The following is a 576,716-nucleotide window of genomic DNA, read 5'->3' on the forward strand; positions in this document are numbered from 1 at the left end:
GTTTTATGTCCATGCAAACTGTCAAGGATCATAGACAGTTATGAGCATTCAGGAACTTAAGGAATATTGTTTCCATATCCCTTTCCGTAGGATCTCCTGGAGAATGAGCTTCTAGCAACCAAAATGACTAGAGAAACATCAACATCGGGGATGGTAGCGAGCCAAAATATCCATTGACCTGTGGAACTCGGACTATGAACAATAGATATAAAGGAGAGTATGTTATGCAATTTGCCATATGCTCTGATAATGAAGGGAGTCCAACTTTCAAAATTAGGAGCTGAGGCACAGTGGCACGTGTCTGTAGTCCCAGCTGCAAAGGAGGCTGGTGCAGGAGGATCACATGAGCCCAGGAGTTTCACACTGTAGTGTGCCAGGATTTCACCTGTGCATAGATACTGTGGGACTATGTCTCTAAAATACAAACAAAAAGACAAAAATAAGAAGAAGGAGTGGGAAATGGGGAAATGGGAAGGACATATAAAAAGTAGACATCAGTCGCAGTGGCTCACATCTGTAATGCCAACACTTTGGGAGTCTAAGGCAGGTGGATCATCTGAGGTCAGGGATTCGAGACCAAAAATAGAATTTTCTCTACTGAAAATACAAAAATCAGCTGGGCATGGTGGCAGGTGCCTGTAATCCCAGCTACTCAGGAGGTTGAGGCAGGAGAATCGCTTGAACCCAGGAGACAGAGGTTGCAGTGAGCCGAGATAACGTCACTGCACTCCAGCTAGGATGACAGAGCGAGACTCTGTCTCAAAAAAAAGAAGAAAAAAAGAAAAACTAAATAAAAATAAAAAATTTAAAAAAACAGGAGAGTAAGCTAGCTGACTGCCTTACAGTTATGACATGGAAATACAAGGATATTACTTCAAATCAGATGCTTGGCGAGTAGAAGAATAGGAAGCAAGAAGAGGTTATTAGCAAACTTCAATATTTCTCATAGTAGAGAACAGAGAATTACTAAGGGTAATATAAAGCTATTAGTATATAAGGAGCCATTCAATCAGAAATACAAATATTACCAATAAAAGAAAAAAGGAATGAATAAAATAGACAAAGATTATTTCTATCAAAATCGTATGTATTAATTATAACATTAATATACGGCAGAATTAAGGTGAAGTATATAGACCATGGGCATGATTTTCTTTATATTATTAAGGTACACTTAACAGTAGTCAAGTTTGAAATGACTGAGATTTCCTCATAGATGAGACTTATAAAGAGATGAACAAAGTAGCTCACTCATTATATTGAATAGAAGAGGGGTTCCAAATTCAAATGCCTATTGGAAAAAGACACTGAAAGATGCTGGCTTCTCTAAGTGGGAAGGCATTTATTGCATGTATGTCTGTGTGTGCACACACGCATGTATGTGGATAGAATTCAAACCCCATCTTAAAGGAGCAGTTACTAGTCAGCTGTAGCCAATTGTTGGAACTGGAGAATGTAGGCCCAGTATTTCCAGGTCTTTCCATTTTTTGATGGAATCTCAGAGTAATAATTACAAAATTGTGGAGACCTAGCAAAATATTTTTTTGCTGACCACTAGCTGTGGGACCACTTAAACTGAGGTTGAAGGAAATCACTTATTTATTTATTAAATGATATTGTTTGAACTTTTAACAATGGGCATAAAATGTGTAAGAAGATATTTTTTAAAGATGACCACTTTATTTTATTATTTTGCAGCGTTATGTTTCACACATAGTCAAGCAACAATTCCTGCCTTCAACTGTACACCATGGCTAAGGCGCTTTTTTTCATGTATAGAGTATGTATTATGTTCATCTTAACACATTCCTCTGTCCTACCTTTCACTCAATTTTTTTTTAAATGTAAGATTTTAGTCAAATTAATATTTCCCAATGAGTTGACTGCAAAGCTACTTTTGGAAATTTGTTAGAATCAAAGAAGCATCTTTCACTGCCAGTGTAATTATGCAGCAAGCTGCTAACCAGTTTATGTATCACTATTCAAAATAGAAAAAGTATATCGTCTGGCTCAAAATACACTTTAATTATGGCAGTGTGTATGATTTAGCCCAGCTGCACCATAAAAATTCCTCTATGATAGATCTTCATTTCCCATATTGGAATATGAACAAATACATTTGTAAACTAAAAAGGTTAATGTCTTTTAATTTTGCATAATACATGGTAAATTCTTAGGATTTAAAAATATTTATGATGGAAATTTTTCACACACACAAAAGACAATAGTATGACGAGCTCATTACCCAACTCTAACGATTATTGATAAATGACTAATCTTTCACCTACACCTCCAACCACGTTCACCTCTCCCCAATTATTTTTAAGCAAGTCGTATTCCTCATATCCTTCATTTCAGCTGTAATGATTTTAAAACTTTAGTATAATTGTCATTCCTAAAAATACAAGTTATTATTAGTTTTTCCTAAAAATACAACTTAATATCATATATTTCCAGCTAGTGTTCACATTTCTCTAATTGCTATACAATTTTTTTTACAGTATACTTGAATCAGAATTTAAATTCCATGCATTGCAATAGGTGGATATATCTCTTAATTCTCTCTCTTTTATTTTTATTTATTTATTTATTTATTTTTTTTTTTTTTTGAGACGGAGTCTCGCTCTGTAGCCCAGGCTGGAGTGCAGTGGCCGGATCTCAGCTCACTGCAAGCTCCGCCTCCCAGGTTTACGCCATTCTCCTGCCTCAGCCTCCGGAGTAGCTGGGACTACAGGCGCCCGCCACCTCGCCCGGCTAGTTTTTTGTATTTTTTAGTAGAGACGGGGTTTCACGGTGTTCGCCAGGATGGTCTCGATCTCCTGACCTCGTGATCCACCCGTCTCGGCCTCCCAAAGTGCTGGGATTACAGGCTTGAGCCACCGCGCCCGGCCAATTCTCTCTCTTTTTTTTTTAATTGCTGACTTTCCACTTTATTTTATTTTTATTTCTTTTTGAAACAGTGTCTGTGCTCTGTTGCCCAGGCTGAAGTGCAATGGCATGATCTTGGCCCACTGCAACCAACGCCTCCCAGGTTCAAGCGATTCTTGTGACTCAGCCTGCGTAGTAGCTGGGATTACAGACATGCGCCACCATGCCCAGCAAATTTCTGTGTTTTTAGCAGAGATGGGGTTTCACCATATTGGCCAGGCTGATCTTAAACTCCTGAACTTATGTGATCCACTAGCCCCTGCCTCCCAAAGTGCTGGGATTACAAGCATGAGCCACCATGCCCAGCCCCTCTTAATTTTCTTTTAACCTATTGATTCCCCCATCATATCTTTTGTTTTACATTAAAAAGAATTTTAGAAACTGGCTTGTTTATCATATAGTGTTTCTTATGGTTAAGATTTCGGTAATTACCTCCTGGTGGTATCATTTAATACATCCTACTGTTCTTATATGTCCTGGAAAATGTCTAAGCCCTGTCCAATAGAACATTTGCTACGATGGACACGTTTTATCCACTATCCAGTACACTCTCTATGTGGCCATGGAAATGTTACCCGTGAAGCTCAGGAACTGAATTTTTAATTTTATTCCATGTAATTCATTTATTTACATTTAAATAGCCACAGATAGCTAGTGGCTATAGAATTAGAAAGCAAAGAGCTAGAAGCCTGATAGGATTGAAGGTAGAATTTTTTTGGTTTTCATTTGTATTTGTTTTTTGTTTGATTTTGTTTTGGTTATTATGACAAAATCACTTAATAGGCAATGTTGTGTACTTTACAGAAGAAACACTGTCTCTCTGTCTCTCAACATTGAAAACTCATTTCCTTGATCCATTAATTCATTAGGACTTGGAAAATTTTATTATCATTATGGAAAATTGAAACATACATATAAGCAGACAGACTCATATAATCAACTTTATGTATTCATCAACCAACTTACGGCCAGTGGCATAAGTTACCCTCTACTGACTTTCCTTCTTTCCTGTATCATTGTAAATTAAATTCCAGATATCATATTTTATTCATAAATATTTCAAAATTCCTGAATATTGAAACTAGTGACTCTTTTTAAAGAGTCACTATTCTCATTCATTATTCTCATAATCATCATTCTCATAATAACACATGTTAATAATACTTCCTTAATATCAAATATATAGTCAGTTATTATGAATTCCAGATTTAAATATATTTGATATATTTCAATTTATTGAAGTTGTTATCCCTACTGGCTATATTAGTCCATTCTCATGCTGCTAATAAGGACATACCCAAGACTGGATAACTTATAAAGGAAACAAGTTTAATGAACTCACAGTTCCACATGCCTGGGGAGGCCTCACAATCATGGAAGAACATGACGGAAGAGCAAAGGGATATCTTACATGGCAGCAGGGAAGAGAGCTTGTATAGGGGAACTACCCTTTAAAAAACCATCAGATCTCCTGAGACTTAGTCACTATTTTGAGAACAGCATGGGAAAACAGCCCCAATGATTCGTTACCTCCCACCAGGTCCCTCCCATGACAGGAGGGGATTATGGGAGCTACAATTCAAGATGAGATTTGGGTGGGGACACAGCCAAACCATGTCACTGGTGTTCAAATTATCCCACCTTTGGACAGTCGGATTTCTTCCACGATAATCGATTTCACAGTATGTTCTTTTCGTTTCCTGCCCTAGACTCTGAATCCATCATTTCTCCAGAGTCCTGGTTTCTTTTCATTACATCATATCAGGGGATTTATGATACTAACATGACTTATCACCTATGATACCAAACTTGAACGCCTGGTTAAAATAGTGTTTGCCAGGTTTCTCTGCTCTAAAGTTACTATTTTTTTTTTCCTTTTTTATGCTCTATTCTTTGGAATTGAATCAGTAAGTCTAGCCCACACTCAGAGGTGGAGGATGGGGAATAAGCTCTCCCTACCTCCAGCTGGAGGAAAAGTATGGATACGTAATGCTTGGAAATATTCTGTAAGGAAGATTTGCCCCTTCTCCCCAAATGATTTATTTATTCAAACATTTATTTATATCACTGTGGATTAATAAATATTTATTTTATACTTGGGTTGTAACCCAATACTGTGTTATTTATTTTGTTGTTCAAATTGTTTCAGCTTTGGCGATCAGGAGGTCCCTCGAGTTGACTCCTGTGTCCTTTCACATACCCCACTTTCTTTCTCTTCTTTTTAGCAATTCCTTGCTTTTTGGCGTTCTGAGATGTTCTAGGTTTATCTTGTATTTAGCCTAGGCCTAGCCCTAGAATCAATCATTTCTCCAAATAACTTACAATAGGATTTTAGCATATAAAGTTATATGAGAGAAGCTACGATTTTACTTAGGATATGTTCAAATCTATGTGATGAATCCTAATAGCATTCTAGTGTATTATATCCCGATAATTCTGTGCTGACCCATTGGTACCCTGTCCCATTGTAGAAAGCTCATTATTCTGATCATATGGAGAAATTAGAAGTCTCAAAGAGATTTTAATTTTCCTGTCTGAAATATCTGCATCTATGGAAATTAATAGATGCTGTACCTCCACTTCAAAGTATATAGTGCCATCTCTTGCCCACAATATAAAATCTGAATAATACAGAATTATTACTGATTTCAGATATCTATCCAGGAAGAATTAACTGAGAAATATTGGGGCAAATATTAAAGTGATTTCACCCTAGAACTTAAAGTATAATAATAATAAAAAATAAATAAATAAAGTGATTTCTACTAATGTGTCAGTGCTCTCAGTGATCACCAAATACTGAACCATACCTGCACATCTATAAATTTTCCCTTGCATAATCACACCATCAAATCACCTCTGAAATAAAGTTGTTTCAATGTAAGACAGCATTGCAACTTGCAAGCTCTGTTGGGCTGACAAGATTTTCATATTTAAGAGGTTAAGTTTGGGCCAGGTGCGGTGGCTCACAGCTGTAATCCTAGCACTTTGGGAGGCCGAGGTGGGTGGATCACTTGAGGTGAGGAGTTCAAGACCAGCCTAGCCAATATGGCGAAACCCTGTCTCTACTAAAAATGCAAAAATTAGCTGGGCATAATGGCGTGCACCTGTATTGTTTTTTTGGGGTTTGTTTGTTTGTTTGTTTGTTTGTTTGAGATGGAGTCTTGCTCTGTTGCCCAGGCTGGAGTATAGCGGCTTGATCTCGGCTCACTGCAAGCTCCGCCTTCTGGGTTGACGCCATTCTCCTGCCTCAGCCTCCTGAGTAGCTGGGACTACAGGCACCCGCCACCACACCCGGCTAATCTTGTTTTTGGTATTTTTAGTAGAGACAGGGTTTCACTGTGTTAGACAGGATGGTCTCTATCTCCTGACCTCCTGATCTGCCCTTCTCAGCCTCCCAAAGTGCTGGGATTACAGGCATCAACCACCGCACCCGGCCTCTTTCTCTCTCTTTTTTATTTTATTTTATTTTTTTAGAGACAAGTGTCTTGCTATGTTGCCCAGGCTGATCTTGAAATCCTGTGCTCAAGTGCTCCTCTTTCCTTGGCCTGAGAAAGGCTGGGTTTACAGGTATAGTCACTGCACCTGGCCCAGGCCTAACTTTCTGTATCAGACAGGGTTCTGAGTTGCAAGCAACAGAAACAAACTCTGACCAATTTAGACAAAAAATAAATTTATAGTTATTGGGCAGCTCACAAGTTCTGAAAGAGCAAGAATGAGACTTGGAAGTTACAGAACTAGCAACAATGCCCAATATACTGAAACTCGGAAGTTGCTGTGGGTAGAGGCAATTTGGAGTAAACTGTATTATTGTTAAAAAATATTTTCTTCTCTCTGCAGGAGTAGTATATTTTCCTGTTCCATTATTGTTGAGCTCAGCAATATAACTTCCTGTCTGATGGAATGTGAGTGGAAGTGATGTCTTCACTTCTCTAAAAATTTTAAGAGCCACTGAATGGATTTACCACTTCTTTTTTCCATATGCCACAAGACTTACGATTCCATAATAGCAGCTGGTCCTGAAATGAAGACAACCAGAGCAGAACCCGAGTTAACCTGCGAGAGACATTTAACTGGAATTTGAAGGCTTTGTTGTTGTAAGCCACAACAACAAACAGGGTTGTTGGTAACTGTAACATAACCTGTGTGAACTGGCTAATAGAGGAGAGCTGAATAAATCCACAAGGCTTAGAGCTGACAGAGCAGTCAGCCCAAGAGATATCTTAAAATGCTGATATTTCCATATCTTTAAAAATGTTTGAAATATGAATGATTTATGTCTTGAGGTCAAGATCAGTGCCTTAATTATTCAATTTATTTTGAATATTTTGAACAAAATATTTTTCCACTCAAAAGTTATATGCTATATTATGTTTTTAAATGGAAGCAAAGGTGACTTGTCTTGAAAATAGTCTTCTAGGCCGGGCGCGGTGGCTCAAGCCTGTAATCCCAGCACTTTGGGAGGCCGAGACGGGTGGATCACGAGGTCAGGAGATCGAGACCATCCTGGCTAACACGGTGAAACCCCGTCTCTACTAAAAAATACAAAAAACTAGCCGGGCGAGGTGGCGGGCGCCTGTAGTCCCAGCTACTCAGGAGGCTGAGACAGGAGAATGGCCCGAACCCGGGGCGGAGCTTGCAGTGAGCTGAGATCCGGCCACTACACTCCAGCCTGGGCGACAGAGCGAGACTCCGTCTCAAAAAAAAAAAGAAAAAGAAAATAGTCTTCTAAACCACCGTAATATTTGAGAAGAGTAAGAAAATCATGATTCATAATGTTTCTATTTGTGAACTCTGAAAGAGGCAATCCTTTGATATGGATCTTGAATAGGTAACTGGGCCTAAATTCAAAATACAGCAAAGTGGCCGTTTGCTGACTAGAGGTCACATTCACACTCTGCTTTCTCAGAAAACCCACGTGCTCACACATTTGGGACTTTGATAGATATCTGTTCCTGTTTACTTCAACTGAATCAACAGCTGCTGGAAAAATCCTATGTCGTCTTCTGAAGTTAACCAATAGGCTGTGACTTGCACTGACCAGTCAGAACTAAATAAGCATCAACCAATCAGAACTGAACAAGTTTGCATCCCTTATTTACATAGCAGACCAGATTGGGAACCTGGATGGGAACTTTCTCTTTTTTCTATAAAAGGCAACTCCTCTCTTTGTTCCCTCATAAGAAACCTTGGTTCTGTACAGAAGGCTGTGTCTCCCCGTTTACAAATTGTTGCTGGAATGAAGTCTCTTTTCTTCTTAATAAAGAAAATCATTTTTAGTGGATTTGTTGACATACTGCAAAGACAATTCTCACTCTAGTTCAGAGACTTTTTGAGCAAATGGAATATTAGCATGACAGCTCTCCAAGTGATTCAATTAACTCTGTAACAATTACCTGGGATGAAACAGAGAAAGATGAAGAGGCACTGTAAATACTTTTTTAAAACAAAAAGCAAATATTTTTTGAATGCATAATTACCTGGAGCAACAGAAAGATTCATATTTCTGGTCCTCCTTTCAAAATAAATAAATAATGCCTTTTCAAAAAATAAGTCTTTGCGGGCTCTCTGATACAAAGCCCTAAGAAACACACAATCTCACCTCTGTGGTATTCCTGCCAACGATGTAAAACTGTACCTAACCATGAGGAAATATCAGACAAACCTAAACTGAAATACATTCTACATAATAACTGACCTGAACACTTTTTAAAATACCAGTACTATAAGAGACAAAGAAAGATGGAGGAATTGTTCTAGATTAAACAAGGTTAAAGACACATGCCAACTGAATGTAACATATCATCTTGGATTTTCTTTTACAATAAAGTGAATTATTGGTGTCGCAAAACCCTTGGGGTGTCACTTCACCAGCTGGAAACCTTTATGGCTGGCAGTGCCTTTTGCCTGAGTATTACTTGCATTACTTGCACCCCCTGGGCCCGTTCCACCCACTCAGCCCAGCAGGCTATGATTGGTTCACACTTCTGACTTGGATCTCACACCTGCCAAGGGTGAGCCAGGTGTGGAGCAGCAAGGGGTGTGTGGGCGAGCAAGCGCAGGGCCCAGCCACCGCACACAGCCAGGCATGCCAGCTGCTGTGTTGGGGTGGGCAGCTGCAAGTGCTGGCACAGGTGCCGGCTCCAAGCAAGGCTGTGGTTGGGCCAGATGTACTGCACGCAGCTTCTGCTGTGGACACCTGCATCTGGACGAGGGGAATGTGGTAGCACCCGGAAGCTTGGAGATGCCAGGAAGTGAGTGCAGAGCCCCAAAGAGGATGTCACAGCTCTGGCTTGGGGAGCCCCTAGGTCTGGGCTCCCCGAAGGGCCACAGCTCTTCTCTCCTTGTCTCCTTCTCATTGCCCACAATGTGACAAGCAGTAGGGGCTGGGGGTGTGTTTCAGCCCTGTTTGTGTTACAGCTCTTTCAGTCCCACTATTCAGTGAGTCCCGAGTTCTTTTCCCAAGTCCAGGAATAACGAGGTATGGGGACAGCTGTAGGGTGAGCAAGGTGGAAAGGAGCTTCATTGAGCAATAGAACAGCTCCCAGGAGACCTAAAGTGGGTAACTCCTTCTGGCAGTTGGTAGTCCTGATGTCTGTGTGAGTCTAGCTGAGTCTGGGGTTTTTATGGGTTCTGAAGAGAGGAAGTGCATGCTGATTGGCTCATAGGCGGCCACGGGCAGGCCGGGAAAAGCACCGTAAGTTCTCACTCTGGGCTGCAGAATCCACCCTGAACCTGCAGCCTGGCCCCCCAGGTTTCAGGCTATCCCTGGCTTGAAAGTGGGGTTTCACTGAGGACCCACCAATAACCTGTCTGCCTCCTGCCATCAACATTCCATCCAAAGTGCCCAGGCTGTTCATGCCAAAGGGTGCCTGCAAGCCTGTGCTGAACTGCCCTCAGCTCCCCTTCTGGCTTCCCTCTTGCACTCATTGACATCCAAAGTCTGGAGGTTGCAGGGGGCTGGCATGTTAGCACAGCCCTGAGTGCATGCACACCCAGCCAGGTAGCAACAGTACCCAGGCTTGGCCACAACTTTGCTCTGCACCAGAGTGGATGCCGGGAGCAGGGAGAGGCCAGACAGTGGGAGCAGGCACTTCCAAGCCTGCAGGGGCAGGGGTTTCCCAGGCCCCTGAGAGCACAGGAATGTCTGGGTCCAGGGCCGTGGCCAGGAGGCTACGGCTGCACCCAGGAGCACAGGCCTCCAGTCTTGCCAACTTGATAGGGGTAGGGCTCCTGCTGCCCCACAAAGGCGCAACTCTGACTGCGCCTCCCCCATTGCAGCCAGCATCTTTGCAGCGGCCACTCCAGACAGCTGCTGCTGCCATCATTGGGACACTGGCAAAAACTGAATAAGAACTGAGGATTATATCAGTGTTAATTTTCTGATTTCAATATTGATTCTGTGGTTAGTTGAGGTGTTTGTTCCTTGTTCTTAGAAAATATACACTGCGGTATTTAAGGGGCAAAATGAAAGTGAGAAGAGTGTACAAGAATGCTTTATTATTCATTCATTTATTTATTTATTTTAAGAAAGAGTCTCGGCCGGGCGCGGTGGCTCAAGCCTGTAATCCCAGCACTTTGGGAGGCCGAGACGGGCGGATCATGAGGTCAGGAGATCGAGACCATCCTGGCTAACACAATGAAACCCCGTCTCCACTAAAAATACAAAAAAATTAGCCGGGCGTGGTGGCGGCGCCTGTAGTCCCAGCTACTCGGGAGGCTGAGGCAGGAGAATGGCGGGAACCCGGGAGGCGGAGCTTGCAGTGAGCCGAGATCGCGCCACTGCACTCCAGCCTGGGCGACAGAGCGAGACTCTGCCTCAAAAAAAAAAAAAAAAGAAAGAAAGAAAGAGTCTCACTCTGTTGCACAGGCTGGAGTGCAATGGCCTGATCTCTGCTTACTGTAACTTCTGCTTCCTGGGTTCATGCGATCCTCCCAGCCTGGGCAACACAAAGAGACCCTGTCTCTACAAAACAATTAAAAAATTAGCCAGGCATGATGGCACGTGCCCATAGTCCCAGCCTCAGCATGCTGGGACAGGAGGATCCCTTGAGCCTGGGAGATCGAGGCTGCAGTGAGCCGAGATCGCATCACTGCACTCTAGCCTGGGCAACACAGTGGGACCCTGTCTCCAAAAAAAAAAAAAAAAAATTGTGGTAAGAACACTTAATGTGAGATTTCTGCTGTTATAATTTTAAGTGTACAATACAATATTATGAACTATAGGCACAATGTTGTACAGAAGATCTCTAGAACATAATCATTTTACACAACTGAAATATTATACCCATTAATAATAATAATTAATTAATAGTAACTCTCCATTTGTATCTCTCTCCAGTCCCTGACAACCACCATTGTGCTTTCTGCTTCCGCACATTTGATTGTTTTAGATACTTCTTATAAGCAGAATCATGAAGTATTTGTCCCTCTGAGACTAGTTTATTTCAGTTGGCATAATGTCCTCTAAATTCATTCATGTTGTCACACATGGCAGGATTTATAAAGAAAAAGAGGTTTAATGGACTCAGTTCCACATGGCTGAGGAGGCCTCATTATGGCAGAAGATGAAAGGCACATCTTACATGGCAGGAAAGAGAGAAAATGAGAAAAGGGAAACCCCAGGCCGGGCGCGGTGGCTCAAGCCTGTAATCCCAGCACTTTGGGAGGCCGAGGCGGGCGGATCACAAGGTCAGGAGATCGAGACCACAGTGAAACCCCGTCTCTACTAAAAATACAAAAAATTAGCCGGGCGCGGTGGCGGGCGCCTGTAGTCCCAGCTACTCAGGAGGCTGAGGCAGGAGAATGGCGGGAACCCGGGAGGCGGAGCTTGCAGTGAGCCGAGATCGCGCCACTGCACTCCAGCCTGGGCAACAGCGTGAGACTCCGTCTCAAAAAAAAAAAAAAGAAAAGGGAAACCCCTTATAAAACCAACAGATCTCATGAAACTTATTTGCTACTACAAGAACAGCATGGGGGAAACCGTCCCCATAATTCAATTATTTCCCACCAGGTCCTTCCACAACACATGGGAATTATGGGAGCTACAATTCAAGACGGGATCTGGGTGGGGACACAGCCAAATCATATCACCGCCAATATCTGTTCTTTCCTTCTTATGGTTATGGAACTTTTATTTAGGCACAGAGTGCTAAGGTAAAACTGCCAGCTTTCCTTACAGGTAGTTATGGCCATGTTACTAGGTCTGGACAATGGTATGCAAGCAGAAGCGATGTGGGAAAATTCTGGGTTAATGGCCCGAGAACATCACTTCTCTGGAAGTTGAATATGAAGCCAGGAGTTGGAGCAATTATCCTGAATCTATTAAAGAAGCTGTACATTGAGAATAGCAGAGTTACAAGACAGAAGACTAGGCCCCTCATGTCTTCAAGTAGAGCAGCCAGCCTTGACATAAAGAAATAAATTTGTCTTGTTTAAATCATTTTGGGTTTACTACTACAGCAGCAGGACTGATATGCTAATACATAATTTGTACCTAAAAGTAAGATGATACTGTAATAAAACCTATAACAAGAGACACTGGCAATTCAGGCAACAGCTGATGAGCATATTGTAGACTAACACTGGCAACTCTTATGCTTGGCCCAACATTTGGTGAAACCGTCACTATATGATGCCTTAAAAGTTAGCCCACATGCATGTAGAGCCTATAGCTCTATGACAGTGTTTCTAAATACGTGTCATATTGGCAATTTGGGTAAAACAATTTTCTGTGGTTCAAGAATGCCCTGGGCATTTTAGGATGTTCAGCATTTTTGCTCATAACCCATGAAATGCTAATAGTAATCCTCAGTCAATACAACAACCAAAAACATCCTCATGTTCTTCCTAATGTCCCCTTTAAGAGCTGACCCTAGGTAAGAATTACCGCATTAGAAAAAGTAGCTAGAAAAAAATGTCAGAACATCGGTGTGCTGGATGCTTCTTCCCACTTTTGCCAAGGTCCTACAAGAAAGAGAAACTCGGTGCTATGGTTTGAATGTGTCCCCCAAAGTTCATGTGTTGGAAACTTAATCCCCAATGCAATAGTGTCTAGAGGCAGGACCTATAAAAGGTGATTAGGACCCAAGGGCTCTGTTTTCATGAAAGAACTAATACTGTTATTGTGGGAGTGGGTTAGTTATTGTGAGAGTGGGAATCTGATAAAAAGATGAAGGATGAGTTCAATCTCAATCTCTCTCTCTCTCTCTCTCTCTCTCTCTCTCTCCACCCCCCCCCTCGCCCTGAGCACTTTGGCACATGTTTTGTTACCCTTCCACCTTCTGCCACCATGGGATAATGCAGCAAGAAGACCCTCACCAAATACAGGCCCCTCAACCTTGGACTTTCCAGCTTCCAGAAGTGTAAGAAATACATCTTTGCTCTTTGTCAATTACCTTATCTCAAATAATATGTTATAGCAACACAAAATGGACTAAGACACCCAGGCTAATTTTACAGAGATGTACAGAAAGAGGTGGACATAATACAGTTTGGGAAATTAGGTTGGCTGGATGTAGAAAAGGGATGGGAGCCCTCAATGACTTGCAAAGGAGAGCCACCATGTCAGCTCAGATACTTAAGTGAAAGAGAAACAAACTAGCCAGGTGCAGTGGCTCATGCCTGTAATCCCAGAACTTTGGGAGGCTGAGGTGGGTGGATTACTTGAGCTCAGAAGTTTGAGACCAGCCTAGGCAACATGGCAAAATCCCGTCTCTACAGATGATGATGATGATGATAATAATAATAATAATAATAATAATAATAATAATAATAAGCCAGGTGTGTTTGTTCAGGCCTGTAGTCCCAACTTCTTAGGAGGTTGAGATGGGGGGAATCACTTGAGTCTGGGAGGCAGAGGTTGCAGTGAGCTGAGATCACGTCACTGCACTTAAGCCTGAGCAACAGAGCAAGACCCTGTCTCAAAAGAGAGAGAAATAAACTTACTATATAAGCCTTATCAATGTCAGTTCTCTCATATAAATTGAACCCATATGATAAATAATAGAATACTTACCACCCTGATTTATAATCTTTGACTAGATTTAAAGTGGTTTGAGGCCTGGAGACCTGCCATTTTTGTTTTTATTTTCAGTGTCTAGGACAGTGTTGGGTATTTTAAACATCTTTCTTGATCTGAGAAAGCAAAAATAAATTCTGAGCCAGACAGTGGAATATTATTCAACAGTAAAAAGAAATAAGCTATCAAACCATGAAAAGACATAGAGGACACTTAAATACATATCACTAAGTGAAAGAAGCCAATCTGGAAAGGCTGCATGCTGTATAATTCCAACTATATGATATTCTGGAAGATGTAAAACTATGGAGACAGGAAAAAGATCAGTGGTTGCCAGAGGCTTATGACCCTCCCAGTGATGACTAGGCAGACCACAGAGGATTCTTAGGGCAGTGAGTCTACTCTGTATACTTTAATGGTGGATACATGTCATTACACACTTATTCAAACAATAGAATGTACAACACAAAGAGTGAATCCTAATGTAAGCTATGGACTATGACTGATAATAATTTGTCAATGTGTGTTCATGGATTGTAACGAATGTACCACTTTGGTAGGGGATGTTGATAATGGGGGGTCGTGTGTGCATGTGTGTTGTAGGAGGGCAAATATATGGGAACTTTCTACTCAATTTTGTGATGAACCTAAAACTGCTCTAAAAAAATAGTCTATTACAATTTTTTTAAAAAGTTATTCCTCAGATATAAACTACTGATTACATGAATTTGTACCATGACATTTGATATGGTTTGGATCTGTGTCCCTGCCCAAATCTCATATCAAATTGTAATCTCCAGGGTTGGAGGTGGGGCCTGGTGGGAGGTGACCGGATCATGAGGGTGGATTTCCCCCTTTGGTGCTTTTCTCATGATAGGATTCTCACAAGATTAGGTTGTTTAAAAGTGTGTGGCACTTCCCACCTCTCTCTCTTCCTCCTGCACCTGGCTATGTGAAGTGCCAGCTTCCCCTTTGCCTTCCACCATGATTGTAAGTTTCCTGAGGCCTCCCCAGAAACTGAGGAGGTGCTGCCACGCTTTCTGTACAGTCTGTGGAACAATGAACCAATTAAACCTCTTCTTTATAAATTACCAAGTCTCAGGTAGTTCTTTACAGTAGTGTGAGAATGGACTAATACAAAAAATTGGTAGAAGTGAGGCATTGCTATAAAGATAACTGAAAATGTGGAAGTGGCTTTGGAACTGGGCATGAGCTGGAAGAGTGTGCTGGGCTCAGAAGAAGACAAGAAGATGAGGGAAAATTTGGATCTTCCTACGGGTTTGTTAAAATGTTGTGACCAAAATGGTGATAATAATATGGACAATGAAGTCCAGGTTGAGGAGGTCTTGGATGAGATGAGGAACTTATTGGAAACTGGAGTAAAGGTCAGTTTTGTTATGCATTAGCAAAGCACCTGGCTGCATTGTGCCCCTGCCCTAGGGATCTGTGAAATTTTGAACTTGACAATGATTTAGCTTATCTGGCAGAATATATTTCTAAGCAGTAAAGTGTTCAAGAAGTAGCCTGCTTCTGATACCTATGTTCGTATGTGTGAGCAAAGAAATGATATGAAACTGGAACTTATATTTAAAGGGAAGCAGAGCGTACAAGTTTGGAAAATTTGCAGCCCAGCCATGTGGTAGAAAACAAAAGCCCATATTCAGGGGAGGAATTCAATCAGCCTGCATAAATTTGCATAACTAAAAGGAACACAAATGCCGATAGCCAAGACAATAGGGAAAACACCTCGAAGGCATTTCAGAGGATTTTGTGGCAGCCTCTCCCATCACAGGCCTAGATACCTAGCGGGGAGAAATGGTTTCCTGGGCCAGCCCAGAGCCCAGTAGTGTATGGTCTTAAAACACTGCTTTTTGCATTCCAGTCTTCAGCTCTAGCTGTGGCTTGAAGGGGCCCAGGTACAGTTCAGGCCACTGCTTCAGAAGGTGCACGCGTTAAGCCTAGGCAGCTTCTATGTCATGTTAAGCCTGCGGGTGCACAGAGTTGAGAGTTGAGGCTTGGGAGCCTCTGCCTAGATTTCAGAGAATGTATGGAATAGCCTGGATGTACAGGCAGAAGTCTGCTGCAGGGGCAGAGCCTTCATGGAGAATCTCTACTAGGGTAGTGTGGAGGGGATATGTGGGGCTGGAGTTACCACACAGAATTCTCACTGGGGTACTGCCTAGTGGAGTGAGATGAAGGCCACCATCCTCCAGACCCCAGAATGGTAGATACACCAGCAGCTTACACCCTACACCTGGAAAAGATGCAGGCACTCAATGTCAGGCCATGAGAGCAGCCACAGGGACTAAACCCTGCAAAGTCACAGGGTGGAGCCGCCCAAGGTTTTGGGAGTCCACCTCTTGCACCAGTGTGCCCTAGATGTAAGACATAGAGTCAAAAGAGATTATTTTGGAGCTCTAAGATTTAATGACTGCCCTGATGGGTTTCAGATTTGCATGGGGCCTGTAGGCTCTTTCTTTCGGCCAATTTTTCCATTTGGGTATAGGAATGTTTACCCAAAGTCCATACCTCCATTGCATCTTGGAAGTAACCAATTTGTTTTTGATTTTACAGGCTGATAGGGGAAAGGGACTATCCTTGTCTCAGATGAGACATTGGACTCTGTACTTTTGAGTTAATGCTGGAATGAATTATTAAGATTTTGAGGAACTATCAGGAAGACATGACTGTATTTTGGAATATGAGAAGGACATGAGATTTGGGAGGGATTGTAGCAGAATGATGTGGTTTAGATCTGTATCCCCACCCAAATCTCACGTTGAACTGTAATCCCCAGTGTTGAAGATGGGGCCTGGTGGGAGGTGACTAGATCAAGGGGGCAGATTTCTCTTCTTGGTGCTGTTCTCATGATGGTGAGTTTTCAAGAAACCTGGCTGTTTAAAAGTGGGTGGCACCTTCCACCACCTCTCTCTCTTCTTCCTGCTCTCGGCCGTATGAAATGCTCGCTTCCTCTTTGCCTCTCACCATAATTGCAAGTTTCCTGAGGCCTCCCCAGAAGCCAAGGAGAAGCTGTCTTGCTTCCTACATAGCCTGTAGAACTGTGAGCCACTTAAGGAGGAACTGTGAGCCACTATTTTCTTCATAAATTACCCAGTCTCAGGTATTCCTTTATAGCAGTGAGAGAATGAAATAATACAACATTCAGTGATGAATACTTTATATACATATAGGTGTCTTTCAAATGTAAGCTTTTATGCCTAAGGGCATGACCAGTAAGTCTAATATGAGCTGCAATTGGCCAACACTAGGTCTACTTTAAGGGCACTACATTGAATCCTTCAACAGGCTTATGATGCAAAGGGAAATAGAACATAGATGTTGTGGCTAAGTAATAATTTCTTTGTATGATGAGACTTGCATGACCGTATGTCCTGATATGCTCAGGGCAGTTCCAATTTGTATCTGTATTATAGCATATTAATGATGTCACCTTTTATTTTCAAAAATGTCCTGGTAAGAGTGGGTCCTCTCCCCATCCATCCCATTCAGCTCAAAACAGTATGAAAGACAGCAAGCCCAAAATTCTGGGCTCCTCAAACTTAGATGCTATCTGCCTCCTCATGGGTTAGTAAAACTATCAACCTTCTGGCCTACCTTACCAAGTAGATATATCTGCTTTCTTGCATCTTTGATCTTATACATACAAACAGGGCATATACAAAATATTGTCCTGTTTGTTAGGTGATTCCATCGTATACTAAAGTGAGAGCATTTACTGAGTCCAGGTCACCATTCTTACCAATCCTCAAACAAGGGCTTGGCTTTGTGGTCTAACATATCTTGGCAGCAGAACTTTTTTACCTTTTTTTTTTTTTTTTTTTTCCTAGAGACAGGGTCTTGTCCTGTCACCCAGGCTGGACAATCATAGCTCACTGTAACCTCAAATGCTTAGTGATCCTCCTACCTCAGCCTCCCAAAGAATTGAGATTACAGGCATGAGCTACCACACCTGGCTGACTTCTACATTTTAATGCTCTCAAAATATAAAATATAGAGCAAACCTGGCATCCATATCTTGGTTTCTAAAACCATAGTTCAGTTAAAATAACCAGAGCTCCTGAAAGTAATGGGATTCTAGGACTGTGGCAGGAAATATACAAGATGAAGTGTCTTGTAGTGTCAGAAAGAAAGTGTTCTCACACACACATTGATAAAAGTGTGTCAAAGGAGCGCATGAGCCAACCCAAAAAGCTACCAATGGAAAAGCTGGAATAATCTGAGCAACAAAAAAATTCAATTATAACTCCAAGTATAAAATAAATATCCATGGGTACATACTGATATAAATGATGGAATAAATTAATAAATGGGGGAGAAGAGACAAACCTTGCTCACAGAAGAATCCCAAGTCAAACATGTAGCTGCTCCACCGTAAAAGAGCGGGGTATAACTTCCCACTCCTTCAGTAAGGGCAGCAGATAGTGACTTCCTTTTGAACAGTAAAGTATGGAAAGAAGGGGAAAAAAGTAACTTGACTTGACAAACACTACTTCAGTCAATTATCAAGGTCAACATAAACCAATATAAATCACTTTGCTATAAGAACCCTTGGTATGACATGTAGAAAATGGCCCTTTACCTCTGTGATCTTCCTCCCAAAAACCCACAATTCAATTCCAGAAACACATCAGACGATACCCAATCGAGGAGCACCCTAAATTATACCTGACTAGTACTCCTCAAAACTGTCAAGGTCATCAAAAACAAGGAAAGTCTGAGAAACTGTCCTAACCAAGAGGAGCTTAAGGAGACATGACAACTAAATGTAATGAGGTATCCTGGATGGGATACTAGATCAGAAAAAGGACATTAGGCAAAAACTAAAGAAATCCAATATATCAACATTGGCTTGTTAATTATAACAAATGTATCATACTAATATGTTAATAAGGGAAACTGGACATGGAGAATATGGGAGCTCTACTATTTCCACAATTTTTCTATAAATTTAAAACTTTTATGAAGTTTTAAAAAACAAAAGGTACAAAAGATTTTTTTAAATGTGTTTTGAAAGGCTGGGCGCGGTGGCTCACGCCTGTAATCCCAGCACTTCGGGAGGCCAAGGTGGGCAGATCACCTGAGGTCAGGAGTTTGAGATCAGCCTGGCCAATACGGTGAAACCCTTCTCTACTAAAAATACAAAAATTAGCCAAATGCGGTGGCACACGCCCGTAATCCCAGCTACTCAGGAGGCTGAGGCTGGAGAATAGCTTGAACCCGGGAGGCGGAGATTGCAGTGAGCCAAGATTGCACCACTGCACTACAGACAGGGAGACAGAGCAAGACTCTATCTCAAAAAAAAAAAAAAAAAAAACTGTTTGAAAAGATAATTCTCCTTAAGTACTTTGTGAGTTTTGCCTTCTTTCTATATAAATCTGATGCTTGTATCAACATGTCTTGATAGTGGAATACATGAAAAAACTTGGGTTTTGCTTGATAAATTTGGACAGGGGGGAGCAATCTATTTCTTTTTGAAAACTAAACGTGTATTAATAGTTTCCCATTTGAGAATGAACTGTTTTCTAAAAGTTTACATTTAAGTCAACTGTTTGAAACTTGAAACACACTTTTCCACAGAAATTTTAACAATGGTTAATTCCCAGGCCAGCCCAGTGAAGCTGATTAATAAAGCAAAAATAGACATTTTGCTTAATAAAGCAAAAATAGACATTTGTAATAAAAAGTGTGAAAATACATTATGAAAAAACTTTTTATTTTTGGTGGGGGGGGTGAGGACAGTCTCACTCTATCACCCAGGCTGAAGTACAATGATGAGATCGTGGCTTACTGTGACCTCTGCCTCCCGGGTCTAAACAATTCTCTTGCCTCAGCCTCCCGAGTAGCTGGGATTGTAGGCATATGCCACCACATCCAGCTAATTTTATTTTTTGTAAAAATGGGGTTTTGCCATGTTGGCCAGGCTGGTCTTGAATTCCTGGCCTCAAGTGATCTGCCCACCTCAGCCTCCCAAAGTGCCAGGTTAAAACTTGCTTTTTAAATTCAAAAGACAAACTTAAACACGCGATTTAAATTTATTTCAAATCTGCCACCCACAGTGTTTGAGCCAGGGCCTAACTTTGGGTCTTTTTGCATATTGCCTTAAACCTAGAAATGCTACCATGCAAATAGGGAAGGGGAAAGAGGAAGGTTTTAATCCAAATGAAGTGGGAGACAGAGGAACCTGCACAGTTAGAGAAGGCAGGTTTGTTGTTCTAACCCAGATAGAGGGGTTTCCACTCTTATTTCTAGAACACAATGACACTGGTACCCCACAGAATTGAGGGAGGGACAGAGAAGGGATCTTTGGTTTCTCATAATTCTAGGATCATTAATGCGTTGGCATCCAGAGGGTGGGTAATAGAAATGTCTGTGGGTAGTTAGTATGCACAAATGGCCCATCAGCTAACTCATCAAGCTGGTGGGACTCTGAGCGTACAGGTGTGCTGCGGCAGGCAGCAGTCCTGGGCTCCTTGCAGCACTGTGCTACCTAGCAGAAAACAAAGAAAGTGGACTCACACAGACCTGCAGAAATGCAGACAGGGTGTGAAGAGGGTTTAAATTTCCAATGTGGTGGACCAGAATGTCTCGATTTATTTCTAGGCCATCTATTCTATTCCGGTGGCCTATTTGCTTACTTCTAAACAAACGCCATACAATGTGGTAACTTTATAACATAAAAGAGTTTAAAAACAGGTTTATATATTTAAATTCAAGAGAGATCATCTAATGCAGTAACTTGTGCTAACAGGTTAACTCAGTAGTACAAAACTCAAAGACTAAAACTTGTCTTTCCAACTCTGTGTATGTATTTGAACTTTCTACAACCATTAATACCAGAAAAAATTGAATGCTAGACTAATACTGTGTAAAGGAGCAATGGTCAATCTTAATCTGATTACAACTGTTTGAAAAAAGAAGGCTCACTCTTCTGACTGCTGTTATAATAAGTGATGGCTATACAATTGAATTTGTCAAGTTATCCTAATCAAATACTACTTTTCTGATTTATATATATATTTATATATGACTCAAGATTGTTTATAAAATGGGTTCCATCCAGTACAAGTTTTTAAACTACTGTTGTATAACACATAAATTTGTGCTGCCTCCAATAGCAGTGATTCAAATGTTAGTCTGATTATATCATTCACATTATCACCAAGTACACCCTTTAAAGTGTCTAATTCAGTCACTTTTATAAAGCACATTCACAAAGTTGTGCATTTATTACCACTACCCAATTCCTGTTTATCTGATTTTTATTATTTAAAAAAATGGAAAAACAAAAGTGCATTTTTCATTCAATAAATGTTCCATCCTTATGTGGTTTTGTTGCAGAAAGTGAAGTCCATGACTTTAGAATGATAGCAATTTATCAACCAAAGAATCCGTCTTCACACCGTTTCAATAACTGCAGCAATTTCCTTGAACTGTCTGTAGAAATTCTAGAGAGAAATGGGGAAAATAATATTAATTTTGCTTTTAGAAGATATTTAAATAGTTATTTTAATTATATCTGACTACCAGAGATTATATAACATATTCAGTTTGCATTTTAATGTTACATTCTCAATTACTAAAGGTTGCTGTAAGAAATAAACAGGTGTAAGGCCAGGCGCAGTGGCTCAAGCCTGTAATCCCAGCACTTTGGGAGGCCGAGGCGGGCGGATCACAAGGTCAGGAGATCGAGACCACAGTGAAACCCCGTCTCTACTAAAAATACAAAAAATTAGCCAGGCGCGGTGGCGGGCGCCTGTAGTCCTAGCTACTCAGGAGGCTGAGGCAGGAGAATGGCGTGAACCGAGGAGGCGGAGCTTGCAGTGAGCCGAGATCGCGCCACTGCACTCCAGCCTGGGCAACAGCGTGAGACTCCGTCTCAAAAAAAAAAAAAAAAAAAAAAAGAAATAACAGGTGTAATTTGGTAGTGCAAGCAAAAATACTACTGTAGAGTTGGATAATTATCTCATGACTAAACTTTTCAAAAAGCACATGAGAAAGTCCTTTTAAGATCACACCAGATTTATTAAATACTCAGCACTGTCCTAGACACTGAAAATAAAAACAAAAATAACAGGTTGGTTCCAGGCCTCAAAACACTTTCAATCTAGTAAAGAACTGCATTTCAGTGTGGTAGGGGCTGTCTCATTTAAGATTATGGGTTCAATTACTAGAAGAGAGATCCAACATTAGCAATGGCTTATATGGTAGAGCTTATTTCTCTGTCATTTAAAAATTAAGCTGGTATAATGGTTCTCCTATAGAAGTCATCTTCTTTTACATCTCAGGTAAGAAAGGAATCAGGCGAATTGTTCTTCTGTCTTCTCCTGTACCTACCAGGAAGCTAGGACACAAATTTGAAACCTGACCTTGGCAATCAGGATACCTTCTAATGATTTACACATCTGCATTTTCCTTCTTATTTGGTCTTAATTTTTTATTTTGCTACTTAAGAGGATTTGTATTGTTTTAATTTATATGCAAATTTGTCACAGAACAAAGCAAAGTGTAACTATTTCTTTAAAAATATATATTGATGTTCAAAATTTTAGTTACCAAACAGATATAAATTAAAAGCTCAAAGAATGTTCCTTAGCTCTCAGTCATGTAATGTGATTAACAGGTTATCTTGTGGTCAGTTTTAACCCATGTAAAAACTCTCTTTAAAAGAGTTGCCTCTAATGAAAATGTTTTTGTGTATATTTATATTTAATATGTTTATAATGTATGTATATACTATGTATGTGTATACATACACACATAATGGAATATCACACAGCCATAAAAAAAGAAGGAAATCCTGCCATTTGCAACAACATGGATGAATCTGGAGGACGTTATGCAAAGTGAAATAAGCCAGACACAGAAAGGCTAATACTGCATGATTTCACCTATGTGGAATCTAAAAAAGTCAAACTCACAGAAGCAGAAAGGAGACTGGAGGTTGCCAGGAGCTGAGGCTGGGGTCAATGGGGAAATTTTAGTAAAAAGGTACAAACTTTTGGTTATAAAATAAGTAAGTCTGAGATCTAATGTACAATATGGTGACTACAGTTAATAATACTGTATCGTTTAGTTGAAATTTGCTAAAAAAAGATTTTACATGCCCTCAACACACATACACTCTGTCCCCCAAAAAAGGTAACTATGTGTGGAGGTGGATGTGTTAATTAGTGTGACTGTGGTAATCATTACAAAATGTGTATGTTTATCAAATCATCACATTGTGAAACCTTCGAAATACACAATTTTGTCAACTGTACCTCAATAAAGCTGTGGAAAAAATTAATCCATTTGTGCTTTTTTTCCCTATGAGAAAAAATTTCTAGAGGTGGAATTAGGATAGCACAAATGCTGCACAGAATAATAAGAATTAGGCCAGCACTGCGAATTACAAAGAAAACCAAAACGTATATTCTCTATTGAAATTGACTGAGTCTTCATATTTAGTTGAATGTCATTCCCATATCACAATATACATTTATTTCCTTTTCACTGAGTCTCAGTTCCAAGACACTAATCAACACTAATAATGTTAAATTTGTGAACATTATTTTTGTTTCAAAGCAGGGATATCTATTTTAAATAAAGAAATCAGGCTGAGCACGGTGACTCAAACCTGTAATCCCAGCACTTTGGGAGGCTGAGGCAGACAGATCAACTGAGGTCAGGAGTTTCAGACCAGCCTGGCCAACATGGTGAAACCTCATCTCTACTAAAAATACAAAAATTAGCCGGGCGTGGTGGTACGTGCTTGCAGTCCCAGCTACTCAGGAAGCTGAGGCAGGAGAACCACTTGAACCGGGAGGCGGAGGTTGCAGTGAGCCGAGATCACGCCATTGCACTCCAGCCTAGGCAACAAGAGTGAAACTGTGTCTCAAAAAAGGAAAAAAAGAAAGGGAAAAAAATTATTTAAAATATAGTTTATAAAAGTAGAAATCAAAAGTACCATAAAGTGGTATATGAAAGAGTTTTATTTAAAAGGAAAGCGGCCGGGCGCGGTGGCTCAAGCCTGTAATCCCAGCACTTTGGGAGGCCGAGACGGGTGGATCACGAGGTCAGGAGATCGAGACCATCCTGGCGAACACGGTGAAACCCCGTCTCTACTAAGAAATACAAAAAACTAGCCGGGCGAGGTGGCGGGCGCCTGTAGTCCCAGCTACTCGGGAGGCTGAGGCCGGAGAATGGCGTGAACCCGGGAGGCGGAGCTTGCAGTGAGCTGAGATCCAGCCACTGCACTTCAGCCTGGGCTACAGAGCGAGACTCCGTCTCAAAAAAATAAATAAATAAAAATTAAAAAAATAAAATAAAAGGAAGCCTAGGACCAATATAATTTTAGTTTGTTTTACGAAGAATCACTTTTTATTTCCATTTCATTCACGATGGTTGCTTTGACTTTTAGAGTACTAACTGCTGTTATAAGTACTAAGTGTAAGTACTAAGTTAGTACTAGTGTAAGTGCTAAGAATAGATTCTTACCTATTCATACCAAAAGGAACAAACCAAACAAACAAAAACAAAACTGTACAGGACAGTTAAATTCATGACAAAACATCTCCAGTATGTACATTTAAAAGAAAACCTGGCCGGGCGCGGTGGCTCACGCCTGTAATCCCAGCACTTTGGGATGCCAAGGCGGGTGGATCACGAAGTCAGGAGATCGAGACCATCCTGGCTAACGCAGTGAAACCCCGTCTCTACCAAAAATACAAAAAAATTAGCCAGGTGTGGTGTCAGACGCCTGTAGTCCCAGCTACTCAGGAGGCTGAGGCAGGAGAATGGCGTGAACCCAGGAGGCGGAGCTTGCAGTGAGCCAAGATGGTGCCACTGCACTCCAGCCTGGGTGGCAGGGTGAGACTCCGTCTCAAAAAAACACAAAAAGAAAACCTGATTTAGAGCCCTCCCCACCACAACCCTTACTCCCCCTTGGTTACAGAAAAGAGGTAGAATGATAATATGGTAACGTAACTCTAAACTACTGAGTTACTTAAGTCCCTAGCTGATAAAGCCAGGCAACAAGTTCACTTGCTCTGACCTGCCTTTTGTAAACATTATTAGTTAGAAAATTCAGGGTCAGCGCTATTCAAAGATTCATTTAGCTTAACATTCTTGAACATTAAGCCCAAAGGAATAAGAATAAAACATTTAAATGCAAAGTAAATACCCTGCCATTGAAGATAAAAATTTCCTAAATATACTCAGAGGAGTACTTTTCAAGTGATCAAATGGCACAGTACACAAATTCAGCACATTATATTGAAAATAATTTATCAAATTCCCAAAGGAGACAAATTCACATCTCTTGCATATACTACTAGCAAACGTAAAGCACATCCATCTACAAATAAAAACCATTAAAGTTTTCCCGAAGAAAAATTGTATATATCTTTTTATACGACGATTACAGAAAAAATGAGCTAAAACCGGATGAGTTAAATCACAAACCTGAAACTGTGGAATCGTCATTTCAAAGCACTTGGTCTTTACTTGGCCTGAATGATCTGCCACTTTTAGCATCACTGCAACATAAGGATACTTAAGAGATCTGCAAGTGTCTGAGCTCACAGCCATACCCAGTTTCCACTGAAAATCTACAAGCTTTAATAAGACAGAATAATACATTAGTAGTAACATAACCTGGAATGCAGATATTTATTCAATTTTACTGCACTCATACTCAACTTTTAGTTTCAACGCTGGTCATATTTAAAGAAAGTATCTTCATTTTAATATTGCTAGAGGAACAATAATCAAATGAAAAAATGGAGAGGTAATAAGGGATATAAACGCAGTTAGAAAACACCATCGTAGTTAAAAATGGAAAAAAGCAAAACGTGGGGGGAAAAAAAAATCTCCCCTCCAATGTATAATGGAAGTGGAAGGAAGATGTGGCAGTATTGGTTTCCTTTAACAGGCTTGGAGTATCTTTTAGTTCACTTTGCTGTTCCATGCTCAAGCCTTCCATTAGCATGTATAGTGATAAGGTAATTTTGGATTTCATCAGTGTTCATGACAGATATACGCCCTGGGTGATGTGCTATGCAGTTTACATGTATTAAATACCTTACTGAATCAACGTAACATTATAGGTTATTGTTTCCACTTTGTAGATGACAAAAGCCAACTTCAGAGAGCTTAGGTAATGGGCATAAGGTCACACATTTCTGGAATCAACTGAAACCAGTCTGTTTGACTCCAAAGATGACATGCTTAGTGACTACTGGTTGCCTCAATACTTTTTAATCTAATTCCTGTCAATGACTGCTAAATGATGCCATGGCATAAAACATGCAGCTGTTAATAGTGCCTCAAAAACATGACTCTAAAACATAAAACACAGGGATAAAATACTGTCTGTCTTGTTTCCAAAGCTTAGCCTGATGCATAGCAGGCACTCAAAAAGCACTTGCTCACTGACTGATACCTTTTTCTTTAAAACTAATGCTCACTGGGCAAAAATCTTCACTTGTTAATACATTTATTCTTGTAAAAGTTAGGATTTCTGTAAATCCCACCATGTATCCTACCACATATCTATCACAAACACTGATGAAATCCAAACCACCTTATCACTATTTACACTAATGTAGTATTTGAGCTTAAGGACTATGGTGAGGAAAAGAAATGGAATGGTTCCCATGTATGCCTCAATCAACCATGGAAGTTATATAACCCATCTTCTATTTTAGGACTTTTAGGGTATGGAATAGGGGAAGGCATTTGTAAATCTCCCATTTTTATAAAAGGGGGGCCAAAAATTCCTCCTATCTCAGACTTGCTTTGCACCAATCTCCTACAGCATTAAGTCCAAGCTGGTGCTGACAAAAGGTTAACATCTTTTATAAGTAAAAAGATTGTATAAATTCATTTTAAAGAAAAGTTCTCCATATAAAAATAGAGAAAGGCAAATCACAAAATAACTACAAATTCTAACCTCAAAATTCTGACCTCCAAAATTCTAACCTCAACATTTAAATGCAAAATGAAAGCAAACCTTCTAATAATTGTGGTTTCATCTTAAGTAGGAGTGAACTGCAAAGATTTTAAAAATACAAGAATATAAAAGAAAAAATCAGAACAGAGAACACTTACCACTATGAAGAATGTTAAGAATGAAACAATGTATGGCAGCCCCAAAATTACTGTATGATGAAGTATTGAAAAAGGAAAACATATAAAGAAACAGAAAGCTAGCAGTAAAAAAGAAAATATAAAAACATCCAGAAGTAAAAAGAATAATCAGGAAGTAAATATATAAAAAGGTAAACAAATTAGCTGTCGTCACACTAAAAATTGATGTGGAGGCTGAAGTTACTAGTAATATAAAAACATGACTATAAAAACTATCTATAAAATTGGCAATTCCTATATGTTTTGAGTAAGGGAGGGAGACCTCACTATTCAGTATATACTAAGCAATACTATATTCTAAGCAGTAGGGAAGTCAAAAATAAAGCATAGTCCCTGACCTTCAGAATTCTAGTGGGGAAGGCAGACAATAAACAAAAGTATAATGAAATGGTAGCATTATGGTGTGACAAAATGCAGGGTAAGGTGACAGGGTGACAAGAAAGGCTATTTAGATAGAACCTGGGAAGACCTCTTTCATGTGGCTTTTGAACAGAAAGAGACTCTAATAAAATGAAGAAAAAGCCACAGGATCTGGAGAAAAGAACATTCTGGACTGAGGGAGAAGCATGCTTGGTGTGTTCAGGGAACAATGAGGCCCAGGTAGCTGGAGGGGCATGAGCTAGGAAGAGTGGTAAGAGATAAGGAATCCATCTTCGAAGGGCCCTGTGGGGCCACAGTAAATACCTACGACTTTTTTCCAGTGTGACAAGAATCTCTTAAAAAGCTCTGAGTAGCAGAGATACCTGGTCTAACTTGGATTACAAAAAGCTCATCCAGACTGCCTGGTGAGGCACAAAGTTTAAGAAAGTTGGGTGACCCTGTTACCAGGCTACTGCAGTATTCCAGAAGAGAGAATGGCGGCTTGAACCCAGCTGGCAGCAAGAGGTGGTGAATTCAGAGTGAGAGAAAACAATATGCTGATACGACTGTATGTCAGGTGTGAGGGAGAGATGGGAGCCTGCAGCAATCCGTCAATTTCAGTTCAGGCATTGGTTTCCGTGGAGCTTCTGCTCTAAGTTGTGGTTCTCTGTCTTCGCAGTCTGTCTCACCAATTCGGGGGACAGCAATTTACCCTGTGATCGCGCTTCTCTGACAGATCCAAGAGGAGTTGTTGATTTTTCAGTTTGTGCAGCTTTTCCTTGTTGCTAGGACAGGGTGATGACTTCCAAGCTCCTTATGAGCTGGACCACAAAGTAAAAGTCTACCACTTTTTGTCATTTTCTTCATAAAATTTTTAAATATCTTTTGTTAGATTTATTGCAAGATACTCTGTAATTTTTTTTTAAGAGATGGAGTCTCACTCTGTCACTCAGGCTGGACTGCAGTGGTGTAATTAAAGCTCACTGCTGCCTCAAACTCCTGGGCCCAGATCTTCTCGTCTCAGCCTCCTGAGTAGCTTGTACTACAGGTCTGTGCCTCTACACCTGATTAATTTTTTTATTTTTATAGAGATAAGGTCTTGCTATGTTGCCCACTCTGGTCTCAAACTGCTGGCCTCAAGCAATCCTCCCAAAGCCCTGAGCTTACAGTCGTGAGCCACCACGCCCAGCCTATAGTTTCTTCATGTTATAAATGACATCTTTAAAATTATATTTTCCAACTCTTTTTGTCTGAACTAAATAACGTTCAACAATGGAATCACCTTGCTGAACTCTCACATTAAATCTAATAACCTGTTTGTAAATGATCTTGGCTTTTTCTATGCAAACACTCATAATCTGTGAATGACTGTATAGAAGGATGTGCAGTAGGCTGAATAATGGCCCTCCCAAATATGTCCACATGCTAATCCTCAAAATCTATGAATATGTTACCTTAGACAACAAAACAGTATTGGTAGATGTGACAAAATTAAGGACTTGGAGATGCGGAGATTTTCCTGGATTATCCAGGTGGGCCAAATGTAATCGAAAGGGTCCTTACAAGAAGGAGGAAAAAGGGTCAGAGTCAGAAGGCAATGTGACAATGGAAGCAGAGGCTGGAATGATGTGCTTTGAAGATGGAAGCAGAGGCCACAAGCCAAGGAGGAAACAATCTCCCCTATCGCCTCAGACGGAACACAGCCCTGCAGATACCTTGATTTTAGCCCCCTACGACTAGTTTAGGACTTCTGACTTCCAGAACTAGAAGATAATAAATTTGTGTTTAAGCCAAAAAGAGTTCAACTTAAAAAACCCCATAATTAGTATAATTCTGTTTCAGAATATCTTTTTTTTTTTTTTTTTTTTTTTTTTTTTTTTGAGAGGGAGTCTTGCTGTGCCCCAGGCTGGAGTGCAGTGGCGGGATCTCGGCTCACTGCAAGCTCCGCCCCGCCGGTTTCACGCCATTCTCCTGCCTCAGCCTCCCAAGTAGCTGGGACTACAGGCGCCCGCCACCTCACCCGGCTAATTTTCTTGTATTTTTAGTAGAGACGGGGTTTCACCGGGTTAGCCAGGATGGTCTCGATCTCCTGACCTCGTGATCCGCCCATCTCGGCCTCCCAAAGTGCTGGGATTACAGGCTTGAGCCACCGCGCCCGGCCTCAGAATATCTTAAATACAAAACTTAACGTAAGAGAATGGATAAAATGACTTACGAAAGATCGACTCAAAATGCACTAAGTCATATAACTAAGGAAAGCCAGGTAGACGGTTGACAGCTGACTTCCCCTACTTCCCAGGAATCCTCAAAAGCAAAGTCAGTTAGAGAAAAATGACAGAGAGCAGTCAATGGACACCTCTCTCAGCCCCTGTATTCTAATTATTTCTTATCTCATCCCTTTCTTACATTTTGTATGGAATTGGGTAACTCCTGGCCTAAAAATACTCTAGTTTTAGTATTCCTATTCAGGGAAGTGTTATAAATTAGTTGCCTACAAATAGTTTATTAGCTAAAACAGCACAGCAGCACTTGAAAAGGAAATGGGGCTAACATATACTTTAAAAGTCAAATTCATATTCCTAGCATTATAAATGCATACTCTAAAAGGCTAAAATGCTATACTTCATCTTCAAAAATAACATTTTTTAGAGACTAAGAAAATGTTTGCGACGCTATCTCTGAAAATTTTCATAACTACTTCTATATCCACCACACTTTAAAATACGGTGTTCCTAGCTTCGAATAAATGACGCCTAATCAAAGCCCAACAATCCCTGATCTGCATTCTTTGGGCTAGTGCGGGGTGGGGAAGAGAAGCTTTCATTACAATGGCAACGGCTACCGGCTCAGATGCAAAGGAGAAGGAGCAACGCAAGGAGGTGGACTGAAGGTCACCGGCTCCCGGACACAAGACTCGGGGAGACCTGGGGAAGGCTCAGGGTGGCATGGTCTCGCAGCCGTGGGAGGCGGGCCGGCGGAGGACAGGGCGGGGCGGCCGCTCACTCACCTGGTTGGTGACCTGAAACGGAAGCAGAAACACAATTTAGAGAAACATCTTTCTTGCTCCAGAGCCTCGCTGCCCGCTCTCCTTCCCGGTTGGCACTCACCTCGGACTTAGCATCCAGCGGCGGCTCGCTACACGCCTCCATGGGCAGCGTCCGCTAGGTGCGCCCCGGACTCGAGAGAACGCTCCCGACCAGCACTTCCGCTTCCACGTCCTGCCTCTCGCGGCCTGGCGCATGGGGCGGACGTAGCGGGGGAAGCTGAAAAAATCATCTTTATGTGACTCACACTTTTTCTTAATTAAACATCAATTTTAAAGAGATATTGACCTAAAAGGAAATTATGTTATGGAAAAAGGCCAAAGATTTGGGAGATACTTTGAGAAGAGAAGCGCTAATTAAATTTATGATGCCGCTTCCCCCATCTAACACTGACACGTGGGCTCTTCCAATCTGGAGCGGGGCGGGGCAAAGCATCCCGAGGCACCCGTCCTCAATCCCAACCAAATTCGAAAGCAGCTGGGCGACCACACCCCCGGCCCTGCAAGGGAAGCCTGTGGGAACCACAGTTATAGGATGAGCTGCTTCGCCGGCCTAGCTGTGGGCGGGGGATGCTTTCCATTATCCCTGCTATTCCTCTTGCATCCCAGCCCTCAGTCTGGCTGCGGAATACCTTCTCATCCTGTCTTCCTACTTCTTTCCTACTGACCTCAAATCCATGCTACACAAAGTATCCACAGTGATTTTTATTTCCCGCCAACTTTTTATTTTGAATTTTTTTTCAGAAAAATTGCAAAAAATAATTCAATGAACACCTTCATCTAGATTCACCAACTGTTCGCATTGTACACATTTGCTTTATATCGGCTTATATTAAGGATGATACTTCTCTCCTAAATGCTTGAGCATGTTGTCTCCTAAGAACTAGGACATTCTTCTAAATAACCACAATTCAACTATCACATTCAGGAAATTTAACATTGATAAAATACTATTCTCTAATAGGCCAAATTAAAATTTCCCCACTTGTTTCAACAACATTCTTTAAAGTTATTCCCTACCCCATCCACAAACAGAATCTAATCAAAGGGTCGTCTTGAATTTGGTGATCATGTCTCCTTAGTCTCCTCTAATCTAGAACTGCACCGGTAAAGGGTCATCAGGACTGTGTTCCTCAATGAAGGTTCGGGGGTGGTGGGGTTTGGGTGAAGGACGGGAGCGGGGGTGCGGATCTGCTTTCAAGCTCGTTCAGCTTGTTGGCAGAGCTCAGTTCTGTGCAGTTTCCTTGCTGGCTTTCAGATGGGGATTCCCAGCTCCTAGAGGCCATCTGCGTTCCTTGGCTTGTGGCTCCTTCCTCCATCTTCGAAACCAGGAAGGGCACGTCAAGTCCTCCTCACACTTTAAATCTCTCTCATCTCGCTTTCTGTATGATCTCTCCTGTTCCTGTTCCTTCTTTTGCCACATCTCTCTGACTCTAGCCTGAAAAAATTCTCATTTTTAAGGGCTGAAATAATTATTAGATCAGGTATAACCAAATAATTAAGAAAAACTTTTTTTTTTTTTTTTTTTTTTTGAGACAGAGTCTCACTTTGTCACCCAGGCTGGAGTACAGTGGCACAATCTAAGCTCACTGCAACCTCTGCCTCCCAGGTTCAAACAATTCTCCTGCCTCAGCCTTTTTGAGTAGCTGAGATTACAGACATGTATCATCATGCCTGGCTAACTTTCGTATTTTTAGTAGAGATGGGGTCTCTCCATGTTGGAGAGGCTGATCTCGAACTCCTGTCCTCAAGTAATCCACCCACCTCGGGCCTTGGCCTCCCAAAGTACTGGCCTCCCAAAGTACAGCCATGAGCCACCGTACCTGGCCTCTTTCTATCTTAAGGTACATAACTTTTAATTATGTTTGTAAAGTCCCTTCAGATCAATACCTAAATTACTGTTTCAATGAGTAATCAAGATGGAAATCTTTGGAGGAGGGCATTTTTAGAATAATACTTACCTCAAATACTCTCATAGGTTGTTGGAGAATTACATTAGTTAATGCATGTTAAGCACCTAAAAATGTCCCTGGCATGTAGCACTCAGATACTAGGCCAAAAAACGAAAAACAAACAAACAGAAACCCCCACTGACTCAAGGTTATTGGAGGTGATTAAATGTACTAATTAGCTTGGGAGGATAGTCCCTGAATGAATCAGATGATTTCTTCTCTAAGGAAGTCAGATGAAAAGACAGAACACTGTGGTGCATCCAGCTGGTCAGTGCATTGGTTCATTTTGCCAGGAAATCTTTTTTTCTTTTTTTCTTTTTTTTGAGACAGAGTCTCGCTCTGTTGCCCAGGCTGGAAAGCAGTGGTGCGATCTCACCTCACTGCAACCTCCAACTTCCAGCTTCAAGCGATTCTGCCTCCGCCTCCCAAGTAGCTGGAATTACAGGCGCATGCCACCATGCCCAGCTGTTTTTTTGTATTTTAGTAGAGATGCGGTTTTACCATGTTGCCCAGGCTGGTCTTGAACACCTGAGCTCAGGCAATCCACCCACCTCGGCCTCCCATTACAGGCATGAGTCACCATGCCCAGCCCCAGGAAATCTTTTTCTTGAGTTCTTGTTGTCATCATGGTAAGGGGGTGGTAAATACACACACACACACACACACACACACGCCCCTTAACTTTGTAAAAATGCTTCAAAAAGGTGAAAAGATGTATTTTAAAAGGTAATTTTTGTTATTTCTTTTTATTTTTCATGCATTTCTTTAAAAACTGTTTATTATTGTTCTAATTCAACATGAGTGCACTTCAAAAACCTATCGATCTGATTTGGGGAGAGTAAAATGTCATTAGAGTGTAGGGCAATCTCTGCCAATTGTTACTCCAGCAACACATGTGATAAACTGTTTATGTTTCAGACCTCCATCTTACAAGAGATCACTTACACAAACTTCGCAGTTGGAAAACACAGATGTTATGAATAGAGTAAAAAATGCTAATATTAAAAATGCATGAGTATAATTTTGTTTTATTTTTATGTAATGACATATAAGTAGAGCATATGTTGTAAAATATTTTTGGAGCTCTTACAGTAAGCCTAGTACTATCACATGCATAGGAAGAAATCCATAGAACTATGGCATAAACTCTGATCTCATGAGCATTATGGTGTAATGTAGAAAACGAAATTGATACTCAGGAAGCAGGCAATGCTTCAATTTAAGTGTTTATTTTAAGGCTTTTTTGTGCCAAGTGATATGCAGTTGTCCCTCAGTATACTCAGGAGATTGGCTCCAGGACCAATTAAGGCAGATGACAATGTACCAAAATCTGCATATACTCAAGTCCTGCAGTCTGTCCTGCTGAACTTGAGTGTAGGAAAGTTCTGCCTCACTATTTGTGGGTTTAGCATCCTGGGAGTATAGCAACTTTGATCTGTGGTTGGTTTAAAAAAAAAATCTCACCAGCACAGTTCAAACCCATGTTGTTCAAGAGTCAACTGAAATTCTAACTCGAGCTAGCCTAAGCAAAGTAGCAGAAATTATTGTCTCACAGAGGCAGCCTCTGACACGTAGTGGTGGAGCCAGCTGCAGGGTCAACAGAATTGTGAGGTTTGAATAGTAAAAGTGCCCCATCTCCGCTTCTCAGTTGTGGTCCAGCTTTCTGCCTGTCTGCTGGCTTCGGTCTCTTCAGCTTCACCATACGTTGTTGGAGAGTAGTGTGTATATATAGACATATGACCACCAACATCTCTGGGTTCACAGCCTTATGACTCATGATCCAAGGAGAAAGAGGAAGCTGCCCATCCATCTCAATTCTCAGAGAAGGACTCTAGTTGATCTGCTTGGACCACTACTGGGTCTGGAGTGATGTGTTATTATTTTTGCCCATGCTGCCTGCTGTGTTCATAAGGGGTAGAGTTGTGTGATTGGTAGAGTCACTGGAAGCAAAAGGGGTGAAAAGACATGCTCTATAGGAGATGGAGGTGAGAATGATGCAACAACGCTTGGATGAAAATATACTAGGGAAACAAAATAAATGTGCACTCAACATATTTCCTATACTGTGTTACAACGCACTATCCTGTGTAGTCAATGGATATGGTATGCAGACTAATGGCCCCCCCAAATATGTTACTTTCTAATACCCAGAATTTATGAATATGTTATGTTGTATGTTTAAATAACAGAGGCTCTCTAAAAGAAAATATTTATTCGCGCATAGGGCACTGCAGTGGAAATACATATGCCATAGTAAACTATGTGCATATTCAAGGAGGTGAAGGAAGACAAAGGTTTTTAATGGAAAAATTAGGAGGATTACATAATTGTTTTGTGATAATTATCCTTGTCTACAAGTATTAATAACAAGAGTGATGCCAGTCAGCGGCTGGCCAGGCAGTTGCTGGGCAGATGACCTTGCAAATATATTTTTTGTGTAAGGGTGCAACGGCCTTTGTGCAAGGTTGTTGTTTTGGCAGAGTCTTTTGTGATAGTTTTTGTTATCTGGCATTTATGCATGAAAGCTCTCTCATGGCCTTCCCCAGCTCTATTTGTCAAGGTTTCTTTTCCTTTTTTTGATACAGAGTTTTGCTCTTGTTGCCTGGGCTGGAATGCAATGGTGCGGTCTTGGCTCACTGCAACCTCTGCCTCCTCAGTTCAAGCGATTCTCCTGCCTTAGCCTCTCAAGTAGCTGGGATTATAGGCAGGCACCACCATGCCCGGCTAATTTTGTATTTTTAGTACAGACAGGGTTTCACCATATTGGTCCGTCTGGTCTCGAACTCCTGACCTCAGGTGATCCACCTACCCCAGCCTCCCAAAGTACTGGGATTACAGGCGTGAGTGACTGCACCTGGACCTTTTTTTTAAATTTTTAACACAAGTGACTCCATTATGATTCTTAACAACTTTCACAATTACATAAAAAGGGGGAATTAAGGTTGCTAATTAGCTGACTTTAAAAGGAGGAGAATTTATTGGATTACTCAGATGAGTCCAATGTATTCACAGGGTCCTTAAAGATGAAAAGTAGAGGCAGAGGAGTTAGAGTCAGAGAGAGAAAGAGAGTGTGTTAGAGTGATAGATTCCATGTGAGAGACTCAGCCAGCCTTTGCTGGTTTTGAAGACAGAAGGAGGCCAAGAGCCAAAGAAGGAAGGCTGCTTCTAGAAGCTAGAATGGGCACATTAGCAAAGACATGGAATCAACCTAGAGGCCCATCAGTGGTGTACCTGATTAAAGAAAATGAATATATACACCATGGAATCCTATGCAGCCATAAAAGAGAACAAAATCATGTCCTTTGCAGCAACATGGATGGGCTGAAGGCCATTATCCTAAGCAAATTAATGCAGAAACAGAAAAACAAATACATGTTCTCACTTATAAGTGGGAGCTAAACACTGAGTATACATGAACATAAAGAAGGGAACACACACTGGGGCCTACTTGAGGGTAGAGAGTGGGAGGAAGGCAAGGATTGAAAAACGACCTATCCAGTACTATGCTCATTACCTGAGTGATGAAATAATCTGTACGCTGAGCCCCCTTGACACACAGTTTACCCATGTAACAAACCTATACATGTATCCCCTTAACCTAATATAAGTTGGAAAGAAAAGAAAACAGCTGGAATAGGAAAGAAAATGGATTCTCCCTTATATATCCCAAATAGTTTCCAGAAGGAACACAGCCCTGTCAACACTGTGATTTTAGTCCAGTGAGCCCCATTTCAGACTTCTGAACTTCAGACCATAAGATATACATTGGTGTTGTTTTAAGCCACTAAATGTGTGGTAATTTGTTATAGCAGCAGTAGGAATTTGAGAGAGTAAAGCATAACAATGAGTGCTGCGATCTTGACAGTCACCTAGGCCTGAATCTAAATCCTTCTACTGCTCAGCTGTGTGACCTCCTTCAAGTTGGCCTTTCTGAGCATCAGCTTTCTTAGTTTTAAAAATAGGGCTATCAGTATTTGTCCCACAAGGTTTTTATTAAGGGATAAATGAGATCTTGTATGTAAAGCATGTAGCAAACGTTCTGAACATAGTAAGTGCTGATAAATCCTAGGAGCTATTGTCATCAGCACAATATTCAATACTCCAAAGAACCCTATAAGTTATGTAGATCATACATTATCTCTATTTTAAAGGTGAGAAAACTGAGGTTCAGGAATGGTAAGCAACATCACCTAGCTAATAAGTAAAACTTAAAGCAGTCTGGTATTAATTTACAATTTGCAATCTAATTTCCGAGAGCTCTGGAGAGATTCCAAACTCCCAGTGTAGCTGCTGAAACGCTCCTCAGCTACTTTCTGCTCATTGGCTGTTTTATTTGTACTCCCGGCTATTCAAGAAGATGAGTGATTCTGTGTGTGTTGTGGTGGTGGTGGTGGTGGGGGCGGGGGGTGAGGTAATAAATAAGCAGCATCAGTAAGATGCAGAACCAGGAATAAGCATGATCACGAATCCTAGAATCACAGAGGTTTTAGAGTTTAAAGTGGGACTTAAAATTTTTAGCCTGTGGGCCAAATTTGGCCTACTCAAATGATTAAAAAACAAAACAAAACAGAAAACAATCTATATCAGAAACTCCAAATGAGAATGCACTTAGAAAAGTTTTATGTCATCCAGTTGTCACAGTCCTTACATCACTCTTTCATTTCTCCTGTCTACTTCACACATTTGAAAGCTTCAAGACATAGTTTTCAACCTTCGGCTTAAAGGTTGAAGAATGTAGCGTTAAAAAAAAAATGAGACCAGCTAGGCGTGGTGGCTTACGCCTGTAATCCCAGTACTTTGGGAGGCTGAGGCGGGTGCATCACTTGAGGTCAGGAGTTTGAGACTATCCTGGCCAACATGGTGAAACCCCGTCTCTACTAAAAATACAAAAATTAGCCAGGCGTGGTGGCGCATGCCTGTAATCCCAGCTAATCTGGAGGTTGAGACAGGATAATTGCTTAAACTCAGGAGGCAGAGGTTGCAGTGAGCAGAGATCACACTACTGCATTCCAGCCTAGGCGACAGAGTGAGACTTTGTCTCAGAAATAAAATAAAATACAAAAAATTAGCCGGGCATGGTGGCGCACACCTGTTGGGAGGCTGAGGCACTAGAATTGCTTGAATCTGGGAGGCGGAGGTTGCCATGAGCCAAGATTGCTCTACTGCCTTCCGGCCTGGGCGACCAAGCGAGACTCTGTCTCCAAAAAAAAAAAAAAAAAAAGACCTAAGTAGGTTAAGTGCCTGGTTTAGAGAAACACAGCTAGATAGTCATGATTTCTGATCAAGTGTGGAGAATGAGTTCATTCTGAGGACAGACAAGGCCTAATTATATAAGGCTTTGGTATGTTTTCAAGCACTGCCAAAAGGCCACGTTTAGGAGTGATAGTTTGGCAATACAACATACACTCAAGGCAGATGACAGGGTATGAACACATGCAGTAGGAAGAAAGCTGGACATACTGCTATTAAGATATGTAATATAAGATAGTGAGTAGTTAAGGTGAAGTGCCATGAATGAGTTATAGGTATACAGAGAGACTGACCCCCACAACCCCATAGCCCTAAGGGCAGTTAGGTGGGGCCTGAACCTGAAAGATTCCCTGGGCTGGTTACAACTGTGATGACAAACTTAAATCAGGTGTTGTACAAAGAGCAAATTTCATCAATTCTTAGATAAGTATTTTTTCATATTTACATCAGGAATTATAGTGAACATCACATCAGATGGCTTCTTATTTATTTATTTATTTTCATTTTTTTTTTTTGAGACGGAGTCTTGCTCTGTCGCCCAGGCTGGAGTGCAGTGGCAGGATCTCTGCTCACTGTGAGCTCCGCCTCCTGGGTTCACACCATTCTCCTGCCTCAGCCTCCCAAGTAACTGGGACTACAGACGCCCACCACCACACATAGCTCATTTTCTGTATTTTTAGTAGAGACGGAGTTTCACCGTGTTAGCCAGGATGGTCTCGATCTCCTGACTTCGTGATCTGCCCGCCTCGGCCTCTCAAAGTGCTAGGATTACAGGCGTGAGCCACTGAGCCTGGCCTCAGATGGCTTCTTAAAGTGACGGTTAACCAGGGCAGCAGTCATGACTCAGTTGTTTTTGCGGGTGCATGCATGAACTTCTTCATAGCTCTTCTACACTTCTACAGAGTTATGAGTATTGTTTGCTCTATATTTACTATGTTTAATTGCCATTTATAGCACAATAGGGTGACTATAGTCAATAATAACTCAATAGTACATTTTTAAAATAACTTAAGGAGTGTAATTGGAGTGTAACTCAAAGGATAAATGCTTGAGGGGATGGATACCCCATTCTCCATGATGTGCTTAGTTCACTCTGTATGCCTTTCATGTACCCCATCAATATATATACCTACTAAGTATCCCTAAAAATTAAAAAATAAAATTTTAAAATATTGACATTTAAAATGTCTTTTAAAAGACTATGGTGTAATTTGGCATAACAAAAAGTTACTGGGTATGGAAATAAGCACGAAAACAGAACAACAGGTTGCAAACTTGTACTGGTGAGGCAAATATGGACTATTGGAGGAATAGCCACAATTCTGTGTATTCTTGCAAAGCAACCAAATAATTTACAATTTCTAAAAATGGTGGATAGCTTTGAGTAGATAAGTTAGTCAAGTTGCTTATTTCACTTTAAGGTTGGAGAAATCACCAAATCCCTCAGAATATAAGAAAAAACTGTATTAGGATGAAAGAACAGTTTTTGAGTCACAAGTACTCTTGTTAAGGCATCAAACGTTAATTTGCCAAAAACTTCCTGCTGTCTTTGAATAGAAGCTATTAAATTTCCAAAGATGTATGATTCAGCAGTTGCTGCAAAATGTAACTATATGCTTAGTCAGGTAGGAAATAGCGATAAACCTTTACATGCTTTGACAACCATCAAAATTATACTGCCCATGCTAAAGGTACTAAAAGTGCATGGATTTATGTAAATAAGTGGCATGACACTATGACACTATGCATAGGCATGCCACTATATTTAACTGAAAGCTGTAAAATATTTAATAAAATCTTCTGTGATGATATTGTGCATACTCATAAGAAGGGGATGCACAATGTTTTAGCTGATGATCTAGTTGCTGTGAACACTGAATTAGCAAATACTAAATCATTGCTTCTGGGGGAAGTACAGGTTAGATTTCTGTGAGCCTGTGGTCACAATATTTTCATTAGATAATACATAACCTTGTTTTATGTGCATTTCTATTTTTAAAAACCTTATGTAATATATATTGTTGATTCATTAGCACTGAATTACAGCCAACAGCACTGTAAGTGAAAACCTGAACAAACCTTATCTAATACTTGTATTTTCTCTGTAAGGCACATGAAAACCTTCTTGGACTTGGGATCACTAAATAGCAGTTGAGCACTATGCTTGGGGGCTATTTTAAACATTGAATTCACTGACAAAAATCTCAAAAATGGGAAAATGAGCATTAAACAGACCATCGAGAGGACACCTGTTTCCAGTATAAGAGCTGCAAGAAGAAGGCAGAGTATCACCTTGCTCAACCTTGGCTGGGAACTAAAATTTTTTGCCACCCTGTGAATATTTGTGAGTGACCATGAGAACTCTGTAAGTACAGATTTGAGAATTACCAATAAATTTTAGCAAGGAGTTCAAAATGCAAAACCCATAAATAATGAGGATGGACAGAATTTTGTAAAACTTCAAAGTCATATGGCAAAGGATGTGGGTAAAGGGAAGATTAAAAAATTGGAACCAGTGATGCCCAATCTTGGGATCCATCTCAGACTTTTTGAATCAAAATCTGCATTTCATATTCCCCAGGTGTTTCTATGCACCTCTGAGACATGCTGCCCTCAATACCATGATAGGTACATCCATACCAGACGGTGGAAGTTAAACTGTATAAACCATATAAACCAGACGGTGGAAGTTAAATTGTACAGTTTAACTCTACAAATTACAGTCCTACATTTGTAAAGGTTTTATGGGTCTAAAGGTCTGGGGTGTGCTAGGACAACCTCTGTAAGGTGAAAGACAAGTTCCTGCATCTTGCAATTCCTATTAAGAGCAAAATGGCAGACCACCTACTGGGCCTCTTTAGCTTTTGGAGATAGAATATACACGTGGGAATACAGCTGCCAATTTGAGTGGATCCCTAGCAAGACAGAGCTCTGTAGCAAGTCCCTGCTGGGATGCAAACTGTCTTGCTATCTGACCTTGTGTCTCAGCAGATCCAATGTGGCTAGCGTCCCTGGAAGATAAAGATGCTGTGTGAAGTCTTAAGCAACCTTAACAGGTGAAGCACAGTGCAGAACCTCAGGGATCTGGAGCAAGGCCATTCCTTTGATAGTAAGTAATTTGAAAAGCAGCCCCTGGCATGCACTGGGCCCAGGAGAGACTAAGAGTCTGGCCATGTAACTCTAGTGATAATGCAACTAAGCCCATCACAAGCTGGACACTGCCAGTTTTACCAAGCCAAAGTGTTAGGTGAGTATAGCAGCAATGCATTAGGCAGATAACGATGAAGAGGAGTTAAGGTAATGAAACACCTCTGAAGTCAAAGAACAGTGGCCAGAAGAACATGGGTGGGAGAGTTGGAAGTTTCCCAAGAAAAGCAAGCTCAGCATAATATTATCTTTTTCTGACTCCCTAACTGCTCTCTACCTGAATTTCCTCTATTAGGTGCAGAATAGTAACATGCACTCTTGCCCAGGTCAAATTTATGGAGTTATCATTGATAACTTCTGCTTATCAAAGGCATCATCCCTTAAAACAGTATCTCTTTAATCTGTGCCTTTCTCCGTGGCTACTGTCTTAATTTTTTCAGCATTTATTTCTCACACGTTTTCCACATTATCGACAAGTGATGTTTCTGCATATCTGATCATCCCATTTATTCTTCAGATGTTTACTGAACATTTTCTTTTTTTTTTTTTTTTTTTTTTGAGACGGAGTCTCGCTCTGTCGCCCAGGCTGGAGTGCAGTGGCCAGATCTCAGCTCACTGCAAGCTCCGCCTCCCGGGTTCACGCCATTCTCCTGCCTCAGCCTCCCAAGTAGCTGGGACCACAGGCGCCACCACCTCGCCCGGCTAATTTTTTGTGTTTTTAGTAGAGACGGGGTTTCGCCGTGTTAGCCAGGATGGTCTCGATCTCCTGACCTTGTGATCCGCCCGTCTTGGCCTCCCAAAGTGCTGGGATTACAGGCTTGAGCCACCGCGCCCGGCCTACTGAACATTTTCTATGTATCATGCCCTGGGTTAAGCCCTGGATAAATAATGTGAAGAAGAAAAAAGAGACAATGTTACTGGGCTCCTGGAATTTGCAGTTCGGTGAAAAAGATACGTAAATCCTGCTTAAGATCCTTCAGTGGTTCCTTGCTGTTTTCAGGAAGCCCAGATGTTTTGAGCGGGTTGCCTCTGTTTACCTCTCCAGCATCACCTCTAATCAGTACCCTTTACTCTGCAGCCACAGTGCGTTTTCCCTTCTTCACAGCACCCTCCTCTCTGCCTGGGTAAAGTCTACCATCTTTTAAGGGTTCAGTCCAGCAATCCACTTTTTCAGGAAGACTTCTGGACACTCTCCTCCCCCTTCCTCCGTAGTTCCAGCACATCTCATGCCATCACTATCATATAGGTACCACGCTTTTTATCCTGATTCTCCGTTGTCTTTTTTTTTTTTTTTTTTTTTGAGACGGAGTCTTGCTCTGTCACCCAGGCTGGAGTGCAGTGGCTGGATCTCAGCTCCCTGCAAGCTCCGCCTCCCGGGTTTACGCCATTCTCCTGCCTCAGCCTCCCGAGTAGCTGGGACTACAGGCGCCCGCCACCGCGCCCGGCTAATTTTTTGTATTTTTAGTAGAGACGGGGTTTCACCGTGTTAGCCAGGATGGTCTCGATCTCCTGACCTCGTGATCCGCCCGCCTCGGCCTCCCAAAGTGCTGGGATTACAGGCTTGAGCCACCGCGCCCGGCCTAGATTCTCCGTTGTCTTGTCCACTGCCTCTACTCCACAGTGAACTCAACTTTGTGTCCTCAATACTTAGTACAGTGATTTCTAGTAATCGACATTTTTTCTGTCAAATTGAATCGGATATATAGAAATACCCGCTGCCTCCCGCAAGGGCAGATAAGGCCAACCCATCACTCCTGCACCCCGACAAAGGAACAACAGCACCGTGCTGCACGGAGTCCTCTGGCCTTGCTGCCTGGCAATGGGTAGCCACCTGGGCGTCTGTCTCAGAATAGGACTCCGCGGCGCGCCTCCTAGCGCCATCGGTTGACACTGCAAGAATGGGAGGGGGCCGGTGAGCACGCGGTCCCAGACCTGCGCATGGCGCATGCGTAGAACGCGAGCGCTCGGCATGGCTCGGCTCGGAAGAGTCCAAGCGTGAGGGGACAGGACTGTGAATTCAGATACTGTTTTTCTCCCGAAATAGGTATTTGGCTCCTATTTTTTTCCTCCTCGACAGCATCTTAATTTGAAATATGACACTTGACCTACGGACCTGCAGGGACCGGTTAAGAGGATGAGAGGCCAAACTCTTTTTGGTGTTTAGGCGCCCCTACTCGGGGCGGTGTGTTGGGAGGGCCCAGGTCAAGGCGCGCGTGGGCGGAAGCGGCGGCGGCGGCGGCGAAGGCGGCGGCTGTCAGAGCTGGAGGGCCGGGCACCGCGGCCATGGAGGGTCAACGCTGGCTGCCGCTGGAGGCCAATCCCGAGGTGGGCGCGCTTCGGGGCAGCCCTGGGCCGTGGGCAGGCGCAGAGGGAGCCGGCTTGCTGCCGCGAGTCCACGGTAGTTTGTCTCTAAAGCGTGTTCTCTGTTTCGTTTTCAGGTCACCAACCAGGTGAGTGAGGTGTCTGTCGCTCGGGACCTCGGAGTCCTTTCTGTCTGCTCGGTCCGCTTCCCTGCTGGACTTCACCTCCACGCTTCCAAGGATTCTGGGATTTAATTTCTTGAGGGCCCCTCTTGTTCGGCTTTACGCGGGTCCGCCCCTTTCAGAAAGGGCCATCTCCCTGCCACCTGGCTCCTGGAGATGCTCCCACCACTCCTCTGGTCCCATTCCTCAGCCACCACGTATCTTGGGGACTCCGGGTCAGAGGTTTGGAGGGACTTTTACCCTGTATTCCTATTCCCCTTCTTCGTTTTGCCTCCTGTTAGTGCCGATTCCATAATTTTCCTTCTGGTGTACCTTCTGGATGACTAATTTGCCCACACTTCCTGACTCCAAGCTTTGTAAACTCGCCCACCCAGTTCTTGTAATTTCATCCACCGCCTGCACTATGAAATCGTCTTCCAATCATCTCTTGCCCCATCAAGTCACTTTTCTTCCCCGCCACGCCCCCTTTATCTTACAGTCTTTTAAAGCTGGACATTTAGTTGCTGTTGTATCAAAGAAAGCTCAGTTTAGTAGTTCCCACGCCATTCTTTGCAATCTACAGCAGTTTAAGTTCCTTCTAGGTGTTGGAGGTTGGGGTTTGGGGAGGGACGAGGGAACATCTCCCAGTTACTCAGAAGAACAGTAAGTGCTACCAGGTGTAAACTTTTGATCTGCTCAGGTGTGCCTTATCTTACCCTGGTTTTTTTTCATTCTCAACAGCTCATTTGTTTTTTACTGCTCTCCGAGTTTATCATACTCCCCTCACCTCCACCATCTTCCTTCTCGTCACCAGGGAACAATTAACCGTGTTCTTAAAAAAATTGGTTTTTGGTTTTCAAAGCTTGTAGCAAATTCCCTGGACAGAGAGACATCCTTGTCTTGTTCTCTATCTTAGGGAGAAAACATTTGATCTTTCACCATTAAGTATGTTAGCTTTAGGTTTTTGGTAAATGTTTTTTAAATCGGGTTAAGGAAGTTCCTCTTTTCCCACTAGTTTGCTGAGAGTTTTTCTTATGAATCTGTGTTGAATTTTCGCAAATGATTTTTCTGCATCTCTGAGATGATCATTTAAGGAAGAAATAATACCAATCCTACATAAACATAGAAGAGGGGAGACGGCCAGGCGCGGTGGCTCACGCCTGTAATCCCTAGCACTTGCGCTCTGGGAGGCTGAGGTGGGCGGATCACCTGAGGTCAGGAGTTCGAGACCAGCCTGGCCGGTGAAACCCCATCTCTGCTAAAAATACAAAAATTAGCCGAGTGTGGTGACGCACTCCTGTAATTCCAGCTACTCGGGAGGCTGAGACAGGAGAATCGCTTGAACCCAGAAGGCGGAGGTTGCTTTCAAGCCGAGATTGCATCACTGCACTCCAGCCTGGGTGACAGAGCAAGACTCTGTCTCAAAAAAAAAGAAAAAAAAAAAAAGACACTTCCTAACTAATTTTGTGCTAGCATTACCCTGACGCCAAACTAGACAGTTCATAATAAGAAAAACTGCAAATCAGTATCCCTCATGAACATGGATGTAAGAAATCCCCTACAAAATATCAGCAAATAGAATACAGCAATAAATATATAAAAAGAGTAACATATGACCAAGAGCAGTTTATCCTGGTGTTGCAAAGCTGGTTCACCATTCAAAAATCAACGTGATTAGCCGTATCAATAGACTAAAAACACTTTTTAGATGATGTTAATTGTTTTAACAAACTGTAAGTTTGTGTGAGTAGGAACTTATGTCCTGTGATTCAGCTGCTAGTGGACCTTGTTCCTAGGGTGTCTTGAAAAATTATCAAATGGCCGGGCGCGGTGGCTCAAGCCTGTAATCCCAGCACTTTGGGAGGCCGAGACGGGCGGATCACGAGGTCAGGAGATCGAGACCATCCTGGCTAACACAATGAAACCCCGTCTCTACTAAAAATACAAAAAAATTAGCCGGGCGAGGTGGCGGGCGCCTGTAGTCCCAGCTACTCGGGAGGCTGAGGCAGGAGAATGGCGGGAACCCGGGAGGCGGAGCTTGCAGTGAGCCGAGATAGCGCCACTGCACTCCAGCCTGGGACAGAGCGAGACTCCGTCTCAAAAAAAAAAAAAAAAAAAAAAAAAAAAAAAGAAAAATTATCAAACACATTAATATTTTAGGGGCACCTTTTTTAATACCAGTAATCTGAACAGGAGCTGGTGATTCTTTGGTGATTAAAATATTCATGGTTTTCTGCTTTTCAATCTAGTTGAAAGACAGTAAACAAGCAAACAAGTCATTAGCGTTTATTATAAGTACAATAAGAAAAAGAACATAGTGCTTTGATAGAGACCATCAGGGAAAATGTAATACATGGAATAGTGACAGGAGACCTTTCTGAGATGATCTAAACAGACAAACAATGTTATTTAGTATATGATTTTATACTATATCTGACATGCTTTTGCATGATTTAGTTTGTTTTAAATTTATTTTTTTTTATTTATTTATTTTTTTGAGACGGAGTCTCGCTCTGTCGCCCAAGCTGGAGTGCAGTGGCCGGATCTCAGCTCACTGCAAGCTCCGCCTCCCAGGTTTATGCCATTCTCCTGCCTCCCGAGTAGCTGGGACTACAGGCGCCTGCCACCTCGCCCGGCTAGTTTTTTGTATTTTTTTAGTAGAGACGGGGTTTCACCGTGTTAGCCAGGATGGTCTTGATCTCCTGACCTCGTGATCCGCCCGTCTCGGCCTCCCAAAGTGCTGGGATTACAGGCTTGAGCCACCGCGCCCGGCCTTTAAATTTATTTTTTAAAGAAATAATGTGCTTTTAGTGGGAGAATGGACAAGTATGTAAGAAGTGATTAGTTATAACTAAAACTTTTGTGGTTGTTTTATTCTCTATGTTTTAGTGGCAGAACCAAGAATAGAAGACGGATAGAAATGTAGTTAACTGACTTAGAATTTGGAGAATGAATAAACCCTAACAACAATATCCATCCCACCCTCTTTTATTTCCTCAACCTAATGGAATGGTAGGATCTTGGACTCACGCTGTTACCATCTGGTAATTGCATGTGTTGTTGTTATAATCAGTGTGAGCAAATACTGCTTTAGACTCTGATGATGCCTAGTGTTGTATAAGAATGGCCATCACATGTCTACTACATGCAGATGAGTATTAATTGTTAGACATTAGCTAGTAACCATGTGTCTCAGCAAATGTGGTAGACAGTGATTTCTCTTGTTGGTTAGCATGCTGTCAGCCCTTTTAAGGATACTGTGTCATGCTACAGGTAGGACTTAATCAGAATAAAATGAGTTAAGTGATCAAAAAAATTATTTAAATTATTAAAAATTATTAATTATTTAATAATTAAAAATTATTAAATGCATAGGTAAATTATCTATTTACCTATGCATTTAAAGGGGTAAATGCAGGTTGCAGCTGATGGAAAGTTACAGATAATTAAACATCAAGAATTACAACGTTTATAGAATGTGATATAGGCAGTCATTATTATTTATGACCATACTAAATCTTCATTGTGATTATTTTTTTGTGATTTGAGTACAGTACAACCACATGTATATTTTACATATTGTTGTGCTTTGGAACTAATGGTTTTTTTTTTTTATATGGACCCCTTCCCAACCCAAGGATGATTTTTTCTACTTGTGATTTTATTGAGGAGGCAAAATATTTTCTAGCATAATATCGAAAGGGAAATAAATTTACTATAGCATAACTATTCTATTTAGCCTGTATGCTTAGAGTTAGAAAAATAATTAGAGATCATCTGCTGGCTTATTGCCTTAATCACAATAAATCATATAAATTCTCATAAGAATTCTTTAATTAGTAGATACCATTTTAGGAAAAATTCTTTGTTATCCTGTCCTCCTTGAGCTGCTGCCTTATCTGTTCTCCTTCTTTGTAAACTTTCCACAAAGAATTGTTCATAGCTGCTGCCACTGCTACCTCAGCTCGCATTCTTTTCCGTATTCATTCCTTTGTAGCTTGCTTCTGTGTGTACCATTTTGTAGTAACTACTTTTGTCAAGTTTACTAATGATTGCCACTTCGCCACAGTGATCACTTTTCTGTCACCATATTTCTTGGCCTTTCAGCAGCATTTGGTAGTATAGCCCACTCCATCCTTACTGAAACATTATCTTTTCTTGGTTTCTGTGATAATTCTGATTGTCCTCTACTTTCCTAATTGCTTCGAAGAGTCTCCGTTGCTAGATCATCTCCCTTCCAACTTCTAAGGAGCTCCTCAGCCACTTCATCTTAGACTGCTAATCTTTTCTATGTGTTTTCTTGCCCTAGTAATGTTTTCTGTTGTACAGTTCTAATACCATCAGTTGTCACATAGATGACCCCATGTTCCTCGAAACCCTGACATTGCCACCAAATTGGAAATCTGTGTATTCAGCCAACTCTTTGGTATCTCCATCTGGATGTCTTATAGATACCTTAAACTTAATATGGCCAAAAAAGAAGTACGGATTTTCATCTTCCCATCTCTGCTCTCAACCCATTTCTTCCCTATCTTCCAAGGGCATAGCCATCCATGCAGTGTTTGAGGTGACGAGTTGATGCCATTGATTCTTCTTTCAGATTGCCATTCCAGAGAGGCTGTAGTGTCTTGATTTGATTCTTGGATTGTAATCTCTGCTTTGCTATTTACCAGCTCTGCGACCATGGGCAGTTACCTAACCTCTTTGTGCCTTAGTTCCTTAATTTCTTCCTTTCTTTTTTCCTTTTTTAAAGACGGGGTCTTGTTCTATCCAGGCAGGCTGGATTACAGTGGCACAATCATAGCTCACTATAACCTTGGAATTCCTGGGCTCAAGCAATCCTCCCACCTCAGCCTTCCAAGTAGATAGGACTACAAGCTTGCATCATCACACCCGGCTACTTTTTATATTTTTTGTAGAGACAAGACGATTTTACTCTGTTTCCCAGGCTGGTCTCAAATGCTTGGCCTCAAGCAGTGAGTTCCTTCATTTCTTATAATCTTTTCTAATCTTGTAAGATCACTGTAAGGATCAAACAAATTACTACATTTAAAATATGTACAACAATGTCTTGAACAAAGCATGCTCTCCATGAATGTCAGCTATTTTTAATATTCTGTTTCTTATTCCTCGGATCTAATTGATCTTAAGGACTCTTCTTGCAAAGGCTATTCCAAATATGGCTATTCCATTTCAACTGCCACAGTGCAAGCCACCATCATCCTTAGCTTGGACAACTATAGTAGGCGCCTAAGTAGTTCTTCTGCTTCTCCTTTTGCTTCTGTAAAATCTAATTTTCATATATACCCAAAGTGGCCTTAAATAAATGAGAATCACATGTTATGACTTCCTGCTTATCATACTCTTCTGGTCTTCCAATGCTTGTGCTTAGAATATACTTAAAACTTTTTTGTTTTTTTAAACTTTTAGCTTCAGGGGTACATGTGCAGATTTGTTATATAGGCAAAGTCGTGTCACAGGGATTTGTTGGAAAGATTATTTCATCACCCAGGTACTAAACCTAGTACCTAATAGTTGTTTTTTCTGATCCTCTCCTCACCCTTCACCCTCAGGTAGGCTCCAGTGTCTGTTCCCCTCTTTGTGTCCATGTGTTCTCATCATTTAGCTCTCACTTACAAGTGAGAACATGTGGTATTTGGTTTTCTGTTCTTGTGTTAGTTTGCTAAGGATAATGGCATCCAGCTCCATTTCAAGCTTGTATCATGGCTGAATGAGGAGATACTACCCATCTCCTTTCCACTGATGCTGTGCTGCAGTCTTTGAATGTGGAGTCTGTTCTTGCTTCAGAGTCTTTGCACTTGCTCATCCTTTGCTTGAGTCATCCACTCCTGGTTGTTTCATGGTAGGTTCTTTTGATCTGTGGCTCAAGTTCAAGTCATCTCATCAGTGAGTCTTTGAGTACACGCTAAATTAGCCTCCCAAATCTGTACTGTCATGTTTTCTTCATAGTACTTCCCATCTTGTGAAATTACCTTGTTTATGTGTATACTTGTTTATCATGTGTATCTTACCACTAGAATGTAAGTTCTGTGAGAGCAGGGATGAGTCTGAAGTATGAGAACGGTGCCTGGCTCATAGGGGGCCGTCAATAAATAGGTAGTTGTCAGATGGAAGAATGAATAGATCTTATAGAACTGCTTTCCTGATCCAGAAGATCCCCCAACATTATTTTTAATATGGTCATGAATCCTTTGCCTATCTCAATGAGCAGCGTTCTGACTTTTAAAGTGGTTTAATTTTTTTATTATAATAATGAGAATAATATATAAGTAGAAGAATTATATTTCTTTTATTGAAACAAAATCTGCTTTCCTGTAACCTTCTCCAGTTGTCTATCATTCTTCCCATTGAAACTATAGAGTAAATCTAATTGCTTTTTAAAAAAACTCTTTAAATTAAAAAAATTTGTTTTTTTTTAAGATGGAGATCACACTATGTTGCCTAGGCTGGCCTCCAGCTCCTGGGGTCAAACAATTCTGCCACTTCAGCCTCCTGAGTAGCTGGACTACAGGCATGTGCCACTGTACCTGGCTCCTAATTGCTATTTTATGATATTACTAAAAATATCTAGGGACAGGGATCATAGTAATTTCAGTCCTCTCTGAACATGCTTAGAAACTTCAGCTGTGATGTCTTCCAGAACCTTATCCTTCTGGTCACCTGCCTTTGGGCTTTCTTTTCTTGGTCACTGACTTTCATAAAATGTGCCTCCTATAGTGTATTTTCTGCTGAATAATCTTTGTTGAATACAGTGGGCTATTACATTATCTGAAATGATCCTTCTTTTAAAGCAGACTGACATTATATCACCTTTGTTGGCCATTTTGTTAGTTAGTCCATATTGAGCCTGTAGTGAAGTAAATTTCATTTTTCTTAATCTGCACATAAAATATTTTCAGTGTTTCCTCATTATGTACATTAATAATTATTCTGTCTCTATTAAAATTTATTTTTGCTAGTTTCTACACTGCCATTTTCTCATTTAATTAATAGTTATTCTCCTAGTTCTACATTTAGCAGTTAATACTAGTTTACTGGTAGTAATATCAAGTAATTGCTAGGTAAGTATAATTTTACATCATAATTCACATCATTAATAAATTAGTAACAAGGCAGAATCTCTGGCTGCCCTGAGCAGACCATTAAAGCCACCAGAGGAAGTGGCTTTAATAACAAATTTGAAAGGAAAGTGAATTTTATCTATTTTTTTAATTTATAAAATCAGAATTTTTGTTATTTGACTGTCATATAAAGAATGAGGAAGAATTTGTTATAATGTAGGAACAGGAATGAACAGTTTTTTAAGACAGAGAAGTCTAGTTTGTGTGCAAAAACCTGGAGGGAAGAGATGGTTATAGACACTTTGAAAACTCTCAGGAGTCCATTGTGGCCAAGTTAGAGACTAAAGTACCAGAGAGATACTCTGGGCAGAGAGAAATGAAGCTGGAAAAGTAAACAGGTGCCATAGTGTTCAGAGCCTTGCATGTGAATTCTGGCAGGGACCTTGAAAAAGCACTTAACCTCCCAGACGTGGTTTTCTTAATTGCCTGGTAGAAGGATACACTGGGTTGAGTGCAGTGGTTCATACCTAGTGAGCACTTTGGGAGGCCGAGGCCAGAGGATTGCTTGAGTGTAGGAGTTTCAGACCAGCTTGGGCAACATAGTGAGATGTCTCTACTAAAAAATAAAAAAATTTAGCTGGCTGTGATGATGCATGTCTGTAGTCTCGGCTACCTGGGAGGCTGAGGCAGGAGGATTCCTTCAGCTCAGGAGTTAGAGGTTGCAGTGAGCTGTTATTGTTCCACTGCACTCCAGCCTGGGCAATGGAGTAAGACGCAGTCTGAAAAAAAAAAAAAAAAGAAGATAAAATGAAACCTGCCTTGCCATGGCAGTGGAGGTGAAGGGGGTACTGCTCCTAGCTCCTCACATATAAGGGTCTCAAAACATATTTACAAATAATTTTAAATATTCTTTATCTGGTGAAGAAAATTGTCATTGGACCATGGAATAAAAAGAATAAGTTGACTAAAGATTTTTTAACAGCCAAATATTAAAATTTATTAATTATTTTTCTCAGTTGGCCAAAATTTTAGAGGCATTGTGAAAATTTGTTGAGTTAGAGTTTTTTTTGGTTATTTTATTACTCAGTATTTAAGTTTGAAAAGCCAGAAGACTGGTGTTAGAGGTTATGAAACCTTTTATCCTGTTTGATATGAATGGGATGCTTCTAATTAATTGTGTAGAGATGGCTTTGCAAATGCATGTATAGGTAATTATCTTTGTGAGTAGTCTGGAAAAATTTGTTTGGTATAGTTTTAAGACCATCATTTTGTGTTTTCTCCTAGTTTTGTAAATTTAAATAGAAAACATATGCATATCAGTTCTATAGATTTGTAACTTACAGCTACATATAATTATTGTAAAACTAATGCTTTTATAAAATACTAGAAAATAAAAAGGTGGATTCACACCACCCAAGCTAACTGCTAACATTTTAGAAAATTTCCTTCCTATCTTTCTGTATTTGCATATGATCATTTCAAACACAGGTTTTTTTTTAATTGTAAAAGTAGGACATTTTAATGACTTTTTTTTTTCAAAAGAAGTGGGTGGTAAAAGTTGACCCTCTTCTCTACCCTTTCTCCACTTCCCAGAGGTAGTCTTTATAGCTGCTTTTCTTCTTTGTATTCAGATAGCTAGCTTCCAGTGAGCCTGACTCATGGCAATCTGGAGTCAGGATGTAACTAATATATTCAGTAGATATTAGTTGCATTAAACTTTATATCTATTTCATTTAATTGTTGATATGAGTAAAAAGTTAAAAAGCATGATTCTGGTTAAAATTTAATCAAGTTATGATTTTATCTACTATTTAATCATTCATTATGTCCTCAGTTTCATACTAATTGGTATCACTACAGTTGCTGCCTTTGGTTCCTAGTACTTTTTGCACTTGTTAGCTTTGGCTGACATGGAGTAGATTTGCAGTGAACTGATTTACAGTACTTGCTGATTTTGTCCAGACCTTTCACTAAAATATTCTAACTGTGACTTTTAGTTTGCAGCAAAGATGTAAAATTGCTCTGTTGTATGTACCATCTTGTTTTATAACTTTATAACAGGATGACTTTGGGGGTACATAAAATTAACAAATAAATTTAAATTATCTTATCAGGGTTCATGATACTTTCCCTTAAAAGGCATATTTAGGTAGTCTTCAGATTTGATAAATGAATGCTAGGGATTTTAGATTAGGAGCCAAATGTATCTTTTCTATTTCTTTTCTTCATTATACCAAGGCTTCACTGATGTATATAGACATACAGATGGCTAGGTTATCTACTAAAGTAGAGATGTAATCTTTAGTTAGTTCTAGAAATATAACTTGGGTGTCTGTGATTCAGCCATGTACAGTGCTAAGCAATGGGATTAAAAACATTGAATAAGACACAGTTTTTTCCTTTGACTTTGCAGTTAATTTTTATCCTTTTTGGTTTTTCTATAGAATTGAATACTGAAAAAGCATAGACTAGGAAGTTTGGAGGAAGTGGAGAAAGGAGCAGGAAGTAGTTTGAAGTGCTTTAGTGAGCTATAAATAGAATCAAAGTGAAGAATGGATATAACAGAGGAGCCCGTTGATCTCCTCAACCCTGGACTCTTACGGGGCACGTGACTTGTTGCAAGAATGAACCTAATCTATGTTGAACGCATTCTTCTAAGAAAGTTTTTCTAAATCAGTACATTTATTATTAAACATACCTAGAAACTTATTTTTGACCAACGATATGATTGGCAAGTAAATTATCTTCTACAAACAGAGAAATGAAGGGATAAGGACAGTTGCCCTTTAAACAGGAAGGTCTTGTCTTACAAACTCAAATGCGTTTGAGATGAATAACACTGTTTATATACGTGTCATGGCTTCCACTGGTTTTGCAAGACCTCATTTGATGATCTAAGTACATGTGATCATTCTTCACTGAGAAATGCCTATGGCACCTTTTTTGTTTGTTTTTAATTTCAAAATTTCAGATGTTAGACCAGCAAATACTATAATGTGTTCTTGAGGTAAGATACAGTGATGCATTTTTAATATGATTTTTGTTTCCTCTATTCCTTTTTTCTGTCATCTAACACTTATTTTGTAATGATGTATTTAAAAAAATTATCAGCTTCTTTCAATATAAAGTTATTAATTTATTGTGAAAATGACATCATTCTCATTTTTTCTCTATGTGATAGATTAAGGTCTGACATTTTATTTTCCTGTGACATCTTAAGAATTGTAGACAAGCACTAATCTTTTGTTACAGTTATTTTGCCAGATATAAGGGAGGCAATGAAGTTAAGTAGGTTTCATTGTGTAGTAGAGGTCAGGAAGCCAGTAGTTTACTTCCTATATCAAGCATTTTCTGTTGTTCATACAATGCATTAGATGCATTTTTGGCTTATATTACTCTTTGCTCATTGATACAGTTCATGGCCATCAATCTATCTTTAAACTTCAGACATCATTTTTGGTAAATAGGATAAACTCTGTTGATTTTCTGATAAAATATTTATTTACTGTAACTTAAATGCCTCTCCTTAAAAACCAAGTGCTGGAAATGAGTTTAACATATCAACCAAGCCAACTTGTATGTATTTGATGAAGTCTAGGCTTATTAGATTCAATTCCAAAGAAATGGAGTTTGAAAAAAGAGGTTTTATTTCACATGTTATTAATTTTAAATGTTTGTTATGTGCTATAAATAAATGGCTATCTCTTCTCACCCTATTCATAGAAAATCTGCTTTACTACATTCTTCCCCTCTAGTTTTATTAAAGTGTAATTGACAAAAATTGTACATATTTAGAGTGTACATTGTGGTGTTTTGATATGTGCTGCTTTACTGCATTCCTACTGAATGTTGGTTACATTTGTATTTTATCCCCTTGTATGTATTAGATACAGAGTACATATTTGTTGATCATTTCCCTTTTAACACTATGTATAGTATACTAGTTTTCTTTTACCAACTAATGTTCCATTGTTTTTTTTTTCTTTCTTTCTTTTACCAGTTTCTCAAACAATTAGGTCTGCATCCTAACTGGCAATTCGTCGATGTATATGGAATGGATCCTGAACTCCTTAGCATGGTACCAAGACCAGTCTGCGCAGTATTACTTCTCTTTCCTATTACAGAAAAGGTAATTGTTAAGTAAAATAGAAAGTTTCTGGTAAATACAATTTTTGTTTTCGTCTATCTTATTTTTTGAGCCAGGATCTCACTCTGTTGCCTAGGCTGGAGTGCAGAGATGTAATCATGGCTTACTGCAGTCTCAACTTCCCAGGCTCAAGCGATCCTCCTGCCTTAGCCTTTCAAGTAGCTGGGACCACAGGCATGTTTCACCACACCTAGCTAATGCTTGTATTTTAATTTTGTAGAGCAGGGCCTCACTGTGTTGCCTGGGCTGGTCTCCAACTCGGACTCAAGTGGTCCTCCCACGTTGGTCTCCCAAAGTGCTGGGCTTATAGGCATGAGCCACTGTGCCCAGCCCAATTTCTTTTTCTTCTTTTTTTTAATTTACAAAGTTTTTGATAAATACAATATTTAAGAACAAATGATCCCCTTCTTGCATAAAATTAGGCACTCTAGGCAGTGAAGAAATCTTAAAAATGTTTTTATTAAAGAGATGATATTTAGATTTTGATGACAGTAAAGTCCTAGGTTAGTGCTTTTTTTTTTTTTTTTTTTTTGAGACGGAGTCTCGCTCTGTTGCCCAGGCTGGAGTGCAGTGGCCGGATCTCAGCTCACTGCAAGCTCCGCCTCCCAGGTTTATGCCATTCTCCTGCCTCAGCCTCCCGAGTAGCTGGGACTACGGGCGCCCGCCACCTCGCCCGGCTAGTTTTTTGTATTTTTTAGTAGAGATGGGGTTTCACCGTGCTAGCCAGGATGGTCTCGATCTCCTGACCTCGTGATCCGCCCGTCTCGGCCTCCCAAAGTGCTGGGATTACAGGCGTGAGCCACCGCGCCCGGCCAGGTTAGTGCTTTAAGCTTGGGTAGTTTTCTTCTTTTATGAAATTTTGTTTGCCTCAGCTGTGTTTTGATGTCACATGTAATCACATTGTGATTTATATATTTTAGAAATTTTAAATACTAGAATAAACTTAAATACACTTTTTTAATACAAATAAAAAAGGAATCTCCTTTGCCTATTTTAAGTTGGTAGGGAAACTGATACCGTGGGTTACATTACTTTCAAAATAAACTTGAATGGGAATCACTAAGCTTAAATACATTTTAATTGGCAGATTTGGGGTGTGTTGGGGATTATAAAAAGCTATTCTGGCTGGGCGCGGTGGCTCAAGCCTGTAATCCCAGCACTTTGGGAGGCCGAGACGGGCGGATCACGAGGTCAGGAGATCGAGACCATCCTGGCTAACACAGTGAAACCCCGTCTCTACTAAAAATACAAAAACTTAGCCGGGCGAGGTGGCAGGCGCCTGTAGTCCCAGCTACTCGGGAGGCTGAGGCAGGAGAATGGCGTAAACCCGGGAGGCGGAGCTTGCAGTGAGCTGAGATCTGGCCACTGCACTCCAGCCTGGGTGACAGAGCGAGACTCCGTCTCAAAAAAAAAAAAAAAAAAAAAAAAAAAAAAAAAGCTATTCTTTGAGCTCTGTATTTAAATTCAAGTCTACATATTTTAGTCCTTTTTTCTAGAATGATGTGTGTGTATGTTTCTGTGTGTGTATATATGTATATGTATACATACATATACATATATGTGTGTACATATACACACACACGCACATGTATATGCATAGTGGAGCCAGAACTTTTGAGTGCATTTTATAATAGATTTTGAGGCTATATCCTTCTGATTTTTATTTTTGAAATTAGAAACAGTAGGATGATTGCAGTAGTTATGAAAAAATGAAGTAAGTGGGACGATGTGAGAGAAATATGTTGATGATTTGGCATATTTGTGCTCAGGTCATCCTACTCTTCAGGACTAAATGGAGCCAAATCCCACAGGATTTAAGACTTAGACTTTGCTTAGTCCTGGAAATTCCTGGATCATTTTCTTTATGCCATAACAAATTAGCCTCAATTCAAGGTAAATTAAATAACATTGAAAATTTTCTCTCTTCTACTTAAGGGTTCTACAAAACAAATTATTCAGTAAAAGAAATGGTATTTCTTTGCATTTGCTATTCATAATAGAGAAATTTGGAGTTAGGAATTTCTTAGTGATTGTCTAGTATTAGACCAAACCTCTACACAATGGTAAGGTTATGATTATTGACATTTATAGAAGAGTTAAGACAAGAACTTAAGTTTACTCTCTTTTAATCCAATGTTATTTTTACCTTTTTTTGATTACAAAAATAAGCCAACAGATAACTATCCCAGGACCCCAATTGTAATGAACAGTAAATAATTGAAAAAAAATCAGTTGCCTAAAGCTTAGGGTTTCTTAGCTGATGTGATACAAATAGTAGTTTTTTGTCTGAATTGGAAATTTCCAAACCATTGGTTTTTTATGACATTTTTTGTAAAAAATAAATTAGATTTGCTCTCTTTCAGTTAGTGAGTCATCAGTATTAAAAAGGCATATTATCCTTATTAATAGGATTTAATTTAGTAGATTATCAGAGCTAAAAAACTTTCAACTCCCTGTTGAAAGGTAGAACACAGTTCTAAAGTATTGCGTAAGTAAATTTGTACTTACATAAGTAGAAAATTTATGTAAGTAAATATATAAATAAGCATAAATACTTTACTTATATAACTATAATAACATATAAGTAGAGAATATAAATAGCATGTACCACTTTTAGATGTCTTACAGTTTTGTAGATCCTTATTTCAGCTTATAGGTGATATATTGCAAAGTTATTAAGAGGCTATCTAGTGCATTCTTTAGGAGCTGCAAAGTGTTTGTCTTTGAAGTTCCAATTTAAAAATTGAATATGTAGTTGTGAATGACTTAAGCAAAGGAACTGTCATGGGTACCTCATTACCCTTTATGTATATATGTAATGTATGGTATGTATGTATACATTTACTTATTTTCTGAGACAGCATCTCACTCTGTTGCCCAGGCTGGAGTGCAGTGGTGCGATCTCGGCTCACTGCAACCCATGCCTTCCAGGTACAACTGATTCTCCTGCCTCAGCCTCTGGAGTAACTGGGATTTCAGGCGTGTGCCACCATACCTGGCTAATTTTTTATATTTTTAGTATAGACAGGATTTCACCATGTTGGTCAGGCTGGTCTCAAACTCCTGACTTTGAATGATTTGCCCACCTTGGCCTCCCAGAGTGCTGGGATTATAGGTGTGACTTATTACCCTTTAAAGTCAATCATGGTGGGTTTTTAAAAATAAATTTTATTATGTATATTTGAAGTTTACAACATGATATAGGATTCATATACATACTAAACTAGTTACAATAGTGAAGCAGATTAACATATCTATCATCACATAGTTAATTTTTTTGTGACGAGCAGCTAAAATCTACTTATTTAACAAAAATCTCTAATGCAATATAATTTTATTAACTAGTCTTCATGTTGTACATAAGATCTCTAGACTTGTTACTTGTTTTTCCTACACATCTGCTATTTTGTGTCCTTTGACCTACATCACATCACCTCCCCGCCAACCTCTGTTTCATTCTTTCTGTGTATTTGACCTTTTAAAAAAAAAAAAAAAATTCCACGTATCAGTGATAATTATACAATATTTTTCTTTCTGTGTCTGGCTTATTTCACTTAGTATAATGTCCTTCAGGTTCATCCATGTAGCAAATGCTAGGATTTCCTTTTTTTAAGGCTGAATAATATTTCTGTGTGTGTGTGTATGTGTGTCTATATGTATACCGCTTTTTCTCCCAACCAAGTACTAACCAGGTCCAACCCTGCTTAACTTCTGAGATCAGACGGGATTGGGTACATTCGGGGTAGTATGGTCGTAGACTATACCATGTTTTTATCCATTTATCCATCTATGGACATTTGGGTTGTTTCCATATCTTGGCTATCGTGAGTAATGCTGCAGTGAACATGGAAGTGCGGATATCTTTACAAGGTAGAGATTCATCTCCTTTACAAGGTGATTCGTCTCCTTTGGATATGAATTGCTGAGTCATATGGTAGTCTATTGTTAATTTCTTTAGAAATCTCCATACTGTTTTTCATAATGGCTGTACGAATCTGTATTCCGACCAACAGTGCACTTGGGTTCCCTTTTCTCCACGCCCTCACCAACATTTATTATCTCTTTTTGATAATTGCCATCAATGATAGTTTTTTTTTTTTGTTTGTTTGTTTTTTATTGTTGTTTGTTTTGAGACAGAGTCTTACTCTGTTGCCCAGGCTGTAGTGCAGTGGTGCGATCTCAGCTCACTACAACCTTTGCTTCCTGGGTTCAAGCAATTCTCATGGCTCAGTCTCTGGAGTAGCTGGGATTACAGGCATGTGCCGCCACACCTGGCTAATTTTTATATCTTTAGTGGAGACGGTGTTTCATTGTGTTAGCCTGGCTGGTCTAAAACTCCTGACCTCAGATAATCCACATGCATCAGCCTCCCAAAATGCTGGAATTACAGGTGTGAGCTACCGTGCCCGGCCAATGATAGTGTTTTGAATATGTTCTTTGTGATAGTGCAGTCCAGCCAGTAAATCATAGGCAAAGAGGCTATAAATTTATTTCTCTCTGATGTTTATGTCTCTTGGCCTTAATATTTTTTACTTTTTGATCTAAAATTTCTTTTTTTTCCTTTACTTGCTTTGTATCATTTTAGGACTTTTTTCCTATACATTACATCTTGAAATTATCAAATCTTATTTTGCTTTGTCATCAGGAACATTAACAACAGACTAAGCTGTAGAACTGTAAACTTTTCAGCATAAGATCATAATATACTGAATCTTTCTAGTTTTTTATCAGACTTACTTTTCATTCTGAAAATGTTACTTGAAATGTCATTTAGAAGCACAGTAATAAAATTCATATTTTGAACATAGATACATTTGTTGTTAGAAGCAGTTTATTATTTTTTTCTCCGATAGGCAAGAGATAAAAGAAGCAGTTTCTTAACTACTTATAGGTTTTCTATAGACATCGTTTGTTTCTTTTATTGCAGGGAATCAGGAAAATATTTCTGTAAGACTAGATAGTAAATATTTTCAGCTTTGCAGGCCTTAAAGTCTCTGTGGCAACTATTTGACTTTGCCTTGTAAACATCCATAGACAATACATAATGAAATTTTACTTAAGAAAAGAGGCAGTGGGCCCGATTTGGCCTGTAGTCTGTTATTTGCTGACCCCGTTCTATTAGAAGCAGAAAGTTATGGGAAAACTATAAACAAAACAATAAAATCATCTTTCTCCTCCCCACCTCACCAATTTTTTAACCTTTTTGCTATTTTTTACTCTTTCTTACACTATTAGGAAACTGAGATACAGAGACATGAAGTAATTTGCTAAAGTCACACAGCTAATAACAGCTGAGCCAGGATGTGGGCCCAGGCAGTCAGCTGTAGAGCCCACATTTTTGATGCTTATTATTATACCCTATTGTTTTTATAACCAGTTATTATAGATAATGGTTAGTGTCAGTTACAGATTATATAATGTGAATTTTATAAATATGCTATGATTTTCCAAAAGGAAAAATATTTTTGCCAATGATAAACAATAAGAAATGTAACAATTAGCAAATAAAAGTTCTCCAGTAATCTCTTGGCCCAAAAATAACCTCTATTAAGTTTTTGCATAGCCTTTCAGACTTTCCAATATGTATGTACATATTTTAAAAACATAAATGGGAATTGTTATTAATACATACTGGCCTATAACCACACTTAGTTGTGGACAAAGTTCTAAATCAGAATATGTAAATCTAGTGTGCTTTATAGTATTCTATTATGATATGCCATAATATATGTTAACCAAATCTCCATTGATGGATATTTAGAATTTTTTCCAGTTTTGTGCTCTTAGAATTATATATCATTTTAAAGATTATGTCTTAGACCAATTTCCTACAAATGAAATTGCTTATTGGAGTGTATGAGAATTTAAAATGTTAATACATATTGCCATATGCCCAGTAACATGATTGTACAAATATATACCTTTAATAATGGCATAAGAGAATACCTTTTTGCCCATACCTTCACCATCACTGGCTACTGCTATTCATTTTTCAATCTTTTATCAGTCTGGTAGGTGATAAATTAATTATTTTAAACTCTTTTATAAAAATATTTTTTATCATTTATATTTTTTCTTTTACAGTCTGAGTTTTTTAATGTTATTTTCCACATATACACTATTGCCTTTTTTTTTTTTTAACAGTATGAAGTATTCAGAACAGAAGAGGAAGAAAAAATAAAATCTCAGGGACAAGCTGTTACATCATCAGTATATTTCATGAAGCAAACGATCAGCAATGCCTGTGGAACAATTGGACTGATTCATGCTATTGCAAACAATAAAGACAAGATGCACTTTGGTAAATGATATTTCATTACTGCATTTTTTTTTGCCCTTAATATATGTTACTTTCATTGAGCAGTAGGTGGTGCTCTAATTCTTTCTTCAAACTATAAAATAAAGCATTCCCTGCTTCTTTTATGATGGGAATGTATATACTGTTAGAAGAAATATTAATCCTTCTCATTCTTTTATATTGTTGACTAATAGAGGTTAAACAAATGAACAAATATTAATAATGTAAGGCTTATCATTTATAACATGATCCTTACATTTCTAATTTACCAGTGAAATAATTTAACCTGAAGAATAGTAGCATACTTCTAGTATTTTCATATATTGGTCTCTCTGCTATATCAAGCCTTTTAAATTTTATCTTCTTTCATATTCTCAGAATCTGGATCAACCTTGAAAAAATTCCTGGAGGAATCTGTATCAATGAGCCCTGAAGAACGAGCCAGATACCTGGAGAACTATGATGTCGGTACCTTCTTTCTGTTTTGATCTCATATGTGGACAAAGTTTTGTGGGATTGTAGATGTGTTTGGGGGTTTTGTCTTGAAACCATAGTTTTGAGCAGTTATGGATTTTATTGTATCCATTAAGAAAAGCCTTTTGTACTTTTCAGATAACTTTGAAATATCCATAAATGCTGATAAGTTGACATTTCTTTTCTATGTTCAGAGCTGTCTTAATGGATAAAAGCAGTTTGATTTACAAATTTTTTTTTTTGAAATGGAGTCTTGCTCTGCCACCCGGGCTGGAGTGCAGCAGTGCCATCTCTGCTCACTGCAAGCTCTGCCTCCTGGGTTCAAGCAATTCTTGTGCCTCAGCCTCCTGAGTAGCTAGGATTTCAGGTGCGTGGCACCACACCTGGCTAGTTTTTCTATTTTTAGTAGAGACAGGGTTTTGCCATGTTGGTTAGGCTGGTCTCGAACTCCTGGCCTCAAGCAGTACCTCTGCCTCAGCCTCCGAAAGTGCTGGGATTATAGACATGAGCCACCGTGCCTGGCCCTGATTTACAAGTTAATAAAATATCTTATGATTGACTATTCCTTACCATTCCCTCCCTAAAATAAATATATACCTGCCAGTACCCTATGTATCTTTTATTGGGAATTTGGAACAAGGCTGAAGATGAAAGGAAAAAGCAAAGGTTTCAAGGTAGACGTTAGACCATACTGTGGCTATTTTATCAATGTAATAACCAGGCCTCATAAACTAGGGTATATATATATATAATATAAGTCATATTTAATTCAGGTGATAGTGATTGTACCACTTCATATAACTGTTCTGAAATTGTTTTTAAAATTTATTACTTTTGCAATCAATTTTTCTTTTGAAATCTTTTGACTTTTTAATAACATTAATAAATAGATTATAAATTCTTTGAAATTAGGCATATAGTCTACAAATTATTTGTCTAGAACAATGCTTTATGTAGAATTTGTGCCTGATTAATTGATTTGATTATGTTTTTATGCTTTCCAATATACTTTGAGAATTTTAAATTTTTTTCTTTAAAAAAAACTAGAGACTTCATAAAACATCTTTATTATACATAAAAATTAACAACATGAAAATCAGTAATCTTACTAATGAGAGGTAGATAAACATTAATATTTTTTAGGGAGCGTATGTATATACACAGTTTTTTAAACAAGAATTTGATCATACTGTAATACTGTTTTATAACTTGCTTTTTTCACTTATCACAAACGTATTACATACCAGTAAGTATATATTTGATATTATTTAATGGCTGCATAGTTTCCATTATGTAGTATTGTATTTCACCAATAAATTATTGTTAGAAATTTAATAGTTTTTCTTCTTTTTCACTATTTTAATAACTACTGCAAGGTACATCATTGTAGCTAAATCTTCGTAAATATCCTTAATTATATATAATTATGTAGAATTATATGTAAATATATAAACTCCTAGAAGAGAAATTGCTGGATAAAATAGTTTGCATGTTTTTAAGGCTTGGATATTTATTTATTGCCAAATTGCTGTTTATAAAGATTGTACTTTCACCTGTAATTTACTATTGTGCCCATTTCTCTGGATGTTTGCAAATAGTGGGTACTATAAAAGTAGTTTATTTTTTAGTTCAGGAAACTAAATTCTGTAGCTTCTGATAAATGCATGAGTTGTGCTCCACATTTCTCAATTGCTGACTGAAACTGCATGATTAAGCATAAATACAGCCAGAGCTGCAGAGGAGCATGGAACCTGGAGAAACAGATGAGATAAGCTTCTTTAGTCTCTATCTGTGAAATGCTTACTTTATTCTAGTCTCAATCGAATAAAGTGTTAAGTGGTAGTTCTAACAACTGAATAAGTTAAATAGCCCCTACTTACAGCCTGGAAATTGCAAATAATCAGATATTCAATTTCCTAAGTTTTCAGAGATTTGTGAGTTACACAGTATAGTAATTCATTTGATTACCCAGATACCATTCTTAAATATCTAGTATTAAGCTGTTCTTAAATTTCCTTCAGTTTGTTGTTTCTTTTAGAAGACTTTAGGTATTAAAATTTAGCTTTGTTGTTTTCATTTAAAAAGTTGGGTATAGTCATTTTTTTCCAATGAATACCTTTATTCTTATTACAGGCCATCCGAGTTACTCATGAGACCAGTGCCCATGAAGGTCAGACTGAGGTATTTCACATTTTTTCTAAATTTTTCTTGCTATGTGTAAATTTAACCATAGTGTTATTATTATAGGACATACAGTTTTAGATAGTTACCTGGCTTTTTCTTTTTTCCTTTGAGATAATTTGCTTAAGCAAAAGCAGTCATAAAGTAGCAAACGAACGTGTTTTGACAAGCTGTTAAGATGCTGCTGTCTGCTCTTTCAGTTCATCTATTTAGAGATAATGCAGATTGTGTGCTGTTTGTGCGGCTTACACGGTGGCCTGTGTCTTCCCTATCAGATTCCTTTGACTTCCAACTATTTTGAGACAAATACCTGCACTATTGTACGGTTAAATAACCTGTGCCTTTATTATGTCCTGCTTCCAGCAGAAAACCACATCATTTTCTTTGCTCAATAAATTTGTTTGAGGGTAAAGTAATGATCTTTACCATCTTTACCCTGTTAGCTAGTTCAGCTGGGTTGCTTTTCCTTTCCTTCTCTTGCCTCTTTTTTCATTTATTGGTTTCTTTCGTTTTTCCTTCCATCTTTTCTTTCTTGCCTTCCCTCCAGCCCTGGCTCTGTCACTCTAAGAGGAAGTTTGCCAGAAAGTATTTTAGTCAAAAATAATTTAAAGCTGTTTGGTATGTTTATAGCACATTTAAGGGTTAATACCAGAGAATTAGAGGTTTTCTTCTTTCTTATCCCATATGTGACTCGGAACCCCACTTTTTTTTTGTGGGATGGAGTCTCACTCAGTTGCCCAGGCTGGAGTGCAGTGGCGCGATCTCGGCTCACTGCAAGCTCCGCCTCCCGGGTTCACGCCATTCTCCTGCCTCAGCCTCCCGAGTAGCTGGGACTACAGGCACCCGCCAGCACGCCCGGCTAATTTTTTTCTTTTTTTTTTTTTTTTTGAGACGGAGTCTTGCTCTGCCGCCCAGGTTGGAGTACAGTGGCCGGATCTCAGCTCACTGCAAGCTCCGCCTCCCAGGTTTACGCCATTCTCCTGCCTCAGTCTCCCGAGTAGCTGGGACTACAGGCGCCCGCCACCTCGCCCGGCTAGTTTTTTGTATTTTTAGTAGAGACGGGGTTTCACCGTGTTAGCCAGGATGTTCTCGATCTGCTGACCTCGTAATCTGCCCGTCTCGGCCTCCCATAGCGCTGGGATTACAGGCATGAGCCACCACGCCTGGCCGAAACCACACTCTTTCATGTAAAAGAGGACATTGCCTTTATACTTAAAAAAAAACTTGAAAAAATATTTGATTTAAAAATCATTGATTTTGGCTGAGCATGCTGACTCACACCTGTGTAATCCCAGTGCTTTGGAAAGTTAAAGCAGAAGGATCGCTTGAGGCCAGGAGTTTGAGACCAGCCTGGGCAACATAGTAAGGCTCTGTCTCTACAAAATGTAATAAAAATTAGCCAGGTGTGGTGGTGCACGCACCTGTAGCACTAGCTACTAGGGAGGCTGAGGTGGGAGGATAACTTGAGCTCAGGTTATAGTGACCTGTGATTGCACCATTACACTCCAGCATGGGGGACAGAGCAAGACTCTGTCTCTCTAAAATATATATATATAGAGGTTGCTCTTAGGCGCTGCTTTCAAAGGTGTGGATTATTGTTTTTGACCAAGTTTATCCATACACAAACACGTAAGAGGCCCGTCTAAATGTTTTTAACACCAGATTGGAAATTCATGAAATGCTGTTTTGTATTGCTTTATATGATCCTGAACATATTAATAATCTTCACTATGATTTTTTGTTTGCAAATTTATAGTGTTAAAATTGGTGATGATGAGGATCAGCATAAGTTTATTGTTAAGACATGAAGACAATTACGGCTAGGCACAGTGGCTCACGCCTGTAATCCCAGCACTTTGGGAGGCCGAGACAGCGGATCACGAGGTCAGGAGATCGAGACCATCCTGGCTAACACGGTGAAACCCCGTCTCTACTAAAAATACAAAAATTAGCCGGGCGTGGTGGCGGGCGCCTGTAGTCCCAGCTACACGGGAGGCAGGGGCAGGAGAATGGCGAACCCGGGAGGCGGAGCTTGCAGTGAGTGGAGATCGTGCCACTGCACTCCAACCTGGGCGACAGAGCGAGACTCTGTCTCAAAAAAAAAAAAAAAAAAAAGAAAAAAAAAGATATGAAGACAATTAGTTGTAATAAAGCAATTAAATGCTTTAATACATATTAACTACAAAAAATATTTATTTTTGCCATACTTCTCTTGCCCCCTTTTTGGAGTTTTGTCCAAATTATGGATTTACATTTAAACTTCTTTTTAAATGATCTTCATGTCTCTTTTTTCACACCTAACCTCCTTCATTCTTTCCAGTCTTGGATGCCTGTTAGACATCATCTGAATGACCCACTGTATTTTAGAATGCACTTTTGTTTGAGCTTATTATCTGTATCTTAAACTTTTTCTTCCCTTTATTGTTTCTGTTTCTTACAGTAGTTCTACCATACTTTTTCCCACTGTAACTAATCTAGTACAAATTTGTTAACTTCTGGTTTAGAAGATCTGCCTTTTATGCAGATTCTCAGTTTTTATTCCAATTCTCATTCATTTTCACACAATTCTGCTGGATTCCCTTTCCTGAAGTGTACCTGAATCAGTTGGCTGCTAAAATTTTTCTAGGGGTTTCCTAGAGCATACAGCAGTAATTCTCAAGGTGGAATGCAGATAGAATTTTCTGGAGGGCTTTTTTACACCACTGTGTACTCCCATAAGAATTAATCTTTTCTGCTCCTTTCCCATCTCCCACAGTTTAGAAACACTACTGGAGTGAGCCATATTTTTTATGTATATTATAACCCTAAAATGTGTCAGAGTGAAAAAAAACTGTTTGAGAATATGATTGCTCAAGCCTGTGCAGTCAGTTCCAGGCTCTTTAACCTAGCTGCATTCAAGGTTTTCCTAACCCTGTCTTTCTTTCTTTTCTTTTCTTTTCTTTTCTTTTCTTTTCTTTTCTTTTCTTTTCTTTTCTTTTCTTTTCTTTTCTTTCTTTCTTTCTTTCTTTCTTTCTTTCTTTCTTTCTTTCTTTCTTTCTTTCTTTTCTTTTCTTTTCTTTTCTTTCTTGCTTGCTTTCCTTGCTTTCTTTCCTTTCTTTCCTTTCCTTCCCTTCCTTCCTTTCTTTCCTTTCTCTCCTCTCCTCTCTCCCCTCTCTCCTCTCCTCTCCTTTCCTCTCCCCTCCTCTCCTCTTCTCTTCTTTTCGCCTGCCTGCTTGCTTGCTCTTTCTTTCTTTCTTTCTTTCTTTCTTTCTTTCTTTCTTTCTTTCTTTCTTTCTTTCTTTCTTTTTCTTTTTCTCCTTCCTTCCTTCCTTCCTTCCTTCCTTCCTTCCTTCCTTCTTTCTCTCTCTCTCTTTATTTTACCTTGTCTTTGTAACTTTAAGTATTCCTTTTTAGCCGTCCCTTATTTCCTTATTTTATTATTGCTATTCTTCTTGTAGTACTCTTTCTGAAAATACTCTTTCCCTCAATCTCTTGCACTTCTTACTTCTATCCATTCTTCAAGACTCGGCTTAGTATGATCTTCAGCATGAAGCAGTTCCTGATTATCAGAACTGGATGTATTTTATCCTTTATATGAACTCTTTGTATGACTACTCCAACTATTTGCATTTTAGCTACTTCATATTCTCTTTCATTTTTTAAGATGTGCATTTTTTTCACATTTTAAAAACTCTAAAATTAGAATGTATCTTACAATTGATGTCATAGTTTAACTTGGCGTTATTCCCTTCTTAGTGGTTCACAAAATGGTGTGTCATGTAACCAATGGCGCCTTAGTGAAGTATGAAGTATGGTATCATATCTCCCTTTCTGTGACTCTTAGGCCTAGCACTGGCATCTGATTCATTTGTGCATGTTCCAAATTATCCAATACTGTTCCTTACACACAAATACAACACATGTATGTGTATTAATTAACCAGAATTAGCTCAGAACTGTCCTTGGTAGTGTAAGAAATAAAAAAAAAGTGGGGGATGGGGGCGGCAAATGTTAGTTTTCTGTAGTCCTCTGAGTAAACGAAACATATCCATTAGCCATTGTTTCCGAATAGGACAGTGTTAACATTTTGGAAAGGGTTCAATTCTTTTTTGTGCAGGGCTGTTTTGTGCACTCCAGGGTGGAATATACTGACCTCTAGTTGCCATATGTTAGTGTCTTCCAGTCACTGAGAGAACAAAAACCTACACTACGCGTTTCAAAATCCAGCTGTCATCTGACTTTAAATTCCTGCACCAGGAACTTTTAATATTTCTCTGATCATCTCATTTAAGATTCATCTCCTGGCTGGGCGTGGTGGCTCACGCCTGTAATCCCAGCACTTTGGGAGGCCAAGGTGGGTGGATCACCTGAGGTCGGGAGCTCAAGACCAGCCTGGCCAATATGGTGAAACCTCGTCTCTACTAAAAATACAAAAATCAGCTGGGCGTGGTGGCGCATGCCTGTAATCCCAGCTATTCCGGAGGCTGAGGCAGGAGAATTGCTTGAACTTGGGAGGCAGAGGTTGCAGTGAGCCAATATCCCACCACTGCACTTCAGGCTGGGCGACAAGAGCGAGACTCTGTCTCAGGAAAAAAAAAAAGAATTATCTCCCGTCTATGGGCTTAAGAGTGTTCAGTGTATTATTATCTCCATTGCTGTTTGTATTCCAGCCTACTGATTTTTTTTTGGTCAGTTCCTACAAAATACCTAGGTCTTTCCTGTCTGTGTTAGTCTGCTTGGGCATTCATCTCAAATTATTACCAGGTGACTTTAACAACAGAAATTTATTATCACACAGTTCTTGGGGCTGGAAATCCAACAGCAGAGTGTCAGCGGAGTTGGCTTTTACTGAGATGTCCCTGCCTGGCTTGTAGACTACCACCTTCTCACTGTAGCCTCACATGGCCTGTCCTGTGTGTTCATATGGAGGGGGCGTGGAGAGAGAGCCGGAGAGAGAGGGACAGAGACACATCAATCGACTAATATCTCTTCCTCTTCTTATAAGGATATCAGCCCTATTGGATTACTGCCCCATTCTTATGACCTTACTTAACATTAACTACTTCCTTCCATGCCCTGTTTTCAAATACAGTCATGTTGAAGGTTAGGGCTTCAACGTATGAATTTGGCAGAGGGGACACAATTCAGTCCATAACACCATCTTTGTGCTTTCTAATGACGCAGTATACTTCTGGGTATACCACTTCTCTTTGCAGAGTTGGAGACTTCTCATCTTTCAGGTCTCATCTTAAAAGTCACTTTTCAGGCTGGGCGCGGTGGCTCACGCCTGTAATCCCAGCACTTTGGGAAGCTGAGGTGGGCGGATCACGAGGTCGGTAGATCGAGACCATCCTGGCTAACACGGTGAAACCCCGTCTCTACTAAAAATACAAAAAAATTAGCCAGGCATGGTGGCACACTCCTGTAGTCCCGCTACTCGGGAGGCTGAGGCAAGAGAATGGTGTGAAGCTGGGAGGCAGAGCTTGCGGTGAGCCGAGATCGTGCCACTGCACTCCAGCCTGGGTGACAGAGCAAAACTCTGTCTCAAAAATAAAAAAAAAACAAAACAAAAAAGTCACTTTTAAGAGAAGCCTTCTTTCATCACTGTTAATTAGGTTCTTCTGTCTTATTTTCTGTCATAAAATCCTGTTTATTTTCTTCCTGGCACTTTAAAATAGTCAATAATAAGTTATTTCTTCCTTGTGTATATATGTTTATTCTGCTAACTAGAATGTAAGTCCCATGATGGAATAGGCCTTGTTTGTGTGTTCACTTTGAATCCCCAAGACAAACTGGACATATATAGGCATGTTTAAGAATCACATAGTTTGAAGGTAAGAGCATAGGATATAGGTTTGTATACTGACTCCACTGCTTATTAGCTTAGGCAGGACACTTTCTTCAGCACAAAATAGAAATAATGGCATTTACCTTATGGGATTGTTGTGAAAATTAATGAGTTGATTATATAAACTGCTTAGAATAGTACCTGGCATTTAATGGGCATTCAATAAATAGTAGGCAGTAATTTTATTTACTGGCATCCAGTAAAATGAATCTGAATGGCAGAAGATGAGGCTGAAGTAATAGGGTGAAGCCATATCGGGGGGGGCTTGGATTTTATAGACTGAGAACCACCAAAGGTGGTACATTTACTTTTCAGCCTATTAAGTTTAAGGTGAGTTTTTTTGGGTCATATGTGTAGGAGTCTAGAGCTCAGGTGAGATATCCAGAGTCTTCAGTATTTGGGTACTAGTTAGAACCCTGAGAATTCTACAGAGGGAGAATAGCGGTAGACCAACAATAAATCCTTGGGGCATGTAGGTGTTGAAGGAGTGGGTAGAAGAAGAGGAGCCAATAATAATATAGTGTAATAACAAGTAGAATCATCACTGGCATCATTGGTACTCTCTGTCAGAAAGTTTTCATGGGAATGGAGGAGGCAGGAGCCTTATTGCATGCTGAGATTTGTAGACTAAATGAGAAATCTGTAAGTTGAGTCACCAAAATACAGTAGTCTTTTCAGAAGACTGGCCATAGCATACTGCTCTAGAGTAGTTGTTTACTTACGTACTTTTCTCCATCCCACTGTGATTGTCTGGTAGATCGGCTAATACAGAAATCTGAATAGTAGCCCCACCTCACTTATGCTTCATTAACTTACACTGAAAGGTATTGCTTTCATCTTTCACTTAAGAGTAAAAACAAAAGAACAATGGGATATGAGGAAACAATGAGGAAATTAAATTATTAGTGGCAAAGAATGTTTTCTTTTTTTCCATTGATTTTCACTTGCTACAACCACCATTTTATGCTTTGTTCTGGATAGAATAAAATAGTGTTATTAGAGTTGCATCTTTTGGGTAGTGCTACAGAAGTTTGATACCTGTCATTTAATTCCAGTACCAGCCTTATGAGGTATTACCATTGTCCTCTTGTCCCCCTTCTTTAGATGAAGCAATTGAGGCACAGAAGGTTTTAGTTACTTTCCCCAAGGTCACGTATCTACTAAGTGGTAGAGCTAGAATTTGAGCTCAAACTGTCCGGCTGCAGAATCTAGTCCTAGTTCCTCTGTCTTCCTCCTGTCACCCCTACCTTCAAACAAACCCACCCTCCCTCCCTCCCTCCCTCCCTTCCTTCCTTCCTTCTTTTCTTTCTTTTCTTTCTTGACATAGTCTTGCTCTGTCACCCAGGCTGGAGTGCAGTGGCACGATCTCAGCTCACTGCAATCTCTGCCTCCCAGGTTCAAGTGATTCCCCTGCCTCAGCCCCCCCAGTAGCTGGGACTACAGGTGTGTGCCACCACGCCTGGCTAGTTTTTATATTTTTAGTAGAGACGGGGTTTTGCCATGTTGGCTAGGCTGATCTTGAGCTCCTGGCTTCAGGTAATTTGCCTACCTTGGCCTCCCAAAGTGCTGGGATTACAGGTATGAGCCACCGTGCCCGGCCAAACACTTTCAATAAAAGTTTGACAGCTAATTTTGTAGCAGTTTTGTTAAGACCAGTGTTTTGTATTAGGCTTAATGTGACTATTTATATCCTAGCTTGAGATAGGAAACAGATTGTCTGAGAAATAGTAAATTGATAGCTTTTCAGTTACTCCTGAATTTTATTTCTTTTTTAATTTTTTCTTTATTATTATTATTTTTTGATATGAAGTCTCGCTCTGTCGTCCAGGCTGGAGTGCAGTGGCGCAATCTCTGCTCACTGCAACCTCAGCATCCCAGGTTCAAGCAATTCTCCTGCCTCAGCCTCCCAAGTAGCTGGGACTACAGGCACATGCCACCATGCCCGGCTAATTTTTTGTATTTTTAATAGAGATGGGGTTTCACAGTGTTAGCCAGGATGGTCTCGATCTCCTGACCTTGTGCCTCAGCCTCCCAAGTAGCTGGGACTACAGGTGCATGCCACCACACCCAGCTAATTTTTTGTATTTTTAGTAGAGACAGGGTTTCACAGTGTTAGCCAGGATGGTCTCGTTCTCCTGACCTCGTGATCCACTCGCCTCGCCTCCCAAAGTGCTGGGATTACAGGCGTGAGCCACTGCACCTGGCCCTGAATTTTATTTCTTTAAAGTGAGTTCATGATTGAGTTTTGAAGCACTTTGTTACAAAAATTAATAATAGACATATAAAGCTAAGCTTTCAATTGACTAATGTATCGGTCATGTGTGTTATGGTAATGTGCAGCCCTAAACGAAATATGGTTGAAAGTTCTACTAGAAAAATAGTTACTGATTTTAAAATTAATATAACCTGATACATGCATGACCAGTTAAGAAATTTAAAAATGAATGTATACAGTTGGCCTGCTGTAATGGTGGGTTCCTTATTTGTGGATTCAACCAACCACTTAATGGAAGTATTTGAGGCTGGGCAGGGTAGCTCATGCCTGTAATCCCAGCACTTTGGGAGGCCAAGAAGGGAGGATCGCTTGAGGCCAGGAGTTTGAGACCAGCCTGGGCAACATAGTGAGACCCTGTATGTACAAAAAAATTATTCAGGTGTGGTGGCATGCACCCATAGTTCCAGCTACTCTGTAGTCCCAGCTACTTGGGAGGCTGAGGTGGGAGGATGGCTTCAGCTCAGGAGGTCAAGACTGCAGTGAGCTGTGATCATGCTGCTGCACTCCAGCCTGGGTGACAGAGACCTTGTCTCAGACAAAAAGGAGAAAAAATATTTGAAAAAACAAGATGGTTGTGTCTGTACTGAATAGATACAGACTTTCTTCTTGTCATTATTCTCTAAACAATATAGTATAACAACAATTTATATAGCATTTACATTGTATTAGGTATTACAAGTAATCTAGAAATGATTTAGAATATACAGGAGGAGGTACATAGGTTATATGCAGATACTACACTATTTTATACAAGGCTTGTGAGTGTCCGTGGATTTTGGTATCTTCAGGGGGTCCTGAGACCAATAGTCCATGGATATCAAGGGATGACTGTGTATTCACTGCAACTAAGACCTTTCAGAATAACTGTAGAATAATAAGATTGGCAGGAAGTTCCAACTTGATATGGTTTGGGCTTCCACTGAAGTGTCTAGTAGATTAGAAGATCTCCTTATTTTAAGGCTTTTCTACTCACAGAAGATTCTAATAAGTGTTTTTAAAAGTGTGAAGAAATATCAGTGATGTACAAGTGGAAACAGCCTGCAAGTCAAATGTGAAGGCAAGAAACAAAAATCCAAAAGGGTATTTATGTGCCTTCAGACCCTACTTTTACTTCATTGACACTTAACTAAAAAGTAATTCCTAACATTTGTGATTTGTCCACATTAATTTAGGAGCCAACCCAGATATGGGTAGATTGCCTGATGATTTATTGTTTAACTTTTTGTAAAAAGAGTAAGTTTGTTGTACTGCCCAGAACACCCCATGTAAATTAATAGTAATAATGAAAAATAACAGCAGTATTGTTTTCTGTTTTTAAATAAACATACCAGGATGGAAAAAATAGCAAAAGACACTTTTAGCATCTATGTATATTTGCTACCATTCTTTTTTTAGTACATTTTAAGAACAGTTGAGATCAAGCAATTTTGTTTGACTTTTTTCTTAACATATTACCGTGAACATTTTTTTGTTTCATCAAAATTTCCTCATAAAAAAACCTTTGCTACTGTATACTATCATGTGAGTAAACCACAATTTATTTTTCATTTCCTTAACTTTTGATGTTTAGATTATTTTTAGTGTTTCAAGTTAAAAATGTAACTTAATTGAATATCCCTGTTTAAGTATTCTTTTGGGTTCTTTCTTTAAGGTAGTTTCTTGTAGGTGGGATTACTGATTCAAAGGGATGAACATTTTTATGATTCTTGTTAAATAATATGAAGTTGTCTTTCTTTCATTTGTTCAACCAGATAACCTGTCTGAGCATCTACTGTACTAGGCACTGTGCTTAGAATTGTACATACAAAGATAAGTGAGACATAATTTGTGTCTTCAAAGATCTTTTACTTCAGTGGTGACTGCAGCTTTGAAAATTGTCCTTGCCAGTATTGAATTCTATTTCTAAATTTTTGCTTATTTAATAGGGGTAAATAGCATGTTTGATTGCTAATGATATTTAAAAGATGTTTAGTAAAAGTTTATGAAGTTAATTTGAATCATAAAATAAAATTATAATTAATTTACAATGAAATATTAATATGTAATCTATTTTGGTTAGTGTTGTTGACCTGTAAAAGCGGGATTATTTGACCACTGGGGTAAACAGTGAATAATTTCTGATTTCAAGTATGTCGTCATAAATATATATACATAATTAAAGATACATGTATGTGTTTCTGTGGGTGTGCATATTTTTAATTTAAGAAAATCCTCTGTTTAGAATCTACTTGGCTTTTTTGGCCCAGCCAGTATAGACTGTCAGTGGTAGTAAATAGGATAAAGTTTCATCTTCATTAGATGTATATGTATAGTTGCATGGCTTCATTTTACTCTGAAGTATAGTTTTTAGTTATTTTTATTATTTTGGGATTCCAAAGAGATAACAGAAATCATTCCAATAAGCCAAAAATGATTTGCACACAAATTAAGGTGCTCACATATTTATTTCCCTCTTTTTGGAATTTATTTCCTTCTTCCTTCACCTTGAAAGAATCTGAGGATATTAGGAAGAAGCTTAGTTCTTAAATAATATAAAATTTAAGTTGCTGGTTATCTTGTAAGAATCAGGCGGAAACAATACACGTATCATGCAGTTCAAGATGTAGAGTCCAGTTTTGTCAAAAGTCTGAAACTGCAACTTTCTGATCTTTGTTTTTCTTTACTTTTCATACCTCATTTTCTTTATTTCAACATGACTTAATCTTTTGGAGGCAATTTTATTTTATTTTATTTTTAAAACCAAAAATGCTCTGGGACTCTCTAGCTTGCCTCTGTCTCTCTTCTATCTTTTTTTGTTTCTTCTGAACATTCCCTGAATAGAGGCATTCCCTTTCCCCTTTTCTCTCCCTCCCTCTGTCCTTTCCTTCTTTTTTCCTCTCCATTTCTCTCCTTTCCTAACCCCTTCTTTCTTCTTTGCTGATCTCAGAATTCTAGAAATGGAGATATTAAATTATTACTTATTTTAAAGGAAAATTCTTAGACCAAACTTACCAGTTTACCCTTCCAGATCTGACTAGATGAGACTCGTCTAAGAATGCTTTCAGCAATAAAAATAGAATTGATGTTGTGTTTGGTGATGGTGAAAGTTTTCTGTTAGTTTTGTTTTATATCACAGCTTTCCAGAATAGAGGGTAATGTTAGGATATAAGATTTTTTTCATTTGTAATAAAGGAGAACTTTATTTGGGGCTACTCTCAAATTGTAAAGAAAATAATTTCCGGGAATTAGTTTGAACAGTTTAACAATGGTAAGTTTAGGTTTAATGTAACATCTAGATGTACAGGTATTGTATTAATAGATATTTCTAACATGGAGAATTATAAAGTGAAGGGAGAAAACATAATTGTTAAACCAGTCAGGGAAAAAAGTCTTTTTAGAATATCTTGATGTCTGTGGGCATCTTGATTTATTAGGTGAGCAAAATGAAGAAACTTACCATTATCCAGATTTTCCATGGAATATGTAGTGGTATTTTGTGTATTTTGATATCTATCCCATATTTAACTTGTGACTTCTTTGCCAACCGAACATGGATACACTGTAGGAAACTTTGCATCTTTTGCATGGATCTGGTTTTAATTTCCTTTTTAAAATTTGAACCTTAAATTTGCTGTAATCCAATGTATTACATACACTGAAATTTACTAAAAAATCTACAGAAATTCATTTAGAATTAATTTATAATTTTGATTTTAAACTCAAAGTTATACATGTATGTGTTCTCATGCATGCACACACACATGTCCTTACACATATGTGTACACACATTTATAATCTAATTTTCATAGCATTTGGCAGCTCTAGAGATGTTCCCAATTATTTTCTTTTCCCTGTGCCATATTTTAGACTCAGTGGTCTTGTCCTCTCCCTCTCCCTCTCCTCAAAATTGTTTGAGGTGCTCACCAGCTTTCAAGTATTCTCACCTTCTTAATTCTTACTCCTTTTGAAAGTATGTCTGCCATATTATTATAATGATGGGTACCATTTTCTGAATTCATGTTATGGGTTAGGCTAACTAAGTGCTGTATGTACCCTAGTTTGATCCTCTCAACTCCATAAGATAACTGTTACCCCATTTTGCAGATGGGAAATCTAAGAAGTTGCTAGTATATTCAAGGTCACACAGCTAGTGGGTACTTCCATGCTCTTAAGGCAACAAAACATGTAGGTAAATCAAATTGCTCAAACTAAATAAAATGAGGAATTTAGAATTTAAATTTTTGTTTTTGCCTTAAAAGCAAGGCTATTCACAGCTAGTAATTTAATGCAAACATGCAATAAGTTACAAATAGTCATTCAGAGTTGTGCCAAATACTTTGTTCTTTTGTGCCTTTAACATCTAAGTCAGTTCTTACTCAACACTAGATTTTTTTTTTCTTTTAACAAGAAATCTTACCCATAAACCAGCCACATTCTTTTGGTAATCATGTTATGTACATTTTAGAAAACAGTAATTATTTTAACTATCTACCCGCTAATGATCCCTTCATGTTCAAGAAATTACATGGTTATAAGGATATTTTTCGTAATAACAGTATGTCAATTTAAATGAGAAAATGCCTTGGCTGTAAACCAAAACCCACTTACTTTATTTTAGAATTTTAACATAATTTAGATTTAAGCACTTACAGTACCCACCAAACCAAACTCTTTCTTTCTTTCTTCCTTTTTTTTTTTTTTTTTTGCTTTGAGACAGGTTCCTATTCTCTTGCTCAGGCTGCAGTGCAGTGGCTTGATCTCCTGGGCTCAAACCATCCTTCTACCTCAGCCTCCCAAGTTGCTGAGACCACAGGCATGTACCATCACACCTGGCTAATTTTTTTATTTTTATTTTTAGTAGTGATGGGGTCTCCCTATGTTACCCAGGCTGGTCTTGAACTCCTGGACTCAAGTGATCCTTCTGCCCTGGCCTCCCAAAGTATTGGGATTACGGGTGTGAGCCACTAGCAAAACACTTGACTTCTTAATAGAGGAGTACTCTTAGGCAGATCCTCTGCTTTCTTTGATTTTTTTTTTTTTTAAAGTCTGGATCATTTCTTTTTAGCCTTTACAGCATTTTGAATACATTGGTTATTTTATTTAAAAGTTTAAAGAGTAATTTATTCATTTTTTTCCGTATTAAAAAGTGCATGCACACTAACTGTGAAGGAAAAGTAATTTGGCCTTTGAGGACCTAGGTGGTGATGGTTGTTGTTGTTTCTTTTTTGTGTTTTTTTGTTTTTGTTTTTTTTTTTTTTGAGACGGAGTCTCGCTCTGTCACCCAGGCTGGAGTGCGGTGGCCAGATCTCTGCTCACTGCAAGCTCCGCCTCCCGGGTTCACGCCATTCTCCTGGCTCAGCCTCCCGAGTAGCTTGGTTGTTGTTTTTTGAACTAGTTTTAAGTTTGACAACTAGAAGGTAGATTTGAATTATATTCAGGAATTCAGATAGAAATAGTAATAGATGTGCCTTTATGAATCAGTCAAATTAGTTGACAGTTGATGGACAGTGGCTTTGTGTGCAATGGAAAATACTGAAATTGGAGCTGGGAGTCATGAGTCTGCCTCTGGCTTTCACACTCACTAGTTATGTGGCTTTGGGCAAGTCAAGTAGGTCCTCGTGCTTCTGAAAAACCCAAAACTGTCATGGTTATGGTCTGTATTCTCATAGCTCACTTTCTCTGTGTGTGTAAGTGAATGTGTGTGTGTGTGTGTGTGTGTGTGTGTTTAAACTCAGAGGGTTTCAATCAGAAGTAATGCTTAAACATCTCATGCAACAATTACTTATTAAATATCTTAGCATTCTTCCTGAAGAGTAAAACATTTAATCTGCTTTTCAAAATTCCTCGGGTTTCTGAAAAGCCTAGACTAGGTTTTTGTGAACTATAATCAAGAGATGAATTTATATTCCTGTAAAGTGGTATATGTACGTCACAGTATACTGTTGCAGTGCTCACACAGTCAACAGTGAGGGCACAGGTTCACTGTTAATGTCCTGGCAAACACTGGTGGTGTTAATAGTTTTAATGAAATAAATAATTGTTAGTGATTTTGGACTCTTCACCAGAATGAAAAAACCGAGGAAGTTGAGTTCTTTATTCAGACTCTCTAAAAAGTGAACTCTCTTTAAGACTCTTATGAAATATTCAAAAATAAACTGTAGACATTTAATCTTTTCCAATTAGTGTGGAAGACAATATGAAAAATTAGCCATCTAGCTCAAGATTCAGCTCACAGTTTACTTTTTCATATTTGAAAGCAGAGCTAAAAATTAGGTTGCTTAAACAATTGCATTAACTGTTAATATTATGAAGATTTTAAAGTTGGTGTATGTGTCTTTAATCTTTGTAATTCTAGGAGGAAAGCCTATGAATTTTAGGTTTCCATAATAGCACACTTTATTTCAAAGTCCTTCCATCTCTTGAAATGTTATTGCTTGAAAGTCTTTTTCTGAATTAGATCAACTCTTTGAAATTGAAAATATATATGATGTACACTGTGTTGTCTGTATTATGAATTATCTCTGGAAATTATACAGTTGAAGATAATATGTGTATAGTGTAAATTATACAGTTGAAGATAATATGTGTATAGTGTGTTCATTTAGCATTAGGAGGTAAAAATAAATATGACCAGAGTAAAAATTTAGAGTTACTGGTTCTAATGTTTAACATTTTGGCATGCTTGTTAGAAACAATCTTTAGTAAGCTATCACAGGAGCAGTAAGGTAGACAAGAGCTTTGCCTGCCCCCAAGCCTTACAAAGTGGTTAAACAATTACAATATATTGATGTGCTATCCTATTTTGAATGTTATAAAACATTAGCCACATACAAACACATACACACAAGCTTTGATGTATGGGACTCATTTAACAGAGTGTACTTTCAGACTCATTATCGTTTTCTTCTTCCTTCCTCTGTTATGTAAGTTTTTATTAGAAAGCCTGATGATCAAAAAGAAGACTAAAATTACTAGTGTGATAACATTTGGGGAAAAATTATTCTTTATCTTTAAAATAGAAATAATCATAATATGTACCTTATAGGATTATTGTGAAGATCTGTAGCATCTATCGTTTAGAACATCTGGTAAAAGATAGTAAGCACTTGATGTTAGCTATTATGGTTGTTGTTTTATAACATCATTTTGGATACCAATATTATTACTGTTGACTGATGCATATATAGATACTTGTGTGCACATTTTCACTAAAGCATAATTGTAGAAAACCAGAAACAATCTAAAGGTGCAGTGTTACATTTATGGTACATCTATTTAAGGAATAATATGTTGCCATGAAAAATGATGTAGGCCAGGCATGGTGACTCATGCCTGTAATCCCAGCACTTTGGGAGGCTGAGGTGGGCGGATCATGAGATCAGGAGATTGAGACCATCCTGGCTGACATGGTGAAACCCCGTCTCTACTAAAAATACAAAAAAATTAGCTGGGCATGGTGGCATGTGCCTGTAGTCCCAGCTACTTGGGAGACTGAGGCAGGAGAATGGCTTGAACCTGGGAGGCGGAGCTTGCAGTGAGCTGAGATGGTGTGCCACCGCACTCCAGCTTGGGCGATAGATCAAGACTCCGTGGAAGAAGAAGAAGGAGGAGGAGGAGGAGGAGGAGGAGGAGGAGGAGGGAGGGAGGGAGGGAGGGAGGGGAAGGGGGAGAATGATGTAGAGATATACTTACTGAGATGAATAGAAGAAGAAGAAGGAGAAGGAGAAGAAAAATGATGTAGAGATACACTTACTGAGATGAATAGAAGCCCAAAATTTATGGGTAATGAAACAAAATAGCTAAAAATTTTAACAAATTGCTTAAGGTCACAAGTAGGCTACCATAAGACTATAAAATCCCTGTAAACAGCCCTGAAGGGTGAGCTTGTATCTACTCTCTGCAGACCTCAATGGGTGCTCATGAGATTAAGTGGGGACAAGATGTGAATCTTTAAGTGCAGGCCTAGGGGAGGAGAGCAGCTGCTGCTGTGGGAAAGGCACCAAGCCTGGATTCTTCTCCCCTATACAACAAAGTCTAAGGACCCTCAGACAGAAAACCTTTCCTGGGGAAGGGAAGAGATAAAACCACCCCTTTTGTGGGAGGGGCAGGTTCTTCTACCACTGGAGGAAAGGACCCCTGAGAAAGTCTTGGCCTTGATATCCAGGGACAGAGGCTGATATAGAACAATAAAGAATGCCTCCACATACCCACCATTAGACTAGCAAGCACCAAGAAACAGGTCTCAAATGTGTGGGGATGGGTCAATAATATGGAGAGAGACTTTCTCTGAGGCATACCCCGTGAGCAAAAACCTAAAGCTGAGGGTGGAACAAGAGCAATGAAAAAGAAAACATCCTACAACCCAACTCCCACTCTAAGCCCAAGGTTGTGCCAGATGAATTTTAAACCAATGGTATTCTCAGGGTAATCATAGTAACAGTAAAACCCAAACAGTTAAACTCTTGACTAGGTTGGCTTATCCCCATGCACTAAGTCATAGCAGAAGATGAGACATGCCCATTTTTAGGTATACATATTATTTATCTATACTCCTAGAAAAGTGTATGGCTTTTAACCAAAAATCATGAGAAAAAGCATTCAGCAGAGTTAGACTCAGATATGATCTAGATGTCAAACTATCAGACAGAAAATTTAAAATACTTAAAGGCTCAAGTGGAAAAGAGGAAAACATGTTCCATCACATGGGTAGTATCAGCAGAATTGGAAACTATTAACATAAGAAAGAATCAAATGGAAATGCCAGTAATGAAAAACACAGTACTAGAGATGAAGAATGCCATTAACAGATTCACCAGTAGACTCAACAAAGTTGACAAAAGAATTGGTGACTGTGAAGATAAATCACTGGAAATTACCCAAACTTACCCACAAAGGGGAAAAAGTAGTGGAAAAGAGGGGGAGAAAAACCACACAAAACAAACAGTGCATCCAAACGCTGTGGGACAATTTCAAGTGATGTAATATGTGAAAGTGGAATCCCAGAAGGAGAAGAGAGATGGAAAGATATGATGGGGGTGGGAGTGGGTGAGGGGTGGGGCCTTGAGACAAAAAGTATTTGAAGGGTAATGGCAACTATTTTCCAAAAGTAATTAAAGACGTCAAACCACAGCTTCAGGAATCTCAGAGACACTAGATAGGATGAATACCTTTATCCTCCAAAAAAACAAACACACACATATAACCACTGAGACACATTAAAATTCAAAAATAAATGGAAAGTGTTGCTGAAGAACAAAGATAAATGGAAAATGTTCAAGGCAGCCACATGATAAAGACAGAGTAGATACTAAGAATTCATGAGAATTACAGCAGACTCCTTACTAGAAGTTATGCAAGCCAGAAAAGAATGATATTTTTAGAAAGCTAAGAGTTCAATGGAACAAAAATATATTTTAACAATAAAAACTTTGAGACAAACAAAAACTGAGAGAGCTCATCACCAGCTTACTTGCACTATAAGAAATGTAAAGGAATTTCATTATGCTGAAACAGTACAATGCCAGATGGAAACTTGGAGCTATACAAAGATTTGGGAAGCACTGAAAATGGAACAAATGAAGGTAAATATAAAATAAATTTTATTCTTGTTTTAAATTTCTCTAGAAGATGATAAGGATTACTAAATCAAAGATAGCAACTATGTACTGTAAATTTATAGCACATATAAAATAAGACAATAGCACAAAGGAAGGGAGGGAGAAATTGGGATAATACTGTTGTGAGGTTCTTATACTATATATGTTGTGGTGTAATACTATTTGAAGGTACTCCATAACTAAAGGTATATCTTGTAAATCCTGGGGCAATTACTGAAAAGCTTAAAAAGTATAAACAAGAAGCCCACAGTACAGATAAAATGGAATGATAGAAATAATGCAAAAAGCAGAAAAGTAACAGACCAGATGGAAAAAATAAAGAACTGACAATGTAGATTTAAATCCAGCCATATAAAACATCACATGAAGTTAATGAAATGTCAATATAAAGACTCAAATGTCTATAAACCCTCAAATTGAAAGAAAGACCAGTTTGGTAAAAAAGCAAGACACAATTATAGGCTGTTTACAAGAAAGTCACTTTAAAAAACGTAAGAAGGTGACAATCAAAAGGATGGGAAAAGATGAACAATACAAACACTAATCAAAAGAAAGCCACAGTAGTTATATTGACATGAAGTTAAGTAGACTTCAGAACAAGGAATATTTTCAGTGATGAAGAAGGACATTATGTAAGGATAAAGAGGTTACCTCACCAAGAAGACATAGCATACACATAACAAAGTATGTGTATGCAGCTAACAGTTAGAACCTCTAAATGTATGAGGCAAACACTGTTAGAACTGAAGAGAGAAATGGACAAATTCACAATTATAGATGAAGATGTCAGCACTCAGAATGAATAAAACAAATACAGAACATTAGTAAAAAATTGAAGATTTCAGCAACATTGTCAAACAACTGGACCCTTTTGATATTTGTGGAACACTTCAGAAATTTGAAACAGAATAGTTGAATATACAGTCTTCTCAAGTGCACATGAAATAGTTACCAGGATAGACCATATTCTGGATTAGAAAATCAACTTTAAATTTTTTAAAAAAATTTAAATTATACAAAGAATGTTTTCTATTCATAGTGGAGTTAAACTACAAATCAACAACAGACAAATACCTGGAAAATCCCCCAAATATTTAGATATTAAATAGTACACTTCTGAATAACTCATGGATCAAAGAGGATTTCACAAGAGAAATTAGAAAACATTTTGAATTGACTAAAAAGAAGTATACCAAAATTGACAGGATACAGCTAATGCAGGGGTTGGAGAGAAATCTATAGCATTAAATGCTTATAGTAGGAAAAAAAAAAAAAAAACGGGTTAGGGAAACTATAGTATTACATGCTTATAGTAGAAAAGGGAAATGGCTTCAAGTCAGAGATCTACGTTTTTACCTTAAGGTAGCAAAAGAAGAGCAGGTTAAATCCGAAGTGCGTTTAAAAGGTAGAAATAACAAAGATAAAAGCAGAAGTCAATGAAATTCATTACTGTAGTAGAAGTCCTAGCCAATATAGTAGGGCAAGTAAAGGAAATAAAGGAAATATTGTTTAAAGAGGGAGAAGTAAAGCAGTCTCTAGTCACAGAGAGCATGACTTTTTAAATAGAAAATGATTTGTTGAAAAATGGAGAAGGGCTTGATGCTTAAAATATAAAAGATAATGTTCCAGGTTAAAAGATACTAAGGAGACATGATGAATAAATTTAATATCTGTGCTTAGATTAGATCCTGGGGGAAAATGCTGTAAATTACACAACTAGATAACTGGCAAAATTAAAATATGGGAGATGAGGAGAAAGTATTATATCAATATAAAATTTTGAGGGTGATAACTGCACTGATATTAATGTTAGATAATTCCCTTAGTCCTAGGAAATACTGAAGAATTTAGGATTAACGGGCCATGATGTATGTAACTTATCTTCAAATGATTCAGGAAAAAAAGTTATGTACAAAAAGGTAAAGAGATAATAAAGCAAATGAAGGTAAAATGTCATAGTCAAAATCTAGGTGTTTCCTGTATTATGCTTGTTTTTGTAACTGTAAATTTGAAATTTTTTTTTAAAAAAAGTTTTCAAAAAGGTTCTTCAAAAATGACAAAAGAAGAGGGTCATCATACTTGAAGGTGGAAATCACATTTCTCACAGGTGTGTTTGGAGTAAGCAACCTTAAGGGATGAGGTAATGTCTTTGCCTCCGGAACAAAGAGCCTGTTTGCTTACTGCTTGCTGTAAACCAGTGGTTTCCCCAGCTCAGTGTTCCTCTCCTGTAACGCAGCCTTCTCTTTTGCAGCCATCCACCCTAGCTATGTCTGTTGTTCTCATGTGAATTGGCACAAACGTATTGATGATCATGCTCCTTGCTGTGCTATGAGTAATAAAGTTTTTTTTTTTTTTTTCTCTGACCCAGGCGTCTCATGCCTTTTGCCAATACCCATGAAAAAGTAAGAGGCTAACTTATTAAATTGAAAGAATAAACTCAAATTTCAGACCTGACACATTACTCTTCTAAACATGTCTTCCTTATTTCTATTTCTGTTCTTTTTCTCACATTGAATTCTTTGCCAAGAATATTTTCCTATTTCACCCATCCCAACTTTATATATTCTTTCACTGTACAACTCTGGTTTAGTAATATTACTAATTAATTTCTGATTAAATTATGTCTATGAGAGGAGACACTATCATATACACTTTTGTTCCCATGTAGAACCAAGTATAGAATTCATTTATTTTGATTGACTGATGCTTATTATGAGCAGCTAAAATGTTCGAACATATTTTTTAAACCCCCATCAAAACGATAGCTTTTTTTTAAGGTTAGTATATTGTTTATTTAGATTGAGAATACTAAGTAGGATTAGAGAATTTTCAGAGTTGAAAAGAGTTTTAAAAATCATTCGGAAAGTAAAACTCATTTTCCTTAAGAGAAATCTATTATGGTTGTTATGGTTAGCAAAATCTATTATCACCAAGTGAGGATTTATATTACCATTCTTTTTATTTCTTCTCACTATGATTATAGTGATTGTAATTTTGTCATACTCCCTCAAATTTTTTATTTTATATACTGGTGTTATTAATCGAATGTGACAATTATGAAATCATTTGGATTACTACTATTATGTTATATCCTTGTATATTTTGTAGAAAACTCTTGGCTATCTTTGCCTTTTGTGGTACAATAGTGTTTGAAAAGGTGATTCCCAAAATACCCTAACATTATCAGAATGGTTTCTCTCCTTTACACTATCTGTTCCATTTAGCAATAACATATTTTTCTTGGTCACTTCGGCTATACACCACAGTGATTAAGATCACTGGACTCTAGAACCTGATTTCCTGGGTTTGAATCCCAGTTCTGTTACCTGCTGGCAGTGTGACCTTAGTTATGTTACTTAACCCATTTGTGCTCTGATTCCTCACTTGTATAACAGGAATAGTTGTGCTTGTGGGTTATTGGGAGGTTAAATGAACTGATATATGTTAAGTCCTTAAAAAGCACCTGACATAAAAAAGATGTGTATTTTATTTAATGATATCGTTTCCTAAAAGATAGCTAAGAGGCCATGATGTTTTCCATGTAACGTATCAGCCTAAGTAGGAGGATAGTTTATTCAGGTCGTCAGCTTTGGAGGGATTAATTTCACTCTTGTTTATATTTTAAAGTTGTTTTTTTTTTTTCTTCTTGGAGCTTATTCCTTTTAAGGAATTCCTTTTTAGCAATGCCTATCACCATATAGTTTTCTTCTACCCATTATTCTTTGTACATTTTATATGCATTACCTAGTTTTTGTGTGTGTGTTACTTTTTAAAAACAATTTGATGTAATAATTTTAGTGGCTTTTAAGTATTTCCATGAGTCTGTGCTATGCAAATGAGGCTATGTGAATATTTCCAATGTACACTTATAGAACTATGGCATATAACCTGATACTTGGTTATATATTTCCACTTTACCTGCTTTTAACCAATATTCATATATGATCCTTTGCTAGATTATGGTTATTAAAACTAGTAGACCATATGAATTACAAGCATGACCAGACGTTGCTTTTAAGAATAAATGATCACCCAGTAACGTGGTCTAAGTAAAATATTCTCTTTTTTAATTATGTAGTCCTCCTCGCCATCCTCATCACAGCCTCATTCTAGCCACTGCAGAACGAAGGCCTCATCATTGTGTCACCATGCATCCCTGCCCTGGGTCAAACGTTACCATGTAGGCCCTGCAAAGGCTACCAGTCCATCTCTCCGTCTTCGTCGCTGGCGACCCTTCTTACGCCTACCATCTTTGGGTCTCCATTCTGTTGTAAGTTTAGTCAATCTTCCATCTCTTCTCCAGTGACAAGGGCTGTCCTTTTTTTTTTTTTTCCTTAAACAACTTCAGTCTTCAGAGTGCTTTTCTCTTGGTTCACTCAACCATTAGCTTTTTTCTCCCCCAATAAGATTGCAAGCACACCTCTATGCTTTGCAGTCTAGCTTGACTTTTGCCAGTGCCTGCAACATCCATCTTTCCACTCCATATCCTGCCAACATAGTGGCGCCTGCGTTTTGATGAGTACTGATCCATGTTCGTGATAATGTTGAAGTCTAGTTAATTGTTAAAGTGAATATGGGTTCTCTTACCCTTCAGCTTTCTGAAATCATTTAGTTGACTCAGGTCAACAAATGCTGTGTACCTTCTGAGTTCTTTGCCAGCTATTACTTTTTTTTTTTTTTTTTTAATGTTTCTGAGCATGACTTTAGTCTCTTGCCATGCTCTGGAATTACTTTGCTTACTCTATTCTCAACCTAAATCCTTCATGGTGTAGGGTGTTTCATCTAAGCTATTATTTTATTCCCTGAGGTGGCTCAGGTACTTGGTTTAATCTTGATCTGATCTTTCCTGCCTATTCAATTTCTGAAGATCTTTTCCAAGTAGGAAATGAAGATTTCCTCCTTGTGTATTGATGTAAGCTTCCCACAAATTTATGATTTCTCTTTTATAGGCTAATGATATCCACAAACTATTAAAAATACATTTTTCTTATAATCTTACTAATTATCTTAAGTGTCGAGACCGATGATGGAATTCTAGCTATGATACACTACAGAATTAAGCAACTATAGCTCTTGTCTTTCTAATGTTTTGGACTACTAAAGGCAATGACTGTGGTTTAGCAGAGCCTCCCTAGAAATGCAGTATCTTAAAACTTTGGTGTGTGCCATACATTTATAAGAAATTTGACATTTCTATAAATCGTGATGGCTTTTGAAGCCAGAGGAGGAAGTCTGACTACACATACATTTAATGCTTAAGAACAATTAAAAGTCAATGTCAAGCATTCTTTCCTTCCCCTTACTTACCCTTCTAGTGCTGTACTCGAACCGTGAAGTGGTATCTTTCCTTAAATATTTGCTTCCACCAAATACCAGTATGATCATCAAATACTTCTCCATTTGTACTGAGTATCAACAAACTGGCATCTCTCTCTTTCTGTTTCACTATCCTCATTGGGTCATGACATTCTTCATTTTTATTCATTCATCCATTTGATATTTGTTGCTTCTCTACCGTGCCATATGCCATTTGGCACAGTGAGAGATACAAGGTGAATTAGATGACCAGGGTAGAATCCTAAAGGTGTAAATTCTGACATGAGCACAATTGATCTAATTCTAATGTGAATTATTTCTTTTCTACTTAAAAATGTTCCAAATATAAATGAACATATAAAATTTGGCATTTCCTGTTTTATATGCTTTTATATAATGTTGATCTTGGCTCCATATTAATTCCGTTGCCTTATAGCTTTGAATATTTTCATAGCATAGTAGTAAATAACATGGATTCCTAGAAGCACACTGCCTGGGTTTGAATCCATATTCTACTACTTACTAGCTATATGACCTAGAGCATGTTACTTAATGCTTCTGTGCCTCAGTTTTCCCGAGAGTAAGATGGGCATAATCATATTATGTACCTTATTGGGTTTATACAGGTTGAGTATGTCTTATCCAAAATGCTTGGGATGAGAAGTGTTTTGGATTTTGGTTGGATTATTTATATTAGACTTACCTGGTTGAGTATCTCAAGCCAGAAAATTTGAAATCCACAATGCTGCAGTTAGCATTTCCTTTGAACATCCTGTTGGTGCTCAAAAAGTTTGGAGTTTTGGAGCATTTCAGATTTCAGATTTTTGGATTTGGGATGCTCAACCAGTATGATGATTAATTATTTGATACATATAAAACATTTAGAACAGTGCCTGGTATATATTAAGTGCTATACAATTATGCATTAAATTTAGTGTGTATTTTAATGTGATGTTTATATTTAGTATTTAATTTATATCTAATTGATTTGTTATCACTTTTTAATTCTTTGAGTTAACTAAGAAGTGTTGCATTCTAAATTAGGGATTATATGTATCAAAACTAATTGATTGGAAGTCAGTGGTACTGTTTATACTAAAAGAGTGGGATCCTCATCAGTAGATAGAGACATATAAGAATAGTCATACTACATCTTTGAAGTGTCAATATCAGGAGGCAGCTTCAAAGCCAAAGTGGTGGTTGGATGTAAAGAGGAATTTTAATTTTTCCTTCATATATACGGATATATGAAGGAAAAAAAAATCCAATCTATAGCTTTTTTTTTTTTTTTTTTGCCCTTCACGTAGTTATTTCTTGGTCATTTTTTGAAACAAGACTTGCTGAAAGTTGCTTTTTATTTATTTTTCTTGTTTTTAGTGGAATAATTTTAAGCAAGTAAATAATTACAGATTTTTAGACTCTGAGACTAATTGAAGCTGACCGAAGGAAAAGGCTTATCACAGGTTCTGAGGTTTTGTGGAAGGCTTAGAAGTTTTGAGCTTTGCTTATCTTTTATAATAGTTTGAAGGCTTTTCATGCCCTCTTTAGAATTTTATATTTTTAGTATACACTTTTAGGTTAAAGGTACAATGATGCACAATTTTGAGTCACTACATTTGGTAATTGCTTACATTTGCGATACTGTAGTATTATTATTGGAGTAATACATAAGGTTTATATAACACTTAACAGTTTACAAAATGCAGCTCATTTAAACCTTGAGATGGATAAGAAACCCGAGGCTTACAGGGATTGGGTCCATATTCAGTTCTCTGACTCCAGTTGTACTACTTTTACCTCTAGCATGGTTGTAGTTACTGGCACAATATGAAACATAGAAGCTATAAGATGTGTAATTCTTAAGAAGAGATGGTATTAAGGTAACTAATAATTTATGAAAGCATAAAGTTTGTAAGATTTAGAGTATTTCATATCCTGTTGGAAAATTGTCTTAAAATGAGTAAAGACAAGACTGTTTTCTAGTTGAATGAATAATTCATTATAACCTTCTTGTTATAGAATTAAAGTTACGGTTTATATAATTGCCTAGGTTTAGACTTGAAAAATTGGTTTCTCTTCTGATTATTTATAAGTGGAGATATTAGATTGTGTGGCCACTAATATTTTTTGATTCCCTGACCAGGAAAGTAAGGGAACTCATTATCACTGTCTTCACATATTTGAAGAAATATGTTCAGGAGGGATTAGACTTTTTTCTAAGATGATGGAAAATACAAGGAGACATATTTAGCCTCAGTATGAGGGAAAATTCTAACAAAACTGGCTAACAATGAAATGGACTGCCTCAAAACCTAGTGGAGGAGCCTCTGACATTAGAGGGGCTACCACAAGATGGAGAAGTGCAGTATTGGAGCAATAGTAAAACTAGATAACCCTGATTGCTAACACCTGTGGAATTCTGTAGTTCTAGAGTGACGCTAGAAGAACTGGCTTGCCACATCAGTTTATGTTGAATTTCTTCCATTCATAATTTGAGGGATATAACCTCTGAAGAATAATGTGAGATTAGGTGAGACACTGTATATATAAATATTTTAGAAACATTCTGTAAATCCAAGATAGTAATATTTATTCTGTACCTTTCAATATCTGCATCAGAAAACTTTATATTACAACTACTTGAAAATATATAGTTACTTGAGGATGAAAAGAATATAATTTTTTAGTTAAGATACTATCTGTTACTGCAAGGATATTAAGTAATCTGAGATATAATTTGATTTATGCCTTTTGAAAACTTTCCTTTAAAATTTGTGCTCTACTTGCATATTTAACAGTGATTGTATTTCATTTCAAACCATTTAGATTTGATGTATAGCTAACTCATATTAATATTAGCTGTATAGTTACTACATATCATAGAAAGTGCCAGTTAATCAATGTATCGACTTTGTGTATGTTTTTTGAATGCCTTAGAAATGTAGATATTTCTCAGGCAAATTGATTGGTAAGCTAAAGAAACGTAGATGTAGTCTTAATTTCAAATTGTTTATTAAGCATCAAAGCAAGAGAAAAATCGTAGGCTACTGTGAATTGTACTTTAATTTATTCTTTTTTCCCTTCCTTTTAATCGCCTGGGCTATTTTCCTGCATGTATTCATTTTTAAATGTTTAAAATCTAGAGTGAGTTAAAATGCTGCTTTTACGCAAAGACTGTTTACACTGCACTGTTAAAACATCAGATTATCGAGTTCAAGTCTTTAAGGGAACATCTCTTTTGACATCTTAAAATTTAACTTGAAAAGGGTTTCTTTAAACTGTTAGGCGTAAAAATATTTTAACTTTCTTATTTCAAATTTTAAAAACTCAAACATATCACTTCATGTATTCATTTCATTCAATAAGTATGCATTGTGCATATGCTGTATACCAGGCATTGTGCTAAATGCTGAGGCTTCTAAGGTGAACACAATTTTTGGTTTTTAGGTAGTTGAGATTAAGAAAATTGTACTTTTAGTCACTGTTTTCCTTGCTGATAAATGAGCACATTGTCGCAAACACAGGCATGGTCCCTCTTTGTCCGTTATACCAAACATTAAGCCTTGAATTATATTGGATAAATGTTCTCTTTTATAACTTGATGTTATTTGCATATGTTTATATATACATGACTGATTTGTTTGACAACTAATGTATATAATACCTATTTTTTCCCTCCTATTCCAGGCACCAAATATAGATGAAAAAGTAGATCTTCATTTTATTGCATTAGTTCATGTAGATGGGCATCTCTATGAATTAGGTAAGAACTATTTTAATTTGTCCTGGGGAGAGAAATGGTAAATGGGAAAGTCTCTACTTATGATAAACAGGACTATTGATATTTATTGTGTTTACTTAAATTAACTGATTGCCTATAAAATTCATTTGACATAGTGACAGTTTTCCTTTTAAGATAGTTTGCTAGAAAAATGTTACTTTATGTTTAAGCAGCTTTTCATTCAAAAAGGTTTGCGTACCATCTTCACATTTTAGCAAAGCAAGAAAGTAAAAACCATTACAGGGAACTTCTGCAAATCACTCTGGCAGTCGTTACGAAATTATTGAGTGGGTTATCATCAATATCTGGCTGAACAACCTTTAGTTTTGAAAGGTAGTGTAATATTTGGGAGGCTGAGACACGCGGATCACCTGAGGTCAGGAGTTTGAGACCAGCCTGACCAACATGGAGAAACCCAGTCTCTACTAAAAATGCAAAATTAGCCGGGCATGGTGGCATATGCCTGTGATCCCAGCTACTCGGGAGACTGAGGCAGGAAAATCGCTTGAACATGGGAGGCGGAGGTTGCAGTGAGACAAGATGGCGCCATTGTGCTCCAGCCTGGGCAACAAGAGCGAAACTCCATCTCAAAAAAAAAAAAACAGGATAGAGTAATAGTCATAATGATTGGGCTTTGTTTTCAATAATGAGTGTCACTAGTTTTCAGGGTTTTGTAGTGTTCCTGTGATTTTTTAAAGATTTTCCAGAAGCCTTTGTTTTCTGGCATTGGTTTCTTCAGGCATGTGTCAGAGTACCCCTGATTAGTTACTTAGTATTTTGGCTGATACCTGTACTTTTTTCTTTTAAGTTTATCTTTCAGTGGACTTTCATGATATGTTGGAGGAGATCACATAATTTTAGATAATTTACTCAGAATAAACTTCTTGTAATTTTTTTCATAATTGGTATACAATACTTATTATGACTTATTCTTTTCCATAAGACCGTCTTGAGTTTTAAAAAAGCCAAATAAACAACAAAAGAGAAGTTCTTTTCAGTAATTCTAGATACCGTGAGTTTTGGTTCTATTACCTCTTATTTGCTGTCTATATATTACCTTGTCACATTAATTTTAAGTTTTTTAAGGTAGAAGAGTTTTGAAAGGACACAGATTGTGACTGTAATGTGATCCATCAAATTTAGGTGGATTTTGTGTTTGGAATATTAGCAACAGATTGCATACATTATTAAAAAGAAATGGCCTATCAAGGGGGACAAGGAAAAGAAAGAACATAATATTTATAAAAATGTGCAACCTTGAGGGTTGTCTACAATAGTAGAGTGATTTGAGGAGTCATAAAACTTAAATGAAAAGAAGTCATTGTTTTGGTAGTATATAATGGACCTGCAGGACAGTTTGGAAGATGTGCCTTGCTAATTCAGTCTATAAAATCTGCAGAGATAAAGTATAACGGTGACTGGGGACTTCAGATGTCTGGGTGGTTGCCGGAAGCAGATTTTCTACTCTGAATTGTGAGTAGTAATTAATAACTAGTGGAAGAGGAGGTAAAGAGAGTACTGGGACTTAGCAGACACATTCTGTTGACTTCAAGAAAGTAGATTTGGCCAGAGCAAAGATATGTATGATTCATAACCAGAAACTATAAATGTGATTGTGACTTTCTGAATGAGAGACGTATAGAGGAAACAATAACATCTAAAATGTATTTAAACCAAAAGAAAACCTTTCTAATGATCTCAATGAGAAGGAAAGAGTTGTCTTAAAAATAAAAAAACAAAACTGGATTTTACTGGTTAGATAGCTCTCTTGGCTCAGAGGCTAAAAGGGCAGTTAGAAGGAAGGACATATATCAAGGGTAAGCTATATATGAAGAATGATCTCTTTTGGAGCATGCCAAGATCAACACAAAAGGATTTTAAAATTGGTTTGAAGTAAGAACTTCATAAAAGAAAGGCAGAACTACTGAGGTCTTGTTTGGTTTAGATATTCTTTGTCAAGAAGAATTACCTGATGGAAAATCAGAAGCCTATTGGAAATTAGATTTTTAAAATGAGTTTAAATAATTTCAGACTGGTAAAGAATAGCCATGATCTTTGCGATGTCAGAGCAATAATAGGTAGAGTGCAAAGATGGGCAGTTGCTGATTGGTTGCAAAGGACACTGGCAGTAACTCTGATGCGGAGCTAATAAATTCAAAAGGAATATTGAGCAAGAGGAGTATTGAGTTAGTGGGTAGAAAACAGTGATTAAGAGATTAGCACTGGGCACAGTGGTATGTTCCTGTAGTCCCACTTCCTGTAGTGGGAAGCTGAGGCAGGATTGCTTGGGCCATTTCTTTTTAATAAAGTATGCGATCTGTTGCTAATATTCCAAACACAGAATCCACCTAAATTTGATGGATCACATTTACAGTCACAATCTGTGTCCTTTCAAAACTCTTCTACCTTTATGTAACTTAAAATTAATGTGACAAGGTAATATATAGACAGCAAATGAGAGGTAATAGAACCCAGACTCACAGTATCTAGAATTACTGAAAAGAACTTCTCTTTTTTGTTGTTAATTTGGCTTTTTTAAAACTCGAGAAGGTCTTATGGAAAAGAATAAGAAGAAGTCATAAGAGTTTGAGGCTATAGTGTGCTATGATTGCACCTGTGAACAGCCACTACACTTCTATACTTCTGGTGACATGGCAAGACTTCATCTCTTAAAAAAAAAAAAAAGAAAAAAAAAGAAGACCTTATATAACTTTTAAGAAAGAAGTCATTTCAAAGTACAATTGGCTTTCTGTGGGTTCTTGCGTTGGTAGATTGAACCAACTGTGGACTGGAAATATTAGAAAATTAAATACCAATACAACAATAAAAAACAAAGTTTGAAACAATATAACAACTATTTACATAGCATTTATATTGTATTAGGTATGATAAATAATCTACAGATGATTTAAAGTATTTGGAATTGCATAGGTTATGTGAAAATACTATACCATTTAGGTAGAGTATGTCAAGGGACTTGAACATCTCAAAATTTTGGTACGAGATGGGGCCAGAGTCCTGGAACCAGTGCCCCACAGATACGAAGAGATGACTCTAACTTTACTTTTAAAAATAAGGCTATATGATTGTAGACATGATGCAAGTTAATTTCTATAGGATATCTATATTTAACAGAGAATGGTGGTAGTCTTTCATGTATTAATTCCCTACTCTAATAAATTGTAAGGTTAACCAATGAAAAGGACTGTTTATTTCTCTTTTGTTATCACCCCTTCCTTTTCCTTGGGGCCTCATATAGTTTCTTTCATATGTAAAGGGGAAGAAGTACATATTTTAAAATAGATATAACAACTCCTTATGGATATAGAGTAGAGCATTTGGATTTAGAGGTGGATTTGGAACTTATTCAACAAAGATTAAAACACCGTTTTAATAATAAATTATTGTCTACCTGAAGTAACAGGAATACTTTTAAGCAGTTTTAGAAATTTTATTTTGAAATAATTTAAAATGTTCATAGAAGTTACAGAAATAGTATACAGAGCTTCCATACATCCTCCCGCAGATTATCCAGATTCAATTCATATTTCTGAACTGTTTGAAAATAAGTTGAAGACATGATGCCCCATTATCTTTAAAACTTCTGTATTTTCTCAAAACAAGTGGATACTCTCCTACATAACTATAGTATGAATATCAAAATCAGGAAATTATAACATTGATCCAGTATTACCTAATTCACAGACACCATTACAATTTTCCTGATTATCACAATAATGTCCTCTATTCAGGAGCCAATCCAGGATTATGTGTTGAATTCATCATGTTTCTTTGTCTCCTTTAATCTGAAACAGTTCCTCAGAATGCTTTTTTGTCTTTCATGGCTGTAACATTTATTTTAAGAGTATAGGGCAGTTACTTCGAGTTTATCCTCCAATTTAGGCCATCTGATTTATCCTCATGATTTACACATTTTTGGCAGGAATACTACAGAAATAATGCTACGTTCTTCTCAGTGCATCATATCAAGAGGCACATAATGTCAATTTGCCCCATTACTGGTGATGTTTAGTCACTTTTAGGTAGTTTCTTCACAATAAAGTTAATAAGTGTGTCATGCAGTTGTTCATCAAGCTTTTATCCCCCAGATTTTGCATGCATTGATTATTCTTGATTATCATTGCCAAATGGCAATTAAAAAAAATTCCTCCAACGTTAGAATCTTTCCTTTTCCTCTCATTCATTCATTTATAATCAGAATAGACTCATGGATTCCTGTCTTACTTAAATGATTATAATCCATGATATCATGTATTTTTATGCTCAAATTACTGCAGACTTGGCCTTTGAAAGGAACCTCTTCAAACTGCAGCCTTGATATCCTGGGCTCAAGCAATCCCCTTGCCACAGCCTCCTGAGTAGCTGGGACTATAGGCCTGTGCCACCATGCCTGACTAATTATTTTTTTTTTTTTGTAAATTGGGGTCTTGCTGTGCTGCCCAGGCTGGTCTTGAACTCCTGGGCTCAAGTGATCCTCCTGCTTTAGCCTTCCAAAGTGCTGGGATTACAGGCATGAGCCACTGCACACAGCCCATAGTTTTAATTGTTAAGAGTTCTTCTGTTCTCTGAGTTTTCATAGCATTCGAAAATATGGCATTCTGTTCTTCTTTTATGTATGTAGAATTTCCTCATTTTAAGGATAGTAATAATACAGGAATACCTCATTTAACTGTACTTTTCATATATTTTATTTTATTTTTTTACCAATTGAAGGTTTATGGCAATCTTTTTTTTGAGCAAGCTTATTGGCACCATTTTTTCCAACAGCGTGTGCTCACTTTGTGTTTCTGTTTCACACTTTGGTAATTCTTCCAACATTTCAAACGTGTTATTATTATATCTGTTATAGTATCTGTGATCAGTGATCTTTGATATTACTACTGTAATTGTTTTGGGATGCCACAAACTGTACCCATATACGATGGCAAACTTAATCGATTTCATGTATGTGTTCTGACTGCTCGATTAACTGGCCATTTCCCCATCTTTTTCTCTCTCTTTGGACCTCTCTATTCCCTGAGACACAATAATATTGAAATGAGGCCAGATAATAACCCTACAAAGGCATCTAAGCATTGAAGTCACACGTCTCTCACTTTAAGGCAAAAACTAGAAATGATTAAGCTTAGTGAGGAAGGCATGTTGAAAGCCAGGATAGTCTGATAGCTAGGCCTCTTGTGCGAGACAATAAGCCAAGTTGTGAATGCAAAGGAAAAGTTCTTGAAGGAAATTAAAAGTGCTGCTCCAGTGAACACATGAATGACAAGAAAGCAAAACAGCATTATTGCTCATATGGAGAAAGTTTGAGTGGTCTGGATAGAAGATCAAACTAGCTACAACATTTTCTTAAGCCTAATCCGGAGCAAGGCCCTACCTCTTTTCAGTTCTGTTAAGGCTGAGAGAGTTGAGGAAGCTACAGAAGAAAAGTCTGAAGCTAGCAGTTGGTTCATGAGGTTTAAGGAAAGAAGTAATCTCCATAACATAAAAAGTGCATGGTGAAGCAGCACGTGCTGATGGAGAAGATCCAAGTTATCCGGAAGATCAAGCTCAGCTCTTCCATGAAGGTGGCTACATAAACAACAGATTTTCCATGTAGATGACGAACCTTCTCTTGGGAAGAAGATGCCATCTAGGACTTCCATAGCTAGGGAGGAGATATCGATGTCTGCCTTCAAAGCTTCAAAGCACAGTCTGATTCTCTTGTTAATGCAGATGGTGACTTTCAGTTGAAACCAATGCTCATTTGATATTCAGAAGATTTTAGGGTCCTTAAGAATGATACTAAATCTTCTCTGCCTATGCTCTATAAATGGAACAATGGAGCCTGGATGATAGTATATCTATTTATAGCATGGTTTGCTGAATATCTTAAGCCCTCTGTGGAGACGTACTGCTCAGGAAAAGATTCCTTTGAAAATATTACTGCTAATTGACAATGCACCTGGAAATCCAAGAAGTCTGATATAGATATATGTACAAGGAGATTAATATTTTCATTTCTGCTAACACAGCATCCATTCTGCAGCCATGGATCAAGGAATCATTTAGACTTTCATTTCTTGTTATTTAAGAAATACAATTTGCGACACTATAGCTGCCATAGTTATTCCTTTGATGGATCTGAGAATATTAAGTTGAAAACTTCCTGGAAAGGATTCACCATTCTAGATGCCATTAAGAAATTCATGATTTATGGGAAGAGCTCAAAATATCAACATTAGCGGGAGTTTGGAAGAAGCTGGTTCCAATCCTCATGGATGACTTTGGGGGTTTAAGACTTCATTGGAGGAAGTAACTGCAGATATAATGAAAATAGCAAGAAAACTAGAATTAGAAGGAGAGCCTGAAGATGTGACTGAACTGCTGCAATCTCATGATAAAACTTGAACAAGTAAGGAGTTGCTTCTTATAGATGAGCAAATAAACTGATTTCTTGAGATAGAATCTACTCCTAATAAAGAAGTCATGAACAGTGTTAAAATGACCACAAACCACAGAGGATTTGGAATATTACACAAATTTAGTTGGTAAAGCAGCAGCAGAATTTGAGAGGATTGACAACATTTTTGGAAGAAGTTCTCCTGTGGGTAAAATGCTGTCAAACAGCATCATATGCTACAAAGAAATCTTTCCTAAAAGAAAGAGTCAAATGTGGCAAACTTTGTTATTGTCTTATTTTAGGAAATTTTCACAACCACCCCAACCTTCAGCAACCACCGTCCTGATCAGTCAGGAGATATCAACATCAAAGCAAGCCCCTCCATCAGCAAAAATATGGCAACTTGCTGAAGGCTGAGATGCTCATTAGCATTTTTAGGAATAAAGTTTTTTTTTTAATTAAGGTATGTACATTGTTTTCTTAGATATAATGCTAACGTACACCTAATAGACTACAGAGTAATATAAACATAATTTTTATATGCACTAGGAAACAAAAAAATTTGTGTGACTCAATTTATTGTGATATTTATTGTAGTATTCTGGAAGCTAACCCACAATATCTCTCAGGCATGCCTGTACATTTTTTAAAAGTTTTTATTTCTGTATAATCTCTGTTTTTTAAGCCTGTACATTTTTAAAAGTTTTTATTTCTGTGGCCGGGCGTGGTGGCTCATGCCTGTAATCCCAGCATTTTGGGAGGCCGAGGCGGGCAGATCACGAGGTCAGGAGATCGAAACCATTCTAGCTAACACGGTGAAACCCCATCTCTACTAAAAATTCAAAAAATTAGCCGGGCATGGTGGTGGGCATCTGTAGTCCAAGCTACTCAGGAGGCTGAGGCAGGAGAATGGCGTGAACCTGGGAGGCAGAGCTTGCAGTGAGCCGAGATCGCGCGACTGCACTCCAGCCTGGGCGACAGAGTGAGACTCCATCTCAAAAAAAAAAAAAAAAGTTTTTATTTCTGTGTAGTCTCTGTTTTTTAACCTCCATCATTCATGTCGTTGGCTGTCCTTGGGTATTTGACAGTAGCTGATACTTGGTTATCTGCACCAAAAAGCATATCATGGTGTTTGTCGCTTGTCTCTTGTACAACTCTGTTGTCACCTTTCTCTGAGGGCTTGTGATCAAACTCTGCAAAAACAAGTTCTGAATGAATTGGTTAGTTACAACCAAAACGTCAGGCCACTATTATCTTCCCTGTCCAGCCTGGAAGTGGCATAGCCCATTTGCACTGGGGTTTTTAGGTTACATGACCCATGTACAAGGTGCAGCTTTTTCCTGCCTCTTTTAGAAGGGGCCTGTAAGTGTGACAGTCTCTGAGCCTCATGGATTCTTCTGCACAGTATGCATTTACTGAAATTACATCCAAAGTTGTTGGCAAGTGACAGTTTTGTGGTAGCGGTGTTTGGAACAACAGCAAATTTTACATTTTATTGTTGTGGCAAAATTTTTCTGTAAAGGACCAAGTAGTAAATATTTTAGGTTTTGTGGGCTACGTAAAAACCAGTCTTAGCTTAAAGGAGGCATTAAAAATATACTGAGGGCTGGATTTGGCCCATGGATAGAATAACAGTAAAAATCATAATTAATCTTTGTTCTATACTGCTATTATAAAAATAGACTGTACAGTTTCGACATTTCAGAATCGTTTAATAATCTTAGTCTATAATAATTGAAATTAATTATATGTTACTTTAAACAGCTGCATTCGAAGGAAAATTGCTCACTGCCATTTTTTGTTTTTATTTTATGTTATTATTTTATTTTTTTAGAGACAGAGTCTCACTTTGTCACCCAGGCTGGAGTGCAGTGGCATGATCATAGCTCGCCGCATCCTTGAACTCCTGGGGTCAAGTGATCCTCCTGCCTCAGCCTCCCAAATAGCTGGGACTACAGACTTGTGCCACTATACCTGGCTAATTTATTAATTCTTTGTAAAGGTAGGGTCTCACTGTATTGCCCAGGCTGGTGTTGAACTTCTGGCCTCAAGCAATCTTCTTGAATTACAAGCGTGAGCCACCACACCCAGCCATAATTAAGTTTATTAGCTCCTTAGTCTCATGAATGACACACACACAAAAATGATGGAAATCAGGAAAATACATATATTAAGCCAGGTGCTCTTGCATGTGCCTGCAGTCCCAGCTACTTGGGAAGCTGAGGCAGGAGGATTGCTTGAACCTAGGAGGTCAAGTTCAGCCTGGGGAATATAAGTGAGACCCTGTCTCTAAATTAAAAAGAAGAAAGAAAAATACAAAAGGAAAAAATATATATTAATTTATAATTTCGTTAGGGAGGGAACAGCCTACATTGTTTACTTATACTTTTGCTTTTATGCAAACATTAAAAAATAATACAAAATGAGGTGGCACATAATGAATATGATAGTCATGTAAATATAGAATAGTCTATTGAAGAATAAACATTTGCCACAAAATAATATTTTAAGAAGACATTTTATGATATATTATTGAGAAATATACATTACAACTTAGAAAGATAGTATAAGTTCATAGAAATATGGATAATTAAGTGGTCATGTGTAATATAGTTACAGGAAAATGTTTCCTAAATGTTCTTAGAAACTTTAGGAATTACATCCCAGGCATTGTAATTTAGGGATAAGTTTCTTTAGGATTTTGAATACTTATCTCAATGTTAGTCCAAAAATAGGAATCACAAATTCTGATGATATAATTTATATAAATTAATATTACTTTATATGGAGATTATTTATGTGTTAATTTTCATTCATTTTTTGAAAAGTATCTAACAACCAAGTCTATTACTATATGTATATTCAGAAATTTTTATTATGGTTAGAAACCATGGAATTGTAGAAGGGGCTGTGTTTTATGGATTGAACTTAATGAAGAGCCATTTACAAGACATCTGAGATTATGGATTTGGATATATAACTGTTAGTTGACTTTGGGTTAGCATGAGTTTAAATAATTCTGGACTTTTTAAAAAATAATATTCAAAAAGTACTAGTTTATTTAAGTTGATGGTGAATTTGGTTATTTTGGTGGTCAGTAAAATAACCCTGGGTTATTTGAATTATTCCTCTATATTACTGCATTGGTAGTACACAATTAGTAGTAGTATTGTATAAGCCATGACAATGTGGCTCCCTTTCATTGTTTTAAACATGTTTATCTTACTTGAGATCTTCCTATTTAAAGTGAAAAAAGAAGTTTTTAAAATTTCTAAGGATAAAAGCTGGGGTGATAATTTTTTAAAAACGGACGTAATAATTTTGCATATTAATTTCCGGAAACGAAAGCCGGCATTGTAATAAATTCTGTTCATGAAGATAATTTAGGCTTTCGAATATGGAAGCAAAGTTCTAACTAATAACCTTTAATAAAAAATATTCATGGTAGCACATTAAAACATTTGTTTTAGGATATATTATTTAAAATGACTTTTAACTTTTCTCGCCTCACTGAGGGAAGAGGAAAATGGAAGTTGAAAGTACATTATCCTGTAAAAACAGCTAAGCATTCAATTGTTTGTCTGTTTTCCACAGATGGGCGGAAACCATTTCCAATTAACCATGGTGAAACTAGTGATGAAACTTTATTAGAGGTAACAGTAAAACTTGTTGGCCCATCTTAAGTGCTATTAATATTTTGTCATCTTTAAAACATCTCTAAAGTCACTTGTATAACATTTTCTTTGTATTTGGATACTTCTTTATCCTTGTTCTCTCTAGAAAATCCAAAAAGAAAATTTATATTAGTGTTAAAAATCTGCAACAAATAAAGAGGTTTTCAGAGCTCTATGAACAAATGTAAAATTTGAAAAGGCAAGAATAGTATTGAAAGACTTACTCATTATATCCCAGATTTCATCAAATCTAGAATACCATTAATTGTATCTTGATCCTGATTTTAGAGATTTTAAAACATGAATAAATTGTGTGGCTTAGAATCAATGAAATGTGATTTCTAGGTGAAAAGTTTCTTAATAGCATTTTAAGAACACTTATGGCCAGGCGCAGTGGCTCACGGCTGTAATTCCAGCACTTTGGGAGGCCGAGGCGGGTGGATCACCTGAGGTCAGGAGTTCGATACCAGTCTGACCAATATGGTGAAACCCCGTCTCTACTACAAACACAGAAATTAGCTGGGCATGGTGGTGTGCGACTGTAGTCCCAACTACTAGGGAGGCTGAGACAGGAGAATTGCTTGAACCCGGGAGGCAGAGGTTGCAGTGAGCCGAGATTGCACCACGGCACTCCAGCCTGGGTGACAGAGCAAGACTCTGTCTCAAAAAAAAAAAAAAAAAGAGAACACTTACTATATCTTATACTTTTGTATGAAGCAAATTAGGACACCCAGCTGTTCACTCTTCTGGTGTTCTTTATTTCTCATTTGGAAAAGGAAGTTTGCAGTATAAAATTAGTATGAATTAGAAAAATATAAATGTTTATCATTTATAAGTAAAACACTTATACATTGAAAAATCATACTTTTTTTTTCCTCCATAGGATGCCATAGAAGTTTGCAAGAAGTTTATGGAGCGTGACCCTGATGAACTAAGATTTAATGCGATTGCTCTTTCTGCAGCATAGCTTGTCAATAATGGAAACACCAAATACTGTGTGATTTGCAACTAAATTTTCTCTGTCATACACTAACTCAAACATTTTGATATTTTCCTTAACTTGATGATTAAACTTTATGTGAGTTAAACTTTGCCTTAACCTGTGTTTTATGTTATTTTTGCTCCAAGTTAAAGGCGCATTGCTTTCCTCCTCTTTTTCTTGTGAAGGATTTATCGGGTTTGAAAACTAGCAATAGCTTTCTTATTCTCTTTATATTTTACAGGAAATTTTGTATTGGGATACCAGGCACAATTTCCATTTGCATAACATGAATATATATTATCTATGTTAACGTGTTTATTTAGAAAACATTTGTTAAGCATCTACTTGTAATGAGATGGATGCCGTTCTGGGTTCAGAAGTTAAAGCATTGAACGCCGTTGATAAATGTACTAGTCATGGAGCTTATGTTATTGTGAGAAGAGATAAATAACAAACACATCAAGATAAATACCAATGATAGATGCTGTGTGGAGAATTAAAGTAGGATTTGTGTTAGGGAGTGACCAAGCAGCTGCTTTAGATTTTGATGTCAGGGAGGCTTCTGTGAGGAGGTGACTTTGAAGTTGAGATCTGAATGACTAAAAGTAGCCTGTCATAAAGGTGGTGGGGAAGAACAGAAGAAGTAATTAATGTGGAGTCCCTTAAAGTAGGAACATCTTGCTGTATTGTAGGACCAGGAAGGAGGTTCAAGAGGCCAGAGCATAGAAAGTAATAGGGAAAGTAGCAAGAGATGAGGTCAGAAAAGCGGGGGCTTTTTGATACAGGAAAAGGCATTTGGATTCATTGCAAATGTGATGGTAAGCCATTGGAGAGTTTTAAGCAGGATAGGGACCTGCTTTGATTTATAATTTTAAAAGGTCACTCTGACAACTCTATGGGTAATATATTGAGGAAGGAAGCAAGAATAGAGGTAGAAACACTTGTGAGGTGCCCACTGTAGTTGTTCAGTGGGATGATGATGGCTGGGCCTTAAAAGTGGTAGATTAGATAGAGGCCAGGTGCAGTGGCTCACGCCTGTAATCCCAACATGTTGAGGCATGCAGCCAGGGATACGAGACCAACCTGGGTAACAAAGTAAGATCCCATCTCTACAAAAAGAAAAAAAAATGGAAAAAATTAGCCAGATACGGTGGCATGTGCCAGTAGTCCTAACTACTCAAGAGGGTGAGGCGGGAAGGATTGCTTGAGCCCAGGAGTTCGAGGCTGCAGTGAGCCATGATTGTACCACTGCACATTAGACTGGGTGATGGAGGGAGACTGTGTCTCAGAAATAGTAAATAAATTTAGATGGTGGTACGTGAGTGAATTTTGGTTGTGCTTTGAAGAAGGAGGTGCTTCAGTTGAGTCTTTAAGGATAGGTGGAAAGGCCGTGGAAAAGTGAAAGGGCATTTATAGAGTTGGGCCAAAACACAGTTGGTGTGATGACAGTGTTCTATATGTTTTTGGGAGAGAAGTAGCTATTACTCGGGTATATACATTTATAAAAACTCATTGAATTGTACATAAAAAATCTGTACTTTGCTGTATATGCATTTTACCTAAAGTAGGGGGAGGTAGTAGTGGTTACTTGGCATATGCATTTATCGTAACTCTGAATTGTATATTTAAAATCTGTACTTCACGTATGTTTTATCTTTAAAAGAAAAAACCAGGGTTGGGTTGAAATGAGTATAGTAGTTAAGAGAAAAACCAGATTGGTCCAGAATGAAGTTTTTGGCCAGTAATTGAATATAGGTGTTTACACACAATTCACTGAGCTAAGAGTAGTAAGGCGTGGCTTTCAGAATGAACTAGGTCTTTGTTACTCAAGTGTGGTTGCATCAGTACTACCTGGGAGCTTCTTAGAAAGGGGAAATTTCAGACCCCACCCCCAAAACCTTTTAACAAAATCCCTGCTTATTCATAAGCAATACATTAAGTCTGGGAAGCACTAGATTAGATTAGTTAAGCATTTTTAACAAGATCCCTTCTTATTCATAAGCAATAAATTAAGTTTGGGAAACACTAGATTAGAAAAAATAGACTATAACGAGGAAAATAACTTCGAAAGATATTTAAGCTTACCATTATTCTATGGTGAAAAGGGCATGGGTGAAATGTTGGCAATACGGATGAAAAAATAATCTGAAACAATTTGATAGATTGTCTATGCAGATGATGCTTACCATACCAATAATAATGACACATGTATTCTATTCTTGTTATGTTATCTTTTGTGTGTTACCTTAAATATTTTAAACATTCCTAAGCAGTTTTCTGCCTGTTGCCTTGCTGGATTTCTCTCAATTATATGATTTCTTAAAAGATCCTAAATCAGTGACACATTACCTAGAATTTACATAGTTTCTCAAAGTATGCATGAGGAACACTAACTTTGCAGAACTCTTAATGGGTAAGAAAGATTATGAAGTCAAGTATCTTGAAAATACTGGGTTGAACAATCTTTTTTGAAAGTTACAGGTATATTTGGAGGGGGGCAATTATAGAATGCCTCAGTTCTTTCAAAAAATATTCCATGTATTATGAACAACATTTTCTATCATTTTAGGGAGCGGCACTTAGAGCTAGCGTTCTTTGGCATACAGTTTAAGGTGGTAGTCCCTTGTGGAACAGACAGCTTGAAAACTTTTTTTACTGCTCTCTTAAGCTTACGTGTAAACTTTAATTCTCGACTCTATTCCCTACAATACTTTTGTTTAGTCACTTTCGTAAAACTTGGCACTTGTAGAAAATATTAATAGTTTACTTTGTGTGAAAACTCATGGAGATACTAAGGTTGATAAGTTGTGGGTTATTTTCTGTATACTGCTGTTAATGACCATGATCGCAGGGAAAATAGAACTAAAATGAGAACTAGAACGAAATATTTTTGCTTGGTGGACTTTTGGGAACATCATCTTTCACTGGGTATAATGGTTTGCTTTAAATTATTGAAACAGACGAGCTTTTATGAGCCCCCAAATACTTAACCTGAATATTTTCAATGTTCCTTTGTGAGTAAAGCAGAAGTTACCTGCATTCTATGGCCAGCCGAAGTTTAAGCTATCTAAAATGAAAACTATCTTTGATTCCTTATAAAACATATTTGAATGAATCTGATTTAAATTTATTTTATTCCATCTTTGATTTGTGTGCAAGCCTTATTTGGTAAGCTTTATCACTGGGCTGTGTATAACATACAAACTGCTTATTTAATGAAAATAGTAGAGCTTAAAAGGTATTTTTAGACATGTTTGTCTACTACTGTATCTTTCAAAAGAAGCATTTGTAGGCTTATGATTCCTCTAATGGTGCTGTTAAGAATTGCAAAGAGGCATATTTCCGTCACTTTTTAAAAACTTTCCTATTCATAGAAATTTATTTCTTTTAGGTAAATCTTATGTAGGTATATGTGTATACTCATATACATTTATCTACATGTATATGTATGTGTGCATGTATATATATGTACACACATTCACACATATGTATACCTTGAAAAGGCAAATAACCTTGGTTTAAATTTTCTTGTCTTATTTAAATCCATGACTGAAGTTAAGTAAAACCACTTTGAAAAGTGTGTAATCAGCTGGGCATGGTGACTCATGCCTGTAGTCCCAGCACTTTGGGAGGCAGAGGTGGGCGGATTGCTTGAGCCCAGGAGTTCAAGACCAGTCTGGGCAACATGGCAAGACCTTATCTCTACTAAAAATACAAAAATTAGCTGAGTGTGGTGGTGTGCACCTTTGGTCCCAGCTACTCGGGAGGTTGAGGTGGAAGGATTGCTTGAGCCTGGGAGGTGAAGGCTGCAGTGAGCCAAGATCACACTGCTGCACCGCAGCCCCAGTGACAGTGAGACCCTGTCTCAAAAAACAAAAACAGAGGCCGGGTGCGGTGGCTCAAGCCTGTAATCCCAGCACTTTGGGAGGCCGAGACGGGCGGATCACGAGGTCAGGAGATCGAGACCATCCTGGCTAACACGGTGAAACCCCGTCTCTACTAAAACATATAAAAAACTAGCCGGGCGAGGTGGCGGGCGCCTGTAGTCCCAGCTACTCGGGAGGCTGAGGCAGGAGAATGGCGTAAACCTCGGAGGCAGAGCTTGCAGTGAGCTGAGATCTGGCCACTGCACTCCAGCCCGGGCGACAGAGCAAGACTCCGTCTCAAAACAAAAAACAAAAACAACAAAAAAGCCTGTAATCATTATATCAGGTTTTTAGAACTAATTTAGAGGGATTTATATACACATACATAAAGTTTAATAGTTAATGTCACCTGATTCCCTGGTAAGATCTTAAAATGAGCTTCCTTGTGTTCTCAGCAACATTGCTACTAAAAACCAAGTGTGGAATATACTCTTCAGATAGCAAATGTTTTGTCATTTCCTTTGCTTCTGTTGATTTTCAAAATTTTGCCTCCTTAAAGTACATAAACTATTGCATTGTAGAAGATTCCAGTGAAGGGCATTAATTTTCTTGTGTCACTGGTGCCAGTTGATCTGACCAACCTAACATGCCTCAGTTTCATGCGTATTCTCACTTGTTTTCCTTCTGAGTAAAAGTTACTCTAGATCTTTCTCTTGACTTCTTTGTTTAGGATAGTGGTTCTGAAGCTATCTGTTGCTTCTACCAGCTTGATAGATGAGGGTCCTCAGTATGACATTTTTCCACAGGCTACAGCTAGATATTATATAGGAGGTTATAAAGACAAAGGCTGGATATTATGAGCAATTCCTTATTGTCTAATTGATAAGGAAAGCCCTGGTTTAGGGACACTAAATGTATATGACCATACTGAAAACTACTTTGCAAAATTAATTTAAAATTGCTTAGAAATATATAATGTAGCTCTTATTATCTACAAGGTAGAAATGAGTATAACTTGAATTATTTAAAATAAGAATCAGCTAAGTGATATGAATGGCACAATTATTTGGTTCAGAACTGTAATCTTTATCAATATGTAAACATAGTTGATACTCAAATAAATAAGTTATGTTTAATAGTGTGTCCTTTAAGAGCTAAAGGATCTCTGTGTTCTGCACATGTTTTATGACTACAAGATGAAAACAAATTGCTTGAGGTTTTATTTGTATGTTAAACATGAAAAACTTGAAGCACATGCAAAGTTTGTAAATTAGACTGTTCTTTAAAAATGTAGTAAAACCTGTCTGATGAAAAGTTGCATTGCTTACTGAGAGTTCACCTGTGGGAGAAGATGACAAAAAAAACTGCATCTGAATTTTCCTGTGTGACTAAGCCAAGAAAGCACTTTTCAAGAGGGGTATTTTCTTTATTCTCCCTGAATACTAAGTATTTGAAACCAGAACCTTCTTCCACCACTACAGAAATAATATACATTTGATCCCAGTGTGCAGGCAATGTATGACAGGGAATGTTACTCTGTGCATATATTTCACCATCAAGACCAAAATATGATATTTCATAGTCAGGGTATAACTTAAAAGATGTATTCTGAAGAGTTCATTTTAAAACAAAATGCAAATACCTTAAATATTTTTTATATTAATATGATAGAGACATTTGTTCTTATAACCACATTCTGCTACTATAATCAGGTACATTGAAGTATTCAAGATAAAAGCACAAAAGTACTGATTTTAAGAACTTTAGAAAACATGGCTTACGGGCAATATAAACTTGAAGAATGTTTAAAGCAAACTATTCATGGTTTTAGTTTTTACCTTGTTTTCCCCATTTTGGAAGACTAAAGCATGTACATCAGTTGTCACAAGTATTCCAGTGAAGGCTTTTAGTTTTTGAAGGACTAGTAGCCATCTCCTGGTTTTTTTTTTTTCTTTTTCTTTTTCTTTTTAAACGGTGCATGAAATGCCAAGTGAAAGTGACTTTTTTTTTTTTTAATCTTTAACTTTTTGTTTTTATGGGTACATAATAGGTGTATATATTTATGGCGTACATGAGATATTTTGATACAAGCATCCAACTTGTAATAATCACATCAGGGTAAATGGGGTATCTGTTACCTGAAGCATTTATCCTTTGTGTTACAATAGTCTACATATACTCTTTTAGTTATTTTTCAATGCACAATTAAATGATTGACTATATCACACAGTTGTGGTATCAAATACTAGACTTATTCATACTTTTGAACTTTTTGTGCCCATTAACTATCCCCACTCCCTCACTACCCTTCCCACCTTCAGGTAGCAACCATTCTATTCTCTATCTCCATAAGTTTAATTGTTTTTAATTAACTTTTTAGCTCCCACAAATAAGTGGGAACATATGAATTTTGTCTTTGTGTCTGGCTTATTTCACTTGACAGAATGACTGCCAGTTCTATCCATATTGTTGCAAATGGCAGGCTCTCATTCTTTTTATGGCTGAATAGCACTCGTTTCTGTATATGTACCACGTTTCCTTTATCCATTCATCTGTTGATGGACACTTAGGTTGCTTTGAAATCTTGGCTGTTACGGATAGTGCTGCGCTAAACAGGGGAGAACAGATAATCTCTTCAATATACTGATTTTCTTTCTTTTGCGTGTACTTAGCAATGGGATTGCTAAATTTTAGGGTGGTCCTATTTTTAGTTTTTTGATGAATCTCCAAACTGTTCTCCATAGTGTTTGTACTAATTTACTTTCCCACCAACAGTGTGTGAGGGTTCCTTATCTCTACATCCTCATTTTTATTGCCTGTCTTTTGGATAAAAGCCATTTTAACTGGGGTGAGATAATATCGTAGTTTTGATCTGCATTTCTCTATCAGTGATGTTGAACACTTTTCATATTTGCCATTTGTGTGTCTTCTTTTGAGAAATCTCTGTTTAGATCTTCTGCCCAATTTAAAATCGATTGTTAAAGATTTTTTCCTATTGTTTGAGTTCTTTATATATTCTGGTTATTAATCCCTTGTCAGATGGCCAGTTTGCAGATATTTCCCCATTCTGTGTGTTGTCTCTTCACTTTGTTGATGGTTACTTTGCTGTGCAGAAGCTTTTTAACTTGACGTGATTCCATTTGGTCATTTTTGCATTGGTTGCCTATGGTTGTGAGGTATTACTCAATAAATCTTTGCCCTGTCTAATGTCCTGGAGTTTCCCCATTGTTTTCTTGTAGTAGTTTCATAGGTTAGGGTTTTAGATTTGTCTCTTTTTTTTTTTTTTTCTGTTTTTTGAGACAGAGTCTTGCTCTGTCGTCCAGGCTGTAGTGCAATGGTGCTGTCTTGGCTCACTGAAACCTCTGCCTCCCAGGTTCAAGTGATCCTCCCACCTCAGCCTCCTGAGTAGCTGGGATTACAGATCCACACCACCATGCCTGGCTAATTTTTGTATGTTTAGTAGCGACAGGTTTTTTGCCATGTTGGCCAGGCTGGTCTTGAACTCCTGGCCTCAAGCGATCTGCCCTCTGTGGCCTCCCAGAGTGCTGGGATTACAGATGGGAGCCACCACACCCAACCAGATTTAAGTCTTTAATTCATTTTGTTTGAATTTTCTATATGGTGAGAGATAGGGGTCTAGTTTCATTCTTTTGCTTTGGATATCCAGTTTTCCCAGCACCATATATTTAAGATACTGTCCTTTCCTCAATGTATGTTCTTGGCACCTTTGTCAAAAATGAGTTCACTGAAGATGTGTGGATTTGTTTCTGGGTTCTCTATTCTGTTCCATTGGTCTATGTATCTGTTTTTATGACAGTACTCTGCTATTTTGATTTTATAGCTCTGTAGTATAATTCGAAGTCAGGTAATGTGATTCCTCCAGTTTTGTTCTTTTTGCTCAGGATAGCTATTCTGGGTCCTTTGTGGTTCCATATACATTGTAGGATTTTTTTTTTTCTATTTCTGTGAAGAATGTAATTGCTCTCTTGATAGAGATTGCATTGAATCTACAGACTGCTTTGGGTAGTATGAACATTTTAACAATAGTGATTCATCCAATCCATGAACATGGAATATTTTTCCATAGTTTGGTGTCCTCTTCAATTCCTTTCATCAGTGTTTTATAGTTTTCATTGTAGAGAGCTTTATTTGCCTAAGTTAATTCATAGGTATTTAATTTTATTAGGAGCTATTGTAAATAGGATTACTTTTTTATTTCTTTTTTATATTGTTCACTGTTGGCATATAGAAATGCTACTCATTTTTGTATGTTGATTTTATATCCTGTGACTTTACTGAATTTATCAGTTCTAATAGTATTTTTGTGTAGTCTTTAGATTTTTCCAAATATAAGATTGTATCATCTGCAAATAAGGAAAATTTGACTTCTTCCTTTCCAATTTGGATGCCATTTATATCTTGCCTGATTGCTGTAGCTAGGACTTTCAGTACTGTACTGAATAACAGTGGTGAAAGTGGACATCCTTGTCATGTTCCAGTTCTTAGAGGAAAGGCTTTCAGTTTTTCTCCATCCAGTATGATACTAGCTGTTGATCTGTTGTATATGGTTTTTATTATGTTGAGGTGCACTCCTTCTATACCCAGTTAAAAAAATTTTTTTAACATGAAAGGATGTTGAATTTTATCAAATGCTTTTATAGCATCAATTGAAATAATCATGTGTTTTCTTCTTCATTCTTTTGATATGACGTATCACACTGATTTATTTCTATATATGGAACCATCCTTGCGTCTTTGGGATAAATCCCACCTGGTGACGATGAAAGAACTTTTTAATGTGTTGTCAAATGTGATTTGCTAGTATTTTGTTCAAGATTTTTACATGAATGTTCATTAGGGATATTGGCCTGCAGCCTGCCTTTCTTTCTCTCTCTCTTTCTCTTTCTCTCTTTCATTCTTTCTTTCTTGTTTTGGTATCAGGGTACTACTGGCCTGGTAGAATGAGTTTGGAAGTATTCCCACCTCCTCTTATTTTTGGAATAGTTTGAATAGGATCGATACTAGTTTTTCTCTAAATGTTTGGGAAAATTCAGCAATGAAGCCACCAGGTACTAGGCATTTCTTTGGTGGGAGACATTTCATTGCAGCTTTAATCTCATTACTTGTTATTAGTCTGTCTGGGTTTTGGATTACTTCATGGTTCAATCTTAGTAGGTTGTATGTATCTAGGAATTTATCAATTTCTTCTATGTTTTCCAATTTATTGGCATATAGTTGCTGATAGTAACCTCTAATGGTCCTTTGAATTTCTAGGGTATTGGTTGTAATATCTCTTTTTTCATATCTGGCTTTATTTGAGTCTTATCTTTTTTTTTAAGCAAGTTTGGCTAAAGGTTGGTCAATTTTATCTTTTCAAAAAACCAATTTTGTGTATCATTGATCTTTTTTTGTTTGTTCAGATCCATTTATTTCTGCTCCAATCTTTATTATTTCTTCTAATTTTGGGTTCGGTTTGCCCTTGCCTTTCTAGTTCTTTAAGAATAGTTGTTAGATTGTTTATTTGAAGTTCTTCTGCTTTTCTGATGTAGGCACTTAGAGCTATAAGCTTTCCTCTTAGTACTGCTTTTGTTGTATCCCATAGGTTTTGGTATGTTGTGTCTCCATTACCATTGGTTTCAGTTTTTGAATTTCCTTCTTAATTTCTTCATTCACCCACTAGTCATTCAAGAACACACTGTTGGATTTCCATGTATTTGTATAATTTCAAAAATTCCTCTTGTTATTAATTTCTAGTTTCATTTTATGGTGGTCAGAGAAGATACTTGATATTATTTCGTTTTTTAAAAATGTTTTAAGTCATACGGTCTATCCTTGAGAATGATCTGTGTGCTAAGGAGAAGAATGTGTACACTATAGCTGTTGGATGAAATGTTCTGTAAATGTCTATTCAGTTCATTTGGTCCATAGTGCAGATTAAGTCTGATGTTTCTTTATTGATTTTCTGTCTAAATGATCTGTTCAGTGCTAAACAATAGGTATCGTGGTCTCCAGCTATTATTGTGTTAGGGTCTAAATACTTGCTTTGTAAATCAGGGTGCTCCAGTGTTGCATGCATAAATATTTGCAATTGTTATATCCTCTTGCTAAATTGACGCCTTTACTGTTAAATAATGACCTTCCTTGTCTCTTTTTATAGTTTTTGTCTTGAAAGCTATTTTGTCTGATATAAGTATAGGTATTCCTGATCTTTCTTGGTTTCCATTTGCCTGGACTATCTTTTCCCATCCCTTTATATTTAGTCTATGTGTATCTTTATACGTGTAGTGTGTTTCTTGTAGGCAACAGATTGTTGGGTCTTTTTTTTTTTATCCATTCACCAACTCTATGTCTTTCAATTGGAGAGTGTAGTCCATTTACACTCAATATTGTTATTGATAAGTAAGGACTTGAGCCTCCCATTTTATTATTTGTTTTCTGGTTGTTTTGTGGTCTTCTCTTCCTTCTTTCCTTCCTTACTGTCTTCTTTTTAGTGAAAACTATTTTCTCTGGTGGTATGTTTTAGTTTCTCACTTTTTATGTTTTTGTGTATCCATTGTATGTTTTTTGGTTTGAGATTACCATGATGCTTGCAAATACTATCTTATAACCCATTATTTTAAACAGATAACAACTTAACATTCACTGCATAAACAAACTAGCAAATAAGCAAAGAGAAAACTAATAAAAATCCTGTACATTTTTCTGCTTGATCAATTCTGCTATTAAGAGAATGCATTCTTCAGTATGTTAGTTGCATTTTCCCACTACAGAATTTCTTTTTTTTTTTTTTTGAGATGGAGTTTTGCTTTTTCACCCAGGCTGGAGTACAGTGGCATGATCTCGGCTCACGGCAACCTCTGCCTTTCAGTTTCAAGTGATTCTCCTGCCTCAGCCTCCCGAGTAGCTGGGATTAAAGGCACCTGCCACCATGCCCAGCCAATTTCTGTATTTTTAGTAGAGACGGGGTTTCATCATGTTGGCCAGGCTGGTCTTGTACTCCTGACCTGGTGATCTGCCCACCTCAGCCTCCCAAAGTACTGGGATTACAGGCATGTGTCACTGCACCCTTTTTTTTTTTTTTTTTTTTTTTTAAGATGGAATCTCACTTTGTCACCCAAGCTGGAGTGCAGTGGGGTGATCTCGGCTCACTGCAACCTCTGCCTCCTGGGTTCAAGTGATTCTCCTGCCTCAGCCTCCTGAGTAGCTGGGACTGTAGGCATGCACCACCACGCCTGGCTAATTTTTGTATTTTTAGTAGACACAGGGTTTCACCATGTTGGCCGGGCTGGTCTCAAACTCCTGACCTCAAGTGATCTGCCTGCCTCAGCCTCCCAAAGTGCTGGGATTACAGGTGTGAGCCACTGCACCCGGCCCCACTCCAGAATTTCTGCTTGATGCTTTTTAATTATTTCAATTTCCTTGTTAAATTTATCTGATAGGATTCTGAATTCCTTCTGTGTGTTATCTTGAATTTCTTTGAGTTTCCCTAAAACGGCTATTTTGAATTCTCTATATGAAAGGTCACATATCTCTGTCTTTACAGGCTTGGTCCCTGGTGCCTCATTTAGTTTACTGAAGTCATGTTTTCCTGGATTCTCTTGATGCTTGTGGATGTTCATTAGTGTCTGAGCATTGAAGAGTTAGGTATTCATTGTAGTCTTCAGAGTCTGTGCTTGTTTCCCCCCACCCCCTTTCTTGGAAAGGCTTTCCAGGTATTTTAAGGGACTTGGGTGTTGTGATCTAAGTGTTTGGTCACTGCAACCATATCTGCATTAGCCTAGTCACACTGTGGTTCTTGCAGACTCATAGAGGTACCACCTTGGTGGTTTTGGATAAGATCTGGAAGAATTCTCTGGATTACTGGGCAGAGACTCTTGTTCTCTTTCCTTACTGTTTCCCAAACAAATGGCCTTCCCCTGCCTCTCTGTTTTGAGCTGCCTGGAGCTGGGAGAGGGATAACACAAGAACACCTGTGGCTACCACCACTGGGACTGTGCTGGGTCAGACCTGAAACCAGTACAGAACTGGGTCTTGCCCAAGGCCTGGTGTAACCGCTACCTGGCTACCACCTATGTTTGCTTAAGGCCCTAGGGCTCTACAATCAACAGGTGGCAAAGGCAGCCAGGTTGTATCCTTCCTTTCATGGTAGTGAGTCCCCCTGGGCACTGGGTGGGTCCAGAGATGCCATCTGGGAACCAGGGCATGGAGTTGGAAATCTTAAAATCCACCTGGTGCTTTATTCTTCTGTGGCTAAGCTGGCAAAAAAACCACAAGACAAAGTTCTTCCCACACTTTCCTCCCCTTTTTATAGGCAGAGGAGTCTCTGTGGCCTCCACCACCCCAGCCGATAGTGAGTACGGCCTGGCTACCACTGATGTTCGCTGAAGCCCCAGGGTCTCTTCAATCAGCTTGTGGTTGGTTGCTGCCAGGCCTGGGACATATCCTTCAGGGAAGTGAGCTCCTCTATGGCCCAGGTCAGGTCTAGAAATGCTGTCCAAAAGCTATGGCCTAGAATCAGGGACCACAAGAGCCCTCTTGGTGCTCCGCCCCACTGTGGGTGAGCTGGTACCTAAACTACCCCTTTTACTCTTCTCTCTGTTTTTCTGAATCTGGAGTCTCTCCTCATCACCACCATAGCTGGGAGTGTGCTGGGTCACACCTGAAGCCAGCACATCCCAGAGTCTCACTCAAAGTCCATGGCATGTACTACCTGTCTACTGCTGCTGATTATTCAGGGCCCATGCGCTTTTTAGTCTTCCCTTCAAGACAACAATGTCCTTTATGGCCCAGCATGTGTCTAGAAATGTCATCTGGGAGCTAGCTTCTCGCACGGGGGCCTCATGACTCTGCCTGGTGCACTATCCTGCTGTGGCTGAGCTGGTTTCCAAGTTGTAAGATGAAGTCTTCTACTCTTCCCTTTCCTCAAGTGGAAGGAGGTAGTCTTTTTCAGAACTGTGAGCTATGCTCCCTGGGCTTGGAGGAGGGGTGCTGCAAACCCTCCTTTGGCTGCTCTGGTTGATGTCCCCCATTAGGTCATGTGCCCCCAAAGTCCAGACTTTGATGCCTAGATCACCTTTCAAGTTTATTTAGGGTTCCAGAGCAGTTGAGCTTGCACTGGCAAAGCTTGCCAGAACTCAAGTTCCAACCACTGAGATGGATGAATTCACTCTGGCTAGGGCTGGTCTAAATGCTCCCTCTGTGGGCATTGGCTGAGTTCTGCCAAGTGTTGCTTTCCACTGTGACAGGGCAGCATAATCACTGTACTCTCCCTCCCTCAAGCCATACAGATTCACTGCTGCTGGGGAATAGGGGAAGGATGGTGTCAGCAATTCAAGACTGTTTTTCCTACCCTCTTCAGTGCCTCTTTCAGTGATTTTAAGTTAAAACAATGTACTGTAATTGCTCACCTGATTTTTGGTTTTTATGAAGGTGCTTTTTTGTGTAGATAGCTCTTAAATTTGGTGTTCCTGTGGGGAGGATGGTTGGTAGAGGCTTTTATTTGGCCATCTTACTTCTGATCTCTTGAAAGTGACTTCTTTAGCTAAATTAATCAAACATAAGAGATAAAATGTTTAGGGCAACTTATTCATATGTATTATATATTCTAGAGTTGATACCTATGTAGATACTGGGGATTTATTGAATGTATTAGGCCATTCCCCCATTGCTATAAAGAAACACCTGAGACTGGGTGATTTGTAAGGGAGAGAGTTTTAATTGGCTAATGGTTCTGCAGGTTCTACAGCTTCTGCAGGCTCTATAGCAATGCTTAGAGACTTCTAGGAAGGCCTCAGGAAGCTTACAATCATGGCAGAAGGTGAAGAGGGAGCAGGCATATCACATGGTGAAAGCAGGAGCAACAGAGAGGGTGAAGGGGTGGTACTACACAATTTTAAACAACCAGATCTTGCAACAGCTCACACTTGGTGCAAGGACAGCACCAAGAGGATGGTGCTATGCCATTTACGAGGGATCTGTCCCCATGATCCAAACATTTCCTGCCAGACCCCACCTCCAACACTGGGAATTACATTTCAACATGAGATTTGGGCAGGGACAAATATCCAAACTATATCGTTGAGCAACCAACCTGGTTTTAATATGAAATAAGTTGTTCTCAAACTTTTTAACATCAGGAGCCCCTTATACTCTAAAAATTATTGAGCAGCCTAGAGAGTTGTGGGTCTCTATCTATTAGAAATTAAAATAACTTTTAGGAATATTTGTTCATTTAAAACTAAAAACAAGCCTATCACATGTTAACATAAATAACATTTTTATTAAAAAAAAAATAAATGTTTTTTGAGACGGAGTTGTGCTCTATCGCCCAGGCTGGAGTGCAGTAGTGTGATCTCGGCTCACTGCAAGCTACGCCTCCCGCGTTCACGCCATTCTCCTGCCTTAGCCTCCCGAGTAGCTGGGACTACAGGCGCCCGCCACCACGCCCGGCTAATTTTTTTGTATTTTCAGTAGAAATGGGGTTTCACCGTGTTAGCCAGGATGGTCTGGATCTCCTGACCTCGTGATCCGCCTGCTTGGTCCTCCCAAAGTTCTGGGATTACAGGCGTGAGCCATCGCGCCCGGCCCCAAAAATATTTTCTTAAGAAAGTTAGTGAGAAAAGTGGCACTGTAATATTTTTGCAAACTCTCTTCAATATCTGGCTTAAGGAGGACAGTTGTGTTCTCTTACTGATAATGAATAAAGAGTGCTTCCCAGAATTGACAATTCAAGAAATCAGTGGTGATCTATGTCAAAATGATTTTGAGGATAGTAATTCGAGGACAAGGACCAAGTCTTTTGTATACCATTTTATCCTCAGAGTCTAATACAGTTCTTGGCACATAGTAACGGTCAGATATTTGGTAGGTGACTAAACTATACTGCAGTGTGTTGAGAAGTGAACAGAAGATACGGATTCAGGGAGCATAGAAACCTCCTTCATGGCACTTGGTTGAGAAAAGAAGAGAAATGAGGGAAATGAGGGTGCAGATTCAGCAGAGGACTTTTTAAAATAATGTTTTCATGTGAGGAAAAAATATAAAAACCAATAGAGAGAAATTAAGAAAACAGGAAAGAAATGGAATAATTAGGAACCTAGGCTGGGATAGGGTAGCAGGGCATTTCAAACATTAATGAGGATATGAGATTCCAGATCTTGTTGAAATGCAAATTCTGATTCAGCTGGTAGAGGTTGTGCATTTCTAACAAGCACCCAGATAATCTTAAGGCTGTTGGCCCCAGGGTTATACACTTATAGTGATTTTCTAGAACCCAGTTGAGGAAGTGAATCTTGGGCAGGAGAAATACACACCTCTCACATTGAGTTTGGAGATCCAGCCCATCTGATATAACTTTTTAAGAGAGAAACATAATTTTCCAAATATCCAATTGATAACCTTACCCACTAAATGGCTGCATTATGAAAATTGCTTCACTTTCAATTATCCAGAGTCCACCAATCGATTACTTTGATGTATTTAAAGAATCAAAAGAGCAAAATTTCTATGAGTCACAGGAATCTGTCATTGCTTTATGTACTTACCTGCAACAATTGATAAAAACTATTGAAGACCTAGATGAAAATCAGCTGAAAGATGAGTTTTTTAAACTTCTGCAGATTTCACTGTGGGGAAATAAGTGTGATCTGTCTCTCTCAGGTGGAGAAAATAGTTCTCAGAAGACCGATGTACTAAATTCATTGGAAGACCTAAAACCTTTCATTTTATTGAATGATATGGAACATCTTTGGTCATTGCTTAGCAATTGCAAGAAAACAAGAGAAAAAGCTTCTGTTACTAGAGTGTATATTGTTCTCGATAATTCTGGGTTTGAGCTTGTTACAGATTTAATATTAGCCAACTTCTTGTTGTCCTCTGAACTGGCTACTGAGGTTCCTTTTTATGGAAAAACAATTCCATGGTGTGTTTCTGATACTACTATACATGATTTTAATTGGTTAATTGAACAGGTAAAACATGGTAATCATAAGTGGATGTCCAAGTGTGGGGCTGACTGGGAAGAGTATGTTAAAATGGGTAAATGGGTTTACCACGATCATATATTTTGGACTCTGCCTCATGAGTTCTGTGCAATGCCTCAGGTTGCTCCTGACTTATATGCTGAACTACAGAAGGCACATTTAATTTTATTCAAGGGTGATTTGAATTACAGGAAGTTGACAGGTGACAGAAAATGGGAGTTTTCTGTTCCATTTCATCAGGCTCTGAATGGCTTCCATCCCGCACCCCTCTGTTCCGTAAGAACATTAAAAGCTGAAATTCAGGTTGGTCTGAAGCCTGGGCAAGGGGAACAGCTCATGGCCTCTGAGCCCTGCTGGTGGACCAGTGGAAAGTATGGAATATTTCAGTACGATGGTCCCCTTTGACTTGATTTAGGAGCTCTCAGTTGCATAGAAAGATCTGACGAGCACCTTTTCATCCCCAGAAAAGGAGCGCGTGAATTGAGTCGCCCAGTGGCTGGCTCTGTACCCACTCTGGGAACCTTGGCTTCTCCCTGCCCATCTACATGCACTGGATGATTTTTCTTTTTAACATTTTGCCCCACTACACTGTTTTGGGGATAGATGGGTTAAGCAGGTTACAGATAATTACATTTATATTGGAATTTTAGCAACTTTTTTTCAGGTTAAATACATCATTTCAAGTGCTTTTAATGTGTTTTTAATTGGCTAGGAAGCAAAAAATAAGCAAGTTCTGCTTTTAGTTAGTTTACCCTATTCTTTTCTTAAATAGTACACTGCATGGTATTTAATATTCCAGGAAGCATGGAATTTTATTTTGCTTGATTTTGGGCTCATGAAATAATAGCTCTGTGAAAATGCACATCTTAATGACTCTCTGTAAAGAGGCATTCCTTACAACTGTGATGTTTCCTCACATAAAAGTTACCTCATAAGTTAATTCTAACTTTTATTCTCCTTGAATTTTATTTCATTTCAATAGCTTGTTTCATTTGCACACCTTTGTATTTTGATTGATCTGTAGAATAGATGTTAGGAAACCCAGAATTGAACACAGTGAAATAAATGGTATTTTAAGAAATATAATATCTTTTATATTCTATTTATGATATCCGTAATCAAATGAGATTATTTTACCACATGAGTGTTTTAAATAAATAGATTTTTAGTTTGCAGTTTTAGGAAAATGCTTTAGATAGAAAAGGTTCTTACACATTGAATTTGGAGTACTACCAACAATGAATGAATTTATTTTTTATATTCTTACACATTTTATTGGTCATTGTCACAGATACTAAATACTAAACATTTCAGGTCATTTTGTTTTGAAACTGAAATTGGAAATAAATCTGGAAATGTTTTGTTGCACTAAAATAATAAAATGAGTTGTACTAAAAAAAAAAAAAAGAAAATTGCTTCACTTTGAAACTTCTGGTCTTGGTAATATAGAATGTCAGTGTTCTCACAGTGCTTGATTGAGAACATGATACTGAGATTATGGCATACAATATAGGGGCTGTACAAAAAAAAGACATTATTAGGATCTCTAACAATTATGTAAAAGTCATTGCTTCGTGGGTAGAGCTCAGACTTTGGTGTGAGACCTGGTTTTATTCTTGGCACTTACTCTGAGTGGTCTTGGGCAAATTAATACCTTAAGCAAAAAGATTCTCATGTAGATTTTATATGAGAATTATAAATGAAGTACATAAAGTCCAGCAGTCACAAATGGTATCTATTATTACCATCATCCTGAGATTGCAATAAGCTATATTGAAAGTAGTCTCAAAGATTGTTTCATGAATCATCAGATTCACCTAATTTTCAAAAGAATTTAAATAAGGAGATGGAATGAATAGATTGCATTTTGTTTCCATGCACAGGGGAACCGTGCATATTTCTTCTGTGACTCGGAAATGGTTTAACTTTAAAAAATCCCAAAATAGCTGAAGTTAGCAGACATGCAATTTACCAAGGATGATTGGAATTTTGATCTTTCCTGTAATAATACTATACCCAAGCACACTGCTCATTAGGAAAACATTTTTATCTGAATCTTTTACTCTTGGGGGCAAAGAATGCTATTTTTCTTTTTGATAACTATGTTTATAGAATCTAAATCATCCTCAGCAATTATTTCAACATCTGAAGTTATTATTATCATTCATGTTTCATTTATAGCTATTTGAATTTTGATGAATTTCAATATGGTGCTAGAGTGATAGGACAAGTTCAAATAAGTTCAATATATGGGTATGGTCTTAAGTTATTTTAATTTTTTATTACAACTGCTATGAAGAAAAATAGGATATGCCACATTTTCACGTTTTACAGTTGGATGTCCTATGATATTCCCTTCCAGAGAACAGAGCTCGGAGCTCTGGAAATTTGGGGGCAACTGATATGTGGTCACGTCTGCATCTGTGTGGGTTGGCTGTATCTCAGGGACAGAATCTGCAGCAAAAAAGGTAATAATAGTTCCTTGAATACTTTTATATTATTACTTTGAAAGAACTAAGGCAGAGCATCTCCATTGGGCTTTTCTTCAGGAACACATGTAGGTGGAAAAGAGGTCAGTAGGAAGGCAAGAAGTAAATACTGCAACTGAGATAAAATTAAGTCAGCTTTGTAGACTATCCCCAGGCATTTTCTTGTTTTTTCTCTTTTTTCTTTTAAAACTTTTGTGGGTACTTTGTAGGTGCAAATATGTATGGGGTACATGAGATATTGTGAGACAGGCATGGAATGCATAGTAGTCACATCATGGAAAATGGGGTATTCATCCCCCTCCCAGGCATTTTCAGCTTGAATTTTTGTTGTCAGTAACAACAAGACTGGAAATTTTTAACACTCTCTTATCAATGTTGTAATCATTGTTGATCTCTTGCACTGGTAGAATATGCCTTGTTAGTAGAAAATAACAGCATAAGACATGTTGTAGTTTCTAAGGTGCTTTCACATACAAGGTGGTAAGTACATGCAGAAACATCAACTGAGCTACTCAAAGCCACTGTAGGTTTGTGTGTCCAGTATTATTAAGTCCTGCTGGAATTTGCTTTGAAAAGTTTTTCTCATTATTTTTCTAAATCTTGTAATTTTCTGTAAGTACTACCTTCATAATTAAAATGTTTCTACTCTGATGATGCCTTTAACTACTTTAAGAACTATAAGTCTAGAGCTCCTTTCAAGGGATCAAACCAGAAACGGATACGTAGGGCAGGTGTCACACTGATTTACGACCTCGCTCCTAACCTGACATTAGATATATTCAGTAGATCTGGCAATAAGCATAGTACATACTAATGGGTCTTGATTTTCAATAATTTTGTTATGCATAGTAAGATTTTATGGTGTTTTACTGTGTTGGCTGAATATATCAGGATACCAACTGAAAGCAGATCTTAAAGTTAATAACTCCTGCTTTTTTGGTTTAGTATTCAATAAACTTCTCCTAGGCCACTAGGGCTTAATGAACAAAATACCTCTTTGGCAAATAATTTTGCAGGCACAAAATGTTACTATAAAATTATTTTGTTGAAGAAAGGAAAATGAAAGATTAATTTGACATTGCAGTTATTTAAAAAATGATATGAAATTCTTGCAAACCACTAGAAAAGCAAAAATAATTTTAAGTGTCTCTGAAATTTAAACTTAAAATATTGTTAGTTTTTTATTGGGCATATAATTGTGTTTGACTTTTTTGGGGTCCAGCATTTATTTATTTTGGCATCTCTACTAAATGGTATCATGCTTTGGAAACTCAGTAAAATATTTGTTGTTGCTCAATAAATATTTGTTGATTACTTTTCATTGTTTTTTCTGTAGTGGTTTTTTAACTTTCCTAGTCATGACTTTTTACACAGATATAATTTTGAGGACTGAACAAAATTCAGGAAGGACTATTCTCATTAAGGTAATATTTTTCTGTATTTTCTAAGGCAGAATCAGAAAGGCCAAAGCATTTTTTTTTTTTTTTGATACAGAGTCTTGCTCTGTTGCCCAGGGTGGAGTGCAGTGGTGTGATCTCGGTTCACTGCAACCTCTGCCTCTCGGGCTCAAGTGATTCTTGTGTCTCAGCCTCCCCAGTAGCTGGGATTACAGGTGTATGCAACCACACCAGGCAAATTTTTGTACTTTAATAGAGATGGGGTTTCTCCATATTGGTCAGGCTGGTTTGGAACTCATGACCTCAAGTGATCTGCCCGCTTCAGTCTCCCAAAGTGCTGGGATTACAGGCATGAGCCACTGAACAAGCATTTAAAAAAAATAATTAAATTGGGAATTTATTTTAGGTATCATCAAGTAAAATTTTTCTTGCAAAACAATGAAAACTTTGGCTGCTGAAATTTACCAATTTAGATTTGTTTTTAGAAATGTTATAGGGAGATAAAAATTACTGAAATCTGTGGTGTAACTAGGAATGCAATTTTGGAAGGTGACGTGATGGGTAATGCTGTTTTTCCCAGTCTGTTCTACTAGTGAGAGAATACAGTCAGTTTTTGATGCATAATAACTGGGTGTCTTTTGGGGTATTCCTAAATAGTCAACCTTTTGGAGTTACACCTCCTTTAATTTTCAAATAGAATGCTTTGAATGACCATCCCAGTCTTCCTCCAGTATCTTCATGGATTATCAAGAGTGTGCATATCTCCAGCCATCTCTGGTTCAATGGTTTGCTTCTGCTGAATTCTCAATTTCTGTTTCAGTCTCCTCGTCTATGACAGACAGTGATCCTTCCCAGGAAGCACTTTGCCTCTGGTTGGGCGTTGGCATTCCCTCCAGGTGCCATAAGGTAGAGCTATGTATCCACCTTTACTGAAGGTTTCCACACTTCAGGAGAAGATTAGAGTACAGCAATGCTCACCACTACTGTAAACCTATATTTTGAATATAACTATTTCCAAAATCTAAGGCAAAAACATTGGACCCTTTGCAGCTTTATCCAGCTCCCTAGCCTCTCTGCTGTATGTCAAGGTCTGCCTGCTCTCATTTGTAGGAGACAGCACCTTTCATAAATGTTTCATAGGGCCAATTTCCCCCTTACTTTAAGAATATTTTACTCATTACCTAAAGGACATGTTTTCACTCTGGAACTTATTAGAACTTCATGTTCAGGGAAACCCCACCTGTATTAGTCTGTTTTCAAGCTGCTGATAAAGACATACCTGAGACTGGGTAATTTATAAAAGAAAGAGGTTTAATGGACTTACAGTGCCACGTGGCTGTAATCATGGTGGAAGGTGAAAGGTGTGTCTCACATGGCATCAGACAAGAGAAGAGAGCTTGTGCAGGGAACGTCCCATTTTTAAAACCATCATATCTTGTGAGACTTACTATCATGCGAACAGCACAAGAAAGACCCACTCCCATGATTCAGTTACCTCTCACTAGGTTCCTCTGATGACATATGGGAATTGTGGGAGTTACGATTCAAGATAGGATTTGCGTGGAGACACAGCCAAACCATATCAACACCCTTAGACACAAGGATCCACACAGGGTTACATATTCTAGAGTCTGAGTTGTAGTAGAAGTGATGGGAACAGTGGTGAATATTTATAGCACAACAATATAGGATGGTGGTCGGCATGAGAAATGCTGCCTGTGTTGAGGTTTCTCAGCCAGTAGGAAGTAATCATGGCCTTTTTTATTCTTCCTGATTTCTTTTGGTCTTCTCTGAGTACCTTTTGAATAAAACACATTCACACAAGATCTCCCAAGGTCAAACAGTTATTCTCAAGTATTGGACAGTCTAAACACATATTAAGGGACAGAGAGATTTCTCTAAGGCAAATATGTCTAGCAAAGAATTTCTCTTTTCCACAATAAATTGCCTTTTATATTTTTGCAGTATTATTTGCCTTTCTCCTGATATTCTTCTGATTATCTAGACCATGCCCAGAGACCTATCTCCGCAGAAGTCAAATAGAGACTATGACAGCACTTTTTAAAATAACAGAAGCTGATAGCCCTTTAACTATGTAAAGGTCCAGCAGAAGATGTGTGTGTGTGTGTGCATGTGTGTGTGTGTGTGCGTGCATGTGTGTGGTTCTGATTCATATTAAAGTCTTAGGCAGCGCTTCCTCTGCAGTTGGTTTTCTCAGTAAGCAGAAATGAAGCTGTAGATAGATGTCTTCTCCCTCTGTCCAGAGAAAGCCCTAAGGTCACAGATTCGTTTTGTGTGGAATTTCAGTTACATGAGTTTGGAGTAGTTTGGCCTCACTGGTCTATTTCTGTCCACAAAGACCAGAGAGATTTATAGTATAGTGATGGACAGAACATTCCTCGTCCAAGAGCTTGGGAGAGACTGTGATGGTTTACCTTAGAGATCATCTGGTGTTGTTCATGATCCTTATGTGCATTCTAAACTGAACTTCATGTTCAGGGAAACTCCGTTACCTTGTTTCATAGGGAATCTTCTGATGGAGCTGGGTCCAAGGCTTCCCTTTTCTCCCATAATTATTTTCAACTCTTGAGGGAGTATCAGACCTGTCTTCATACAAATGAAGATTTCAAGGTCATGCTGAAGCTGTGAAGACCAGCCGAGAACTTCATTTCATAGCTGTTTGTAAGGTTTCTTCACACTGGGTAGAGGTGAGGGTGAGGTTCGCTTAAGATCACTGTGCTCTTCCAGTGGAGGCCCAGATAAACAATAATGGTAAACCTAGGAATACAACTTGGTCTCTTGTCTCCAGGCCAGTCAGTCTGTAGTCTTTCATCCTGTCCTTTAAAAAATGTTTTTGAAAATTTTATTGTGGTAAACATGAGACCTACTGTATTAGTCCATTTTCACACTGCTGATAAAGACATGCCTGAGACAGGGAAGAAAAAGAGGTTTAATGGGACTTATAGTTCCACATGGCTGGGGAGGCCTCAGAATCATGGCGGGAGGTGAAAGGTACTCCTTACATGGTGACAGCAAGAGAAAATGAGGAAGAAGCAAAAGCAGAAACCCCTGATAAACCCATCAGATCTCATGAGACTTATTCACCATGATGAGAATAGCAGGGGAAAGACTGGCCCCCATGATTCAATTATCTCTCCCTGGGTCCCTCCCAGAACACATGGGAATTCTGGGAGATACAATTCAAGTTGAGATTTGGGTGGGGACACAGCCAAACCATATCATCTACCCTCTTAACACACACACACACACACATAATTTTTTTGAGACAGGGTCTCACTCTGTCACCCAGGCTGGAGTGCAATGGCACAATCTCAGCTCACTATGACATCTACCTCCCAGGTTCAACCCATTCTCTCACCTCAGCCTCCCAAGTAGCTTGGACCAGAGTTGCACGTCACCATACCCGGCTAATTTTTGTATTGTTTGTAGAGACCAAGTTTCACCATGTTGCCCGGGCTGGTCTCAAACTCCTGAGCTCAAGCAATCCACCCACCTCAGCCTCTCAAAGTGCTGGGATTACAGGCATGAGCCACCACATTCAGCCAATATATTTTTAAGTGTACAATACATTACTGTTGACCATAGGTACTACCCTTTCCTTTTTGAAGCTAAAATATTACTGCTATCCACCTAGTAGTAATAGAATAGGGGAATGAAGGGGTTATTATAAAAATTGTAGTTTAAACTTTTATAGGAAGTATAAATTTCCTCTAATGTATGGGTTGTTTCATTTCTGAGTCCAATTTCAGAATGTAAACAAGAATTGCAATTACAATTCTAAAGTACAGATGGTCCCCAACTTACGATTTTTTGACTACAATGATGCAAAAGAGATACACATTTAGCCAAAACCGTACTTAAGAGTATCCATACAACCATTCTTTCACTTTCAGTACAGTAGTCAATAAATTACATAAGATATTCAACAACTTGTTATAAAATAGGCTTTACATTAGATGATTTTGCCCAAATGTAGGCTAATGTACTTGTTGTGAGGATGTTTAAGGAAACTAGACTAAGCTATAATGTTTGGTAGGTTAAATATTTCACAATATTTTCAACTTATAATGGGTTTATCAGATGTAACCCCATCATAAGTTGAGGAGCATCTGTATTAATCATATAGTGCATACTGCGCTTAAATATTTTCCCCTGCCTTTTTAACAAAACAATTTGAACTGATAGTAAGGTTATTTATCTTTTCAAATAAAGTTAATGAGAGATCAGGCAGAAATTCTTTACCAAAACATAAACACACACACACACACATACACACACAGACACACACACACACACAAATGTATTTTAGGGAAAACTGGACTTGACTATTTTTATCTTTGATTATCCCTACTAAAGATATCCTTCTAGGGAAAACACAGACTTTATTTTTTTTTTTCATTTCATGGGCTTCAGGAAGAGAAGCTTAGTAAACACACATTCTCTCCTTCTTCGTTCCCAGACGCTGCAATAGTTTATTTTAAAGCTAATTCTAGGGTAAGTCCTTTTGATCTCACTGCTATCACTTAGAGAATTATAATGTGGTTTTGCAATTCTAGCTAGAATGGGGGACCTTTAAAAAAGGTCTTCGATTTATGTTAAATGATTTTAGTTCAATGACAGGAAACCCCTCTACTTGTTTAAAAAAAAAAAAAAAAAAAGAAACCTCAAAAAACAAAACAAAACAAAACAAAAAAACCCTTAAGACCTTTATAGTAGGAAGAAAGCAACCAACTGCTTTTCAAATTACGGGGTTGGTCCCATGTTTTGAAAGTTACCATCTCAGTTGATCTCTTAATGAGATGTCTGTGTACATGAGACGAAGGTCGATAAGAACTCAAGGGCTTCTCATCTATCCCTTCTCAGTTAACAATCCAGTAGCTTCAGAAGACAAATTTATGACCCTTGCCTTCGTCCACTGTAGGATTCATCATCCTAAAGCTGCACTGGAAACTTCCTGGAGGTTTGTCTTCTTTTTGGAGGAGTGTTCTCATATGGGATTCACTTTGTCTTTCTCCTTTTGCTTTCTGGTGCATACATGTTTTCCCTCTTATGTTCATTTCTTAATCATTATCTATAACATTTTGGCTTCTTTGTTCTCTGGCTTTGATATCCAAATATAAAATTGAACCTTCTTGTCTGAATATCATTATGTAAGTACTGACAACATCACATCTTCTTATTACTGACACTGAAGATGTATTTTTTGTGGGTACAAATTGGGTAGAGATGGGATAAGTATAATTATTACTAAATATATTTTCAATCTACCTTCTAGGAGTCTTTCTTTGTGTTAACTAAGCTGTCATATAAGCATGAGAAATACACACAAAATCCATATGTTGGTTATTTCTGAACTTATAAGGGCAGGCACCTTTTTGAATCATAACCAATCACAGTACAAAATTCAGTTCTTTTATTAGAAGAATTCTCACTGTATCTGTTTCCTCTTTCAATTATTTCCAGCCAACAGGACCTCTTCTCTTATAATCTTTGCCCAGGCACCATTCAGCCCCATCCCTTCTTCCTTTACAACACAGAGTAGCCTTTTCTGCCCAATTCATCCTAACTCCCCTCCCCCACTACCCCACCGCTTGCTGCAAGAAACTTGGGCCTAAGGCTCACTTTTATTGTAGAAAAGCATTTCCTGACAAAGCCAGTTTCTCTGTGTAGAATAGTTGTCCTCAACGGGGGGCTGATTTGCCCCCAGGGGACATTGGGCAGTGTCTGGAAACATTTTTGGTTATCACTTCTACAGGGATACTGCTGGTGTCTAGCGGGTAGGGGCCAGGGATCCTGCTAAACCTCCAAAATGCACAGGGCAATCCCCATAACAAAGAATTATCCGACCCAGATTGTCAATTGTCTTTCTGTTGAGAGGCCCTGCTGTAAGGAAATTCTTGTATCAGTGGCACTAAGCAATGATACTTTCTATTCTGCTGTTATCAATGCATTATTCTGTACATTAAGGTATAGGTTTTACATATACACATTCCAGATAATAAACAGTTGTTGAATACTAGATATGTGTCAGGCACCAAGCCAGGTACTCTTAAATTGCTTATGGTTCAATGAGGAAAAGAGGCAATATAATACCTTGTGAAAGGGGCTATGATTGCATAATGAAGATATGTCTCATCTCGCTCAGGAGGATCTGCTAAGCTTTTTGAATTCTGAGAAGGAAGAGGCCTGAATTGAGCCTGGAAGAATAGGTAAGAGAAAGCAAGGCAAAGGGAGGGAGAGAAACACATTTCTGGAAAAGGGAGAAGCTCAGGTTAAGACGTGGTTAGAGAAGTGGGCAGGAGCAGATCCCGAAGGACACCACTTAATGGGCTGGCAACCATCAGATGGTTTTTAAAGGCCACTGGGAGTCCTTTAAAGAGAGGTTAATTGGGGCAGGAGTGGGGAGTGTGTTGGTGGTTTAAGAGTTAGATTTCATTGTGGTTTTGCTTTGCATTTCTCTGATGGCTAGTGGTGATGAGCATTTTTTTCATGTGTCTGTTGGCTGCATAAATGTCTTCTTTTGAGAAGTGTCTGTTCATATCCGTTGCCAGTTAGACTGGTGATCATTAAAAAGTCAGGAGACAACAGGTGCTGGAGAGGATGTGGGGAAATAGGAACACTTTTACACTGTTGGTGGGACTGTAAACTAGTTCAACATTGTGGAAGACAGTGTGGCGATTCCTCAAGCATCTAGAACTAGAAACACCATTTGACCCAGCCATCCCATTACTGGTGATATACCCATAGGATTATAAATCATGCTGCTATAAAGACACATGCACACATATGTTTATTGCGGCACTATTCACAATAGCAAAGACTTGGAACCAACCCAAATGTCCATCAATGACAGACTGGATTAAGAAAATGTGGCACATATACACCATGGAATACTATACAGCCGTAAAAAAGGATGAGTTCATGTCCTTTGTAGGGACATGGATGCAGCTGGAAACCATCATTCTCAGCAAACTATCGCAAGAACAGAAAACCAAACACTGCATGTTCTCACTCATAGGTGGGAATTGAACAGTGAGAACACTTGGACACAGGAAGGGGAACATCATACACCAGGGCCTGTTGTGGGGTGAGGGGAGGGGGGAGGGACAGCATTAGGAGATATACCTAATGTAAATGACGGGTTAATGGGTGCGGCACACCAACATGGCACATGTATACACATGTGACAAACCTGAACGTTGTGCACATGTACCCTAGAACCTAAAGTATAATAAAAAAAATTAAAAAGAGTTAGATTTCAAGAAGGTCATTACTGTTTCTGAAATCTAACTGAGAGCTAATGAGAGACTGAACTAAGGTAGTATTAATAGAATTGACAAGACTGGGAATGGGGTTGGCATTGGGATGAAGCATGAAAAAGTCGTGCATGACCTCAAATTTTAGGCCTGGTGCCATTTACCAAGTCAGGAAAGGCAGGAGGGGATTGAAGGTTGTGGGATGAGGTAGAAGTCAAATTTGGACATACTGTCATCCCTCAGAATTTGGGGGAATTTGTTCTAGGACCCCCTGTTCATACCACAACCCACAGATTCTGAAGTCCCTCATATAAAATGATGTAGTATTTGCATAAAACCTGCACAGTCCTCCCATATACTTCAAATCATCTTTAGATTACTTAATACAATACCTAATACAGTGTAAATACTATGTAAACAGTTATACTGTATTTTTTAACATTTGTGTTCTTTTTAATTGTCGTATTGTTATTTTTCATTGTTTTCCCCACTCCATACCCCCTAGATCCACAGTTGGTTGAATCTGCAGATGTAGAACCTGCAGATATGGAAAGCCAATTTTGTTTTTGTGTCATACAGATTTTCTTATTTATAAAAGTAATATACATGTCTTTTGTAAAAACACTTGGAAAAGAGAGAGAGGTACAAAATCTCCACTCGGAAATAGCCACTGTTGGTGGCTGGGCACAGTGGCTCACGCCTGTAATCCCAGCACTTTTTTAGGCTGAGGCGGATGGATTGCTTGAGTTCAGGAATTTGCAATCAGTCTGGGTAACATGATGAAACACCGTCTCTACAAAAAATACAAAAATTACCCAGGTGTGGTGGCATGTACCTGTAGTCCCAGGTACTCAGGAGGCTGAGGTGGGAGGATCACTTGAGCTCGGGAAGCTGAGGTTGCAATGAGTGCCACTGCATTCCAGCCTGGGTGACAGAGTGAGACCCTGTCTTAAGAAACAAAACAAAACAAAACAAACAGAAAAGAAATAGCTACTGTCAAAAGTTCAGTGATGTTTTTCCCGAATTGTTATATGTGGCCAAAATTAAACATTTAAAAAATACAAACCCAAACTAACCCAAACTAAGGTGCTTTATACACTTCTCTCCTTTCTTTCCTCTCCTTTCCTTCCTTTCCTTTCCTTTCATTCTTTCTTTCTCTTTCTTCTTCTTCTTCTTCTTTTTTTTTTTTTTTGTATTTTTTGTAGAGACGGGGTTTCGCCATGTTGGCCCGGCTGGTTTCAAACTCCTAACCTCAGGTGATCCACCTGCCTCAGCCTTCCAAAGTGTTGGGATTACAGGCATGAGCCACCATGCCCAGCCTGCCTTTTTTCACTTTGCAATATATTTTAACTCTTTCCTGTGCCACTGAATGTCCTTTTACATTTTTTTTTCTTTTTTTGAGACAGAATCTCTCTGGTGCCCAGGCTGGAGTGCAGTGGTGCAATCTCAGCTCACTGCAACCTCTGCTTTTCGGGTTCAAGCAATTCTTGTGCCTCAGCCTGCCAAGTGGCTGGGATTACAGGCGTGCGCCAGTATGCCCAGCTAATTTGTGTATTTTTAGTAGAGATGGGGTTTTACCATGTTGCCCAGGCTGGTCTTGAACTGCCGAGCTTGAGCAATCCACCCGCCTTGGCCTCCCAAAGTGCTGGGATTATAGGTGTGAGCCACCGCACTTGGCCTCTTTTTACATTCTTAATGACTGCACAATATCTCACTCTATGGAGGAGCCATAATTTACTCCACCATCTCTATTGTTAGGGGTTTTGGTAGCTTTTGGAGTCTCATTCTTAACAAGTCATGCTTGATGCCATCACAGGCTGAGTCCTCAGAAGCTGACAGAAATGGCATTGGAGGTGTAAGATATTAACTAGGGCTAGATCCCTGTGAACAGAAGAGGGAAGGAGCAGGTGTGGGCGAGGGAGAAGGTGAACTGTGGTGCAGTCCTGCAGCCTCAGCAGACCCCAGGGTCTACTGTAAAGGCCTATGAGTGTTGTCCCATTGGGTGGAAATGGCTAGGCTTTTATAATCTTGTCATTCACTGACCAGATGAGGGCTGTCCCGGGAGGGTAAGGACCTCAGGTGAGGCTGCACTCTGCAGCAGAGGTCAACTCTGAAGGGGCTGATAGCTAGGGGTATCTGTTGACCACATTCTTCAAGGCTGAGCAGCAAGTCCTCCTGTGAAGCAAGTCCTCCTATGACACTCCTATGGGGCATCTCTGTGTCTAATACCATTACTTCATTTTGTGCATCTATGTTTGCTCAGGTCCTTGGTATATATTCCAAGAAGTGGAATTGCTGGGACAGAGTGTGGGCATTTGAAAAACTTTTTATATTTATTGCTAAGTGACCTTCCAGAAAGATTGTACCCCTTTCTCCCATCAAGAGTTAATCACTAATGCATCAATATATGACAATTGTACTTTCTTACATTTTTAAATATTGAAAGGTATCTCAAAATCCTTTGGAAAATAAATACAAATTTTGATGTTTTGGTGTTGTGAATTTCATTTCAAACTCCTAAGGCAGGTGCTGTACTTTTCTCTGTAGAGCTGTATAAATCTTTCCAGAAGGGTAAAACATTCTAATGACTGATATTAGGAGTCATAGAATTATATTTAGGTATTCTGAGTTGCAAACTTTCAACATTAAAGAGGCCAAGCAGTGACTGGTGCCTGAGCCGACTTGAAACAGGATTTGCAAAATCCTCCAGCCTTTCCATATAACTATTTGAACAAATACATGAAATTCCCATTTTGTAGGAAAAATGTGACACACTGTTAGAAAGAGAGACCAAAGGGAAATAACCTTCAACCTTCATTTATTGAGCATCTATTCTAAGCAATGCCTTGGGCTTTTATATCCACCATCATATTTAATTCTCACAACAATCCTTTGAAGTATTATCACATTATTCAGATGAAGAAATGGAAACTTAGTGATTCTGGTAGCTTGCTAATATTGTAAGGCATTCAGATCCCCAAGGCTGTGCACTTCTTAACATTCTGGGCTGCCGCCCCCAAAGCTAGTTACACAGCAGGGGCTTTAAATAGTGTAATGTATGTATATATTAACTCTAAGAATAATAATCCTTGTGAAGCTTGCGGAATGTCCTACTGGACTGAATAGTGCATAGGATTCAGCATCTAGAATTTTAAAATTTTGTATCACTTATAACATCTAGCACATATGAGGTATTCACTAATTACTTAAAAGGTTTTTTTTTGTTTGTTTTGTTTTTGTTTTGTTTTGTTTTGTTTTTTTTTTTGAGATGGAGTCTTACTCTGTTGCCCAGGCTGGATGGAGTACAGTGCCACGGTCTCGGCTCACTGCAACCTCCGCCCTCCCAGGTTCAAGCGATTCTCCTGCCTCAGCCTCCCAAGTAGCTGGGATTACAGGTGGCTGCCACCATGCCCGGCTAATTTTTTTGTATTTTTAGTAGAGACGGGGTTTTACCATGTTGGCCAGGCTGGTCGTGAACTCCTGACTTGGTGATCTGCCCGCCTCGGCCTCCCAAAGTCCTGGGATTACAGGCGTGAGCCACTGTGCCTCGCCGCACTTAAAAGTTTTTGAATAGCCAACAAGAGAGAAATATCTTCCCAGTTTCTTTCATCGTTCCCTTTTCTTTTGGGGTTCGGCCTGATCAGAGCGTAGCCAAGAGGCGAAGAGATGGTTCAGTCAGTGGCCTCCCTTTCAGCAAGAACAGTTGTATTCCTGAAGCTTGCTTGTCAGCTTTTTAAAACAGACCCACAGACTAGAGATAGTGCCAGTAAAAAGTGGCTGAACAAAAATGAACCTAACAAAAACCATCACCCCAATCCGGAAGAATGTGGGTGGTGAACTGTTTACTCAGAAGAGAGAGGTTCCAATCTAGCTATTAGAGCTAACTTCCAGAGCACAGGAAGTACAGAGAGAAGAGAAATATGTTGAAGACACCACAAAGAAGTCTAAGATAAATCCAGAAGACAGTCTGGTTTTTTCAACAAGGCACTGTCATTCCAAAAAAAGGGGGAGTGTGGAGGAGGAGGAGTCTCTTCTGGGTTAAAAAAGATGCACTCAAATGCAATGGGTGGTCATGGATTGGATCCTGGTCTGAGTAAGTCAGCTGTAAAAGACATTTCTGGGTCAGTTGGAAGAATTTGATATGAGTTGATAATTATTGTTAGTTTTAGTTAGGTGTGAAAATACCATTATGTTTATGTAGGAAAGTGTCTTTTTTTCTTTTTTTTTTCTTTTTTGAGATGGAGTTGCGCTCTGTCACCAGGCTGGAGTGCAGTGGTGTGATCTTGGCTTACTACAACCTCTGACTCCCTGGTTCAAGCGATTCTCCTGCCTCAGCCTCCCGAGTACCACCACCACGTCCAGTTAACTTTTTTTTTTTTTTTTTTTGTATTTTTAGTAGAGATAGGTTTCACCATGTTGGCCAGGATGGTCTCGAACTCCTGACCTCGTGATCCGCCCACCTCGGCCTCCCAAAGTGGGAAAGTGTCCTTTTAAAAATGATATGTATATGGTACCATATAGGGGTGAAATTTCCTATCTTTACTTTAAAACTCTCCACCAGGTGTGATGGCTTAGCACTTTGGGAGGCCAAGGTGGGAGGACTGCTTGAGGTCAGAGTTTGAGACCATCCTGGACAACATAGTGACACCCTTCTCTCTACAAAAAACACAGAAATTAGCTGGGTGTGGTGACACTTGCCTGTAGTCGCAGTTACTTGGGAGGCTGAGGCAGGAGGATCGCTTGAGTCCATGAGTTCAAGGTCACGGCGAGCTATGATGGTGCCACTGCACTCCAACCTAGGCAACAGAGCTGTCTCTTAAAAAACTTAAAGAGCAAACAAGAACAGGGGGGTGCGGGGGCTCACGCCTGTAATCCCAGCACTTTGGGACGCCGAGGTGGGTGCATGAGGTCAGGAGATCGAGGGTATCCTGGCTAACACGGTGAAACCCCGTCTCTACTAAAAAAGTACGGTGGCGGGCGCCTGCAGCCCCAGCTACTCGGGAGGCTGAGGCAGGAGAATGGCGTCAACCCGGGAGGCAGAGCTTGCAGTGAGCCGATATAGTGCCACTGTACTCTAGCCTGGGCGACAGAGCGAGACTCCTTCCCCAAACAAACAAACAAACAAACACACACACACTTTAGGAGGCCGAGGTGGGTGGATCACCTGAGGTCAGGAGTTCGAGACCAGTCTGGCCAACATAGTGAAACGCCATCTCTACTAAAAATAAAACTAGCCGGGCATGGTGGTGGGCACCTGTAATCCCAGATACTCGGGAGGCTAAGGCAGGAGAATTGCTTGAACCCAGGAGACAGAGGTTGCAGTGGGCCGACAGCGTGCCACTGCACTCCAGCCTGAGAGACAGAGTGAGACTCCGTCTCAAAAAACAAAAACAAGTAAATACAATTTTAAAAATTAAAAAATAAAACCCTCCAGCAGAAAAGGTGATAAATAAGGCAAAAGGCAAATAGTTGTTAAATACAGACGCTAGGTTTTAGGTAGTATTCTATTAGTCTCTGCTCTATATCTAATGTTTTTCTTCATAAAAAGTAAACAACCAGAAAAATAAGAACAAGGGTTTGCTTTCGTTTCAGCAGAGTACAAACTGGTCTTTATCTTCCTCCAAAGATGAAGCCATCAACCTGTGGCCTGGATAGTGCCTCAGGAGCGCGGAGTGAGGGCCCAGGTTGCTCAGACAGATGAGTAGACTCCTTTGTGGAGACCTGATTTGAGCACTGGTGTGAAAAGGACCCACGCAAACCGACCAGTGCGCCTCCTGCCCCGCGGCCCTGCACACCCACCCAGGGCCGCTACGGATACCGCATAACCTGCCACCTCGCTGTCCCCAGAGTGTCCTTAAACCACGAATGGTGGGAGTTTTGACGCTCAGCGCAAGGGCGATCATCAAACAGCCTAAACTGGGCTGAGCGGGTGGGAAGTGGGGAATGCAAGGAACTCTCCCGCTCGCTCGAACCCTCAGCGGCGAGCCGTGGTGGAGGGGCAGGGACCCTCCTTCCACCGCACCCACCTGGAAGTCGGGCGGAGCGGGGGCAGGACTCCGCCGTGGGGAAGCGGCCGCACGTGCCAAGGCCACGACCCTGCTCTGCAGCCTGGAGGGCCGGGCCGCCGCTGGGGGCGGGAGCGTGGGAGGGGAGGGTGCGCACCTGGCGGCGGGGCCGGATCGCTGCGGGAGAGCGGGTAGCGGGCTCTGCTGGCCCGGGCTCAGGTGAGGGAGGCGGGCCGCGCTCCCCAGCGGGGGAAGTTTCTTGGCCGGGAAAGGTACAATTGTGTGCAGCTATTCTTGGTATGTCAAGCGGGCCGGGCGGCCGGGAGCAGGGAGGGCGCCGCTCTCAGTGGCCCGGGAGAGGGCAGCGGCCAGGCGGGAGGGTGCGGGAAGGATGCGTGCACGGCGGCGCGTCCCTTCGGGGCGCGGGCCGCGGCCTCTGGCTGACGGTGGCATCTCCCGGACCAGACAGTCTGACCGCAGAGGCGGCAGCGGCCGGGAGCCCCGGGGAGCCACGGGAGGGGTGGACGGAAGCGGCGACTCGGCCGGCCCCGGGCTGGCGGTGGGGTGGGCCGGGGCGGGGCCACCGCGGGGAGGACGGCGGCGGCGCTGCGACTTTTGAAGTCCAAACTGTCGTCGGGGCTGGTGCCGCGCGCTGCCTCCGGGCGCCCGCTTCGCCTCCCGCGTCCTGCCTGGCTGCCCGGGTGCCCGCGGACCTTGGGTCGCTTTCGGGAGTTTAGAGAAAGCCAAGTCTTCACGTTCTTGTAGGTTGGAGACCTTAACGAATTGCACAGCGCAACAAAGGGAACGAGAACCTGGGCTCCTTCGCAACCGGAGCGGAAGCCGGAGTTGGCTGCGGCCCGCGTGCCCTCCCTGTCCGTGGGGCCCAGACGCGTGGGGACACCCCCGCCCCTCCACGCATCCACTGAGTCTCTCCCTCTCTTGTCCTAGCCATGGAAGGGCTGGAGGAGGCAGAGGCCAACTGCTCCGTCGCGTTCGCCGAGGCTCAGAGATGGGTGGAGGTGAGTGCCTTTCACTGCTCTCCCTTCCGCAGGTTGTTGACTGCCTCGGGGCGGTCGTCGCGAGGTGACTGCAGCCCCGGTCACTCTACACTTTAGCTTCCTCGGCGATCCAGCCGGCGCGAAGAAGCTGGTTTGCTTGTCCACTTTTGGGGACTTTGCGGGTTCTGCCGCTCCTGCATCTTCATGTCCAGCTTAAATTAGCGCTGCCCTAACCCCTGGCCCCCGACGGTGTCACTGGCTTCCTAGGGCAGAGGTGGGCGCTCGCCCGCCGGGTGTCTGCACCGCGCGTCCGGGAGGAGCAGCGCGGTCGGCCCTGGCTCGCCTGGGGCGTCTCTGCTGGGCACAGCCCAGAGCGCGCGGTGCAGAGCTGGGCCAGGGCTCTCGGGTGCATTCCCTCGGGGTGCCTAGAAGTGGGGATGCTCACCTTATACCTGAGAAGCCAGTGTATTCAGTGTGGAGGGGGGAGTGGAAAGGAAGGGTGGGTGGGAGGGCAGGTGTAGGAGGTAACACAGGAAGGCCCACCTGGAAGGGTGATTTCTCTGGGGCCCGCATCCAAGCCCAGGGGGTAGGGGCGGGACATGTGCTTTTTCATTTTCAGCTTTGATGAGACTGAGATTCTACGGTCACTCACTGAAGAGTTGTTACCCTCCCAGCTGTGTCTCACAGACAAGATCTTCCATTCCCTTCTTTCCCCCTGAAAAAGAGCGGGTCTCTTCATTAACGCCTTGGGGCTACATTTATCTGTAGAAGGTTAACATCAGGACTTCTAGCTGTTATTCTACCGGACGCTTTTAAAACGAGGCAAAAGTCTTCTAAGCAGATGTGAATCAGAAACCACTGCTGAAAATTGGGGCGTGCACCAGCCCTGCAGTCATTTAGGAGTTATTGATGCCACGTGCTGGTTTAGTTAACGTATTTAAAACTTTGAATTAGGCTTAAAGATTATTCCACGGAAAAAAGAACATGTTTAAGAATTCTAAAGCGAACACTAATTGAAAATAATTTATGTTTCCTTAAAGAAATACACGTATGTGTGTGGAAAGAAAGAATAAACTTTAAACGTTACATTTCTTACGCTAAATAAAGGAATGTGAAATGTGAGTAGCATTACCCATGGGACAGTAGGGAGGTCTAAGGAATGAGCTTTTAGTGTCTTTTTAGATTGAAACTTTGGTCTGAAGGTGACTTAGAAAGATGTGAAGGGAGGAGCATGGGAAGTTGAGAGAAGAATAAACACTGTATTTTGAATTGAAATGAGAGTGGAAAAATTCCAGCAATATAGTTAAGAGAAATAACTTCCCTCATTCATAAACTTTGAAAAGCCAAGACTTCCAACTGTAATTTTCCATTAGCAGTGTGTGTTCTGCGTAATTTTGGAAAACAAACTTGCCATTTTGTGTTTGAGTGTTGGGGATTGAGGGAGGGAGAAGGGGAGATATGGGGACATGTTTTGGCCATACACGGCTTCTGTGTGGAGTTTGCATCTGCGTGCTTTGTATTTGCTTCAGGAAACGTGAATACGAATGATTTCACACGCTTCCCTTTTTTTAGTATGCACATTTTGGAAAACGATGAATTCCTTTTTTGTCCCTGCTTGCTCGTAATTATGTAGGTTTTCTCCAAGAAATTTGTATATAGTGAACAGGGGAAAAGTGTATTGTGATAAAAGATATCATTGCGCATAGTACATGTGGTCTGTATTCACTCTCATCGCAGTCTATGTAAAGGTGTTTATCAGCAATGATTTGGCACCTTTATAATGTATTTTGTTCATCGTTAGAGCTGGATCTTCCTAAAGGTACTGTCATATCCTTGTAATATAGTAATGAAATTAAAATTATTGTTTTTTTTCATCCCACTTGGAGCAAGGCAGTATGTTTGTCTTCATTGTGTGTATATGAGTAATTTACATGTTCAGATACTTTTAGTATACCCTGGGCATTTGACATGACCACAGTGTGCTCACTGTTAGGGCTATTTTGTTTCTCCAGTGTCCACGTTTCTCTCTCTTGTCAGCTTTGCCTTTGCCACCAAAGCACATATTTTAAAATACTGTTCTTGCCAAAAGAAGCAGGATGAATGACTCTGTCATTGCCGCAACCTCTTTAAGAACCCCTAATTTGAAGATAAAATGTTGATTCAAATGTGTATTTGTAAAGTATTATTTCTCTGGCTTGCTGATATTCGTGCTACATTTTGCCCTATTCCTTTACACATTACTGAAATGTAGGAGGGTTTTAAAATGTATATATTGTATATGTATGTACATATATACATATGTATTATATATTCTATATGTATTACATATAATCTGCTACTTTTATTCACAACTGCAGCTTTGAATACCCCAAAGTCAACTCCAATAACCTTGTAAAGTTTTGAATGGTGACTGGACTCCATATCAGCATTCCCTTGCCATTTCCATTTTCTATCTGTGATTTTTAGTAGCTAATGTCTTATTCTCATAACCAAAGTTTATTTTTTAGAGTGGAGGAGAAAGAGTGAGGTAAGAGCTGGTGGTTATTCTGCTAATTATTATCATTTTATGAATCTTGTTTTTATTTATTTCAAATTGTACTTATAATACTTGAGTATACATAAAAACTGGTTTGTCTACTCATGCCAATTTTGCAATTCAAAACAAATGTAGGAAAGCTACCCTTTAAGATAGCGCAACATAATTATATTGGATTATTACGTGGTTGGAAAGGCTGTTTGAAACATTAATAATGTAGCAGGGCTGGTTTATGATTAAACACTAGTTTAAAACCAAGTAATGGTTTGAAGGCAAAGGCAGAGGGGAAGCTTGATTCTAACAAGGCTACGCAGTGGCTGATGAAGTGGTAGAAAATACAGCCTGGACTCTAATTTTAGGCCTCTTCTGCAGTACCTTTTAATTTTCTATGCCTGATAGTTGCCATTGTCTCTCTGTTTTGGGTTGTCTGAAAGCCATGTGGTAAACAGACAAAATACTAATGAGATTGAAACTGGGGTATGTAGCACTTTGCATTGGCTGGTCACGGTTTTCTAGTCTGTAAGTTAATGTTGCTATCTAGGTTGAGGTTCGAATACAATAGTAATTTTTATGGCTGGAGCAGAACAGGCTAACTTAATTCACCACCTTTCTGCTCACCTGCCCTTCCTATTATCTCTGGATTGGATTTTTTCGGTATTGTTGTCACCCTGTAAAGGATGACAACCTGAGCTCATTGCCAAGTCTGGCACTAGAATATGAGTCCTTCCTCACTTCTAATTGGTCTGTTTCTCCACCTGCCCCAAGTTTTATCCTTCGGGAATGTGCTGTTCACCACCTTTTAACTTTTTTTGACTTTGGTGCTAATGGAAGTATTTTTAGTAATTATATATAATTTCAATCAACAGATATTAAGACACTATGGTAAATACTTGTTAAAAATTGTAGTGTTACAAAGCAATTCTTATGCTAGCTGCTGCAGCTAAAATCATTTTAAAGGGTTGCATGTGAAGGACTTGTACTCTGAGTCTTCCAGTGATTTTAGCTACAGCAGCTAGCGTAAGAATTGCTTTGTAACACTACAATTTTTAACAAGTATTTACCGTAGTGATTACAAGCGTGAGCCACTGCGCCTGGTCTGGGCTCTGATATTTAAATCCTGTAGGTCTCAGGTTTTTCCTCTTAATCTCCCCTGGTGGTTGTGCCAGTTAAATGGATGCTGGTGGTAGAGCAACAAATGCTCCCTAATCCGTTGCTTGTGTTTCTCCTTGCACAGAATGCAGTTTTGTCACCTCCACGTTTTTGTATGGATGGAATACTTGTTATTCCTTGTAACCTAGTGAACACCTCTTCATTCTTCCATACTTGGGCTAAAATCAACCTTTATGTGAAGCCTTCCTGAAATCGCCAAACCTCCAGCCTCATGCATTCCTTTCTCTCCTGTCTTACATAAATCTCTCTTTTTGCATGTTGTGGTTCTATTCGTTTTTCTACATTAGTCTATGAGCTAACTGAGGGCAGGAATCCTATCTTATTTGTTGCTTGAGTGTTTGGCACGGTGCCTGCTAAATGCTTGTTGAATAAAAGTACGAATAAAGTTATAACCTTAACAACGTTACAAAATAGGATTTTAAGGACCAGAACTCATTTCTTCTTCCAGTGGAAACTTGCCTCAGTGTCTTAAGCTTTATTGGTTGTAGTTGTTTGGTTGGGACGTGCTACAGGATGTGTCTTCATCTGCATGCCAGTGTGTACTTGTCTATTTACTCAGCATTTCCTCTTCTACCTCAACCCTCTTCCTGAGTCACCTTACTCTACTGTCCTCCACTTGATGATTTCCCTCACAGGGACTTACATTTATCATCTCAAAAATACCTACTATGTGCCTACTGTGTGCCAGGCACTTGCCGGGATTATAGATTCAGTCACCAAATTCTTGGCCCTTACCTGGACCTTCAAAGAGAGGCAGCCCCCATGAGCAGATGCACAGACAAACCCAGCAGTGCCATCAGATAATAAAGTTCATCCAGTGCATTGTGATGGCATTGGCAGCCCGAGTCCACCTGGTGAGTCAGGGCAGGCGCACAGAGAAGGCAGCATTTGAGCCGAGGTTCTGTGCACCAGGCTGGAGCATTTTGGCCTTTTTTAACTTGTCGTGTGTGAAATCTTAAAGTTGCATACAGCATAGCTTCCAGACATTGCTCAGAGTAATTTATTCTTACTGAAGTACCTTACTGAGGTAACATTTTACTTACAGTGAAATGCACTGATTTTAAGTATACCATTGTAGGAGTTTTGTCAGACCTATGTGCCCAAGTCACCAGAACCCAGTCAAGATACAGAATGCTTTTTATCACACAAGAGAGTTTCTTCCAGAGAGCATATGAATCTCCATTCCTTTGGTAAGCATCCACTCTTTGATTTCTAGCACTATGGATTTCTCAAGGTAGGTTTGAATGGCCAAGAAATGTCTTAATACCTATTTGTTTCTTTTTTCCTCTCACTTTTTTCTTTTACTTTTGTTTTCTGAGACAGGAGCTCACTCTGTTGCCCAGTCTGGAGTAGAGTGGTGTGATCTTGGCTCACTGCAACCTTCGCCTCCTGGGTTCAAGTGATTCTCCTGCCTCAGCCTCCTGAGTAGCTGGGACTACAGGTGTGCATCACCATGCCTGCCTAATTTTGTATTTTTTTTTTTTTTTTGGTAGAGACAGGGTTTCACTGTATTGCCCAGGCTGGTCTCAAACTCCTGGTCTCAAGTGATCTGCCAGCCTTGGTCTCCCAAAGTGCTGGGATTACAGGGCATGAGCCACCACACCCGGCCCCATTTTTTTCTTTATGCAGTGTTTTATAATTTCTTGAACACAGTATCTTTACATGGGAAATAAGAAAGGATCCTAGAAAAGAGAGGGGTGGCAAGAGATGAGGGAGCTCATGAAATCCTCTTGGGAAGGAACTGATTTACACAAATAGGAACCAGGGCAGGAATGCCGTTAGAATAGCCTGACTCCAGGAAGTGTAAACAGATATGTCAAAGTATTTCCTGACGAACTGGGAGGGTTCCAGTGCAGTGTCAGTCATTCTGGATTCTTGCAATGTACTGATGCACTGAAAGCTAGAAATGGACTTATTTCATAAAGTGAGGAAAAATGCAAAGAACTTGTACCTTTAATAAAACAGGGTGTCAGCCAGACATGGTGGCTCATGCCTGTAATCCCAGCACTTTGGGAGGCTGAGGAGGGAGGATGGCTTGAGGCCAGGAGTTTAAGACCAGCCTGGTCAACATAGCAAGACCCCATTTCTACCAAAAAAAAAAAAAAACAAAACAAACAAAAAAAAACACGGTGGCACACACCTGCAGTCTTGGCTACTTGGGAGGCTGAGGTGGAAGGATAGCCTGAGTCTGGGCAGTCGAGGTTGTGGTGAGCCATGAATGTGCCACTGCACTCCAGCCTGGGTGACAGAGTAAGACCCTGTCTCAAATAAATAAATAAATAAATAAATAAATAAATAAATAAATAAATTTTCTTGAACCAGTTAGAGAAGTGGACCCACTGGGTGAAAAAGAGCGAATGATTGATTTATGGTTCTTGATACACATGATCAAGATACTCTCTGCAACCTTTGTGGCAGTTTGCAGAATGAGCAGGGGTTGAGGGCACCATTTTCTCCATATTCTGGCCCAAATTAGAAATTTCTATTTGTATTTTCCCTCTAAATGAACAGATGAAAGACACATTGTCCTATCTTTTTTATCAGATTATTAGTGATATTAAACATTTATGTAACAAATGACCCATTGGATTTCCTCCAATGAGGAAAGATGAAGCCGAGAAAAGGAGGGTTCTGTTTCCTCTTAAGCCACAAAAGGCTCAACAAAGTCACAGTTGGCCCTTGTGAAGAAGCCTTGATACCTTGGTGTTTCTTAAGCCATTTGTAAAGCACAAATCCTTAAAGCTTCTCCTAGGCTTAGAGAAAAGAGGAATGGTGTCCTGGATTGGACCACAGGGAGTATGCCGATTTATTCAATCTGCGTTGGTTCTTGTCTTTTGGTGCATTGCTCTAACTCTCTTTCTCTTTGGATGCCAAGAGTGCTTTGGGTAGTGAGGGACTGCTGTTGATACTAAACACCCCATTCACCTTCCCTCTTCCTGTTAAGATTGCTTCTCAACATACCAGCATTTGAGTTATAGAAACATACTAGCTTTGTGAATGCTAGTTAAGAAAAGCAAAGCAACATCAACATATTTGCCCAATTCTTTTAGTGTGGAAGAAATACACCTTGCAAGTGAACTCGTTCTTCTAGTTAGCATCTGCAGATTGAGTTGTTTATGTTGTTCCTGTTCCCCAGATTTCCTGACAGAATGTTTCCAAGTACTTGTTGAATGAATGAACGTTTTATATCCAATCAAAAGGTTGGCCTATTTAATTGATGTTTCCAGATCTCCTTAAGCCTGTTAACTATCAAAAATGTATTAGAGCTGGAGGAAATGAGAAATTATGCATGCCTGTACTTTTTAGTTTCAGAAGGTATTAAATAATGATTGGTTGTATTTCTTTGAAAACATGTTTGATGTAGTCAAAGCTCTTAATAAGGCTAATAGCTGTCATATATGCACAACTTTGAAACAGAGGTTTAACACATTCAACGTGTGGCTTTGCTTAAAGAGATGGACAATAGCAAGTTCTACTCTGATGAATTACAGCACAGTCCCATGAACGGCCTTTCCAAAGATTTTGAAATACTCCAGTAGTATGCTCAAAGATTGGTTCTCATTCCTGGGTACAGAATGCTCAGTTTGGTGCTTGAGTGCATTTTTATGTTGGTATACAGCACTAGACCTTCTGTCTGTCTTCAAGCATAATGGGGGTTGTCATGTAGGAGAGATTAGGAAATTTTTGTATGGACTCAGAGGGCAGAACTGGTAATAACTGGTCACAGTGAGACTTTTGACTCAGTGTTTTGAAGATCTTTCTATGAATGTAGCAGTGCCCTACACTAGACGAGCTGACTTGAATAGCGAGTTACCTACTAGTGAAGTGTGTGTGTGTGTATGTGTGTGTGTGTTTTACAAGAGAAGCTGAATAAATGACAATTAAAGCAGCTAGTATTCTTGAGTTTCTACCACATGCATGACATGTGGCAAGTGCATTATACCTACATACCTTGTGATGAAGGACTATTCTTACCTGAGGATGTTCTTTTCCACTGAGGGAAAAGAGAGGTGAGAGGTAAAATAATTTAGTCAAGGAAACACTAGAGGTAGTAAATGCTGACTGAGGATTCGAATGCCCACAGCCTGCCCTCTTAGTCATTATATACTTTGCTGCCTGGGAGGGGCGCTGGCCAGGTAGTTCATCATTGTTCAGGAATTTAGAATCAGAAAAGAATGGGGTCTCTTCCTTGTTCCACCCAAAGCTGTAAGATTAGCTATTTTTTTATACATGACAAATCCTATACAACTTCCGCTCACCAGCACAAGTTCTTTCTTGTGATGTTGGTGCCTATTAGTACATGATCATCAAATATACGCAAGTTACAGAATTGCCAATAGATATTTTTTTCTATTTTAGAGATAGGGTCTTGCTCTGTTGCCCAGGCTGGAGTGCAGTGGTATGATCATAGCTCACTGCAGCCTTGAACTCCTATACTCAAGTGATCATCCCACCTCAGCCTCTGGAACAGCTGGGATTATAGGCACACACCACCACACCCAGATAATTTAAAAATTCTGTCGTAGGGACAAGGTCTCGCTTTGTTTCCTAAGCTGGCCTTGAACTCCTGGCTTCAAGCGATCCTCCCACCTTGGCCTCCCAACCTCTTGGGATTACAGGTGTGAGCCACCATGCCCAGCCAGATGGACCCTGTTGAGCAATTGCCGACTTTAGGTTTATATGTTTGAATGTATTTTAGTGATTGTTAATGTTCAATAAACCATTTAAAGTACTAAAAAAGGGAAACATTTTAATATAACATTGAGTTATACTTTGAGCTAGAATAGGAAATAGATATCTAAGTAGTTTCTTCTATAATTTATAAAAGTATCACCTTCTCTCATGTGACCTACATTTCTGTAGTTCATGCATACCAAAAATTGTACAGATAGTTATTGTATAGTGCTTCAAAATACATGTCATGTTTTTGATTAGGATACTTTTTAGTTAGTGTTTTAGACTTGTTATTACCAAAGCTGGGACCCTGATGAAATTTTTTTGCCTTCTTGACTAGATTGAAATTTGATCTAGATGTGTGAACAGGGAAAGAAATACCTGAGTTATTTTGTTATACCACCATTTCATAACATTCAAAGGAAGGGAGGTCATTGCCAGCCTCATTATAAACTTTCATTCTGACTTGGCCCGGGAGTTTGAGGCTGCAGTGAGCTATGATTGCGCCACTGCACTCTAGCCTGTATGACAGAGTGAGACCCTATCTCAAAAATAAATAAATAAATAAATAAATAAATAAATAAATACAGGAAGGAAGGAAATTCATTATGGAATTAGTTTTTCTCATTAGAGTTTAATGTTTTTCATTCTACATGAGGAAGGGGACAATAAGCAAACATATTGCCTCTGCACCAGTATCAAACGCATTTGGAATTACCCTGTGTTATGAAGAAAATATTGTCAGTCTATCAAAAGCATCAGATAGAGTTGGTGATAACTTCCTTCTCAAACCCTTCATTGCCCTCTAGGTTTTTCTTCTATTTCACTTGGTGTTTCTAATTTTTTTGTGCTCAGTCCTCCTAATTATTGTCATCAGTGAATGTGAGAACATCCAAGGGTTCATCTTCCATGTCTTCTTTTCTTTGTCTACAATATCTTCCTAACAGGTGTTATCAAGTTCATATGTCTTCTCCACGCTGATTGCTTCCATATTTACATTCCTGACCCTGACCTTGTCCCTAAATTTTAGTAACTACTCAAGATTTCCCACTGTAGGTCTGATAAGCATGTCACGCTCACTGGGTTCTAAGCAAAACTCTTAGTACTACTCCTTCCAGACGCCTTTCTAGTCTTCTCGTCATCTCCCCAATGTTTCTGTCTTAGCAAATGGCCTCATTGTTCAGCCAGTTGCTCAGGCTCCCAAATTGGAAGTCATTCTTGACTCTTGTTCTTTTTTAACATCACACCACACATCTAATCTGTGAAGAAATCCAACTGGCTGTCTCTTCATATATATCCAGAATCTGACCACTTCTTGCCACATCTGCCATCACCTTTCACCTATGCTGTTGCAGTAGCCTGGACTCCTTGCTCCCAAAATAGCAGCCAGATTCCTCTTTAAAAATGTAAGTCAAAGGCCGGGCGCGGCGGCTCACGCCTGTAATCCCAGCACTTTGGGCGGCCAAGGCGGGCGGATCACGAGGTCAGGAGATCAAGACCATCCTGGCTAATGCGGTGAAACCCCGTCTCTACTAAAAATACAAAAAATTAGACAGGCGTGGTGGTGGGCGCCTGTGATCCCAGCTACTCAGGAGGCTGAGGCAGGAGAATGGCGTGAATCCGGGAGGCGGAGCTTGCAGTGAGCCCATATTGCGCCACCGCACTCCAGCCTGGGAGACAGAGCAAGACTGTCTCAAAAAAAAAAAAAAAAAAAAAAAAAGTTAGAGATTATACATCCAACTCTGCGCCCTCCTCCCCTGACAATGGCTTTCCATTACATTCAGAATAAAGTCTGAATTTTTAAGGCAGTCTCTAGGGCCCCACATGATCTGTTCCCTGCTTGCCTAACTCATCTCCACCCCTACTCTTCCACCACTTGCTTACTGTGCTCATACTGGCTTCCAGCTGTTACTCAGAAGGGTTTTACTTTTTTTTTTTGAGACAGAGTCTCGCTCTGTCGCCCAGGCTGGAGTGCAGTGGCCGGATCTCAGCTCACTGCAAGCTCCGCCTCCTGGGTTCAAGCGATTCTCCTGCCTCAGCCTCCCGACTAGCTGGGATTACAGGCATGTGCTACCACACCTGGCTAACTTTTTGTATTTTTAGTAGAGACAGGGTTTTTTCATGTTGGTCAGGGTGGTCTCTAACTCTCGACCTCAGGTGATAATGCGTGCTTCAGCCTCCCAAAGTACTGGGATTACAGGCGTGAGCCACCGCGCCTAGCCTGGGTTTTATCTTAACATCTTTGTCTTGCTGTTCCTTCTGCATGAATACATTTTCTTCATTTATTCGGGTCTTAGCTTAAATGATACTTCCTCTTCCTTCCCACTGCCATTATCCTCCCTTGTCACTCCATACTCAGATTTCATTGCACTTATTATCACCTGCCTCTGCATTATATATATGTGTGTGTGTGTGTGTTTTTGTTTGTTCTGCTATTTCCACTAGAATATAAGTGCCTTATGTTCTATGAGGACTTATTTTGTTTTCAAGTCATGAATAGTGCCAAGTATTTACTAGGCACTCAATAAATATTCCTGAGAAAAGTAAGTGGATGAATGAACAAATACCTTTTTAATTCTTTATAGTTGAAATCTTTTTAGCCCTGTGACATGATTGACTTCTTGGTTATGCTTCATTCAACAAGAGAAGTCGGTTTTGTTGTATTAGTTGGGTTTTCCCCTGCTTTTTCAAGTTCTATTTTAGATTGAGCAAGTTTTGAACATGTTTTTTTGAAAAAAAGCAAGTTTAAACCATGCCAAATTTACTTTATTTAACCAATTCTAAAGATGCCTGAAAGTAAGCAAGTATCATAAAAAGAAAGTCCAAGCGAATTTGAAGATGAGCCTTTTTAGCTGAATACCCTGTGCCGGGGAATAATACATCATCATGACACTTTGGGGTATTATTCATGGAAAAGATTTCACAACTCGCTGATTGAGTTGTGTCCTGCAGTTTGAGCATGGTCTGTAGTCATAATTGGAGACAGAGAAGCAGAAAATAGCTTTACCCTGTTTAAAAATAAAAAAATAGAAACTTTATTGAGAACAGGAAAGTTTCTATCATCTGCTCCAACTTAAACATCAGAGGCCTATCTCATGCTTTGAAAGGGTTGTACTTTATACCAGGTTTTTAAGGGAATTATTCTGAAATGGCACACAAAACTGAGGCTGGAGGCTTTCAAAAGGGTTTTGTTCAGAAGTGAAGGGAAAAGGGAAGTTCCTGATCTGATTTTGTACAAACTGATTTTCTCCTTTCTTTTCTTTCTTTTTTTTTTTTTTTTTTTTTGAGACAGGGTCTCGCTCTGTCACCTGGTCTGGAGTATAGTGGTGCAATCATAGCTGACTGCAGCCTTGAATTCCTGGGCTCAACTGATCCTCCTGTCTCAGCCTCCTGACTAGCTGGGGCTATAGGTGTACCGCCACACTTTGCTAGTTTTTAAATTTGTTTTGTAGAGACAGGGCCTTGCTATGTTGCCTAGGTTGCTCTTGAACTCCTGGCCTTAAGCGATCCTCCCACCTTGGCCTCCGAAGGTGTTGGGATTGCAGGCGTGGGCCACTGCTCCCAGGCTAACTTGTTTTTTATGATTGTTTCTAGCTGTTACTTGAATTAAAAGATATTATTGTTTTAAAAAATCATTTAATATAATATATATATTTTTTACAGATGAGAAAAAAGAGGTTCAGAGAAGCTAAGTTTCTTCCCCAACACCATGCAGCTGATGCTGGCAGGCCCAGTATTAGATCTGTCTAATAGAAAAATCAAGCTCTCAGCACCTTCATTCATCTTTCTCTGTTTCTCACCCTCCCTTACATAGCCCTGCCTGTTGTCTGGCATGTACACATCCTGTTGTGCTATTGGCTATTCCATATATCTGCCTCTGTCTTACTCATTTCCTTATTTCCCAATGTTAAAAAGCATAGAAAAGTGATTGGACTTAATATGGCATGTAGTGTAAATTCACACTGAAGTGTAAGTAGATACTATTAAATAACTTTCTTCTGTTGGGATGGGACAGGGCCTTAGAGACAGTGTGTGTGGTGAGGAAGGGACCAATAGAGCACTTGTCGGTCTATCAAAAGCATCAGAAAGAGATGGTGATAACTTCCCTCTCAAAACATTTCCTTCTTTGCCCTCTGGGTTTTTCTCCTGTTTCACTTGGTGTGAAGTACCTTCTGTGTACTTGTCCTGTTAAGGAGGAAACAGCTATGGGCAGCATAGGAATAAGTGCAGACATGTTGGACGGCAAGACTACAGGAAGCTAGAGAATGGGAAAAGCATTTGGAAACTATTAGAGAAGGTCCTTCTTGACCTGAATCAGAAAGTTGATGCATGGGATGTAACGTGGAAGGCATTGGAGTTGGGTAGGGGTGGTGTGGACATGAGCAAGGATTCACTGAATTGTCCTATGGGCAGGACAGTGAAGCTAGAAGTCTGCTTAGTGTGGAAGGTACTGATTTGAAGGTAGTAAGAATGACAAGACCTAAGACCAAATACTGGATATCGATTTTGATTTTTTTTCAATGTCCCATCAGATGATGTTAGAATCTGTTTTACAGAATGGGTCAGTGGAGGGGAAAGACCATATTTCGTATTAGAGGATTAATAACTGAACTTTGGAAAATATCTTCTGTTAGGAGGACAGGAAGAGAAAAGGGCGGTGATGGTCAAAAAGCTAGTAGAAAACTAGGAATGTGTTAGAGATCTTAAGGGAAGCACTGGTTTTATGAAAGATAAGTAGAGAGTAGGATTATGAATAGTGTTCCAGACTGGAAGTGATCAAGGGAAAAGAAAATGGGAGTAAGACCATTGAACTTGGCAAGACAGTAATCTATCACTTGTTGATAGTATAGATTTGGAGTGTTGGTGTGGGAGTCAAATCAAGCTTGGTAAAGTTTTAGTGTAGAGGGGCGGGCACTCCAAGAAGAAAGAGGTCAGAAGAGCTATCCAAGAAATCAACATTCTCTCAAAGATGCTATTTATTTGTATTCACAAAATCATTCCCTACTGTCAGCTTACCTACCTTCTTGGATACATATTAGAGGTAGAAACCCTTAATATCTAAGGAAATTATATTCTGAGACAACCCAATCAGAAAGAATCATTATGGTTTGCTATATAAAATACTAAAGTTGATGCACACTGCTCTGTTTTAGAAACACTTCATCCACTGAAGACTGTTTGGGGAGGTCACTTTAATCTTCTTCTGAGATTATTTCTCCTTTCAAAATAGGGGAACATATCTCTCATGTCCCCAGGGTTTTAGTTCACAATAGTTTAGTGAAGATACTTCGTTTTTAAAATTTTATGTTTTTTGTAGAGATGGGGTTTCACCATGTTGCCCAGGATGGTCTCAAGTAGTCTTCCCACTTTGGCCTCCCAAAGTGCTGGGGTTACAGGCACGAACCACTGTGCCTGGCCACAATTTTTTCTTTTCTTTTCTTTTCTTTTTTTTTTTGAGATGGAGTCTCGCTCTGTTGCCAGGTTGGAGTGCAATGGCACCATCCAGGCTCACTGCAACCTCCACCTCCCGGGTTCAAGCAATTCTCCTGCCTCAGCCTCCCGAGTAGCTGGGACTACAGGTATGTACTACCATGCCCAGCTAATTTTTGTATTTTTAGTAGAGACAGGGTTTCACCATGTTGGCCAGATGGTCTTGATCTCTTGACCTTGAGATCCGCCCGCCTCAGCCTCCCAAAGTGCTGGGATTACAGGCGTGAGTCACCGCGCCCGGCCCATTTTTTTTTCTTAATGATACTTCATCCTGCTCTCCCCAGAGATCCTTGTGCTCATGTTTGCACTTCTTCATTATTCTTTCTTGTCAGTGGATTTCTAATAAAACCTAAGGCTAGTTGACTTGCCTGGAATGTTTTATATTGAAGGAAAAAAAATTTCTTGTTTATTGCACTGTTAAAAACATAGTAATATGTTCTTGGACTCTATTCCCTTCCTTTTAGCTTCTATCTATGTGAATTTTCAGATTAGAATTGGGTTTATAGATTGCATGTGTTAAGTTTCTTCTTTTCAAATAAATTGACTTTTTGTCACTATAGAGTAATGTTTATGGCTTTGTCTCAGCTATTCATTGTTCTTTATGTACTCTTCTTTCTTTAAATTACTTTTTGTATTTTTCCTGTATGTCTTTGGGTCATCTTACTAATTTAGCTCTTCTGCTGTATTTAGTTTGGAGGATTCAACTTTAAGATCTTCCAAGAAGAGCATTTTCTGATGTGTTACTAAAAATGAGCCTAATGAGCTATTTTAGAAAAGAAAAACTTTTATAGTTTCCATGAAGAAAATTAAATACATTTTTAGGTGTTTTATTCGAAGGATAAAGTTTATAAAACTGCCTGTTTTTAAGCCAATTTGCAAACATTTTTAGACTTGGAAAATGCTTGTAAGTCTTGAAAGGTATAACTTGCCAAATAGCTGATACTTTTGAAGTATGGCCTTAGTTCTGGTAAAATAATGTGGTTGATGGCTACACTGTAATTTACAGTAACACTTTTTATGTAAGGAAATTAATGTACTTGGCTTTATAAATTCCAGATGAGTTTCTAGCTCCCTATTACCAAGTTATTTAAAATTCATGTTTTGTTTTTCAGTTTAGTGGTTTTTTTTTTTTATTTTTATTTTTTGAGACAGTCTTACTCTGTCACCCAGGCTGGAGTGCAGTGGCGTAACCTCAGCTCACTGCAACCTCCACCTCCAGAGTTCAAGTGATTCTCCTGCCTCAGCCTCCCAAGTGGCTGGGACTACAGGCATGTGCCACCCATGCCCAGCTAATTTTTGTATTTTTAGTAGAGACAGGGTTTCACTTTGTTGACCAGGGTGGTCTCGAACTCCTGACCTCAGGTGATCTGCCCACCTCAGCCTCCCAAAGTGTTAGGATTACAGGCATGAGCCACCATGCCCGGCCTCATTATTCAATTTAGTTACAGCAACCATATCTGTACTTGTACTTTGTAAAACTGAAACACTTTTGGGGAAAATTGCTTTTTTGGTGGGTCATTTTGTGGTACAAGCTTATGATGTGGCCAGTGCCTCCACATTTGGCCTTGTCTGGAACTAAAAGATGTCAGGCATCCTCTGCTTGTGACTAGTCCGGGTCTTAAAGGAGATCAAGTTCAAGACCCTTATGGAAGTTCTGGTAGTGCCATAAAGGAGAACTTTCTTGAAAGCCCACCTAAATAGTTCTACTTACTTCTCATTGGTTACCCTATCTGTAAGGGAGTCTAAAAGAAGTTTTTAGCAGAGCATGTCACTGCCTTCAATGATGTGGGTCATCTATTACTAAGGAAGAAGAGATTGGCAATGTTCAGTTGTATCTCTGCCACATTTACTTTCTGATTGTTCATTTTTTATAGCATTTTGCTTTTTTATGGTTGCAATATATTGTTTTAGCTCCATGAGGAGATTGTAATATTATAGTTTTTGTTTTTCTTCCTGAATTGTCTCTGTTTCTTCTAAGTTCCTTAAATTTTCTCTTTTGGCTTTGGTCTCTTTTAAATTGGAGGATTCTTTTAAACTTTTGGTAGATCCTTGTCCAACTGCTTTCTGGATTCTCAACCAATCTCTATATCTAGTCATGTTCCTTACTACCCTTCCCTACCTGAAGGACCTGTTGCATCTAGATTCTGAGAATTTTCCAAGAAAACTTGCATGCTTTGCTACTGTAGTGTCCCTTTGCAGGTCTTGAAGTTTAAACTTCCTTCATTCTCTGCAGTCAGGTACCACTTCTCTGTCTACTTTCCATCTTCCAAAAGTTTGTACAATGTTTTCTTCTACTGCTTTCTCTTTTCTGAGTCTCTTTGCTCTTGTGGGTTGTTGACTTAAATTCATGCTGCCACTTTGGGAGGCAGTAAAGACAGAAATGCATAGCCAGTTCATTGTGTTTAACCACAAGTTCAGTGTGTGTGTGTGTGTGTGTGTGTGTGTGTGTGTATTTATTTTTAGATGTACATCAGAGAAGAGTAGAAAACCATGGATTGAATGAAGGTTACAATTATTGCCAATGCAGAATTTCACACAAGTAAAATACATGCTGCTGTATTAAACTTAAACCCTCACTTTATTATAAAATTGAATTGAGAGGCCTTATATAAATCATAAACTCACAGAGTGTAATGAGTCAAAACTGAAATCATGAATTGAGGGGTAGTGAATGTAGGACAAGCAGAACATGGACATAAAGATAAACTAAACCACAGATGGATTCAAATTCCTGCCATATGTTCTGGTATCTGTGCAAGTAGTCATAAACTTAGTCTTTCTAGAAGTCAACTCGGGGACAGAATCATGGCCTCATCCATGCCCTTTACAGCCCAGCTTTTCCCTACACTCTTTCATTCACCTCAGGACAGAGTATAGAAGGAAATGATCAATGTCCAGCATATAATAGATATTCGGTAAATTTTTTTTTCTTGAACTTCTGAAGAAAACTTGCCCCTTCAAGGAAAAAAAAGAAAGTTAACATACTTGCATATATTGAATATCTAAGTTCCAGTCACTTCAAGCAACTGTGTCCTATAAATAAGAAAACTGAAGATGAAATGGCTGAGGTAACTTGCCCAAGGAAGAGGAAGCCTTAAACCCAAACCCTGGATTCAGTCCTGGTGTGCTTTCTGTGACAGCATAATTGCTTCCAATGACGTCCATTCTGTGAGTGTTTTACTAAAGGAGAATGACACTTTTGTGCCACTTTACTTGTAATTAGTTGTCTGTCTTTGCTACAAGCTTTTGAAGGGAGGTGCCAAACCATATAGCACCAAGACAGTGCCTGGAGCCTTAATGATAGCCCAATAGAAATTTCTAAAAGGAAAAAATGTTGAATTAATTCAGTGCTTTGTGCATAATACTGGTATTATAAATTATTATTTATTGAGATCTGAGACAGTGACTTGGACCTGTAGCTTCTGGAGGGAAGAAATGCTGAGTAAGAGAAGGAAAGCCATCAGTACAACTGGTAGCAGTCTGTAGTGGCTCAGGTATTTTGCAGTTAAAAGGAATACATTACAGGTCTATAATGACAGAGTCCAGTAAATAGTTTTCCGTTATCCTAGTGAATTTACACTTGTAATTCTGGTGCCATAAGTCAACAGATAATTCACAGCTTGCCATCATGAATATTAGAGATGTTTTTATATTTCTCAAATATAAACTTAGGTAAGTTTGTACCTAAAAGTTAGCAAACAAATAAGTTAGCAAACATATAATTCCTTTGTCTTTGCAACCAGAGGATCTCTTGATAAAAAATGTAATTAAATCACAAGGTAACACTAAATCTAGGTTTTAATTCATATAGAAAAGTACCTTTCTCACTCTCGTCCTCACTACACTATGCTGTACCTTTTCCCCAAATTTGGAATGTATATTAAAATTTCTAGCGGGAAACAGCTCACAGCTGACTTGAAGAGACTTTAAAGGGGAGAGCTTACACATCTGTAGGAGACCCTACAAAGAATTCAAGGCACAGAAGTAGCAACAGTAGGAAGACATCTTCCTGAATGGCCCAAAAGGTTTGAGAAAGAAATACTGTTGCCGAAGCCAGAAAAACAAATCTGGGGCCAAGGAGGAGGACAATCAGGTTGAGTTTTAGTTTATGGGATTTCTTGAGAGAAAGTGAGAGAGAAAGGGGAAGAATTAGCCTGATGTCTCCGTTCTTTTTTCTCGTTTTCAGCTGGCACATCCCACTGGTCAAATCCAATTGGAAGCCACTGGCCAAATAGCCAAGATGACACAGTCTCTAGGATGCATGCTCCTGTGGCACAGGAAGGGAATGTAATTGGATCTGGTAGAAGCCAGATAATAGATGGGGCTGGGGTATGTGGGGGGTGCGGGGGAGATTAGGGATGGGGCAAACAAAATAACCAGGATAGAATACATTTTCCTTTGCATATCTCTTTCCCTGTGGCCTATCATTAGGTCTGGACTGAGAATTTTCCTAGCAGGATTTTCTTTGTGATTTTCCCTACTTAACATTATATATTCAAGTCTCATTACCCAGGATCTTGGTCTATCGTTGTATTTTGTCCTCTTCATCTTCTATCTCAAAATCTCTAATACATGCTTAGTTATACTTATTTTTCAAATATTTTCTTTCCATCCCTTTTTAGATAATACAGCTTCTTTTTCTCTTTCTTTCTTTCTTTCTTTCTTTCTTTCTTTCTTTCTTTCTTTCTTTTTTTTTATGACAAAGTCTTCGCTCTTGTCGCCCAGGCTGGAGTGCAGTGGCGCGATCTTGGCTCACTGCAACCTCCACTTCCTGGGTTCCTGCCTCAGCCTCCCGAGTATCTGGGATTACAGGTGCCTGTCACCGCACCCAGCTAATTTTTGTATTTTTAGTAGAGATGAGGTTTCACCATGTTGGCTAGGCTGGTCTCGAACTCCTGACCTCAGGCAATCTGCCCGCCTCGGCCTCCCAAAGTACTGGGATTGCAGGCGTGAGCCACTGCGCCCAGCCGATAATACAACTTCTGAATCCTTGCAGATCTGCAAGTTTCTATCACCTGAGAGGTGAGTGGTTTCTTATCTAGCTGTAGAAGTTTCAGATTGTGGAACCTCTCCCTCCAAAATGTGTAGAGTTGTTCCACAGTCTTCTCATTTCCAGCGTTGTAGATGAAAAGCCTGTTGGAAACTGTTACAAGCTTATCTGGAAGCTTGTTATATATTTTAAAAATATTTTTCTTCACCACAAAATGTCAGGTTTTATCTGACTCAGTGACATTTATTCTATTTGATTGTCATCTCACATATTTTTGCAACTTCTTTTGTTTGCATTTAGATTTTCTACAGATCTTTGCAGAGTCTTGCCATAATTTCTATCTCTTTGTAAAAGTGTTGCTCTGTAGTTGGTATTTCTTTGAGGTCTCTAATGTTGGTAGTGCTGATGCTTCCATTTATCTGCTGAATATTTCTGTTCATGGATTTTATATATGTATATATTTGTTTTAAAAAGATTTTAAAAAAAATACTTGAATTTCCTGAAGTGCTTGTCGTTTCTTCAAGTTGTCACGTGTGTCTTCCAGGAGCTCGAATTCGTTAGCAGTTGGGAAGGTTTTTCCTGTTTGTTTTTTCTTTGGCTGCTGGACCCCCTGAGGCGTGTGGTTCATCTGTTCTCGTGTTGTCATTGCAGCTCAGGTCCCATTTCTGGGCTGCTTTATGTAACGGTAGCGCAGTGGTTTCTATCCACGTGGCAGGCAGTGAATCTGCAGCAAGTCCTTGCCCCATCTTGAGACACCAGCAGGAGATGTCTCTGCTCCTTGGTTCCTTCGTTTTTCTGCCTTCAGGAAAACATCTCAACCTCCTGTCATCCTGGAAGCCATGGCAACTGTGGTGGTTATTCCCTTCGGGATCCAGGTCTATCTGTGGATCACTTTGTCCTATAAACTGTGGGCAAAGCCTTACCATGGGGCTCTTCCACTCTTGGTCTTCCAGTTCTCTCCTGCTGAAGCTAAGATAGTTCTGCAGCAGTTCTCTTGTCCACTCTCTGGGGGCCAAATACTTTGCCTGGAGCTGTGGGTCCAGGGGAGGTATTTGGTTTGGATTTGAAGTTGGGAGAGGAAAGAAGATTGCGTTTAATATGCTACCACTTATTATTATGCTTAAAAATGCTGTAGGCTTTCTGTAGATGCACTATTAATATTACATTTTTGCCCATCTACCCAGCAATTCAGATTGGTAATTCACTTTTAAAATACATTTTTTTAAAAATTTTAATTCAAAAATTTCCATCATTTAAAATTGTTTCTACATTTCAAAACCTTGACTGTAACATTTTCTCTTAAGTTATGACTTGGGAATAAATGTGTGCCTATTTAGTATGCTGAAGAGTTGTCATAGTTATGGTTTCTGGGGTGCCATGTTTAGCTTGTGGTTAGTAGACTATAGAAGGTTTATAGTTAGTGCCAGTGGAGAGAGATTCTAGCCAACAAGTTTCATTTGGATGTAGAGTGTGTGGCTCTTGGAAAGGTTACATCAATTCTGTTGGCTATGTAAAAGCTCAGCTTAGGACTGGCACACATGCATTCTCCCTGAGGACCCCACCCTGTGGAGAGGATTAGACTTCTGGAACCTCCTTTTCCCTCCACTTGTTGAGTCATCAGGCCTAGGATGAGCCAGGCTTACTCTTTAATATTACATTGCTCTGTGTCCCCACAAAAAGATATGTTGAAACCCTAACCCCTAGTACCACAGAATGTTTCTTATTTGGAAATAGAGTCCTTACAGTGGTAATCAACAAGGTCGTTTGGGTGGGCCAAATCCGGTGTGACTGGTATCTTTAGAAAAAGGGTAGATTGGGATACAGAGGCAGGCATGCACAGAGGGATGAAGGCCGTGGGAAGATGGAGAATTGGAGTGATGCTTCTACAAGCCAAGGATGCCAAAGACTGCCAGCAAACCACCAGCCTGTGGGAACAGAGAGGCAAGGATCTGTTCCCTGTGGGTTTCAGAGATAGCATGGCCATGCTGACACTTTGATTTCAGACTTCTAGACTTCAGAACTGTGAAATAATAAATTTCTGTTGTTTGAAGTCACTCAGTTGTGGTACTTTATTACAGCAGCCCTAGGAAATACCAGCAAACGCGCATCATCACTGATACCCTTTTTGGGATTTTTGCCAATTCCATGGGTGCAAAGTATCTCATGTATATGTGTATGTGTATTTTTGGTGACACCAGCAGTCAGTTTAATGAGCCAGCAAAGGAACACCTGAAGCATAGTTATGAAACTCCTGAACTACTTTGAACAAAATGAGAACTTTCAGATAATACGATCCAGATCCCTGCCAGGTAGAAGAGAGAATGAATATGAACCCACCCAGTGAATCAGATTCTCTTTGAGTGACACAGTATTCCTCAAGGACCAACTTACTGTTTTTAAATTGGCATTTAATACTCCTGGGTTTCCCTTTCCATGAATGTCCTTCTCATATCCTTTTGCCATTGGTTACTGGATTTCTTATTAACATACAGAATTTTTTTGGTGTATATTTTAGATATAATTCTTTGTTATATCTAGATGTTCCAAATATCTTCTCTAAGGCCCTCACCTATTTGTTACTTTTGTTCTATAGGATTCTTTCTTGAACAGATGATTTCCTTTGATGTCACAGTCATTTGTTCTTGTTTTATGGTTAAGAATTTTGTGGATCCTTAAAACAAAGATATTCTCCTTCTGATGCCTTTATAATTTTATATTCACATTTGGGTAGCCAATTAATTTGCATTTTATGTTTGTGTGACGTATGAGATAGTGGCCAACCTTTCCCAGCACTGTTTTAGCTTTTTTTTTTCCCCTTTCTGTTTTCCTAGCACCATGTACTGAATAATCTATTCCTTCCCTCCTTGCTGCTTCCTTAAAAATACATCAAGGTCCTTATACGCATTCATCTCTTTTTGAGTTGTCCCTAATTTGTTTTTCTCCTGCTGTACCAGTATCACTATTTTTTATTGACTTTGAGGTATGTCAAATAGGTAGTGTATCTTCAATTTTTCAAAATTTGTTTAGCTATTTATAAATTCATATTTTTCTATACCAGCTTTAGAAATAGTTTGAATTTTTTTCGAATAATCCAGCTAGTATTTGATTAAAATTTATGGAAATTTTAGATCAGTTTGGGGAGAATCAACATCTTTACAATGTGTTAGCCCATCTGTGAACAGGCTATATTTCTTTATTTTCCAATTCTTCTTTAATATTCCTTTAATATATTTTTAAAAATTATGACTAACTTCTTATTTATCAGATTAAATTTAGGAACTTCATAGTTTTTGCTCCAGTTCTGAATGGTATCTTATTCAACTATATCTTCTTTTTTTTTTTTTTTTTGTTTGAGATGAAGTGTTGCTCTGTCGCCCAGGCTGGAGTGCAGTGGCATGATCTCGGCTAACTGCAAGCTCTGCCTCCCGGGTTCACACCATTCTTCTGCCTCAGCCTCCCGAGTAGCTGGGACTACATGGTGGCGCCTGCCACCATGCCCGGCTAATTTTTTTTTTGTATTTTTAGTAGAGATGGGGATTCACTGTGTGCCAGGATGGTCTTGATCTCCTGACCTCATGATCCTCCCGCCTCGGCCTCCCAAAGTGCTGGGATTACAGGTGTGAGCCACTGTACCTGGCCTTCAACTATATCTTCTAATTGGTTGGTGTAGATAAATGCTATTGAAAAGTTTTTCTATTCAGGAACTCAACTCTTATTAATTCTTAAGAGTTGATTTTTCTTCTCTCTGGATGATCAAATCATCTCTAAATAATCAGAGTTTTATCTCTTTCCTTCCACTCTCTCATTATTTTTCTCTTATTACCTTGGTCAGCATCTTCAGCCTTATGTGATACCTTTGACTTGTTTCAATGTTAATTGGAGTGGGTCAAAAGTTTCTCTGTTCTGCTTTTCTACTTTTCTACTCTATGCTGTAACTTTGATATATGTCTCTAACAAATCAATTTATAGGCACTTTCTTTTATTCCATGTTTTGAGAATATTCATCACAATTGGATATTGAACTATATCACATGAATTTTTGGCATTTACTAAAATTATGTGAGTTTTCACCCCAATCCATTAATGTGGTGAAATGCAGTGGCAGATATTATAATATTAAGCTACCCTTGCGTATTGGTCTGTTTTCCTGCTGCTGATAAAAACATACCTGAGACTGGGAAGAAAAAGAGGTTTAATTGTACTTACAGTTCCACATGGCTGGGGAGGCCTCAGAATCATGGCGGGAGGTGAAAGGCACTTCTTACATGGATGGCAGTGGCAAGAGAAAATGAGGAAGAAGCAAAAGTGGAAACCACTGATAAACCCATCAGATCTCGTGAGTCTTACTCACTATGACGAGAATAGCCCGGGAAAGACCGGGCCGCATGATTCAATTACCTCCCCCTGGGTCCCTCCCACAACACATGGGAATTCTGGGAGATAGCAATTCAAGTTGAGATTTGGTGGGGACACAGTCAAACCATATCACCTTGCTTTCTTGGAATAAAAAAAAGCAATTTTTTGTGATTATGAATTTTAAAAATATTTTATTAGCTTCTGTTATTTGGTATTTTTTTCTAAGACTTTTTCTCTTTTATATTCTTAAGTGAATTGTCCCTGCATTTTGTCTTTGGGCCTTGGTTAGATCTGGAATCAAGATTGTATTAGCCTCATTAAATGAACTGTGTTGCCTTCTCGCTTACTCTGTCATGTGTAAAAATATTTTAGTCTGAGACATATTTCAGGGGAGTACAGATTAAAACTCCATTTCTTTTTGCATTTATGTTGGCATTTCATATGATTCTAAAAGTCCATTCTAGTTAGATTCTCAAATGTTAGTTAATAGTTCATAATGTTCTTGTAAAACAACTCGGAGTATTCATTTAGAAGATGCTTATTGAACACTTCCTGTGCTCTAGACAATGTAGGGGCCAGGGAAGTAGCAGCACTCAAATAGAGAAAAGTCTGTGGCCTTGTGAGACTTACTTGCATTTTAGCAAGAGAGATTAAAAAAGTACACCTTTGCTGACATTGTATTAGGTCTTTGTTTATTGCCCCATTTTACTTTTTATTTTTCTTATTGTAGTTTATCCTGTAAAAATTTTTTTAAATTTCACAAAATTCCTGTCTAGAGTTATGTTTAAGTGATCATTTCAAAGAACCAATTTTGTTTAATTTGCCTTTTAAAAAAAATATGTTTGCAGGGAATGGCATCCCATTGCATCATTTCTGCCCTTCTCTTTAAATCCTCCTTCTTGTTTCTCGGTTTCCACACTTGCATTTTCCAACTTCTTAATTGGCTAGCTGATGGGGCGCACTGCTTCTTCAGTGTACAGTGTTACTGTACCAGGAGAGCTCACTGCATCTTGCTTTTCTCTCTTCACAGCGTCTTTGTTATTTCTGCTTTCTTTCAGATTCTTCTACTTACCCGAGGCTGGGGGCTTTCTGGTCTCAGGAGGTTGTAGAGTAGGCCATCTACTGTGCTGTCTATGAGTAGGAGGACCTTGGTTCCTAAATATTACCCCATGAGTTTGTCATATTTTCCGTTTTTAGAAACCCGGTCCCTTGAGTCTTTGAGGTTTTGTTTCTGAGCCCCTTCCTGAGTAGCAGGAGAAGAGGTGCCTCATTCCTTGTCATGAGTTTCAGGTAGGGGCTAGGGTTGACTGATAACAGATACTTTGGTAACAGAATTTAGAATGTAGGTAAGAGAGTATGGACTTGGTTAAGTGATGGAAGGCCACAGACATTTTGGCAAATGTGTATTTTCACATTTAATCTTCTCACTGGTCATTTTAGATTACTTTTGCTAAGAAGTTTTAATAATTCTCTTCAGCAGTAATTCTTCCTTCTACATATTATCTTACTACTTTCTTTGGACCTCTGTTGTATATATTTATCTCCTTTAAAACAGTGATGTTTGCACAGCTTTGTCTCCCATCCTAATGAGGACACTGAAAGGGCTGAGACTGGGTTTTCATCTTTGTATTTTCCATTGTACTGTGTATATACAGTAGGTGCCAAAGGAAAGTTGAGATGTATTAAATGAAATATTGTCAAGCCCCACTTTTAGACAGACAAAGTAGCTTCTTGATATTGGAAAGCTAAGAATAAAATTCTCATCTATGAAAATGTTTTGTCGACTGCTTTATGTGACCATGAGCAAGTTACAGAACTTCTCTGTGCTTTAGTTTTCTTTTTGCAAAGTGGCAGTAAAACCTGCTTCATGGGGTTCAGAGGATGACAGGAGGCAAGTAAGAAGCTGTTTCAATTGGAGCAATGAGGGAATATGGTCAAATATGGACACCAGAAATAAGGAAAAGGGCCAGATTCCAAAAAAAGTAGATAAGTCACCAGGCATGAGTTCCAGCCACTGCCACCTGTTTCTAGTTCCCGTTCCTCATCTCTCAGGCTGAGCACACAGGAGGCATGGAAAATGTCCCCTGCACCAGTACTGTGACGTTTGGAGTGCATCTGCCCTGGAAGTAGGTGTTCTTGTCCTCTCCTGTGCTTTATTTTTATGTTATTTGTATTTTGACAACTTTTTTGAGCTAGTTTGCATGCTATAAAATCTTTCCTTCTTTATTAAAGATTCTTAAGCATTCTCCCACATTATCATGATAATTTAGTGTTACTCTTTTACAGTGGACTGATATTTTCTTAAATGGTGCGCTTTTCTGTTGCTAGCAGTGATACATTGTAAGTGTTTTGTATGTGGAACTTATAACTTCAGATTCTGATTTATTTGCCATTTTAAATTTTGTTTATAAAATTCTTTTGTACTGTTGGGGGCGACAGTTTACCTGAGAGGCTACTCACCCTTAACTCATGACTCGCCTTTAGTCTATGTTAAATTTTATAGATCAAAACTTTTATTTTCTGACAATAGAGCTTCTAATTTTGTTCATTATGTGATACTCAAAATTCTTATGAAAGCTATGGATTCTTTTATTAAAAAATGAATATAAGCACACATTTTGCACATAATTTAAGTAGTTTCATGAATCCCATGAGTCTTGTTCAATGGAGTAAACAACTCTGGCTAGGGCAGATGTCATGTCTTTTACACCTTGGAACAAAGTTTGTTTTTGTTTCTGAGACAGAATCTCACTCTGTCACCCAGGCTGGAGTGCAGTGGCATGATCTTGGCCGACTGCAGTTGTGACCTCCCAGAGTCAAGAGATCCTCCCACCTCAGCCTCCAGAGTAGCTGCAGCCAGAGGCGTGTGCCCCCACACCTGGCTAATTTTTGTATTTTTTGCAGAGACGGGGGTCTCACTCTGTTTCCTAGGCTGGTCTTGAGCTCAGGCAATCTGCCTGCTTAGGCCTCCCAAAGTGTTGGGATTACAGGCGTGAGCCATTGCACCTGGCGAAACTAAGTTTTTTCATGTGCCAAAAGTTTTTCTGTGTGGTCCAACTCATGGAATTTTTAGAAGCCAATTATTTGACCAGGGTTATAATTTTCAGCTAGTTTTTTGCATCCTCATTTACCTTTACATTCTTGAAGTGTTAGATTGTTTTTACAATTGCCATGTGAAGGTCAGTGAGATAATGATTAACTGTGAATGAGGACTGTGTGAGCAAAAATGTTAATTTAACTGGCCTGGAGTTACATAACTCATGTTGGTGGTTTAGGTTTTATAAGGTACTTTCCTGTGTGTTTTCATCTGATTCTTGCAGAACCCCTCTCTGTTAGGAATGGCAGATGATATTGTCATTTTTTGTATGAGGAAATGAAAACCCACTTAAGGGACTTATATACAGCTTTCAAATGGTGGCGTTGAGGTGAGGGCCTTTAATTTTTAATCCCAGTATTACTTATGGATTGAGTATATTTTCCCATGGGTCATTGTAGTTGCTAATTAAATGTATAAGTGTTTTTGTGTGTGTGTGTGTGTGTGTGTGTGTGTGTTTTACTATAAATCTCTCTCTCTCTGTCTCTCTCTCTCTATATATATATATAAAACTCTATATAAAACATATATATATTCTTTTGGGTTGACTGTTTTTTAGACTTATTTTTGTCTAGTCTTTTCTTCTGTAAATTAACTCCATTCTCTTCCCTGTGTCAGGATTTGTTTCTAATGCTACTGTGATGTTTTTTTCTGCTCTCCAGAGGTGCCTCAGATTTTTAAAAAATTTTTTATATTCTGTAAATAGGATTTTGGAATAGAGAAAGGTAAATGTAAAGTATGTCAGTGAATTCTTTTTTCTTTCTTCTTCTTCTTATTTTTTTTATTTTTATTTTTTTGAGATGGAGTCTCGCTCTGTCGCCCAGGCTGGAATTCAGTGGTGCGATCTCAGCTCACTGCAAACTCCGCCTCCCGGGTTCAGGCTGTTCTCCTGCCTCAGCCTCCTGAGTAGATGGGACTACAGGTGCCCACCACCACACCTAGCTAGTTTTCTTTTATTTTTAGTAGAGACAGGGTTTCACTGTGTTAGCCAGGATGGTCTTGATCTCCTGACCTCATGGTCGGCCCACCTCGGCCTCCCAAAGTGCTGGGATTACAGGCATGAGTCACTGCACCTGGCTGTCAGTGAATTCTTAAGTATTGTTTTTAAATCTAAAATGCTTCCTTTTAATCAAGTTCATTAAAAGAATATAGGAATATGGCCACTTCTAAAGTTGGGCTTTTTAAAAATTTTTAATATTTTGGGTACATAATAGGTATATATATTTATGGGTAACAAAAGATTTTTATACAGGCATGTAATGTGTAATAATCACATCAGGGTAAATGAGGTATCCCTCACTTCAAGCATTTATGCTTTGTATTACAAACAATCCAATTGTACTCTTTCAGTTATTTAAAAATATACAGCTAAATTTTTTTTTTTAATGATCCCATAAAAGTTTATTTACAAAAACACAGGTAGAGCTCTGGATTTGACCCATGCATTAGAGTTTGCTAATCCCTGCTCTGTGCTATATGTAGATAATATATGTATACAGATTCTGTAACATAAGTATAGATTATATGCCATATGTGTGTGTATATATATATTTTAAGTTCTAGGGTACATGTGCACAACGTGCAGGTTTGTTACATATGTATACTTGTGCCATGTTGGTGTGCTGCACCCATCAACTCGTCATTTACATCAGGTATAACTCCCAATGCCATCCTTCCCCTCTCCCCCCTCCCCATAATAGGCCCCCGGTGTGTGATGTTCCCCTTCCAGAGTCCAAGTGGTCTCATTGTTCAATTCCCACGTATGAGTGAGAACATGCGGTGTTTGGTTTTCTGTTCTTGCGATAGTTTGCTGAGAATGATGGTTTCCAGCTACATCCATGTCCCTACAAAGGACACGAACTCATCCTTTTTGATGGCTGCATAGTATTCCATGGTGTATATGTGCCACATTTTCTTAATCCAGTCTGCCACTGATGGACATTTGGGTTGATTCCAAGTCTTTGCTATTGTGAATAGTGCCGCAATGAACATACGTGTGCATGTGTCTTTATAGCAGCATGGTTTATAATCCTTTGGGTATATACCCAGTAATGGGATGGCTGAGTCATATGGTATTTCTAGTTCTAGATGCTTGAGGAATCGCCATACTGTTTTCCACAATGGTTGAACCAGTTTACAATCCCACCAATAGTGTAAAAGTGTTCCTATTTCTCCACATCCTCTCCAGCACCTGTTGTTTCCTGACTTTTTAATGATTGCCATTCTAACTGGTGTGAGATGGTATCTCATTGTGGTTTTGATTTACATTTCTCTGATGGCCAGTGATGATGAGCATTTTTTCATGTGTCTGTTGGCTGTATGCATGTCTTCTTTTGAGAAATGTCTGTTCATATCCTTTGCCCACTTTTTGATGGGGTTGTTTGTTTTTTTCTTGTAAATTTGTTTGAGTTCTTTGTAGGTTCTGGATATTAGCCCTTTGTCAGATGAGTAGATTGCAAAAATTTTCTCCCATTCTGTAGGTTGCCTGTTCACTCTGATGGTAGTTTCTTTTGCTGTGCAGAAGCTCTTTAGTTTAATTAGATCCCATTTGTCAATTCTGACTTTTGTTGCCTTTGCTTTTGGTGTTTTAGACATGAAGTCCTTGCCCATGCCTATGTCCTGAATGGTATTGCCTAGGTTTTCTTCTAGGGTTTTTATGGTTTTAGGTCTAACATTTAAGTCTATAATCCATCTTGAATTAATTTTCGTATAAGGAGTAAGGAAAGGATCCAATTTCAGCTTTCTACTTATGGCTAGCCAATTTTCCCAGCACCATTTATTAAATAGGGAATCCTTTCCCCATTTCTTGTGTTTCTCAGGTTTGTCAAAGATCAGATGGCTGTAGATGGGTGGTATTATTTCTGAGGGCTCTGATCTGTTCCATTGGTCTATATCTCTGTTTTGGTACCAGTACCATGCTGTTTTGGTTACTGTAGCCTTGTAGTATAGTTTGAAGTCAGGCAGCGTGATGCCTTCAGCTTTGTTCCTTTGGCTTAGGATTGTCTTGGCAATGCAGGATCTTTTTTGGTTCCATATTAACTTTGAAGCAGTTTTTTCCAATTCTGTGAAGAAAGTCATTGGTAGCTTGATGGGAATGGCATTGAATCTATAAATTACCTTGGGCAGTATGGCCATTTTCACAATATTGATTCTTGCTATCCATGAGCATGGTATGTTCTTCCATTTGTTTGTGTCCTCTTTCACTGAGCAGTGGTTTGTAGTTCTCCTTGAAGAGGTCCTTTACATCCCTTGTAAGTTGGATTCCTAGGTATTTTATTCTCTTTGAAGCAATTGTGAGTGGAAGTTCATTCATGATTTGGCTCTCTGTTACTGGTGTATAAGAATGCTTGTGATTTTTGCACATTAATTTTGTATCCTGAGACTTTGCTGAATTTGCTTATCAGCTTAAGGAGATTTTGGGCTGAGACGATGGGGTTTTCTAAATATACAATCATGTCATCTGCAAACAGGGACAATTTGACTTCTTCTTTTCCTAACTGAATACCCTTGATTTCTTTCTCTTGCCTGATTGCCCTAGCCAGAACTTCCAACACTGTGTTGAATAGGAGTGGTGCGAGAGGGCATCCCTGTCTTGTGCCAGTTTTCAAAGGGAATGCTTCCAGTCTTTGCCCATTCAGTATGATATTGGCTGTGGGTTTGTCATAAATAGCTCTTATTATTTTGAGATATGTTCCATCAATACCGAATTTATTGAGAGTTTTTAGGCTAAATTATTTTTGACCACATTCACCCTGTTGTCCTAGCAAATACTACGACGTATTCCTTCTTTTGACTGTTTTGTAACCATTAACCCTCCCCACCTCCCTGTCACCTCCCCACTACTCTTCCCAGCCTCTGGTAACCATCCTTCTAATCTCTATCTCAATGAGTTCAATTGTTTTAATTTTTAGCTCCCACAAACATTTATAAAAAATATTTATAAAAATAAATTTTTAGCTCCATGAAAACACGCAATGTTTGTCTTTCTGTGCCTGGCTTATTTCATTTAACATAATGATCTCCAGTTCCATTGATGTTGTTGTAAATGACAGTGTCTTGTTCTTTTTTATGGCTGAATAGTACTCCATTGTGTGTAAGTATCAATTTTTTTTTATCCGTTCATCTGCTGATGGACACTTAGGTTTCTTCCAAATCTTGGCTATTGTGAATAGTGCTGCAATAAACATGAGAGTGCAGGTATCTCTTCGATATTCTGATTTCTTTTCTTTTGTGTGTATACCTGTGAGTGGGATTGCTGGATCTTAAGGTAGCTCTGTTTTTAGTTTTTTGAGGAACCGCCAAACTGTTCTCCGTATTGGTTGTACTGATTTACATTTCCGCCAACAGTGTATGAGGGTTACCTTTTCTTCACATCCTGGCCAGCATTTGTTATTGCCTGTCTTTTGAATAAAAGCCATTTTAAGTGGTATGAGATGATCTCTCCTTGTAGTTTTGTCTTGCGAGTTTGGCTAATTACTTACTAGAACTACAAAGAAAAGTTTTCTAGTTCTTCAGTTGCACCTTAATATACTTGAACTTCTAGAGATATTATGTAGATTTTGTATTTATTGATTTCATAATCCCCATCCTTTATACATTCTGCATAGTATGAAATTAGTCTGACATAATGTTTCTGTAGCGAACTTGGTATACCTCATTTATGTAATTATTCCTAAGGGGCCTTAAGGGTGGTAAAATTGTGCTTTCTATTACCTCGTTAAAATTAGAATAACAATATTGAGGGTCAGGTGTGTGTATATGTATATAGAATAAAATGTTTTTAGTACTGTTTATTTTTGAGAAAATTATACTGTTTTATAGTTAGTTTCAAATTTATTCTCTTGATGTTACCCTTGGGTGGAATATCCTATTAGATTTTGTTAGTAATTTTCTTAAATATTAAATCTTTCAGAAAAATTTTGAAGTTTTTGGTATAAATTTAGGACCAATTAAAGTTCAGAAACAAATCTGCTCTGATAGTTCATTCTTTCCTCTTTTTTAAAAAAGGCTGTTATTTTCTTTCTATGGTATACTTATTTTTTAAATATATTATCGATGTATTGAAGTATGGTAGTAATTTAGATATTTTTAAAACATTTTACATGGGAAAAGAGTAGATTTACTTTTGTATTCTTGTAAATTATTGAAGTTTTAATCTGAATGGATTAATTGACTTGATTATATTCTAATTCAGAGGAAATTTGTATCTCCCTGGTCTACTTTTTTTTTTTTTTTTTCCGAGACAAAGTCTCGCTCTTGTACCCCAGGCTGGAGTGCAATGGTGTGATCTCGGCTCACTGCAACCTCCGCCTCCTGGGTTCAAGCGACTCTCCTGCCTCAACCTCCTGAGTAGCTGGGATTACAGGCATCTGCCACCATGCCTGGCTAATTTTTATATTTTCAGTACAGACGGGGTTTCACCATGTTGGCCAGGCCAGTCTCGAACTCCTGACCTCAGGATCTGCCTGCCTCGGCCTCCCAAAGTGCTGGGACTATAGGCCTGAACCACCACGCCCAGCCTCCCTGGTCTACACTTTATATGTTCTATGGATGTTCAATGTTGGAGGCCAGAAACCAGAAGTGAATAAATATTACAAGTGTTGCTAGTTACTCAACTAAGTGTATTTTCTATTTAAGATCCTATTTTCTAGGTTATAAGATGAAATGTTAGAAGATATTCAGAAGAAAAATGATAAACATAAAGTATTAGGATATTCCCCCAAGTAACATTTGTCATAGAATATTCTAATGTTTTTCTGACTTCAGTTGGAGTCAGAGGAAGCTTTTAAACTTTTTTTAACCTTATGTTTTTGGTTTTGCTATTTGTATTGATATAGACCATGCATGTAACACCAAAATATGTTTTAAAAGTTAGCAATAAATTTGTTTAACCCATTTATGCCTAGTGTTCCATTATTGGAATGTAAAACTTGTGGGAGTTATTTACAGCCTACTGTTCAACTCATCGCCAAGGTGTGATTTTTCACAAAAGTATTTTGCAACCTCTGGCATAAATGGATTAATTTGGAAGTTGTATATTACTTTGACTATTCTGTAACTAGTCTTTTCTTGAAAGTGAAGTTCCCCAATGTCCTAATTCTTTGTATCAGGATCTAGAAATAGTAGAAATCTTCCTAAAGTATTCTCATTTCTGCTCTGTTCTAGAATGAGATATTTAGTATCCTTGGTGACCTGTGGAGGCGTAGTGAGGGTTGTCGGTGCTGTGCCGGGAACTTCCTGTGTTCCTAAGGCCATTCCAGGCTTCCCCTGAAATGATTCTTCCCTTGTCATATTTGTTCACTGTCCTAGACTATATTATCAGCAAATACCTATAGGTAATTCCACATAAACAAAAGCTCTTGGGGGCCTTCAACAATTTTTAAAAATATAAAAAGACCCTGAGATTCAAAAGTTGGAGAATTCTCTTGTAAAGCGTTTGGATTTTACCTTGAATGCAGTAGGAAGACATCGAGTGACTTTGCAAAAGCATGAGCTAATCAGTATTCTTAGAGAGCCCAGGTCATCCTCTGAAATGTGAGTTGCCCAGAGGCCAGCCAAACAGCTATTGCTGGAATTCAGGAGAGAAATGAGGGCTCAAGTTGCTACTTGTTGGGAGAGATGTGGTAGCTCAAATAGATCTAAAGGAGGTAGAATCAGTAGTTCTGGGAGGGTTTGAGTGTGAGAAAAAAGGTCTAGTTTACTCTTAGGTGTTTGATGTCTGAGGCCAGTAGCCGGTGGTATTATAAATGGAGTGGACTTTTTTTTTTCTTTGAGTGGTGGTTGTGTGCCACTCTTTTCCAGTTCCATTGTCCCTGATGAGAAGTAACTTGTAATTCAAATCAAGGTACTCTGGTATGTAATGTGTCATTTTTCTCTCATTGCTTTACAAGATTTCCTGGTTATACTTGGTTTTCAGTGGTTTGACTGATTTGCTACATACCATTTTCTTTGCATTTATTCTGCTTGGTATTTGCTGATCTTCTTGAATCTCTGAATGTGTTTTCCTCAGTTATGGAGAAAATTTTGGCTATTATTTTATCAAATATCATTTTCTGTCCTACTCTTTTCTTTTTCTGGGGCACCAATTGTTATCCAGTAATGTTAGCTCTTTTAATGTTTTCCCACAGGTCCCTAAGGTTTACTTTCGTCAATCTCTTATCTTTCTGTTCATTAGATTGAATGATTTCTATTGATCTGTCTTCAGGTTCACTGACTTTTGATTCTGGTCGTCTCTTCAGCTGTTACTCTTATCTGGTGAAACTTTTCATTTTAGCCACTTTATTTTTCAGTTCTTGGGCTTGGTTCTTATTTTTTGTTCATTTTTTATGGTCTGCATTTCTCTGCTGAGATTTTCTTTCATTATTATCATGAGCATATTTTCCTTTCTGTACCTGGGTATTGGAATGATAGCTGCTTTGAAATGCTTGCTTGCTAATTAGGATAGCTGGAACATCTTGGAGTCTCTCTTGATTGTTTTTTCTCCTGGGAAGTGGCCACTTTCTCCTGGTTCCTTTATGTCAAGCAACTTGGATTATATCCTGGACATTATAAATGATAAGTTGTGGAAACTCACAGTTCTGTGATGTTTTGCCAAAGAGTGTGTTTTGTTTGTTTTGTTAAAACAGGCATTTAGGCTCGGCGCAGTGGCTCATGCCTGTAATCCCATCATGTTGGGAGGCAAGGTGGGCAGATTACTTGAGGCCAGGAGTTCGAGACCAGCCTAGTCAACAAGGTGAAACCCTGTCCCTACTAAAAATACAAAAATGAGCTGGGCATGGTGGTGCACGCCTATAATCCTAGCTACTTGGGAGGCTGAGGCACAAGAATTGCTTGAACACTGGAGGTGGAGGCTGTAGTGAGCCAAGATTGTGCCACTACACCCCAGCCTGGGTGATAGAGCGAGACTCTGCCTTGAAAAAGAACCAAAAGAGCAACAAAACCAGGCACTTAATTTACATGGACTCAAACTGCAAATTCTGTTTTCCCTGTAGTGGTGGCAGTTTAAATCTCAGGTCAGGTCTTTTTGCCTTCACTACGCCGCTTGGAGTAAGCCTGCACCTGTGGTTCAGGGGCTGTCTAGAGATTTGGGAGTTTTTATATTTTCTCTCTCTAGTTCTGTCTTGCCTGAAATTTCAGCCTTACTTTCCGGTGACTGTGGTTGTCCTGAACTCTGTCCTCTATTTCTGAAGGCGGATGAGACCGTGAGTTTTCCATGAGAATTTTAGCCTCTTAACATGGACAGACCAGGGCCTGTCTTCAGGCAGTACAAACTAGATGCTCATTTAGTGCAGTTCCTTCTTCCACATGTCAGCTCACCTCCAGTAAATGACTGCTTTCAGCTGCTCTCCAGTACCGTCAGAATTTTTTAAAAAATACATTAGTCCTAAGTTTGTAGTTTTTATCTGTGGAAGGGTTGGTCTAAGGGGAGCTACTTGACCATCCCGGAAGTAGAATTGTGATATTGACTTGACATTATGAACTGAGAAAGAGAGAGAATAGAAAAACAATCTGGCTATGTCGGGGACAGGGAGCTAAGGGGGGTGAATTTGATTTTGGTCACGTTGAGTATCTTGTTAGCTAAGGTGGGGATTCCACCAACTGGTAGGTTTTGAAGTAAGAATTGTAGAGGTGAGGTTTGTGCTGGCCTTAGAGGTTTCAGACTGCTAAGTGTGCAGATGATGCCTGAGATCATGAGAGTAAATGAGCAAGGAGGAATATTTTGAGAGGATTTGCCTGAATTTATAACCCTGAGGAACAGTCATGTCTAAGAGGTCAGCACAGCAAGGGGAACCCAGGAAAAAGATTCCAAAGTAAGTGCAGTAACCAGTAAGAAAAAATTGTTACCAAAACCAAAAGAAGCGGTCAGCAGTTCTTAAGCTGGTATTTATTGACCTGACTTTTCCAGGGTTATGTTTCAGAGTGCTTCTGAACCTTCTGCATTGTGAGTGTGTGTGTAAGAGAGATTTCTGGGGAGAAGTCTCACAGCATTCATCATGTTTCCAGAAAGCATTGTGACCTAGAAATAGTTAAATATTGAAATAGATAGCATCAAATTAAGAGTTCAGAAAAGTGACCCCTCCCACCACCAAATCTCTATGTTATCTGCAAATTAGGATTCCCTAGTGGCCTAGAGCAATTTCAGAGTGAAGGTGGAAGACAAGTAGGGGTTCACTGAGAAGTAAATCGGAGATGCGAAGGTGGGAGAGTATAGAATTCTCTTTCAGGAAGTCTGGGTGATAAGGCGAGGACAGATTGCATGATAGAGGGGAATAAGATGAGATGAATAGCATAGTAATGCCCGCCTGGCTTCATCTGTTGCAGGCCACTTGCTGTACTATCCCCTTTGTGCTTATGTACTGAGTTGTTTTAGTTGGTGAAAGCTGCTCTGTTGTAAATTCGAGGCTCTGTGGGCTGGCATGCATGCATTCATAGCTTTTGATTGCAAGAGGTCATGAGCTCCGTGAGAATAGGGACTTATTTTTCCCTTTATTTTTGGTGTTATTTCCTATAGCAGCTTTTATTGTTACTCTGCACATTGTAAAGACTTACTGTGGCTCACTGGCAGAGGTTTCAGGATATGGGATAGGGACATGATCTGGTGGAAACAGTGGTCCTAGTGCCAAGGGTGTAGAGAACATCTCTGGTCCAAGGTTTCCCTTACAGTTATGCATGCTTATTCTGAGGTCCCTGGAGGGTTTGCAAATTTCTATAACCTTCCTAATGCTTGCCTTTTATAGGCCCTTATAACAGAGAAAGGCTCTAAACTTTGTACAGGAGTAGTAGGGAACTATGAAATACACACACGTCTCTCCTCCTCCCTGCCTTGTGGCCTCTTTTCTTACTAGGAGAGAAATTCGATTGTTGGGAAGATGCTAGGGTGAATTAGTATGGGAATCGGAAAAGTATGCCGAAGTAGGGGAAGTTCAGATTGTATAGTTTCTGAATACATCGTCATGTCTTTAAAGTTGCAGAATATCTGTTGTGGCTCATTTCTATTGCTGCTTTTATTTTCTACCACTGAGAAGTAGAGTACAGGCATGTGTCGCTAAATGATGGGGATACCCTTCTGAGAAATGTGTCATATAGGCTATTTTGTCATTGTGTGAACATCATAGAGTGGACTTACACAAACCTAGATGGTGTAGCCTACCAAACACATAGGCTTATATAATGTAGCTTATTGCTTCCAGGCTACAAACCTGTGCTGCTTGTTATTGTGTTGAATACTGTAGATAATTGTAACACAGTGGTTGTGTATTTAAACATATCTAAACATAGAAAAGGTACAGTAGAAATACGGTATAAAAGATAAGAAATGCTCCATTCGTATAGGGCACTCACCATGAATGGAGCTTGCAGGACTGTAAGCTGCTCTGGGTGAATCAGTGAGTCACTGGTGACTAAACGTAAAGGCCTGGGACGTTACTGACACTGCTGCAGAGTTTATAAACACTGTATACTTACACTGTACTGAATTTATAAAGAGTGATTTTTCTTTCTTCAAGAATAAACTTAGCTCACTGTAACTTTAATAAAATATTCATTTCTTTACACTTTTTGACTCTTGTAATGACACTTAACACATTGTGCAGCTGTACAAAAATATTTTCTTTCTCTGTATTCTTATTCTATAACCTTTTTTCAATGTTTACAACTTTTTTTTTTTTAACTTTTTAAACTTTTTTGTTAAACACCAAGACACAAACACCAGGATTATCTAGGTCTACACAGGGTCGGGATCATCAATATCACTGTCTTCTACCTCCACATCTTGTCCCACTGGAAGGCCTTCAGGGGCAATAGCACACATGGAGCTGTTGTCTCCTATGACACCAATGCCTTCTTCTGGAATACCTCTGGAGGGACTGGCCTGACGCTGTTTGACAGTTAACCTTTTTTTTTTTTTTTTTTAAATAAGTGGGGTACACTCTAAAAACTATGATAAACAGTATAGTAACATAATTATTATTATCAAATATTATATTCTGTACATAATGTTCATGGTATACATTTATAATACCGGCAGCATAGTAGGTTCAATTACACCAGAATCACCACAAACACATAATGCATTGCACTACGATACTGTGATTGCTGTGATATCACTAGATAGGAAATGGGAAATTTTCAGCTCCCTTGTAGTCTTAAAGTGAGACCACCATTATATTTGCAGTCAGTCGTTTTGACCAAAACATCTCTATCTGGCACGTGACTACTTTTCTGTCTCCCAGTGTCCCCTTCTCTCCCAAGCCAGTTAACACACCTTCCTGTTCCTTCTAGCCCTCATGAAGCTGCCATCTGTCACTGTGCTACTCATATCAGGTAATGGTAAAAATCCTTGATTAAAGATTAAATGAGAGCAAATTCTCCACCGATAGTCACATCTTACAATAGAAATTTGTTTAAAAAATGAATCCATAGTTGTTTGAATATATAGTAGACGTTTTGGATCCTGCCCTTTTCAGGCGCTTTGCCAAGGAGTAAAATATTTCAAGTCACCTCTGAAGCTCAAGTTCCACAGCCAGCTTGTTGCCCGTTGCCCCTTCTATAAAGGCTCTACATCATCCCGAGTTGTCACTGCTTGGTGAGAAAGTACAAATCAACTGTGCATAGTAAATAAAAAAAATCTTCAGAGGGCTTCTTTTAATGTTTTGGATATTCTTCATGTTTCATACATGGCTTAATTTTTAAAAATACAAATGGAAACACAATACAGTCAACCCTCAGCATGCCTGGAGGATTGGCGTCAGGACTCCCTGCAGATACCAACATCCGTGGATGTTCAGGTTCCTTATATAAGATTGTTAAACCCAAAAGATACAGAGAGCTGGCTATATGCATACTCTTGTGTCCCTTGGTTTCGTTACTTAACAGTATTGCTTGACAGCCCTTATATATTGGCACATAAAGTGCTTTGTTTTAAAAAAAATACACGTGTATATATGCATACATATGTATATATTAGGTATATATATTTTTTTTGAGACAGAGTTTCGCTCTTGTTGCCCAGGCTGGAGTGCAATGGCACGATCTCCTCTCACCACAACCTCCACCTCCCAGGTTCAAGCAATTCTCCTGCCTTAGCCTGCCGAGTAGCTGGGATTATAGGCATGTGCTACCACACCAGGCTAATTTTGTATTTTTAGTAGAGACGGGATTTCTCCATATTGGTCAGGCTGGTCTCGAACTCCCGACTTCAGGTGATACAATTGTGTTGTGTTACATTGTATGGATAAATTAGAATTCATTTAACTTGTCCTCTTTTGCTATTTGCCTTTTCCCCTCATATTTGTAATTATAAGCAGTGCTTTGGTTTATAACAATGGGCACGGGTCGTTTTGCATGTGTGCAGTTCCAGCAGTGGGGTAACTCCCACCTGCTCAGTTGTTGCTTTTCCACTCTAGATGCTTGGCCAGTTTCTACTTCCATCAGCCTCACATGAAAGGTTCTGTTACCCCATTCTTGTTCTGTCCACCAAAGATGAAAATGATACCTCGTACTTTTGATTTTATATTTATCTCATAAGTGAGATTAGTATGTCTAAATATAATTTGTGTCTTTTTCTGTTAACTCTTTATATTCTCTTCCCCTCTTTTGTAGGAGCACTTTCCTTATTATAGAAATTGGCTCTTTGCCTAATAGGTGACTTGATGTGTGTGTGTGTCAGTTTGTGTTTTGTCTTCCATGAAAAACTTAAAAACTTTTTATCTAGTTGAGTTTATTTTTTCTTTTATGATTTCTGGGTTTTGTATTACAAAGATTTTTCTCATTCCTAGAGTACAAAAATTATCCTAGTTTCTTTAGGTTATTTTGTGGATTCACCTTTCATGCTTTAAAATCATCCATCTACTTGGAATAACTTGAGTGTAAGGCATGAGCAATGGATCTATTTTAACTGTTTAGAAGTCTTAGGATTTATCTTGATAGACAACTACCCAGGTGAATTCACCTTTTTTTTTTCTTCTAATTTTCATGATCTACTGGGCAAATACTACAAATCATCTACTTGATACTTTCATCACTTCCCATCTGAACCCTGACATTTATGAGAATGTTAGTAAATCCAGATGAAAATATGTGTCTTCCCAGACACCCTTGCTGCTTGGGTTGGCTGTGTGTCCCAGAGGACTACTGAGTGCAGCTCAGGAGAGCTATTGCCTTGCTGGTCAAGTGGTACAGGATCCTGGGATAACCCTGTAATCTTACCCTTTCTCTCTTTTTCTGTTTGGATGAGGGTGTGTGGTGCAGATGTCCGGCAGCCACCTTGTGACCCTGAGGCAACAAAGCATGCAGATAGATGGACCTGGGACCCCAAGGACATTTTGGGACTGGTTTATAACTGTGGATTTCTTGCTACTTAGAACAAAATCATTGTCTTCATGCCACTTTTAACTAAGTTTTCAATTATTTTCTCACCTCATGTGTCCATAAAGGATGTACCATCTTTATTATATACTATTTATACTGTAATTTGAAAAGTAATTTTTTCTGATTATTAAGGAAATAATGCCTATTGAAAAAAACCCAGAATTGGCTGAAAAACTTATAGAAAAATAATAGCCACTCATAATCTTGTAATGTTATAACCAGTTTTGTATGTATGTTTTAAAGCTTTGACATCTTTTTCTGTGATCTCAGTTTATTTGCTATTTCTTAAATATACTGAAGGACTCACTGGTAAATCAAACTAACCAAGGAATTTAAATCATACTCCTAGTTTCTTCTTTGGCTTTTAGTCATTTTAAACTTTCAACTGATTTTTTTCAGAAATATAAACTTCCCCTCAAATTGGTGTATTCATTATCAAATCACAATTTCATAAATTTGAATACATGACTTAATGTCCATTTATTCCTTGAAATATTTGTTTGCAAATCTAAATAGAGAACAATAGAAGTCAGTGACTTTAACAAAACTTACATTTGTACTCTTAAAGAAAACAATGCTTAAACACATCTGAAATGAACAGTATTGTGGATCAGTGTCTGTGGCTTCCAAAAGTGTGTTGTTAACTGACTCCAATTTAAGAAACATTTATTCATCCTTAAAAATATCTTCCAATTTGAATTAACATTGCAAAAGAATTGCTTTTGGCTTGATAACTTATAAAACGTTTAGTAGGATTATCATCAAATGAAAATACCACATTAAAAAAAATTCCTAGCATTTGTGAGCTGTCAAGAAAATTGTTGTGGATTGTGCTTTCAGAAACATTTCTATGGATGTTGTGAATTTTATAGAAAAATATAACTGAAGTAAAAACACTTGTGAAAAAAGTTCCAGCTTCTGGCAGTAGAGGTCAGAATGCTTCTGTGTGTTGGGAAACTCAAAGCAGAAGGGGACATAAAATGGAAGAATGCAACTAAATGGAAGGACTGAATTTGTAGTTTTTATTCTTAATATTTTGACCTTTTCCGAATAGGACTTGAGAGTTTGGGAATACACAAGATTACAGTGGAATACAATGGTGTCTCAAACCGTTTATGTTCTCACTTGGGTATTAGCCTAGTTTTTGAAACAGAAAACCTGCTCAAAGGAAATGAAAACATATTATTTGAACAATATTCTGATTATAGTAATGGAATAGTAGTATTCAATCTTTAAAAAATAGGGACTTAATTATAAAGAAAATACAAGTGATATCTTACTGAAATTACTGGATTAAATCTGCCAGCAAATAGCTTGTAGTGAGCATATTGTTTCAGAGTCAATTTCAATTTCCTAGTCCTGTTATTTATAATTTTGGCTTCAGGTTAAATTATAACAGGAGACTGTCACAACATATTTCTTTTTTTTTTTTTTTTGAGACGGAGTTTTGCTCTGTCCCCCAGGCTGGAGTGCAGTGGCATGATCTTCACTCCCTGCAAGCTCTGCTTCCTGGGTTCAAGCAATTCTTCTACCTCAGTCTCCCAAGTAGGGATTACAGGTGCCCACCACCGTGCCCATCTAATTTTTGTATTTTTAGTAGCGATGGAGTTTCACCATGTTGGCCAGGCTGGTCTCGAACTCCTGACCTCAAATGATCCACCCGCCTCGGCCTCCCATAGTTTTGGGATTACAGGCGGGAGCCACCGTGCCCGGCCTGTTACAACATATTTCTACCCCGTATTTCCTTTCAGTTATAAAATCTTTTGTAAACAAAGTTTAAGCTAGGTCTCATGATTATGAAATGTTTTTATGAAATAATATTTAAATTTGTAGAAAATCGGGCTTCATTTTTTGATGCACATTTTTTTCTCCTCCCCTTAGCATTTTGTTGTTGTTGTTGTTGTTCCAAGAAGAAACTAAGCACTCTTTAGGAAGCTGCTCTCTCTCCTGTGGTATTGGTGGAATTCTGAACCATCAAGGCAAATCCTAAGACTTCTTTATTGCAGGCACGTGGGTGAACTTTCTGAGACAGAGCTCTGTATCTGAATTTACCCAGTCACTCATTGCTGAAATGCTTTTCTTGAACAAAGAAGGAGAGTTACTTATTTAGTTGAAGGAGTTGGCCAGTGAGACATGCTTGTAAAACATACAATTGAAGAACATTTTATAAATTATCCCCCCCGGTTGGAAAATGTCTCCTCCTTGTAAAGTATGTGTGTGTGCGTGCACACACACACACACACACACACACACGTCATATACACGGTGCATCTTAGATGAAGCAAAGTCATAATTAAAATATGTGGGGAAATTTTGTAATTGTTCCCTAAAACTGCACATGTTTGTAAAAGACTCTATATGTTACTAATGAATATATATATGTGTATTTAGGATGTTAGATGTAGTGACATTTCTGTTGAAAGTATCCTTAGCATCCTGCCTGGAGCATAGTAGATGTTCACTAAATGTTGGTTGAGTAGATGAATAAAATTATGCTGTTCTTACTCCACAGAAGAGTTATTGCTGTCTTTCCACTTGTCAGTGGAAAAAGAATTTATGCTGTCAAGTATAACATATTATTTAGGTATATGCCTCTCTCCAGACTCAGTATTTGTCTGACCCAATCAATTAACAGTAACTATTCTACTCATTAATCTCTATGATTGTTAATGTAATTATAAATAACATTAAAAGATTTTTGAAAGCTCGCCCTTCTGTGTCTAAGTTATATACAGGCACTCCAAGCCGGCTCCTTTACATTAATCTGAATGAATACCTTCTAAGTGTCTTTGCAGGGAGGAACGAACCTTTTAAGCAATGTAATAGGTAATGTAACACCGGGGTGGAGAGTAAGAATTTGTTAGGTGTTGATTCTGTTTTGAATTCTGTGAATGTCTCTCTCTTTGTATCAATCCACACCTGAAGATTAGTTTGTTCTGCTCTGAATAAGACGTTCATTATTTAATGCATTCCATAGCCGCTACCAATTGAATGTGAAATTCAAACCTCGTTTCACTAGCTAACAAAGATGAGAAGGCACTGCATTATTAACAAAGCTTTTAGCCACTAAGAGGAGTGCTACGTAAATAAGTTGAGGACAACCCCCTCCCAACTGTTTTTTAAACAAAAACAGTGATTCAGGGGTAGTATACGGTGGCACTTCTTTGATGATTGCACATAAGGCATTCTTAATGGGCTTTTTACCTATCAAATGTTCTAAATCGTAACTTGGAATTACAGCTTTAAGTCTTTAATTGAAAGCTTTTAATATGAAAGCTATGAAGTTTTACTTTTGGATCAAATCCTAGTAGTACAAATTTATTTTTGTACCTGAGATAAGAACAACTTACTTTTGTTTTTTTAAAAAAAGGCTTTTAAGACCTTATTTATGATATGGAATGAATCCAAGTATTTTTCCCCTAGGATTTATTCTTCACAATTTTGTTTAATTCAGAGAGAGCTGGCTGTATATACATTAGCATTAGTAATGACTAGCGTATTTGGGGTGATGGCCTGGATGCTGGACAGAGGAAAGGACTATGGACCATCCTCTACAAAAATCTACTCTAATATTTTTGACCAATTGGAGTTTTATTTACTTAATGGTTTCTAAAATTGCAATTATTCTCTGGAAGAGCTAACCTTTGACATTTAATTCTTACCAATATCTGTAAGGAGAATTTGAATAAACTGAAGATCTGTCATATATTGCTGTTTATAAGCTATATCATATTTAGAAATTAATTTATTCAACAGATATTTGAGTACTCACTGGCTAAAAAAGCCAGTGACTTTTCTACGTGTTTGGGATATTTTAGTGAAAATATCAGACAAATATATGGAATGACTAATACATGTGAAGTTACATAATCCAGCCGAATACATAATCCAGCCAAATTTCCTAAATTGGAAATAAGCAAAATTTAGGAAATAAGCTAGGTTTCTTGTGCGTCCCAATAGAAGGCTTTGGATTTGTCCTGTAGCTTTATTTTGGGGGAAAGTTTCCAAATGGGGCTCTGTGAGCAGAGCTCTTAGACGGTGATGGTGGCACTTGGGAGATGGGGGTGGGATGTACAGAGCAGGTGCCTTCTCAGGGATGTTCAGAATTTCTGCCTGCTCCGCCCTCACACCTCTTCAGTGGGACCAGCTCTCCTCCTCTTAGTTTACACACAGGAATTCAGCACAGTGTTTCTTTGAAAATAACGTTCTAGTCTAGCTTCCAAATGGAATGACGAATGTCAGAAAATGATGAATTATTTTTTTTTCAGTTTGAAATTTGCTATAAATACAAGTGCTTTAGATGTTCCGTGATTAACGTGTGTTTTAAGAGTGATCTGTGTTCCTCTGTGAATTTAATTTCTTTCCTTCCAGCTTGTTAAAACTGTTCATTACAGGAAGCAGATGATTATCTGAAATCCATCGCTCTCTTAGAATTGGACGTTTGGAAAAGACCTTAGTATCTGGTTATTCGATCATGTTTGTTGTGCTTAGCGCCTCCAGTGATAAAGCTTTTCTTTTCCTTTGTTCACAGCTACTTCTGTCTTTATCACGTACTAGGTTCAGTCTTCTGAGTCCAAAATTCATAGTTTTTTCCCCTTTTCGTGACAGACGCAGAATATTTCATTCAGAACACATGTATAGAGCACCTTGTATATAAGAGACATTGTACTAGAGTGATGGATTAAAATAGACTAGCTGCATGTGTTGCTTAGTTTTACAGATGCTTCCATGTTACAAATATTTACTGTCTTCTATATCACAGGCACTTTGCAAGGTTGCATCTATGGTGATGAGCCCCAAACTGCCGTGTTTCATGTGTCTCACTCATCCAGAGGCAATAGGTTGAGAGTGGCAGTTCCAGAAGATGCCCATACTTCTGTCTTTAGAGCCAGAGTTGCTGAAACTTGGAAACGAGTAAGACTCAGATGAAAAAATGGCGGAAGGGTGTTTTAGCTTTTGCCATGATAATGCTGCATAACAACTCCGAAGTATAGTTTTTGGACCACCTGCATCAGAAGCATCTGAAATGCTTATTAAACTGCAGATTCCTGGCTCCTACCCGGGACACACTGGCCCAAGAATGGTGGCAGAGGTGGGAATCTAAAGTATTAACAAATAGTCCTGATGACCTGTCACCCAGACTGGGGTACAGTGGTGTGATCACGGCTCACTGCAGCCTCGACTTCCTGGGCTTACTCGATCCTCCTGCCTCAACCCCACCAGTTGCTGGGACTGTAGGCATGTGCCACCACGTCTAGTTAATTTTTGTATTTTTTTGTAGAGATGCAGTTTGCCATGTTTCCCAGGCTGGCCTTGAACTCCTGGACCCAAGTGATCCACCTGTCTTGGCCTCTCAAAGTGCTGGGATTACAGGTGTGAGCTACCGCACCCAGCAGTCCTGGTGATTCTTTTTAAAAAATATTTTAAGTTCTGGGATACATGTGTGGGATGTGCAGGTTTGTTACATAAGTAAACATGTGCCATGGTGGTTTGCTGCACCTATCAACTTATCACCTAGGTATTAAGCCCAGCATGCATTAGCTATTTTTCCTGATGATCTCCCTTCCACAGGCCCCAGTATGTGTTTTTCCCCTCCCTGTGTCCGTGTGTTCTTATTGTTCAGCTCCCACTTGTGAGAACATGCGGTGTTCGATTTTCTATTCCTGTGTTAGTTTGCTGAGGATAATGACTTCCAGCTCCATCCATGTCCCTGCAAACAGCATGATCTCATTTCTTTTTATGTTTGCACAGTATTCCATGGTGTATATGGACCACATTTTCTTTATCCAGTCTATCATTGATGGGCATTTGGGTTGATTCCATGGCTTTGCTATTGTAAACAGTGCTGCAGTGAACATATGCGTGCATGTATCCTTATAATAGAATGATTTATCCTCCTTAGGGTGTATACCCAGTAATGAGATTGCTGGTCAAATCATATTTCTGGTTCTAAGTCTTTGAGGAATTGCCACACTGTCTTCCACAATGGTTAAACTAATTTACATTCCCTCCAACCGTAAAAGCATTCCTATTTCTTCACAGCCTTGACAGCATCTGTAGTTTCTTGACTTTTTTTTTTTTTTTTTAATTTTACTTTAAGTTCTGGAGTATGTGTGCAGAACGTGCAGTTTTGTTACATAGGATACACATGCCATGGTGGTGTGCTGCACCCATCAACCCATCACCTGCATTAGGTATTTCTTCTAATGTTATCCCTCCCCTAGCCCCCCACCCCCTGACAGGCCCCGGTGTGTGATGTTCCCCTCCTGGTGTCCATGTGTTCTCATTGTTCAACTCCCACTTATGCGTGAGAACATGCGATGTTAGGTTTTCTGTTCTTGTGATAGTCTTGACTTTTTAATAATCGCCATTTTGACTGTGATTATTAAATGGGACTGTATCTCATTGTGGTTTTGATGTGCATTTCGCTAATGATCAGTGAGTTGAGCTTTTTTTCACATGTTCATTGACTGCATAAATGTCTTCTTTCGAGAAGTGTCTGTTCGTGTCCTTTGCCAGCTTTTTAATGCGGTTTATTTTGTAAATTTGTTTAAATTCCTTGTAAATTCTGAATATTAGACCTTTGTCAGATGGATAGATTGCAGAACTTTTGTCCCATTCTGTAGGTTGTCTGTTTACTCTGATGATAGTTTCTTTTTTGGTGCAGAAGCACTTTAGTTTAATTAGATCCCATTTGTCAATTTTTATTTTTGTTGTAATTGCATTTGATGTTTTCGTCATGAAATCTTTGCCCATACCTATGTCCTGAGTGGTATTGCCTAGATTTTCTTCTAGGGTTTTTATAGTTTTGGGTTTTACATCTAAGTCTTTAATCCTTCTTCAGTTATTAATGCTCAGTAAAGTTTATAAGCTACTATCCTAAACTTCTATTAATATCAGTTCAGATAATAGCAACATTTCTGATAGCTCTTTCATACTATCGACTTATCCTTTTAAATTGAAATATGATTTACAGTAAAGTTTATCCTTTTTAGTATACTGAGTTCTGACAAATGCATACATGTATGTAACTGTCAGCCCACCAGAATACAGCACTGTCCCATTACCTTCCCCCTCCAAGTTTCTTTGTGCACCCTTTTGTAGTCAACTCTTCCCACTCTACCCTCTGCCCTGGCAACCCCTGATCTGCTTTTAGTCCTTATAGGTACCTGTAGTTTAGTCTTTTGGGGAATGTCATATATGTATATATAAGTGGCATCTTATTATTTGTAGCCTTTTGAGTCTGGCTTCTTTCATTTAGCATAACGTATTTGAGACTTACCCATACTGTTGTTTCTATCATCAGTACCTCATATCTTTTTATAGCTGAGTAGTATTCCTTGCATGGATGTACCACGGTTTGATAATCCATTAGAAGGAGATTTGGGTTGTTTCCAGCTTTTTGGGAATTTTGAAGCTGTTATGAGCATTCATACTAGGCTTTTTATTTACCTGAGTAAATACTGAGGAGTGGGATTGATGGGGCATATGGAAAGTATATGCTAAAATTTACAAGAAGTAGATGAACTGCTTTCTACATTGGCCACACTCTTCTGCATTCTTACCAACAATGTATGAGAGTTCTATTCTTCTACCCCCTTGTCAGTACTTGCTATTGTGAGGTCTTAAAATTTTAGCCATTCTTAAAGGTAGTACTAATATGTTTGTAGGTATGCAGTAGTGGTTTTAATCTGCATTTTCCTAATGACTTAATTGTTTAGTTTGAGCACCTAGCGTCCTCTGTTAGACATTAGGCCTTAGCTCCTTCTTCATGAATTTCTGGATGTCAGGACAAATGGCACACAAAGTAAATAGCCAAAGATTCACAGGAGAAGGACTCAGATTTTGTCTGAAGTGAGGAGATGGGGAGAGGGTTGGTGGTTTGAGATTTTTATTGTGGTTAAGGGGTGGAACCTGGATGGGGTGCCTCTTTTTTGCCACTCAGGATGGGTAGTTTGAAATTTCCATGAGTGCCAAGGGACAGATGGTATATATGGGCTTTCTTTTCAGGTTGCCCAGACGTGGGGTGAAGAGGAAAGGGGAGGGTGGGGGCCTTGAAAGCTGTCAGAGGTCAACATCAAAAACAGTCTTTATTTATTTATTTATTTTTACAAAATTGCCTGAGGATACACTTCTCAGAAATATCCAGTCATTATGGGATGGATTACTGTACTTCTAGTCTATTTCATTGTTCATTTACCTTTGTTCCTCACACATCTTGACTCCTTAAAAGCAACGCATGTCATATGATTTTGCAAATCCAATGTTTACTACAATAAGAGCCTAATAAATGTCCATTGAATTAATAAATCCACAAAGCTTATACTAAAACGTGAGTCTTTTTATTATGCTATTGATATTGAGCACATTCTCATGTGCTTATTTGCCATCTATATATCTTCGATGAAGTGTCTAGATTGTTTACCCATCTTTTAAATTGGATTGCTGGAGAGTTCTATTTTCTAGATACAAGTCCTTTATCAGATATGTTTTACAAACATTTCTTCCAGTGGTTTGACTTTTTTTTTTCATTCTCTCTCTCTCTTTTTTTTTTTTTTTTTTTTGAGATGGAGTCCTCCTTTGTTGCCCAGGCTGGAATGCAGTGGTGATTTCAGCTCATTGCAACCTCCACCTCCCAGGTTTAAGTGATTCTCCTGCCTCAGCCTCTTAACAGTGCCTTTCAAAGAGTAAAAGTTTTAATTTGGATGAAATCCAATTTATCTTTTTTCACTTATATTGATTGTGCTTGTGGTTCATATCTGAGACATTTTTGCCTAGCCAAATATCACAAATTTATTTCAAATGTTATAAAACTTCTAAAAGTTCTAAGATTTTTTTTGATTTATATTTGCATATGATGGACAGTTTGAATTGAGGTTTATGTTTGTTTGCATACAGATGTCCAGTTGTGTTCCAGCACCAATGATTGTCATTCTTATTTAATACAGTCTCATCCTTATATTTTCCTTAGCAGATTTCTAGTCAGCTATGCCATTGTTCTCTAGGACTTTTAAACCCAAGGGCAATATCTTAAGTATATACGTTGGCAATATGAAGTGTGAACCCAACAGTATCTGAGACAGGTCTCAATCAATTTAGGAAGTGTATTTTGCCAAGGTTAAGGACACAGCCTTAGGAGGTCCTGACATGTGCCCAAGGTGGTCAGGGTACAGCTTGCTTGTGTATGTTTTAGGGAGATACAATACGTCAATACACGTAAGATTTACATTGATTCCATCTGGAAGTGTGACAACTCAATGCAGGGGCCTCCCAGCGCATAGGTTGATTAAAAAATTTTCTGATTGGCAATTTGTTGATAGAATTATTATCAATAAAAATGAATGCCTGAATGATGATAAGGGGTTGTGGAGACCAAGGTTTTATCGTGCAGATGAAGCCTGCAGGTAGCCGACTTCAGAGAGAATACATTGTGAATATGTCTTATCAGACTTAAGGTCTGTGTTGATGTTAATGCTGGTCAGCTTTTCCTGAATTCCAAAAGGGAGGCGGGCAGAGTGAGGCATCTGACGCCCTGCCCCACTTCCCACTCCTGAACTCATTTTTCAGCTTAACTTTGCAATGCCCTTGACTGAGAGGAGGGGTCCATTCAGATGGTTGGGGGCGGCCTTAGAATTTCATTTTTGGTGTACAGAAGTACTGGAAAAGTACTGTGTATCCCAACTTTGTCACTTTGAAAATTTTTTTTTTTCCCCTTGAGATGCAGTTTTGCTCTTGTCGCCCAGGTGCAACGGTGCAATCTCGGCTCACTGCAACCTCCTCTCCCAAGTTGAAGCGATTCCCTGCTTCAGCCTCCTGAGTAGCTGGGATTACAGGCATGTGCCACCATGCCTGGCTAATTTTATGTTTTTTTTTCAGTAGAGACGGGGTTTCTCCATGTTGGTTAGGCTTGTCTCAAACTCCCAACCTCAGGTGATCCGCCCTCCTCGGCCTCCCAAAGAGCTGGGATTACAGGCATGAGCCCCTGCGCCCAGCCGGCTTTTTTTTTTTTTTTTTTTAAATAAGTTTCACCATGGAAGGCAGAAAGCCTTTGGGAAGGACATAGGAGTTGGCCAGCCTTCTTAGGTAAATTGGGTTAAATAGAAGGAAAAATAGAGGGAGGCTTAGAAATCCTGTAACATAGCTAGAGAGTGGCAGGGCTGGAATTGAAACAGTTGTGTCTAACCCAAACCTTGTGCTTGTTGCTATGTACATATATATGTGTGTATATATATGTGTGTATATGTGTGTGTATACACACACGCACATACCACACACACACAGAGTTTGCTTAGCCCTACCAACTTTGTCTCTTTAAGGCAAGAGCCCTAATTTTCTCACTTATATATAGTGATTTACACTTATGCCAGCTGTTAGATAATTGTAGAGGCCCCTTTAAGGTTTGATCTTCTATGGCATTGCGATTTGCTGGGTTAGCTCTGGTGAATTCCACTATCTTCAGCTATTCAGTAAATTATTGTGTGAAAGTAGCAATACTGGAAACCGGAAATTAGGTTTTCCCTAACTTTCCAGTTGTTTGTCATCCGGGTGATTTTCCCAGAATTTGTTAGGTAACATGAAAAGATTTCACCTGAGTATCTTTTGGTTAGATTTTCTACGGAATTTGCTTTGATTTCATTTTGCATAGCAGATACTCAGTAAACATCCTGTAAGACACAGACATGGACTTGGAGTAAGCTGGGTTTGCAGTTTCTGTGAACCGTGCTGGCCTCTGGGAATGAGGCTGCTATGCCACATATTTGAGTGTTCTTTACCCCTTCTGGCTAGAGTTGACTCATGTTTGTGTGAAGTGGAAGGAAACTAAAGCCTCATCCCACACTTTTGTCTTCCAAAAGAATGCCAAAGAGAGAGACCAATTAAAAGATGAAAGCCTGGCCGTGCATTTTAATCTTCTCATCTGCCCATCCTAAGCAGCCTCCAGGCCTTGTCAACAGGGGGAAGCACTTGAGCCTGTGGAATATTTGCTTGGATTTGTCCTGTGGAACTAACTAGGTACTCAGCTGCTCATTGTTTATACCAAAATGGCTGCTGAGGAACGTGTTGAAATGAAACCAGACTTTCAGGCTTACCCTTGAATGCATAGCTCTCTGAGGCCTGGAATGGTGGCTGATAGATAAAAAATTTGATGAGTAAGAGAAGGTGGGAAAAGCCTGGACATATGAGATATGTCCACGGGCCATAATTATGTACACGAAATGAGGGATGATAGAGAGAAAACGGCTACTCTTTAAATCAATTCACTGGGAAATGAAGACCAATCAAACCAAGGGTTTCTCATCCTATGTTTTCTTTTTTTTTTTTTTCTTTTTTTTTTGAGACAGGGTCTCACTCTGTCACCCAGGTAGTGACCCAATCAAATCATAGCCTACTGCAGCCTTGATCTCCTGGACTCAAGTGATCCTACTGCGTAGCTGGGAATACAGGTGTGTGTGACCACTCCTGGCTAATTTTTTGAAAAATTTTCAGTACAGATGTGGTCTCACCATGTTGTCCAGGGTGGTTTTGAACTCCTGGGCTCAAGGAACTCCCACCTCAGCCTCCTAAAGTGCTGGGATTACAGGGGTGTATTAGTCTATTTTCACACTATTGATAAAGACATACCCAAGACTGGGCAATTTCCAAAAGAAAGAAGATTATTGGACTCACAGTTCCATGTGGGTCACAATCACGGTGGAAGGTGAAAGGCACATTCACATGGCGGCAGACAAGAGAAGAGAGAGAACTCATGCGGTGACCTCCTCTTTGTAAAACGATCAGATCTTGTGAGACTTAATCATCACGAGAACAGCATGGGAAAGACTTCCCCCCATGATTCAATTATCTCCCACCTGGTCCCTCCCACAACACAGAAGGTTTCAAGATGATATTTGGGTGGGGTTACAGCCACACCATGTCAAGGGGTAAGCCAGCATGCCTGGCCCTATCTTACCCTTTTTTTTTTTTTAAACTCTCTGTAAGGGATAAAATATATTGGAGTTGGCTTTATGGGAGAGGATTTTAGATTTGACAGATAAGTGGAATGTGTACAGAAGGGTCTAGGCAAAGTTTGTGGCAACAATATGCAAAAGTGAATCCTTGCAGTGAGAAAGCTAGAGAAACATTGAGGAGAAGATGTACAAATGTGTGGTTAGTCATTGTCAGGGCTGCTATAACAGAGTACGTAGGCTGCATGGCTTCAGCAACAGACACTTATTTCTCATAGTTCTGGAAGCTGGGAAGCCCAAGATTAAGGCACCAGAAGATCTGGAAGTGAGGGACCACTTCCTGGTTCATAGCTGGCACTCTCCATGCATCCTCACATAGCAGAAAAGGGCTAGAGAGCTGTCTAGGGTCTCTTCTAAGGGCACAAATTTCATTGATGAGGTCTCCATTCTCATGACCTAAATTACCTCCAAAGGCCCTACCTCCTCATACTATCACATTGAGGGTTAGGATTTTGGCATATGAATGTGGGGAGATACATTCAGTGCATTGCATTCATCCTGTCGGGAAGTGAGGGGATATACACTATGGATTCTGCCTGCATGAAGGGTATTATCCCTGTCCTGGATTTATTTTTAGTGACTCTTTCCAGGATTTGTTTCTATAAAGTGACCACTGATTGTATGGGAAGTCTAAAACTTGACTGTATTAATGTCAGTTTTGTCAGAAATATTGGGCTGTCATGTCAGATCACAGTCTTGGGTGACTGATGGGTAAGTTTTGAAGGAAAAAAATGGGACAGTTCTGGAGCACCAAGTACAATGTGGCCACCAGAGGGTAGTATTCATTCAACAAGGATTTCTTGAACTTCATACTTTTTCACTGAGATTCTTGGGAATAAAGGACAGACTGAAGAGAGCTTTGTACTGACTTTATACTTGTCTTCCTCTCCATTTTTCTCTACTTGGTTAACTCCAATAAAATATTTTTTTTTCACTCACACTTTTTTTCCCAAGCAGAGTTACTCTATAGCATTGAATGCATACCTCTATGTAGCACTTGTTATACATTTTATTTGCCTTTTGATTGAAATATTTTATTCAAAGGAACAGAAAATTAATGACTTTTATAATATGACTGAAATATTAATTCTACTGTCTCCCACTAAAGATTTAAGACTTACTTTTATAACAAAGTAATTAAAGTTGTTTGTAAAGACACCATCAGCTGAGACAGACTCTTGGTACTTATGATTAATCCATTATGAACAGAAATCTTAAAAATGAAATGCAAGAATAAGTACATGATATGGTTTGGCTGTGTCCCTACCCAAATTTCATCTTGAATTGTAGTTCCCATAATCCCCTTGTGTTGTAGGAGGGACCTGGTGGGAGGTAATTGAATCATGGGGGTGGGTCTTTCCCATGCTATTCTTGTGATAGTGAATAAGTTTCACGAGATCTGATGGTTTTATAAAGGGGAGTTCCCCTGCACATGCTTTCTTGCCTGCTGCCATATAAGATGTGCCCTTCTCCTCCTTTGCCTTCCACCATGATTGTGAGGCCCCCGCAGCCGTGTGGAACTGTGAGTCCATTTAATCTGTTTTTCTTTATAAATTACCCAGTCTTGGGTACATCTTTATTAGCAGCATGAGGACAAACTAATTACAGTACCTTTAAACCAAGTCAAGGTGTAAGAAGCTCAATGGCTATGCTGAACCACGTGATAAAAATGAAAATGGATTTCATACTGTAGGTCTATGTAAGTGTTAAAAATCCTGCCATTTCCCCCATATGTATGCTTAGAATTCCTGTACAAATAACAGAAAGCTCCATTTCATTCACTTCACTGGGATAAGCTCCTTAGAAAAAGTTTGAAAAGATTCAATAATTAGCTACCAAATCTATGCTTATTCTTTCAACTTCTGTCGGTTTTCTGACACATTTAACACAAGCAGGAACATCTTTTCCTAAGCCTTGGAGCCTATCAATGTATTGAAGAAAGCTGGCCAAGATACATATATCCTATGTTGTTTTTGGTTTCCCATATATTCTTTGCATTAACCCCCCATGTAAGTTTCTTCTTTTTCTGAGTAACTCATGAATTTGCAGCCCTCTTTTTGACTTTCACAGAGTTGTAGCAGGCAGCAGCTTTGACATTTTTGACACCAAGCTACTTGCTAAAGTCTTCAATATTCTCCATATTCCACTTCTCAACACCCTGGTCTGTGCTCTTCTCTCAAAGACCTGACTTACTCATTTTTTTTCTTTTTTCTGTTTCTTCAAACCCATCACTGACTCCAAAATTAAATAAGCTCCTTCCATTGGGCTTTATTTAATGATCATTCCCTATGAGCTGCCTCTTTATTCTTTAATTTATCTTTTTAAATATTTTCCTCTCCCCCCTCTCCTCCCTCCTCCGTCCTCCCCACTTGAGGTTGCAGTTTTATGTTTGGAATGTTTTAATGCAATTCTTGAAATTTATTCTACATATTTAAGGAAATTTCAGAAGTGTACTCTGTATATGCATTGACATTTGCTTCTCTTTCAGTTTCTGGCCCATTTGGAAAGAAACCTGAGGTTTGTTTTTCTAATTATCTGATCTTTATCTTCCTCTAAGTTAAGAGTTCATCTTCAGAATTCATTACATCACTTCATTTAGGTCAGGAAGAAACAGCCCACTCCACATCATTTCTTAAAGTTCAAGTCTCTAAAAGGATGGCTTTAGAAAAGTGCTTTTCTGCCTGGCCACACAACCAGAAGTCAGTAGGCTCTGGGATAGAGTTTTAACTCCACTCCCATTGTGGGTTGAATTCCTCACTGGACATAGGATTAAGTGCTCATGTCCTGGGTAGGATTTCTAGCCTTTTGACATTTCCATGAACTACAGCTATTTTCCAAGATACGGCAATTTCATGAACATATTCAATTTTTCCATCATAGAGCATACTTACTGTGATGGTTAATATCAAGTGTCGACTTGATTGGATTGAGGGATGCAAAGTATTGTTCTTGGGCACGTCTATGAGGGTGTTGCCAAAGGAGATTAACATTTGAGTCAGTGGACTGGGAGAGGTAGACCCACCCTCCATCTGGGTGGGCACCATCTAATCAGCTGCCAGTGTGGCTAGAATGAAGCAGGCAAAAGAAGGTGGAAAGAGCAGACTTGCTGAGCCTTCTGGCCTTCATCTTTCTCCTGTGCTGGATGCTTCCTGCCCTCAAACATCAGACTCTGGGTTCTTTAGGTTTTGGACTCTTGGACCTATACCAGTGGTTTGCCATGGCTCTTGGGCCTTCAGACCGAAGATTGCTCTGTCAGCTTCTCTAACTTTTGAGGTTTTGGGACTCAGACTGACTTCTTTGCTCCTCAGCTTTTAGAGGGCTTATTGTGGGACTTGACCTTGTGATCCTGTGAGTCAATACTCCTTAATAAACCATATATACATGTCTCCTATGAGTTCTGTTCCTCTAGAGCACCCTGACTACTACACTTATTCCTTTTACTTTGGCTGTGGAAAGAGAACCAAAGAGAACCCTTTCCCACTAAAGAGCCAGGAAGGTGCTGAGCCCTCTTTTTTTTTCTTCCTTCTTAAACAATTCTATTTATTTTTATTTTAGTTTTAGAGATGGGGGTCTTGCTGTGTTGTCCAGGCTGGTCTCCATCTCCTGGCCTCAAGCAGTCTTTTCATCTTAGCTTCCTTAGTAGCTGGGATTACAGGCTGTAGCCCCCACACAGCCTGAGCCACCTTTTCCTCAGAAAAGATCAAACCAGAGTGATCTTTGGATGATTGCAGTGATCTTTTTCATCAAAAGTGGTCCAGGCTAGGGAGGTCTTCTCTGCTTTGATCTGCCTACACTAGGCTTTCTGGGAGGCCTGCCCAAAATGTCACCAAGACCCCACGCTCTTATTTGGTGTTTTTTCCTGTATTTGAAAGCTCCTCCAGGGCATTCTGTGATAAATATATGTATTTGTATCTGTCCAAGTAACAGATGTATTTGGCACCAATGTATTTGAATAAATAAAGTACTTGATTGACAAATGTTAATTACAGCATTTGGCAAATTTTTCCTGTAAGGGACAAGATAGTATATCTGTTAGGCATTATGGCTAATTGGTCTCTGGTAAGACTACTCAACTCTCTCTTTCCACTGTAGTCAGAACTCCCCTTGTAAGTGATTGAAAGCTTATATTCCAGTAAAACTTTATTTATAAAAACAAATGATAGGCCAAGTTTGGCCCACAGGCCCTAGTTTGCTCACCCTTAGTTTAAGGTGTGGTTTTCAATAAAACTGGAAATTGGGTTTGTCAGTTCTTTTGTCTTCCAAGTTACTTTTAGCATAGTACTGAGGAAATGTGCACAGCTATTTGATGAATGGATGAACAATAGTTTCCACTGGCTGAATAATAATTGCCTCTACTTTTTCTGATAATGTTGCAAGGAAGTTTTCAGAGATTATGTAAGGGATTACCTATAAATTGTCTTTACACGTAAATAATATTTTATACATATTTATAATATGTATGTAGATATGTATAAATATTCATATATATTTTATACATATTTTACATGCATTTAAAACTGGAGATTTAATTTTAGTAAATGAGAAGTTTTGTTAAGTCCATTTGGAGTGTCCTCTTTAAACAAAACTGGAAGATTTCTGTAAGCCAAACTGTGACTGAGAAAAGTGTTTTTCACAAAGCTTGAAAAAAAATTAGTTTTGCTTCAGGTAATGTGAATATAACCAAACTGTCTCACTGTTTATAGACCAATGACCTAATGTTTGCAGTATTATTTATGCCATCAGTCTTTTGGGTGTGTTGAGTAAAGGACGTTTGTTCAGTTTAGTTGCAAAGTGCAGACTGCTTTATCATAAGAAAAGATGCAGGATTTGTATGGTCTTGGCCTGACTTAACAGTAAACAACTTGGTGTCACAGTAAACAACTTGGCCAACTCATGTCAGCCTCGGTCACTGTCTGGGATGGGGGAGTTCTCATCATACTGCTCAACACTGAGGTTCCCCGTCCAGTTCCCATGCTTCCTCCTGGACCTTTTCACTCTGGCCTCTGGAGCAATTGTTCGATGATGAACATTCCCACATTGATGTCTTTCTTCGGGCTTTGAAACCCAGTCTTCTCTTTCTCCTGTAGCCTTCCCCAGTGGAGTTTGCTGCTTCCTCTGTACCCTACATACTCCAGGGCTGAGAAGAAGGGATACTTCCAGACAATTAACCTGAAGTGTTCACATAGAAATAGCTATGCTTAATCTCCTTTGGTTAAACTATCCAACATCCCTCCTTCTCATTAGGATACCGACCCCCCATTTACCCCTCTTTACTCAGTGAAGACTGTTCCCAACTGCCCCCTCCCGACCCTAACCCTGCCATCGTGCTAGGCGAATACAGTGCAGACCTGGAGGGCCTGGTAGAGAAGGAGGGCCTTCTCTAACTTCCCAATTCCTTGACCTCCATTTCTACTCCAGCCACTTTCTTTGATGTCTTAGTACTGGATTTAGCATTTTCCGGGGAGGCTTCACTTTTGCATTATGAAATCCCAATATCTTACCTTGCAGCTTCAACTATACCTGTTTTATCAAAAACTCTTGACTTTCTTCCTCCCCCTGCATTATGTAGTCTGCACAAGTTGATACTAAGCCGCTTTTGTGACAGTATTTTCAAACTTGCTGTATTGTCCTCTTATTACATCTACCCAGGAAAACCTAACTATTGCCATTTTGCTCAAGTATTCTTGGTCTGTACTAACTCCAGACTGCCCAGGCCCTAGTTCTGCGGAGTGGGTCACAAGCCAACAGACACCAGCTAGTTTCAGGGTCGTTAGTTCATTCAGTGTCTATTATTTAAGAGATTTTTGCACATCGCCCATAGGAGTGCTAAATTCCTTAAATATGTTTCTTTTCCTTTTTTTTTTTTTTTTTCTTTCCAGAGACAGAATCTTGCTCTGTTGCTGAGGCTGGAGTACAGTGGCATGATCATAACTTACTGCAGCCTTGAACTTCTGGGCTCAAGGGATCCTCCCATCTCAGCCTCCCAAGTATCTGGCACCACAGGCGCACACCACCATGCCTGACTAATCCTTTTAATTTTTTGTATACATAGGGTCTTTCTGTGTTGTCCAGCCTGGACCTACTAGTGCTGGGCTTACAAGTATGAGCCACTGCACTCAGCCAATTTTTTCCTAATTACTTTAGGATCCTGCATGCATGCTTGCTACTACTCATGTTCCTTTGGGATTGTCAAGTTTTAGCTCTTTTGATTTGGAGCTTCACCTCATACCAGTCATCAAATGGCTGTGCCTTCTCAGTCAGTGTCTTCCTGAAGTGTAACCTCTCTCTAGGAGATTTAACTTATTTCCTCAAGGTTTTTTTATAGAAGGAGATAATACTGGTGTCTTCTTTTTCTGACTTTGGAGGGTAAAAGAAGGCTTTTAGGCAAATGTGAAGCAATGCGGAAGCATCCTGTTTGGCTTAGACAAGCTAGAGTTTACAGGGCACTCTGCGTACTCTTGTGAAAAGGAGTCTGCTATTTTGAGATTAAGACTATATTACAGAAGCTGGAACTTTGCTGAGTTATTCAATGTCAGGAAGTGGCATGTACGGATCTCACTTAATCACTGAAGCTATAATTTTGGGTCAAGTGTATGGGTAGCTGTATTATCTGGCCTTTTTTGGGTAATACAGTTAATACAATGGCCTGGAATATCAGCTTAGAGTTCAAAGAAGCAACACTAGTATGCATGATATAATCCATCTTCCTTCTTATCCGTGAAAGTGCTTATTAAACAACCACATTTTGATAAATGTATACATACAGATGAGTAAATAACAAAGGCAAGTGTAAGTCTTTTTGTGTAGCACTGACATTTGTTCTATTATTAGCCTGTTTCTGGAATATGGGCTTCATTGTGCAGCCATTAAGGAATTCATCAAAATTTTATATGGGTCTCCCCTGACTGTGGCTGCCATCTGGCTCTGCTTCAGGCTGGGGTGATAATTATTTCATGTGGCACTTGGAGCCCTCCTCCCTACTGTCGCTGAATCTGTTCTCCTTTTCCTCCAGCTTCTCCATCTTCTGACTCCATGCTCTGTTCCAGGACGTAGGATAATCATTATTCTCTGTTGTGGAGGAAAATATTAGTTAATGCTAGGTTTCGGACTTCCCCTCTCCTGTCAAGGCACTTGTTAGGTCTTTCATTTCCTGCCAAAGGCTCAGAGTGTTTCTCCCTAGCGTACGTGCCATCTGTCTGCTCAGGGACTCTTGTTTCTGCATGTGGCCGAGGAGCATGGGTGGCCTGGCCGAGAGGCAGTGAGGCTGGTTTGCTTTCTCACCCTCTCCTCCTCCTCATGACTGCCTTCTGTGGGTGTTGGGCAGCTCCCCCGTCTTGCTGTCTCTCATTGTACCTGAAGTCAATATCTTTTTCCTGATTTGTGCTCTTTAGTCTTTGAACCTGAGTTGAAACTTCTCTGTACGCCTTGAGCAGTGGTCTCTCTTTTAATCATTTTGCTTTTAGGAGACCTTAAAAAAAAAAACAAACTAATTACAAATACTGTCATACATTTTATACAGTGGGAGAATGCAGAAAAAGATGTGTAAAACCTTTATGGAGTTTCCTGATCTCAATAAAGTTTCAATCTGGGACAGAAGAGAAGATGAGCAGATGATGATGACATAAGGCAGAATGGTGTAACTACTGACTTGGACTTAGAAAATCAGTGTCATAGAAGTTATGGAGGAGAAAGATTCCCTTTGGGACAGTCATGTTTGGGGCTGACGGGGAGAGACGTCATTGGAGTTGTTAAGATGGAGAAATGAAGGCTCTGGGTTCTTTTGTCTAGGTAAAACCAAGGATTCAGGTGTGAGAATGAAGGGGCGAACGGCCTCGAAGGTAGGTAGGGAGGCCTTCCTCTGCAGGCAGAATGGATCTCCGGAAGGTTTTGAGCAGTGTTTGTTTTTGTGAGGAAGACTGTTTTGATTTTTAAGGAATAGTACAGGCAGGCATTGAAGTGTTAGGGTAGTAGAGGAGATTAAGGCGGAACAATCCATAGGAGAATGTTGAGTGTCACATCTGACAGAGAAGCCTAGAACCAGAGTGGAGAGAATTACATGGATTTGGAAGGACAGAGAAGGTTCATTCTGATGTTGAGTCTGGGAAGTTGGGAGAATGTTGGTATCATGGTTTCAGCAGAGAAGTGAGATGTGGTAGTTGAGTCTTCGGTGAGAAGGGAGGTCTGTTTACATGCTGGATATGACTTAAGATAAGGGCACTCCAGGGGAAGTGCTCACCTGGGAGCAGGAAATGTGAAGGGGGGAGAACCAGAGGACTAAGCTGAGGACTAAGGCTTGGAGTTTGTCCTTGAATGAACAAAGTTGATAACGTTAGAGGAAGAGTACCTAGCAGTTAAGCTCAGGGAGAATCGAAGGAGGGAGTGGCTGACAAGTCAACCTTCACAGTTTCGAGGGTGAAGTAATCATCCTTGAGGAGCCTCCGGATTAACCCGTGCCCTGTTGCCTCCCACGCACTCCAACACACCCCATGGCTCCTGTGTGAATCTTTCTCAGTTTCGCCTCAACATTCAGGCAAGGATCTTCAATTTGTTATGTTCAGTTGTCTACCCATATTCACTCCCTTCTGAGCTGTATTTCTAGGCTAGAAGGCAGAGTCCACGTATAACCTATACTCATAAACCTCAGAGAACCCAGCTGCATGAGCTTCTTGGTTGTACCCTCTTGGAGAAGAGAAAGCCTCAAGGGTGTCGAGAGGAATCTTTGACCAAATCAAGGTAATTTATATATGTTTGGCTTCTGAACATTTTCTTTTTTCTTTTTTTTTTTTTTTTTTGAGATGGAGTCTTGCTCTGTTGCCCTGGCTGGAGTGCAGTGGCCGAATCTCAGCTCACTGCAAGCTCCGCCTCCCGGGTTTACGCCATTCTCCTGCCTCAGCCTCCCGAGTAGCTGGGACTACAGGCGCCCACCACCTCGCCCGGCTAGCTTTTTGTATTTTTTAGTAGAGACGGGGTTTCACCGTGTTAGCCCGGATGGTCTCGATCTCCTGACCTCGTGATCCGCCCGTCTCGGCCTCCCAAAGTGCTGGGATTACAGTCTGAACATTTTCTATGTCAGGATTTTTTTTCTCCCAAAATGCACATCATTCCATTTTGGAATTTATTTTTATTTTTTATTTTGAGATAGAGTCTTGCTCTGTTGCCCAGGCTGGAGTGCAATAGCGTGATCTCAGCTCACTACAACCTCCGCCTCCCGGGTTCAAGCGATTCTCCTGCCTCAGCCTCCCGAGTAGCTGGGACTACTGGCACATGCTACCACACCCAGCTAATTTTTGTATTTTTAGTACAGATGGGGTTTCACCATGTTGGCTAGGGTGGTCTCCATTTCTTGACCTTGTGATCTGCCCGCCTTGGCCTCCCAAAGTGTTGGGATTACAGGTGTAAGTCACCGCTCCCGGCCTGGAATGTTTTTAATCCTAGAAAGTTATTTCATGTTGTGGACCCCAAAGCTACAACTAAACAGATTGTATACTTTAATGTGCAAATTTTGCCATTGAAAAGTCTCAATCTATTTTAATGCTTCAAAACCAGTTTTGTAGAAACACATCATAAGCTCTTGTGTATTTAATAACGCTGACAGACTAGGGGTGTTATATAAAAATCTTCTTCATTTTCACCAACTATTACTTGATGATGTGTTTTAAACTTTGAAATGAGCTATTTTTGTTGTACGTTTTATGTACCTAGATCTATCCATTAAAAATAGGGGAAAACTGGTCCGAAGGCTGTTTAGACTGCTGCAGTATTCAGAATGTGCCAGCAGGTGGTAGCAGAGAACAGAAACTGATTTCATGCCTGGTTTCCTTACATTTCCAGTGAAGAACGGAAGCTAGCCGGGCGCTGTGGCTCATGCCTGTAATCCCAGCACTTTGGGAGGTCAAGGCGGGTGGATCACTAGGTCAGGAGGTTGAGACCAGCCTGGCCAATATGGTGAAACCCTGTCTCTACTAAAAATACAAAAATTAGCCGGGCATGGTGATACGCGCCTGTAGTCCCAGCTACTTGAGAGGCTAAGGCAGGAAAATTGCTTGAACCCCGTAGGCGGAGGTTGCAGTGAGCCGAGATTGCGCCATTGCACTCTAGCCTGGGCGACAGAGTGAGACTCCATCTCAAAAACAACAACAAAAACAAAACAAAAAAACACAAAGAACTGAAGCATTTAAAGCTGTGAGATGAGATGATGATTTAGTACAAATTCTTTCATGTAAGGAAATCAAGTCTCATAAGAACCTTAGATACCCATTCAAAAATCAAACCCCTGTTTATAGAGTTAGGACTTACTAGTAGGTCTCTCAAGTTCTTTCCACTCAAACTTGTTTAGAGACCATTCTTAGTAAAACCCAGTAAGGGCCTCCTGGGAGAGGCAGACTTGCAGGTGTCAATCCAGGCCATTCGAATCAGGATTCCTTAGAGGAAAGTCTGGGACCATTATTTGCTTATTGTTTTTACAAGCTTCCCAAGTGGTTCTTCTACACACTGAACCCTGAGTTAACAGGTGAGTCCTGTCCACAGGGCAGGCATTATGCTGGGTCTTGAGGATACAAAAATAAAGGCCCATATATTCCCAAGCTGCCGTGCCTGCAGGGGCCAGACAGGTGGACTCGGGGTGGACTGAGCCGAGGGGACGTCTGGGGACTGCCACACTCTTGAGAGTGGATTTTCTCCAGAGCAGCCAGTTGTGGCTATGAGGTAATGCACATCCAACTTTGCCAGACTTTCTTTTTTAAAGGAAGCTGGTGATCCATGTTTTTGATCTTTCCCAACTTCAACATACCTTATGGGCCAAACAAAACATGTCTATGGGTTGGAACTAGCCTGTGGGCTGTGATATCTTTTTAGGAGCTTAGATCAGTAAGGGAGCCATGAGTGCAAATACACATTTGGATTGGCATGATGAGAAGGTGGAAACAGAGGGAGCTAGCTACACTCTGGAAGGAGGTCAGGTGACTTCCTGAAGGCACGTTCTCAAGGCCAAGAAATTTTTTTTTTGAAAAACAAACTCATGTATTTGTATGGGCAGTGTATTAGTCCATTCTCATGCTGCTTATAAACACACACCTGAGACTGGGTAATTTATAAAGGAAAGAGGTTTAATGAACTCAGTTCCACATGGCTGGAGAGGCCTCACAATCATGGCGGAAGATGAAGGAAGAGCTGAGGGACATCTTATATGGCGGCAGGCAAGAGAGAATGAGAGCCAAACAAAAGAGGAAACCGCTTATAAAACCATCAGATCTCATGAGACTTATTCACTATCACAAGAACAGTATGGGGGAAACCGCCCCCATGATTCAGTTATATCCCACTGAGTCCCTCCCACAACAAATGGGAATTATGGGAGCTACAATTCACAATGAGATTTGGGCGGGGATACAGCCAAACCATATCAGGCAGTGTCTTCCTTTTTTTTGTTATCTTGAAAGGGAACATGTATATTGATCTTTTATATTTCTCAATATACCGGAAAGTGTTTTAAAATATTCATGTTTCAACTTTTATAAGCTTTAATCAAATGATTCCAATAAGTGGAAATAAAATTACTACTTGATCAATGGGAAACTAATAACTAGATGCATTGTAGAGCTGTCAGTGTATCTACTATTGAGATAAATAAGGGGGAAACTGTTGAGATCTCTTAAGGCCCTAGAAATAATCTAGGAAAAACTGTTTCTGCAAGTTGTTTGAGGAAAGCTGATTTCTCCACAATTCTGTCATTGGGACTGTAATTAACTCTCAATAGAGAGTTGAGGAATTCTGCAAACCCATTTATTGTGGCCCTCTTTGTTATACCTCATGTGTGTTTTCAGCTTTGAGACCATACAATTAAAGTGAATTATGGAAAAAGATAATAAATATACCTGAGAAAACCTTGTCCTGTGGAATTATTTAGATATAATGCAAAGATGACATACTTAAAAACAAGATAGATGCAAATATATGAAAGGAGGAAATATCAGAATTTCATATTAAAGTATTTCTGGGTATAAGATAGCGGGGGTAGAAAATTCCACGTTGCAAATTAAGACCTATTCCTGAAGAAAAAAAAATATAAATACATATGTACATAATATAATATATGTTTTTAAGAGATAGGGTCTAGGTGTGTTGCTCAGGCTAGAGTGCAGTGGCTGCATCATAGCACACTGCAGCCTTGAACCTCCTGGGTTCAAGGAATCCTCCTGAATAGTTGGGACTACAGACATGTGCCCCCTCACCTGGTTAATTTTTTTATTTTTTGTAGAGATGGCCTCTCACTATGTTGCTCAGGCTGGTCTGGAATTCCTGGCTTCAAGTGATCCTTCTAGTTGGCTTCCCAAAGTGCTGGAATTACAGGCGTGAACCATTTCATCTGGCCAAAATATATTTAAGTGTTTTTTTTTTTTTTTTTTTTTTTGCAGGGAGGGATAGGCATTTAGAGCACAGGAATCATTTAAATAGCTTAACTTCTGTTGAACTTTTGTGTATGGGGCATGAGATGGTGCAAAAGGCCTTTGTGACTATCTTTTAAAAAGTTATCTTTATTGAGTTTAAACAAAATGCACAACTGTCTAAGTGTACAGTTCAATGAATTTTTAAAAAAATTTATTGAGATATAATTCACATATACAATTATGAAAAGTGAATTATACAATTCACTCTTTTAAAATATATAATTCAGTGGCTTTTAATATATCCACAGAATTGCCAAGCCATCACCACATCTAATTTCAAAACATTTTCACCACCCTAAAAGAAAACATGTATCCATTAGCAGTCACTCTCCATTCTCTCTTTCCCCTAGCCCCTACAATTGTTAATCTGCTTTTTGTTTCTAGGATTACCTTATTCTGGACATTTCACATAAATAGAATAATACCATATTTGGTCTTTTTTTTTTTTTACCTTAATTAAGCCTAATGTTTTCAAGGTTAATTTATGTGATAGCATGTATTAGTACAGTAGTGTTCCCTTATCAGGAAGTATGTTTCCTGATACAAGGAATGTGTTCTAAGACCCCCACCAGTAGGTGCCTGAAACTGAGGAAAGTACCAAAATTGACTGCTGTCAATTAGAACACATTTCTGTTCCTGTCTTCCACCCACAAATATAATGTCTTTTCCATCTTAGCACCTGTCATGCACTGTGGCCATAAGTTTTGCAGTTTGAAGTCTGACAACCAAAACTAGCATGAATTTCTTTCTCTTTCTTTACAATTTGCAAGATAGAATTTTTTTTTTTTTTTTTTTTTTTTTTTTTTTTTTTTACTGTACTATCAGGGGAACCAGCCCCCAGTATTTCAACGTAGGTTCTTTTCTATTTTCCCTAAGTGTCTGCTGGTCTGAGAAATAAAGAGAAAGAGTACAAAAGAAAGAAATTTTACAGCTGGGTGTCCGGGGGTGACAGCATGTCAGCAGGTTCCATGATGCCCCCGAGTCACAAAACCAGCAAGCTTTTATTAGGGGTTTCAAAAGGGAAGGGGTCTACAAATAGGGTGTGGGTCACAGAGATCACATGCTTCAAAAGGCAATGAAATATCACAAGGCAAATGGGGGCAGAGCAAGATCACAAGACCAGGGTGAAATTAGAATTGCTGATGAGGTTTCATGTCCCACTGTGCACGCATTACTATTGATAAACATCTTATACTGGTCTGACTAGAATTTGCCAGGCTGGAATTTCCTAATCCTAGTAAGCCTGGGGGCGCTGCAGGAGACCAGGGCGTATTTCATCCCTTATCTTCAACTGCATAAGACAGACACTCCCAGAGCGGCCATTTTAGAGGCCTCCCCCTGGGAATGCATTCTTTTCCCAGGGCTGTTCCTTGCTTAGAAAAAGAATTCAGTGATATTTCTCCTATTTGATTTTGCAAGAAGAGAAATATGACTCTGTTCTGCTGGGCCGCGCAGGCAGTCAGGCCTTATGGTTATCTCCCTTGTTCCCTGAAAATCACTGTTATCCTGTTTTTTTAGGATGCCCAGATTTCATATTGTTCAAACACACATGTTTTACAAACAATTTGTGCAGATAATGCAATCATCATGGGGTCCTGAGGTGACATACATCCTCAGCTTACGAAGATGACAGGATTAAGAGATTAAAGTGAAGACAGGCATAGGAAATTATAAGAGTATTGATTGGGGAAGTGATAAATGTCCACCAAATCTTCACAATTTATGTTCAAAGATTGCAGTAAAGACAGGCATAAGAAATTATAAAAGTATTAATTTGGGGAACTAATAAATGTCCATGAAATCTTCATAATTTATGTTTTTCTGCCATGGCTTCAGCCTGTCCCTCCTTTCAGGTTCCCTGACTTCCCGCAACACTGTAGATCTTGGCAACCTCAGCATATGATTATTTTCCTTATTAAGTCAAGAACTTTCACCTTTTCACTTAAAGGGAGTACTTGATAGCTTCTGTTGGGCATTTTGGAATTGCCAGCATCACTACTCTTTGTGCTTTGGCACCATTATTAGGTCAACCATGGGTGACTTGAACACAAACACTGTGGTCAACAGCCAATCTGCAAACCAAGAAGGCTGCTAAGTGAGTCATGGGTGGGGAGGACATACAGTGTGAATATGGTGGACAAAGGGACTGTTCACAGCGGGGGACACAGCAAAGTGGCTTGAGATTTCATCACGCTATGCAAAACAATGCACAATTTAAAACTTAAGAATTGTTTATTTCTGAAATCTTCCATTTAATATTTCTGGACTGTGGTTGTCTGTGGGTAACTGAAACTACAGAAAGTGGAACCATGGAGGCGGACCACTGTACTTCATTCCGGTGATTGCTGAATCATATTCCGTTGTATAGTTTCACATGTTCTATTTATTCATTCATCAGCTCATGGACATTTGGGTAGTTTCCACTTTTTGGTTGTTATGAGCATTCATATACAAGTTTTTGTGTGGAGGGATGCTTTCATCTCACTTGGGTGTGCACTAGGAATAGATTGTAGTGACCTTTTTGCTTCTGGAAGGTTGACAGACGGGTGCCAGAAGGACTACATTGTTGCTGGCTTGCAGTGGGAATACATCAAGAATTATTGCAGGAATTCCTGTGTAACCGGGCATCTCAACTCCATTACTTAATACCAGACTTAAACTGGATAGTAAAGTATATCATAGGTAGCAGGGGCGTAACTGTCAGTTTGAAGTTTTTATATGAAATAAGTAGTGACTCTTACCTGTGATAGAGATATACCATTTCCCAAAATGAATGTGTTCCCACAGCGATGCCTCTCCTAGTAATTCACAGGGAGGTAAGTAGGTAATTGTTGAGACTTGCTAATGTGTGTGTGAAACATTTCTGCAAAAAATGATGCCATCTTTTTGCTCTTGAGAACCCATTATTAAGCATTTGAACTGTACTTAAAATATCCTGATAATGATTATTCACATCTACTTGTGCCTTGTGTGGTAGTTATTTTAAAAGTCCTTAATCTAGAAAAAAAAATTTAAGGCTAGACTTTTTTCCCTCAGGATATTTTCCTTATTGTCTGCAACAACATAAATTGGAGTATAGACCTGTATTTATAGACAAAATGCAATGTCCTTGTTAGAAGTGATTTTTGTGATTGTTAACATAATGAAGCATAGGCTGTAAAACTAGCACATTTTTTGTATGTGATGTTTTCAGTGAACTTACCTGGCCCCTAATAGGACTCAGGTTGTCTTGGATTTTGATGGATTGATGAAACCTTGCACATAAATTGTCAATCCTGGAACCAATCTTCCTTCCTTTCTTCCCTGTTTTATTTAGTTTTTCTTCCAGTTGTATTTCATTTTTGGCTTGTTAATAATTGTGGTTTAGTAAAAATAACTTGAGACTGTAAGCTAAAAGTTGGCTATGGTCTAGGGAAGTGGGCTTCTTCTCCTAGACTAGAAATGTTTAAACTTATTCTTTTTTTTTCCCTCAAAATATTAGTGTAGCTGACATCTGGTTTAATGATGATTTGGTGAGAATTTTGAGTGTTTATGAAGACAGTTGGCTTTCAATTATCTGGGCACACAACCCAGAGCTTTGCATTTTGCTGGCTCCTTCTTTCTGGCTCTGTGAAGACTTGTTGGCCTTCCCCAAGAGAAGGTGAAGTGGGAGGTGTAACTGAGCCCAGCCACTCTGAGATGAAAGTTGGGGTAGAGGGCAGAGGGGCAGGAGAATTGTTTAGACTTTTGACCACTATGAGACTTTTGGGTTCCATCTAGAATTCAGTGATCTGTGCAGTTCTGATTACCACTGTCCTGGAAGACTGTGAGTTGGCTTTGGTTTTGCTATCAAATGATATTAGTATTGGCAAAAATGGTCCTAGTATACTCCAGAATATTATGTAGTACAATGCCAAATCTTAATAGAGATGAGTGACTTGAGAATTATGTCCCTTAAAGGAATGTTATTTGCTGAATATACAATTTAAGTTTACCAAGAACATGCTGTAATTCAGTGGGTTAACCACATATGCCATTTTGACTACAATTTCAAAATGGGGTTAGAATTTTAAAGAAGAATTTCCAAGAATTGCTTCATTTTACTTTTTATATTCCTAGTGCTATGCACCATATCAGGTATGTGTATAGAAGATTGTCATTAAATGATTTTTGAATGAATAAATGAATGCTTTCTTTGTATCTTAGTTAAAATTAAGACAGATTATTTAAATGGAAAGTTAAACTCTAACATACTCTTTAGCCTGGAAAAATTGTCATGTAGCAAATTAATAGTGGTGACAAGCTTTCAACTTTGAAGCTTTCATTCAACCATATACCCTTTCAAAAAGTATCACTAGAGGAATTCCATATCACTTATGGAATTTACTGTAAAAATTTGATGTGTTTTGTGGAGTCATGGGGGTCATATAATAGTTGTTTCAAAAATGAAGTTTAATGAATGGAGTAAAGAGGGGTGTTTTTAATTGATCGACAGCTTTAGAGAAGGCATCCAGCTCCTCCATGTATACCAACCTGGGGCTTCTTCCTGCAGAAACAATGCCCTGTGCTATCTTATTATAAGGTCATGATATGTGAACACTTAGTTATCTCCTTGAATGAGAAATTATGGCAAACACGGCTCTTGGGAATTGTTTTATGATGTGGTTTGTCTGTACCACAGTGGTTTCTAATGTCAATGTTTGTTGGGATTTTTTGGTTTCTCATTACTAATGTTGAAATGATTGGTGTAATGATGGTTTGTATCTTAAGTATCATGACCTAGTAGCTGATCTGTCCATTAGTAAGTAACTTAATTTGAAATCAACTGTGAGCCCAGTTGAAGCTCAGAGCCTAATTTTTGTCAGCAAACACCGCTCTCCAGCTTTGAAAACAAGCTCAAACAATGTTTTTCTTTTTGCACAGTGGTTTGCACACAAATGTGGTGGAGAGTGCTTTTGGGATTCTAGGCGCCTTTTAAACGGCTGCTTAACAGAAATGGAAAAAGTTAAAGGAGAGAAGTGCCTGCTGGCTCACAGTACTGGGCATTTTGCTGATAAGCAGTCTGGTATGAAGTGGTCTTCAAGAAGCTCCCAGAATGTTTGGGATTTAAGTCATGTGGATTATGCAATCAGAACTGGAACTGAGCGATAGAGCTTTGGGGAAACTTGTTGCTTACATTGGCGAGAAATCTTATCAAGCAAGAGGATTAAAATAAAACCATAAACAAAACTGTTAGGGGTGTGAAGATAATTCCCATTTGTTTAGGAAATGAATATACCTCATAGCAAAAGAAATGGTGTTTCTTGAAATTTATTATTTCGAGAATAATAATTGGCAATTATTGCCTTAATATTTATCTGATAGATATTTTCTTCCACAGAACCTGCCTTTTAATAACTTCCTACCAAGGGCTTCTTCGGAGGCCACAGGTGGTAAGACAGGTTTGGCAGAGGTGTTTGTGCGGAATATGCCCTCGGGAGGCTGCTCCGCCCTTCATATGCTCGGGTAGGCTAATTACAGCCTCAGAGGAAGCCCCAACAGCCTCACACTTGGCCCAGTCACTTCCTAGCTTCTTTGCCACAGTGTGGCTGGAAGCATGAGCCTACGCTGGGATATGTAGCCTTTTTTCCCAGAGGAGTTGAAATGTCTTCACAAGTCACTTGTGTACTGTGAAGTAGATAGGGCAAACATTAATTTCCCTTTTAAAATTAAGGGACTGAGTGGTGATTTAGAAGTGTGTCGTGTGAGATAGGTCCAGGATTAAACCTCAGTCGTTCTCTCCTAATGTGTATCTCCTCAGATTATTTTAGGTGGGGATGATTTTATTTAACTGCCTTAGGAAAATATGGAAAGGGGCAAACAAGAAAGAGAAGAAAAAATTGTATAGAAGGCAGGGTGTGGCTGTTTGACGACATAGTCATCACTCCTGTTTGTGTTGACTTTTGATAAGTGGGAAACACGTGGTCTCTATTTATGTGGTTTCTATGAATCACAGCAGCATTACGTGAAATGTGTCACACCTTAAATAACTTGCTAATGAGTAAGGTTCAAAATTATAGAAAAACTGAATGAGTAATTGTTAGATTAGAACTACTAGATAAACAGTTCTTTTAAAATACTGTAATTTCTTTCAGAATACGGAATTCTCAACATAAGAATGAATTCACATTTAAAGTGTGATTTATTCTTATTTTTAAATGACCTACTTTCACTGCGTTTTGAGATGGTTTGTAGATTTATAACTTTTGCAATGTTGTCAGAACACAGAAAATAATTTGATAACTCAATTTCTTCCTTTAAATAAAGGATGTTGCATCTGGCAAAACAGACATTTGTCTGCTAAGATGCAGCTTCTTACTTTCAGTCTACAGATGGATAGTAACAGGTGATAATAACAGCTAGCATTTGTGAGTGCTTCTCTTGAGTCAGGCAAGTGCTAAGTGTTTCATGCGTATTATCTCATTTAATCCTCACCATAACCCTGTGAGATAGGTACATCTCCATTTCACACATGGGATAACTAAGATGTTACATAGCTTGTTCAGAATTGCAGGTAGAAAGTGGCAGAGCAGGGCTTTAAACTCAGGCATCCTAGTTCCAGAGCCCCTACTTGGCCTCAACAGGCCACCATTGACATCATGTTGTGACTTAAGGTAAGTAGCTGAGGCAGCCTCTGTAGACCTAATAGTCCTGCTATAAAATTGTGCTTTCTTCTTTTGGTTTTAAACTCATAAAAATTTTTGTTTTGTTTTAGAGGGAGTCTTAGGTGAGTTTACAATTGTATGGTATAAGAGTTGCCAATTAAAAACTTAATTAGATTTTTCGAGTTATTGAGGTTGGAGTAGCTAGTATGTGCAGTACGAATGTTTTATAATGTTCATGAAAATGCCCACAAAACTGGTAAAACATTTAAAGAGAATTTATTTTATACTGAAGTTTAGAGTATTATATTTTTATTCTCTTTCTCTCTCACACCTACACCCATACACACACGCAGTCATTATGTGTTCACACATCTTTTTATCCAGGAAAATTGGATAAAAAGATTAACTGAACATTTTTATTTACTGATCTACCTTCTATACCCTTAACAGAGGAGGATTATTTTTGAAGGTGTATTATATAGTAAAATACCCTAATTTAAAAATTTCTAAATAGATTGAAGATAATTTATTTTTCTTAGCCTATAAATACTTTAGAGTCTAATGTAGTTGAGTTACTCTTTTACTGAGTACTTATAAAATGCTATTGGTTTTTGGTGTCTGTTTCATGTGGGTGGTTCTGTAACTTTCTAGAAAGTTAAATGTTCTGAGCCGCAAATTTCATACTGGTGAAATGGACATAATAGGATTATTAAATTTAAGGATTGTGTGGATTGCATAGATAATGAGAAAAATTACCTAGGACAAAAACTGGTGTCAGCTCCTTCTATTCTTTGTTTCTTTAGGTACAGGAGATTTAGTAAATTGATGTAAATCTGATTGGTTTTGACTTCTTTTGAATGTTGTTCTTTTATATTAATAAATTTATATGTACATTTATTTTTTATAAATGTATTTTATAAATTTATATATAAACACCTGTAGTCTTTAAAGAATATAAACAAAAGATAATATTAAAAATAAGTGTAATTCTACAACTTAGAAATAATTACTGTTAGTATATTTATTCCATGTTTACTTATGATACATTCTTAGAGAGTTACAGAAATTGGGATTATATTCCACGTATTTTTCGTAAATTGCTTTTTAAATAATAAGTATTCTTTACAAGTAATCCACTTTTATGACATGAATTTCAATTTCGTGTCGTTTTCTGTTTTATGGCTATATCATAATGTAATCAATTTCTTATTGCTGGGCATTCAGGATCTTTGTAATTCTTGCTATTTATTCTACAGAATGCTGTGAAACAGTTCTGTTCTGTGCGCTTGTCCTGTTGTCCTAGTATAAATTGCTAGATCCTGCACCCAGGAGAATATGCATATTTAAGACTTCTGATACATATCACAAATTACCTCTAGAATTGTGGTATCATTTTATATTACCTTCAGTGGTGTACAGGGCATGCCAGATTGCCACGTCCTCAAAATATAAGCTATTATTTAAAACCTTCATTTAGTTTTTATATTGTCTTTTAAAAAAATATAAATACTGTGCAAATGGAATCTGGTCTTTTATCATCATTATTTAGATTTTGGAAAGTACATAAGTACAAGAGTACATCAATATTTGGATATATGAGGGGATCTGAAGTCTACTACACATGATCCGGCCTTTCTGTTGTCTTTTTGGGGGAGATGAACCATTATGGATAGTTGGGTTTTCTGAATAGCTTTGAATATTCCATTTTTCCCACTTTATTAAAGGATATTCTAAATATAACTAACTCAGCCATGTCTATATGATGTGGAGGTGTGTTTCTGAGGATTAATTACTGGAGTATTGTCAGAGTTGTAACTTCAGGGTCAATGCACGTAAGGAGGTTTGGCATGTGCTGTTTAACCACCCTCAAGAACTTGATTGCACATTTCAGCCACTACAAACTAATAAGCAGGTGATATTTTCCCTGCTTCAGATGAGCAGATTGGGGTACAGAGAGGTTATGTAACTTGCTTAAGATCGCACAGTTATTAGGTAGTGAATGTGGAATTTGAACTTACTTTGTTTTGGTCAGACTTCAGTTCTTTTTCTTTCCATTTTGCCACTTGCTACACGCTGCCCTCTTATTGGCCCTTTCATTGCTGTTGACTGTCATTCTTCACTGCTATCCGATGTCTGCAGGACACAGCCTTTCTTTCTTCTAAATCACTGCTTTGAATCTATATTGATTTGGGAATTTAATTGCCAGATTGTAGTAAGTGTCAGTGGCTCTGAGGGGCTTTGCTATGACTAGAGAAAATGGGCTTTAACATCTGTGTTGGATGTTTCTGGGCCTATTTCATGCTTTTTGGCTTTGCATAGGAGTTTCCAGATGAATGACATGTTACAATGTTTTCTGTAGCTGAGATCTGCACTCCCCTTGAGTTTGTTTTGGAACAATTTGGGGAAAATTCAAAATAGTTTGTGTTGCACAGGTTGCTGGGATAATCCAGGGTCCTCTCAGAGTTATTTTCAGAAGAATGTGTCATTCTCTTTGTTTAACTGTGCTTTAAACATTATGTTTTTCTTGTTTTTTTTAATTTATTTATTTTTATTTGAGATGGAGTCTCGCTCTGTCACCCAGGCTGGAGTGCAGTGGCCCCATCTTGGCTCACTGCAAGCTCTGCCTCCTGGGTTCATGCCGTTCTCCTGCCTCAGCCTCCAGAGTAGCTGGGACTACAGGCACCTGCCACCACGCCCGCCTAATTTTTTGTATTTTTAGCAGAGATTGGGTTTCACCGTGTTAGCCAGGATGGTCCTGATCTTGTGATCCGCCCGCCTCAGCCTCCCAAAGTGCTGGGATTACAGGCGTGAGCCACCGTGCCCAGCCTAAACATTATGTTTTTCTTATGAGGCTATGGACTCCTTGAGGGAAGAGCTGCCTGCCTTTAAAACATTTTTTTTTTCCGGTAAATTCCTACCCAGCATTCAGGTAGTGCCTGTAACAGACACTCAGCCTTTGTTTAAGTAAAGCAGCAGTGCAGCCCTTCTGTAGATTAATGCCTAGTACAGGAAGGATCTACCTCTTCCTGTTGCCTCCTGGCCCAGGCTCCTGTCCAAATGTATAGACCAACTTCTGAGAAACACAACCATTATTTTGTCAGTTAACAGGTACCATGTCTAGCTGCAGCAATGTTGGGTACTGTGGAGAGATGCAGAATGAAGACACACAGGGATTATAGGGGGACTGTGAAGCTGGCAGCAGTGAGGACAGCTAGCGGATGGTGGTAAAGGTCCCTTCATTGAGCCCTGGAGCCAACCTGGCTCCAGGTTGAATATCAGAAATGTATTTCTTTCTGAAGCGGCAGGTGGAGCAAGGACTACTCCTGCTTTTAGGTGGTGGCTGCATCTCCAGGACAGCTGATGTCACTGCCGTTGGTCCCTGCCCTCCGCTCAAGCTGGGACTCAGTCCCAAGGGTTGTTCTTAGAGCAGCTTTTCCCCACCGTGACCTTCATTTTCTCTGCTACTATTTCCCTTGTGGAATCCCCTTTTCTATCCCAACCACCTCCCACTTTAGAGAGAGAATCTAGATATTTTTCTAGAGTTTTCACCAACATTATTGGTGGTGGTAACTGCAGGTGCCTGTTCCTCTGTAATTCCTTAAGTTGGGAATTGTCTGTTTAAAATATTCACCATCTTACCTTTCTTTCTCTTTGTTCTCTGCGCCCATGATTTAATAGTCTTCTCCCTAGGATGTTTCAATAAATGGTTCTTTACATCAATTAGGACAATTTCATAAATAAGTTTAAGAAGTGCCATGCCCTCTGCTGTTTTGCTTTGTAATGAAATTTAAGGAATATAAAGATGGAATTGACATGAATGATTTGTGTATTCAGTGTAGTTGGTATTTTGAGTTTCTGTCTTAAACTGTTTTTATCCACTCTTATTAGAATAGAGCACCCATAGGTTTTTAAAAAATATATAAAATATGTTGAAAATTTAGTTTAGCTCTTAACTTTCATGTATCATCCAATAAAATGATTATATTACCAAAAACACTCATTGTGATTTGTTCCTGCGTATATTTGTCATACTAAAATGGTTAAACTATCTCTTTGTAACATAAAATAAACAGTACATATTACTATAAGGAACAGATTATAGGATATAACAGTCTATATATGCAAATCCTTCAAGTATAACATTAAATGCATATTAATTAATCTAATGCTGAATTTGACTTGTGTGTTATCCCTGCTTAAGAGAAAATTAACACACAAACCTGTCTTTCAGGCAGTGACAGAGAAGAATTTTGAAACAAAAGATTTTCGAGCCTCTCTAGAAAATGGTGTTCTGCTGTGTGAGTAAGTATTTAAAGTATTTAAAAAATAATTCAAAAGCAAAGATTGTGTGTGTGTGTGTGTGTGTGTGAGAGAGAGAGAGAGTGATGAGGTGTTTGGCTTCTCCCATGGCCACCGTAGTTACAGATGTGTGTTCTTGGTCAGCGGTGAGATTTGATCCCCGCAAATTGATACCTCACAGTACGAGACAGTAGGAAGGTTATCAGTCTCTGTATCTAAAGACAACACTGGTAAAATATATATTATTTTTAATTAGTAAACAAGAAAGATTCTATTGCATGGTGGACCAGTAGGGGGTGGGTGATTGAGAAGGAAGCCTTATGACATTTTACCATCGATCTCCTAGTCTGAATATTCTAATGGGTAGAATTGCCTGATTTAGAAGTTAATACACAAAATCTTTGCTTCATCAATAAATCATGATGATTGGAGTGGTAGATTTTTCTTTTCAGCTTTAAGTGGAGTCATTACATTACCAAAATCAGTCTGAGTTATGGACTGTTCATTCAATGAAGATACCATTGAGAACAACACCCCAGACTTCGCTTACAAAGAAGTAAAATAGGCTAGTACCATGATTGATGGTATAAGGCCTACATTGTATGTGTAGTGTAATATCTTGCTCCCCAATGGATGCATAGTACAGTTAGCCAAGTATGTGACCTTTGGGAATAAGGGAGAGGCAGGCCTGTGAGGCATAAGGATGAAATCCTGGGTGAAGGTACAGGTTGCAGAAGCGAGCAAATAAATTCTTAGAATGTACTTGATACTCACCCACATTTTTGAAAGCACTTAACTATTTCAATCTAGACACTTATCGCCCAAGTGTTTGTGCTATCTGTCCACATGCAGGCAGTGAGAGTGTATGCACTAGTACTTAGAGATTTTGATTATCTTTTTGAAGGAGTTGTTTGCAACAAAAGGTCTGGAGTCAAAGGGCCTAGGTTAGATTTCTCACTCCATTACTTTTGGACCTTTGAATAAGTGACTTCACATCTTTGAACATTTGACCAAGTGACTTAACATTTGAGCTTTATTTTCTCATCTGTAAAGTGGAGATCAAGATACCTGATGTGCCTAATTCACAGAGTTGCTGAGTTCAACAATATATATTTTAAGGTTTTTATAAACTATCAAACTTTGTATATGTACAAGTTGTTGCTAGACGATGGGCATGTAAATAACAGTCTCTATCTTGTCAGCCCTGTTGGCAGGCGTTCAAACTTCTTTGTGTTAGGGTGATATTATTAATTTGTTCCATATGAAGTTGCTGATATTTAACCATTTGTGACCTACAGTAGTGTCAATTTCATGTGGTTTCACCTAATGTATAGGTGACATGTATAGGACAGACATGTGAATAAGGGCCAGGAATAAAGTTTAAAGTGTGTTTCTTGTGATCTTCCAATGTTACATTCATTGGAACGTGAATAATGTTTCAGTTAGTTTGACAATGAGTCAAATAGTGTTTAAACTAATTTAAACCATGTAGCCCAACTGGTCACTAAAGGGAAGTTACTTTATATTAATCTGAAAACTGTATGATTTAAATGTATTCTAGTAATGTTTAGAAGATGGAGGGTAAACAATACCTGTTAGAAAGAGCTGTGTGACCTGCAAACTACTTTAGTTGTTATTTAAATGTTTGCAATTAAAAAAAAAAGCCATCAACCGTACACCCCACAAGTCTGAATAGGAACTGGGTGGGTTTGTGCCTATAAGGAAGTGTGTCTATGAAGCACGGAATCTTTCTAGATTTATAAAAGCATATATCTCAAATATATGATCTTTTCAAAGAAGTAACTTTGTAGGTTATATATTTCCAGTAATGAACTATTGCCCATAATATTTTAGGGGTCCCACTTTTGGGGCATTGACCCCACAAATAGGTCATTAAACATGTTTGATAGTGACACCCAGGTTTTCACTTAAAATGCACCTTATGCACCAGCCTGGGCTCCGAATGATTAGAAGTGATTTCCAAAAGCTATACCAAGCCTGAAAAGATCAGCGTAGTGTGACTAGGGAGGATATTCAGAGTTGATGAAAAACTATTGTGAGCATAGGCAGTACACGTTAGAAGAAATATGTAATTTCTACCTTAATGGCAATAGCAAACATTTGGATGAATGTTTAGAGATATATTCGTTTTTTAAAAAGTCACTTTAATTCTCAGACCTCCAAAGCTCATTCTAATACTGTTTTCTAATTGGAATAACACCAGTTTGGAGTTTTGTGCATTGCCACATAAGTCTCATCAATCTCTTAGTACCCAGTATTCTTTAAATTAACGTTTCCCAAAAGTAGCTTAAGTAAATCTGAAGCCATGGTAATCAGCAATTGTAATTTACTGTGGGACACCAAAGTACTGCGTAATATTTTTATTAAAAAATATTTCTGTAAATTGTGAATCACATTGTTGATAGCCACTGGTTAATGACGACACATTCATCTAAAAGCTGTGGTGTTAACGAATAAAAAGTCCAGATAACTATATTTAGTATGAAACCTGTAACTGAGGAAAGCCTGGCTGGTTGCACTCTGAAATGATTAAGCAGGCACTGCTGTTTGTGGCTACATCCACCTGCGTTATATATAATGCCTGAGAGGAAAACAAAGTCAGCTGTTCAGAGGTCTGGTATTACAAGCCCTGACTTTTTAATTAATGGTAAATATAGTAAGCTATCTGTCTTTGAGGATATTTTACCCACTAGAGATCCCAAGTTTTAGCTGAAATATGATTAGGGTATTTTTAAAACCTGAATTCATTTTCGTACAGGAAAAGGCTGACTTCTGTCTGGCTCACTGCCAGAATCATATTTCTTGTGACATACAAGTTCTGCTTGTTGCCTGTTAGAAACCTCTAGGCATTCTCCTTCATTACCACCATTAAATAGTTTTCTTAATATTTAATCCAGTAATCTCAGCAGTTTTAAAAAAATCCATTAGTAGTACTCTTTTCTTTTGAACTGGTGTTCTGAAATATCAAAGTCAAAAGTTCGAATAGCTTATTATAGCTTTCACCCAATTGGAAGTGTACTGACATTTCAGATAGTCTAAAGTGGGGATAAACCATGCACTGTGGTTTCAGACAGGATATACATTTGAGTAATGAGGATAGTTATGTGTGTTCACTGCCTTTTAATCTGATAGACTATTGAAGTTAGTATCTTCATATTAGTCATTTTGGTGTCGTTTAGTTTGACTGTGGCATCTAGTGAGTTGGGGGATAAAGAATACTCCCTTGATGAAAGTCTATGACTGTAGTCTCTCTTGGTTTTACTAAACAGTAAGATGGGAACACTGTCTGATATTTTTGCTTTTCTAATTAATAAAAGGGTTGCAAGTGTTTATAAGGTAATTTTAGCTCCTTGTTATAATGTGCTATGAATTTTATTAGTAGTGTTCATTAATCTGTCTTTCTTCAGTATTTCTTAGTGCTCATGTAGACTGCCTTATTATGTATATTTTAAAAATATAAAAGATGTATCACTTGATCAATGTCCATGATCTCGTTTTGCTCTGGGTTCTAGCAGAATTATTCCTCTTTTCTAAACATATTCGGTTGAGACATAAACAGGTAATGATATCAGTAATTTCCCAGTTACTCATCTTATGATGACAATCTTGGAAATATTCAAATAAAAACACTCTTTTTTTTTTTTTTTTCTCTCTGATGAAGAAGATTTACTTGACGATAGTCTGATTGGGTGTGTCACTGGTTAGTCAGTCTGTACCTCCCATCCCTGGAATGATCCCAAGTCTCTGCCACAGTCAGCCATGCATCAGAAGTTTATGCCTTTTTGAACACATGACTCACAGTAACAACACTCTTCCTGGCCAGGCGCCATGGCTCACTCCTGTAATCCCTGAACTTTGGGAGGCCAAGGCGGGCGGATCACGAGGTCAGGAGATTGAGACCATCCTGGCTAACACGGTGAAACCCCGTCTCTACTAAACATACAAAAAATTAACCGGGCGTGGTGGCGGGCGCCTGTAGTCCCAGCTACTCAGGAGGCTGAGGCCGGAGAATGGCGTGAACCTGGGAGGTGGAGCTTGCAGTGAGCCAAAATTGTACCACTGCACTCCAGCCTGGATGACAGCAAGACTCTGTCTCTAACAAACAAACAAACAAAACAAAACTCTAACTGTCACCAAGTCTTCTTTTCCCTTTCTTATAGCTTGGAAAGACAGGAGCAAGATATTCACTCCTATCGGTGTTTCTATTTGTATCAGCCATGTGACCACAACACTATCTGCCAAAAAATACTGTAATAGTTTATTAAAGATATATAGATATACATATTCAATAGAAAAATATATTTTTTTTATCTTTACAAATACTACTGTTTGCTGTGGGATACTCAGATGATCATTTTAAATCATTGGGTAAGATAGAGAACTTTGTCACTTTGTCATTCCAGCTAAGAGAGCTCTATCTTTTTTGTTGGAGTTGGAGATCTCCACCCATACGTGGAGTGCCAGTGACATGGGTAGGCCCCCTGGGGCTTCCATGCAGTGCTCCATGGGAAGCCCAGAGGCTTTCATGTAGTGGGAAAGGCTTTTATTCTTAGAGGTGTTTCTGGTTTTGAATTTCCTGAGGAGGACAGTTGCTTACATACAGCGTTCCAGCATGCCAACACTATTTATTGACCCTGATCTGTTTTTAAAGCTTTTGAAATTTAGTGAAAACTGTTTTTCTTCATTTTCAAGTAATATAAGCTTTGAAGTTTCCATGTTACATGATAGCCCAGCAATAGGCAAACAATGGTGCAAGGGTTCAAGTTCATAAAAATGAATGTAAAAATTTTAATCTGTTTTCACTTAATGGCAGTATTTTATGGTTGGCATTTACATGCCTTCTTTTTAAGCATCATGGTTCATTTCACCTGTGATGTAATATCTATATCTAGCAAAAACATGATTTTTTGTTTCAAAGAAAGAGTATATCAAGATGAAAGTCAGCTTGGCAAACATCAACTTAAAAATTCACTTCAGTTATGGGAGACACACTCTAAGGACTCATTTGAAGTTTTGCAGAAGTTTTTAAATATTTGGCCTCAAAGTTGAGGGTTGAAATCCCAGAGGGAGACTGATAATATCACTCTCATTTACCTGAGGGATTGAGAGGAATTTAGTAACGTTACTTCATAGTTAAATAGTACAGGAAGCCAGATCCCCCCGTTAGATTCCTTTTGCTTTCTGTTGTTTTTGTTTTGAAGACTTTTTAAACGAACAGTTTTGAGTTCACCGAAAAACTGAGTGAAAGGTACAGAAAGATCCCATATTCTCCATGACCCCACTCATGCACAGCCTCCCCCATTATCAACATCCCCCATCAGAGGGGTACATTGGTTACAAATGATGGACCTGCATTGACACATCATCATCACCCAGAGTCTATCGTTTACCTTACAGTTCATTCTAGGTGTTGTATGTTCTGTGGTTTTGGACAAATGTAGAATGACATGTACCCATCATTATAGTATCATCCAGAATTGTTTCACTGCTGTTGAAATCCTCGGTGCTCCTCCTATTCATCCCTCCCTTACCTGTAACCCCTGGCAACCACTGATCTTTACTGTCTTTATGGTTTTGCCTTTTCCAGAATGTCACATAGTTGGAATCATACAGTGCGTAGCCTTTTCAGATTGGCTTCTTTAACTGAGTAATATGCTCTTTCTTCCATATCTTTTTATGGTTTGATAGCTCATGTCTCTCTCTCTCTCTTTTTTTTTTTTTTTTTTTTGAGATGAAGTCTCGCTCTTGTCCCCCAGGCTGGAGTGCAATGGTGCGATCTCCGCTGTCCACAACCTCCGCCTCCCGGGTTCAAGTGATTCTCCTGCCTCAGCCTCTCGAGTAGCTGGGACTACAGGCAGGCACCACCACGCCCAGCTAATTTTTGTATTTTTAGTAGAGACGGGGTTTCACCATGTTGGCCAGGCTGGTCTCAAAATCCTGACCTCAAGTGATCTGCCCACCTCAGCCTCCCAAAGTGCTGGGATTACAGGCGTGAACCATGGCACCCGGCCACCTTATGTCTCTTCTGTGCTGAATAGCGTTCTGCTGTCTGGCGGTTCCACAGTTTGTTTATTCATTCATCAAATGAAGGCCATCTTGGTTGCTTCCCAGTTTTGACAATTATGAATAAAACTGCTATAAACATCCATGATGTTTGGCCCTGTGTCCCATCCAAATCTCATGTCAAATTGTAATTCCCAGTGTTGCGGGAGGGACCTGGTGGGAGGTGATTAGATCATGGGGGCGGGTTTCCCCCATGCTGTTCTTGTGATAGTGAGTGAGTTCTCTCCAGACCTGATGTTTTAAAAGTAGGTGGCACTTCCCCCTTCACTTGTTGTCTCTCTTTCTCTGCCACAGTAAGACCCGCTTGCTTCCCCTTTGCCTTTGCCATGACTGTAAATTTCCTGAGGCCTCCCAGTCATGCCTCCTGTTAAGCCTGTGGAATTGTGAGTTAATTAAGCCTATTTTCTTCATAAATTATCTAGTCTCAAGTAGTTCTTAATAGCAGTGTGAGAATGGACTAATACAATCCGTGTGCAATTTTCTGTGTAAATGTAAATTTTTTAGCTCCTTTTGGTAAATACCAAGGAACATGATTGCAGCATCATATGGTAAGAGTATATTTAGTTTTGTAAGAAACTGCCAGAGTCTTTCAAAATCTCTGTACCATTTTGCATTTCTACCAGCAGAGAATGAGAGTTTTTGTTGTTCCACGTCCTTGTCAGCATTTGGTGTTGTCCGTGTTCTGAATTTTGACCATTCTAATAAATGTGTAGTGGTATCTCGTTGTTTTAATTTGCTGTTAACATATGATGTGGAGCATCTTTTCATGTGCTTGTCATCTGCGTGTCTTCATTAGTGAGGTGTCTGTTAAGGTCTTTGGCCCATTTTTTAATCAGATTTTCTTATTGTTGACTTTTTAAGAGTTCCTTGTATATTTTAGATAAGAGTCCCTTTTCAGATATGTCTCTTACAAATATTTTCTCTCAGTCTGTGGCTTGTCTTTTTATTCCCTTGACAGTGTCTTTCACAAAGCAGATATTTTTAATTTTAATGAAGTCCAGTGTGTCAATTCTTTCTTTTATGAATTGTGCTTTTTGTGTCATATCTAAAAAGTCACTGTCAAACCTAAAGTCTCTAGACTTCCCCCTGTCTTTTCTTCTAGGAGTTTTAATAGCTTTTGGTTTTATATTTATGTCTGTGATCCACTTTGAGTTCATTGTTGTGAAGGGTGTAAGGTCTGTGTCTAGACGCCGTTTGCCTTTGATGTGACATTGGGAAATTTTCTACTACTCAGTGAAATCCATTAGTGCTGTAATTATTGAGGGTCTCAGAATAAGAGGTATCTGCCCTGAGACTACTCAAGCTTTGCTAGACTTACTTCAGGATGCTTCAAGCAGAATGGTGAGGCTATATGATAAAGTTCCATCATAAGAAAGTGATGACATAAATATTGGTACTGACATTGCGGTTCCACACACTTTCCCATCTTAGCATTTACTGTTAACTTTTATTGTGTATTGTAGGTAATTCAGCAGTATTCAAAATTACTACCATAGAAATTCTAGGAATTAAACTTATATCAATTTTACTAGTAATCTTTGAAAAGATTAGAGTGATCATAAATATTTATATTGAATGCTTTTAGACTTTTAAATTATATATGCTGGTTATTTTACCCATGGAAATATGATTACTTATTTTAAAATATTGCAGCTTATGAATTTAAATAAAAGTTAATAAAATTTTAGTAAGGCATTTACTTAATTAAGATAACCAGTCCAAGTTAATATATCTGATAGTTCACTCTTTTGATCAATGTTGACAATAAGTGGAGAATATCAAGGTTTGACTTCTCTGGAAACAAAAAAATACTAGGGAGGGGTGTTGTTGGTAAAAGCAAAAAATTTCTAGCATTTGAAAGCAGAGGTAAAATGTTTAAAAATTTCTTTATAAGGAAGATATTTTGAATGATTTGTTTCGTATTTCACAGAAATATTTCTGCATTAAAAACTGGGCAGTGGATTTTAGTAAATATTTGTAAAGCACCTATGAAATGCCAGGTTTTTTTGCTAAGTGCTAGGCGATGCTGTTTGGAAAGGGAGAGGGTTGTCTGTGCCTCTAGCAGCTGGACTGTCTGATTGCTCTGCTGCCGATCCCAGCACATTGCCATATTTAGTGCACATTAAAATGCTTAATAAGCACAATTTGTGTTTAGAGGAAAAGCAAGCAAATGCATTAATACCATATAGTGGATAAAACAAAAATCATTGTTTAAGATAGGCACATAGACCAATAGAACAAAATAGAGAACCCAGAAATAAAACCAAGTGCTTACAGCCAACTCCTCTTCCACAAAGCAAACAAAAACATAAAGTGGGGAAAGGACACCCTATTCAACAAATGGTGCTGGGACAATTGGAAGCCACATGTAGAAGAATGAAACTGGATCCTCATCTCTCACCTTATACAAAAGTCAAACCAAGATGGATCAAATACTTAAATCTAAGACGTGAGACTGTAAAGATTCTGGAAGATAACACTGAAAAAACCCTTCTAGACATTGGCTCAGGCAATGACTTCATTACCAAGAACCCAAAAGCAAATCCAACAAAGATAAATAGATGGGACTTAATTAAATTAAAAAAAAACTTCTGCACAGCAAAAGAAATAATCAGCAGAGTAAACAGACAACCTACAGAGTGGGAGAAAATCTTCACAATCTATACATCTGACAAAGGACTGATATCTATAATCTACAAGGAGCTCAAACAAGTCAGCAAGAAAATAATAGTCCCATCAAGAGTGGGCTAAGGACATAAATAGACAGTTCTCAAAAGAAGATACACAAATGGCTAAAAAGCATACAGAAAAATAAGGCAACATCACTAATAATCAGGGAAATGCAAATCAAAACCACAAAGTAATGCCACCTCACTCCTGCAAGAGTGACCATAATCAAAAAATAAAAAAAGAATTGTTGTGGATGCAGTGAAAAGGGAACAGTTTTACACTGCTGGTGGGAATGTAAACTAGTACAGCCACTATGGAAAACAGTGTGGAGATTCCTTAAAGAACTAAAAGTAGATCTACCATTACTAGGTATCTACCAGAGGAAAATAAGTCATTATATGAAAAAGATATTTGCACACCCATGTTTGTAGTAGCACAATTTGCAATTACAAGAATATGGAACCAGCCCAAATGCCCATCAATCAATGAGTGGATAAAGAAAACGTGGTGTATATATACATATACCTTGGAATACTACTCAGCCATAAAAAGGAACAAAATGGCATTTGCAGCAACCTGGACGGAATGGGAGACCATTATTCTAAGTGAAGTAACTCAGGAACGAAAAACTAAACATCATATGTTCTCACTCATAAGTGGGAGCTAAACTATGAGGATGCAAAGGCATAAGAATGATACATTGGACTTTGGGGACTTGGGGGAAAGAGTGGGGAGTGGTGAGGGATGAAAGACTGCTTGCATACAGTGTACACTCCTCAAGTAATGGGTGCACCAAAATCTTAGAAATCACTACTGAAGAATTTATTCATGTAACTAAACACCACCTGTTCCCCCAAAATCTGCCAAAATAAAAAAAAAGACATTGCTCTTCATTTTGTGAACAACATGTAATACTTTTAGTATATCTTCAAAAATTTAGTTACTAATAGAAGTTTGATAATGTGAGGATATATATTTAAAAAATGCACGTGACAGAAAGATATTAGAAATATGTATGCGTGAATGACTAATAAAATAATTCGCAGGTTAAAAAGTTCATTCAGTGTATTGATATGTTGTTCCATGTCATCTTCCTTGTTCATTGTGAAAATCTTTGGAAATAGGAGCTCAAAAGGTGTCCATAAATTTTGTACCTCAACTGAAAACTTTCTGATAAAGCGAAAAATGAGATTGGGCATTTAGAACTAGTTTCTGGACACTATTAGAAACAGAGCATCAAATTCTAGTTCTCACTAAAACTTTTATAACTGAGCCAGACATTATATTGAGCTTTATGTACAGTTTTCTGAATTTCCTCTCCGAGTTATGATTAAAGTGGGTTATATTCACTGACAAAGCTTTTGAACAGAGCCAGCTCTCTATTATCTGTCGTCGTGCAACTCCTTTGAAGGGAGTGGACAGTTTGTTTGAGGGTGAGGGAGGGGAGTGAGAAGGAAAGGGAGGAGGCAACTTGAGAGATGTCTTAGTCTGCTTGGGCTGCTGCTACATCAAGATACCATAAATTAGGTAGTTTATAAACAATAGAAATCTGTTTATCACAGTTCTGGAGGCTGGGAAGTCTAAGATCAAGACACCGGCATATTTGGCATATAGTGAGGACCTGCTTCCTTCATAGACAGACTTCTCACTGTAACCTCTTGTGGTGGAAGGGGCAAGGCAACTTTCAGACGCCTCTTTTATGAGGGACCTAATCCCACTCATGAGGGTTCTGCTCTTATGACCTAATCACCTCCCAGGGGCTCCACCTCCTAATACTGTTACTTTCAGGGTTAGGATTTCAAGGTATGAGTTTTGGGAGGAATGCAAACATTCAGATCCTAGCAAGGGATGAGCTGAGGGAGAAGGAGAGAAATTGCTGGCCTTACCTGTGAATGCTCTGACTTGGGAGGTGTCAGATTACTAGGTGCTTCCTTCTGGTTTTAATCCTACCAAAAGAGCAAGCCCTCTCATGCACTAACCAAGCACATAACCAGGTTTAGGCTCTGGCCTAAGGAAAGGCTTGGGGGAAGAGAGCGATAATTCAAGCTAGGGCTAGAGGGATGGAACAAGGGGATGCAGGCTGATACAACGGCTCCTTGAATGATTCTAGGTCCTAGTACATAGAGGTATCCGGAAGGTTATGTTATCTGAATCTTGAATAGAATCAGTTACCTGAAGCCAGTGTTACCTTAGGAATTCCGTATGTGTGATTGAAGAACACTTGTTAGGCAAAGAAGTTCTATTTGTAGAAGAGAGTATTTCCATAGATGACTCCTGTTTTTGATTTGACATAAGGCTATGCCCCATTCCTCTAGGCAGACTTAAATTTCACAGAAGTTTACATTTTATGAGACCCATTGTTTTCCTCCTTAGAAGAAATACTCTAAAAGGTTGTCCTTTAATTGTATATGAAAATAATTTTTGATGATTCAAAATTTAATTGGGTGTTCAGCATTTGCCAAGACTCTATGTGTCTTTTCTCCATCTTGTAGTCCTTAGAATTGTCACTGCTAACAAAAGAAAACAGCATTTTCCTTTAGTGACTCAACTTTTTAGAGGCTAGTTTGTGTGTTATTCAGAGTATTGTTTTTTCCTCAGTTTATTTCCGTGTTTGCACATGTACTTGAAGGTTTAGGGTGGAAAAGGAATGCTAATCCATTGTGTGTCTGTCACTTCTAAGTAATAGCTTTGAACCTTCTGATGAGGGAAGTGTTAATTAACTCATTATTGGGAGACATCGTTTATCTTTTCTATTCCCTTTACCTGGATCTCTTACTCCCCTTGGCTGACCCAATTGAGAGTAGGTTGTGCTATTATTAATTTCAGAAACTGTGTTTTTTAAAATGTACTTTCTCTTATGAAACCTGTAATGTAAAAATGATATGTGATATAAACAGGTAAGCTGAATGATGTGGCCAAAGTCACCAGTGACTCAAATAGGTGGAGTAGAAATTTATGACACTCTTCCTCCTGCCAGACTTTCCTGACATTTTATATGTTTCCTCAGCTCATAATGGCCTCAATTTATGTCATTTAAAGATCAAATTTCAAAATACAAGTTACTGTAAGAAAGTCAGTGCCGAGCTAGTGGTCACAAACTGCAAATAATTTCTTGATTTATACTTTCCAGAATTATGTTCCTATTCCATAATGCTGCAGTTACTAGTTCTTCTATGCATTGCAAGAATGCCACCAGTAACAGAAATATAGAAATACCTTGTTAATAAGGAACAACTAGGAGAATTAATTTGCAATTGTTATTTCTTATAAACTTACTCAATTCATTTCTGACTTCTCAGCTAGTGATTAAGAAAAAGATCATGTGGACATGAAGGGAGAAAGCTTTGCTTTCTACTTGGCTTTCTGTGTACAAATCAGAAATTAGGTATCATGGAATAATTGTTCTAGGAAATTGAGTTGGGAGAATGGTATTATTAGCTATATTAACTAACTTGTCTAATCTTTGTGTGTAGAAACCATGAAAACAGAAAAACATCTTTTGTTCACAAAATGAGATCTTCATAGCCACTGTTTTGTAATTTTGAATCCTGTTGAACAACATTCTGTAGGTTATTAAATCAAGACTTTTGTCTTTTTTTATTTTCAGCAAACTCAAGTGTATATGTAAGTCTTTGGAATGTTGAAGGAGTGACATTCCACAGGTTTCAGATTTTTTTTTTTTTTTTGCTGCCCATTTTGCTAAGGAGACCAGTCAATTAAGAATGTTTCATGATTTCTTCTTTATTTGCTTTCTGTTTGGAGCTCTGTTACAGAATAAAGAATTATTTCTTGTGTATGGGTTTTTGAATAGGAAAATCAGTTTCAAGATACTGTTCTCTGACAGTGATTAACGATTAATTAACCAAGGTAACATTAATAGAAAAGCATTTTTATAGTGTTAAATTTCTACACGATCTGGCAGAGTGTCAGTGAACTAAATCAATAAAAAAGAGTTCATAATAATCTAGATTTAGAAGCAAAATTGTACCAAGTTTCAGTTGTCAAAACTGAGTTTCTTTTTTATAGAGTATGGAAACATAGATATCTTTGCTGTGTCTTTCATGTTAACTTAAACTGATTCTGTTTAATCTAAAATACTAGATTCTGAGGTAACTTAGTTAATTTGGGGGAGTTCTGGTGCATTGAATTTAATGTTTGCCCAGTCATTCTGCTGTGGTAATAAAGCAATCAATTATGGACTTGAATGAGTTACCAATAAAAGCTAGTTGACTATTTGTATGAGTCCACCTCACCTTTTAAATGTGGCAAAATAATATGATTTTGAAGATACCTTTAAAAATGATCAGTTTGGGAAAAACAATCAATGAAAACTATTAGTAGAAAATAGTATTCTTTGGGTGAAGTGAGATAAATTATAATGAAGAGATTCTTTAACTGGCACTTGAAACAGAACCAAATATTACTTTTCTTTAATGTGAAACTAGCTCTTTGAAGGATGGTTTTGGATATGTAAGTGGGTCTGTGTCCACACATAAAGGATATAGACTACGGAGGTCCGCTCACCGTTGTGTGTGGTGCCCCTCTTTGTCTCTAGACTTGATGTCTTGGTTATTTACTTTCTTATGGGCTATTGGCTCTGTATAACACATTGAGGGGAGGGAATAGTGATATATGTGATTTTTGAGAATGCTAAAAAAACTGATATTGGCATCTTTTAATTGCATCTGTATTTGTTTACTTTCAGTTTGATTAATAAGCTTAAACCTGGCGTCATTAAGAAGATCAATAGACTGTCTACACCAATAGCAGGATTGGTAAGTAGTAAATTACCTTCACAACTAAATTTATTGGTCTTTGAAATGTAAAGAGGTGGCATTGGCAGGTTTTTGTATCTGCAATTACCATTGAAATTAGGTTATGGTTTTTTTGTTGAAGCAAAGTGTGTTTGGTGATGTCTTCCTTTTATCTGTAGTTCCTTTCTGTTTCCCTTTTGCCTGGAGGCTTTTATTTTATTTTTTAATTGTTTGTTTTGATTTTTGTGCCTTCAAACTTCATATATTTACATTCTTGGCTTATTTCTTCCACAAATTGCATTTGCTCAGGGTCACCTTCTTCTGAAGCTCAGCCCTATGTGAGCTGTTTGCCGGCTACCACAATGGTGGCTCAGACTGCGAGATGTTCACCAGTTGTCATGTTTCTGCCACGTGATGCTTGTGCATTGCCCTCAGCCAGCACATAGACCCTAAGTGCATTTCCAAAATAGTCAAGGCCTGCTAGCTCTGTTACTTTATGTAATAGGTTTCCCACCAAAGTCCTGTGTGAGGTTGCACAAGTCTCTGTCTTCTTCTTTGCCACAGTAATATTACCCATAAAATGAGCGTGATGGTTCTGTAGATTCTTTCTAGCTTTCAAATCAGGATTTTGTGTATAAAATATACCCCACACTGTCCCAAGGTAGCTACTCAGATGGGGTAAGACATTTCAGAGGACAATAATAGTGTGGGGCTCTGCCTGTGGAAATAATTTACAATCAAATACAAATGATGGATAATTTTTAAAATGTTAGAAATCCTTAAAATTCAACGCAATAATAGAAGTAAGTTAAATCAACTTCAGAGCACTCTGAAGTTTAAGATAGCTAATAATTGGAACGTAAACACAAACCTTACTATTTTTAGACTATTCATGCTGTTTATAATGCATTCAGGAAATTTCTGTTTGACCATTCATGTGTTTACAGATGTTAAAGGCATGAGTAATTAAAGTTAGCAATACCAACATTTCTGGATTTGCAGAAGTTACAAAAATGTCATTAAATTCTTGATAGGGGTGTTGGTTGCAGAGTGTTCCTCAGAAAATATCTGTCTAGGAGAGAAGGAATGAAAAATTGTTAATAATTTTATTTCAAAATAAAATATACATAAAATTCCCAGAGCAGCTGGGCTCAAATATTAATTCCTTCCTACCTACCAAGTTTCCTATATTCTATATCTATCATTAATAGGCAGCTGACCTAATAATTTTATTGATTTCAAATTTGATTAGGTTAAAAATATTATGTGTATATGTGTGTGTGTGTGTATATATATGTATATACATACACATAGAGCTGTACAATTTAAATATTTCTACCCAACTTTTATCCTGTACTTTTCTAAAAACATTCTCATGCCATGACTCTATTTGTCCCACCCCACTTACCCCCTCTTCAGGAGGAGAGGGGAGGTTTGTAGGACCCTGGAGCTTGTGAGCCCTTTCCAAAAATGGGACAACACCTAAGATTGGTGGGTTCTGTGTGTCTATGTACACACACACACACACACACACACACACACACACGCACACACACAATTTTCTACTGGTAATACAGTGAGTCAGAAGAGGTTTGTTATTTAAGGAATAAAATGAAAAAAATTTAGTTTTTGAAGTCTTTTTAAAACTTTTTTTGAGATGGAGTCTTACTCTGTCGCTAAGCTGGAGTGCAGTGGGGCGATCTCGGCTCCTTGAAAACTCCGCCTTCTGGGTGCAAGCAATTCCCCTGCTTCAGCCTCCCAAGTAGCTGGGACTACAGGCTCATGCCACCACGCCCAGCTAATTTTTTTTAAATTTTTTTTTTCATTAATCTTTTGCATTTTTTAGTCACTATTTTATTTAGTTATGCTCTGATCTTTATTACTTCTTTTCTTTTTTTTTTTCATTATACTTTAAGTTCTAGGGTACATGTGCACAACGTGCAGGTTTGTTACATATGTATACATGTGCCGTGTTGGTGTGCTGCACCCATTAACTCGTCATTGACATTAGGTATATCTCCTAATGCTATCGCTCACCACCACCCCTCCCCACAATAGGACCCGGTGTGTGATGCTCCCCTTCCTGTGTCCAAGTGATCTCATTGTTCACTTCCCACCTATGAGTGAGAACATGCGGTATTTGGTTTTCTGTTCTTGTGATAGTTTGCTGAGAATGTTGGTTTCCAGCTGCATCCATGTCCCTACAAAGGACACGAATTCATCCTTTTTTATGGCTGCATAGTATTCCATGGTGTATATGTGCCACATTTTCTTAATCCAGTCTGTCACTGATGGACATTTGGGTTGATTCCAAGTCTTTGCTATTGTGAATAGTGCCGCAGTAAACATACGTGTGCATGTGTCTTTATAGCAGAATGACTTATAATCCTTTGGGTATATCCCCAGTAATGGGATGACTGGGTCAAATGGTATTTCTAGTTCTAGATCCTTGAGGAATCGCCACACTGTTTTCCACAATGGTCGAACTAGTTTACAGTCCCACCAACAGTGTAAAAGTGTTCCTATTTCTCCACATCCTCTCCAGCACCTGTTGTTTCCTGATTTTTTAATGATTGCCATTCTAAGTGGTGTGAGATGGTATCTCATTGTGATTTTGATTTGCATTTCTCTGATGGCGAGTGATGATGAGCATTTTTTCATGCGTCTGTTGGCTGTATGAATATCTTCTTTTGAGAAATGTCTGTTCATATCCTTTGCCCACTTTTTGATGGGGTTGTTTGGTTTTTTTTTCTCGTAAATTTGATTGAGTTCTTTATAGGTTCTGGATATTAGCCCTTTGTCAGATGAGTAGATTGCAAAAATTTTCTCCCATTCTGTAGGTTGCCTGTTCACTCTGATGGTAGTTTCTTTTGCTGTGCAGAAGCTCTTTAGTTTAATTAGATCCCATTTGTCAATTCTGACTTTCGTTGCCATTGCTTTTGGTGTTTTAGACATGAAGTCCTTGCCCATGCCTATGTCCTGAATGGTATTACCTAGGTTTTTTTTCCTAGGGTTTTTATGGTTTTAGGTCTAACATTTAAGTCTCTAATCCATCTTGAATTAATTTTCGTATAAGGAGTAAGGAAAGGATCCAGTTTCAGCTTTCTACTTATGGCTAGCCAATTTTCCCAGCACCATTTATTAAATAGGGAATCCTTTCCCCATTTCTTGTTTCTCTCAGGTTTGTCAAAGATCAGATGGCTGTAGATGTGTGGTATTATTTCTGAGGACTCTGTTCTGTTCCATTGGTCTATATCTCTGTTTTGGTACCAGTACCATGCTGTTTTGGTTACTGTAGCCTTGTAGTATAGTTTGAAGTCAGGTAGCGTGATGCCTCCAGCTTTGTTCTTTTGACTTAGGATTGTCTTGGCAATGCGGGCTCTTTTTTGGTTCCATATGAACTTTAAAGCAGTTTTTTCCAATTCTGTGAAGAAACTCATTGGTAGCTTGATGGGGATGGCATTGAATCTATAAATAACCTTGGGCAGTATGGCCATTTTCACAATATTGATTCTTCCTATCCATGAGCATGGTATGTTCTTCCATTTGTTTGTGTTCTCTTTTATTTCACTGAGCAGTGGTTTGTAGTTCTCCTTGAAGAGGTGCTTTACTAATCCATTGTAAGTTGGATTCCTAGGTATTTTATTCTCTTCGAAGCAATTGTGAATGGGAGTTCATTCATGATTTGGCTCTCTGTTTGTCTGTTACTGGTGTATAAGAATGCTTGTGATTTTTGCACATTGATTTTGTATCCTGAGACTTTGCTCAAGTTGCTTTTTTTTTTTTTTTTAAGTAGAGACGGGGTTTCACCACATTGGACTGGATGGTCTCTATCTCCTGACCTTGGGATTTGCCCGCCCCGGCCTCCCAAAGTGCTGGAATTACAGGCGTGAGCCACTGCACTTTCTAGGAGGAAATATTCAGTTAAATAAAACAAATAAGCTTTATATAAAAATGACTTATAAAATATCTTATTTTTATATAATATACTTTTAATAGTAAGTTTCAATAGTATTGAAAATATTTTTTCAAATGGTTTTAATTAAATAGCTTATTGCTTTAATTTAAAATTGTCATTTCTTGGATCCATTACATGCATTTTAAAGCAAATTAGACTTTGATCTCAAACACCCTTCATATTTGGAATGCTCGAATTGTAGTGGTTTGTTGTTGTTGGCCAGTGGAGGTTTTATTCAATTTTCTGATTGTATGATTACATGAAAGCACAAGTGTATTTTATTTTTAAATTCAAGGATCTCTCCAAGTGTTTCTATTTCAAGCACCAGAAATTCTATCTAGTTTGGATTTTATATTTAGAAGTTAAAGTGGACTGTATTTCTGGTGTATCAAATAGGAATATTTTTCGAATACAGGACACTGAGCATTTTCGATTGGCTGTAGGAGCATAAAAGTGACCACAGCTGCAGAACTGGGCTAAGCCCAATGGGTTTGAAGTTGTCATCATGCCTCACTTGACTCCTTCTGATGCCTGTTTGTCAGGATGGTTATAGTAAAACTTTTCAAAGCCTTAATTCCAAGTATGAATTAGGGCTCCAGCAGATGCCTGGGAAAGGTTGTTATGAGGACTAAATATACAGGTAGTCTGACATGCAGACAGTCAAAGAATGTTCATTTTTTAAATAAATAATTGAGTGCTTACTAAGTTGAAGATTTTTCTAGTTTATAGGTGTGTATCAAAGGAACAATGAAGTCCCAAACCATGACCTCAAAGAGTTTACATTCTAGTTAAAGAGGGGAGACAAGGCAAATAAATTAGCAAACAAGCAAGAAAGCACCACATAATAAATGTGCCACAGAGCATTACAGTGGACTGTGACATTTGTTGCATGTCCATGAGCAGTTGTAGGGGAACTATGAAGGCTGACCTCTAGGGATTCCTTGAGGAGGAGGATGTTAGAAGACTTCGTTGACACTTCCAGAAGAATAAATAATCTGAGCCAGACTTGTCAAACTAGCCATTTTTGTGTTCACAGCATCTAGTATAGTGACTGATACATATAGGAGATCAAAGATTTTTTAAAGAAATGAATGAACAAGATTTCCATTGTGAAAAATAATAGATTCTAGATCTAGGTCTTTGATGGGGTAGTGCTATAGGTTGAATTGTGCCTCCCACCCGAAAAATAAATATGTTGAAGTCCTAAACCCCAGTACCTTAGAATGTGACCTTATTTGGGAATAGAATTGTTGGAGATGATATAACTAGTTATAATGAGCTCATACTGGGGTAAGGAGGACCCCTAATCTAATATGACTGGTGTCCTTCTAAAAGGATGGCCTGTGAAGACACAGACACACAGGAAGAATGCCATATAAAGATAGGATTGGAGTGATGCATCTACAAGCCAGAGAACACCTACGATTGCTGGCCAATCATAGATTTCATAGGGAGCGTGGCTTTGCTAACACCTTAATTTTGGACTTCTAGCATCCAGAACTGAAAGATAAAAAATCTTTGTTATTTTAAGCCACCTGGTTTTTTGGTACTTTTTACCAAAATGAACAAAGTACCAAATACAGCTCTAGGAAATTAGTACAGATAGGTATATGTTTTAGTTAATACCTTTTTTAAAAAAACAAAACCTTTTACTTTGAAATAAATAAAGATTCACAGAAAACTGCAAAAACCAGTAAAAAAGATCCTCTGTACCCTTCACCCAGTTTTCCCCATTTCCAGCAGAATTTCTTTGGTGTCTCTTAGTTGAGGTTCTCAAAGAGGAATCTGAATGGATTCCTTTTCTTTGAAGGCTACAAATATCCCAGGTCACTGGCCAGCCTGTGGATGAATTCCATAAGAAGATAGTCGTCTTGGCCAAATGAACTGTGGTCAGGAGTGTTGGGTTTTTTTGGTTCATTCAGTTCAGGTTGAGGTGGGTACTGTGAAGGAGGTTTGTGTAAGGTAGATACACCAAGGCAGTTCAAATATAGTAAAAATTTCTGTGTAAGGGTTTTAGCTGAGTCGTTATGGTGTTCTACACCCCATCTTCCATTACTCCTTTCTTACACCCTTTGCTGTAGGTATGCTTTTCATCCAAGTAACCTCAGCTACCATGTGTATTTAGCTTTGGGGTCAGGGCAATGGATTTACCTTTTGCATGTGGACCTGTGGGAAAACCATAGAAGATATCCCTTGAGCAATGGCAGTACAGAGAGAGATGTTTAGATGGTTTAGAAATATATTGAATGCTTTGCTTGAAACATTCATGTAATTATTTTTTCTTTGGGAGGACAGTAGCCACGTTTTCCTAGATTTTTTCTTATAGAGATAGGGCTTTTCTCAATTGGCTGAGTTTAATTTTATAAAGAAATACATGTTCTCTATCTCTTCTTTCTGTTCTTCACAAAGCCATGTTTTAAAATCTGACCCAAGAGTTTGAGCCTTCCAAAAAATTTGCTGGTGTTAAATGTGGGTATGTTCAAATCACTGAAACTCAAAACCAAAATTTCATTTGGGATTTTTTTTTAAAAATCCAATCTCAAAACAAAAAACCCAATCTCAAAACAAAACCTTAAAAAACAGGTGAGATATCCTGATGGTAAAAAGAGCTATTGAACCAGAATAATGTTTACCATCTGATATGTTAGTGTGCACGAAATATAGAATGTGTAGAAACATCAGGGAAGTCATTAACCCCAAGACCTATAGTCAGCTGGACCCCTCATGATTTATTTGCATTTAGCTAAAGCAAGGTTTCTCAACCTTGGCACTGTTGATACTTTGGCCAAATAATTCTTTGTCGTGGAGGTCTGTCGTGTGCATACTGGAATGTTGAGCAGCATCCCTGGCCTCTGCTCACTAGATGCCATTCCCCCATTTGTGACAGTTAAAAATATCTCTTGACATTGCCAGTGACTCCCATGGGATAAAATAATCCCTGATTGAGAACCACTGAGCTAAAGAATTAAGAAATTAAGCACTGCCCTTTACACAGGCTCTTTGGCTGGCTGACTTTAGATTTGATTACCTACTCATGCTTTCCATTTTAATTTCCCTTTGAAAAGCAAAGATATACCAGAAAATTTTGTTTGAATCATTCCTTTGAATGTCTGTCAATCAGTGTGCTCAGTGGGAAAATCCTTAGTATATTCACATTTGCATAAAAAAATATGTGCTGAATTGAGCATCGTTCAGATTACTTTCAGGAGTAGAAGGTGTAAGGCAGAGGTTGGGAAGATTGTCTCCTCATTCAGGAGTGCTGTAGAAAGCAGGAAATGGGCAATGATGCCAGCTAGCTTAAGATGTTGGATGTGTCTGTTTCCCTTGACTTCATAATGGCAAGGGAAATAAGAAATAAAAGGCAAGTCTATGCATCCCTTCTTACTGCTATTTTCTGGAAGGTTTTTAATGGCTAATATTCTTGTACATTGTTCATGTGAAATTACTTCTGACTCTTTCATCTTTACTCTACTACACACTTCCCCTCACTCTCCCATGGCAAAATATCGTGACCTGCTCTATGTGGAGGTCACTGCTGACACATCAGGTTGTTCCTTTCCAGCTGCAATAGAAAATTCACCTGAGGAATCTGCTGTACAATTTAAATATTTCTACCCAAGTTTTGTCAAGGCAGGAGGATTGCTTGAGCCCAGCAGTTCGAGGGTACAATGAGCTATGATTGAGTCACTGCACTCCAACCTGGCTGACAGAGTGAGACCTCATCTCTTTCAATAAATAAAGTAAATTAAAAAAGCAAAACACTGATAGAAGCAACAACATGGGAAGAGACAGGAAGGTGGTATTCTAGAGCTAGTTTAAAAAAACCACTTAAAGTTAAGATCGTTAGTGCCTATTTTCTCTTCTGGAATTTTATTGCTGAGTTTGTAGATTTGTTTGAGGAGAGTATCTACCTAGAAAATTTTTGTAGATTTGTTTGAGGAGAGTATCTACCTAGAAAATTTAAGAAAGGCTTCCACTGGGTGAATTCTGTGTGACTCCCTCATCCTTGCCTGCTTACTTGCCTAGTCACTAACAGCAGCATTGGTACAGAGCTGATTCTGGCTGTCATGACCTCCATCATCAGATGGATGTAAACAGCCTCTGCAGCTTAAGGAGGGTGTGGAGGGGCAACACTGAAGTCCCCTCGTATAGCATGGGTCTGGCACAACTTCTGCCTCAAGTCTACTTCTGTTTTTTGGTATATTAGATAAATATTGAAGTCTGTATATTTCTGTAAATTATCATGCTCTTTAACTTTTATTTATTTTTCACCTATCAGTATATTGGAGCAATTTTATACCTATTGCATCAGACCTTGGTGTTTCATTGAGTTAAAAGATACTTGATTTTAAACTTTTTCTTTCATTTCCTAATAGAGACAGTAAATGTTAAAGGATATCAATAAACTTGATTAAAACTGCTAAATTGTGGTCTCTTTATCAAAACTATATTGAATAAATAGTTTTATTTCAAAGGGAGGGTAAGCCACTGTCACAAGTTCTGACATAATGCCTCAAACACTAACATTTAAATGTTCTTATTTTACCACTTTGTCAATCTCATCAATTTCCTTAGAAACAAAACACCAATAACAAAAACATGGAGTATTTTTTTCTTGTAAATAAAGACATGGGAGACTACTACAGTATTACCATCATCAATGTATTATTCTACCTGTGTAAGAACTTGTAGCATGAAACTTAGCCATTTACTAAGAATAAGGTCAGTTTACACATTGGAAATGATGTTTTCAAAAGGAAACTTCTGGCCAGTGTCCTTGATGAACATCGATGCAAAAATCCTCAACAAAACACTGGCAAACTGAATCCAGCAGCACATAAAATAGCTTATCTACCATGATCAAGTAGGCTTTATTGCTGGGATGCAAGGTTCGTTCAACATATGCAAATCAATAAATGTAATTAATCACATAAACAGAACCAAAGGCAAAAACCCACATGATTATCTCAATAGATGCGGAAAAGTCTTTTGATAAAATTCCACCTCCCTTCATGTTAAAACTCTCCATAAACTAGGTAGAGAAGGAATATACCTCAAAATAATAAAAGCCATCTGTGCCAAACCCAGAGATGACATACTGAATGGGCAAAAGCTGAAAGCATTGCCCTTGAAGATTGGTACAAGACCAGGATACCCTCTCTTACTACTCCTACTCAACATAGTATTGGAAGTCTTGGCCAGAGCAATCAGTCAAGAGAAATAAGTGACATCCAAATAGAAAGAGAGGAAGTCAAACTATCCTTGTTTGCAGATGACTTGATTTTATAACTAGAAGACTGCATAGTCTCGGCCCCAAAGCTCCTTAAGCTGTTAAACAACTTCAGCTAAGTTTCAAGATACAAAATCAATGTACAAAAATCTAGCATTCCTATACATTAACTACAGTCATGCCTGGAGCCAAGTTAGGAATGCCGTCCCATTCACAATTGCCACCAAAAGAATAAAATACGTAGGAATACAGCTAACCAGGGAAGTGAAAGATCTGTACAATGAGAACTACAAAACTGCTTAGAGAAATCAGAGAGAAATCAGAGATGACACAAATAAGCAGAAAAATATTTCATGTTCATGAATTAGAATCAAAATCATTAATATAGCCACACTGCCCAAAGCAAATTATAGATTCAATGCTATTCCTGTCAAACTACCAATGACATTCTTCACAGAACTGGAAAAATATTTTTAATGTGAAACCAAAAAAGCCTGAATAGCTAGGGTAATTCTAAGCAAAAAGAACAAAGCTGGAGGCCTCATACTACCTGACTTCAAACTATACTACGGGGCAACAGTAGCCAAAACAGCATGTTACTGGTACAAAAACAGACACATAGACCAATGGAACAGAATAGAGGGCTCAGAAATAAGGCTGCACACCTACAACCATCTGATCTTTGACAAAGCTGACAAAAACAAACAATGAGGAAAGGACTTCCTATTCAATAAATAGTGCTGGTATAACTGGCTAGCCATACACAGAAGATTGAAAGTGAAACATTTCCTTGTACCATATACAAAAATTAACTCGAGATGGATTAAAGACTTAAATGTAAAACCACAAACTATAAAAACCGTGAAAGACAACCTAGGCAATAACATTCTGGACATAGGCATAAGCAAAAACTTCATGACAAAGAGGCCAAAAGCAATCACAACAAAAGCAAAAATTGACAAATGGGATGTAATCAACCTAAAGAACTTCTGCACAGCAAAAGGAACTGTTAACAGAGTAAACAGACAAGCTACAGAATGGGAGAAAATTTTTGCAAACTGTATCTGACAAAGGTCTAATATTCAGCATCCATAGGAACTTAAATGTACGAGAAAAAACAACCTCACTAAAAAGTGTGCAAAGGACACGAGCAGATACTTTTCAAAAGAAGACATATCTGCAACCAATAGGCATATGAAAAAAAGCTCAACATCACTAATCATTAGAGAAATGCAAATCAAAACCACAATGAGAGATCATTGCACAACAGTCAGAATGGCTATTACTAAAAAGTCAAAAAATAACAGGTGCTGGTGAGGTTGTGGAGAAAAATGAACTGTTGGTGGGAGTGTAAATTAGTTCAACCACTGTGGGAAGCTGTGTGGTGTTTACTCAAAGAGCTAAAAATAGAACTACCATTTGACCCAGAAATCCTGTTACTGGGTATATACCCAAATCATTCTATCATAAAGACACATGCACATTTATGTTCATTGCTGCACTATTCACAGTAGCAAAGACTTGGGATCAACCTAAATGACCATCAATGGTAGACTGGAAAAAGAAAATGTGGTACATATGTAGCATAGAATACTATGCAGTCATAAAAAAGAATAAGATCGTGTCCTTTGCAGGGACATAAGTGGAGCTGGAGGCCATTATCCTTAGCAAACTAATGCAAGAAAAGAAAACCAAATACCATATATTCTCACATATAAGTGGGAGCTAAATGGTGAGAACACATGGACACAGAGGAGAACAACAGGCACCGAGGCCTGCATGAGAGTGCAGGATGGGAGGAGGGAGAGGATCAGGAAAAATAACAAATGGGTGCTAGGTTTAGTACTGGCTGATGAAATAATCTGTACAACAAACCCCCATGACGTGAATTTACCTGTATAACATACCTGCACATGTACCCCTGAACTTACAAGTTAAAAAAAGAAAAACCCCACAAAAACACACTAAAAAAAATGACATTTTTCAAGGTTGTATATTAATTTTAGTCATTTTTTGTAATGTCTATTTTACTGGAACTTCTATGGATCACCACCTGTAGTTTGACAGTTTGAGGTTATCCAATATGAATAAACTGAAGATTGTGCATTGCTGTCTTCAAGATAACAAATACTTGATGGTGAATATCTGAATGTCTTAACACCGTCATGTAAATGGCATGTAAATAAGTTCATTATGGTAGAGTTATTTATAATGTATTCTTTGGAAATTTTCTTGAGTCTCCTTGTCTGCCTGCATCTCTTCCATTCCCAATTAAAGGTCAGTGTCACCCAGAAAGAAAACTTAACAATTTCGGGTCAACATTGTAGTTGTTTCCAATACTCTCTTGATGTGCACTGCATATGAAGAAACTGCTATTTTATTTCTAGCCATAATCTCTTAGTCATAATGTTGGCACAAGTTTAAGAACACTTCCTGGAGTTCCAAAACCTGCCTGCTTTTAAATCTAAGATGAACATTTACTTGCCAAGTTTCAGCCTTGAGGGCAACTTTTTTTTAAATGTTAATGAATTAGAATTGCTAAAGCAACACTATAATTAACTTGTAAAGGTAAAAATAATTGTTTCAGTATTCAAGTAGGATTATATCATACATGACAGTTTCGTTCAGTTCAGATAAACTTGGAATGTCTCCCCTAGGTACCTTTTGTTATGTAGAAATTGGAAAGGGAAGAGCAAATAAAGTTGACAGGAAATAGAATCCAAGGTGTAAAACTGGTATGAAGGTACTGGTCACCCACTTTATTTTAGGCCCATGACTGCTTCTCATCCTAAAAAGACTTATTGAACCCCTACTATGTGTCAGACACTGTTTCAGGAACTTGGGACACAGCTATAAACAAGGCAGAGTCACAGCTGTGAAAGAGACAGAATATTTCTCCCTCATGGGGCTGACATGCCGTGGAGTAGGGGGTTGCAGGGAGCACAGCCTTGTCGACCAGAAGCACTATGCTCTAAAGCAACAGATCCATGTGCTGGTTCCCGTGGAGAGTGCAGGAGAAGTGCCAGAGGTGATGAAATGGCATATCAGCTCCAGGTGCCAAAAATTACAGTGAAAAAATATATAATACCTTATCAGTTACCAATAGTTACATTGAAAAAAAATGTGAATAAAGAATGATTGAGTGTTTGTATGAGAAACATTTTAGACAAGGGCTCATGGACATCTTTCTGAGTCAACATTTGATCAGGAGCCTGGATTGGGCCCTGGTGGGGTGGGTGGGAGGTTTCCAGACAGAGGAACAAAGAGGGAATCAGCAAGGAGAGTCCTGAGGGTCTGAACAGAATGAGAAGTAGTCAAGTGAGGCTGTTAAAGCATCATGGGCTTTGTTGGGTAGGCTACATTTTACTTAAAGTATTAGGGGCTTTTGAGAAAAATCTGTTGTTAGGTCGTTGGTTGCCTGTGATGAAGGATGCACATATTTGTGTTGAAGTACTAAAAACGTTGAATTGTACACAAATGGGTGAATTATATGGTATGTGAGTTTTATCTGAAAACTGTTAAGAATAATACAAAATTAGCGGTTGCTATGTGAAAAATAAACTGAAAGAAATCAAGAAGATGAAGGAAAGCCAGTTGAACAATTTCATTGGTTATAATGGGTAATCGTATGTGTCAACTTGACTGGACCATAGGGTGCCCAGATATATTTGTTCAGTCATTATTCTGGGTGTGTTTGTGGGGCTGTTATTGTATGAGGTTAGTAATCTGAGTAAAGCAGATTGCTGTCCCTACTGTGAATGGGCCTCATCTAGTCATGGAAGGCCGGACTAGAAAAAAAGGCGAACCCTCCTGCTAGCAATAGAGAACTCTTCTGTCTGACTGCTGAAGTTTGAACTGAAACATTAGCTCTTAAGTGTAGAGCCTGCTGCTTTTCAGACAGGAACTCATATCATTCCATTAGCTCTCCTGGTTCTTAGAGGAGGCTTGCAGCCTTAGAGAGTAAACTATACCATCAGCTCATCAGCTGTCTGCAGATTTTGGGACTTCTCTGCTTCCGTGATTCTTTATAATAAAATCTCTTTCAATATACATCCTGTTGATCCTCTTTCTCCAGAGAACCAGACAAAGACAGTAGTCCAGGCAGGAGGGAATGGTAGCAACAAGGGTCTCTCTATGTGTTACTGAGAATAGGTCAAATTTTCCATATGTTTTGATGGAAGAGTGTATAGGAGTTGCTAATGAATTGAGAGGGAATTGAGGTGCTTTTGCACCAGTAGTTTATTGAGTTAATAAATATGATACAGAAGGTTGGTGGGGGAAGGGGAAAATCAAGAGAGAATCTGTAGAGGATGAAGCAAGTTGCAGAAGATCACTAATTGGTAAATATATATATAAAAAGAGTGATGTAGATTTTAAATGTTGTTCCCTGGCAGCATCATGGAAAAGATGGTAAAAGGGATAGTTTGTGATTTTTAAGAAATCGGGTAATCACTAGAAGCCAGCCTTGTACACCAGAAACAAAATGCTCTAAAGCAACAGATCAATGGACCTGTCCCCATGGAGAGTGTGGGAGACCCTCTAGAGGTGGTGGAATGGCCCATGGGTGGGTTTTGTTCATCTTGTACAGTTTTTGTTTTTAAAATTTGAGCCAACATGTATTTATACTGAGATTTTGGATGCAATCCTTGCATCTGGCTTGTATTGATGGATCTGCCAACAATGGCCTGCATTCCCCTAAAGTGACCATTATATGGGATGTCCTATAGACAGGAGTTTCTGGCTTCCTTGGTCTCTTGTCATCTCCCTGACATTATGTTCATTTTATTTATTTATATTTTATTCATTTTTATTACCAGTTTTCTCCCTTTAAGCATCTTTTTTAGATTCCTGCAAGGTACCTGTCGTCATGGCCTCAGTATTGTCAAGATGAGAAAAAGTGGACCAGATAATACTTTCTGTAGGTGAAATCTTAAATAGTTGAATAAACATGCTCAATTTCAAGAAGCCAAAATATTTAAATCCATGTAAACTTCAAGTGAGGTTTCTGGTAGTTGGCCTTAGGACTTTGTGCTTGCCCTGTTTACATTAAAAAAAAAAAAGATGGGGTGAAAACCTTGCAAACATACTTAGTCCAGTTTGCACATGTTGAAGCAAAAAAGTGTAGCTAGTGTCTTAGATATGAAAATCTAGACTAAAAAATGATCTGGATGGGCCTAAGTCTCCAAAAGAATATTTATGAGGGATAAATTTCAATGATATTTTAGTTGGAAAAAAAATCAGTCATGTGAGTTGGTTTTATATTGTCGCCAAACTTAATCATGCATTTTAAGCCTTTATCCATGGCACCTCACTGACACCATCACAGGGTTTACAATTCAGATTCTTCTCTATATCCAACTTACTTTTCTTCTAAATTTGACTAGCCCATGGTTCATTAAAGCTCACAGGTCATCTTCCTGTGAACAGTGATGTTGGTGTCACCAGGCTATTGCTGCCACGCATGATCTCAGCTGATGGCCTAATACAGATGCTACAATGAAAAGCACCCATAGCCTGTAACAAGAGAAGTTAGGGGAATTCTGTCCACTTACTGTATGCTAGAAACTGCCAATCACATTTTATCTTTTTTTCCTCACTAAACTCTCACAATTACAGTGTTACTCACACGAGATGAGCATTATCAGTGAGCCTTCGAGTAATGTTTAGCCACACCTGGCATCCAGTATTTGAGTTACAGGTGCTTCATTCCAGGGAGGAGGACATAACCCACAGGTACATGTCTTGAAGGTGGCATGGCAGTTGTGGTAGGTGGAATAATGGCCCCCAAGGATGTTCATGTTGTAATCCATGGAAATAGTGAATATGTTACAAGGCAAGGAAGAATTAGGTTGCAGATGGGATTGTGGTTGCTAATCAGTTGATCCTGAGATGAGGAGCGTAGCCTGCATGATCCAGGTGGGCTCTGTGTAATTCCAAGCATACCTGTAAGAGGAAGAGGGAACGAGGAGAGAGAGGACCGGACAGATGGCTGAGTGAGGGAGCCTCATGTATAGGGACCAACTAGGAGAGCTGGGTGGGCACCTTGAGTTGCATCTCTGAGTATTTACCTATATATTGTAGTCACAAAATGTAGGTGTTACTTGGCAGATTACATGAGGCTGCTGACTTTGAAGATGGAGGAACAGGGGTTATGAGCCAAGGAATGCAGGTGGCTTCTGGAAGCTGGAAAATGCGAGGAACTGGATTCTCTCCTAAAAGGTGTAGCAGAAGGAACATAGTCCCAAGGGCACCTTGATTTTAAGTCAGTCAGACTGATTTTGGACTTCTGACCTCCAGAACTGTAAGATAATAAAATTGCGTTGTTTTAAACAACTGAATGGTGGCAATTTGTTGTGGCAATAATAGGAGACTAATACAGTGGTTAAGAGCACAGATTCAGTAATCTAACTGCTGGATTTGAATCCCAGCTCCACAACATAATGTGTGACCTTGGGCAAGTCACATAACCCCTTACACCTCAGTTTCCTCATGTGTGAAGTGGGAATGATAATAAGACTTCACAGCGTTTTTTGGTAAGAATTTGAATAAGATAATTAGCATAAAGTGGTTCAGTATGTTACCTGGCATATCATAAGAACTCAGTAAATATTAGCTTAGGAAAATTGGCTATTAAGGGGAGGGTCGGTTGGGAATAACTGGAAAATGTCACATGAGGGACAATGGATGTTGAGGAAACAAGGGGGATCTAAAGAGAAGATGTGAGGTTGGAGTATGAGGCAAGAGAATTGTCTAAGTAGGCAAGGGGCTGTCACGGGAGGAAGATGACATTTAGTTTGCATTACTAGGTGGGCAGATTTAGGATCAGTGTTTTACAGTTACAGTGAGGGAGTCTTTAGACTTTCTTTTTTCTTTCTTTCTTTTTTTTTTTTGAGGCAGGGTCTGGTTCTGTCATCCAGGCTGGAGAGCAGTGGCATGATCTTGGCTCATTGCAACCTCCTCCTCCTCCTGGGCTCCAAGTGATCCTCCCATCTCAGCCTCCGGAGTAGCTGGGACTACAGGCACTGGCCTGCTGCTAATTTTTTAAGGTTTTTGTAGAGATGAGGTCTCACTATATTGCCCAGGCTGGTCTGGAACTCTTGGGCTCAAGCAATACTCCTGCCTAAGCCTCCCAAAAGTGCTGGATTAAAAGTGAATCAGCCTCATAAAGCAGTGAGTCCCTGGGGCTGGAAATTCTTAAACAAAAGGTGATGATCTAGACTCATTATCTATGTAAGTGATGCTAAAGATCATTGGGAAAGGTTGCACTAAAGGTGCCCCAATTTCTAGCCGGCTTTACAGTTTTACCGTGTAGTGTTCCTTGTTAAATACATGTTAGTGCTTCATAAAATATGCATTTTAGTGTCACAGTGACATTTTTTCTTAATTACTTATTTGTTTTGCTTTGGAACATGGATAACTTGAGAATGGAACTTAAGCATCTATTTCAGCACTTTGGGAGAAAAGAGTCGGTGAGTTTTAGAATTATCTCATTTTTGATGTAAAGTTTAATTTGATGAATCACGTGCAAGACTGTCACTTAATTCATACTGCAGTTTGCCACAGCCTGTTATTGCTTTATGTAGTTAATTGTAACCCAAGTGGCTGAAGCATTTCAACTAGCCTTTACCAGAATGCTCAGCCCTCCCTGACCTGATGCTGCCCTAACTTGCCAGCTCAGCTCTGCCTCGTTGGTTTGGCTGTTGCTCCAGCTCTGCCAAATGGTGCTGGCATTGTTATCCTACATAATCCCTTGGGCCCACAGTGTCTCTTGGCAATTCCTTTAAGCTCTCCTAGTTGGTTCCTATTTTTACTTTCACATGTTACTAAACTTTACGGCTCTCCTTGTCCTTAGTTCCTTCGTTATCAGCAAATGGCTGAGCCCTCACCCCCACCTTTTTTTTTTGGAGAGAAATTTGTTCCCCAAGGAAAAATTTTAAAAAAATGGCTGAGACTGACTGCTTATTTTCTTCACAAATAACTATTGAAATTGGATCTCTGAGTGTTTGCCTATATATTATAGTCATGAAATGTAGGTGTTACTTGGCAAAATACATTTATTATTAGCTATGCCATTATTAGCTATACCATAAAAAGCGATGATTATCCAAAATAATAGATTAAAAAAAAACCAGTGCTAGCACATCAAAGCACACACAACTGCTTTCTTAATAGAAACGGTATAATTAAAATGCAAAATTGGATATATTTTAGTCACCCTGCTACTTAGAAGTTGCTTTAAAACAACTGGTCACAATATAGCATAAGAATAAGATTCAAGTACTTTTGGTGATCTAATAGTAAACTCCATAATCTCTGGGTGACTTGTGTGCATACTAAATAGAAACACTGTCTTAAGTTATATTTGATGAAACATTTTCCTCACTTTAATTGCCAAAAAACTTTTGTCCACAAAAATTCAATTCACCTGGGGGATCCTTTTTTTTTTTTTTCTTTTTGGAGACAGAGTCTTGCTTTATTGCCCAGGCTGGAATACAGTGGTGCGATAATGGCTCACTGCAGCCTCAAACTCCCGAGCTCAAGCTATATACTCCCACTTCAGCCTCCCAAGTAGCTAGGACTACAGGTGCGTGCCACCACACTTGGATAATAATTTTGTTTTTTTGTAGAGAGACAGGGTCTGACTGTGTTGCCCAGGCTGGTCTCTAATTTCTGGTCTCAAGGAATTGAGACCTGCCTTGGCCTCCCAAAGTGCTGGGATTAGAGGCGTGAGCCACCACTGACCAGGGATTTTCTTAAAATGCAGAGTGTGGTTCAGTAGGTCTGGGGTGTAGCTAGAGATTCTGAAGTTTTAGCAGGCTCCCAGGTGACCCTGATGCTGATAGTCTGTGGCCACGCTTTGTGTAGCAAGTGACTGGGTCAGTGGTCCTCCATTTTGACCGTGCATCAGCTGCATCTGAGGGATGGCTGTGTGACTCCCTCTCATGACTTTGACTGGGGTCCCATGTCTATAAATCATAATGCTAAGATATGGACTTAGCTGAATTTCTCTGCTTCAGTAACAGTTATCTCTTGATTGCTGGCACATACTTGCTAACATTTTTGGCATTGTCAATTTCAGGGTTAGAGGAGGCAGGGACTTTGCCAGATTATAAATAGGAAAGGAGTTGAGGTCACCAAGTATCTTGGCTTAAGGGTAAATTGATCAGCATCATTATGTACTATGTACTCAGCTCTTTTTTTTTTTTTTTTTGAGATGGAGTCTCTCTCTGTCGCCCAGGCTGGAGTGCAGTGGCGCAACCTTGGCCCACTGCAAGCTCCGCCTCCCAGGTTCACACCATTCTCCTGCCTCAGCCTCCCGAGTAGCTGGAACTACAGGTATCTGCCACCACGCCTGGCTAATTTTTTGTATTTTTAGTAGAGACGGGTTTCACCGTGTTAGCCAGGATAGTCTTGATCTCCTGACCTTATGAGCTGCCCGCCTCAGCCTCCTGAAGTGCAGGGATTACAGGCATGAGCCACTGTGCCAGGCCAGCTCTTTTTTTTAATTGAAAACTTGTTTAAAGTAGGCAAGAACCCTTTCTGGGAATACCAGACCAAAGTAATCATGACAAGAGTACTTGGTTAAGTGACAGGGAACACTTCCAGGGGGTGTCATTCTGGGAGCCTTGGTTTAAGCTTCGTAAGGCCTTTAGGTCATAGCGCTGAGAAGTAATTCACTCATTTTCAGAATTAGTTAGGATTTGGATCTTATTTAGGACTTTTGTAATAAATCCTTTTATTAACCTTGTCTCTATTTTTACACTGTTTATAAAAGTGTCTTTTCACTTTTACTTATGATGATAACTCTTAACCCTGTGCACTCAGGAAGTTTTTGCAGAAGTGGGTCTAACTGGCTTGATCTTATGAGTAGACATTTCTGTATTGTCACATTAAGGTTCCCTGATGCAGAGTATTCCCTGTATGTGTTGGAGGTTGTCATGCTTGAAATTTTATCAAATATATATTTTTTGATCAAGTAAAAATGAAAGTGACTTTGGGAAGGGTAAGAGCCTAGGGGGGTGTAGTACATTTTCATGAGGATTTACATTTTACATAATGAAATGATTCAATGTATGAGAGAAATCTGGTGCATAATGGCATTTATGTAAATTAGACTATCTCTCTGTGTGTATGTGTGTGTGTGTATATATATATATGCAACAGCACTTGTTAAAGAACATTTTATTTTATTTTATTTTATTTTATTTTATTTTTTGACAGAGTCTCCCTCTGTCACCCAGGCTGGAGTGCAATGGCGTGATCTTGGCTCACTGCAACCTCTGCCTCCCAAGTTCAAGCGATTCTCCTGCCTCAGCCTCCTGAGTAGCTGGGATTACAGGCACCTGCCATTATGCCCGGCTAATTTTTGTAGTTTTAGTAGAGACAGGGTTTCACCATGTTAGTCAGGCTGGTCTCGAACTCCTGACTTCAGGTGATCTGCCCGCCTCAGACTTCCAAAGTGCTGGGATTACAGACACGAGCTACTGCGCCTGGCCAAAGAACATTTAAAAAAATTTATATTCATGGGGGCACAAGTGCAATTTTGCTACTTTGATATATTGTATTGTGGTGAAGTAAGGGCCTTCAGTGCATTCATCCCTGGAACATTGCACATTGTATCCACCAAGCAACCTCTCATCATCTACCCCCTTCCCATCCCCACAATGCTCTGAGTCCCCGTTTTCCATCATTCACACTCTACTTCCATGTGTATACATTATTTGGCTCCCACTTATGAGAACACGTAGTATTTGTCTTTCTGCATCTGAGTTGTTTCGCTTAAGATAATGGCCTCCAGTTCCATTCGTGTTGGTGTGAAAGACATGATTTCATTTTTTAATGGCTGAATAGTATTCCATTGTGGATGTATACCACATTTTATTTATCCAGTCCTCCACTGATGGACACTTAGGTTGATTCCGTATCTTTGCTATTGTGAATAGTGCTGCAGAAAACATACAAGTGCAGGCATCTCTTTGATATACTGATTTCTTTTTCTCTGGGTAGATGTGAAGTAGTGGGATTGCTGGATCATATGGTAGTTCTATTTTTTAGTTCTTTGACAGATCTCCACACTGTTTTCCATAGAGACTGCACTAATTTACATTCCCACCGGCAGTGTATAAGCATTCCCGTTTCTCTGCATTTTCTCCAACATCTGTCATTTTCTGTCTTTTTAATAATAGTCATTCTGATTGGTGTAAAATGATATAGTGTTTTTAATTTGCATTTCTCTGATTGTAATGTTGAACACTTTTTCATGTTTTTGTTGGCCATTTGTCTTCTATTGAAAAAGGTTTATTTATATCCTTGGCTCACTTTTTAATGGGTTTAGTTGGATTTTTGTTGTCTCTTATAAATTCTGGATTTCAGTCTGCTCTTGGATGTATATAATTTGCAAATATTTTCTCCCATTCCACAGGTGACCTTTTCACTTTGTTGATTATTTCTTTTGCTGTGTAGAAGCCTTTTAGTTTAAGTACCATTTGTCTATTCTTGTTTTTATTGCCTGTGCTTTTGAGGTCTCAATCATAAATTCTTTGCCTAGACTAGTGGTATGATTTGGCTGTGTCCTCACCCAAATCTCATCTTGAATTGTAGTTCCCATAATCCCCAGGTGTCATGGGAAGGCCCTGGTGGGAGGTAATTGAATCATGGGGGTGGTTTCTGCCATGTTATTCTTGTGCTAGTGAGTGAGTTCTCACAAGATATGATGGTTTTATAAGGGGCTCTTCCCTGTTCGCTCAGCACTTTTCCTTCCTCCTGCCATGTGAAGAAGGAGGTGTTTGCTTCCCTTTCCACCATGATTGTAAGTTTCCTGAGGCCTCTCCAGTTCTGTGGAACTGTGAGTCAATTAAACCTCTTTTCTTATAAATTACCCAGTCGTGGGTAGTTCTTTATAGCAGCATGAGAATGAACTAATACAACTAGACATTTACATTTTTAAACACATTAGAGAAGTCATCTTTAAAAAATAATTTGAGACAGGTACACTAAAATCCCAGACTTCAGCACTATATAGTTCACCTGTGTAACCAAAAACCACTGACGTTAAAAAATTAAAAAATAATTTGAGGTGAAATTCACATAACATAAAGTATTAAAACCATGAAAAACCATTTTAAAGTACACAATTTAGTAGCATCTATTACATTCACAATGTTGTGAATGTAATTTCTAGTATTTCAAGTATTTCTAGTATTTCAAAGTAAAACCTCTTAACATTAAGTGGTTTCTCCCCATTTCCTCCTCCTTTCAGCTTCTGGCGACCACCAACCTGCATTTTGTCTCTGAATTTATCCATTCTGGATATTTTATGCAAATGGAATATGTGACTTTTGTTTACTGACTTCTTTCACTTACCATAATGTTTTGTAGCACATATCAGCACTTCATTCCTTTTTATGGCTGAATACTATTCCATTGTATGGATAGACCACAACATGTTTATCCATTTACCTCTTAGCAGACATCAGAACTGTTTGTACCTTTTGATATGTACATGTACATGCATGTACATGTAATATACTTATTTGGGAATCTTTTAAATTATTTAGGATATATATAGGATATATACTTGAGGGAAGGCATCTTTTTAATAGAGGGAAATGGGAGTGGGTGGGAACGTGGGATGAGAAGGAAAATAATTGAGTGGGAATGTGGGATGAGGAGGAAAATAATAAAAATAACAAAATAAAATGAGAGAGCCCTTATATTGACTGATAAGAGCTTGCTTAAATAGGAATGCTGAATTCAACCTTGGATCCTGACATTTCTTCCCAAGCACTTACATTACTGATAAAAGAGCAAGAACATGTGCTATAATGACATGAAAATATGTTACTGGATAAATGCTTTTGGAAGGAAAATGGGTTGAAAGGCTCTGAAAGGTGAGGTGTTAACAAAGACCTGTCTTACCCTTGGCACCAGTGTGAGAATATTCATATTGGCCTTATGCTATTCTCATAACACTCTTTTCAGGATTTATAATGGAAATAGAGAAGAATTAAGATTCCAGTGAAGTGTATAATTGTGTTTGTTTCAAACTCAAAATATTGGGTGGAGATGGAATGTAACCCTACATTTGAGGTCAAGAGAATAAGAACGAGTGCTGCTTCTCTCCCCACCTTTTCCCTCAAGGGATGAGGCATTCTAACACTGGAGGGTCAGGGGAGTGGTAGCTTTGGGAGGACTGATAAGAGGCTTGAGTAGGAAACAGACTCACAGAGTGAAAGACCAAGGAGGTCTTTCAGATTCTGGGTGGTCCCTCACCCTGTTGCCAGCAGCTGATCTTCACCGTCGCTTATTATTTACTCATGAGTCTTCTGGAGTTTTTGCTCACGAAATATCCACTTTATTTGATTTTCAAATTGTTTGGGTAGTTTTTCTTATGGCATCATCTGCCTCTCTATTCCTGAGAGGATTCTCTCTTGTTGTTTTCTTTCCCTTCTTTTCATAATGCTATTCTCTTCCCTTGTTTTCCATAATGCTATTCTCTTCTGCTTTTCTTCTGATTTATCTGGATGCCAGATATTTTTCTCTCTTGACTCCCTTTCTTTAACTGTCCTTTAAATGCTGGTGGTTGATTGTGAATCCTTCTTTCTCTTTGCTTTCAGGGCAAGGAGGGCGCATTGACATCCCTAATTTCAACTACTACCAATGTGTGCTAGACTCCCAAACCATATTTTAAAATCAAATATTTCTCATGGGCTGCAAACCTAACTTACTACTAGCTGGGCATCTGAAACTCAACATTTCTAAATGTTTATTTTTCTATTCTAAATTTTTGACTGGTCTGTATTCTTTATTATTAAAAGTCTTGTGGTAGTCAGCTTCCAAAATGGTCCCAATGATTCTCACTTTGTGATATTCTCTTCCTTGTACCTAGGAATTATACCCAATTAACTAAGTGATCTACTGGGGAGATTCCATTCTTCTAGTGAGGTGACCTACAGAGTATTGAAGTGATGCCTCAATTCTTCTTGTGGATTATAGTAAAATGTGAGAAGAGAAAGTGAAGGATAGGGTGACAAACATGAGAGAAATAGGAATTGCTGCTTTTGAAAATTGTCAGTCTCTTTAGTAAGTAAATGATGCTAGAATTGAGAAGTGGTTTTCAGGCATAGATTAAATTCAGAGCATTTGCAGGAAAATAAGGCCTAAAAAGGAGTTGAGGATGTGGTTGTAAAATTCTTTACGTTCTTAGATTCAAGATGGTACCTTGCAGATCTGTCCAGTCAAGCAATAGGGCTTCTAAGAACCTTAAGGATATTGTCCTCCAGTCATCTCAGCAGGAGACCAAGGTAGAGAAGGGCTACTATTGAAGAGATTCATGGGTGCAACTTTTGTCTAATGGAGTGAACCCCAGTAAGATTCACAGAAGATCTGTAGCATCTTTGAGAGAATTGTATTTGCAGAAACACTGCCAGCTGAGACTGAAAGGAATAGAGAATTATTAAATGAAGAGACCCTTAATTCTCTCAATTGCTATGGGTCGGGTAAAGAAGTAGATTGAAAAACCCACATAGCCACAAAGAGAGGCTACTTTTCGGTGAAAAGCGAAGATGACTTTTAGGGTGGCACCAAGAATCCAGAGGGTGTAGCCAAAAACCATGAAGTATAACCTGGCCTTGAGACTTTATGAAGGAACTGCCAACCTGTATCTTGAAGGATTTCAGAATTTCTGTGGACCAGTGACTCCTGTGTGCCTTTCATTTCTCTACTGTCTGACCTGGAGTGTCTATAGTGATTATCTTACACTTGTCACTCTACTGCATTTGGGAGTGTGGGAGCAGGTAACTTGTCTTAGTTCACTGGCATTCAAGTTGAGAGAAACTTTACTCAAGGGCAATACTTAAGGAACTACACCTGAAGAGCCTCAGACACTTCTGTATCTGACTTAGATGATGAAATTTTGGACTTTGAGTTCGCCTTGTAAAGGGATGAAAATTTTTGGGCCTTAGTGTATTTTGCAGATGGTTGGGATGTGAATCACTGAGGTGGGTCCAGAGAGTGAAGTGTAGTAGACAGTCCCCCAGAAAGCCCCGCATGAATCTCACCTCCTGGTGTTTATGTTCTTGTGTACCTACATGGAATAGGCCTGACCTGTGTAACCAACAGGATGTTGAGGAAATGATGGAATGTGACTTCAAAAGCTACATCATAAGACAGTGCAACTTCCATCTTGCTCTCTTGGATCACAGGCTCTATCAAGCAGCCCTTTGGAGATGTCCATTTGATAAAGAACTGAGGCTTCCTATTAACAACCAGCCCTGATTTGTCAGTCACATGAGTGAGCTGCCTTGGAAACAGCTCCTCCAAGCTCCAGGAAAGCCTTGGGATGACTGTAGTCATGGCTGACATCTCAATTACAACCTAATGAGAGGTCTCCCAATTTGGAACTATTCAGCTAAGACCACTCCTGAATTACCTTCAGAAACCATGTGAAATCATAAACACCTATTCCCTTAAGCTGCTAAATTTGGGGATAATGTATTATGCACCAATAGATAACTAGTAGGGTACTACAGTGAACAAATACAAACCTTGATTATCTTGGTAGATCTTTGTGGCTTCCCCATCCTATCTTAGTGGTAAGTACTGCTGTTCCTGATCATAAAACTCTCTAAGTTACCCTAGCCCACTCCACCCCACACCTATTATGACTGCTTTATAATTGATTCAAGGATAAGGGGTGTAAGGGAGATTGGAGACAATATGAAAATCTTAAAGCCATGTATCTGTTCTTGCCTGCCTCTCAGAGGGCCAGTTTTAGAACCATTAATTTGTAGTGTTTGTCTTTATCCACAGTCATAGAAAAATAGAAAGCCTTGGGATGACTGTAATCATGGCTTTATTCACAGTCATAGAAAAATTTAAAGCTAAAAGGAGCCATTAGATACATCTAGGGTTCATTGTTTTCGTGTGTATGTGTCTGTGTGTGTGTGTGTGTGTGTGTGTGTGTTGGTTTGTCTTTGAGAAGCCACTTTTGGTCCTGAAAGTACAGGGTTTACAGATGTTTAGAGCAGGATTTTGACATGAAGTATTTTATGGAAGTTGGGTAATGAAATATTTGTGTGATGGGTTGGGCCAGGGAGGTTGGGCTTCCCTTCTCTTGCAGAGAAAAATGATTGCCCTTGATAATGGGTTACAGATTCACAAACTGCTCAGTTCGGGGTGAGGAAAATGGGGCCAGAAATGTTAACTCTCTTTCCAAAGCCACACAGTTGTTTAGGGACAAAACTAACTTGGAGTTCTGGCTACTGGTCCAATTAGATAAGATTTGTTTTAATTTGTCCTTTATTTTCCCTTTTATTTTTGCTAATTTCAAGTGAAAATGATTTCATTAAATGAGAAGTAAATACTTCCCTTTTAATGTGTTGAGCTGGGTGTGGCTTCTTGAAGTTTTAACTGACAAGAAAATTTTATTTTATGATTTTATATATACTCTTAGGGACCTCTTTGCCTGGATCCTTTGAAATTGCAAGGAATAAATTACCAGTGCGCTCAAGTCCAGTAGGAATGACTGAGACTACATTACCGATCTTAGTACAACCTGGTCCTGCTGCATAGGCCATGTGTGACTTTGTTTACAAAGCTATTCTGTGTTAAACTTGAGCATCATTGAACGATTTAAAATACATTCTGCTTTTTTGGTTAAAATGAAGGCTTTATTTAAGACTAGAATTTAACCATATTAATTTGTATCTTCTCTTGAACTTTGTCTTCAGTCAAGTAGAGTCACTTTAGATATCAAGTGCTTTCTCTCTACTTTGGTGGTTTTTGAGGAGAGTTTGGCTTTATTTATCTATCCTTATCAACCTGTACCTATTTGTCAACCAGATGAATGCTACTATGTTTGTATAAAATATGTGAAGAATTGTTTTGGGTCTCATTTGACTAAGTTTACTTTTAGTTTAACCTTATTTTAATATTGTATGTAATACTTTAAACATTCAGAACCAAATTGGTTGAATTGGTGTGAAGACTTCTAATGGTTTGTTTTTCCTTTATTGATATGAGACTTACGTCCTGTGTGTATTAGTTCATTTTCACACTGCTATAAAGAACTGCCTGAGACTGGGTAATTTACAAAGCAAAGAGATTTAATTGACTCACAGATCTGCATGGCTGACTGGAAAGGCCTCAGGAAGCTTATAGTCGTGGCGAAAGGGGAGACAGACACGTCTTACATGGTGGCAGGTGAGAGAGAGAGAGAGTGAAGGGAGAAGAGCCCCTTATAAAACCACCAGATCTCCTGAGAACTCACTATCTCGAGGACAGCATGGGGGAAACTGCCCCCATGATCCAATCACCTCCCTCCCTTGGCCTGCGGGGATTACAGGTCCCTTCATTGACATGTGAGGATTACAATTTGAGATGAGATTTGGGTGGGGACACAGAGCCAAACCATATCATTATGGAACTGGGGGTATTGGTACATCCAACCATCTTTTCTTGCCTGCTTCTCAGAGGGTCAATTTTAAAACTATTTGTATCACTTGATAATTACAGGTAGTATACTTTTTGGAAACTGTGGGCCTAACAAAATTATCACTTTTTGCTCCTCTTGGAATTTTGCCAATAAATTATGTCTCCTTTTTCCTTAATAAGTCAAACAAAAAACAAAATAAACACCTTTCGTTGAGCTATTCAACTTTTGACTTGCAAGTTTCTTTACTCTTTGACTTCATCTTATTTAAAATGATTCATGGATTTCATCTTTCAGCTAGATAGTTCTCACTGCCTTCTATAGTAGATTGGAATGGCCTCCTGCCTGTACAAATGGTGGCTTTTTAGAATGTCTCTTTCCCTAGTAATGAGTGTTGCTTTTCTCTTGCCACACCTTTCCTTGTGCTTTCCCGAAATCCCCTTACTCTCCAAGAACCCAAGCTGTAGAATTTAGCCACTTTATCTTAGGAAAACAGCAATTGCCTTTCTCCAAGTGGCAGACTATCTTCTGGTCTGTGAAAGTCACCCTTAGGGAGGGAGGCGAGGTTTCAAGGAGGCTCACACCACAGAGGTAGCATTGCCAGCTGCCTCAGTGGACAGATGTGTGTTGGCATGTTGGGAGGCCACCCCTTTACCTGAGAACCATAACAAAGTGAATATGGAGAGCCCGCCTGGGATCGTCACAAGCTCAACGCCATAAAGTGTTTTCTTTTCTTTTCTTTTTTTTAAGAGTAGTAGAGATGAAGCCTAAATTAATTCTGGTAACCAAATGTATGTTTCTGAAAGGTAGCTGGCTTTAAAATAGCATATATTGTAATCCGTGTTTGTGCAGCAGTTTACATTAACGAAAAGCACTGGTTTGTGAATGGAGGATTTGGGTTTTGAAATTAGATACGAGGGCAACCTTGGAGGGAGGGGATAGGCTTTAAATTTTTTTTGGAGGCAGCCCTTGAGGCAGGTGCAGGGAGTGAGTAATGTGCCACACAAACTATGCAATTTAGCCAATGAACGCTAGGTTTCTCCTCAGTCCTATAGTATGGTTTCCCTGCCTGTCAAGAGCCAGCTCAACAACCAAACCCAGATTCCAGGTGTGGTATTCCACAGTCGTTCTGTAATTTGTAATCATAGAAACAGAATGTTCCTCCTCTTATTTCTTCCCTGCCAACAGTTTCTGGGTGGGTGAATGTCAGTAGCTGGAGTTATTTTTAAAGAGGAGAGGTGAGGCTTGCCGTGCAAAGCTGGGAAGAGGGCGTTTGTTTGCAGAGCAGAGCTGACATCAAAGTGTAGATTACTGCTCAGTGGCTAGGCACTTGTCCTGTAACAGGTAATGTTTAACGTGCCAGTCTCAAAGATCACAGAAACAGTGTATGCCCGGGCATAAGATAGCACAACCGTGTATGCTCTGGAGGACTGAAAGGCTGTACAAGCCCTATGTATTTTTTTTCAAATATACATATGCATGGGTCTTGCTACCGCCTCTTTTGCCGACTATAATTGGACTTTGAAGCTTCGAAGTTATAGCATAAAAATTTGTAACCTTTGTCTGAGAGAGAGCTCAGCTAAGCAATCACTTTCCACTTCTTTTCACAGGATAATATAAACGTTTTCTTGAAAGCTTGTGAACAGATTGGATTGAAAGAAGCCCAGCTTTTCCATCCTGGAGATCTACAGGATTTATCAAATCGAGTCACTGTCAAGTAAGTTTCAACAGTTTGTTATATATATATATATTTAAACTTAGGGCTTATAGCTTAAGTGAAAAGAATTGCTGAGAGTTCATGATTACAGAAAAATTCTTCCTCTCTCTGTTTTCCTCTGTTCTTATTCTAAAAGAGACTGTTTTAAAAATGGCTTAGGGACTGTGAATGTGAAGCTGTTTCTAACTCATAGCATGGTCTTACTATAAATCTCTATACCGACCAAAATGGTTGTGTTAATATTTTAATACGTGTCCAACATGGTAGTGTTTGGTTGCTAATGTTGAGGATACTTTTTATACTTATAAAGTGAATTTAGGGATTATATTATAACTTGCAGAGTAATAACAATCTTTAAATTTTTAAAATATATTTTGAATTAAGACATAATTATTAGCATAAAAATTAGATAGGACAGTGATAAAAAAGAATCTCTTAATATTGTGAAGGCAGCAGTGCCTGGGACCAACATGTAATGCCAAGGACCCTGCCAGCTGTGGCTGACTTTTAAAAATGAGCTGTTTTCCACGATTTCAATAGTGTGGATGAGAAAGTGAAAGTGGGGGTGAGAACATGTATGCCAGTATCTTGTTAGATTTTAGGTAGAAAATGTTGTTTGTGTGGGAGTATACAGTTTCAGGAAATCTGGTTTTAAGCTCTTATGATATTTATTTATATTTCCTGTAAATCTAATTTGCTTTCAGGCAATCAATAATAAACTGTGTTACCAGATAAAGCTGACAGGAAAGTTATTTAATTTATAGTAACTATCTCTTTGTCATCCTGCCTCTTAAACCTAATTAACATTTTTTTTTTGCAAGGGAGAAAATAAACACCTTATTCTAGCTATAGAAATAATGAAAATGGAAAAATCGGTTTCTACCAGTTCAAAGATTTAGCTTATGTGGTTAATATCCCTGTGTAAAACCTTTAATAGTTATTTTTAAAATTGGATGACCAATTATTTTTTCTGAAGAAAAATAACCAGCTATGTAAATATCTTTGAATAGTACACATTGTCTTCTAGCAGTACATAGAACAGCCCCAAACCCAGGTAGACTTAGTTTTCTAAAGTCTAACAATATATGTTTTTAAATGAACACTGTTTTGAAGCTGCTTCTAGTTCTGTTGAATAAGCTTTTCTAAACTCCATGGTAATGAAATGTACATGGGAGGGATAAATCTGCCTGCATTTCTAACTAATCGAAAGATAGTTTAGAGATTCTAAATTTCATCACCAAAGTGAAATGTTTGCTTCTATAGTATGTAGGAGTCATGTTTACTTTCCATAAAAATTAAATATTTGGATGTATTTATTTTTCCTTATCAGCATATTTCTTCATAAGGCCTATCTGATGGGCAAAGAAACTTTAGGCTTTGAAAGTCTTTTCCTTAAGTTGTTGATGCTTGTTAAGCGTTAACGCGCTTCCCCCTAAAATCATGTACTCTGTTTTGAAAGTCTGTAGCCTATATTTGAGTAGGCTAAGGACTAGGCGAAACATGTTTGTTGGCTCCCAAGTCCAAGAGTGCTTGCCTGGAGCCTGTTTCATGAGATGTTGGGCCTAAAATGTTTCAGACAAATTAGTATCTGGGTTCAGCCTTCAGTGAAATTACTGACAAACTGAAACTGCGAGGTCACGTAGTTATAGCCGTAGTGAGAAGTATGCAGAACAACTTGTTTCAGTGGAAACCACAAGTTCGTCAAAGCAAGGTGTGCCTAAGTAGTACCTGTGAGAATGCCTGAGTGGGAACCTTGGCTTCGCTTGAGAACATTTCTCCAGATAATTCTATCTCATTGGACCAAAAAGCAAAGGGGTCAACCCTGGGTCTGCTGCAATAGAAGCACTGGAGCCTCCCAGATGAGACACAGGAAAGTGGCAAAGCAACTTCTTTAAAAATGTTGTCCAAGCTCTTATGCCCTGAGATAGCTCTTTTACTAAAAGAACCAGATTTAAAGAAAAGCAAATAATTGCTTACTAAATAGTAATGCGTTTTAGCTTTCTAAAAATATATAATGTGGAGACTCCTTTGGGTCAAAATTCTTGTCCTATCGTTATTGTGGATCAAAGGACTTGGTGTTGGTTAGATCAGTGGTTCTCAACTGGGGGCAGTTTTGGCAACCAGGGGATGTTTGGCCACGTCTGCAGACACTTCTGGTTGTCATAGCCGGGTGGGGGTGCTGCAGGCATCTAATGGATCAGGGATGCTGCTGAATACACTTTAATGCATGGGATAGCCCCCACAGCAAAGAATTTTCCTACTCCAAATATTAATAGTACTGGAGTTGAGAAACTCTGGCTTTAGATTTAGAATTTCTTGTTTATTCCCTCCCTGCCAGCAAAATAGTCATGTGGAAATGAAGGATACTGTCTATGACCCCTTTGACACTCTACTAAAATATAACTTATTATATGCGGACACAATTTATGCATTTCTGTGTTAGCGTGTTTATTGTCTGTTTAAGCGGGAAGACTCATTGTAACTTGTCTGAGAGTGTGGTAATATGTGTGAGTACTTTGAAATTATTTTGCATATCTGTATGCATTAAATTTAACAAGGTGTAGCAAATGATTTGATTATTTAAAATGCTGTATTACAACTGCCCAGACTGCATCTACCAGTGCATAGACTTGTTGTCCTTGCTGCAAACTTGATCTAATCATGATGCATACTGAGAGCAAATAGGAAAGGACAGTCGATATCCTCCGTGTTGGCAAATGTGAGGAACTTTTTTGTTAGTGGTCAGCGGTGATAGTTGCTGTATGGAGCCCAAGGAGAGTTGTGTGTGTTGAAAATGAATGGCAATAGCAGAAGCAAGTAAAGAGCTGTTGTTAATGAATAGTTTCAATAATCCAGGACTCCAACTATTTTTCAATTTTCTAGCTATCTGAAATTTACAATTTAATTCACAGTAATAACTTTTCACCAATCAGAACCAGAGTATTCTCCATATTTCTGTAAATTATCCTATTATGTGTTCTAATTTTCTAATAATTCTTTTACTTTTGTAGGAAACAGTAGTTTTAATTTTTTCAAATATGTTTGAATTATTCTATTTATTTAGGGACTACGTGTATTCAAGCATCAGGTGACACCTTTAATTTTGATATTCCTGACTTAATGGGTAGGATCCAACCTCTTTTCTTCTCGGAATGCTAATAAGCAAATTTATGATTTAGTCTCCATGAATGGTAGATTGAGATCTACCCCAGTCTGAGGCCATGAAATCAATCTTTTGTGTGGATGAAAAACTGGATCATTATTCTTAACCATTTACTAAACATCCATACTGAGCACACACTCTCCACAAAGAACACGTGGTGAAGTTCCCACAGAGCCATCTGTGCAGGCCTTCCGTAAAAAGGCTGTAGGAGATCAAGCATAATGGCCCCGCCAGCCTGCCACAGCACACTGGAGAGCTCCTCTGGCAAGTGTCATGGTCTTTGTGGAGTCATCTGGTCGTTAAGAGAGATACAGAGCAATGGCTTGTATTCGAAAGCAACTCGACAGAGTAGCCTAGAGGTCCTGTATTGGAGAACTTGAAGTTGGCAGAAAGGTAGGGTTTAACCATTAAAGGTTTTAATTTTATATGTCTAGCAATTTGACTCAGAAACTAAGTCTTGTATTTAAACCATTGCTCTATATATCAAAAATTTTAAGCTGAGAAATTGAACAGATTGTAAACATGTTTCCTCTTTCCACCCCCTTACCATTCCAATCCAGTTTTTAGCACGTCTTCAGATACATTCTGTTCATAATATCCATTACAGGGTGGCAATGACTTTGAACACTATTTGTCATGCAAGGAAATTCTTTTTTAGTATAGACTTACTCTATTACCTACAGGATTGATATTTGAAGTATAAAATATAACTTTAAGTAAACATTGATATTAAGTGAGTTTGTTTTTGTAAGTCTATTAAAATGAAAGTACAGAAATTAAAAATCTATTATCTTTACACATGATAGTTGCCAAAGGAACAGTAGTTGGAATCAAAATTAGTGTTAACATATTCCCATCAGGAAAATAAAAGAGTCTCAAAATGATATTTTAAGGATGTAACTGTTCGCTAAAGCTTCAGAAGAGTGCTTGATTTTGTGGCAGTGCTCTAAAGTCATTTCTTAGGAATCAGGTTCCCAGATGGCACTCTGTTTTAACAGTCTGCCAAATTGGGCTTGAGGTATGAAAGTGTGTATGTGTATTTAAGGTTTATTCATATAAGTAAAAATATACCTAGTTTGAATTATTTAATTTTTGCTTTTTAAAATAATTTAGACCTAGTTTTACTTTTTTTTTTTTTTGCAAGTACATGTCTTTCAAATGAGTTTCTCAATATCTTAATCTTTTTTTTTTTTTTTTTTTTTTTAAGCAAGCTTACTGATATCCAAACTTGGACCTGCAACTTGAGCATAGTGACTTCCACCTGTCAACTCATGTGACTATTTAAAAATGTACCCTTTCTGCCAACTATTAGAAGAGCATAAAACGAAAAGGAAGTTGATTGCGTTGTATATATCTCTATCCCATTCAACCATTCTCTGTTGTGAATTGCTTCCTGGAAGGGGAGGAACATTAATTCTGGGTGGCTGAGGCTCTGTTTAAGACTATCAGCAAAAATGTATGGTCAAATGTGGAAATGCTCTTTAATGACAAAGTTTGTATATCTAAGAGTCCTAACTGCAGTGAAAGGTTGTGGGATATGAGGCAGGTCTGATGCTGGGACAAGCCATGGAATAATTGAAGTTTTGTCTGTATCTGTTTTTCTCCATTTCTAGTTCTTAATCTGTTTCTCAGATAGCCACGTTTCTGAATGTCAGCACTTCTTCCTTTGCTCTCTACTCCTTCAAATCCCAAAAAGCCCTGGGGCCTTACTCTGTCTTGGCCTGCTGGATGAGCCTTCATGCTGTGGACTTCCCTGGCCAGGGTCTACATCTTTAAAACTATCCTATCTTACATTCATTACTCCGAAGGGTTTCACTTGGTGGCCAATCTAAATAGCAGTTGACATGAGACCCTTCATGGGAGAATGCAAGTTGTCTGTCTCCCGTGATCAGTTAGCATTTGTTTTACAACAAGGGCCTTTGAAGGGTTAAACCAAAGAGATATTTTTGTGGAAGACATTCTTCTTTCAAATGATTATCTGTAGGGCTGCCTGTGTTGACCTAATCCAACTTTTAAAATTGCTAATACTGAAATACCTGTAGTTCACTCAGTCTTTTTTTTTTTTTTTTTTAAATGTGAGCTTTACCAGTAACCAGAAGTATTAAGCATTGTTTTTCTGACTTTCATGTTCTATTCTGGCCTGATTTGAGTGATTATTTGTGTGAGAGTATAGACATTGGGGGTACGTATGGTTAAATCTATTTCTGGAGCTACAGAGTAGAAAATGGCACTTTATCCAGTAAGAGGAAATTTTGGTTTTAGAGAAGTCATCACTTGTTTGTTATATAATGAGCATTGATTCAGCATCTTCTATGTGGCCTATACTTACACAGACATAGATAAGATGGAGACCTGCCCTCAGTGGGGTTCACATTATGACTGGGGAGATGGCCCTGTAAATTCACAGCTGGAATATATTATATAAAGATAAATGCACAGATTTCTCTGGAAATACAGAGATGTGCAGTCATTTCATTTTTTTAATGAGGAAACTCATCTAACTGGAGATGACATAGGTTTCTCATCTGGGTTTTCAAAGGACTTTTTATTTCCTCTACATCTAGCTTTTCTAGAGACTTGAAACTATTTAAGGACAGGAAGTATATATTATTCTCTTTATCTCCTTGGTTCCTGTTACCATACGTCTTTACGTGTTTATCTGAAAACTGGATTTCAATTGCAAAGACTTCCTGGATATCTTAAAACCAGGCTTTGAAGATGGGGAAAAACCTGTCTTAATCTTTGCCAGCTCATCCTCTTTTTATTCTCGTTATTCAAATGCAAAGCAAATCTGGCAAAGCCGTCACTGAACTTTTGGTTTCAGTTGCCTTTTACTTATACCAGAATAATGATAATGATATGACATATTACAACATAATCTAAAACTTACACAGTTTAAGAGGAGCATGTGTTTCATTTCTGTATGTAATAAACTAAAATGGGAACTTTGGACTATGTGCCTTTCAAGGTAGTTCAAAGTTTTAATAAATCTTTGTGCTGATGTGCCAGTAATAAATGTTAAGAATGCTTAACTGACATTTAAATAATGTTTTTTTACATGAAGTGTCAGAAACATTTCAGTGTCTTCATATCACAATCACTGATCACTTTTTATCTTGTGAAACAACTGTAAAGTGTATACTTGAGACTTTCAAGTAGAAAAATATGGTGGTTATATAGGTAGCTGGAATATCTTGGTAGAAGCTCAAGAGCAAAGAATAGAACATTTTAAAAGCAGGAACCCATAGGAAAGTAATTTTTTATGAGAAGTCATCAATATTACTTTAAGAAATTTTGCCAACAAGTTTACAGTAAGCCTCATTCCTTCTAAAGTCAAGTTACCTGCCTTAGTACTTTTTACCTTTGTCTAGTATTAAACATCAAAGTCTGCCCTCCTCCTCAAAAAAAGTCACATTGACTTTGACTTTAGTATAATTAGAAAACATTTGAAGGATCTGAACACAGAGAAACTTGAAGATTTCTTCACAGTTTATTTGAGCTGTTTCTACTAAATCCCAGGCTGAGTTTGTCACTTTCCAGGAAGGAACAAGCACATTGAGCAGATGTATATCCATGGTTGTGAACAGAATCATCTCTGATGAGAGTAGAGATTTTGGTATTCCCTGACTTAGGTTTAATCTTGTCATATCAGTTAGTAGCTGAATGACCTTAGACAGATTACTTTTCCTCCCTGTAATGGCTTTGCTTCTCCATGAGTTTAATTTTATGGCAAATAATTATTTATTGCTTTCTGTGTGTCAAACTGTGTGCTAAACTCTGGTGATAGTAATTAGACAGTTGTAATTGCTTTTTGCTTGGAACTTGGCAAATCATATCACTTGGGTGATACCCCGACCTCACAAAGATGTAATGATTAAATGAAGTCAGGTATATAAAGTATGTAGTGACTGTAAATTAAGTGCTTCATAAATGGTATTGAATTATCATTCTGAACATTTTCATAATTTGACTTCCCTTGTTTTGACTTTAAGAAGATACGTGTCTCCTGTAGGAAAACATGGAGGAAAAAATCTGGCCTCTGGCTACTTTTGCTTGCAAACTACAAGCTCTTTATTTTTGAGAATTTAGGCCATTTAAAACTTATCCCTTTTCTCCATTGGGAGCAGATATTAAAACAAATGAGTTTTTTCTGACATTTATGCTTAATCAAATTGTTGATAAAATCAACAATTTATCCATTTTATTAGAATAGCAAAGATGGAGACCAGAGAACAGACAGCTAAGTTATTTGCTCTTGCCTCTGTATATATGGGGCCAATATAATTGAATTAACTTTTTTGAGACCAAACTTCTGTATTTTCTAAAATCTTTGAAATTTTAAAATCTGATTTGAATGTTTACTTAGAAAGTTTTATTTCCCTTACTTTTTAAAATCTAAACTAGTCAGTGACACCAAATCAAATCCAAAGCTTCACATTGTTTATTGGTTTATTTTTATTGTTGTTCCATTTTTTCCCCTTCATTTCTTTGAAAAGTTGCATTTTGGTCATAAAGAGGTTATCCTTTAGATAAGAAGCTATTATCTGAAAGGTTTTTGTAGAGCTTATGAATATTTTTCTTTTTGGAATAGGTGTTCAAAATCTTGTCATGACTGAATTCAAATGTACATCGCAGTCACATTTTCCTCTTAGAGAAAACTTAGCTGCTCCTTTCGGACTTCTCTCATTTGCTTTATTCAGTAAAAGGCTATTACACTAACAACATGAAAAATGTTGATTATGTTATTTGAAGTGTTTGGTTTTTTACCCTAGGCATTAAAAAATTATAAATAGCGATAGGTACTGTGTTTGAGATGAAAGACATGCTTATTATTTAGTTCCAGTGTTACTTGTATACAATGAAATGTCAAGAAACTAGGAAGTACAATGTTATGTCAAAATGCATTAAGATAAAACTTTTTTTCTTTAAAAAAGTAGAACCTGACTATCAAATGTTAAATAGAGTAGGCATAAATGTTTTTTATTGGCTGTTTAGTGTTCTTTTTTAGAGTTTAGGTTAATGGAGCCGTTATGTTTTATGGGTAATTGCCCTGGTATGGTTTCTGTCATGTTGAGCAGCAGTCCTGGGTGGCATTGGTTGTTGATGGATTTATTCTTTGTTTTTCAGAGATATGCCTTTCAGGATGCCCCTACTAACCTGGGAGGCAGGATTTTGTGTCACTTTATCTTTTAAAGAGCTTGGTACTAGTGCTTCAGACACCATTGACCAAATATGCACAGTAAACCTAAGAAAACATCTTCCCAAAGAATTACTGTAAAACATTTAATTTAAAAAAAAGATATACTTGTATACTCAGTAACTCATACTAACATTATTCTTAAATGTAAATGATAGATTTTTATAGTGTAATAAAATCTCATTAGATTAAAAACACATGTTGAATCACCACACTGCAGATAAGCCAATTTTTCCTAAGCTGTTAAAGGAAAAAGTGGGGTTTGTGTGGGCCTGGGAGAAGCACCTGCATTGAATTAAGCTGTGTTTGTATTAACCACTGTCAATTTAACAAGGGTTTGCTCTCTGTGCTTTGAGCAATTTGAGGGAGAAGTCCCTAGATAATTATCAGGTATTACCGTCGTTACTATATTTCACTGTTTCATTGCATTATGGTAATACTGATGGCTGTCAGTTGTTTTGAAATGCTTTTTTCTGTGTTCTATTTAATTTACTGATATATGGAGAAAATCATCGAAGGAATTAGTGTATCTTGGTCAACAATTTAACCATTCACTAGACTTCTTTTGGCTTCATACTGAGAAATAAAAATCTCTAATCCATAGTTATTATTTATCTCATGCTCAATTTTGTGTATATTCACTTATAAAATGCCCAAGAATAGAGCACACACACACACATTATTAAATAAGAACATAGATTTCCGAGGCCTCACAGAATGATGTGCCAGATCCTGAAGGTCCCTGAATCCTTGTTTTGGTGATGAATTTTTTTTTTTTTTTTTTTCACCGAAGGGGCCTGGTCCATGTCCTGGAGGAGAAATAGGAGTGGTATCATTAAATATGGGTGTTTATGCTGAGTTATTAACAAATAGAGCTTTTTGTCCAGGGTAGATAGAAGCAGCCCAATGCTGATGGGGATGCGGGTGGGTGGTGTGGGGGGCTTGGCTAGAGCCTCACATACTGTAGTCTTGCTATTAAGTCCTCTCAGTTGTGGACCTTTTGTCTTGTGCCTTGTCAACAGCATCCACTGAATATCATATTCATGATGGACAGATCACAAATCTTGTGTGTACATAAGAGAAATAAAACCTACTCATTTCCTACCTTGATCTTAAAGCCAAAAGTGGAGAAGCAGAAAAGCATGCTTAAGTCTTAAATTTTGCTTTTAGGTCTTAAGGAACAGAAGTGATGGAGCGTGCAACTCTAAGGGAATGCTGGATTTGGAGTGATGAATAGCAACGAGGTTAGGAAATCTGTATTATAGCCTCCAGAGTATCTCAGAAATATTCCTGTCACTGTGATGCAATTAAGGTTAGACAAACTGGAAGATAGGAGCTTTCGAACACTGTCAAGTGATTTACATAAATTATTTCTAAACTAGTAACAGCCCAGCCAGGTATTTCTCTTTTGCTTCACATGCCTGAATTGCAATGAGGCAGAGAAGAGTAAGTTGCTTAGTTAGATGACCTTGGGCAGTAGTGAAGCTAGGTTTTTCATTCCTGGGGTGTCTTTGCCTGCATGCTTGTGCTTTTCCCAGTGTGTTGTCTAAACAGACTTAAACAGACTTTAAAAATTTGCTGACATTCTTTCTAGGGCTATGTGACTAAAATGGTCATGAGTTACTTTTTAACCAGGCCAGCTATACCCAGAATGGATTTGTGTACATGATTGAGAATACCTTATTTGATACGTGGCAAATATCTTCGTACTATGATCTTAAGTTTTTTTTCCTGAGTTTGTGAGCTAAGTAACTTTGAGTGGATGTATTACAATGTGCCATCAAGTCTCAGATCATTTATTTTATTTTTTTAAGATCTCCTAATTTTAGGAATGTTAAATGAGAACGTGTACCTTAGAATAGAAGAGATATAGTACACATATGGTCCTCTAACACTGTCTAGTTGAGAAATAATAGAGTATTTGGATTTTGATATGTGTTTGTAAATGCCTTTATAGGTTTTATGACTTTCATGCAGATATTTATGAATGTTCCATTGTATTTGCTGTGATAATGGAACATTCTTGTTAAGTGCTGAGGATTGTAAAACCTTACTAATCTAAATTGCTTGGGATCATACTATCACACTTTGACCTTTATAACACTGGCCTGAAACCTGTCTTTAAAAATAGAATTAGTAAATATATTTTATTTAGAATAATCTCTTGTTTACCAGTTTTTGATGCTCTATTTTACTTAATCTTGTTAAAACCAAACTAAACTGTTTCTCTGTCCTCCAAATGTCCTTGTCCTTGGCTGGGAACAAGTGGTCTTTAAAAAAGAAAACATAACATGGGATATTATTTTGTTGTAATTTAGATCATTACATATTAAATTTTATACAAAGAATTAAAGATTATTAATGTGACGTTCTATTCCAGAGACCAAATTGTAAGCAGAAAGATAAATTGCAGTAAAAGTATCTACTCTATTGGATTAAAGAAGAAAAATTACTTCAGTAGCAGGATTGCCCAGAATCCTGCTATCAGTGTAGCTATTGGAGGGTTATAAACAGGTGGTAAGCATAGCACATCAAGGGTAACAATAAATAGTGCAGTCTAATTCCAGTAAGACGAAACTCTTCTCTGGTTGCAGAAAAAAGAGTGGGGGATCAAATAGTGACTCAGAAAAGCAAAGCCCAAGAAATGACTCAAGTACAGAAACACTTTAAGAATTTCTTAACCAAGATTTATAATAAATGAACTTATCATTTCTTACCAAGCCTTTAGAAATAATTATTTCTAACTTACCAAATGATTGCCATTTATTAGAAAGAAGAAATATTCATTAATCTTTCATTTCGTGAACAAGATGCTTTAGATTGCCAAAGACACATGAAACTAATAGTAGCCCAAGATATGAATATACCAAAAGAAGACAAACTTTAAATAACTAGTAGATGGGTTAGATGTGATAAACACTTGAGTTTTAAAGCTATTAAATGTATAAGCGAAGGAAAAATACTGCCTTTGAAAGAGTGAGTGGAGAATAGAAATAAATTGTTTGAATGTTTTGCTTTAATGCCTTTTGTAATCTTACAACCACTTTATAAGATAAGGTGGTTGACTGAGTTTACAGGTATGGAAACTGAGATGCAGGCTTAGTGGCTTGCTCAAGGTCACAGGCTTAGTAAATTGTGCAAGTGGAAACCCTCATATGACTCCAGACCCAGTTCTGTTTATCTTATAAAATTGTCTCTATGTCCAAATGAAGCATATGAAGACTAAATGAAGGAATTCTTTTTTTTAACAAAAGAAAACCACGTTAATGTATACCTGTCAGATGTAGTAGTAAGGAAGTTCTAGAGATATGGGGGTGTTTGTAATTTTTAGAAGCTATGGGTGAGAATTTACTCAGACTTTACTGAGAGTTAGAGTGCTTTAAACAAGTGCTTCTCAAACTTCAGTGTGCATATAGAACAACCAGGGATCTTGTTCAAATGCAGACTGATTCATTAGGTCTGGGGCAGGACTGGGATTCTGTATTTTTAATGAGCCTTCAGATCTTTCCAGTGAGGACCACATTGTGTAACAAGGGTTTAGGTAATAAAAAGTAGTGATCACGTGGTGGAGTGAGAGTTTAATGAAAGTGGTGGGGATGTAAGTCTTGAGTGTGGATCTAAAGAATAGGTAGGATTTAAATGAGAAGTTAAAGACCACTGCACGTCCAAAGGCACAGAGGCAAGAAGTCCAAATCAAACATTTCACAGAGTCTTCTGGAGGTACAGCATTGAATAAAGATGAGTTAAATAAGGTCTTAGCTCTTCAGGCCTACATTCTGATGGGGGAAGCTTAAGGCATGAGTCTTTAACGGGGGTGGGCAGATTGGAGGCAGGATGAGAGTTAGGTTGGGACAAGCTTGAGTGAGGCCTGTAGTATCCTGGCTAGGGGATTTAAACTTTATCTCATAGGTAATGGGATTATTACCAAAAGCTTTTGAGCAGATAGTTAAAATGTTAAAGTCAGAGACTTAGAAAGATAGCATAATCAAGTAGCCTACACAATGAATTGAAGGAGAACAAGTATGGTGGCTGAAAGAGAGGTAAGGTAATTATTGCAGTCAATGAGTGTGGTGATAGGGAAGCCAACTGCTGAAAGCAGTGAACATGTAGATGAGGAGACAGATGCCAAAGATGTTTGGAGTAAGACGTGATGAGGATTGAGCCAAGTGAAGGAGAAAGAAGAGTTAGCTTTTGAGCTGTGCAACCATTAACAGAAACAGAAAAGGTAGCCGATTTGGAGGCAAGATGGAAATTAAGTTTTTAACACATTGTGTTGGATGTGACAGTAGAAGAACATTCAGATGGAAATACAGGTATTGTCAATATATTTAAGTAGAAATCAGCACTGGCTTTGTCGATCTGGGAGGCATCTATGAAGCAATAATAGTCATTTGTAGGAAAACAAAGTCTAACTTTGAAGAAGTGAAGGTGGAAAGACAAGTATTCCTCATTCCCTTTTTAAAAATGAGCACTTCCTGGTGTTGCTTTTTGTTTTGTTGTTTTTCTTTTTTTTTGCCTATGCTTTCTTGCTGGTGTAAAATGATCACTGCTGACTCCAAAACCAAGCCATACTTTTTCCATGCTGTTTTCTTCTCTAGCAGACCGTTCTTACCCATCTTTGCCTTTTGTTTTACTTTTTTTTTTCAGCTTTATCGTAGTATCATTTACCTACAACAAAATGTATTCTATTTTGTGGACAGCTTGAGTTTTTGTAATTAACAGTTGGGTAACCATCACCATAATCAACATATAGAACCCTAGAAGTTTTCTCATGTCCCTAAGATCAACCTCTTACCTGAACTTCAGCCACAGTGTAATTCATTCTAGTATTGCTTTTTCTAGAATATCTTACACAAGGAACGTACAGTATATAGTCTGTTGTGTTTTATCCCTTTCAATTTGCATACTTTTTTGAAATTGATTCATGTTGAGTAATTCCTTATTACTAAGCAGTGTTTCCAAATGTGGGTTTGCCATAGTTTGTTTATCTGCTCACCAGTTGATGGACATTTGTGTTTCCAAATTTTGGCTATTGTGGATAAATACTGTTAGAAATATCAATTGTCCCACATTCTCCTCAACATTTAATATTATCAGTCTATTGAATTTAGTCATTCTACTTAGTGCATAGTGGTATTTTATTATGATTTTAGCTCACATTTTCTTCATGACTAGTGATTTTTGAGTATCTTTCCATGTACTTAATGGCTGTTTTAATATGCATCATTTATCTGAATGTTTTCAAATCATTTGTCAACTTCTTAAAATTGAGTTGTCTTTATCTCATTGAGTTATAAAACTTCCTTATATATTGTGATTAGAAGCCCTGTGTCAGATATATCAGTTATCTTCTCCCAGTCTGTTACTTGCCTTTTTGTTTCACAGTTTAACTGTCTTTTGAAGAGCAAAAGATTTGAGGAAATTACCATTTGGTTATTTTTTCTTTTATGATCCATACTTTTTTGTGTTTTGCTTAACAAATATTTGCCTAACCCAATGTTGCAAAGATATCATCTAATCAAAAATAATGTGAGGTGATAAGGACTATGAAGAAAAATAAAGCAGGGCGAGGAAGAGAGAATGTCAGGAAGGTACTTTTGGATATAATATTTTAAGTATATTTTTAGATAATCCTCTTCAGTAGACTTAAAAACAAATAAAACTAGCTGTTGGAATTAATGTTGTATGCTAACAATATCATTAAGAGTTTTGGTAAACTTTATCTGCAAAAAGCTCACTGAGTTGAGCTTTCAGTGTCTTTTAAAGTTCTCGGCAGGGAAAGAACACTCTATTCTATAAATGTTGCTGGGAAAACTGGATAGCCATATGCAGAAGAATGAAGCAGAACCCACACTTCTCACCATATACAAAAATTAACTCAAGATGGATTAAAGACTTAAATGTAAGACCTGAAATCATAAAAATCCTAGAAGAAAATCTGGAAAAACTCTTCTGGACATTGGTCTAGGCAAAGAATTTATGACGACGTCCTTAAAAGTAAACTCAACAAAACAAAAAATAGACAAATGAGACTTAAATGGATTAAACTAAAAAGCTTCTGCAAAACAAAAATAAATAAATAAAAATAATAGAGTAAACATATAATCTAAATAATGGGAGAAAATATTTTCAAACTATTTGACACAGGGCTAATATCGAGAATCTCTAAGGAACTCAACAAGAACAAAACAACCTTCTCAAAAAGTGGGCAAAGGACTTGAACAGACATTTTTCAAGAGAAGATATATAAGTGGCTAACACATGAAAAACATGCTCAACATCACTGATCATCAGAGAATGCAAATTAAAACCACAATGAGATATCATCTTATACCAGTCAGAATGGCTATTACTAAAAAGTCAAAAAACCCGAACAGATGTTGGATGTTGGTGAAGATGCAGATAGAAGGGAATGCTGATATGACGCTATTGGTAGGAATGTAAATTATATGGAAAACAGTATGGAGTTTTCTCAGAGAACTAAAAATAGAACTACCATTTGAGCCAGCAGTCATCTATCCAGTATCTACCTAAAGGGAAAGAAAATCAAAAAGATATCTGCAGTCATGTTTATTGCAACACTATTTATAATAGCAAAGATACAGAATTAACCTAAGTGTCCATCAACAGATGATTGGATAAAGAAATGTTGTGGATATGGAGATTAAATATATATATATATATCTTATATATATATATATATATGCCGTGGAATATTACTCATCTGTAAAAAAAAAAAAAAAAAAAAGAATGAAATCATGTCTTTTATAGCATTATGGATAGAACTGGAAGTCATTATCCTAAGTGAAATAAGTCAGAAAATAAAATACTGCATGTTCTCACTTATAAGTGGGAGCTAAACAATGCCTACACGTAGATATACAGAATGGAAAAATAGATTCCAAAAGGTGGGAGGGGAATGATGGTTGAAAAATTGCCAAGTGGGTACAATGTGTGCTATTTAGGTCATGGGGACACTAAAAGTCCAGATTTTACCATTAAACAATATATCCACATAAAAAACTTTACTTGTATCCCCTAAATCAATGAAAGATAAAAAGTTCCCAGCTATAATAGAGGCACATTGAGGTAATGTGAATAATAATTAGCTAAATTTCTATATTACACAGTATGTACATATTTCAAAACATCTTGTTGAACAAGATAAATATATACAACTTTTGTTGGTTAATTAAAAGAAGGCACACTAACTTCTGAAGGTTGGAGTGCATTTGTGTGTACATGTGAGGTCCTCTCTCCTCTGCACGCCCGCCCCAAAATCTGGCAGGGCACCACCTTACATAAGGCTTGTGTCTTTCACATAGATTTCACCCTTACAAGTGAGTGAGCATTCGACTTTTGTTTTTCTTTTAAGACTTTTGTATGATTTCAATTCCAGGAAGCTTGCTCTCATTCAGTGTTTAAATACTATTAATATTTTGACTCTTGATTTTTCTAGAGATATCTGGTGATCAATCTACTCTTATCCACAAATCTTTTGTGTGTACCTGAACCATGCATTCTCACTCATAAGCCCACCATGACTCCCACTCACCCACTGTGGCAGATCCAAGAATGCTCCTCCAATAAGAGTTTTATGCAGTTCTGCCTTCTGGTTACTTACTGCTTGTTCAGTTATGTTTTCATTTCCCTTCCATACAAGCGTTGTCAACCAGTTAGGTCAGCTTTCTCTTTTCTTGCACCCCCAGCGCCCAGCCCGCACAGCCATTCTTGGAGGCCAGGCTCATCTTGCCTCATCTGCAAAGCCATCTCTTACTAGGAGAGGAAGCCAGGTGCCTGGGTACTGGTCCTGGTTCAGCCAATACTGACTATGTGGACTGTGGCAAGTTTTCTTGCTTTCTCTGTCTTTCCATTTCTTTAACTATAAAATGAGACACAACAATATCTACTGCATAGGGACCATCGTGAGGATTATAAGAGCTTAGATGCCTGACGAATAGCAAATATTTAGTAAATGTTAGCTATTTTACTGTTACTACTGATACTATTTCTGATTAAAATTTTAGACAATTCTGTTCTCTGAACTCCCATGCTATATACAATTTACATGAGTTTTTTTCTATTTCATTTTTAACCTTTGTGGTAGATTTTAAACTAATAATTCTTAGTATATCCAAAGCTAGACTGAATTAAAAATACATGATGAATGATGTGTCGGGTAAGAGCAGGAACACTCTCAGGGAGCGAAGAAGATCTGGGGATGGGTTCTCATCTGCATAGACTTGCAGGGAATATGTGATGGGCACGAGGCAAGATGGGTACACCGAGTTGCTGATTTGTTTTTTTCTTTTTTGAATTTTTTTCTCTTAGATAGGGACTAATCTATATATTTTTCTCATAGGAATCTTAGTTCCATTACATTTGCTCCATTTAAAACCTTAATTTCTGATTCCCAGTAATTTTTCACTTAAGAAGATGTAGGTAAAGATGATTTTGTAGCTAAAAGTGTTGCTGCGTCTTAAGAAAGCGTTGTAAGGGTGTATTTCTCAAATGTGGACTAGGTAGTATGGTTTTAGCCTTGGAGGAATAAGGCAGAAGGGAAAATAAAGGAACAGTGCGTATGAGCAGAAGGAAAAGGGAGAAACTCACCAAGGAGGAAAACAGCAGCGTGTATGGAGGAAGAGAAGGGCAGCCAAGGGACTAGCGCGGCTTGTTTTGCCAGGAGAAAATGGTGCGACTCAGGTGACATTCCTATAGGCTCAATCTGTTCTACCTACAATAATTCTACCTACGATAATTCTACCTACGATAATTCTACCTACGATAATTCTACCTACAATAATTCTACCTACGATAATTCTACCTACGATAATTCCAATCGCAGGGGAGGAAGGACCTCTAAAGGCCCTTACCCTTTTATATGGAGAGGAAAGTTTCTTTTTTTTTTTTTCTTTGTTGTCTGGTATTTGGGATAAACCAAGAAGTATATGCCAATCTAAATTTTAAGGCATGGAAGGCTACAGATTTAGAGATAATGATAGCTCTCTCCATAATTCTTGGATATTTTGATTACTGTAACAGTTAAAAACATTTGGATTTATTCTTTATGAACAGAAAACAGTGTTCTTAGAAGGAAACAGATGAACGGAAAAATGTTTCTGTGTTCTTAATCTGAAATATGTAAAATTATAGAATATAGAATAGCACACTAACAGTTATTCTTGTTTAATCTAGTTCATTATTAGGAATGATTGTTTTTCCTATTTCCTTAAAGACTTGCTTACAAATGGATCATTTGTCCTCTTAATTTTAGTAATAGTTGTATTAAAGAAAATTATAGAAATAGGAAAGACATCATCTTACAAAGAAGTTGTAGTAAATCATTTTGTCTAAGGGCCTCAAGTCTTTTTGAAGTTAGTTCATTCATAAAATCGTGGGAATTATAGAATCAGGAAGGACTTATCTTGATCAACCTTTGAACTTCTGTATAGTCATTTCCCTTGCCTCCGGGTGCCTTGTTCATGATTCTCTTCCTCGTCTCCCACTCCTGAGTCAATAACTTGACAATCTGGTGTTCGATCCTTTTTTATATTCTATTGAAACTGTAAGAACAAAGTTGGAATTATATGATTTGAAAGCTGTTTTTAAAACTTCACGGAATAGCTTTTCTTGAATGACTTTGATAACATACCCATTTTTTGCTACCAATGACCTCGATTGTGATTTCAAAGGAATTTTAGTTTCTGAAGACTTTAAAAAATTGACATAGGTTTAGGGAGAGATAAATATGGTGTTAAAAAGTTATTAGCCTTCAACAGCTCTGGAGCACATTATCGCACAATTATAATCGAGTTAATACATGGGAACATCTAATGTTAGTTCAGAGTGCTTCGTCATGCATGTCATACAGTTGATGTGAGTGTTCACTGTTTTATTTGAACTTACCAGAAAGCCTCTGAGAGAGAGAGGCTCTCTAGGGACACTAGTAAAGCTCTAGGTTGATATTCCTATCAATTTAAAAATTGTAGCATGAATTGGTAACTTGAGAAATGTGCATTTTTAAGAAATGTTCCTTTGTTAAGACGTAAAAATCAGAATACCAGAGCTGGAAGGTACTAACGACATAATCTCATTCAGGGCAGTCCTTTTGCATATGAGAAAAGTGTCAGATGAGGTTAGGTGGCGTTTGCAATGTTAGCCAGTGAGCTAAGTTGGGGATGTGGATGGAAGTCCCACATCCGCAGTCCAGGTGTAGTTATTTTCACTGCATCTCATCGCCAGCTCAGCTGGAGTAGCAAAGGACTTGAATGAGGGCACTGTTCTCCCCCTGCCCCCAGTGTTCACTCATTTCAGTGAAACTGTCTATATGGATGGTACTTTATTCACATTTTGCTTTATTATTGTAGTTTGGATTTAGGAATCTGAATAAAATAAGGCTAGCCTTAAATTTTAAAGACAACTTACTTGCTTTAACCAGCAAACCAGAATATGTTATACTATTCCGCATTTTAGAATACAAAGAAGAAAGTTTACCATTGACAATTAAATTTTTCTTCCCAGCCACGATGTATTTTTCTTTATTCGTGTTGCGTACCTATTTTCAGAATGTTGGTCTGTTTTCCTGTTTTAAATCTGGTGCTTTAACTCTATTTACACAACACTGTTTTTGCGGAAAATACTTTGGTATTATAATTCTCTGTAGGGTTTTCCAACAAGGTGGAGTTAAATTCATGTTCATTTAATGTTTCATCACATTCAGATAAATTATTTGAATGTTATTTATTTCTGATTTTCCCTTTTTTTTTTTTTGAGATGGGCTCTCACTCTGTTGCCCAGGCTAGAGTATAGTGGCATGATCTTGGCTCACTGCAAGCTCTGCCTCCTGGGTTCATGCCATTCTCCTGCCTCAGCCTCCCGAGTAGCTGGGACTACAGGCGCCCACCACCACACCCAGCTAATTTTTTGTATTTTTAGTAGAGATGGGGTTTCACTGTGTTAGCCAGGATGGTCTCAATCTCCTGACCTTGTGATCCGCTCACCTTAGCCTCCCAAAGTGCTGGGATTATAAGCGTGAGCCACTGCACCTGGCCACTTCTGATTTCCTTAACTGGGAAAAACAAATTAGAGATTAAGCAATACAAAAATATCTCTAGCCTGGTTTCTCACTGATTACCCTTCTTCAGAAACTACAAGAATGCATGGTATTGTGAGGAAATTTTAAAACCAATGCAAGATAAGTAACTTATTTTAATCTTCTGGAAAGGATTCCTTTAAAGCTGTCTGTGGTTGACTTTTTAGACCTCTTATGAAAGTAACTTCTTTGGTGCTACTTGAAACATTTTGTTCTGTGGACTCAAGATCTGTGGTATTTATTTACTTATTTATTTATTTATATTTTTTTGAGATGGAGTCTCGCTCTGTCTCCCAGGCTGGAATGCAGTGGCGTAATCTCAGCTTACTGCAAACTCCGCCTCCCAGGTTCAAGAGATTCGCCTGCCGCAGCCTCCCGAGTAGCTGGGACTACAGGCATGTGCCACTGATCTATGCTTAGGAATTCTCTTCTGGATCCCTTGGAGTGTTAGTGCTTATGGAGGGTGAAATAATAAACTCAGTGACCTTCTCTGTCCTTTAGATCCCTGGACCAAGGCCTGCTGAGAGCCAGCTTCATGTGTAGTGATAGTAGCAAATTGAGTGCCTTTTTACAGTGCACCCTTAAGCAGATGTGAGCACCGTGAGGCATATTGAGTTTTTTTTAAGTCAACACTTGAAAATCATTGGCAGTCGTTCCCAGGCTTTTCACTTTGAGTTTCTTTGTGCTTTTTATTGTTTGTCTTTAATTCTAGTTGGGTAAGGCTCGAGGACTTATGTTTCAGTTAAACTTTTTTCAGAGAAGTAGCTAAAGTCGTTGAAGCTGTAGTTTCAGTTCAGACGTAATTTTAACTTTGGTATATGGCTAGGGCAAGGGCTTTTAATCATTAGCATGCATCAGAATTACCTGCAGGGCTCATTAAAACATGTATTACTAGACCCCTAACTCTCCCAATATTTTAGAAAGGTCCTGGAGGCATCTCTGTGGAGGAGGAGAAGGATATAGGGCAAGACTGGAGGCTGGCAGGAAGTGAATGACATCTGAGGAAGAAGAATAAATTCAAGAGATATTTAGGAGCTGGAATTGATGGGATTTGGTGATGACAGTTTTTGGGAAAGGGAGTTGTTTGGCTTAGGCCTCAGCTTCTGACTCTGAAAGTTGGGGTCTCCTCACCCAAGTGCACGCTTAATTAATCTTCAAGCCTGTACAACCAGGGCAGAGCATGTGGAAGGATGTGCAGGCTTGAGGATCAGATGATGCATGCACTTAAGAACTTATCAAACTAAATTCTGGAGAGAGATAATGACAGTGGCATTCTAAAGGACATAGCTGAGAAGTTTCCTGGGAAGTATTAGCATAATTGGGTTGGAACTAAATATGGTGAACAGGAGATAAGGATAGGGGGAGAACTCATTTGATTCATTAGTTTTTGGAAGGTTTTGCAAGATAAACATGAAATGGGAACATTGAAATAGATGGCAATCAATGTAAACTAGTCTGAAAGACATCTGATTGAATGTATATTGAACTTGAAAGTTAACTGAACAGCAGGATTATATTAACCTGAATTTGAAAGCCAGTTATATTATTCATTTGAAGCATGTCCATTCTTTCTCAATGGTTTATACAAGATGATTGGTGATACTCTAATATTCTGAAATTCTAAGTGTTATATGGAAGCCTTAATAGGAAGTACAGGTGTGTACATGTGTGTATATATATATCAAATCAAGGGTAGTTATGTAAATGGAAAAATTGAGATAACACATCCTGTTGACTTTCCAAAGACAAGTAGATTTACACAAGTTATCAGAAACAAAATATTTAGTTAAAAACAGACATTATAATTTATATTTTTTATTGGGGGACCCAGCCCCCAATATTTCAATGTAGGTTATTTTCTATTTTCCCTAAGTGTCGGCTGGTCTGATAAATAAATGGAAAGAGCACAAAAGAGAGAAATTTTAAAGCTGGGTGTCTGGGGAAGACATCACATGTCGGCAGGTTCTGTGATGCCCCCTGAGCCGCAAAAACAGCAAGTTTTTATTATGGATTTCAAAAGTGGAGGGGTGTATGAATAGGGTGTGGGTCACAGAGATCACATGCTTCAAGGGCAATAAAATATCACAAGGCAAATGGGCAGGGCAAGGTCACAAGGCCAGGGTGAAATTAGAATTACTGATGAGGTTCCCTGTCCCACTGTGCATGCCTTGTCATTGATAAACACCTTAATAGGAAACAGGGTTCAAGAGCAGAGAACTGGTCTGATTAGAATTTCGCCAGGCTGGAATTTCCCAATCCTCATAAGCCTGGGGGTGCTGCAGGAGACCAGGGAGTATTTTATCCCTTATCTACAACTGCATAAGACAGACAGTCCCAGAGTGGCCATTTTAGAGGCCTCCCCCTGGGAGTGCATTCTTTTCCCAGGGCTATACCTTGCTGAGAAAAAGAATTCAGCAATATTTCTCTTATTTGCTTTTGCAAGAAGAGAAATATGACTCTGTTCTGCCCGGCCCCACAGACTTCATGGTTATCTCCCTTGTTCCCTAAAAAATCTGTTATCCTGTTCCTTTTCTAGGTGCCCAGGTTTCATATTGTTCAAACACACATGCTCTACAAACAATTTGTGCAGATAAAGCAATCATCACAGGATCCTGAGGTGACATACATCCTCAGCTTATGAAGATTACAGGATTAAGAGATTAAAGACAGGCATAGGAAATTATAAGAGTATTGACTGGGGAAGTGATAAATGTCCATGAAATCTTCACAATTTATGTTCAGAGAGTGCAGTAAAGACAGGTGTAAGAAATTATAAAAGTATTCATTTAGGGAACTAATAAATGTCCATGAAATCTTCACAATTTATGTTCTTCTGCTCTGGCTTCAGCCGGTCTGTCTGTTTGGGGTCCCTGACTTCCTGCAACAATTTTTTGGACAATTACTGTTGCTCAATTCCTCCAACTTTATTTCTATTCATGAAATAGGTTGGATTTGGTTTTATTAGTCCTGGGAAGTTCGAAAATGTATTTGCACAGAAGAAATTTCTCATTCCTTTTTCTAATGGCACCTGTACTTTAAAAAATACATTTTATAATTATCTAGTGGAAAAGATGATGTCTTGGGAGTATTTTTTTAGCCTTACTCTGTTTTCTTAAACTAATTAGAATTAAAAAGTTTCAGGTGAAAATTTGGTAACAAAATTCAGCTGTTAACTTTGAGCTTCACTGTCATAAACTGTTGGCATTGATTAACTGTAGATGAGGATTACAATGGAGAATCAGGAGTAGGTGTTTCATTTTCTTTAGCCAAATGATCCTCATATGCTGTGAATAGACTTTTAGGTCAGATCAACTTGGGCTTGAATTATAACAATATAATACAGGTGACTTCTGGAAAATTGCTTAATCTCATTAAGCTTCAGTCTCACCTCTGTAAAATGTGAATAACACTGAATATAGAACTGCATTGGCCATAAAATTAAGCTGCATATGAAATGTGTAGGGCAATGCTGGTATAGTACTTGTGTTTGTTTTCTGTTGCTAGTACAACAAATGACCACAAATTTAGTGGCTTAACACACGCACACTTACTCTCTTAACAATTCTAGATGTCATGTCTAAAATGAGTCTCATTATGGGGCTAAAAACAACGTATCAGCAGGGTTGGTTTCTTCTTGCAGCTCCAGGGGAGAATCCACTTCTTTCTCTCACTTCTAGGGATAGTCAAGCATTCCTTGGCTTCTGGCTACATCACCGCTCCAGTCTCTGCCTCTGTGGTCACAATCCCTTCTCCTCTACAACAGTGGAGTCTCCCTCTTCCTCCCTCTCATAAGGACACTTGTGATTATGTTTAGGACCCACTGGGATACTCCAGGATGCCTGCCCATCTGAAGATCTTTAATCACGTTTGTAAAGTCCTTTTTGCCATATAGGGTAACATTCACAGGTTCGAGGGATTAGGAAGTAGACCTTGGTGGGAGTGGGGTTATTATTCAACCTCCCACTGAACTCAATAAATTATCAGTATTTTAAAATGTGAAGTAGGAACAAAGAATTCGAAATGGAATCTTTTTCTCAAGCTAAGAAAACCATTTGTGGTGGCACAGCATGGATTATTCACATACAGAATATTTTATGCACAGATGTATTTCATAGCATATATATAACAATTTTGGAATGCATAAAAATGGCATCTAAAATGTGTAATATTAGATAATTACTTAAATAAGGCCCAGCTGAGGGAGCAGGGTCATCTAAGTTGGTTACACTTGCTATAAATATTTTGCAATATCATTGTGATGGATAAAATGAAGATCTGATAGGTTTCTTTTTTTTTGATACAGGGTCTTGCTCTGTTGCCTAGGCTGACGTGTGCAGTGGTGGGATTTCGGCTCACTGCAACCTCTGCCTCCTCGGTTCAATTGATCCTGCCACCTCAGCCTCCTGAGTAGCTAGGACTACAGGCCGCACCACCATGCCCAGCTCATTTTTGTATTTTTAGTAGAGAAGGGGTTTCACCATGTTGGCCAGGCTGGTCTGGAACTCCTGACCTCAAGTGATTACCCCACCTCAGCCTCTCAAAGTGCTAGGAATACTGGCATGAGCCACCCTGCTGGGCCAGATACATCATTTCCTGCCACTTTGTATCTGAAAGATAAGAGAACTTGAATGAGTTTTTTTCCAAGGTAGCAAGGATGTTGAGCTCTTGGCTCTACTAAATTGTAATTCTTCCAGCATGTAGTATATATGTTTACTGAGTATCTATTAATGGTTTATCACTGAAGTAGATATTGCCCTTTGGTCTGATAGTATGTTTTTCATTAACTTCTTAGGTGTGTAGTCTTCGCTTGTCTGTTTGCTTTGCTCATATATTTAATACCTTTTCTAGGTTACAGTCTTTAAATGAGCCTTTCAGCTAATTTTAGACCCCTGGGAACCTCAAGTCTGCTTTATCTGATTAGTGGAGTTAGCTAAATTCTGAGATCCTCTGAAATAGTTGTTCTCACCCATGGGAAATTTTGTACCCCCCTTCCCTCGGCCCCATGACATTTGACAATATCTGGAGACATTTCTGATTTTCATGCCTGGGGTCAGGGAGTGGCCATGGTGTCTAGTGGGTAGAGGTCAGGCACACTGCTTAACATCCCACAATGCATAGCACAATTTCCCCCCAAAGCAGAGAATTATGAGGTTGAAAATGTTAATATTGCCGAGGTTGAGAAACCTTGGTTTAAAATTATATTATCTCGATTAACCTTTGGCATAAATCAAATTGTGAAAAATTTAGTGTGTTGTATCTTGGGATTGTGCCAGTAAACACGAGATAAAGAGGCTTTTGTGGAGCAGGCAATATTTAGGACTAGAGTGATTTATGACATAAAACTTGAGGGTTTGGAATCTCATTTGGGGAGGGTACTGATTTTCCTCATGGTTGAAAATTAAAATTTTGAAACAAGTCTCACTTATAGGCAGGGTAGAATAATTTATTTTTAAGTAATATGCAGACTTCTGAAAGTGTTGCATGCATACATAGTTTGGCATGCATTATTTTGACCAGGGTTCATATCACACAGCACATTTAATATATATTAAATCACAGCTAAGGAAGAGGTGCAGTGATAACTTACAAACAACAATTTACATCAGCTTATGCTTTACAGAGAACTTCCATCTGCATCAGAAAGGAAACAAGTATTTCTGTGCTAGGCATTTTAAATGTTTAATTTCTACAAAACCTAAAGATAGATATTATCTTTATTTTTTAAGATAATAAAATGTAACTTCAGGAAATTAACAGATTTTTCTATTTAATCTTGTACATGCCTGCTTTGTAATCTTGTTTATTTTCGGTTGATAGATATTTGTTTTGCAGAAATCTTACTTATAAGGACCCAGCAGTGGTAAAGTACAGGAAATGGATACTTTAGTGTTGATCTCTCAGTATGAGAATTGATGGTATTTCATTTACTTATAAGTCTTTTAAAAAGTGCTTCGGCAATATTTTATTTGTGAAATTCTGTAGTGTGTTGTATGTACAGGATAGTGGAAAATATCTAAATTTTGTCAGAAAAAAATGGCAGTGGTGAACTTCTACCATTGTCTTTGGGTGACAGATTTAGAAGGAAATTATTGGCAACAGGGTTTGAATCAATACTTTGAGAAAAAAATGAGTTATAGTTCAGGATATTACAAAGATAACTTTTTGGGATTACGAAAGAAGTAATTTGTTTTAAAAATATAGTATGGTAGAAAATATTTGTGATTACACTCATACTATTAATAAAACAGGGTCTTGGGAAAGTCTATGAATCACATCAAACCTTAATAGTTTGGTAACCTTGGGAAAGTTTCTTAAGCCTTTGGAGTTGCAGTTTCCTAATGTCAAAATCATTGCATTATTGTGTGGATTAAAGGAGGTAATGTAGAATATGCAACATAATGATTGATATAAAGTGATTAATAAAGGCAATTATTACAACTATTGTATTAGATAATTAAGTATAAAGTAGGACCTAAACAGATCACAACTAGAAAACACTTCATTAATACTAATGCCCTTAAGATTTTTAAACTGTTCGTCAAAAAAATAAATTTTTCAAAGTGTAAGTAAAATAAGTCTTTGTTATAGGACTTCTCATAATTTTAATTTGCTAGTATGTGTATTCAAGAGGACAGCATAGAATTAGTACTCTTAAAAATGTTTTGACCTTCAAACCTATTAAAATGTTGCGAGTTTCTCCTGTTAAATGGTACAGTTTGAGAAACAGCTGGATGAAAACGTATAACCAGGCAACTTTATTTTTATTCCAATATCATGATCCTAAAAGCTAAAAGATTTATATTATCAAATTTTATATTGGTTTTGAGCATGGGATCAAATCTGGAAGGACAACTGAAATGTCTAGTTTAATATTCTTTTAAGTTGTATCTTCAGGAATATCAGTGGTTTGGAGAAGATTTTTGTTGATGTTAATACTCATCTCTACTCTTTGTCCTCCTTTGAAGAGACGTCACTGGTAATTTAGTAATTGTGTGTGTGGTGTGAATGTGTGTATGAGATGTCAAGATGGGTAAGAAGATGATCCACTAGTTCACCCTCACCCCTCATCTGCTCCACCTCTCAATAGCACTGTTTGCTCTGCCTAGTCTCGACATTACATTGCTGTGTGAATTAAAGGACATAATGTAGAATAGCCCAGATAATGATTGATATAAAGTGTCTGTGTCTTGCTTGCCTGCGCTGTGGTGGTCACTCCTGCCACCCTGGTTGTCCCTTCTGTTGGCCTTGCTGGTTTCTCCCCTATTTCTTAATCCTTAAGTATTGGGTTTGTGAGGGTTCAATCCCTGGACCACTTCTCTCTCTCTCTACTTCTTTTCTTTTCTTTTTCTTTCTTTCTTTTTTTTTTTTGAGACGGAGTCCCGCTCTGTCGCCCAGGCTGGAGTGCAGTGGCGCAATCTCGGCTCACTGCAAGCTCCGCCTCCCAGGTTCACGCCATTCTCCTGCCTCAGCCTCCCGAGTAACTGGGACTACAGGCTGCGCTACCGCGCCCGGCTAATTTTTTTTTTCTTTTTTTTTTTTTCGGTATTTTTAGTAGAGAAGGGGTTTCACCGTGTTAGCCAGGATAGTCTGGATCTCCTGACCTTGTGATCTGCCTGTCTCGGCCTCCCAAAGTGCTGGGATTGCAGGCGTGAGCCACTGCCCCCCGGCCTCTCTCTACTTATTTTCTAGGTGATTCCATTCAGTCTTATGAGGTTATATTTCATCTCTATGCTGGTAACTCCACTGATTATGTCTCTAGTCTAAATTTCTACCTTGAGTATCTTATTTGAATGTCTAATTACCAAGTTAACTACTTAACATTTTTACGTTAAGTGTTTCACACTTAACATGTCTAAAAACAAAGCCTATTATTTTCATTGCTGCAGTTACCTAGCATTGTCAACTTTTAAACTGTTTGGAAGATCAGTTTAAAAATCTTAAGGACATAGTATCAATGAAGTGCTTTCTGGTTGTGATCTGTTTAAGTCCTACTTTATACTTAATTATGTAATATAATACTTGCCTTTATTAATCACAGGAGAAAAATCATGTGTAAGTTTATTTGGTTGACATCTAGTCTCTCCCTCAACACATTTTATATAACCGAATGTCATAACTCCATTTAATTAACAGATCATACATAGTGGATACTAAATTCTGTATTCAGTAGTCACCTTAATATGCACTCTGTTTCTGGTTTACCATCTAATGAGGAGATACATGTGAGTCTCAGTTGTGAAATCAGCTTTATGTAGTAACAGGCATTTTACAAAAAGTAGAAAAGAAGCATGGTAAGTCTCTGGTTGAGGGGGTTAGGGACGAAACCTACCTTTCGGCTCCTGCAGCGGCACTCCTCTGTTGTGTTACTTAAGTGGGACTGTGTGCCCGTGTCTTTGAATGCACGTGTGTGTGGTTTGTTTCTCTTCAAGTGAAACGGTGCTATTCTTAGTAATGTGTGGGAGAGCTGTGAAATTTAATAACAAATTATTTTTAACAAGAGGGTACTTATTCACTTGTCAAGATTGGAATAGGCATTATGTTGCTAGGGCAAAGTGTTGAATTTCTAAGTTTTTTCTCAAATAAGTAAGTACAGAAATTGTCAGGTTCATGTATTTGGGCTCACTAATTGTCTCCGGGGATGATGTTATTTTCTCAAGTGTCACTTTAATAGTTTCCACAATGATTATAGCGTGTTTGTGGCAATGGCAGATTAAAACCAATGAGTCACACGCCTCTAACGTCACTGAGAGGTTGTCAAATGGAATGCAGCTTCATTTTTAGGAATGAAGGTGGGAGGGAAGGAGGAAGGTTCTGTTTCTTACTTTTCGTTTTAATGCAGCTTGCTTTTTTTGAGAGAAGGAAAGAAGTGAAATATTCTAAGAATTCATCTTCAACTTGTTTTATTCACGTATCTCTTTTGTTTGACACAGTGATGAGAGAATAGTGATTGCACTTTTCTCTATTTTAAATAATGTGATGGATGAGCTTCCATTAATAGAACAATAGAACCTCATTTAGTGGAACAAGAAGCCCAGTACCTGATGTATTCCTAAATTCCGTTTTTGATTCCTAGGTTTTGAAGAGCAATGACCCCTTCCCTTAGAGACAGTGGTATTAGAAATTATTTTCTCATTATGCCTCTTAAAATTTCACTTAGTACATTCAGGGTTTCTTATGACACCTGCACTTTTCTCCCATTTGCAGATAGACTGGCTTGTTGCATGTATAAAAATGTGGTCAGGAGTTTGAGACCAGCCTGGCCAACGTGGTGAAACCCCATCTCTACTAAAAATACAAAAAATTAGCCGAGCGTGGTGGCAGGCTCCTGTAATCCCAGCGGCTTGGGAGGCTGAGGCAGGAGAATCACTTTAACCTGGGAGATGGAGGTTGCAGTGAGCTGAGATCACACCATTGCACCAGCCTGGGCAAAAAGAGCAAAACTCTGCCAAAAAAACCCCAAAAAACAAAAAACAAAAAAACAAAAAACAACCCACTGCTCTGTCCTCAGAAAAACTTCTGCTTTGAATTTTCCCTACTGTCTCCCACTGCCACACATGCATCCGCTCTTGCCCCAGACATATCTTACATATTTAAACCAGATGCAGTCCGTATACTTTTTCTTCCTGTGACTGCTTATGAAATCATGATTCAGGGCCTCATTTCTTGATTTTTTTTAAAAGTTGTGAACAGGTGGCCAAACTGCATAAGCAACAACTGGAGAGCAGAGATTACTTAGTGGCTTGGACAGGGACCAAGTATCTTGTGAGCCCAGCTCTTCTAATATCAGTCCAGTTTCCCAAGAGGCAACTCCCAGGTCAGCTGGTGCCACCCAGGGCAGGGCAGGGCTGGAACTGGCTTTTGAAGGGTTGGGTCCGTAGGAAGAATCCACGCCTTGCTCTGGGAAGTGGACTCAGGAAGTAGAGGCCTGGGGACAGAATCACTCATGAGTTGCAGTTGTTCCGGGCAACAAAGCAAGGCGGATACTTATTCTGGTAGCAGGGTGGAGTTTGAACTGGGCAGTTACCTCTGCTTGAGCCCTAAGAATTTCAGATTCCCTGTTAACCATGGAGGCATGGGCTGGAAGCTGGGTGTGGGGGCAGGTGAGTTCAAACTTCTTACCTTTTCTATTAGGATATGGATAAATCTTCCCCAGGGATTCTTTGGACAAAAGCATTCCCACTCTGTCAACAATTCCAGCTTGAGCTTTTAATCATACATGTTTCCCTGTATAATGATTCAGTCAGAAAACTGTATTTGATCTTAAACAAGGTTGGCTTGGACAGGATAGGGGCTGGGATTTGGGGAGAAGAGATGATTTTGGAGCATAAAGAATTCAACACCTAGGAGGTTATGTTATTCAGGCCGAGCACGGGGAGATCAGGCCTTCCAATGTTGCAAATGAGAATGCTGGTACCTTGAGGAAGAGGGGTACTAAGACATGCGAGAGGAACACGGAGCAGTGGGATTCTGTGGCAAATTCTGTGAAGCTTTACTCCCATGTGGGGAAAAATTTCTTCCGTCTGTCTTGGCCCCAATCTGCTGAGCTGGTTCTGTGAGTGGCTTTGGTAGCTCATATGTGAACATTTAAATGCTTGGCTGTTCTTAGCTAGGCCTTTGATGGACTCTGGGATACAACCATGTGGCCAGCGTGGCTCCAGCTCCCTGCTGTCGGGGCCCACACGCAGACTCCTTAGAGTATGCTCCAAAGATACTCTGGGGAAGGCGATGCTGGGTGCATGTGCATGGGCCCAGAGTTAGCTCCTTGGATAAACAGAAGGTATTTGGAAATATTTTTGGTGCAGCCCTAGCCCTAGAACATAACTGGCTGGTGCACTGTGGTAAAACTATAATCTCATCCATTAGCACCTTATTCCCAAACTCGATCATAAATGAAGATACATTTTGGCTGTGTAGGCACCTTTTCCCTCAGATTTTGGAAAATTTAAGGGTATTTGGCCAAGGCAGGCCCTGGTAAACCAAGGATGTGTGGGGAGGGCTGGCTTGGGGCCAACATGGAAGTTTGGACAATGATAATACCATGCCAGTGTGCCTTGCTCTTGGTTTAACCTTCTAGATATTATTTCTTTTCCTTGTTTAAAGCCTTCCATGGCAAACGCGCAAGGAAAGTATAACATAAAAGAGTGCCTTGAATTATTCTTCACAGAAATTTCTCTTCTGAGGAGGAAAACTGTGTGTGGGGGGTGGAAGGGGCGGAGTTGACTGTCCTCCAGCCACTGCCCTGTTCCCTAGTAGTTTGGTTGAGGTGGATAATTTTAAGGAATAGCCTTGAATTGTCTCACTCACTTGTTCTGCTTTGATTAAGCATTCTTTAAATCTCTCACTAAAGCCCAGTGAGGCTGGTACTGTTGTTCCAATTTTACAGGCGAGGCTTTGGAGACAGTGAAGTGATGCAGTCAAGTTCTCACAGCTACTGGAAGTGCAGCCAGAATTTACGCACTGGAGGTCTGAACCCTAAAGTCCTGCACTCAACCAAGCTTCTTCCTCAGGGAAGGACCCGGTCTGGGATCCCTGAAGAGCCACAGCATCTGTGTGAACTTTTTTTCCCTCGGTCCTTTGGTTAGAAATGATAGTTCTTGATTGATTTGCTACTAGTATTTTAAAACCTTTGGATAAAGAAAAGAGAATCAGACCTAGAGCTTCCTGGTTCTAAGGCAACATAGTAGCAGTGAGGATAAGATGATTACAGCTGGATGAGTTCACCTGAGAGCTTGGGGGCTCCCTTGTTCCTACTCTCTGGCAGAAAGCTCAGATGTCCATGGTGGGCTTATAGTTTCTGGCCCTTTGCCAGGAAGCAAAGGAATCATCAGAGCTATTCCATTAATAGAGTGGAATATTATATCTATGCTATATTTGCTATTTCTTAAATATTAAACATTTAAAAGTTAATGTATGATCCAAGTATAGAGTAAGGGCTGTGAACATACCCAAGATAGGTATTTTTTTTGCAACTATTAATATTTCATATCTACCCTTATTATTATTATTTTTCTCTAGATGGAATTGCCCAGGCTCGAGTGCAGTGGCGTGATCTCAGCTCACTGCAAGCTCCGCCTCTCGCATATCTACCCATTTTTAATGCAGATTTGGGTTTCAGTGCAGGTATGGGTTCTTTGGGCTCTGTCTTTCAGAGCTCTGTTAGGAAGCTTTTTCATCACATAGACCAGCATGGAAGCTTTGTATTCAGTCCTTTGAAGTTTGTACAGAGCACTTTGATCTTTGTTTCTGTATCTGTTTTTTGGAGGGATTATTGATTTGATTCTAAAGAATTCCATTTTATTGCAATTTAAGGATAACAGCTTAGTAAGAAGCATAATTATGAGTATCAATACAATTTGAGTCAAAATTGGACATATTTTAAGTAGGTTAATGCAATTTAATTGTTCTCTGACATCGTATGAGTATTTATTATCCCCTGAGCTTTTATCATTTCAGGCTTTTTCTTGCTAATTTACATTTCTATAGGTTAAATAAACTATTTAACCAGAGTTTGAGAGCATCTGTGTGCCATGTACTGTGCAAGGCATTTTTAATCAAATATTTTTATGTGCTTGCCAAGTGGTAGACCCTGTCTTAAGGCAGTTGGAATATGGCAGTGAACAAAATCACAAAAGTTTTTGGATTCAGATAGAGGAGAGAAAAAAATGCATAGAATAGATGGTTATAAATACAAAAATAAAGCACGGATGAGAGATTGGGTGTGTCAGGTGGGCTAGTTGCAATTCTAAATATTGGGGCCTAGTGATGGGCCTCGCCGTCACATAGCTTCCAGCCTTGTAATAATTGTTGTTCTTTGATCATAGTGTAGAGTAAGGGCTATCAACACACCCAAGATAGGTATTTTTTGAAACTATTAATATTTCATCTGTACCCATTTTTATTGTAGATTTGGGTTTCAATGCAGGTATGGGTTCTTCTGTCTCTCCCCTCCCCCTCTGCCCCCTCTCTCTTCTCTTCCTTTTTTGGAGACAGGGTCTCACTTTGTCGCCCAGGCTGGAGTGCAGTAGTGCGGTCATAGGTCACTGCAGCCTTGAATTCCTGGGTTCAGGAGATCCTTCTGTCCTCAGCCTCCCAAGTAGCTGGAACTATAGGCATGTGCTACTGTGCCTAGCTAATTTTTACATTGTTTAAGAGACAGGGTCTTGCTATGTTTTCCAGGCTGTTAATTTTAAGCTCCTGGACTCAAGTGATCCTCCCATCTAGGTGTTTCAAAGTGTTGGGATTACAGAAATGAGCCACTGTGCCTGGCTTGTTTCTTGATGAACACTTCACCATTAGAAGGAAATATCCTTCTAATCTACTGAAACAGAGCGCATTATCCCTGCTTTGTCCAGAAGGAAACCAAAGCTTTGAGAGTCAAGTAAATTGCTGAATGAACACGGTGAGACCCAGATCTGACTCTAAAGCCCATGCACTTGAAGATGGTATCAGACCATGTCAACTTTGGACATATTTGTTATAGAAGAATTATCCAACTTTGGAGCTAAGGCTGTCTTATATTTCATTCTGAGGTGTTGTGCAGTAAGTTGGCTGGTTCATGGAGTGTGTGTGTTACCCGCGTTACTGTGAACTTCCCCTTCACCGTTGCAGTAGTTCTGTTTTAAAGGACTTTGGGTTATGCCCTGTGGCCACATGACAGGCAAAGGAGCTGCTTGGTTACCGACTTCCATGCAGTGGGTTACATTTGTATGTGACAGAGTAAACTCTGTTTACTCCAGCAAATCATTGACTACTTGAATTCCTGGCCTTGCATTTCAGAGATGGGACACTAATTTGGCTGGTCCATGTATCATGTCCAAGAGCATGTTATAAATGCTCATATTTAGAAGGGAATGTAAAGTGAGTAAAAGGTAATAATGGAAGGGTCACTGCTTATTGTGTTTATCACAGAATAGGACATCACTTGTATTTCCAATGATTGTTTTATCATGATAAAAAGTGAAAAGCAAACGAGTGTGTTGGATTAGAAACCTTTATGAGGACTGTGGAAATGAGGTCAGGGGTTCAAGAGAGCTCTGTTTTTCCTTCTGCCTTGAGTGTGCTTATGATCAAAGTGGGAGGATGTTCAGCCCAGTGCATTCTTTGTCTTGGGCATTGATGGTTCTTTTGTGCTTTGGCTAATTTAATGTTTGACATGTGTATATTGGTTATTAGTCTAAAAAAGGGGCTATATATTTGCAACTCTGCTATTTTTTGTTGTCAGTTTCTAGTGACTTTCCCCACTTACTACTTCTAAGTTAAAGTGCTGGGTTGTTTGTTTGCTTGTTTGTTTGAGATGGAGTCTTGCTCTTGTCGCCCAGGCTGGAATGCAGTGGCGCAATCTCAGCTCATTGCAACCTCTGCCTCCTGGGTTCAAGCTGTTTTCCTGCCTCAGCCTCCTGAGTAGCTGGGATTACAGGCACTGACCACCACGCTCGGCTAATTTTTGTCCTTTTAGTAGAGGCAGGTTTCCCCGTGTTGGCCAGGCTGGTCTCGAACTCCTGACCTCAGGGGATGTGCCTGCCTCAGCCTCCCAAAGTGCTGGGATTACAGGCATAAGCCACTGCACCCAGCCATTGCTGTGGATTTTTGTAAGATAATTTTCTTTTTACTCAAGAGATAAGCTATGGTTTGAGCACATAGGCTGTGGAATTTATTCTACTTGTTTACTTTTTTGAAGGATAATATACAGAAAAGTATACATATTATAAATGTACAACGTAAATACCTTTTGGAAACTGAGCACACCTAGGTAGCCAGCTTCCAGATCGAAGCATAAACAGTTGGCATCCTAGTGCCCCATCCCCTTCTAATCTCTTCTGTCATTCTCTTCCCACAAGGGTTACCACTGCCCTGACTTCTAACAGCATTTTTTTGTTCAGCCTGTCTTTGTACTTTATATGAATAGAATAATACAACCGGAACTCTTTTGCATTTGGCTTCTTTTTCTTTCCATTATTTGAGAGGTTGAACTTGTGGTTGAATGTAGTTGAAGGTTATTTTCATTGCCATGTGATATTTCATTATGTGGATATGCCATAATTTATCTATTATAATGTTAAAGACATCGACCCTGCTTCTAGTTTTTGTTGTGATGAATAGTACTGTGATAAACATTCTTGTATATAACTTTTTGTTAACATATGTAAGCGTTTATGTTGGATGTATACCTAGGAATGGAATTATTAGGTTGTATAATATCAATGTATTTAGCTTGAATACATATTACCAAGTGACTTAAGAGTTTAAGTAGTTGTACCAATTTACATTTCCATCAGTAGTGTGAGAGTTCATGAATTTCATTGTTGAAATGTTGTTTTGGGAGGTGGGTGAGAGGTGCATGCTATTCTTAGGTTCATTTCAGTACATGTTTGTTTTCTGAAAAGGAATGGTCTTAGTTGCTTGTTGATTCTTTGAAAGTTAAGTTAAAAATTTGTCTCTGTGCACTCACATTCTCCTTTTATTTTTTCTTTGTATATATGAATATATATGTGTTTTATGTTGATGTCTTCTACATGCATATATAGATGTGTGTATATTTTATCTTGAAATATACTACTGTACTGTTAGACTGGACAGGCCACTTAGAAGCTTTCTCACTCAGGCTTCTACAAGTCTCTGAATTCATACCGATCCTGCTTAAGTGTCTCTAATGAGGGGAAGTGCTTTCTTTTTAAGATGACCCATCCCTTTGTGAAGAAGCATTTTGTTGCTTCTTCAACACTGTGGTGACATCTGCCTCTTTTTAACTTCTCCCATAAGTATCATACCCTTTCATATGTGAGCAAAAAACCCATGATTCTTATAATACAGTGAAGTTTCTTCAGGCAGAGGTACATGGCTGTTTTTTAAACTGCCACTTTTCAACATTTGCAGGGTCAAAGTCTCTGAGCAGTTTGCTCTGGGGAACTTGGATGAAAAACCTTATGGATGATGGCAAAAAAAACCCCAAAAAACCTCAGTGCAAAGTCGCTTTTATTTTTCTTTGTGTGTGTATGTTTTTTGTTTGTTTGTTGTTGTTGTTGTTTTGATATGGAGTCTTGCTCTGTCGCCCAGGCTGGAGTGCAGTGGCCCAATCTCGGCTCACTGCAAGCTCTGCCTCCTGGGTTCACACCATTCTCCTGCCTCAGCCTCCCGAGTAGCTGGGACTACAGGCGTCTGCCACCACGCCCAGCTAATTTTTTTATTTTTAGTAGAGATGGGGTTTCACCGTGTTAGCCAGGATGGTCTCAATCTCCTGACCTCATGATCCACCCGCCTCGGCCTCCCAAAGTGCTGGGATTACAGGTGTGAACCACCACACCCGGCCTCTTTGTGTTTTTAAGGTTTTTTCCCCCCATTTCCCAGTTTTTCTTTCATGAACACACTGATCCCCCCTCGTTGGGTTTAAACCTTGTTTAAGAAGGAAATACAAAAAATGCATATAACATATTTAAAAATTAGACTAAAACAAATAAAATGAAAAAACAGCACTGCTTTTTATAGAAAACTGACAATTATATTAATGAATATCAATGAATACAGAAAATCAATGCATTATACTTTTGTCGAATCAATGAATATGGAAAAATTCTTCTGATGGAGATAATATGAGCTCTAAGAGATCTGAACTTCCATGTAATATTAATATTCATAGAACTTTAGAATAAAAATGAGTTTTTTTCTAGCTATAATTAATAATTTAAGGTTCACGGATATTACCTAATAGATATTTTCTTTCTTTACAGGCAAGAAGAGACTGATAGGAGAGTGAAAAATGTAAGATACATTTACCTTAATGTAGCATTATAAGTGGTTTTCACTTCCATGTTCTGTAAGAAGGCAGTGAATCTAAAAGTATACTCTACATCTCTTTTCTAATTAAATTTTTGGTTACAAACCAATGAGTTACAAACAGTAGATATGTTTAAATGTATGTATTACAATATATGGTTAGATTGTTCAGCTCCCACTTATAAGGGAGAACATGTGGTATTTGGTTTTCTGCTCCTCCATTAGATTGCTGAGGATAATGGCTTCCAGCTCTGACCATGTCCCTGCAAAGGACATGATCTTGTTTCCTTTAATGGCTGCATAGTATTCCAGAGCTGAACAATGAGAACTCATGGACACAGAGAGGGGAACAACACACATTAGGGCCTGTCGGGTGATGGGGGGAAGGAGAGCCTCAGGATAAATAGCTAATGCATGTGGGACTTAATAGCCAGGTGATGGGTTGATAGGGGCAGCAAACCACAATGGCACACGTTTACCTACGTAACAAACCTGCACATCTTGCACATGTATCCCAGAACTTAAAATAAAATAAAATTTTAAAACATTTGGTTAGAGTGGTATAAGAGGATAGGTTACATTTAGGAAGCTGTTTGTTATGTGTTAGTAATATGCTAAAGGCAAGTAAACATATTTTAAGATTTTTATGGGAGTAAATAGGAAACTACCAATTTAGACTTTAAGGAAAAGTACTGAATGTTTAAGGGCTCTGGGTAATTGATCAATGTAGACTCATACGTTTTACAATATTTTATGGGAATTGCAAGAGTATCTAAAAATGTTGCAGTTTTATTAAAAAGTTTAACATCCTTATTAAGGAAGCTGAGAATTATTGATGTTTAGGTGATCATTCTGTAAGTTCAATGAAAAAATATTGATTGCTTTAAAAGTTTCATTTGTGTTTTCTCTTATTTTTTTCCTTCTTCATATATACTAGTAGGGTATATGCATGACTACCTTTTGGAGTCTGGACTTTTGGTCTAAGAACTTGCTCAGAGACAGGAAAATTTAGCAAGAAAAATTAAGATTTTTAATGCCTTTTCCCTTTCCCATAAACTTAAAAGAAAGTCTACTTTTCACCCACAGAGTAATATGTGCTATCATTTATCTACAGTACTCACCTACATTTGAGCTTGCAGTTGGTTGCTAATCGACTGATCTTGTTATTCATGGATTTTTTTTTTTTTTTTAAGGTTTTGATAACATTGTACTGGCTGGGAAGAAAAGCACAAAGCAACCCATACTATAATGGTCCCCATCTTAATTTGAAAGCATTTGAGAATCTTTTAGGACAAGCCCTGACGAAGGTAGGTGAACTACATCTGTGTGAGATTACTGCTGTAATACAGTATCACTACTTTCCCTTCCTCCTCTCTTCTTCTTCTCCTCCTCTATAACAAATATGGCAACTCTGACTCTCTTTGTCCCACTCTCGATTGGACTGAGTAAAGAGGAATGTTACTCATTTACTGGCTTTATATGCTGCCATCAAGGAGTGAGTTGGATCTAATCCAGAGCAATTTCCAAGGTAGAGAGACTTGCTTACCTTTTAATTCTATGTAATTTGATGACACATGCATTGGTTTCCTTCCTTACACACTTTATGTAGCTTAAGTATTTCTATACTCATTGTAAACTCAACCTGTAGTAGAGAGGTGCTTCCTGGACTGTTAACACGCATGGAATTTACTCAATTTCTTTGTAGTAGTGTGTTCTTATCATAAATGATGGTCTTTAATGCTCACACTTTCATATCCCCACAATTCTACCATGTTGCCTCTGTTTCCTAAAGAGTAGGACATGGTGTTAACTGGAACTTGATATAAGGTTTTTAAGTTAGAATCCTTTGTTTTATACACATTTCTACTCATTCATATTTTGGAATCAATGTGACAGCCTTTTGAATGCTTGAGGACTGTTTGCAGAGAGCCAAGTGCCAGGACTGACTGTAGTTCTGCCAAATCTTCATTTATAAGATCCACATGGGAAAAACGAATTTCTCTGGGTAGGGGTATTTATTCAGGGAAATTTGTAGGACTCTGAAGAGCCCTTTTGTGTAGTCACAATGGTATTTCATCATCTAATTAGTATTCATTGCTTCATGCGTTTCTCTAATGGTTAAATGATACCACACCAGTAAGGCATTTAGCATTAGTCTGTAGCACATCGTAAGGTTGCAATAAATATTAGTTGCTGTGATTGAAAGAAATTTTAGGCCAGGATGAACATGATAACCTTGGCTTGCACCTACCCTGATCTTTAGGGGCCCAGCCACATGTATTATAGCAAGAGATGGGATTATAGAGCCTAGAAGATACAGGTATTCCTGTTCACCACCAAAATGTAAGGAGTCAATAACACTCTATTCAAATTCCTTGAATAAGTTAATTCAGGAAATAGCTGAGATATTAACATGCATACAGATTGTACTAAGTGTTGGGAAAACACTCATGAGAGATTACCTAACCTCATAAAGCACAATTGTCTAAGATAGGTGAGCATATTGGTCACTGCAATGAAGAATAGTGAGACTCTAATGGAGGAATTTCAGGGGGCTTTGAGCACGGGGAAATCCTTGCCTTACAGTTATTTCAGCTAATAACACTTTTGGTTAAAACCTATGTGGGATACTGGGCACAGTGGCTCACGCCTGTAATCCCAGCACTTTGGGAGGCTGAGGCGGGCGGATCACCCGAAGTTGGGAGTTCGAGACCAGCCTGACCAACATGGATAAACCCCATCTCTACTAAAAATACAAAAATAACTGGGTGTGGTGGCGCATGCCTGTAATCCCAGCTACTTGGGAGGCTGAGGCAGGAGAATCGCTTGAACCTGGGAGGCAGAGGTTTCAGTGAGCCAAGCCTGGGCAACAAGAGCAAAACTGTGTCTCAAAAAAAAAAAACCAAAAAAAAAAACAACCCATGTGGGACTTTGGCTTCTGTACTAGGGTTCTCTTTATAGCCTTTGGTCCTTTTAATGACAGTCTGACTTAGGTTGAATCATCCTGGTACAGTGTCTATGCCAGGAATGCTTTATCAAAGACTGTTTCCTGTTACCAGTTTCAAAACCAGAGGAGGCAGATGAAGACCTTATGGTTTATAAAACTATGGTTGTGGTTCCATTCCATTATAATAAAGTAGGGGTAGCTGTTAGAGGCATGTGACTATATCGTATGTTTTGTATCAGTTCTGTTAAAATCAAAACCAATGTGTTCATCAGGCATTTCCCATTTAACCGGATAATGCTTACAAACTTATATAAAATACCAGTTAAAAAATCATTGGTGGAAGTTGTAGCACCTCAGTCAGTCATCTTAGAAGTTGGAGGTGACTCATTTTAGTTGACTTGTCAGGGTGCCTCCTTAAAAGCCAGGCACCAGGGCCAAAGGTTATTTTATAACTGAAGTGGCTGTCATCAATAACTTTAACATTTATGAGGTCAAACATCTATCTTGAGTGTTGAACTCTGAGGCCTTAACAACTAAGTGTCTAAGAAACCTGACAGATCTAAACACTTACATTTAAAAAAGCCTTTCTGTATTTTGAGAAGCATTTTGGCGGCACCAGCACTAGGCCTGGCTTCCCCATCTGCTTGGAAGTAGCAGGATGTAAGGTAGGCACTAGCATTTTCATGACAGGATGTCAGCTCTAATGGCAGGGTGTCGGCATCTAAAGCACATGAAATCCCCCTGAAATCTGCTAGACCTTTTTAGTGCTCCAAACAGTTGTCAGACAATTGAATCATGAATTGACGGTATTAGATCAAAAGTATGCCTGAGACAGCTGCTAATTATTCACTGCAAACTCTTCAGCTTTTTCATATGTTGAAAATATTTATAATTAAAAATTGAAAGAAGAGTACAACAAATTCCCAGATGTGCACCATCTGGTTCAATTATTACAATTTTCCATACTGGCTTTATCTACATATGTGTTTATCCATCCATCTATGTTTTTACTTAACCATTTTAATATAAACTGCAGGTGTATTTCTCCCCAAATACTCAGTATGCATCTCCTAAGAATATGAATATTCTTCTATATAGCTACAATGTTTATTATATTTAAGAAAACTTAGATATTCCCCATTATCTAATGTTCAGTTGACATTAAAACTTTCATACTTGTCTCCAGCTACTTTTCATAGCACTTTTTATTTTGAATCATGACTTAATCAAGGTTCACATAATATGTTTGGTTGTTAGTAATTACTAGGTTCTTTAAATTGTCTCTGTATTAGTAAGCTCATCTGAAAGTAACATTTCTGATTTTTACTATGACAAAATTATCTTCACCATATAAAACATTGTAGTTACTAGATATTCATTGATTACTATAAGTCAGGACTACACCATGGGCTTTGTAAATTTTACTCACGTCCTAATGTTTAAAAAGCCAGGTTATATTTTGTCACTAACATTCACCGAAGAATGTTAGTTAAAAGTGCTTATCTTGAGTAAGTTCTATATAATTCACAAACCTACAGTTAACATCATTTGTGATGTTTCTGTGTATCCTTTATATGAGCCAATAAAAAATTAATATTTTGGCCTGGCGTGGTGGCTCAAGCCTGTAATCTCAGCACTTTGGGAGGCCGAGACGGGCAGATCACGAGCTCAGGAGATCGAGACCATCCTGGCTAACACGGTAAAACCCCGTCTCTACTAAAAAGTACAGAAAACTAGCCGGGCGAGGTGGCGGGTGCCTGTAGTCCCAGCTACTCGGGAGGCTGAGGCAGGAGAATGGCCAAAACCCAGGAGGCGGAGCTTGCAGTGAGCTGAGATCCGGCCACTGCACTCCAGCCTGGGCGACAGAGCGAGACTCCATCTCAAAAAAAAAAAAAAAAAGAAAGAAAAAAAGAAAAAATTAATATTTTATTTAGGTCCATAGAAAATAAGTTATATATGTCAGCAAACAAGTATGCTTCCCTTGATTCAACAAGAAGAATAAGCCAGCTGCCAGGACCTTAGAACCAGGTTGTGTAATTAGTGAGAGTACATGAATTCTGTGAAATTTATGCCCACTTGCTCCTTTTTATTTTTCTGGGGGGGAGGGTTAAATAACTTCAGTTGTTAAGGTTTTATGTTATATAAGCCATCACAGATATTTCCTGGAGATAGAGTGAATATAATCTTGTTGATTTATCTCCTTTTGGATGACTAAGTTAAGGTTAGTTTTTCTCTTTGCCTCTTTTCACATTTATTGCTGGAGAACTGTAATAACTGAGTTTAGCATTTCAGTGTTACTCTGTGAACTTTCATTAAACTAGTAATTTTCCTTATTTTTGAATAGAACATATGTACTAGTTTATTAAATAATATTGAATATCTCCTTATTGTTACTTTGAATATTGAATACCTCCTTATTGTGTCAGTTGTGGGGAAACAATTATAAATTTATTTTCTGTTTTTCATCAGCTTTTTTCTATGTCCGACAGAAACCTCATTGCCTTACATGTCAAATGAAACCCAATTTAAATTAGGCAAACAAGCAAGTAATAACCGATTGATGATATTTTTTGGAAGTTTATTTAACTTACTCTTCTTTAAAAAATGTTTCTTTAGGCACTTGAAGACTCCAGCTTCCTGAAAAGAAGTGGCAGGGACAGTGGCTACGGTGACATCTGGTGTCCTGAACGTGGAGAATTTCTGGCTCCTCCAAGGCACCATAAGAGAGAAGATTCCTTTGAAAGCTTGGACTCTTTGGGCTCGAGGTCATTGACAAGCTGCTCCTCTGATATCACGTTGAGAGGGGGGCGTGAAGGTGTGTTGTGTTTTGGCTGTCAGTTTATTTGTTTGCATATCAAGGGAGAACTGGGAGCAAGAGAGAATAGAAAAATGGAGCAAAAACTAGGCAGAAATTTCACTTAGAAGTGGATTTTCATAGAGACTCAAGTATAACTGGGGGTTTTGTTATTTTTTTCTCCTTCATGATGGTGATAGTTTCATTTTTGAAAAGTTTCATTTCTGGAAAGGACTGGGAGGTGACAGTTAATTGTGACCTGTTTTATCAGTGATAATCTATCCTGGCTCTTCTGTCTCCAGATTCAGGCTTAATTTGTGTTCACGAGTTCTATAAACTGATATATCTAAACATAGAAAGGAATATAAGATTCTGCAAAAAAAAAAAAAAAAAAAAAAAAAAAATCTCTTCTAGTTTCTGAGTAACTTTCATCCTTGGCTTTTTTCAAAAGATTAAAAAAATTCTCTTAAGCAAAAACAAGAGAGATATTTTTACAATTATTTCTATAGATGAGAAGAAATGACTGCTATCTATCATGATAGAATATTATGTTAAACTTTGTAGACTGAATAATATACCACCACATAACATGCTGGTAGAAATCCTCTTTTGGTCCTTTCAGGGTCAGAGCTAACCTAGGACAGAGCAAGTGTGAAAAGAACATGTTAGAGACATCTTGTTGTGGGAAGGAACCTTCTTTCAAAATCCCAAGCTTATGGTCAGTTCAGTTATTTCAATGCACATCTTATTCCTGTGGCTACTGGGTATAGCATCAGCAATTTCTGACTGCACATCTCCAGCTATTCAGATTTGACTAGATTGAAATCACAAGTAAAGTTTTTTTGAAATATTTATATGCTTCTACTGACATCAACGTGAAAACATTGAGTTCTGGCTGTGAATTTCTGCTTGATTGTTAGGGATTTTACATTGCTTGTGTATTTGGAATATTACTTTTCTATTTCTAGATATTTTTCCTGGCATATCTATGACAAAAATGTCAAAAATCAGCAAACTTAAAATAATTGTACAGTAAACACACATGTGTTTGTCACCTAATTCCACCATGATGTTTTACTATGCATGATTTGGCTTATACCCATCTCTCTCTCCTCTTTCTCTCTTTCTCTTTCTCTTTCCCCCTCCCTCCCTCTTTCTTTCTCTATTATAATTTAATCATCTTATTTTTTGAGGCATTTCAGAATATATTACACTTGTCCTAAATACTTCAGTATGCACATCATTAACTAGAATTTATTATTTGTTTTGCCTCTGAGGTGAAACTTATATAAATACAACATATTTGTGAATTTGTTTTCCAAAAAATCAATCAACAATTTATTAAGCATGGTAACAAAAAACCTGAATGCTTTATCTTTTAGAGTAGTAGTTTTTAAAAATAAAAAATGTGAAAGGCTATTTAAGCATTAACCTTTGTAATTACTGCCACATGTATTGGCTGTTTGCTGTCAAGGTGTGACAGATTCATAGCCTAGATGACGATTCCAATACGTTTAAGGAAATGAATCTGAGTATGTGATTCATCTGAGTGGTTAAAGCTGTAAAAGCAGAGGCTGAAATTCTGAACCCGCTGTATTTCTTTGCCCTGACTGAAGAACCTACTCCATGTAATGATGGAATTTATATCTAGCCAAGGAATAAAAGGGGAAAAGATAGAGGGCATGTGGGAATATGCGGGCTTCAGTCAGTTCAGATGCAGTGGCCCGCCCAGTGGTGTGGAATCTAAGGCGTCTTCTCAGATCCTAGTTGGAATAGACACCTGTCCATGTAACCAAAAGCAGAGGGCTACTGTCACATTCCTTTCTGATCTTGGAAATGGGGCTGCAGACGTTTTTTGAAGAGTGTGGAAGTGAAGTCTTGGAAATTACAACTAAGCAGGGAAAAAAAGCCTGGGATGGAGGCACCTGGATGATGAAACTCTTTTGTGATCAGCGTGTTAAAATTCTACTGCTACCCTCTAGATTGTAGTCCTAAATTGATGAGCGCTATAATACAGGGTAATATTTTTAGGATAACAGAATTGCAATGTCACATTCTCTAGTTTTACATGAAAACTCATATCAAGAATGATATTTTGGGGGGAAAAATTATCTGCAGGTACTGTACTGGGCTAAAAAAAGACTTTATCTTAAAAAGTAAAATGGTCTCTTTATGACTTTAAAATTCCTCATGTATAGATTTTGGCAAGAGTAATTGATATACTTATTGGAAATGAGAGATAAATGTCTGATTTTTTAGAAGGTGGTAAAAAGAAAGCGCCAGTTTATTGACTACTACCCCTCATGGTCATAGCTGCGTTTACTTTCTCTCTTTTACCAAGACTCTACTCTCCTTTTACCGTGTCCCTGTCTCACAGCTGTATGTTAAGCGACTTCCTGTAGACTGTTCTCGGTGTTATTTACTGTAGCTTCCTGCCAGGCAGGAGGGAGGGGAAGAGACTGCCTTTAACTCAGGTTAACCCTGCAGGTGCTCTACCTGCTGAGAGCTTGTAGCTGTCAGGCGCTGTGCACAGCCAGGCCCGGAGAGAACCCTGGTGAGAAGCAAGTAACACTTCCAAACCTTTACCAATGCACAAGAGGCGGGAAGAGAAGAAGGGTGGGAAAGAGAGACAACTTGGCTTGGATCTGTAGTGTTGTTCTCTCCCCTTTTCTTCCTTTGTCTTTAAAAGAGTAGATTTATTCTTCTTCTTTTAAGAAAGCAGATTACTATTTGTATCTATCTGACCTTGAGGTGTATCAAAGGGTGTTCTTTTGAATTTGTGTTTAAATGATTTTGAATCATAATACAAGGTTCCCAGTATAATTTCCATGGCCACTCAGAAGAAACTGTGAGTTCTGTGCTCTCATTTGGGCATAAGACTTGAGATTCCTTTGGAACTTTAGAAGTCATCCAGTCCAACCTCATATTTAATATCTGATTCTGGTTCATCGGATCTATCCAGACCCTTTACAAGCTTCTTGTTGTTGTTTTGCTTCTCTTTCTACATCCTTCCTGATCTCTCCCCTCACATATATATTGTAGATAGCTGCATGCCTTATTTTAGATTACTGAGTTCCCCTAGAATTACTTTTGCATGTTGTTTTAAGTATCTGTGACTCCATTGCTAGATTTTATTTCTATGTATTACATCAACAAATCTTATGGAAAATCATGGAGACAGAGATCGAGAAGAAAAGGGGCTCACTAGTAAAACAGGACGTTTTCTGCTTAGAGCCTACAACAGCAAAAGAATGTACTGCATGTGCCTCCAGTATGCAAAGCAAGTTCCTCCTAATGGATCTTATCACAACTTCGTGACAAATTTCTAAAAATATTCCCTGCAGTTAGCAGTGGCAGCACTGGGTTTCTAAGGGAAAGACAAAGCAGGCGCACTGTGTGGGTTTCAGTTAGGCGAATAATCTGGAGAGTAAAGCAAATTCTTGTGCCTCCTTTATAGGTTTTGAAAGTGACACAGATTTGGAATTTACATTCAAGATGCAAGATTATAATAAAGATGATATGTCGTATCGAAGGATTTCGGCTGTTGAGCCAAAGACTGCGTTACCCTTCAATCGTTTTTTACCCAACAAAAGTAGACAGCCATCCTATGTACCAGCACCTCTGAGGAAGAAAAAGCCGGACAAACATGAGGATAACAGAAGAAGCTGGGCAAGCCCGGTTTATACAGAAGCAGATGGAACATTTTCGAGGTACTGAAATGGGTGTGATTATTGAGTTTCGTATGCGTTTCGAATGTGGTGGGATGTTAAATGTGGTAAAAAGAATGGCTCTTAAATGTGTTTCATAGATCATATATTAAGCTTGACTTGTGAGAATATTTTTCATCCCTCTATTTTTAGTTATACATATCTTGAAGCCATTTCTTCTGTTTTAGAATGTCAGCATGTGATTTGCTAGGTCTTTTTTTAGATGCATGACTTCAGTTTATTGGTATTTTTCAGCTTACCAGATAATTTATATTGTTCATGATGAGCCCTGCCATGTAATGTTTTTCCTTTTTTGATTGATCTTAGTGGACATGAAAAGAATCCTTTAATTTCTCAGCAAATTAGCAGAACAGAGTGTGGTTTTGCAAATCCAGCTTCCTCTCACGGGGAGGCGTACGGTTTTGAAAGTGGTTCGGACTCTGAGGATGAACGAAGGTTTCCTGACATAGTTTTGGATGACTTAGCCAACCGTAGATTCCAAGTGAAAAAGAGGCCCCAGAATTTCATCTCAAAAATCACCTCTCCTAATTCTTGTCCGCAAATACTTTCTCCTGCTGATATGTTCGCCATGGGGCTGTATGGACTGACGAGGTCAGAAATACTTGTCCTGGATCCAGCTGTCTATCATGCTGCTGATTTTAATTCAGAAAGTAACACCCCAAATTGTTTGTTATGTGCCTCTTTCTTTTAACACAGCTTCTAATGAAGTATCTTTGGCCCATGTGTATCTAGCTATCCTTGAATTAAAATGAGATGCTGTTATAATAAATTTGTCCTAGGAGTTGTGGTGGTGATGAGAATGGGAACTAATTTGCTTTGTTCACAGTGGTGTAAACTTTGTGAACCAGAAAGCATGCTGTTTGTGTGCTGTGTCACAAATGCTCATATAGTGTCTTAACCAGTTGGATGTTTTGAACAGTAATCAGAGGAGGATTTGGGGCACCAATGTGGAGAACTGGCCAACTGTACAAGGAGCTTCAAAGTCCTCTTGTTATTTGGAAGAGGAAAAAGCAAAGACAAGAAGCATACCCAACATTGTAAAGGATGATCTTTATGTGCGCAAGCTCACTCCAGTCATGCCAAACCCAGGGAATGCTTTTGATCAGTTTCTTCCCAAATGTTGGATCCCGGAAGATGTGAACTGGAAAAGAATAAAAAGGGAAACTTATAAGCCATGGTATAAAGAATTTCAGGGATTCAGGTTTGTCATTGTGCATGTTTCTATTACACCATTGTACATTCAGTACCCCAGCTGGGGTTCTATGTGCATGTTTTTTATAATAATGAGAGAGAGGGAGAAAGTCTAATTAGTTCTCTAGTATCTACAGAACCTATATAATGGAAATGAATTTCTGTTTAAATTTAAACCTGAGGATCTAGATCTTAAAAAGCCCTGTTCCATACATAGTCGTCGCACGGCATTATTTTTAGTAGTTCTGTTTTTCTCCAATTCTTTGTCTCATTCCCTCCTCCTTTCTTTTCTCCATGTCACTCACAGTAGAAGGAATTCAGATTCTGAGGATGAGGACTCAGGTTCTGCCAGAAGCGCCACCGTTTTTAGTAGAGCACAAAAAGCAGAGCGTAGGCTAGACAGCAACTGCCAAAGACCTTCACTCTTGCTGGAATTAGCTGCCAAACGGGCTGTAAAATCACCGGACTCCCATGCAGCCAGGAGAAGCAGTAGTGCTTCGGATGAGCCCAGGTGCCCCTGTCTGCATGAGCCTGCCTGCTGGGGGTCTGGCCTCAGACACCCCTCTGCCCGCTTCTGCTGCTCCATTAACCTGGGACCTGATTGCATTGAATCAGGAAACCTGACTCATTTAGTGGACTTAGTACAAAAGCATAATGTATAACATGCTGCTTTCTGTGCAACTACATCAGCTTGGAAGTCTGTAGGATTCAACATTCTTCTTTAGCACAATAATGTGTGAGACAGGATATATTTACATGTGGCAGTTCTTTTGAAAAGCCAGTTCAAAAAGGCTTGTTAGAAAGTTTACCTAATTTTACAGTTTTGGTGTGTGTGGAGATGTGGAACAAGGAAATAACTTTCAGGTAGAGACTGAGAAGGGCAAGTCTAGGGAAAATGCCAAGGAAAGATTCCTTGAGCTCTTTTATAAAACTTCAGAGCAATTCATTTTCCCTTTTTCCGGCTGATTACATATACGTATTGCATAAAGTGCATGATGCCCAACTTGTGAAACTTTCAAAGATTATTCCTTCTTCTTCAGGGGGCACTTAGACCACGGTGGCAAATGGAAGGAGGGGTACCAGGGGCCAAACACAGTGGCTTATGTCTGGAATCCCAGCACTTTGGGAGACCGGGGCAGGTGGATCACTTGAGGTCGGGAGTTTGAGACCAGCTTAGCTAAAATGGTGAAACCTTGTCTGTACTAAAAATACAAAAATTAACTGGGCATGGTAGGGGGCACCTGTAATCCCAGCTCCTCGGAAGGCTGAGGGAAATGAATTGCATGAACCCAGGAGGCAGAGGTTGCAGTGAGCTGAGATTGCGCAACTGCACTCAGCCTGGGGGACAGAGCAAAACTCTATCTGAAAAAAAAAGAAAAAAGAAAAGAAAAGAAAAGAAAAAAGGGTACCAGGGAGTGGCTTTTCTGTGTGCCTGGGAGGGGTACTTAGTCTATACTCCAGCCCCATCCATGGCCTCTATGGTGCCCAGCTTTCCTGAGAAGTATGCTCTGCTCTTATTTCTTTAGAGAGTATCCAGGAAAGTCATGGGTGTTGGATTAAATGCTAGTCTATTCCTAGCAAGAGTCCCGCGATGGTCCTCTAAAATAATTTATCCTCAGTAACTGGCTAGTTGGTCTGCTAATTACCTTTGGCTAGTCGATCTGCTAATTACCTTTTCTCCCCAAACTTAATAAGATTCTCTTTCCTTTTTCCTCTCTGTGCATCAGTCAGTTTTTACTGCTTCAGGCCCTCCAAACATACTCTGATGACATCTTGTCTTCTGAAACACATACCAAAATTGATCCCACTTCTGGCCCAAGGCTCATAACCCGCAGGAAGAATCTCTCTTATGCACCAGGCTATAGAAGAGATGACCTGGAGATGGCGGCCCTGGATCCTGACTTAGAGAATGATGATTTCTTTGTCAGAAAGACTGGGGCTTTCCATGCAAATCCATATGTTCTCCGAGCTTTTGAAGACTTTAGAAAGTTCTCTGAGCAAGATGATTCTGTAGAACGAGATATAATTTTACAGTGTAGAGAAGGTGAACTTGTACTTCCGGATTTGGAAAAAGATGATATGATTGTTCGCCGAATTCCAGCACAGAAGAAAGAAGTACCGCTGTCCGGGGCTCCAGATAGATACCACCCAGTCCCTTTCCCCGAACCCTGGACTCTTCCTCCAGAAATTCAAGCAAAATTTCTCTGTGTACTTGAAAGGACATGCCCATCCAAAGAAAAAAGTAATAGCTGTAGAATATTAGTTCCTTCATATCGGCAGAAGAAAGATGACATGCTGACACGTAAGATTCAGTCCTGGAAACTGGGAACCGCCGTGCCTCCCGTCAGTTTCACCCCTGGCCCCTGCAGTGAGGCCGACTTGCAGAGATGGGAGGCCATCCGGGAGGCCAGCAGACTTAGGCACAAGAAAAGGCTGATGGTGGAGAGGTCAGAGTGTGCTTCTGCAAGGATTTTGCTTGTGATGGATGATCTTGTGTAACTTTTCTCATGCAAGAAAGCAGCTCATCATGTTGCTCCACTCTGCATGTCGCGTGCCATTTTGAAGCATCCTGTAAAACTTAATTTGCTTTGAAAAACGCTCATTTTGTAGAAAAAGTGCAATTCCATATTTGCATATCTCTAAATAACTTATTTAGGCCTGTTTAAGACTGCATATACATAAACCTTGCCTTTGACTTAAGCAGTACTGTGGTACTATTCACCAATATGAAGTTTCATAAAAATGTTTTCCAACTTATATTTCTGGACTTCTCATGTTCAGGCATTTCTGTAACAGTCTGGTGATAGTTTGGTTTTATGTCTTGCTCACATTTTAGAGTGTCTGATTTTTTTGGGTGGTAAAATTTTCCCTGAAAATATGGCATTGCAAATTTCATTTAACTTAAATTTTTTTTTTGGCCTAGGTTTCTTGGACTATCATTTGTAACTTATTTTTATTTATAAAGTTCAGTGTAAACATTGATGTTAAAATGCATGAATGGTATTTGTTGTCTGCTGAATTTTGTGTGTATGTAATCATGGCCATTTTGATAGTTCGTATTATGCAACTTGCCTTTTTGATGAATGTTCAGTTTGTGGAACTTAGGGATGGACAAATCTGATTAGGTTGAATAAAATTAGAGGATCCAAATCTAACTTAACAGTTCCTGACAATGGGAAGGCTTTTCTTATGGATTTGTTAGCTCAGAGTAAATTGAGGAAATTCTTCATATTGCTTAATCTGAATTTCCTGAGATAGGAAATTGATGAGAACTTGAGACATGATCAAGAATGTGATGGAAGAAGTGACCTTTTGAGATTTGTCCGTTTCCAATTAGATTCTTAAGTGAAAGACATTGAATGTTTAGAAACTAATATGACTGGGAAAAATGACTTTTTAATTTTTGGTTTTCTGGTTTCTTAGACTCTTTCAAAAGATTTATGGTGAGAATGGGTAAGTTATGTGGTTCACAGTAAAAAATCTGTGCCTATTGTTTGTTCTTTGTATAATTTACTGTATTTCTGGCATGGCATGTCACTAAATGGGGATGTTGTGTGCTGTGCATGAGATTTTTTAAATGGGAAATGTTTGTTTTGCAACCTAATGGCAATATTTCTGTGTCTTGGTGCCCAGTGCATGACAAAATTGTTTTATTAAAAATTTAAACTTTAGCTCCATCCCTTCATTTTTCCTTTTTAAAAATTTAGTGAGTTGATTAAAAGTAACAAAAGCACTTGCCTAAGTTTAGGTATATATATTTTGGTATTTGGTTGCTACATGGATTAAAATTCTGATTTATGGATGCTAAAGCCCAAGTTACTACATTTTAGAAAATCAGCGATGGAAAAAGAATATTAGTATTTACTTCGAGTTTAGAATACACCCAGTTGACATTATCCATATAATCGGCCCACTGGGAACTTCATTAGTAGGGATGCGTTAATCCTCCCTAGGTGGTATTTGGAAGTATTATATTTTCAAGATTCCTGATTAGGAAAAAAAGGTATAATATGGTTATGTTTATGGTGCAAAATTGGCCTTCAAAAACTGCAAAAATCTTCTTAATTTCTAATGTCATTGTCGCAAAAACTACATATTTTTTTTTTTTGAGACGGAGTCTTGCTCTGTTGCCTGGGCTGGAGTGCAGTGGCGCAATCTTGGCTCATGGCAACTTTCACCTCCCAGGTTCAAGCAATTCTCCTGTCTCAGCCTCCAAAGTAGCTGGGACTACAGTTGCATGCTACCACACTCTGCTAATTTTTGTATTTTTAGTAGAGACGGGGTTTCACCAGGTTGGTCAGGCTGGTCTCAAATTCCTGACCTCAGGTGATCCATCCACCTCAGCCTCCCAAAGTGCTGGCATTACAGGCAAAATCTACATTTATAGTAAATCATTTATTCATTCTTAGTACAAAATCACAAGGTGGCTGTATCTTAATATTTTCCACCAAACTTTCTGTAACTTTGTGTATCTAAGGGCCAATAGTGTTTGAGCAAGAGGAAGAGAGTTAAAGGATGAAAATGTTTTAATCTGCTCAGGCCTTAGTAGCTAAGTGTCTTCCCTTACAAGGATTTACTTCATCTATAAGAATCTCTAGTTTTGATAGCTTTTTATAATTTTGATAATTCAGAAATGTTGGAAGCTACTAAACATAAAGCAATGTAACCATTCTAGATGCCAAAGGTGTAACTGAGCCATAGGCAACAAATTGCAAGTACTTGTTAGCCACTGATTTTAAAAACCAGGGTCCCTGCATACTTTCTGTGTGCCATGCAAAGGCACATTATCCCCTTTCCAGCTCATCTGCATGAAGCTTAAGCATTTGCTACTTTCAAGTCATAGGAAAGCTGTTTTAACTTGATTAAAAATCTCTTTGCAGCTTTAAGCATGTTGAATTGTAACTTTCAGAAAAATTTTCATTTGTAAATTAAATATAACTTTATAATGTAAGCAGCTCTCAGAAATAGTTGCTTTTCTTAAAGGGAATACAAGTACCCAGAGTACAAGTATGTGTTGGGAATGCCAACATGTACAACCATTTCAGTGGCTGGATGTGTTCCCCATAGTGAGGGGTAAATTATATGACTGAGTTAGAAAAGAAGACAGAAACCTAAAACCAAAACTTGAAAAGCTAAAGATTTTTCTGGATTAGAACTAACAGCAGCAAATGTTTTCTATCCCAAGATAGTTGTTCGGATAGTACAATATTTGTTTTAAAGGCTGTTCTGCATGCAGTTCAATGCCAAGGTAACTACACAAATAAAGCAAGATTGTCTGTAAATTGAGACTGAATAATGCACGATGTGTCAAACAATGGAAAGTATTATTATATGAATGTGTCCTCAGAAAACTCAAGTGTGTTTTGGACCACTTGAAGTCAATTAAGTCAAATCTATAACAAAGGATTTTTCTGTATAGTCTGTCAGTTACCAGGGCTTTTTTTTTTTTTTTTTAAAGAGATGGAGTCTTGCTATGTTGCCCAGGCTGGTAGGCTGGTCTTGAGCTCTTGGGTCTAAGCATTCCTCCTGCCTTGGCCTCCCAAAATGTTAGGATTACAGATGTGAACCATCAGGCCTGGCCTACCGGTACTTTTCTTAAGTAGATCTGCTGCAGTGAAAAGAAAATAGAAATTTAAATTGGATTAAGTGTAGGCTTTTAATCTAGAACCTGTTTCATGTTTATGCTGGGTGATATCTCTCTGAACATAATGTTTGTTGTCAAGCTTGGCATAGTTACCTGGAAAACCATTATTGCTCAACATGCTGTCATTGAAAAATAACTGCCTATAACATGAATGCTTTCTTTTTTGTGAGGACTGGGTTAAGGAGAAATGTGCAGTATCTTTTGAAGTCTGAGACTGTTAATTTCTGGCTTGCTTTTTATTTGGCATTTAACACCTGTCAGTTTGCTTGTTTGTTTTTAAGACGCTTTGTGTGTGGTAGTCATTTCTTCTATGCACTTTCATCTTGCATGGATTTATGTCTGTATGGTTTCATGAAACTTGAAAATTTGGTCATGTGTTTTGGCAGAAGCAATTTATGACAAAATTTGTTGTACGAATATGTAGAAATAATCTTGTATGTGATTGAGCTGTTGAATCTGTTGCCAGTGTTAATAGGAAATGAACACTGATTTCACATGAAGTTGTAATAAAAGACAATTAAGTCACCCACATTTCACTTATGGGTTTGGCCAAAAGATTCTGTAGAATTATAAAGGCTTATGACACCAAAAAAGAAAGGGAAAAAAAGCCAATGTCAGTTATTTCTAGGGATTTCCCTCCACCCCCAGGAGACGTTTGGCAATGTCTGGAGGCATTTTTTATTGTCCCATTGGGTGGGTGGGAGTGTGTGCGCTACTGGCAACTAGTGCCTTCGTAGCCAGAGATGCTGCTAAATGTCCTACAGTACACAGGAGTGCCTATAACAAATAGTTTTCTTGCCCCAAAATGTCAGCAGTGGTGCTACTGAGGAACCCTCACTGAGAGTATATATCTGTAAATGAAAAATCTTCATCACATTGACTTTTTATTCTAGTGTATGGTAATTCCAAAGCCTCTTGCCCAAGTTTTAGCATTGATTGCTCTTCAGAGAATTCCTGTAGTACCTAATGGAAATACACTCAGAGGTACATAAATCAGTATATTCCTATCTCCCTCCAAAAGTTGGGGAACCTTAACCCTAGTATCATGGAATTTCTGTTTGCTGTATAAGTCTATCCATGCTTTTATATTTGAGAAAATTTGCCACGTTCTGCTCCTTTTTGATCCATTACTCCTTAGATTTTCACCTGTAAAGTTCCTGAAAGTGAGTTCTAAAAGGAAACGCCTTAAAACTAGCCAAAAAGTACCAGGAGCATAGTAGGCAACCTGCATCGTGGGAGAAGAGAGTGAGACTTTAGCAACCTTGTTTATGATTGACAACTCCTTCCTTAAACTTCCTCTTTTTCCTTCTAAATGCTATTTTTAAAAAATTCTGTTCAACAGAAAGGCAAGATGCTAGATCTGTATTTTTTGGAAGAACTCCAGTTGCATTTCTAAATTGGAGCCTTTCCAAATAAGGAAATACAAATGAAGCAGGACTTGTAAGAGACATATGATGTGATTTGCCAGTTAATCATCCTTCATTCAACACAACGTACTAGAGCCGCGCAATCCTTCATAGTTTTCCCAAACAATTTTCCTGATGCTATCTCTGGTACTTATCTCAAATCTGTGAGGCCAACAGATAGGGATGTGGAGATAGAGAAACAAATATTGCAGCTTTCCCAAGGACATGTGGCTTGTGAGTGGTAGAACCGGACTAGGGCTTTGCCTCTGAGATAATTCACGTAGACTGCTTGGCGAGGTTGCTGGCACACACAGTAAGCCCTCAGAAGCTGAATATTATGCCATTAATGCTGATAAGGGAAGGAAGAATTCTTTGTGATCTGGCCTGAGAGACTCCTTCCTCTACTACAAAAGTTCTGGATTTTATCACTGTGGTCTGGGGTGACCTCTCGGATTTGAAGCAGCTTGGAGAGTTATCTTTTGGGAGATCCCAAACAATCATGTTCGTTTTAATGAGAATTAGTATATGCCCCAGAAGGTTTTAAAAATGCAACCCACACAGTCAAATCCAGTTCTCATAACAATCCCTTCCTCACTTAGCAGGTGAGAAATGGGAGCTCGGAAGCGAACTGATGTGTGTTAGGGTGGGGTGAAAACTGGCACCACGGCTGGGCCTGCAGCCCTCCCCTCCTGGCTCGTTGCGGTGCCTGGCTCCAGCTGCTATACAATGTGTGCAGGCTCAATGTGGGTAACTGTTTTTTACCCTAGGGAGTGAACCGTGCTCACATTCCTGCCTTACACGGGGACTTGTCTACTCCAGAGTGTATTTGGTTCACTTTGTTCACATTAAGGACTGCCTGTGTGCCAGGCTCTGCTCCGTGTTGGGGACACCCAGGAGAAGAATGCAACCTCTGCCCTTGAGAAGCACATTTCACGGGAAGACACCTTAGCATTGCCTGGTGTAGAAGGATTAGGGCCAAAGGAGGGCAACCCTGGGAGCTGCTGGGCCTTCTAGCCTTCCTCCCATCAAAAGATTATTAAACTATTAGCATCCCTTTTTTTGTTGTTTGTTCTGGAGTTTGTGTAATCTCGTGTGTTGAGTGTCTAGATACCCCTCATGCCTGGTTCTTGAAAAATTTTTCCTGCCTCCTCTTAGTGAGTCTGTCATAGTATTAGTTCAAATAGCCTCATTCTTCACAGTGTGACTTACGTGAATTTATATTCTCAAATTCACACAAATCAGTTTTATAAGTAGTCATACCTAGTTAGATATATTACATTAATAGATCCATCTATATTCATATATGTCCTCATATATTCTCTCGATATACTTTATTCCTTAATAGTCCTTAATAAATCCTGTAGAACTTTCTTCATAGAACTGTAGATAGCCATAATAATCTTACAAAAGGAATTAGAAACATTTTAAGTATAGTAAATTTTACTTGATTAAATGTTAGAAAACCTACCTTATTCTTACCACAGACATTGAATGAGTATATCCTGCATGCCTTGTGCTGCTAATAAGTTTTCCTCCTAAGCAACACACGACTTGTAAGGAAGAGAATCCAAGCATGCACGTGCACACACAGACACACATGCACTGTAACAGACATAAGGCTGAGGGTTCAGTACCATGATAAAGTTGTAGCTGAGGCAGTAGAGGGGTTGAGAGAAGGGACAGAGCAGCTTTGATATGGATGAGCTGGGAAGACTTCATCAAAGTGCTGAATATTATCTAGATCATTAATTTAACACATTTATCAAGCACCTACTGCAGGCTGGGCTCCCCTTCAGGTACAGGTGATATACCAGCAAGCAAATCAGAAAATTCCTGCTTTATAATCTTACAGGGCAAGGCAGTGATATGTAAATAAATGTACATGATGGCGAGAAATGATATGAAGGAGAAAGGACTAGGGACAGGATGGGTCAGGGTAGAGGGGCATTTATTGTTTCTGGTAAGGTGGTCAGAGAAGGAAACACAGAGGGCACATTTAAGCAGATGCCTGGAAGTGAGAGAGGAGCTATGTGGATATCTGGGTGAAGAGCATTCCAGGCAGATTGAGGAGCAAGGGGAAAAGCAGGAGGTGTGAGCAGGGCAGGGAGGCCAGTTGGCTGGAGCAGAGAGAGTGGGGGCTGGTGCCGATGAGCACAGAGAGGTAGTAGGAACCAGGGATGGCAGACCTCTTAGGTTTTGGAAGAACCTGTCTTTAATTTAACTCTAATGAAATGGGAAGAAAGTAGTGGGTGCTGAGTAGAGGTGTACTGTGATCTGAGTGCAGTCTGAAAGGACCTGTCTGGCTGCTGTTGGGTAGGAAGGGGTGGAAGCAAGGAGGCTGTTGTAATCCAGGTGGGTGATGTGATGTGATTATTATAATAATTGTAATAATCTGGGTAGGAGATGATGTGATAATTGTTATAATCCAGGTAGCAGATGTGATTATTGTAATAATTATAATCATCCAGGTAGGAGTCACTTGGATCAGGGTGTAATGGTGGAGGTGGTAAGAAGTGATTGTGTTCTAGATACATTTAGAAGGCAGAGGGACAGGATTTACTGATGGGACCAGTTACGGTATATGAGAGAAAGAGAGGAATCTGGGATGACTCCAAGATGTGTGCCCTAATGTTGGGAAGGATAGAGGTGACCTTTACTGATACAAGGAGAGTGAGAGCTGAGCAGGTCGTGAAGGGGACAATCAGGTTTTTTCTGTGACAAACCTGAGGCCTATTAGACTTCCAAGTGGAGAATGAATAGGAAGTTGGAAATACCTATCCAGGAGTCCTGAGGTATGAATGGCAATTAAGAAGTTAGGTATACTGGTAAAGGGCTTTTGAATCAGAGGAAATAGTTTAGGAAAGATGTTTGTTGAAACTGGAGTTTGGGTATTAATTCAAGAAGCCATTTTGGAAGTCTAGGTGAGTTGACTGTACTCTGATCTAGGGTGTTGGCAATAGAGATGGAAAGAAAGAGACACTGAATGAAAGGACTTGATAACTAATGGAAAGTGGGGAGAAGGGAGAAACAAAGGTGCAAAGTGGTTCTTAGGTTTCAGATGTGGATGACTGGAGGGCAGGTGGCAACATTAGTAACCACAAGAGGAAAAGCAGGTTTGGGGACAAGATTGAGTTTGGTCACATCAACAATAACCATGCATTTAGTGAGTTACAGTTTACAAAATCCCTTCTAGATATTATTTTAATCAGTCCTTTGCCAATTGAAGAAGTGCCTAGGGGATATCCATGCAGAAATATTTATTCAAGAAGCAATTGGAAATGAGTCAAAGGAAGGACTGGTTCCTTAATTATGGAATTGGGAATCATTTAGAAATAATAATTCCATGAGCTAGCTAAGCTAGGAATTCCTGAACAGCTAGGAGCAAACATGCTTTAAAAGAAATAATGATGGCACCATCTTGGAAGGCAAAATTTAGATGCCCAGGCAGGGGGTGTACAGTTACTTAAATAAAGTCAGGAGTGCAGTATAAAAGATCAGTGGGAAAGAGCTTCAAAGGCTCTTTCTCGCATTCCTACTTGCTCCTCAGTATTTAGATCTGACCTCTCCCTTTTCTTGAGACTACCCTCAATCTCTCTTTCCCCTCTGGTATAGTTTACTTGGCTCTTGGTTATGTGCATGTAGAGAGCACACGTGTACCTGTGTCCAACACGCCACTCTGTTCATTGGTTTCTATTGTGGATTGAGCTCTTCCAAAGCTTAACCTCAGTCCATCCTTGTGTTACAAGTTGAATGCGTGCAAGTTGCCCTAATAGAAGAAGAGGGTTATGGAGGTAGTTATAAAGGACTATTAGAAACTATCTGTGGTGCTTTGAGAACAAGTCTAGTGCACTGGTAGGGCAGATCTTACAGAATCTTTTAGAATCAGCAGCACATTTATTCATGGTATTGAACTTGAGGAGAAAAATATCAGGTAAACTTTAAATTATTAATGAGTGCCCAGAAAAGGCAGCCAAACCTCAACAGATTATCTTTGAAGGAGATAGAAAATAAAGAGAGTGACTGTTTTTTTCCTAAAGTAATCCTTTTATGCATTGACCTCTTTAAATATGAACCTTGGGGAGTTTTTTCGAGACTTGTATAGGGCTAATCTAGCCATTTTGTGAAAAAATTCACACTCGAGTGCTAGGCTCTTGTTTCTGAGTTTTGGAAAAACACCATTTATCTCTGTAGCGCTACTTCTGTGACACTATCATTGAAGTGTCTAGGTAGAAATTTAGGTGGAATTTCCAAATATAAGTCCAACCTCAGTTTAACCCCTAAGTCTGGTCATGTGAACTTCTGTGGTAACCATGAGTCTTTTTGTTGTAGGAGTAAGTCCATGAGCGATGTCAGCGCAGAGGATGTTCAAAACTTGCGTCAGCTGCGTTACGAGGAGATGCAGAAAATAAAATCACAATTAAAAGAACAAGATCAGAAATGGCAGGATGTGAGTATTTTGGGGGTAGCGGGAGGGAGAGTGTATTTGTTTGACTTTTCTTTGCTTCTCTTAAAGTCTATGTACCCAAGACCATTTCCTTGCTATTACAGAATTCAGTTCTGTATAAAATGTGACCAACTTCCTTTACAAAGATTTTTAAACCTTTTTTTTCCTATTATTGTTGCATATTTTAAAGGCCATTGTGAAAAATATACCTGAATGTTTATTTTCTAATATTCTCTGAGTTCTCAAAAATGTGAGTTGCTTCCTTGCAGTATGGTGAACTTATTTACTTGTTTTGGTGGTTGAATTTGGGATATGCACATTAACTATACTTCTGATGGGAAAGACCTGGCCAAAGTTTAGGGAGAGAAGAGGAACAGGGTTCTGGCAGAGACCCTGGCATCAGGAAGGAAAGATGAAAAGGGTTAGTAATTAAGAGTTAATTAGGGAGATTTGGGGAGAAATAAGTAATATAACTCAGAGCAATATTTTGGCTGAAGAAGTCAGTAATATGAATCAAAATGAAATGTTTTTTGCAGAGTTGACATATATCCAGGTGTTTATATAGATATAGACTTACTCTTTAGTTTTGATCCTGAAGAAAAAAAGCTTGACCATTTTTTTGAATAGAGTAATTGTGATAAACTGAAGAAATGCAAAGACATACGGTAGACAAACTATCAGAGCAAACCCAAAGAAATTTGAGGACAACTTTATGGTTGAGAGTTGAGCAATAGCATGAACAAAGGAGTCAAAGTAAATCTTAATTTTCAAAGGAATTAATAGTCTCTGAAATGAAGAAACCTCTGGCTACCTTTCTAAATTCTGGTGCCTCTTTTAATTGGGAACTCAATTTAATTGTCAAGAAACAGTAATTCAATATCACTTTGCCAAAATACACGGTGAATTTTCTGGTGTGAAAGTAAGTATTAAGGGCTTATCTGTTAGGTTAAATCAGATAAAAATTCATGCCAGTTATGCTGTAGGACTAAATGCGCATTGCTTTTGTTCTTTCTGGAAGGAGTTCATATTGGTCACAGGCTGTTTTTAAAGCAGGAGTGGCTCTGTGGGCTTGCAAGGGGTATAAACCAAATGTACTTTGCATGCCCTGGGGGTGAAATTCGGTTTTGTCTGAGACCTTGAATGCGCTTCTGTTTGGACTGGAATGCCACTAACAGTTCCGAGCAGTTCTCTATTTTGGAGACATGGAAAACTTTATACCTTGCAAAATGTCTTAACCCCCTGGGTCTCAGAACCAGCCTAGGTTTCTGGGGAGAATTGAAAAGCTGAATTAGGTTGATTGTCCCTGGGGTCACCCAGCAAGGTTAGACTTAACGTTCCTGGGGATATGGGGGACAGGTGTTGGTTTGTTCCTGCCGCATGTTCCTTATTGCTCTGACCTAGGAGGATTTAACCCTTCTGAAATCACATACTCAAGTCTCGCCTTCCCAGTTAAAGCCTTTCCAAAGCCTCCCCTTCCGGAGGTAGAACCAGACCCATGGTCTCCTTAGGACCCCACTGTCTCATGCAATCCTGTCACACTTGTTACTGAACTTTTATTTATATATCTGACTCTCCCCTGTAGACTGAGAGTTTCTTGAGGGGAACCCCGCCCTATGCATGTATGTATTAATAGTTCCTACAGTTGGGCCTGCCTCAAAGTAGGGACTGAGCTCTGTTTGTGAAATGAAAGACAGACTGTGCATCTGTGCTTAACCATCACAATCGCGTTTCTGTTTTGGCCTTACCAGTGAAACATGTTGTTTCGCAAAATAGCCAGGTTTTTGGAATGAGATGAAAACGAATTGGAAACAGTTCCTGATCTAACTAACTGTCACCTAATTACAAGCATTTAGCATTCTTTGTGAAGTGTGCAATGAGGCAGATACTTCCTGGGAAAACAAAAATGGGGTCTATCTTATTAGGTCAGGTTTTTCAGACAGACACATGAGATAAAGGCTTGGTACAGAAACGCTGGCTATAAAAAGCAAAATTAGGGCACCTTGGCACCCAGTTGGAGCGAATAGTTTCAGTGATGTAATAAGATACTCTGGCACATTCTGGCTGCTAGAAAGGGTGTGTAGAAATTCAGGTGTGCCCCTGCTGATGTGATTTTTCTGTCAGGACCTTGCAAAATGGAAAGATCGTCGAAAAAGTTACACTTCAGATCTGCAGAAGAAAAAAGAAGAGAGGGAAGAAATTGAAAAGCAGGCACTTGAGAAGTCTGAGAGAAGCTCTAAGACGTTTAAGGAAATGCTGCAGGACAGGTAATATTGCTGAATGCACCTCGGTTGTAACAGGGTTGGAGACGCCAGTGTTATAAATAGGTATTTTGTATAAGAGTAGTGTGGCATAAGTGTCCACCAATATTCAACTTTAATCAAATACGCAAAGAAATATTTAAGATTTTGGTCTGCAGTGAAAAAACAAAGCATTGTTGAAATAGTGACTTAGAGTAACAAAATAAATGAGGACTTAAAATAGGTGTTCATTATTTCTTCTCTTACATTGCGCATTCACATGCAGAATTGGATGGTGTTGGCTATGTTGGGTGCAGGAAATACACTGCTTTATACTCTTAAGTGAATTAAGGAATGAGATCTTCCAATAAAATCAGCTTACTTTTAACTAAATTGTGTAAAACATAACAAAGTTCTTTTTCATGTTTAATAGTGCAATTCATTATATTTTAAAGAAAGTTTTAATAAACATAATTGTGTGTGTTTTACTTACTCTTTGCATTGCAGCATAACAGTATAAAGGTTAAATTTAAACTTTCCTGTAAAGCATTCATTATTCTGTGAAATATTAGGATATTTACAGGTCGAAGAGAAGGAAAATATGCTTTTAGAATCATGTCAAAAAGGAAATACACTATCAGGTGAAATGAAACAAATCTGCTTTCTGCCCTAAAGGCGAATGATAAGCAGTTTCATTCATTTGGATGCAATTCAGTTAGCTTGGGAGGTGGGTATTCCTTTCTAAATGTGAGAGATGAGGGTGTTTCATGAACCTTCCCATAAATACGAATGGTGACTTTTAATCCCTAATAATTGTTCTGGCAAGTTCTGTCAAGCTATATGAAATCATACACTAGTTTGATCTCCACAAAAGCCTGGGTCTTTTGTAATCTTTTATTTTTACTAAATTATTATAAATTTTTGCAGGAAAATATCCTCACAAGGCTGCCAATTAATCCACAACTTTGGAAGGTTCAAGTTAGTTGTCAGTCATGATATTTACAGTGTTTTAATTTTGAAAGTTATAAGCTTGTGGATAAAATTTTGTGAATAATCCTTTATTAAAATTTCCTTGTTTCATTAAAAATCTCTTTACAATTAATATCCCAGTGAAGTATTTGAGAACCTTTTTAATTAAGTCAAGTTATTATTCTTTCTTGATTGGGACATTAAAGATAATTATATACATCTTGCTGGGCGTGGTGGCTCACGCCTGTAATCCCAGCACTTTGGGAGGCCAAGGTGGGTGGATCACAAGGTCAGGAGTTTGAGAGGTCAGGAGTTTGGCCAATGTATTGAAATCTTGTCTCTACTAAAAATACAAAAAAAATTAGCCGGCCATGGTGGCGTATGCCTGTAATCCCAGCTACTTGGGAGGCTGAGGCAGGAGAATTGCTTGAACCCGGGAGATGGAGGTTGCAGGTGAGCCGAGATCACGCCACTGCCCTCCAGTCTGGGCAACAGAGTGAGACTCAGTCTCAAAAGAAAAAAAAAAAAAGAAAAAAAGAAAAAAAATTATATGTATCTTTATGCTCTGTAAGTGTTGTATTGATTCTTGTGTGAGGTTAGCAGCTTTTTATTCCCAGTCCATTTCATCTGTTGATTACTCTCTTACCACCTGTCTGTGTCAAATGCATATCTTTGTGGTGATGGTGCATTTCTTTCTGCTAAGGGAATCCCAAAATCAAAAGTCTACAGTTCCTTCGAGAAGAAGAATGTATTCTTTTGATGATGTGCTGGATGAAGAAAAACGACCCCCTACACTGACTGTGTCAGAAGCAAGTTACCGGAGTGAGAGAGTAGAAGAGAAGGGGACAACTTATCCTTCAGAGATTCTCAAAGAAGATTCTACAACTTTTGCAAAAAGAGAGAACAGTGTAACAACTGAAATTCAGCTTCCTTCTCAAAGTCCTGTGGAAGAACAACGCCCAACCTCTTTGTCTTCTCTGCGTTCACTGAGCACACAAATGGAGTCGACTCGTGTTTCAGCTTCTCTCCCCAGAAGTTACCAGAAAACTGATACAGTCAGGTTAACATCTGTGGTCACACCAAGACCTTTTGGCTCTCAGACAAGGGGAATCTCATCACTCCCCAGATCTTACACGGTAAAAAATGTTCTCAGTTCATTTAGTCTGTTCTGAAGAGCAAAATGTTGGTGAACTTGTGCAGAGGTTGGGGTTACATCAACTTTATGTATAAACTGTACATGCCATATATAATGATGTTTTATTTTATGCCAGTTTAGATGCAATGGAAACTTAATGCTTAAGATAGATCAATTATACAGAATTTACTAAACTTTAAATTATGTGAAAGTATGGCTGATACATTTTAAAGAATGAAGAAGATATATTCTAAGGCAGAGTATTATTTTATAATGTCATTTTTTTTAGATGTACCTTTTCTAAAGTATTAGGTTGAAAAGTATGAAGTTGTCAGTATGATTGTTCTTCTTGACCTATAAAACAGCATTTCATGTAGTTTAGCCTAGAGATTTTCAGGTGCATATGTACACATTTCTGCTTTTTTCAGATTTCTCACTTTATCAGTTTGAATGTCTTACTGTTTATATGTATGCATTTCTATTAATATCAGGATTTTGAAGGATGTAGAATATTGCGGCATTTTTTTTCTGAGAATGAAGTGGTACCATATCCAACAATGAGTGTGCTAATCTGAATTATGTGAAAGGAAGCAACACTGTGCTAAGATTAATGTTCATATTCTTTTTAGCTCTGCTAATGTAGAATCCTAAACTCTAAAAGGGTATAAAAAATTGGATATTTGGGGTGAGAGAAGCCTACCTAAACTAATTGGGAAACTCCTGACCATTATATAAAGGAAAATGTAGACATATTTGACATTATAAGAATTTCATGGCAGACTTCCTTAATATAGTCAAAAGACAATATATAGACTCAGAAAAATATTATTAAAATGTATGATAGATAAAGAGTTAGTATCTCTAAGATAGCAAATGCTTCTACAAATTGGTAAGCAAACACACTAGCAAAATGAATATAGAAAAGTAGTGGCCAGTTCAAGGGAGAAGGGATTCAAATGGCTGGTAACAAAGCACAAAGAAGTATGTTCAGCTTCCCTGGAGCAAGAATGAGACGTATAACTTTTTACCCATTGGCGTGATATAGACTTAAAACATTGAAAATGTCTAGTGTTGGCAAGGATGCTGAGAAACAGATGTTCTCATACATTACTTCTGGAGTGTGTTGCTACAATTATTTTTAGAAACTATATATATATATATATATATAAAACTTTTGCTCCAACAAGCCTACTTTTGGAAATGTGTGCTATAAAAATAGAAGTTCCAATTATAAAGAGATATGGATATTTGTTGCAGTAGTTTTGGAAGTGACAGAACATTTCAAACAACTTTAAATGCACATCAAATGAATAAATTGTTGATGTCCATACTATGGAATATTCAGCAAGTAAAGGGACTGGTTTAGAGTTCTATCTGTTGACCTGGAGTGATCAGCAGATAGAACACCAAGGCCTTTTGGCTCTCAGCAAAGGGGAATCTCATCACTCCCCAGATCTTACATGGTAAAACATGTTCTCAGTTCATTTAGTCTGTTCTGAAGAGCAAAATGTTGGTGAGCTTGTGCAGAGGTTAGAGTTACACCATCTTGATGTGTAAACTGCACATAACACATGTATATATGGCAAATTTTTTTTTTACGCCAGTTTAGATTCAGTGGAAATTTAATGCTTAAGATGTTTGCTTGGAGTAAACAAGCAAAGCAAATTTCAGAAGTTTGTATGTGATATGAATGCTTTTTCTAAAACAATTTCCCCCACTACATGTGTGTTTATCTATCGGTGTGAAAGAACTCAGCCCAAGCGTTTAGTAATAGTTATGTTACTGTGGGTGGTATGCTATTTTAGTTTTAAAAAATTAATTTAATAAACAACTTTTAAAAACAGAAATAAAGGTAACAGAATATCAAGTTTAAAATGATATTTTCTTATTTAGATGGATGATGCTTGGAAGTATAATGGAGATGTTGAAGACATTAAGAGAACTCCAAACAATGTGGTCAGCACCCCTGCACCAAACTCGGATGCAAGCCAACTGGCTTCAAGCTCATTTAGCCAGAGAGAGGTAGCAGCAACAGAAGAAGATGCGACAAGGCAGCCCTCTCCTACATCCCCCTTCTCATCTCTTTCCCAAGGCCAGGCTGCCACTTCTAAAGCCACACTGTCTTCCACATCTGGTCTTGATTTAATGTCTGAATCTGGAGAAGGTGAAATCTCCCCCCAAAGAGAAGTCTCAAGATCCCAGGTGAGTTTGGGAAAGTTCTTTATCATCTGTGGCTCAGACACTTACGCATTTAAATCTGGAAACCATGTCTCAAACGTCAAACCTCTAGGTGTTAATCTGGGCTGAAAATGTGCAAAATGACATTCTGGTTTACTCTGAACAGATCTTGGAGGAAGTAGGTGTCTTTCCACTCTGAGTGCATAGATCCAGATAACACTTGTGATGTGAGTGTGTGGAGACTTTGTGCACCAGTCTCCTTTGGAGATTTGGCTGGTGTTTTCTCTGTATTCCACGTTTCAGTAGTGGTTGCCTTATACTGCTAGTGCCCAGTAGTCCCAGGTTTCAGGTACAGTAGTCACTTTGAAGGTTTTAGATGCAGATCTAGTGTATATATGGGTGACAGAAGCCCTTTCCCAGGGAACTTAACTGGCCACAAGGAAAAATTGATGCACATGATAGGTGCTGGCCTCTAGGTACATGGCATTTCTTTTTCGATAATTTTAACCTTCTAGTGACTTTTAATACTATTTTATACTTTAGAATGTCTATAATTTTCGATGTTTCCTTATCTCCAAATGGGACTATCGAGGCTTGGTTATAATATGACAATTGTATTCCACAACATTTGGAGTCCAAACAAAATATACCATCAGATGAAGAATGACATGTGTAGTTTTTCCTACTTAAATTTCTAATAGATGACTTCTAAGAGAATGATTAAGTAATAAATGTTCTTTGTAGCCCACCTGTAAAACATGCCAAAAGTCTTTGGATAACAGAAAACTTCTCTCAGAAAAATTCTTGCTAAGCATTTTGATAGCTGTATGAACTCCTTAGCATGGAGGAGCTTTTGTGGTTCTTTGGCTTGGTTTAGTATTCTTTCTTGCCCTGAAAAACATTAATTGTGTATTATATACATTAAGTGGGTGTGTATATATGACTTGTCCCAAGTTATATTAGTATTTGTGTGTGTATGTGTGCGTGTATATATGTATATATGACTTGTTCTAAGTTAGATTAGCGTGTGTGTGTATGTATATATGACTTGTCATAAGTTATATTAATGAAATAACTTGATGTGAAATAATTTGGCATTGCATATTTATTATTATTGAGTTTTTATTTGTATGGGAAAACTTAAAACATTTAAACTTTCTTTTCTGGTTATAAGGTACTATGTGCTTGAGAAAATTTGGAAATGCAGGAAAGTATAAATAATTTAAATCGCTGATAATTCCATCATTTAGAGATAATCACTGTTAACATCTAGGTATATTTCTTTTGTTTTTTTTTTCCCCCATGCATATATACAGACATATATCTAAAAACAATTTCTTCAGCTTGCTGAAATAATGAGTTGTAAATTATCATTACATTTTTTAAGGAATTGGAAATATATAATTAGCTTCCTAAGTCTCAGTGGAGGAGAACAATAGCCTGTATTATACTTGGGGAACATAAGATACCAGTGGATGAATAATAAAAGCAGAAGCAAAGTGCCTTTTGTTTCACGGATTTGTATGTTTGCCTTTACATTTTTCAAACAGCAAATTCAACAAAACAGCCTGAATCACGTGCTGCACGCTGGGTGTTGGTGCCTTTCTCAGGGTGGCAGCTGACTAACTGCAACTGTGGATTAAAGAAAAGAGGCTAAGTGTGGTGCGTGGGTGTGTCTCAGGTTATTGCAACTCAGAGGGAGCTTCAATTAATGTGGCACTGTTTCAGGTTTCATCATTAATGGATTTATACTTCTTTGTTCGCAAACCTGAGATGGTATTCCACCAAGAAAAATTAGGCTTGATTTGATAAGTGAAGCCATTGGAATTCTTTAATGTAGATATAATTCATATGGTGACTTACATATCTCTGATGCTTGGTGTGTCCTTTTCTGCACCACTAGGGCAGTAGCTTCTATAGCATGCCCTTGCCTTTGTCTCAGAAGGAGCTTACTGACTTGAGAGAAGGATGTGAATGTGTGTGACAGCTGCTGATCAATATATAAAGGGCCTGTGCAACACTCCCCCAAACTCCATTCAGACACTATAACTCTAGGTGTTCAGAGGACAGCAAAATCAAGAGTAGCTTGTGGCTGATCATCTAAATGTTTCGGTAGCTCTGTGGAAGAATGTTCTTCAGGTCATTTTTCTCTTTCATACCTTGGACTTTTACTGGCACTGTCCTTTCGTCTCTTCCTCCAGACTCCCCCGTTGATGTTATTCTTTTCTTTTTCTTTTTTTTTTTTTGAGATAGGATCTTGCTGTGTTGCCCAGGCTGTAGTGCAGTGGCATGATCATGGCTTATTGCAGCCTTAACCTCCTGGACTCAAGCAATCCTCCCACCTTAGCCTCTTGAGTAGCTGGGACTGTAGGCACATGCCACGATGCCCGGCTAATTTTTGTATTTTTTTGTAGAGACAGGCGTTCACCATGTTGCCCAGGCTGCTCTCGAACTCCTAGGCCTGATCCACCCATCTTGGCCTCGAAAAGTGCTGGGATTACAGGTGTTAGCCATTACGCCCAGCTGATGTTATTCTTTTCTATCTTGGCTTCCACTATGCTAATTCAGGCCCTTTTCCTATCAGTGCAAATGGTCACAGGTGTTAGTACATGCTACACAAGACTGGCATCAGATTAACTTGCCTGATGCCAGGTTGGACTCAGTAATTTCTCTGCTCCAAAGCCTCTAGTGGCACTGTGTGGTTTGCTGAATGAAGTTTGTGGCGCTCAGGGAAGCAGTGATATGTCTCACGCCCTTTGTAGCACAGTCACAGCTGATGTTAGCGTGCTTACTATGTACCAACCAGGCTTCTCAGGGCAGTGTCTTAGTTAATCCTCACAGCAGCCCTGTGAAGTAATCAACAATCCGAATGTGGACTATCATGATTACCCCTGTTTTAGAAACATAAAACCTGAGGCATGGCCTGGGCATGTTACTTGTCCAAGGCCATGCAGGGTACCGAGTGGAGTCGGGATTTGAATCCAGGCAGTCTGACTCAGGATTTAGTATCATGTTATGCTATCATGCTATGTCCTGGGAAAGAGAGATGATTCACCTGCATAAGGCTGCTTACTTTTTCTTGGATACATCATGTACTTTTTGGAGCACATCCCTGCTCCCCCATTTGAAGATGCTTATTTCCCACATCTCTGCCTTTTGAGGTCCTATTGTTCCTCAAAAGCCCAGGAGGACCACTTCATTCTTGAATCAAGATATCACCCCTCCCCCATTGGAATCAAACTTCTTACCCTTGAAAAGTTTCACTCACTGAATTCTTCCTTGTTCCATGTAGTTACCTGTTCCTTCTTCACTGGTATTCTTTGTACATTCTTACACGTAATTGACCCTTAAGTTTTACTGACTTGAACTGCATTCAAAGCCTTGATTACTAGGCTGAAGTATGAACTTGATCCGGCAGGTAATCTAGAGAGTCCTTATTGGTTCTTTAGTGTGGGAATTTTAAGATGAAGGAATGTAAGCACTATGGTGTTCCCTAGAGTTATTTTAGGAAAGCTAAGTTGCTGCGTGCCATAAAGTAGAAAAATCATAATGAAGGGAAGAACTTAATATGGTCTTTTTTTTTTTTTTTTTTTTTTTTTTTTGAGACGGAGTCTCGCTGTGTCACCCAGGCTGGAGTGCAGTGGCCGGATCTCAGCTCACTGCAAGCTCTGCCTCCCGGGTTTTTACGCCATTCTCCTGCCTCAGCCTCCCGAGTAGCCGGGACTACAGGCGCCCGCCACCTCGCCCGGCTAGTTTTTTGTATTTTTTTTTTTTAGTAGAGATGGGGTTTCACCGTGTTAGCCAGGATGGTCTCGAACTCCTGACCTCGTGATCCGCCCGTCTCGGCCTCCCAAAGTGCTGGGATTACAGGCTTGAGCCACCGCGCCCGGCCAATATGGTCTTATTTAAAATCTGCCGATAGGAATTTCCTTTTCATCCTCATAGCTGAGCTGGGGGGTTTGTCCCTTGCTGTTCTTTTTGCCCCATTTCTTTTCTTGTGGTTTTGCTTTTTTCTCTACCTTTCTTGCCAATCTGGGCTGCCAGACTCATTCTGGAGGTGACCCCAGACAGGGAAGAGGGAGTGTGACCCCTGAGGTCCTTCATCCCCTTCCATCTGCCATGCAGATGTGGTTTTCATGATTCTCCCCAAAGTTGGTCTTGCTTACAAGTTTCTGTTTTATTTTCTGTCCTTTCAGAGCTCTATTTTTTTTTTTTTGAGATGGAGTCTTGCTTTGTCACCCAGGCTGGAGTGCAGTGGCGTGATCTCAGCTCACTGCAAGCTCTGCCTCCCAGGTTCATGCCATTCTGCTGCCTCAGCTTCCCCAGCAGCTGGGACTACAGGCACCTGCTGCCATGCCTGGCTAATTTTTTTGTATTTTTAGTAGAGACGGGGTTTCACCGTGTTAACCAGGATGGTCTCGATTTCCTGACCTTGTGATCTGCCCACCTCGGCCTCCCAAAGTGCTGGGATTACAGGCATGAGCCACCGCGCCCGGCCTCAGAGCTCTATATTTTTAAGCCCTCTACAAATCTTCTTTCTAGAACCTCTGCTCCAGACTTTTTAAGGCAGTAACCCCCAAATGGGATGACACGTATGGAAGAAAGGAAGCTTTCTGCATGTCCATTTCCTGATCTCAACCCTGATTACTGCCCCTTTGGATATAGTAGCCAGAACTTCCCTTATCATAGCTTCATACTGTGCATTTTGCTTGCTTCTCACCTTCACTAGGACCTGCTCTCCACGAGGGTAGAATACAACCCTACCTTTCTTACTGTCAGTGCAGTGCCTGCATCTGTACATGTTTGCTGAATGCTGACCGAATTTTCTTGGCTTTAGAGCTAAGTATGTGAGAATTAAATGGGATTTTCTTTAATTGATCCAGAAACTGCTTAGCCAGCATGTGTATTATGTTTAACATTTGCTTCCATTGGAAAAAGAAAAAGAAGGCCATTACTGGGCATCAGTCATGTGTGCCTTGACACCTTTTAAATGTTTCATTTAATCATCTCAATAACCCTGCAAAGTAGGTGTATTATCCCATTTTTACCAGTGAAGTACATGAGATTTGAAAGTTATGTAACCTGCCCCAGGCTGGTGAAATGCCTACACCACAACTGTAATTTATCTGATGTTAAAGTTTTTTGAAATACGACAGGCTTGCGTTTGAGGACTGCCTTATGTATAGTTAAGAGACCACATTTTGACTTATTTGAACTTTGCTGTGTCTTTAGAATTTTAGAGCTACCGGGAACTGAAATGTCTTTTGGTCCATAAAGATAAAATCATCCTTGAAACCATTTTGAGGAAAGGTGGTATTACATGTTTATTGAAACTTCCCAGAACTGAAATGTAGAGTTTGAAATCTTCCAAGTAGGGCAGTAAGGAGCTACCAGCAATTTAAAAATGGAGTGTGATATAATAGCGTGTTCTATAACTAAAGTTCTGGCAGCTGTGTGGACAATGAACAAAATAAGGACTGGAGGCAAGAGAGCCACTTAGGAGGGGTAACCACAGGAGTTTAGGGGAGATCATGGCCTGAACCAAGATGATAACACAAGGGAGGGTGGCAAAGATGGGATGATTCAAGATGGATTGTGGACTTGACAGAACCTTGTAAAATGCAAATATGTATGGTGGAGGGTAGGGGTACAGGGATTTGTTGTGTGGCATTCGACTGGGGAACAGTTAGGGGAAAGAAGGAGAAAGAGGCCCCAAAAGAATCCAGTGTTTCTAACTTGGGCACCTGATGAGCTATTGATGCAATTAACCAAAATATGAAAAACAAGAGGCGCAAGAACAGGTTTGGGAGGAAGATAATGAGTTCAATTTTTGAATTGTTGGACTTAGACATCGGAGGCATGGCAGTGAATGAGGTTGCTCACAAAAGCATGTAGTCAGAGAGGTTGGAGACTAAGGAACAAATAACACAATGAAAAGAAGAGAAAAAAGGGGAACATGCTAATGAAACTGAGAAGTGGCAAGAGACATGGGAAAAAAGGCTGGAGAAAGCAAGATAATAGGTGACTTTCGAAGACTGTTTCCTAGAAAGCAAGAATAGTGGGCAGTGCCTGGAGGGTTGAAGACTCAAGATGTTATTTGGTAGGTAGAAGATAATCTTGGAATGGGATGAGGACAGTGGTGGGTGTATTATAGAAACACTACCTGCCACAGTGGGATGAAGGAAGGAGAGATGGAGAAGGATTTATAGAGGAAGACCAAGATTTGAGGGCTACTCACTTCATTTTCTCATTCCAGTAAGACTCAGAAAGAAAGACACTAAAGAACTATATGTACACAGATTCAAAGATTATAGATTTCCTCTGATATTCCTGATTTTACAGTCCAGATTTACTTTAAGGTTAACTTTATCAACTAAGTAGGCTTTCCTTAACACATTTGTCTAATAGGAAAAATTCGAGAAGTGTAGCTTTTCGATTTGTTGTTAAGATTGGCCCTGTTTTTTTTTTTTTTTTTTAAATTCTATCTATGTTGACATGAAAATCTTAATTCAACAGATTTAGCAGAAATAAGAGTTACCATTGGGACTCCAGAACCTCCTCATGTTTTTGTTTAAAAATGTAGAGTCTTGTACTTCTGTTTCATCAGTCTGACAGTTGTTGGGGCAATCTGAACTTTCAGTGGATATGTCTGCTCAAGTTATACCTAATTTGAGGGAAATTTTTTATCTTATATGCTGAGATGATAGTAGACAACTGCCTTATCTTTTCTGGCATGAACAACTGAAACCACTTGGATATTTCATTATCAGTCTTCAGGAATCTAGGTTTCCCCCAATAATTTATATTCCTGTTCCATCCAGTTCAAAGATGATTCTGTCATCATTATCTTCTGAAGCTTGGATTCTTTGTAGGATACTCACTTGGCATATACCTTGCAAGGAAAAATAAGGAAGTTGAAATCCTTCCTGAAATCACTGTTGAACAATTTATACTTGAATGTAATTATAGATATGTTCACTTGCAAGAAGTTTCAGGAATAATTTGCTATAAGAACTTGGGATTGGACATAGATGCCTCGAGACTGCCGTGAGGGGAAGGCTACACAAGTGGGGCTCTGGAACTCTTACTTTGAAACCACGGCCACCCACTTTAATCCTTTCTGTATAGTGGTTTGGAAAGAGGTGGTCTGCGTAAGACTTTGATTTGAAAGTAGGCTACTTAAAACCAAAATTAAAAAGCAGTATTTTTATGAAAGAGAAGGCTTTACCAGGCCCAGTGACATGCCTGTCGTCACCTGGTTAATGACAGATATGCACCTGTAATTGCCCATGTGGTCCTCTCCTCTTTGCCTGTATTGTGTCTCAAGGACTGACACAACATTTTGCCTGGCTGTAGCCACAGGGACGCTGTCCTTCCTGTTAACTCTTTCAAAGAGGAGGAGGTTATCTGCCCTTTTATTAATATTTAAGATGTTTAAATAGTGATTTCTTTATTTCTGAGGTAAGTACAATCCTTCATGAGATAGTATTTCCAATCTAATATAACAGTGAGACATTTTCCTCTAGGGCTTAAGCTCATTCTCTGTGATCCTATATTTGGTAGAAAAGGATAATGTTCACTTGCCATCTCCCACAACATATTCTTTATGTAGTTTGAGAGTGTTTATTAAGACTCCATCCTGTCTTTTATTCTTCAAGCTATAAAACATCAGTGTTTTGAATGTGTAACCCATGATTTGTCTCTTTGTCTGTCTTACTTATATAGCAAATAGATTCTGCACTTTAATTGGCTCTAAGTCAGATTTTTTTTTGTAAGTGTGGTGAAGATGACCACTCATTTTCACCGAGTCATCTCTAACTTAAGTGTATGGTGGTTTAGGCTGAGGAGTAGAACCAACCAGTAGTTTTTGCTATTCTTAGCAGAATTTTATTATATTCTTCAGATTGGCATTCATCAGGTGGTTATTAACAAGTATTATGACTACATCTGCATTTCCATGTTTAAACTGCTTTACAAAGAGATTTCTGCTGAAAGCTAAAAATCACATACCCACTGAAAAATCAACAATTCGTTTTTGAGAGCAAGAACCATCCCTAATTTATCTTTATTTCCCAAAGTGCTAAGTATTGTGTTTTTTTTTATACAGAGTAAACAATAAATGTATGTCAAATGGTTGAATGAAATGTCATAATACTTCTGCTTGTCCATATAGAGTAGTGAATTCTTGATCCTTTGTTTATTCAGTGCCTTCCTTCAAATTCTTGTGTACTTAGTCCATTTAATGTTGCTATAACAGAATACCTGAGACTGAGTAATTTATAAAGAAAAGAGGAGGTTTAGTTGGCTCATGGTTCTGGTGGCTGGAAAGTCCAAGAGCATGGCACCAACATCTGCTTGGCTTCAGGTGAGCACCATGTGCTGTGTCACAACATGGTGGAAAAGCAGATAGGCAAATGGTGTGTGCAGAGACCCAACACAAGGCAACCTCACTTTATAACAACCTGCTCTTGTGGTAACTAATTCAGTCCTGCTAGAGTGAGAACTTACTCCCATGAGACTGCATTCATTCCTTCATGAGGGCAGATCCTTCATGACCCAAACACCTGTTAAAGGTAACACTTTCCAGCACCACCACATTGGCAATTAAATTTTAACATGAGTTTTGGTGGCGACAAATCACATCCACACCATAGTACGTACTATCCTAATATTTCTCAGAATATTGCTACTTGTTTTATGGGTAAAAAACCTTAGGCAGAAAGCTTTATGAATTGCCCAGTTGGTTCCTGGGTTAGGTTTAACTGCCAAGTTAAAATGGAGAATTGGTAGGTCTTTTCCTGGAAAGTAAAAACAGGTTTAGGAAGAATTGTAACAGGTAAGTCTAAGTTTTTTTGTGATTAGGAAACAAAGCTGAAACACTGGTCTCATAAATTCATATTAAAATCTATTTGTTGCTTCCTCAAAACAAAATATGTAAATTACAAGAGAAATTAAGGTTTGCACAGACATAGTATACTATAAAACTTGAAACATTTGGTTTAGAAAATAATTTAAGTTCCCTGGAATTTAGGATTTGTAGTGTAGTATAGTGATAGCAATGGGAATAATTATACCTTTAGTCCAAGAGGTTATTTGGGGGCTTATGAGCTGATGTTATTTTGAAGAAGTCATGGACTGTAGCTCAGAATGTGTCAATAGGGACACTCTTGGTATCTTAGGGAGTAATTCCTTACAGGTGACATAGTTCTGCATTTTGCAGCATGTATAGCAGCTATGCCTTTAACACTAAATCTTCATGTGGCATTTGGGCAAGCAAAATACCTTGCCGAACTTCACATGCCCACGAGGGAGTGGTACCAGTCCTAGATGGATGCCACTGGAGGCTAAATTATGTGTCTGTGAACCACTTGAAGTTATTCAGAAAATATGCCAAGTATTGGGAGTAGGTTTTTAAAAGTATGGTGGTCCTTTTCAAATAAATGATTTAAATCACTGTATTTTATTCCTGAGCAGTGAATAAATGGTGTGGCCTGTAAGTTAGACTCAATTGTACAGTGGGCAGAAACCTAAGCTTATCCATGGCCAACCAATTTAAAGTATTAATATGAAGAAAAACATGTAATAACAATAAGATTTTCCTTATTTTAGCAGAAAAATAATAAACCCGGTGCTATTTATATAAATGAAAGTTTTACCAACCCAAGGAAGAAAGAATGAAGCTTCTAGTTTATCATGAAATGATTCAAGTATACCTAGCGTGCAGCCTCCCTCCTTTCATGGATAGACTTTCCTCCATGTGGGTGCCAGAGACACTGGATACCAGGTTTCATGTTTTGTTTTCAGGATCAGTTCAGTGATATGAGAATCAGCATAAACCAGACGCCTGGGAAGAGTCTTGACTTTGGGTTTACAATAAAATGGGATATTCCTGGGATCTTCGTAGCATCAGTTGAAGCAGGTAAATGATATATTTAGCTCTACTGAATTTTCTTCTCCTTTTTCATCTTTCATTGTGGGGTTGGGGACCACAGAAATTAGCGTATTTGATATAGGAGAAGAAAACCTGTGAAAAATGCAACCATAAGGCCAGAAAATACATCCTCTTTCCTGAGATTATTGGGGTTCCAAATTCCATATTGTTTATTCTCCTTGAGTAATTAATTTTAGTTTTGAAAGTCTTTGTGATTTTACAGATTTTGTCCATTTTGGACTTTATATTTGGAAATGCTAACAAACAGCACTTAAGTAAAGATTCAGAAAGAACTTTCCACGATCAGCCATGCTTTGTAGTAAATGTATATGTGCTATTTAATACGTTGATTTTTTTTGAGGGTTCTAATATACTGATTGCCCATGAAGTCTTCAGGATGCTTCAGGACTTCTGTAAAAGGATTACCCCTCCCCGGTCCAGGTCTATACCATGTCAAGCCCGGGAACTTTCTTCAAAACATTACAAAGCCTAAAATTAAAAAGAGGAGTTCCTTTATTTTTACTTTTATTTTTTATTTTTTACATATTTTAGCTATATAAAATTGCATGTTAACACCAGTTAGTTCTTTTACATCTTAAGATTGCCTTAATTAGATAATGGTATTTTAGTTATGGAGTAATTTTAAGCAGTTTTAAATAGCTGTGTTATCTTCTGCTCCATTCCAGAATGTATCTGATTTGGAGGCTCAATTAAAATGCAGTATATTTCATATTTCAAATTTAAGAGTAACTTAAATTTTTTGTCCTTGGGAGGTTAATAAGAAGTCTTATTGAATACATTAGTTTATCATTTTTCCTTTAATGAAGATGCATTCTATAGAACTTCAAAAAACACCTCTAATGCTTTGTATGTTGTACTCAGATATTTGATATTAAAAAAATAGTGACCCTTCTCCACCTGAAAAAGAGAGAAATGGTTACTTAAAATTCAGAGTCATTTTTCTTAAGCTCAAAGCAGCAACTAATAGAACATGTGGGATTTTTGCCCCAATTGATTAATTTATTTTGTATTTTTAGGTAGCCCAGCAGAATTTTCTCAGCTACAAGTAGATGATGAAATTATTGCTATTAACAACACCAAGTTTTCATATAAGGATTCAAAAGAGTGGGAGGAAGCCATGGCTAAGGCTCAAGAAACTGGACACCTAGTGATGGATGTGAGGCGCTATGGAAAGGCTGGTGAGTTTGTGTTACCACCATGTCTGGCATTTGGAATTGGGACCTGGCCCTTGGCAAGTGGTTCTAACAATTTGCTTTAATAACTTTTTATTTTTTCACTTTACTTATGTTTTGGCATTAAAGGTATTTTGTAGCTACATCGTGACAAATCTTGAACCCTACTCCTTTGAATATTCTGTCTGGACTTTTCACTAGCAAATTTACTGAATTCTACAGTATTTATTGACTGATTCATGTACTGGTTTTATTGAATGCAAATATCAATTGAAGACAAATGTATCTGCATCCAGGAGTTATTTATAATAATACTGAGTATTAAGAACTATGCTATGATTTAACTTTATCTGCAGCATCATAACCATATTGGTATAAGAGAGAGAGCTTGGTAGGTCATATTCCTGTTTATTCTCAAAGAACTTTCAATGTGTATTCCATTAATGTGTTTCTTAATTATAGAGGCTGGATGGGAAAGGGCATTAAGCCTCCACAGACCTACCAACTTATGATATCAAAATAAAATATATATCCTGGTTTCTGGGAAAGATTCAGCAAATTTGCTAGTTTTTTCATTACTAACGTGATTTAACTCTTGTGTTTTGGGAAGGTGGTCTGTTGGTAAAAAGCCCTAAACTCTTGATTTATTTCACATACTGCCTGATTTGTTTGTCTTGTATATGTAGATTTTTTTTTATATATGTGCATTCAATGACTTTATTCTTTCCACTTCAACATCTATGTGTACTCATTTGATCTTCATATGCCAATCAGACTGGGGCAAAGACCAACCTTCCCTGCCATTTATACGGCATAAAACCCTCAATCTCACCAGTATGGCTACCAAAATTATAGGTTCACCTGAGACAAAGTGGATTGATGCAACTTCTGGAATTTACAACTCAGAAAAGTCTTCAAATCTATCTATAACAACCGATTTCTCCGAAAGCCTTCAGAGTTCTGTGAGTATTTGGAGAAGTAGGAAGTACTGGTGTGGAGCAAAGCAGTTGTTAGAATTGTGTATGGAAGAAAATAATTTCTTTTGTTTGTACAATTTTGATACTACCTGTAAAATGTAAATGATTGAACAACGTAAATTATAGTAAAGAGATACAGTAAAATAGATTTTTGAAAACCATAGGCATTCCTCATAGAGTAGTTGTGAGTTATATAATGGTAAAATCAAAAGATCCCAGAATGTTGTTTTGCAGGTGTTTTCCACCAATCTTTCAGTATTAGACCCACCTCTCAGATGTTTGTGAGCGTGAAGTAGCAATTACATAAAATTATAAACTATGACTTCTTTATGTGTTCCCTAGTCTTTACTGGCAAATAAATGTAATAGTGGGGTGTAATGGAAAACTTCATGAAGCGTTTTTAGTTTTTGTGTAGGTGAATTTGGTGGGTAGACTTACATATGTGGTTAAGAGATAATCAGTTTCATTAATTTGATCAAAAATATAATGTAGAAAAATTTTTAAGTGTCAAAGCAGTACTTTTTCCTATAGACTTTGAAGTAATGTGGTTTCTATTTATGATACAAATTGTTCATCTAAATTAATAATTAAATTTAAATTTCAACCAAATATTATGCACTTATACTCCTTAGATTGTGCTATTATCATCTCAAGGTAACTCCTTTTATTTAATAAGGAGATCTTACTATATTGTGTAAGAAATGTTTAAATGTTTGAGAATCCTATATGACAGTTTTGTGTACTCATAAATATAAGCCAAATGGACTAATGATTATCTGGCTGATTTTATTTATTGGAAAATTAACGATTGATTAAACTTAAAATCATCCATGCCTGCAGCTGGTCATTAATTCTGCCACAAATATTGAAATATAATGAAAAAACTTAAGTTTCTACCACATGTAAAAGGCTGTAAGGAATGCATCAATATCCCGAGAAACTCATCTTGTTAAAATATATATTTCAGTAATGTGAAATGCATTATTTAAGTCCAAAGTCCAACTGGAGAGAATATTAACTAGCATTTTTACCCTTTCCAGAATATTGAATCCAAAGAAATCAATGGAATTCATGATGAAAGCAATGCTTTTGAATCAAAAGGTAAATATCACCATTATAACTCACATTATACAGGAAAAGACATAGCACTCAAGTTCTGCTGTTATAAAAATTAGTATCTGTGAGTGAAAGAAAAACTGGTCTACTGCAAGTTGAAACTAAAAGGTTAGCACGCAGATCCAATTGCAGCCAGGTGGAAGGGCATTCAGTTCCCGTGCTGAATTGTTCAGGCACTGCAAACAAAACTTTGGCAGCGTGTTCCGGAGCTTTGAGTGCCTGCATGCCTAAGTCAAATAAGAAAGACTGGTTCTTCCCGAGTCAGCTTTCTTGCTATGGTATGCTGGCAAAGGGAATCTTAGTTAAGCTTGGAACTATGAATGAAGTTTCCTTTCTTTCTTGTTGTGAAAGGGACAAGCTTGGAGGCAGTTAGCCGTAAGAGGGAAATGCCAGTGGCAATAAAGTCATTAGCAGATGTACCCATTTGTAATGAAAAAGAAGGCAAAATATCTAGAGAAATTTTGGAGTTATCTCCGTGTTTCTTCTTCTGCCCATCCAGAAATAATTTAGCTACCATACATCGTGTGCTATTCCTTGGGCACAGAAAAATAAGAATAGATCCGGTCATATAGGCAGGGGAAGAAACCCAAAGAAGATGAGACTGCTTCTACTGTGAACCTAGACTGCCAAGAATGGGACTGGGTTTTCACAGTGCTTCAGTGGCTTTAACTCTACATTGACAGTTTATAATACTTTATCTTAAAGCCAACCTAAATATATAAATTTCCCTTTCCTTATCAATTATTTAACTTTGTATTTCATTTCTGATAGATAAAAGTGACTATATTTTGTTTTCAGTTGCATTCTTTATCAAAAGAGTATTTAAAGCAAACTTTGCTTATTTTTCTCCGTGATGTTACATGTAAAGCACCGGGTCCTATTCTGCAGTGAGTCAGGTGAGATAGCTGATCAGACATCTAGCTCTTCTATGACTAGAGAACTATACATGGGCCCTGTCATTGGAAGGTTTTGTTTAGATAAGCAAGCACTAACTAGTATCAAGTAATAATCGTATGTAGATTTTATGCCATAGTCTTGTGACAGATCTGTGGGAGAAGTCAGAATGTTTTCCTTTTGTTTTCTTGGCAGAACTCCATTTGCTTTACTTAATATTAGTAGCTACCAGATCTTGAAAACTAGGTCAAAAAATTCTAGTTAGAAGATGGTTGTAACTTTAGTGTTTGGTTTTCTTTGATCTTTCTTTGGGTATCATCTTTTTTGTTTTCTTCCCCATTACTTTTAACTTCTTATTCATAAGTATTGTGAAAACTGTTTGTTATAGACAGTTTTCCATGTAGTAGACAAGATTATGGATTGTTTAACCTAAGCAAAAAAATATTAATTTCCTTTTCCCTAAAACGGCGTGATCTAGCATGGAAGATGATACTTGGCTTTTCATAGCTGTGAAACTCTGATGCTATATGCTAAAGTTTATTAATAAAAATATTTGTTCCTTCTACTAATTTGAATGTAGTGTAGGCTACTAAAATTGTGTGTCCCTGTGCCTTGAGATAATCTGTATTTTCTATGGCTATCAGTTTTGTGATCTTTTAAAATAATATTGCACAGATTGGAAAGCTATATCAAGTATCGTTTGATTTACCAGTGGTGAGAAATAAAAATGAATGACATAGTGTTTATTTTTTTTTCAACTAGCATCTGAATCCATTTCTTTGAAAAACTTAAAAAGGCGATCACAATTTTTTGAACAAGGTAAACCACAAAGCTAACAATTCATGCACTTTCATGGAATTGTTCTCCCTCTCCACTCTTCCTCACGGTCTGTGGTGCTGGGCACTGAGCCTCTTCAATTTGTCTGTCATTATGACCAAGCAACATAACCCATTTCCATTCTTTCCCTAGGGTCATCAGGCTTTACTTACAGTTCATGGGTCTACCTCTGTGGTAATGGGTCTCTGTGTGTCCTTTGTATACCTCTATAAAGGTTTTACTTTTTTTTTTTTTAACTTTGTAAAAAAAAAAAAAAAAAAAGAGGGGTAGATGCTCTTAAACACACACTTGTTTCCACTGGATAACAGTAAGAAATGAGGAATTTCATTTAAGCCTTACTGCTTCCTACAAATTGCATAATATTAGATTACACCAACATGCAATTGGCCAAGTTTTTAAAAACTCTGACTTGTTTTTGGTTGTGGAAAACACTCTTAATAAAGAAGAGTTATTTTTGCTATGGTATGGTGGCTTTGGAGTGTTGATTTGACTGCTCTGTTGACTTTGAAGTAAATTCAAATTAAATACATTTTGGTTGCATCTGAAAACGTGCATTTTGAGATTCTCCGTGTTGGTGTACTTGGGCAGGGCCTCACAATGTGCTGTGCATGTGACATTTGCTCCTGTGCCACCTTTGCCTAATGCTCTGTCACATGAATGCTGTTCAAGCTCTGTTTTGCTACTAAGAACTTAAAAGTAATAGTCAACATTTGAGATGCGGTGGTCAAAGGATATTGTGCTGTTGCCATCTAAAATGTTACTGTTTCTTACTTTTAAGATTATTAACATGTTTGCAAATGTGCCTTATAACGCAGTGCTTACCGGGTTTGTGTATTTTGTGTTAATCACCTAATGTCCTTCCTTTGGATGAAGGTCTGGTTTTGACCATAAACAGAAATACCTTACCAACTATGCGAGTCTATTTGTGTCAGTATCCTTAGTGTTTTTGATTTATATTTTAAAATAAAATTCCTATTTTTTTCTATGGCTATTTAATTGAAACAGTATGATACTCCTTCCTAAAACTGGCTAAAATAAAGCAATTCCTTTTCCTTCTCTGTTCTAATTTTCTCCCATTTTTCTTCAACAGGCTATTGTAGGGAAGAATATTTTTCTAGGTTTCAAAGCAATTTTCTGTAAAAAATTGTATGTGAATAATTTGACAGCTGAGGTTTTAAGAACGTTTAAAAGTACTGTATGAGAGTGTATTTTCTGAAGTTTTACTTTTTAAATAATCATTGTTCTAGTAAAGGTATACTTATGTAGGTCCCCTAAGAATAAAAAGAATAAGACTGTACCCATAAGTTTACATATGAAGTTTGAATACGTGTGTTTCAAATAATAGGAGTAGAAAAAGGAAATGTTTCTTGAACATGTTTGTTGCGGTGACTTGCTTATGAAAGTGGCTCATTAGTAAGAAGACTTGAAAAATGTGACTTGCAGCTGTCATGTTGTAATTGAGTAGTGGCAAGTAAAAAATTGGGATTTGGTAGATGTAACATTTGAAATTCCTTTTTTTTTTTTTTGGCCTGTTAGGCAAAACTATGAGATGCTGTCCAATTTATTAGTAAAAGAACTCTGAGGTTTCTTCAGAACTATCCATTGATCCTACTCTAATACCTACAGCTAGGGTTTATTTTGGCATCTATATCTTCCTTTTACTAACTTTGAATTTGAAACATGAGTAACAGATGGAACTGTTACACCTGGAGAAAAAAGGATTTACTGACTATTGTTTAAAAAAACATTGTCACTTAGTATACTGGCATAGAGACAGCTAATGATAGAAGTTTCTGAAAGGAATTATTTCATAGAAATGAAGACTTATATTGTATATTTTTCTTCCTTGCCCATGTGCTGCAACACAGGAAGCTCTGATTCGGTGGTTCCTGATGTAAGTAGCATTCATTTGTCATTTTGAATAAGACGAACTTGGTGGGACTGAATTAGTACACAGTAGCGTGCTTACCATGATTTTAGGTTGCATAAGAATTTATCAGAGAGTTATCCTTCTAAGTTGAAAAACTTATTTTAAAATTCAGAGCCAAGCCAGCTCTCCCTTGGTACAGTTTAAGCAAACTGTGATATGAATAATTTATGTGTGCAAAAGTGGTTCAGTAGATGACTTAATGAAGTTATGTTCTCTATTTGCTTCTCTTCTCTGATAACTGGTTAGCTTCCAGTTCCAACCATCAGTGCCCCGAGTCGCTGGGTGTGGGATCAAGAGGAGGAGCGGAAGCGGCAGGAGAGGTGGCAGAAGGAGCAGGACCGCCTACTGCAGGTAGCTCTGGCTCACGTGGACGGGTAGGAACTAGGTTGGATTTCACGGCTTTTCTCCAGTCTGTGTCAACCAGTATTGAGAAACTAATTTTAAACTCAACAGTTTCACAACAACAAATATTTTTGTCTGTAGCATATTTTCCATAAAACAATTACTTTTCCATTTTGAAGATTTCCAGAGTCATCCTTTAAAAATCATTATTTATTAACCCCCATGTGTGTTTTTGTAGAGTATGAAGGGCACTCACTTAGCAGGTGTGAAGTGCATGGACTTTGTGATGACTTGGTTCCCACAAACTGTTGCTAGGTCCATTGCAGAGTCCTTACAGTTTGCTAGAGTCTTTCATGAATTACAGCCATGGTAAAGGGTGGATGGGGGTTTAATTCTCAGTGTCTACCTTTTAACCCCAGCGTCCACATTTTTAATTCAATATATGCTCTTTTCTACTATAGGGACCAAAATCTGATTGGCTTGTGAAAATAAAATCATGGTCTTTAAAGGTTTGAGGTTGAAGGTTTAGAGATCATAGAAGTGTTAATAAAGAAGATTCCTAATGTGAAGAGTTAATCTATTGGATTAATGTGTGTCATATTTTCTTACAGGAAAAATATCAACGTGAGCAGGAGAAACTGAGGGAAGAGTGGCAAAGGGCCAAACAGGAGGCAGAGAGAGAGAATTCCAAGTACTTGGATGAGGTAGTGTTAGAACATGCCTGTATAGTTTTTCTTCTCTTTACCTTGTTGGTGAGATTAGCTGAGAAGCAGGAGACACTTCATTTTTCTCCACCTTTGACCATATGTTCACCTATGTAGCTCTTTGAAAAATACAATGAGCTCTGATTTGTTAGAATTTTGCTTGGATGTTTCAGCCTTTCTCCTAGTTTTTGTAGTACATCATTAACAAATTATGTTAATAGAACTTCAGTGCATCTTCCTCATCTAAGTTACATGTGTAGCTTTTTTAGTGGTAGAACTCTTAACATGTTTTTTTGAGTGGAGTCCTGGGCCAACTATAGTTAGTAGCATCTAAAACTGAATATATATGTGTCTATATGAAATTACAGAAATAAACAGATTTAGATGGATTTCTTTTTTCACTGGTCACCTAGGAACTGATGGTCCTAAGCTCAAACAGCATGTCTGTGACCACACGGGAGCCCTCTCCTGCCACCTGGGAAGCTACCTGGAGTGAAGGGTCCAAGTCTTCAGACAGGGAAGGAACCCGAGCAGGAGAAGAGGACAGGAGACAGCCACAAGAGGAAGTTGTTCATGAGGACCAAGGAAAGAAGCCGCAGGATCAGCTTGTTATTGAGAGAGAGAGGAAACGGGAGCAAGAGCTTCAGGAAGAGCAAGAGCAGAAGCGGCTTCAGGCTGAGACTGAGGAGCAGAAGCGCCCTGCGGAGGAGCAGAAGCACCAGGCAGAGATAGAGCGGGAAACGTCAGTCAGAATATACCAGTATAGGAGGTTTGTCCCCACAGCCAGAGGGCACAGAGGCTGTTAGAGTAGCTTGGCTCAGCTGTATCCATTCCCCACTTCAAAGGCACTCCCTTGCTCTTCCTGTTTCCTACCACCCATTCTCCACACAAGTGAATACAAGCCACCAAAGAGAACCTTTAAATCATAAACCCTGCCATGTCATCTTGCTTCCCCACCCAGAACCCTCCAAGTCAATTCGTGTCACATCAGAACCCCATCCAGCATCCTTGCCAAGGCCTAGAAGGCTGCCATGAGCTACATTACCTTGTAGTACCTCCACTCTTCCCCTTACCCACTCTATTCCAGCCACACTGGCCTCCTGTTTCTTCCTTGAAAATACCCAAGGACTTGTGTATTTTCTAGTCCATCTGCTTGGAGAAGTCACTGAATGTTTGTGTGTCTTGTGTTCTCATTTTCTTCTAGTCTCTGCTCACACATCACCTCCTTGGACTTTCTAGAATACCCGATTTAAAATACAGGCCCCTTCTCAGTCCTTCTCTCTGTGTACTCTTAACTTATTTTATATTATGCATTTATTTGTTTATCTGTTGGCCTGCCTGCCGCAGTAAGATGTAAGTGCTATAAAGTCAGTAAGTTTGTTTTGTGTACTTCTGTAGCCCATTCTTGGAGTGGTACTGGAATATGGTGGGCACTTAATATGTATTTGTAGAATGAACGAGTGAATGAATGGCTTGCAAATGTCTGTTGGCAATAGGGGATCTATTTTCTGTGGTTATTCATTGAAATACCTTTGTATGTTTAGTTTTTAACCCAAAGACCATTTGCATAAAGAGGCTAGAATGACATTATTTTGATACCCTTTTCTTAAACTCAGGGAAGGGCTTAAAGTCTAATATTTTGACTACAAAATCGTTTTCTATCTTTTAGGCCTATTGATTCCTATGATATACCAAAGAGAGAAGAAGCATCTTCAGGTTTTCTTCCTAATGACAGGTATGTAGAGCACGTTATTGTAATTTAATTGATGATCATTGGCTTCATATAATATTCCAGCACTTGCATCGATGATTTGTAGAACTACTTTAGCCCTTTGTCATTTGTGGGATATAAAGAGGAATTGCTGGTTGATCTTTGTATCAGTTAGCTTTTGCTGTGTAACAACTACTCGTGAACTTAATGAATTAGCTTATGATTTTATGGGTCAGCATTTTAGGCTGATCTCAATTGGGCAGCCTTTTAGTTGACTGGGCTCGCTCATATATCTGCTACTTATTAACTAGGTAGCTCTGCTTTTGGGGGTTGGCTGGGGTCAGCTGGGGCAGTGAGAACAACTGGGTCAATATCTTTCAACGTCCACCCAGCCAGGGAGGTCTTATGTGTACGTGGTGGTGAGGTGGGGAAAGGGAATTAAAAAGAGGAAATTTGCAAGGCATCTTGAGATTTAAGTTGTCTAAAGTCACAGTCACAGGTCATGGAGGAGAGAAGAACACTGCCTCTTTATGGCAAGAATCACATTGCAAGGGGAATGGACACGTCTGGGAAAGAACTATGTCAATTTTCTGTAATCCAGCGTAATCTTCATTTTACAAAGGTTGTGAATAATGGCTTAACATTACTCCATACAGTCACAGATCATGGAGAAGAGAAGAACACTGCTTCTTTATGGCAGGAATCACATTGCAAGGGGAATGGGCATGGCTGGGAAAGAACTGTGTCCATTTTCTGTAATCCAACGTAATCTTCATTTTAAAAAGGTTATGAATAATGGCTTAACATTACTCCCAAAAGGGACATCTGAAATGGGAATAGTGACCTTTCTCTTAGGCAGTTTGGTTAGAACTACTGGTCAGTTTTGGGGAATGAAGATAAAATTCAAGATATCTGGAAAGTTATATGTATCTTAAAATTTCCTAAAATATTGTTTTAATGTTTTAAAGTAATTTTTAAAATGTTTTGCAGTTTTGAAATCACTGAGGGCTTCTAAACAGTCTGTCAAACCAATATCGAGGGGAGGGCCATTACCTTGTGTTTTCAGAGCTGAAATGTCTCCTTTTGTCTTATTTGTTAGATATAAGGAAAGACTTGTATCTACAAGCAGCCAGGATAACTGAACAGGGCTCAGAATAGAAGGGGAAAAGGAAAGGGACAAGCAGGTAGTAATGGGCTGACAATAAGCTAAAGGAAAATCTGGTGATAGATGACCTTATTTATAATCTCTCTGGGTAACTGTAAATCATTAAAGTGTTTATCTCCTTTTAAAAGTTATGGATTTACTTACATATTTACAAAAGCTTTATTTATATAGCTCATGACCTTGGGGAAAATAACTAAAATGCAGAGAAAGGAAACTTAAGGAAGCCAGGAAAATATGAATACCTGCAGGCAGTCCAGATAAAGCATGCCCTAGAGGCATCGAGGAGTGTGGCTAGACATCCGGTAATAAATGTTTTCTTCTATGTAGATACAAGTGAAATTATTCACAAGTGCAGCTGTCTACCACTTATGATACATTATGTATTATAGATTATTGGATTTATACCTATGTAATATGTACATATATGTACATAAGTGTAATATTACATCTTATTTTATAATGTATATTATACATTGTTATTACTACTATTCTCTTTTTCGTTTCTTTTTTTTTTTTTTGAGACTGAGTCTCACGCTGTCACACAGGCTGGAGTGCAGTGACGCGATCTCAGCTCAATGCAACCTCTGTCTCCTGGGTTCAAGTGATTCTCCCACTTCAGCCTCCCAAGTAACTGAGACTACAGGCGCACGCCACCACGTCCAGCTAGTTTTTGTATTTTTGTAGAGATGAGGTTTCACCATGTTGGCCAGGCTGGCTTCAAACTCCTAACCTCAAGTGATTCGCCTGTCTCGGCCTCCCAAAGTGCTGGGATTACAGGAGCGAGCCACCATGCCCAGCTACCACTATTATTTTCAAAGTTCAGTGTGTCTAGCAGAATGGGAATGAGATTAGCATGTGTTGATTTATATACCTAAGTTTTACTGGTACAAAGTTAAGGCATTTCCAGAAGTTGACTGTGCTGTATGCTTTAGTACCTCTTTGGAACACTAAGATGGCATTTGGTAAATTAATGTTCCACAGTAGTCAGTGGCACCCTAACGCCCAAGAAGTTGACATTATAACCCTGGGCAGTGTGGAGGAGGTGGGATGGACTGACTGTAGGTGATCTGATGGCAGATGCTTTGTAAGCCTAGTAAGATTGAGATCTGGACCAGGGCAAACGTTGACAACAATTGATCAATAAATTATAGTCTTCATCATCATACAAACTGGAGAAGTACTGTCACGTGTTTGTATCTATTTCCAGCATTTCACTCTTCTCTTTTTTAGTGATGTCAAGGTTTTCTGTGAGTTTGTGAAAGATGAAAAATTTCTTGGTTTAAAAGTAATTGCTCTCAGCAGACATACAAAATAAATCAACTGCTTTAAAAAGCAATATCTTTGGTGTTTTTACTTCATAAATATAAAAGAGGTTATTAATGAGACATATTTAATATATTGTGTTCTGTGTTTTAGGAATAAATCCAGATCTACTACTGAACTGGATGATTACTCCACAAATAAAAATGGTAAATGCAATTTTTCCCCCCAAACTCCTTCTTCACAGTTGCTTATTTGTGCCATCATGTTAGGAGAAGTATTTTTAAGGTCAAGATATTTCAGATTCATTAAGACTATTTAATTAAAATACTTAGTATTTTAACCTCTGTATATAAAAACAGCAAAACAACTATCTTGTGTTTATTTTTGGCTTTATTTTATAGTGAAAAAATACTGGGAGATTAAAATGGTTTTTTTAAATTGCTAATGAAATATGTGGGAATTTTGCAAAGCGATGCTGATGCAGCTGTGTATAGTAGATTTTATTTTGCAGCTAAAGAAACAGTACAGAAAAGATTTCTACGAAATACTGGAGGACTTAAAAATTGCATACTAATTTGATTTATGCATGTAAATGCCAAAATGTCAAAAAATCAAAAATTATGATTTCACTAATTATACAAAAACAATTTGAACTTGACATTGTTAATATTATAGAATATGTTTCTGAAGAATGCATATAGCAGAAATTATGTCACTATGAAAAAAAACCCTAAGTGGTAATTACCATTTTAAGCAGGGTTTGCATATCAGGATTTGTGTAAGCAGGTGGCTGGTCATCTACATGAATGAATGAAGGTCCAGGTGGGGCTGAGGTCAACATGCCCATCAAGGTGGATAGCCACTGCCCAGCTCCAGCCTATCATTGCCATGCTGGAGAAGGCAAGCCTCTGATTGCCTACTCTTCCTGTTGTAACAGAAAAGTACAAAAAAAAAAATTGTTTTCATGTGTTATCTTTTATGTGCTGACAAGAGATCTTTTTAAAAAACTAAAATACTCTGTGAGCAAACCAACCTATCTACAGGCCAAATAGCCTGGTGGCAGCTAGTTTGTGACCTCTGGTTAAAGCTTATAGAACTTACAGTTTTTATTGGAATTCACAGTTCTATGATTATCCCTTTCTTTGAGCAGTTAGGACCTTCGTTATCTGGTTCTAGTTTAACTTTCCAGCCAATTTTGCTACTTTTCCCTTAAGGGGTCTTTAACTATAACCACATTATCATCTTTCTCAGTTCCCAATTTATCACATACTTTCTGATCTGGTTCCTCGGGTCTTACCTTTCCCTATTTGTATTTTCCATTTCTTCTCCCCTGAACTTGCCTTTAGCCACCATTAAAATTATAGTTTAAGTACTTTGGTATTCCATGAAATATTTTTAACCTGCAGTGATTATATTCTCTCTCCTGAACGTAAACACAAGACCTTTCAGTAACCAAAACTGAATCTCCAGAATAATCTTGTTAATATTTGTGGCTTGTGTCATTAATTGGATTATTTTGTATGTGTGTTTTCCCCCTTCATTAACTCATTGCAAGCTCTTGGATAGCAGGCAGTGGAAGTTATTAAATATTTGATTTAAAAACTTGCTTATACCAAAACAACACTTTAAAAAGAGGCCAGGCACAGTGGCTCACGTCTGTAATCCCAGCCAGCCTGACCAACATGGTGAAACCCTGACTCTACTAAAAATGCAAAAATTAGCCATGCGTGGTGGCACATGCCTGTAGTCCTAACTACTCAGGAGGCTGAGGCAGGAGAATCGCTTGAACCCGGGGGGCGGAGGTTGCAGTGAGCCGAGATCATGCCACTGCACTCCAGCCTGGGTGACAGAGCAGACTCTGTCAAAAAAGAAAAAAAAAAAAAAAAAGCAACATTTATTTAAAGTCTGACCCAATTGATAAGCTTTGTATGTACACAAATGTAAATATAGTTGTATGAGAAACCTTTGGTCTTGCTCATTGCTTACTGGAAGATGAACCAAGGCATAGACAAACAATACATTTTGAAAGAATGGCAGTAGCAATAAATGTGGAGAAAGAAAGAAAATAAATCCTTAGATGAGATTTCCGAATCCAGATTAAGGCAGGAATGATATGTCAAAGTTGTGGGTGTTTTACCCCAATCAGAAACTAATCGCCAAATCCAAGAGACAAAGTCCTTAGGATAAAACCTGACTTACTTGTCACGAATAAATTCAACATTCGAATTATAGTTCTGTCAGTTTCTTAGAGTAGAAGCAAGTCTAATAACATTTATAGATGATTATTTGAATTGCTTGAGTATTTTTCATGTTCACAAAAACCATTTCGATGATTGAATGTGCTCATATTCTTACAATTTTGGTTGTAACTTATACCGTGCACACTCGGGTCATGTTAGCCAGAGATATGTGCATTTATGTCCTCTCTCCCCAGGGGAGTATACATTTTTTGAGAGAAGAAAACTCCATTTCCTTTTAGATTTGTTACAGCAAACGTTTGAGCATGTTCTTGATTGATTTAATTTAGGAACGGATGAGTGGAAGAAAAACTATTTCTAGATGAGCACTTTGTAACTGAGTAATACTGAAACCAGTACTGATTGTTGCCTTTTTGGACAGCCTTTTTCGTTTTCCCAAGTGCGTTCTCTGGTATGGCTCTGACTGTGGAACTGGACTTTCTGGAATAGGAGGCAGTTACTTTATGTTCTCATGAAGTACCCTCATTGAGAATTGACAATGTTAGCACACGTGCACAAAGCCACATTTTAAGCTGCACTGCCATGGCGATTTATCCCGTCACTTTAAAATTATTTATTTATTTATTTATTGAGGCTGCAATTTCAAATACACTTTATTTTTTTGTTACATCAACTCCATCTCTCTCTCTCTATCATTTTGTATTTGTATTTTTTATTTAAAAATTTTTTTATTTCCATAGGTTTTTGGGGGAACAGGTGGTATTTGGTTACATGAGTAAGTTCTTTAGTGGTGATTTGTGAGATTTTGGTACACCCATCTCTCAAGAAGTATACACTGAGCTGAATTTGTAGTCTTTTATCCCTCACCCCCTTCCAACCCTTTCCCACTGAGTCCACAAAATCCATTGTGTTATTTTTATTTTTTATTTATTTTTTTTGAGACAGAGTCTTGCTTTGTCGCTCAGGCTGGAGTGCAGTGGTGCGAACTCGGCTCACTGCAAGTTCTGCCTCCCGGGTTCACACCATTCTCCTGCCTCAGCCTCCCGAGTAGCTGGGACTACAGGCGCCTGCCACCATGCCCGGCTAATTTTCTGTATTTTTAATAGAGATGGGGTTTCACCGTGTTAGCCAGGATGGTCTCGATCTCCCGACCTTGTGATCCACCTGCCTCGGCCTCCCAAAGTGCTGGGATTTCAGGCGTGAGCCACCACATCTGGCCTATTGTGTCATTTTTATGCTTTTGCATCCCCATAGCCTAGCTCCCACTTATAAGTGAGAACATACGACGTTTGGTTTTCCATTCCTGAGTTACTTCACTTAGAATAATTGTCTCCAATCTCATCCAGCTTGCTGCAAATGCCATTAATTCATTCCTTTTTATGGCTGAGTATTATTCCGTGTCATATATATATGTGTGTGTGTGTATATGCCATATATGTGTGTATATATGTGTGTGTATATATATACACACACATACATTATTTTATATATATAACATTCTCTTTATCCAGTCATTGATTGATGGGCATTTGGGTTGGTTCCACATTTTTGCGTTGCGAATTGTGCTGCTATAAACATGGGTGAGCAAGTATCTTTTTCGTATAATGACATCTTTTCCTCCTGGGTGGATACCCAGTAGTGGGATTGCTGGATCAAATGGTAGATCTACTTATAGTTCTTTAAGGAAGCTACACACTATTTTCCAAAGTGGTTGTACTAGTTAACATTCCTACCAGCAGTTTAGGAGTGCTCCCTTTTCACTGCATTCACACCATTGTCTATTATTTTTTGAGTTGTTGATTATGGCCATTCTTGCAGGAGTGAGGTGGTATCACATTATGGTTTTGATTTGCATTCCCCTGATCATTAGTGATGTCAGTCATCACTGTCACTTTTAAAATGTGCTAATCCCAAAGCCTTTGACTTGTTTTAATTTAGGAAGCAATAAATATTTAGACCGAATTGGGAACACGACCTCTTCACAGAGGAGTTCCAAGAAAGAGCAAGTACCATCAGGAGCAGAGCTGGAGAGGCAGCAAATCCTTCAGGAAATGAGGAAGAGAACACCCCTTCACAATGACAACAGCTGGATCCGACAGCGCAGTGCCAGTGTCAACAAAGAGCCTGTTAGTCTTCCTGGGATCATGAGAAGGTGCGAGACATCTTAGGAGTTGTTTTCTTGTCTTTACTGTGAGGCAGATATTTAATTTGTAGACATGCTGGTGCTTTGGGCAGAAGAGATGAAAGGAACGTAGAGCGAATGCTCTGGGGCACTATTGTGTGTTAGACAGCCAGTTGCTCAGTTTACATGACCTCATCTAATCTGAGGAAAACATATTGAGGTAGGGATAATAATTCCAGTGTTTTTCTTTTTCTTTTTTTTAATATGAGGAAACTTTGGCTCAAGCAGGAAAGACACTGACAGAATCACATGGTTAATAGGTTGGAAATCTGGACGGGGCGTTCTGAAGGGAGGTTCAGATTCTTAAATAATGCACACTGCTCTTAGAACTTTCTTGGCTGCTGAACTTCAACAAACAGAAGTTTCATATTTTTATATTTCTAATGAGATAATGATTAGATTGGAATCATGATAATTGGGTTCACAAAATGATAAACCTAATTTTTATAACTTTAAGGAGATAAAGATATAGATATTAATTGGAAATGAGTGCAGGAACATTTTAAAAGATGTATCTTGGGTAAATGAATGCAGCTGCTCTGATTCAGTATTTTCTTAGCTGACAAACGGACTGGGGAATTTATTTGTAACATATCACAGAGAAAGAGCTAATTATCTCAGTATATTAATAACTTTGTAAAAATCAGAAAATTATCCCTACCAACTCTATAAAAAATAGATATGTGCCTGTAATCCCAGCTACCTGGGAGGCTGAGGCAGGAGAATCACTGTAACCCGTGAGATCACGCCACTGTACTCCAGCCTGGATGACGGAGCAAGAGACTCTGTCTCAAAAAAATAAATAAATAAATAAAATAAATAGACAAAGGGATATGAACAAGACAGGTCATGGGAAAAAGAAACACAAAGCCAATAAACGTAAAAGATCAACAGTAGTCCTAAAACAATAATGTATCTCTTTTGTTCACTGGATTTGTAAAGAGTTAAAATTGATTAAATTTAGTATTGACAATTATATATGGAAATAGGAATTCTTCTTTCCACTTGGTTGGACAGGTTTTCAGTATGTATTAAGCAAAAGTTTATATATCTGACCCTCTGAGCAATGTAGTTTCTAGCACTCTATCTTCTGGATATATTTGGATAAATATGCGAAGATATATTCAAGGATGTACACTTACACATTATTCATTAATGGCAAAAGAAAACCACAGTGTCTGCTAGTAAGGAGATATTCAGTAGTTATTCGATAAACAGTGGCATACTGATAAGATGGAACACTGCATGACTATTGAAAAATGAAAGAAAAGTGTTGCTACATAATACGCCACCTCCAAATTTAGTGAACTAAGACAATAACTCATAATCTCTCACAGTCCTGACGATTGACTGGGCAGTTATTTGCATGATATTGGCTGGGACACTTGAGCAGCTGTAGTCATTTACAGCAGGGACTGGTAAGTCTTTATGTATAAGGACCAGATAGTAAATAATTTAGGGTTTGCAGGTCACATAGATTTCTGTCGCATATTCTTTTTTTTTTTTAAAGACTCTTCGAAAATGTGAAAAATAGTCTCAGCTCGTGAACTGTGTCTATCTTGGCAGTAGGCTGTAATTTGCTGTCCCTGTAGCTGTAGAGGCTTCATTGAGAGCTTGGCCAGAGCTACTAGTTGAGGGGCCTGTGTTCTGCATGTAGGCCTCTCCACACAGTTTTTTGGGCTATCCCATGGCATGGGACCTGGATTCAAAGAGGAAAAGCTCGCACCAAGGCAATGCCTAATAAGCAAGTGCTTATCAAGCTGCCATGTGCATCATGTTTGCTGATGCCCCATTGGCCAAATTAGTCATGTAACTAACCCCAGAGTCAGTGGGAGGAGACTACACAAGGGCGTGGATACCAAAAGGTATGGTTCACTGGAGGCCACTGAAGTACAGTCTATCATATGAGCAGAATGACGATAGTTCTAAGATAATACATAATAAATGGAAATGAAGTTACTGCAAACTGTTGTGGAATAATCCATTTGTTTAAGACTGTTAAACACAAACACATTACATATGTATATAGACACATCTATACTTATATATGTAAATTTGTGTGTATATGTAAATATGTGCTTGCATATGCGAGAAAAGGTCTGGAACAACACACATTTAATGGTGGTTGCCTCTGCGGGTTAGGGCAGGTGAGTCAGGAGAGGAAGGACTTTTCTTCTCCCTCAGATGTGTTTCTCTGCAGCTTCAGTCTTTCTCCTTATGATAATGTATCATTTTTATAATGTTAAAATTTAAAAGAAAAATTTCAAGCTTGGGATAAGAAAAAGTTTTGAAAGCAATAAAATTAAATTTGACCAGGTAGACGAATTCTCATAATTTTGAGTTCATTTTTGTAGGTAGTACTAATGTTAGTACATGAATTTTAAGAGAGATTTTGCAAAAGTTGTATTTAAATCCATTTGGGAGCTAAATCTGATTTTAAAAGCATATGTACTTTAAGGGAAGTGACTGATAAATGCTTTTATAATGTGGACATTAAACAGCTGCTACATTTAGGGGTTCAGGTGCTACGTAAATGAAATCTTCACAGGAGGCATGATCTGGGTTGTTTTAGAGAACTTGGGTTTGAAAGCCAGTTCCACCACCGACTGGCTCTTCCTATGACAAGCCCACTTCTATGAGATTAAAAAAAATCTTAGTGTCGTGAAGATTCAATAATGTTAATATTTTTGTGAAAGTATTAACCTAATGCTTGTCATATTTAAGCTCTTAAAATGTATTTCTTTGAATTTTTAAAAGACTTTATATTTGCTATGTCTAAACTGTTGAAGATTTAAAGGGTGTCAATCTTCTTAGACTTAGTAGAATATTAGCTCTTATTTTAAAAATATTTTTCTTATTATATTTCTTTCTTGGTGGTTGGTATTTATTGTTTTACCTGAGCCCCGAGTAAATAAAAATAAACGAAGGTGTTCTCACTTGAAAGTGGGAGCTAAACATTGAGTACATATGGACACAATGAAGGAAACAGTAGACACCAGGGCCAACTTGAGAGTGGAGGGTGGGAGGTTGAGGATTGAAAAACCACCTCTCTGGTAGTCCGCATATTACCTGGGTGATAAAATAATCTGTACACCAAACCACCATGACACTCAATTGACCCACATAACAAACCTGCACGTGTATCCCCTAAACCTAAAATAAAAGTTGGAAAGAAAACAGATTTTAAAAAAGAAGGTTGATTGACTATGAAACCTGATGCCACTGATGATGAAAATCAGTTTTACTTGTTAAAGATAATTTTACAGGTGGTCCTCAACTTTCAGTGGTTTGACTTAAGATTTTTGACTTTACAATGACGTGAAAGTGATAAGCGTTTGTAGAAACTATACCTTGAGTACCCGTATGACCAGTCTGTTGTTTACTTCCAGTATGATATTCAGTAAATTGTATACTTGATACTTTATTGTAAAATGGGCTTTGTGTTCCTTGATTTTGCCCAACTGTAGGCTAAGGTAAGTGTTCTAAGCATGACTGAGGTGGATTAGGCTTAGTTACGACGTATGGTGGTTTAGGTGAAATAAAAGCATTTTTGACTTACAATATTTTCAACTTATGATGGGTTTATTGAGACATAACCCCATCATCATACATCAAGGAACATCTGTATATGTAACTAGAATACTGAGTTAATACCCACATACAAAATATATAAAATGGATTTTTAATGAATGGAATGATGAATTAAACAGATTTCTAGTTGAACATATCACATTATTTGGACGAGTCTTTTTTGTGTTTCAGAGGCGAATCTTTAGATAACCTGGACTCCCCTCGGTCCAATTCTTGGAGACAGCCCCCTTGGCTCAATCAGCCCACAGGATTCTATGCCTCTTCCTCCGTGCAAGACTTTAGTCGCCCACCACCTCAGCTGGTGTCCACATCAAACCGCCCCTACATGCGGAACCCCTCCTCCAGCGTGCCCCCGCCTTCAGCCGGCCCTGTGAAGACCTCCACCACAGGTGTGGCCACTGCACAGTCCCCCACCCCGAGAAGCCATTCCCCTTCAACTTCACAGTCAGGCTCTCAGCTGCGCAACAGGTGAGGCCCTTGCCGTTTCTCTTTCTTCTCTTAGTCTTGGGTATTTTTTCATTAAAATATCCCCCAAATCCTGTCCAAGTTTTCCAATGAAAAAGAAAAAGAAGCCCTTTCAAAGGTGTCAGATTTGGTATTCTAGTATGAAATCAATGAAGGCTTGCTTAATACCTTTCCATGCAACTCTAAGAGCATTTCTGGATGTCTTGTGAAGCCACTGGAGACTGAAGGTGTCTACTTGTTGCCACCGTCTCATTTGCCTGTGCTTGTGGTCAGTGTCTTGGATGTAAGACGTGCCTGAATACTTCTCGGTGTGGAATCATGAGAACATACAGCAGCTCACAAATGCTTCTCAAATTTCTGAGTGGAAGCAGTATTGTCAAATAGCTATTTTCATGACAGTGTCATACAAACTCAAGGAACTGAGTGTAAAAGAAGAGCATTACAGTGCTTTTCCGGGCATGCTCCATCATCTGGGGGATTTCGAACTAGCTGGATTAAAAAAATGTGAAGTCGGATATATCTTGCTTTTGGGGTTTTTGATTGCCAAAATCATCGCTTGGGCGTTCTGTTTGCCCACATTTTGGTCAGGCTACATCAGCTGAATTTGCTAGGGCATATGGTGTGGGAAGTGTATATGTTATGATAGGGTGTTTTTTTTTTTTTATATATATGGAGTGAAGCTCAGGTATCAGCCCTGCTTGGGTTTTTAGGTCTGGGTAGCTTCTCCACAGATCTTTCATGCCTCATGTAAGTACATCGGGCAGTGCTGCGCTCCTCACCCCAAGAGAGTGTTGTTGGCATGTACTCCTTTCCATCACAAATGGGATACTTCAAAGTAGAAACACATTGATTAATATTGAGACTTTTTAAAGCTATCAGATAAGAGACTTTCATAAGAAAACATGTTTTATATAAATCCAAAATAATTTTACACGTACCAGGATATAAAGTGTGTATCAATGAGTTTGAATTGAGAGAACGGAGGTGAAGATTTAGGGTAAATTTGGGTACCGTGGGGAGGTGCAGTCTATAGGATGAGAGGAAGCTAGAGGAGGGGGACCCGTTTACTGACTGAGAGACCCATTCTGGGAGAGCAGAGGGATGGACTGAGGGCTTTTGTGACCTAAGAAGGTCCTGATCTAGGAGGTGCCCTCTTAAGCGCTGTGCTCATTCTGTGGGGGTGCAGAGGCGTGGAAGAACGGGTGCTGCCTTACCAACCGGGAGAGGAGAAAAGACCTGTATACAAAAGTGGAGTAGAAATCCTCCTTCCCTCTGTCCATGGCAGCCATCAGGTACTTTTCGTTTCCTTCCCTGCAGAGACAATCCTCTAAGCCAGAGGCACAGTCAGGAAAGCACTGACATTTCTCTGTAACTAGAAAACTGGGGGACCAAGAAAGAGGGTGAAAACTAAGGCTGAGAAAAATAGGTCACAGAGGACTTGCAAAGCCTCTCGAAGAAAGTTGGGGCCACCCTTTTGGTGTTCTGAGGGGGTAGGAGGACATGATCAACATTGTGTGCTTTGGTTTAACTGGCAAGAAGATGTAGGTGGATGAGATGAGAGGCAGCTATGGCTGAATACAGACGTGATCAAAGGAGGATAGTATCAGAAATTGCAGGATGGACTAATTACACTGAAATTGCTCATTTATGTGAATCGGTGTCAAGGGTCTCAGAGCTGCCATGGAGATGGTTCAAGGTTAGAGTATAATCAAGGCATTCTTTCGTTGGCTGGTAAAAAGTTATTCTCCCACAGATATATGTATAGAGCTTTTCTTAAATTATTATCAATGTTAATAGCAGAGTGTGACTTTTAAAGAAGAATCTTGAGCTGCCCAGGTGAAAGCCTCCATTCCATTCTTGTTCTGCATCTAGGTCAGTCAGTGGGAAGCGCATATGCTCCTACTGCAATAACATTCTGGGCAAAGGAGCCGCCATGATCATCGAGTCCCTGGGTCTTTGTTATCATTTGCATTGTTTTAAGGTGAGACTGAGACAAACAGCTTGCAGGCCTGTAAAGCTTTGCTTCAAGAGCGCATGGCTTCTTTGAGCCGCTGGGTGTAGATGTGCCACTAACAAGCTAGGTGCTGTATTCGTCAATCTGTGCTGCATTTGAATCACAAATTGCTTGCTTCCCCCTAGTTCTCAAATCTTGAACCTTGTTTTAAAACTTAAATCTGGAAAAATTTTGCATTTTCTATTTCTAATCTGTTAGAATTCTATAAATTTACAGTACATAAGTTGCTTTCTCTAAGATGCTGTCAGAGGCATACTTGAAATATATCAATAACCTGCTAGTGTTGTTAAGGTCAGGGACACATGCAATTATCACAGGGTCTGAAAGCCTAGCTTTCAGTAGGAAGAACATGTAAGGAAAACCATTACCATTGTAGCTATTTTTATAATTGCACAGCCTGTTTATACCTGATAGGTTTTTGCACATAAGAAGGAACTAAGGCTTTAATTGTTTGGTTTTGTAATCTCTGTCTCTAAAGACATATCTGTTTGATTCTTGAGCTTGCATTGGGCCAGAGAATGATTCCGGTTGTTGATCCTGGAGGCCCACAGACCACAGCTTGTTTAAGCTTGTACATTGCTGGCTTGGGCTGTTCCTAGGCAGAGCAGAATGAGTCAAGATAATTAGAGTTTGGGCACATAGAATCGAAATATCCAGCCTTGAAGTGAGGCGCTGTGTGGGAGCACTTGCTAAACTAGTGCAGCAGGGACACTGGGAGCGACCCACCCCAGGGTGGAGTGCCACGACCCAGCCTTCATTCACTCTGGCCAGTTCTTTCATGGGGGGCCTTACCTGCCATTCCTCTGGCGGGATAAAACTAAATTTCTTTAAGTCAATCAGCAAATGATTTCTATTTTGGGGGAATGTATTTAGACTGGTCATCTCGGCTCTTAATATTGGCTTTATGAATTCTTTAGCATCTTATCTGGCGGGCTTGATTTTAATCTACTAATCATCTTTCAGCCTTTTTTTTTTTTTTTTTTGTCTTTGCTGAAATGTATCTAAGAGCTTAGAAGTAGCATTCTGCTCATTTCTCCCCCATCCCGAGGAGTGCCCCAAGCTTTCTTGAGCTCACTGACTTTGGATGTTCTTTTTCTTTGTTCCCCAGTGTGTTGCCTGTGAGTGTGACCTCGGAGGCTCTTCCTCGGGAGCTGAAGTCAGAATCAGAAACCACCAGCTGTACTGCAACGACTGCTATCTCAGATTCAAATGTAAGAGAGCAAATCAGAGAGAAAATTTCTTGCCTTTTAAGGAGACCACGGGTTCCCATGCATTTCCCTGAACCTGCAGCCAGCTCCCCTCCAAGTTCACTGCCGTAGGAGTCCAGGTTTCAAGAATTGTAGTGTGTTCCCCTCAAAGAGTGTGTATAGTGAATGGGCCACTGCTCAGGGTTCCAGCTACATAGGAGTGGGTTGTGAGGCCAAGGAATGGAGAGGAACAGAGTCCGAGAGTCAGGGTGGTGTCTTGCATCATCTGCCCAGGGTCCTCAGAGACCCTTAATGACTCAAGAAGACAAAGAAACCAAAACACTTCAATGAATTTTCTATTTAGGCTATAATCTGTTTCTTGACTAAAGATTGGTCTCTCATCAACTTACTTCTATTATTTAACAATGGGCTCTGATTATGTGATTTAGAATATGACCAACTTTAAAAAATATTGTTCTATGTAATACAAAATAAGTCAGTCTGTGCTTTATGTTAATATATAATATGTCAATATATAATTTTAATAGGAAAGTATTAACTATGGTGTTTCAGTGTCATTTTTGGAAAAGAGTTTTTCAAAAAACTTCAAATGCTACTTTGCATCTAAGCATGTGTTTGTGTGTTATCAAAGGCAGGCTAGCATAACTAGGGTGTGTGTTGTGTATAGCTACAGCAAGACAACCTTTACTGCTGTTTATATTTTAAACCTTGATGCTGGTAACGTGTGTTTCTTCCTTATTGTGAAAGGGTGTTACAAGTGGTATCAGCAAAACCATTTGCTTTTGAACTCTGAGGTATTTATATGGCCCCTATGTGAAGAGTGCTTTGGAAATGGTTTAAGCCCAGTCAACTCTCTTTTGTCTGTCGGTGGGTTCTGAGCCTTCCTGCTGCAGCTGTCCAGTCCTTTCCTGGATGCTGGCACTGAGGTTGGAGAAAGTCAAGGCTGGGCATGTACTGGTGGGGGTGTGTGTATGTGCGTGTGTTTTTCTCTCTCTCATCGATTTCCAAAGCCAAATAGAAATGATTTCTGGAATCATCATTTTAAAATTGCCCATGCCTTTTCTCTCCTCCAAGACAAATAATAGAGAGTTGAGTGTAATTTATTTCTATTGTGCGCAGTTCATTTTCATTTTTACTCCATTTTTACAAATAAAGAATTCCAGAGACGAGACACTGAGATTTGCCTAGCTTTATCTTAAGAGTGAGTGACAGGTTATTCTTTCTACCTCACTGGGCCACTTTCTGAGTGATGACTGCTATGTATCCCAGGTGGCAATATTCACGTTTCTGAATCTAAGCACTTTTCTTTCTTCTCTCCTTGCCTGATCAGCTGGACGGCCAACCGCCATGTGATGTAAACCTCCATACGAAAGCACTGTTGCAGATAGAAGAAGAGGTGGTTGCTGCTCGTGTAGATCTATAAATATGTGTTGTATGTCTTTTTTGCCTTTTTTTTTTTTTAAAGAATAACTTTTTTGCCTCTTTAGATTGCATAGAAGCATTGTAGTCTTGGTAGAACCAGTATTTTTGTTGTTTATTTATAAGGTAATTGTGTGTGGGGAAAAGTGCAGTATTTACCTGTTGAATTCAGCATCTTGAGAGCACAAGGGAAAAAATAAGAACTTAAGAATATTTTTGAGGCAGATAATGATCTAGTTTGACTTTCTAGTTAGTGGTGTTTTGAAGAGGGTATTTTATTGTTTTTTTAAAAAAGGTTCTTAAACATTATTCGAAATAGTTAATATAAATACATAATTGCATTTGCTCTGTTTATTGTAATGTATTCTAAATTAATGCAGAACCATTTGGAAAATTTCATTAAAATCTATCCCCAAATGTGCTTTCTGTATCCTTCCTTCTACCTATGTATTCTGATTTTTAAAAAATGCAGTCAATGTACCATTTATTTGCTTGATGAAGGGAGCTCTATTTTCTTTACCAGAAATGTTGCTAAGTAATTACCAATAGAAAGCTGCTTATTTTCATTAATGAAAAATAACCATGGTTTGTATACTAGAAGTCTTCTCCAGAAACTGGTGAGCCTTTCTGTTCAATTGCATTTGTAAATAAACTTGCTGATGCATTTAAGGAGTGGGTTGTCTTTTTCTTCTGTGTATGTGTCTGACCTCAGGCCTTTTAGTCATATTTCAGTATGTGGCCTTTTTTGATGTTACGCTTTATTCAGTAGCTTTACTAAGGTGTAACTGATGTAATACACTGGACATATTTAAAGTGTATAATTTGACAAATTTTGACATAGTGCATACCTTCGAGACTATGCCACAGTCTGGATGTGTTTACTGAAACATTTTAATAAGGAACTTTATTTTTGATAAAGTTATGTTTTTGGATACATTTGTATGGTGAGGGTAATGAATTGTTGGATCATTTGAATAAAATCTTTTCTTTTACTACCCCCATGATAAAAGGAGAAGACAACAGTGAGCTTAGAATATCTATAAAGCAAAAAGTGTAGTCTCTTGTTTAAAAAATCTGGAGCGGGAATGCAAGGATACAAAATTTTAACATGCTTTGAGCAAAAATTTAAACTTACTGGAATCTTTTATAATAATGTAAGTGGAATGGACATTTCTAGGAACTGAGAACTGTATTGGAATAGGTTTAAAATATATAAGAAATGTTAATGTGGGAGATAAAAATTTTATTTAGTACTTGCTCTGATTATTGTTAAAGTAATAATGTGTTCCTTGAGGATAACTTGTCAAATGCCCCAAAGCATAAAGAATATAATTCTGAATCCCAGATTCCAAAGACAAGAGCTCTGTCTTTGAATTCATTCTGCATATAATTATTTATAAGTATGAATTGTAAATTCTTCCATGTTCTTAAAGTTATTGTTATCTTTTTTCATGGTTGCATAGTGCTCCATTGTTTGGCCTTGGTAATATTTAGTTGATAATTCCATTACTGTGTATTTTTCAGTTGTTTCTAAGATCAAACATTTTAATATGTGCAGGTTATGTATAAATATGTAAATTCTGTGATACTCTATGATCATCTCTTTCTTTATATTATTTTCATAGACATAAAATTGTTGCTCGGAGATTATGCATCTTAAGACACTCATAGTGTATATTGCCAGAGTGGTTTCCAGAAAGGCACTGCTGGTTTCGACTCCTATAAGCAGCACATGGGCTTTGTCCATCTCTGCATGTTCATGAAGATACATTTCTTTTGCCTTGTTCTCTGCCTGACGTATACGCAGAGGCAGCCCTCGATATGCAGTGGTTGAATAAATGAATGAAGAAACCGATATCAATATCTTCCCTGTTAATTCTGTTTTTCACTGTCCCCAGAGGATGCCTTAATTCTGCCATCATTTTAGTTTCCTTATCCAACATCCTTTCTGACCATTGCTCCTTTTCATCTAAGCCTTTTGTCTTTTCATCTGCTCTTGCTTTCTTATGACTTTTTTTCTCCCATTTCTCACATTATCTTACTTAGTGATAACATTTCTGTTAGTACAAATTATAAGTACAGTTTGCAGAGCTATTTTCTTCCAGGATACTGACTCTACATTTGTGTAAGCCCCTGGGTATTTGTTACTTCACCTAGGAACAAGGGAATAGTCCAGCCCTTCAACACATTTTTTTATTCATGCTTGATGCTCCAGGCACTGCTTTCGGCACCATGGGTAGAACAGTGAAGAAATACAAAGTCTTGCCTCTGACTGGTCTTATTTTTCTGATCGAGAGAGGTGATAAGACAATACACGAAAAAATAACATGCAGGTAGTGATGACAGCAACAAAGAACAAATACTGGGTAAGAAAGATGCAAGTGCTGGAAGTGGAAGTTTGACAGTGCTTTTCATACAGGTGGTCAGGGACAGCCTTTTGATATTTGGGCCAAAGCCTGAAGAAATGAAGGAACAAACAGAGACTTGATGGAAAAGCATTCCAGACACAGGGAACAGCAAGTGACAAGTCTTGGCGCCGGAGAGTATCTGGTGTGTCCAGGAAGCAAGCGTGGTTGAGTGGAGTGAGTGTGGAGGGTTTAGGAGCCATGGGGAAGTGGAGGGCACAGAGCAGCAATCGTTGCAGGACACGGGCTGTTACTTTGAATGGAAGAAGACACTGGAGAGTTCTGAGCAGAGAAACGAACTGACGGATGTGTTAAAAGGACTGCTACAGACTGCTGTATGAACAAGACTGCAGAAGGACAGGCAAAAGCAGGGAGACCAGTTTGGAGCCTATTGAAATGACCCAGGAAAAAGACATTTACTTCAACAGGGTGGATATAGGGGAGGTAGTGAGGAGAGGGAAGATTGTAGTGTGTGTGTGTGTGTGTGTGTGTGTGTGTGTGTGTCCTGAAGGTGAAGCTGGTAGAATTTGATCATAGATTGGATGAAGCAAAAGACAGGGCGGAGTCAAAAATGAATCTGAAATGTTGGCCTGAGGAGCTGGAAAAATGGAATTGCCTTTTTCAGAAATGGAGATGGTTACAGGTAAAGCACATTCGGGTAGGGTGATCCGAGATTTGGTTTTTAAGCATAGTGAGGCTGAGCAATCTATCAGATACCTCAGTAGCAGCATTGAGTAGGCAGCTGGCTATGCAAGGGAGAAACCCAGGCTGGGGATGTAAATATAGAGTCATCAGTATGTAGATGGAATTTCAGCTGAGAATTGGGGGGACATCACCTGGAATCTGACTGTAACTAGAGTGGAGGTGATGTCCAAGGACTGAATCCTGAGGCCCTCCAGCAGTAGCGATCAGAGATGCAGAAAAGTGAGCAGGAGAGAGAACCAAGACCCTAGTGCCCTGGAAACCAAGTCAAGACCATATTTTAAGGAGGGAGAGACCTGTTGTGTCAAATACTTCCCAGAGATCCAATAGAAATTAGGCCCGAGAGTTGACAATGGAAATCAGTTTGCAATGTGCTTTCCCCCTGATCATACACATGTTTGTGTTTGATTTTATCCTTCTCAAAGGTTCAGTTGGGGGCTCCTCATGTATGTGGTAGCTGGCCCAGTTTTCAGGGCCTCGTAAATGGACCTGATGCTCTTGCCTAGTTTTCCCAGAGAGACGAGCTGAAGGGTAACATAGAAAGCCATCTCTAGGCCACTTACTGTCTGTACCCTTCCCTATAATGTACTAGCAGCCAGAGCTGCACTTCCCAGTGTGTTGTATGTCACCTCAACACACATGTGATCTTTCTCCTCCCTCTGCCCTACAATTTCTGAGGATCACAGAATATTGTGGAAATAAAGGTTTTGGGGTTGAGGCTACCCTATCTGCCTCAGTGGTGCAGAGCTGGTCAGTTGGGGGCCATTTCTGCTCTGCAATGTTCTGATACAAACCCTAGGTCTTTTAACCAAGAGGCGGGCCAATCTGTCTGATTTCAAGCTACAAACAAGCTTTGTTCTTTAAGTTTTGACACATAGTTCAGCTACGTGGTAGTTGATGGAAATCCCCTCTAGGTTCCAGCCTTAGTTTGCCAGTTTGAAATCTTAGCATTAAGAATTTTTTATTTTCAATGTGTTTATGCTTTGTGGGAAGCAGGGAGAAGCTGAATAAAAAATTGCTGTCTAGATGCCATATTAAGGCATAAGCTAGTTTTGTGATTGATTGATTGATTTAGAGATTGCATTTTGTTCTGTCACCCAGGTGATCATGGTTTACCACAGCCTCAATCTCCTGGGCCCATGCAGTCCTCCTGCCTCGTCCTCCCGAAGTGCTGGGGTTGTAGACATAAGCTATTGGATCTGACCAAGTTCTTTGTTTTGGGATGTCATAAATATTCCTGAAACCTACATCTCCATATCCTTGACTTACAGGCAGTAGGTTCAGGTGTATTCTTTAGCCGTTCATTTCTTCAGTTGATACGTTTGAGAATTACATGTGTGTAGGTAATTAAACCCGTCTTTCCTCAGTGCTGAGCCAATAGAGAACCTTTTATAGGAGGGAAGGATGGGAAATACCAGCGTCTTTTCTGCTGGACAACTTCCCACTTGGATTGAGCTTAATGACGGAGCATCGAAGAGAAGGGCCCTTGTCCTCTGTACCTGTGGGCTAACCACATGGAGGACAGAGGACTGCAAGTGGCCTGTGGACAGGCAGCTTTGAAGACAAGGTTAAAGAATAGTTGAGGGTGCAGGCCACATATGAGTGGCCACTTCTGACATTCAGTCTTTCCCAAAGAGGGTGATGTTTGTCACTCCTCCCTCTATGGGCAGAAACAAGGGAGCAGAGTAGAGAGAAGAATGATTTCTTCTTCCAGTGTTCCTGAGAAAACAAATGCTTCTGGGTTGGCATGAATGTAGAGGAGGAGAGAAGGTGATTTTACCCTCTATGTGAAGGCATGGAATATCTTCAGTGCCAAACTTAGGAAGGAAAGCGGAAAAATTGAATTTGTTCTGCTTAAGAATTTAATCTTAGCATTTTACTTGAAATGTTTATGTAAGAGTGAAAACTAGCCAAAAAGGGTGAAACTCTCTGAATTTCAATGCATAGACACAGAATGGTAACTACTGCCTGTTTGCTAGAGTTGAGAGACATGCCTAATGGGGTGTCTCAGGGTTGAGATTTTACTTGTTTTATTTTGCACTTTAACATCCGTCCTCACAATCTGGAGGAGGGATTAGAAGGCATGCTAATGCAAGTCCCAGTTCATGTCAGTAATTGAAAAAAAAAAACCAAAAAACTAATTTTTGCTTAAAGTCCATGGATAGGAGGCAGGAAAACAACTTCCAGATTCTTCTTCATGAAACGTGTGGATACTAGGAGTTTATATGATGAATATGAAACAATCGTCGTTCTCACAGAGGGAAGAGAGGCATATACCCAAAGTATCCTAGTACATGGTAGAAGAGACACGGCCTGTGAGAGACAGTGTGTGAGGAAGTGGCTTCACAGCAGAGGTGATGTTTAAACTACATATTTAAGGGCAAATACAATCTTAACAGATCAAGTGGAAGGAGCAAAATATTATTTGAATTAAGATAAACATCCCAGTGATTCTTCCCTTCCTTTGTACTCCTGCTGAGCCTTACAGAGTTGGCCTGTTTTGCAGAGTCATGAGCAGATCGCTCGAGATACTTTGGGCTGGGATCCCCATTGACTGGGCTGTGCACTGGTACTGGTCCGTAGCCTGTTAAGAACCTGGCAGCATGGCAGGAGGTGGGCGGTGGGCAAGTGAGTGTTGCTGCCTGAGCTCCGTCTCCTGTAAGATCAGTGGCAGCATTAAATTCTCACAGGAGCGTGAACCCTACTGTGAACCTCCCATCCAAAGGTTCTAGCTTGCTCTCTCATAAGAATCTAATGCCTGATGATCTGAGGTGGAACAGTTTCATCCCGAAACCATCCCGCCCACCCTGTCTGTGGAAAAATTGTCTTCCATGAAACCTATCTGTTGTCCCAAAAAGGTTGGGGGTCGCTGTTCTGGGTGACAATGTATCCGTGAACTGGACCAAAAGACAAATGAATAACTTTGGGAACTGAAGCCTGGGTAGTTTAGATATTTGTTGAGGGTGGAGAAAAGTCCTGTTTTGGATAGAACATACCACAGGGTGGACATACATTTAAAAATGTCTAAAGGTAGCTGGAAAATAGGGGATTGGGTTTAAACAGTAAAAGAAATGTCCGTTAATGTATTCATTCGCATGCTCAAATTGACTTAAATATAAAGAAGTGTATTTCTTTATCTAATAGGAAGTCGAGAAGGCTGATTCATTCAGCAGTTCAATAACGTCATTAAAGAAGCATATTCATGCCGGGCATGGTGGCTCATGCCTGTAATCCCAACACTTTGGGAGGCTGATCATGAGGTCAGGTGGGCGGATCATGAGGTCAAGAGTTCAAGACCAGCCTGGCTAACGGTGCAACCCCGTCTCTACTAAAAATACAAAAAATTAGCCAGGCGTGGTGGCCTGTGCCTGTAGACACAGCTACTTGGAAGGCTAAGGCAGGAGAATCGCTTGAACTTGGGAGGCAGAGGTCGCAGTCAGCCAAGATCGCGCCACTGCACTCCAGCCTGGGTGACAGAGTGAGACTCTGTCTCAAAAAAAAAAAAAAAAAAAAAAAAAAAAAAGCACGTTCATCTCAGGCTCTTTGGCCATTCTCATTGTTGTCCTGATCCTGAGGCTAGTTATGACCATAGCTGCAAGACAAGTGAAGGGCTTTATGCTTCCTTGTTATTATCTACTGGAAGAGAGACTGACTGGTTAGTGCTCTCAAGTGTGTAGGAAAACTTCCCAGAAGCTTTCAGCAAAATATTTTTGTTCTCATTGGCCAGACTTGAGTTATTTGTCCATTTTTGAACCAAGGGTAATCCCATTCTCAAGGCAATCATGACCTTCAGTGAAGACCAGCTTACGATCATGTTATTGCTAACCGATGGGAGTGTGATGAAATGAATGTTGGAGTCAACCACAATGTTTACCATTGTTAGGCATCATGAATTATCTAAAAAATATTTACTGAGTATTTGCTTTATGCAAGACTTTGTCTTATTTTCAGTGAGTTTCTTAAACAATATAGGGAGAACAGGAGAGGGGACAAGGATCTTTCCTTCAATTGTACCCAACAAGGATCATGTGTACGAGTAGTTATTTGATTGAAAATTTGATGTGTTCTAGAAAAGATAAAGGATCAGCTTATTGTAACAGGTGAAACATTGGGAACCTGGTAATTTGTGAATGCTTGTAAAGCATGAGGAATATACTTGTTCAAATTTCTTATATAAAAGCTCATGAAAGTAAATCATGAAACTAATACTCATCCTTTTGTGATTAAATTTTAAACACTTTATGGATTTTACATGCCAATATCCCATGGTATTGTTTAATACAGTTTTAAGTGACCTATTAAGTGACTTGAACGTTGTTTGACAACTCTGTGTAAAGCTCTTTGCTACTTTCACTGTAAAGATCCTCAAACCTCTTTATAGAGAAGGATTTTTCACAACAATATTTCTGTGGAAGATTATCATGAATCTTTGCCATTAAAATTCGATTGGAAAGAAATAGGACTTACTCAAAATTCCCTAGGAGAGGCCCATTAGAATCAGGAAAACAATGCAGCAGTTTTTTTCTACGTTATATCCAGGATTTTAACTTAAGATATTTTTGTGTGCTACTTGCTGTTCCTGGTTTTGCCCCACTCCCCAAAGTGCTTTCTTAGATCTATAATGAATTAGGTGTCACAGACCGACATGCAAGGCATTGATCTCTGTGTTGCCATTTCAGGCTAAAATAGAGAGTTCCCCCTGCATTTGTCAGCAGCTCATTTACCCTTTCGACCTGTTTCACAGCAGCAGGAAAACATCCATCAAAGACGGCCAGAAGGACTCCTGGGTCCAGTCCTCCAGTTATGTATGCTCTTGAATCCAGTCCTACGTTCAAATCAGACTAGCCGTCTAGGATCTCTTAGCCATAGAATGCTGCTTTTGAAGCCATCTCAAGTTTAAATATCTGATCAGGTTTGGAATGTTCACGATGCCTTTATTCTGCATGTGTGAAAGTCTTTCCTCAGGCAGGAAAGACCCTCTAGCCCTCCTGAGTTCTCCTTAGTAGTGTTTGTTGAGTGCTTTCTGTGTACCAGGGTTCTTAGGGATACAGTATTTTCATGCTACCTTGCCAAAATTATGAAAATCAACATTAACAAAGTTATGAAAACTAGCATTAATTTTTCTATAGTTGGACTTACTATCTGTTTGGCATTCCATTCCATCTGAAGGCAGGACGCACAAATCTAGTTTTCTCTATTTCTTTTCTACAGCTGCTTCTGATTTAAATCCAGTCAAATCAGAATTTTTCCTCCCTCTCTCCTTCCCCCACTGGTGGCATCTAAGCACTGGTATGTTTGCATGGTGACAGTGTCATGGGCCTGTGGAAGCCCTTTGCTCTCCCTGTTTTTTTTTTTTTTTTTGAGACGGAGTCTCACTCTGTCGCCCAGGCTGGAGTGCAGTGGCGCAATCTCGGCTCACTGCAAGCTCTGCCTCCCAGGTTCATGCCATTCTCCTGCCTCAGCCTCCTGAGCAGCTGGGACTACAGGCACCCGCCACCACGCCCGGCTAAGTTTTTGTATTTTTAGTAGAGATAGGGTTTCACCGTAGCCAGGACGGTCTCTATCTCCTGACCTCATGATCTACCCACCTCGGCCTCCCAAAGTGCAGGGATTACAGGCATGAGCCACCACGCCCAGCCTCTCCCTGCTTTTTATAGCGATGTTCGCTGCAGTCCCTATTGATCTGTGTGGTCTTTCTAATAAGTTAGCCTTTCATGACACTCTCCTCTGGGGTGTCCACTTTCCTATCTGGCCCATGGCTAGAAGGTGTCTGCAGCACAGCCTACCCAGTATGCAGTGTCAACACCCATCCCTTCACCCCCAATGTGTGACTTCTTTGGGTCAACAAGCCTGCTCTGTCAGCAAAACGTCATCTCTACCCTTAGATCCTTTACCACACCTACAAAGTCCCTTTGCCACGTGAGGTAACATAGTCATAGGTACCACAGATTAGGAGGAGAACATCTTTGGAGAGACGTGATTCAGCATACCACAGTCACTTTGATATTTACCAACTAAAAACATGAGTATCTTCCCCTCGCTGCTCTGCTTCTTTAAGGGGAGTACATTAATATGATTTTGACTATAAATATTAATGTTTTTCTTAAATTGTCTTTATTATAAATGTGTGCTCATCATGAAGAGATATGAAATGGCACTTGTAATCTCTGTAAGACCTAATTTTCAGTGGGATAGTGATTATTTCAATGACCTCTACAATGCTTGTTTGGTCAGAACATAACTCATTTCTTATGGTTAGTGCTGTCCAAAATGAAGTGCAAGATGATTTATTTGTATTTGTAGGAAGAAAGTATTAGTACACTTATGCATATTTATATGTTTTAAAGTAAAAATTTTAAGTTTTTCTAATCACTCGTGGAAGGATTGACACACATATACCTTTTTGGCTGGGTTTGTCACACGTGGTATAGAGAACATGATATATTCTGAAGGCAAATGGGAGTTCCATATTGTGCAGAGGTTAATACGGGTGCCCTCTCTTGATCATTTGCTTTCAGCATGTTGTGATGTATTGTGGCATCATCTTGCAAGCAAGATGTTTAAAAACTAAGCAGGAAAAACATGAAGAAAAACTCCTACAGTTTTTTTCAGTGATGTTTAAAGTCAAGTAAGAGTTCAACCTATCCTGATAGGATATAATATACTATCTGTAATGATAGATGTTTAGAAGCTTCTGATATTTTATTACGTAGTAGCAGATGACAGAGGTGAATACCTTTCTTTGCTCTTCCTTCCTTTAAACTTCCTGAGGTTAAAATGACTGAAATAACATATTGAAAATAACATGGAGATGCCTTTGTCAGCAAATTTTGCTGGAAGATGCACAGAAAACATTGAAGTTCAGAAGAAATGAGTATGAGAACAAATAATTCAGTGTGGGAGGTTTGCTACATAGTGTGTTTGTCCCTATCATAGCTTATGGTATTTGCAAAATTCTGTTGACAAAATACAAGAACTGCTACTATTAATGAGCCATCCAAAGAAAAACATTCCAGAAGACAAATACTAAACAATAAGTTACTTCTTTATTAAAAACTATGATAAAATTGTAAGCTTACTTAACATTGATGGAATAACTATTTTGGAATACAAGGATTCCAGAACAAAGTTTTAGATAGCCTCAGATTTTATCATTACTAACATACTATTTTTACTGCATAATTTGTTGCTAGTTTTAGCCTTAAAGAAATGGAAGCCAGAACTTTATAAATGTGGTTAATTTTATAAAAACGAGGTCTTTACTAGAGTAGAATAACACTTTGTAATGAGATGAAGAATGACCTTGAACATTTTGTTTTGTTACAAAATTGTGGGGTGGCTTTGTTTTCATTACTTTGGCCATAGTTGAAAATGTTCTGCATTTTTTATTTTTCAAAAAAAGCGCTTTCCAAATGTGTTGAACTTTTCCTTGATAAATGGTTGTCATAGTTTCCCTGACAGATATTTAAAATACAAATACAAACTGAATTATATTTTCTTGCCAGATAAATGTCACCATTTAAAAATAAATAGGAAAACATTTTGAAAGAAATGTGATAGACTGTTTTCAAAATTAGTATTTTAAAAGTTTCCATTGTGGCCGGGCGCGGTGGCTCACGCTTGTAATCCCAGCACTGTGGGAGGCAGAGGCGGGCAGATCACAAGGCCAGGAGAGCAAGACCATCCTGGCCAACATGGTGAAACCTCGTCTCTACTAAAAATATAAAAATTAGCTGGGCGTGGTGGCGTGCACCTGCAGACCCAGCTACTCAAGAGGTTGAGGCAGGAGAATCGTTTGAACCTGGGAGGCAGAGGTTGCAGTGAGCCGAGATTGCGCATTGCACTCCAGCCTGGTGACAGAGCCAGATTCCATCTCAAAAACAAACAAACAAACAAAAAAAGTTCCCGTTGTTATACATTTTTTGCAAACAAACTATTTCATGCATAAAAATTCTCATCAGAAATTAATATGTTTAAAACTATTTTCAAATGATATATTTTATCAGGGTTTGAACAAATTTATGAGAATATACACAAAAGGAAGAGTCAGTGACTATCATGGAATGGAAATTTACTAGCTCATTTTTAACAAAGCCTCAGCTCAACTGGTAGACGCCATTGAGTAATCAGTGCCAGGATTTAGTAAACCAGCCGCAGACCAACTCTTTTTACCTAATTTTTGTATCTACATCCCTTTGTGATAGCCATGCAGACCAAGGATGCCCACACACTAGCTCACAACCAAGTCTCCATTCTTGATCAACCAAGATATTTTGTAGAAATAAAGACTATTAATCATACTATGTTTGCAAAAAAAAAAAAAAAAAAAAAAACCAAAAAGAAAACCCATCAATTTTGAAGGAGGCACGTTTGTTCTTTTATAAAGCTTATAAATAGTGAAAATACTGCTTTTATCTTTATCTCTTTTTTACCTTTTTAGCGTAGTTTAATGATATACACAAAATGTAGTGTTGTATAAGATTTATACATAAATATGCATATTGGGGGCCTATATGCATCTGTATTTGTTTTAAACCGAAATGTCTTATTTAAAAAGATGAGATGAAAAGGTTTAAAGTCCTCGCAATGGAAAGCCAAAATAGTGAAGTAAACTGATGAAGGTGCCTTTTAATTCCCTGTCGAGTCTTCCCATCTTACATCCTTGTAATGTATCTTTATGACTCCATGTGAAGGGGATTGCATTAAAACACATTTGCATCTTTGGAGAATTGGAGCGTTAGCCGTAGGATGCACTCTTTTGCTTGTTTCGTTATACCTGTAGTAGAATCTTAAACCCTTACACACGAGTCTCCATTTGAAAAGCTGTTGGTGATCAGATAAAACACTGTCTCCCCTTAATTTTGTTTTTATTTATTTATTTTTCCACAAAAAGCTGTTTGTCTTCCAAGTCCTTGAGGGTTCAATTCAAGTTTTCTAATTATTTTGCATTGTCTTTCTGACAATTAGCACTTAGAACGTGGGACAGGATGGTATAAAAGGTGAAGACAGCAGTTAAAGAGTGACACTATCTGAGGCTTAGTGGCTTCCTGCACATGTAACCTTGATGGCCTTACTTTTCCTCCCTGTGCCTCAATTTTTTCACATGTAAAACAAAAGTGAAACAGGGATCACTAGTAGCACCTCTCATGAGCTTCTTGTGACCAGGAACTGAGTAAATTCACTTGAAGCTCTTGGAAAGGTGGCTGGCGAATAGAAACAATAGATGTTAACTCTTAGCTTTTTGTACGAAGTAATTCCTATGCTGTTTTCTACAAAACTTTATTTCTGCTTTCCAGATGAAACAGGATTGACCCCATTTTAGAAAAATCAACAATAAATGGCACTTAATGAGACTATGTTCCTAAATCTGCATTTCTTTGTGAGAATTTTGATTTTGCAGGTTCTTCGTATTCATAACACTAGGTGGCAGTGTTAGCACAGACGGGGGAAAAATACTGCAGGTTTCCCCATTCCCCCATTTCCCTTTCCAGTTTTATAACTTTTTAGACAGCCTTTGAACCACTGATCAGTCCATATTAGTAGTCTGGGGACACCCCAGTGCCGAGTCCTACAGGACACTGGCTGAGGGATTAACAGGACATTTCAATGATCATTGCCTCGTAGGAGCAAATGTGGTCCGTTGCGATGCGAAGAAACTACCTCCTAATTTCTCTATCAGGGGCTTGCACAAGGCTGTTTTTCTGCACAAAAGCTGACTTAGGAACGCTTTAGCTCACTATGCAGAGGCCTGGAGAGTCCTTGATTTTCCTGGAGCGAGCTGGCAGCTTTGACAGAGGCTGTCACGTTTTAGGAATCTCAATGGTCCCCCAGAAAATAAGCCAACGGCCTTGGGCGGGTGGGATTTTGCTGAAGTCATTTCTTTGTGACACTGTGGGAGAGGAAAGTATTTGCCAGGTCACTGGGGTCCTGACTTTAAAATCTGCCAGTTTTTACACTAAAATGTTTATTCTTTTTAGATGATTACCCGGAGCTCCTCTGAGAAAAATAGGAGTAGATTGCTGCAATTACCATGGGTTAAAATGAAAGATGGGATGACCTGGCTGTACAAAGGCATAGGGACTCAGGCAGACGAGAACTCCTGATCCTTCTCTGAATCGGATTTTCCTGACTGTAGAGCCCAGATCAACCCTTCCACTCCATCGATTTGGGTCTCTCTCTCTCTCTCTCTCTCTCTCTCTCTATATATATATATATATATAGATCTATCAATTTATCATGCCTCCATAAATCTGCATGCACACATGTACATATATACACACACACATATTTTTGTTTATTCATTCAACCTGTAAATATTTGAGTGCCCACTGTGTGCCAGTTACTGATCTCAACAACACAGATGAAGCAGTGAACAAAACAGATAACGTCGCCCCTCTTATGGAGCTTATATTATATTGTAGTGGGGGGACACATCAGGTGGTAAACACTGTGAAGTAAAGTGATATAAAAGGATAGAGAGTGGTGAGGAATACAGGGGATTCTATTTATTTTGTTTTATTTTTAATTTGTATGGATACATAATAGTTGTACATATTTATGGTACATGGGATGTTTTGATACAAGCATACAATGTGTAATGTCAAATCAGGGCAATTGGGGTATCACCTCAAGCATTTATTATTTCTTTGTGTTGGGAAAATTCCAATTCCACTCTCTTAGGTATTTTTAAATGGGCAACAAGCTATTGTTGACTATAGTCACCCTATTGTGTATTTCTATCTAACTGTATTTGTACCCATTAACCATCCCCATTTTATCCTCCCCACAGCCCTTCCCAGTCTCGGGTAACCATTAGTCTCCTCTCTATCTCCATGAGTTCAATTGTTTTAATTTTTAGCTCCCACATATGAGTGAGAATATGTAAAATTTGTCTTTCTCTGTCTGGCTTATTTCACTTAACATATTGTCATCTAGTTCCATCCAAATTGTTGCAAATGACAACATTTCATTCTCTTGTGTGGGTGAAAAATATTCCACTGTGTATATGTGCCACATTGTCTTTATCCATTCATCCATTAATAAACAGGCTGATTCCCTGTCTTGGCTATTGTGAATAGTGCTGCAATAAGCATGGGAGTGCATCTCTCTCTTTGATACACTGATTTCCTTTCTTTTGGATATATACAGTGATATATATATTCTTTTGGATATATATATTCTTTTGGACATATATATTCTTTTGGATCCAGCAGTGAGATTGCTGGATCATATGGTAGTTCTATTTTTTAGTTTTTTAAAGTAACCTGCATACTGTTCTCCACAGTGGCTGTGCTAATTTACATTCCCTCCAACAGTGTACGAGGGTCCTAGGGGATTCTATTTTAGATAGGAATTTGCTTGGGAAATTGAGTATGCTGATGTCTTAGCAGAAACCTGAATGAAGTGAAGCAGTGAGATGTGCACCTTTCTAGGGGAAGAATATTCCAGCCAGAAGGAAGAGCACACAGGTGCTCTGAGGACATCGGTGGGTAAGACTTGGGGGCAGGCAGGGGCAGATACAGATTGATGGAATCTGAAACTTAATTAAAGTCTGTCACCCTCTTTAAGAGAGAATACAAACTTAGGTGCAAATGCGAATATTTAGAATAAGAAAATCCCATGAAATCACAAAACTAAAAAAGCTGATAAACTGTGTATGCATAGTCCAGTAAGGCATTTTTATTCATTAACTGCCTGACACATCTGTGTCACTTTTCCTACAGTTTTGCCTACACACTCTGCTTCTTCACAGGTTTCTGATGGATAATAGATAATTTAGTCTTTCTCTTAGCATAGTTGAGCCAAATATTGACAGTTTACGCATTTCTTTCAGCTTTACGCTTCTTTTTGGTTATGCCATGTAAATTTCTACGATTCTCAAAATTGGGAAAACCATCTTAGAAATTTTCTTTGCATGTGAGCTGTAATATTTGGAAGAATTTTCATGGATTAGCTTCTGATTTTGTTCATTTCAAATCTTGTTTTCTTCTACTGCTGAACGCTTCTAAAGCTGGCTGCCATGTTCATAACTCATTTGACTTATGCCTTACATCTTCATATCGCAATATTGCAGGGAGGGTCAGCACAGAGAGGGACAGGCATTTCCTTGAAACCGTTTCCGTTCCTATGTAAACCAATACATAGAAGTGACTGCAAGACACATGACTGTATCCCACTCACACAAATGACACATCTTTAAATCAACTTCCCTTCTCCAGGTCCTACAAACGCCCACGGCCACCCCACTGCCTTCTGACAAGAAGGAAGATCTAATAGAGGCAAAGTAGAAATGAAAAGAGGCAGAGATGTCCACTGATTGTGGTTAAGATATTTTTCTTTTGCAAACTTTATAAACTCTTATGACTTTGTAAATGCATTACTGTCCAAGTAAGGGGCCTACACCTTAAGCTTCATGAGCTCCATGGCAATCCACCTCTGGGGGAACAGGAAGATACTCCTGCCCTACTGTTAAGTCATTGAGGGAAAGGAGGTCTGGAGCATAGGATTTGTTTGGGAGATTAACTTAATATAACTCAGTGTTCAAAACATACTGAACAGACCATAGCTAACAGATTTCCCGTCTTTTACCTTTGTGCTTCACCAACATGTATGTCATGAAACCATGGCATAAAAAGACCGCAGCTTTGGGAGTGATGATTTCACTGAAAGTGCAGTGGTGGATAAAGGGGAAGCAGGGTTAGGTAATTTCACTGGTAAGTTACTAGTCATTTTAACATTGAAATATTTTTAAAAATATAATTCTCATTTGTAAAGTATGCAGATTGCATGTGACTTTTTTTCTTTTTTTTTTCGAGATAGGGTCATGCTCTGTCACCTAGGCTGGAGTGCAATGGAACATTCTCAGCTCACTGCATCCTCAGCCTCCCAGAGGGTTCAAGCCATCCTCCCGCCTCAGTCTCCCAAGTAGCTGAGACCACAGGTATGCATGACCAAACTTGGCAATTGTTTTTTCTTGTAGTACAGATGAGGCTCTTACTATATTGCTCAGGCTGTTCTTGAACTACGGGCTCAAGCAATCCTCCCACCTTGGCCTCCCAAAGTGCTGGGATTACAGGTGTGAGCCACTGTGCCCGGCAGCATATGACTGTTTTTTTTTTTTTTTAAGCTAAAACAAACTTCCAGGAGAATTTGTCCCTTGCAATGGCCTGGTTTAGGGACATCACCTCTTCTTCAGTTAGGGTTTCTTCAGTAGAGAAATGTAGAGAAGTTGCATCCTATATAGACTATGACCCCTTGTCTAGAAAGGTGACACTTCTGACAACACTGGAGCTGACAAGTTTTCTTCCTAGTTATGGTTATTTGCATGATTTATTTGTGGGATGAGAAATTATCTAGGAGAGAGGCTAAGAGTGCAGGTTCTGGCACCGAATTTCCTGTACCGGACTCCACTGCTCACTCCTTGGGTGAGGAATCTCTCTGTGTCTCAGTTTTCTTTATCTGTAAAATGGGGATCATAATAGTACTACACAGATCATGCCGTTGTTATGAGCATTCCCTAAATTAATTTTGGATGTAGGACAGTGACTTGGTACAAAGTCAGTGTTCAGTCCTTGCCAGCTACTTTATTTTTTTTAATTGACAAGTAGTAATTATAGGTATTTATGGGATACCATGTGATGTTTTGATGTATGTTTACCTTGTAGAATGATGAGATCAAGCTAATTAAAAATCCATGGCCTAACATATTTATTTTTTTGTGTGTGCAGGGAAAACATTTGAAATCTACTCTTTTAGCAATTTTGAAATATACAGTGCATTATTATTAACTATAGTCGCCATGCTGTGCAATAGATCACTGAAGCTTATCCCTCCTGTCCAACTGAAACTTTGTCCTCTTTGAGGAACGTTATCTCCTTTCCCCATTATCCCTCCCCCAGCCTCCCGTACCCCCAGCCAGCTACTTTAATGATCTCTCCGTGTTTCTTCTCAGCCTTTCCCTTCTGTTATCCTCAGTCTGTGCTGGTAAGAGAATTAGCTGAAATTCATGGTGCCACTTCTGGAACATGTAAAAAGGCTCAACTAATCAAGATGGGATGTGTCACCAGGCCTCATAAGGGCCACGGTCATATTTTTAAAAATTGTCTTAGAGCAGAAATGTTTTCCCCAAATAAAATCATAAAAAGTGTGGATGCTTAGGTTGAACCAGAGAATCAGGGGGCCCGCAGAAGCCCAGTCTAGTATCACCAACCCTCTCTTGCAGGGTCCTGAGAACCCTCCAACACCTTATTGTTTCATAGAACACAGTTTGAAAAGCCCTAAAACTTGGCAAATTCTCTTTCCTAAATTTCAAAAGAAAAGGCGGGTATTTGTCTAAATACAGCCAGGCCATCCTGTCATGTTAATGAGGCTGGATTTACTAAGGGCAATTTACTCACCGATAAATCTGCAGAGCTGTGTTTGAGGTTGGCTTTAATCTTGTCTACCAACCAAACCTCTCACCAAAATTTCAAATTGACTGACTTGAGTTTCATCTCTAGTTTCTGCCTTGCTTATTTGTATGGTTTTAGGGAAGACAATAAAGGAAGGAAATTGAGGGTTGGTTGCTTTCATTTTAGATTCCACTAACATTTATTGAACGTCTAGACCCTGTGACATGAACTCTCATTATTAACCTGTAAAGTGAGTATTTATATTTTAAGATGACTAAAGTGAGGCTCACAGAGGTTAAAAGCCTTGTTCATAACAGAACTGAAATGAGTTACAGACTTTTTTTAACCCAAAGTTGTAGATTTTTATACCCACTGTATATTGCAATGTGAAAATGGTAACATCTTGCATTTATATAAAGCTCTGTTATGTATAAAACAACCTTTCCTTTTGAAAATCTTGCCATTTGGAACTCAGATATAGTTCTTTTTTTTTCCTTTTTTAAAAAAACTAATTATTGGTTCTCAAACTAAAGATGACAAAATCTAGTCTGTGAAAATCAGTCAAAAACCAAAGACCACTTAAGAGATGTACCTGGGATTCAAACCAGTTCATCTGGCAGCAAACCATTCCCAGCCCACTACACCCCAGAGTGACAGCCTTTACCTCTTGTATCCAACCTCAGCCACTTCCCTGGTAAAGTGTGTGCTTGGTGTCCCCTAAATCAGGATTTTAAAAATATGCATCACCTTGGCTTCTTTTGCTCCATGGGAGCCCAGCCCTCTCTGATCATAAGCACCGCAAGCTTCCCTTTATTTTTCAACAATCGTTTCATTTATGCCTGGCTCCAGGTGGCAGGAGGGCTGGCTGTTTAAACTCTTTCATGACAAAAGAAAAAGAGCCTTATTGCCTAAGAGAGGTGATGGGAGGGAGATAGTACTTTGTATCCATTAAATGTCCAGCCTAAACTAACCTCGGATCTCTGAAGCCCTGCTGTGGTTAGAAAATAACATGAAGAGGAGTGCCAAGACCTGGATTCCAGTACCGCCTTTTAAAACACTGTTATCTTGGGGAAGTCACTTTACCTCTTCAGCCCTTGGGTTTCTGGTCAATAAAATGAGATGTTCGGACGCATGCCTGAAGTGGGCTTTTCTCACCAGTAGGGGGCAGGCAAATACAACTCCTGGGTGCTTCTGTAGCTCACACAAGGGTAAATAACGAAAAGTTTTAATACAAACTTAAAAATTAAAAAAAAAAAAAAAAAAAAAAAAAGTAAAATAAAACCCAGGGCTTCTGATAGGGCCTTTGAGTACTCTCAACTCTAGCCCTTCATGTTATTTGGGTTCAATTACATGCATTGCATGCCACAATAATGTCTAGCATTTGTTGAGAGCTTACTGTGTGGAAGCTTACTCTACGGAACGTGTTACCTTTAATCCCCAGGACAACTGTGCAAGGTGGGCATGATCCACGTTTTACCCGGAAGGATCCTGAGGCTCACGGAGGTCATGTAGCCTGACAAAGTTTACCCAGCTAGCAACTGGCAAAGCTAGGAGGTAGTGCAGATCTGATCACTTCTAAGCCAGACTCTGCATTTATATTTTGCTGGTTCCTATAGTTCCTCTCTCTCACAGCCCCCTGGGTGTGTGCATATGGTCCACTCCATCACTACAGTCATGAAGGATAATGCCATGGAAACATTTTTCTCTGTGTTTGAGTGATTCTGATTTCATGAAATGATAGAAATTATAATTATGTTAAATATTGTCAGAACATTATTTCTGGAATAGTACATGATTAACTTGTATTGTCTCCATTCATCCCACAGAGCTCTGGGGCCCACATTCAACACTCCTTTGTTCTTCCTGGAGGCTGTTCTCCACCAGCGCCTCTCCTATTCTCTCTCCCTGAAGCTTACAGCTACAAATGCCCATAGGAATCAACACAAACTCTCCCATCCAGCCTCTATTGTTTGCCATTTGCCCCTTCCCATCTCACCTTGGCTAAAGTTTTGCTTTGACCTGCTATTTCCAGTTATATCAATCAATGTATGTTTCTTAACAGTAGCCACCATTTGAACTATTCTCTCATAGTTGCCATATTCAGTTACTTAGTATTTTTAACATCACATTGAAAATGTATCCTTCAAAATACTTTCATTGAATATCATTACCAAACTCTGAACATGACTTTGCTTAACTTTTATTTTCTATTTTATTAATTTAATCACCTTGTATTTTGCCTCTCAGATCTCTTGTTTCATGTGCTTACAGTGTATTCCTAACTAGATGCAAATTTCTTGAAATCACTGGTATTTGATTTCTCCAAGTATTTAGTTGAGTATTAATAATAAAATACTGAGCTGGATGCCATTTCTAATCCTAATTAATGAGGCAGGAAGCCGATCAGGTGCATCATTTCATAGCTCAGTCAGTCATCAACTATTAAGTGCCCCCTGGGGAATATTGTGGGAACCTATAATGTTCCAAATTCTATGCTTTGTGCTTTAATACATGGTCTCATATCATTCTCCCAAAAACCCAGTGGAGAAAACACCATTATTATCATTCACAATTAACAAGTGAGATAGCCAATAAAGGAAGGAAATAAAGGAAGGAAATTAACAAGTGAGATAGCCAACAAGTGAGATGGCCAAGTGAGATGGCCAAGAGTCTTATTCAAAGTCACAGTGCTGACCAGGGTGGGATTTAAATACAGGGAGTCTGACCCCAGCTAAAGCTCATGACTTTAATCACTCCTGTATCCCACCTTATATCCAGACTTTGCCACTGTTTTGCCTTGAGGTTGCAGAACTGGGGGTTAGGAGAAGGTACGGGAGTAATAATGGGGAAAGTCATGAGAGTGGAACTGGGTGGCTGGGTGGAAGTCTTCTTATTCCACAGTGTGACTCTCCCTGTAACCACAAACATCTTGAAGCAGTAAATTCTAAATTTCATGAAATGCTTCAGGGTCAAGTCCTTACAGAAACTCTGGGAAAAATTCAAAGTAGCTCAAGAAGGTGCAAAGTCTTAGTGAAAATTCTGATTTTATCTAGATTTACTAAAGAACTGGGTGCCTCAGCTGTGAGCAAAAGTTACTAGTTTGGTCACCAGTCTTTAAAACTAAACCAAACCAAAGCAAACAACAAACAACAGAAAACATGTATCACTTTGAATTAAAATGACTCAATGAGAGAACATGTTGATGTCAAACAAAGGTAAAGTTCCCAGCTGAGGATCACTAGGCTTCTGCGGTCTTCCCAGATCCACTGCTACATGGTCACTGTGAGAACTGCTTGTGGCCTTGGGAGTGCACAAAGGCTGGTACTCTTCTTTATCCTGTCCCTTGTTTCTTTGCATCTGTCATAGTCGCTGCAGAATAGCAAGTCTATCACTCACAATGGCCACAAATCAGAACAGATGATCATTACAAACAACCCATGTGGACAGCAAATGCCAATTAATTATTAGATCTGGCTAGTCCAAACATGGGCTGTGCTGTTTCTCTGATTGCTAGCAAAGAAAGAAGAGGTGGGCTGTGGGCTAGACTTCAGGTAGCATGGAAGACTAGGGTTGGCCACTGACATTGGCAAATCTGGTAGGTTTTCAGAAAAATACCAGAGGGTGATTAGAGCATATGGGACATTCTAAAAACAGAAAGTCAAGTAAGTGGTACCCAAACCTCTCTAATTATTGGAATTACCTCATGGGTTAAATAAATACAGACGCTAGGCTCTATCTATGACCTATTGAAACTTTAGTCATGGGAGATGAGAAGATGCATTAAAAAGCAAAAATTCCCCATGTGATTTTGTTAATCATTTTGAGGAACAATTTATTTGAGGACACATTTCATAATTGGTCTTTACTTGTTGTTTTTGAAACTTTTGCTATTTCTTGGTGGAGATCCAGGACTGTTTTCTTGGTTACAAAGGTCAATTAGTCAAGCAATGGAATAAGTGGACCAAGCATTCAGGATTTATACTGTGTGTGTGTGTGTATGTGTGTGTATGTGTGTGTGTGTGTGTGTGTGTGTGTGTGTGTGTGTGTGTAATGTATTTAAAATATGACTTAAGGTCTATAATTAAGCCCAGTGAAAATGTAGTATTTTAGTGTTTGGTTTTATGCTACATTTCATGTGTGAAATGATAATGATTATAATATAATAAAAATGATCATACTCAGAACCCATCTCAACAGTGTCAATTACGCATCATTGCCAAGTGCATGGCTATGGTAGGTTGCTTCAGTTTCTTTCTTTCCTTCTAGGTTGAGATAATTGCAATTTATTGTATTCTAAGCATAGTATCTTATAGACTTTTCAAATATTGAAAAAGACCAGTACAATTTGCATAATGACAATTGCCCTTTCCCCAGGTTTTCTCTCGTAGGGCAGCGATTTTTGAGTCCATAGATGGGCCAGTAGGAAGTCTATACTGAAATCAGCGTTGTGCCTGTAAGTTTGCTTGGGGATCACCTCAATAAACTCTGGGACATATACTTCTTTCTTCAGAAAAATCGGTCATATTTTTCTGGCATGGAGCCAGTTGTAAGACAAAGGACTATGTCACTGGTTATAGCACTATTTCTGAACTAAGCAATACAGAATGTTCTTAATTGACAGAAAGTGATAAAAAATAAATATAATGACTAGATATCCATGTGTGCATCAGAGGCTCTGATGCAGATGAACCAGTGTTGGAGATTCTGTGATTGCTTTAAAAATAAACTCAAAATAATTTGAAAAAAACATAAAAGCTGCAATTCTCAATTAGGTGTCTTTAAAGTAAGTATTGGAATGGAAAGGAAATTTTAATTTAAAAAATAAAAATTCCTAATAAAAAGTATATGTTTACTATGAAACACCTAAGTAAGAAATTATTTAATAGGCATTTCTTGGGAAACAAAACTTTAAAAAAATAGACACAAAAAGGTATAAATGGAATAATAAAATTTTGAAAGAATAAAAGTGTTGAAAAGTGTGTTTCAAATGTTCATTACCCAAAAAGAAACTGGGTTCCTTGTATCCAATTTTATTTTTAACATAAACTTGATCATATCATTTAGAATAGTGGGTCTCAACTTTCTGAAAGCACAAAACTTCATTTATTTTCCAGTAACCTCTACATAATCGTATCTGTACTTTTATCATGTAATGATTGTGGCAATGCATAATTAGAAAATCATAATGAATTTAATAGCACTTCAAATAATTGTTATTTCATAAATCAGAGCAGTGCATATGAATCATATAAATTTTAAAACAGTAGCAGCTATACGTGCAAGACATTTATGCAATCTATAGACATTGTTTGAGTATATATGCTCTGAAAATATGGATTCTTCTATCCCTTCTTGTATTAATTCTCCAAATCTCCAGGGTACTCATGGCCCACATATTTGGGATTATTATAGAGTAAAAACAAGAATAATGAATGATTTGTTAACCTCCCCCAGAAATGTGTCATCAAAGGCCTCCAGGCTGAAAAGTATTCTCTCCTACTGAGGTCTGCACTGAGCACCACTTACATCCGATGGAGCCCATCTTGCTGACCTGGATCCCTGGCCACATGTGTCTGAACAGTATGATGTGGAAGAGAGCCAGAGAAGGGGAGCCAGTTGCTAGTGCTGAATGAGGATTTGGGGCTAATCATTTTGTCTCCCTTTTTATTTGCTAAATTAAGACTCCAATGCTCTTGTTATTATCCTATTATAGGATACTGAGAGGAATAAAGTTAATAGGAAGGAGCAATCAGAAAGCTTTGGCTGAAAAGAATGATTTAAACCATCGGAGAAAACTTGTCCAATTATGAAGAAAGAAGTGGAACCGATGTAAACTTTTGGGTTTTTCTGTTTGTGTAAATCAATGACAAGGGGTCTGGAGCATGCAATTTTCTTCCACGTATGTTATTCTTTCACAAGCAGATAGAAATAAAGGCACCCAGCCTGCAGGAGAAAGTTTGGAATAGCGGGTCTGAAATAACTCTGCTTGTTGTTTACCCTCTCCTGTGGCTAGCCTGACCTATAAATCATGCTTTAGATTCCGGCTGAACCTCCCCCAGTGCTATGCAATACTCGGTACTCAGTGGTGTGTAAAAATTCTTTGGAAGTTGCTTAGATGAATATATAATAACTTTTCATACATTCAAAATACCATTTATTTAACTCACAAGAGAGGAACTCTAATCATGGCAATATTAAGTACTATAATGAACCACGGGGTAGCAGATGGGCCCTGGGGTAAACAGTTTCTGTACTATTGATTTACTTATTTGATTTCCTTGTGAAACGTTCATGACCTGAACCATTGCTGTAGAATACAAATGCAGGTTTTCTATCCAAGTCAGGCATTAAGATTATTTCTTTAAAAGAATCTGAGTGTTCTCTGGCAAGCCAATTGAAGACTAGTTAGTGTCTTGGGCCCTGGAAGTCAGTGTTTTGCAGTTTGATCAGGTTTGTGAGAATGATTTCTCTATAGAGAGTGCCACAACTTCTATCAAGACACCATCCATATTATTTCATTTCTAGAAACTTCCATTTAGAGCTCACTATCTGCATGACATTCTGTTGCATATATGTTTGTGATCTGAAGATAGTAAGATATGATTCCTATCCTCAAAGAAATACACAATATTTACAATAGCCATATGGCTACAGAAGACAATCAAACATATAAGATGCAAGCTTAAATGCCTCGGGGCCCAGGCAGAGAGTGTCAATGTGTGGAGCTGCCTGCTATACGACAATAGGGAGTGATGGGGACTGTGCCCGACTGGGACAGTTCAAATTCATATTTAAAAACACTGCTCTGCTGGTCAAGGAAAAGCATACATGGGGGTACATTAACTCTTGAACTCTTTTTGGGTGCACATACTCTTGTTCCAGTGTCTAGCAGCTATGTGAAGTTGACTTAATTGACACAATTTTGCAAATAAGATAGAGGCTCTACAAGGTCAAGGTCTTGGCCAAGGTGACTCAGTTAAGTAGGAGGGCAAAGATAAGAAGTTGAAATTCTATGGACCCAAGCCTGGTTATTTTTTTAAAAAACTAGCAGGGGCAGGAAAAAGCCAGAAATGGTAACTAATTATTTTGCATGTACTCACTTTTCTGATATCTGACTCATTATTCAAGGGCTCCTCCAGTGAATTTGTCTTGCCAGTTTCCCCATATTTTCATACAGCATTAAAGAACACAGTAAATGTGAGTGATCCTTCATAATCAACATGCTTCTGATATGTCAGGGGTCTCTAGGTTACATTCAATATATTCATGGATTTGCTTTCCAAAGACAGGATGATGTTGCTGGGTAAAACAGATTCATGAAAAAAGGGAGCTTCTACCCTCTGAGCAGGCTGGTCTATCCGGAGTGGACTCAACACAGAGCTACAGATTTCTAGGGATTTCTGAGCAGGATGCCCAAAATGAGTATAGGACTTGAGGTCTTATCTTCAGGTCAAACAAAAATATGGACTTTGGAATTAAGAAAAGCTAGATACAAAACCTCTGGTCCTGGGTGACTTCGAGGAATCTGATTAAACCTTTGATATCAACTTTGTTGTTTGAAAATCAAGAAAAATATATCATGGGGGTTAAATAAGTGCATATAGTTAAGCCAGGTGTTGAGTGCAGTTATTAATATTAGTGAATCAAAGGTATTCAATAATGCTGGTTCTCATCTCTCCATCTTTCTTTCCCCCAGCTTTGTATCCAGTGGAGGAGGCTTGGGCCCATGCTGGTAAAATGAGAAGTTAGGGGAGGATGTCCTCAGAGAACTGGAAGATCACGGTCCTCATTGTCACAACCCATACAGTGTTGATAGGGACAACATATGCCTTGGAATGTTTCAAATACTTTGCCACAGTTAAGGGACACCGAACAGCAGCTCAGTTTTGGAAAACAAAGTGGAATTTCTGGAAACTGCTAGCATAAAAGCTTTGACAGGGTCGCATGCAGATTAGCATAATTTTTATTACATTTTCTATTTTAGTACTGTGAGATACTAATTTGGATTTCATTGTGCCCATTGAGCGGCTTTTGTTCTTTGGCTGTGAGTTTAATTATTTAGTTATTTATGAGTGCATCTGGGCATAAGTGCCACAGTTTTATTTCGGTGACAAATTTATGGTCAGTGAATTTTAGTAATTAATGAATAAATTATTTCTCCTCCATAAATGCCTCTGCAATTTGTGATTTTCATAACAATTCATAATACTTAAGAAAAGTTCTTTATTAGTTGAAAAAGCCAATGCTAATGGAATCAGGAAAGGGAGATTTCAAATTGCTTTAATTAACTGTATTAATTAGTATCCAACATGTGTAAGATATTGAATTGGCTTTAGTTGTCTCTCTTAGCATTTAGTTGCCTAAAATCTGTCTAAGATATGAATATACTGTGTTAAAATAAATTCTAATTCTTTTGTGAAGTAAATGGCAAGAATAAAAGGCTCTCCTTTATAATCTTTAATTCATGGTGTACCCTCGAGTCCTTGAAATTTGCCAAAGATAAAAAATTTGCATATATAAACAAATGCATATATCAGCATTCTAAAAAAGAAAATCATAAGCCACTTTGTAATGTGATTTGAAGGAATTAGGGAAGTTTACAACAGTTTGTATGTTTCAAATTTTTTTTTTTTTTTTTTGAGACGGAGTCTTGCTCTGTCACCCAAGCTGGAGTGCAGTGGCGCGATCTCGGCTCACTGCAAGCTCCGCCTCCCGGGTTCAGGCCATTCTCCTGCCTCAGCCTCCCAAGTAGCTGGGACTACAGGCGCCGCCACCACACCGGCTAATTTTTTGTATTATTAGTAGAGACGGGGTTTCACCGTATTAGCCAGGATGGTCTCCATCTCCTGACCTCGTGATCCACCCGCCTCGGCCTCCCAAAGGAGGGATTACAGACGTGAGCCACCACACCCGGCTTCAAATTTTTTTTGAAGCAAAATCAACACAAAAAAATTCGTTAAACCCTATTATCCACAAATCACTGCACTAAGTGGAGTGGGGCAAGAAATGATGAATAAGAATAATCCCCACCCTTCTGGAGCTCACGGTTGAGTGAGGAGGATGGAAGACACAGTTATTCGAATAATTAAGGGAGTTTGCAAGAATGTATGAGTATGAGCGTGTATAGAACTAGTCCTCACCAAATGCTCTGAAACAGAGCCATGCTCCTTCGTTTTGTAGGGCGTGATTTAAGTTTTACTCTAGAAATATCAAACCACAGACTGTTTCCTTGAGGACAGGGATTCTTGTAGGTTTTTTCTTGATTTTTCTCTTTTCCCTCACAACAATATCCATTCCATCAATAATTCCTGTCACCTCTACTTTCAAAATATGTATAGTCATGCATCGCTTAATGAAGGGGATAAATTCTGAGAAATTCATGGTTAGGCAATTCTGTTGCTGTGTGCCCATCCCAGAGAGGACTTAACACAAACCTAGATGGTATAGTCATCTATGCACCTAGGCTGTATGGTGCAGCCTGTTGCTCCGAGGTCACAAACCTATGCAGCATGTTACTGTACTGAATACCGTGGGCAACCATAACACAATGGTAAGTATCTGTGTATCGAAACATAAGAAAGGTACAGTAAAAATACCCTATAAAAGATACAGAATGATATGGGACCCTTTCCATGAATGGAACTTGCAGGACTGGAAGTTGCTCTGGGTGAGTCAGTGAATGAGTAGTGAGTGAATGTGAAGGCCTGGGACATTGCATTACTGTAGACTTTCTAAACACTGTACAGTTAGGATATACTCAGTTTATTTAAAATGTTTTTCTTTCTTTAATAATAAATTAACCTTAGCTTACTGTAGCTTTTTTTACCTCATAAACTTAAATTTTTAAATTTGTTGACTCTTTTGTAATAAAATTTAGTTTAAAACACAAATACATTGTACAGTTTTACAAAATATTTTCTTTATCTCCTCCTCCTCCTCCTCCTTCTCCTTCTCCTCCCCCTCCTCCTCCTCCCCCTCCCCCTCCTCCTCCTCTTCCTCCTCCTCCCTCTTCCTCTTCCTCTTCTTCCTCTTCTTTCTTCTTCTTTCTTCCTCTTCTTTCTCCTTCTTCCTCCTTCTTCCTCCTTCTTCCTCTTCTTCCTCTTCTTCTTCTTCTTCCTCCTCCTCCTCCTTCTCCCTCCTCCTCCTCCTCCTTCTTCTTCTTCTTCTTCTTCTTCTTCTCCTTCTCCTTCTCCTCCTCCTCCTCCTCCCCCTCCCCCTCCCCCTCCCCTCCCCCTCCCCCTCCCCCTCCCCCTCCCCCTCCCCTTCTTCTTCCTCTTCTTCTTCTTCTTCTTCTTCTTCTTCTTCTTCTTCTTCTTCTTCTTCTTCTTCTTCTTCTTCTTCTTCTTCTTCTTCTTCTTCTTCTTCTTCTTCTTCTTCTTGTTTCACTCCCATTGCCCAGGCTGGAATGCGGTAGCACAATCTCTGCTCATTGCCTCAACTTCCCGAGCTCAGGTGATCTTCCCACTTCAGCCTCCTGAGTAGCTGGGACTACAGGTGCATACCACCACACCTGGCTAATTTTTGTATGCTTTATGTAGAGACAGGGTTTCACTATCTTGCCCAGGCTGATCTCAAACTCCTGAGCTCAAGTCATCTGCCCTCCTTGGTCTCCCAAAGTGATAGGATTACAGGCGTGAGTCACTGTACCCAGCCTATGTCCTTATTCTATAAGCTTTTTTCTCTTTTTAAATTTATTATTTTTTTACTTTTTAAACTTTTTTGTTAAAAACGATGACACAAACACACATGCTAGCCTAGGCCTACACAGGGTCAAAATCAGGATCGTCACTATCACTGTCTTCCACTTCTACATCTTATTCTACTGGAAGGTCTTCAGGGGCAATAACACACATGAAGCTCTCATCTCCTACAAAAACAATGCCCTCTGGAATGCCTCCTGAAAGACCTGCCTGAGACTGTTTTACAGTTAACATTTTTTAAAAATAATAAGTAGAGGGAATACACTCTAGATGATAAAAAGTATAGCATAGTAAATACATAAATCAGTAACAGTCATTTATTGTCATTTTCAAGTATTATGTACTTTACATCATTGCATGTGCTAGATCTTTCTACAACTGGCAGCGCAGTAAGTTTGTTTCCATCAGCATCATCACAAACGTGCTTAATGTGTTGCACTATGATATTATCATGGCTATGATGTCATGATGGCTACAACGTCACTAGGTGATAGGAATTTTTCAGCTTCATACTAATATTATGGGACCACCATTGTCTATGCGGTCTGTTGTTGAACGAAATGTTGTTATGCGGCTCATGACTGTATGGAGTCTGTACACTTCTACCACTGGTCTACAGCCTAAGCCTCTGCCAAGACTTTCTGTCTCTTTTTGATGCTCCCCAGTCAGTTCTCCACCCAGTAACCTCAATGTTTCCCTCTCTGATCCAGTCATGTAGGATTTTTTGTTTCTCCAACATGCCCACTCTTATTCCCGACCCAGGGCCTTTGTTCTTCCTCTTCTCTCTGCCAGGATCATTTTCCTCCAGATCCTCTCATGCCTCATTTTTTACCTCATTTGGGTCTCTCTCTACTCAAATGTTACCTTCTTAGGTTTACCTGACTCTTTAAAACAACTTCCCTATCACCTCCACCAGACCAGTTTTTCCATGCTCAGCGTTTAAGCAGAAAATCTTGATCTGTCTGTCTGTATGTCTTTCTGTCTGTCTGTTGATTTGTACTGTTTTTCCCTCTCTCTCTCTCTAGTTGTTGCTGGAGCTTAATGTCCACAGCGCAGCAATCAGGAGAGAAGAATGAATGTAATATGGGTATATGGTAGAGTGATCAGGGGCTAACTGGAACCCACAAGCATGTGCTGAAACTCATGAAGATGGACTGAAACCTGTGTTGTTGTTGTTGTTGTTTTTGCCTTTGACTTTGCAAAGAGGATATCATGCAGAAACAAAGGCCCTTCCTCAAGGAGCTAAACACACACACGTGGCCAAGGAGTCAACCTGGCCCAGATATTGAAGAAGCTGAAGGAGGACTGGGGAAGGTAGTCCTGGCTGCTGCTTTATGCCAGTGAGGTCAGAGCAGGACCAACGTGTGCGAGCTACGAGAGGCTGCTGCCTCCCTCTTTTCTTTACATCCCCAAGAATCTTCCTTTTGACCTAGCCAGAAATACACAAGAAATGGAATTCTGGGAAATGGAATTCAGCCCAGCCAAACTGACATAGTACAAAGCCATCACAGTACCTGCAGTAGGTGCTATTTATTTGTTTCATGAAAGCAGGTATTTTTCTAGTGTGCAACAGAATAGTACTTGGCACATAGTTGCTATTCAAGAAATATTTATTGAATGACTATTATATCTAAAGACATCTGGTCTGAGGACAGGAGCCATGATCAAATCAAGAGGTTGGGAGAGCAGGCTAAGTCAACTGGCAATGCTGGTTTATGGAATGAGCTGGACCCTATTTAGAGACTGAGCAGGAAGCAACTCCCTCTTTCTCCTGCTGCCCCTTCAAACATACTGTCAGGGGCCAGGTCTTCCCGTCACTAGACAAAACTTTGGCAAGTCCCTCTATATTCTTCAGCCATAACAGCAGACTCATTCAAGAGAGACTACAGTAAGTCTTTAAACTTTTAACCAGGATAAAGCTTCCCCTCACCCCAGGTTGGTCCTGCTTTGAGCATGAAGTCTGTGGTGAGGGAGGAGGGCATTGCCAGCTTCTCTTCTGGGCCCTTCCTCTCCCACTTCCCTTTTACTGGAGCCTGGTTTGTCCCTCCAGTGTTGGGTCATGCAGTACAAGGGATTAGGGAAGAAGGCTGTTGACTTCTGGGTGGGTGTGAGCATAAACTGAAGTCCTTGCCCTGTGGATGCAAGACTGTGATGTATTTTCTGGTTCTTTCTTTCATTAGCGCTTTTGAGGGTTCTGCCAAGCAAAATTCTGATAATAATGCCTTCTCTTGCTGGTAGCTTTGGGAAACGTGCACCCTGCCTGCTGTTACGTGTTCTTTGCTCACCTTTGCAGGTCCATCAGTTCCTTAGCCTTCAGACTGTGGAAGTGAGTTGGATCCAAACCTCTACAGCCCTCACACCAGAAGATGTGCCAGGCTCTCCAGGGGGAGCCCTTCTATGACTGGAAGTTGGAGGAAGCAGCCCCCTCTTTTACTCTGGAGGGAGAGTTGTGCACACAGCCCTCACACGACTCTCTCCAAAAGAGCCCCTTTTCTGGCCTCTTCTCCCCTCCATTAATAAATTGTTTGTTTGTTTGTTTGCATATGGTCTGGTGGTGACTGGTGGAGTAACACTGGTCTGATTGGTTTGAAAATCGCTTCACCTGTCCTTTGGCCTTCCTGTGCGATCTTAACACTCTGCCTCAGGACGTGCAGGTACTTGCCACTTACTTTATTATTCATGGAAGCTCTGCAAAGATGCAGAGTCAGAAGCATCCCATTTTACTAGCCTATTATAAAGAGGAGATTAACTTTGGTTTCAGACATTGCAGCGGAACCTTCCTAGGTCATTACCTGATTTCCAAACATCTTCTCCATCAGCCTGTTGCTGTTGCCTAAAATGCTAACCTTATGGAATCTATCCTTGGTATTTTTAATAATTTGTCACTAATTCCACAATGCCAAATGACCTCTTCATTCAATTGATTAATGCTTTTGTGTTAAGCTTTTAATAGAGCTTTTATTTTACCCTCACAATTCTGAAAATGTTATTATTTGCATTTTACAGACAAGGAAATTGAGGCTTAGGGAGGTTGATACCACAGTGAGGTTACATACCAAATAACAGGGCCCTGTAGAATTTGAACCCAGGTCTCTCGACTCCAGAGTTTGTTCTATTAAACTCTACATGTGGATAATTACAGTACGAATGTTGGAATAATTGAGATAATTTTTATTCCTTTGAAACACCGGAATCAGCCACCAGTGTGTAGGGTCTACTCTCCTGTAATGTGAGGCTGTGTGAGAACAGGCTAGAACCTGCCAGTCATGGTGCAGTGGTATATCCAGAGCTTAACTAGTCAAAACCAAACAGAGGAGGCAAAGCCCAGAAGAGGAAATACTGTAACACATATGATTTTTAAAAATGAATAAAAACCACTTAAGGGTTTGCTTCCCCAATGGGAATTAGTGACTTAAGCCAATAAATATGGATTGGAGGGCAAATCTAAGAGTAGGTTTGTAAAACCAGAGAAAATGACTGAGGCAAGTCTCCATCATTTTAGAGGTTTATTTTGCCAAGGTTGAGGATGTGCCCAAGAAAAAGACATGAGCCACAGTAGGATCTGTGGCTCACAAGTTTTTCCAAAGAGGATTTGCAAGGCTTCAACATTTAAAGGAAAAAAACAGACAGGAGGGAAAAAGGGAAAGAAAAAGAGGGTGGGTGATATGGTTAGGCTTCGTGTTCCCACCCAAGTCTCATCTTGAATCGTAATCCCCAGGTGCTGAGGGAGTGACCTGGTGGGAGACGATTGGATTATGGGGGCAGTTTCTCCTATGGTGTTCTAATGATCGTGAGTCAATTCTCATGAGACCTGATGGTTTTATAAATGGTATTTTTTCCTGAGCTTGCACATGCTCTGTCTCTCTTACCTGCTGCCATGTAAGACCTGCTTGCTTCCCCTCCTGGCATGATGGTAAGTTTCCTGAGGCCTCCCCAGCAATGCAGAACTGTGAGTTGATTAAACCTCTTTCCTTTATAAATTACCCAGTCTCAGGTATTTCTTTATAGCAGTGTGAGAACAAACTAATACAGAAGGTATGGTCACATTCTTGTGAGGCTTTGATTAGAGCTCACTGAATCGACATGTTGCATGAAAAGGAGGGGTTAAAGAGAACAGTCAATTAGGTATTCATCTGCTGGTAAATCTGCACTTTGCAGGATGGGCAGGGGGAGGGGACGATTTCTAGTCTCCTCTTATCCTGTACCATGAAGATAAGCTGTTGATTTACATTATCAGGGTGAGGGAAGCCAACTGTGGAGATCTGTGGCTTTCTATCTGTAGCTATTCTACTTAGGAACAAAAGAAAAGGCAGTCTTTTTGCATGACTCACCTTTTAAGCTTCTTTTCCCTTTGGCATAGTGAGTTTGGGGTCCTAGGATTTTCATTTTCCTTTCACAGTTTTAGGTAGCCAGAAAGGAGTTGAAACTTGGATGATGAGCAGAAAGTTCTGGTTCTCAAAAATATCTGTGTTATTCTTTTTCCTGGGCGCATAGCTGAACAATATTTTCCAGATCCCTGGTAGTTAGTTTGGGGCCATTTGACCATCTGTCTAATAGAATATGGGTGAAAGTGATATAAGCCACTTCCAGGCCTGGCCCATGTAAAGCTCCTGGGCATGACCCTCATTTCTTCTCTCTTCTTGTTTTTCAGCAGCCTTGAAAGTCATATTGAAAGTAGCAGCACTTCCAGGTTCAAGGTGTCTGGGTGCCTGAGTTCTCCTGTTATCCACTGCTCCCCACTTCTTACTGTCCCACACTCCACCATAGACTAACATTGGACTGTGGCATGAGAGAGAAACAAACCTTTGTTGTATTAAGTTGTCAAGACCACAGGTTCTTGGCTATATACGCCAATGTTACTTATCTTGTAAGAAAAGCATGCACAATGGCCCAAGCTAAATTCTGCTTAAAGTGTCAGTGCTGCTACTTTTCTCCTATTTTCTTGCCTTTTATTTTCAATCCCAAAACTCAAAGGTGTCCATGTGGCTAATGAGAATCAGAACTTGGACACTTGAGGCCCCCTGAGTCTGGGTCTAAACAGAGCTTATATTCAGTGTTTGTGTCTATTTTGGGTGTTTGAGAAAAGTAGTGTGCCTTTGATGGGGGCAAGAATTGGAAATTCTGAGAGGTTTGGTGACTAGACTAGAGATGAGAGGCTGGAGGTGGCAAATCACATCTCATAAGATTTTATATCTCGTGTAGAACTATGCTGGTGTGCGAAGAGTTGATGACACAGAAAACAGAGGTTTTGGAAAAAGAACTGCAACAAGAAATGTGATGTATAAAATGAGTGGATCCCAAGAGGCATCCAGAAATGGTGTAAGAGTTAAATTGTGGGATGAAACATTTAAAGGAAGCAATTGATGCCGAGAAAGAAATCAATCAAGAGATGTTTTGAAGTAAAAAAAAAACAACAACCTGAAGTTGGTGACAATGAACATTAAGTATGGGAGGGAAATGAGTCAAAGATAACTCAAAAGTTTTAAGACTTGACAGTTTGGGAAAATGAATGGTAGTGCCATTGGCAGTGATGACAAATATTTTGGGAGTGGAATAATTTTCGATGAAAATGTGATGAATTTTGTTTTGAATGGATTGAGTTTGCAGTGATGTTGAGGCATTCAGAAATGCCCAGTAGGCTGTTGATAAAGTATTTTTTCATCAGTCTGACTTTCCTTTTTAATTCAAGTACAGTAAGAATTAGGCCTCTAGTTATTGAAGTCTTTTGTTTTTGTCAAAAATTAAGTAAAACTATCTAGGCATTTAATATATATCTTGTGAAGGTGGAGCTGTTTAATATCTCCACCATTTTGCTGTTATCTCTTATTTTAGTTCCCTTCCCACCACAACAATTAAGGCGTGTACACACTTTGCTCACACTGCTAATGTATTTATAAAGCATGGCCCAGCTGCTCCTGCATGCCCTTGCTAGTTGCAATTTATTTTCTGCCTTGGCCTTTCTGACTTGGCCTCTGCATGTGTCAAATTGTCTTATACAGGTCCTTGATCTTTTGCCCTAGTAACATTTTGCATATGATTACATTTCAGAGTTTGGAATCTTCAATCATGCAGTGAAAAGTGATGCTGCATAAATTTTAAATTCAAGAGATTAAAAAAGAGGTCAACTGGGAGGTAGAGATTAAGTGAGTTTCTGTAGAAGGCAGAGTGCCTTAAAAGATTGCACTTTAGCCAAATGATTTTCTGGTCCAAAATGCCCTTGATATTTTCTAACTTTAGGTCTCCAAGGGTGATAAGTAACTGACCAGTAGTGACACATTAATTTGTGAAGTGTGTTAAGACCATGTGGCTGATAATCAGAGAGTGAAATTAATGATTTGGAGGTGACAGCCAAGTTATCCCATTACTACTCATCAATTTCTCATCACCCTTGGAGACCTGAAGTTAGAGAATATCAAAGACTTTTTGGACCACAAAAGCCTGAGGTTTAGGTCCCCACTGGGTCTCCAGGTTGTGCCAGGAGAATGTCTGCCCTGAAGAGCCAGATAGTACTTCATCATTTCCCTACAAATAGAAACATTTGTAGAAGGAGAAGCCCCCTCCTCTCTCCAAACCCACCATACACAAACCTCACTAGTCTTGGAGCTCAATGCTTTCTTTTCTTCTATGCCTTTCATATGCACAGTGCAATTCCAGCCATACTGTTAGTACCTGAGTGTGGTGATTGCCAGGGAGGTAGAGGGAATGTCCCTTGGTTGGTATATTTTATGTGCTTGTTTGAGTATGTCCTCTTTCCACTAATGCTTGTGGAGTGATCTCTATTTCCAAGCCTGGTCTCTTGCTTCTACTTAGAAGGCAGAGTGTGTTCTTCCTCCCACCATGCCCCCATTTTACATCTTGTCCATGACAACGTAGAGGCGAAGGGTTTCCCGTTTCTCACTTCTCAGGCCAACTCCCCAGTTACAGTTGGAAACTGGTAATGTTTCTGGCCTGGATTGTATGGAATTAAAAGTAAAGAGATAAAAGTGATGATTAATACTAGTGAGCATAGGGTAAAATAATATATGTCTGCAACGTGAGATGAACTGTGCACAAACAGATGCACAATATGGTTTTTTAAACCATCTCAGTGAAAAGGCAGCTTATCAGAATAAATGGGGGGGGGGATCTTCTTAAAATATACACACCTAGGGCACATTTCCTCAACCTCCATGACAAGTAAAGACAGATGATACAGCTAGCAATGCATCACGTATATGACCAGCACAGAGGAGAAAAAATGTTGAGCATCAAGGCCTGTGTAATTGATTCAAATAAGTGAAAAAAAACTTGGTTCAGGTTGAAATATTTATTGATAACAGATCAGAAACTGAATATGAAAACCAGGTCAAATATACTCCTAGAATTCAACATTTTCAAGTTATATGGACTTGGAATTAGATTGGGCTTCTTCACGCTTGAGGTTTAATAAGATTAGAAAAACATGCAACCATTGTGCATGCTAAAAGAGAAGGGATAATAATACTTATCATGTGGTTCAAAATCCTCATTTCATGGAGGAGAGCTCCGAGGACTAGAGATATGATGACCGTCCATGGTCAATGTGGTCTAATAGGAAAAACCTAGGTTTTGTAGACACAAGAGTCTAGGTTAGATTTTTTTGATTTGCCATTTGACATTGAGCAAGTTTCTTAATTTTCTTTAGCCTTGGTTCCCTGATTTGCAAAATTGAGGTGTTAATACCTGTCACTCAAGTTTGCTGTAGAGAGCAAATAAGCTAAAATCTCCAAAACAGTGTCAGGCATGTAGCAGACACTGAGCAAATGAGAGCTGCTATTATTATAATATATATACTTGGAGAAGACAGAGTTGGCAACATCCATGCTGTAGGATATATAGTTTTTGTTCTTCTGCATCATATAGTTCCTAAACCAAGTTTTATAATAAACTGTCTATAAATGAGAATGAGAGCACTTTCACATCTGCTACTCATGACAAGAAGGAGGGGTCAGTGTTATAATCTAGCTGTATTAGTAGGGGACAATGACTTTGAGAGGTTAAATGATTTGCTCATAATGCTAACGAGAAACAGAGCTGGGACCGAACCCAAACCCAGGGCTCCTCCAGCGCAAACACACTCTAACTTCATTCCTTACAACTAAAGGTTTTACAGGTCACCATTTCCTCCATTTCTGAATTAATGAGCATTGTTATTGCTCCCCAAAGTTACCCTCTTTCTTTTTTTTGAGACAGAGCCTTGCTCTGTCAAGTGCCATGTTGGCCAGGCAGTTCTTGATCTCCTGACCTCAAGTAATCCACCCGCCTTGGCCTCCCAAAGTGCTGGATTACAGGTGTGAGCCACAGCTCCCAGCCCCTCTTTCTTATACTATATATACACACATAAACACATACACACACATTTCTGAAATGGTAATGTGACTGGTATATTGAATGTGTTGAACTCTATAGGGTGCAAGTAGAACAAATTATTTTTTCTCATTATTTTCCTTTCAAACATTGTGGATATTTAATTTCTGCACCTGGGATGAAATCTCGGCTAGCTTCTAATATGTCTCCAGGCACTCTTACATAACGAAATGTCAATGGGCCTTCCAGCCATGAGGGTGACTGGCACTTGACCTGTTCTCCCAACCTAATCAACTGTAAATCTAGACAAATATATATGAAGCAACTGTTTTCCGATGATGGGCACCAGACAGCAATGGACTGTAATCCTTGAGAAAAAGAAAAATTCATTGGATGAACTTAACTGCAGACTGAGAACCGTAGAAGAAAGTGATCTATCCAAATTGAATTAGAGGAAAGAAACCTGAAAAAAGGAACAGCTTAAGAGATTTGTGAGGCAACAACAATCAGCCTAATTTATGTGTGACTGGAGTCCCTGAAAGAATGAAGGGTGGAATTGAAGGAGAAAAACAATGGAGAAATAATTACCCAAAATTTCAAGTTTGATCCCTAAGTGTGGGAACAAAGCAAAGATATTTACTCTTAAGACGTTTTTTCAACATTATACCGGAGGTATTAGAATTAATTAGTGAATTTAGCCAGGTTGCAGGGTTCAAGGTCAATATACAAAGACAATTGCTTTTCTATATACAAACAAGGAAAAATGGGAAAATGAAATTAAAAGTCAATTCTAGCAATCAGTAGCATCAAAAATATAAAATACATAGGAATAAGTTTAATGAGAGATGTATAAACCTCTACATGAAAAAAAAAAAAACACCACAAAACATTGCTGCAATGAATAAAAGAAGACCTAAATGCATGGAGAAATAAAATATTTATGGATTGCAACATTTAATATTGTTAAGAAATCAATTCTTTCCATATTGTTCTATAGATTCAATACAATGTCAATTGAAATCTAAGCAGGTTTTTAAAAATTTAATAGAAACTGACAAGCTGATTTATATGGAAATGCAAAGAACTTAGGATAGCCAAAACAATTTTAACAATGAGGAGCTTATACTATCTGATTTCAAGATTTAACTTTAAATTACTGTAATTAAGATATTGCTAGTGACATTAGGGCAGACAAATACTGTAGATCAATAAAACAGAATAGAGTCCAGAAATAGATCCACACATATATGGTACTGTGGTTTTAAAGATGACCACAAATTCTTAGATACAATTCCTCTCAGGACGTAGGGTTCTCTTGAATCTAAATAGGGTTGTGATTTCTCTGATCCAAAGAATATGGAAGTAACACGATGTAATTTCTGAGAGTAGGTCATGAATGGCCACATACCTTCTGCCAGATTCTCTTAAGTCAGTCGTTTTTGGGGAAAACCAATGATTATGCAAGAAGTTTGACTACTCTCTGATTGCCATGCTGGAGAAATCACCTGTGGATACTTTGGTTGACACCCTCACCTGAGCTCCCAGCACCAGCCAGCATGCCAGGCATGAGAGGAAGGCATGTTTGACATCCAGCCCAATTGAGGCTTCAGATTATTGCAGTCCCATGCAGCACCTAACTGCAACCAGATGAGGAACCCCAGGTAAGAACCACCCAGCAGAGCTTTTTTTTTTTTGAATTCCTAACACACAAAATAGTGAGCAAAATAAAAGTTATTTTAAGCCACTAATTTTTGTGGTAATTAGTTGTGCAACAAAAGTTGTTGGATAATTCACTGGGCAAATGAGAGTGCTTCCAAGAAATTTTTCAGGAACAACTGGATAGCTGTATGAAAAAATAATGAACTTCAATCCGTATTTTGTGCCATACATAAAACCATTCAAACTGGAAAACAGACTTAAATGTAGAAACAAAATCTGTAGAACTTCTAGATAAACATACTGAACTATATTTATGCAATGGAATATATTCAGTAATAATAAGAAAAAATAACCTATGGATACATGCAACATTATGGATGTATCTCAAAAACATTATTCTGAGCAAAATATGCCAGACACCAAAGAGCACGTACTGTATACATTCATTTACATGAAGTTATAAAACAGGTAAAGTGAATCTATGGTGATGTTAAACAGTAGTTGCCTCTGAATAGGGAATGAAATCTGGTACCTTCTGTCTATGGCAGAACTCCAAGGGTGATTACCTTTATTTCAGGCGCTATGATTGTAGCTTCCATAGAAGTATTCCCACTGGAGCTCTCTATTTGTAATTCTCATGAATTGAACCTCAGCCTCTGGGATATCCAGCACTCTCGCAGACAATCTTCCCATAAGTCCTCTTTAAACCTACCTCCAGGTAGGTTTTCTTCTCCATGTGACCCAAATCTCACACAGAAAACACTCACCTGCCCTTTTCTCACAAATAAGGGTGCTTTGTTCCCAATGAAGTTTTCTACTCTGTGGCTATAGGTTTCAGCTTCTCACTTTAGACTTTTCCAGGCATGGTCTGACATTAGTCTTGGACACTACATATACCAGGTGGTCAAGATCAAACTCCCTTAGCAGGTCACTAGGAGCTTCTTTTCCTTACCCTCTTCCCTCTTCTATGATGGAAGGAGAAAATATTATAGCACCCCATAACTTTCTGCAGTAATTCTCCCCTTTTTAACGTTAATCCTTTTATACCCTCAAGATGGTTGATGAGTGAATCATGGTGAAACTGACTTCTTATTATTTGCTTTGCAAGTTCTGCAGAAGTGGTCTTGCCCTTTGCTTTGGAATGCAGGAGCACTTAGTAACTATTGTTTGCTTTCTTCAGTTTTCGACTGAGGCAGGAATAGTCCAATTTTAACGCTCTGTTACAGAAAGGGGGCATTTTCATGCCCTGGGAGTTGACCTTTAGCTGACATTCTTGGCTTTCCAAAGCAGAGCACTTTTACTAAATTATTGGCTACAGAAAATCTGTCAGAAGATTTCATTTATCGACAATTAACTTTAATGTCAAGTGTGACAGCTGATTTCGTGATGCTTTCAGCAGTGAAAATTCTCTTGTCTCACCGTCTTTCTGCCACCCACAAATAAAAAATAACTGACTGTCAATGTGTGTAAGCTGGTTCTTTTTCTCTGGTGAATAATGTATTCCCACTTTATAACTTTATTTTTAAATAAAAAACAATATATTTAATACTATGATGGGATAAGTCATAGTCTCACTGCTATTAAGAGAAAGCTTTAAAAATGGCACTTGTTACTGGTCTCTGGTACCTGTTGCAATGACAGATCTCTGGGACTGAAGTAAAATGACCTCTTTATTAACAAGTTTTGCCAAACAAGATGATTTAGTCATGGATTTTCTGAAAGAAATAGTAGCCAGTTGGAAAAGTAAATAAGAACCCGAGGATGTATAATCACTACTATGGTTTTCTTTATGCAGAACAGATTTTCTACTGGGAAGTTGAATCTCTTTCTTCTCCTTTTCTTTTTATTGCTCTCCAAATGTCATTTTTAGTTGCAGAACTGGTTATTTCATAAGAAGATTCTGTGACTTCGATTTTGAAGATTGTACTATAAAAGTGCATTTCCCTCCTCTCCTTTTGACTTACCCAAAAGGAGCAAAAAAGAATGATGAATGAAAATACAATATCTGCCTCCAATAAAAGTGGGAGATAGTGTACATTCTAAACAACAGAGTGAGCATAGTAGTATAATGACAATGGCAATTAAACAGAGGGACATGGGAAATTAGAGAAAGGATGTCCATGTAGGTAGATCTCAGAAATATGTGTCCTTTTTAAAGTTAGGGGCTTCACTTAGAGAAGCAAAACTAAAGCCTCTGTCTAGAAATTGGAAACAGGCTCACTGGCTGCCATGGAAGTTTTCCCTTGGCTTGGTTTTGTTCTGAGAGTTGAGAAGGCGGCCAGCTGAAGAGTTATATTGGTAATGCCATTGCATGAAGCAAGCTATGTTTCTGGAGATCATGTTGGAACTGCAGGGGTCTTTACATTAGAAATATCCCTACAAGTGACTAACTGTAAGCCTGGGAAAAGTAAATTCTCAAAGAGCTAATGGATGTTAATAGAGGACATTAGGAAAATTTCTATCCTTAATTAACCCTGTCCTGGCTCCTTCCCCACATGACCCTTATATGTATAACTGGTTTATGAAAAAAATTACCATCATCAAAGATGAAAAATTAAAGAAAAAGAAATCAGCACAGACACATATAAAGTCATTACTATACAAACAAAGGAAAGAAACAAATTGTTGTTGAAGAATATATACTGAAAATGCACTGCAGATGAAAATTGTAGGCAGATATTTCACTACTCATTAAAAAATTAACAAAGCAACCACTCTAATATAGTAACAGTACTAAGAAGAAGCATAAGGACTAATGGAGAGGTGGTTAGAGAGTACAAGGAGATGAAATGTGAGTTGGCAGAGATCAGGAAAAAGTAAAAGCAAAAACTAAACAACAATAAACAAATAAATAAAGCCATTGCATAACCAAAGGCAAAACTATGAGCAGCACAACAGAGATTAGACACTGAGGAAAACACAGAAAGAGACATGATAAAAATGAGCACATTGAAATGGAAGCAAAGAGTTAAAAGGTTAGAGGAAAAAAAAAATAGTAGGTAGGCAAAGGTGATACACTTAATCAATGTCCCAAAGAGGAAAAATGGAGACAATCATTCATAAAAATATATGTATTTAGTATATTTTATGGATTAAAACATCTATCACTTGAAAGGGCACACTATCCTCAGGAAAATTTCACCTAAAATGGAGATGGAGATAAGTGTTAATATATAAAAACAATTATTTGTGGGAAGCACTGAATCCATTTAATTTCACAAAACAAACATGGGGAGTATGGCTGTAGAGTATAACACAAATGTTATAAGTTCTGACAAATGTAGAAAAGGGATAAAGGAAGAGAAGAATGGCTTATTGCTATTTTTCTGTGTTTCTTATCTGGTACAGCGGAAAAGAGTGTAGATAAAGTAAGTGAAGTGCCTGATCGAGGCATATACAGGGCAAGCTGATGGTCGGGGTGGACTGCCCTTACAAGGAAGATTTTATCACTGATATTGTATTATTGGTGCATGGTAGTAATAATGACTACATTGACTTAGATATGGTTTTATTACTGTTTTAAAATTTTCTAAAGAACAATGCACATTCTTAACAGCATCTGGCATTGACAGCTCCCACAGCCTCACCCTTGGTAATCCCCTGGCTAAGGTACAAGTATATTTACCATTACAAAGCAAACACTAAAAAGACAATATAATCAGCTAAATGAGGAAACAGAGTAGAGGGAGGCAAAAAGAAAGGTGAAATATATGTGCTAATTTCATCTTTGGTCATTGTCTGGAATTAATTGCTGCTGCAGCAAATATACCATTGTGACTTTGAATAGGCAAAATTTATTAAAGAAGGATCCCTGCAGCACAAACCATAAAGGAATTATTCATAGCTTATGACAATTAAAAAAACCTTCTATTCCTTAAATGAAACAAAGGATTAAATATACTATGCAAAGTTGTAGGTATGAATGTAATCACAGGAAAAAAAAATCTTAAAAGTCTTCAGCAAAACTCAGATATAAACCAAAAAGAAACAAAAGCACACAGTGAAAGATTTATTGTAAAAATGATCAAAGTTTAAGACACCTTTTCCCCTAAGAAAAATGAGTAGTTCTCTTCTCCACAGCTGTCACAGTCTCATCCCTTCCTGGTTCACTTTTCTTACTTTGTTCATTTTCCCTCCATGCTTTGCATGCAGAAGTCATACAAAAAAAAAAATACTCATTTCTCTTTTGAAAGGCTTGGGGTAGGGGGTGTTGTTGGCTCTATGGCAGAGAAACACAAAATTTTATACCCATAACTACTATCATCAATTGTTGCTATTACATTGCTTGCCTTTTAATTGTGTCTGGGGTTGATCAAGGCTTAGGTCGAATATCTAGTTGTGTTACTGAACTATCTCAGTGAGGTGTGGCAAGAGCACAGGCTCCGGATAATATTTCTAAGTTTAAAATGGACCTTTTGGTTGGGTGAGGTGGCTCATGCCTGTAGTACTAGTACTGTGAGAGGCTGAGGAGGGTGGATCACCTAAGCTTACAAGTTCAAGACCAGCCTAGGCAACATGGCAAAACTCCATCTCTACAAAAAACACAAAAACTAGCCAGGTGTGGTGGCACATGCCTGTAGTCCCAGCTACTCAGGAGACTGAGGTGGGAGGATGGCTTGAGCTCGGGAGGTGGAGGTTGCAGTGAGCCGAGGTTACACCACTGCACTCCGGCCTGGACAACAGAATCAGATTTTGTCTCAAAAAAATGTGCCTTTCCCATTTACTCTCCATATAGCCTCAGAACCTCTCCAGAATATACACCTTGCAAAGTTGTCGTGTAGATAATAAAGTAACATCTCTTGAGCACTTACTATCTTCCTGGCTCTTTCTAAGTATCTTACATTGTGTTAACTCTTTGAATTTTCACAAACACTTCATGAGGTAGTACATTATTATTATTCCCATTTTCCAAATAAAGAAATAGAGGCACAGAAAAATGAAATTACTTATTCAAAGCCACACAGCCAGCTGAAGTAGAAACTGGGATTATGAACCCAAGCAAACTGATCCTAAGGCCTGTTTTCTTAACCTCTTTGCTAGATTGTCTCCCTAAGTTAGAGGATCAAAGATAATGCGTGTCACATGTCTCACAACAGCTAGTAGGTGTGAAGAAATGAAGCCATTCCTGAGGAGAGCTGGCATTGCTGTGTCACATCAGGGCATGGAGAGGTCAGGTAAACTGATGATTTTTCAAACCACTAGGAGAAGAGGTAAAATTTCAAAAAGAATGAAGAAACAAGTGATAATGGACATTTTGGAAAAGTAGTTCACCTTTGGCATTGGAAAAAATAAGCAGAGGGTTTAGAGCAGATGTCCCTGGCAAATAGTAAAATCAGTCCCAAAGAAAAGAAGTAGTCTTGAAAAAGTGGCTTCTGGGGAAGGAGCTGGAATATATGAGGGAATGGCTTTGCAGCCATTTTGTGGGCAGTGAACAGACCGAAGGGCTTCTAGAACTTTCTATCCTGAAACCAAAGGATACACAATTAATTTCATGTATGATGGAGTTAACTGACATTGTTTCCACTAGAATCTTTTACTACTTCATCAGTGATCTGAATAGCTAAGATTTTCCTTTGATCCAATAAAAAGAGTAGGGATACGCACACATACACACATGCTCTCACTTTTACACACACACACACACACACCCCAGATTCATTAGGTTGTAGGTCCCAACCTCCACTGATCTGGTTTGGCTCCCTGTCCTCACTCAAATCTCATCTTGAATTGTAATTCCAGTGTGTTGAGGGAGGGACCTGTAATCCCCATGTGTTGAGGGAGGGAGATGATTGGATCATGAGGGTGGTTCCCCCAAGCTGTTCTTGTGATAGTGAGTGAGTTCTCAGGAGATCTGATGGTTTTATACATATTGGACAGTTCCACCTTCACACACTCTCTCTCCTGCCACCTTGTGAAGAAAGTGTCTGCTTCCCCTTCCACCATAATTGTACGTTTCCTGAGGCCTCCCCAGCCATGTGGAACTGTGAGTCAATTAAACCTCTTTCCTTTATAAATTATCCAGTCTCAGGTATTTCCTTATAGCAGCATGAAAACAGACTAATACATCCACCAACTTTTGAATTGACTTCTGTCTTAACTGAAAGCTGTATTAATCTGCCCGTGTTGAAATTCTTTCCACTCTATGTGTGAATTCTGCCATTCAAAGAGAGATAGCAAAGTTCTACTGAGATCACAGGATCTGACTTGAAATTGAAATGGAAAGTGAATGTTCAGAAGAAATAACATTGCTAAATCCATTGCACATTGAATGCAAAGGCCTATTTTTGGATATGGAGACGGAGGCCTTTAATCCCTTCACTCTGCCTTAGCCCAGGTGCCTGCTGGCAGCATAGCTTGTGTAGCTATGGGCAGAGAACAGAGACCATGGCCTTCCTGTTGTTCCACTTCTTCAAAGCTTCCAAGGAAGGAAAAAAACTTTATCCCATGCTCTCAAAGATGAGCTGTTCAGCTTATCTCATCCACTGCTGCCATCCATTGTCAAGCCACCAGTCTCTCTGTAGTTATGACTCTTGATTTTCATAGTCCAAGTAATTTATTCATGTTTCTCAAGCACTGTTGTGTCCCTACGTGGTAACAGCAGTTTGATATGCTATTTGCCAAATATATTTATCTCTAGTCATGCTGCTGTGCTGAGCTGGCAAAATGCATTCTTAATGCCTGCTTTCTTCCAGGTAGGCTCTCTGTGGCTCTTTGGCTTCTGCTGAGATAACCGGGATGTTGCACAAGGCCAGAGCAGCTGGAGGAAAAGCTCTAGGTCCTCCCCATCTGGTCTTCCAAATGGCAGAGTCAGACGGGAGTAGAGCTGCTTCCTAGCACTGAAGACCCTCATTGGCCCCTACTCTCCTGTTCTTCCCAGGACAATTGGTGTACTTCAGGAGGTGACAGAAGTGGTTACAAAGTGTCCTGAGCCCCCAGGACCCATGGTGAGCTGCTGCCTTTCACTGTAATTACCCTCCACACTGCTGTTCAGCAGAGCCAGTTGGCAGTTGGAATAAAATAAGATTCTGGATTTAAAGGCACATGAGCATGAAACGATGTTTTAACTGGGTCATGGGACTATAGATAGTCCCTGCCACCTCTATACCTCAAGCCCCTCAAGAAAGATGTTGCCAATCTCTCGGTGTTATTTCTGCAGTCTAAGTTAGAGCAAGCTCTAATGGATAATGCTATGTGGGTGAATCTGAAAACCTTTATAAGATGAGGCTAGTGAGTACCTGCAGGTCTTGGAAGTGTCCAAATGATTCTCTGAAGTTGGCAACATCTCCTTGTCAAATAACACTGAATATGTTGTAAGCGCAAACTAGACAAGTGTGTTGTTTTTTAATTGTTATTTAAAAAAACAGACAGAAAAAAATGAATTAAATTTAGCAAACATAAAAAAATATATAGAAAACATGCCAGAGGAACATTAGGAAAGACAACATAAGATCAAACGTGACTTTATCCCAGAAGCATTGGCTCTGCTGCTTTTTGGTGACTGAGCTCCAGATGTCAAGGCTCCCTGGGCACACTGCTTATCATCAGAGAGTCAGTGCCAGGAGAGTAGAGACAATGCTGCCCAGTCACCAAGAGGGATAAAACAAATATTCCCTCTTATCTATGGGCAATTAATAAATATTTGCTGAAAGAATGCCTCCATGGAATTGCTCTCTGCTGAAGATATATAATAATGGATTATTCTCCTTCAAAGATCCGTATGATCCTCATGGATTGCTGCATCATCAGGGGACCAGTACTATGTTTGTATTAGGGAGAAGCTATGGCCATAGCCCATTGATTTTCTTGCCCTTCACAACTGAGTGCAGAAATTGGACTGACATCTTAGTCTTAGATTTCCCAGAGTTCTTGGTCTATTCAAGAGTGGAGAACCTCAAGCAGACACCAGCTTCCCTGGTGAAAAGAAGCTTGAGCAGGCTTTGCTGAGGGTTAGTGAACAGCAGATAAGTCCACATCTTCACCCAAGCCTCTGCTGCAGTTCACTATGTTCACATGCTGAAATCAATTCATAAACTCAGTAATTTGAGTCAAACTTGTTGAATCAGACCTAGAATTAAGGGGGAGATTCACCACCATGGATAGCATGGAACAAGAACTACATAAGACACTAGGTGAGAATTCAGCCTATGGCCTATTAAAAATTATTTTTTGAGGATGATCTCCAATTTCATAGTAAGGAGAAATTATTAACTAATATCAAAATTTACTATAGGCATTGTGAAGTTCATAACTATGAATCGTAAAATATACATATCAAAGATGTGGGCTTTAATTCTTAAGCCAACTTTTGGACCAGCTGAGTTAAAGACAGTCCTCTAGGTTTTGTTATAAAATAGACACCTGAGTCTCATGGATGCCTACAAGGTAGTGATTGTGTTAGGCTAGAGAAGCTGGTCCCCTTACAGAATTTTATCTTGAAACAACTTCCTTCTGGTTTGGTATGGTACCCATTAGTTTAGAACTAATCAACTAGGGGAAGTTAAGGCAGTGCTACAATGCTCATATGTTACTTATCTGTAATTCTTTAAGACTGATAGCAGGGGTTGTAGTGCTTTGGAATTGCTGGGCTAAGACCTTAATTATCATTTTTGGGAGACAGTGGAGGGATTAGATTGGAGTAGGTGCCATTGCTGTCTCTCAGGGTGTGGCTTTGGAGGAGGGTTTGTGCAACCGATTGTCCTGTGGCCTCTTTTGCTCTGTAATTGGTCTGGGAGGAGTCAACCGATATCAGCCACAGCAGTAAAACATTTGGCATTTATTGCATATCTGCTGTTTTTTGAGGAGGGTTGTGTTAAGTATTTTACACATATTGTCATATTTTATATCTTAATACAACCCTATGACTTTAGCAGTACATAATTTAATAGTACAGTACGACTTACCATGGGGTTACATCCAGATTAACCTATTATAAAGTGAAGACACAGTAAGTAAAAAATGCACCTTTGATCTATATTTTCAGTTTATGATGGGTTTACTGGGATGTAACCCCATCATAAGTTGAGGAGCATACTGGATGCAAATTGCTTTTGGACAATTTGAAGTTGAACCATTATAAGTAAAGTTGAACCATTATAAGTTGGGGGTCTGTCTTGTATGATGTCCATTAAGTGGATCGGAAAATGAGCAGCAGAGATATTTAGGAACTTGACCATAGCTGGAAGCATGGCTAGGAGACCTCACTGGCTCTGAGCTTACTGTGACTGCATGCTACATGCTGGTTTTTCCAGGTACAGTGTGTGTGTAATGCCTGGTTGTAGTTTTAATTGAATTTGGGACAATGGAGGATTCATTGTGGAGGATAAGTGGAGTGATGCACAAGCGGAAATAAAGGACTTGTGGGTGATTTGCCATTGGGTTTAATAGTATCAAATAAAAGTGATTTTTGTGTTGCCTATAGGAATGCTTGAATAACAATTCGATAGTAAAACATGGCACTTGCTTCTCAGAGTAGCACTCTTCTGAAATGATTATTACAGAAATCAACAGTAAAGCATTCCCCTTGTAAGTCCACAGATGGAAAAAATGTCCTTGCTTACCTTCTGAAACAAGCTCTGAAGCAAGACTCTTTGAGAGCCAAGAACTAGGGGTTGAAGTGGCACCCAGCTTCACTTGTTCTTTTTGCCAAGCTGCCTAGGTTTTATTCCATAGTGGTTATTTTTCCATCCCATTCTGAAATTTCATTGATGGGGAAGCAGAAGGAAGGGAAATAGTGGTCATGTTCAAAGCAGAAACCAAACTCTCTTTTAGAAACCATATGATAGTGGTTCAATTATTCTTTTAGCTTAGCTAAAACAGATCAATGCATATACTCCATCTCCAAAATAGATTAATAAGATAGATAAAAGATTATTTGCCAGAATTTCTCTTGGGGAGAGCACTTGTTTTTTAAGAAAAAAATTCAATAAGTTTCTTGGGATGGAGAGTGAGACCCAATGGTCATGTCCAGGTAGTAAAAGACAGTCCCTTAACCACAAGGTATAGTACAAGAAAGGAAACTTGTAAGGATCACAGAGGGAAAGGGAAAGCATCAACAAGGTGGGTGCAAAGGGAAGAAGGGATCGAGAGTAGGAAGCTCCATGGTAGCTTGGCAGTTAGAAGACTTAAGGAAAGAGATGTGCTCCCTTAATGATCAAGTTGGTCATCGTCTGTGCTCCGTTAACTCCCTTTTCTCAGCTTCTGCCCTAAAACTCCCCAACAGAGTAATCATCAGTGAAACTGACATTTCTCATTCTTTCTTTAGGGCATTTTAGTGCATTCTTTTGAGGAAATTTGGAGATAGGCTTTTCTGTGTTTGGGTCAAGGTTGGGCAAAACAGAGTGGCAAGTGGGGATACATAGGAGCGGCTAACATCTGCATTGCAGAGTGGCAAGAGTGACAATAACTTATCTTAGCAACGGTCATATTTTTGTAATTTAGAATGCTGTATTTTATATTCAGAGTAGCTAAACTTAACTTAATTTGCCTTTGCTTATAACCCTATCTTTTTCTTTCTATGAGGTATCTTAGCTGGTTCCCTCCAGGAGAGGTGAGGTGGTTAACGATCTGTTGGTTGATAATGCCATTTATGGATAATTTCCTGTTCTCTCTAATGCATTTCCTTCTTTATGTATTTTTCTAAGCACGATCCATGGCTTGGCAAGCTGTCAAAACAGTCCCCTATAGCGCAGCATGCAGAGATACTACACACTTTTCCGGCACTGGATGGAAGTAGTTCTGAGTTGCAAAAATAAGAAAATAAGATTATAAGATAGAATTGTTCCTTGCAAGAGAGAATAAATGTAAAAATAGATGGAAATGAAGAGCTGTGTGCCCTGTGTGTAAGAAAGCACTAGAGACACTGTTGAAGATAATATCCTTAACATTTACATAGCTCTTCATATTTTTAAAGTGCTTCCTGGTAATTAAGGGTCATTAATCAGATATTAGCTGCAGGTCATTCAGTGAATTAACTGTTTATTTAGGTTGAAAGCTGTGCATAATTCCGGAGACCAGAAACAAACATGGCTCATTCTATGCATCTCAAAAACTGTTCGTTTCTTGTGCCCATTGGGAGTTACTATGTGTGAGTTCTAATTATGAACACCAATATCTACTTAATATTGCATAAATTCACAATTTATATGGAATGCTAATTTATAATTTATTAGTTTGAGATTTTCAACCACATTTACGGAGATAGGACTGTGAAAAGAAAACCTAAGTAGTTAGAACTGTCACAGAAAAAGCCGTCACAGGACACCCTCCTTCTCGCGACATGGGAACATGCTGGCATTCCATAGCCAGTAGAAATACACAAGGGAGTCTCCTTCCCTCTTTAGGTTTTAACATCGGTTTTTACTTGGATTACAAAACGGTTCTAAAGGAATCTGGATTAAATATCCATTTCACTGCAAGTGAATGCCTTGTCTATTTGGGTAGTTCTCTGAATCATAACTCAGTTTATCTTTAGTCTAACCAGAAAACAAATTATACATATAAGACTGCAGTTTATTTGGCATGTTTATGTCTAAATATCAAGAAATGCTAGTTTCCCTCTAGTATTTCTATGTACTGTTCTTTGACAAATAATCACAAGTAATTGAGGTCTGGAGAAGTCATAGACATTTAGAGTTGAATTTTTAAAATATTAATGGAGGTTCCTTTGGCTTTGATGCTTGAAGATATTAAGAGCACTATGATTCTTATTGATTTTCCTGCAAAGCCTTTGAAACTGACTATTTCTCCCAGTAAAACCTCCACATTTCCCTCTTTCATACAACTAGGCACAATCTCTGCCGCCAGTCAACCTGGGTTTGAATTCTAAATCTGCAACGTACTAGCTGTGTGAATTTGAGCAAGTTACTTAGTTTCTCTGCCTCTCAGTTTATTCATCTGTAAAATGGGCAATATTTATTTCTTCAATTATTAAGAGGATTAAGTTAATACTTGTACAGTGCTTAGAACAGTATTAGGCATATTTTTAGTACTACGTAGGTATCTACCAAACCTATTAAAATTTCACATTTAAAAATATTTTGCTGAGTTGTATGTAGAACGTATTCTATAAGTGTTTTAATTGTTTGCTGTCTTTTTAAAATTCACATTTTAAGATGATATTTTGCAAAAACATTCAGATTTCTTTCATTTGGCAAAACAAGCAAACAAACATTGCTACTGGTAAACTTTAAGGAACAAAAATGAGCAAAATTTGCACTACAAAAACTTTCTTTGAAAGTACCAGGAGTGTGAGTACTGGGCACGAGATTTGGTGGTGGCTATGAATTTGTTGTTGAGATGGCAAGAAACTGAAGGGCTAGGCTGCGTTTAGCTTCTCATAAGCCATCCACAGCTGAGGGTTGTTGAGAGGTGTGTTTGAAGCAGGGAGCTCTGAAGGTCTTGGAAAAACTTACTCTAAGGAGGTTGTTAAGATCCACTTGCATCCTATTTAAGTGTGATCTAGATTGAGGAAAGGTCAGTAGCCAGAAAAAGAGAATAGGGGAGTGATTTGTTCCAGGAATGTTTAAAAATTCTAAAAGTTCTCAAACAGTAATTTTCATTAAGTAAAACATTTCAAGCTATACAATGAACTTTTAAAAGAGCAAGTTTTGTCTACCACAAGAATTAGAAAATAACAGGCTATGAAAATGTCTAGAAGGTTGCATTCTATTTAGAACATTTTTCTTTGGAAATGAAAATATCATGATACTAGTAGAATCATACAAATGAGGTCAGGGAACCAAAATGTGCACCAGTGACATTTCAGCTTTGAATCCATTATCAAAACAGTTGATTTTATCTAAATTTCATTGGCTAATACATTTCTGATATTTTTTCATCAAGATTGTCTCGGAATCCCCTCCTACTTTTTTTCTTTCTTTCTTTTTTTGAGATGGCGTCTCCCTCTGTTGCCCAGGCTGGAGTGCGGTGGCACGATCTTGGCTCACTGCAACCTCTGCCTCCCAGGTTCAAGCGATTCTCTCACCTCCTGAGTAGCTGGGACCACAGGTGTACACCATCATGCCCAGTTAATTTTTTGTATTTTTTTTTTGTAGAAACAGCGTTTCTTTGTGTTGCCCAGGCTGGTTTTGAACTCCTGGGCTCAAGTGATCTGCCCGCCTCAGCCTCCCAAATTGTTGGGATTACTGGCATGAGCCCCCAAGCCCAACTCCTGCTTTTCCACAGTTTGGAAGGTTGTTCCCCCTTCATCTCCCAATGGTAACTGATGTCTGTTCTGTATCAGTGCAATATTCTGAAGCCAAGAGCTCCTCCTCTCCCTGCAAGGCAAAAGGTTTGTTCTCCTTTTACTTCTCCCTCAGCCAAACTTCTCTGAGTGAGACTCCTATGGCTTGTTACTCACTGCCAAGCTCATGGTGGGAACAGGAAGGACCTGCCCCTCCTCAGTGACAGGTGACGTTTACTTCAACCCCTTTCTGAGAAACAGTGAATTTAGCCTGAGAACTGGGGTGAGGATGGGGTGGGGATGTTTCCTCTCCCTCCCACTGCCACATAAAGCTTTTTCTTCTGCAAGAACCATCTGGTGAAGTAGATGAGGCTTCATGGCTGATATGGTTTGCCTGTGTCCCCATCCAAATCTCATCTTGAATTGTAATTCCTATAATCCCCACCTGTTGGGAGGGGTCAGGTGGGAAGGAATTGTATCCTGGGTGTGGTTTCCCGCATGCTGTTTTCGTGGTAGTGAGTGAGTTCTCACGAGATCTAATGGTTTTTATAAGCCTCTGGCATTCGCCCTGCTGGCTCTCATTCTGTCTTCTGCTGCCCTGTGAAGACGTGTCTTCTGCCATGATTGTAAGTTTCCTGAGGTCTCCCTAGCCATGTGGAACTGTGAGTCAATGAAACTCAATTAAACCCTTTTTCTTTATAAAGTACCCAGTCTTGGGTAATTCCTTAAAGCAATGTGAGAACGGACTAATATAATGGCTGTCGACAAGAAGGAGAGGCTCTTGTTGACAAAAACTGCAGGCCCTCTGTTTTTGCTGTTAGTGCTCAGTGGAGGCCTGCAGTAAAAGACCTTGTGAGCAAGTACAGTTTCTCCCGGGTCAGGGGCTCTCAGGATTCTTAACTGGTCCTCTGCTAGCCCACATTTAGTCTCTCAGAACTCATTCCAAATACAGCTTTTCTTTTTCTTTCCTACTTTTATTGTAGTTTCTCTTCCTCCAAGGATCTGCCAAAAGTGAAAGAGTCATGCATCTTCTTTATTCTAGGAGGAGGTTGTCACCCTTTATATTTCACCTGAGGTCTCTGATGGGCTCAAGGGAAGTTATAATTTTGAAGATTATTTGACTTTTTTCAAGTTGTTAGGGTGAGAGCAGTGTTCTCTGTTCTCTTGTAGCTGAATGAATGTTAAGCAGAAGCCAGGATTAAATTTTAAGTCCTCATTGTGCTGTAATCTTTCATGTGTCTATGACCCAGGCAGATTATGGGAAAAAGGCAAGAGTTCCAGAAATTTAGGGGAATAAGCAATATTTTACCCAAACAAAGGAGTATGCTCATTCATTTTATTAATGATGCATTAATAACTATGTCCTATGCTTTGCCACATGCTCAAAAATTTCTCCTTATCCAGCCTTTTCATGAAGAATTAATCACAAACCTGAAGCGAAGCTGCTTCTGTTTGGTCCCAAAACACTTTATTCAACATCTCCCATATGCTCTGCTCCACCTTGGGCTTCAGCCACATGGGTTGGCAGGCATGGGAGGCGAGTCAGATTTCCTGCAATGGAATCCAGACTGTGCCACTTATTAGCTCCGTGACCTGGGGCTATTAACCTCTCTGCAGCTCAGCCTTCTCATTCGTAAAGTGAAAAAGTAATAATACTTACATCATAGGTGTGTTATAAGCTCCCCAGCCTCATTATTTCAGTTCCTCTGAGAACCTCATCTGCAAAAGCAGAATATATAAAATATTAATATTCAGCGTGGATTCGAATTGGTAGTCACCCTTCCCTTTGCCTTTCCTAAGATTAGCTTTCCTGAGCCCCTAAGAAAGTTGCACCATTTTAGATAATAGGTGGTACATTTAATCCCCTAACGGCAGAAGGTGAAGATACCCAGTTTGAAGAGCTCTAAAATGTACCCCCTCACTCCCAAATCTTCTCTCTCAATACTGTTATTAGCTTGTAATCTTGTTATTCCCACTAAGAAATTCTGCTAAGATTAAGGAATCATTGATTTGAGATTCTGGGTATCTATGGGGTTTTGAAAAATATCTATTAATTCTCTGACTAGTATATGCTGTGAAAGCCATTCATCCAAAAAACGATTGAGTACCTACTATGTGTCAGAAATTGTCCTAACCAGATGGTAGCATGGGAGCCTAAGTCTTTTTGTCTTTTGAGCTACTCAAAAAGAAGAATGAATTCAATAGACTATAAAATTCACTGGTAAATAGAGAAAGGTATCAGCAGTGAAGCGTATTATTGCATCACTGTTTGATACTTCTAGTCTCAATGGGAATCATTATATTGATGATTTTGATGCTTTTCATGTTTGCATTGAGGAAAAAATAAAGCCTGCTGAGAAGATTTACAAACTCAAATTACATGTTTCTGCTTTATGTCATATAACTGACATTTAATTTTTTTACTTAAATGCCTACAGATAGTTCAACCATACTTTTAAAGAGGTATGAATCCAAGTTACAGCTACACTTTTTTATCAGAACTCTTTTTGTTTGTTTGTTTGTTTTTTGAGATAGTCTCACTCTGTTGCCCAGGCTGGAGTGCAGTGGAGTGATCTCAGCTCACTGCAACCTTTGCCTCCCTGGTTCCCGCAATTCACCCTGCCTCAGCCTCCCGAGTAGCTGGGACTACAGGCACATGCAGCCACGCCTGGCTAATTTTTAAAAATATTTTTTAGTAGAGATGGGGTTTCACCATGTTGGCCAGGCTGGTCTTGAACTCCTGACATCAGGCAATCCACTCACCTCAGCCTCCCAAAATCTGGGATTACAGGCAAGAGCCACCGTGCCTGGACTAGAACTCTTGGTTACTAAAGTGTTCTGGTTAATTGAGTATTCTTGTTATTAAAGATTAAACTGAAAATGCATGTTCCAATCATTTGACTGAAAATCAGTCTTATTTTTCTTTCCTATTATAGAGAAAGTAGTTGACATAGGTTTTTGGGGGTAGTTTTATTGTATATTTTTTAATATTGTGCTTACTCAATATCTCATAGACTTCAAAATTTCAGTTATCATTTTAGAGCACTGAAAATTGAGACAACAAGTGGATTAAACTTAGTGACTTTCAGTTATACCTGAGAAGAAAAGAGACAATGTGATTTAGTAGATTATATATATGATTTAGTGGATTATACATACGATTATACAATGGATTATACATATCTCATACAAAGAGATCTCATTTCTGCTCATTGTTTACTATGTGTATTTCTGGGAAATTACTTAGTGTTCCTCGTGTTCCTCAGTAGCCTCAGTTTCTTCATTCTAAAATATGAATAAGAATATACGCCTTGTGTATTCTTTGATTTTCTTTCTTTCTGTCTTTTTTTTTTTTTTTTTTTGAGAAAGAGTCTTGCTTTATTGCCCAGGCTGGAGTGCAGTGGTGCAATCTCCTCTCACTGCAACCTGTTACAGCAGGCTAGGTCTCACTAACGCAGGCCTCCATAACAACTCTTTCAGCACTGACCGAGTGGTTAAATGAAATATTAAAAGCTGATAGAGCCAATACCTTTATAAGAAGGCTGGAATGTAATAAAAGCCCACCAAGAGTTTTGCCTAGGCCTTTCCTGAGCCTTAAAGCATGAAAAATAATGAAGGAATTCTTAACAGAACCCATTTAGGATTAAACAAGTTTTATTGGGGGTCTGAAGAAACTCCCCAGACCTCCACAAACAAGTTTATTGGGGGTCTGAAGGAACTCCCCAAACCTCTGTGACTTAGCAGTAGATGAGATAAGGGTAATCACCCCAGCACCTAAATCCATTTAGATTAAGTAAATTTTACTGAGGCTCCAGAGGAAGGTCTTCAGGACTCAGATCTTAGTTGTAGATTAAAGGAATTTAATTACTTATGTCTTTAGATGAATGCACACTTACACATAGACATATAGCTTAGAAGGTGTATAAGCTCTGAAAAGCTTTGTAATTTTGAGTTGGTCTGGTGATAATTTCCAGGCCTTCTCCTTGTAACCAGTTACGGAAATAAACTCCCTTTTCTCCCAGGTCATCTGCTTCTCATTACTGGGACGTGAGAATAAGCAGCCTGACCTTGGGTTTGGTCTGGGAACACTGCCTCCCAGGTTCAAGCAATTCTAGTGCCTCAGCCTCCCAAGTAGCTGAGTTTACAGGTATGTGCAACCATGCCTGACTAATTTTTGTATTTTTAGTAGAGGCAGGATTTTACCACATTGGGCAGGCTGGTCTTGAATTCCTGGTCTCAAGTGAGGTGCTCACCTCAGCCTCCCAAAATGTTGGGATTACAAGCGTGAGTCGCTACACCCAGCTCATGTATTGTTTAATCATAGGATGACCAAATGAGATCTTGTGTATGGTGGGCCTGGACACAATATGTACTCAGTGAATGATCACAGGCTGGTTATTACTGTTCTTGCTTTATCTGCTGTTTTATTTTGTGATTAATTACTCTTATAAATGTCATGAATGACCTTAGGTTTAAGAAGATAGACTGATCACAGATGTTTATCTTCTTTTTTCCCCATGTCCTCACTAATGTGATAGTAAAAAAGAGAAAAAATACAAATCGGCAAGAATAAAGAGACAAATAGAATATGAGAAGGGACATTGTGGGAATGAACATCTGAAAATCAGGAAGCAAAACTATCCTTTTTTACTCCTCTCCTGCTGTGTAGGCAATTAGAGCTACAACACTGGGTTTCTAGTCTCTAGTTACAAGAGCATAAGTTTCTTCCGAGAAAATTTGTACTGTGGAGGTGTAGGACTTAGAGATTTATAAGACAAAAACATCTAGTGTGGCACTGAAACTAGGGAAAATTAACAATCTGTACCTACTGCCTTCTCCCTTGCCCAGAAGCCCCAAAATCAGAACACCAGCAATGAGGCCACAACGTTATGTTGACCTGTTCAATGCACTGTTGCACTGTTCAATGCTAAAAGCCACTGTTGACATTATAGTGATGTATCCTTATGACAATTTTTGGCAAGTGACAGAAAAATGCCTTATTTTGCCAAATGAGTTCATTATGATAATTTTCTAACAGATGGATATAAAGTGTCTTCAGGAAGTTAGGCCTTTTTCTAAATCACAAACATGTACTTGTTGGGCTGGTAACCATTATCAGCCATCAGTTTTCTATGATATCGCCCTACTGTTAATACCACGTTACACTCATAGAAGACTGAAGAATTCTTCTCCATATTTGCCTGGCTCTAGAGTGTAAAGAAAACAAAATCTTGGCAAAACGTCATTAGGAGAGATCAATTATTAAAATACCCCCACCTAATCATCCTAAAATGAAGTCCTGCTCAAATGCTCAAGGCTTTCAATCACTTTCATATTTTTAATTTTTTTTTTTTTTTGCAGTCTCACCATGTTGCCCAGGCTGGTGTTGTGGTATTGAACTCCCAGCCTCAAACAAAACTCCTGCCTAGGTCTTGCAAAGTGCTGAGATTACAGGTGTGAGCCATCACGCCAGGCCCCAAGTACTATCCTCTGAACAGACAACCTATAATCATGCTAGATTTGGGGAATCCTTCAGATATAAAAGAGAGATCTAAGTAAGCAGAGAAAACAAATAGATCAATCAGAGAAAATGTAAGTACAGAACAAAACAGGAATAGTAACCCCCAAAACCTCAAAATAGAGATATGAGACTATTATAAACAATGGCTAAAAGAAAGGGATATTAGAAATTAATATGAAAATTTCAGAAGGATTAGAATGTAGGTTAACCCAATCTTCTAAACAGTGGAGCACAAAGGAGGAGAGAAAGATTAAAATATTGATGAGAATGAATCCAAGAGTTTGAACATGCTAGGCAAAGAGCTTCAGAAAGGGAGAGTAGAGAAAATAAAGGGGACAGGGATGTACATTTCAGAGTAATAGCAAAAGAAAAATGTTGAACCCCGAGTGGGCTCAAAAGGGCCTAAACAAGTATTTATACTAATAATTTAAAATACAAGCACGACAAAGAGCTTAATGGAGTTCTAAATCATCAGTGACAAAAGACTAAAATTTCCATGGAGGTAAAATGGGTTGCTTCCTCTATGGAAGTCATGCTGACCTCTATTTTTTTTAGTTTTATCACCCTTATTAAACACATATTGAGATAAAGATTACATAGTACTGAATTTATAATAAAAAATTATCTTTTCTGTCTCATCCTTTCCCAGTCCCCAAGAGTGCTGGCTAAAAGTTACCACTTTTGCTGGCTAAATGATTACCACTGCAATCATTTAGAAACATCTAGAAAGATTTAGAAAATTTAAGGAAATACTAATATTGTGTGCTTTGCCAAAATATATTTAGTTTTCTCTAATTGGTATTATGCACAAAACTTTCAGAAGTTAGCAGACGTCCATTATACACAAAGAACAGGATTAACTCTTCTATTTCTAATTTCATTCAAATCTATAACAGTTACTTTATACAACCAAATTCTTGTTATTTTTTAAAGCTTTGAGAAAAAAATGTAAAGTCAGTGTATTCATGCTATTTGAATGAGTTCTTAAAAGGAATTTTACTCTCCTTGTTGGGAAATGGTGTGATCATGTTTGGCAATAGAACCTTTGCAGATGTAATCACATTAAGATGAAGTCATGCTGGAGTAGGATGGGCCCTTAATCTAGTATGACTGCTCTTATATGAAGAAGAGAATAAGAGACACAGATGCAGACAAATAGGGAGAAGGTATGTGATGATGGAGACAGAGTTTAAAATCTACAAGCTAAGGAACACCAAGGATTGCCGGCAACTGTAGCAACTAAGAGGAAAGCATGAGACAGATCTCTCCATAAAGCCTTCAGAAAGAGAATGGCCCTATCAACAGCTTAGACGCCTAGTCCCTAGAACTGTGAGAGAATACATTTTTGTTATTTTAAGCCACAGAGTTTGTAGTCATTCGTTATGGCGCTCTGGGAAACCAATACAAGGACTGAGATGTTTTCTGATTTATCATCACTCTCACCTTAAATGTAATAGTGTCAATGTACTATGTACCCAGTATGTTCCTGGCACCATGCTAAGCATAAGCGTAATGTCATATTTAATTTAATCCTCACCAGCCATTCCAATCTTCTAGCATTATTTTCTCTGATGTACACATCAGGATACTAAATATTGGTGAGGTTGAATCTGCCCTAGTAAGAAGTAGACCTTGGTATGAATCCAGATGGATATAAAAATCTAAAACCAGTACTACAAATCACTACACTGCACTCCCTGTTACTGAAGCAGTATGATTGTCTTCCTTGCTTTTCCTCCCTGATTGATCTAACATTTTGAAGATTATAGTTTGTCTAGTATTCTGACTTCATTTTTAATAGGACAAAAGTTATTATTATTCTCTCCCCATACTCGGTTCCATTTCTAACATGGGTAACATCCTCTGTTTTTACTATCCTTCTCACTTCCCTTTTTTAGATAGATTTTTTTCACTAGTAAAGCTACAAAATCAGATTAGGAGAAACCTTATTATATGTTTGTGTCTCCGAGAAAGAGTACAGGTTAGAACAACTTCTCTGAAGCTTTTCAGGGAGAGGTATATCTAGCAACATAAATATGCTGTGTCTGCTTTTCCTTAAAATCATAATTTGGTTCAAAAATTATTCTTGGCTGAAACAAGAAGCAATAATCAAATTCCTTGGCTCCAGGCTTTAAGACAGTGTTTTGAAAAGCTTCTAAAGTGACCTAAACCTTTTGGCATGATTAAATGTGGAAAAGGAGAGGCCCTAGAACTACTTTCCCTTTCATTTTGGCTATTTGATCGATAGTTGAAACATGAATTCTTATGTCATAGGTAAATAAAAAATATCTTATAGTTTATTTTATAATCTATTAATCACTTTTATACATATTGTCTCATTGGATTCTCACACACTTTGGATATCTAGGCAGGGCAGATAATATTTTTCTCATTTCAGAGATGAGAAAATACATTTGTAAGAGAAGGTATGCTTTGCCTAAGGTCACATAGACAGTAAACGGAAGTGGGATTAGAACTAGAATATTGTCGTTTCTAACTTGTCCAGTTAAATTTTATAAATCGTTATAACTTAGTATTACAGATTATCCAATTCAACATGGTATTGGAAGTCCCATTTTTGCCCAGCCTTGACCCAAACACAGAAAAGCCTCTCTTCAAATTTCCTCAAAAGAATGTACTATAATGCCCTATAGAAAGAGTGAGAAATGTCAATTTCACTGATTATTCTGTTGAGGAGTTTTAGGGCAGAAGCTGAGAAAAGGGAGTTAAAAAGAAATAAAAGGCACTGAAATAGAGAGGAAGTCAAACTATCCCTATTTGCCGATGACAGGATTCTATTGGGCCAAAACTGAATAGTCTTGGCCCAAAAGCTTTTTCAGCTGATAAACAACTTCAGCAAAGTTTCAGGATACAAAATGCACAAAAATCTCTAGCATTATTATACACCAACAACAGCCAAGCTGAGAGCCAAATCAGGAATGCAATCCCATTCATAATTGCCACAAAAAGGATAAAATACCTAGGAATACAGCTAACCAAGGAGGTGAAAGATCTCTAAAATAAGAATTACCAAACACTGTTGAAAGAAATCAGGTCACAAATGAAAAACACCCCATGCTCATGGATAGGAAGAATCAGTATCATTAAAATGACCATAATGCCCACAGCAATGTACTGATTCAATGATATTTCTGTCAAATTACCAAAGATATTCTTCACAGAACTAGTAAAAACTATTTTAGAATTCATATGGGACCAAAAAAAAAAAAAAAAAAAAAAAAAAAAAGCCCTAATAGCCAAGGCAATCCTAAGCAAAAAGAACAAAACTGGAGGCATCATGTTACCTGACTTCAAACTATACCACAGGGCTACAGTAACCAAAACAGCACTCGTACAAAAAAAAAAAAAAAAAAAAAAAAAAAAAAAAAAGGCACATAGACCAATGAAACAGAATTGAGATCCCCAAAATAAGGCCCATGCACCCACAACTACCTAAACTTCCACAAAGCTGACCAAACACAAGTGATGAGAAAATGACTTCCTATTCAATAAATTGTGCTGGGATAACTGGCTGACCACATGCAGAAGATTGAAACTTGACTCCTTCCCTACACCATATACAAAAATTAACTCAAAATGGATTAAAGACTTAAATGTAAAACCCCAAAACTATAAAAGCCCTGGAACACAACCTAGGCAATACTATTCAGTACATAAGAATGGGCAGAGTTCATAAGGAAGATGCCAAAAGCAATCACAACAAAAGCAAACACTGACAAATGGGATCTAACTAAAGTCAAGAGTTGCTGTACAGCAACAGAAACCATGAACTGAGTAAACAGGCAACCTACAGAATAGGAGAAACATTTTAAAATTATGCATCTGACAAATGTTCAATAATCAGCATATAAAATAACTTACAAGAGAAAATGAGCAACTCCACTAAAAAGTGTGCAAAGGACATGAACAGTTTTCAAAAGACATACATGTGGCCAACAAGTATTTGAAAAAAAACTCACTACCACTGATCATTAGAGTAATGCAAATCAAAACCACAATGAGATACCACCTAATACCAGTCAGAGTAGCTATTTTCAAAAAGTCAAAAAAGAACTTGCTGACAAGGTTGCAGAGAAACGGGAATGCTTAGACACTGTTGGTGGAAATGTAAATTAGTACAATCATTGTGGAAGGCAGTGTGGCAATTCTTCAAATAGCTAAAAACAGAACTTTCATTTGATCCAGCAGTCCCATTTCTGGGTATATACTCAAAATATATAAATCATTCTAACATAAATCACATGCATGTGAATGTTCATTGCAGTACTATTCACGACAGCAAATACATAAAATCGGTCTAAATTTCCCTTAATGACAGACTGGAGAGAGGAAATGTGGTACATATATACCATGGAATATTATGCAGCCATAAAAAGGAGATCATGTCTTTTGCAGTAACATGGATGGGGCTGGAGGACATTATCCTTAGCAAAGTAACTCAAACAGAAAACCAAGTACTGCATGTTCTCACTTGTAAGTTGGAGCTAACACATGGACATAAAGAAGGGACAACACATACTGCGGCCTATTAGAGGAGGGAGAGGTTCAGAAGAAATAACTGTTGGGTACTAGGCTTAGTAACTGGGCAATAAAATCTGTACAACAAACCCCTGTGATACAAGTTTACCTATATAACAAACCTGCAAGTGTACCCCTAAATCTCATAATCCTCATAACCACACTATAAGATAGATTTCTAAAATTGCTGTTTCACAAACCCCTGGAAAGAGACAGACTTAAAGTTTAAGAGGGTTGAGTAGGTAGCCTGAAGTTCCATGGATGATAATGGTGGCGAACATTTGAATTTACTACAGAACACACACTCTTAGCTATTTTAGTGCATATGTTCCCCAAAGTAAGTATTTCTTATGGGAAGGTAAAACCTTGGAATGGTTTACTCAGTAATGATTCACCAGGAAGGTTAATCTTAGCATGGAATCAAAACCAGACTTTCAAGGAGACAGGTGAATGGAAGAGTGGTATAATTTGAATTAAAAGAGCCATATTTATTTTACATTGAAACTTTAATTGGGTTCATATTATTTTGGTTCCAAAGTCTCATCCTTTAAATCTCTATTTTGATTGAGCACTTAAAGAATTTACTTAAATTTTTATTAAAACCTGTTTGCATAAGCTTTCTTCCCTTCTCAGCATTTGCTCAGATACCCTGATGGGCCTTGAAGAGTTGAAATCTTTAAGTGATGACAGCTCTGTCCTGCTAGGTGACAGCTCTCAGGATCTGACAGACAATCCAATTGGTGTAACAGTGATCAGACTCTTAAGAAGCTAAAATCACCTTCAAATCACAATGAAATATAATGGGGAAGTTGGGAATAAAATGGAGCCTGCCAATTATTTTGTCTTTCAAATTATTGTTATCTGTAATGACTACATTTTTTTCCCACAGTTAAATCTTAGAGATAAACATTTTCATTTTCAGAAAGCAAGGCTGAGTTAGAAACTGTACCTGAATGTTTCATAGTGAGCAAGTTTATTTGGACTCATTTTAAAAATTGAATATAAATCTTATTTGAAAGATGCTTGACATAGAAAATCTTGCACACTCACCAACAATTTGTTGACTTTTCAGTATAACTCTTAGTACATATTGGAATATTTCATTAAAATCATTTGTCAAATGGCTTTAAAGTGAATTTAATCCTTAGAAATACTTAGGGGATTTGTTTGGAATGAGGAAAGATAAACAATTCACTGAGAAATGTTTTCTCTAAATTTGAATGTGTTTGAATTGTGTTTACTATCACACGTACTATCGAATGAATTTTCAGGGTAACTTTGAATTTCCCAGAAATAACTTAAATAATTTATTCATTTGTAGAATCATTTAGACATTAATTGACTTCCCAGGTTTATTGATCAAAATCTTTTCTTCTCAATCTCAACATATTAAAACAGCTTTTATTAAATTAAACATTGAATGATTACATTAATTTGTACTATATGTAAATATGTAGTTAAAAAACTTAATGTTGAGAAAGATCTATACAATTTTCTTGAAAATGTTATAGTAAAATCTTTAGCTTTTAGGCTATTTGGTGATTTCTACTGGTTGTCCTAGCAACCTGCTCTCCACATCTGCTGGATTGATTGGACATGTCTAACTCATTGTTCCTGAGAGTAGACTTTGATCTAATTGGATGCAGTGTTATAACATATCTTTATACTGAAGAATTTATCGACCATCTCTGCATAATGATGGGTTTTCTGTGTCCGTGTTTTGATTCAGTCTAGTTATAGATGAAGGGCCGATTTAAAGGAAGAGGCAAAACACTTTATTTTATCAGTGATTGTCTGCAGTTGGTAAAAACACCCCCAAAATTTAAGGTGTGTTTGGTTTAGAAAAACAAAACTAGAGTCATATTTTGATTTTTTCCCTGGGGCTTCTCTTTTGATATATAATGTTTCTTTCTGTCATATACATTTTTGTCAGGCTTTTCTTATGTAAAGCAGATCCAAGTTTACATTTAGAGTTTAGTCTCCATATCTAATATGAGAATCTCTGGTTTTCCAGGTTTATTCTTAGGATTCAATTAATATGGATGCCTTAGTAGTCTCTGGTAAGGTGTAAAAGAAAAATAATTTGGAACTTTTCCCAAGACCCAGGATTACCTGGGTTAGGGCACTACTATGGGGTGTAGGCAATACTTGGGATGCTTTTTTGGAGGTTATGAAAACGTATCCAAGTTAGTGCCATTCAAGCAGTACTGACTAGTGATTTTAGGTGCAGGCTTTGTCATGGTGTTGATCTAAGTTTGTGTATTAATGGCTTGTCCATGGGCAAGATGGTTGCTTAGCCTGTTAAGCCTCAGTATCTTTATCTATAAAGTGGGAATAATTGTAATAATAAAAATAGTATTTTGTCTCATAAAGATGTTATGAGAATTAAATGACCAAACAGCATGTTTAGATATAGTAGGTGCTTAATAGTACTCTTGTTATTCCTATGTCAGCTAAACAGGCAGCAGGGGTTGTAGGAAGAGTTAAAGTTATCAGAAAATATTTAATTGATAAAGCAATCTGCAAATTCAAGGCAATCCCTCTCAAAATTCCAATGTCACTCTTCACAGAAATAGAAAAAACAAATCCAAAACTTGTATGCAACCACAAAAGATCCTGAGTAGCCAAAGCAATCTTGACCAGTAAGAACAAAGCCAGAGACTTTGTTCATACAACTGGATTTAAAAATACATTACAAAGGTAATCAAAATGGCATGGTACTGGCATAAAAACAGACTGATCAACCGATGGAATAGGACAGAAAGCCCAGAAATAAACCCACACATCTATGGTCAATTGGTTTTTGACAAAGTTGTCAAGAACACACAAGGGGAGTGAACAGTTTCTTTAATAAATGGTTCTGGGAAAACTGGATATCCAAATGCAGAAGAAGGAAAATGGAGTCTTATCTCATCCATTGTAGGAGAATATACTAAAAATAGGTTAAAGACTAAAATGTAAGACCTGAACCTATAAAACTACTCACAGGAAGCAGAGAGGAAAAGCTCCATGACATTGGTATATGCAGGGATTTCTTGGATAGAAATCCCGAAGCCCAGACTATGAAAGCAAAAGTAAGCAAATGAGATTGCATCAAACTAAAAAACTTTGGCACAACAAAAGAAACAAGTAATAGAGAGGAGACAACTCACAGATTGAGATAAAATATTCGCAAATCATACATTGGATAAGGGGCTAATATCCAAAATATACAAGGAACTCAAACTATTCAACAAGAAAACAACCCTATTTAAAAAATTAAAATCACATGAGATATCACCTGACACTTGTTAGATTGGCTATTATGAAAAAGATGAAAGATAAGTGTTAGGATGTGGAGAAAAGAGGATCCTTATACACTATTTGTGGTATTGTAAATTAGTATGGCCATTTTGAAAAACAGTATGTAGATTATCAAAAAACTAAAAATAAAATTACCATATGATCTAGCAATTCCACTTCTTAATATACAACCAAAGGAATTGAAGTCAATATTTCAAAGATGTATCTGTACTCTCATGTTCATTGCAGCATTATTAACAGTAGTCAAGATATTGAAAAAAATCTAAGTGTCCATCAACTGAGGACAAACTTTAAAAATGTAGTATATGTACACAATGAAATAACATTCAGCCTCAAAATACCTAGGAAATTCTGTGATTTGTGACAACATGAATGAATCTAGAGGACATTGTGTTAAGTGAAACAAGCCAGGTATAGAGAGCTAAATACTATACATCTCAATTACATGTGGAATCTGAAAAAGTCAGATTCAAATAAGTAGAGAGTAGAATGGTGGCTGTCAAAGTCTGACGATGGAGGGAGAATAAAGAGGGAGACATTGGTCAATAGGTACAATATTTCAGTTAGGACGAATAAATTCTGGTGTTCTGTTGCACAGAATGATGACTCTAACTAATAATGCATTGTGTATTTCAAAATAGCTAAAAGAAGATTTTAAATGTCACCACAAAGAAATGATTAAAATTTGAGATAATCTGGTAACTAGCTCAATTTGATCATTCTGCAATGTATGCATGTATCAAAACATTTTCCCCGTAAATATATACAATTATTATTTGTCAATCAAAAATAAAAGAAAAAATATTCATCCTTTGCTGAGGACCCACTGCTCCGGGGACTGGGTTAGGCAGTTGAATAGACATGTGTGGGACAAGAACAAGGAGGTGTTCTCCTTTATACAATTCTGTACTTTCCACCTTTTATACCACAAATTATTTTTTCGATTTTACAATTTTCTTAATGTGAAAATATGTTGTCCTTTGTTATATTACTTCCTGTTAATACAACTTCAGGGAATTGAGTCCCTTAGAAAGATTTGACAGGATAGTAGTTCCCATTAGTACTGCAATAGGGTCTGTGAGCTACCTTCAGGAGGCTGGGGACATAGTTTAGGAGTCAGACAGACATGGGCTTGGGCCCAAGCTGTTAGGTTGGTGCAAAAGTAATTGTGGTTTTTATCATTAAAAGTAAAGCAAAAACTACAATCACTTAATACATGAATAGCAAACTGTGGTGTATTAGAAATTTTACTTCATCTTACTGGGTCTGTTTTCCGATCTGTAATATAAGAGTGATGGTATTGTCTTTGCATGGTTGTTGAGAGGTTAAATTATGGGAGCATTTCTATATAGTGCACTTAATGAAAAGTCTGACTCCTAAAATTGATCATGTATTGGTGGCTATGATCATTAAGAAAGACTGTTGAGGTCAAATTCCTCTTTTACTGGTGAGGAAACTGATACACACGAAAGTTACATAACTTTTCTGAGATCTTCCAGGTAGTCTTTCCACTAAACAGGTGTTTCCAAAATGTCAGTTATTGAGTATGATCTTTGCATTTTTTTCTGCATTTATATAATACCTGGTATTATTTACTTAAGATCGTTCTTTATATTTAATCTCTTTTTCATTTAAATCAATTTGTTTAGAAACTATATATTATTGTTTTAAATATAAATTTAAGATCATTTATTATAAACAAAAGGTACTTATAAAATTATGTAACAAAAGCAATGTTATATTTTAGCTAGATACTGTTAGAAGCAATTTAAATACCAAAGAGATAATAGCTTGGGAGAGGAGAAGTTTTAAGAGACCGCAGCACTTCATGACATCAAGGAATTGGTACACTGTGGTAGTAAGAAATAGGAAAGCGGTTAGATGTTAAGTTATGGTAAGGGACTGGCCATTTGCACTTTTGGGTGTCAGAAATGGATTGGAATGGGTGATAATGTACAAAGATTGGTCATGGGGGTGAATGCTGAACCAGAGTAAGATGCCATTTCTATTTCAGAAAGATCTGAAACTATCACATACTACTCACCAGATTTGCTAAAAGGATTTGGCTTGTTACACTATGTGAGGCAATGTATATGTTAATTAGCTAGCTTTAGTCATTCCATAATGCGTGTATATACTTCAAAGCATCATGTTGTGCATAATAAATACATACGATTTTATGTCATTTTAAAATAAATAATAAAAGTGCCTAGTTTCTTTATTCTAAGTAATTCCTTAGCCATTCATCCCACCTTTATGTTGTTCTCATTTAGTAAGATGGTTTTATATCAGCTGTTGCTGTTACTCTTATGCTGATGCATTGAACATGAGTTTTGCAGCAGGAAAATGCATTGAACATGAGTTTTGCAGCAGTAGGGCAATCCATTTTCAGTGACAGGTTGTAATAAACTGAGAGGGTTACACTATTAAATGCACTTCTGGTTGGAGTGATGGAAGTCCAACATATACATTAGTCAAATAGTCAAATATGGCCTTTTGCATGCTGGTTAGAAAGATCTAGTATGACCACATTCAGAAAAGATGGCATAAAGCATGTTGGAAAGAAAACTTTTTCTTTTTTATTTTATTTTATTTTATTTTTTTGAGACGGAGTCTTGCTCTGTCGCCCAGGCTGGAGTGCAGTGGCCGGATCTCAGCTCACTGCAAGCTCCGCCTCCCGGGTCTACGCCATTCTCCTGCCTCAGCCTCCCGAGTAGCTGGGACTACAGGCCCCCGCCACCTCGTCCGACTAGTTTTTTTTTTTGTATTTTTTGGTAGAGACGGGGTTTCACCGTGTTAGCCAGGCTGGTCTCGATCTCCTGACCTCGTGATCCACCCATCTCGGCCTCCCAAAGTGCTGGGATTACAGGCTTGAGCCACCGCGCCCGGCCTGAAAACTTTCTACTAGAGGCTAATTCTCTAGAGTTTTCTTTAGCAACCTGTGAGTGATTGCTCTCTGTCTCAGTCAATATTGCAGGAGGCAATTAGTGAAGCACATACCTGAAAATGTACAATATTTCTTAAAATGTGGAAGAAATAAAGGAAATCATCAATATGACTAAGAAACTGGGAAGGTCTTCCCATCCCTTGAAAACTATTTTTTCTTTTCTAATACTTTTACTTCAATTATCTTCCTCATTTTTGTTTTCTTTATTTGTTTACATTTTTCTCTGACAGATAATCCTTTAACATTTCAAGAACCGTGGCTTTGGCATCTCCTAGTTTCATCTCGTTATTTCATGAGAATAATTCACAAGGGAGAAATTTTCAGTTTAGAGAAATAAAGGCTTAAAAACATTGTAATCAAAGCACATGAAGTATATGCACAGGGTGGATATTGATTAAGATAAAGCAGGTCCCCCCCCACATTCCAAAAGACCAAGAATATTGTTATCCAGTAAAGCTTAAAAACAATAGATTTAAGATGAAAAAAGGAATGATGGGTATTTAAGGAATCTATCCTGAGATTTTTAAAGAATATATAGAATTCAAATTATAAATACATAGAAACATTTATAAAATTATAAATATCAGTGAAGCATAACATTTCCCACATGAAATGCAAGAAAGTATATCCAACTATATATGCATTTTCTCTGTACTCTCAATGAGTTTCTACTGAAGTCAACTCTATGAAAGTGGAAGGTTGGTGAACTGCTGGTATGAGGATGAGCAGTTGGATAGATATAAAATTTGAGGGAAAGGAAGCAAACATTTTTGTGAAGCACTTCGTGGTAAATGCATTGATGAAGCTACTCAAATGATCTTTGCTATAGTTTCATCTTTAACGTGATAGGTAATTTTTCCACTGGCTGGAATGCTAGACAAAGTATTGTCATAAATTGCTTTCTTCCTATTTCTTGATAGGATATATTATGGATTTTTTCAGGTTGAAGCTATGAACGCTGCTGGACTGACATTTTCTTTGCCTCAGAATCCTGTATTAAGCTTGTGAACCAGTTTTTACTTTCTATCATTTAAATTCTCTTTTAAAACCATCGTTTGCCTTTCTTTTCAGAACTACTTTTTCCCAAGGAGAGTGTGTGTGTGTGTGTATGTGTGTTGTGTGTGTTTTAAGTAATACCCACTTGTAGTAAATTGTCCAAACCACAAGTCTGTGTCTTCTGGGTATGGAACACAATGTTACCCACATGGATCTGAAATTTTCAACATATTCTTTAAAAAACCCTAAGATCAACAAGGGAGTGCAAATAAAACTGTATGTAACTCATACTTTCAGTATTACTAGGAGAAAAAAATACAACAAAAATCAAATGACCTGTAAGCAAAAAAAAATAAACATCAAATCCCAACAGACGTACCAATAGAGCTTCAGTGGTGACTTCAGCTAGTGTATGCAGAGAGCAGAGTCTGAAGAGACTCCATAAAACTGATGAGAAAAACAGAGCACATGCATAAAGTACAAAATTCATTGCCAGGAAGAGAAAGTCTAACATTAATGCCTAAATACTGAACTCATATATTTGGGATTTGGCAGTTCACAGCACCAGCTATAAGGAAAGGGCTTGAAAGTGAATGAGGCCATAGGTGACAACCTGAAAGGGTCGTTGTTTTTGGAGAACAAGGAAAGGTAATGGAGAAAGGGTGGTGGCCCCTTAAAGATGTTGAAGAGGGTAAGAAATGAACTTAAAGGGGAAATTAAGGATCCTGTAGAAGGAAAGGAGAAGGATGCACCAACCTTTATTCTTCCCTAATCACCACCATCACTGATACTTCCACTTGAATAGCACCAAGGAGAAAAATTATGATTATCCCCATAGCTGTTGAAAAAGCCCTTGATGTAATTAAATACCTACATAATCCTAAAGCTACTTTCTTAATTAGAAGCAGGGAAAGAGAGGCATTTCCACTAATAACAGGAAAAAGCAAAGAATGTCCACTGTCTCCACTACTATTTACCATATTGGAGGTTGTACTTAATGCAATCAGGCAAAAGAAATCGATTAGAGCAGGGGTCCCCAACCCCAGGCCACAGACTGCTACCAGTCCATGGCCTATTAGGAACTGGGCTGCACAGCAGGAGGTAAGTGGAGGGCGAGCGAGCACTACTACCTGATATGGTTTGGCTGTGTCCCCACCCAAATCTCGTCTTGAATTCCTACATATTCTGGGAGGGACCTGGTAGGAGGTAATTAAGTCATAGGAGTAGGTCGTTCCCATGCTGTTCTCATGACAGTGAATATGTCTCGCAAGTTCTGATGGTTTCATAAGTGTGAGTTTCCCTGCAGAAGTTCTCTTTTCTTGTCTGCTGCCATGTAAGACATGCCTTTAACCTTCTGCCATGATTGTAAGTCCTCCCTAGCCATGTGGAAATGTAAGTGCATTAAACCTCTTTCTTTGGTAAGTTGCCCAGTCTCGGGTATGAATTTATCAGCAGCATGAAAATGGACTAATATAGCACCTGAGTTCTGCTTCCTGTCAGATCAGCAGTGGTATTAGATTCTTATGGAAGTGAACCCTATTGTGAACTGTACAGGCAAGAGACCTAGGTTGTATGATCCTTATGAGAATTTAATGCTTGATGATCTGACGTAGAACAGTTTTATCCTGAAATCTTCCCCCCCAGCCATCCATGGAAAAATTGTCTTCTATAGAACTGGTCCCTCATGCCAAAAAGGTTGAGGACTACTGAATTAGAGGCATAGGATTGAAAAAAAAAAAAACCTACCAAAATTATCTCTATTTGAAGATGAAATAGTATACCTGAAAAACTTTGCAGAATCAAAATAGATCTAACTCAAACAATAAAAGAACTCAGCACAGTAGCTAGATATAAAATTAACAAGCAAAAATCAATAGCATACATGTACACAAACAACCAGAAGTTATAAAAAGAAAATTCCATTTATGATAGTGAAGAGGAAATAATATATGTAAGAATAAATTTAACAAGTGTTCATAACATCTATGAAATACTCCTGAATGTTTCAAAAGTAGGCTTGAACAAATGGAAAGACATCCTATGTTCTTGGTTAGGATGCCTTAATATTATTAAGATGTCAGTTCTCTCTAAAAGATTACTTATACATTATTGTAATCCCAATAAAAATGCCAGTAAGTTTTTCTTTCTTTCCTGGAGCTAGACATGTTGGTACTGAAGTTCTCCTGATGATTAACTTCGTGCCAACTTAACTGGGTTAAGGGATACCCAGACAGCTGGTAAAACATTTCTGGGTTTGTCAGTGAGGGTGTTTCCAGAAGGGATTAGAATTTGAATCAGTGGACTGAGTAAATAGCCCTCTTCCCCACCCACAATGTGGGCCAATATCAATCTGTTGAGGATCCAGACAGAACAAAAAAGCAGAGGAAAAATGATTTCACTTTCTCTTCTTAAGCTGGGACATCCGTCTTTTCCTGCTTTCAGACATTGGGGTTCCTGGTTCTTGGGTCTTTTGACTGCAGAAGTTACACCAAAGGCTCTCATTTCTCAGGCTTACAGACTCGAACTGAGTTACACATTTGGTTCCCCTGGTTCTCAGGACTTTGGACTCAGGCTGAATGACCCCGCCAGCTTTCCTGCTTCCCCAGCTTGCAGACAGCTGATTGTGGGACTTCTTTGGCCTCCATAATCTTGTTAGCCAATGTCCGTAATAAATCCCTTCTTATTTATGTATATATGTATATATCCTATTGGTTCTACTTCTTTGGAAACCCTAATACAGTTCATGTGAAAGTTAACACACACGAATAGGAAGACATTGAAAATTAAGATCTATAATTAAATCAGTATGTGGTATTGGCACATAAATAGACCAGTGGAATGCAACTCTGGAAATAAAACCAACCTCAGGTGAAAATTATTTGAAAAAGATGTATATCAAATCACTGGTACAAAAATGAACTTTAAAAATAACTGATGTTAAGACAAATGGATAACCACTTGAAAAAGAATAAATTTAGATTAATTTCTCATAACACATATGAGTATAACGTCAAAAGGTAAAGTTGAAAGAAGTAATTATTTTGCAGCCATTATACTAAAAACTGATTCAAATAAGAATTTTCAGTGAGTGTTAAAACTCGGGAGGAAAGTTTAATAAAGAGTAGGATATTTGCCTAGTCTCAGTTGTCTCCTCACAGAATGCCCATGTTGCAGCTATACTGTGCTGAAACTGGACAACAGATTGACTTGGTAATTAAAATTAACACTAATTAGTGGCAGATGGACATCCTGTGCCTCCAGATACATTGTTCTGAGAAGGATAAAACATAATCTATGGAGTATTCAAACTAAGGATGCTCCATTTACTCAGGAGGAAATAACAGTCAAACCCCAATTGAGTAACTCTCCATAAAATACTATATTCTTCAATAATGTCCATGTTGTGAAAGACAAAGGACAAGGAAATGTTCTGGATTGAAAGAGGCTAGAAAGACATGACAACAGATTTGATATGTGATCTTAAATTAGATTTTGTGCTGGAGGAAAAAAGTGTTATACATTATTGGATCAATGAATAAAATTGGAAAAAGGAATGTGTATTAAAGTATTGCATAAATATAAAATTTTCTGAATTTGATAATCATCTGATGATGTAAGGTAATTTTCTTGTTTTTAGGAAATACATATTTAAGTATCAAGCTTAAAAAGGGGCATGATGTATGGATCACTTTCAAATGGTTTAGAAAAAGTAAATTATACACATAAATATTTATACTTTAGCTCTCAGTAAGAATGATAAAGCATGTGTGGCAAAATATTAAAATTTGGTAGATCTAGATAGGAGATAAACAGAAGTTCTCTTTACTACTCTTAAAACTTTTTTGTAAGTTTGAAATTATTTCAAAACAAAAAGTTAAAATACACACATGTAAAATTTTGAAAAAGTTTATTCCATGGGTATTCTATTGTATTCCACACGAGGTAGAAAATGAGACAGAAAAGGGAAGAAACTGTTACCCTCCAAGAATATGCTGGAGTTTCAGGAAGGAGCAGAGATAAGTGTGGATCCCAGCTGTCCTTTCAAATGTAAACCCTGAAACACCAAAATCCAACTAAAATGAAAGAAAAAGAAATGCAAAAGGCAATAATATAAAGACAAAGAGAAGAGAGAGGAAAGTACAGCATTAAGACTCTGAAAATTGGAAAGCACATAGTGCAGTGGTAACGGATTCAACAGACCAGAGAAAGCTGTCAGTGAGGGACTAAGATGCAAGTAGATTCTTGTGGCAGAGCCACAGAAATTCCCAGGAATTGAAGGAATGAGCCACCACTGAAAGTGGGGGTCATGGGGGCCACAGAGAGGCTATATACAGTAAGATTGGTTGAATGTCTGCATAAGAAGCATTTTAGAGACACAGGATTCCTATTTCACTCCTCAGAGCTGCCTGACTGCTTCTGCCTTACCCAAACAGAAGACTGAATGCTCTCTGGAGATGTTGTATAAGAGGAACTCAGGGACTGGGGACTCCCGGCGTACCTGAACTTTAGGTAGTCATACTAAAAGTAAAGGATATATTGAAAGTGTACACACTGAGTGATAATATCCCATTTAAGTTATTCCACTTGCCTCTGAGAAACCAGACAGCCATGTTTATATACTTAAGGCAGGACATTGGGATTTTCTTCTGGGGAAACTAGCTCAAGAAGACTTATAAGTACTGATAATAAGTGTGCCTGGAAATTGCTCCAGCCCAGTAATTTTGAAATTAGGATGACAGTTGATACGCTTGGACTATGCATCTACTTTTTAGGGCTTTATGAAGAGTTTTTAATACAAAAAAGTACAAAAGGAAAAGGTTTTAGAGGTAAAAGAGACGATATATAAAATGTAACAAAACTTCAAAAAATATCCTGAGATAGGGAAAAGAAGACGTTGTCTCCACGGAGTAAAGACTGGGTGCAATAAAAAGAAACAGAAAAAGGACTTTTGGAGACTGAAAATATGACAAATAAAAAGTTCAAAACATTTGGATAATAAAGTTGATACAATTTCCCCCAAAGAATAAGACAAACAGGTAGAAAATTGATAGAAGATGTAAAAGGTTAGTGGAAGAGGTCAAATATCCAGATAAAGAGAGTTTCAGAAAGACTGAGGAGGAAATAAGGTAGAAAATTGTCAAGAGAATAATTAACTTTTATTTCTAGAACCAAAGACATGAGTTTCCAGCCCGAGAAAATTACCTGAGTATTCAAGAGAATGAATGTCACCCCCTGCAAAGAAGGGAAAAATATACGTGTGCATTACCATGAAATTTCAGAGCATATGGAATAAAGAGAAGATTATAAACACTTTCAAATGTTAAAAATTGTGTTCAAGGGAAGTAACTGAAAGCCATTGGATATCTGCATAATATCAGTCACAGGTAGAAGACAAGTCAGGTTTACCCTCTTTATTGTAAAGTGGGCATAAAATATTGTTTTGAGAATTAAATGAGAAAAACATGTAAAGTGTTAGTATACCTGCCATTACATGGGTTATTACTTCTAAAGGGTGATTAACATTTACATGTTAGAATCATGTCTTACCGGACTGCATGTTTTCCTCAGTGCCAACCAACATACAGGGCTTGGCACGTATTAATACTCACTATGCGTTGCATCCAGTAGGAAGCACCCAATTGCAATGGTGCAACTGATGGCTGTAGTGAATTTCCATAGAAGAGGTAGAAACACTCCTTCCTGGTTTTATGTGGTAGACTAAAGAGCCTTGGGCTGGAGCTCTGTTTATTTTGTGCGTAGTCCTGCTAGAAAAGTCGCACTGGAGTCTCTGGTCAAAGAAGTAGTGGGAAGTGAATTTTTGAAACTCCATGCTGGTGGAGTTTTGCATTCTGGTGCTGCTATGCATGGAGTTGGCAAAGTTTGTCCTTTGGTGCTCCTAGAAAGAAAGTATATGTACATTCACAATAGCAAACAGATTTAAAGGTCAACTTATTTATTTGGACAATTTAATATAATCCTTCCTTTTAGTTTGTATACACATGCCATGATTAGTATTCAATATCTTCCGGGTACTTCCAGTCAACATAAAAAGGGAAGAAAAAGCAATAAGCTATATAAGGAAGAAATAGATTTTTATCACATATGACATGAAAATTAACTATTTTTATTAAGTTGATAAAATGACATTTTATTATAGATGACATGAAAAGGCCACTAGAAAGAGATTTTAATGGAGATACAAGATTAACGTGTAAAAACCAATAGCATTCTCTTACATCAGAAATAAATTATTAGAAAATATAATTACAAAATTCTAGCTTACAGTACAAAATGCTTGGCAATAATACTCCAAAAGTTCAAGATCTTTTGCTGGGGAAGTCTGTTAGGCTGCATGACCTGGTTCACTGCAGGAAAAAAAAACAACAACGAAGGTCATAGCAAATTGTAGTTCGGTTTCTGCAGAGGTTCTAGCAACTCTTCGAAGTTGAGCATTGACACCCAGGAGGCTTCCAGTTTCATACATGGACTGCTCCCTACAGTATTTTGAAACCGTAGTGCTCCCTTGCTGTGGAAAACTAGTTAGTGGTATTAAGTGTCTGTAGCTCTCAAAATCCCACTTCAGAGAACCATGTATGAACCAGAGTCAGCCATCACCAGAACCCAACCATGCTGGCTGCGTGATCTTAGACTTCCAATCTAGAATTGTAAGAAATAGATTTTGATTGTTTATAAGCCATCTAGTCTATCATAAATTATTATAGCAGCTTAAATGAACTTAAAACACTTAACACCTGAGTGTTTGCTCAATTTCTGTAGTCAAAGAATGCAAATTAAAACACTGAGATACTACAATGTTTTACCTGTGGTACTGTCTAAATAAAGAATAGAAGAAAGTATGGAACAAGGCTCCCTCCACACTGTTGAATGGAATAGAAATGGGTACCACAGGTTTGGTAAGAAATCGGGCAAGAATATAGAAATTTAAAATGTGCTTATTTGTTGATCCTACAGTGACACTTCACACAAAAGTATATTTGTAAAAGGATAATTGCAGAATTATTTGAGTTCCATTTTGAGTTCATGTGAAATCAAAATAATATGTATATCAATAGGAAATTGTTTAAGTTATGGCATATATACATATATATGTATTTGTGCATATGTGTCTATATGTACATATGTCCCCAAAATAGTGCACAGCCGTTAATAAGAACATGGTTGCTCTGTATGTTCCTGTATAGAGATTGCCTTCAATGTACATGAAAGTAAAAAGTATTACTTATATGTAAAAATCATACTTTTTAAAAACTTATATTTAAATAATTTACTTATAAATTATCAATAAAATGGAGTATTATGTAGAGAATTATCCAAATTTTCTAGTTTACAGTTCAGACAATGAGACAAAACTAACAAATGGAGAACAATCAACATGAAACTGTCAGAGGAGTAGCTCTTCATGTTTTTTTCCCATTCCTGGAGACATCAGGCTACATTAGAGGTAACAGTGTTTGAACTACATTTGAGTCCCAGGGCTAGCTGGAAAACCCTTTCTTCTCATAACTTATTTCACAGCTACTGTGTCATTGACCTTGCGTTAGAACCAGTAAATCAGAGAACGCCTTACGTGGTCCAAAGTTGCATTAAGATTAAGGCATTTAGCATATGGAAAGGTTGATGCAGCTGCAGAGTTCTTCAGTACAAAGATGACACTGAAGGATGGCTGTGTCTCATTAGGTAGGATCTGAAGAACTTTACATTTTCTTTCAGGTCCAGGAATACAAATGCTGATATGATGCTATTCAGATCCTTAAGGCAAGGCAAAATTCTGATTGGAGCAGAACACTTCAGAAATATTTTTCAGCGTATACTGAGAAGTTGCTCTGTGACAGATGATATGCTGAGCAGCCGGGAAGCAAAGATGAGGAAGACATGACCCTGTCCTGGAAAAGCTTCTTGACTTGAAGGTAGGGAAAGATCTGACGGCATTTTTATATTTTCTGCATCTACTGCAGACAACAATGTCCTGTACATCTGGCCAAAGGCCAATCTCTAGTAGGCTAATTTCTCTATGCTGGTGAGATGAGCAAAACACATGGAATCTCAGTTGACAAATAATTCAAGCAGGTTAATCACTCCATGCTCATGTTACCCGACTTGGTCTCCTTGAAAGTCATTTCCTTGGGTTTGGGCTAAAGGCTGTTTGTTTTACTGACCTCAGTGACTCACTCTGGGATTGGCTAGTTTAGATTCTAAGAATGCTCAGTTTTCTTCTTTTCAAAACGAAATCTTCTCAATATCTATTAAAGAACTAAAATGTTATTTTAAGTGTGATAATCAATAAGCCTGAAGAATAATGTTTGGAGTGTTTATGATTGCTCTGAATGACTTGTATTTCCAAAATGTGCTCCTATGGAAAAAAATACTTTTAATTTGGATGCTTAATATTTACAAGCTGCAAAAGGATTCAGAATCATATTTCTACGGTAACTGATGAAAAACCCCATTGTAATAATGATTTGTTTAATTTCCATTCATAATTCAGCCACCATACTGTAATTCTACAGTTGCATTTATCTTCCCTGTGTACTCTTGCTCCAGTTTGTTTCTTCTCCTGTTTTCTACCCTACTGCTGCTAAAGGCATTATATGCTCTCCCTCTTATCAGCAAGAATGTGAACATTTGAAGCCTCTTTCTTTGGCTCCTCCCTTTCTTTTACCTCTATATCTGGTCATTATTCAAATCATATCTTGCCATTTGCCTTCACCAAATATATTATTTTATATTTTCTCAGTAAGAAAAACCAGTTTTAAATTATCTACATGACTTTGCAAATAAAGACTACATCTCCTAGTATTTCCATATAGCTAGACGTGTTTATGTGTTTTAGTTGTGAACAATGAGATGTAAGTGGAAATGCTATTCAGAAGCTTCCAGGAAGCTTCTTAGAAGACAGTGTGGGCACCATTTGCCATTGTCTTTTTCTACTACATGCTCCCTGACTGGAGCCAAAGCAGTCATTTTGAGACATGAGGCAACATGTTAATAAGCATAGTGGAACAGCAAGGTGGGAGAATGGTTGCTGGCCAGTGGAAAGCTGACATACCAGCCGCGAACTACTGAATTCTGCATTTCTTTCATATGAGATATAAATACATTTGTCTTTAAAAATCAGTTTTAAGTTCTCTGTTACATGAATCAAATCTAGTCCTGATTAATACTCTTTCCTTATTCTTTTGTCCCATTCTTGCTGCTCTCACTGTCGTTATTAATGCCACAGGAAGTTGGAAAGCAGTGGAATGCAGGCGATATGATGAAGGCTTAGCAGCACAGGCTTTGGAGTAATTTCTTATTTCAGTCTTTGCTCTATGTGTAAGTTTACCTCTCTGTGCCTTAGTTTCCTCATTGCTAAATGGAGATGTCATACATTTATTGTCAGGAATAAATGGGATAATGCATATTAAAAAATAATATGTATAGTGCCTAGTGGTAAGAGCTCTATGAAGGGTAGCTCCCTTAATATTATCATCTTGTTTAGTTTGACTTAAGGGAGAGATAGTAGAACAAATGCCACTGAACACAATATACTGATTGAATGGTTTAGTAAATATTAACCTGCCCTTCACCCTCTTCTCAGCTTAATCATTTTTATAGTTATACTGAAATTTTATATTTGGCATGTTTATATTTACATTTAAACTAAGCTGTCCAAATGTATAGGCCATGCTAAATTATAGACTTGTACTAACCGTGCTGTACACATTATTGATGTGGCATATTTCTCAATCTTTTTCTGGGATGATCTTTTATACCATCTTCTTCGGCAGTGGAGCATCTTGTACCCAAGTCTTATATTATCTTCTATAATATTAACCATACATGGAGGTTTATTCTGCTTCTGTAATATTTACCAAATCTGGAGGTTTATCCTCTACTTTTTCTTTATGTACATATAGGCCTGTGAAACAGAATGTTCTTCAGCAACAGCCTTATTCCCAGATTAAAATACTCAGCCCAACACTTATATCAGATCTCACACTTTCTCTTCTCTTTTCAAAGATCTTTTCAAAATTAAAAAAAAAAACCTTTATCCCAATAGTGTTCATGACATAGCTGAAATATGCAACATTGCTGAACAGTGTAATTTTTTTTTTTGGGACACAGGGTCTTGCTCCATCACCCAGGCTGGAGTGCAGTGGTGCTTTCTCAGCTCACTGCAGCTTGATCTTCTGGGTTCAAACAATTCTCCCACCTCAGCCTCCCAGGTAGTGGGGACCATAGGTGTGTGCCACCTCAACTGGCTATTTTTTCTATTTTCTTTTTTGTAGGGATAGGCTTTGTCATGTTGCCCAGGCTGGTCTTGAACTCCCGAGCTCAAGCAGTCCACCCGCTTTGGCCTCCCAAAGTGCTGGAATTACAGGCATGAGCCATTGTGCCCAGCCAATAGACTTATTCTTAACAGCAATTTATTAAAACTTATTCAATTATATTTTAAATATTATTTAAAATATGAAAGTCCCTGACAAAAATCTCTCCTCAAGAAACTATGTGCTGTAACTAAGCTCACAAATAGGCAAAGTTTTGTTTTTGTAAGTATTTAATTTAATTTTAAATTAAAATTTATTTTAATTTAAATTTTGTTTAATAATAAATTTTACTTTAATTTAAATTTTGTTATCTTTTTATGGATTTATGGGATACAAATGTAGTTTTGTCACATGGATATATTGCATAGTAGTAAAGTCTGGGCTTTTAGTGTAACCATCACCCGAATAGTGTACGTTGTACCAATTAGGCAATTTCTCATCTCTCATCTCCATCTTGGTCTCTCACCTTTCAGTCTCTAATGTCTATTATTCTACTTTCTATGCCCCCATGTGTACACATTATTCAGTTCCCACTTAGAACATGCAGTATTTGACTTTCTGTGTCCGAGTTATTTCACTTAAGATAATGGTCTTGAGTTCCATCTATGTTGTTGCAAAAGACATAATTTAGTTCTTTTTTATGGCTGAGTTATATTCCATGGTGTGTGTGTATATGGTGTGTGTGTGTGTATATATATACACACACACATATATATATACACACACACACACAACCAAATTTTCTTTTTATAATTGTTGATGGACATTTAGGTTAATTTCATATTATTTTTATTTTGAATTCAGCTATAACTCACAATTACAATGATCGGTGGCCCAACATCTGGAGTAGATTTCACCATTACTCTAGTCCAAGTGCTCTGCTTTTCTGCTTTTCTCATTTTACTTCCTAAGTCCTGCACATTGCTGTGAAGAACTTAAGTCATTCTCTTACTCAAAACTTTGGCTCACACAGTCGTCTTCTCCTTCGCTGTCTCTTTGTTATAGTCTTTATTCTTCCAGATAAATTGCATCAACAAACACCATTAAACCTGCCTGATACCTGCAGTCAAAAGTGATATTACAGTATTCCATAATATTTTCCTTGGGCAAAACACCAAAAGCCAATCTTTTAAAAATTATTATATTTTGCCCCCAAATTTTTAACATTCTTATTTATAATAGCTAAAACTGAACAGGAGTAGGCTGGGCCCCTTCCCAGGCCTCTGCTATGTTGAGTGTTTTGTTTTTGTTTTTCTTAAGTTAATAAGGAAAGTGGTGGGACAGGAGGTAAGAAAGCAAAGACCCAATGATTTGAGCAGAGGCAAAAGCCATGAACAAAAAAATTGGAGGAGTCAGAGAAAGAAATTGAAGTTGGAGTTGACCTAAAGTTTAACTCTTACTGGATTAGTGACTAAGTGAGTTAAACCAGCAAAGCTAAGGAAGTTGATGGTGGGTCTTAGGAAATCACTGATTTCTAGCCAAAGTTCATGGTTTTCTGTTATGGGCTGATGGGATCAGTGGAAACTGAATGGTGGAATTGCCGGGATGGGAGAAGTAGAAACACAATAGGATGGATTCAGTTTGTATTTTTAAGTGGCCTTTAAAATATTTTTCCATTTTTTTTAAAAGCAAGGTGGGTGGTATGACATTATTAGAAGGAGAGGCAGATGGTGTCACTAATTTGGATTGTTTCCCAAATGGTGCCTCTTGGCTCTGCTGCTTGGATTTTGGATCGTGTTCTGTGTGTCTTGGCTGGCCAGCAGCCTCTTCAGGTAATAAGGTGGAAGTGCGACTCAGCAGTGAGTTAGAAGTGGAAGCCCTTATTGCTGTGGAATAGGGGAAATATGCATCATTAGCATCCTGAAAGTGGGATTTGAGCCAAGCTAATTATGAGTTCTGCAAACTGCAAGTTCCGGATGTCCCTGCAGAGCTACGCTGTGTATTACATTAGGAAATTTTCATAGGCCAACTGAGTTTCTACTGAAGGCATAGCTAAAGGCTCTGTGGTAGACATCTTACCTCCTGGGAGCTCTTGCTTTCCTCTATTAGTATTGTGGTATCCTGGTGTATTCGTGTGTATGTGTGTGTGTATGTATGTATGTGTGTATGTAGCTCTTTTAATACAGGATTTCCTGTGTCAAAAGAATCCTTTCCCCTAAGTCCTCCTCATCTCCCACTGAGAATCTCATAATATTCTCCTAATTAATGTATTTCTAGTTCCAGCCTCACTTCTCTGCCTGAAAAACTTCCTTTGTTATATTCTGTGGAACAGTCCACTGGTGATAAATTATCTTAGTTTTAGTCTAATTTTTTTAAATGTCGTCTTTATTTTTTTATGTATAGAATTCCATGTTGGAAGTTTTAGCACTTTCTAGTTTCTATTGTTTTGTTTCAAAATCAGTCCTAGGGAATGAATTACTTCTCCTTTTAAGACAGTATGTCAATTTTCTTTTCCTGTGGCTGCTTTTAAGAATTCATCTTTGTCTTTGGTTTACAGCAGTTTTACAGGTATACACCTAGGTATGCTTCTCTTTGTGTTGATATAGTTTGTAGTTTGTAGGGTTTCTTGAAACTGTGTCTTGGTTTTTAAAAATCGCTTCTATCCAGTTCTTCCTCTCCCCTCCCCTCCTTTTCTTTCTTGGACTTCAATACATACATGTTACACTTGTCCTGTAAGCTTTTCATTTATTGTATTATTTTTCTGTTCTTGTCTCTCAATGCTTCAAACTATGTGTTTTTATGTCTTATTTATTTTCCACTTGACTTATTCTCTTTTCAACTCTGTCTAATGTGCTATGAAACAATTCACTATCGTTATTAATTTAAAAATGCTAGCATTTTTATTTGTCTCTTATTTATTACTTTTAGTTTACCACCACCAACCTCAGTCTTTTTGAGACAGAGTCTTGCTCTGTTGCCAGGCTGGAGTGCAGTGGCGTGATCTCAGCTTACTGCAACCTCCACCTCCTGGTTCAAGCGATTCTCCTGCCTCAGCCCCCCAAGTAGCTGGGACTACAGATGTGTACCACCACACCCAGCTAATTTTTGTATTTTTAGTAGAGATAGGGTTTCACCATGTTGGACAGGCTGGTCTCGATCTTTTGACCTCATGATGTGCCCACCTTGGCCTCCCAAAATGCTGGGATTACAGGCATGAGACACCGTGCCCAGCCAGTCTTTTCTTTCCATTTTCTTTCTTTCTCTTTTTTTTTTTTGGTAAAACAGGGTCTCACTTTGTCACCCAGGCTGGAGTGCAGTGGTGCAATCATTGCTCACCGTAGTCTTGACTTACTGGGCACAAGCTATCCTTTTACCTCAATCTCCCAAGTAGCTGGGACTATAGGTATACGCCACCACACCTGGCTAATTGTTTTTTCTTTTCATAGGGGCAATCTCCCTATGTGCCTAAACTGGTCTCGAACTCCTGGACTCAAGCTATCTTCCAGCCTTGGCCTCTCAAAATGCTGGGTTACAAAAGCCACCATGCCCAGCCAACATCAGTCTTGTTTTTTATTCTTTGACTGGGGTAACGATATTTAAAATCTATGTCTGATAGCTCCATTATTTGGGTCTTCTTTGAGTCTGTTCCTATTGTTTGTGTGAGTTTCTCTTAGTTTGCAGTCACATTGCTTTGTTTACTCATGGACCCGGCCATTTCTGATTGAATGCTGAATATTGTATCTATAATTTGTAATTAATTTTGAAATCTTAAATAATGGTATCATCCTCCAGAAATAACTTATATTTGTTTCTGAAAGAACACTAGAGTGCTTTAGCAACTTTCTTTCTTTCTTTCTTTCTTTCTTTCTTTCTTTCTTTCTTTCTTTCTTTCTTTCTTTCTTTCTTTCTTTCTTTCTTTCTTTCTTTCTTTTTTTTTTTTGAGGTGGAGTCTCACTCTGTTGCCCAGGCTGGAGTGTGGTGGCTCAGTCTCGGCTCACTGCAAGCTTCGCCCTTCAGGTTCAAGCAATTCTCCTGTCTCAGCCTCCCAAGTAGCTGGAATTACAGGTGCCCACCACCACGTCTAGCTAATTTTTGTATTTTTAGTAGAGATGAGGTTTCACCATATTGGCCAGGCTGATCTCGAACACCTGACCTCAGGTGATCCGCCTACCTTGGTCTCCCAAAGTGCTGGGATTACAGGCATGAGCCACTGCGCCCAGCCAGTAACTTTACTTTCAGCACCTCTTCTCAAATCGGCCAATATGCTTGTAGACACCTGGCCTCAAATGCCAGGCTCAACAACCTGGGTTTATTTCTTTATCCAGATAGTCCTCACTAACTTAGCACTCTGATGCCTTTAAGCAATTTTTTGGTTTAATATTTCTGGTTGAGCAAGAGAGTTGGCCTACACTACTCAGTCTATCATTGCCAGAAGTAGATATATAAATGATTAATCAATTAATAAAATTATAAATTAATTACAAATTGCATTAAATTCATGAAAATTCCATTAAATACTAAAAAGGGGAGAACACAAACTTGTTATTGGTGAACAGGAAACATCAAGAAACATTTCTGGAATATTTCCAGCTCTACTTCTAATCTATTTCCAGCTCTAATCTAAATTATTATTTACCAATAGTTTATAGAGGGGTTACTAGTAATTTTGATTATTCTGAGAAGGTATATACATGATATTAATTATTGTATTTATCCATCCCCTTACGTGTTCTTTCTTGCTATATGTGATTTTCTTGATAAAACTGTGTCTCCAATCCTAATTACAAAAAAGTTTTTGATTACTTATTGACAACTTTCTGTCTCAAAGTAATATTTGTGAATTAAAATGACTTCATTAGTTATCATCAATTATTAGAAGTACGGGGAGGGCATTTGGCTGAAATTTAAATAGACCCATGAAGTTAGTTATTATACTCTCTTAGAACTCCTCTTTCTACTCTGGGAGACAAGCCATTTAAATGACAAAGCGTTCTTGGAAGAAAAGCTCTAGACTGTTCCTAATTGGCTAGAGCCCTATATGTAGAGTTTAGAAATACGCAGACAAGACATTACCAACATGGCGGAGTAAGAGATACCAGCCATGGCTGAAGGATTCGGATAGGCCTGCTCAAAAATCCATGTTTCAAGGAGGTACAATATGATTCTTGAGAGAAAAATCACATGTGTGTACAGATAATTGCAGTAGAATGGACCAGAATAAACAATAATTCCAACTGTAGTGCAGGGCTGCACTTGACCACCCTCTGATGCAGCACCCCAGATTGCTCACCTCCTTATAGAAATGACAAGATCCTGATGGATGGGCATCCAAGTCTCTCTACTGTGGAATCCTCTTCAAGGCTGAATATTTGGAGAAGAAAGTGTTTCTTTATGACCGAGAACCTTGTGAAAACTGGAGGTCTGACAGCAGACGATGGAAAGTCCAAGGAATTGGCATTAGAAAGAGAAAATAATGCACATCCTGCACATATATCCCATAACTTAAATTTAAATAAGAAAGTGTGAGGTTCCTTTGTTCAGCTTTAATTATTTGAGGCCTTTAGTTATGACCTGATACTGGGCAGAGCCTGGGGAATATTAGTGTTACAAGTGAACATCCCTGATGACATTCAGATACGGGGGAGGGTAATCCTTGGAGAAGTCTGGGCTTTTTGCAAACCAAATGAGTGGTGATTCAAAACATCTATGCATACTGGCCGAAGAAGCTTGAACCCTTTATAGTGCAGGAGAATATTAAAAACAAAATTATCCGTTTGAAAGATACTTCAGCCACTTTTAGCTTCTGCAAATGTGTCGAATACAGACAATTCACTATGATTTTCAACCTGTCTTTTATAAGCAGCTTCTTTAATTTCCATGAGCTGTTGTTTATTAGAGGAGGAGATTATCGACATTTGGAGTTTTCTCAAGGATCAGATTTTTGTTTGACTACTTAGATGCTATTTCTTCTGAGTAAAATATATATTGGTAAACTTTGTGAGCTGAGAAATTTATGCAGTCCTTTTGGCAAGAAACTGCACATGTGGGTGTACGTTTGTTCTGTTTCCTCCAGTGGGTGTGAGGTCATAGCAAGTGACCAAAGGCCACTGGAATGGCTCATCCATAGGGTCAAAGGACTGAGGTCTATGCAGGAAGTAGTCTTCCTGGGATGTGGAAAGGAACCTATTACCTATTGGCTATCTGTAACCTATCTTGATCTTCTCGAATCCTGTTTTTATTATCAGTGACACAAGCAAATATTTATATAGAACACGACACAATTACAGTCATTTTGCAGGTAAAATTGGAACTCCCCTTTTTATGCCTCAGAAAGTAAGTGTTGATACATCACTAACTTTATTCTTTAATTGTAAAGAATATGCCTGAAACGTACAGTGCTTCAGCCCTAGATACAGAAGTCAGATAATGATACACTCATGGCAGATTTAACGGGTAAAGCTGAGGAGTGAAACCACCAAGATGATGACCAGCAGCTTCCAGGGCACAACACCCATGGTGCCAGGAAGAGCAGTATGGAGAGCTGACAGTGAAATGCTAAAGAAGGGGTTGTGTTGTGTCCCACAAGGCTCTGGAGTTATCCGGGTCATAACCCCACTGCTCCTCCTTAAGAACTCATGCTTATTGCAAAACATTTCAATTCTGCAAGGCTTAGTTCCCTCATTTGCAATATTGGGATACTATGAGGACTTTTGTGTTATTATTAAATAATACATCCAAAGTGTTTATTGTCTACTACACAGAATAATTTATATAATAAAAATAGCAAATAATTAATTTGATTAACATAAAGACTTCCCTAAAAATTAATTTTCTAAGAAGGAAAGAGAAAATACAATCATCCTTAATTAAGTATCTCAGGATAAGGAGGAGGGAGAAAGAAATTGTGTGAGGGAAGTCAGTCTGGATAAGATCAATATGTCGATGTGTATTACATGATCTGTAAGGAATAGAATATCAGAATTTTTTGGTGGAATCTTGAGTCAGAACTAGAACCTGTTAACTTTAACTTCTTACAGACAATTAGTATCCTGGGAGAAAAATTATGGTGATAAAGATAAATAACATGAAGGCGGTGACCAAGAAGCACCTAGGGATGTGCCAAATTATTCCACTGTCTCAAATAAAAAATGGCAGATGTAATAGATGACCCCTGGTAAAAGCGGATGATCTGAAAATGCAATATGAAAGAATAAGATTTCCCCAAAAGTGCTAAGAATTAATGCTCTTGAATATTTTCTTTTCTTGATGCAACCATATTTGTAAATGTAAATAAGTTCTTATTTTGTAAAAACTGAGCAAAAAATGTGTTTACCGACAAACATTTGCATGAGGTGAGCTAGGGCTTTCAATGGAGGGCAGGATACAGCATCTGCTATGAAGAAACATGTAGGGAGCATAAGTCATTTTACACCCAACAGGGCATTTCTGTGGAGCTATACTTATCTGATAAAGCTATAAACATAACCAGATGAGGAATGCTATTTTCATGCATGGAAACACAATCTAACTTCATACTAATTCAAAGTTCGCATGTTATCTGTTTTCTGATTTAGAGTTTTGTCCAAAAGCAATACAATTTTGATCTGACCATATTTTAAAGGCATGAGAACATCCATCTGGGACAGTTTTTATGATTTTCATCCTGCAACATGGAATAGAATGTCTGATAACAGAAGACACTATATAGATATGTGGTCATTTTGCTGTAAAAGACCATCTGCCTACCTCTGTACAACATGGTTGAAGAAGCATAAAATGAAGACTCAAATCCCTTTATACTCTTGAAGACCAGATGCCTTTATGACATGACTGATGGGTGGGGTAAATTCATCCCAGTTCCCATCCGGCGGGTAGACACTAGGTAATAGGCAAAAGAGCCAGCTGCCAAGAATCCAAAACACCATTGCGTTTTAGAATTTCTGCATAGCATTTTATTCAAATTCAGCAGGAAGCTGAAACTTTTTAGATAAATGATTTTATGAGGAACCGTAGAGAAATGTGACTGTCAGACAAAATGTAGTTGTTTGGTATGTTACACTAACTATGGCTACTCTTTAAAAATGCTATATTCTTGAATTTTGGAATAAGTTCAATGCTGCTTTTCTTGGAAAAGCATGGACTTGGTGTTAAATGTAATGCAGTGGACCAAGAGTTCAAGAGTGAACCACTTTAATCCTGCTTCCAGAGATGGTGTGCTCTGTAACCTTGGGCAATACATTTAACCTGCATAGAGAAAAGGAAAGTGTTCTAAAGCAGTTCCCTCCAAGACAGAATAATTTTACAATGCTTGACAGGGTGTTGGGTGCAATGAAAATTAATAATAACAATGATTGTTCTTCAAAGACATTGCTGAAGTGTTTTAATATCCTGTCCAATTAGAGAAAATATGAGAAATGAGTCTCTCTGATTCTCATGTTTGGCTGGAAATCTTGGCTGGCTGTTGGGACAATCTGTTACTGCTGGCTGTTGCTCTGGGGGTGGGTTAATGCCAGCCATTCAGATGCTCACTAAAATCTGTATTCTTGTGGAATGGTGATTTTCTGCTTCCAGTGATCAGCTTGTGACTCTTTGTAGCAAAGCAAAAAAGACTCATTTTCCACGCTTCAGCCTTGCTGGAGTCTCAGGCCTGCAGCTCAGACTCCCTGTACTTCTTCAAGCTCATTAGTCAGTTCATAGCCATATGTCTTTGTTCCATTAACCCACTCGATTGGACACTCCACAGTTATTTTCTGTGTTTGTTCTGGTAAATTATGTGCCACTGCTGTTATGCACTCTGAGGTACACGCTGTTCTAATGACAGCTCCTTCAGAAAAGATCTGGATGGAGAATACCTCTGTGTGAATCTGAAGCTGTGGCAATTTGGTCCTTGGCTGAGAGGGGCATGGAGGGAGGGTTTGAATAAGGGCAATCCTTGATTTTGCTATAGGATGAGTGTGACGATGGAAAAGTATCATTCTTCATTGACCAGTGGATCAGATGAGAATACAGGGAAGCATAAGAGAAAATCAAATGGAGGCTACAGCCATTTTCTGGCCTTGGAAGAAAAATAATTGCACAAACGAGAGTGGTAACTTGCGAATAGTTAGCAGTAAGAGTGTAAGTTTCCTCTCTTCCTTTTGTCTAACTTAATCTGTCCAGTCCACCTCATGGGTGAGCACCCTAAACGCTATGCATGCTGCTTGGATAGGATAAAAAGAAATTGATAAAACCAGCCTGTAGTTCCCTGGATGGCTTGATATGACTGGGGATGCAGAGCTAGCAACCTTCCTAAGGAGAGAAGGCAGCCTACTTGGGGGCAGGGCTCTATTGGATTTTTCTGCTCATTCTCCAGACACTGTGGAAGACTTTTAGGAAGTGCTGGGGGATGAGAGTACCTGAAGGTAGTGCGTGCTGCCTCGAGACAGAGAAAGTGACAGTGGCTGGATGTGAAGAAGTGAAGAGATGTATACTCTCTCCTACTTATTTATGTATTCAGTTTTTTAATAAATATGCATTTATGGATATGTATTTTATTCTGTGGGTCTTAGTTCAATGTTACCATTTATTTTGCTGCTCTGATTTCTCTATTTTGACTATTAGGAGTCCCTTTAGATTGCTCGCTGTGTCTAGAATCGATTGTATTTTCTCTGCCCCAGTCCTGGGATCAACCACTTCTCTAAAACATCCTGATTTCTTTTATTAGAGAATGGTGTTTGGAAACCAAGATCTGAGGGCCAGGTATATTTGTTGCTGTTAAGATATCATTGCTTCTTTGTCCTTTCAGTGGACAAAACTAGGAAATATATATATGTATACTAAGTCATGCATACACATGCATCTGTATTTAGTTCTGTATCTGTCTGTACATGTATTGAAATTCATGTTTATACCTTTACCTCTCATCCCAATCCAACAAAATTGAGTCCTTTTTCCTTTTCTTATTTGTAACTTCCTTTCCTGTCAGTAAGAAATTTGACTAGCAGTGCTGATAATATACTTACTGATTTGTTCAATCCTAGTATACATATAAAGTAGTTTCAGAATTGCTAATTTATGCCTCTGTGAGAAACACATTTACTAACTAGATTACAGTATTTGTGTATAGGTTTTTTTTTGTCTTTTGGATCTAGACTTACTTTGATAAAACATTTGTTTCCTCTCAAATTTAGTTTTCAAGGTGACCTTCTCCAGTATCAGCTACAGTGAGATAATTATCGCATAGACTTTTGGTGGCACAGGTTATCACTGGCACACAGCAATGTGCACACTGGCTACAGATAACAAAGATACTTGTAATATGAAGGAAAAAAGTTTCACCTATGGTTACTTTTTCTTAATTGGAAGTATATACTTTGTTATAACTTTGTGGGTTTTTTTTTTTGGTCCAGTATCAGCTCATAAATCATATTTCTTTGAAGTCTCAGAGCAACATACTAAATTTTTACAGGAAGCCCATACTATCAACACACATTTTAGATTCCAATTATAAGATTAATAAAATGACCCAAAAATTCACTGCAACTACCCCTTTGAATGGAACTCAGCTCCTTGGGAGTGTTTCCTAATAGTGGATATTAATCTATACTATATCTCTACATCTATGTTATGTGATACCTCTTCCTACAAGTTATTTTTACAATTTATAAACTATAAGACTGGTTTTTTCCTAAGTGGCATTTTTTTTTTCAAATCCAAATAATATACAGGCAATTCTGGAAAATCTGTTAAAAAAATTGAAGAACACAATGACATTTATACCTATTAAGACAAATTTTAGGTAATAAGAATGAATAAAGGCAATTCACTTATTCAATAGGTATTGAGTCCCTACTCTATGCTAGGTGCTGAGAAAAAAGTTGTAATTAAAATAGACAAAAATCTGTCTTCATGGTATTCGTATTCCAGTGGGAGAAAGATGGGCAATAACGAAGTATATAGCGTAGTGTTATTGGAAGGCAGTAAGTGATATAGAGCAAAGAAAGCAGGGAAGGTGGACAGGGAAAGCTAGGGCCTGGGTTGAGTTATGAACTTAATTAGGGTGGTCAGGGAAGTTATTGAAACAGTGACACTTGGGTATTTGAAAGATGGGAGGGAAGAAGCCATGGGGAATCTGGGCAAACAATCATCATAAACATCTCAAGGTAGGAATATGTCTCAAGGAGCATCACAGAGGTCAGAGTGGCTGGAGTGGAATGAATTATAGGGAATATTAAGAGATGAAGTTGGAAACGCAGTGAGGTGAGGTGCAGGGGCAAATGATGAGAAGAAGGATGAAGGGAATGTCTTGAAACCATTGCACAGCTGTCGCTTTTACTTTATTTGCAAAGGCAAGCCACTGGGGGGTTTTGATCAGATGCTAGATGTGATCAAGATCTTGTTATTGCCAAATAACTACAACTGTCCCACAAACTCAATTGCATGCATCTCACTGACTACTATCTCTTATTTTCCCGATTTACATTATCCAGAACCCCAACTTCGATGATCCTTTGATCCAACCAGGACCTCCAGTTCATTGATCTCAGTCTTTCCTTGTTCCTTATCCGTTGATGTCCTCTCCCTACTTGTTAGTTTGGTGAAATCCTATCGTCAGTCATTATGATCACTCAGTTGACTACATCTGAAAGTCTCTTACCCTTCTTTTTTATTTTTCTCTGTGTTTGCTTGGCCAAATCACAAGGCTGATTCAGTTCAAGTCTTCACATTCCACGCCTGCACTCGTGCAACTAAATGTAGCTGGAGGGAAAAACACATCTTCCTGGACTGGTCTGACTTTAAATTAGTAAGAATGAACCTCAAATGCACTCAATGTCACCAGCCATTTGTAAGAGGGTTTTTTGGGCTAGTCTGATTTTAAATCAGTGATAATGAACCTCAAATGCACTCAGTGTCACCAGGCATTTGTAAGAGGCTTTATACTCCCAGGAGTTATCATTCACCCTCCTCCTTTCCTAGATGATTTACTATCTTCTTGTTTTGCCTTAAACTTGAAACACATTACCCCCATCTTTCCCTCCTTGCTTTCCACCTTACTAAATTGATTAGAAAATCAGAAGAGACCCTCCATAGACTTTTGCATCCATCTATCCACCACCAGTATCTGCCACATCTTGTGTTCTTGCCTGTAGCCACAGGGAAACTTTAATGCCCCAGCCTAAAGTCAAAGCCAATCTGTCCACATTGTTGACTGGATCCCATTTTGCATCACTCCTTCCATCCCACAAAAATCAATCTTTTTACTCACACAGCTGGATCATACTCATTAATATGCTATTGTTTCTTTCATTAAAAAATTTTATAAAACCACCTTCCTTCAACTTCTCTTCCCTCCCCAGTCCATTACTTCTCTCTGCTTTGCAGCACAATTCTATAAAAATTTGGTTCTGGCCAGGCCCGGTGGCTCACGCCTGTAATATCAGCACTTTGGGAGGCCAAGGCGGGTGGATCACCTGAGGTTTGGAGTTCAAGACCAGCCTGACCAACATGGAGAAACCCTGTTGCTACTGAAAATATAAAATTAGCTGGGCATGGTGGCACATGCCTATAATCCCAGCTACTCGGGAGGCTGAGGCAGGAGAATTGCTTGATCCCAGTAGGTGGAGGTTGCAGTGAGCTGAGATCAAACCATTGCACCCCAGCCTGGGCAACAAGAGTGAAACTCTGTCTGAAAAACAAACAAAACAAACAAAAAAACAAACAAAAAACCCTTGTCTCTGCTAATTGACCCCATATTCTCCCTTCCATTCCGTCTTGCATTTATCTCAATCAGGCCTTACATTTTTCTTAGTCATGCTATTAAAGTTGCTCTTGTCAAGGCCTTAAGGTCATATTATTTAATTCACTGCTGAATTCTCAGCTTCGTATTACTTGGCCTTTCAGCAGGATTGGTTAACAGTTGATCATTTACTCCTCTCTTCACTTGGCTTCCAGGACACCATACTCACCTGGTTGTTTTCATATCTTTTTGATGACTCTTCCTCAGGCTCCTTGGCTGATTCCTTCGCTTTCCCTCTACCCTAATAATAAAGACCCCTGAGGCTTAGTTCATGATTCTCTTATTTATTAATCGTTACTTTCTTGATCTCACCCATTTCATAGCCTTAAGTACTCTCTATATGTCAACGACTCCCAAATGTACATTTTGAACACATACCTTTCTCTCACATCTCACCTTCATCCATTAGAACATTATTTTGGCTCCACTTTCAGAATATATTCAGCATATTCATTGCTAACTACTAATCACCACCCCTAGTACCATCACCTTGATCCGTAGCCATCAGCATCTCCCACCTGAATTACTGTAGCCTCAGAGTTGGTCTTTTTGATTCAATCCCCCTACACGTTCTGTCAGCTTAATGGACAGCAGATGAAATGAGAATAGACTCTAAGAGGTGGACAGGTAGAAGCAGAAAAATCTGAAGAGAGGTCAGATAAATGTGTTGAGTGAGGGTCAGATTCTGGAAACATTTTGACATTTTGAAGGCAGATTCAACAAGATTTGTGGATAAGAGAAGTCAAGAATGCCTTCGAGGTCTTTGGCTGAGCAATTGAAAGCATGGAATGTGGTGAAAGAGGTGGGATCCCACACTGCTAATTAATATTTAAATTTTATAATTTTTGAAAAGCATCATGAAAATCTGTATCATGAGCCTTTAAATATTCATACTTTTTGAACCACCGGTCCTATTTTGATGGTTTTCAAAAAATGCAAAAGACTTTCTTTACATTATGGTCATTACAATGTTTACAATAGTACAACAATAGCTTAAAAATATGTACAATATAACAGTAATTGAAAACAAAGTAATGATATCCTCATTATGATTAGAAAAATGCAAAATGTTTACAATTTTACAAGTGAATAAGTCAATCAGAATTTGCAAAACTAAAACAAACGTAAAAGCAATGAAAAAGCTATTTTTGAATAAAAATATTCATGTTTTGGAAAGCTTTTTTATATTTATGAGGAAATTATGTTTGAAGTATAATTGTGTCACCTTTATTCTAGACAATAGATGTATCCTTTAATGACACTTTTCTTATAAGACATTTACCTTTGTCAAGTCATGAAAAGTTTAACGATTTCTTATGTAGATTTTCAAAGATTTTTAATGGCATTTTATAAATAAGCTCCCGCAGACTTCTACTTAAGAGTTCTGTTTCACCTCAACACACTCATACATGAATGTAAAACCAAGGGATTAGACTTCAAAGCCCTGCTCTGTCACTCATTCCTTGTGTAGTTTTGGTTGAGGCAGGTAACTTAAGTCTCTGTTTTTTCCATTTGCAAAATGCAGATAGTGATCTCACTTCTTTCTACTTGACAAGGTGGTTGTGAATATAAAATACAATAATATGTCTGAAAATGCTTTGAAAACTATATATCACTACAGAAATGTGAGGGATTATGTTAATTTAGTTTGATATTATTTCTGCTTCGGCTTGAAGATGATATCCTTAGGTCTTTGTCATTATCTTCGGATTCTAAAAGTGATGCTTCCCTTTGAATACCAGTCAGTTATATTTAAAGAACTAAGCAATAGTAGAAAATGATCTTTTTAAAATCAGTGTGAAATTAAAAGAGGTTAATAAATCACATGCTTGTCTCATAAAGATTACTAAAAGATCATAATATGGGGCATAATAATCTTCTTATGTCTTTTCGAAGCACATTTTTAACTTGAAAAGATAAATTTAGCAAAAGTTAAATGAAAGTTTAAGAGCTTCAAAAAAAAAAAAAAAAAAAAGGGACATAGCAGGACATTCAGAGTCACCTTGCCTATTTTTTGAATAGGTCTTTCTGAGCAGGTGAAATATGAAATTAATTTATTAATAAAAGATGAGAAATAATCCATCTGGCCAGCAGTATATAGGAAAGTGTCCCATACATATAATCTCAGAGTAGATCTGTCCAGGATAGGATCTTCTCATTAAGCCCCAGTACTTTTGTGAGGAGAAAGACTCATGAAAACAGTAATCCAGGTAGGATGGAAAAAATGAGTAAAATATCAGTTTTAAAATGAAAATAGCTGGGAGTATGGCTGTCCTAAGAGAAGTAGATTTATGCAGCACGTGTTCAACAATTACAAACAATAGCCAGATGAAAGAGTTTATTGGTCTGCAAGAAATCTTTGCATTCTCTCCAAAGCTGCATATATGTTATGGGTGATAAAATTCATCAGGATAAAAATAGAATGCATTGTAAATTGAGAGAAGCCAATTATTATTTTTGAAAGGATAACACAAATTTGCCCCAAATTTATAGCTATTGCTGCAAAAGCTATACAATAAAAGCAATGTGATTATACAGTAGTTTAGCTAAAAACAAATCATCTGATGCCAGAGTAAATGGGCAGAAATGAACTGCAAATGGGAATTGGATTTGGCCCAGAGCCAAACTGATCTGTGAAAAAAGGGGAGGAAGGCATGCTTTAAGGAGTTTTTCTCCACTCCAGACTACAGCTCTTATTCCTTCCTTAATTATGTGCATCTAACTTTCTCTGCAATGGTTTCTGAGCAAACGAAATATATCTGCCAAGAAAGTAGGTGACTTGACCTCTTTGAATCTCACATATAAAATGAAAAAGTAGACGATATCAGAAATCCTTTCCAACTCTTAAAAAAGTTTTGTTTACTTCTAGCACTCTTGCCATCTAGCTTTATATACCAACTTTAGGAGGGCTGCCTTCCAGGATTTTTATTAGAGGCTGTTAAGTTGATAGTTCTGTGGGATTATTTATTGCCTTTTAATATTTTAGCTTTCTTCTTTATTATCTCTTGTGTTGGCTCATTTATGCCTCTTAGCCTAAGTCTTCTTTTCCTTGGCCTAATCCCTCATTTTGCTGGGAAATATTCCTCAGCAGGGCCCTGGTGAAAAAAAAATGTGTGGAGGAAAAAACTGAGTTCTTGCATATCTGACAATGACTGTATTCACCCCTCATTCTGAGTTGATTAATTTCAGAAATCTAGGCTGAAATGCATTTGTCTGTCAGAATTTTGAAAGCATTTCTTTGCAGTCTTTTCACTGCTCTATTGCCATCTGCTTCTTGTTTGCAAGCATTTTTTTTTCTCTCTCAAAGCTTTCAAGATCTCTTTATCCCCAGAGTGCTACAGGGTGCTTTTTAAAAGTTTATTTATTTAGTTTTTTTTTTTTTTATTATTGTGCCTATTCAATCTGGACATTCATTCTCTTCAGTTCGTCGAAACTTATTATGTACCTTGCAACTTTCTCCCCACAGTTCTGTCTGGTCTCTCTGGAACACCTACAGATTAGGTGATAGGCCTCCTGGACTGATTCTCTAATTTTCCAATCTTCTGTCTTCCATTTCCCACCTCTGTTGCCTTGTTTTACTTTCTGGGATGTTCCCCTCAACTTTATTTTCCAAGTCTGCCATTGAATTCTTTATTTCTGCCATCTCTTTGTTCATATCCAAGAACTCTCTTTTGTTCTCTGAACGTTCTCTTTCAGAATCTCCTGTTTTTTCTTTTTTTCACAAATGCACTGTATCTTTTCATTTCTCTGAAGACCTCAATTTAATTTTTATATGCTGAATATTTTCTTCGTATTTTTTCTGTTCTTTTGAGCCTCTCATAACTATTCATTTGTCATGGTCCTTCTCGTTCATATTGGAGGCTTTCCTAAAGGGTCGAGGGAACCTTGGGTATCTGTTCCTATTTAAGACAGAGGCCTTCAAAACTGAGTGGAAGCTCTTTGTATATTTGGTGGAATTGATTAAGGGTTGTTTTGTGACTGCGTGGAACCATTCATTCCCCTGAGGGATTAAAAATGGCCAGTTGGTGTGAGGACCCTCGCTTGACCAGCTGGCGATTTCCTCAGGAGGAGTCTCTCTAACTTCTGATGGGCATGGGGACAGGGTACACTGGGACAGATGTGGTGGCCGGCTGTCCCTCGGAGCTGAATCAGAGGAAGGAGGCTGGGTGGCAGGAAGGGCTCTCATTGTTCAAATCTGTTTGAAGAATGACGTTCCCCTCTCAGTTGCTCCTAGTATGTCCTGAGTCCCTGGGATTGACCCACAGTCCCTGCCTAAGTAAAAGAGGCAGCTGGACAGTGTCCGATGCTCTTTCCATAGATTTTCAATAAACTGTCTTCAATCTTTCTTCCATATCTATCTTCAGAAGCATCTTTTGTCTCTAATTCTTGAATTGTTTTAATGCTTAATGGCGTGGATTTTCATGATAATTCTTCAGCTTGCTTAAGTCAGATGTTTTCCAAATCTTGTTGGCATCTCTTCACTTCTGTCATCTTCTCTTTTTTGTGTTTGTTTATTTTTCTATTTTCTATCATTTTTGTAGAGTGCTTTATGGGGCAACAGAGTAAATCTGCGTGTGTTTTCCTTTTATGTTGAAGCATAAATCACACAAATTCTAGATGATGAGACAAGTAAATAAACAATCTACCTCCTAGATCTCAGCAATTAGCTCAATAGAAGCAGATTTTTCTCTATGTAATTGCCTAAGTGGGTGTTCCTGCTTTTTGTACATCTTTCCTCTTTGTGAGAATCCAGGGACATGGTCACCTTCCACTTTATGGCTCATCTATCCCCTGGGGACTCCTGGTCTTTTGTATCAAGCTGGCTAAAGTAAAAGTAAACACTGGGAATCTATACTGGCTTCTTCAAAACCTCAGCCTGCAATCACAGGCATTGTTTCTTTTCCCACCCACTGATTAAAAACCGGTCACGTGGCCACATAAAAGGGAAATGTTGGCTGCAAGGGGAACACAGTGTTTCGCCTGCCAATTAACCATCTTCTTCAGAGCCTTCGCCTCTGGCTACCAAACATTTTTGGTACCTTTTTTTCTACATATAGCAGATTTACTTCCTTCTCTAGGAAGATTACCCCAATTTCCAATTTTCTTTTTTTATCTGTCTTATAATTCAGTATCTTTGACAATATCAATCACCTTCATCAGATCCAGAGGTGGCTCCCCAATACCTGATGTTACCTTATCTCCTAACACCACACTATATACTCACATATAGCACGTACAGTGGCTGAGTGCAGCCACCTACTTCAGAAAAGGGAGAACTGGTAAACACAGTAATTTCTGCAACAACAATGGGATCCTTTTGGGCAGGATTCAGCCAAAAGAGGAAGTTCCCGATTTAGGTACTCACCCTTAAATTTGGGCAGAACTCTTGTTTATTCCTCTCCATGGCCACCAGCACCATCCTCTTGTGTATTATCTCCCAGGGCACTCTTGAAAATCAATATTGGTGAGCATACTATACTTTGTATTTGCTCAAGGCACCAGCCAGTTTCCAGTCATTCAAGTTTGAGTCGGCAGTGGGGGTAATGGTGGTGGTGGGGAATTCCCATAAGCTGTTTGAAAGCCTTAACAGTCTAAGGCTGTTTGATGATATGCTTGTGGTTTCTTTGACCAAGCATCCGCTTTTGTTTGTTTCTAAACAATTCCATTGCCAGGAATTCTCCCCACTTCCCTAAGTACTTTCCTCAATATAGCTCTGTAATACCCATTATTTCTTTGATTCTTAGGGCTTAAGCCTTTTTCACCTTGTAATGGTGGCTATCTGGAACCTGTCTGCAATGACAGTTTTGGATTACAAGGCAACACCCCTAATTAACTGTTTTTCATAAGGCTAAACTCTGTTCAATTGAAAAGTCTTAACAGGTTTTTGTTTTTCAAAGTCCTTTTAAATGTTATCTTCTGCCTTTTGAGGTTTGGAAGTTCTCAGTACTCAGATTTTATAAACTTCCCTGCCCCTTGCCTTCCAAAACAGCCAATTCTTGTCTGAACTCATCTCTTTCTTCCAACGACTTGCTAAATCCAGGGATTGTCATCCAACACAGTATCTGCTGTGTTGCTGCTTTTTAAACCTCTTTTGAAAGCAAATTCTGTGCTGGTTAAGCTATCTGCTGTGATAAAGGGACCTCCAAATTTTAGTGGCTTAACACAAGTAGAAATTCATTTCTCATTTATGAAATTGTTCTTGGCTGGTGATGACTTTTCTCCATGAGGTATTTAAGAATCCCTGGCTCCTTCCATTGGTTCAGCCCATTCTCTGGAGTCAGCCAGCAGACATGCAAGAGCACATGGAAAAGGCGCATCTGCTTCATAAATGTCTGTGAGAGAGCAACACACACATTTCCACTTCCCCTCTGTTGGTAAGAACCAGAGATGAGGCCCCATGTAGATAGATGTGAGTGCTCCTGATAAATGGCTTTGCCCCTGCTTGTCTGCAGCAGCTCCATAATGTGGAAGGGTAGGGAAGATATTTGGTAAGTGGCTGGCTGTCTCTAACACATTCATGGAGAAGAAGCAGAGAAAAACTATCTGCCACATTGAGATATTTTTCTATCATTTGATTTCAGTTCTGGTATCAAAAAATTTCAATTTCAGAATTCTTTCTTTTTAAAAAAAATTTTTTAAAAATTATTATACTTTAAGTTCTAGGGTACGTGTGCACAATGTGCAGGTTTGTTACATATGTGTACTTGTGCCATGTTGGTGTGCTGCACCCATCCACTTGTCAGCACCCATCAACTCATCATTTACATCAGGTATAACTCCCAATGCAATCCTTCCCCCCTCCCCCCTTCCCATAATAGGCCCTGGTGTGTGATGTTCCCCTTCCCAAGTCCAAGTGGTCTCATTGTTCAGTTCCCACCTATGAGTGAGAACATGCGGTGTTTGGTTTTCTGTTCTTGCGATAGTTTGCTGAGAATGATGGTTTCTAGCTGCATCCATGTCCCTACAAAGGACACAAACTCATCCTTTTTTATGGCTGCATAGTATTCCACGGCATATATGTGCCACATTTTCTTAATCCAGTCTGTCACTGATGGGCATTTGGGTTGTTGATTCCAAGTCTTTGCTATTGTGAATAGTGCCGCAATGAATATATGTGTGTATGTGTCTTTATAGCAGCATGATTTATAATTCTTTGGGTATACACCCAGTAATGGGATGGCTGGGTCATATGGTACTTCTAGTTCTAGATCCTTGAGGAATTGCCATACTATTTTCCATAATGGTTGAACTAGTTTGGTGGTATAGTGGTGAGCATAGCTGCCTTCCAGAATTCTTTCTATCTTCAAAAGACTTCACACTTTACTGGCACCAAGAAAGATGTTTTCCTGTCTACACTGTCACCTCTGACTCTCTGGTTCAAGGGATTCTCCTGCCTCAGCCTCCTGAATGATTGGGATTACGGGCACGCACTACCACACCCAGCTAATTTTTGTATTTTTATTGATTTTTATTGGAGACGGGGTTTTGTCATGTTGGCCAGGATGGTCTCGATCTGCTGACCTCATTATCCTCCAGTCTCGGCATCCCAAAGTGCTGGGATTACAGGCGTGAGCCACAGCACCTGGCCTTTCCTTTCTATTAAAAAAAAATATATATATATTTGTGTTGCCTAACTCAATAAGAACTTTTGTTTTCTTTTTTTTCTCCTATTGTATTAGTTGTAAATGAAGTGATTTGTTTTAATGCTGGAAAACTCAGTCATAGATAATGTTCTTCAGATCTTCAGCTCCTGACACTTCCTCCTTTCTTTGGGAATTGTTTCTATAATATATGATCTGACCTTTGACCTCAGTTAATTGAGCTAGGACTGGGATTTCATACAAACTGGGCCACATATTCTCTTTGAAAAGATGAAAATATAAAAACAGTGAGGCTTTGTGACTGATTCATTAGAGCTGAATCACTTTAGTGGTAGTTTTCTAGCAACAAACCTGTCCTTGAAATCCTGCACTGAGATTCCCAGAGGTACCTTAATTCCTTTTTTTCCTAAATCTTTTTTGTTCAATTTCTTCTGCAACATCTTGAGAAATTGCAGCATTCTTTCAATAGATTCTAACTACACTTCATCTAGGCAGAGTCAGTGTCTGTTGTCCAACTGCAACCAAAAGACACTTAATTAGTACCCCAGGGAAGGCAGATTTATTGTGTTATTTTCAATATCTCTTCAATATCCTTTGGCGTTTTGAAGATTTTTTTCTCAATAATTATGTTAATGGCTTAGATTGAAGGCCTTATCCTCTGGCATATAAGTCTTTTTAAAGTCCAAGAAATGATTTCTTAGACCTAGATAAACGTCGTCAGCCACTATAACCATTCAGTTGGTTATAAGCCAGGTTCTCCAGAAACACAAGCTGCTGCAAAGAGTAGCACTCTAGGAAGTGGCACTCTAGGAAGATGAAATGACCATTTCAGGCAAATGTGCCTCTCTTTCACAAGAGCCTCTTTCCATCTGACAAGCATGATGGTGCCTTTCAACCTAGACAAATCAGCAGTTTCCAGCATTGTCTACTTGATTTGTAGATGAGCTTGTTTGCATTTCATGAAACTCTGATTTGACTTGTCCTGTGAAGAAGAACAGGCATAGCACAGTGAGATGCAGAATGTGGGCAGGACTGCTTATCTGCCTTGGAGGTTCACAGTGGGGTGATGTTCTTTTGGGCTGCTTTCTTCTAAGTAGGGTGAAGCTCACTCATTTTCTGCCTTTTTGTCAATAACACAGTGGTCATAGGAAAATATATGTAACAACAGTTTTCCAGGATACTGGCATTATTGAGAATAAATATCTTACTCAAGGTCATGTAGTAGGTAAGTGATAGAAATGAAATTGTAATTCTCATCTGCAAGATTTCAGAGCTAAATTTTAAGATACCTCTATAGGCAACCTTTTTTTGTTTTTTGTTTTTTTTTTTGTAAAGCTTTTTTTTTTTTTTTTGCAGAGATGGAATTTCACTGTGTTGACCATACTGGTCTTGAACTCTTGATCTCAAGCTGGTTTTTGATAGATGATGCCACCATTTTCTAAAATAAAAAATGTAGTAAGAGAAGCAGGATTTGTCAAGGAACATAAAGGGTTTGGGTATTTAAAGGTGATTTTGATAATCTTCTGCGTCATCCATTTGGACATAGTGTACAAACAATGACTTTACCAACTTGAAGTTCAGAGGTAAATTCAGAAATAGAGAAATCCTCATCTAGATATTGATAAGACAACGATGGTAGGCAAGATAATCCAAGATAAGTGTGTGCAGAAGACATAGTGGAATAAAGATAGAGGTCTGGGAAGTACAGTCTTGAAGGGGTAGATAGCACAATGTAGCTGACAATCAGAGATGGACAGAGTGAAGGACACGAGGAGGAAGAAATGCTACCAAAGGCAAAGAGAATCAATAGTTTCAATGAGAACATGGTAACTAGTGTAGAATACAACTGAGAGGATCAGTAAGATAGGACTGAGAAAAGTCTTCAGGATTTGGCAGTATGAAGGCCATAATACTAGGCACTGCAATTCAATGACATGAGTCTCAAAGAAATTAAGATTTTTACAGGAGAGTGAAAGAGCGTCATTAATGAGAGAGTGCCCCTGACCTTGAAAAATGTAAGATGTGCAAAATAAATTGTAGTTGAGAAGACTGGAGGCAAAATGGTAGAGAGAAGGAGAGTTTGTTTGCTTGGGAATAGAGATTCTAGGTGGCATAGGAGAAGTTTTGGTAGTGGGAACTTGGGAAAATTGATTATGGAAGAGCAAGCAGGCATTAGTATGGGGAAGAGATACGTAAAATATCAATGCCTGGAGGGGCTTACATCTCAGGGATCAATAATGTTAGGGATGTTTATCATCCTGGGATTAATGTTGCAAGGTTATTCACAGCAGTTTACTCTTGGGTTGGGTGAAGTAGAAGGTGGGGAAGGAAGTCTTACCTCTCTGGAATGTGTCAATTCTTTGAACTAGTACTACAAATGCCATCAAAGTTTGATTTGTGCCTCATTTTCATTTCCTGGTTTTACTTTAAGCTTACAACAATAACTCCAGGAAGAGCAGGAATTACGTTTTTTGGTTGTTTTGATTTGTAGTCAGAAATACTGAAGTTCAGGGCAGTCAAATGCTTGATGTAAGGTCATGCAGCTTGGGCAAGAGCTGGGACATAATGTAAAGATTTGGACTCAGAGTACAGTGTTTTTCTCCTAGTGCAGCATGGAAGCTATTCCATGAATTGGATGTTAAAAGTAAAATCTCTACATCGTATATTCTGAGTGAGACTGGGAGGAAAAGGAGACTTTCCTACAAAGGGTTCACAACATCATGTAGTAAAAGTTTCCTAAAAGGCAATTGGCCTTTATATGAAAACATGATTATTTACCCAGAACTTTTATTATCAGAGGTTTGTATGAAGATTTACATATAATCTTAATATAATGTCTATATAATGTACCATGTATATATAATGGAGATATATATGTATATAAATCTATATTTATATATATTTCTACTTTAAAATTTTTTCCACACAAGTTATTACATATAGTTTATATATATTTTTAAAATAGACTTCATACTTCAGAGAAATTTTAGGTTTACTGCAAATTTGAGCAGAAAGTACAGAGCATTCCCAGACACCACCTCCTCCCAACACATACAACTTCCCTCACAGTTAACATCCCACACCAGAGTGGCACATTTGTTACAATGAATGAACCAACATTGACAAATCATTATCACACAAAGTCACACAATGTTTATAACAATGTTAGGGTTCACTTTTGGTAATGAGCATTTTATGGGCTTTGATAAATGTGTAATGACATGCATCCATCATGATAGTATCATACAGAATAATTTCACTGTCCTCAATAATGGATATTTTAGTGCTATTTATCATAGGAAAAATTTTAAAACAATCTAAACATAGAACATTGGGTGATAGGGTACATATTTTATTATTTGTCATAATATGCAGCCACTAAAAAGACAATTAACAGAATATCTGGTAACATGAGAACACATTTTAAATATGTTATTAAATGAAAAAGGAATCAGGTTGTGAAATAATTATATACAATATCAGTTTTTTTACACATACATACATACATACATACAAACATAGTTTAGACAAAAGACTGGAAATACATATATCAAAGTGGAAAAGACTATTATAATAAGTCTATAATAAATAGTTTCACTAAAAATGTTTTGATGTTTTGGATTATTTAAGAGAGAATCTAAAAGTGGGGTGACTGAGTTAAAGGGAATGACAACTTTATCCTTATGTTTATTTAGTATTTTTTATTTTCTTTCCAATTGGATTGTATATTCCTTGACAATAAGTCCAAATCTTATTCATGGATGAGTTATTTTCATCATTGAAAGAGTAGCTTATATGTAGTAGATATAAGGGCCATTGCTTCAATTTTCTCCAGGTTGGCTTCACTTCTCCATAGAGGTAATTGACAATTTACATCTGTATTATTGGTGTCTGGTCTATAATAGATGCTCAAAACCTGTTGAATGAATGAATGATCCTAGCTAAAGACTACGTTCAAGATATGTTTACTGTGATCAGGACCATGAGCCTATGATCCTTCTCTTCAACTTGATTGCTTCTAGGAGCCAGGTGGATATGTTGAGCCCGGTAAAACTTTAGGGGATGGGCTGTTTCTTTACATTTCCTCTCTTGATGTTTGCCTGAGTTAGCTGGTCATCGCCATGAATTCATTTACTATGGGGCTGGCCAAAAGATTTGAATTTAGACTTAGGAAAAAGTAAAGGTCCTGCATTAGATTCTGGGCTGGGCTGTGGTCACTAAGCCATCTTTTACCAGAAAGCTCTGTACAATTATGCTCCACAAAATGACCTTATGCACCTTATATGATGATGGTCCCATAAGTTTATAAGACCGTATTTTCACTGTACCTTTAATATGCTTAGATATGTTTAGATACATGAATACTTACCATTAAATCATTGCCTACAGTATTCAGGACAGTTACGTGCTTTATAGGTTTGCAGCCTAGGAGCAATAGGTTACACCATATAGCCTAGGGGTGAGGTAGACTATACCATCTAGGTTGGTGTAAGTATACTCTGATGTTTGCATAATGATGAAATCACCCAACAACACATTTCTCCAGATTTGTCCCTGTTGCTAGGTAACACATGCCTAAATTAGGGAATTAGGCTTTGACTCAAGTTATGACAAAATGGTATTTTTTTCACATTGGTCACTGCCTGTGTCTGTGTTTCTATATCTCTTAGGAAGCATGAGGAGAGAGTAGAGATTTTGTGGGTGCAAGATCAAGGCATTGTTGGGCATTGGTTGCAGTAGCATAAATCTCATTTCTAACAGAAATCATGGAAAAACACTATTGGATTTAATATATTTGAATACAGACAAATTTAGGATAGGAGTAAGTCAGACATCACTGTGAATCTGTTTGGAGGGTTATCTAGGGTATATGCAGACGTAAGCAAAATTTATTTTAGAACCAGTTTTGTTTTACCATGTTTTGGAGAATATCCAAGTTCGACAGAAAAACAAAATGCTGAACTAAATTAGTGCTGAAATTGAACAGTTTATATGTCAATTACCATCAAAATAATGCTTCAGCCTGTTTCCATTTTAATTCTTCCACTGGTGGCATAAAACTTGATGTCGTGGTTCTCCTCCAATGCACTCCTTTGAATATGGTCTTGCAAACTCTGGATGGCTTTGTCTTTTCATGAAATTTCACATACTACGGAGTTTGCTTCAGCATGGATTGCTTTGCTGTTTATTACATCAATAGTAAAAGAAAACATATTTCTCTTAGAAGGATTGCCACCTTTTTGCACTCTAGTTTATATAAAGAGTAGATTGGGAAAGATAAAAACAGGACGTGCCGCAGAGGATTGGCCTGTTTTACCTCCCGTGACTTCCCCTTCTGCTATCTGTAGCTTGGCTGGCCCCTCAATTTTAGTAGTGAAGAAGTGCAGTGTGTGCTAGGCAAGGGGACTTTGAAAGCAGATCTACAAGAGCTAAGAAATGAACTTGATCATGTGAGGAGGAGGACAAAGAGACTGAAGAAGGAAAAATGTGATGTTTTGAAGAAAATTGTGTTTTTCTCTCTGTCTCTCTCTCTGCTAAAGGTGTGAAAATATCCTTCTTATACTGAAGCTTCAAGAAGGGTATGGCAAAAAGGAAAATACTAGTGAGGTAATGTTCAATTTTGACTATTAAATTTAACGTTTTTGAAAATGTTATCAACACTGAAAATTCTGATCAAATTTCCTTTTTTTGGATACAGGAATTTTCTTGCTTCCACTTTTACAACAATGTTTAAGATGCTTATTGACCATTTCTCTTCAAAAGTATTGAGAGGTTTTTTTTTTTTTTTTTTTTTTTTTTTTTTTTTTTTACCAATAATCAACAATTAAAGATAGATTACATGTTTTTTTCTCTTAGATGCTGTTTTGGTATTACAACAAATTCTGAAATCTGTGATGGTTACCAAAGAAGGAACAGAGGAATTGTAATTGTTCCTTTGTTACACAATCCCCAGTGCATAAGAATTTTAGCATAAACATGCAGATACTGTTTTGATTATCTGTACATATTTAGAAGTGTACATATTTAGAAGACCATATAGAGTAAATCCAACTCTCTTCTGCAATATAAGCTAAGTGATATTTCTAAATGAATTTAATATATTTTAAAAATTGACACATTTCATTTTGTTCACTAATAAAGCACCAAGAGGAGCATATTTGTGTGTGACTCTGTGTGTGTGTGGGGGGTAGGGGAGAGGTTTTTCATAAGTGCAGAGTTAATGGATTTCTCTTTATTTTCAATTTAAATGCTAACTAGTTAAAAATCTAAATGAACCGAGAAAAAATTAGTACAATTAGACCCTGAGACAAAGTTTTATAGAATCCTCCTTCCTTTGCCACCAATATCTTTAGTTAATTAAATTTAACCCAGCAAACTTTTGCTGGGGCATAACATGTGCAATGTGCCTTGGCTAGAAGCTAAGCACAAAGCCAGCTTTCAATGTGTGCACTCTCAAATTAAGATTGCTGCCAGATTTGTATAAAATCAACTTTTCATTTGATTCATTGCTTCTGGAAGTCTTAAGTAGCATATCTCTATCTATTGGATCTACTGCCCAGGTTACAGTTAGAGTATAGTTAGAATATAATACATAACAAAAACTAAACATTTCTTATTTAATAATTTGGATTGACTCGGTTAGTAATTTGGAATTTCCATTGTAAAGTGAAGTATTATATCTTCCAAAAGAAAGGAAAGAAAGCCTAAAATAATCTGTGTCAACCTCTTGGCTCAATCATTCTGACTGATGAAAAAAATATTTTGACTACTTACTTCAGTGAAAGTCATCTAGTAACTTGACATTTGTGTATTAAACAAGTATTTTTGAACATTTACTAAGTACATAATAATGCTGGACACTGCAGATAAAATTAGAAATGGTATCAACAGAACCTTGAGGAAGTATTTAATCACGAAAACTTGCTTGAAATTCATATTAAATTTGCCAACTATCAGTGAGATTCTAATAATAAACAATGCTCTAAAACATTTATGTAGTTTTGTAAATTAGTCCTTTTACATGAGTCTAGCCTAAGAATAGCTATTGCCTACGTTTGAAAATTGAGGAATTCTTCAGATATCTCTTTGTATATATCTGTGATTGTCTTACCAAGAATCATAGTCCACTATTAAAACCAGATTACTTCTCACTATTAGTTTAATTTCACAAATATGTACTGGACACCAATTATTTACCAGCCACTGTGTTAGACATCAGGGTACTCAGGAATTACTTAAGAGTCCAAGAAAATTATTGAATTTTGAGAGTCCTTAAATTGATCATATGCCCCATGAGAGGATATAATTACTTTCATTTGAGAGCAAGAAGGAGGTAGGGGTTCTGCCATGGTTGTTAGGAGGATAACAGAAAGCCAGAGAGGGAGTTTTTAGATCCCAAAGGAAATGTGGCAAAGTCTCCCATTTTGTTTAATACAGTGACTTCATATGCGATATTTATGAGTCCAATAATCTGCAAATTAAAGAACCTGTAAACAAAAAAAACCTTCTCCTACCTTTGGCAGTTCTGATATGGATTATAAACTTTTTATATCAACTAATTTAAAAAAAGCAATATAATTGACTATTATCAAAAAGCTCAATAACAATGACAATTGCCTCTTAACATTATACCATCACTAAATTTTATCTGTAATAATAGACTACTAGAGGTAAAATTATTCATATATAGACTATTAGAGGTAAAATTAATCATATTCATTACATTTGACTTTGAATTTATAGTTGATTTGTAACAGTAAGGTCATTTTTACATCATTTCCATTTGTTTCTTCAAACTCTGTTGCATAACTTCCAATTCATCAGTTCCAATTCATAACTTCCAAGACATCAGTTCCATATATATAAAAAATGGAAAGTCATGCATTTTTCAATAGCAATGCAGCTATATTAGGTATTCTGACTTTGGTTGTTTACATTCTAAGAAAACCTATCAATTTCTCTGAATTGTCTCAGCCAAATTGAAAAGTCTTAAAGTATTAAAAACAAGACACCAAAAAAAAAAAAAATAAAATAAATAATCCCGTCTTATATTGAAGCTTCAGGTTTCAAACTAATATGTTTGGGCTTCTTTTCTTTTCTTTTTCCCCAGAATTTTATTTAATTATTTATTTTTTTAATTATACTTTAAGTTCTAGGGTACATGTGCACAACGTGCAGGTTTGTTACATATGTATACATGTGCCATGTTGGTGTGCTGCTGCACTCATTAACTCATCAATTACATTAGGTATATCTCCTAATGCTATTCCTCCCCCCTCCCCCCTCCCCACTCCCCACAATAGGCCCCGGTGTGTGATGTTCCCCTTCCTGTGTCCAAGTAATCTCATTATTCAATTCCCACCTCTGAGTGAGAACATGCAGTGTTTGGTTTTCTGTTCTTGTGATAGTTTGCTGAGAATGATGGTTTCCAGCTGCATCCATGTCCCTACAAAGGGCACAAACTCATCCCTTTTTATGGCTGCATAGTATTCCATGGTGTATATGTGCCACATTTTCTTAATCCAGTCTGTCACTGATGGACATTTGGGTTGATTCCAAGTCTTTGCTATTGTGAATAGTGCCGCAATAAACATACGTGTGCATGTGTCTTTATAGCAGTTTGACTTGTAATCCTTTGGGTATATACCCAGTAATGGGATGGCTGGGTCAAATGGTATTTCTAGTTCTAGATCTTTGAGGGATCGCCACACTTTTTTCCACAATGGTTGAACTAGTTTACAGTCCCACCAACGGTGTAAAAGTGTTCCTATTTCTCCACATCCTCTCCAGCACCTGTTGTTTCCTGACTTTTTAATGATTGCCATTATAACTGGTGTGAGATGGCATCTCATTGTGGTTTTGATTTGCATTTCTCTGATGGCAAATGATGATGAGCATTTTTTCACGTGTCTGTTGGCTGTATAAATGTCTTCTTTTGAGAAATGTCTGTTCATATTCTTTGCCCACTTTTTGATGGGGTTGTTTGTTTTTTTCTTGTACATCTGAGTTCTTTGTAGGTTCTGGATATTAGCCCTTTGTCAGATGAGTAGATTGCAAAAATGTTCTTCCATTCTGTAGGTTGCCTGTTCACTCTGATGGTAGTTTCTTTTGCTGTGCAGAAGCTCTTTAGTTTAATTAGATCCCATTTGTCAGTTTTGGCTTTTGTTGCCATTGCTTTTGGTGTTTTAGACATGAAGACCTTGCCCATGCCTATGTCCTGAATGGTATTACCTAGGTTTTCTTCTAGGGTTTTTATGGTTTTAGGTCTAACATTTAAGTCTCTAATCCATCTTGAATTAATTTTCATATAAGGAGTAAGGAAAGGATCCAGTTTCAACTTTCTACTTATGGCTAGCCAATTTTCCCAGCACCATTTATTAAATAGGGAATCCTTTCCCCATTTCTTGTTTTTCTCAGGTTTGTCAAAGATCAGATGGCTGTAGATGTGTGGTATTATTTCTGAGGGCTCTGTTCTGTTCCATTGGTCTATATCTCTGTTTTGGTACCAGTACCATGCTGTTTTGGTTACTATAGCCTTGTAATATAGTTTGAAGTCAGGTAGCGTGATGCCTCCAGCTTTGTTCTTTTGACTTAGGATTGTCTTGGCAATGCAGGATCTTTTTTGGTTCCATATGAACTTTAAAGCAGTTTTTTCCAATTCTGTGAAGAAACACATTGGTAGCTTGATGGGGATGGCACTGAATCTAGAAATCACCTTGAGCAGTATGGCCATTTTCACGATATTGATTCTTCCTGTTGATGAGCATGGTATGTTCTTCCATTTGTTTGTGCCCTCTTTTATTTCACTGAGCAGTGGTTTGTAGTTCTCCTTGAAGGGTTCCTTTACATCCCTTGTAAGTTGGATTCCTAGGTATTTTATTCTCTTTGAAGCCACTGTGAATGGGAGTTCATTCCTGATTTGGCTCTCTGTTTGTCTGTTACTGGTGTATAAGAATGCTTGTGATTTTTGCACATTAATTTTGTATGCTGAGACTTTGCTGAAGTTACTTATCAGCTTAAGGAGATTTTGGGCTGAGACAATGGGGTTTTCTAAATATACAATCATGTCATCTGCAAACAGGGACAATTTGACTTCCTCTTTTCCTAATTGAATACCCTTTATTTATTTCTCTTGCCTGATTGCCCTAGCCAGAACTTCCAACACTATGTTGAATAGGAGTGGTGAGAGAGGGCATCCCTGTCTTGTGCCAGTTTTCAAAGGGAATGCTTCCAGTTTTGCCCATTCAGTATGATATTGGCTGTGGGTTTGTCATAAATAGCTCTTATTATTTTGAGATACGTTCCATCAATACCGAATTTACTGAGAATTTTTAGCATGAAGGGCTGTTGAATTATGTCAAAGGCCTTTTCTGCATCTATTGAGATAATCATGTGGGTTTTGTCTTTGGGTCTGGGTTTATATGCTGGATTACATTTATTGATTTGCATATGGTGAACTGGCCGTACATCCCAGGGATGAAGCCCATTTGATCATGGTGGATAAGATTTTTGATGTGCTGCTGGATTCGGTTTGCTAGTATTTTGTTGAGGCTTTTTGCTTCGATGTTCATCAGGGATATTGGTCTAAAATTCTCTTTTTTTGTTGTATCTCTGCCAGGCTTTGGTATCAGGATGATGTTGGCCTCATAAAATGAGTTAGGGAGGATTCCCTCTTTTTCTATTGATTGGAATAGTTTCAGAAGGAATGGTACCAGCTCCTCCTTGTACCTCTGGTAGAATTCGGCTCTGAATCCGTTGGGTCCTGGACTTTTTTTTTGTTCGTAGGCTATTAATTATTGCCTCAATTTCAGAGCCTGCTATTCGTCTATTCAGGGATTCAACTTCCCCCTGGTTTAGTCTTGGGAGAGGGTATGTGTCCAGGAAATTATCCATTTCTTTTAGGTTTTCTAGTTTATTTGCATAGAGGTGTTTATAGTATTCTCTGATGGTAGTTTGTATTTCTGTGGGATCGGTGGTGATGTCTCCTTTATCATTTTTTATTTGGTCTATTTGATTCTTCTCTCTTTTCTTCTTTGTTAGTCTTGCTAGTGGTCTATCAATTTTGTTGATCTTTTCAAAAAACCAGCTCCTGGATTCATTGATTTTTTGGAGGGTTTTTTGTGTCTCTATCTCCTTTAGTTCTGCTCTGATCTTAGTTATTTCTTGCCTTCTGCTAGCTTTCGAATGTGTTTGCTCTTGCTTCTCTAGTTCTTTTAATTGTGATGTTAGGGTGTCAATTTTAGGTCTTTCCTGCTTTCTCTTGTGGGCATTTAGTGCTATAAATTTCCCTCTACACACTGCTTTAAATGTGTCCCAGAGATTCTGGTATGTTGTATCTTTGTTCTCATTGGTTTCAAAGAACATCTTTATTTCTGCCTTCATTTTGTTATGTGCCCAGTAGTCATTCAGGAGCAAGTTGTTCAGTTTCCACGTAGTTGAGTGATCTTGATTGAGTTTCTTAGTCCTGAGTTCTAGTTTGATTGCACTGTGGTCTGAGAGACAGTTTGTTATAATTTCTGTTCTTGTACATTTGCTGAGGAGTGCTTTACTTCCAATTATGTGGTCAATTTTGGAATAAGTGTGATGTGGTGCTGAGAAGAATGTATATTCTGTTGATTTGGGGTGGAGAGTTCTGTAGATGTCTATTAGGTCTTCTTGGTGCAGAGTTCAATTCCTGGATATGCTTGTTAACTTTCTGTCTTGTTGTTTTGTCTAATGTTGAAGTGGGGTGTTGAAGTCTCCCATTATTATTGTATGGGAGTCTAAGTCTCTTTGTAAGTCTCTAAGGACTTGCTTTATGTATCTGGATGCTCCTGTATTGGGTGTATATATATTTAGGATAGTTAGTTCTTGTTGAATTGATCCCTTCACCATTATGTAATGGCCTTCTTTGTCTCTTTTGATCTTTGATGGTTTAAAGTCTGTTTTATCAGAGACTAGGATTGCAACCCCTGCCTTTTTGTGTTGTCCGTTTGCTTGGTAGATCTTCCTCCATCCCCTTATTTTGAGCCTATGTGTGTCTCTGCATGTGAGATGGGTCTCCTGAATACAGCAAACTGAGGGGTCTTGACTCTATCCAATTTGCCACTCTGGGTCTTTTAATTGGACTATTTAGTCCATTTACATTTAAGGTTAGTATTGTTGTGTGTGAACTTGATCCTGTCATTATATTATTAGCTGGTTATTTTGCTCACTAGTTGATGCAGTTTCTTCCTAGCCTAAATCGTCTTTACATTTTGGCATGTTTTTGCAATGGCTGGTACTCGTTGTTCCTTTCCATGTTTAGTGCTTCCTTCAGGATCTCTTGTAGGGCAGGCCTGGTGGTGACAAAATCTCTCAGCATTTACTTGTCTGTAAAGGATTTTATTTCTCCTTCACTTATGAAACTTAGTTTGGCTGGATATGAAATTCTAGGTTGAAAATTCTTTAAGAATGTTGAATATTGGCCCCCACTCTCTTCTGGCTTGGAGAGTTTCTGCCGAGAGATCTGCTGTTAGTCTGATGGGCTTCCCTTTGTGGGTAACCCGACCTTTCTCTCTGGCTGCCCTTAAGATTTTTTCCTTCATTTCAACTTTGGTGAATCTGGCAATTATGTGTCTTGGAGTTGCTCTTCTCGAGGAGTATCTTTGTGGCATTCTCTGTATTTCCTGAATTTGAATGTTGGCCTGCCTTGCTAGATTGGGGAAGTTCTCCTGGATAATATTCTGCAGGGTGTTTTCCAAGTTGGTTCCATTCTCCTCGTCACTTTCAGGCACACCGATCAGATGTAGATTTGGTCTTTTCACATGATCCCATATTTCTTGGAGGCTTTGTTCATTTCTTTTTACTCTTTTTTCTCTACACTTCTCTTCTCGCTTCATTTCATTTATTTGATCTTCAATCACTGATACTCTTTCTTCCAGTTGATCGAGTCAGTTACTGAAGCTTGTATATTTGTCATGTAGTTCTTGTGTCATGGTTTTCATCTCTATCAGTTCGTTTATGGACTTCACTGCATTGGTTATTCTAGGTATCCATTCTTCCATTCTGTTTTCAAGGTTTTTAGTTTCTTTGAGCTGGTTACGTAGTTCCTCCTTTAGCTCTGAGAAGTTTGATTGACCGAAGTCGTCTTCTCTCAACTCATCAAAGTCATTCTCCATCCAGCTTTGTTCCATTGCTGGTGATGAGCTGTGTTCCTTTGGAGTGGGAGATGTCCTCTGATTTTTTGAATTTCCAGCTTCTCTAAACTGCTTTTTCCCCATCTTTGTGGTTTTATCTGCCTTTGGTCTTTGATGATGGTGACATACTGATGGGGTTTTGGTGTGGGTGTCCTTTCTGTTTGTTAGTTTTCCTTCTACCAGTCAGGACCCTCAGCTGCAGGTCTCTTGGAGATTGCTTGAGGTCCACTCCAGACCCTGTTTGCCTGGGTATCAGCAGCAGAGGCTGCAGAAGACAGAATATTGCTGAACAGCGAGTGTTGCTGTCTGATTCTTGCTCTGGAAGCGTTGTCTCAGAGGTACCCAGCCATGTGAGGTGTGAGGTGTCGGTCTGCACCTAGTAGGGGATGTCTCCCAGTTAGTCTACTCAGGAGTCAGGGACCCACTTGAGCAGGCAGTCTGTCTGTTCTCAGATCTCATCCTCCATGCTGAGAGAACCACTGCTCTTTCACAGCTGTCAGACAGGGACATTTACATCTGCAGAGGTTTCTGTTGCTTTTTGTTTAGCTATGCCCTGTCCCTAGAGGTGGAGTCTACAGAGGCAGGGAGGCCTCCTTGAGCTGGCTTTTCTTAAAAGAAAAATAAATCTGGACATATATGTGTGAGACCACCACACGTAAGTTTTTCTCCTATTGGGTGACTAACATGCATTTTATTTGCTCATTAAATATGAATTTGCATTGTAGATGTTAATGATTCTGAGGAAGTTGTTAAGACCTAACAGGTCAATGATCCATAATTCTTAAATTTCTTAAACACGTATTTGCATAATTTACCTTTCAAAAATTTCATAAATGAATATTTATAGGATAGACTAGGGTTTCATGTTTTATTGCCAATTCTATGCTTCATAGTATAGAAGCCACATTAATTTATCAGTTCTTGCATATAGCTCTGGGGACGTTTGTGACTGTAGTAAATTTTTCATTAGTCAGAAGTCAGCTAGCTGGAAAACTTCAAATATTTAGATTCTCCAACTTATGGGCATGTTGTACATAATAATTTTATAAGAGGTGAGTCAATAAATATGTATTTTATACCTAGTTACCTGATATGTGCTAAGCACTGTGTTGGAAACTGTAGATGCAAAATAAATAAGGCGTTGACTCTCCCTTTGCCAAACTGTCATTTAGTTGGCAAGTACAATAGATGAACTGATAATTATAATACAGTTTTATTTTCTAAAATCTATTTAGGAGAAAAGCGCATATCTTAAGTAAATATATTAAAATAAGATCTTTATTTAAAAATTGGTTTCTAAGGTATGTTCTAACATCACAAAAGCTTTTGCCCTTTTCTGGACACTTATGTATGTCCAACTATCATACTCCATTGTGAAAATTGCCGTTCAGAGCAGTGACCTGAAATTGCAGTAGAAGTCTGACACAATGTGTATTCTCTTTCATTGATTGTTGTGAGCATGCTCACTTTTTTTTTTCATACTTTTTTCACGTGTCTTCAGAGTTTAAAGCATAGCTTAATTGCTGTGGTGTTTAGATCAAATCACTTAAATTCAATTCAACAGAGTATAGTGTGGTTCTGATTAACTTAGTTCAACTTCCCGTGGTCTACAGTGGGCAGCATTTGTCTTCAGTTCTTTGTCAGTTTCTTATTTTATGAATTGTCCTCATAATACGTTTATGTTTAATTTAGGCAACCATTGACCTTGTTATTCTTTACAAATGTTCAGTTTTTGTGGAATTTTCTTTATTAAGACAGTGTTCTAGAAATTCTTTTTATAACCCTACATCTTTCTTAAAACTATATACTCATATTCCTGTATACCTTTAAATATATGTAAATGTGAATGTACTCTATTTATTAATATGTTCATATAACTGTTAGGATTATATTGATATAATTTTGAAGGATAAGTATGCAAATATGTGTTTAAATATATTTCTATATATGTATGAATATGTTTATAGTAGATTATACATATATATATATATCAGAGACTTTGAAGAGACCACATTATGGTCAACATAATTTAAAATTATTCATTGGTTTCTTGATAATCCAACAATTTTACTTACTTACAAATACAGAACTTCTTTGTCCTGTTTCCTCCCTACCTTCACTCTATTTTCAAATTCTAGTTCTAAGCAGTGGAATCTTCCAGTGTCTTAATTTGATGATGGATAATTTCCTGTTTAACAAATGCTATTGTAATAACTTTAATTTCAAACCATGTTAAGTAGGTACTGTTCAATACACCTCAGCAAATGTTGTTCTATTGTCCTTCCTTTAGTAAGCAAAGTACCATAGATGTGGGGTTTTTAAATGTAATTTAGGTGAGTAAGCCTCTGTGTCTTTATCTGTGAATATATGTAAAGAAAGACACCCTAGGAAGCTCCAGGAAATGTGCTGATATTCCCTTTCTCCATTCCAGAATTTTAAATTCTGTGTCTGCACATTTTTGACTTATAAGTGACAGGTTGAAAACATCAGGATTGAGAAGACTCTCAAGAGAAATAAGGCACTGATGTGAAGGTGTCATCAGAAGATTTAAATTATAAATCCATGCTCCTCTCCTGGTTTCCAACAACTTAGAGAGAGAATGTGTTAGATGGTGGAATTATCAGTAGAGGGCAGAACTGAGGAGTTTCCTGAGTGGGACTGGGAGTACGGGGTATAAAACCCAAGTTTTAACTGGTGTGAGATGGTATCTCATTGTGGTTTTGATTTGCATTTCTCTGATGGCCAGTGATGATGAGCATTTTTTCATGTGTCTGTTGGCTGTATGAATGTCTTCTTTTGAGAAATGTCTGTTCATATCCTTTGCCCACTTTTTGATGGGGTTGTTTGTTTTTTTCTTGTAAATTTATTTGAGTTCTTTGTAGGTTCTGGATATTAGCCCTTTGTCAGATGAGTAGATTGCAAAAATTTTCTCCCATTCTGTAGGTTGCCTGTTCACTCTGATAGAATGGCAATCATTAAAAAGTCAGGAAACAACAGGTGCTGGAGAGGATGTGGAGAAATAGGAACACTTTTACACTGTTGGTGGGATTGTAAACTAGTTCAACCATTATGGAAAACAGTATGGCGATTCCTCAAGGATCTAGAACTAGATGTACCATATGACCCAGCCATCCCATTACTGGGTATATACCGAAAGGATTATAAATTATGCTGCTATAAAGACACATGCACACGTATGTTTATTGCAGCACTATTCACAATAGCAAAGACTTGGAATCAACCCAAATGTCCATCAGTGACAGATTGGATTAAGAAAATGTGGCACATATACACCATGGAATACTATGCAGCCATAAAAAAGGATGAGTTTGAGTCCTTTGTAGGGACTTGGATGCAGCTGGAATCCATCATTCTTAGCAAACTATCACAAGAACAGAAAACCAAACACCGCATGTTCTCACTCATAGGTGGGAACTGAACAATGAGATCACTCGGACTCAGGAAGGGGAACATCACACACCGGGTCCTATCATGGGGAGGGGGGAGGGGGGAGGGATTGCATTGTGAGTTATACCTGATGTAAATGACGAGTTGATGGGTGCAGCACAGCAACATGGCACAAGTATACATATGTAACAAACCTGCACGTTATGCACATGTACCCTACAACTTAAAGTATAATAATAATAAATAAATTAAAAAAAAAAAGAATAAACAATGAACATAAAAAAAAAAAAAACCCAAGTTTTATGACTAGCCAAGGCCAGGTTAGATTTTTGACATCTGCCTCCTTCATTTTCCTGACTGTCCAGAGATATTATGAAAAGCATTGCTGTTTTCTATGAAAAATTCACACAGACCTGCTGCCTGAGATTTTCTTTCTTATTGCATCCTGCAATATTTACCTCCATTTTTTCCTATTACTTTCACATTCTAATCTAGAGATGATGAGACTTTGGCAGTGGCTTCAGTGACACCTTCTAATCTTCTTTTGTCACTCTTGAAGCTGTTATTTCAAGATTATTTTATTCACCTGCCATTCACCCTCTCATCTAAATTTCAATTTGTTTCCGTGTTTTTAGTGCACCATTTTTTGGGAAAGCGTTTATGAGAGATCTCAAATACTCAGTATATGAAATTTCTTTTGGATTAAAAACTTTTAGGTTGTTTACGTATTCCTCACCCCATCCTCCCAAAACCATCATGACCAAGAAGGCACGTGACAACAAAAGAATAAGCCTAAGAAGTAAAAACAACCATGACCCAGGATCTAACTGAAGATCACTTATTGCATTTCATTATCATGTCTCTTTATTCTCCTTCTATTTGAAATAGTTCCTTTGTCTTTTTTTTTTTTTTTTTTTTTTTTTACGACTGTGACATTTTTAACGAATACAACTGTTTTGTAGCATATACCTGAAACTGGGTTTGTCTGATTTTTCTTCACAATTATACTTAGGTTATACATTTTAATTTGTCGGCGGCGGGGGGACAGGGATAACACAGAAGTGATGTTGTCTTTCTCAAGGCATTAGGCACATGACGTTGCTACATTTCACTTTGGATGATAATGTTGTTAAGATGATTTCTGCCAAGTTTCTCCACTGTAAAGTTACTATTTTTCTCTGTATAATTTTACAGTATTTTGTAGAGCATACATTGTCTATGTAAATATCCTGTTTGTCATTAAAGTTTCACCTACTGATTTGAGTGCCCAAGTGGATAACCTTAGAATCAAGACTATTCATTAGATAATGTTATTGTAATGTTCATTTTCTGATGTTGATAAGTTGTACTGATTTATCTGAGAGAATGTCCTTTTTAAGGAAATAATGAAACATTTAGTATCAAATGTACAAATGTATGATTACTAATTGTATTAGACTAAAAGAGGCAAACAGGTTACAGTGATGGAGGATCATGAGAAAAATCCACTTATATAGAGTTTTCATGAAAAGTCTTCCTAAGAAGGTGATATGTAAGCCAAGTTCAGCAAGAGACTGAACAATTTAGCCAAATACAAGAGAGTTGAAGGAGGATGTGTGGAGACCTTATAAGAAAGTGATCTTGGTGGGCTCAAGAAAGCAAAAACCATGAACATTACTGAGGGAGGCCACAAAGGGGAGGCAAGGGGCAAGTCATGAAGGACTGTGTAGGCTTCAGTAAGGAATTCGGATTTTATTCTAAGTGCAACAGAAAGGTGATGAAGCAGGGGAATGTCCTCATCTAATTTCCATTTTATGAAATTTTTTATTTTATGCAAAATAGATTTGAGGAGACATAGTACTAGGGAGACTGGCAGAAAACTGTTTTGGAGATAGAAGACATTGTTTTGGAATGAAATGTGGACTTGAAGATGAAGACAACTGAGTGGATTCAAGACATATTTTGGGGATAGGACTATGAGAAATTTATTAATGTATATCTCAGTTTAGGGAACTGGTGAAGGGGAAAGAAAATAGCTCCCAGATTTCCGATTTAACAATGGTAGAGAACAGAGACATTTTATGAAATGGTGCAGACTGAGAGTGGAAAAGCTGAAGTTTGATTTTGTGCATATTAAATATGAGATGTCATGAGAGAGTCAAATGGAGAAATAGGCACTGAAATATGTGACTTTGGAGTTCAGAATATAGTGTTGGCAAGGGAGTCAATGGCAATGGTGATGGTATCTAAAGACATTGAAATAGAAGAACGGTGAGATAAAGAGAATCAAGGCTTTGAAGATCCCTGCATTTGGTGGGAGGTCTAATAGAAGAGGAGGAGACTGCAAAGAGACCAAAAAAAAAAAAAATAAAAATAAAAAAAAAAAAATAAAAAAAAGGGAGAGAAAGATGGGATGCCATTCACATAGCTAGTGAATCCAAAGAGGAGAGTGTGCCAAGAAAAAGAAATTCAATTGTTTTGAAATGTATGGATAATTTGAACAAGAGAAGATTTAAAATGTGATTGGCCAAATGGAAGTCACTGGTGATCTTGGCAAAAATAAAATAGAGGAATGTGTAGATAATTCATTTATCTGTAAGTCAAGCATACTATGGGAAGTGAAAAAGTGGAGACAGCATGTGCAGACTAATATTTTTAGGTATTTGACAGTAATGGGAAAAAAGGAATAGAATTAGAATTGTGTGTATTATAGATAGCATTATATCAGGTTTGTGTATTGATATGAACAATCCATTGGGAATGGTGAAAATGATGAGGTAGAAAAGAGAAGGAAGGTCTGAAGCTTTTGAGATGATTAGAAGTATTGGGATCGCTGGCACTGGTATTTGATAGGGTGAGGAGCACTTCCTAGAATTTAAAACCTAGATTATACCCAGGGAAGAGCCTGGCAATTTGAAGCTAGTAAAGAATATACAAAACATTCTTGAACTAATGGGATAGTAAGCCAACTAGAGAAATTTGTTCTTTGTGATCACCATTTCCAAAGGAAATCTGTGTACTATAATTTTTCTATGTTCTGCTTTTCAGATATCATGTATTGAAGTCAAATAGTTTAGAACAACAATTTAAAGTGTATATGTGGATCAGGAGTATTGATATCATCTAGAAGCTTGTTAGAAGTATATACTCTCAATCAGATTCTGCATATTAATATATGAATAGACGTTCAAATTTTAGAAGCAATTTTCAACATCTCCTAGTGTTGTGGTTTTCTCCAGAGAGTTGAGCAGGTGTGTCTCATCATACTTTGGATTTATTACATACTTGCTTTAACCTTGGGTAGGCTGCTTAATTTCTCTGTGTTACATTTCTTATATGGCAAATAGGGCTAATGATAGTTGGGTAGTTCCTACCTGATAATATTGCTGTGAAATTAAGTTAGATAACATGGAAAACAATGACTGCCATGAAGAAAATTCTGAAATAATGACTATCAGCATCATTGTTATCATGCAGCTAGGTGACTCTGGTGGTTTATGCAGAAAGCTCATCGGCAGTAAGAGGAAAGGCAGCAAACAGGACAGAGGTTTAATGGATTATTTGTATGAGTGTTGAATTTTCCATGAATGGCAAAGGGAGTTGAGGTGTGTAGAGCTAATACAAGAAGTAAACCAGAGGATAGTGCATAGTTGACAGCATGATGGAGAAAGGATCACATATGCAGATTGTGTGAACTGAAAGGAGCAGTGGGAAACATCACAAATCAAGAAATAAGTGTCTGGACATATCATTTGGAGAGCAGCAATGAGGGCCCCCTTCCCATCTATGAGCCCAGAGGAGTTTGGGTCCTTGCACTGCCTCTTACCAGGCATGATGATGTTATGTCTGTCACTGAAGTTCTTTGAACTTCGGTACTTTAACCTGTGGATGCTATGGTGAATATCCTCCATTTTCAAGGTGGGCTGGCTCCCACAGTGCTCTGTTAATACCATGAGTATAACATTGATTGTGAGATATGTAATTATGTTTTCTTATCTGTCTCTAGAACAAGAGCTCCTGAAAAACAAAAATCTATTTCATACTAATTGCTAATAATTGAGTACTCAAGTTTCTTAACAGCACCAAGCCTCAAAAATGCAAGCTAATGCTGAGTATTGAAAAAGATAGAAACTTGACTAATTCATTAAATGAAACAAATATTTGATTAAGGTAGCACATCCACAAAAGAGCTGATTAAACCAATATAGTGTAAATAATATTTACTGAATTTAACAGCATATTTAAAAATATTCACTACAAAAGATTTATTCTGAATGCAATGATAGTTTTACATCAGGAAATCTATTAATATAATTCATAATATCACTATCCCCACTAAAAACAAAGCAGTTTATGTAAGAGCTATAACTGTAATAAAAAAGCAAATTAGAATTTGAACCAAAATGACTATATGTAATTGGAAATTTCAAGAGAGTACATTCTTAGCAATAAGGAAGGAATGCAAGATAATAGACACAAAATAATATAAAAAATACACCATTTAGAAATAATATTCAGTTAAAAGGTAAAATAGAAAACATGTCCATGGCAATAACAATGAAAAATCTTAAATAATTAAAAATAACTCTGATGAGAAATATGCAGGAGCCATTGAAGTAAACTATAAAATTTTATTAAGAAAGATAAAAATTTAAGTAAATGGAGAAACATGATTTTCTGAATAGGAAAAAATGTTATTAATTCTTTCAAATACTTTATAGTTGTAAATGATTCTAATAAGAATTATAAAAGGGTTTTAAAGTTTTTAAAATAATTATTATTATACATATGCGGGAGAGAGTATGATGAAAGCATAGCTTAGGAAAACTGGGGGGAATAACTTATTTCTGACCCATGTCAACATTTTTTGCTTCTGAAAGAGTTCTGACATAGTGGTTTGGTATGAGAATCAGAAAATAAATAAATGGAATAAACTTTATAGCTTTAAACAAATGATAGCATATAAATAAGGGAGACTATATTCATAGTGGCTGGTTTATGCAGTGCTAACATTAACCCTAAAACCCGATGGCTTAAGACAAATAGGTTTATTACTTGCTCAGCTATGTTTCCTGAGGGACAACAGGGAGCTCTGCTCCACACAGTCACTCAGGATCCCAGTTTGATGTAGGTTCCACCAATCTGTGACTGTATGATCTGAAATATCCCCAGTCACTTATAGAGTGGAGAGAAGAACAGGAGGGTCCCACTGTAGCTCCTGAACACTTATATTCAGAAGTAAAATGTGTGACTTCCACTTCAACCAGTCACATGCCCTCACCACATTGCACAAGAGTGAAAAAGAAGAGCAGAATAAGAGATTAGTGAGAATGAGTAATTTCTACTCCACCTGCATTGTCATAATAATATAAGTACTAACTATTGGCTTAACCAGCACATATGATAGCAGAAGTGTGGGTGGCGCAAAGCTGGGGAAGTGCAGAAATGCTCAATTCTCATTTACTGTAATAAGAGGCCAATAAAATGAATACATCAAGTAATAGCAGTTATAAGCACATTATTTTTGAAAAATGGGGACAAATATCAGAAGAAACTATTAAAAGTTGAAAGTGATTGCCTATGGGGATAAGGTAAAATGAGTAGACGGCATGAAGCAGGGGATGGCTGTAGAGATTTTGTGTTAAAAATTATTTGAATTTTGATTATGTGCATGCATCACTTGGATAAAACTAAAAATTAAAGTGAGAAAGGGATAGAGTTATTCAGAGTTGGGAGTATGATGAACACATTTTGATTCTAATGTCATATATTACATTAAGTAAATTCCAGTGAGGTTTGAGTTAAATGTAAAATATATAACTATCAATGTAAAGGAAAATAAGTATTAAATGGATCCTGCAATGAGGAGAAGCATTCAGACATAAAACTTTGAGCAAAATAATAAATGAAAAGACAGATAATCCTGACTATAGAAAATTGTACAAAAACACAGTAATTTAAAGACAAAAATCGAGAATGTATTTACAATATATTTATGTAAATATATTTCTTATTATATAATTTTAAAAATCATTATGAAGGATAAACATCCCTTCAGAAAAATGTTCAGGGATCTCAAATAGGTAAATTTAAGGAGAAGACATATTAACAAGACATGTATGAAAAATTTGAAACTCACTTGTAAATAATGAATATTAAAATAAGATACTATTTTGACCACTCAAATTGAAAAACATTGACAAGACTGCTTAATGCTAGCACAAATGTAGTGAGATAAGAACTTTCATATATGCAAAAATTTTCTCCCATTCTGTCAGTTGCCTGTTCACTCTGATGGTAGTTTCTTTTGCTGTGCAGAAGCTCTTTAGTTTAATGAGATCCCATTTGTCAATTTTGGCTTTTGCTGCCGTTGCTTTTGGTGTTTTAGACATGAAGTCTTTGCCCATGCCTATGTCCTGAATGGTACTACCTAGGTTTTCCTCTAGGGTTTTATGGTATTAGGTCTAACATTTAAGTCTCTAATCCATCTTGAATTAATTTTCGTATAAGGAGTAAGGAAAGGATCCAGTTTCAGCTTTCTACTTATGGCTAGCCAATTTTCCCAGCACCATTTATTAAATAGGGAATCCTTTCCCCATTTCTTGTTTCTCTCAGGTTTGTCAAAGATCAGATGGCTGTAGGTGTGTGGTATTATTTCTGAGGACTCTGTTCTGTTCCATTGGTCTATATGTCTGTTTTGGTACCAGTACCATGCTGTTTTGGTTACTGTAGCCTTGTAGTATAGTTTGAAGACAGGTAGCGTGAAGCCTCTGACAAAGGGCTAATATCCAGAACCTACAAAGAACTCAAACAAATTTACAAGAAAAAAACAACCCCATCAAAAAGTGGGCAAAGGATATGAACAGACATTTCTCAAAAGAAGACATTCAGACAGCCAACAGACACATGAAAAAATGCTCATCATCACTGGCCATCAGAGAAATGCAAATCAAAACCACAATGAGATGCCATCTCACACCAGTTAGAATGGCGATCATTTAAAAGTCAGGAAACAACAGGTGCTGGAGAGGATGTGGAGAAATAGGAACACTTTTACACTGTTGGTGGGATTGTAAACTAGTTCAACCATTATGGAAAACAGTATGGCGATTCCTCAAGGATCTAGAACTAGATGTACCATATGACCCAGCCATCCCATTACTGGGTATATACCCAAAGGATTATAAATCATGCTACTATAAAGACACATGCACACGTATGTTTATTGCAGCACTATTCACAATAGCAAAGACTTGGAATCAACCCAAATGTCCATCAGTGACAGACTGGATTAAGAAAATGTGGCACATATACACCATGGAATACTATGCAGCCATAAAAAGGGATGAGTTTGTGTCCTTTGTAGGGACATGGATGCAGCTGGAAACCATCATTCTCAGCAAACTATCACAAGAACAGAAAACCAAACACCGCATGTTCTCACTCATAGGTGGGAACTGAACAATGAGATCACTTGGACTCGGGAAGGGGAACATCACACACCGGGGACTATCATGGGGAGGGGGAAGGGGGGAGGGATTGCATTGGGAGTTATACCTGATGTAAATGACGAGTTGACGGGGCTGACAAGTTGATGGGTGCAGCACAGCAACATGGCACAAGTATACATATGTAACAAACCTGCACATTATGCACATGTACCCTAGAACTTAAAGTATAAAAAAAAAAACAAAAAAACTTTCATATATGATTGCTGAGTGAAAACTGGAATTTTTTTTTTTTTGGGAACATTATCAGCATTTATCAAGAGCCTTAAAATAATTTACTTCAAAGATTATGGTTAAAGATAGTGGAATAAGGCTGAATAACAACATCTCTTTTTGTACTTTCAGGCAAAACTCAGAGAAAAGTTTGCCTATAGCAGCAATACATGTAAAAAGATACTTTGTTAACCACCATTCTACTCTATACGTCTATGAGTTTGACTTTATAGATTTCACTTATATGTGAAAATTTATCTCTAGTTAACAGGGGCTGGAAGGTGGAGGGTAGTTGAGGAAAGGGGATGCAGTTAGGTAGAAGGAATCAGTTCTGGTAATCAATTCCATAGCATGGTGACTATAGTTAATAATAATGTATTATATACTTCAGAATAGCTGACGAAGGGATTTTAAATGTTATCAACACAAAGAAATAATAAATATTTAAGGTTATATATATATATGTTAATTAGCCTACTTTGATTATTCCACAAAGTATACTTGTATCAAAACATCACATTGTACCTCCCATATATATACACACACACACACTCATTATTTGTCAATTAAAAATAAAACAATGCTTTTTGTACTAAGCTTTGAAATAGATGAATCTAAATGATTGTAGCATAGCTTGGGGAAACTCTTACTAACACCCTGCCCTCAAATAGGCACACAGTTTCAGAATGGGAATATAAAAATAGACAAAATCTTAAGAATTTTCAAGGATATAACTGAATTTGGAGAAAAGTAGGCCATAAATACAAACAAATTATCAACAGATGTTTAGTCCTCTAAACAAACAACAAACAACCCCAACTAGAATAACATGAATCAGTTCAATAAAATGAGACTATTAAGACAAAGCAACACATTATTAAATGAGATGAAAATGTTCATTGAATGGGATGAAAATGTATGTCAAAGAGTCCAGGAAATAAAATGATAACCAAACTGATACTAGTACCATAAACAAAATAGAAAAAGTGAGAAACTAATGGACAATATATGTTGAATAAATAGACAATTGGATACTGGCTGATGTAGGGAAAGTCTGAAGATAATCACAGTGAATACAGAGAAAAATGCCAAAACCATTATGTTAACTAGAGAAGATGGTGGCAAGAGGACACACAAATATCCATTGTGAAAATAAATGACTTATTTCTAAAGTAGAGAACTGTAAGAATGCATTCCTAGACATATAAGTTCCCTGAAATGAAGGAAGAATTGGATCTACATGTCAGTTACACCTTCATTTAGAAAAACTTTAAAGACTTTTGTTTAAACTATTGAACTTCAAGAATAAGCAATAATATTTTAGGATTAAAAAAATCCCAAAAAATGGGAGCAAGAATTGAACTGGTTTCTGTTTCTACATATCAACACTCAGTGGTGAAGGATAACGTGGGAATGTCCACAGCATTCCAAAGGAAAGAAAGTTAGACCTAAAAAAGTTGCATTATATGCAAATGTTTTTCAATTTCAAGGAAACTTAAAGCTAATCTTAAAAATGAATGAGTCAATAATTCAAATTCCAGCCACTTATCTTGAAGTAATTGGAGTTATTCATAATCTCATAGGGTAATTTACAGCAGAGATAAAGTTTAGATGTGGTTGGCAGTTAATATTATTGAAACACAAAAGTCATTTTAAAACACAGGTAAAAGGTAGGAGACTAAAGCATACGTCTAGGATGATCCCAGGTTTACAAAATATTTTTATGAAGTCTGGAGTGAAATATTGCAAATACTAGTGGTTATGTCTGCTGGAATGGGAAGTGAAGCTTAGTATGGTGATTTCAAAATTTCTTCATTAGTGTATTTTCATTTTGAAATGTCTATGATGAATATGGCTTAAAATTATAGAAATTCAAATATTCAATTAAAATTTGGATGCAAGTAGTCCTATTTGCATATTCAAGATGTAACACTAGATTACAAATTCAAAGGTTGGGATGGGTGACTCCCCAATGATTTTAAACTTCAACAAATATGTACTACATATCTCTAGTCCTGTGGTAGGTTCTAGGCCTATAAGATGGATCCTTTCTCTTTAGTGTGCTTCATTTGAGGAGGAGCACATGTATAAATAGTAATTACCAGAAAATGTAGTAAATACATAATAGAAGGTATGAGGTGCGCTCGGTTACCAGAGAGAGGGCTGCTGTGCCCTCTGGTCACTCTCCATTAGACCATGTGTCATATGATCAAACCTAGACCCTCCCCGTGGCTCTCTATCCTCTTGATGACTCTTCTGGTCTAGGTTACCATCATAGTTCATCTAGATGACCAGCCTGCTCCTGGCTTGCAACTCATCAGTTTTCCTCTACAAATCAGGGAGGAAGATCTTTCAAAATTGCAAAATATTCATGTAACTTCTCTGTTTAAACTTTAGCTATTTCTGATTAAAGCTTGAAAATGCCTTCCTACTGAATAAGACCCTCTGTAATCTCCGCTCCCTATAAACCTCTCCATGCATCTCTCTTGCCTGTTGTTTCTCACTCAGACTGTACTCTAGCATATTGTCTGCTTTTTTTTTTGTTTTTTGGTTCCCCGAATGTGCCCATAGTGGGTTGAATAGTGACACCCTCCTCTAGCCCTGCAGCTGCCAAAACAACAAAACAAAACAAAAACAGATAAGTGCACCTGACCTTATCTGGAAAAAAGCCTTTACAGATGTAATTAAGAATCTTAAGAGGAGATCATCCTGGGTGAGGACGGACAATAAATCCAATGAGAAGTGGTCTTAGAAAGGAAGGGAAGAAGACATAAGAGGAGAAGGTGATGTGAAGATGGAGGGTAGAAATTGAAGTGATACATTTGCAAGAAAAGAAACGCCAGGAATTGCCAGCAGTCACCAGAAGCTACAAGATGCATGGAAGGAATTCTCCCTCGGAGCCTCTAGAAGGAACACACACTTCTGACACCTTGATTTCTGACTTCTGGCCTCCATAATTATGAGGGGATACATTTCTATCATTTTTTTTTTTTTTTTTTTTGAGACGGAGTCTCGCTCTGTGGCCCAGGCTGGAGCGAGCGGCACCATCTTAAGCCACTAAGTTTGTTATAATTTGTTGTGGGAGCCCTAAGAAACAAATACAGCGCTGCTACGTCATTTTGCCTCAGGGGAAAAGGACACACTTAGTTTCCTTCTCATTATCCTTTGCTTAGTTAAACTCTCATCTTTCATGTATCAGCTTGTTATTTCTTCTGGAAAACCTTCCCTATATCCCAGACTGTTACATCTTCCATGGTATCCTATAGCTCTTTTGTAATGAAACTCACTCATTTTATATAATTATTTTGATGCCTCGCCTTGTGTGTATATGTTCCTTGTTTATTTCAGTATCCTGTAGAAACTAGTAAAGTGCTTGGCACATAGCCGCTTAATAAATATTTATTGCTTAACAGAGGAGGAGAGGGGATGGCATTTGAAAAAGTTAGTAGGATTTAGCTAGAAGCAAAACGGGATTTTATAGAAGAAAGGGATCTTGCAAAGATATGCAGGAATGAAAACTTATGGTCCAATGAGGAAGTGAGTTTAGAATAAACTATCTGGAGAGTTGGGGGACGACAAGAATATAACATTCATTCGGGTTAGAGTATGAAGGGTTGGGTCTCCCACGCTAAAGCAAAAGCACTTTATCTTCTTTTGTTTGAGACGGAGTCTCGCTCTTTTGTCAGGCTGGAGTGCAGTGGCGCGATCTTGGCTCACTGCAACCTCCACCTCCAGGGTTCAAGAGATTCTCCTGCCTCAGCCTCCCAAGTGGCTGGGACTATAGGCATGCGCCACCGCACCCAGCTAATTTTTGTATTTTTAGTAGAGGCGGGGTTTCACCATGTTGGCCAGGATAGTCTTGATCTCTTGACTTCGTGATCCGCCTGCCTCGGTCTCCCAAAGTGAGCACTTTGTCTTTAAGGCCAGGACTTAGGAACTTGAGTTCTTATAGGTGCTATTAAAGAGTGAAGTGTACAAAGTACTTCATTTTCTTCTTAATTATGCTCTAGAACAAACAACCATAATAAACACCATAATAAATAGCATCTGACTGGGAGGACAAAAGACAGTCATGGAAAGTGTGGTAACCCAGGGAGCATGTGCTCTGTTTATAGGCAGCAGGGTTTTCAGTTTCTGCCTATTGTTTCTATGTGGGAATGTCGGCACAGTGTTGTCAGATATTATAATTTTTTTTGCAAAAGAATCCACAAACCTAAAATTTTATATAAAAAGAACTGGCTTGTAAATTTGGACAACCATTTCATTTTTAAAAAAGAGTGTGCATACCAATGCTGAGAGGACCTAACAAAATGTATCTGTAAACTGAATATAATTTGAGGAACAAAAGTTTGTGACCCCTTTTAATCAATTGGAAGAATAAATATCTATGAGGAAACTGCACTAATATTCTCTGTCTGGGTCTATGTAGGTCTGGCCACTCATCAAAGGGTAGGAAAGCAATGACAAGTGATTAATAACAAAATTGTTATATAATGTGAATGACATTCTATCTTTGATGATTCAGGAGGCATTTTAGGGTCTTGTGAGGCTCCAGAGTTATAACGATGATAACCAATTTTGGTTGTGTTATAGAACAGAAGTGCTCTTGCCCTCAGTATAAAATGTGAATTAACAGAATGTGATAACATTAATTTTTTATTCACTAATTCAAAAATATATTTATTGAGTGCATTCTGAATGCCAAGCACAGGAGAGAGCACTGATAAATACAGCAAAAATCTCTGCCCTCAAACGACCTTCATTTGATAACACTTTTCTAAATGTATGGAGTCATCATTTCTATATACTTTACCACACAGTCACATGCTTTAAAATAACATTGGTTCCTTCAAGTGCTCCTGTTTAGAAGGATAATTACATTCTACTGGTCTTTCATTAGCTTTCTCTAATGGTGTTCTTGTTTCCTGTGCTCAATTTATTGGCTTGTGTTGATTAGAATTCCAGAAATATCCTTGAATATACTACAATTTTATAAATAAAATTATTGGTTGCATTTTTATTTATTTTTCATTCATTCAACATATATTTATTGAGTATCTACTACATGCCAGGACTTAGGTACATGGAATCCTAGAAATTTCACAGTCAACAAAGTAGACGTGGTCCTTATAAGGCTTTCCATTTAATATGGGAGATGGACATTCAATGAATAATTATACAGTTAGACATTTTGTTACAATTTTATTTATCTTTAAGTGCTCAGGAAGTATTTTATTATTTCCACAGGTTTTTGGGGAACGGGTGGTATTTTGTTACATGAGTAAGTTCTTCAGTGATTTGTGGGATTTTGGTGCACCCATCATCTAAGCAGTATACACTGAACCCAATTTGTAGTTTTATCCCTTACCCCCCTCTTACCCTCTCTCCCGAGTCCCCAAAGTCCATTGTAATTTATGAATAGCTTTTGTGAGGTGGACTATAGCTACATGTGACTGTTGGAATTTTTTTACTCTATTTGACAAGCTATTAATGCCAAATTGACTTATAAAACCTTCGAATTAAAAAGGAAGTAATAAATACTTTACATAAACGTTTTCTTTAATAGGTCTAAAATGAAATAATTATTACTGGGGGCATAATCGGACAAAATAGTGAACATGGGGCAGGAATAATGGATATATTCTTTATCTGTTTACAGAAACTTCAGGTTTAAAGAAAATTTTTCAAATCAGTTAAAGGGAGAAATTCTCTAGAATTATTTCAACATCCTTATATAGTTTGTTCAGTCTTTAGAGGATAAATATGAACAAAAAGTAATGCTCATAACTCTATAAGATATATAAATAATCAAGAAATGTCAAGAGATGACATGGTGACTAGGTAAACTGAATTCAGAAACAGTTTGGATAGCTTGGATCAGCAGGTGTATAAATGGATAAATATCTCCATCAAGTTCTCCGTAGTATCTGATAAAAAGACACGGGAGTTAGCTAAGAAGGCAGGCCTGGAGCTAGTGTGGTGGCAAGAGATAAGGAAAGAAGCAAGACAAAAGAAAGTAATAGAAGACACATTCCAAAATGTCATGTGGAAATGAGAAGCACCAGGTCCTTGCCTCACCTCTTCCCACTCCTTCCCAGAAGCAATTATTCTAAATGCTTAGCTGTTTTTGCTAACATTACTGCCAATACTTATTAACAGTAAACTCACTTCTGTTTATTGATTTATCAGTTTTAGATAATAGCTAATATTTTTTATTTTGGCAGGTGAGAAACTTGGTTTCTTATCCAACTTCTCTCCTCCCATCCCATATACATATTTGGTTAAATTAGTAGCTGGTGTTTATATTATGGATGGTTCAGTTTATTATTGAGCCAGTTGGTTTGCTGTGATCTTCTGTTTTCTTTTCCTGAGAGTTAATATTTGAATTTTTCATTTGTATGTGTTTCAGTGTTCTCTGGTATTAATCTATCTCCTACTCAAAAAATTTGATAAAACCAAACATACAATTGTCAGTTGTGTTTTTTTTTTTTTTTTTTTTTTTCTTGACAATCCCTCTAGAGTCTGCTAGCTTCCTGCCTCAATCTTGGTAACCAGTCTCTTTGTCTCTTGGTCTACTGCCCAGATAGTATCTTAGTATTTCTGTTTATTGTTTCCTGGATCTCATGTCTTTTTTTCTTAGATTTTTACCCTTGTTTCGCTGGAACACATCCTCTTGTAACTTCCAAAAAAGTCAGACAGTTGATGGAAACTTTTGGTTTAAAGGATATGGAATAATCTCTTCATTTATTAATTCAGCAATATTTTTGAGCACTAGCACTGTGCCTGGTATTCAATCATTTCTCAGAAAAACTGATCTTATTAAGACATAAAGTAGATCATGCCACTGCTTTGCTTAAAACCCTTCAGATTTTTCCTTTTTTCCTTAACAATAAATTCCAAGCTGGTTCCCAATGTCCTGCATGACTTGCCTCCACTTCCCTGGCCACTCTTATTTTATGCCACTCTCTTTCGCTTTCATCCCATGCTCTAGTCACTCTGGACATCTTTTGGTTCCAGGAGCATACCTGTCTCTTTAGTACAACAGGGCCTTTTCCATTGCCTGAGTGGCTCTTTTCCTGGATCTTTGCATGATTGGGTCCTCATTATATAAGATTTGGCTTAAATGTTATCTTCTAACAAAGGCCTTCTCTAAATGCCCTCTCTAAAAAGTCTCTCGCCTCTTTTAATCTCTATCAGAGTATCTTATTTATTTCCTTTCTGGCAATAATAAGTATTTTCATAAATACCTTGATTTATTTACTTTAGTATTGCTATCTCTCCTGTTAGAATGTAAACTTGATGAGTCTTCTCCCTGATGCATTCCATGAGGCCAGCACCATCCTGATACCAAAACTTGGCAGAGACACAACAAAAAAGGAAAACTTCACGCTAATTCCCTTGATGAACATACATGCAAAAATCCTCAAAGAATGCTAGCCACCTGAGTCCAGCAGCACATTAAAAAGGCAATCCATCATGATCAAATAGACTTTATTACTGGGATGTAAGGTTAGTTCAACATACACAAGCAATAAATGTTATTAATTGCATAAACAGAACTAAAGACAAAAACTCACATGATCATCTCAATGGATGCAGAAAAGGCTTTCAATAAAATTCAACATTTCTTCATGTTAAAAACTCTTAAAGAACTAGGCATTGACGGAACACACTTCGAAATATGGGAGCCATCTCTGGCAAACCCACTACCAACATCATACCAAATGGGCAAAAGATGAAAGCATCTTCCTTGAGAACTGACACAAGACAAAGATACCCTCTCTCACTACTTCTATTTAACATAGTACTGGAAGTCCTAACCAGAGCAATCAGGCAAGGGAACGAAATAAAAAAAAGCATCCAAATAGGAAGAGAGAAACTCAAACTATTTCTGTGTCTAGATGACATGATTTGATAGTTAAAAAACCCCATAGTCTATGCCCAAAAGCTCCTAGATCTGATAAACAACTTCAGCAAAGTTTCAGGTACAAAATTAATGCACAAACTAGTAACATTTCTACACACCAAAAATGTCCAAGCTGAAAACCAAATCAAGAACTTAATCCCATTCACAATAGCCACAAAAAGAATAAAATACACAGGAATACAGCTAACCAGGGAGGTGAAAGATCTCTACAGCAGTACTTACAAAATACTGCTTAAAGAAATCAGAGATTACACAAATGGAAAAACATTCCATTCTCATGGACAGGAAGACTCAATATTGTTAAAATGGCCATATTATTGTTCAAAACAATTTGCACATTCAATACTATTCCTGTAAAACTACCAATGACATTCTTCACAGAGTCAGAAAAAACTAGCTGAAAATTCACATGGCACCAAAAAGACTGAGTAGCCATGGCAATCCTAAGCAAAAAGAGCTAAGTGGAGGCATCACTTTATCCAGACTATACTATAGGACTATAATAACCAAAACAGCATGGTACTGGTACAAAAATAGATACATAGACCAATGGAAGAGACTACAGAGCCCAGAAATAATGCTGCACACCTATGACCATGTGATCTTCGACAAAGCTGAAAAAACAAGCAATGGGAAAAGGACTCTCTTCAATAAATGGTGCTGGGATAACTGGCTGATCACATATGGAAGATTGAAACTGGACCCTTACACCATATAAAAAATCAACTCAAGATGGTTAGATGAAAAACTTAAAAGTAAAACCTAAAGCTATAAAAACTCTGGAAGATAACCAAGGAAATAGCATTCTGGACATAAGCCCTAGCAAAGGTATCATGACAAAGATGCCAAAAATAGTTGCAACAAAAACAAAAATTGACAAATGGGATCTAATTAAATGGGATCTAATTAAACTAAAGAGCTTCTGCACAGCAAAAAAACTATCAACAGAGTAAACAGACAACAGAATGGGAGAAAGTAGTTTCAAATCACACATCTAGCAAAGGTCTAATATCTGGAATCTATAAGGAACTTAAACAATTGAACAAGCCAAAAACAATCCCATTAAAAAGTGGACAAAGGACATGAAGACACACTTTTCAAAGGAGACATACACGCAGCCAACAAGCATATGAAAAAATGTTCAGCATCACTAATCATCATAGAAATGCAAGTTGAAACCACAATGAGATACCATCTCACACTGGTCCGAATGGCTGTTATTAAAAAGTTAAAAAAAAAATAACAGATACTGGTGATATTGTGGAGAAAAGGGAATGGTTATAAATTACTAGCGGGAATGTAAATTAGTTCAGTCATTGTGGAAAGAAGTTTGGTGATTTTTTAAAGGACTTAGAGCTACCATTCAACGCAGCAATCCCATTATTGAGTATTCACCCAAAGGAATATAAATCATTCTACCATAAAGACACATGCATGCATATGTTCATCACAGCACAATAGCAAAGACATGGAGTCAACCTAGATGCCCATCAATAGTAGACTAGATAAAGAAAATGTGGTACATATACATCATGGAACACTACATAGCCATAAAAAAGAACAAGATTATGTCCTTTGCAGCAGTTTGGATGGACCTGGAGGCCATTATCCAAAGCAAACTAACACAGGAACAGAAAACCAAATACTACATGGTCTCACTTATAAGTGGGAGCTAAACATTGAGTATATATGGACACAAAGAAGGGAACAAGAGACACTGGGCCTACTTGAGGGCAGAGAGTGGGAGGAGGGCGAGGATTGAAAAACTACCTATTGGGTACTATGCTTATTACATGGATGATGAAATCTGTACACCAAAACCCTGTGACACACATTTTAACTATATAAGAACCTGAACATGTACCCCCTCAACCTAAAATAAAAGTTAAATAAATAAATAAATAAAAACTATCACCTTTTCTTTGCACTATTTTTAAAAAATTAATTCTGGTTATGGTAACAATGTGGATTGTTCCTGAACTTTATTCTATGCAAATGATATATTTGTTTATCCTTGTATCCTTGCATTAATACCATATTGTCTTGGTTATTAGTGTTTTATATAAGCCTTGCTATTTTGTGATTTAAGTTTAATTTTCTTCTCATTCTCCTCCCCATTTTCTTCCCATCTCTCCTCCTTCTTCTCCTTAGCCTTTTTTCCTTCATGTTCCTCTTTCAAGATTATCATGGCTATTCCTGACTCATTGCATTTCTACATAAATTTTATAATCTCATCAGTTTCCACCAAAATTTCTGGAAATTTTATTGGAACGATCGAATTTGTAAAACAATTTGGAAATAACGGCTTTATAAAATAAAGTCTCTAGGTCTATTGATGTGGGATATCCCTCTGTTCATGTAGGTCTAATTTTTCTTATGTATGTCTTTAATGTTTTATGGTTTTCTGAATGTATGTTTTGCATAATTTTCTTCTGTGTATTCCAGATAATCTCATGTTGGATGCCATTGTAAACAGTTTTTAACATTTAATTTAAAAATTAAAAAATTTAAATATATTTTAAAGTTTAATTTTTAAATATCTAATTATCACTATATAATTTATTTGTTTCTTTTAACTATCATGTACTATATTTGCTGGCTCTTTCTACTGGCTAGAAGGTACCCTCCTTACGTTCTAACTATATAACTACAATAAAGTAAGAGACTATTTGTCTGTTTTGGTTTACTCATGTATCCCAGTGCATAAAATAGTGCCCCATGTTTAGTAAGCAGTCAACACATATTTTTTGAATAAATAATAAATTATTGAATAGATAAATCAATGAATAGTGTATTTAGCAGTTAGGAGCGCAGATTGTGGAGTCTAACTGGATTCAAATCTGGCCATTATCCTTACTAAATTAACTGAGTATGCAAACACACACACACATAAATTTATATTTATAATTGTATCTGACACATCTCAAGCACCTGGCAACAATCTTTTGAGATAAGTATTATCTTTGTTGACATTTTATGATGAGTAGATTGAAACTTACAGTGTTGAATTGGTAAGAGGCACACAGTAAATGGCAGAGCTGGGATACAAATTCAGTTCCATTTGACAATAAATTTAATGCTCATACTTTTCTTCATGCTTTATGATACTTTGAAATTTTATTTTCTTATTTCTCTTATGTTTGCTTTAAATCTTGTTACATTGACCAGAAATTTCAGCTCTAATGACAGTGGTAATGAGGCATCCCTGATTACTATAGGGAGTTTGGGCTATTCAAGCAAAAACCTCAAATGTCATTGTTAATTACTATGTTGATTTGAAGCATTCATTCTTCATAAGATTTCAGGCCTATCTTCTTCCAGAATTTTAATTAAATCAACAAAGTTTAATTTTACTAACTATATTATTTAAATGATCTTAGAAGGATAAATAAGGTAGTCAATGTGAATACCTGTTTAATCTTATGAAGAAAACTGCTCATAAATTGTAGGTACCGTAATATAGTGATGATCTGAGGTGTGCCTATTGCTATAATATCAGGGATACTTTGATGTAAACTTCAGTTTTAACTATATACAGTAATTCCCAAATGCTATTTGCATTTCCATTTTTGTTGATAGTACCCTGAAGTGCAATGGATTCTGTACAGTCATTGGCTCTATTAATCTTGCTTCATTCAATGATTATTTCTGAAAGTTACCTGTAGATGCTCTGAATTTTCTCTTTAAACTATCTGTAAACAATGACAGTTTTATGTTTCCTTTCTAATTCTTTGTACTTCTCATTCCTTTCTCTTGCTTTACTGTATTGACTAGGGCAGTGGTTCCCAACCTTTTTGGCAACAGGGATGAGCTTCATGGAAGACAGTTTTTCCACTGACTGGTGTTGGGAGATGGTCTCGATATGATTCAACTGCATTGCATTTATTGTACACTTTATCTCTATTGTTATTACATTGTAATACATGATGAAATATTTATACAACTCATAATGTAGAATCAGTGGGAGTTCTGAGCTTGTTTTCCTGTAAGTAGCCAGTCCCATCTGGGGTGATGGGAGATAGTGACACCCGAAGTGTGTTGCTTATGTCCAGTCTACTCCATAATCTCATTTTGGTTGCTGTCACTGCCAAAAACCCTGCATCACAAACACAGGATGTTGGAAATTGAAGCAGAGTTTTCAGTGCTTTTGTGACAATCTCACAATATTCCGCCTTGACTTTCATCCAGAACGTATGGAGATTTGAAGTTGTCTCAAACATACTTTTAAGGTTACCATCATTTGTGATCTCAAGCAGTTAATCCTCTGCTAGTACAGACAAAGTCGATTCACCTGGATTAGTCACAAATTGATTGTGGATCCCTTCCCTCTCAGTTCAGGGGTCTTTTGTGGTTGGCAAGTAATGCTCAAACTCTTTTGAAAACTGAGACAGGTGATCATGCACCAGCTGTGGGAAAGAAGGCCCTGGGTCCATCTCTTTCAAAATCTCTGCTAATGTTTGAAACATGTCAGAAATCCCAACATTCACTTGTCGCTTCCATAATCCCAGTTTGGTTTTGAATGCAGCCACTTTATCTGCCAACTTGAACACAATTGTCATTCTCCCCTGAAGTGACAGGTTGAGTTTCTTGAGCAGGTTGAATATATCACGCAAGTAAGCAAATTTTGTGACTCATTCTTTGCCACTAAAATCTGCTGCCAGTAGTGACTGTTTTTCTAAAAGAAATCTCTGGAGTTGCTCTTGTAACTAAAAGACTCTGCCCAATGATTTACCTTTAGAAAACTATCTCACTTCTGTGTATAAGAGAAAACATGTGTGCTCTGTGTCCATTTCCTCACAGAGCTGAGTGAACGGATGTGAGTTAAGGGCGTGTACTTTAATGTGGTTGATAGTTTGATCACATCCTGCAAAATGTTAAGTTCAGATGATGTTTTTGGCTAGCCAGCATTTCTCTATGGATCACACAGTAGGTAGAGTCACATTCAGAAGCCATCTCTTTGACCCAAGTAGTGAAACCAGAAAGCCCTCTAGTTATGGCAGCCTCTCCGTGTATGCATATACTCACACAAATTGACCAGTTCAGTTTTCCTGATATGTCATTCAAAGACTGGAATAGTTCAGCTGTGGTGTTGGTTGGCAACAAAAGCGCACATAACATATCCTCATGCACACCCTCCTGAAAAATATATTGCAGAAAACAAGCATTGTTGCCTTGTCAACATCAGTAGACTCATCAACCTGGATTGCATACCATGGTGGCTCATTAATCCTCTTTACTGACGGTGCCTCAATATCCTCTGCTACTTCATCAGTTTGTCTAGTTATGGTACTAGCCAAAAGGGGAAGGCGTGTCACTTTTGAAGGGCATCCTCTCCTAGAAATTCACGACAAATGTTCTTAGCAGCAGGCAGGATCAACTCTTCACTAATGCTAAAGGGCTTCTTAGCTTAGCAGTGTGGTTAGCCACTAAGAATGATGGTTTCAGTGTAGACACATTTGATGAAGTGGTGGCCTTCAATAATTGTTTCTGTTCTTTGTGTTCACTTTTCTTTACTTAAACAAACAAACAAAAAACTCCAAAGGCTTGTGTTTTAATGCAGGGTGATTGGTCTCCACGTGGCAAAGCAGTTTTGAAGATTTCATGGCTTTGTTGGATAGCCGGTCACTACATATTAGACAAAGTGAGCTTGGAGAATGTGAACACTTGTTGCAGTGAACACATAATTCAAGTAGGACTCTTGGTATTTTCTGTTAAATGCAGATTTGCTTGGATTGGCAGTCTCAGAGTCTTCTGCTGGCTCATCATTGGGTCTTTCCCCGTTTTTAAAGAAGCTCTCCAGGGCGTTTTGTCCTCATTTTGGTAAGCTTGTGGGCTTACCAAAACTGTGACTGAGACAAGTGTGCAGTGTGGGAAAGAGGTGTGAATGGAAGTGGTAAATAAAATAATGTGCGGGCTGCATGCAGACTAAAATAAGTGCTGGATTCTGATTTAAAGCCTGTGACCAGATGCAGCTGTACAATTGACGTACATCAACTCACTTTCCACCATAAAGCCTGCTACAACTTCACCTCTACCTCAGATCATCAGGCATTAGATTCTCATGAGTGCACAACGTGGATTCCTTGCATGTGTAGTGCAATAGGGTTTGCACTCCTGGGATAATCAAATGCCGCCACTGATCTGATAAGGAGGAGTCAGAGCTCAGGTGGTAATGTGAGCAATGGGGAGCAGCTGTGCATACAGATGAAACTTCCCTTGCTCATCCACTGCTCACCTCTTGCTATGTGGCCTGGTTCTGGTAGTGGCTGCTACCAATCTGTGGCCCAGGGGTTGGGGTCTCCTGAACTAGGATGTCCAGAACAGTGTTAAGTAGAAGTGGTAACAGATTGTTTTCTCTGTCTCAGGGGAATAATATTCAATTGAATATAAACTTTGCTTAATATTTTAAAACTAGTTTGCTGAGTATTTATAATAAATGAGAAGTTAATGTTATCAGTGTTATTTTCAGCCTCTATAAAGATATTTTTCTCTTGATTTTATTAATGTGAATTATACTAATTGATTTTAAATGATTAAATCAAATCATACTTGTTCGTAACACATTATCATTTTTCTATATATCATTGTATTTAGAATACTAAGCTTTTGTTAAGAGATTGTATCTTCATGGGGGATATTGATCTTTTTCTTATTTTTTCATTTCAAGGAGTAATGCTAGAAAAGAAAGAGAATAAAGGGAAAGATAGAGAAAGCAGTTGAGGTATACTTTATAAATAAACAGAAGGAGCCACTCAGGGGAGTATTAACTGCCTATCATTCAGGCAAGGAAAAGTCCATTCCACGCCCTAGCTGTCGTTAGTCCATCACTGGTCCTCTGGTACCTTCTGGCCAAACAAGAATATGAGGCTGGATGAAAAAGATAAAATACTTCTCCTTTTCAAAAAATCTTTTTTCTACCCATGATGTTTAGGGGTATTGGAACAACTCTTACAAATCAAGGTCACATCCAAACCCCATAATTAGGTCGTTTTCTTCTTCCATCCTTAAATAGCTATGTTGAGAAGAAATTTAAATTTTTACATATTTAAATTTAATTTACATGTACTCAAAGGGTAATTTTGTTATATATGTAACACCCTTACTCTTAAATTTCTGAGACATTCATTAGCATTTTCAATAACTTATTCTTAGAAAGTCTTGTTTTGCCAAAAGTTGGAATTTATTTCAAAAGGTTTCAGTGTATTTTAGAAGTTTTACCTACAGGAGCTGAGTATGTCATAAACATGGTAAACATGCCACTCCCCATTCCTACACAGTGCTGTAGTGATGTATTGCCAATCAAGTTGTCATGTGCAACTCTTGAGACATGTTGTATATTATGTCCACTTTGTGGATGAGCATGTAGCCAAACAGATTTGAGTTAACACCATATAGAGTCACCCCTTTCCATTGCTGCAAAGAAGAGTTAAGCAAAGCTGAGAACCAGGAGCCTCTGTTTGAGCAGTTGCCAAATCTTGTCTTCTATGTATATTTTTAAGATTCTAAACTCTTTTATTAAAGAGTCATTAATTTTTTTCAATTTAAAATTACCCTCTTTATTTTACTAATTCTGGCCTTCAATAACAGGATGAAAATAACATCAAAGAAAACTGTAATGACCTGAGCAAAAAATTAAAAAAAAATTTCCTTCTTTTAATGACATTTTTAAAAGCAGTGAATAATGCTATTTTTTGTGTCACCAAGGGCACAGAAAACTCAAGTAATGGGCTGTATTTTCACCTAAGCAAAGTTCTTTTCTTCCTTCCCAGAGGGTACTTCATTGTTCCAAATAAAGTAAACATAGAATAAAGTTGTTATTGATTTATTTCATTTTCTTAGGGAAGCAAACAATCTGAAACTCTGCTACCTTGAAAAAATGACTGTAACTTGTGATCAGAAGTTATCACAATTTTTAACACCAGTGACCACAAATTAGGAAACTTGGGCAGCCTGTTAGGCTGACTGGGGTTTTGCCAGCCACCTGCAGCCTCACAGAATACCGGAACTCCTGGTCAGTATCTTTCTCTCCTTTGTTCTCAAAGTCTACTCCCATTCCCCTGACACCACAATAAACATTTGATGTTGAAAGTGTATCAAGGTTTGCAGAATATGTACTATTGTTTTGAGTAACTGTATTTTCAATGGACTTGATTGAAATTGTATTTTTTATTTATAAAAAAGATTGTTTTATGATGCCATACGGAAACCTACTTCACTACTTTTAACAGCTCCCTTAAGATGTTTTTGAACCAGGTTGCTTCCAATTCTTTGCTACCACAAATAGTACCACAATGAACATCCTGGTACCTGAGGCCTTATGGAGTTCTGTGATAATTTCTTTAGAACATATGCACTCAGAACTGAAAAGACTGGTTAAAGTATGCTTAAAATGATTAAAGTGGTGCCACTTTGTTCTCTAGAAGGGCCATACTTTACAATGCTATGATGTACTCATAAAGGTTCCCATATCCCACATCCTTGGCTAAATTTGGCTTTATCAAGCCAATATAATTATGCCAGCACAATAGGCATAAAATGTTTTTTCACTATTGCATTTCTCTTATTTATTTGCATTTCTCTGATTAATAATAATTCTGAGCACCTCTTTACATGCTTATTTTCTGTCCTCTATTGTGTTTATTTTCTTTGCATGTTTTTCTAAAGTTCTCAGTAAATTTGCAGGAGTTCTTCCTATCTCTCATCAGATATCACCAATATTTTCTCCCATTTCAATAACATTATTAACACAGTGACCAACAAACAGAATATGTGGTTTAAATAAATTATGGTAAAATACACAGAAAAATTTGGCCATCTTAACCACTTTTGTGTGTACAGTTCAGTAGTGTGAAGCACATTCACATTGTTGTACACCAATTTCCAGAACGTTTTTCATCTTTCAAACCTGAAACTTTATACCAGAAAACAGCAATTCTCTCTTTTCCCTTCCCTCTAGCTCCTGGCAACCACCATTTTACTTTCTATGCTTTGATCTTGGTACCTCATATAAGCAAAATCACATAGTATATGTATTTTTGTGGCTGGTCACAGAAAGCTTTAACAATCAAATCAGTGCATTTGGCCTTAGTGATTGTATATTTGAAATTTTAAGAGGCCCTTTCTCTTTCTTAGGTCACAAAGATTCTCCAACATCTGTTCTGAAATAATAAAAGCTACATCTATGACAATTTTACAAAGATACCTTATAGTTTGACATTACTCATTTAGATCTTTATTTCATCTACAGTCTATCTTCAAATGCTGTATGTGTGGTTTTACTCAGGCATCCAGTTTTATTTTATCCAAATAGTGAGCCAGTTTTCCCAATATTATCTATTGAACAATCCTTTCTTTTACTATTATTTGTGATCCTACCTATATTACTTGCATATCCATTGTCTTATCCGTAACTTGCATTTTGTTCCATTGGTCTATCCATCTGTTCCTGCAACAAAACTATGTTGCTTTATTTAAAAAAAAGACTATTCATGTACCTTTATTGTTCCAAATAAATCTCATAGTAAGTTTACCAAGTTTCTCAAAACATTTAATTAGAATTTTGCTTAGGGTTGCTTTAAATGTGTAAGTGAATTTCAGTCATTGTATTCAAGTGTGTGAGATGTCTTTTCATTAATCAGCTGATCTTCTATACCTTACCGTTTGCTAGCATTTTAACATTTTCTCCATATTGCCATAGTCCATTTGGGCTACTATAACAAAATACCAAAAGCTGGGTAGCTTATAAGTAATAGAAGTTTGTTTCTCACAGTTTTGGAGGCAGGGAAGTCCGAGATCAAGATGGTGGCAGGTATGGCATTTGTGGAGCGCCTGCCCTCTGGTTTAAAGATGGTGTCTTTATACTGTAACCTGAACTGACGGCAGGAGCTAGGGATCTCTCCGGGACTTCTTTTATAAGGGTACCATTTCTATCTATGAGGGTTCTGCCCTCATGACCTAATCACCTCCAAAATGTCCCACCTAATAATGCTATTACCTTGAGGATTAGGATTTTAATGCATGCATTTTGCAGGGACACAAACATTCAGATCACAGCAGGGATTTTTATAAATTCTTGTTAAAATTCTTAAATACATTGTAGATTTTATTGCAAGAGTCGGTATTCAATTTTAAATGTTCTTTTCTATTTGATTATTACAGGTGTTTAGAAAATTAGTTTTTGTATGTTCCACTAACCCCTCTGTATTGAACCTGTTGTGTGTATTGTAGCTGGACACTACCTGAAAGACTTAGTGACCAATCGGACTAAATGAAGGGATTAAATTGATCTGAGTGTCTCAAGGTATAGATGGTACTGGATGCCTCCTGTGTACTGCTGCACATGTTTTCTGCCTCATTTCTGATTCCAGCCAATAGTTCTAGATAGAGTTAGACCAATTTCATGTTGACAACATGTCCATTTCTAGTCATTTGTTTCCTGCCCTGGAACATCTCTGACTTAGGGGATGAGATGACTATGATAACTCACCTAACACTCACAATGGGCAACTCAGAGCTGCTGGAGGACAATTTTGAGGTACATTTGATGGCTCCACAGTTGACTGAACACCAGTTATCCACATTGGTTAGCAATTTAGTAACACATCGTTGTATAGGCTTGTCCCTCTTCTCTTTTTCACCTTTTGTTGTAGACAGGGTTCTTTAGAGAAATACAATCAATAGGAGATAAGATAAATATTATAATATGTGTATACATATACCTACATATATATCATACGTATATATATACATGATATGCATCTTATGTGTATATAAATTTAACTCCTATTATATATGATATAAATATATGATACTATATATCATATGCTGTATATCATATATCTATATCATATATAATATGTCTAATATTGTATATATGCACAAGGTGTACATTTGGTGGCTCCACAGTTGGAGCCATCAATGGTGGAGCCACCAAGTGTACCTCAAAATTGTCTTAATAATATATTGTGTGTGTGTGTGTATATATGTATGTGTGTGTGTGTATATATATATATATATATATATATGAAATTGTCTCATGCAGTTATGGAGTCGAACAAATCCCAGGGCGAGGCAGCAAGCTGAAGACCTAGAAGAGCTGAAGGCTGGCAGGTTTGAGACCCAGGAAAAGCTGATATTTCTGAGTCTAAAGGCAGGAAAAGCTGCTGTCCCAGTTCAAGACAGTCAAGCGGGAGGGATTCTCTCTTACCTGTGAAAGTGTCAGCCCTTTTCTTCTACTCAGGCCTTCAACTGTTTGGATGAGACTCATTCACATTAGGGAGGGCAACCTGCTTTACTCAGTCTACTGAATTAAGTGTTAATCTCATCAAAAACATCCTCATAGAAATGCACATATTTGACCAAATATCTGGGTACCTCATGGTCCAGTCAAGTTGACAATAAAAGTAACCTCCTTGGTCCTTCACTTCTTCTTGGCATCACCTATGAAGTAATTCACCTGCATGCCATCCTTGTTTGAGGCTCTAGCTTTCAAGCAGCATTTGAACTCAAGACATCCATACAGTATTTAATATGCAAAGTAAGGCTTTGATTACATGGATGCTAATACTGGGCTCTGCAAGAGATGTTTATGATTGTCAAAATTACTGAGTCATTGAGCAATAATAAAATAATGTTGTATATGCATATATATATATATTTTTTCCTACTTTTCTTCCAACATCCTTTTAGATATTGCTGTATGTGAAATAAAATTCTTGCATTTTCTAGTCATCAAACCCATGGATACCCTTTTTTAAAGGAAAAGGTAACACCCAAGAACATTTCCAATTTCTGCAATCACCCCTTTTGCAAAACAAAAAACATTGGAGAAGTCATTATAATGTGAGGAGAGGAAGAAAACATCAAATTCTTTGCTCTAAGTTGACATGCTGAGCTTGGCTAAATTTATCCTAAGAATAGCTGCAAAATGCTGGTTGCTAATAGGACCCATCATTACCATTAATGGTCGGAACAGTCACATTTGCTTTTATTAACTGAATGAAAGAAAGACTGTTAACATTTTTGAATAACTCAACTTGGTCTAAAGATTAAAAGCACTGTACTATTTAACATGTTTGCAATAGATAAAAGTTTATTTTTCCTAATTAACAGTAACTGTATATACATTGTTTTACCTTCATAGGAATTTTAAAAAGAAACATAATTTTCTGATCTTGTATTGCCCCATTACTTCAAGACTGCTAACAAGTGATATTTATCATATGGTGAAAATACTGCAATACATGGAAAAAGGATTACATTTTGCTCTTGCATACACTTGACCTTTTAAGCTGCCTATCAATTGGAGAGATTTTTAGCTCTTAGCAATACTGACAGCCCTTTTTGTAGCTGACTGCTGGGAGATGTAGCAATCATTGACACCAGTTAACCTCTGACATTTCCTTTATATCATGCAGTGTTATTGTCTGTTGGTTGAAGGCAATTTATTTCCACTTCCAGACTCTTGGTTTTACTAAATCATGCTTATACAGTGGTATTTAGAATGAAAAGAAGGAAGCTGTGCTAGGTTCTGCTAAAGTTTAGATTTGCCTTGAAAATTTCTGAAGATGCCATGTACAAATTGATGTTTTTATGCCACTGAATAGTTTACTCAAAGATGAGATAGTAGGAGCACCTTTAGTGTTAACCAGAGGGTGATAGCCAGTTGCCACTTTCTTTTGCCCTGGTGTCTCTGAGGTGTAGTGGATTTTTTTTTTCCTAGTAGAAGTTTCTAAGAATGGCTAACAAATCTCTGAAATTAAATTTTATTCTGTAAATGATCAGAAACTCATTGAGATGATATCAGGCCCAAGTTGCATTCTTCACAGATAATGGAAAACGAAATAAATCTTTAAAGTGATGAAACCCCCCCTAGGCCAGTCTTGTTGAAAGCCTATTTAAATCTAATTTAGATTTGATTAAAAGTAAAAGCAAGCAGTGTGACTCCTAAAAATTTAGTCTAAACCTACTATCATTTGATTCATTAGTAGTTGTCTGTTATACAGTTGCTAATTATTAAATGTTGTCAAGAATTTTTATGTTTGCAATTTTTATGAGCAGTTTTTGAAGATGAATGATAAAAGGGGTAGTAGGAAACATACAGGTTCTTGGGTCAAATCTGGATTGAAGTTTTGACCCTGTAATTTATCATCGGTGTGAACTGGGGTATATGATTTAATTTTTTTTTTTTTTTGAGACGTAGTTTCGCTCTTGTTGCCCAGGCTGAAGTGCAATGGCACAATCTCGGCTCACCGCAACCTCTGCCTCTCGGGATTTAATTTTTTACGGTCTCACCATGTTGCCCAGGCTGATCTTGAGCTCCTGGCCTCAAGCAATCTTCCCGCCTCAGCCTCCCAAATCAAGAGGATTGCAGGTGCAAGCCACCATGCCCAGCTAATGATTTAAAAAACTAAGTAAAAATTACTAAAAGTCATTGCATATTTATGATTACTCTTTAAAAACTTTTATAAACTTACAAAAGTAAGCAGAATGTTGTTTATGGGTATATCAGTATACAGTAAAACTATAATATGGTTTTAGTTTCTACCTCTGTAGAAAGGGTATTAAAATACATATTTTACAGGATCTCTGTCAAGATAATTTATGGAAAATAGCTGGCACAAAGTAGTTACCCAAGTATTAGTAGCCATTCTTAGATTTATCATTTCAAGTTAACCAGATCCTATGTGTCTTGGGGGCCCTGCAGAGCTGAGTGAGAGGCAGAATGATCTCCCTGTTGCATTTTTGTCATGGATGCCAATTCTATAATTACTTGTATTCTCCCTACTCAGGGTCATTTCTCTACTTAGATGAAGGATATCCACACTTTCAGACAGTAATCTGGACTAAAGCACCATAAACCAAGTTCATAGGCATCATTCTAGCAAGTGTAAAATTCTTTAATGTTTGGTTTATAGCATCAAAAAAAGATTTGAATATTTTTAGCTGCTATCTTTGTAAATGATCTCTTTATATATTAGTCATTATGAAGCTCTCTCTACTTTTTCATTTTTAAATAATTTATGTGTTTATTCTTTGTGTAATGGCTCTTACCAGCAAGAGTATAAAGAATGATCATGAAACATACACTTATGTAGCTATCATGGAGCTTAAAAAATATAAAACAGTAACAATGTATCTGAAGTTTCCTGTGTTATTCCTCAGTCTCTCATTCTTCAAGTTTACTTTGGTTCTAATTTTTGGGTGGATGATTATTGTGCCTTTATAAAAATAGTTTTACTATATACTGATATACCCATAAACAACATTCTGCTTACTTTTGTAAGTTTATAAAAGTTTTTAAAAAGTAATCATATGCAATGACTTTTAGCAATTTTTATTTATTTTTTAAATCATTAGCTGGGCATGGTGGCTTGTACCTGCAATCCTCTTGATTTGGGAAGCTGAGGATTGTTTCAGGCAGGAGTTCAAGACCAGCCTGGGTAATATACACCCTATCACTGAAAGATTAAAAATAAATAAATACAATCATTGAAATAGTTAAGATAATTTTTTAATCTTTTAATTTGATGAATTACATTAAGTGATTTTTTTAATGTTAATCCAAACTTGCAGATACTTATATAAATGCAATTGATGCATGATATATTATCTTCTATGTGAATTGTTGGGTTTGATTTGCTCATATTTTGTTTAGAATTTTTATTTTAATATTAATGGCTTATGTTGACTCAAATTTTCTTTCTTACACACTTCTTGTCTGTTTTCAAAATCAAAGATGTATATTGCCCTCTTCAAAGGAGACAGAGAGTGCTGCCACTTTTTCTCTTCTCTGGAACCGTTTGTATAAATTGGATTTACTTTTCATTAAGGTTTGATTGAATTCCCCTGCAAAACCATGTTTTATTTGCGGAAGATATTTAATGACTGCTTCAATTGATGTAATAAATATAGACCTTTTCAGGTGGACCTAATTTTTATAAAGATATTTTCATAATATTTTCTAGGAATTTGTCTATTTTATCTAAGCTTTCAAATTTACTGTCATAAAGTCATTAATAATATTTTCTTATGTTTAACCTGCTTAATCTATAGCTCTAGTTACTTTCTTATTTCTAATACTTATTTAAAATTATATTTATCTTTTACCAAAGTTAAGCCAGTTTATGACTTCATTGAGGCTGTCTTTAAGTTTTTGTCTTCTGCTTTTATTAATGTTGGCCTTTATCATTTTTATTTCATTCCTTCACCTATTTGGGTTCAATCTATATTCTTTTTCTGATTTTTTAGGTTTGATATTTATTTCATTAATTTGTAGCATGTCTTGTTTTCTATTTTAAGTAACTAAGGCTATGAATTTTCCTTTATATGCCATTCTTCAAACTTATATATGCAGTATATTTTGCTTATAAGTATTTTCTAATATCTATATTCTTTTTTTAACCCACAAGCTATTAAGAGGTATGCTTTTTCTACCCTTAACGTAGGAAATTTTGAGGTTGTGTTTTGTTGGTCTCTAACGTAACTACATTGAGGTCAGAAAACATGCTCTGTATATGAGTAATTCTTAGAATGTCTTCGAGAATTGGTTTATGGCACATGGAGTTTTCCTAATGTCCTAGGTATGATGAAAAGTATGTGATTTTTCCAATTTTACAATACAGTATTCTGCCTTTGTCCCTTGAATTAAGCTTAATTGTGTAAAAAGTTTTGCTTTTTTTTTTTTCCTGCTTAATCTATTAGTGACTGAATGAGGTAAGTAAAATTATTCCATTTTTATACTGGACTTGTTATGTTTTCTTTGTAGTTTGCTCACTTTGTGCTTAATACATTTTGAAGCTAGGTTTATATACTCATGAGTTTAGAACTGTTATATATTTTTGGAAGATAAATTTGTATTAATATGTAATGATCCTTTTAATCACTAGCAATATCCACATTTTAAATGTCTATTTTGTCTCATCTTAATATAGCTTTAGCAGTTTTTGTATGACTAATGTTGGTTAGGCATTTTTTTAAGTTTGCTTTCAATCTTGCTGTATATTTATGTTTTAGGTTGGTGGCATACAAATAACATACTGGGCTTGATAATCTCTACATTTTAACTTGAAATTTTAATCCATATATATTGATTTGGATTACTTATTGTAATTATCAGATTAATTATTACTTATTACACTCCTTTTGACATTTTTTCCCCCGAATTATTTATTTGGTTTTATTTATTTTGTTATTCTCCTCTCCTTGCTCCACCAACACTAACTAATGTGGATATTACTTTATTTCCAATCTTTAAATAGATACTCTAAAAATTTTAACATGCATTTTAAACAGCTCTATTGAGATATAACTTGCGTATCATCCAATTCATCCTATAAAACGTACAATGGTTTTTAGTATACTCACGGAATTATGCAACCATCACAACCATCATGTTTACACTATTTTCATCACCCTCCAAAGAAACCCTACATCCATTTTAGTTAGTAGTCACTCTGCCCCCACCAGCAGTAAGCCAAAACTAAGATAGACTTGATTATTCTGGACATTTTAAATGGAATACAATATGGTTTCTTTCAAGACTGACTCCTTTCACTTTGTGTAATACTTACAAGGTTTATCCATGTTGTAGCTTTTATCAGTATTTCGTCACGTCTTATGACTGAATAATGTTCCATTGTATGATTATGCTATGTGCCATTTTTCCATTCATCAGTACCTGGACATTTGGGTTGTTTATGTTTTAGCTATTATTAATAGCACTGTCATGTACTAGTATTTGTGTGGACTTATGTCTTCATTTCTCATGTGTATGTATATATATATATGAGAAGAATTGCAAATCATATGGTAATTATTTAACTTGTTGAGAACTGTCAAACTGTTTTTTAGGTTAGCATTTTTTTCAATGACTAATGATGTTAGGCATCTTTTTACATGCTTATTGGCCATTTGTATATTGTCTTTGGAACAATGTCTATTCAGATCTTTCACTCATTTTAAAATTGGGCTATTTGTCTTTTTATTTTTGAGTCATAAGAGTTCTTTATATATTCTGAATACAAGCTCCTTGTCACATAAATGTTTGCAAACACATTTTCCTATTGTAGGTTTTCTTTTCACCTACTTGATGGTGTCCTTTAATGCATAAAAGTTTTATTTTGATTGAGTTCAATTTATCTAAATTTTCTTTTGAAGCATAGAGGTGGTATCTTACAACTGTAATAGTTGTTAGTTTAGGATCTGGGAATTTAGTATTCTGGACATATTCCTTTTGTTCAAGACACAACAATTATTAGGGATAAAACCAAATAAATAAATCATGCTCCCTGTGTCTTAGTAGTTTACAACCCACCTAGGTAGAAATATATTTGGAGTTAAAACATTAAATAAGATGTACACATATTTAACCTTTTAGTATTGGCTTCAGAATCTTGAAAGTTACTTATTAAAGTCCTTACCACCACCAGTCCTAATTAATAGTTTATTTACATCTAGTTCTGGACCTGCCTGAATGTTTTTCAGAGTTATGTTACCTAATTAAAAAACATCTACTTTAGCTTTTTGATAGTAAAAGAAATGGCAGATTATATTTGCATTACCAAGAAGTTCACAGTATCAAGCTTTGAATTTTATGACTTGGTTAAAACAACAGCAAAATTGGCTGATTTTATTTTCACCGTTTTCTAATTTCAAAATTCATTTCTGATAGCATTCTAATGTCAAACAAGATGCTGAAGCGTAGGAGTAGCCAAAAGATAAAGATTCAGAGAAGTGCCTAATCTGGAGAGATAATTTTTATCTAAACAGGCCCAGGGATATTTTTGGAGAGCTGAAAAGAATAGCTTCATAGGATAGTTCTGCCAAGCCTGAATGGAGATATTTCCTTTTGCCACTCTGTGTGTTTGTGCGTGTGTGTGTGTGTGTGTGTGTGTGCTTCCAAATTAAATGATTTCCAAAGCTAGGCTGGCCCTTGGGAAGATAATCAGCCCCTGCTAGCCCAGAGTTGGAGGAACATGGGACAGTTGGGTGCAGTTCCACCCAGCAAGAGTTATTAGATATGCTAGAAACCAGGGGCATGGAGATAAAAAAAGAAAACACATTTTTCTTCCTCTAAGCTGAATTAGTAGAGTAGAAAAAAGAGGCACTCAAAAACCCCCAACTTTACTGCTTTGATAAGTGCTGCAGAATCTTCCTCTGGTTTGCTAAGACAGCCTTATAGAAAATAACATAATCATGAGAGTGGCATCCTGTCATCTCTGACGGACTGTGTTGGTTAGATGCAAGTCTTAGGCTCTGCCTGAACACAAGGAGAGGAGATTATACAAGGGCATGGCTCATTGGGGTGTGTCCACCCCAGTGGGAAATGCAGTTTCTGGTTGCTTAGGCTCTGTGATGCACATATTGGAAGAATTGTTAAGAGAGCCTATCTGTTGTGCCTCCACCCTTGTGTTTCAGGATAGGCTAGTGATCCAGTGTGGCTGAAGCCTATGACCTCTAGGGATGTTTCACTATGAATAAAGCTGGAGAGGTAGGTAGGAGCCCAAATACAAATAAAGTGTCTGGTATATCACAGTAAGGAGTAAGGGGAGCCTGTGAACTCTTAAAGCAAGGAAACCACGAAAACTCGAATTTTGGAAATATTTGGAAAGAAAGTGTATTGGGTTTTTAGTGCTATGCAGTAAGTTACCCTGTACTTAGCAGTGTAAAACAATGAACATTTAATAGCTCACAGTTCTGTAGATCAGAAGTTTATATGGGGTCCTCATTCTACCCATTGGAGCCTTAAGTAACAGACTGGTTACTAAATGGCCTTTGAAGTTCATGTATTAGCATATCCTGATATCTGAAGGGGATTTTAAGAAGACAATAAAAACATTTTTGTATACTACTGAGCTCAGGCTCCATATGGGCAATCACATACAACTTTCTACAAATGGTATGCAGTATATATCTATATTAGTTCTAAGTCTGTGTCACTAAGTAGTTGGTGTTTACCTCTAATCTCGGTAGCTGAGAAGCAGTCTTTGATCTCCTAAATTGAGTTCCCCCCTGCTTCCCTGCTCTTCCTTTCAGCTGTTAGTACTGGAAAGTCAGATTCTTGGTTCCTGGCCCTCATTCCCGAGTTATGATCTTTACTTCTGCATTTGCTCAAAACACCATCTTTAACCACCAAGTCTAACGGGTTCCTTTGCTACGTCCAGTGTGTTTTGCAAAGTCATAGCTCCCACTTTATGTCTAAAGACCATTTTCCTTTTTTGTTACACTCTGTAACTCAATAGTGATGGTTTTTGCTTTTAAACTAAGGAACATTGGCTATACCTGGAAACACACTCCATAAAGTGAAATGAACTTGACAATTGAGACAAGGAATAGAAAAATGATTTCGACAAATATATATTGTTTTACTTATTTCTAGAAGTCCTTTTTATTCTCAGTCTGCTTATTTCACATAGCCTCTTTTTGTGTGCTCATCTTTGTGATAACAAAGGAAATACCTTTATTTATTTGTATGTCATACATGGCCCTTCTGCAAATCTATTGTTCCTACCAACCGTTACCTACAATGGCTTGCGCTGTGACCTTAGATTTATCTGTGAACATATTGGTTCTGGGGCTCTAACTCAAGCTAGCTTTTGTTTAAATTGTATGTGCTTCTGCTGTTACAGATGGCTACCAACTTGTAACTGCATTTGTCTGCTTTGAGGATATTGGCTCAGTAGGTGAGAACCAGGCTGTGTTCCTCATCTGTCTGCTAGTCCAAGATTCTGAATTCCAACAGGGTCTCTACTTTGCCTTAGTTCAGATCCTTGCTCACTTTCTTTTCTTTTCTTTTTTTTTTTTTGGTGGTGGTGGGGGGTGTATTTCTGGTGAAAGCTATGATTCTTGTGCAGTGAGAGGGGTCCTTTAGTATCTCGATGGATATAACGCTGTATCGGAATCAGGCCTTGGATCACGCAGACCCAAAGCAATGATTACATTTCATTTGTGATACTATTAAAGATTTTTTCCTGGCTGCAATAACTCAAAATATTTTACTTATTTCCCACTTCATGCACATTGATTTTTTTGAGTAATGGTAGCAGAAAATACGTGATTACCAGAGGAATGTCGATTAAGGCATTGAGGTTAGTGAAGCTTCTGAAAGTAGAAGGAGGAATGTACATTTTATTTTACTTTTATAAGACATAGGCTAGTAGTGCAGAACAGGAACACTTCCTATTCATTGGTAACAACAAAGGCCTTTTATTCATGGCAAATTACATTCCTAGAAAAGTGTTTTAATGGAATTATTTTGACTCTGATTTTCTGTAATAATGCTATATGAAAAATAATACCTCAGATTTGATATTTAAAAATGTCCTTCAATAATGTATTGATAGGCATCTAATAGAGTGAGGATAGAATTTGTTTTCTCCTCTATTGTGATTTTCTGAACATCTTGTATATTCTTAAAGTAATTGTGTACAAGAATTAGTCTCTGAGGGCACAAACTATATTTTATTCATTTTTATATCTTTATATGCTTTGTATTCCTTGATCCAGTGCCTGGCATACAATAGTTATGCAATAATTATTTGCTAAATAAAAAGCCAAAGAAATATCTGGTTAGAAAAACTTTCTGCAAAAATAAAGCTTATGATTAAAAAGGAGGGAATTAGCACTAAGACATTTTTCTTAAGCAACAAAATTATCATTACATTACTCCTTTTGTATCTTTAGTCATTGTAGCTTTGATTATGAATAGAAAATGAATCTCAAATTGAATTATGAGTGACTAGAAATGTTCTTAGGGAGAAGTAGAAAAAGTTTTTAAAATTCAACCAGAGCTGTACAAATAAATAATTCATTATATAAAAACAGAAAAAAAGAATGTTGAGACACTTTCTTAACATAAATTTAAGTTATCTCATTAAAAAGTTTTGGTCAGTGGAGAGAGAACTGAGAGCTGAACCAAATATTAGTTGTGGAGCTTTAATCATATCTCAGAAATCAAGAATTTTGTTTGTGTAATTATTAGGGACCTGTGAAGCATTTTTGAAATTCCTGGGGTGTTCATAGTCTTGTTATTTTCTTGTTTTGTGTCAGTGGAAAGGTCTTTGAAATTTTCTGCTGTGAAGAAAATTGACTCAATTGCTGTCAGTTTTCTGTATTTTTGCCTCTCATATTCACCTACACACACTGAAGCACACAATCTGTTAACAAAGTGCCCCCTCGAGTCCCTATGTTGTGTGTTTTCAGAACGTGCTTTCTGCACAAAGAATGTAATTTCTTAGACTACTTCTTTGAAGGGAAGAATAATGATGCCCGGTGTGGGGAAACATGGTTAAATGTGGTTTTCTTTTTGAAGATAAATGTGTTACTAGACAGGTACATAGCTGCTGCTGGAATTAAGTCGCTGGACCAATAAGGATGATTATTAATTCTTATTTTCTTAAACAATTCTTAAAAATTGAGTTCTTGATGTTTTGCTGATGTGATGTGAGGTGGTTAGAACTGTGTACAATTCTTGTACAAAATTCACATTCACTCTATCCGAACTTAGATACCACCCCCTGATATTCTTGCAGATTCCATCTTGCAAGAATGTGGCCATGTTAATTTTATTTTCCAAGATTAATATACTCTGCTAAATAAGTTATCTTGGTCAAATATTATTTATTTTTTGTGCCTCTTTAAGCTCTTTCATCATTTTTCACCTTCAATTCATAGAATCTAAGAGTTGGAAGGAATATAGATCACATAATCCAGATTCCCAGAAAATGCAACCCTGGCTCCATCACAACTCTGACAACTTCTGCTTTACACAGTAACAAAAATACTCAGTCCATTCAATGGAAAGTTAGTATTAGTAATTTAAAAATATAACTAAGCTTGAACTTTAACCTGCCCTTCCTCCACTGCCGCCTCTTTATTCTGGTTGTGCTTTGTGTTCTGAGTCTGTTAGTCAAATTCTTAGCTTTATATAATCATCGAATTCTATTACTCATACCCATATATTCACATATTGTTGGTTCTACTGACTTTCAGTTTTCATAAAATAATGTAAGTCAAGGTGTTCTATAAAGTGTAAAGTGATCATTTAATGTAAGTTATTGTTTAACTTATCAATATAGAATAAGCTATCACCCTTGTTTAAACCTAGGTTTATCCTTTTTATGAGTTTTGGGTTTCCGTGCTCTCTATCCTCTTAGTTTCTTGAAACAGATGAGTAATTATTACTTTTGCTGTTTGTCCTTTAGATCAAAGGACTCCAATTCTTGTCAGTAGTATGTGAAGGAATTAAATGAGTCAATAGGGTTTTGGTTTACTGATAGATTTAGTCTCCGAATCTAAGTCACATTTATCAAGATATAAGCATAGTATTAATATATTGTCCATTTTTTGCCCCATTTTTTCCCAATTATTTATTTGAATTCTAAAAATAGAAAAAGGAAGATTTGGAAAAAATACTATAGTTTAATTCTCAAAATCTTTGAGTCAGGCGCTGTGGCTCACGCCTGTAATCCCAGCACTTTGGGAGGCTGAGGTGGGTGGATCACCTGAGGTCAGGAGTTCAAGACCAGCCTGGCCAACATGATGAACCCCTGTCTCTACTAAAAGTACAAAAATTATCTGGGCATCGTGGCAGGCACTTGTAATCCCAGCTACTCGGGATGCTGAGGCCTGAGAATCACTTGAACCCAGGAGGCAGATGTTGCAGTAAGCAGAGATCATGCCACTAAACTCCAGCCTAGGGGATAGAGCGAGACTCTGTCTCCAAAAACAAAACAAAACACCCAAAAAGAAACTTTGTTACGTAGGTATTTTTATTTCCATTTCACAGATGAGGAAACTAACTTTCAGAGAAGCTTCTAAATTTGCCCAAGTTCACATGTCTAAAAAGTGGACTATAAAAATATCTTGACAAATAAAAAAGGAATAGTAATATACCTAGAAAGTCTATGAAACAACCAAAACATAAAAGGAAATGTAACCAAGTCTCATATTTTAATCTATCCTTGGTAAAAAAGCAAGGCTATAAAGATTATAAAGCTATGAGTGATTCTTCATTTAAATACCAACTTGATAATTATATCCAGAAGATTCCTGAAAATAAGTGAGAAGAGGTAGAAGAATGCCGTCTTCAACGCTGAACTCCATAAAGGCTTCAGGACACAGAGAAAATAATGATAATAATACTCATTAAATCATAAAACTGTACAGTACTAACAAATACTAATACAAATAAATAATATTTGTGTTTTTATAATTTACAAATTTATTTTTAATATATTCATTTACTTATCAAATTAACCATGCTACAGAAATATGAGAAATTAAGACAGATGAATCAAAACTCATCAAATATTGCATCTGTGATTCTTTTGGTTTGTTTTTCTGAGATACGATCTCACTCTGTCTTTCAGGCTAGAGTGCAGTGGGCATGATCAAGGCTCACTGCAGCCTCAACTTCCTGGGCTCAAGCAACACTCCCCGCCTCAGCTCCCCTAGTAGCTGAGACTACAGGTGCATGCCACCATGCTCAGCTAATACTTTTTTTTAATTTTAGTAGAGATTAGATCTTGCTATATTGCCCAGGCTGGGCATTTGTGTGTCTTGATATAGAAATGCATGTTCACAGTCATATTCCCACAGCCTATAGGGAAGACATTCTAGTGACTGTTAGCAAGGGTACATGTTGGGAAGAGCTAGAAAATAATTCAAGATGATTTTCAAACAAATTTCAGACAGTCTGATAGACTATCTTCATTCTTTATAATAAAAATATGTATATATTATATCATAGCAATAGGAACAACCTGCTCATTTTAGTAGAATGAGTGAATTTGAAGTCAGGAGGTTTGGTTTCTGATCTTAACTCATTCTTTAAGTGACAGACAGTTCAATTCTTTGGTCATTATTTTTTCATCTGTAAAATAAGGGTTTGGGTAAGATCAGTGGTTCTTAGCTGGGAGTGCACTGCCCTTCTCAAGGTGTGTTAGGAACTTTGGCTGTGTTTTTCTGTGAAGACACTCAAGAAGTTTGTCTGTGGCTTGGGGAACATTGACTTTTGGTGTCAAATGCCATGTAGAGCTTTCTGTGTGACTTAATGCTAATCATGTCCACTTGTTCAGGGGCTACTTGTCTTCATTAATTTACTTACTGAAGGAGGAAACTACAGAACAGATTTTAATTAGGAAAATGCTATTTTTTTTTCTATCTAACTTTAAAGGTAGGCAGATTTCTTTACAGTAATGCCTGAAAACTCAAATGCCTGAAAAGGGAAGGAAAGACATCGTGTGCCTACACCGTAGGGCATTCCAGTGACTCACAAGAAAAGAGCTAAAGCAAACAGGTCCAAATTCCTAAAATTAGTGCTGCCTGGATAATCTCAAGAGACCAAGATACCAGATCCTCCCATCACGTTAGACCTAAATGATCAACTCTCTGTTCTTATTTTGTTTTGTGAATAAACCAAACTATTCAGCCTTCATATAACCTCCCTTTGGAGAAATTCAAAAGTATCTTCAAGCATCATTAACTTTCACTTGGGTTTGCCAAGCAAAATTGTTTACCAAGAATTACACATTCGACTTATACTCTTAATGGACGGTTTAAGCTTCACCTGAAGATGCTGTAAAATTTTCAGGAAGTGAGACAAGGTGCACTTCATAAAATGAGATATTTTTCTCCACTTTGTGATTATTGCTGGAGTTCACAAATCCTAATGGTATCTGAGTTTGGAATGTTTCTTGTGCTTTCAGTTCTTTCTGAAGTACATCAAACAGAAATAATAAAGGCACTCCAGCATTGCCCTGGCTTGCTGGAATATTTCTTAAGAAATTTTGGTTGTTAAACATTGCTTCCCCAACTTTGGAGAAGAAAAAGTGATTTAGGATAAGTCAAACATCTACCCTAGGTAGAAATTTGTGTGAACCAAAACATCAACTTCTAGGAACCTTACCCTTTGCTAGTTATATCATTTTAGGTCTCAGATGCCTACTGGATCAATATAACTCAGTGGAGAAGTGGCCATTTTGCCTGTGAGAGTTGAGAAAATAAAATTTCATAGACTTAAAATGATTGGTCAGGGATAGAGTGTAAAATACCTAAAAGGGAAAGTGAAATTCTAAAAACCCTGTACCCTATTAGGTTTTGTATAATGCAGATAAAGAGCAATAGACAATCACTGTGTCATTGGTTTTACTTTTAGATAACTTGAAATGCAAGTAGGAAAATCAGATTTCTCTTTAGTTTTAGAAGTGAGTGTTTCTTGCAATGACTTGAAGAGGTTTCTTATAGGTTTTCTGAAATTATACCTGAAAAATAGGATGAAAACAATGATTTAGCAGTAATGGTTTCTCTCAGTTGTATCTATACTCAATCATATGCAACATAGAATGCCCTGGTACCCAGGAAAGTACCATCCATTTGTCACCACAGTGGAAGGTGAACAGGGCAGTCCTTGGGCAAAAATAGTAGAGCACAGACAGTAAGATTTTTAAAAAGGCATCTTAAACTTCGCTTCATATATTGGGAGGATTTTGCTTAAAACTCACATTCTCTGCATTGTGGAAGCTCACTCATCTTCTATAAGAATACCCAGAGGTGTCCCTACACATGTGCTCCTAATTGGTTATTTTCAATTTAATGTGAAGGAGTGAGAGTTAACATATTTCTTTTTTCTGTAGGGCATTTGTATTTGTAACTTTCTCAAAACCTTGGTTCTAACATTAGGATGTGAACACCATTGAAGCAGGGGATATTTCTTAGGTTTTGTTCTCAGTCTGCCTCAGAGCTCTGCATGTAGCTGGTGCTCAAAAGCACTTGCTGAGTGATCTTGAATTTGAGATTAAATTATTCAGAGATCGAACCTCTGTCTCTCAGTAATCTGGTTTAGCCGCCTTAGGAATTGAGTGAAGAACAGAAAAGTTGAGGTGGACCATTTTAAATGACTTTGCAACTAGATAAGGTGAAATCAGTTCTATAAATTGTAAGTTAAATTTCTATTTGTTGTGCCACACTGTGTTTTATTGAGATAGGGAAGAAAAGTGGGTGCTGACTGCTGGTGAATGTCCCTCCACGCCTGTAATCCCAGCACTTTGGGAGGCTGAGGTGGGCAGATAACTTGAAGTCAGGAGTATGAGACCAGCCTGGCCAACATGGTGAAGCCCCGTCTCTATTAAAAATACAAAAACTTAGCCAGGCACAGTGGTGTGTGTCTGTAGTCCCAGCTACTCAGGAGGCTGAGGCATGAGAATCACTTGAACCCAGGAGGTGGAGGCTGTAGAGAGCCAAGATCAGGCCACTGCATCACAGCCTGGGCGAAAGTGAGACCCTGTCTCAAAAAATAAAATAAAATACAACAAAATACAACAAAATAAAAGAAAGAATATTCCTCCAGTCTCAGTGCTTCTTGATCTTGTGCCAGAGAGCCTATGCTATGGGCAGATAGAGAGCACAGTGCTGAGATATCCCACATCTAATCTGTTGCGTGGGTCACTGACATTCCACCCCACTCTGGAAACCTGCAGATGTCCTAGGTGAGAAACTCCCCTCTGCTGCTTATTCTTGGCGTCTCCCTCGCACCTCTTAGCATGTTCTCCCTTTTCATCCACAGTCTCTTACTTCTCTGCTCTTGTGAGGCTCAGGCCTTCCCTCCTAATGTCTCCCTTTCCTTTCTTCTGCTCAAGTTCCCAGGGCTGGGAAACAAGAACATGATCTCATTGCCAAGTATATATCATATGTTCTGTATCTCTCTATCTCACCATAGACTGCAAAACTTTTGGCACTAATTATCTCATTTGGATATTATATTATGGTAATTTCAATTCCTTGAACACTGACTTTCAGAGAAATTTATGAATTTTCATCCTCATATCACAAACTTGCAAGATCAGGAGTTTTATTAATTATTGAGGAAATCTGGACAGAGAAGGGTTGCTGGTTAAACCCCCAATCCCTTAGATGTTACATGATTATTCAGTTATTTTTAGCCCACAGACTTTGTTCCTCCCTTAGACTAAATAGAAGAGGCATTGTTGAGAACATTAAAAAGAAAGATATGAGGAAATTGGTTCTGTTTCTAGCAAAGAGTTTTATTCTGCAGATCAAAGGAATGGAATTAATTGATTTTTAATCTGAGTTACTTAAATTGTGCTAGATAAGTTCAGAATGTTTATAAAAAGCAGAAATGTTTTCTCTTCAGAAACTTGCCATTAATTATAAGGAAAAGCGACTGAGTGGTCTGTCTCTCAGTTCACATTTTGTTTCCTCTTCCTTCCTTCATGCTCCGTGCCAGCTCATCTGGTCGGTGAGGCAGGGTTTCTGTGTCCGCATCACATTGCCCTGGTGTCACCTTCCTAGTTCTCTCATGCTCACTTATCCTCCCACAGTTACGTGATCCCACAGAGGCCCTGTTGAGTTAATGGAAACCAAAGACTCCCAGGAAACTGGAAGCCATGGGGTTCATCTGACCTTGCATGTGTTTTGTTTAGCCCACATATCACATTATTTAAAAATCATGAGCCAGTACTTAAATACTAAGAGAGTTTCCATAGAAGTCCTGATTTCTAGATGGTTTTAAAAAAACGGTGCGCACTGGTAACAGAGCTGGAAATGAGTATCTACTGACCACTTTATTCTAGACACATTCTTTCCAATTGGCCATAGTCTCTACCGTATTTTGTTTCTGACTCTGAGACTAAGCATCCATTTGCAGTATGGCAAGTGAGTAAGATGACACTGGAATATTAGAATTCTACTAGATCCACTCCACTCTACCTGTTACCCTATTGAGATCAAAGTCCGCAAACTCTGCCATAACAATCTCTACCTCTGGGAAAAAACAGTTGATTGGTGCTGTCATATATTTGCCTAAGAAGAACCTCTGAAATGTTGTTTCATTCTCAGGTAACACAGTAATTTGGTGTATTAGTCTCTTTTGCATTGCTATAAAGAGATACCCGGAGCTGGGTAATTTACAAGGAAAAGAGGTTTATTTGTCTCATGATTCTGCAGACTGTACAAGAAGCATGGTGCTGGCAACTGCCTGGCCTCTGGTTAGGCCTCAAGAAGCTTTGACTCATAGCAGAGGCTGGGGACCCTGTGTGCCACACAGAGAGGGAGCAAGAGAGAGAGGAGGAAGTGCTAGGCTCTTTTTAAACAACCAATTATCACATGAACGAATACAGCCAGAACGTACTTATTGCAAGGACAGTACCAAGACCATGGGATCCACGCCTAAGACCAAAACATCTCCCACTAGGCCTGCCTCCAGCATTGGAGATCACATTTCAACTTGAGATTCGGAGGGGTAAAAATACAAACTATATTGCCTGGTGAACTTCACTAACAGAAAAGTCATTTTTCAGGAAAAGTTTTTTTTTTTTTTTGATTTGGAGTCTCACTCTGTCCCCCAGGCTGGAGTGCATTGGTACAATCTCACCTCACTGCAACCTCTGCCTCTTGGGTTCAGGTGATTCTCCTGCCTTAACTTCTCTAGTAGCTGGGATTACAGCTGCATGCCACCACATCCAGCTAGTTTTTGTATTTTCAGTAGAGATGAAGTTTAACCATGTTGGCCAGGCTGGTCTCGAACTCCTGACCTCAAGTGATCAACCTGCCTCGGCCTCCCAAAGTGCTGGGATTACAAGTGTGAGCCATGGCACCCAGCCACGAATAGTATTTCATGCCACTCTGTATGTTAATGATGCAAGATCAAATCTCTAAAGAGCAAGGTTTGCCTCAGAGATGCGTATTCCATCTGTTTCCCACAACCTCTAAATTTCCGAAACCTCTGTAGCGGCCCAGGAAGGGATTTGAGGATCCTCCTCACATTTATGGTTAAGAACCTGGCTCAAAGTGACACAGTTCCAAGAGGCCAAACCAGTATTTAAACTCAGGCATTGAGGCTCTAAATCACTATGCTTGGAGTTCCATAGATACTTGTTAAATGGATAAATAAATCTGTAAAATGAGGCCTCATACTATCTATTTCATATGGCTATAAAGATTAAGTTAGAACACCAGACATTTGAGACTCACCCTGATTTTTTTCTCCTTGTCACTCATCAGTAATCAATTTTGCTTTCATGATATACCTCAGACCTCACCATTCCCTCCACTAGCACAGTGGCCACCTGAGTCCAAGCTGTTACCACCTCTCCTATTGGACTGACCAATAGCATCTTAACTTGTCTTCCTGCCTCCACTTTTGTGCCCTCTACAGTCTGCTTTCCACATTGCAGCCATAGTGCCCTTTTACTGACATCTTATAAATAAGATCTTCTCCTTCCTCTGCTAAAAAACCTTCACTCCTTTCTTAGTGCCCTGAGGACAAATAACTGTGAGCAGCGTGGACTTGGCCTGCCATTGCTGGTGTCCATGCTTGCACAGCTCTGTGCTCCCTGAACCCACAATCCCAACCACGCTGGCCCTTCACTTCTTCCATAGCTGCCCTTTCTGTTCCAGGGACTTCTCAAGTATTGCTTGGAATATTCTTACTGTTACCCTTTCTTTGGCTTACTTAAATTGATCTTTTTCAAATTTCCTTAGAGAGATTTTTCATCATCCTTAATTTAGTTTTTTGGTTTTCCTTCATGTGACATTTCACTCTTTATAGCTGTATAATTATTTATGCCACTATTTTGTTGTTAACCTTCTGAACAGAGACATATCTCTGTTGCTAACTATTAGTGCCCAGCATTAAGCATGTACTGTGTCCATCATAAGTATTTGTTCAGTTGAATTGTCTAAGATATGTGCAAGGAAAGAAGAGCAGAAAGCATAGATGTGGATAAGGGACCGCTGCACAGACTCAGATGTTTTCCTTCAGATGGAGATGTAGTCTTGCTAATTCTGATTTCGGTTCAAGGTTTGAGAGTGCCCCAGAATGATATGAGCTCTGACTAGAAAAGATTGTGGCATAGCAGAATTGGGTAATTTCTTGGGCTGTGCACATGTCCTTGCAAATGCAGGGAAGTAGTTACTTTTGAGGAAATACAGCTGAGTTCCTGTGGGATGAGATGGAGAGGCTGAGAGTGCTAAATCAAGGCTGACTCTTGTTTCTGGGTTTTCTCACTTATTCTTCATAATTCCTTGACATAGGCAATATTATCCTCATTTTATATTTTGGGCTACATGTGCAGCATTTCCGGCAGCTTTGTTCTCCGCTAGAGAATCTACAGCTAGAGAAGGGCTTACTGATCTGGACTGTCTTTTTGTGTGTTCACCTCACTTCTGAGAAGTGTGTGTTCCTCCAGCTAATTACTATGAGAACTCAACCTGCAGGGTGTAGGAGGGAGCAAAGGAGAAGAGTAGGACTGTCTCTTCCAGCTATTTTGTAACCCATGTGAAACATTAAAGTATATTTTAAAAAATCTAAAAACTGTTATCTGAGATATAGTAAAAGTTTAAAAGGTAGTTATAAGTACCAGGTTGTACACTTGCCAGAGTAATGGTACCCTAGTCTTAGAGAAAGCACTTACTAAAATATGTGTCATAAAATTGCTTTTCATTTTCCTGGTCCATAGAGCTGAGAGGCATTAGGTGTCTCTGAACCTTGACGTTTCCTCTCTGTTCTTGTGGCACATTATAATTTATCCTGTCAGCATGCCCCAGATTATTGCTGACTGATTTTGGTTGCATGCATACAATAGATGGAGTGGAAATTTGAAGCTTAGTCTCTTCAGAATTATGGACTCCATGACTCCTACAAGGCTCCTAGTAAGTTTCTTGAGTTGTCTGAAAGTCTTTCAAAGTGAATGGGTAGATTTCGTTAAGAAAACAACATACAATGTCAAGAACAGTAGAAGACACTATTGTTTACTGATAAAAAGAAACTAGCTTCAGCAGCAGTTAAAGGAACAGGTTCAGAAACAGTTATGTGACCATGAAAGATAAATACAACTACTAAGATTTAAGTTGTGTGAAATCTAAGAAAGTTCATAATAAAATGAGTGATTCTTCAATGGTGATAAAAGTTCATAATAAAATGAGTGATTCTTCAATCATGAAAGATTCATGATTCTTTCAATGGTATTTATGAGTGAAACAGAAGTTTCCAGTCTCACTATTTTTCTATGCATGTGAAATTTTTGAAATGATCATTTTCATATGCTATAGCTCCTTAAATTGGTTTGGATATATGTGTGTACACATGGGCACACACACACACACACATATAAAATGTGGTTTCCACATCCATGATTCTGCCAGCTGTTGATGAAAAATATTAGGGAAGAAAACAATACAAATAATAAAAAAATAAAAAATGATATAAATTTAAAAATGCAATATAACAACTATTTACATAGCATTTGTATTGTATTAAGTATCAAAAGTAATCTAGAGGTGACTTAAAGCATACAAGTGGATGCGTTTAAATTATATGCAAATACCATGCCATTTTATACCAAGGACTTGAGCACTGAGGATTTTGGTATCTCGTGGGTCCTAGAACCAATCCCCTCCCTAATAGATACTGAGGGATAACTGTATGTATATGTATATGTACACACGTAATAACTGATTTCTGTCCAGACATCTTACACATATGATGACACAATCTGAATGTAAATCTTCAATGGACTTCGTTACCCTTGCTTTCTTTGTTCACTGAGCAGAATGCAATAAGCCAATATGTATAAATAGCACCAGCGTAGTCTTCATTTAGTCATCTAGGTGAAATGGGAAAAGTTCCCCATCCCCCTTTCAGGGTGTTTGACGGGGTGTGGCTCGCTTCTTCAGTGCCATGCTGCTCATACTTCTAGAGGGAGCCTGCAGATGGGCAGGTTGTGGGGCTCCGACTCCACAGCACTATCTAGTGGCGAATGTTTTACAGCCGAAGCCCCAGTGGGCCGGTGTTACAGTGTGCTCTTTCAGTTCTGCCGTCTGCGCGCGGCTTGTGTTAGCTCAGTTAGACCCTTTGCCTCACCGCAAGGATAGAGGGCTTTCTGTATCCCGGGTTCTTGACTCTGACTCGGTGTGGCTTGGAGAATGAATGTCAATTATTGACAGTGGAAACTCTCAGCAGATGGATGGGGACCCAGAAGGGGAATGGAGCGGGAAGGTGGTTTTCCCCTGGAGTTGGCCGCTGAGCAGCTGGACTCTCCTCTGACCGACTCAGCCAGATTCCAGTCCTTGTTCCACAGGTCAAAGGCCTGCCGGCATCTGCTGGTGCCTGTCCGTGTGTTCTTCCGGTCTTCTCCACCTCCAGCCGCCTGTGTGCTCTTCTGCCAGTGTCTTCCTCTCAACGACCCGCTGCTTGTGTTTCTGCCTGCTAGGGTGTTGGAATTTTATGGGCACAGGATGGGTGCATGGTGGGCCAGGGTGGTCTTGGAAAATGCAACATCTGGACAGGAAAACAGAAATGCCTGTCCTCACCTAGGTCCCTGAGCACAGGCCCGGGGGGTGGAGCTCTAGCCAGGGACCTGCCTTTCTGTACCCAGCACTTCCCTGCCCTCCCTCTCATATTATAGGGACATCTTTATATACTGTTTATGAATATTCAGCATGCAAATTTCTTCATGATTCTTAAAAAATATTATGAAAGATAATAAAACCTAGGTGAGGGAGAAATGAAAGACGTTTCGTTTTTCAAAGAGATTCCTTTGCACAGTAACAAAATTGACCCAATCTTGATGTATTTTTTTCCTCACTGAATGCTTCTGTAAGTAAAGGGATTTCCAGGTTTTAAGTGATGTTCTTGGAAATCCGCAGTCTTCTTGGGAAATTATAAAAATGATAATAGGCTGAAATTAAAAGTTCAAAATAATTACGTGAGAAGGAAATATAGGAAAACAGAAGAATATGACAATCACATGTGGTTCTGAATAGTGTTATTCTCTGTCTACTTATCAAAAGGGCTTTTGTTATATTGAATAACACTTTACTCATGGGTCCATCTAAATTCTGACTAAGTTCAGGGAAAAAGTGAACTTTTATGCAGTACCCTTTATGGTGCACTATTTTGCTTTAGAGTTGTTACGAAAACAACTCTAAAACCCAGTTGTATCTTTTGAATTTTAACCTTATTCCCACTGAACCTGTAGCTTGTCCAGGCTTTGGCCAGCTGAGAATTGGAACTGGGTGTGGTGATATGTGAGTCCAGTTGTGCTGAACATGCTGTGGAAGATAGAAAAGAAATGAGGTGTGCTTCTTGCTCTGAAGAATCTCAAGATTTGATCATGAGAAATTTGTCTCATCTTTGTGCACACATGCCCTTGAGCTATCCTTGAAACAGGAATTATTTAGTTAGTGTTCACTAGGGAAGAAAGAACTGTGTTTCCATATTCTGAAAATCTCACAAATCATGAACTTATAGAATGTCAGAGCAGGAAGGGACATTATGAATCATTCTAATCTATCCCTTGAAGTGCCAATTAGGACAATAATTTCTTTGAAACATTATGAAGGAAAATTTTACAATTTTTTTGAAAAGGAAATTAGCAAGTTATCTAGGGTATTAATTTATTTTATGTGAGCCATTTTGAAGCAACCAAAATATGCAGGCCAATCTGAGTGGCAAGTACAGGTAGAGATTTTAATCAGAGGAAGTTGAGTCCTTGCCCCTGTTTTGTTGATTGTACAGGAAAGGAAAGTAGAGACTTAATCTTAGAGTGATATGAGTGTGAATTACATCTGTACATTTTCCAGAAAATTGTAGTCCATGAAATTTGACTAAAGGAATGGCATAATTGGTACATTAAATTAGGAAATTATAAGAGAAGTTGCATTTTATGTTATACACAAATTTAGAATCATCGCATTTTCCTGGAGCGAGAACTTTTAGCAAATCCAGGGTTGTGCTGTGCATAACAATCTTATAATGTGGTGTTATTATCATTGTGCTGATAAGGAAAAGACATCTCAGAGAGGTTAAATAATTGTCAAGCTTGGAACTTCTAACGGACAGAGCCACCGTTTGAAAATAAATCTGCCTGATCTTCAAAGTCAGGGCTCAGCCCACTGACTAGAGTGAGTGCATTCCTAGCATCTAAAGGACAACATCTGGAAATAGCCTTGAGTGTGGCCGAAGACTCCCTACTTGCCCATTTTAGGGCTTCTAATTGCCCTGAAGCCCCTCAATCTTCTGAATGCCAGAGGGAAAAGATGACTTACTCACTACAGGTTTGATGGTAGTTTGAACTCTGATCTTCCTTACTGATCCGCCTGTTATTATTTTCTTTTTTAGAATCCTCAAACCCTTGTTCTAATTATGTTGCTATAGCCACACTCAATGGGAAAGATAAGATGGAGTGTGCTTACTCCATCGTACTCAGAAACAGATCTCCTGAATTTAAATATATTTATAAACAATAGAAGGAGGGAGAAATTGGGAAATGATCTGATCCAAATGTCTGCCTTTAGGTGGTAGCATCCCAAGCCTTCCAGGCCACATGCTTCTTTCTTCATAGAAATCTCTAGGGGAGGTGTTTTCATATCCTTCTTTCCTGTTTCCTTCCAGTGTTGAACCACCCTGATGGTCAGGAAATTATGTAAATGAGGGTAAAACCTGTTTCATGTATTGGGAAAGGAAATTCTCATTTAGTGACGTGTATTTCTTTCAATATATGTCACTGAATTTTGAGTCTCAATGTAGTTGAGAAACCAACATTTTGAAGAAGGGAGGAACATTCTGGTGGTTGACCTCGCCCTGCCCCCTGCACTGCCACATAGATGGCTCCAGTTCTTTCTCAATGTCAAGATGGCCAAGTTGATTTGGCTTGTCTTTGAAGATATTTGTAGTGATGCTCCAGTGACCTACTCTCTTAAAGAAATTTTCCTCACCCTGTTTTCAGTACCTAGCAGGGCAGAGGTCCAGAATGTGCTTCTAAACTTTAGATTAATTGTTTCAAGGCTACAGCCTTGATAAATGTGACACTTAATTTCAAGAAAGCTGGGAAATAACATTTTTAAAGAAAGAACATATGGACTTATGGAGGCTTCTTCAATGTCCTTTCAGATACAGACTCCATTCTAGAAACTTTGCCTGTTCATTGGAAGTATCCTTACTCCAATTTTTCTGAATGCATAATGCATTATGTGTTTTCCTATTTCATTACAAATGTGTCCTTTGGACACTACATTTCTACTATTGGGGAAATCCATTGGTAGACCGAACTTATTTAATTTTCAGCTACTCTTATACCTCTGTATAGTTTCAGGTTCTTTCCTTCTCCTAGTTTAGTAATGCTTAGCAATTCCAGGGTTAATCATGTCAGTCGAAGCTGACTTGTCAACATGAAGAGAGTGATGGGGAAACAAATAGAAATGTGATTTGGTGTGACCACATGTGGAAATAACTTTAGCTTCAAGTGATGCACTGGTTACAATTTAATCTAATCTCCCAGCTTTGCTCTCTTCTTTGTCCTTATTCATTTTCACATCTTTCATCTTTTTCTTTGAGGGGAGTATTATCTACTATCTATGTATATGTGGGAAGGTGCTTATGCTTCTACAGTATCTGATTATTTTAATGATCAAGGCAAAAGCATGCATGATATTCTTTAGTTGTGCAGTGTAAAAGTAAGCATAAAAATAGTACATATCACAGAAAGGCAGTCCCTGTTGAACTGCTGCTTGTGAGCCTTTTCAAGAACAATGCGTACAAGCTGGAAATTGCCTGTCAAGTTATTTGTTCTGCTTGGACACTGCATGGAGTGATTAATATTTAAAACCTACTTTTGCTCACTTCTGTTTAATCTGAAGAGAGTGGACCTATGGAAAAATGAGGTTAAAACAAAATTTTGTTTTAGATCTCTAAGGATAAGGAAGCATTTCTTCATTAAAGGGGGGCCAGAAAAGTCAGCCACTGATGGTGATGATGAAAATTTATTTCTTAAGATATTAAACCAAATTTCATATTTGCATATGAAAAAGCTTTCTCCTTTCTGCACAGTGAGAGAAGTGGGGGAGGGGAAAGCTACTTGAACTGCTAAGTAGTATTTAGTCACTTGGTTCATTTACCAATCTTGAAAGCTAAATTGTGGGTGGAAAAGAAAACTCTTACATCTCATTACTAGGTAGCAGACGTTTTGAAACACTGTATAATTATAGCACTCAGGCCAAAAATATTCCTCAAAGGTGTCCTGAAGTATGTTGCCTCAAGTTAAGTAGTCTAGTTACAGACATAGTGATTGCTATAGATTTTATGAGCAAGCCTCATACCTTGCTTAGGAACGAGTAGTTCCTTAGCAATGTCTAGATTCCTTAGGAATGTGTAGATGCTTGGTTTGGCACAGAAGAGTGGAGAAATGTACACAATGTGAAAGCTCATAACAAGATAGTATCTGACAGTCCACATCTCTTAGAAATGATACAGTGTTCATTTCTGCTTAATTGCATGAGAAAATGAGTGTCAAGTGTTGGATGTTGTGTTTCACCCAAGTTCATATGTTGAAGCTCTGCCCCTCAGTGTGATGGTATTTTGTGGTGAGCCCTTTGGGAGGTAATTAGGGCCAGATGAGATCATAAGGGTGGGGCCTCATTATGGGATTAGTGCCTTTATAAGACACTGAGAGATCAGAGCTTTCTCTCTTCCTGCCATGTGAGGATGCAGGAAGAAGGTGGGCATCTTCCCAAGCCAGGAAGAGAAACCTCACCAGGAATGGAATCTGCTTGCAACTTGATCTTGAATTTTCTCACCTCTAGAACTGTGAGATATAAATTTCTGTTGCTTAAGTCACTCAGTCTATGGTATTTGTTATGGCAACCAGATCTGACTACTGCAGTGAGTACAAAAGTGAAAATATAATAAAAATGTTTAAAATTACTACACCTTTGTTAGTTTCTGGCTTGACTGGAGTGTTACATATAAAGAAAGAAAATTGTAAGCTTTTAAAGCTGCTTAAATGAAACCTTAAAAATTCAGAGAAAACTAATTGATAGATGTTGAATTGTACATGATTGGAGACAACTGTTAAGCTTTTAACTTTCAAATAATATATCTGATAGTATAAAACCTCAAAGCAGTGTAGCATAAATTAATTTTCAAATTTAATTTTTTTCCTCAGAGTTTTGTATGAGATTTTTTATGGCATTTGATAACTTCCAATTACTTCACTAAAGACTGTTAAAAAAACTCTTACGTTATTTCAACTGAAAGTGAAAGGGGAGAATGCCAGTCTTGAAATGTTTTATTTATATGAAATGATAGCAATGTATTTTACATATGTATAAAGAATGGATGGAAAGATGTATGGAATCAGAAACAGACAAATATCCTTTAAATCAACTTTTTTTTTTTTTAATTTATTTATTATTATTATACTTTAAGTTGTAGGGTACATGTGCATAAGGTGCAGGTTTGTTACATATGTATACTTGTGCCTTGTTGGTGTGCTGCACCCATCAAATCGTCATTTACATCAGGTATAACTCCCAATGCAATCCCTCCCCCCTCCCCCCTCCCCCCTCCCCATGATAGGCCCCGGTGTGTGATGTTCCCCTTCCTGAGTCGGAGTGATCTCATTGTTCAGTTCCCACCTATGAGTGAGAACATGCGGTGTTTGGTTTTCTGTTCTTGTGATAGTTTGCTAAGAATGATGGTTTCCAGCTGCATCCATGTCCCTACAAAGGACACAAACTCATCCTTTTTTATGGCTGCATAGTATTCCATGGTGTATATGTGCCACATTTTCTTAATCCAATCTGTCACTGATGGACATTTGGGTTGATTCCAAGTCTTTGCTATTGTGAATAGTGCCGCAATAAACATACGTGTGCATGTGTCTTTATAGCAGCATAATTTATAATCCTTTGGGTATATACCCAGTAATGGGATGGCTGGGTCATATGGTACATCTAGTTCTAGATCCTTGAGGAATCGCCATACTGTTTTCCATAATGGTTGAACTAGTTTACAATCCCACCAACAGTGTAAAAGTGTTCCTATTTCTCCACATCCTCTCCAGCACCTGTTGTTTCCTGACTTTTTAATGATCGCTATTCTAACTGGTGTGAGATGGTATCTCATTGTGGTTTTGATTTGCATTTCTCTGATGGCCAGTGATGATGAGCATTTTTTCATGTGTCTGTTGGCTGTATGAATGTCTTCTTTTGAGAAATGTCTGTTCATATCCTTTGCCCACTTTTTGATGGGGTTGTTTGTTTTTTTCTTGTAAATTTGTTTGAGTTCTTTGTAGGTTCTGGATATTAGCCCTTTGTCAGATGAGTAGATTGCAAAAATTTTCTCCCATTCTGTAGGTTGCCTGTTCACTCTGATGGTAGTTTCTTCTGCTGTGCAGAAGCTCTTTAGTTTAATTAGATCCCATTTGTCAATTTTGGCTTTTGCTGCTGTTGCTTTTGGTGTTTTAGACATGAAGTCTTTGCCCATGCCTATGTCCTGAATGGTACTACCTAGGTTTTCCTCTAGGATTTTTATGGTATTAGGTCTAACATTTAAGTCTCTAATCCATCTTGAATTAATTTTCGTATAAGGAGTAAGGAAAGGATCCAGTTTCAGCTTTCTATTTACGGCTAGCCAATTTTCCCAGCACCATTTCTTAAATAGGGAATCCTTTCCCCATTTCTTGTGTTTCTCAGGTTTGTCAAAGATCAGATGGCTGTAGATGTGTGGTATTATTTCTGAGGACTCTGTTCTGTTCTATTGGTCTATATCTCTGTTTTGGTACCAGTACCATGCTGTTTTGGTGACTGTAGCCTTGTAGTATAGTTTGAAGTCAGGTAGCGTGATGCCTCCAGCTTTGTTCTTTTGACTTAGGATTGTCTTGGAGATGCGGGCTCTTTTTTGGTTCCATATGAACTTTAAAGCAGTTTTTTCCAATTCTGTGAAGAAACTCGTTGGTAGCTTGATGGGGATGGCATTGAATCTATAAATTACCTTGGGCAGTATGGCCATTTTCACGATATTGATTCTTCCTATCCATGAGCATGGTATGTTCTTCCATTTGTTTGTGTCCTCTTTGATTTCACTGAGCAGTGGTTTGTAGTTCTCCTTGAAGAGGTCCTTTACATCCCTTGTCAGTTGGATTCCTAGGTATTTGATTCTCTTTGAAGCAATTGTGAATGGAAGTTCATTCCTGATTTGGCTCTCTGTTTGTCTGTTACTGGTGTATAAGAATGCTTGTGATTTTTGCACATTAATTTTGTATCCTGAGACTTTGCTGAAGTTGCTTATCAGCTTAAGGAGATTTTGGACTGAGACAATGGGGTTTTCTAAATATACAATCATGTCATCTGCAAACAGGGACAATTTGACTTCTTCTTTTCCTAAATGAATACCCTTGATTTCTTTCTCTTGCCTAATTGCCCTAGCCAGAACTTCCAACACTATGTTGAATAGGAGTGGTGAGAGAGGGCATCCCTGTCTTGTGCCAGTTTTCAAAGGGAATTTTTCCAGTTTTTGCCCATTCAGTATGATATTGGCTGTGGTTTTGTCATAGATAGCTCTTATTATTTTGAGGTACGTTCCATCAATACCGAATTTATTGAGCGTTTTTAGCATGAAGGGCTGTTGAATTTTGTCAAAAGCCTTTTCTGCATCTATTGAGATAATCATGTGGTTCTTGTCTTTGGTTCTGTTTATATGCTGGATTATGTTTATTGATTTGCGAATGTTGAACCAGCCTTGCATCCCAGGGATGAAGCCCACTTGATCATGGTGGATAAGCTTTTTGATGTGTTGCTGAATCCGGTTTGCCAGTATTTTATTGAGGATTTTTGCATCGATGTTCATCAGGGATATTGGTCTAAAATTCTCTTTTTTTGTTGTGTCTCTGCCAGGCTTTGGTATCAGGATGATGTTGGCCTCATAAAATGAGTTAGGGAGGATTCCCTCTTTTTCTATTGATTGGAATAGTTTCAGAAGGAATGGTACCAACTCCTCCTTGTACCTCTGGTAGAATTCAGCTGTGAATCCATCTGGTCCTGGACTTTTTTTGGTTGGTAGGCTGTTAATTATTGCCTCAATTTCAGAGCCTGCTATTGGTCTATTCAGGGATTCAACTTCTTCCTGGTTTAGTCTTGGAAGAGTGTAAGTGTCCAGGAAATTATCCATTTCTTCTAGATTTTCCAGTTTATTTGCGTAGAGGTGTTTATAGTATTCTCTGATGGTAGTTTGTATTTCTGTGGGGTCGGTGGTGATATCCCCTTTATCATTTTTAATTGCGTCGATTTGATTCTTCTCTCCTTTCTTCTTTATTAGTCTGGCTAGTGGTCTGTCAATTTTGTTGATCTTTTCAAAAAACCAACTCCTGGATTCATTGATTTTTTGGAGGGTTTTTTGTGTCTCTATCTCCTTCAGTTCTTCTCTGATCTTAGTTATTTCTTGCCTTCTGCTAGCTTTCGAATGTGTTTGCTCTTGCTTCTCTAGTTCTTTTAATTGCGATGTTAGAGTGTCAATTTTAGATCTTTCCTGCTTTCTCTTGTGGGCATTTAGTGCTATAAATTTCCCTCTACACACTGCTTTAAATGTGTCCCAGAGATTCTGGTATGTTGTATCTTTGTTCTCATTGGTTTCAAAGAACATCTTTATTTCTGCCTTCATTTCGTTATGTACCCAGTAGTCATTCAGGAGCAGGTTGTTCAGTTTCCATGTAGTTGAGCGGTTTTGATTGAGTTTCTTAGTCCTAAGTTCTAGTTTGATTGCACTGTGGTCTGAGAGACAGTTTGTTATAATTTCTGTTCTTGTACATTTGCTGAGGAGTGCTTTACTTCCAATTACGTGGTCGATTTTGGAGTAAGTACGATGTGGTGCTGAGAAGAATGTATATTCTGTTGATTTGGGGTGGAGAGTTCTGTAGATGTCTATTAGGTCTGCTTGCTGCAGAGATGAGTTCAATTCCTGGATATCCTTGTTAACTTTCTGTCTCGTTGATCTGTCTAATGTTGACAGTGGAGTGTTGAAGTCTCCCATTATTATTGTATGGGAGTCTAAGTCTCTTTGTAAGTCTCTAAGGACTTGCTTGATGAATCTGGGTGCTCCTGTATTGGGTGCATATATATTTAGGATAGTTAGCTCTTCCTGTTGAATTGATCCCTTTACCATTATGTAATGGCCTTCTTTGTCTCTTTTGCTCTTTGATGGTTTAAAGTCTGTTTTATCAGAGACTAGTATTGCAACCCCCGCTTTTTTTTGTTCTCCATTTGCTTGGTAAATCTTCCTCCATCCCTTTATTTTGAGCCTATGTATGTCTCTGCGTGTGAGATGGGTCTCCTGAATACAGCAGACTGATGGGTCTTGACTCTTGATCCAGTTTGCCAGTCTGTGTCTTTTAATTGGAGCATTTAGTCCATTTACATTTAAGGTTAATATTGTTATGTGTGAACTTGATCCTGCCATTATGATATTAACTGGTTATTTTGCTTGTTAGTTGATGCAGTTTCTTCCTAGCCTCGATGGTCTTTACATTTTGGCATGTTTTTGCAATGTCTGGTATCGGTTGTTCCTTTCCATGTTTAGTGCTTCCTTCAGGATCTCTTGTAAGGCAGGCCTAGTGGTGACAAAATCTCTAAGCATTTGCTTATCTGTAAAGGATTTTATTTCTCCTTCACTTATGAAACTTAGTTTGGCTGGATATGAAATTCTGGGTTTAAAATTCTTTTCTTTAAGAATGTTGAATATTGGCCCCCACTCTCTTCTGGCTTGGAGAGTTTCTGCCGAGAGATCTGCTGTTAGTCTGATGGGCTTCCCTTTGTGGGTAACCCGACCTTTCTCTCTGGCTGCCCTTAAGATTTTTTCCTTCATTTCAACTTTGGTGAATCTGGCAATTATGTGTCTTGGAGTTGCTCTTCTTGCGGAGTATCTTTGTGGCGTTCTCTGTATTTCCTGGATTTGAATGTTGGCCTGCCCTACTAGGTTGGGGAAGTTCTCCTGGATGATATCCTGAAGAGTGTTTTCCAACTTGGTTCCATTTTCCCCCTCACTTTCAGGCACCCCAATCAGACGTAGATTTGGTCTCTTTACATAATCCCATACTTCTTGCAGGCTTTGTTCATTTCTTTTTCTTCTTTTTTCTTTTGGTTTCTCTTCTCGCTTCATTTCATTCATTTGATCCTCAATCGCTGATACTCTTTCTTCCAGTTGATCGAGTCGGTTACTGAAGCTTGTGCATTTGTCACGTATTTCTCGTGTCATGATTTTCATCTCTTTCATTTCGTTTATGACCTTCTCTGCATTAATTACTCTAGCCATCAATTCTTCAACTTTTTTTTCAAGATTTTTAGTTTCTTTGCACTGGGTGCGTAATTCCTCCTTTAGCTCTGAGAAATTTGATGGACTGAAGCCTTCTTCTCTCATCTCGTCAAAGTCATTCTCCGTCCAGCTTTGATCCGTTGCTGGCGATGAGCTGCGCTCCTTTGCCGGGGGAGATGCGCTCTTATTTTTTGAATTTCCAGCTTTTCTGCCCTGCTTTTTCCCCATCTTTGTGGTTTTATCTGCCTCTGGTCTTTGATGATGGTGATGTACTGATGGGGTTTTGGTGTAGGTGTCCTTCCTGTTTGATAGTTTTCCTTCTAACAGTCAGGACCCTCAGCTGTAGGTCTGTTGGAGATTGCTTGAGGTCCACTCCAGACCCTGTTTGCCTGGGTATCAGCAGCAGAGGCTGCAGAAGATAGAATATTTCTGAACAGCGAGTGTACCTGTCTGATTCTTGCTTTGGAAGCTTCCTCTCAGGGGTGTACTCCTCCCTGTGAGGTGTGGGGTATCAGACTGCCCCTAGTGGGGGATGTCTCCCAGTTAGGCTGCTCAGGGGTCAGGGACCCACTTGAGCAGGCAGTCTGTCCCTTCTCAGATCTCAACCTCCGTGTTGGGAGATCCACTGCTCTCTTCAAAGCTGTCAGACAGAGTCGTTTGCGTCTGTAGAGTTTTCTGCTGCTTTTGTTGTTGTATAGTTGTGCCCTGTCCCCAGAGGTGGAGTCTACAGAGACAGGCAGGTTTCCTTGAGCTGCTGTGAGCTCCACCCAGTTCGAGCTTCCCAGCGGCTATGTTTACCTACTTAAGCCTCAGCAATGGCGGGCGCCCCTCCCCCAGCCTCTCTGCTGCCTTGCCGGTAGATCACAGACTGCTGTGCTAGCAATGAGGGAGGCTCCGTGGGTGTGGGACCCTCCCGGCCAGGCGTGGGATATGATCTCCTGGTGTGCCTGTTTGCTTAAAGCGCAGTATTGGGGTGGGAGTTACCCGATTTTCCAGGTGTTGTGTGTCTCAGTTCCCCTGGCTAGGAAAAGGGATTCCCTTCCCCCTTGCGCTTCCCAGGTGAGGCCTAAATCAACTTTCTATAGCAGCTTTACATTGCATTCATAATTGAAAAATGAAAGATTTTCAAGAAAAATTAAAACATTTCTCAAGTCAATATTGACCCCCAAACTCAGTTTCATGTGCTCAAAGATATTTCCCTCCATTTTTTTAAAAATGTGAAATCTTCTAAAGCTTCCAAACATTGCATCGAATTTTAATTCAGCTCAGATAACAGTGCATAGAGAGTATATGAGTTCTGTGTGAGTATTTTTTTTTTTTTTTTATGGGCTCAGAAACAACCAATTTGAAGGACTTTTTTTCTGAAAGTTGAGTGATTCCCCAAAAGATCACCTGATTTAATTATTGAGAAATATGAGCCAGACACTGACTTCTGGGGTGTGGGTGTGTGTGTGTGTGTGTGTAATTTCCAAATATGTGGGCACCTTATGTAGGTACACATAAGAATCAACAAGGCATCTTATTTTAAAAATCACTCAAAAATAAAATAACTTTATACAAAGTTGGAATATCAATCAAAAGCAAATACACAACAGAAGAACTATTCTGCTCCTATGTAAAGCCAAATGACCCTCCCATGCTCTGAATTTTATTCCATGTTTGCTGACTTGACTGCTATAATTTTAATTTCTCTGTCTTGCATCATCAACTTCTTTCTCCCTAATGAAACATTTCTATTAGCTTAAAAATGACATATTTCCTATCTTTGAAGAAAGTTCTTCCTGTTCTTCCTCTTTAGCTATTGATTAATTTCTCTGTTCTTTATGGAAAAGTTCCTTGAAGGAGCTTCATAAACCTACCACCTTGACTCCCTTATTTTCTTGTCTCTCTTTATCGTATTCCACTTAGACTTCTGCCTTCATCACTCTAACCATATTCATTATTGCTATCCATGGTTAATTGTAAATTCTTTTTTTTTTTAATTTTTTTAATTTTTATTTTTATTTTATTATTATTATTATTATACTTTAAGTTCTAGGGTACATGTGCATAACATGCAGGTTTGTTACATATGTATACTTGTGCCATGTTGCTGTGCTGCACCCATCAACTCATCAGCACCCATCAACTCGTCATTTACATCAGGTATAACTCCCAATGCAATCCCTCCCCACTCCCCCCTCCCCCTCCCCCCTCCCCATGATAGGCCCCGGTGTGTGATGTTCCCCTTCCCGAGTCCAAGTGATCTCATTGTTCAGTTCCCACCTATGAGTGAGAACATGCGGTGTTTGATTTTCTGTTCTTGTGATAGTTTGCTAAGAATGATGGTTTCCAGCTGCATCCATGTCCCTACATTCTTAATTGATTTCTCAGAAACTTTTTTCTTTCTCCTAATTAGCATGTAAATTCTTTTTTCCAGCTTTATTGAGACATAATTGATAAATATTTATATTTAAAGTGTACTACTTGATGTTTTGATAGTCATATGCATAGCCAAATGACATCTCAATCAAGCAATTATAATTACCATTTTCTTTCCCTCTCTTTGTTTTTCTCTCTCTTTCTTCTTTCTTTCCCGAGAACACACAAAATCAACCCTTTTGGTAAATTTCAGGTGTGCAATACAGTATGGCTACCTATAGTTACCTTGTTATATATTAGATCTCAGATCTCCAGAACTTATTTATCTAGCATAACTAAAACTTGGTATCCTTCAACCAATAATACTGGTTATCTCCCCATTTCCCCTCTCCCCAAGGTCCTGGCAAGTTCCATTCTACTCTCTCTCAGAGGCTTCTGACATAATTATGTTTTTCTTCTTGAAAAATTATTCAGTTGGCTTCTAGGATAAGATCTCCTGAATTCCTTTTCTTTCACTCCTATGCTGGTCCTTTCTACTATTCCCATCTCTAACTGATGGAATGCCTCAGGGTTTAGTCCTTGACCAATTTTTTAAACTATTCTCACTTCCTAGGCAATTTCATCTACTCCATGGCTTTAAATAATATCCATATGTTTCTGACTTCCACATTTTTATTTACAGATCTGATTTTTCCACAGAGCTTAGATTTATATATTTGACTTGCTATTCTACACCTCTATTTGGAGGTCAAACAGGAACATCAATCTTAATTTGCCTGAAACTAAGACCTTATATTCCCTCTGCAGACTGCTTCTCCTGTAGTCTTTCCCAAATCAAAATTTAGTATTTTATTTTTCTGTTGCTCAGGCAAAAAACATTGGGGACATCTTGACTGTTCCTCATTTCCCAAATATTTTCAAGACCTGTTGACTCCATTTTGAAAATACATCCTGACCCAAATCTGTTTCAGTCATTTATTGTATGACACTAACTTAAGTCATTCAGATATTTATCTATAATTTGTTGTTTTTCCCAAAAAATATTTTATTTTTTAAAGCAGTTTTAGATTAACAGAAAAATTGACCAGAAACTATAGAAATTTCCCATATTTTTTTTTTTTTTATCTTTTCCATTTAGTTTAGGTCTTTGATACTTCTGAAATTTATTTTTGTACATGGTGTGAGGTTGAATTTTAATTTTTTTCTTTTGTCTTTTATATTTAGCAAGTTTTCAGTTGCCTTCAATCTGCCGCCAAGGCACTCATCTGTAACCAGTTTTTGAATGGTATTTTAGTGCTCTCATTACGTGATGATACTGCAAACATTAGGAATCCAGTCACAGAGCTAGCAGCTGGCTTGTTTCAGTTTCTGGTTGTGAGGCTGTATCTTTGTTACCCTGTCGCCTGAGGCATGAGTGAGCATGAGTCTTGTCCCCTATCTTATGCAAAACCCTTTTAGTCCTCATTGATCCCTAGGAATGCAATCCCCATAACCACCATTGACAGCAGGACATGAAACCTGGACATGAGGTCCACTATTCTTGTTTTGTATCCAATCTGCTGAAATGTCCAATTTTGTCTCCTCCTTTTTAATCTCTTTTTATTTTATCTATTTTTGTTGCTTGTTGCAAGCAGAAAAGTTGGGTGAAGTCAGGAACTCAGAGCTATCTAGATTGAAAGTCAAAGATGATCCTTTGGCAATGGCCTTTGACAACAATGCTTTAATCTAACAATTAGTTTCAAAGATGACGTTTCCAGTACCTAAGGTAGACTGATAATGTATTGTGAGCCAGAAATAAACTTACATGTCTTGGAGAGATGTAGACAGCATCTCTCCAATCTCATCAAGAGTGCTTGAGAGTACTTGGCTGATTTGAGAGAGAGAAAGAAGGTAACATTTTCTTCTACAACTAGTGTTTTCATATATGTCCTTGAAAATGTTCTTAATGATATAAAAATGACCTCGGGATAAATGACTTTGGATTGAATCTTAGTGCATTACTTCTGTGACACAATAGCAGTGGCAGGGTTTTGATCCCTAATAATTTTATTTCTAAAATATCAGTTAAAATGTATGGAACAGCAGCTCTGTGTGGTAGATGTTTTCAAATGTTACATATTTCATCCTCCTTTTGTAGGGGAATTTCAAAGAATTATGTTACTTTCTCAGTTTGGAGTAGTCTGGATTTGACCTACAAATTTCCCTTTATTTCACCTTACTGTATTTTCATAGATGAGAACAAAAAGCAGTGGGCTCTACAACAAAGGATGCCTAATTAGGCTGATAGTAATTTCTTTTCCATTTGATTTAGTGTTCACTTATAAATCTTGGCTGTTAACATTCCAATGTTTTCATTCATATGAATGAATAGTGCTGAGTGTCTGCACTATACTAGACATGGGGCTACGAGGTCAATTAAGACATGGTAATTTACAGTAAATTAGACAATCATTCTTCCCTTTGAACATGGCTAATAAGAGTGAAATGTTTTATATCTGGCAGTAAAATGTATACATGTTTTCATCCTTGGACCATTTACAAGATATATTTACCTACTATTTTATATATAATTGGCTAATGGCTTAGTGAACAGATAAAAACCCTTTAAGGCCTATACTTCCCACTGGACATCATTTTCAAGAAAATAGAAAACAAGTTTTTAGGTGACATGAAAGGTCTATATTAAGAATATTTTTGTAATCTTGTCAGAACAAAATTCTGCACTTGCAAATAAGATGCTACAACCAGCACCCAAAATGCTCTATAGCCATATATATATATATACACACACACACACACACACATATATATAAAATATATAAATATATATTTATGTATATGATGCATCTTAAATACTAAAACAAATAGCATACAGAGTCATAATTTTCCCCTTTCTACTTGTGAGTGCCTTTGAGGTACAGAGTATGCCTTACTTGTCTTTTTTTTTTTTTTAACTGGACCTTGGCACCTGGTTGATACTCAAAACATATGTATAGAATTTTTTGAATGGATATTTAATGTCATTGGTTGAATGGATTAACTGGAAGGAAGATGGGTGAATAAATTGATGTCTGTATTCACATACAACCCTTTATAAGATATCTAACACTTCACTGTGTGTCTTTAGGGCGGGGGGCGGGGAAAAACAACCCTGACAGTTTCTTTGGGGCATGTACTTTATATCTGGCTTCTTTTGTCCTCAGGTTGTGGAAGTGTGGAGCCACAGATAAATGCCAACTTCCTCTTTTGTATCTGGCTGCCAGGCAATTTCTATTACAATTTGAAAGGATCTTCCAAAGTTCATATTTTTCTGGATTTATCTGCTTAACTCATTGCTTAGATAAATAGGTTGTCAACTAGAGCTTGAAGCTATTTTCTTGGACATACCACTGCAGTGGTACTTGCTATAACATGAACTACATGCTATAGAGTGAGTTTTTCTTAAATTGTTCGATGAATATACATGATAAAGGGTTGTGTAACTTTCCACCTATGAGGAATTTTTTCATTGTATTTGTACATATCACTTAAACCTCAAAATAATCTGAAAAGAAGCTGGTTTCATTTTAAGTTTTCGATACGAAAATGAAACTCAGAGAGGTGAGGTGATGTGTTTACTGCCATTTATTTCACCAGTCATGCCAGACACTCTCCTGGGTGGGAAGGATTCAGTAATAATAGAGAAAATCATTGCCTTCAAGGAGTTTATAATTTTGGGGGGTGGGGAGGACAAGTGAAAAAGTGATTACTACTACAATAATTGGCACTATATTTAATGGATAAACAGAGTACCTTGAAAACACATAGAATGCACATTTCTATAAACAGATGGAAGTCAGTGGAACTTGAACCAAGTTTATGGTTTCAAGTCCAAAGCTTTTTCTACTGTAACAAGCCTTTTTCTCTTTTATCTCTGATTTTTTCTTACACACGTTGGAAGCCGGTTAACAAAGATTAGTATGTGAGAAATTCAACTTCAAATGAAGAGAAGAGCTGGGTCTTCACAATTCTCAACTTTTGGTATTAGAGACTTCTAGAGAGGCTTACAGAATGGAATGCAAGAGTTGGTTATGAGTGATTAGAGAGAGGGACCTCCTAGCAGCAATACTAACAATTGATTCCCAACTCCAGGCTTCCGCTGTCCCAAGCACTTGCTTAGGAAAACTTATCCAATCTTTCAACACACATACTAAATAGACACACAGATTTCATGATTAAGAAAGGGTGAGGTGCCTACTTCTAGCTCCTTAAATGTGGATAGCTGATTCTGATTCTTCCTATTTCTTAATTCACATCAACTTCTGATTAAACGAGGAAGACTTTTGATTTCTAGGATCTGTTGAATGGAAATAAAAAGTGAACGTACTGTGGAGTTTTTTGGTAACGAGTTTCAAAAATAGAATTTTAACTGGGGATTAATATTAGAACATTCCTGCATAACATTTGACCTTTGTGGCTTGGAGCACCAGAGCTTCTTTCTCGTGCATATTTCCATTTCTAATATCCTGAAGCTATTTCCTGTGTTTGTATTTCATAGTTCCCCCACTGTTTAGCTGTTTTGTCCATATACTCCCTCAAATGTGTGTTCTTTCATTATGACTTAGCAAACCAGAATCAAAGTCAGTTGCAGGGTAACTTAAATTCCAGTGATCAGTTCTCTAGTTTCCTGACCTCCAGACTTTTCCTCCTCAGTTTCCTCTATGTCTTCACTTTGTTTTCTGGAGTAGCTAATACTGTCTTCATAGATAAATATTCCCAGCTCCACTCATTTTATCTTCTACCCAATTCCCTGTATGCAGCTGTTGCAGTGATTTCTTCTCTTTCTATGATCTTCCCTTAAGTCATGCTCAAGTTTTTGTCATGTCTTAAGAATATGAACTGTTACCAAAATTGATAAATACTATAAAAGATTTTCAACTTTAATCAAATATGTATTACTTCACTTCTGAGTCTGTGGATTTTTTTTTACATAATATAAAAGTTACCTGATGTCATCCTTATCAAAGCTAAAATTTCACCATCAGTTTGTCAAAATCAATATAACATACAACAATTACTTGGTTTTTAGGGACAATTGTTTAAAACCAAGGCTATTTATTTAATAGTCTATGTATTTTTTATAACTTTATTGAGGTATAAGTTACATACTGTGAGACACATGTGTTAATAATAAAGTCAATGAGTTTTGGCAAATATGTAAATCCATTCAACTACCACAATAGTCAAGGGTTAGAACATCTTTATCACCTCCAGAGGACAGACTCGTGTCCCTTCACAGTCAAACATCATATTCTGAACCTCTGGTCAACTCTTTTTGCTGTAGTTTTATTTTTTCTAAAATATCATATAACTGGGATCATACAGTATGTGTCCTGTCGACTTCTTTCAGTTAGCATAATACTTTTGAGGTTTAATCGTGTATAGCAGTACTTTTCTCTTTATCGCTTATTTAGATTTCCTTGTTGGGCTTTTAGACATTGCGTTTATCCGTTCACCAGTTGATGAACATTTGGATTGTTTCATTCTTTACCTATTAGGAATAATGCTGCTATAAATATCTGTATAAAGGTCTTTTTGTGGATAAATGCTCTAATTTCTTTTGGGCAAATATCTATGAGTGGAATTACTAGTTCATATAGTAGATTTACATTTAACTTTGAAGAAATTGCCAAACTGATTTCCAAAGTGGCTATAACATTTTGCATTCCCACCAGCAATTTATAAGAGTTTCTGTTGCTTTACCTTGTCAACATTTGATACTGTCAGTCGACATAATTTTAGCTTTTTAGCTATATGTGCAGTGGTAGCTTATTGTGATTTTAAGTGGCATTTCCTTTACAATCAGTGATGTTGAGCATCTTTTCACTGGTGTTTTTGCCATTCATGTCTCTCTCTCTCTCTCTGAGGTATCCATTCAAATCATTTGCTCATTTTATTGAATTTCTTCCTTATTATTAAGTGTTCTTTCTATGTTCTGGATACATTTTGTCAGATATATGTTTTGTAAATATTTTCTACCAATCTGTATCTTTCTTAATAGTGCCTCTAGGTGAACAAAAGTTTTGATGAAGTCTACTTGATAATTTTTTTTCTTTTGTTGTTCAGGCTTTTAAAATTTTATCCAAAATGTGTTTGCGTATCTCAGGATAATAAAAACTATGTTTTATGTCTGCCTTTAGAAGTGTCACAGTGGTAATTGTTACATATGTGTCTCTTTCTCAATGTCTGTTGAGATTACCATACTGGTTTTTCATTTTATTTTGTTAACATTGTCTATTACGTGAATTGATTTTCAGATATAATCACTAATTTAATTTAATGCCCTTGCTTATAGAGGTCTAGTTTGATTTTTAATTTCTTCTTGAGACAGTTTTGGTAATTTTGTGCCTTTTAAGAAATTAAGAAAATAAACTTTTTGGTATAATTTGTTCATAATTTTCCCTTTTCATTCTGTTGATGTCTGTAGGATCTGCTATGAAGATTCCTCTTTCATTCTTGATTCTGATAATTTATATCTTCTCCCCTGTGGGGAGGAGCAATCTATAGGTGTCAATTACATCAAATTAGCTGACAGTGTTTTTCAAGTCTTCTATATCCTTACTGATATTTATTTTTCTCTCAACTTTATTGAAGTATAATTGACAAATGGAAATTGCATATATTCAAGCTGTGTACAATGGGATGATTTGATGTATATGTACATTGTGAAATAATTATCACAATCAGTACATTCATCATCACAAATAGTTATCTCTTTTTTTGTATGTGTTTGGTGAGGATACTTAAGATCTATCTTTTAGCAAATTTCAAATAAACAATACAGTTGATTATTAACAGTAATTATTAACTATAGTCACCATGCTGTACATTATATCTGTTGATCTTTGGTATGTTTAAAAATTATTTACTGAGAAGTATTAAAATCTCTACATATAATTGCTGATTTATTTTTTCAATTTTGTCAGTTTTTACTTTATATGTTAAATGCTTATGCATTTAAAGTTGTTAAACCTTACTGCTGTTTCTTGTAGACAGCAAATACTGATATTGCTTTACAATTCAATATCCAGTGTATCTGATACTGCTTTTTTGTTTTACTACTTCTATTTTTTGTTTTGTAGCTTTCTTTATAGTTATAAACACATCTTCTCAGTAATTATACACGCACATACACGCACACATGTGGAAATAGGGGCAATATTAACCCACACATATAATTGATTTATTTTAGAACAGTCTTGCAAATCATTTCAGCAAAGGGTGGTGGTGCAAAGCATTGTTCTAGTATTTTAAAGAATAAAAATAGTAAAAAACACAGTATTAGTCCTTAGAAAATTTTCTGTATAAACATAATTATTCAGGAAAAAAATGTGGTAGGTATAAAAAAGGAGTACAAAGAAAGCATATTGGATACTCAGCAGATATAGTAGGAATTTGAGATATAGGTAAGGATTTCATTAAAGTGATGGCTTTTGAATAGCTAGGCTATGATGGGTGGATAAAAGTTTGAGGGGTGAAGATGGAGGCGATTGACTTGCCAGCCAGAGAAAACAACATGAGAAAAGCCAGACAGGAAGAAAAAAACAGATAACACTGTGTAGAGAAGCTTGCTTCAATAAATATTTGTTGAGTGAATAAAATTTTAATGTCCAATTTATAAAGTGAGTGTTAATAAGGCAAGTATTTTAAGTGGATTTGTAGTTAGACTGTTAAGAAGAAGTTTGAAAAAAAATAATACCCTAGAAGAAATAAACATGTTCCTCAGCATGGAAGTTTTAAGGAATTTTGTAGTTTGCTTTATAGTTAGAAACATGTCTTTTCAGTAATTACATGGTGACTAATTTTATTTTAAAGCTAAACACTTCACTTGAAATGTATTTGATTCTGCAGATCGAGTATAGACTGAGAAGTGTTGGATAGAAAGCTAAGTATGAGTTATAACAATAAGCAAATAATGAAATCTACTTGGAGTTCTTTCCTTTTATTTAAACAAATAATCAGCCTGTATGATTTTAGTGGCATTCATTCCTCTTTCTTCTTTCCTTTCAAAAGCATTTACTTAAACGAGACTTTTCCCTCATCTCTCCCTTGATCACCTTGGAGACTCAAGCTAACACACTGACTCTTCACAAACATGGCCTGTTTCTTCTTCCTGTCGTTAATAATACCGGGTGGAGTGTATTATAATAAATACAACCGAGGGCCGGGCGCGGTGGCTCATGCCTGTAATCCCAGCACTGTGGGAGGCCGAGGAGGGCGATCATCTGAGGTCAGGAGTTCAAGACCAGCCTGGCCAACATGATGAAACCCCATCTCTAATAAAAATACAATAAAGTAACTGGGTGTGGTGGCGGGTGCCTGTAATCCTAGCTACTCAGGAGGCTGAGGCAGGAGAATCACTTGAACCCGGGAGGCGGAGGTTGCAGTGAGCCGAGATCACGTCATTGCACTCTAGCCTGGGCAATAAGAGCGAAACTCAGTCTCAAAAAAAAAGTTAAAATAAATATAAACATACATACATACAACAGAAAGAATCTCAAATCGCTACCTGCTCATGCAGCTCCTTGCCTGTCTGAAGGGCCTCCCTGATCCACTCCTCCTTTCTTGCCTCATAACTGCTTTATATCTTTCAAGGTTGAGTTTATCTTCTTGGAAAGCTTTCCTTGGCATCCCACCTCAATCAGAATTAGATATCCCTTCTTTGTGCCTTTTATTATAGTGCTTATATGGAAAACGTTGAATTATGTATTTAGTTTCCACCATTAAATTGTGAGAAACTCAAGGGCAGAAATGTAGTTTTACTTGTCTCTGCATAACTTGTTCTTGGATCTCCTAGGTGCTTAATACAATTTAGTTAAAATAATAAAACATAGCAAACTTATTGCATTGATAATTTTCTTTCTTGCCTTTTATGTTATTCTTCCTTTCAGTCCAGTAGCACACATTATAATGCCATATCTGCTTCTGGAAACTGAGGTTCCATACGTATTTCACAACCCTGTGTTTGTGCCTTTATATATCAGCCCGTGATGACCTTATCCTACATCTCCAAAGACCTAAAGCTAAACATCCTTCTAGCTCAAGTGCAGAGGATTTCTTTATCAGAAATACTTCTCTGAAATCCCCAACAAAGTAGTTTTACTTTTCTGAATTTCCATGATGATTTTTCTATACAACTTTCATGATATCTTCCATTTCCTGGATCCTATGTAGAGGCAGAATTTATATTTCATATACTTTGTATTCCCAAAGAGATATGAGGTATCCTTGCAAGGAACACCTACTCAAGATGCATTCCATGGTCTTTTATTGAGCAATGACTATTTGTCAGGCACTGTGTTGACTGTAAACTATTCAATAAATATTTACTCAACAAATGGTTCACTCATCAGTTCCTTTGGAGGAAAACTTCAGAGTAACATGATGTGGATGAAAATGTATTTGGAGGCAGAAAAATAAAAGGAAATGAGTCATAAATATATCTTCTGGTAAATTACAGAATTTCACGAAACCATTTGTAACCTTGCTTTGTTTATGAAAATCTCCACAAAACCCTAGCCAGCAGTTAGATTCTAAAAGCAGTTTGAAAAAATGATACCCTAGAAGGAATGAATGTTTTCCTCAGCATGGAAGGAGTTTTAAAGGGTTTTGTAGTTCGCTCTATAGTTATAAACATGTCTTTTCAGTAATTACACAGTGACTACTTTTATATTAAAGCTGAACACTTAACTTGAAATGTATTTGGTTCTTCAGATCAAGTATAGACTAGGAAGCTTTGAATGGAAAGCTAAGTGTGAGTTGTAACAATAAAAAATGAAATCTGGTTGGAGTTCTTTCCTTTTATTTAAACAAATAATCTGTATGGTTTTAGTCATATTCACTCCCTTTTTCTTATTTCCTTTCAAAAGCATTTACTTAAATCAAACCTTTCCCTCATCTCTCCCTCGGTCACCTTGGAGACTCAAACTCACACACTAACTCTTACTTTCATAAACTCTTTCTGGTTCTTATTCCTGGCAAAGCAGAATGCATTTGACCAACTTAACAAGGCGCATCCATATGGGCTCTGTTTCCACAGCAAAGGGCTTTCATGTTAATTTTCACCAGGATATTTGAAGTGTGCAGCTCTACTCACCCTCCAAGGTAACTGCTAGGGCATCTGAGTCCAATCTACTTCCAGGCTGAACAAGCAAGGCTCTAGAGAAAATGATCATTTGGAGGTCAATTTACTTTGGTATACCAATAATGATGCTCTTACCAGTAGTTGTTGAAGGAATGGTGGTATACTGGCTGGCACAAGTCTTCACTTACTGACTTTATCCTTGTTTTCAAGGAGAGACTATAAAAGCACTTTCTGTATAGTGCAATGCTTCTCCAGGTACAGTGAATAGACACTTTACTGTTTTCCTATTTACTTGTCTAATATTTAGCTAATGTGTACTTCTTCTGTTTTCTCCACTGAGGCTTCTTTCTTCTAACATTCCCCTCAAAAATGAAATAAATATCCTATATCAAGTATCTACTGTTTTCCTTTTGGCTGATTGCTGGTTTTCTCTACTTGGAAGCTAATTTTAAAGAGGCAGGGAGCATGGATGAAATGTTCTCTGAGCTCTTCAGTGCTGACAAAATAGGGGTGCCAGCACCTTGTTGATAGTTTTATCTCCTATACATCTGAAAAACTCCATTGTCAGGTAAGTGAACTACAAAGTAAAATAACTGCTTCAGTGCTGCATGAGGAGGCCACCTGATGCAAACGGAAACCTTCACAAAGAGAATGTAAGTCCAGAACAGGGGGCTTGTGCAGAGAAAGTGTTCAGTGAATGTTTGCTGAATAAATGAATAAATAATGAGAGAATGAGAGCTAACACTGCTGAATACACACGATGGCCATTCATATTTTATAACAGAATCCAGGACTGTAAATATCATTAACATCTGGCAGACTGTATCCTGCTTAGGTTAATATGGTCTCAGCCACAGTGGTTTGGAGAAATAACTTGTTCCAAACATGTGGCCAACTGGGAATATGATTCTCAGGAAAAAGCTAGTCTGTGACTTTGGATCTCCTTTAAAATTTTCTTTAAAAATGATTCTATGTTATGTTTATTATTGTAAACATCTCTTATTTTTTTTCACAAGCAGATGAGAAATATAATTAATTACATGATGTAAAGAAACACTGCCTTCCAAGGTTGGCCCCAGAGAATCTTGTCGTAGGGATGTGAGCTTCACACAAAGCTCTCGCCACCCCTCTGGGCATTGTTTGCTATCCCCATTACAGTTTCCAGGGGTGCAGCTTGTTCTCCAACCTGCTGGTCCAACTTTTATTCTTGTTTTACTGGAGTTTAACTGAGGTTGAGTGCTTTTCTATATTGATTCCAAAAAATCAGGAATAAAAAGGAAAACAATCATAGGAAATACAAGAAGTTTGGATAATCCAGAAGATTTGCATCTTGCTGTTTGCATTACATATTGGCAAACTTTTTCTATAAAGGGGCAGGTAGTAAGTATTTCAGGCTTGTGGACCATACCGTCTCTTTCACCACTGCTCAACTTTGTAGTGGTAGTGTGAAAGCAGCCATAGATAATATGCAGATAAGCCACTGAATTCCAGTAAAGCTTTAGAAAGACAGGCAGAGCCAAATCTGGCCTGCAGGCCAATAGTTTGCCCACCCCTGCTCTAGTCTGACAGACCTAATCTATTCCCCTCAGGTAAAATATATTCATGACAAGTTCCTTCCCTTACTAACACCGTCATCTGAGCATGCCCCTTTGGACACTTGCCTCTCTCAACCTCCAGACGGATGAGAGAGGTTAAGGATGATGATACCTTGAACGTTTTTTTTGGTCTGCGGTCCTACCTCTTCCTTCTCTTTGTTAAGTCCAAAATATTATAATATGGTCAGTTATAATGCAATAATTGCAACATCATCATAAGATGCAAACTCATCTAATTACTAACCAGAGACTCATTTCCTCATGAAATTTTTAGAAACATAATAAAATTATTCTTGTTTCTATTGGGACTGTTGTTTATTCACAGCAGAGAAGGCACATAGGGGCCTATGTTTGCTTTGTGTTTCCCAGTGAATCCTGCATAATGCAGAAACAGTTTCCTGCTCATGTCAAAGGCATGTATTGGTACAAAGTCCTGAAAGGAGCTCAATGAAGGATGGGAGAATGGAGTTATCTACATCACCTCCACAAATATTCTACCTACATTCCCACATCAGCTGTTACTGGGACGTTTGTACAAAATATTACTCCTAAAAAGATCTCTCCTTCAGCAGAATAAATCGCAAAGCCCATTTTGCTTCTGCTATCATTCCAAATGAAGATTCTGGGTCAATTTGGATGAGGTCCTTCTTATTCCTCCCTGTGGTTTTTGAAGTTCAGAGTATAACTGGACCGCGGTGATGCTCAGATAACTTGTAGGATAGTTCCTGCAGCTGGTTCATGTATACCGATCTAATTCCAGACAGGCAGTCATTGGGTTAGCTCATAAGATGATGCTCTTCATCAATGGCATGCCCTAACAGGGCAGCCTTTGATCTGCCCTCCTGACATTGTCTCTTGGATCTGTATATCATACATTATCTCTTAAATATGCATGTCTGATGTTCCCTATGTCCCATTGAGAAATCTCCTTCATTGTCATTTTTGGGGGTACTTCCTCACTCTGCCACTAACAGTGCTCCAGGTTCATCTTTTATATTTACTGCCCCCCAATCCTAGAAGTGACCATTTCTACAAAGAACAATGGCTTCTTTTATTTGATAATGTGGCTGTATTTCACAAGCTCTGGATGCAAGATGTGACAAATAGCATTTTTCATATAAGATTACAAGAAGGCGGACTCTCTTTTAAGATCTTCTGTTGAGCAATGTCTTTTCGACACCTTTCTTCAGCATCCAGGGAGTGTTGGGAGGAAGCTGTGCATTCACAAATTTTAAGGAGTTTCACAGGAAGCACCATCATTGTTGAGACAGGGCCCTTGCCAATGGAACACTTCTCACAGCTGCTTATGAATAAAACCAAAGGAAGGACTGTAAGCTTGGATTCTCTGCAAGCTGCTTCTACCATTGGCCTCAGCATTTAGCATGGTCACAGGTATGACAGCTGGTGGTGAGAGCTGCTTTACGAGACAACTTAGAATTGGAGTCTTTACTCACCTGACAAAGGGCTAATATCCAGAACCTACAAAGAACTCAAACAAATTTACCAGAAAAAAAAAAACCATCAAAAAGTGGGCAAAGGATATGAACAGACAGTTCTCAAAAGAAGACATTTAAGCAGTCAACAGACAATGAAAAAATGTTTATCATCACTAGCCATCAGAGAAATGCAAATCAAAACCACAATGAGGTACCATCTCACACCAGTTAGAATGGCAATCATTAAAAAGTCAGGAAACAACAGGTGCTGGAGAGGATGTGGAGAAATAGGAAAACTTTTACACTGTCGGTGGGACTGTAAACTAGTTCAACCATTGTGGAAGACAGTGTGGAGATTCCTCAAGGATCTAGAACTAGAAATACGATTTGACCCAGCCATCCCATTACTGGGTATATACCCAAAGGATTGTAAATCATGCTGCTGTAAAGACACGTGCACATGTGTGTTTATTGCAGCACTATTCACAATAGCAAAGACTTGGAACCAACCCAAATGTCCATCAATGACAGACTGGATTAAGAAAATGTGGCACATATATACCACAGAATACTATGCAGCCATAAAAAAGGGTGAGTTCGTATCCTTTGTAGGGACATGGATGCAGCTGGAAACCATCGTTCTCAGCAAACTATCACAAGGACAGAAAACCAAACACTGCATGTTCTCACTGATAGGTAGGAATTGAACAATGAGAACACTTGGACACAGGAAGGGGAACATCATACACCGGGGCCTGTTGTGGGATGGGGGAAGGGGGGAGGGATAGCATTAGGAGAAATACCTAATGTAAACGACGAGTTAATGGGTGCAGGACACCAATATGGCACATGTATATGTATGCAACAAACCTGCACATTGTGCACATGTACCCTAGAACTTAAAGTATATATATAAAAAAGAATTGGATTCTTTAAATTGAAGTGCTAAGTGAGCCTGCATTTTATATACCTATTGCCTATTTTGAGCTTTTTGTAACCTAGAAAGGATAGAACTTATGATTGAATTCAGCCTCCTGATTTGGTGGTTACTATGGTGATTAGGGTGGGGCTGCAGGAATGAAAGAAATGATCAGTATAATATGAAGAAGACTTGGGGACTTATTACATATAGGATAAATGGGAAAGGAAAGAATAAAAAACAAGAGGTTTCTTGTTAAAAGTGGTTAGTGATACTGTAATAAAAATAGGGACATTGGATATTGATGCAGGTGCCTACCAGAAGGTTGGAAATGTGCATCAGAAACTCAGAAAAGAAAATCTGGGTGAATGGATTCAGGAGCCATTTTCACAGACATCATAATGAATTATTTTCTTCCATGGGTCTGACACGTGCCTTGAAAATTGTAGTATGTGTGCTGTGAATACTAATATATGGATGCAGTTTTCTTCAAAAAGGGATAATGGGTTGAATATGAAGTTACCTCTAAAGAATCCAACTTAGTTTATTCACTTATGTTCTTTTAGGATATATGAATGTTAAAATCAAGATCTAAATAACAACAAAAAAAGACTAGTTTGATAAACTGCCAGACTACAAAGTTATGAGCATGTGCTCTATGCTAATATGAGAATCGTTGTGATTATAGGAACTCTTAGTAAATTGCATGTTTTAAAAAATATAAATTTCTATTCCTTGAGAAATGTGAAAGTTATTTTAAGGTTATATTTGTATATCACTTATAAACTATTTTCCCTGAATGATGTAATTCATATTTTGGGTTACGTTTTCATTTTATTTAAGAGATAGCAGTAGTTAACACTTTATAACTGCAACCATCAGTGTTTCTGGTACAATGAATGAATTAAGGGCTGTAGTTACAACTGTGCTAATTGTTCATGTAAGTTACAATCACTACGAACTGTGGAGAACCCAGTAAAGTCTTTTCTGTATCATATGTTTGAAATGTTGGAGGGCAGTTTTAATATGAGTATACAAAGGGAGATAACTGAAAATTGAAGTTAGGAATTTTACTTCTTTAAAGGACATTAACAATTAGGTCCTATATTCATGGGAAGGAAGTTTCAAGACGGCTTTTATTTTTCTGTAAGGCATCCCTGAACAGGAACATGAATGTGGTTTAATTAAGTCTATTGAACCCACAATATAGAGAAACTAATAGATCTCTATTCTTTTTGTGCCCATAATCACTATCTCTGTCATGTCACTTTCTGCCTATTGGTGATGGCACAGAGATGTGAAAAATATTTGACTGTTGCTTCCTTTTCTGGATCTATGGTAGACATAGTCAAATGCTCATTGGAATTCTGATGGTCCCTGTTGTGGATTCAGAATTCTTCTCGACACAATGATCTAAATGATTGTAATTGAAATATACAATATAACCTATAACTCTCTTGTGCAAGAAGAAACAGAAACCTGTAGGAATATTGACTATTTCTACTCTGTAGAAAACTTTGTAGATTCGGAAACTTTCAGTTAGACCCATCAAAGACAGGAATGTTTAAGAAACAGGTGGGTTCTCAGTGCAAACATTTGTTGATTGCACTTTGGTTCAATTATGGTAATTTATCTTTGTGCTACTGAGTACTCCTCTTTAAATATCAGCACATTAGAATTGGTAGTTTAATGGGTTTTTGAAAAAAAATCTTGTTAATCAGCTTTGTATCATTGCCATTTTTGGCAGAGTCCTATTCACATCAGTTTTTGTCATGCTGCCTTCCGGTGCAATGAGTTGGCCTTAAATAAGACCATATCTTCAACCCAGGACAAAATCAGTCAGAATTTCTCAGTACATTAATTACAGTTTGCACATCAATGAAATAGTAAACTGTAAGAAAAGTAGGGAAGAAAAAATAGTAACTTGGTGGTGTTCTCCACTGTATAGACTCAACACCTTTTCTTCTCCACCTCAAACCAAGGATGGACTCTGGCTTTGACTGGGACAGACCTGAGGCACAGTGCCAACAGGATCTAGGAGATTCTGTCTTTCCAAATGTGAATCAGTGTAAACCTGTGGTCAGATGACCTGGGCTTCAGCTCTAGTCTTGATCTTACTATTAACAAGCTTTTACATGCTTCAATTCCATTATCTATAAAATAAAAGTTATATAAATTATTATCTAGAATAGGTAATTCTACTTCTGAGTTCCTCTTGCCTTTTTTCTGCTATTTTCTCTTGGATGGTCCCTAAGCTCTGAAGTGTGGAGAGCTCCCCAGGCCTGAAACTGAAGGATGATATGAAGCTTTTCCCTGCCCTTCCTTCATATTCAATACAACATAACTGACATGTTATGTTTCCTTTTCCACCTGAAAGCCATGGGAAAGATAAATGTCAATAGAGAAAAGACAAACATGAAAGAGCAAATTTCCGAAAACTGAGAAATAAGCATGAACAAAAAATTTATAGAAGAAGAAGTATATGTGAGCATACATGTGGGATTGTGTCGAAGCTCACTAGCCATCAAGGTAATACCAATTTATAATCAATATCATTGATAAAGCACCTCAGTGATGTGTATTTTTTAAAATGTTAGTAATACTTAATGCTTCCAGGGTAAAAATTGTTAGAATCTTTTTATGAAAAATAATTTAGCAACATGTACCAAGAACCCCTTGAACACATTGTTTTCCCCTTTAAGATTTATTTCAAGAATCTATTTAGAAAGTTGAATATTTCTGTAAAAATGTGTTATTAGTAAGAGTGGAAAACTGGAAGCAACATAAATATGAAACAGACAGTTAAATACATTATTGCACATCAATGGAATGCCAAGATTATTGCACACCAATGGAATGCCATATGATATGGTCATTTACCATGAGCTATCAAATAATAATAAGTATTAACTTACAAAATAATTGTGTAATATCTACCAGAAGCATATTGTCATTTCAGTTATGTAAGAGTGTGTGTGTGTGTGTGTGTGTGCATGCATATGTGCATGTGTGTGTATATGGAACATCATGTACCTGTGTATGTAAGTACATGTACATGTGTATGTAAGTATGTGTGTGTGCGTGCATATGTGCATGTGTGTACATAAACATCAATCACTGTTAAGGAATTAAAAGTTCTCTCCTGAAAACTATAACATTTATATTATAAACAGTTTATAAATTAATATTTATAATTTCTAAGTAAAATTTTTATTTTTAAATTGGTAATATATCAAATTATGATGTGCTAAAGAATTTCAGTAAACATATTTTGTCAGATGTTTTTCTAATTTCAAACCATTCTAGCATAAATTGCAGTTTGTTACTACCAGTGATGAATTAAGAAAGATATTAAGGAGAAGGGAGGACATCTAAAATGTAAATAAAAATTTATATTTCTGCCTGACAAAAAAAGTAAAGATCACAAAAAGATACTCTTCATATTTTCCACTCTGGTTTTCTCTCTGGGAGTGAATCATTTTGCCAGCAACATTCAACAGTCAATTGCAATGTCCTTTAGTTGTTAAAGTAGCATACAGTATGCCTGGCATAATCATTTAGAAGGATTAATATTCTCTCACATAGTTTCTTTGGAGGAACATAAATATTACTTTAAGCGTGTCGACTTTCCCTTAATTTCTAATATGAATATTTAAAATTAAAAGTATTAATACTTTTCAGTCAAAACTACCCTAATATTGGAAAATTTCATAACTAGTTAAATTCTTAAAAGCAAATGTTTGTTACTTTGTGTTGATTTCTAATTGAGCTTGCATTTGAAACTTAGATGTCTTTGACAACATGCTCCTATTAACTCCTATTACAAGTCAATTGGATGTCTTCACCCCATACCATTTTCAATTGTATGGATTTGCTTATTCTGAGTTTACAGTGACTCATTTTTAACTCCAGACCAAACAAAACAAAGAACACTGTAGATCTAAACTATAGTAACCCAATCTTGAAAATATTAAAAATACACAAACCAGATGGCAACCCTCCAGGGTACATTATCTGCCACAGATATCAGGGTAGAAATTTCCTTTCATAAGCAGACTGTTTAATAACACGCATTTTCTAGACCTCCACAGAAACGCCTGCATTTCAGTGAAATTGACTCGAGGCCAATTATGAAGGGTCCTGACCCAAACCATAGGAAATTAAAAATGGATTAGCCAATCTGTAACAAACAGAAGAGCTCATTAAATTAATATTAGTATAAAAACTATACACAGTACCATCCATGAAATACGTATTGCCTTATGAAGACATCATTTACCTCATTGTCATTTTAATAACAGTGTGTTTTGAACAGTTGATACATATTGGATGTGAATGTTTTAGTCTAATAAGAAACTTATTAAAGAACCCAGGTGCTGCAATAAATCCATAAGGTAGCTAGAGGATATTTCAAGACTTTTGGGCTCTCTTTAAGCAGGTGAAGTTTTCTCTTCCCCATTTGTTAGTGTCTAAAACAAGATTACATGCTGAGTCTCTTGCAAAATTCAAACAGGGAGTGGCATGAAATTTTGCCTCCTGATTGAATTCTTTTTCAGACACACCAAATTACCTCAACTAGATCTCAAGTTCCTCTTTGTGAGTGAGCAGCAGTCTTGTAAGTCAGTGAGCCCTGGATGCTATCTGAGGATTATTTGTTCTACCAGTGTTTGTTAGTTTGCTTCCTTTTGTGGGTCTGTAGTTATTCATTGGGTTTCTGTTTGCTGTGATATAAAGGACTGTAACATAAAACTACTCATCCTGTCTGTTGGTGCAATTCAAACACAATGGGAAAATGCAACCTCCCTTTACTCTGCTGAAATATTTTTAAAAAATCAATTTGTACTACATCAGCAATATGATGTTCACATATATTTATAAGAAAGCAAGGCTTGTTCAAATTTCTTTTATTTTTACAATAGGCTATGAATATATCTTTTGGTAATTCAGTAATTGTTTCTTTAATATTTTATGTAATGAATGTTTATTGTAACAAGCTTAAAAGAAGAAAAAATTCCGAATGTCTTTCTGTTTTCCTGCCTTGCAATATATAATGAGCATTTTCACACCTTTTAAATAGTTTTGTGCTGCCGGGCGCGGTGGCTCACGCCTGTAATCCCAGCACTTTGGGAGGCCGAGGCGGGCGGATCACAAGGTCAGGAGATCGAGACCACGGTGAAACCCCGTCTCTATTAAAAAATACAAAAAATTAGCCGGGCGTGGTGGCGGGCGCCTGTAGTCCCAGCTACTCGGGAGGCTGAGGCAGGAGAATCGCGTGAACCCGGGAGGCGGAGCTTGCAGTGAGCTGAGATCGCGCCACTGCACTCCAGCCTGGCCACAGAGCGAGACTCCATCTCAAAAAAAAAAAAAAAAAAAACAAAAGCTAGTTTTGTGACAGTACCATTGATGCTGCATAGTATTGTATAGTATGTGTGTTCTTTATTTTATTTAGACATTTCTCTGTTAATAAATATGTAGGTTGTTTGTATTTATTTTTGGAATTATTAAATAAAATTTTGGTACTTATATCGTTCTTTGTTTCTATTTTAAATTCCTAAAGGAGATATTTATGGGTTAAAAGCTCTGAAAATTTCAACATTTAAAAAACTGCTGGGTTTATGGAAAGGCTCTGGAAACTTATACTATCATCACAGTATGTTAAGAGTGACAGCCATACCATTTCCATGCCAAAATTGTATATGCTATTAAAATATTACTAGTATTTATTAATAACTTTTGCTTAATTTTTGCAATTTTTTTGATTTATAAGAGTTTATATTCTATTAGCATAGTTATGGTGACCATTTTTCTCCTTGGTTTTCCCTGGAATATTATGTTAGCTTTTTATATGTTTAAATTAATTTTTTAGTAGTTAAATCTATTTATTTTTTGTATTTGTTTGCTTTTGTAGAATAATTTTATGACTTGAAAGCTCTGAACTCTTCAGATACCACTTTTTCATGATTTTAATATTTGATTATCTCTTTAATACATATGCAATTTATTCTGATGTGTTTTATGATGTCGGTAGAATATTGTTTTTTTTCAATAGTAAATTTTCCTAACATTCCTAACACCTTTTGCTGAATAGTCCATGTTATGTTTTTTACTCAAAACTTTTAAATAATTATTGAACAATTTTAATCATTTTTCTGTAAACTAAGTTGAATGTTTCTGAGTAGTCTGATGAAACCTGATGCCAGATAGAAGGAAACAAAAATACTGTAACTTAAAGAACTGTGTAAGTTGGCACTCCATAGGTTACCTTTGTCTTTTCCTATGTTTATTCTTCTGCTACTTAATGTATTTATTGATAAATCTAATTTTTAGGTAACTTTAAAATTAAGAACCTTCAGTATATTTACTTTTCTTGAGAGAAAACAAACTTCTCCTTAAATCATTTCTAATTGTTGACTCTTTTCTCCCAGATATAAAAACACTCAATTGTGTACTTTTAGCCTTATTCTTTTTGTCTTTGTGACATATTTGATCAATACCACTTGCAAAGGCCTTTACTATGTGTACATCCAGTTAATCCAACCAGCCATTTGAGGAGTTGCTCTAGAGATGATTTTATAGATTTGAAAGAATTCCTTCTTTTAACCTATTCTGCGATTAGATGGATATCAGAAATGGTGCTTCCAGTAAAACATCATCCTTAAACAGCATGACAATCAGGGATTTTTTTAAAATGACAGAATACATATTGTTTTTAAAATACATATTTTTTGTTTATTAATAAGCTATTTTGGACCATTTTCATGCAACCCCTTTTTTCTTTTTGAACTGAGAATTTAATAGAGGTGAAGGAGCAATTGTCTATCAAGTTATAGTTTTTCTTTGCATAGAACTCTGAAAAGCAGAAAAAGTCAAATCACTGATTAGGAATAGTGTGAGGCGAAAAGAGTAAGCATTTTAGGAAGCAATTGAAGTCAAAAGATTGAAAAACTATAAATTAGAAGAAAGCCTGAGGGTGATTAGGTCAGTATTCTTGTCATAGGGACATAGTTTTCTTCGTTGTCTTTAATAAAATGTTTCTCAGTGATTCGAAATGAGACAAAAAAATAGGGCTATGAAATTTTTCTAATTTTTTATTCCTCTTTAAAATATGGAGTTTGAAAGGTTTAGAAAGGAAAGTTTTAAAAACTGGTAGGTAGAAATAACATGGAGGTTTTTGCCTATGATATTTTCCCCTCAATAGTGCTGAATTTAGAGATAGGCACCACTTAAGCAATGCACATTTGACTGAAGCAATTCAACCCATTTGACCTATTTTAGAAGGTAGTTCTGGAATCTGTGGATTATCACATTTTCCTCTTGTCAAGGTTGAGATTTCAGTTAGATTCAACTAATGCTTTCTGTTGGGCATAAGAACAAGTAAAGAGAGGACACTTAAGAGCAAAGATGTCTGGTTTCTTGGACTCCTTACGTAAATAACAACAACATTCATTGAATGTTTATTATGTACCAGGAACCATTCTAACTATGCATGTTTATACATGTATATATAATTATAAACAGTTTATAATTAAACTGTATATATAATTTATATAAAAATTCAGTTAATATTTATCACTGTCCTATGAAGTAGATACTATTAATATCTCCATCTAACATGTGAGAAAAGGAGGCTTACAGAGTTAAGTAACTTGTCCAGGGTAATGCAGCTGACAGTGTTATTTGATTAAACAAAAGCTGCAGCCTTCCAATAAAATATATGAACAGTAAAAGGAGAAACGAACTGTATTGAGAAAATAGGTTTTGAATAAAATATTTGTAAGAACTCCCAGTTAGTCAACTTTATGTCTCTGATTATAATTCTTAGTGAATACTGATTTTAGGGGTGGGATACGTGGGAATGAAATGACCAGTGAGAGACCTTAAAGCTCTCAATATTTCTAGGTGAATATTCTCTCAGTGAATAGGAATTCCATCATCAAGCCTGAAAAAGTAAATTTTAATATGTTATTGAAACAATAACTTTTGAAATTCAGTGTTTTAAATATCTATTTTATTTTAGTTTGTATTTCCTCAACATCCTACATTGCTGTTAGTTTCATTAGGACCTGAAACAACTGCACTGTCTTTTATAATGATGCTCTGTTTTTGTAATGATGCTCAAGAGGAAATATATGTCTTCAGCTATTGACATTTGGTCATTGCCAAGGTTCATATCTGCATTTCAGACATCATCCTTTTCTCTGTCTCCTTTTGATATTTTAGAAAAATTGCATTTACCCACATCTCCACATTTTGACCAAAAAGAAAAGGAGAGACAAATATAAAATGTGTATCAAGGTCAAGTTTGGGGGAAGGAATTTTACTTATTAGAGGTAAACAGAAAGATTTTCTTCACTAGCTAGTATTACATAGAGCAATATTGTCCTATAAAAGACTTGGAAATATATTGATAATGGGGCTTTTACTTACTTTTTTAGCATAAAACTATAGATTTTTAAAAAACAAGAGTTATCTTCAATGGAACCTCATTTTTCTGTTTACTTTTTCTTTCTTTCTTTTTTTTTCCTGGTAACAAGGATTTGCTTGTTCTTCAGAAATTGAGCCAGAAGAGCAGTTTTCAGTTAATTGGATCTTAAGCCCCTACCACCAAGCTTAGCAATAATACATCCTTGATATTCTGAATATAAATATGCCACTTGACATATGTTGTCAATTCTATGGCAGCAAATAAAATGATATAATAATTATTGTTGGTATCTTTTCAATTTTACAATTATGATATATGATTAATAAAGTAAAATGTGAATTAATGTTGTATAGTTACATAAGACCAAAATAGATACATCAACCAAAATAGATACTGACTTTTTTATTCTATATACTTCTATATTTAAATATAAACTGTTAAATAAATTCAAACAATACATATAAAAAACTAAAAATATAGTTTTATTTTACTCATCCCCTTCACGTTATCCATTCATTGCCTAGCAGGGCTACTATAAAAGAATACCAATAGACCAGATGTCTTAAACAATAAACATTTATTTCTCACTGTTTTGGAGGCCAGAAGCCTGAAATCATGGTGCCAGCATGGATGGGTTCTGGTGAAGGCACTATTTCAGGTTTCTCATTGTATCCTCACATGGAGGAAAGAGGGTGAGAGAGCTCTCTGGGATTTCTTTCATAAGGACACTAATCCCATTAACGGGAGCTCTATCCTCATAACCTCATCATCTTCTAAGGCTCTTCTCCATAATACCATTCTCTTGGGGGTTAGGATTGCAACATACGAATTTGGGGGTGACACATTCAGTCCATAACAGAATGTACCTTTCTAGAACGTTTTCATGGCATAAACATATAGATAGAGATGTAAATATAAATATGTTTAATAGCTCTATAGATCTTGTATTAAGAAAACACAAGATCATACTGTATTTTTCTGCAAATTGTTTTTTATTACTTAAAAATTATCTTGATAATTGAGAATATACATATATATTTCAAGTGCTAGCTTTTCTTTTTATAGATTGACATTGTTAATTAAAGTTTTCCTTTCTGTCGTGGACATCTCCATATGCACAGACCCTATGAGAATTTGGGAGAATTCTCTGTTCTCACAGATCCTGTGGAGAAGCATAAATGAAAATGGAAGCTGGAGCAGAATCAGTGCTACAGAGGACTAAAGAGATGGTGAAGCACAGATTTTGTAGAGATGCACTCTCGTTTCATACTTTAGCAACTGTTATTCCTTTCTCTTCATATGCTGTTAAATCATAACCTGTCTCCTGCTCTAGTTTCTTCCAGACACGTTCCATAAAATAGTTGGTCAATTATTATAGGCTGCAGTAATTTTAATAATGCTTCTCGTTTGTCAGAGGACTGCCACAAATCCCAAATCATCTGTTAGTCTTTACCCTTTAACATTCTTTAACATTTCCCAGAAGGCAACTCAAGCTATGATAAGCCTTGCATTTTAACATTCAACCTGATGCATTTTCTTTTTTTCCCCTTTGAAAGAGGTCCAACATTATTACTTCCATGCTTTTCATATCTGTTAGTGTCAATATTGTTTGCCAGAAACAAAGTAAATGGCAGAAAGAGAGGTCACAGCTGAGTAAACAACACTTGTTACAGAATATACTGAACACTGGATAAAATGGTAGAGTAGTCTGGCTGAGGCATTTAGAGCTTTGGCTGAGATTTTCAATAGAATGTGCTTTGCCAAGTTCTCATTGACTAGGAACTCAAGGCATAGAGAAAATATAAATGCACGTTTGTTGACAGAGACATATTGTTTGTTGTAAAGGATTGTGATACATGTCATATGCCTGTGTTTATATATTATGTATTAGTAAAATACTTCAGAGATAAAATAAGTGTTGTGTGGGCATGGCCAGTGGATTATATATTCATACATATCTTTGTGTGCACATGTAGACATGTGTGTAGCACAGACTTCTAAGACTGGAAATGCTGGGGAAGAGATGTTGAAGGACTTACCAAACCAGAACTTCAAATAGAAACTAATCTTTTCAATGCTCACTTCATTACATCTATGTAACATACCAACAATATTCTGATGAAATCATCCAACATTTCAGGGAATGTATAGAAGTGTACAGTTTAAATCTTAACCTTCAAAGATATTATCCTTTAAATGCGGAAGATAAACACTTTACATTTAAAAACTTTAGATAAAAAAATAAGTATTTTTAGGTGGCATTGACTATGAAATTATAAATGTAAGAGTATGAAAAGTCAAAGGCTCTGAAATCAAACAAATTTTCTCTAAAATTTTAAATTTACAGAGGAGGTGGGGCTAGCTTGTTACAGACCAGCTCTACAAGAGACTATCTAGAAAATCTAGACAAAATTAAAAAATGTCTGTCAAAAAGGATTAGAGAGCTACCAAGAAGGATTGAGGAGCCAAGAGCTCCAAAGAAGAAAGGGGTAAAATTAAACTGACATTTGGTACCACTTTTTCTCGTCAAAGCACCTGCCCATTCTAAAGGAGGTTACTGAGATGATTAGAAGCTGAGCAAAACTGTTAGTCTCAGAAGGTTACAGGGTCAGAAACTAGAGTCCAAGGACTACCACAAAGGAGGGCCTAATATACTCTCAAGGCTTCCACTTGGTATTCCTGGAGGACTATACCCTTGGAGTAAGAGTGACCATCTTGGTCTGTTCAGGCTGCTATAACAAAATACCACAGATTGGGCAGCTTATAAACAACAAAAATTTATTTGTTATGCCCTGGAGGCTGGGAAGTGCAGGATGAAGGGTGCCGATAGAGCAGTGTCTCCTGAGGGCATGCTTCCTGGTTCACAGCCGTTTTGCTGTGTCCTCACATGGTGGAAGGGGGTAGAGATCTTTAGGGTTTCTTTTATAAGGGCACTAACCCGCCTCATGAGGCCTCTGCCCTCATCCTCTAATCACTTTCCAAAGTCTCACCTCTTAATACTATCACCTTGGCAATTAGGATTTCAACATATGACATTTTGGGGACACAAAATTTTGACTATAGTAGTCACCTTTCACAAAGAGCAGCTTTCACAAAGCATGAAGCTTTGCTTTGAAGCAACTCAGTAATAGATTAATTATGTTTTGACCATAACAGCCTTCCAGATATCTCATCTAGAGACTCAAATTAACTCTACGATATTTCATATAAAATCCTGACTTTCAAATTACCAAGAATGGAAGGAAATGACATTGCATAGCTAAAATGTAAGGGAAAATAGATGGAAAATAGACACAGATCTACAGGACATCCAGACATTCACAAAAATGAACAAGGACTTTAAGATGATTGTGAGCTCCAGTTATTGCAATCACCACCATTTAATACGGTACAGATATTTGCTTTCTTGGCTACTTTCACAAGTTCCTATTACTTGCCTGGGTGCTTTTAAGCTATTTCAGTTTACTTCCCTTGCTTAATTTAGGTGGTTCTTTCTGTTTTGAACTGCTCTTCTTTGTACCTTTTGTATGCATGTTGATAAATCGGTAAACCTCATATGAAGATACCTTTCTGTGAACTGCCAGTTTATCTCCCTTGCTCAATTCTTCATTTCTCAGTACTCTCAGATAACTCTTCCTTCTGAACTTATAATCCTCCTTCCCTCCATTAAAAGTAAGAGTGGCAGGAACCTAAAGGAAGATATATAACTCAACCATTTAAGTTGGAAAGTGTCTAGGACATTTTCTGCTGAATTCGGGTGTCATACATAAAACTACACAAAAGTGGAAATTGGGGATCTCAGACCCTTCATCAATTTGGCATTTCTTGGTAATAACCTTGTCTTATTTGGACACTGAACTCCAGCCCCTTTACACAGCTGGGAATTAAGGCAGGTGATCTTCTCCTGCAGGCCATGGCCTGGCACACCTTCTCTGTTCTTCTGAACTCATCTCCAGTGAGAACTGTGGGGATTTAGTTGAGGACCTATGGTGCCTGCTCGTGAATGGCTGAAATCATCTCCTCAAGGAGAGCAACATGCTGCTCCTACTTATATAAGAATTATAGGTAACTGAGGCTTATTTTAAAATGTCCACGAACCAGAGATAACTTATTATTTAGAGATCTACTGGCTAGAAGGGGATATCCAAAGTCACCTTTGTAAGAGAAAACATGAAGTTGACATATTTTTACTGTTTATCTAACATGCTTTTCTCTTTTAGTATAGTATTAGCCATGCCCCACCCTCATTTCTATCCCCTTACCACTGTAGAGAAGGGGTCAATGAAGATACCTTGTCTTTATGGTCAAAGGAGTAGGCATCTAATTCAGGGTGGGCCAAAACTGAGCCAGTTAGAGACTCCTTTATAGATACATCCATCCATCCTCTTTTCTCCTCTACCCATGCCCCCCACCTGCTCCCCCCCACCGCCCCCACCTAACACACCCCACTGAAACAGGGAGAGGTAACAGTGAGTTTCTTTTCTTTGTTCTGGGACTGATAAGTAAAATTGTCTATGGTAATACATTGCCCTCTATTCATCTTATGGAAGTGATCAAAACTCACAGATAGAGAATAAATGCCAAAACTCATATATAAACACCAAATGAAGAGATAGGCATGTTAATTTGCTTGACTGTAGTAATCATTGACTTTGTATACCAAAACATCATGTTATACACTTCAAATTTATAAAAAATTTATGAGAAAAGGTTACAAAGATACAAAGAACTGTAGTAATCGTTGCTTGACTGTAGTAATCATTGACTGTGTATATCAAAACATCATGTTATACACTTCAAATTTATAAAAAATTTATGAGAAAATGTTACAAAGATACAAAGAAAACCTAAAACATACATAGACACAAGGAGAGAGAGAGACCATTTCGTCATTTCACCTCTGAATCTAGGCTTGACTCTTTAGTCATGTCAGGTTTTAGTTGCCTTTTTGTCACTTGCACTGAGAGAGTACTTAGCCCAAATATAAGAGTGGATGGCAATTATCCAAAATGGAGAGGCTCCTTGAATATTTGCAACATTTAAAAAGCTAATGAAATGTGAAGCAGCTCTAACACAGCTTCATGGAGAGTTGGATTTTAGGATTTTATCATGATCCTGCTAACTTAGAATATATGATGCTTATAAAATATGATGTATATTCTTTACAAGTAAAATCTTAAAATTATTTTTCTTGTTCCTTTTAACGAAGGAGAATTCAGAATAAAAATGGAACTCAAGAAATACATTCTTTCAGCATGCCTTAGAATTAGGTATCAAACAATGAATTTATGTTAGGAGGGTTTTATGATTGAAAAAAACACATAATAGGGATTATTTTAAATATTTTTGAAGCATTAATATTTATTTGTATTCTATTATATATTCTTAATATTTAAGACAAATGAAGCTGAATTTCTTTAGAAATATTGTACAGTTGAAAAGTTTACCATCACACTGGACTTTTTCTCATTATTTGGAAATAGTGGAATTCTACTTTAATATATTTCAATACTTTGCTTCTGAGGTGGAATGTTTTAATATCCCATAGATCTTATGTATATGGTATTTGAAAATGCAATCTTGACTGAAACGACTATCTGAAACTATGCAAGGCAATATTTATTCATTTATTTTGTAAGTTCAAGAAATGTCATGCTAGAGGTGGAGTAAGATGGACGAATAGAAGACTCCACAGGTAATCCTACCCTCCTCCCGCAACCTGCAGGGACACCAAATTTCACAACTACCTACACAAAAAAGCACCCTCATAAGAATGAACAACCAGACCACCAATGTGATACCATTGAGTCTGCAAGAACCACAGCATAACTGGGCTTGGAGTGTCTCCTAAAGCAGACATGGCTTAAATCATAACACGTAAGTCCTTCCAAATATCTGGAAAGCTTTCCCAAGAAGGACAGGTACAAACATGCCCAAGCTGCAAAGACTGCGATAAATACCTAACTCTTCATTGCCCAGACATTGATGAACATACACAAGCACCAGGAAACATGACTGCACCCAATACACTAAATAAGGCAGCAGAGAACAATCCTGGAGAAACAGATATGTAATATTTTAGATAGAGAATTGAATATAGCTGTTTGAAGAAACTCAATGAAATTTGATATAACACAGAGCAGGAATTCAGAATTCTATCAGATAAATTTAATAAAGAGATTGAAATAATTAAAAAGAATCAAGCAGAAATTCTGGAATTGAAAAATGCTGTTGAACATAATGAAGAATGCATCAGAGTCTCTTAATAGTAGAATTGATCAAGCAGAAGAAAGAAAGAATGAGCCTGAAGACAGGCTGATGATTGACAGTACTCAGAGGAGACAAGAAAAAAGATTAAAAAGCAATGAAGCATGCCTACAAGATCTAGGAAATAGCCTCAAAAGAGTAAATCTAAGAGTTACTGGCTTTACTGAGGAGATAGGGAAAGAGATAGGGATAGAAAGTTTATTAAAAGAGTTAATAACAGAGAATTTCCCAAACCTAGAGAAAGGTATCAATATGCAATTACAAGAAGACTATAGAAAACCAAGCAGATTTATCCCGAAGAAGAATGCCTCAAGGCATTTAATAATGAAACTCCCAAGGGTCAAGGATAAAGTAAAGATCATAAAAGCGGCAAGAGAAAGGAAACAAATAACATACAATGGAGTTCCAGTACATCTGGCAGCAGACTTTTCAGTGGAAACCCTATAGGCCAGGAGAGAGTGGTGTGACATAAAGTGCTGAAGAAAAAAACAAAAAAACTTTTACTCTAGTACATTCAGAAAAGAAAAAAAAAAAATCTCTCAAACATGAAGGGAAAATAATGACGGTCCCAGACATACAAAAGCTGAGGGAATTTCATCAACACCAGAACTGTACTACAAGAAATGTAGTTGCATCAGAAAGAAAAAAAAAACATTATCGAGCAATAAGACATCATCAGAAGTTTAAAAACTTACTGGTGATAGTACACAGGAAAAAGTTCCAGAATATTCTAACACTGTGTTATGTAAACTACTCTCATCTTAAGTAGAAAGTTAAATGATAAATGAATGAAAATAATTACAACATTTCAAGACATAGACAATACAATAAATGGAAATTGAAACAAAAAAGTTAAAAACTAGGAGGATGAAGTTAAAGTTTAGGGGTTTCATTAGCTATCATTTTGCTTGTTTGTTTGTTTATGCAAGCAGTGTTTAGTTGTTATCAGCTTAAGATAATGAGTTATAAGATAGTATTTGCAAGCCTCATGGCAACCTCAAATCAAAAAATTGATACACAAAAAAATTATATAATATATTTAATATATATAATAAATTATGCCACCAGAGAAAATCACCTTCACTAAAAGAAGATAGAGAGGAAGGAAAGTAGGAAGAGAAGACCACAAAATAACCAGAAAACAAAGAAAATGGCAGGAGTTAGTCCTAACTTATCACTAATAACACTGAATGTAAATGTACTAAATTCTCCAATTGGAAGATTCAGAGTGGTACAATGGATAAAAAACAAGACCCAATAATCTATAAGAAACACACTGCACCTAAAAGACACACAAAGATGGAAATAAAAGGTTGGAAGAAGATATTCCATACAAATGGAAACCAAAAAGGAGCAGGAGTAATCATACTTATATCACACAAAATAGATTTTTAGAAAAAAACTACAAAAAGGGACAAAGTTATTATAGAGGGATCAATTCAGCAAGATGGTATAACACTGATAAATATATATGTACCCAATACTGGAGCACCTAGATATATAAAGCAAATATTAATGCTAAAGAGAGACCCCCAATATAATAAGTGCTGGAGACTTCAACAGCCCACTTTCAGAATTGGACAGATCTCCCAGACAGGAAATCAACAAAGAAATATTAGACTTATTTTACAGTATAAACCAAATTGAACAAATATATGTTTACAAAGCATTTTGTTGAATGGCTGCAGAATATGCATTCCTCTCCTCAGCACATGGATCATTCTAAAGGATAGAACATATGTTAGATCACAAAATGAGTCTTAAAACATTTAAAAAATTGAAATAATATCAAGCACCTATCTTTTTTTTCATTTTTTTTTTAATTATTATACTTTGAGTTCTAGGGTACATGTGCATAACGTGCAGGTTTGTTACATATGTATACTTGTGCCATGTTGGTGTGCTGCAGCCATCAACTCGTCAGCACCCATCAACTCTTCATTTACATCAGGTATAACTCCCAGTGCAATCCCTCCCCCCTCCTCCCTCCCCCCTCCCCATGATAGGCCCCAGTGTGTGATGTTCCCCTTCCCGAGTCCAGGTGATCTCATTGTTCAGTTCCCACCTATAAGTGAGAACATGCGGTGTTTGGTTTTCTGTTCTTGTGATAGTTTGCTAAGAATGATGGTTTCCAGCTGCATCCATGTCCCTACAAAGGACACAAACTCATCCTTTTTTCTGGCTGCATAGTATTCCATGGTGTATATGTGCCACATTTTCTTAATCCAGTCTGTCACTGATGGACATTTGGGATGATTCCAAGTCTTTGCTATTGTGAATAGTGCCGCAATAAACATACGTGTGCATGTGTCTTTATAGCAGCATGGTTTATAATCCTTTGGGTATATACCCAGTAATGGGATGGCTGGGTCATATGGTACATCTAGTTCTAGATCCTTGAGAAATCGCCATACTGTTTTCCATAATGGTTGAACTAGTTTACAATCCCACCAACAGTGTAAAAGTCAAGCACCTATCTTAACCACAATGGAATAAAACTACAGATCAGTAATAGTAACAATTTTGGAAAATGTACAGACATGTGCAAATTAAACAATATGCTTCTGAATGACCTGTGAGCCAATGAAAAAATTGAGAAAAAATTTTTAAAAATTTCTTGAAATAAATGGTAGTGAAAACACAAGATACCAAAATCTACGGGATGCAGCAAAAGCAGTACTAAGAGGGAGGTTTATAGCTATAAGCACCTCCATCAAAAAAGAAGAAAAATTTCAAGCAAACAACCTAACCATATATCTTAAATAACTAGGAAACCAAAACCAAAATTAGCAAAAGAAAGAAATGATAGTGAAAAGAAATACATGAAATTGAAAGGAAGAAAACAATACAAAAGATGAATGGAAAAACAAGGTGGGTTTTTTAAAAGTTAAAAACATTGACTAACCTTTAGTTAGGTTAAGAAAAAAAAAAAAAAAAGCTGGGCGCAGTGGCTCACGCCTGTAATCCCCAGCACTTTGGGAGGCCGAGGCCGGCAGATCACGGGGTCAGGAGATCGAGACCATCCTGGCTAACACGATGAAACCCCATCTCTAGTAAAAATACAAAGAAATTAGCCGGGCGTGGTGGCGGACGCCTGTAGTCCCAGCTACTCCGGAGGCTGAGGCAGGAGAATGACGTGAACCCGGGAGGCAGAGCTTGCGGTGACCCGAGACCACGCCACTGCACTCCAGCCTGGGTGACAAAGCCAGACTCTGTCTCAAAAAAAAAAAAAAAAAAAAAAAAGAAAACAGTGAAGACCCAAATATATAAAGGTGGGCCGGGCATGGTGGCTCAAGCCTGTAATCTCAGCACTTTGGGAGGCCGAGCTGGGTGGATCACGAGGTCAGGAGATCGAGACCATCCTGGCTAACATGGTGAAACCCTGTCTCTACTGAAAAAAAAAAAATACAAAAAACTAGCCGGGCGAGGTGGTGGGCGCCTGTAGTCCCAGCTACTCGGGAGGCTGAGGCAGGAGAATGGCCTAAACCCAGGAGACGGAGCTTTCAATGAGCTGAGATCCAGCCACTGCACTCCAGCCTGGGCGACAGAGCGAGACTCCATCTCAAAAAAAAAAAAAAAAACAACAAAAAAAAACAGAGGTGAAAAAGGAGACATTACAACTGATACTGCAGAAATTCAAAGGATCATTAGTGGCTACTATGAACAGCTATATACCAATAAATTAGAAAAATCTAGAAGAAATGGATAAATTCCTAGAACATACAACCTACCAAGTCTGAACCATAAAGAAATCTGAAGCCTGAACAGATCAATAACAAATAATGAGACCAAAACCATAATAAAAATTCTCTAGTAAAGAAAAGCCCAGGACCTGATAGCTTCACTGATTAATTCTACCAAACATTTAAATAACAAATACCAAATCCTACTCAAACTATTTCAAAAAATAGAGGAGGAGGGGATACTTTGAAACACATTCTATGAGGCCAGTATTACCCTGATACCAAAACCAAACAAGGACACAGCAAAACAAGAAAACTAAGGCCAATGTCTCTGATGAATACTGATTAATATTTTATATTCTTAACATAATGGAGAACCCAGAAGTAAATCCATACATCTACAAGTGAGGTCATTTTTGACAAAGGTACCAAGAACAATCACTGGGGAAAGGACAGTCTCTTCAATAAATGTTGCTAGGTAAACTGGATATCTATGTGCAGAAGAATGACACTAGACCCCCATCTGCAGCACATACAAAAATCAATTAAAATGGATTAAAGACTGAAATCTTAAACCTTGAACTATAAAACTAGTAAAAGAAAGGGTTGGGAAAAATTTCCAGGACATTGACCTGGGCAAAGATTTCTTTAATAATATGCCACAAGTGACCAGGTGCAGTGCTCACACCTGTAATTCCAGCACTTTGGGAGGCCGAGGCAGGCAGATCCCAAGGTCAGGAGATTAAGATCATCCTGGCTAACACAGCGAAAACCCATCTCTACTAAAAAGTACAAAAAGTTAGCTGGGCCTGGTGGCGGGTGCCTGTAGTCCCAGCTACTTGGGAGGCTGAAGCAGGAGAATGGCGTGAACCTGGGAGGCGGTGCTTGGTGAGGCGACGATCACCACTGCACTCCAGCCTGGGAGACAGAGTGAGACTCTGACTCAAAAAAATAAACAACAACAACCCAAAAACAAAACAAAACAAAACAAAAAAACAACACCAACAAAAAACAAAACAAAACACAGGCAATCCAAGTAAAAATGGACAAATAGAATCACATCAAGTTAAAAACCTCTGCACAGCAAAAGAAACAACAAAATGAAGAGAAAACCCACACAGTGGAAGAAAATATTTGCAGGCTATTCATCTGACAAGAGATTAATATCCATAATACATATGAATCTCAATGCTATAGAAAAAAATCTAATAATTAAAAATGGACAAAAGACCTGAATAGACGTTTCTCAAAAAGGACGTATAAATGTCAAACACGTATATGAAAAGGTGCTCAGCATCACTGATCATCAGAGAAATGTACCTCAAAACTGCAGTGAGGTAACATTTTACTGCAGTTAAAATGGCTTATATCTAAAAGGCAATAACAAATGCTGACGAGGATGTGTAGAACAGGGAACCTTCACCCGTAGCAGCACAACCACTATGAAGAACAGTTTGAAGGTTCCTCAGAAAACTAAAAATAGAGCGACCGTATTATCCAGCAATGAAACTGCCAAGTACATACCTAAAATAAAGGAAATCAGTATATCACAGAGATATCTACACTCCTGTATTTATTGCAAAACTGTTCACAATAGCCAAGATTTGGAAGCAATATAAATGTCAATCAACAGATGTGTGGATAAAGAAAATGTGGTACATATACACAATGGAATACTATTCAGCTATAAGAAAGAATGAGATTCTGCCATTTGCAACAACATGGATGGAAATGTAGGTCATTATGTTAAGTGAAATAAGCCAGGCACAGAAAGATAAACTTCACATGTTCTCACTTATTTTTGGGAGCTAAAAATTAAAAGATTGAACTCATGGAGATAGTAAAAGGATGATTACCAGAGGCTGGGAAAGGTAGTTGGAGGGATTGGGGGGTTGGGGGGAAGTCTAATGGTTAATGTGTACAAAAAATAGAATGAATGAGACCTAGTATTTTCTAGCACAACAGAGTGACTATAGTTAAAAATAATTTAATTGTACATTTTGAAAACTAAAAGATTATGATTAGATTGTTTGTAACACAAAGGACAAATGCTTGGTTTGATGCATACCCCAATTACACTGATGTGATTATTACACATTGTATACCTGTATCAAAATATCTCATGTAACCCATAAGTATATACAACTACTCTGTACTCACAAAAATTATAAATTAAAGAAATGGCATATTAATTTATTTAGAACTCAGGTAAAAATCCCTATAGATACTAAAACATGTTTGGGGAGTTCCTTACCAAGTTTGGAGGATATGTTTCCAAAATTAATTATATGTAATAATCCTATTATAAGGAATAGTTTGAACTTGAATATATGAGTTTTGGTTCACCATGAACATAATGGTAAATACTAATGCTCTTGACTTATAATGGGGCTATATCACAATAATCCATCATAAACTGAAAATATTTTTGACTTAAAATTTTTCTTTTTACTTACAATGTGTTTGCCTGCACATACTCATTGTAAGTTGAAGAGTTTACTAAATGGCATATTACTTTTGCATAGTCGTAAAGTCAAAAAATTATAAGTCAAACGATAAGTCAGGGACCATCTGTATCAGTTATTGTGTAATAGGTCGATGATCTCTATTGCTCTTCAGATGTATAAGTTTATTTATCTCCATTTTAAATTTCACACTGGTCTGTTTTTGAGGTGTTTACTTTTATAATTTTCTGTCTTCTTCCTCTTTTGCAAAATCTCATCTTCACTTCTTACTGCTGTCAGTATGCTAGCTTTTAGTTATCTCTCATTTCCCTCTTCTTGTCTCTCTTCTTTGCCTTCTTTCTCTCCTCCCATTATTCTGTAGGTATCACATAAACTTGCTAATATCTATTTTTGCTACTCATTTTAGTCTTTTTGGGTAACTTGCTGATTCTGTAAATTGAGACTCACAGATAATGATCCCTGAATAAATGAAGGGGCCACTTTACTTTTAATAATGAAAAATCCTGTTACCTGTTTTCAGATAGCTATAACTGTCATTAGAAGACTCAGATAATGTTGAAAAATCTATTCAGATCAGTCAAAAAAGAGTATTTCAGCACAATATACAAATAGAAGACATTCTCAGTATTTATTAAATAAAGGAAGACTTTTGGAAAGTTTTTTTTCTCTTTCTTTTTACTTTTGGTTTGAAAGGACCTAAAAGTAAGGACTTGTTTATTACATTTGTTTTTAAAACGCTAAGAGCACATGAACATTTTCCCTAAGCGGAATGATGAATAATTCAACAACAAAGGAGAGAGGTTTATAGAATTTATAAAATTGCAAAGCCAAAGGATAACATAATCTAGAAATACACCAAGGGAAAACTAAAATGACAAATTTGGTTCATCACCACCTTGCAAATGTAAAGTTTTAGTGAATATTTGACTTCATTTTTCTAAAATACAAATAGTGTTTTAGTTAGCTGAAGACATTGACATATGGAAGGTGTTTGAGAATTTATGCCAGTTGAATAATTATTTAATAAATCAATGAACAAGTTATTGTTGGACATTCACTATGTGCACAGCATGTCCCAGGTGGTGTGGGGGAAGTGTTTATCAAGTCATATCATGCTGTTGCTATACTCATGGGATATTCTAATATCAGATTACAACTGTTTTCTGCCCAAAAAAAAGTACCTTGTGTTAAAATGACTTCCATGTATTTTTTTCCCTCAATTTCTAAATGGGCTACTAGAGATAGTTGTAGGAAACAGGAAGGTGGTAAGGCAATGTAGCAAAAGACAAATATTTTTTCTAAAATGTGTCTGATAAAAAGAGGCCTCAGCTGGGCATGGTGGCTCATGTCTGTAATCCCAACACTTTGGGAAGCTGAGGCGGGTGAATTACCTGAGGTCGGGAGTTCAAGACCAGTCTGACAAACATGGAGAAACCCCATCTCTACTAAAAATACAAAAATTAGCTGGCTGTGGTAGCACATGCCTGTAATCCCAGCTACTTGGGAGGCTGAGGCTGGAGAATCACTTGAACCAGAGAGGCAGAGGTTGTGGTGAGCAGAGATCATGCCATTGCACTCCAGCCTGGGCAACAAGAGTGAAACTGTCTCAAAAAAAAAAAAAAAAAAAAAAAAAAATTCTCTGTAGAACAAGAGGTTGAACTACAGATGGTCAGAGAGAACCTAGAGGATTTTTGGATTTGCCTTAAGGGGATTCAAACTGGTAAATGTCTTATTCTTTGTAACATTAGGGAAATGGTGATGGCAGATGGTTTGAATGTGTCCCTCAACGTTGAAGGAAACTTAATCACTAATGCAACAGTGTTGGGAAGTGGGAACCAATAAGAGGTGATTAGGTCATGAGGGCTCTGCCCTTGTGAATGGATTAATGTTGTCATTGCAGGACTGGGTTAGTTATCATGAGAGTGGCTTTCTTATAAAAGTGAATTTATCCTTCTCTTCTTCATTCATTCTTGCTTTCTTTTGCTCTTCTACCTTCCACCATGGGATGACACAGCACAAAGGCCCTTGGCAGATGCCAGTACCATATTCTGGAACTTTCCAGCCTCTATAACCATGAGCAACTAAATTTCTGTTCATTGTAAATTACCCAGTTTGTGGTATCCTGTTACAGCAACACAAAGTGCACCAAGACAGCAGGATTACAAAAATAAACAAAAGAAATTATTTTACATCTGCTCTCTTTTTGTTCCTGATTGTATTTGCTTGGCCTCTCAAATGAAGGCACATACTTGTAGTCAGAAGAAGAAGGGGACTTCTCTGCAAGAACAACCTGTACTGATCAATACAGGTTCAAAGAGTTTGATGTTCTTATAGGCTCTTCCAGGTAGCAAAAAAATGTGATTAATAATAAGTATAGGAAAATGATATTTGGTTATGTTTCCAGCAATATCAAATAGATTAAATATCCTAAAATAGTCTTGATGCAGAATAAATGGAAATGTTGAATGAAATATAATCTGCCTTCTTTAAATACATAACTCGGCTAGGAAGAACTATGGGAGATTAATAGTATATACGATAAAGAGCAACTTGCTACTCTACACGGAAACTGAATCTAGACTGTTCTGTGGGATTTGGGGAAGTATGGTAGATTTTAGCAACCAAAGTAAATGGTTGTAATGAGTAGTAATGGCTACATGGGAGTGTCTATTAGTCCATTTTCATGCTGCTGATAAAGACATACCTGAGACTGGGAAATTTATAAAAGAAAGAGGTTTAATTGGACTTAACAGTTCCACATGGCTGGGGAAGCCTCACGATAACGAAGGCAAGGAGGAGCAAATCATGTCTTACATGGATGTCAGCAGCAAAGAGACAACTTGTGCAGGGGAACTCCTCTTTTTAAAACCACCAGATTTTGAGACTTATTCACTATCACGAGAACAGCATGGGAAAGACCTCCCTCCATGATTCCATTACCTCCCACCAGGTCCCTCTGACAACACATGGGAATTCAAGATGAGATTTGGGTGGGATTACAACCAAACCATATCAGAGTGGGAGGGAGATAAGGTTTTGAATTCTTATAAAAATGAGAGTTCAAATTGAGATCTTCAAAAATGCTAGGATCCTTAAGAAACAACATCTTTTATACAAAACATCTTCTGACACTGGCTAAGGAAGATGACAGTCAAGTTTGCCTGTTTTGACTGAGATGACTGTTTGACTTGCCTGCTTTGACTCATGTGAATTTGAACTTGGAACTTTTGTATCCCGGTGATCTTATCAAAAGATAAAAATTAAAAATGATTCTTAAATTGCCATACTCATGGGACCCCTAGCAGAAGCAAATGCAAAAGAAATCTGAAGAACTCACTTCAACTCAGGCCCTACAAGTTTTATGTACAAAATTTCATCAAACATGAGTTTACAGACCAAAATTAAAAAATACAAAAGGAAACAGGGATCCATTAGCCATAGCAATTATATACTGCAGATAGCATGTTTAGAACATCAAGGATTTCAAATAATGGGTATTATTAGATATCAATTATAAACTATGTTTAAAATAATAAAAATGAACATAGATTTAATAAAAGCAAAATATGAAACAAACAAAATACCAGCAGAACACCTCCAGATTTCAAAAATAATAATGTAGCCTCATAGGAATATCGACACCATTTTTATAGTATAATCAAATGTGCGTATATTGACTTCTGTGTCTAACAATTAAGGAATAGACACATTTTTGTTATGTTGATATGATGTATCACATTGATTGATTTACATATGTTTAACCATCCTTGTATCCCTGAGATAAATCCAACTTAGTAATCATGAATGATTTTTGGAATGTTGTGTTGAAGTTAGTTTGCTAGTATTTTGTTTAGGATTTTTGCATCAATATTGCTCATATATATTGGCCTTAGTTTTCTTGTTTTGCTGTGTCATTGTTTGGTTTTGGCATCAGGGTAACATTGGCTTTATAGAATGTTTTTGGACATATCTACTCCTCCTCTATTTGGGGGAATAGTGTGAGTAGGATTGGTTTCAGTTATTTAAATGTTTGGTAGAATTCAGCAGTGAGGCTGTCATGTGCCACACTTTTGTTGTTGTTGGGATACATTTTTTAAGGGCTTTATCTCATTACTTGATACTGATCTGTTCAGGTTTTGCATTTCTTCATGGTTCAATCTTGGTAGGTTGTATGTGTGTAGAAATTTATTCATTTCTTCTAGAATTTCCGATTCTTTGGCATGTAATTTCTCATATTAGTCTCTAACAATCCTTTGAATTTTTGTGGTAGTGTTTGTAATGTCTCCTTCTTCATCTCTGATTTTATTTATTTGGGTTGTCTCTCTTTTTTTTAAGTTAGTCTGGCTAAAGTATTCACAATTTGGTTTACCTTTTCAAAAATCAACTTTTCATTTCATTATATTTTTCTGCTTCCAATTTCATTTCTTTTTGCTCTGACCTTTATTGTTTCTATTTTTCTACTAATTTTGGGTTTGGTGTGCTCTTGCTCTTCCAGTTCTTTAAGACGTATCATCAAGTTGTTTGTTTAATTTTTTTTTCTTTTTTGATGTAGATGCTTATTGCTGTATGTATTCCTCTTGGTGTTGCTTTTGCCGTATGCCATTGGTTTTGGTATGTTTTGGTTTCATTATCATTAGTTTCAATAAATTTTAAAATTTTATGATTTCTTCATTGATCAGCTGGTCATTCAGGAGTGTATTGTTTAATTTCCATGTGTTTGTATAGTTTTCAACAATACTTTTACTTTTCTTCATAGTTTTATTGCATTGTGGTAAAAGAAGACATTTGATATAACTTCAATATTCTTTGGATTTTTTATGACTTGTTTTGTAACCTAACATATGGTCTATCCTTGAGAATGATCTATATGTTAAGAAAAAACACGTGTGTTCTGTAGCTGTTGGATGAAATTTTCTGTAAGTATCTATTAGGTCCATTTGGCTTATATTGCAGATTAAGTCTAATATTTCACTGTTGATTTTCTGTCTGAATGTTTTGTCCAATGCTGCCAGTGGGGTGTTGAAGTCCCCAGCTCTTACTGTATTGGAGTCTATTTCTCTTTTTAACTCTAATAATATTTGATTTGTATACCTGAGTGCTCCAGTATTGGGTGCATATATACCTACAATTGCTTTATTTTCTTGCTGAATTGACCCTTTTATTATTATATGATAATCTTTGTGGCTTTTTTAACAGTTTATGTCTTGAAATCTATTTTGTCTTCTACGGTATTTTGGCTTCCATTTGCATGGACTTTTCCCATCCTTTTATTTTTAATTTATGCATATCTACAGGTGAATTGTATTTCTCATAGGTAACAGATTGTTAGCTCGTTTTTTTGAAAAATCTATTCATCTACTCTGTGTATTTTTGTTGATTAGTTTAGTACATTTACATTCAATTATATTATTTTCCAGTTGTTTTGTTGTCTTCTTTATTTTCTTGTCTTCCTTTTAGTGAACATTATTTTCTGTGGTGGTATTTTTAAATTTCTTGCTGTTTTTTTTTCTTGTATATTTATTTTCAGTTTATTTTTCTTTCCAACTTTTATTTTAGGTCCAAGGGATACATGTGTAGGTTTCTTGTATGGGTAAATTGCATGTCACAGGTGTTTGATGTACAGATTATTTCATCATCCAAGTAATAAGCATAGTACCCAATAGGAAGTTTTTTTTATTCTCACCCTTCTCCCATGCTCTTTACTCTCCTGTGTACTCACATTAAGTGGAGGAAAGGAGTCTCTCCTAGAGCTGTAATCTTCACTGCCTGGGGTTGGAGGAGAGGTGACATAAGCACTTCCTTGGCTGATCCAACTGGTTTCTCACTAGGTTGTAGTCCTTGTAGCCTAGCCAGCCTTCATTGTTATTTAGGACCCCAGAGCATTTCAGCACAGGACAGCTGGGCTTGTCAGAACACAGGCGCTGACCATTGATGGGTTTATTTGTCCTGGCTAGGGCAGGTCTAACTGCTCCCTCTGAGGGTGCCAGTCAGTTTCTGCCCCATGTTGCTTTCTGCTGTGACAGGCAGGACTGAGTTCTAATGCAAAGGTCCACAAACTGCACTCTCCATCCCCACCACTGTCGTTGCTGGGGGATGGAGAAGGGGTGGTGTCGGCAATTCAAGGGTGTCTTCTTCCCCTTTCCGTGCCTCTTTCCTTGATCGAGGTTTAAATCAATGTACTGTCATCACTTAAATTCAGGTTCTTACAAAGGCACTTTCATGTGTGGATGGTTGCTCAGTTTGGTGTTCCTGCCATAGAGCAATAACTGGAGGGTTCTATTCAGCCATCTTGCTCTATCTCCTCTGGTTTTTTTTTCTGATTTATCAATTTAATAATGCTTCTATTGAAACAATTTTAGGAATAGTTGTTTCAATAATGCCTCAGTTTGTTCATCTGTTTTCTTTTTATTTCTACTTAGTATTTATTTATTTATTTATTTATTTATTTTTAGATGAAGTCTCGCTATGTAGCCCAGGCTAGAGTGCATCAGTGTGATCTCGGTTAACTGCGGCCCCCACCTCCCAGATTCAAGTGATTCTCCTGCCTCGGCCTCCTGAGTAGCTAGAATTAGCCACTGCACTAAACTAATTTTTTGTATTTTTTTACATAGTTTCACCATATTGGTTAGGCTGGTCTTGAACTCCTGACCTCAAGAGCAATTTATTCTTTAGTAAATCATTTAACATTATCACAATGGTACTTTTAAAACATTTTATTTTTGTCATGTACCGTTATAAGATTGGTCCATAGATTTGGTTTACTACTTGAAAGATTTGCTTATAGTTTCAGAATTTCATTAAATGCTCAAAGAGCTAGCTCTTAGACTTATTAATTTTGCTATGTAATATGTATATTTCTGTTGTAGTTTTAGCAATTATTTCTCCTGTTTTATATTAGGATTGACTATAGTAGATACACAAAAGATTAAAAGTCAGGAATCAAAGCATAATACTTGAGAACATCACCTAGTAACAAAGGAAGACAGTAAGAGAGGAAGAAAGGAAGAAAGGGTCTACAATCAACTAGAAAACAAGGAACAAAATGGCAGTCATAAGACCTAGCCTATCAAGAATTACTTTGAATGAAATTGGATTAAATTCTCTAATCAAAAGACATAGACAAGTTGAATGGATACTGATATGGTTTAGCTTTGTGTCCCCACCCAAATCTCATCTTGTAGCTCCCATACTTCCCACATGTTGTGGTATCCAGTGGGAGATGATTGAATCTTGGGGATGGGTGTTTTCTTTTTTTTTTTGTTTTCTGATTATAAAAATCATGTTTATTATTATTATTTTTTTTTCTATTATACTTTAAGTTCTAGGGTACATGTGCATAATGTGCAGGTTTGTTACATATGTATACTTGTGCCATGTTGCTGTGCTGCACCCATCAACTCATCAGCACCCATCAACTCGTCATTTACATCAGGTATAACTCCCAATGCCATCCCTCCCCGCTCCCCCCACATAATAGGCCCTGGTGTGTGATGTTTCCCTTCCTGAGTCCAAGTGATCTCATTGTTCAATTCCCACCTATGAGTGAGAACATGCAGCGTTTGGTTTTCTGTTCTTGTGATAGTTTGCTGAGAATGATGGTTTCTAGCTGCATCCATGTCCCTACAAAGGATACAAACTCATCCTTTTTCATGGCTGCATAGTATTCCATGGTGTATATGTGCCACATTTTCTTAATCCAGTCTGTCACTGATGGACATTTGGGTTGATTCCAAGTCTTTGCTGTTGTGAATAGTGCTGCAATGAACATATGTGTGCATGTGTCTTTATAGCAGCATGATTTATAATCCTTTGGGTATATACCCAGTAATGGGATGGCTGGGTCATATTCATATTCTAGTTCTAGATCCTTGAGGAATTGCCATACTGTTTTCCATAATGGTTGAACTAGTTTACAATCCCACCAACAGTGCAAAAGTGTTCTTATTTCTCCACCAGGGGATGGGTGTTTTCTGTGCTGTTCTCGTGATAGTGAATGGGTCTCATGAGATCTGTGGTTTTTAAGAGCAGGAGTTTCTCTGCACAAGCTCTTTCTTTGCCTGCTGCCATCCACATAAGACCTGATTTGCTCCTCCTTGCCTTCCACCATGATTGTGAGGCCTCTCCAGTCATGTGGAACTGTAAGTCTATTAAACTTCTTTCTTTTGTAAATTGCCCAATCTCAGGTACGTCTTTATCAGCGGTGTGAAAATGGACATATAGTAAATTGGTACCAGGATAGTGGGGTGTTGCTAAAAGATACTTGAAAATGTGGAAATGATCTTGGAACTGGGTAACTGGCAGAGGTTGGAACAGTTTGGAGGGCTCAAAAGAAGACAGGAAAATGTGGGAAAGTTTGGACCTTCCTAAAGACTTGTTGAATGACTCTGCTGAAAATGCTGATAGTGATAGGGACAATAAAGTCTAGGCAGAGGTGGTCTCAGATGAAAATGAGAAACTTGTTGGGAACTGGAGCAAAGGTGACTCTTGTTATGTTTTAGTAAAGAAACTGGCAGCATTTTGCCCCTGCCCTAGAGATTTGTGGAATTTTGAACTTGAAAGAGATGATTTAGAATATCTGGTAGAAGAAATTTCTAAGTGGCAAAGCATTCAAGAGATGACCTGGGTGCTGTTAAAGGCATTCAGTTTTATCAGGAAAGCAGAACATAAAATTTGGAAAATTTGGAGCCTGACAATGCAGTAGAAAATAAAATACCATTTTCTGAGGAGAAATCAAGCTGGCTGCAGAAATTTGCAGAAGTAATGAGGAGCCAAATGTTAATCCTCAAGACGATGAGGAAAATGTCTCCTGGGCATGCCGGAAGTCTTCATGGCAACCCCTCCCATCACAGGCCCAGAGGCCTAGGAGGAAAAAATAGTTTCATGGTCCAGGCCCAGGGACTCTGCACTGTGTGCAGTCTAGGGACTTGATGCCCTGTGTCCCAGATGCTCCAGCTGTGACTAAAAGGGGCCAAGGTACAGCTCGGGCTGTGGCTTCAGAGGGTGCAAGCCCAAAGCCTTGGCAGCTTCCAGGTTGTGTTGAGCTGCAGGTACACAGAAGTCAAGAACTAAGGTTTGGGAACCTCCATCTAGATTTCAGAGGATAAATGGAAATGCCTATATGTCCAGGCAAAAGTATGCTGCAGAGGCAGGGTCCTCATGGAGAATCTCTGCTATGGCAGTGCAGAAGGAAAATGTGGGCTAGAAGCCCCAACACAGAGTCCCTACTGGGGTACCACCTAGCAGAGCTGTGAGAAGAGGACCACCATCCTTCAGACCCCAGAATGGTAGACCCACTGACACCTTGCACCATGCACCTGGAAAAGCCACAGACACTCAATGCCAGCCCATGAAGGCAGCTGAGAGGGAGGTGGTACCCTGCAAGCCACAGGGGCACAGCTGCCCAAAACTATGGAAACCTGCCTCTTGCATCAGCATGACCTGGATGTGTGAGACATGGAGTCAAAGGAGATCATTTTGGAGCTTTAAGATTTGACTGCCCTGCTGGATTCTGGACTTGTGTGGGACGTGTATACCCTTTGTTTTGGCCAATCTCTCCCATTTGGAATGGCTGCATTTACCCAATGACTGTACCTCCATTGTATCTAGGAAGTAAGTAACTTGCTTTTGATTTTACAGGCTTATAGGCAGAAGGGACTTGCCTTGTCTAAGATGAGACTTTGGACTGTAGACTTCTGAATTAATTCTGAAATGAGTTAAGACTTTGGGAGACTGTTGGAAAGGCATGATTCATTTTGAAATGTGAAGATATGAGATTTGGGAGGAGCCAGGATGGAATGATATGGTTTGGCTCTGTGTCCCCACACAAATCTCATCTTGTAGCTCCCATAATTCCCAAGTGTTGTGTGAGGGACCCCATGGGAGATGACTGAATCATGGGGGTGGGTTTTTCCCATGCTCTTTTGTAATAGTGAACGGGTCTCACAAGATCTGATGGTTTTAAAAACAGGAGTTTCTGTGCACAAGCTTTCTTTGCCTGCTGCCATCCATGTAAGATGTGACTTGCTTCCTTCTTTCCTTCCACCACGATTGTTAGGCCTTCTAGCCATGTGGAATGCTAAGTCCAGTAAACCTCTTTCTCTTGTAAATTGCACAGTCTTGGGTATGTCTTTTATCAGCAGCATGAAAATGGACCAATACAGATATTTTTAAAAAGATCCAGGCTTCTTAAAAGAGACTTCAACTGTGAGGATGCTCATAGAATGAAAGTGAAGAAATGCAAAAATATATTCCATGCAAATAGAAACCGAAAGACAGCATGGGTAGCTATACTTAGATAAAGTAGAATTTACATCAAAAACTGTAAAAAGAGACACAAAAAGGTTAGTACATGATGATAAAGTTGTCAATTCCTCAGGAAGATATAACAATTATAAGTTTTATATAAAATTATAAATGGAATAGATAATAATTCTCCCAGTACCTAACATTGGAGCACCTAAGTACATAAACCAATATTACTAGGTCTAAAGTAAAATATAGTCTGTAATACAATAATAGCAAGGAACTTTAAAATCTTACTTTTAGCTATGGACAGATTATCAAGATAGAAAATCAATAAGGAAACATTGAACTTAAACTATACTTTTGAAATGGACCTAACAGAGATTTACAGAACATTCCATCTAACAGTACCAGAACCCATATTCTTTTCAAGAGCAGATGAATTATTCTCCAGGATATATCATATGCTAGGCCACAAAACAAATCTTAACACATTTAATAAGTTTAAAATCATATCAAGTATTTTTTCAAAATACAATTATATAGATTCAGGTCAATAACAAGAGTAATTTCAAAAAATTCACAAATACATGCAAATTAAACAACATGCTCCCAAACAACCAATGGATCAAAGAATAAATTAAAAGGGAAATTATATTATTTAATGTAACTGAATATCCTGAACACTGGGTCGGGTGTGTGAGAGGAAAAAAGACCCCATTATCTCTTGTCAAAGTCATGGTGCTAGGACTGCCTCTCTTATACAAAGATAGCACCTTGTTCCAGGGGTCTGAAGACTACCTGTGACCTCTATCAGGGCTTGTGCTTACATTGGCATGCAGGCCTCCCTGGTCTGGCTCCACCCAGCTTCCCCACTCCCTCCTATGCAAAAGGTAGGACCCAGGCCCTTGAGTACTCTAGGGCACAACCCACTACCAGGAACCCTGGAGGACTTCTTGAGGTATGAACAAAGATAAAGTATAAACCCTATTGCTACTCCATCAGGTGACTCTTAGCTGCAAGCGCCACCTACGTAACCCAACACAAAATCTGCTGACACAAGTGCAGAGCACTTGGGAGTGAGATAGGCTTCTTGAGAACTCTGCTACCACCACTGCCCACACAACTCTGGCTTCTTAGAAGGTAGTGAGCCCACTCACTTTCCAGTATACTACTACTACTACTGCAACTGACATTTGAGAAAGCCACCACACTAACCATGAAACCTATACAGAGTTTTTACTACTGAATACAACCAGAAGCAAAACCAAATGGCTCTATCCAACATATATCATTATCACATCCTTAAGAAAAAAGTCCCACCCTGCGTTGGTCCATTTGTGTGGTTATAAAGGAATATCTGAGACTGGGTGATTTATTCAGAAAATAGGTTTTCTTTGCCTTACAGTTCTAAAGGCTGTACAGAAGTGCAGTCTTGGCAAATGCTTCTGGTGAGGGCCTCAGGAATCTTTCACAAATATTGGTAGGTAAAGGGAGCAGGAACATCATATGACAAGAGAGGGAGCAAGGTGTGGGGAGGTGCCACATTCTTTTAAACAACAAGCTGTTATGTGGATTACCACAGTGAGAACTCACTTATCACTGGGATGGCACCAAGCCATTCTTAAGAGATCCACCTTATGACCTGGACATCTCCTACTCTCCATCCCCTCCAACATTGGCAGTCACATTTCAACATGAGATTTGAAGGAGACACATATTCAAACTATATCACACCCCGATAAATTAAGCTGACTGTTTCTTCAGATGTGAAGAAATAAGCATAATAATTCTGAACACATGAAAAAGCAAGGTGTTATGAAATCCCCAAAGGAAGACAATAATCTCTAGCAATGGATCCTACTAAAAAGAAATGTTTGAAATGTTATGTAGGGAATTCAAAATATTAATTTTAAAGAAGCTCAATGAGAGATAAATCTGAAAAAATAATACAAAGTCAGAAAATCAGTTCAGGATATGAATGAGAAATTTACCAAGGAGATAGATATCTTTAAAAGCTAAAATAATAAACAGAACTTTTGGAAATAAAAAAAATTGATTGGAAGAATTACAATATACTGCTGAAAGCTTCAACAATAACCTAGACCAAGTGGAAGAGAGTATCTGAAACATCGAATATATGTCTTTTAAATGTATTCAGTCAGACGATTTTTTTTTTTTTGAGATGGAGTCTCGCTCTGTTGCCCAGGTTGGAGAGCAATGGCAAGATCTTGGCTCACTGCAAGCTCCACCTCCATGCCGTTCTCCTGCCTCAGCCTCCCGAGTAACTGGGACTACAGGTGTCCACCACCACCCCTGGCTAAATTTTTGTATTTTTAGTAGAGATGGGGTTTCACTGTGTTAGCCAGGATGATCTTGATCTCCTGACCTCGTGATCTGCCCACCTCAGCCTCCCAAAGTGCTGGGATTACAGGCGTGAACCATCACGCCTGGCCCCAAAATTTTTTTAAAAGAATAAAAAAGAATGAACAAAGCCTTAGAGAAGTATGGGACTGCATAAAGCAATGTAACTTACGAATCATTGGTATTCTCAAGGGAGAAGAGAAAGCAAAATGTTTAGAAAATCTGTTTAAGGAAATAATTGACAAAAGATTTCACTGGTCTAGCAAGGTATTTGAATATCTAGATACAAAAGGCCCAACAAATATTAGGAAAATACATTGCAAGATGAAATTCACCATTACATATAGTCATAGACTTTCTAAAATCGAAAGAAAAAGCCCCTTAAAATCAGCAAGAGAAAAGCATTTAGTTCCTATAAAGGAAACCAAATTAAGCTAACATTGTGATTCTCAGCAGAAGCCTTAGAAGCCAGAAGAGAGTTGTGCCCTATTTTCAAGGTGCTTAAGGAAAAACAAAAACAAAAACAAAACCCAAACAACTGGCAATCACAATTTTTATATCTTGCCAGAGTAACTTTCATAAATGAAAGAGAAATAGTCTTTTTCAGACAAGCAAACATTGAAGGAATTTGTCATCCCTAGTGTGGCTCTACAAGAAATGTTCCAAGGAGTTCTAAACATGGGAACAAAACGTTAGTATTCTCCATGCTAAAAATACATGAGAGTACAAAACTCACAGGTCTTACAAAACTACTATACAAGGGACGAACAGAAAAAAATATCAAATGGCAACAAGACAGAACTCCACCAAACCATAAAGACAAGCAAGCAGAGAGAAAAAAGAAAAAAAAAATCAAGAATCTAAGAATCCACAAAACAACTAGATAGCAACGAACATTATGATGCGTACAAAACCTCACATATCAATATTACGGTTGAACATAAATGGA

The 576,716-nt window shown here is 38.1% G+C and overlaps 3 protein-coding genes and 1 pseudogene across 37 annotated transcripts; 3 read left to right on the plus strand and 1 right to left on the minus strand.

The window, feature by feature from the left end:
* Nucleotides 1–20,998: 20,998 nt before the first annotated feature.
* On the minus strand, nt 20,999–30,665 carry COMMD6 (COMM domain containing 6). 4 transcript variants are annotated; one of them, NM_001261673.1, is given in 4 exon segments: nt 20,999–21,414; nt 25,412–25,564; nt 30,465–30,476; nt 30,565–30,665. In NM_001261673.1, coding segments are annotated over 4 exon segments (258 nt in total). In that variant the 5' UTR covers nt 30,607–30,665; the 3' UTR covers nt 20,999–21,363.
* A 12,418-nt stretch (nt 30,666–43,083) lies between these two features.
* On the plus strand, nt 43,084–101,456 carry UCHL3 (ubiquitin C-terminal hydrolase L3). 4 transcript variants are annotated; one of them, NM_001266166.1, is made up of 9 exons: nt 43,096–43,174; nt 43,288–43,299; nt 54,394–54,522; nt 60,685–60,841; nt 61,217–61,302; nt 63,446–63,493; nt 90,195–90,270; nt 100,283–100,341; nt 101,246–101,456. In NM_001266166.1, exons 1-9 carry the CDS (start codon nt 43,133–43,135, stop codon nt 101,327–101,329), a joined length of 693 nt encoding a protein of 230 aa, NP_001253095.1. In that variant the 5' UTR covers nt 43,096–43,132; the 3' UTR covers nt 101,330–101,456. The 4 variants fall into 4 exon arrangements, with proteins under 4 accessions (XP_077829701.1, XP_077829702.1, XP_077829700.1 ...); XM_077973575.1 differs by having other exon boundaries at nt 43,084–43,299; nt 101,246–101,450; XM_077973576.1 differs by lacking the exon at nt 43,288–43,299 and having other exon boundaries at nt 43,084–43,247; nt 101,246–101,450.
* Nucleotides 43,084–352,953, plus strand: LMO7 (LIM domain 7). 28 transcript variants are annotated; one of them, XM_077973779.1, is made up of 39 exons: nt 43,084–43,174; nt 54,394–54,522; nt 60,685–60,841; nt 61,217–61,302; nt 63,446–63,493; nt 90,195–90,270; nt 119,554–119,659; nt 135,125–135,378; nt 210,338–210,408; nt 223,865–223,934; nt 252,143–252,249; nt 288,426–288,456; nt 289,665–289,778; nt 294,035–294,233; nt 297,670–297,922; nt 298,860–299,141; nt 299,439–299,642; nt 300,859–301,578; nt 302,555–302,584; nt 310,511–310,628; nt 312,747–312,889; nt 314,535–314,967; nt 316,860–317,168; nt 326,949–327,063; nt 328,113–328,274; nt 329,124–329,230; nt 330,286–330,346; nt 332,018–332,074; nt 333,961–333,986; nt 334,269–334,373; nt 334,976–335,068; nt 335,482–335,837; nt 336,738–336,803; nt 339,361–339,413; nt 343,344–343,557; nt 347,350–347,646; nt 349,516–349,624; nt 350,766–350,868; nt 352,196–352,953. In XM_077973779.1, the coding sequence occupies exons 8-39, from the start codon at nt 135,310–135,312 to the stop codon at nt 352,216–352,218; spliced, it is 5,100 nt and encodes a 1,699-aa protein (XP_077829905.1). In that variant the 5' UTR covers nt 43,084–43,174; nt 54,394–54,522; nt 60,685–60,841; nt 61,217–61,302; nt 63,446–63,493; nt 90,195–90,270; nt 119,554–119,659; nt 135,125–135,309; the 3' UTR covers nt 352,219–352,953. The 28 variants fall into 28 exon arrangements, with proteins under 28 accessions (XP_077829905.1, XP_014976698.3, XP_077829904.1 ...); XM_015121212.3 differs by lacking the exon at nt 299,439–299,642; XM_077973778.1 differs by lacking the exons at nt 43,084–43,174; nt 54,394–54,522; nt 60,685–60,841; ... (2 more) ...; nt 90,195–90,270; nt 119,554–119,659 and having other exon boundaries at nt 134,847–135,378; nt 329,043–329,230.
* Nucleotides 116,501–118,589, plus strand: LOC697395 (damage-control phosphatase ARMT1 pseudogene; annotated as a pseudogene). The gene has a single exon (XR_013407645.1). The product of XR_013407645.1 is annotated as a damage-control phosphatase ARMT1 pseudogene (transcript).
* Nucleotides 352,954–576,716: the final 223,763 nt, after the last annotated feature.

The sequence above is a fragment of the Macaca mulatta genome, chromosome 17, assembly GCF_049350105.2.
Source record: "Macaca mulatta isolate MMU2019108-1 chromosome 17, T2T-MMU8v2.0, whole genome shotgun sequence".
Classification (NCBI taxonomy): Eukaryota; Metazoa; Chordata; class Mammalia; order Primates; family Cercopithecidae; genus Macaca; species Macaca mulatta.

What these genes read in the sequence shown, in the direction of transcription:
- COMMD6 (XM_077973562.1), bottom strand. Translation starts at nt 25,537, where the DNA reads ATGGCTGTGAGCTCAGACACTTGCAGATCTCTTAAGTATCCTTATGTT. An exon ending in TGACGATTCCACAGTTTCAG is followed by an intron (nt 21,415 to 25,411) that starts GTTTGTGATTTA and finishes ATTTCTCTCTAG; the next exon opens with AATTTCTACAGACAGTTCAA.
- UCHL3 (NM_001266166.1), top strand. Translation starts at nt 43,133, where the DNA reads ATGGAGGGTCAACGCTGGCTGCCGCTGGAGGCCAATCCCGAG. An exon ending in TAAAGACAAGATGCACTTTG is followed by an intron (nt 60,842 to 61,216) that starts GTAAATGATATT and finishes TCATATTCTCAG; the next exon opens with AATCTGGATCAACCTTGAAA. An exon ending in GTGATGAAACTTTATTAGAG is followed by an intron (nt 100,342 to 101,245) that starts GTAACAGTAAAA and finishes TTTCCTCCATAG; the next exon opens with GATGCCATAGAAGTTTGCAA.
- LMO7 (XM_077973778.1), top strand. Translation starts at nt 135,310, where the DNA reads ATGGAAGGGCTGGAGGAGGCAGAGGCCAACTGCTCCGTCGCGTTCGCC. An exon ending in GAGGCGCTATGGAAAGGCTG is followed by an intron (nt 328,275 to 329,042) that starts GTGAGTTTGTGT and finishes TATGCCAATCAG; the next exon opens with ACTGGGGCAAAGACCAACCT. An exon ending in CTTCCTGGGATCATGAGAAG is followed by an intron (nt 343,558 to 347,349) that starts GTGCGAGACATC and finishes TTTGTGTTTCAG; the next exon opens with AGGCGAATCTTTAGATAACC.